This window comes from Mastigoproctus giganteus, chromosome 2 (genome assembly GCF_048544385.1).
Source record: "Mastigoproctus giganteus isolate SK-2022 chromosome 2, ASM4854438v1, whole genome shotgun sequence".
Taxonomy (NCBI): Eukaryota; Metazoa; Arthropoda; class Arachnida; order Uropygi; family Thelyphonidae; genus Mastigoproctus; species Mastigoproctus giganteus.
The window spans coordinates 244,202,504-244,779,219 of record NC_143576.1 but is presented as its reverse complement, the minus strand read 5'-3'; the positions used below and the strand labels follow the sequence as shown (position 1 = coordinate 244,779,219).

The window sequence follows — 576,716 nt, the reverse complement described above, 5'->3', positions numbered from 1 at the left end:
ATCAATAAAATGGTTGTCTCCATGATGGGATGTATACGCATGCCTTTCTGGCGATTTAATGCCTTAGGGTTGTTTATTATGTTTAGTGACTCTAGCCATAGGCGGTGGCGAAAGTGTCGCGCGTGGTCCACTATCTCAAAGTTGCGCTTGGGGTCAAGATCGTGGTTGGTAGCCCAAAAATGTTCTGCAAGCGCGGACTGGTCAGTTTCGGCAAGCCGGATTGCTCTGTTGTGTTCCGTGAGGCGATCCTGGAGACGTCTCGATGTCTCACCTACGTAGCAACTGTTACAGGCCCTACAGGTGATACGGTACACTACATTGCTGCGTAAGACAGGTGTGACAGGGGTCTTCACACTGGAGACAAGTGAACGTAGGTTCCTACCTGGTAATTGCACACATTTGATGTTGTAACTTCTCAGGATCTTCGAGATACGTCCTGACACTCCTGGATAGTACGGAATGTAGGCGGATGATATGCCGACTTGCTTCGGAGGTCTTGGGTTGGAAGTAAGTTCTTGTGTCTGTAACAAGCATCTGTTTAGTACATGGGATGGATAACCGCATCTGGTTAGGTCCGCTTTCACACGGGAGATCTCGTTACGTCTAATTGTGTCGGTGCTGGAATGGCTCCAGGCCCTGGAGAACAGGGTGCGGGCAGTGCTATTGAGATGGCTTGGAGCGTGGCCGGACCCGTAGTTGGTGAATTGACCGCACCATATGGGTTTGCGGTATACTGAGGTCTCTAGATGTGGGCCTACGCGATGCACTAGTACGTCCAGAAACGGGAGCGAACCGTCCACCTCTGATTCTACGGTAAACTTGATGAAATTGGATAGAGAGTTGAGGTATTCTAGTAGTACCGTTTCAGAACCACGTGGTATTATGGTAAAAATATCGTCGACGTATCTACACCACGTTGTAATAGGTGTAGGTGGGTTCTGGTGTATCTGCTTCTCCAGATCTTCCATGGCGATGTTAGCTACTACGGAACTGACAGGGGCACCCATAGCAGTGCCATGTACTTGTTTGTAGAGTGAGTCTTCAAAGGTGAAGATGCTGCTAGAGAGGCATAGGTTGAGGGCGGTACAGATGTCATCAGTGGATAGTGACGTCCTGGATTGGAGGCTTAAGTCGCTCTCAAGGAGCCTTCTGGCGCAGTGCACGGCCTGTTGGACGGGAATCGAGGTGAATAAAGAAACCACGTCAAATGATGTCATGACAGAGTTATCAGGGATTGAAATGTCCTTAATGATGTTAATGAATTCACTGCTGTTTTTAACGGTGTGAGATGTATTACCTATAAGAGGCGAGAGGAGGCTCGCGATGTGTTTGGACAGTTCATACGTTGGGGCACTGCAGCAAGACACTATAGGTCTGAGAGGAATACCCGGTTTATGGATCTTTGGTAATCCGTAGAATTGCGGTAGTTGGCAGCCAGTAGCACGTAGAAGATGGTGAGTCGCGGTCGGGATCTTCTTATCTTTAAGCCATGCGTGGACAAGTTTATTAACATTTGCTTCCAGACGTTTCAAGACTTTAACGGGAGGATCAGGTAGAGGTTCATATACGTTAGGATCGAGTAATAGGGCCAAGGCTTTCTCTCGGTAGGTTGATCGGTCCAGCACAACAGTCCGGCACCCTTTATCCGCAGGAAGTACAACGATGGAGTTGTCTTTTTTTATAGATGACAGGGCGGCACGTTGGCGGTGGTTGAGGTTTGAGCACGTTTTTCGAGTGTTGTGGAGGACTGCGGCAGTCTTGAATCGGATCTCGTTGGCAGTTTCTTCGGATAAATTTGTGGATATCCCATCTCCACCGTGAAATCAGGAACGCTGACTACAACAAGTCCAGACTGTTACAACATCTACAAGGTAAGGTCTCGCCTATTGTATTTATAAACCTTATACATACCATCTGCCATCGGGCTAGTCAGACCTCGGATACCTACCGTTTACGCCAACAGCGCAAGTTCATAAACTTGAGCATAGAAACTAACTCCTTAAAGACGAACACTCGTTCAGACGACACGACTTCTTTCGTCTTGAATCTAAGTACAAACAACTGTCCAACGAGCAGCTGAGTGTTTTATCAAACGGTATGAAATTCGCCGTTATACCATCGAAACCTCCCATCACACAGCTCGCTATGGGTATAGAAGCCAGTATTACCAACCTTCCCGAAGAAACTGCCAACGAGATCCGATTCAAGACTGCCGCAGTCCTCCGCAACACTCGAAAAACGTGCTCAAACCTCAACCACCGCCAACGTGCCGCCCTGTCATCTATAAGAAAAGACAACTCCATCATTGTACTTCCTGCGGATAAAGGGCGCCGGACTGTTGTGCTGGACCGATCAACCTACCGAGAGAAAGCCTTGGCCCTATTACTCGATCCTAACGTATATGAACCTCTACCTGATCCTCCCGTTAAAGTCTTGAAACGTCTGGAAGCAAATGTTAATAAACTTGTCCACGCATGGCTTAAAGATAAGAAGATCCCGACCGCGACTCACCATCTTCTACGTGCTACTGGCTGCCAACTACCGCAATTCTACGGATTACCAAAGATCCATAAACCGGGTATTCCTCTCAGACCTATAGTGTCTTGCTGCAGTGCCCCAACGTATGAACTGTCCAAACACATCGCGAGCCTCCTCTCGCCTCTTATAGGTAATACATCTCACACCGTTAAAAACAGCAGTGAATTCATTAACATCATTAAGGACATTTCAATCCCTGATAACTCTGTCATGACATCATTTGACGTGGTTTCTTTATTCACCTCGATTCCCGTCCAACAGGCCGTGCACTGCGCCAGAAGGCTCCTTGAGAGCGACTTAAGCCTCCAATCCAGGACGTCACTATCCACTGATGACATCTGTACCGCCCTCAACCTATGCCTCTCTAGCAGCATCTTCACCTTTGAAGACTCACTCTACAAACAAGTACATGGCACTGCTATGGGTGCCCCTGTCAGTTCCGTAGTAGCTAACATCGCCATGGAAGATCTGGAGAAGCAGATACACCAGAACCCACCTACACCTATTACAACGTGGTGTAGATACGTCGACGATATTTTTACCATAATACCACGTGGTTCTGAAACGGTACTACTAGAATACCTCAACTCTCTATCCAATTTCATCAAGTTTACCGTAGAATCAGAGGTGGACGGTTCGCTCCCGTTTCTGGACGTACTAGTGCATCGCGTAGGCCCACATCTAGAGACCTCAGTATACCGCAAACCCATATGGTGCGGTCAATTCACCAACTACGGGTCCGGCCACGCTCCAAGCCATCTCAATAGCACTGTCCGCACCCTGTTCTCCAGGGCCTGGAGCCATTCCAGCACCGACACAATTAGACGTAACGAGATCTCCCGTGTGAAGGCGGACCTAACCAGATGCGGTTATCCATCCCATGTACTAAACAGATGCTTGTTACAGACACAAGAACTTACTTCCAACCCAAAACCTCCGAAGCAAGTCGGCATATCATCCGCCTACATTCCGTACTATCCAGGAGTGTCAGGACGTATCTCGAAGATCCTGAGAAGTTACAACATCAAATGTGTGCAATTACCAGGTAGGAACCTACGTTCACTTGTCTCCAGTGTGAAGACCCCTGTCACACCTGTCTTACGCAGCAATGTAGTGTACCGTATCACCTGTAGGGCCTGTAACAGTTGCTACGTAGGTGAGACATCGAGACGTCTCCAGGATCGCCTCACGGAACACGACAGAGCAATCCGGCTTGCCGAAACTGACCAGTCCGCGCTTGCAGAACATTTTTGGGCTACCAACCACGATCTTGACCCCAAGCGCGACTTTGAGATAGTGGACCACGCGCGACACTTTCGCCACCGCCTATGGCTAGAGTCACTAAACATAATAAACAACCCTAAGGCATTAAATCGCCAGAAAGGCATGCGTATACATCCCATCATGGAGACAACCATTTTATTGATGGATGATCACTTCACTGGCGCAAGGCAGCACACGTCCGTGCTACAACAATGACGAATGAGTAACGTGCCACACTTTGCTTGTAATGTATTCAAATTTGTCAGTTGATAAAGGGACACGAGTTCCGAAAGCTACTGAATTTGTACTTATATTTTTATTTTATACTGGGTATACTGTAAATATCTATTTGAAAAATTATTAAACAATGGACCCCAGTACTCCAGGCCCATTTGTCACTAATGAGTGTCCTGCTAGCACAGTATTATTTTTAAGTGATTAGAGTAGTTCAGTTATTTCAGGCAGTTACAGCTGTATAAGTACATTAACTGACCCAGTTAACATACCTAACCTTCAAACATTTTTCCTTAACCTCCCTAAAAAAAAATATAATGTTTATATCTCTTTCTGAGAGGCAAATAGTTCAAAATTATTAAATATTCTTCCCCTTTAAAACCATTTGTGGCCACTTCTAGAACCAATGGGCTTGATCAATAAATAAATTATGCCAAATGTTACTTAATTGTACTAGCAATAAATAACTTTTAATTCTGGACCCTTGTTTAGTTGTGTTAAAAGCATTTGATGAAAACTCAGTGATTCAAATTCAGGAATATGTTAACCTGAAATGTACTAAAGACATGATTTTGATGATTCAACCAGATTACTATGGTGTGCATAGTAAAATACATTATTTTATGTAATTTTGCTTTAATTTAAAACCTTTTAATAAAATTTGCTGTGCTAAAAGTATTTGGACACCCACTAACATCTATAATATTAAATGTTTTTCATTCTATTTGGGTTAAATGGTTAAATGGCTTTTTGAGCTGTATTATTGGAACTGCAGGTAAAAATTATAGCGGATTTGAAGTGAAAAAAAAAAAAAAAATGAAATGAATATAAAATACTGTTGATGTGCTTTAATTTATTTTTATCACCTTAGTAAATGAGCCAAAAATGAAGTGCTTTTCTCTTTTGGGGATATTATCTTAAATTATCAAACTTCCATATTAAATCTGTTGTTTAATAATTAATTAAATGACAAATTAAGTTGAATTAAATTTTAAACTTCAGTATTAACTTTTTCATGAGCATGTACTTAGATCTACGTTTTGCCTGTTTTTATGTGTGTGCTCATGGAGATATGTAGATACATGTAGATATATGTTTTTTAAAAAGTACTTCAAGTATACGTCAAATAACATGCTATTTGACGTATACTTGAAGTACCTTTTAAAAAACATATATCTGCATCTATCTATAAATCCGAAGACATTTCATTATTTATGAAATGCCTTCATATTTGTGCCATCTCTTATATATGTTTCTTAATATATAAGGTAGCACAAAAATAGCTTTGAAAAAACAATCAGACAGGTGCAATGCATTTCAACTGTCTGTTGTCTGATTTGGCCTAAATGCCAAAATTGATGAAATTTAATTAAGCAATACATAAATAGATGTTGGGGATATTACTGCTTCAAAAAAAAGTAAAAAGTTTATTTTATTCATAACCATGTTTTATGGAATTTTTTTCTGATTTTTTTTTTTTTTTTATCTGGTTGTTTGATTTTTGGCAATAATTTTACCCTAATGCTGGGCAGTCAAGTCAAAATAAAATGCAATTAATATTTAAATGCACCTACTTACAAAATTTTTATTTTTACAAACCTCATGAAGAAACTCAGTCCACAAAGCTCATAAAAAACTGAGTATAAGGGAGATCCTGTAGTCAGTTTTTGATGTGGTTGACCCCTTAGAAAATCAGAAAATGATCATTATTATCCCCCTTTTCTCCCCCTTGGAACCATAAGTAGGTTTAGCTAGGTGAGAATTGGTAGTTTTCTCCAGTATAAAATACACATTTTTATATATATATAAATGACAGAGTGTATAGTCTAAATTACTTTTTAATTCCAGTTAAGCTATATATAGGTGGAGTGAAACTGTGTATAAAGAGTACATCATGTAATCTAAGAATTTCTTTTTATCTAATTAAGATATATATTTATGGTGCATGGAATTTGTTTTTAAAAAAAGGAGTGTTTTAATACTCCTACTCAAAAATTCTTAAGGAAGAAAGTACGTGGAGGTGGAAACTTTATTTTGAAAATTGTTTATGAATATTTATATAGACTAGTTTGTAGTGTCAAATAAATAAGCATTGCATTTTCTGTGTGGAAAGAATATAGTGTATAGGCTAAGTTAAATTTTTTCTAATTGTGAGAGTGAGTGAGAGATCAATAACAATTAACTTAGCCATTTTATCATATGATAGGCATTAATATTAATGTGAGAACATGTACATAATGCAAACAAACCTACATGCCAAAAGGACATCCAGAAATAGGAGAGCCTGATTTGCTGCCAACTTCATAGTAAAAGAGATGTAGGAGACAAAGAATTGAGATATTGAAGAAGCAGCACCCCTGACCACAAACACATTGCCCATATGCCTTTGTCAGAACCTAAATGACAGTGGCAGATTCAAAAATGTCTTCTTCCAGTGCCTCACTAGTAATATCGGCTATGAAGGCACTAACTGGAACACCCACTCTGAATCGGCAAGTACAAGGAATCACCATACACAGTCTCACACTGATAAACAAATATCAGCTACAGAGAGTGTGGGCCTTTCTTCAGCATGAAATTCCTGTCTAATAGCCATCTAGCAAAAGAAATCATTGGCTGTATTGGGATGAATGTGAACAGGGATACCATATCAAAGTAAATCATAACCTTGCTCTCAAAAATGCTAAAATCCTTAAGAGTTAATTACTGTCAGGGCTGATGCTAGCCCTTGTGGCACCTGAGGCAAACCTTGTCATGGCACCTAATTCATATCATATCTTAGCATATTATGCAGTAGTGAATCAACAGCACCTATTTTAGGCAACGTCTATGGCAAGTGCCTCACTTGAGCACCCCAGTGCCGACCCTGATTGCTATGAATCTACATGAAATTAATGCTAGTATTCACAATATAATTTGTTTTACAAAAGAGTGGTAATAGCAACCTGGAAATATGCTTAGGAAGCTCCTATGTTCTGGTTTATGTGTTTTTGGCAAACTATAGAGTGAGCTAGGAAAGCTGGCACCCCATTGCATAAGTTTCCTGTGAGTAGATTTATTAACTTTCTTCTTAACAAACTATTCATAAACCAGTTTATCTACTTTGGATTCCAACTGAAGACCTTTAATGGGAAAATGCTGAATATGTTCATAAACCTGCTGATCTTTTAACAGCAACAAATCCTTTTGAACATATTCCCACATACCTTTGCCAGTTACTTGCTGCCAAGGATATATAGATGATGTATTTGAGGTCATTCCTCGTGTTGGTGGTGTTGCATCCCCAGTATCTCAACTCATGTCTCCCTATATCTCTTACTGTGGATTTAGAAGAAAATCACATTTTTGGATGTCCTTGGAAGGTGTCTTCCATAGGCTCCATCCACTCTAGAAATCTAGAGACTCAAGTAAAAAAAAAAAAAAAAAGCAATGCAGGGAACAAATTTAAGCATTTAGTTTCATTAATAAATTCCAAACACCAGTTTCTTTCTGTTCCTATGGTAACAATAACATAGTCATTGTTACCATAGGAAACAATTACTGTATGTCATTGTCATTGTTTGCTGCATAAAAGCGTGTGTCAACAGTTTGATTCCAGACAATGCTTCAATGTCACGAAGTTAGAAAGTGTTACCAATTGGAGGACAGAGTGCAATGGTAAACAAAACTTGCTATGAATAACTGCAGTAACACAATGTCAATCAACATGTGCATATAATTAGGTTTAAAATAATTCATAAATTTTTCTTAATTGTGAGATAATTAACAAAAATTTCTGGAATTATCTGTGGGGAAATCAAAGAAAACATTTTCAAAAACAGCTATTTGGAGCTATCTGGACAGTGTAGATGAAAAGAAAAAAATTGTGAAAATATTGTCTCGGATCAAATGGACTGAATGACTAACAGAGGGTTAACGTTGGTGACTGTATCATGACGATTATAGGAATCAGAACTAGTGTATTATCTAACAAAAATAATGAGTTATTCCTGAATACATAGACTATGTGCATAGCTTTCAAAAAAGTGGAATTTCCCAGAAATCTAGGAAATGTTCTGTCCCAAAGGATGCCAGATTATGAGGTTCTGTGTTGTGATTATTCAGCCAGCCATCCACAGGATTGACCAAAAAATTTTCCAGGGTTTCCCTCATGTCACTGTTCTTTGTACTGATTTGTTGAAGTATGATCTTTTATGTTAATGCAGGATTTGAGAGATGCTAAAATTGCTTTTCTGGTGATTTAGTCTTTATTACCTCTGGCTCAACCCATAATGACTCAGAATATAATACCAACAAAGTTCTTGAACAACTTTCTTCCTGGACACAGGTAAATCACCTTAAAGCTCTAATGAAAAGACATTGCTTTTGATGGATAGGTTATCTCCTAAAAGACCACCTGTCATGTGAATAATGATAAACGATAAATGAACAGCAAAACCGTAAAATTAGCATTAGCATTAGTAGAGGCATTTGATGCAAGAAAGCAAGCTTATGCAGCATCAGCCAAAAAAAAAAAAAAAAAAACCACTACTTCACCCCTCTGTTCGTTCAAAATACCTGTCCAGCTGAGCCTTAAACTTATTTAGGCTATCAACTTCCACGACAAGGGATGGAAGTCTGTTATATAGGAATATATAGGAATTCTCCTAGATGAGAAGTCCTGTACATTTTAAAGAAGTTAATCTTTACCCATCATACAGTCTACAATAAAGAAAAGATTGGAGTTTGAAGGGCTGGGCCAATTGTAATTAGTTTGCCAATTGTGATTTATGGAATGGTTTCTTTAAGCTTTGAAAGCTGATTCAAAAACATCTTGAAGGCCTTCAAAGTCATTCTGTTTTGATAGTCGCAATGCAAATCATTACTGGAAAATTACCTCTAAATTTATATGTTATTTACATCAGTCTTTTTTATTGCCTATGGAAGAACAGTCTTGTAAATCAAGTAAGGCAGTGGAGTGCTATTTCAATGCAGGTATTGAAATAGTTTTTGAAAATAATGCTACTCTGCATTATGATTTTGTGCCATTGCTGCCTGAGGAACCACAATGTGATTCCCCAGGCAGCAATGGTGGTTTCTAGGGTTAAATTTTGTTCCTTGCAGTGATGGACAGATTCCATTTATCATATTACATGCCCAGATTGTGAGATATGTTTGTTGACTGTAGGTTTTATGATAATATCTTAGAGCACAAAAGGACTCTAAGATATTATCACAGTTTTGCCCATTATACTGTTTCTGATGTTATTAGTGTGAGCAACATGTTAATCGTAACCACGTTCCAATATATAAATTTTAGATCACATGCATATTTCTCATCATTGCTCTTGGTTAGAGGTGCTTCATCTATGTATGGTGGACCAGATCTAAATATTAATTGCAGTGGAGGGACCTGCATACACCCTATTATGGAGGCAGTTATTTTGCAACATGATAAGCAATGGTGAGTTATTTATAATGCAATTAGTATTAACATTAATAGTGGCAAATGATGTAAGAAAGCAAGCTTGTACAGCAACAGCCAAAAAAAAAAAAATCCCATTGTTCCCCTCACCATTCTCATTGCCCTTCTCTATACTAAAATGAGGCATCCAGACCTGTATTTAGTACTCAAGATGTGGCCTTCCATTGCCTTATACAACAAGATAATCACCTCCTTATCTCTGCTAGCAAAATTCCTGTATATCATTGACAAAATCCCATGAGCTGCCCTATCAGCCTGTCTGCACTGCTCCGAGAACTTCATATCAGACTGCACAATTACCCCAGGTCCTTTTCATTTTCCACTACCCTGAGTGTAGTGCCGCAAAGTTGATAAGTTACTCTGAAATTACTGTACCCATATGCAGTACCTTGCATTTATCAATATTAAAACTTCAATTTTCAGCCCATCTGCCTTATTTTTCTAGATCTTGTTGCAGCAGCAGCAAACAAATAAATATAATAATGAAATAATTAAAATATTATTTTGTTTATTAAAATTTATAATTAAAATAGTTAAAATTAATTAAATAATTAAAATAATGAAATTAATAAATTAATGAAATAAATTTCAAAAATAAATATATGTCATCATACTTCCCTAGATTCTGACACCAGTAATACTTTCTTTCCTTTTTCCCTTCCCCCATAGTTTTCTGTGTCCCCCCTCAAAACATCTTTCATACTCATTCTTTAATATAATGATGATATGCCTTAGCATTTTACTTAAGGGTGATAAAGGAGCACATCACTCTGAAAGCTTTTTTATTGTGTATATTTTGTTTTTATATTCTTTATCTGTTTGGTCTTTTCACTTTTATATCTATTTATTTCTTTATATTATCTTTTATCATATAAAATTTTTAATTATATTTTATTTTACTAGTATATTTTAATAAAATTTTATTTTTATGGTTTTCCAGTTGTCACAAGATTTGTTTTATAATATGCTTATTCCCAAATTCTCAAGGTCTTTTTGCTAGGATTTATACAGACATGCATGAATGAATATGCATTGCTATATTTAGGTATTATGTTATAAAAAATAGACTAATATACTACAAAATGAAATTGGAGTTGGGTAGCAGGGGGTGATCTGAATACTTTTGACACAGCAGTACATATAAAATGCATACAGAGTGTCTATAAAGGTTTACATGGCTTTTAAGCATTTATAATTAATATATTAGATTATATAGTTCTACCAGCAAAAGAATTAACTCCACTAGTAAAAATAAAAACGATGATCTGTGCATATTTGACACATGAGCATTCTCCTTCCTGTTGATTGCTGCTGTCCACTATGGTCATTTTTCAATCCACAGTGAAAATGTTTTTTCATATTTAATGTGAGAAAGTTTTTTCATTGTCATTGCTCCACATTCAGTGGCCATACTGATTGTCTTTTCCACAGATGCATAAAATAAGTTTTAATCTAAAACTGTAATGTTGATGATATTTTTATTGATCTCAAGCTTGGTCAAGGTCTCAGCAGTCAGCTCAGTTCTCAGAATTCACTCTGCAGGTTTACTGGATTGTTAATCTTGATATCCCTGTATGGCAGCTAGAACATATTCTTTTAAGGTCCTTTGGTCTTAAACATTTCTAGCTCCTAAAATTGCCTCTTTATGGCAGTTTCACTTGACATTCTCACACAGAATGAATATTGTTATTGTATAAGCCTAACAAATTAAAGAAAATAATTAAAAATTTAACTTGATGACAAAAAAAAACCTTTGTGGAAAACTGGAATAGCTATGAAGGTGAGTCAAATGAACATGAAACTTTTTTTTTTAACCAATAACTGTACTTTATGTTTTAAAAACATTTCTGCCACAATAAAATACTTAACTTACAGTAAAATCCCATCACAATGAACACTGTTTTAACAAAAAAATTCCCTATAATGAAGATATTTCCATATCCAGCTGACTTCCCTTATCAATAAAGCTTTGTAAGTTTCATTCAAAGAGCAAAATTCAAGTACAATGAACTATTTTTGAAGTCCACTTAAGCTTCCAATATATTGGTTAACCTATATGAAAATTTCAAATGACACTGTGAATGACCTCCATATCGTGAATATGTATACAGAAGGTTTTGATTGAAGAAAAAATATTGAAGTTTTAGAAGATGCAATGCCATTTCAGCCCTCCCCTCCACCACCACCAATAAAAAGTGGATGATTTGAAATGATGGTACTTACTTTTACCAGTTACATTTTTTTGTTATGAGACAAAAAACAAAGTGCTCAAATCAAAGAAAACTATTCATTCACTTGTCAAGAAAAGTGCCTTAGAAGTAATAATCTAACCCAGTGCAGTTTGAATACACATATTTTCCAATGCACATGCACTGAATTTCAGTTTTAATATTAATTCATGAAAAAAAAGTTAAATATTTAAAACCAAAATTGACATCTTAACACAGGCCAAATTACAATAAAGTTACATTTACTGTAGCTATAAATATGAAAGTGTGGGTTGTTAAAATTTTATAGGCAGGCATAAAATTATAGTCCAATGAAGTGGAAGAAGTTCAAAAATGATTTATCCTAAACTCAACAGGCAATATATTTAATCAGAAAAAAAAGAAGTATTTCTTAAAAATACAATGTTTTCAAAACAATGATCTCTGAACAAATAGTTTTACTTTTGTAGTATGTATTTTGTCATTTTGTTTATTTATTATTGATTTTAAAGTCGGTATTAAATAAATTAAAGTGTAAATTGCTACTTTTAAATATTAAGAAAAGTGCAGCAGAATTTATTTGAACAAATAATGGTTGTTTTAAAATAATTTCATAATCTCAACATCCATATGAAAACAACTGGAAGATCATTTTTCATTTTCACTCTTTTGAAAACAAAAATTACATAACAGTAATTCAAGACTGTACACAGGATTCTCAATCATTTCTCAGTTTAGTTTCTGGACAGCTGCCATACTGTTTTGAACCATGCGTGGTTGCACATTGTCATGGGTTGATGCTGTATAAGCTTGCTTTCTTGCATCATGTGCCTCCACTAATGCTAATGTAACAGAGTAAAATTGTTGGCTAACCTCCAATTCTCTTGTTTTTGGTAGTGTATCTCAAATTAACTTTGAAAATTTTGAGAAAACAGTTAATTTTATGAATTAACTGTTTCATATATACATACTTTGAATTTCTTTAGCTGTGTCGATGAATGATGTTTCCACTGCATTCTGCTTTGACCACTCTGTGGTTCAGTGTGCCTGAATCATGTTTGATCCATGGTTACTATGTGATCCAAGATAGGTGCCACAATCACAATCCCATTCTCAAATATTATTGTTGAGCCACTTGAGACACATACAGTCTGTTATTGACAGTGTTATAGGCAGACCCATGATTGATATTCAGCTCCCTGGCCACATCATCAGCTGTCATATACTAGTCCATCGACATTGTATAAAAATCATTATGGGAATCCTCGTCTCAAAACTTTACTAGACACATTGGACAGACAACTGGTGTGATTGAGACCCGCTTATTAGCAGGTCTCGATCACACAAGTTGTCTGTCCAACATACCAGTCCATCCTGATGATATTGCCAAGATATTTTCTTTTGTGACAACTCTGTGAACTTGTCCTCCAGATTTTTCTTTCTCCATTCATACACTTGTGGGTGTGACGTACAATTATCAACATGTGCCTATTCCATATTCTAGTGAATTTCTGTTGGAGAAACATCCTCCCTCCACTGTAAAAAAATGAATAACACTGCATTACACTAGTTTGAATGTTCCTGTCTATGAATATTAGCATTAATTAGCATTAGCATTAGTAGAGGCATTTGATGCAAGAAAGCAAGCTTATGCAGCATCAGCCAAAAAAAAAAAAAATAAATAAAATAAAGTAAAATAAATAAATAAAAAATAACCACTTCCACTTCACCCCTCTGTTCGTTCGAAATACCTGTCCAGCTGAGCCTTAAACTTATTTAGGCTATCAACTTCCACGACAAGGGATGGAAGTCTGTTCCACCTACCAACCACCCGCTGGCTAAAGGCAAATTTCCGCACATCTATCCTACATCTGTCTTTCTTCAATTTGAACTTATGCCCTCTCAGGTGATTATTCTGAGCAAGAGGAAGAATCCCATCGGCATTGAGCATGCTCAAGCCATTCAAAGCCTTATACACCTCTATCAGATCACCTCGCCGATGCCTAGTCTCCAGGCTCTGTAATTTGCAAAACTTAAGCCTTTCTTCGTAAGAGCAACCCTTTGTTCCATTCACTAATCTTGTTGCCCTTCTCTGTACTCGTTCCAGCAGCTCTACATCCTTCTTGAAATGAGGCCTCCAGACCTGTATACAGTACTCAAGGTGTGGCCTGACCATTGCCTTATACAAGGGAATAGTCACCTCCTTATCCCTGCTAGAAAAATTCCTATATATCATTGACAATACACCATGAGCTACTCTTGCATCCCGTCTGCACTGCTCAGAGAACTTCATATCTGCCTGCACAACCACCCCCAGGTCCCTTTCATTCTCTACCACTGTCAGTGTAGTACCACAGAGTTGATACATTGCTCTGGGGTTGCTGTTACCTATATGTAGTACTTTACATTTGTCAATGTTAAACTTCATTTGCCACCTCTCAGCCCATCTGCTCAACCTTTCCAGATCCTGTTGCAGCAGCATAGTGTCAATAGTGTCCTTGACAACCCTGCCAACCTTCGTATCGTCTGCAAACTTGGACATTAAGCTTGATATACCATCATCAATATCATTTATAAATACAGAGAACAATAAAGGACCCAATACTGAACCCTGAGGGACTCCACTAATAACATTAGTCCACGATGAGCAGTGTCCATTGATTACCACTCTCTGTCTTCTCCCCCTCAACCACCCCTTTATCCATAGCAGCAATTTGCCTCCAATGCCACACTGCTCCAATTTGTGCAGGAGTCTTCCATGTGCAACAGTATCAAAAACCTTTCTAAGATCCAAGTATATAATATCAAAGTTATTCCCTGCATCCAGTTCTTTTGTGACTGCATCATAGTATCCAATCAAATTGGTCAGGCAAGACTTCCCCTTAACAAAACCATGCTGTGTCCGAGCTATAACTGAAGTCTTGTCTAGATGATCCTGCAGTGCTTCTTTAACCAGTGCCTCCATTAATTTTCCGGGAACAGAAGTTAAACTCACAGGTCTATAATTACTTGTGTCAGCCTTTGATCCTCCCTTGTGAATTGGGGTCACATTTGCACATCTCCAGTCCATGGGTACCTCCCCTGAGTCCAAGGAAGCTCTCATAATTATGGCTAAGGGTTTGCTTACTTCCTTTGCTGCCTCCTTTAATATAACTGGATAGATCCCATCCACCCCAGGTGCCTTTCTTGTGTTTATCTTCAACAATTTCTCCTCCACTTTACTCTCAGTTATTACAAGATTCTCTAGCTTACTGCTAGAGTTGAATACACTTCTGGCATTCCCCTCGCTGAATAACTCCTCATGTGTGAATGTCGATGCAAAATATTCATTTAGTTTGTTAGCTACCTGAGCAGGGTCATCAACAGTTGACCCATCGATATCAAGTGGACCAATCTGATTCATCCCCTTCCTTCTAGAGTTTACATAAGTAAAGAACTCTTTGCTGTTTTTCTTCGCATCCCTTGCCAAGGATCTCTCGTAATCTGCCTTCGCCTGCCTAACCTCCTTTGTAACTTGGTTACAGATCAACTTGTATCTATCATAGGCTTCTGTGTCACGTGTTAATTTGTATGTATCCCATGCATTTTTCTTCTCTGCCATATGCCTCATTAGTTCATCTGACATCCATTTAGGCCTAAACCTTGAACAATATTTCTTAGTTGGTATGTAAAGCCTAGTAGCTTGCAAGATAAGTTCTTTGAATGCTTCCCATTTTGAATTTGGTGTTGGTAACATCATCAGTTGATCCCACTGTATACAATTTAAATACTGTCTCAGTCCATCGTAGACGCCTTTACGAAAGCAATACCCCTTCCCTTTACCCCTAATGGTAATTACCTCTTTGAGTAACTCCCACTTCAGAACACTGTGATCACTGCCACCTAGTGGTTCATTTATCTGCAGATTCTTAATGCATGAAGAATCACTACTGATAATCAAATCAAGAGTATTACTCCCTCTAGTTGCCTCCCGAACATGCTGATGTAGAAAAAAAAAAAAAAAAAGTAAAGTGCAGCCATTATCAACCCACTGCAGGGTGGAAGCCTCCCCAACAATTCATGCTGAGGGAAATGGACCATAATCTGCCACGCTGGTCCAGTGCGGGTTGGCAGATCGACCGTATTCAGCAGGCAGGGGCTTGAACCCCGGTCTACTCAAAGAGCGTGTGCTACTGCACTCCCGCTCCTGCCCACTCGGCTACGGAGGCCGTCCGATGTAGAAAACAATCATCCAATAAATCCACAAAAGCCTTGCTAGTGTGTGAGTGACCAGCCCCCAAATTCCAGTCAATATCTGGGAAATTAAAATCCCCCATTATAAGACTCTCTGATTTACTGGCCCACTCTATTTCTCTATACAGTTTCTTATTATACTCATCAGAGTCATTAGGCCTATAGCACACTCCTACTCTCAATTTTTATCTCCCAATGCTTATGTCACACCAAACTGACTCGACACTGCACTGTCCAGTGATGTCGACTGGCTTCACTTCCTTGGATTTTATGTGTTTCTTAACTAATAGCATAACCCCTCCTCCCTTCCTATCCTGTCTTTCCTTTCTGTAGACATTGTACTCCCCAAATTCCAGTTCTGCATTCCTTATATCTGTGTGACACCACGTCTCTGAAATCCCAACAATATCTGCCTTTGATGTTTTGAGCAATAACTCAAATTCATCAAATTTATTTACTAAACTCCTAGACTAAAATTTATTTACTAAACATCATTCGTCTCTGCTGGTGCACATCACTCCTCACACAAGACAATCAACATACTCTGTTGTTTAGCAGAAGCATTAGTACTAATCTCTAAGTTTATACCCATGGCAGCACATAATTTAAATTTAGACAATAGAAAGCTTGTTTTTATTTGACTCACCTTGGTATGCAAATTATTTTTAAAAAATCAATGGATTTCAGCAGTATATTAATCACTCAAACCGTTTTTTGTAATGCAATGGATGTAGAGCAACCAGGCTTTGATAGAGGAGATGGGGACCACAAAACCAACCATACACTGGGTCCCTATGATATTGTTTCATGGTTCTGCCTCTTGAGTGGTTTTCAAAAGGCAGGTAGTCATCAGAATTATCCTCTTTTCCATTTCTGATCTATGAAACAATGGATAATAGGGTTCAGTCACTGTGCTGGGATTGCTCCTTGTAAATCAGAAGCTTCCATTACTGAGAGCTGAACTGTGCTTCTTTTTTCTTTTCTTTTTTTTTTTTTAAAGTAGCACATGCTGGGCAATAATTTTTTGTCGAGGAAATTTTACTGTAGTGTAATGCAATTGGCTGTTTAAAATCATCTCTCTCTCACACACACAAAACAAGTAAAAAAAGAAAAAATGGATTTGGAGATCAGCATCAATCTGTTAATTATTAAAACCATTATTATATTATTTATATTATAATCCATTTAGATTTCAATTTTATTCTTTACAAAGTTGCCTTATTTAAAGAATAAATAACACATTACTAATATAGTATCAGTGAGTGATATTCCATTTATGAGTTAACTTAATTTTTAACTGAGTCAACATGAGATCATTTTAGCTCTTTTGTACTCTAGAACAATTTTTTTGTCAATAGCAACTCAATTCTTTTTGTACATTTTTGGCATAGCAAAATCTTTCACTGTAGAAGTTTATTAAAAATTAAGTCTGATGTGCTTTATAATATTGACACATGTCAACCAAGAAAAGGGGCTTCCAGTATTTGAATTTCACTTTGTTTCTGCTTTCCATTCCATGTAATTTTGATAAATTTTCATAGACCATTATACAAAAGTCCCTCCGACTATATTTAAAATAGATTTAGACATACTATTCATGTAATATTACTAGCATATCGCTGTTGAATGCCACTGGAAAATTTACAGGTTCAAAATTTGTTTGATGTTCCTTTCCATGTAAAACATTTGAATTAAGCATTGATTCTGAAATATAAATTGCTGAAATTGAATGAACATTATGGAATATAATCCTTGAATTCCTTGGTACTTTGTTTTTAAATTATATTGCCACATATTTGTATTCCAGTTCTAAACTAAAAGTTATTTATAGCATTTTTAATAAGGAACTTTTTAAAAATGAAATAAAAATAATTTAAGAAAAAAAAATTTACAAATACCTTTTCTACATGTAATAAACATAAAACAGTATATATATTAACTGAAGTACAGTGGCAGACTACAGAAAATTTATTTCACTGCAAAAATAAATCATTAGCTTTTATTCATGGATTTGGGAGGGTATATTAATATATCCTTCTAGCTTCAGGCTGCTCTTGGATTTGGGTTCCACTGTGACTGCAGTGGCATAGTTACACTTCTGTTGAAATACTCAGGTCACTAGTAATATTCCCATATAGAACTGTAGGTGGGAATCAAGTCACTTTGTACATCTTTTATTATTTATTATATATATATTTCAAAAAACAATCAATTTGTAGTCATATAAGGCAATCTGAATTTACCTTGTATAAACAACTTTGCCAATTCATGACCAAATATATGCAAAAGAGTGTAGATTTTGCATAATCATATTGTATTATTTGTATGAAAGGGATCAATTTTTCATATTTTCATGTTTCACAGAAATCAAGTTTTGCATTCACCAAAGACTAAAAATAAACTTTTGTGTTCCATTATCCTTATAGAATAATTATTTAAAGAATGGTTAGCACTGAAATGTCATACTGTGGTATAAATAGTTACAAAATGTTTTTAAATTTAATTTTCTGCCAGAAATTTCACCCTGAAATTTATTTTCCTTTGTTTGTTTTATACATGTACATATAATATGGCAGTTGGGGAAAAAATGGAAACATCTGTTGTAGATAAAATTCTTCAAAGAGGTTAATACCAAAAGTCTGTATCATAACTGATTTCAGAATGACTGTATTGTAGACTTCCTTATTGAATTGTTGAAGACAGCACCTGTCATGCATTGTCATTCTGCAAGGCACTATTATAAGCTAGTCTTGTAAAATGTTAAATCAATGAGCAACTCTTCTACTTTTGAAGGCAATAATAGGGATCAGTCCTTGTAAAATTAATTGCAGCCTAAATCATATTAAAACCAATGTAATTAGGAAGGACATCACGTGGTGTTTCCAATAGGTTATAATTAATTAAATGATACCACTCTTATACCACATGAAATAAACTAATATATAGTTTATTAGGCTGAATGCCTACATAGCTATACATTACGTGATGTTTCGGGCATCTTGCTGACACCCATCACCAGACAAGGCTGTTGGGAGGAAAAGAACAAAGAATAAATGGTTACAGGTTTGAATATTACCAATTAACAAATTATGATTAAAATTACAGTTCTATAGTATTAAGTTATTCGAGTTTTAAATTGTTATTGTTACAATAATACAATAGAATTTTAAGTTAAGTTAATTACAAATTACAAATTTTTACCTGCTGACAGCCTCCTCTTAAAGATTCTCCCAGTGTATCAGGTGAGAGGGAACTTCAGATCTGGGAGAATCTTCAAGATTCTCCCATAGCTATGTAGGCATTCTGCCTAATAAACTATATATTATTTTATTTCACCTGGTATAAGAGTGGTATAATTTAATTAATTATAACATATTAAAACCATCTCATTTCTCAATGGGTACCAAGTACTCAGATTGTATATTTCCATGGATAGTTTTCGTACGAAGTTGTTGCATTAGCAGATAATCAGTGGGCCAGACCACATTCCTCTACATTACATGTGCCAGAGTGTGTTAGTACTGTTCAAGTGCATATTTACTGTTATATAATCAAAACTTAAAACTGGGATACTGACAATAAATCCTGTAAATTACTTGTCAATTATAGTCTTCCTCATTCATCTTAAAATGTGACTTTAATGTACCACTATCATATTAGTCCACGACAAGTTCCCAGACTATTGCATCACTTTCCAGGAGTTACCTTGTGCAGTTTTGACTCACAACAGTATCATATTTGACTTTGTTGCATTGATTGTATTAATGATGAGTTATACCTGTCATTTAGCATAATTCCAAAATCTTTCACTAACCTGGCTGTGGTTATAAAAAATGCTGATATCTCCATAATCAGTATGAAAACAACTTATCACGCAGTAAAGTTTCAAATCATGTGCAACTCTGTGATGGTCTAGTGCACGGTGCTTGATCTTTTATGCTATATGGCTGCATTAAGGATATTCTGAGACTCTGTGGGCCAGGTGAGGAAAGGGTTGGTACTGTTTTGCTCCTTAAGAGCTAACAAAGATGCATGGTGTCTTCCTAAAAAAAAAAAAAAAAAAACTTAACTAAACTGCAACATTTCAGCATTTATTTTTTAAATGCTGAAATGCTGTAGTTTTAAAATTTATATTTAAATTATGAATATCAATAAAAAAAAAGTATTTTTATTACATGGTGATTAAAAAGACATGTAACCAATAGTATATTTTCAGTTTTGTTTCAATTATAGGTTACAGTAAGTTATAGTTCAGTTATTATTATAAACATAATTTAATAGAATTTACAGTAAATATTAAAGAGCTCTCCTTTCCAAATGTTAGCACAAATTCTTCTCACCATGTTTGATGTCACTTATCATTATTATTAACTATATGGTACAAGGAAGCCTGAGACTTATGCTGCACTAGCCAAAAAAAAAATATATCTGAATTACCCTGAGAGAGAGAGAAAACAAGAGTCAGAAGTGGAAGGGAATCACCAAGAAAGAGAAGAATGATGATATCCAGCTCAGGACCCTGGATATCATCATTCTTCTCTTTCTTGGTGATTCCCTTCCACTTCTGACTCTTGTTTTCTCTCTCTCTCTCTCTCTCTCTCTCTCTCTCTCTCTCTCAGGGTAATTCAGATTTTTTTTTTTTTTTTTTTTTGGCTGGTGCAGCACTTGACAGAGTTTGAACAGTTATTGTTGAAATTTCTAATTCAGTATTGACTTTATAATTTAAATTGACAATAAATGAAAGTTGTTACTGTATACTACTCCTTTTAAGTAATCCAAAAGATAAAAATATAGGGATAATGATTGTTCAATTATGAACATGTTCTGGGACTGTGAAACTGATATGCTACCTCAACTATCAAAACACTGCTGGTTAGTGACTGAAAACTAATATATAACAACAACAACTACTGGATATCTGGAGAATTCCAGTGATACTATTGTAACAGTTAGACTCTAACTCCATCGATGTTGTGGATGATAAATTACTACTTACAGTTTGAATTGCATGAATTTGAATCATCCCTGTATTTAAACTTCCAGAAATGATCTCAAAGTACTTGCAACTGTGTCACATGTATATCAAAATGTTAAGTTACATAGTTATATTTGAACAGCCTTTAAGCTGACTGATGCACAAAGCTGTAGTTGCAAATTTTGCCTCTAGGATGTCTAATTTAACTAGTGATAATTTTCAAAAATTCTCTTTCGGGTGAGGTAAAATCTTGTCAGGGGCCAGCACATAGGCTGAACTTTGAACAGCACTGGTTTAGTGACTGTGGTACTTATCTATTTAGAATGTGTGAAGTTTGATTCTCATCACAGACTAGAATTCTCTATAAGTTTCTCTTTTTTCATTCAGGTCTTATTTATTTTATTTTTTTTTCCCCTAAGAAACTTAGGTTTTTAACTCTTATACATGCAAACTAGCCTGGAATACATGTAATTTACAGGCACAGTATACCATTATTATTATTATCATCATTAGTCATATGGTGCAAGGAACCCTGAGGCTTTTGCTGCACCAACTGAGAAAAAAAAAATTTCTGAATTATACTGAGAGTGAGAGATAGAGAAAAGCAGAAGGGAATCACCAAGAAAGATAAGAATGATGATATCCAGCTCAAGACCCTGGGTATGCCAAGCCCATAAAGAAAGATAAGAATGATGATATCCAGCTCAAGACCCTGGGTATGCCAAGCCCATACTTGCCAGATGGGCTTGGTGAGCATGGCATAACAACCCTTGGGGTTGTTATGCCATGGTTGTAGTTGCCTCAGTGCTTCACTGATTATTTGAAAACTTTTTGACATCTTTCAAGGATTCCCTGAAGACTGGACATCCCCAGTAAAAGAATCACCCTGCAAGCAAAGACCACTTTGATAACAAGTGATAGACGTGCTTTGTATTTCCACTATCATCCCAAGCATCCATAATGTAACTTTTTCAGATTAAATGAATGATCAAAACATGCTGCATGAACAACTTGCATTAAAAATTAAAAGAGTGATATAAGAAATGTAGCAGTATTTTACATCTAGTTTACAAAGTGATTTTAAAACAAGCCTAAAATTATCATACAATTCCCAGTGATTAGCACAACACACCAGGTTAAGTTTCTAAACAACAACAAATAGAGAAAACAACCATGTTTATGGTTTTTGCCCATTCCCATGCCATAAAATAATTCTTGGCATGAAAAGTAATTATTGTTGTTTGGAAACTTAATTTGATGTGTTGTGCTAAGAATTAGCAACTATCTGACAGTTTTACGGGACTCAAAAGTTTCTGTCTTGTGGTCATGGCTCTACTTATGTATCACCTCACTTATATATCACCAGAGTCAGGGGAGGTCCCCATGAACTGGAGATGTGCAAATTTATCCCCAATTCACAAAGGGGTTTCAAAGGGTAACACAAATAATTATAGACCTGTTAGTTTAACTTCTGTTCCAGGGAAAATAATGGAGTAACTGGTTAAAGAGGTGATATAGGATCACCTAGACAAGACAGCAGCAACAGTTCAGACACAGCATGGGTTTGTTAAGTGGAAGTCTTGTCTGACCAATTTGATTGGATACTACGATGTGGTCACAAATGAACTGGATGCTAAAAATAATTTTAATATTATATATTTGGATTTCAGGAAAGCTTTTGATACTGTTGCACATGGAAGACTGCTGTACAAATTGGAGCAGTATGGCATTAAGGTCAAGTTACTGCAATGGATAAAGGGATGGTTGAATGGGAGACGGCAGTGGTAATAAATGGACACTGCTCTATGTGGACTAATGTTATTAGTGGAGTCCCCCAGGGTTCGGTGCTGGGCCTAACATTGTTATTTTGTGTATTTATCAATGATATCGATGGAGGTATATCAGGCTTAATGTCCAAGTTGGCAGGGTTGTTAATGACACTAAACACAGTATGCTACTGCAATAGGATCTATAAAAGTTAGGCAGAGGGGCTGAGAAGTGGCAACTGAATTTTAACATTGACAAATGCAAAGTAGTGCATATGGGTAGCAGTAACCCAAGAGAAATGTGCCAACTCTGTGGTACTACACTCAGGGAGATGGAGAATGAAAAAGACCTGAGGGTAATTGTGCAGTCAGATATGAAGTTCTCTGAGCAGTGCAGATGGGCTGCCAGAGCAGGTCATGGAGTTTTGTTAATGATATATAGGAATTTTGATAGCAGAGACAAGGAGGTGATTATCCCTTTGTATAAGGCAATGGTCAGGCCACACCTTGAGTACTGCGTACAGGTCTAGGGGCCTCATTTTAGGAAGGATGTAGAGTTGCTAGAACAAGTACAGAGAGGAACAAAGAAGTGCTCTTATGGAGAAAGGCTTAAGTTTCTGCAAATTGCAGCATCTGGAGACTAGGCACCTGCGAGGTGATCTGATTGAGTTGTATAAGGCCTTGAATGGTTTGAGCAGGCTCAATGCTCACGGAATACTTCCACTTACTCATACTAAAAACCTGAGGGGGAATAGATTCAAATTGAGGAAAGACAGTTGTAGAATAGATGTGCGGAAGTTTGCCTTTAGCCAACGGGTAGTTTATTGCTGGAACAGACTTCCATCTGCTGTTGTGAAAGTTGATAGCTTAAATAAATTTATGGCTGAACTAGACAAACATTTGGAGTGTTTGGACCGGATGAGTTAATTGGGAAGGGAAGGGTTTTTTTTTTTTTTGGCTGATGATATATTAGCTTGCTTTCTTGCATCATATGCCTCAACTAATGCTAATGCTAATATTGTTAACTAGGACCAAAATACTATTGCATTTTTTATATTATTATTTTAATTTTTAATGCAATTTTTTTATACTTTACATTTCAACAATTTGCATTTAACCATAAAAAAATATTTTTTTAAAAAATTCACACAGGGCTTCTCTATAAACTTTAAATAACTGAGCATTATGAACACCCATTATCATTTAAATTATGAACAAAAAAGGACCAATGTGGAGTAATGACCATACAGTGCACACTGAAAATCCATACAAAACTGTATTACTGTGGTTGCCACCTTTTCAAAATCTCTGATTTCAAATTGATTTGGGGAGAAGTGGTAGGGAAAACAGTCCTGAAAGTTTTTAATTTGTTGAATTTATTTATTAGGGAAAAAATTACTAAATGAACATTAAATGATAACTATATATTTGTATCAAGTTCTAATTTACAGTTGAAAACCTTAGCAATGGCATTGTTTAAAATAGGTCAGAAAATGGTCAGTTGTGGTGCTTAAAAATATACATAAATAGTTTGAAATAGTAGCCTGCTTCTTTACTAAATATACATAATATAATTTTCTGTAGAATAAAGTGCCAGAAACCTCATTAATTGCATGCCTTGTTTACATTTTTAAGTTTACCTCAAATATCTACTTAGGTTTTTATAATAAAAAAAATTATGATAATTCTACATCAATTTCATGACTTCTTTTTAATGTTTAAAGAACTTACATAGTGGATAAAGCTACCAGTTCCTGGTAAAAGCATATAACAATATACAGTAAAGTCACATTTATTTCAGAATAGAATGACACAGAAATTATGGCAAAACCTAGAGCTCAAAGGAACACTAGATTTTAGCAACTCGGGGAAGTTAACTCTGTTCGAGACCATTATTGACAATTAATGGTCTCGAACAGAGTAATAGTAAAGATGTAAAGTTCTGTGGCTATGGTTAGCTGTACTGAATATAAAAATAAACTTGTTTTTTTAATTTTATTTATTACAAAAAAATACTGATATGATAAAAGTACTCAAAATAATGGGTATTTTTAAGTACTTAGAATAGTACTGACAAAAAAAATGCAAAATGTTTATTAGAGTACCACAATGCACACACATATTTGCATCACAAAATGGAGCATTATTGCAGCCAGGTTAATGAATGGTTAACTGCTCTATAGCATCTTTGTCACCAGCCAAAATATAGCTATTGATTTTATTTAAATTTATGTCTGGCAACTTTCTGTAGTTTACACTTATTTCAAGGATGGTGTGTTTGTCTGTAAGGAAAAATAAAGAAGCAGCCTCAGGCTGAGTTGAACTCAGGACAGAATGTAAAATGTTTCCCAGTCCTTAATCAGTATATTAACTATCTGTGACATTTTCAAACCACATGCCTCTAGTGATATCTGTTTCTAGATGCCTCCAGCCTTTTTTTGTATACTAAAAGTTTCCATTTTTTTATCCAACTCCTCTATATAAATTAATGTAGATGGTAATAGATTTACAGTTGTGTAAATGCCAATGTTATGTCTAGGTTTGAATGTCTGTATTTATATATACGTGTAAATTTGCTAGCTGCATCCATGCATCCAGATAATCATTGATATTGCTGTAACATCTAGAATAAAAATTTTAAAAAATATTATATGTATATAAAAAACTGTTCTTTAAATTTTATTACTAATGATCTAAAATGGAGGAAAGCAAATTTATAGACTCTCCATCAGTATAGATACTAAAGATTAATAATATAGATGATGTTTTTATATTTTTTAGGATTTTTATCAAAAAGTTTTATTATATGTTTTCGGTAGTCATTTCTAAATTGATTGTTAGTATAGAAGTTATTGTTTTTAGAAAATATTTGACTAACTCGGAGTTGCTTTAACACAGTGGTTTCGAAACTTTTGATTTTTCTAGCACACTGCCCCCCCCCCTCTTCACATTGCAATAATAGTTACAAATAATAATAATAGCACATGCTATATTTTTATCAAGTTCTAATTAATTTTTCTTTGGGAATGCAGGAATAACAATTCCTTCATTCCCACAAAGATTTGAACCAGATCCTACTCCTCCCCACCAAATGAGCAAAAGGCAGTAAACCCACTTAACTGTCACAGTAAACACTGTAACCTTCTGAATGTTGAGTGTGATAATCATCCCATTCAGTTGGGTTGAAAATTAAAAGGATATCTTATATTGAAAGTTACTTTGTATTAATTATTTATTTAATAAATGCAGTAATTTCGTTTATAATAGTTCACTTTATATTATTTGGTTCACTTTTATAACAGAATTTTAGAAATTGCCCTCCACAGTTTTGAAACCACTGCATTAATGGATAGAAAGCTCAGATTATATTTTTGTATGTAAATGAGAGGACCCTAATGGTCACCTCATATGGACAGTCTTAGCAAGACACTAAAATTAATTCTGTCAAAAATATTATCAACATTGATAATATTGATGATTAGCATTGTTTATCATTATGATATTTTGGAGGTAAGGTCAACTTTTCCCCAGTAAAAAAATTCTCAGAAAGCTACAACCTTAACTTGAGACTGAAAATGGCATGCTTGTTGAAAAAAAAATAATAACAAATAAATAATCCCTACTCATTTAATTAGTTTCTGCATATAGAACAAAAACTTAAAGATCAACTTTATATATACTATGCATTTTAGATTGTATTTATATATACATACATATAAATTTGATTTTCTTAGCATCTTATATTTGATGAATTGTAATTCTGCATTGATATAAAATAATAATTAAATGAATTTTGTAGATAAAATGATAAAATGAATATTAATGTGCAGTTACTGAATGCCATATATCGTTTCAAGTCATTCACAATCCTAACAGCAGAAGTTTGACATGTGCGTGAGCATTAGAGGAGGCTTATGCAACATAATTTACTGTGTTAGCAAAATTTCAATTTTATACCTTCAGTTTTAAATGTGTGATGTGATGATGTAAAGTAAATAAAATCAAAGGGAAAATAATGAAAAGTAAGTGCCAGTAAATGCCTGCACAAAATGTTTATCTGCAGGAGTCTAGCTATAAAACATTACTTTTGTAGTAAAATATTGCTAAGTGTGTGGTACTAGATTTTAAGGTTTCTGCTGAAAATCTTAAAGGCAGCTTCAATTTCTAAACATTTATCTAGTACCCATACTTTAAAATCAGTTTTTGACGGATATTTCTTTCTTACAACCTTAAATGTTATATAGATGATTTTTATTTTCTGTCTAAGATTTTGTGATGTATGTAATTTTTATCTCAGTCACGGTTCACAAACAGTGTTTTTATATATTACAGTCTTTTAATCTTTTTATTGCATGCTTTGCATAAGAATTTTTATAGGACAAAAGCTCCTTAAGCTGATTTTTTTAATTGCACATGTTCATATTTGAATTTTGTCTTTGTCAGCATTGTTTTATAAGTATAACAGCATTGTTTTATAAGTATAATTATTGCAGTTATTTGTGCAGATGATGTCTTACTAGAAACAATGCAGTATGTTTTTACAGTATAAATGTTTGCCAGTTTTTCTGTGACTCAAATCCACTAAATTCGTCGTTCTCGGAAGTGTGCAGTTATGTACCAGAGATTATTAAAATAAATATTGTGCTACTGTCCTTTTTGGTTAGTTTGTATAGATTAATAATTATTGAAGATGACTTCAAAGTCTCAAAGTAATTATTGAAGATGACTCACTTCAAATATAATTATTGAAGATGACTCACTTCAAATATAATTAGTGAAGATGGCTCACTTCAAAGTAGTCCTTTGTCTTCACATTTTAAAGCTAGCCTAAGTCACTATTTACAGAACAGAGTAAAAAATATCGAGCATCATTAATACTTTACATGAGCTGCAGGCCCAGACCAAGGTATTTCCATGCCCTGGGTAGAAAGATTTTTTGGCACCCCTTTACTAAAGATATATATATATTTTTTTTCATAATTCGTAAAATTTGCTGCCCCTTAAAGAATGCCGCCCAGGGCGGCATTCTTTAAGGGGCAGCAAATTTTATGAATTTCCATAACTTAAGGTATTTCCTTAAGGTATATAAAATTTTAAGGTATTTCCATAACATACTCTGCTAGTCATACCTTAATCCAGCACTGATGAACTGATTAACAAGTACAGTTTTGTTATGGAAAATGATTGTTATTACAATCATGAAATATTTTTATCAACACCCAGTTTCCACTGTTTTTTTTTTTTTTTTTTTTTTAGAAAAAATAATATTGTGCTTTGAATTAAGAAATTAAAAAAAATTGCTCACTTTGTACATAATGTGTGCAGTGGACCAAGGCAAGGTTTACCACACACTTAATGTTTGACCAGAAAGGAGGCAGCTTGTCAAAGATGTGCATCACTTTGAGAAACGGGAGGCAATTAACTTTTAAAATGTTTTTCAATGACTGAAAACCAAAACTGTATAGTTTTCAATGTAATGCAAGTGTGAAGCAGTGATATTTTGAATCCCATTCTTTGAGACCCTGGACTGATAGACCCATGAAAATTGTAATTAGTCATTTACAAATAGTAAGGGAATTAAAATATAGGAATAACTCTGCTTTTTTTCACAAAAGAGAGCCATTCCCATTATTCACTCTATTGGTACTGGGAGGCTTTGCTAGTCTAAAAATGGCCCTACCATTCCTACATATTTAAAAGGCCATGATCATCCTTGTGAAGTATACATTGTGAAAGCTTAGTGAAGAGAACTGTGTACTTGGGGGGGGGGGATATTTTAAATGTACAAAACATGATCATATAATGAAATAGCTTCTTGTGTGTGTGGGGGGGGGGGGGCTTCTACAGGAGTAGCTGATACCAGATATTGGCCTTTTGTCCCACAAAGTGGTTTGGTCCTGGAAAGTCCTGGTTTTTTTTTTTTAGCCATCTATCCATCCTACTTGACTTATATTTTGATCTGTATTTTAAAATACAGTATTTCATTGCTTTCAGTTGTCTTAATTTGGTTTGGTTATTAGTTCAAGATTTCAGCATTCAATAAGTGTGTTTTGGGACACTCCCTCTAGTTCACAAAAATTCTGTACAAAATTATTATTTTAAGTTAATATTTAGTTTCCACATAAATAGTGTAGTAAAAATGTGTTCAGTGTGATTTTTCTCGTAAGATTAAATATTTCAAAAGTCCCAGGGGCTCACATCTGGTGAGTATGGGCTTGGCACACCCAGGGTCCTGAGCTGGGTATCATCATTCTTCTCTTTCTTGGTGATTCCCTTCTATTTCTCTCTCTCTCTCTCTCTCTCTCTCTCTCTCTCTCTCTCTCTCTCTCTCTCTCTCGGGGTAATCGAGAATTTTTTTTTTTTTTTTTTTTTATGGCTGGTGCAGCATAAGCGTCAGGCTTCCTTGCACCTTATGGCTAATAATAATAATAATAACTGTATTTAACTTTGGAAACATTATGCTGTTACCATGACATGTGGGAGGGGAGGAACTCCAAGAATTATAAATACCACATATTTTTTTCCAATATACATCATCTGTATATGAGGCGTTGCAATAAAAAGAATACAAACACAAAATGGAGGCACTCAGATGTAGTTTTTTATTTTAATTCAAAGTAATCACCACCACCCAATTGAATGCACTTATTACACTAAGAGTTTCTGAAAAGAGTCAGCAAAGGTGCCTGAGATGATGTTCAGTTCAGTGGTTACATTTTCCTTTATTATTATCAGCCATATGGTGCAAGGAAGCCTGAGGCTTTTGGCACACCAGCCAAATCAAATTTCTGAGTTACCCTTAGAGAGAGAGAGAGAGAGAGAGTGAGATCAAGAGTCAGAAGTAGAAGGGAATCACCAAGAAAGAGAAGAATGATGATATCCAGCTCAGGACCCCGGGGGTGCCACACCCAACATCATGAATTCCTCAACATCATGAATTCTGTTTCTTTGGGGGGAGAGCAATTTTCACCTTAGGAAAGAGGAAGAGTCTGCTGCTGCTTGATCAGAAGATGTAGATGTTTAATAGTTATTGATGGTTGGTTGCGGGGTGGATAGTTTATTTGTACAATGCCATGTTTCATCAGAAATATCTTCACATGACAGTGCCCCTGCCCTGAATGGATGGGGGCATGTCATGCAATAAGAGCCAGCTGCCTTTCTCTCAAAATTGTGGCCTCACCCAGGAAATGCACTTCAATATGAAGCAACTCTAAGTAGGATGCAGCACTGACTCTCCCCCCCCCCTTCAGGTACAAATTCTTTGGGAATCACACCCTGTTCTTGAGAAACATAATCAGCATCCTCTTGATCATGTACTTCTGTAAATAAAACTTTTTGGGCCTTGGTGATGATTTTTCAGTCCTCTGCATGCTCTGATGCTTTGTCACTGGGATACTGAAAAACACCCAGTACTCATCACCAATGAAAATACAGTTTAAAAAATTAGAATTGTTTTGACAAGATTGGATGTAGTCTTTGCATTGTGACACTCTTCATTGCTTCTACTCATCTGTGAAGCTATGCAGCACTAATTTTGCATAGACCTTCCTTTTCCCTAAATCTTCATGCAGAATTTGATGAACCATCTCCTTCAGTTGAAGATGTGCAGATTCTCACATATTCAAGATACAAGGGCATCTTGACATGAATGCAGTTGTAGGACAATCACAGCATGGATTTATTAAGGAAATCCATGCAGTGATTACTTAAGGGAAGATCCAATCTGAACAGTCTGATTTGCTACTATAACATAGTAGCAAAGAAACTACAATACTCTATATGCAAAAAATTATTTTGACATTGTATACTTAAACCAGCAAAACTTTTAATACTGCTCCACATGAAAGACTATGTAAATTGAAGGATAGTTGTAGAAAGATAGATGTGAGAAAATTTATTTGCAGTCGGAGAATGATTGATTGTTGGAAAAAAACCTTTCATATTTTGTTATGGAGGTGTGTAGTTTGAATAAATTTAAAGAAGAATTAGAAAAATTATTAAAGGAGGAAATAGATAGATGAGTTGGGGTAGTTTTTGGTTTATGTTGTATAAACTTGCTTCATTGTATCATTTGCCTCTAATACTAAAATAACGTTAAAAATTTGAAAAAAAATTTTTAATTTTACAGAACCTTCTCCACTAAAGGTAACAGGGAGATGTATGTCTCCTGTTATTACAGTGGCAGAAGGCAAACAGTGGGTATTAATGGGTGGTGCTCTTCTTGGACTAATGCTATTAGTAGAATTCCCCCAGGGTTCAGTGTTGGAACCTTTATTGTTTAATAATTATTATTGATATTGATGAAGACATCAAGTTTAATGCCCAAGTTTGCAGATGATAATGAAGATTGGCAGAGTGGTTAATGACAGCAATCAGGGTATGAATCTGCAAGAAGGTATCATTTGTCAATCAACTGCCACTTCTCAGCTGGATGGGCTGAGCAGTGAAAGTTGAAATTTAACATTGACAAATGCAAGGTACTGCATATGGGTAGCAATAATCTCAGAATAACATGAATTGGGAGTACTACACTGAAAGTCGTGGAGAAAGAAACAGACCTGAGAGTAACTGTATAGTCTGACATGAAATTTTCTGATCACTGTAGACAGGCTGCTAGGACTGCTCATGGGATTCTATCTGTGATATACAGGGATTTTTCCAGTAGGGACAAGGAAGTGATTGATCCATTGTATAAGGCAATGGTTTGGCCTCAAATTGAGTACTGCATACAGGTCTGGAAGTTTCATTTTAGGAAAGATGTGGTTCTGTTCAATAAGGTGGAGAGAAGAGCCACCACATTAGTTCTAATTCTTCCTTAAATTACATTTGGATGGCACACTAACCTTTTCTCAGATGACACTCTTAAGGGGAAAAATTGAAGAATAATTGTAGAAAGATAGATGTGAGAAAATTTATTTGCAGTCGGAGAATGATTGATTGTTGAAAAAAAACTTTCATATTTTGTTATGGAGGTGTGTAGTTTGAATAAATTTAAAGAAGAATTAGAAAAATTATTTAAGGAGGAGATAGATAGATGAGTTGGGATAGTTTTTGGTTTATGTTGTATAAACTTGCTTCCTTGTATCATTTGCCTCTAATACTAAAAGAATGTTAAAAATTTGAAAAAAAAATTTTTAATTTTACAGAACCTTCTCCACTAAAGGTAACAGGGAGATGTATGTCTCCTGTTATTACAGTATATGTGCATCATAATTATTTATGAGAATGAAATTGAATTTTGAATTATTTAGTAACTATATAGTTTTATTTACAAAAAAAAAAAAAATTATTATTCACTTGCATTATAAAGAGTGAATGTTAAATTATCAAGTGGTGCCTCCGTAGCCAGGTGGGCAGGAGCAACAGTGCATAGCACACGCTTCTTGATTAGACCGCTTCTTTGGTGGTCACGGGTTTGAGCCCGTGACCACCAAAAACGGAGGATGCGGAAAGGTAAGGGAATGACCACCGCATATCCCCGGAGCAATATGGCCTTAGTTGCTAATGCTCCTAGAAACCAAATAACAAACAACAAACAAATTATCAAGTGGTACCCTTTGTATTAGAAAACTTCTCTGTGAAAGACTGGTAAATATGTTCAAGGAGTAAAGGATTTCATTCATTCAGATAGACAGCTGACTTTATATCTTGTTGATGAACACTTAAATTTATCCAAAAAAAGTTCTTATTTTTAAACATAAGTAAAGTATCTCCCAAGATGCCACCTCACTTTTGAATTTTGAACAAAAATAGCAAAGAATTTAAATATATTCTGATTCAAGAAGATAGAAATCTTTTTGAAAAGTAATGCAGTTAAACATGGTTATTTCATTATAATCAGAAAAAAATATCAGTTTTAAACTGAACCTCTCAGTGTCCGAAAATTGATATGCCACTGGATAATAAGCTTGCTTTCTTGCATCATTTCCATATGCTAAAATCAAAATTGAAAACAATATTAATTCATCATACATCAGCACTGAGTTTATGAGCTTACTCAATGTATTTTGTTTCTTTTGTATCAACATCATTTCATCCTTGAGTTCTGATAGAGTTAAAGGGGTTAAAGGGGTCTGCTTAATGAAATGGGAAGCTAAGATCTTTGCCCACCTGAATGGATTCGTCATTCAGGTGGTAAAAATAACTTGCCAGCTTGTGCTCATAGGTAACACATTGATTGTAACTTCTGTGCAGAAAGGTCTTGGATCCAAGACTCCAAACTGTGAAAAGTTGGAATTTTTACTATAGTAAAATAAAAAAAAAAAAAAAAAAAACAACAACACTTTCCATTCCTCATCAGTTCCCCTCTAACAGTTTCTCTGGTTCTTCCTTGAATTTGTTCAAACTGTCCAATTCCACAACAGAGATGGGAGTTTATTCCCTCAATCAACCACCAGCTGGCTGAAGGCAAATTTTTGGACATCTATCCTGCAATCATGTTTCCTCAATTTAAATTTGTTCTCCCTCACATGTGTAGCTTTCACAAGAGGCAGGATGCCATCAGCACTGAGTTTACAAGCTTACTCAATGTATTCACAACCTTAAACATCTCAATCTGATCTCACAGGTGCCTAATCTCCAATTTGCAGCACTGAGGCCTTCTGCTGCAATTTGCAGAACTGAAGCCTTTCCAGTTCTGCAAATTGGAGATCAGGTAAGAGCACCCTTTTGTCACCCTCACCAATCTCATTGACTTCTCTACACATAGTCCAACAGATCCTCTTCACATCCTTCCTAAAATCAGGCCTCCAGACCTGTATGAAGTACCCAAGATGTGGCCTAACCATTGCCTTATACAGTGGGACAAGCACCTCTTTATTACTTCTAGCAAAATTCATGTATATCATTAACAAAACCTAATGAGCTGTTCTAGCTGCCTATCTGCACTGCTCAGAGAACTTCGTGACTGACTGCACACTTACCTAATGTCATTTTCATTCTTCACTGTCTCAAATGTAATACCACACAGTTGGTACATTACTCTGGGGTTACCTCTACTGATATGCAGTACTTAGCATTTGTCAATGTTAAACTTCAGCAGCCATTTCTCAGACCATCTGCCTAACTTTTCTAGATCCTGATGCAGTAGCATACCATCATTACTGTCATAAACCACCCTGCTAACCTTCGTATCATCTGCAAACTTAGACATTAAACTGGATGTGCCTTCTTTGATATCATTGATAAATATAAAAAGCGACAATGGGCTCAACACCAGACCCTGGCGACTCCACTAATAAAATTATTCCATGAAGAGCAAATTCCATTGATTACCACTCTGTCTTCTCCCACTCAACCATCACTTTATCCATAGCATCAACTTGCCCTTTACGCTACACTGCTTCAAAATGTATAGCAGTGTTTTATGTGCAACAGTATCGAAAGCTTTCCTGAAATCCAAGTATATGATATCAAAATTATTTTCTGCATCCAGTTCCTTTGTGACCATAGTATCCAAACAAATTGGTCAGACAAGATTAGTGGAGTCCCCAGGGTTCAGTGTTGAGCCTATTGTTTTGTATATTTATCGATATAGATTTCAATTTATAATATCAATAATATCAATTTATCTATATTTATTAATGATATTGATGAAGGTATATCAGACTTAATATGCAAGTATGCTGACAATATAAAGGTTGTTAATGACAGTACACTACTGCAGCAGGATCTAGAAAAGTTGGGCAGATGGGCTGAGAGGTAGAAATTAAAGTTAAACATGTGAAAAATGCAAAGTACTGCATATGGGTAGCTGTAACCCCAGAGTCCCATACCAACTGTGTGGTACAATGCTCAGGATAGTAGAGAATGAAAAAGACCTGGGGATAATTGTGCAGTGAGATATGAATTTTTCTGAGCAGTGCATACAGGGCTGCAATAGCAGCTCATAGGGTTTTGTTAATGATATACAGGAATTTTGCTAGCAGGGATAAGGAGCTGATCATCCCTTTTGTATAAGGCAATGGTCTGGCCTCACCTTGAGTACTGCATTGAGGTCTGGAGGCCTCATTTTATGAGGGAGCTGTTGGAACAGGTACAGAGAAGAGCAACAATATTTGTGCAGGGAACAAAGAGTTATTCTTACCAAGAAAGGTTCTTCAAATTGCAGCATCTGAAGACTAGGAACCTACAAGGTGATCTGATTGGTGTATAAGGCCTTGAATGGTTTCTTCTTCCTCTTTGCTCAGATTATGCATCTGAGGGGAGGCATAAATTCAATTTGAGGAAAGATATTTGTAGAATAGATGCATGGAAATTTGCCTTTAACCAGCTAGTGGTTGCCCTTCCTCAGTGAGGAAGGGCAACTTATGTCCGAAAGCTCTTGGCATAATAATATTTATTTTAATTTATTTTAACCTATTTTGAAAGGATTTTAATAAACTTATGTTTCCCGTGTTTTCTCAGTATAAGCTTAACTTTATTGTCAAGAGTAAACACTACTGTATTTGAAATTGTGCATAAACGAAAATAAATGTATACATAAACAGCCACAGACTCAAAAATTCAAACCATTAGCCAATGCATGCAAGCATTTGTTAGCAAAAAGCAAATATGTGCCCTACCAGAGTTTAGTGGTAAAAAGTATCAGCAAAAATATTTTTATGTAAATCAGTTCTGTTGTGATTTCCAAACTTCTATAGTAGTTGCAAGCATGCGTATTTACATGGTTAGTACCTGTCAAGTAGATAGTGCAGGAATGGGCCGTAGCACACTAAAACACCATTCGGGTTCATCATGCATCTGAGCTGGATATCATCATTCTTCTCTTTTTTGGTGATTCCTTTCTACTTCTCTCTCAATTTCTCTCTTTTAGCGTAATAGGGAAATTTTTTTTTTTTTTTTTGGCTGGTGCAGCGTAAGCCTCAGGCTTCCTTGCACCATATGGCTGATAATAATAATAATAATATGTACATACGAGATCATTAAAAATATTAATGAGCATTTAGTCCATTTTGATTCTTTAAAAAAGTGGATGTGAATAATTTTACTTCAGAGGAAATATTGGAGAGTTTGTCACTGAGTTCCAGAACCTAACTAGCCTTCAAAAACTGATGAACATAGACCTGACTTTTGAATGTGCCAAAGTCCGTAGTCAAGAGTTTTACAGCTGAAAATAGTTCATCATTTGCATAACGAGAAGCCAATTTGTTCATTGTGATGGAGGAGTCTCACATTGTGATAACAATGTAGTACGTCAATTAACCTAAGCTGATTCAGTGGAAAAAAAACTGCAGGCCTGCGACATGTAGAACATTTCCAACAATTTCTCAGTTTTCTAGATAAAGATCTACACTGAGTAGCCAATTTAATAGGTAAACCTATCTAATAGCAAATAGGTCTCCTCTCTTCATAATCAGAACAGCTTGGATTGGCATGGACTCAATGAGGTGTGAAACCCATACTCCGGGAATACTGGTCCACGTTGACTAGATTGCTTTCCACAGTTGCTGCAAATTGTATGGTTGTGGTTTAAACTCTCTTCAGAAGAGTTTTCGCCATCTCATCCTTCAGGTTCTCAATCAGATTGAGGTCTCGTGATGAGGGTAGCAAGTGCAGTAGGTGAATTCACACTCATGTCCTGGAACCTGTTCTGTACAATGGTGCCTTGCGGCATGGTTCATTATCCTGTTAGAAGGCCCTGTTTTGCAGATTAATACACTGCAGCCATGAAGGAATGCAATTGGTTGAAAACTTGGTTGAAAAATTTACAATTACAGATTTAGCATTAGAGGCATATGATGCAAGAAAGCAAGCTTATGCAGCATCAGCCAAAAAAAAACTTCCACTTCACCCCTCCGTTCGTTCGAAATACCTGTCCAGCTGAGCCTTAAATTTATTATTATTATTATTATTATTAATAGCCATATGATGCAAGGAAGCCTGAGGCTTATGCTGCACCAGGAAACAAAAAAAAAGCTCCCGAGTTACCCTGAGAGAGAGAGAGTCAAAAGTAGAAGGGGATCACCAAGAAAGAGAAGAATGATGATATCCAGCTCAGGACCCTGGGTGTGCCAAGCCCATACTCACCAGATGTGAGCCCCCGGGGTTAAATATGTTTAGGCTATCAACTTCCACAACAAGGGATGGAAGTCTGTTCCACCAACCAACTACCCGCTGGCTAAAGGCAAATTTCCACACATTTGTCCTACATCTTTCTTTCTTCAATTTGAATTTATGCCCTCTCAGGTGATTATTTTGAGCAAGAGGAAGAATCCCATCAGCATTGTGCATGCTCAAACCATTCAAGGCTTTATACACCTCTATCAGATCACCTCGTCGGTGCCTAGTCTCCAGACACTAATTTGCAAAACTTAAGCCTTTCTTCATAAGAGCAACCCTTTGTTCCATTCACTAATCTTGTTGCCCTTCTCTGTACTTGTTCCAGCAGCTCTACATCCTTCTTGAAATGAGGCCTCCAGACCTGTATACAGTACTCAAGGTGTGGCCTGACCATTACCTTATACAAGGGAATAGTCACCTCCTTATTCATAGTGATGGAGGAGTCTCACATAGTGATAACAGTCTTGCAGCTTGTAACTCATATTCTCTAGAGTGTGATGGTAAAATGAGGAAACCAGCCATCTCAAGGCATACTGGCTCTTTTCAGTCAGTATTTTTACATATACACAGCTGTTTCTTGGTTTCACTGTCACCTCTTGACTGCCATTTCTTCAGCATTTACCTAATTATCCATTTTTTATGGCACTTCTCAGAATGGACTGGGGCAAACCAGTACATGAATAATAATGCCATGTACATACTTGGTTATTAAAATAAGATACTTTTTTAACAAGCATTCCGTTTTCATAAAAGTTTCCATTTTAACACCTCTAATACATACCCTCACGTGTAGCACAGTAGTTATAATCACTGCTCTTCCACACCGGATGCAAAACCTTTAGTTTCTAACTCAAGAGACTCTAAGCCGACTGGGCTAGCCAGGTGGGTAAAGTGCCTGCCTGGCAACCCAAAGGTCGCGGGTTCTAATCCCGCCTCAGACTTGGATCAGTGTAAAATGCAAAAACTTTGAGAGGTGCATTATGGCCACAGAAGCCAATATGCCAACAACTAACAATAAAGGGGAAAAAAAAGAAAAAAGAGACTCTAATCACGAAATTCTAACTTGACAAAGTTAAAATCTCATGGTTTTCCCTGATACATGCACTTGTATGTATATAGGTACACTGCATTCACGTAGATGGTAATTTGATGTAAGCATGGATAAACGTCATGAGTTAACCAACTGAAAGAGGGATGATAGTGGGTGCCCGACGCATGGGTCCCTCTATCACGGAGATGGTACAGAAATTGCACTATCCTGTTTGACGGTATTAAGAGTGTATCGGGAATACACCATTTCCAGAACAACATCTCATCGTGGACAGCACTGTAGGCGGAGAAGGGTGGTGGATGAACGTGGCCGTCAATGTCTGTCTCGCATTGTTTCAGCCAACCGAACAGTGATGGTAGCACAAATCACTGCCAACTTCAATGAGAGAGGTGCCAGAAACGTCTCCACCAAGACCATCAGGTGAACATTAACCACAATAGATTATGAGAGCCACCGACCCATCAGAGTCCCATTGCTATCACCATGAAACAGGACTCTACGTCTCAACTGAGCAAAAGAATATTGGCACTGGACCTTGGATGATTGGAGTCGAGTCTCCTGGCCTGATGAGTCCCATTTCCAGTTATTTCAAGCATACTGGAGGGTGCATATCTGGCAGAAACCGCATGAGGCTGTGCATCCATCATGTTAACAAGGAACTGTTCAGGCAGGTGGACGGTCAGTCATGGTCTGGAGCGTGTTCAACTGGCACACAGGACCTCTAGATGCATCTCTGAACTGTCCAGGTTATGTGTCCATCCTCACGGACCATCTGCATCCCTTCATGGCCATCATGTACCCACAGGGCAATGGACTCTTCCAGCAGGACAATGCACCTCCCCACAGAGCTGTGGTGACTAGAACATGGTTTGAAGAGCATTCTGCAGATTTTTACACCATGGAATGATCTGTTCACAGAACATGAACCCTGTGGAGCACCTTTGCGGTGCAGTGGAAAGGTCTGTTCGAGCTTTGGATCCTCCACCCAAGAATGCGACGGAATTATGAACAGCTGTGCAGCAAGCTTGGATGGAAATACCTGTGGAATGATTTTGTGAGATAGTGAACTCAATGCCTTGCTGTGTGACTGCCCTTATTCGGGCGAAAGGTGGGCCTACCTGTTACTAGGTAGGTATCCCATGATTTCTGTCCACTCAGAGTATATTAGAAAAATTAGCGACTCTCTCAGGAATGGCTTGCATGCTTTTTCTTTGACAACTCGGGTTTTTCATCCAGCAAAAAGCAAACTGACAAAAGAACACATAGTTACAGACATAATATACTGAATCGTCAGCCTTAGTTGCTTTGAAGCTTATAATGCACAACTAATGTTGTGATTTGTGTAATGCACCTCGCTCATGCCTAGTCTCCAGACACTGTAATTTGCAAAACTTAAGCCTTTCTTCGTAAGACACCCCTTTGTTCCGTTCACTAATCTTGTTGCCCTTCTCTGTACTCGTTCCAGCAGCTCTACATCCTTCTTGAAATGAGGCCTTCAGACCTGTATACAGTACTCTAGGTGTGGCCTGACCATTGCCTTATACAAGGGAATAATCACCTCCTTATCCCTGCTAGAAAAATTCCTATATATCATTGACAATACACCATGAGCTACTCTTGCAGCCCGTCTGCACTGCTCAGAGAACTTCATATCTGCCTGCACAACCACCCTCAGTTCCCATTCATTCTCTACCACTGTCAGTGTAGTACCGCAGAGTTAATACGTTGCTCTGGGGTTGCTGTTTCCCATGTGTAGTACTTTACATTTGTCAATGTTAAACTTCATTTGCCACCTCTCAGCCCATCTGCTCAACCTTTCCAGATCCTGTTGCAGGAGCATAGTGTCAGTAGTGTCCTTGACAACCCTGCCAACCTTTGTATCGTCTGCAAACTTCGACATTAAGCTTGATATACCATCATCAATATCATTTATGAACACAGAAAACAATAATGGACCCAACACTGAGCCCCGAGGGACTCCATTAATAACATTAGTCCACGACGAGCAGTGTCCATTGATTACCACTCTCTGTCTTCTCCCCCTCAGCCACCCCTTTATCCACAGCAGCAATTTGCCTCCAATGTCACACTGCTCCAATTTGTGCAGCAGTCTTCCATGTGCACCAGTATCAAAAGCCTTTCTAAGATCCAAGTATATAATATCAAAGTTATTCCCTGCATCCAGTTCCTTTGTGACTGCATCATAGTATCCAATCAAATTGGTCAGGCAAGACATCCACTTAACAAAACCATGCTGTGTCCGAGCTATAACTGAAGTCTTGTCTAAATGATCCTGCAGTACTTCTTTAACTAGTGCCTCCATTAATTTTCCTAGAACAGAAGTTAAACTCACAGGTCTATAATTACTTGTGTCAGCCTTTGATCCTCCTTTGTGAATTGGGGTCACATTTGCACATCTCCAGTCCATGGGTACCTCCCCTGAGTCCAAGGAAGCTCTCATAATTATGGCTAAGTGTTTGCTTACTTCCTCTGCTACCTCCTTTAATATAACTGGATAGATCCCATCCACCCCGGGTGCCTTTCTTATGTTTATCTTCAACAATTTCTCCTCCACTTTACTCTCAGTTATTACAAGATTCTCTAGCTTACTGCTAGAGTTGAATACACTTCTGGCATTCCCCTCGCTAAATAGCTCCTCATGAGTGAATGTCGATGCAAAATATTCATTTAGTTTGTTAGCTACCTGAGCAGGATCATCAACAGTTGACCCATAGATATCAAGTGGGCCAATCTGATTCATCCCCTTCCTTCTTACCTGGTCTTGGCGCATTATAGCCTTAGTTGCTATTGCGCCAATAAAACCCAAATCCAAATCCAAATCCAAATCCCCTTCCTTCTAGAGTCTACATAAGTAAAGATCTCTTTGCTGTTTTTCTTTGCATCCCTTGCCAAAGATTTCTCGTAATCTGCCTTCGCCTGCCTAACCTCCTTTGTAACTTGGTTACAGATCAACTTGTATCTATCATAGGCTTCTGTGTCATGTGTTAATTTGTATGTATCCCATGCATGTTTCTTCTCTGCCATATGCCTCATCAGTTCATCTGACATCCATTTAGGCCTAAACCTTGAACAATATTTCTTAGTTGGTATGTAAAGCCTAGTAGCTTCCAAGATAAGTTCTTTGAATGCTTCCCATTTTGCATTTGCTGTTGGTAACATCATCAGTTGGTCCCACTGTATAGAATTTAAATACTGTCGCAGTCCATCGTAGTCGCCTTTACGAAAGCAATAACCCTTCCCTTTACCCCTTATGGTAGTTACCTCTTTGAGTAAATCCCACTTCAGCACACTGTGATCACTGCCACCCAGTGGTTCATTTACCTGCAGATTCTTAATTCATGAAGAATCGCTGCTGATAATCAAATCAAGAGTATTCTTCCCTCTAGTTGCCTCCCGAACATGCTGATGTAGAAAACAATCATCCAATAAATCCACAAAAGCCTTCTAGTGTGTGAGTGACCAGCCCCCAAATTCTAGTCAATATCTAGGAAATTAAAATCTCCCATTATAAGACTCTCTGATTTACTGGCCCACTCTATTTCCTTGTACAGTTTCTTATTGTACTCATGAGAATCATTAGGCCTATAGCACACTCCTACTCTAAATTTTGATCTCCCAATGCTTATGTCACACCAAACTGACTCGACACTGCACTGTCCAGCGATGTCCACTGGCTTCACTTCCTTGGATTTTATGTATTTCTTAACTAGTAACATAACCCCTCCTCCCTTCCTATCAGGTCTATCCTTTCTGTAGACGTTGTACTCCCCAAATTCCAGTTCTGCATTCCTTATATCTGTGTGACACCACGTCTCTGATATCCCAACAATATCTGCCTTTGATGTTTTGAGCAATACCTCAAATTCATCAAATTTATTTACTAAACTCCTAGCATTGCAGTACACGCAAGTATACATGCACCTGTTTCTATTCTTAGCTACCCTAACACAACCCATGTGTTTACTTGTACCGCAATGACTCCCAGCAGTCTCTGAAATGTCCTGCATCTTGTTTTTCAGGCTTCTGCTCATTCCAATAGACGCAGTGCAAGAATCTCTTTCACCTCTGCCGGTGGCTACTGTTAATCTATTTGTCTTTGTCTCCCCCCAAGAAAATCGCTAATGCTCCTGGAAAACTCCAACAACAGCTCGCACCACTAATACCAATACATAGCTTTCATTTCTCATTGGTAACTGATGTCTGCCTGGTCTTAAAATTTAAAAATAAAATAAAATGATACACATAAATAAGTATTTCTAACACTATAGGTAACAATAATAAACTATTTTATTGTTTTCGTAATAGTGGCATGTGATACAAGAAAGCAAGCTTATGAGCTGATGTAGCATCAGCCAAAAAAATAAAAAAAAATTCCCACAACCATTCCCTCTAAATGTTTGTCCAGCTCCTTGAATTTATTTAAGTTATCAACTTCCACAACTACAGAGGGAAGTTTGTTGCAACACATAGCCACCCTTTGGGTAAAGGCAAATTTCCGCACATCTATTCTACAACTGTGTTTCCTCAATTTAAATTTATGCCTCCTTAGGTTCGTAATCTGAGCAAGTGGAAGAATCCAATCACAATTCAGCGTGCTCAACCCATTCAAGGCCTTATACACCTCAATGAAATCACCTCGTAGGTGCCTAGTCTCCAGCCGCTGCAGTTTGCAGAACTTAAGCCTCTCTTGGTAAGAGGATCCATTCATTCTCCTCACCAATCTTATTGCCCTTCTCTGTACACGCTCAAGCAAATCTACATCCTTCCTAAAATGAGGCCTCCAGACCTGTACGCAGTACTCAAGGCGTGGCCTGACCATTGCCTTATACAAAAGGTATAATCACCTCCTTTTCCCTGCTAACAAAATTCCTGTATATCATTGACAAAACCCCATGATTTCTCTTGCAGCCTATTTGCAGCCTATGCAGTCAGATATGAAGAAAACTTCATATCTGACTGCACAGGTCTACTCCAAGGTCTTTTTCATTTTCTACCACCCTAAGTGTAGTACCACACAGATGGTACGTTCCTCTGGGGTTACTTATACCCATATGTAATACTTGGCATTTGTCAATGTTAAACTTCAGTTGCCACTTCTCAGCTTATCTGCCCAAATTTTCTAGATCCTGTTGCAGTAGCACACCGCCATTACTGTCATTAACAACTCTGCCAACCTTTGTGTCATCTGCAAATTTTGACACTAAGCCTAATATACCTTCATGGATATCATTGATAAATATACAAAACAGCAGTGGGCCCAACACCGAATCCTGTGGAACTTTACCAATAACATTAGTCCACGAAGAGCAGCGCCCACTGATTACCACCCTCTCTCTTCTCCCACTCAACCACCGTTTCATCCACTGTAGCAACTTACCATTAATACCATTCTGCTCCAATTTGTACAGTAGTCTTCCATTCACAGCAGTGTCAAAAGCTTTCTTGAAATCCAAGTATGTGATATCAAAATTATTTTTTTGCATCCAGTTTCTTTGTAACCACATCATAATATCCAATCAAATTTGTCAGACAAGACTTTCTCTTAACAAACCCAAGCTGTATCTGAATTATCGCTGCTTGTCTAGATGATCCTGCAATACATCTTTAACCAGTGACTCCATTATTTTACCCAGAACAGAAGTTAAACTAACTGGTCTGTAATTACTCTTGTCACCCTTCGATCCCCCTTTGTGAATTGCGGATACATTGGGACATCTCTAGTCCGTGGGGACCTTCCCTGAGTCCAAGGGTGCTCTCATGCTTTTGGCTAAGGTTTCGCTTAGTTCCTTTGCCGCCTTCTTTAATATAACTGGATAGATCCCATCCACCCCTGGTGCCTTTCTTATGTTTAACTTCAACAATTTCTCCTCCATTTTGCTCTCAGTTATTACAAAATCATTAAACACCCTGTTACAATTTGATAACCTTCTGGCATATTCAAACCTTAATAACTCCTCGTGTGTGAATATAGATGCAACATACGCATTCAGTTTGTTTGCTAACTGAGCCGGATCATCAACAGTCGAACCATCGATATCAAATGGACCAATCTGATTCATTCCCTTTCTTTTAGAGTTTATATAAGTAAAGAAATCCTTGCTGTTTTTCTTAGCATCTTTTGCCAAGGATTTCTCGTAATCTGCCTTCGCCTGCTTAACCTCCTTGGTGACCTGATTACAGACTAGCTTATATCTGCCATAGGCTTCTGTGTCGCCTGATAATTTATATGCATCCCATGCATTTTTCATTTCTGTCATGAGTCTCATTAGTTCATTTGAAAAGGATTCAGGCCTAAACCTTGAACAGAATTATAGGTATGAAACGTCTAGTAGCTTCCACGATTAATTCCTTGAATGCTCCCCACTTAGAATTTGCTGTTGGTAACATCATCAGTTGGTCCCACTCTACAGAATTTAAAAACTGTCTGTGACCACTGTACTCACCTTTATGGAAGCAAAAGCCCTTTCCTTACCCTAGCTGGAAATTATATCTTTAAGTAAATCCCACATCAGTACGCTGTGATCACTGACACCTAGTAGTTCCTTTATCTTCAAATTCTTAATACACGAATGATCACTGCTGTTAACCAGATCAAGAGTATTACCCTCTCTGGTTGCCTCTCGAACATGCTGCTCCAGAAAACAATCATCCAATAAATCCACAAACGTCTTGCTAGTGTGCGAGTGACCAATCCACAAGTTCCAGTCAATATCTGGGAAGTTAAAATCCCCCATTATAAGACAGTCTGATTTTCTAGCCCACTATTTCTCTGTAAAATTGTTCATTTTACTCATTCGAGTCATTAGGCCTATAACACACTCCTACTCTTATTTTTGCTTTCCTAGTGCTTATGTCGCCCCACACTGACCCAACATTGCACTGTACATCTATGTCACTTGGATGCACTTCCTTTGATTTTATGTTTTTCTTAATTAACAGCATAACCCCTCCTCCCTTCGTATCCTGTCTATCTTTTCTGTACACATTGTACTCCCCAAATTCCAATTCTGAATTCATAATATCTGTGTGACACCACGTCTCTGATATCCCAACGATATCCGCCTTTTATGTCTTGACCAAAACTTCAAATTCATCAAATTTATTTACCATACTTCTACCATTGGTATACATGCACCAGTTCTTATTCTTAGTTATCTTAACACATCACATATATTTATTTGTTTCATGATGACTGTCATCAATCCCTGAAACCCTCAACACCCCTCGCACCAGGCCGCTGCTTATTCTGATAGAAGCAGTGCAAGAATCACCTTCACCTCTGCTTGCGGCTACTTTTAACCTTTTAGTCTGTGAATCCCCCTCAAGTTAGCAGTTTTCCGACCCACCTAACACTGCCTCGATAGCATCAGCAAATATTCTTGCACCCTTTCTATTTAAGTGTATCCCATCCCTGTAGAAGCAGTCTCTCCTGTTAACAAGTAAAGACCCCGCTGAAAAAAATTCTATCCCGTGAGCCTTACACAATCTCTCCAGGGCCGAATTGATCGACAAGGCTCTCATCATGTACTCCCTCCTATCGAGTCTGGGCAGAATTGCAGACACTTTCAAATTTAACCCTAACTCACGACTTTTTTTCAACACTGACCTGTACGTGTCAAGTAAATCTGCAAATCTCCTACCCTTAATGTCATTTGTGCCAACGTTTACAACAAGATCACCTTTTGTGCCCTTAACAGATAATATCTGCTTCACAACATCATCAACTTTTGCTTCCCTGGCAGACATACCCTGGTCCTGTTCCACCTATCTTTTTCACACATTATATTACCCGTCTCCCTGACAATAGAGTCGCCAACAATAACTAACTCCTGTGGGACCAGCGCACTCTTCCTTGGAGATTGCCGCTGTGTTGCCTGATGCACAGTAGTGAGCTCTGGCGTTGAATTGGACAGCTAAAAGCTTTGACAAGATATTCGGGGAGAAAAAGAAAAAGACAGATCAGAATCAAATAACTGAAGTGTGTGTGTGTGTGTGTGTGTGTGTGTGTGTGTGTGTGTGTGTGTGTGTGTGTGTGTGTGTGTGTGTGTGTGTGTGTGTGTGTGTGTGTGTGTGTGTGTGTGTGTGTGTGTGTGATAACAATCTTCTATTGTGATTGCATTGTTCTCAACTGTAAAACTAGTAGCAATTGGCATGATTTAGAGGTTTTTAGTAGTATGGAATAGGTCCACTGTTTCTGAAGCATGGTCCCATGAATTGTGCCCCTACATTGATTTTCTGGACAATTAATTCCGAATGCCCTATATCTTTGCAAGTTAATAGAAATGGCCTGTGCTTATGGTGCCTCTGCGTCACGGGAAAACATCGAGTAAACTGCACCAAAGGGCAATCATAAGAGTGGAATGTCGATATGTCAGTCCACATTGAATACCTTCAACAATATGACTTTCAGTATGGTAGCGCTCCAGATTTCAATGCAAAGGTGTCGAACGTGTCGTGATGAGAATAACATTGGAAATATAGAGTGGCAGCACAGATCTCAAACCTACGAAACTTCTTTAGGATGAACCGGCAGGGCTGTACAAATGGGGGTACATTGGATGCGCCTCACCAGGGCCCACTATCTAGGAACCCCAATCAAGGAAGCCATTAGTCTCAACATATTAATGCACTGAACAATGCACTGAACCAGTAATGGCGGAGATAAATTTGTGCCAAAAGACTATTAATTTCTAGAAATAAATACACTACATTGCTAAAAGCCTCTGGACAGCACGATTTGAATGAACCAGACCTGACATGAACGTTTCAGAATGAGTATTAGTAGTGACTGAATGACAAGGATGCTAGCATATACGCCATCAACTGCCCGACCCTTCTGATACATTGTCCAATCCTTTGTAAAATTTATTAAAATTGCCCACGTCCGCAACACTAGATGGAAGTTTGTTCCAACAATCAATTGCTCTCTGGCTGGAAGCAAATTTCAACTTAAAATTATGCCTGCTTGTGTGTGATTTATGAAAAGTAAATACAGGGGATGCTTGAAAATTTCGTGGTCTGAGTATGAAAGGGCAGTGGTACAGTGTTAAAAATTTTTGTACTTAATGTATAACACTTGAAATAGTAACCCAGTAAGTTTCATGCAGTTTCAATAACGTCTTTTTTAATTAAAGGTCCTGAAGTCAACAAAGTTGTGTGAATGAGGAAAGATGGACAAAATTAGTCACTGTACAGTCATCTAATATTTGGGAAAATAGGGACTAATACCAAAGGCAATTCATGAGGATATGATTGGAAAGTTGGGGAAGGATGCCTCAGCCTATTCCCAGGTTAAGAAGTGGGCAGCAGAATTTAAATGAGGAAGGGAGAGCCTGGAAGATGACCCATGCTTTTGAAGAGTTGCAACTTCCAGCACTCCAAAAGTTGCTGACAGTGTGCGTGATCTGGTGATGAGTGACAGTTCGGTACATTTTCAGCACCTTGGGCATCTCCTCTGAATGTGTGTATCACATAATAACAGAGTTTCTCGCTATGAAAAGGTGTCAACACGATTGGTCCCAAAGGTATTGACAGCAGATTAAAAACGCACAGGAATTGGAAAGTCAATGAATATTTGCATCATTTTCAAGCAGATTCAGCAAATTTCCCTGCAAGGTTCATGGCCATGAATGTGACCGTGCGTTCATTACTTTCAGTCAGAGACAAATGAAGCAGTCCAAACAGTTTTGGGATGCTGATGGAGTGTTGCTAGCGGACTTATTTTCAGAACAGCTAGACGTCATAGAAGCATATTATGCAGACCGCGGTATTTGCTTCAAAACACCAAAGACAAGATACGAGGAAAATTCAGTAAAAGGTATTGTTCTACCAGGATAACGTACCTACTCACAGGTCTGTTAGTGCCATGGCTACACTGCATGAGTGTGGCTTTGAAATATTAGACCATTCCCCTATTCACCACATCTAGCACAATCGGAATTTAATTCATATCCTAATTTGAAAAAGAAAATAAATAAATAAATACCTGGTACCATTTTCCACCGACGTCATTGTTGCAGTTGACATTCTTGGAGGTCCAAAAGAAAATTCCTTTGCTGCTAGAATCAACGGGTTCGGGCATCGGTGGCAAACGTAGCTCCAAAGAGGACCATGTTGAACAGTAACATGTTATCAGACTCCCCAAATATGGACGCTCTGGGGTAACTCCTAGCGGCACGTCCACACCCACCAGAAAATGTTCATCAGCTGAAGATGACGCTGACAGAGGAATGGACGATGTTACCCCAAGAACTTGTCATCAACATTGTTCTAAGTATGGACAGGCGGTCCAAAGCCTACATCGACATTAGGGGTGGCCATATCTCCTACTGAGGACCACCTCTTCCCTTTGTTCCATCTTTGGCAGTGATGCATCTGTATCATGGCAGCCAGTTCTATGTTGCCTTTTTTGAATAAAGTTCCCCTGTACCGTTTTGTTTCCGTTGTTGTGTCGGTATTGTTTCCTTCATCATTTCTGTACCTCACGAGGTTCCTTTGGTATGCTTTTCACATATCCAGGCCGCTCCTATGAGAAGCTACAAGTGAAAACCTGACTGGTCCTTAAGTTTTGTACACCAGTGTATGCCATCAGCAGTGGTTTATTTATTTATTTCTACAATATAGTACAAAAGCCTGATACACTGGTGCAATAAATGTAATCAATATTTCTTCACATTTTTAAAAAAAATTAAAAAAACTTTAAAAATAAATCAATAAGAATCAATAATACCATTAAAAATAGTAATTATAAAGTTAGCCTTTAGGCTTGAAACATCCTTCGTACATTTTTAACTTAATGAAACTAAAAAAAATAAAATTAAATTAACCTCGCGCACAAATCTCCTAGTGATTTTAATGTTTTTTGGTGATACTTGTGATTGTAGGTATTATGGCTATTTTTTTTTTCTAATTATAAATTTCATCCTTGTATAATATGCAGTTCAGAACTCTAGTTTGATTTTTTTCCTAATATCTCTGAGGTTGTTGTTGTTGTTGTTGTTGTTGTTGTACGGTTTTAGGAGCATCAGCAACTAAGACCATATTACTCCGTGTGTATTGTCTCTAAATTTCGTGTGTTCTGAGGTCGATTTTTTTGTTTACTGGATGAAAAACCAACTACCCTCGCTCGAGCCCGACTAACTCAGCCAAGTTGTGAAAAAGGCTCATAAAAGTTCCTCTCGTCATCAACTTGACTCGAACTCAGGTGTTTTCCACCAGATGTGGCGGAGGACGTTGATCCTACCAACTGTGCTACCCACGAGAGCATCTCTGAGGTGTTGTAAATTGTAAAATATTGCCTGTCGGTTACGCAGGAGTGGGCCAATCAAGAAGGGAGGGGACAAGGACAATGATTCTTAATTTCACAGTTGTGATATAAATGACACTTGCAGAGCCTCCAGGGTCAAGTTCAGTATTGGTAACGAACTGTCAAAATATGTCCCGGTTGTCCACAACAAATCACTAGATGAAAAACTTGAAAACTTCTAATAAACCTACATGAGATTAATATATTGAGGTAATTATCGCAATGACTGTTTCGAATATTTTAGAAATATTATGAAATATTTAAACATATCTATTGTTGGAGATGTCAAATTTTGATACTCTTTTATATGGACTGGTACAATGAAAGTATATTTAAATTTCATGGAACATTGGCTTCTTGGAGTGATTCATTAAAAGTGAATAATAATTAAGTGTCAAGGGCGTTTATATCAGAACCGAATCTGAGCCACAGGAAAAGTCGTTTTCTGTGGTTCAGATTCCTAAATTTTCAGAATATCCGTTTCATTAACGTTTAAAAGACAGGTGGTTACTTGAAGTATCAAAAAGGCGAAAGCTACTCAATGGGAGCGTGTTTAGAGTTTCAGAGAATCTGTAGGTGAGTCAGAAGTGAGTCGAGGAGACTCCAGAGATTGGTTATTGTAATTTGTTTATTATTTATTTTATTTTTTGAATAGATATTGGTTACTTACGTTTGAAAGTATTGTTGAGGTTCCCGAAGAATGAAGAGACTTCATTCTCAATTATATTTTTAATAATTTTTGCATTATAATACTTTCGGAAATTGGCCAATAAGTTCTTTCTTTCTTAGTTTGATGAACTTGGAGTGGGCTGAGTCGATTTTGTCTTTTTATATTTTTTTGTGGGTTGTGGACATTACGCTTTAATTTGTTGTTGAACCTAATAGGATATTTGACCTTTAATATATTTTTAAATAGTACAATTTTTATCTAATTGATCATTGATTATGTCAATAAATTGGAAAGAAATTTCATCGATAGGGTGCGTTTCTCATAGAAAATGCTAGTCAGTTAGTTGCAAGAGTTGGTTTAGGTGGTCTCCGTCTACCCTGTTATGATTTCGAACGTACTTGTTTCGGTCAAAAAGGTGCTGCCCATCGCAGTCTTAAAGGTAAGGACTTTGTAATCAGAAGGAACAGTGCAATCGAGAACGTCTACATCTAAATATATATTTGCTAATACTAAATCCAAAGAATGCACATCCACTGATTGGAGATTTTAACTACTGAGTTAGAGCAAAATTATTCATAATGTATAATAAATCTTAAGTATGATGAGGTTCATTTATTTATGGAAGAATTAAATCTCCCTTAACTATTAACTAACTAACTCAGCTGTCCGTGTGCTCATCCCGGAGTATAAACAGAAAATTTGTTTTATTATGGAGTAAGTAGACTGCAGAGTTCTTATTAGATCATTCAGGGTGTGATTTGGTTGTTGTCTAAGGGGGTGAGAGGTAAATATACATGGACAAACAAAATAAGACATATTGTCTATCGAAGCGTATGTTTTCTTTTTTGAAACATTGAAAGGTTTGGAGGTAAAAAGCTATGGATGCTGTAGGGAATGGAAGTCAAGAATTGTTAAAGTGGTACGAATTTTGTCTTTGTTTATCAATATTCTATCTGGCCAGTTGTCATAGCAGATTATAATTGTTGATATTCTTTTGTAGTTCTACTTAAAAAGAACTGTAGTGTGGGTGCGTAGTTTTTATTTTAATATCGTGAATGGTGATGCTAAACGCGTCGCTATAATAATCTCTAACATTTTGACTAGAATTGGGGGAATGTTATCTGGAGATAAAGGTTTCGTTTGTTGATTGTGGGTGTTAACATATGCTTGTGCTGTAACACCACAGGGTTTTAACGATTGAGAGTGCTAACTCCGTTAGTATTATCTAAGTTATGACCTAGAGGTGATTTGATCACTAAAAGATAAAGTGAAAAAGATCATCTGATATTATCACAAGCATTCATTGTAAAAGGATCTTATATAAAGTTAGCTGGATCGTGGATGTGTGAAAATAAAGGGGGAACTCAACGTTGGGAGAAAGTGGCTGAGGAACAGTAGAAGGGATAGAGGGAGGGGGACCTGTGAGATAGGTGGGGGAGGTAAAATGAACTGAAGAAAGCGGGAGGGGGGGAATAGATGGGAAGAGTGAACAAAAGTTTAGGGACTTCCCCAAGGGGAAAAAGAGACGAGGAGAAAGAGATTGGTGAGATGAAACACATGGTGAAGACTGGTCCTTCAAAGCCGTCCCAACTATTGTGGCATTGGATGTAGTCGGTCTAAATCAGTGCTACTCAAAGTGTGGTCCGGGGAACGGTTTCGATCCGCGACAAATTGGAAATTGTTCGCGGACGTTACTATCCCTGACAATTAGTCCGTTACAGGTCCGCGAGATTTGTATTTCACAAACGTACCGGTCCTCGACGTATTGGAAATAAAAGAAAAAACTGGTCTTTCACCACAGATAGTTTGAGAAGTAGTGGTCCAAATCATTCTTTGAGATGAAGTGTGTAAAATTAGTTTATTTTCTGGGAAGGGGTGGGATATCTCTCCTGTTAAATTTAAGTTTTAACAATAAATAGAAACACAGTTTGGATAAATTAACTGAGTTGCGATATCAAGGTTTTGAGATGTGGTTGCTAAGTTTAGAGACCTCATTCAGTTGATCACGGATTTGGTATATTAAATCCTGTTACAATTTTATATTTATCTTGTAAATCGAGTTTATCAGAAGGACATATAGATGCAGTACTTAGTAGAAGGATACTAAATGATGGCAATTCGGATGGGAATTCCTTACGAACGTCTTGAAAATCATTAAATAAGATTTTAAGATTTGATTGAAGTGATCGTTTGTCAAATAGTCTGGTTACAAGGGTGGCTTCGTTGAATTTTCAGCATCTAAGGTGTCAGAGCTCTTATTATCGAATGAAGACTAGTTTATGTCTGTCATTATTTCGACTGTTGGTTAGGATTTCATCTTGATAGCCTCACATCCGTCCACTTATGTCATAATTTAATTAACTCTGATAATTTTCTAAAATGTAGACATAGTTGTCTAGGGGGGGGAAAGCCTCAAGCTATGAAAGCTGTATAGAATCTTTGTACGTGTCAGGCATAGCCTCTTTCTGTACAAAGACACGAGCAAAATGCGTTTGCTACTTAGGTGCATTGATCGCACATTGTGGAAATACTTCACCATGAATTGCTTGATATTGCAATGTTCTCAATAAAATTCCTACCTGCCCACAGATGAGACTCCAATCAGACCTGGTCACGCTACAAGAAAGCAGATGAATGAAACAGAACATCGCATCGATGTGTTTAGCTTAAGGACCGATGCAGCAGTCATCACAGAATGCCACATTATCAATTAATTCGTTCATGCCATTGAAGCAAACCTGCAAAAACCATAGATCAAGAGTAGCTTTCGTAATCACCAAATGGAAACGCAGTGCTACTATATTCGGGAAGCATTCCCCTTCCCTTTTGCATAGTCCTAACCAGAAGTTAAGGAAAGCTATCGGCACTGATATTAGGAAAAGAAAAAATATGCGTAGAGAGCTGCGGTACATAAATTAAACATCAGAATGCAATGCGCATCGACTTGCCTGGTACGCACACAACCGTTAATTGCTCTCTGGAACTTTGGAAAGCTGTTTTAAGGAGTGACAAATCACAGTACATGGTTTTCCAATTGATGGCTGTATTTGGGTTTGAGAAACAATCCCCATTTGGGAATGTTTCTCATGATTTTGTCTTGAAACTGAAACTTCTTTCCTGAAAAAGTGGAAAACATACACTAAATTGACATTCTGTGCAATTCTTCCTGCACCGTGGCAGCAGTGTAAAAAGAGCAGAGTATATGTTTCAGCATGAGAGTGCACCATATCAATAGTGTGGAACCTGTAGTGACTTGGTTTGAAGATATGTGCGTGCAAAATCTCCGTTGGCCTCCTCAGAGCTTCCACTTTAACCCCGTTGAATCCCTTTGGGTTGAAATGAAACATCGGCTTCCGGAAGACCAACAAGCCCGAAATCAATAACTGAATTGACCATTTTTTTTAAAAGAAGAATGGATCGAAAAAACAGCTTGTTACCAAAAATTGGTGTAGCGTACCGACGAAGGTAGGGTATGTAATTAAAGACAAAGGTGAATCGACCCGTTGTTAAATATTATATCAACAAAAACTTCTTTGAAATACCCAAGTGTACGAATACTTTTGGCAATATTGTATGGGGAATATAGTTAACTACAAGTGTCCCGTGGCTTCTGGCAAGATAATATATGTGGAAAATGGCTTGCCAAATCTGTGTTGCAAATTCTGACTGTTCTTCATATGAGTGATTTGAGAAACTGGTGGGAGGAAAAGCTTAGAACGTCTCCAGACTATCACAATCTCACTTCACCATTTGTACCATGAAATGGGATGACGTCTTCGTAAATATGCCCATCTGTGAAGCAACTGAATGATATTTTGGTGACTACCTAGTACAAATCTCGTCCTGGCACCTTAAAGAAACCTTGTAGACATCTAGAGCATAGCTACTATGACAAGATATGCCAGAGAAGTAATCTAGACAGAGGGGATCTAACATGCTATTAGGAGTGGGATAATTTGGTGGGTCGCCTGCCAAGTGGATGACATCTACCCCTGCTAACCTCATTTGGGGTAGGATATCTACTTGCTAGCCTGGCATGCCGAGTGGGATAAAATCGGTCACCCCAACGCATGCCTTTGGGGTTGGATTTACTGGCCTGATGTCCCCCTGACAGAAATCTCGCCTCTCACTGCCACTTTCCACAGAGAACTTCTTAGGCCCCCCTTCATGGATGAAATATCACCGACCTTGTTCTTTTAACCGAGAAAACCTGCTGTCAGTGAAATATCTTATGATCTCCAGAATTCTGCTGCCTCAGAAATACTCTTTATAAGTTTATTTATTCACGCTTAGGCACTTTTATTCTCTTACCTCTTCACACCCTTCTTGGGGGCATCCCACCTACTACAGGTTTTCATAGCTCTTACTCGTCTCAGAGACATCTCTTTTCTCCCCTTTCACCCTCACTTTTTATTCCGCCTTCTTCCACTGTCTCCATTTTTATCTTCATTTAGGGGATCCCTTGGCAAAGTCAGGGGCAAGCCTCGTCAGACGTTCTTATCCGCTCCTGGCCCGGCTCCTCGTACCGTGGACAGATGCTGGGAGGTGCCTTTCTTGTGGACACACTTCCCAGTAACTAAGAGGCCAGATGGACAACACAAAACTTACGCTAACCAGCATAACTCACCCACATCTGGCTTTCAGAGTCTTGCATCTTACAGTGCCACTAAACGCGGTTTACTGGGAAACCGCTAGCGCCGCTTAACAAAGAAACTATGTCCACTATGCTATTAGGACATGGTCCCAAAAAGTGCAGAATCAGTTACTAGTTTAGCTCATGAAAGCATCCAAGGTCATACGCTACTCTATCTGAGTATATGCAATTTATTTATTGTCTAACGATAGGTTTGTCTGTTTTGAGGGATGAAACCGCAGTTTTTCCACCATGAGAAAAACTTTCTATAGTAATTGAGACTGTGAACTTTAGACATTCTCGGAAAGCACACGTCATTATCCACTGAGTGAAGCAACCTCTCATGTTTTGTAATAAGCAGTGCATTGTTAAAGGGGGAGGAAAAACTCTCCTTAAAATGGCCATGGAGATGAAGGTGGAGCACAAGATAATAAAAAACACCACCTAACAGATTGAAATGTCCCTGGAGCTTCCTATCTGCAAACAAAATTTATAAAGAGGGAGTACACAAACTTTATTGGAGTGGGTCACAGAGTAAACTGTTAATTTGTTGGGCGTCATAAGAATTGAGAGTGAAGCAGGGAACAGTGGGATAACCTTTTAGTTCTCATTATTACAAAACATAAATAATAAAATAAATGAAATTTTAATTCGATGTAACTAGTTTAAATCGGTTTCTACACCTCAGTTAGACCAAGTTGTATTTTAATTTCGATTTTGGTGGCATTCTGATAGTTCTGCTTTCGTTACTGTTTAATCGAAAAAGTGAAAGCCTTAAGTCATTTTGCTTTAAAATGACTTAGATCGTTAAGTCCAGGAGTTAATGCGTCTAAATGTAAGGTTTTTACACTTAGTGAAGCATGATTTTTGTTTGTTTGTTTGTTATAGGTGAATCAGAGACTTACAACGTATTGAGCCGTATATATTATGCCTGTAAATTGCATGTGTCCTGTGGTTGATTTGTCAGTTTATTGAATGAAAAACTCTAGTTTCCGGAAGAAAAATTCACGTTACTCTCACTGAGACCAACTATCTCAGCCACATTGTGAAAAAGATACATACGAATTTCTCACTCATCGATGAGATTCGAACCCTGGTCTTTTGCAGCTGGTCGGGGTGATGGTGATTGTATCAACGCGAGACCTAGGGAAATAAGAGAAATCTAGGTGTTACTTATGAGCTGAATAACCAAAAAGGCTTAGGGGTTACAAAACCACTCAATCTTTTCTGGGGTTTTGTAACCTCTTTTTCAGACACGAAATTCTTCATGCAGTGTTAACAAGCGACTGGAAAGACACATGGTGTCCTTTCTGTGATATATAGGACCTTCGCAAACAGAGAATAGGAATGTCAAGTCCCTTTTATGTAAGACGTTGGTAAGACCGCATTTAGAATATTGTATTCAGGTCTGGAGGTCACACTTGAAGAAAAAAAGACAAACTTTTAGAAAGATTTAAAGAAGAGGAATAAGATTGATGAAAGGGGGTGTTAATCGATGTCCATGTAAAGGATTAGAAGAAGGTTAGGATTGCAAAGCTTCAACCCTAGACGTCTTAAGGAAAAACCTAGATGAGGTATATAAGGCTGTGAATGTAATCAATAAAATGAACAACATAGTGTATTTTTACTGTCAGTGTGTCTGAGATTGAGTTTGGTAAAGTTGAAAGCGTAATTAGATAGCCACTTTTTGGGCTTATGCAGCATCAGCCCAAAAAAAAAAAAAAAAAACATTTCACACATCCATTCCATCTAAAAGTTTGTCCAGTTCTTCCTTGAATTTACTTAAGCTATCAACTTCCACAATGACTGCCAGATGGAAGTTTGTTCTGGCAGCCAAATACCCGCTGGCTAAAGGCGAATTTTCCGCACATCTATTCCACAATTGTCTTGTCTCAATTTGAATCTATACCCCCTCAGGTCTCCGTAGCCGAGTGGTCAGGAGCGGGAGTGCAGTACACACGCTCTTTGGGTAGATCGGGGTTCAAGCTCCGAACGCTAAATACGGTCGATCTGCCAAACCGCGCTAGACCAGCGTGACAGATTACGGTCCATTTCCCTCAGCATGAATTGTTGAGGAGGCTTCTATCCTGCAGTGGGTTGATAATGGCTGCAGTTTACCTTTTTTTTTTATCACCTCAGGTTCGTAATCTGACCAAGAGGAAGAATCCCATCAGAATTGAGCCTGCTCAACCCATTCAAGGCCTTATGCACCTCAATCAGATCACCTCGCAGATGCCTAGTTTCCAGACGCTGCAATCTGCATAAATCAAGCCTTTCTTGGTAATAGGACCACCTTCGTTCCCCTCTCACTAGTCTTTTTGCCCGTCTCTGTACTCGTTCTGGCAACCCTATATCCTTCCTAAAATGAAGCCTCCAGACCTGTACGCAGTACTCAAGGTGTGGCCTGACAATTGCCTTATACAAAGGGATGATCACCTCCTTTTCCCTATTAGCAAAATTCCTGTATATCATTGACAATACCCCATGACCTGCTCTGGCAGCCTGTCTGCACTGCTCAGAAAACCTCATATCTGACTGCACAATTACTCCCAGGTCTTATTCATTTTCTACCACCCTAAGTGTAGTACCACACAGTTGGTACGTTCCTCTGGGGTTACTTCTACCCATATGCAGTACTTTGCATTAGTCAATGTTAAACTTCAGTAGCCGCTTCTCAGCCCATTCGTCCAACTTTTCTAGATCCTGTTGCAGTAGCACACTGCCATTACTGTCTTTAACAACCAGAGGAGTATTGCTAAAAAAAAGTACCGGAACGTTGTTCCGGCCCGAATACGCCACTGTTAACAACCCTGCCAACCTTTGTATCATCTGCAAACTTGGACAAAAATTATTATTTTTTTTATTATTGGCAAATGCAGAAAATAAAATGCTTCGTTTGTACAAAATGTAACCATTATAATTTTAATAATAATTTCCAGAATTGGTTAACCATATTAAAATAAATTTAGTATAAATTAATAATATTAAATAATTGATAATGGATTAATGTCTTGCAAATAACAAACTGGTAATCAATGGTATTTCTGTATTAAAATATCTATTTCGAAAACTCCATTTAGGGAAATTAAATCAGTTTTAGAAGTAATTACACGACGGTAATCGATTAAAACAAATAAATTCATGTTCAGTATATTATACCAGTAAATAAATAAAAAGGAAATACGTATAAATTTATTAGAATTTATACATATTTCCACTCGACCTTTTCATTATTTTTTGTGTATGTTCAACTTATTTTCTTCGTTAAATTTTTGATATTACTTATTAATCAAGTTGTATTTATTTATTTATTTATTTATTTATTTTTGTAATTCATAATATCAGATAACTGCAAAAGTAGGTTCAGCTTTGACAACATGGCGGAAGTTGGAATCCCATCGTTTATTCATGATGAATCGCAAGTAAGAGAGTGATAAATGTATATGTGTGTTATAAATGCTAATTAAGTAATAATAAATAATTAGAATCAAGAATTATTAAATATTTTCCCCTAAAAATAGGTTTAATAATAAAGGAGAAATAACTGAAATGATTAATAAGGTTTGGGAAGGATATTTACGTGGTTGCTTTGGATTAAGATTATTACTATATTTAATACCACTCTAATACCATGCGAATTATTTATTTGAAAATTGTAATTGGGGAAATCACAATATTGGTAATTGTAATGGTAATAATGGCAATTTTAATCATAATATTGGCAACTGTATCCAAATTTGTAATTTTGTGTTTTAATTATAGTTATTTTGTAAATTTTTATTTTTTAATAAATTTCTTTTGAATTGGTCGACGTTTGCAAACGTCATATAAATAACCAACTGAAAATATTAAATCCTAAGCCTGCTCAGAAAAAGAGCATATATAGTGACGGCACGCGTAATGCTTGTCAGTATGAAGACCGTGTAGTGGGTAAAGGGAAGGACCTGACGGAGTTTGGATGGGAAAAGATTTCCGGCACTAGGAAAGGTGGAGTCAGCAACTGCAAGCATTGCCAACTGTTTGAAGTCTGCCGTAGTGAAAGTGGGGCGAGAATAGTCCGAAGAGAGATACACAACTATCCGACGTGCCAGGACGGAAGACCACTACTCGTTGGCACTTTGGATAGTTCAGATAGACGGCTCACGATCCCCCAAATGATGGCAGAATACAACCAGAGCACACGGAGAAACGTTTCGAGCACACCATCCAGCGGCCATCCAGGCGACCTGTTCATGTGTAGATGTTGACCGATCTTTATCGATTCTCTGTCTGCAGTGGGCACTGTAGCACCAATCAATTTGTCCGCAAACTGATCAGCATCATCAACAGTTAACTCATAGACATCAAGTGGTCCAATGTGATTCAACCCCTTCCTCCTACTATTATTATTATTATTAGCTATATGGTGCAAGGAAGCCTGAGGCTTATGTTGCACCAGCCAAAAAAAAAAAAAAAAAAAAAAAAATTCCCGAGTTCCCCTGAGAGAGAGAGAGAGAGAGTCAAAGTAGAAGGGAATCACAAAGAAAGAGAAGAATGATGATATCCAGTTCAGGATCCTGGGTGTGCCAAACCATACTCACTAGATGTGAGCCCCTGGGGTGATATAACATAAGTCTTTGCAAAAGACTTCTCATAATCTGCCTAACCTCCTTTGTGACTTAATTACAAACTAGCTCATATAGTATCTACCATAGGCTTCTGTAACACCTTGTAATTTATATACATCCCATACACTTTTATTGTCTGCCGCGTGTCTCAATAAATTGCTTAAAGTTCCTTAAATGCAGTTCTCTCTCTAAGAAGAGGAGGAGGATCGCTAATTCTTCGATGATGGGTGTGAAACTTGCCTGGGGATGTCATTCACGGAATGGTACTGTGCCAAAAAAAACTATCTTCCAAGTCGTACACTGACATTGTGGACAGTTCTGTGATGCCCTCATTCTGGTAGTTCCATGGAAACTAGCCCTCCTAGTGGCAACACCAAATGCTCCTTGCCAATCTTGTAAGTGACAGACATGTGAGCAGGCGCGTTTCTTACTGGAACAAGATTCCATGCTAAGTTTTCCTCGGCTTTGTCTTTGTTTTCATGCACACGCCTCACGAGGTCTGTATAATGTTCCTCTGACACTGTCTTGGCCTTTCTGTAGGTAATATATTAGCAGCAGTCCATCAGCATACCAAAAAACCGATTCTGTCACCTTGCCAGCAGAAGGAATCGACTTGGCTTTCTTTGGAGACAAAGAGCTGTGTTTCCATTGTTTGGACTGCTCCTTTGTCAATAGGCGAAATTGACGAACGCATGGCCATTCTGTGGTCACAAATCTCACAAGGAAATTGCGGGATCTGCTTGAAAACGATGCAGACGTTTACTTGACAACTCTTGTGCATTTTTGATCTCCTGTCAACAACTTTAGGACCTATGGTGCTGACACTTCTTTCATAGCGAGCAATTCTGTTATGTGGTACACACGTTCGGACGACTTGCCGAAGACATCTACTGGCAGTGTACCAAAATGTCACTCGTCGATCGATCACTCATCACCAGATCATCCAAACTGTCAACAACATGCTATGGACAAAGGGGTGGTTGAGTGGGAGAAGATGGAGTGGTAATCAATGCACATTGCTCTTCGTAGACAAATGTTATTAGTGAAGTTCCCAGTGGTGCAGTGTTGGACCGATTGTTGAATTCTATATTTATCAATGAAATTGATGAAGTATATCGGGCTTAATGTCCAAGTTTGAAGATGATACGAAAGTTGGCAGGATTGTTAATGACAGTAGGTCACTGCAACAGGATGAAGAAAAGTTGAGCAAATGAGCTGAGAGGTGGTAACTGAAGTTTAACGTTGACAAATACAAAGTACTGAATATGGGTAGCAATAACCCCAGAGAAGCGTACCAACTGTGCGGTACTACACTCAGGGTAGTGGAGAATGGAAATTTTAGGAAGGATGTAGAGCTGCTGGAACTAGTACTGGGAATGGCAACGAAATTGGTGAGGGTTGCTCTTACCAAAAACAGCTTAAGTTCTGCAAATTACAGCGTCTAGGGACTAGATTCCTGCGAATTGATCTGACTGAGGTATATAAGGCCTTGAATGGGTTGAGCAAGCTCAGTGCTGATGGAATTCTTCCTGTTGCTCAGATTGCGCACCTGAGGGGACATAAATTCAAAATTAGGAAAGACAGATCCCACCATTTGGTAGACAGATCCCACCATTACCTAAAACGTACCTGGTTGGAATCGTTAAATATAAAATCTTCGGATAAATCCTTGAACAGGAACAGTGGTTGCCAAGTCAACCCGATCACAGAGTCAGTAGTTCTATCATTGGACAAGCGCTGGCCACGTCATCATGCGTCACAGCCACAGACGTCAACAAACAATTAAACCTCGCGTCTCACGCACCTGGCAGTGCACATCTTCATTCCAACTGCCATTCATGTATTTTTAATTCTGATGAAGGCTACCATATAGCCGAAAGCTCATATATTTCTTCCTTTATTTGTACGCTATGTGTATACTGTAATAAATTCTTAATGAATCCAGAGCGCGTAGGCCTGTTTCGTTATGTTCGTTACGTTAGGAAAGACAGTTGTATAACAGATGTGCTGATATTTGCCTTTAGCCATCAGGTAGTTCATTTCTGGAACAAACTTCCATTTGTCGTTGAAATTGATAGATTAAATAAATTCAGGGAAGAAGTGGACAAACATTTGGAACGAATCGATGGGTGAAATGGGGAGGTTTTTTTATTTTATTTTTTATTTATTTATTATTTTTTTTTGGCCGATGCCTTGCATCATATACCTCTACTAGCTTATGCTACCTTCTGGAGAGATGGATGATGCGGGTCTTCCACAGCATGGGTCATTTGTCTTGTTCTCGTTCCCTCGTTTAAATGCTGCTGCCCAACTCTTAACCAATAAATAGGAAGGGTCATCCTCCCCCGATGTTTTAATCATATTCTCATAAAGGCCTTCGGCGTTAGTCTCTTCCCCCCAAATATGAGATGACTGCACGATGACTGATTTCCATTTTTTCTCATTCACAGAACTTTGTTGACTTCAGGACCTATAATTAAAAAACGACCTCATTGAAACTGCATGAAACTTGGTGGGTTACTCTTTGAAGTATTATTTATTAAGTACAGAAATTAACACTTTCCCTTCCCTTTCATACTCAGTCCACGAACTTTTCAAACGCCCCTCATACATAGCATTACTTATTTTATGGGTAAACTAATTTCCTTGAGACAGGCTGTTCCATTTTGATTTTATATGAGACCACAAAATTGCGCTAATATTGTTATCTCTTTTTGTGAACTCCTATCTGTCCGAACCAGAGTATAAAACAAAAAGGGTAGCAGTAAAACAAATGAGTAGGCTATTGGATATAGTACTTTAAATCACTCTTGGAACAACCAGACAAACAATACAAAGAATATGCCACTCACCCTATGAAGTTGTTTTTGTAGGAGCATCAGCAACTAAGGCCATTTTGCTCCGTGTTTGCAAATGGCGTGTGTTTTGAGATCGATTTTCCGTTTCCTGGACGAAAAACTGAACTTTCCGGGAGAAAAAAACCATGTTACTCTCGCATGAGACCGACTAACTCAGCCATGTTGTGAAAAAGGCCCATAAAAATTCCTCACGACTCGAACTCAGGTCTTTTCCCTCTGGCGTGGGGAGGACAGTGATCTTACCAATTGTGTTACCCACGAGGGCATCTTGTTAAGTGAAGTAATTTGTTCTTCATGTTTTTATTTATATGAAAACTTAAAATGCGTTATACAGGATTGTCCCGATGCTTAAAAAATGAGGGTGATTGTAAAGGGGGACAACCGGATAGGTTCACACTGCTGGTAAATATTTTTTTATTTTGTAAACTACACTGGCCGCTGTAGTGTGGTGGGTAGGGAGTGGCAAATTCAGTTCGTGTCCACACAGCGAGAGTGCTTCTTGCAGCTGCTTTCATTAAATAATGAAAATAAGTTTGGGTTAACTGGTGGTGGTAATACATCCTAGTTGCATCTATCGGTAACTCAATGAACTACATTAATTTTGAATTTGCCGTAATCAAAGTGTGTTATGTCCCCTCTTCTTAGGGACGGATCTAGGGATACTCAAAGTCAAAGGGGGTTTCTTTTTTAAACTATTTTCTGCTTATCACTTTTTACAGGATTTTGTTTTTCACTTCCAAAATCTCACCTCTTGTTATAACGCGGAGGTATTGTAACGAAGTTATCCGTTTGGGTTACAGAAAATCCGGACACAAGTGTCCGGATTTTCTGTAACCCAAACACATCATCATAGGTTGCCGTCCTATCTGGGGTTGGCGATCAGCATCTGTTGTAAACATCATGAGATAATTGTTCCACAGTTTTGCCTGTCCATTCCTTCAAATTATCCAGCCATGATATTCTTCTTCTTCCTCTCACCATTAATTCTTCCAGTCAGAATGATTTGTGGCACTGCATGTTCTTCTTGATGTCTCATAATGTGACCAAAAAAAGGTTTTTCGTTTCTTCATTAGAGACAGCAATTTCCTTACTCTGCTGACTGATCTCAACCCTTTCACATTTATAACTTTAGCTGTCCATGGAATACGTAATATTTTTCTATACATGTACATCTCTAATGCCTCAAATGTTGCTTTCTTTAATATCCAAGTCTCACAACCATAGAGTAGATATAGCACTCCATTACTCTTAGTCGAAGATTTAGATCCAATTGCAGATTACATAAAACACCATTCATTTTGCAAAAGGCCGATCTTGCTATTTCAACTCTTCTTTTAATTTCAGTTGAATCATCCCCTTTGTCATTAATTTTTCCTCCTAAATAGACATAACTGTCAACTTGTTCAATCAGTCTCCCATTGACCATACGTGTGAGATTTGCATAATTCTTGGGGCCAACTACCATCCATTTAGTCTTACTAGAATTTATCCGAAGATCCATCTTATTACTTTCTGCATTAACTATTTCCATGAGTGTTTGAAGATCAGAATCACTTCATTCAATGATAACTGTGTCATCCATCGGCATAGCAACTATTATTGACTACGCCATTTAAAACCATTCCTTCTGCTCTATCTTCCAATGCCTCCTTCATAATGTTTTCAGAATAGAGATTGAACAGTAATGGAGATAGAATCCACCCCTTCCAGGGCCTTCCTAAATCTACAAGTTTCTGAACAAATACGAGTGTGTTTTAAACCGAATACGAAATTTGCCAATAGATGGCGCCAACCACCAACCTTGAGGATAATTTGATACAGCTTATAACGGATTGTGGCATCGTACGATTAAACTTTGGCCACTTTCTAACAGCTATAATTACTGCGTTATGGAGACAGGTCAACTAGTAGATGGAGAAAATTACCTTCGTTATCACCGACTTGCTCCTATTACACAAATTAGAATACCTGTAATAAAGGTCTCGCATCAAATCGTTTACGCTGACTTCGTCTAACCTCAAGTAAATGCTACCGGCCGAATGATCCGACTGTTGTTTGCTCTAAGATTTCTTCTTCTTTTTTTATTTCTATAAATTAGCAACTTCGGTTTGTTCAAGGTTACTTTATCCTTACATTAATATAATTAATAAAACGTGCTTGCTTTAAATGGTCTTTTTTATATCCACGAAGTGTCAATTTTCCATTCTGCCCTTTCGCGTTCGTTGGTGCTCTTTAGGAGAAACAAGAAAACAGGGGTGAATTGGCCCGGATGACTATGATTACCCCAAGGGGCAATGACATCTGTAGCGGGTTACCACTGCAAAAAAGAGGGGAAGCTAAAATTGTTGGGTGCAGTTGGGGCCAGCAGCTACAGCCAGTCTACTCTACAGTCCCTCAAATCTTTCAAGGATTGCTTTATCGTTATCGATGTTCTTGTAGGTGATCCCTTAGCTGCACATGAAGTTAGATGAGTTAGTGATACGAGAAGTGTAGAAAGGTGTATGAATCAATTGATAACGGGTTCTCATTTTCATACATCAATGGATTCAACCCATTCGCCGAACTCGATACATTTTACTGAATTGTAGTAGTAGGTTTTTTAGGATTATCAGCAATTTTGGCCATGTTGCTGCGTATATAATAAAGACAGGTCAATCTGAGTAATTACAGACTTTTAGCTTAACTTCTGTTCCAGAGAAATAATGGAGTTATTGGTTGAAGAAGTGATGCAGAACCATCTAGACAGAAAATGAAGTTCGTTCCTGGGAGATCTTGTCTGGCCAATTTCTGATCCCATGAGTTCTCTCTGACGTGTAGTTGGTGGTACAGCGTGACAGTGTTAAGCCACGTTCATGTTGTTGTTGTAGGGTTTTAGGCGCATTAGCGACTTAGACCATAGTGTGCCATATTATGTCTGTAAATTGCGTGTGTTCTGTGGTCGATTTGCCTGTTTGCTGGACGAAAAACCGAGTTTTCGAGAGAAAGACGATGCAACCCTCGTCAGAGACTAATTAACTCAGTCACATTTCGAACCTTTTCCACCCAGTGTGGAGAAGACAGTGCATATATGCACTTTGCTACCCACCAGGGCCCATGAAGCTGTCTGAACCTTAGAAGTAATTACATCAGCAAAAAGCAACGTTTTTGTTTTCTTTTATTATGAAAACCCCAAACACAAAAAGCATTAGAACCTATTGTACTTAGTACCGAGTACAGGTTGAGAAGACAGAAGATACTTGTTGCCATTCGAATTGAATTTCTGTAAATTGTAATTTTCGGGAAATACACGCGAAGAAAGGTTGTTCCAAAGAACAGAAGTAGAAGGGATAAAACTGCGGTGAAAAGTTGATTCTGTGAGTTTGGAGTTCGACAGTGAATGGATGTTGACTGGTTGTGGTACGTGTTCGGACTGCTTTCGAAGAAATATGAGAAAGGAAATTACAGAAGCCAAATCAGAAATGCAGTGCCATGGAAGTATCTATAGAAAAGACATGCAGCAGAAACAAAACGTAATGAAAGAGTGGAGAGATCTTTGTTAGAGATGGTTCCTTTAATTTACCTGACCTTTCTCTTTTGAGTGGAGCGTAGAAGCTTGAGAGAGAGGTTGGAGGTACGACTCTAGATGTGGGAACAATATTCCGTGGTAGGGCGGATTTGAGATTTGTACAGAGTGAGTAGTTGTTTCGAAGAAAAGTAATACTGAGAGCAAAAAAGAAAATACGGTGTGAACTGATTGAGTTAATAACAGTGCATATTGTTTTTATACCATCGTTATATCCCTGCCAGATTCCGAGAAAAAATAAGCATTACTTTTCAACACACAAGAAGGTTTCTGACCGAAGCCTAATCCATACTTGGCTGTATTTCTAGGTGAAGAACAAATTGTGATTTTCACGTTTTTTGTATTCAAGTTGTTTGTATCCCAGCAAGGCCATAGTGAAACTCCAGATGAAAGATAGTAGGAAATAATTTCAAATAAAAAAAAGTAACAATGGTACAAATTAATGAGTGAATGTCCTCAGCGATCTGTTCCTTAAAAGCTTGGTTTATACGCTAATGATTTTTACATCCTAGTTGGCTGTACCATGCCTTGTTTCGAAGCGAAGCTTAGTCATAATTGATGTATTGGTATTTTTCAGATAAAAGGTCCTCTTATGTTCATTAATTCTAGCCTTTCATTGTCTTTTTTGTTTTTTTTTTAAAGTCTTTCTATGTGTTTCTGTCTCTACTAATATCTATTTCTAGCATTCTTGTTAAGCTAATAAAGAGAGATAAGTTAGTCGAAAAAATGCTCGCAAGCTCTTGTTCTATTAAATATTCTTTCATACATAAAACAAAGCTCTGTGGAACGGAAATAAAAAAAAAAAATAGCAAAAATTAATGAAGGTTGCCTTTCCTTTTTTCTTAATGTTTTAATTGTTGAATCGGCACAATAGTGCCGTGTGTAGTAGATGTAACGTGCCGGCGAACTTTGCCATTGTCTGCAAACCAACCAAGCAAAAGCAAAAGTTTTCTGCGTAGAGATGCACCTTGGTGTGACCGTAACAGGTCTGTGTACAGCAGAACATGCAGTTGCAAACTCCATTTTAAACGTAAGATGGAGATAGAGCAGCAGCTGTACTTCTATTCTATGAGGAAGACCAAGAGAATTTTAACAAATCACCTTTATTGGTAATAAGGTATCATCGAAGTTAATAATTTCATGTGTTCTGTTGTCTATTTTCTGTTTAGCTGGACGAAAAACCCAAGTTTCCTGGAGATAAAACCATGTTGGCTTCGCCTGAGACCGACTAACTCAGCCACGTTGTGAAAAAGCTCCATAAAAATTCCTCACGTCATCGACGGGACTCGAACTCAGGTCTTTTCCACTTGGGGAGGACGGAGATTATACCAACTGTACTACCAAAGAGGGCACAGGATCTGTAAATGATGGCATATGAAGCAATAGACCTATAGGCCGTTGACATTCCTGTCCTACATCCAGATGGATGATGGGCAGATGGCCATAGTGGCCATCTGCCCCACTATCGCCTTCAACCCTTTTTTTTTTTTAACTGGGCTCTCCCTGTCTGTAGTCTTGGCTACCACAGGATTCGCCACGCCAGTGCTTTCATATTTCCTGCCCTGCCCGCCTCATCATGGCGCTCAACGGTAAGCTAGAGGTTTTTGTGTGAAAATACAGACCCCTAGGCTAAGAGGCCTAATGAACAACAAACCACAAACTAATACTACACGAACACTCACTAACCCACATGAATCTGGCCTTTACAGAGCTTTGTATTCATCATATTGTCTGACCATTGCGTGGAGTTGGGGGGAACCTCCAGAACCGCATTACAATTAACACTATACGCCGTTAACAATCTCTTCCATGGCATCAAGCCATGCCATAACTTGGTGGGTTCACTGTCTTATTTCCAATCTTCCTTTGAGGCTCCAAGCTGCAGGCTTCGGTAAATCTGTTAGGGATGACATTTTTAGATGCCTTAATATGATGATCATCTACAACAGGTGCGTTGTCTTCTGACTGGTTCAGTGAATGAAACACTTGCACGCCTGAATTTGCATATTCGTGGTCTGTATTTGTTGGAGAACTTAGTAATCTACGTATGCGCATCAGGCCATGAATGTGGATCATGTATCTACTATATCAGTATCCATTGTAGCCACAATAGATATCTTTACAGTAGATGTCCAGTACATTGTGAAGTGATCTCGTAATTGTTTTGAACAGCATATGTTACATATATACGAGCTGTGGCAATAAAGTTCCCAGACTGGTGCCATTTCGGTCATGTCCGATGAGATTGAAAATAAATGTAAGTGGTATATTGTAGTTCAAACTTCCTCCAACAGATTGTGGTACATGGATTGTCTAGTAGGTTGATAAGTTGCAAGTAACAACCAGTTTCGTTAGTAACGTTAACGTTCGTTTCACGATTTTGCAGTGTTGCAACGAATGAGATAATCTGCAACAGAAACGTATGAAATGTTAAAAACTTTATGATAATGAAACATTAAGTACCATCGTTGTGTTTGAATGGTATAAGCAGTTCAAAGATGGACGTGAGGATGTTCGCGATGACCCAACAAGTGGGCGTCCGTTTCCTTTCTAAATAAGAACACAGTTGCAAAAGTTCTCGAAATTGCGGCAAGAGATCGTCGTTTGACCCTCACAACGATGTCTGATGAGTTAGATATGAATAAGGAAACGGTTCATCAAATTCTGAGTGGAGATTTTTGGAAAAGGAAAGTCTGTGCAAAATTTGTGCCTCACGGATGAGCAGAAGCAACGAAAATTGTCATCGAAGAATTCAGCCAGATTTGTAGAAAATCCTAATTTCCTTGATGTATTGTCGTTGGAGATGAGCTTAGGGTGTTTCGGTACGACCCAGAGAGCTCCTTCACTTTGTGTTCTTTTTATTGCACCAGTTCGGGAAATTTATTGCCACTACTCGTACATGTTGCCGATTTATCTGGACTTTGCTATTTGCATACCAAAGTTCAGATAAATGAATCTATATTTTTAGGGCGAAGCAATTTTTCTGACAGGAAGTCTATCTCTCTATACTGGAACACTATTTTTAAATGCAGCAGGGTGACATACGAATATTAACACAGGACATTTCTGTATTAAGATGGACTCATCAGCGAAGCAAAAAACTGCCCTTCATAACCAATAGAATCTGAAATTTTATAATGGGTAGAAAGTTCTCGACATGGTTGCTTTCGCCATCAAGAAAGCCTAGATGTGTTCACATATCTAATTCTGAATGGATTCAAGAGCCTTTTTTAGAAGGGTGAAACAAAAAGCATTATTGCACAATTCATCTGGGCACTTATCGTATCATCTTGATGGACACTCAGTGATCACGAAGAATGGGGGTTTTAGGTTTCCTTTTAGGAGCATCGGCGACTAAGGCCATACGGCTCTGTGTGTATTGTCTTTAAAATGCGTGTGTTCTGAGGTTGATTTTCTGTTTTTCTGGACGAAAAACGCGAATTTCCGGGAGAGAAAAACCATGCTGTCTTTGCCTGAGACTGACTAACTCAGCCATGTTGTGAAAAAGGCCCATTAAATTCTTCAAAAGTTCATTCTGTTATGGAGGAATAGTTTGAAGGTAACCCTGATTATGCAGCACCTTCCTTGATCCTCACGTTGTGCTAAAAGATACCGCTGGATTAAACATCGTAAGCTTGAAGGAAACAAAACAAGATACTATTTTTAGATGTAGCAAATTTCCACCAGAATTTCCAAAAAAAATCTTCATCTTATACAGGAAGACATCAAAATATTAACTTCTGTTTATTCTATAATCTTGTGTAACAAGAAATTCAAAAATCAAAACGATAGAAGTAAAATGAACTGTTTATGAATTTATTTCATCTTAATTACGTTTGTTATTATTTTATTTCTACTCTTATAATTTCTCTCGAGAACTCCCACATTGCACAATGTCGGAATAGATACAGAAAACACTCTTGTGGTTTCTTATTTCTGTGGCTTCATTCTGGAAAGGACAATATCAGTTTTCATATAATTATGTTGCTTTTATAGCTTGATTGAGCTTTCATTTTGTTGATCTCCACTTCACCTACCCGGATAGATGATTTCAACAAAACCTGTCCTTGAGATTGCATCATGCAGTTCATTTTAAATATTTCTCCGCAAGAAATCAAGATGATTCATTAACAGATTACTTTCCTTACTTTTCTAAAACCTCCTGCAATTTCCAGTTTCCTGTTCTTTAAAATTCTTAAGTTTCCATAGCTACTTTTATTTTGGTGCCAGTTTATTAGCCGCATATATGCATAAAACGCCTGTTGTCTTTCCATCTGTCCGTCCGCATGTAATAACTCAACCCATTGGACAGATTGCCATGAAATTTTAGATTTGATTGTTTTAGAAAGATTGGTCGAGTCATTCCAAATTTCACTAAAATAGAACCAATAGAAATCGGGTAATTATTATTTATTTTCCTTTTTCCCCCATACATACATGGGCTATCCATATACCGTATATTGTAGCTGACGCACTGGATATTATATTTTTGTGCGTTCATTGAGGGACTGAATGGGAAATATGATGGATGCGCAGAAAAGAAATGTCCTTGATTCGCGCAAAGCTATTTTCTTATTTTATTAATCAGAGCATAAACTGAAATACGTCTTTAGCTGTCAATTGTTATTAAAATCGAAGAGAATTACAAAAATGTTGGCTGCGCACTACGATTTGAGATACTTATAGCTATTTGTTTATTTTATGAAATCATAGAATATCCGTGAAATACGTGTTGCATTTTAGCTTTTATTAAAAATTTAGGAAGAAATAAATATCACCAAACGGTGAGTGGATATTACGTTCTGAAGTATGCGCAGTAAAGTGAAAACAATTATTTTTATGTATTATTAGTTAATCAATTAGTAATTAATATAATGCTCAGGTTCGAAGTGTCGTTGGCTTACAGATCCTTTCTTACGTATTATATAAAAAACATACACTATATTACTAAAAGTATTGGGACACTAATAAAAATCCAAGTTCATAGAATAGATTTTAATAAAGATATGGGACTTGTGTTATTCTCTATGGACGAACTTTCACTTGTTTTTCGAAGAAGTGGTTTTGAGTTTGAAGTCACGGGTTGGAGTGGGGTGGGTTGATGAAAAGGTAAAAAAATTTGAAGTATTTGGGATTAGATCTTCAAAGGAGACGACGCTAAGAGTATAGGAATACTCGACGAGAGTTCTAAGGACTCTGGTTCAGTAACGTAGAAGAAGGAATCTTAAAGGTAAATAAAAGTATTTTTCGAGCAATTGTTGAATGTATTTTGATTAAAAAGAGTGAAACATGACCGGGTAGTGGAAGGTCTTAATGAGTTGTTTTCGTGCTGCAGTTTGAACAAAGAGCAAACATCAAGCTTTGTATGCATCTGGAAGAAACTTTCTCGTAGAATTTGCTCATTCTTCAAATCAAATTTGGTTATCAAATTGCATATGCGCAAGGACCAGCAAAGACACATCAACATTTCCTGGCATACACAAAAAGGAATACGCATATACAGATAAGAAGATGCTATCCTGAGTATACACACTTTTTTTGCCAAAAGTAGTTGGATACTTGAAAGAACTTTTCAAAGTTCTTTCAAGTATCCAACTACTTTTAAAAGTTCTTTGAAACTTTATCAATAAAAGGTTTCAAAGAACTTTTTATTGACCGTGACTTGATTCTTCACTCCATAACACATTTTTTTGTTTGCTTTTATATCTGTTTCTAATACCTGAATGGTGGTTATGGTTCTTTTTTCCTAAATTCCGAGCTCCTCCGGATTCTTTTGGTAGTTTAGTGTACATATCTATCACTATGAGATATGGATACGTTTAACTCGAGGCTGGGGAGGCTGTCCTAAGAAAGATGGGCGCGTAGTCCATTGATGGTGAACCCAGTTCGGACTAGGATGGTGGAAAGATACCCAGTTCGTGAGAGATGACCTATTTTAGAGTGTACGATTCCTTAGTTAAGTGGAACAGAAATGTCTCGGCTGTGTCAATTGAACAGTGAAGTAGCATGCAAACGAATAGTACTGAATATCCCAAGTAGATGCGAAAATTAACTTATCTTACTTCAAAACTTAATTCACAAAAAAACTGGGTATTAATGCCGTTCTTCCACTTGCCTAAAGTGTGGATAGAAGCTGATATATAATATAGCTCACCATAGAATATAAGAGATAATAAATGCAACCTATTGAGCTGAGTATTCCAGAACTACTAGGATTGTGACACGTGATATCACTCAGGCAAGCAAGAGACATTATTCACTGCACAGCTGGAAATTACAAGGAACTTTGACATACTGAAGTGCATTCATAGAATCCTGTCTTCAAGTAGATTATTAATTTTGTCTAAAAACCATGAAACGTGGAATAAAAATCGTAATTAGCTTTATTTTTGAATATATCAAGACAAGCTGTTCTTAAGTTGCACATTTGCCTGTACTCTTTGAATTATGGAATGATCTCTGGAGATATTTAGCCATCCCTTTATAATATTCCATCAATATACACTATACGATAGCAAGAATCCTTTGTTAAAGGCACAAATTAAAAAAATGCATGCATAATATGTCTGTTGTCTTTAACACGAGTTATTACATGTGTCCGTATGTCTGTCCACATGTAGTAACTTCCCAAATTTCATTAAAATCGGACAGAGAGAAATCCGAAATAATTATTTCTTTCTTTTTCTCGACTGTATGTAATAACTCGATTCCTAGATGATTGATTTTCATGAAATTTTACATTTGTGCCTTTTAGAGAGATTTGTCGAGACATCCTAAATTTAATTAAGATCGGAGATAAAGGAAACCTGACGATTATTATTTCTTCGTCGGCCCGCATAACTTCATTCCCAGTGAACGATTTGTTCAGCCCTCCCAAATTTCTTCAAAATCGGACCAATAGAAATCCTGCAATTATTATTGTTATTTTTTTCATACCTATCACATAGGCTATCCATATATATTGTAGCTGAATTACTGGATATTATGTTTATTGCCATGCGCTGGTTGAAGAAATGAATGGGTAATATCGGAGATGCGCAGAAACGAAATGTTTATATTGCAATCAGAATATGTCGGAATTTATTTAAACAATAAAAAAATTAGTTCGAAATCTGAGCAATAGGGTCGCGCGAAGTGATTAGTTCACAAAAACAGATAAAAACTTAAAATTTTCACCAACCTTTATTGATGACCAAATCTTCACTGCGCAGCATTGTTTTCTAATAAACAATCAAAACAGGGCATTGTGTCTCCAGAATTGCATTCAAATTTTCCGATGAAAAGTTCTCTACCTCCTGACTGGATTTTGCATCCTTCAAATCTAAAAGAGTTGTTATTGCACCTCATCGATTCTTATCACTTCTAGTGATGCTCGCGACCAATCACTTCCAGGCTTAGGAGATAGGTATCCTTTTTCGAAACGCCTTGTAATACAGTACTTGTGAAATAAGGAGGCCTTGAGATATTTTTCTCTCATTGATATGCTTTAAAGGCTGCAGTAATATTATTGCCATTCTTGTATGGCCTCCTGAGAATGCCATTCTTGTATGGCCACCTGAGAATTACCGTGTGTGTTATGTCCATTAATTGCGTGTGTTCTCTCGTCGGTTTGTTTTTTTTTTTTTTTTTTTTTTTTGCTGGACGAGAAATACGAGTTTCCGGAGAGGAGAGAACCCTACTATCTGCTCCTGAGACCGAATAACTCAGCGATCAGGTGAAAAAAAGCCCATAAAAGTTCCTCACGTCATTGATGGGAATCGAATAAGGGCCTTTTCCATCCAGTGTGAGGAGGATGCTGATTATAACCACTATGTTATTAGCAAGGACTTCCTGAATGAGTAACAAAGTTTCACTGAAAGTTCTCTATCTTAATTAACTCAATTAAATTTTAAAAAATCTAGTCATGCGAGGGCCTTACATCTAGATTCTTGACCTCACATAATGAGATTAATGATCAGAATTTCGAAAGATCGTACAAGATTCTTTAGGTCACACATATGGTAATTACACACCATAAAAATTAACCTCGCAGTGTTCGGAGGTACACATGTTTCATTGCACCCCAGTGAGGTTTAGAGAGGGAAAACCTGCTGGGGGACCTTGCGCTTATACACTTTTTCGGTAGCAATTTTTTTCGAAGTCAGCATCCAAGGAATGAACTAGTCGGCGCATTTATGATGGTAAAAATCTATCGCACAGATGCAGTCATTGGAGAGATTTTTGGGGATGAGAGACGCGGTGGCTCTGAAATGTGTCAATGACAGATTTCCTAGAAATCTGGTGAATAAATCAGCCCATTGAAGATTTTGGTAGTGGTAATTAGGCGTCTGGTGTCAATCAGTGTTGAGAGACGTGGAACGTGGAGTGATCTGGCTATGTCAGTGGAATGCATTTGAGAGGGAGTTTATATATATTAATTACGTTATTATTTTTTTATGTTATTCTATCACAAAAGTAGATCCCGATACGGGACATAGACCAGTAGAGCTTGTACAATCCGCAGGTCACAATAAGGGCAGGAGAGCCAGGCAATTATTACAGCTGAATGAGGTCACCATTGGGACACGAGAGGCTGGTAATTGTATCAGATGAAAGAACATGGCAATATGGTTAGAGGACCTATTCCAAGTGATTTTAAAAATTGTCCCCATTCAGCTGGCAATACATGGAAATGCAAGTTCCATTTGATATAGATTGCTAATAATCCGGTTCCTGTATAGTTATCAGCACAGAATATTTCAGTATCAATGTTTATTTTGTTGAATATCACACTAGTATTATATGGGAAAAACCTGATTATATCGTCTTCAGTACTGGCATGCGATACTTTTGTCCATTGGTCCTAGTCCTCCTTGGTGTGGGGGGTGTCAACAGTCTCTAGACTTTAGATACTGCATACTTGTCGATTTAGTAATTTAACTAAAGCTTGCATATTTTTTACACCTTGATGTATTTCCATGGTTGTTAGTTGAGTTTTAACCTAGTATGGCTTTTGTAGATTGTAAAAAGGTGGCTGGAAATTCTGTTCAGCCATGTTGGATCCAGTATTTTAATCCAAACATTTTTTGGATGTATGCTGTTGTTGTTATAGGGTTTTAGGAGCATCAATAACTAAGGCAATATTACTCCGTGTATACTGTGTAAATTGGGTGGGTTTCGTGATCGATTTTCTGTTTGCTGCACAAAAAACCCGAGTTTGTGAGATAGAAAAACCATGATACTCTTACCCCTCAGACCGACTAACTCACCCATGTGAAAAAGGCCCGTAAATATTCCTTGCGTCATTGACGGGATTTGAACTCAGGTCTTTTCCACCCGGTGTGGGGAGCACGGCGATTCTACCAACTGTGCTACCTACGAAGGCGAGCTAGAAATGCAAAAGACCATACTGCAAATGCATTGACTGCAATGGGAGCTATGCATCGATTTATTATATGAAAAGTCAATAGTTTCATGTTTCTGATTCCAAAAATTAGTGTTTTGCTGTCTACAAAGGCCTTGATTCTGGTGGTTTTGAAATGCTGTTAGAATGGAAACCCTTCGTTCCAAATAAGATCCAATCTCAGTGGGAAGAAACTGTTTACTTGTAGATCGCTCCCGAAAAAGTTGATCTTTAGTTGGTCTTTTTCAAGGTAAACTTTAAACTCGGACTTTGGTGAAATACAGGTAGTATTTGAAGAACTAAAAATGTTAGGAATATTATTCCATCTAGTTATTTAAACCTAGAAGCTGTGAGGTTTATTTAAAATAAGAATCCGTCGAAGTTAATACAGTATCTAAATGTAATTATAGATTAAAAAGCTGTAATAATTGTAGATCTTAGATAATTAAAATTATTTTTAAGATCGACAGTGTTACAAGAAAGCTTTACATCGTTATTGGTTATTATCTGTTAAAAATGAAAGAGCGAAAGAATTAAATGATACGGTTGTTTTCTTAATAAATTTGCAGCTAAGAAAATTATTTGGGATTTAGGTATAATTAAATGGGAGGCCATCGAATAATGTGCCCAACTTTTACGTTAAATTTGTAATTTCTTGATTTCAATACCTAATACAGTAGGGTAGCCCTCACACCGGGTGGAAAAGACCTGAGATTGAATCCCGTCGATGACGAAAGGAATTTTTATGGGCTTTTTTCGCAACGTGGCTGAGTTAGTCGGTCTCAGCCGAGGGCAGCATGGTTTTTCTCCCAGAAAATCGGGTTTTTCGTCTAGCAAACAGAAAATCAACCACAGAACACGGGCACAATTTACAGACTATATACGAAGCAATATGGCCTTAGTCGCTAATGCTCCTAAAACCCAATAATAACAACAGCGAAAGACCTTAAACAGTCATCGTGTACGATATATGGATCTGGTCTAGAAAACGCTCGAGTCGGCCCTGTCTATCCAAACTGACAGGTTATTATGAGGTTATGATGGAAGAATGTAATGCAAAGATCAATCTAGAAAAAAATATATTTAGATTAATAATGATTTTTATACCTTTCCAAATGAACGCCTTCTGCATACATTGGAGTAGTTTTCTTACTGTTTTGCTGGATGAAAAACTCGTACTTTGGAGGGGGAAGCCTTGCCATTCATTACTGAAATCGACTAATCACCGTCCTTCCCGGAGTGGAGGAGAACAGTGATTATAACCACCTTCACAAACTGAAAAAACAGTGGTGCATGTGTAAGCGCCCGTTTGCATGTTTTGTGAGATGGAAAAATTTGAATTCCTCATATGGGAGGGAAAGTGTACACCTCTACATTAAGCCAGCTAACTGCAGCCCTAGTAGACCTTGGGGCTTTCTTCTATTTCAACCAATCCTTGAGGAGGTTGTAATCCAAAATCTTCCAAACGAGCACTGAGTGGCGAAACTACTATACCGCCACGAAGGCATCGATGGAAAGGGTGAAGGAAGTTATGCTAAAATAGAATCTGGACACAGAAGGAGAAAGTGTTTTTGAAAAGCAGAAAGAAAACATTTTTATTCTAGTGGAGAACTCATCTAAAACGGGTGACATCAGAAAGGATGTCCTCCAAGAAGAGTAAAATACAAAAACAAAAGTTAGTTTGTTCCAAAACATAAATTCGCAGTTTATAATGTTGAAATTCTAGTAGGCTACAAGAACAAACAGCAGTTTCTTATTTATTCGAAATCCGTGGTGTTTTTCGCCAGAAAAACTAGAAGATGGGATTGTTCTATGCTAAATACCAGATGACTACACGTGAATGTAGAAAAATATAAGAAAATATTTTTGGTTCAAAAATATTTTCTTATATTAGTATATTTGTTTTTATTAGTATTTGTGCAAAAAGCACAAATACTAATAAACCAATGAAGGTTATTATGACGCTATTATCAAGTTGCTAAGAAAAATGCAGTGATAGCGATACTTCTCATATCACAAGTGATATGAAGAGTTATGAACGCGCTTTTGCGACAAACAAACCACCAAAGAATATCCAAAATAATCTCGAGTTTTGTATATGCTTTACACTTGTTTTGGACGCTGGATCTGATGTCTGTAAAAGCGTGGTGTTCCTTTTAAAAAAAAAATTAGCAAAATAAGGGACGGCTGTTGTGTGATCAATCTACAAATATTACGTCACATGTGTTGTAGTTGGCACTGTGCCAACCATACATGTGCTTTCCTTTTTTTTATTTAGTGTATTTTCACGAAAACGTGGCAGCACCAGTCCGTGGTCTCGGGTGGTATTTTATTATTGTTATTTCTTTCGTCACTCTAAAACAACTCCCATCGTGACGAGTCTCGCACATGGTTCAGTATACGAAGAAAGATGATAAAATGATGCAAATTAGCAAACAAGAAAATAGATAAACAAGCACGATCATAAACAGCTAACAAACAGGCGGATAGAAATAAATAGCAAACAAGCACCTGCAGCTGAAGAATTAGGCAGTTACCACGAGGTACTGAACCGATTTTCATAGCTCATGTTTTTAATTATTATTTATATTTTATTTTATTTATTTCTTTATAGAAGAGAAAGTAGGAATTGTTAGAACTAGCTAAACCGGTTTTGCTCAGGAAGATTTCATTTCGTTATTCTTTTGCCATTCAAATTAATCTAAAATTTATAATCTTATTGAATTTAAATTTATAATATTTTGCCATTTGCCGAAAAACCGGAGTTTTCTGGAGAAAAAGCCATTCTACCTTTGTCTGAGACTGACTAACTCATCCAGTTTATGAAAAAGGCCCATAAAAATTCCTCACATCCTCGAACTCAGGTTTTTTCCACCCAGTGTGGGTAGGACGGCGAGTCTACCAACTGTGAAACCCATGAGTTCGACTTGTACAATCTGCAGGTCACAAATAGGACAGAGGAATTAATATGGATGAAGAAGGTCACCATTGGGACACGAGAGCCTGGTAATTATATAAAATGAAAGAACATGACAATACGGTTGTAGGTCTTTGCCCAAGTGATTTGAAAATTTGTGCCAATTTAGCTTGCAATATATGAAAATGCAAGTTCCATTTGATAGGGATTGCTAATAATCCAGTTCCTGCAACAGCGATCCTACCAACTGTGCTACCCACGAGGTCAGAATAAGAAGGAAATTGTACATTTATAATTGCTTGCAATTCTTTCCAGTTATGGAATAAAAAAAATATATGAAACTTCATCAGATACTGATGAAGTTTCCCTTACCATTTGAGACAATATTTAGCTGGGCAGCCACTTGGCTGACAGATTTAGTATATTCAGCGCAATGAATATATCAAATTTTTGAAAAGGAAGATTTTGTTATTTTCCAGCTTTATCTATTTCGTAAGACTTCTTACAAGTATTACATTTTGTACACTCACCGGCCGAAAAAAATTAGAAACCTTTTGTAGTTGGTGTCAACAGATAATTTAAAGTACGCTATGCAAATATAAGTTGTCACACGGTATGATTACATATTCTTAAGTATAAGATAAATACTGTATGCTTTCCTAGGACTTGTTAGTACATCTGGTCATGAGAAAGACTGGTGATCGGTCCGATTTTCAGAAAGGTTGGAGCACGTTTAGCAAGAGTCACAATTGAGAAAATAAAGGAAATCACTGGTTTTGTCAGAAGTAGCCATCTCAAAAGAATACAATGAGTGGAAAACGAAAGGACAATGCAGCTCTAAAGGGAAGAAATATGGCAGAAAGTTAGTACTACAAGAATGAGATCTCACGAATTTATATCAAATTGAGTGTTAAAAGAGAAGGTCCAGTATGCAGCAAATGATTAAAATTCAATTTAGGCAAACAAAACCCCATTTAAAACGGAACTTTCGACGGGTGTTAAAGAATCTTGTATTTGGTATTCATGTGCATATAAGAAAGTCACTTCTTTCTGTAAAAAATGGAAAGATTCCACGAGAGAGTGGTGCCGCCAACGCCAAGACTAGAATGTGAAACAGTGAAAAAATGTCATGTGGTTTGATAATCTGGATTTACACCTTTTTGCAAGAATAGCAGGCTGAAAATGTCGCGCAAACCTCATGAAGCCATGCATCCAGACTGCTTCATGTCCACAACTCAAACGGCTGGAGATGGTATCATGGTTTGGGATATGTTCTGTTGACACTGTTAGAAAGTTATGTTATCTTCGATTAATTTCTTTCTGTCATATCGGCCTCGTCGGTAGAACAGTTGGAAGGATCACCGTCCTTAGTTCGAGTCCCGTAGATGAAGTAGGAATTTTTATGGGCCTTTTTCACAACGTAGCTGAGTTATTCGGTCTCAGGCGAGGGTAGCATGGTTTTTTGTCCATCAAACAGACAATCAACCACAGAACACACGCAGTTTACAGACAGTATATATGGAGCAATATGGCTTTAATCGCTAAAGCTTCTAAAACCCTACTACAACAGCAGCGGTCATATCGGACAAACTTCACCCTGCAATGCTTAATTTTTACCAGGATTGCGATGGATTCTTTCCCGATGCCAACGGAACTATTCATCGTGCAATTTGCATCTGAATGGTTTGGGGAACATTCCCAAGATTTCTCAACATTCACTCTTGCCGCCTAATTCTCTAAATATAAATCCTCTTGTTAATGTCTGGGATGTGTTGGAAAGGGACAGTTCGGGATCGCAGTTCTCTACAGACCACAATACAACAACTGATGAATATTCTGCGTGTAAGAATGATCAAATCTGGATTTAGGCTTCCTCAGACACCTATTGAATCCATGCCACGACTTGTACGGGCTGTAATTAGAGTCATTAATGATCAGTTACAAGCAGCGCGGAGCTCCTTCAGGATGACTTGAACCGACCCCAAGAATGATCAGAAAAGTGGCATATGTTTTAATACAGCAAAATGCAAGGTCTTACACTTGGAGAATAGCAACCCCTAAAATAAATGATACACTTGGTGGCGTTGAATTATAAAGAGTAGCGGAAGATATAGTGTGCTATCGATGATTTTTATCGAATTGCCCTGTAGGGAGGTCATAATCCCACTGATTAAGGCAATTGGAAGACCCCACTTGGAATACTGTGTCCAAGAATGAAGAACTCATCTAAAAAAAACTGTACGAGGAAAGACTTCAGTTATGTGGGCTACATAGCTTGGCAACCAGGCATCTCAGAGGTGACCTGATTGAAGTTTATAAGTTTCTGAAAGGGGTTAGTAAAATGAGTGAAGGTGAATTTTTCGCTTTTATAAAGAATTCTGTAACTAGGGACCATAAATTCAATTATAGGGGAAGAGTTTTAGATAAGATTATAGGAAGTTTTTTTTTTAGACGAGCCGTTCATTACTGGATCAAGTTGCATCCATCGGTAGTTGTGGCTGACCATTTGAAAAAATTCAAAGGTCAACTGGACAGTTACTTACTAAATTGTTGTTGTTATTGGGTTTTAGGAGCATCAGCGACTAAGGCCACGTTGTTCCGTGTATATTGTCTTTATATTGCATGTGTTCTGAGGTCGATTTTCTGTTTTGCTGGACGAAAAATACAAGTTTACAAGAGAAAAAACCACGTTACCCTCGCCTGAGACCGACTAACTCAGCCACGTTGTGAAAAAGACCAATAAAAATTCCTCCCTTCATTGATGGGATTCGAATTCAGGTCTTTTCCACCTGTTGAGGGGAGGACGGCGATCTTACCAACTGTGGTACCTACGTGGGCCACTTACCTGAGGAGGGAAGTTTATAATTTGTATTTTCTTATAATTTTTTTTTATTTCGCCAGTGCAATGCGTGCCTATGGTTTCCTTGCACTATATAGCTGCATTCATACTAAAAATGTAGTTCTACTAGATACCGTATAAAGGTTTCTAAATTTTTGATCAGTGAGTGTATCATGGAAAAGAAAAGAGAAGATATATTGTCATTATTATATGTACATAAACTGGTATAGGGAATTATACAAGAAGAATTTAAATCTAAGTAAAATAAACGGTCAAATAAAAAAAGGAACGGTGAGTTTATACTTTAAAATAGGAACATACAGGATTAAGTAGAGAACAAAAATAGAACTCTCTAAAACCACTTTAAGATGCTATTAGGACAGCTAGATGCATCCCTTAGGAACAGGTATATAGTTTGTGTGGGAAGAGAAGCTTAGCACAGAAATCAAACAGGAGCGGCTTGGCAGGGAAGATCAAAGGCAGGTCAGCGTGGAAATACTGGTTTAAAGAAGTAAATAAACATGATAAAAGACTGTACATGAACAAAAAGTACGATTGTACATGAAAAAAAGCTGTACACAAGAAAAAAGTGACGCTGACACAAAATTGACAAATGAATATGGAGAGTTATGATATTCGGAAATTTTCCACGGAAATGTGCGTGGAACCCAGTTAGTGGTAGAGGTTTTTCTATTTTACTTTGAGGCGTCGAGTGGTTTTAAAGCATGCGTATCGTGGCTTGGGGCATTCCTGTCCGGGTCTTGCCTATGATAGAGAGAGAACAAAGGGTATTGTTAATAATAAACGGGAGGTTTTAATAGTTAATTGTGAATAGAAAACCCGATGGTGTGATGGTACAGTGAGAAAAACGAAAAAAGTGAAGCTAGAGAAATTGGAAAAGACGGTAAGAGGCAATCGACGGCCGCAATTGAGATATAGCATTGCATAGGAGGACTGCGACCTGTTGCTTAGTATGAAGCAGGGCATAAGAGCATTGAAATGGCCTGGTTCGGTTCAGGTATTCATTACCATTCAACCGGGAATCAGATCTAGAGAGGTGAAGAACGAGTGTTCTTATGACGGTGGATGGTCCAGATGCAACAGAAAGAACCCACCTTAGATAAAAATATAAGTAGATTGTTGCTGAACTGATAGATATAATTGTACCAGGCAGAAGAGAGAGATTGATACATTCAGCCTTATTAATGATAGGTATGGTGAATTGCAGGTTTCTGAAAGAAAGAACAACTAATTGTGCAAGTTTACTGTGAATTGAGTCACATTTATTTTAGAAGGCATCCTATTTGTTAGAGAACATGATTTAGAGAGCATTATATTGGCAAGATTTGACAGAAATTATGTAGTTATAGGGACTGGATTAAAAGAAGCAAACAAGAAAAAAACAAGCAAAAGGCCCTTTTGCCCCCCCCCCCCCGATCAATGATATAGGGACTAGATTTTAAATTTGAAATATAGTACTGGGTAATGAAAATTGTGTTCATTAAGAATTATAGGTACTGTGAAATGGAAATGTCAGGAAACCTTAATAGATCTTAATGTTTTAGGTTTGGTTGAATTCAGCATCGTTATTTAAGACGTAATTTCTGTATTAAATCATTAAAGTAAGACGGAGGCGATGTAAAGGATGATAAAATGAATTAAAAGGGAAAAAAACGTAGTGAAGGTGTTACTTGTGTGTGTATGTTAATTGCCAAACTGATTAGTGCTATGAGGCGCATGCTATATGTCTGTAACTGCGCATATTCTTCGGTCGATTTACTGTTTGCTGGACGAATGCTGGAGTTCGCGACAGAGTTAGACTAACTCAGTCGCGTTGAGAAAAAACGTCCGTGAAAATTCCTCGTGTCACTGATGGGATTCGAATCTAGGCCTTTTCGCTAAGTGTGAGGGACAGTTATTATAACCACTGTGCTGTCCGCCAGGACCACTAGGGAAGGAACAGATAATACATATAAAATTTATAATGAATATACAAAGGTCATCATTTCAATATACCTCCTCCCACAGTTTATGCTGTCGACGAATAAATCCTAGTTTGCACTCATCTTTCATGGGGCGAACATCTTGATCTCTGAGGTTGCTGGTCACAATTGGCTAAACAGCTAGTTAGATAAAAAAAAAAACCTAAAACTCCTTATTTGGGATGGACGTATTTGATCGCAACTTGAAGTATACAGAGGGTACTGTGAGTAGAGGCACCTAAGCACTGTATTAATAGTAACTATCTAGAAATGTTCTATTCCTGCCGAGAAGAGATCACATGCAATTTACAGACATATTATATACGGCGCAGTATGGCTTAAGTTGCTGATCCGCCTAAAACCCTACAAAAAACAAACCTCATCTGTCCGTGTACAGTTATATCTGTAAATTGAGTTTGTTCTCTGGTTTCCCTATTTTCCAGGAAAAAAACTTGTTATTCTTGCTTGAGACTGACTGACTAATTCAGCCATGAGGTGAAAGAAGCTGATAAAAGTTCCCCGCGTCATTCACAGGATTTCAGCCCAGGCCTTTTCCACCCGGTGTGGGTAGGACACTGATTATAAGTACTGTACTACCGCTAACACAGTTATGCGAGTCCGTTACAATTTGCTCATTTCCAAAAAGTAACAGTCCAATTCCTCCATGGACCTTGTCAGACATTTACCTCAACTACCAATGATTACCAACACGCTGCTCGAAGATGAACTTCATGAGACCTAATGTGGCTTCACAAATTTTGTATTTTTGTTGTCTTGACAATAGATATGTCATTACATAATGAGATTTATGTCATGATGAGAATATGAGAGCCATTCCCAGTTCAAGGATCTAAATAAGTGGCAGCACCATTAGAATACGGTTATTCAGTCACCAAGAGAACACTTTGCAGGAGACATATTCCAGTATTATGCAAGTAATTCTATTTGTGCTATTGAATCACTCTCAGGACTTTTGAGACTGATTCAATAGCTTCAAGTTTCTTTATGTTTCTTTGGGCAGTATCTTTTCGGATACTGCTCAAGGTATATAACTTTTATCTGTAGTTTAGTAGCCATCCGGGGTCCAGGGTTTTAGATGTGAACCTCGATATTTAAAATGCACATTTTTGTTGTGTGTGTGTGAAACCTCTAGCCACTGACTGTGGAAAGTACTACCCTCGTGACTATTACTGTTTATGACATCTTTTCTCCCATAACGACCTGAGTGAAAGTTCCGTTTGGACAGGAAGAACTTTTATGGGATTTTTTTTTTTTTTTTTTACAACGTGGCGAAGTTAGTCGGTTCCAAACGGACCGACTAACTTTGCCAACGTTTATTTTATTTTTTTAATTTATAATTCAGAGAATTAAAAATTGCTTAAATTTACATCTGGATTTCCCAATACCACTGCTAACTGCCGAGATTAAGAAAATCCCAATGGACTAGCTGTAATGTATTTTTATGATCAGAAAAATAGCTCAGTTTTATAAACAGGGCACCATAGTTGGATTTGCTCAAAATTGTCGTTTTGATTAAAGGGAAGAAAGAAATTTCTATCGTGGGCAGTTCATAGTTTATGGTCAGTATGACAGCACCGTGGCTTCAATCAAAACCGAATGTTGCCATGGAAACGGTTATGTTGTCAGCGGACCATAGACGTCATTGAGATGAATTTTCTTGTGACACCAAAGAAATTTCACAAGCCCATCTGTATCGGTAATAAATACCACTGGCGTGTTGGTGTTCAACAAGCCATTCAAAGGGCTGCCTTTCTAGCCTTTGTCTACTTAATCCGGCATAGCTGCCACTAATAAGCTATTTGGCACCAAACCTTCTTCGAACTCTTAATTTTGTAAACAATCTTTGCACTGTTGAAGGGCCAAGTTATCAATCCACGTCCGTCTTCCTGTCATGACTTCTTAGCTTACAGCTTCGCTTCCGTTGCCTCTATTTGTGTCGCGAAGTTTAAAATAGCCACACGAACGAAGACAATCTCCAGACAGATTCTAAAAACGACAGAGAGGCAGACTGAGATACGGGACGTGACTCCATACACAAGGTGTTTTGTATGAAAATACAGAGATTAGGTAGAGCGTGCCATAAGCGACACTGACGAGCAGCCGTCGTAAGCGATGAGTGACTTGGCTTTCGGATGTGGTGAGAATGCCAAGTGAGAACTCCTGAAATACGTGCACACACGAAATCCTCAACGACCCAAACATTTTAAACACATTGATCGAGACGGGAAAACTTGGTCAAATTATACGACCACACACCTTTCTATATACAATTAGTAACAGTAGAGATGGACTGATAGTGGTATGGTGGTAGATAGAGTGAAAGGAAGAAGCCTTCCATACTGAGATCAGGGAAAGCAAGTAAAAGGAAGATATAAAGGAACAAAGAATTTTAGAGAAGGAGAGAATCTGGAAGGAAAAGCAATATTTAACGAAAGAGGGAAGAAGACAGCAGGCGAATGACCGGGAGAGAGATGACGGTAGTTAGAAATAAAGAAAGAGCAAACTTGAGAGAGAGAGCAAAGACAAAGTAAGATGGAGAGAGAGAGAGAGAGATGAAGAGAAAATGAGAAATAAAGAGAGACCACAAGAGATATAAATGAAACAGAACTGAAGATTAAGGGCAAAACAGATTAAGAAGACAAGAGAAGAGAAAAAAATATATGAGACTCTGAGACAGTTCAATTACTTAGAACACGCGACAAGGCATCTAATGCTGTGAAACATTAGCAAATTGTATCTATAAATTGGATGTTCTATGGTTTTATGACTGTTTGCTGGGTTTAAATCCCAATTTTCGGTATTAAAAACAGGAAATCCTCTGTCAAGATACAATGGCTGCGACACGGGTGTTCCGTTTTTTTTTAATTTTTTATTTCTTGATTGAAGGCAGTTCCGAGGCAGACTATGGCAACAGTGCATATGTTCGTGTAGATTGTGGGTGTTGAATGATTGTCTTCTTAGCCCAGTGAGGCGCAGGATATTCGCCTCACTAGTTTCCATCCCTGCCACGTGGAGGCGAACCGTTTACTTCCATTGTCCTGAGCATTTGAGTACTAATAAAATTCTTCCCACCCTGATTTACACGGCACCTGAATTAGCAAAAAAAAAACCTGTCCCGGTTGGAATTACAAAGCTCCAAGTAGGGTTATAATGTTCAAAAGTCCAAGTAAGTGCTATAAAAGTCCAGGTAGAAGTTACGGAAAATCAAATAGGAGTTACGAAGTGTACAGCACCATCAGTTCCCTTGGTCAGCAGCCCGGCACCTGTCACAACTACTAGCACAAGTTTAGCGTCCTCCAGAAAGTTGAAACTCAGATGATAGAATCCGACCCATTCAGCGAGGTGCATACCAAGACTAGTTGTCCTGGTCGAAAGTAAGTATCACTCTGAGGCGTAGCATATTCTTCAGTGCAGACAAGTAAGCGCAATTGTCTTAGTCAATACATAAACGGACCAGCACTTCAGTTGGTATGACCAGCTGTCATGGGTCGTACTACAGTGTACAAGAGATAATGATAATACTTAATGTGCCATAAGGCACCACCACCATACCAGAACATAGGCAATTGCTTCAGTCAATGCAGCACTTTCAGTTGTTCCAGGAGAGCATATCATACCCACCCAAAAAATAGAACGGAGTACCTCATCCTGTGCAGTTCCACCGTTGATATACCTTTATAAAAGTGAGGCACAAGGAAAGAAAGACGCAGAGAGAGACTAACAGATTGATGTAATACTCAGAAAACCCAAGATACAATGAAATATCTACTCTTACACATAATGGCCTCCTATGATCACTGAATTGTATTCAATCCTAATGGATCTAATACAATCCAGCAGTCGTATGCGTGCTGCGTGCCCAACAAATTTATTGGATACTGAAGACAACTAACATGGAAGTAGCGCCTTCAAACTGTGTATGAGGTAGGTGAAAACTAACGAACACCATTCGTAATGGAAATTTATAAGATTCAAGTATTCAAGCCTGTATTCAAGAAGTGTGGTTGTGGTGATGGTTCTGTATTTCATGCACATTCCACTGTCATAGTTTAACAAACGCTAACCTTGTCGACGATCGAAAGTCTTATCCCACAATGCACTCACTATTGGGAGTCGAAATAAACTTAGGGTGATGTCGCTGGTCCTTCGCTAATTGAGTGTTCTTGTATTTCCTAGAGTAAATCTTATTATGGACTAACGAAAGAATGTTGTTGACATGGTTCTTACTACGCATGCTCAGACGTCCGTTCATCTTCGTTCAGAAATAAGTAGCATCCGAGCTTGATACTTTATCATTATCTACATTATCCACAAAAAAATAAGTTACATCAACGTTTTTCCTTATATATGGACTATATGTAAGGTTACGCTGTTAACGCTCTTCTAGAGTTGATGCATTTTTTTAGTCTCAATCTTCGACTCTGCAATAAGTTAAAAACTTTAACTGCATTTGAAATACCACAGAAACAGTTTTCTGTGTTATCTCAATTGCGGAAGTAGTTGTTTTTGATTGTGTTCTTATGGTAAACCCATTTTTAGAGAAGTCTCAGCTGGTTTAAAGATGGTATACTTGGTAAAAATACCAAATAAGATATCTCTCCAAAGCTCCTATTACAACATTATCGAATTGACTGTTATTTTTACTTTCTGCCGATAGATGGCACCTATCGCGTAATTGAACAATTTTATCGGGTCATGCTTGGGCATTTGTATGCATAACGCTGAACTATTATATAAGGAAAAGAGCACGCGAGCCGAAAGTTGTTACATAAAATGGAATAACAAGAAAAGTGATAGCATGAATCTAGGAAAAAATAAAATAAAATAAAACACGCATCGGCTGATTTCTAAAATAAAAGAAAGGAAACGAAAGTACGATTAATAAATTGGGAAAATGTCTCCACGATCAGCACTCCCCATTTATTTTAAATCACGATTGAATTAATAAACATATTAAAAAAAAATAACATAAAAAACTAAAATTCTACTGTTAAAATAGTACCCATTTGTGCATACTAATTAGATGTTATTTATAATTAAAGATTCAACACTTCTTCAGTTTCTCCTTGGATTCCTTTAACCAAGGCACCATTGGAATAGTGTGCAATCGAGACCCAATTTATGGAAAATGAACATCGAAATCGAGGTCCTACAAAAATGTGCCTTATTTAGTCACAGGAAATGCTTATTAGCCTGTCGCTAAAGTAGATGCAGTTGGCAGCAGCGAAATTCCTCTAGGAAAGAATCCCACGCTGTATGAAAGCAAAGTTCTGTCTCACTTTGTATTCGAAGCACTGTATATGAAGTTTAGCCAAAATCGTAAGCATTATAACGTAAATATCAATTCGGGTAATTAGTAAATTCAGAATAAAAGGTAATCAAAATAAGAGGGAGACAATTTCTGGTTAATGTGACAGAAAGTATTAACTAAGTCCTGCCAGTACGTTAACTAAGTTTATGCCAGGATAATGGCAAAGCAAGGCCGAAAGTTTTGTAAATAGACTCCTCCACTTACACAGAGTGATATATTTCTTGGTGTAGAATAGTTATTTACACTGTTCTAGTTAATGTGATTTACGATAGGGAGAGCTGAGGACCTTGCCAAGCGAGGGCTGACATCTTAAATGGTATATTTGCATCCAACTCGCAGTTCTAGATCTTAATCTACACTTTTCTGTCATTTTAGATTCTTTAACGACAGGTTTGACATTTGTTGTGTTCGCTCCGAGACGTTTCCCAAAAGAAAAAAAAAATTATATACTGTCCTCTTTTCTGGATTGTTTTCAAAGTAGCGACTGAGTTAACTATTTGGACCAGTTGATTTCCTGTAGTTTCTTTAGTAAAATTGGCACTCAGCACTGTTTTCTATGAGTTATACAAGGCCACGAGAGTGCTTAAGTTCTGTTTTTGAGTGGGTTATTTATTCACAAAATAAAAAGCAATTGTAATAATAGTTATTTCATACACCTGCAGAGATGATTGCTAATGATGGGTTTATCATATATAATCTGTTAATCTCCATGCAATTTATAAACATAAACGCTATTTTGAACCTCGAGAGTGAACTGCCGGAAAGAAGTTAAAAAAGGCTAAAGCTTAAAAATCCAATCCATTGGTTTTATTATTATTTTATTACTTAGTGAAACCCCTAGATAAATGCTTTTGACCTTTTCTTACTCAATTAAATTTTAATTTATTAAATTATTACTTAATTAAAATTTAACAAATTTTTAATAAAAATGAGCTTCATTACTATTACGATTATTGTATAAAATTATTCAACACGCAATTCCACCAACCATCTTACTAGAGCATTCCATTCTACTCCCTGTGCATGCTTTCTAATAATTTTATTACTAAAAATGGAAAGTTATCTGTTTTATTGAAATCGATATATTTTTGGGTAACTCAAGAGACAGTTGACTTGTTTGTTTGTTATTATTGGGTTTTAGAAGAATTAGCGACTAAGGCATATTGTTCCGTGTATATTGTCTGTAAATTGTGTTCTGTGGTCGATTTTCTGTTTTGCTGGATGAAAAACTTGAGTTTCTGGGAGAAAAAAACCATGTGCCCTGGCTTGAGACCGAATAACTCAGCCACGTTGTGAAAAAGGCACATAAAAATTTTCTCTCATCATCAACAGGACTCGAACCTAGGTCTTTTCCACTCGGTGTGAGGAGGACGACAATTCTACCAACTGTGCTCCCATGAAGGCATTTCAAAAAAGAAAAAGTTCGAGTTTCTTAATTATATTTTGCGTGAATTTTTATGTGCATTAAAGTTATTATTTTTAATATAATTATGGCTAGCGATATGAATGAAGGCTTTTCGAGGGGGGGAGGGTGAGTTCTAATAATCCCTTTGGCCCATCCTTTGATGATACCTGCTAATTATTTTATTACTTTTTTTTTTTTCATTTCATTAAATGTGTCCTAGGACTGAATCCTGTAGGATGTATACAAATAAATAAATAGATTTCTTGCATTATGTAAATATTAAAATAGATTCTTTTTAAGGAAACTTCGGTGTCGTTTTAATTCGTTGGATTCAGAGGTGTTTTTCGATATTAACTGAAAGCAAAATATACTATCAAAACAAAAACGCACAAAATAATAATAATAATCACAGACGGAAAGCAAAACAAACAATATTTCAGGGAAATTTGAGTTAGATACCAAAACCACAATAATAGATTATATCTGAAGTATACTTCAAATTATACTTTACCAATTTATCTGTTCAATTTTTCCTTGTTTACTATGCAATATATCTTTTAGATACGAACATTTATTATACTTAGACTGAAAGTATTTCATGTATACTTTCTCAGGTAGTACTTTCTCTCTAACTTCATAAAAAAATATTAAAAAAGAGTAATACTTTCACAAACTCTGACTTTTGGAATTTTGTGCAAATTTCATTATATATAATCGGGTAGAAAATAATCAAAATTCTTTCCATTATATACACGTAAAGTAAAATAGAGAAATTTAAAAAATCAAGCAGCCCAATGCAAAATTCACTATCGCTTTTAATTTGGAATAATACTAGCATTAAGAAGGCTAATCTATTTTTTAACAAAAAACATTCTTCGTAATTGGTTTCCAATAAATTAGTTTCTAATAAATATCGCCGCATAACGTCGCTGTAGTTGGCAATTCATCACTTTCGTCTGCTTCTACCCATTTAATGTTTTATCAACTACAGCAGTTTCATTTTTAAGATTTTATCACTTATAATTTAAATTTAAATTTTCCCCTCATTACAACTAACGGTCAAGTATATTTTTTAATAATTTCGAATACTTTTTCAGTAGAGATTATTATTCTTTTTTAATCCATTTGGTATATAGCGCGTTAGAATTACTTAAATTGAAATTAGGCCTACTGTTATCTATGTAAGAATCGCGAGTAAAAACGAAAATGCGAAAAAGCAAGTTTATTCTTTTTTTATTATTATTTTTATTTTCATTAATGATTTACGATGCGTGATTATTTGCAGTATAATTAAAACGGTACAAACAAAAATAACGTTAATGACAGTAAGCATTAGAGGAGTATCGAATTGTAAACTGTCGTATACTTATCGTGCGCTATTAAATCTGATCACAGTATTCTGTGCGTCAATCGTTCAGTCTATTTTAAACTTAAATAGCTGTTTGCCTACTCATATTACATAAATTACTACCTGTCTCACTGTAGTATGTTCCCAACAAGCAAGTCAACGTGCAAATTCACACTTAGTAATACGACCGGTACATTTAACCATGTAATCTGAGTCTTGTAACTACTGTCGTAGTCCTTCACAATCGAACACTTGGTCGTTTCATATTTGTAATCATTTATTCGACCAATTCCTATTCATTTTTCAGGTACTGGATCAAAGTTTATCAAGCAAAGGGCTATGAAGCCTTACTTGTGTCCTTGTCGACCGTAGGTGAGCTAAATTTGTCCACCGATCTCTCTGTTTACCCAGCAGGTGCGTCTGACGTCAGTTGCATGAACAGTGCACTGCTTAGGAAAACATCGGCGTCCGCTATAGAAAGTAGTGCCAAGTAAGTATTCGCCTACTGTTGTTCGTTGTGCGTGTATTTCTTCGAAATGATGTGGCCAAGTGAGAACAACAAAAGTTAGCTCGCTTGCGACTAGTTTCTCGGAATATTTATTCTCTTAACGCGGAGTGGTATGTTTGTATTTACTCAACGCACACCGCATGAGAAGTGTTGCCTTTCAAGTCCGATTTAGGGAGCATGTCAACGCTTCCGAGGAACAAGGCGCTCTACCCAGAGGTGAGTACAATCTTCTGCTGTGTACTAGCTTATTAAGTCGACACTTGGTGGACTGTGGCAGCTTTAGAAGCTACCAGACGATCATCGCTTGTTAGTGGCATTGTCAGCATGCCGTGTTGTGGCGGTTGTGGCTTCTAGGTGCATGGTCGCTCGTGACTGGGCTAATTAATTTGCATAGCGGGTCGAGATTAACTTCGCCATTGCCACAGGCACCTACTCAATGAAGGTAAATACATTCCGGCCGTGGTTTAAGATTGTCGCTTGTCTGTGACACCACGGTGACCTCTTGCATCGATACGCCCGTCGTGAGGGCGAAAATAGCGTCCGTTGCGTAGTGTGCGACGCCGAAGTCACGAGGTAGTGCATACACACACACACGCACACACACAGCGACCACGAGGACAAAGGCGTGCCCCGAGCGTTTGTTTGTGTGAGTTTGCTAACTATTTGAAGCCATTTTTGTTTTTGGGGATAGTTTGTACGAATGACACCCCTCGCTAGGGGTTGTCACTCGAAAAGTTCGCTTCACCCCGAAGCTTTCCCTCAAGGGCAAGGTAGCTACGGGAACGGCAAAACCCGATACGGTAACCTTTTTGACGAGGCTAGTCACATTCGTGCATTGTATGGAGTAAATGGATTTTCCCTGTCACCTAGTCTGTGCCCAATGCTCGACTGCATTCACGGCGGCGACCGGGACCGTTGTGTAAGGCGGGGGACAAAGGGACTAAGTTATGCCGTGTTTGCCGTTGCCTCCAGCCCGGAGCAGCGACAAGGCTTAGCGGCAGTTTTCAGAACCGAACGCTGGCTACTTGCATTGTCCTGAACCAGTTTGGCATGGACGCTGGGCGCTTGAAACCTTGTTTGAATGCAGCATTTTTGCTCAGTTGCGTCATAGGTGGCCTTCAAAAACTCCGTCGCTCGCTTCCTTCCGTTGCCCCGAAGCTTACATAAACGCCCCTAAACACCAGATTTGCGTTGGCTGTAGGCTACTGTTAGACAGAGAGAGGCCCCTTGTCCTGGTTTAGTTTTCAGAAAGGGCGCAGCTTTCAAATTTTCCTACCGTTAGAACTAGAGAAGTTGAATTGTACGCTTTTTTTTTTTTTTTTTTTCCTTTTCGATCCGTCTTCTTTCGCTCTATTTTTTCTCCTCGAATATTTGAGAAAGTTCTACGAATTAACTCTTCTCTTCTAGTATCTTGTAGGATTTTATCTTTGGCAAAGAATTGGGATGTGCAATGCATTGAAAGAAGTTTTATTTATACAGTGTCCCCTCCCACATCTACTTTGATGTATAAAGTCGTTCTAACGTGGCACCGAATTAAAAATTATTAACTGAAATAAATTATTTGAAATTTAAATGGGTGCTTATATATTTTTTAGTTATATTCATTGGAAAAAATGGACAACCATTATGTATCAATTGGCTTTCCTTTCGAGTTTCGTTTGTAAAATTTGATTTTGATAGTTGCAGATATATAAAAAAAAAGTTAATAATCCGATTTAGAAATTTGCATAATTACAGCTATTGTTGTGGTACGATTTTTATTATTATTTGTTGTCCTAGCTGGAATTTTTACTTTTTCATATTAACATCGTCAGTTCTGATGCAAAATCAGTCCTGATGGAACTGATTTTGCATATTAAATGCTGATGATACTGATTCTTTGCTTGCAGCAATCTTGTTACGTTGTATGTGTAGAATTTTAGCAAATGATCGACCAGGGACAATCATCTTCCTTGGGCTTGTTTGTAATTTTAGGTATGAATCATCTAAAAGAAAATCATTAAACTGTCAAGGCCAGGTATTCTGGAAGATACGACAGGCGTGATTCAGCGTTGGGGCATTCATCTGCTAACCTCTTCCAACTTGGGCAGTAGATTTTCATTGCATAGGGGACGCTATTGCTTTGTTTGTCGGATGCTTTTAGTGGTCAGGCCCTGCATGAAAGTCTTCGCTTTTTATTTCTTCATTCGTTGATTTTGGAATGGATCTATAGTCCGGTCCTTAGTTAGTTGACTGGACTTAACCTAAAGCTTTAGGATACTTCCGGGTAAGTTAGTGGATACTTTCTTCTCTTACAGTATTCCTTTTGATCATCCCTGAACCGAAAGTCGCTTCAGGGATTGAAGGATTGGTGTCAATGTGTGCTAATCTAATTATTTTACCACTTCCAATGTGGTCGAGTTCCCTTGAAGAACTCAACCACACTCATCCTTAAAGGAACTCTGAAAAGCCTAACAGAATAATCTTGTTTGCGGACAAATTTAACTTACCGAAATCTAAATCATTTCATAGTTATACTGGTCTCAGGTTTAACATCCACAAAGTTTATTTTCAATTAAAAATTGAATACCTATATTCTTTCCACTTGATGCTCAACTGTCGATTATTCCAAGCACACTATTTCGTTATACTCATTTTAATAACTTTTCACATGCTGCGTAATGTTGATTCTCTTCCCCTTCTTTTTGATCTTCTTAACTTAAAATCTGTTTATTCCGCTCTGACAGATTAATTTACTGATAAATAATCATTTTATTGGTAAAAAGATTCAGTCAAACCTAACACGGCCCTAGTGTTTAAGAGGAAACGCATACATTATCTGCAAAAGGATTGAATGGGACAGCTGTGCACCTCTTGGAAACGAGATGGGCTGTCTCGTGTTTTGTAACGTAGTTGGCTGTCAATTCTTTATGTTGTTGGGGGGGGGGGGGGGGCTTGTACTTAATTGGCTACGCTGGTTTTTAGCGTGTTCAGTATTTATTCTCTGTAACCCTTACCATTGAGGTAATGTTCATCACTCCCGCTGTCTTCTTTTTTTCTCTGATTGTACCGACCAAAGCTGACTAAGATGTAGAGGAATTCAACATTGATAGTTTAAAAGAAACTCTACCTTATTTACGCAAATACCAGGTAACCATTCACTCAAAACTCTCACAATCTTTTCAGCCACCCCGGTAACCCACTGAAGTATACAGATGTCAGCTGTTCTTTGGTATCAACTTAGTGGTCATCTCTTCTGCTGTAGGAAACCACTTCCTTGCAACCAACCTGAGCTTCATCTTTTGGCCGTTGCTGAAATGCTATTTGCCTAATTTTTGTTCTTTCAGTGGGTTGAATTGCTGTTCTAGACTTCTTGTCCCGATTGCATAAATCAAATCATTCCATGGGAATTAAAAAATATTTCTATGCTTAAATTTTGGTTTTTCAATACAGGCATTAAAGCTTTATAAGATAAAATATTTGCAACTTCGTTTCTGTTTGTTATTGCTTGCAGCAGTTGCAGATCAGATATTAACAATCAAAAGTTGATAATAGAGAACTATCTCTGTCTGAAATAGCAATTCAGCTCTGTCCTTTGTCGAAGCAATGCAGCTTCTGATCACCTTGACTTTTATTTCTGCTTCGAAACTTGTCCAGTTTCACTACCATCTGAAAAGAAAGCTAATTTTCTATCATCCTAATTCTCCAGCTGTCTTCCCTGGTGGATACAATCACTGATGTTCTAAAAGAAACTACTTTATTTATGCGAAAACAAGGTATTCAACCACCCAATAATCCGTATCTGATTCTACATCGACATTCTTACCAAACTTCTCCTTTTTCCACTCTATCAAACATGTACTCATTACTACTATAAATTCTTATTGATCAAAAGCATTTGAACTATCCAAATGTCACGAGTCTTCTGCTCCTGAGGATATTTCTCCAACCATCATTTTATATTTTTCATTCATTAGCATTTACTTTCATACGTGGAATGAAAACTTTTGCATATGACGCCTATCCTTCGCGCACAAGAGTTAGCTGAACTTTACCATACAGCGATTGTCCTATTACTCTTCCATCAACCGTTTTTAAAGTAATGGGGAAATCCATTAACACCCAGCTCCTAAGTTATCTTCTAATTTCTCTCTTAATTAATGGTCACTAGTATGCATTCTGTAGCTGTTGATCTTCGGAGAAGGGGATCATCGTTCATGGAACCTAGACATGCCTTGGAAACATTCTAAGATGCTTTTGATCGAATATGACATAAACCAGTTTTAATACATTCAATCTGATGACTTATTTTCAGCTCTATGGAGTTTGGTAGCCAGTTTGTATGTGATAATGGATGGTCCTCCTAATCATTCTTGGCTTAAAGATAAGCTGTAGTTTACTCAGCATTTAAAAATACAGGTTTTTCTCTAGCGTTACTTCTGGTCAACTGATAACCTTGTACAAATCCTCAATGCGATCTACCTTTGAGATTGTTCTACCCTCTCTCTCTCTCTCTCTCTCTCTCTCTCTCTCTCTCTCTCTCTCTCTCTTTTCTGATTTCTTCCATTTGTTTATCATACAGAATTTTAGTTTATGCTGCTTGCCTCTCCTAGGAATTTCCACGGGTATTATTCTTCTGTACCGGCATCTATGAACTTTTAATTTTTATACTTTCTTCAAAATCTATTAGAACACGTGTGGCAACCAGCCAACATCCATTCAGAGTCGAATGTAAAACTCATTGAAGTAACTCGTCCTCTTAATTCATTGTTTCTTTTCTTCTTTGAAATAATCTTAATAATTATAATCTTCAAAAACTTAAGCAGCTGCCGAACTTTTTTCCTTTTTTTCTGGTTTCCTAATGGCTTTCTCAGACTGGTTACAAATTGACCTTACACTTTTAGCTTTCCAGTTTTCCTGTAGTACAAGTATTATAGCCACTTTCCTGTATTTTAGAGAAAGGAATGTATCATTCCTCATTCGCTTATGGTTTGTTTAAGGGGCGTAGCTCGAAATACAGACTTGCATTGGCAACACTTTCTTCACAGGATGATGTGCTAATTTTTGTCATTAGGAAACAGACTTTACGCTGTGTCTGGTTTATTGCTGAAGTGTCAACATTAGCCAGTGATTGCTGTTTTTGTGTATACTTATGGGACTCAGTGTTTTTGTCATCCACCTATATGTATAGATGAAGCATAGATGCGACCCAATTAGTGTTCCATATGATTTTTGGGTTTTAAATCTCTAAGTTAATGTTTTACTTTAATGATAAGAACAGTTCCAGAAGTTTGGGTCCTGTTTATCGGAAGTTAATGAGGTTAACGTAGAGATTCATTTGGAGAGATAGTCCCGGGTCTGTCACAAACTGATAAGTACGCTTTAGGTCCATGTAATTTCCGTTATCATGCTACTGATTGTGATTTTACATCGAGTTTCTTTTCTCCCTATCGAAGATCTTCCTTCCCTCTCCCACTTTTTATTTTGGTTACCAAATATTTTCTTCCTATCCTGCGATCCAGTTCATTAGTAAGCAGTGTTTAGTGAACAAAAGTCTCAGGATAAAAATCGTTGCTCATCTATTTAAAATTAGATAAACTAAATTGCTTATATTACAGATATATGAATTATATATTTTGTTAACTTTCTTACTCATTCTGGCTTTCTTAATGTTTGACTTTGCTCTGTCTTATCCACTTCTCATGGATGTATATGAATTGTTACCTCACCAGTTTCTCGAATTCCCCCTCTTGTATGCCCTTTGTCATCAGAATTTGCATTCTTCAGCTTTTGCCTTCTGAAAATTGTAAATTCAATAGTTTCCTGGAACTCTCATTATGCATGAGGACCCCAGGGTGTGGTCATCGCACTCTAAGCTCCATTAAGGGATTATTATCTGTGTGAATTAAATAACATGGTTTCCATCTTCAAGTTTTCCAATGAAATGTGATATCGATGCCATTTTTTTTTCTGCTTGTTTAAAAATGCTACAAACAGACCAAGAACAGCTTTCGTTTAACTTTTTTTCCCCTTCTTTTTAGTGAATATTTTCTAAACAAATCATGATATTAAAAAGTCTTGCAAAACTTACATTTTAATGGTAGACAAAAACCTTGGAATAATTTTATTTAATTAGAAATTTAATGTTTTTCCTTGCGCACAGGTCATCATCATCATGGTATTTGTCCTTGCGCCCAGGTATACACAACAAGTAATTATGTACTGTATAGTTTTATGAGATCTTCATGGAAACTCACGGCGAGTTAAAATAAGATACGGTAAAGGAAATTCGAGAACATCTCTAACCATAAAATGTAGATAATTTAAGTGCAATATAATTTTAGTTTACCAACCAATAACTAATAACGGTTCTTATGACTGTTAATAACTGATAGTACTGGAGCAGTGTTATGTAATGGTGTGAGGTTGGTTGGGACATCGAGAACGGCGACATAGTGCTGCAGATCATTTGGTATATTACGTTTTCTCTCTGGGAAGTTGGTTTTAATATATGGTAGGGAGAGTATTTCACTACCTATGGTAGGTAGTGTGGCCTCTACCTATACCCTACCCAACATGATTTATTGAAGATAGCATAGGAATAATGCCATGCCCTTCTTTCCCCACACAGCTCCAATCTCAACCAAAAAGAGAGCCTGGAGAGTAAATTCGGACAGGATTTCAGCGCGCCTAAGAAGGTCTTCAGCAGTGAGAGCGCTTTTTATAAGTTGTTGGATAGCCTTTCATAGTGTATTCACGCAGTCGTTAAGGCCAAATTCAGGCCCGTCCGGATATTAATTTTCTTAATAAATCCATCCTATGTTATGAAGTACATGTCCTATTATTTTTGGTATGGTAAAGTACATTACCGTCAAAACCATCCTGAAACCCTTTTTTTCACAGTCCATTGGACAAAGCCAGAATAAACAAGTGACCCTTACTGGTATATAAGGAAGGCGAATGTTGTTCTCGTCATGGCGCATAGAGCCGAGCTGACTGATTTCGAGAAGTGTTAATGTCCGATGTCATATTTCTGGCTTGTCGATTCATGCAACTGTTGACAGTCTACACTATCCACAGGCGATGGACCACTAGTTTAAGACGTCAACAGAGGTTGAGATCTGTATAAACACACTATGTACAAAGCTCCACAGCCTCGGTTTTTCTGGGAGAGAGCCAAACATCAACGTAATCAGTGGTCTCGCCTTAATTAAGAGCGGTAGAAATCGGTTCTATATTAGTGACGAATCTTGCTACATCCTATTGCGATCATGTGAGCGGGTGTGGGGAGGGCGTCTGCCGCCAGAGTGTCAGCAGTGAAGTTCGGAGGAGATGGAGTTTTTTTTTTTTTTTTTTTCCACATCGTGTGGTCTATAACCTTTTTGGTAGTTTTTGCGGGGAAGGAAACAACGAATGTCTTCACCTATCTTAATAATTTGAGCAATTCCATGCTTTCCTACAGTGTGATAGTTCTTTGGTGCAGACCCATATTTGTTTCAAGAGGATAATGCCCCATGCCATACATCCGATCCGTTCGAGAATATTTTACAAACATGAATATACCAAAGTTGGAATGGCTGGCGCAAAGTCTAGATTTGAACACTATGGAATACCTCTGGGATGAACTGGAACTTCGACTGAAGACCAGACCAATACCACATCAGCAGCTCAAGTGGTCACTGTTCTGCAGGAAGATTGGAGGGCTGTACTCACTGCAGCCATTCGTTCGTTGGTGGAAATTGGTCCACTATCCTGGAGAATGGAGTATATTGTAGCGGCTAAAGGGGACACACCATTGAAGTGAATGCCATGAAGTCAGTGTGAAATCGACGTGTGTCCGGATACTTCTTTTGGGGAGGTGTGTATATCGCCTGTTAGTCTATGATTATTTTAGCCATGCAATTCCAGTTTCATCAGAGAACAAAACTAAGTAGTCATTAGACTTTAGCGCCATCTGAAAACTGGTCCTCAATTTCTTTTTTTCCCTTCATGTAGATAATATTTGTACTTACGCACAGTCTCTTCGAATGAAAAAGAGTTGGGTTTATTTTCGAAGTCTGCCAAAGTTGAGAAATATTTCTTGTCAGAAAGATGAACTTTTATGAGCTTTATTCTCACCGTGGTCGGGTGAATCTGTCTCGTTGCGTGGAACCATTTCCTGTCTATTTTCAGATATACTGATGCCTCATAGCCTCAACTGCCTCGGCGCTTATTCTAAATTGTCACGACCAACCACTTAAGAGCATTCGGCTAAGATCTAAAATGGGAAAGAGTAATTTCGATAATCTGTGAAGTTAAAAGGAATTTGCAGAAAGGCACAAAAAATCTCCGATTCAGAAAAAAATCTCTTGTCTTGTCTTTTCGCACCACACCCCAAAATAAATGAGCATTAAGTCTAATGACTGAAGTTGGACCTATGAATTTTGAGCTAGCAGATGAAAAGAAATTGTTTGAAGAAACATTCTGAAGAATGCATGTACAAAAACGTTTGTTTGGGGAAGGAGGAGGGGTGGGCGAATGCGGCCGCTATTAATAAACTGCAATAGGAAAGAGAACGGGTGTGGTCTTTATAAGACTTAATATTTTATTTTGGGTAGAGGAACTCGTTCTCGTAGTCCTGCAAAGTAATCGACTCTTCTGACTTCGAGCGATTAACATTGCTGGAGGGAAAAAAAAGAAAAAGAAAAAAATGGAAATCAGTAAACATTAGTCCGATATTTTACCCATACGGTCCACATGACACAAGGAGTATGATTTAAGATATATTATTTAATGCTTAAACCGAATCGAACCCTTTGTCAGTTATTCGTTCCGAATCTAAGAGGTCCCTCAGTGTAGTCTCATGGTGATTACCTATTAAGTGCACATTTCGCTGTTGTCATAGTAACGCATTTATGTGATTTGGCTTCAACTACATTTTCCGACTATACAAGTGTATCATATGACTGAAGCACAGTTTTTCGTGTTTAACATCAATGAACTCTGAAATTGTGACCTTTACAGCTGACCCGTTACTAATTCTCGAAGGGTCATGTTATATTCCATCGCATAGGAATAATTTCCCAACTCCACGATTTGTTTTGCTCTGCTGCGTCTCTTCAAGACAATGTCGGGATCGTCGGTACAGCAGAATCCCATCCACTGAAAGAATGGCAAAGATGATAATCAAGAATTTATAGATCCACAGTATCCAATTGCATCCGTTGTTTATTCCCTTACTCATAGATGAATACATCAACAACAGTGTCCGATTCTCTTTGGACGTACAGGGATTGATATTTTATTAGAAACTGCTCCCTTTTTTTTTGGATGAGACCATAAAAATGATTTAACAGATTTGAGAAAGTTGTTGCCTATATATTGCAATTTATAGATTTGGTGACACCGTGAAAAATACCATGCCGCTAATATCTGTAGGAGCATCCGAAGACCCTGGCTATTAATTCTTTGTATTGACTTACGTTGGGAGGTAGAAATGTGTCACCGTTGTGTTTATCGATCTAGCCCGCGGACATGTTATTATGACGGTTGGGCCGTGCCGTAGCTTTAATGTACTAAGGGGGGGATTGTTATTGGGTGTTTGTCTCACCCCCTCCTTGTTTTGCTCCGTTTGTTGGTTTAGTGGCCCTATCACCTGTCATTGGAGTAGTGTCGATCCCCGAGCCTGTGGGCAAAGAATGAATATAGATGGCAGGAGAATGGGTAACTGCACCTGAGCTGCAATTCACTGTATGGTTTGCGATAAGTTTGGGATCGCTCTTATTTGAAATTCGTTTTCCTTGATGCGTGTGCTTGATCGAAGGTCACGTGTTCAGCGGCACTTGACCGTCGACTTTTGGAATGTTTCAGAGACCTGCTGTCAGGTAATTTCGGCGAGACATAGGGTATGGATTCATTCATCAGCATGCGTGGGAATAACTTCCCTATTCTACTAAAAAACAATGTTTTTTTTGTTTTTTTCTGAAATAATGAAAAAATATATAATTGTACTTATTTTAAATATACATCGGTAATTGGAAAAATGAAATAAATCTGGGTAGACCCTACGCGGAAGTCTTTCTAAGTTTGGAATTTCGTCATTTGGTATTTAGGGACGGAACAGTCTTAATTAACATTGATTTGTTCATGTGATATTGCGTATAGAGATTCACTTATTTTAGATCACAATGGTTGTTTTATTGAAGAATAAAATATTGAACTTGAGCTCCCTCGACTTATGCCCTCATAAAACCAAAACTGCTCAGAAAACTCTCACGAAATAACATAAATTCCCTTGGTATAATTAAAGCGTCATTGGGTATTCTTTTCATTCATCTGTATCCAGCAAACTACTTTTCCCTTTCACCCTCAGCTTTATTTTAATTCAGAGATGGTTAACTTTATACAAATCTTAAATTCGCTTACAATAGCATATAGTTTCCGTATGGAAACAGGGGAAGTGGTTCTTCGAACTTCTCTAAAGATGGTACACTTTATTCGAAGAAGAGCAATCAGATTAATCAATGATTCATCTAACAAATTCAGCTCATTCTCTGTTGCAGCAGATATTTCCAAAGTCACTCATCTTCTGAAGTGGCACCTGTCTTCCTTTCATGGTTCGCTTCCAAACTCATTAAACGAGAATAAACTTCTAGTCCTTGACATTATCAATGTCTACCATCACTGTTCCACACCGTGTGTAAAAGACCTAGGTTCGAATCCCGTATTCATAGGTATTTTTCCACTATAGTCTGACCCAAAGTAACCGCGTATGAGAGTTATGGTGTTTTCTCCTGGAACTCATGTTTTCCAAGCCGAAAAACAGACAGACCGACCACAAGAAGTTTGCAGAGTTTGGTAGATAAGTAAAAATTTTATTAAATATCTCAAATGCCAAATAGCTCAGCAAAATCATTCGTCCAGAAGCAAGATTATGTATTTTTACTGATAGACAAACTGAAAAACAGCTAACAAAGCATTGATAATATTTGCTCTGAACTTTTTTGAAATATAACTAATAGGAAATGCATGATTGATTTTAAGAAGGAGAGAGAGAGAGAGAGAGAGAGAGAGAAGCGAAAAATGTTAAAGAATAAAAAGAAAGAGAATTGGAAAACAAATGGTTGTGAGAGTGGAAGTTGGAGAAAAATACAACGGAGAAGAAAGGGAAAACTGAAAGAAGTGGAATTTGGAAAATGAAATACAGAATGGGAGAGAGAAAATTAGAAAATGAGATTACATGCTGGGGCAGGGGTAAGAAAAGAGAGAGTAAAAGGGTGGAGGGATGACTGGGTAGAGCGAAAAGTTAATAAAACCCGACATGCTCCCAATTTCACTTTCCATTTCTCCCGCACTCTCCTCACCCGCCGCGTTCTAACCCTCGCGTCTCTTCCACCCTTGCACTCTTTTCCCTTTCATCCACACGAAAAACTCCATTGTTAGGGACCTCTTCACTCCTTTTCGCCCACTCGTTTTTGCTAAGGAATGCTGACAGTTAACAAAGAACGGTACTATAAAAGTCTTTTTTGCCGATACCTTATAGGTGACCTTTCCTTCCGCCATCTTCAAGGTCAAGGGGTTTCGGATGAGTCACGTTAACTTCGCTTCATCCTTATAGTATACGGAAGTACGATATCACTATGGAGATTGCCGAACGAAAGCATTTCAGAAACGCTGATTTATCAACACCAACACTGCAATATTCCACTCTACTGTTTTGTTTTTCATCATTTGGCGTTGGCATTTATTTACTGTTTGATGAGAATCAAATAGTAATCGCTTGTAACGTTGGACACCTCAGAAAGATCGATTCGCTTATTGTCCCATCTTGGTGGATTAAAAAGAGAAAGTCGTTCGTGTTGTCTTGCAGCCTTCCCTTTCTTTTAAATTCAGTTTCTCTTAAACTTCTGACAGCAGTATTTTGCGCTGAACGGTGATAGATGGTAAAAGGATTTTCACCCGGAATGGATATCGAATTGCTCGATGTGTACTCAAAAGAGACAACGATAAATGAAAAGCTTGTGCCATTTCGTACATGCGTTTATAGCTTCGTTAGGAGGGAGTTGAATTTTTAATTTTGTAAATGATCCTGATTATTTGTACAGTGTCAAGGTGAGGGAAAATAGACTTTATTGAGTGCTTCTCTAAGCATCAGTTGCATCTAAAAAGGACGGTTTGCTGTCCGGTGTGCGAAGGTTAGGTCAAGGTCGACTAGTTGCTAACAAGCGCCAGTTATAAGGAAAAACCGGCCCTGTTTCTTTGTGTACTGCGTAAACTTCACAGCGGTATATTTTTAAAATTTGCGTGATCAGCTCGTATGGGGCGAGGGATAGAAAAATGATGGGTTTTGCTTGCTGAGGCTACAAAGCTGTCGTAATCGATAAAATGAGGGAATGAATTGTGTGGCTTCTTAATTTTTTCCCGCTTTTGTCATTTTTTGTATACACTGGCACATCCATACTATGTTATCAGCTAGGAAAAGTATTATTAGGCACACATTCTGAAAAAAAGTTATCAATAGTAAAAAAAAAAAAAAAAAAACAAGAGAGTAAACTGCAGTCATCAATCCACTGCAGGATGGAAGCCTCCTCAACAATTCATGCTGAGGGAAATGGACCATAATCTGCCATACTGGTCCGGTGCGGGTTGGCAGATCAACTGTATTTAGCAGTCAGGGGCTTGAACCTTGGTCTACTCAAAGAGCGTGTGCTAATGCATCCCCTCTCCTGACCACTCGGCTATGGAGGCCGTTATCAATAGTACTGATATTTTAAAAATCAGTTTAAAAAATATAGTACTAAGATTAGTATTAGAATGGTCAAATGATGTAAGGAAGTTTTTTTCAGCATCTGAAGTAATTGGGGGCTGCTGGTTGGAAAGAATTTTAAAACTGATACAATCTGTGACAACAGTTTTCGAGATACTTATACCTATGCGTCTGACACCGAATGTCATGCCAGTAGTGATTTTTCAGATTATACACATTTTGTTATTGATGGATAACATTACATGTTTACGTTTTGCAGATCATATCATTCACTAAGTTCAAAAATATTATTAACTCAGTGAATGATATGATCTGATACAATTACGAGGTCATCATTTCATTGAGGCATAATTCCCCTGGATGAGAAGTATGAACTCTAGTTCACAAGGGCACAAATAAAGAAGAAACTGGTAGCTAAAGACTTAAGATCAAAGAGGTTAGATCTTATAGTGACTTCAACAAGGCATGGCATAGGAGGATAAACTAACCTTTAGTAAGTGCGAAGACCAAGATACGTGGACCATCAAGAAAAGACTCTCGACTTCCTCTTATTTGCCATTCAGGAACAACAGTATTCTTCAAAAAATATTTCCAGGCAATACCTTTGAAACACTGAAACTTCTTAAGCATAAACCTTGATGGATATTCTGATGATGGCAAATACAGGTTGAAATTTTGAATAGACAGTGTCTAAACCTTGCAGAAACAAAAGGCACAAAAATTTGTTTCAAAAAGTGACACCAGAGTGCATTTTGGCACGGCAACAGCATGTAGCCACACGGCCGACACACAGCACTGTAAGTTTTGGCACACTATGAGAAAGCTACAGGTTATGTAAATAAAGTTGTTCGACGTGTTAGCCTTGCTATTGCAAAGCAGCATGGTCAGTTGTTGCCTGAAGCATGTTGGGGAACATTGGCAAGTTTCTTTGTGATATTTTTCTTTCTCTGTGATGATACAGAACTCTGCACAACAGCCAGAAGTGTGTGTAGTGTTATGTTTTCTCAGTGTGTGTGTGTTATGTTGTTTCTGACAACTTTGTCACTAGGAAGGCGATCACCTGGAAAGCCTGCCCAGTGCCTTATATACCACGAGGAGTTGGGCTACAACTAAGCCTGAACCGAGGCGACTAACTATCCCTGCTGGCCCCTAAGCCACCAGGAAACAGCGAGAATCTCGTAGGCTGCCTCGAGGCACCAGCCAACGAGGATGTTGGCTAGTTCTACTTGTACTAGGCGAAAAACCATAGGAATCCTGCATCCACTGGAGGCAGTGCAATACCAGCAATATCCTGTACCACTGAGAACCCAACCCAGGGTACCAGCATAAAATCATGCGTCCAGCAAAACTGGAGACCAGCAAAATTATTATTATTATTAAAAAAAATAAATAATAATAATAATAATATATTAAAAATAAAATAAAAATAAAGAATATTACAAAAAATATATAAAACAGTTGTGAAAATCCCAGTCTGGGAAGTTCTGGGAGTCTAAGCCAGAAAAATCAAAGTCCAAATGGAGGAAGATCAGGAGGCCAAGTCCAGGTAGACCTTGAAATTTTCACTCCGCATAAAAGACAAATGGAGATCTGGATCGTAGATTAAATTTTCATAGCAGTCAAAGGAATTATCCATTAGAAGTTGTAACTTGTGATGACATTAAGACAGGAATGGTCACGGAAGATTGTTATTTAAGTGCTTGTCTTAACAGATTCTGATTCTTTTTATTGAATACTTCAGAAGAGAATGTTTGCAGAACAGTAAAAGAAGAAAGGTTGTCAATTAATGCTGTTTCATTGCCTTTAAACAAGGGTTTATTGTACTCATTTCGATACACTTGAGATAAAGTCTTCCGTGAAACCTCAGCAGGGGTACAGTTTCAGTAATACTCATACCGGCGCTTCTGATGCCAAGTTCGAAGTTATTTAAATCTCACGCATTCTCGCACTTAATTGCACACATATAGCATCTTGACGTATCTGCCCACCTGTTTTGTATAGCATGGCACGAACACGTGACATCGTTACTGAAGCCTCGCTGCATTTCATGAAAATGGTAGGTCAGAAGTTTCTCAAAGTGTGGCGCGTACGCCCCTTGGGGGAGTACTTAGATTTTTGATCGACGCGAGTGTTGTTTTTATGAGTCACTTTTTTAACGAAATACGGGAAGACCTGCCCACTAATCCAAACATGAAGAGACTAATTCATAAAAGTATGCTCCTCATCCTGATGAAGATACTCAAGAATTGATCCTGGTGATGATCAGCATCCAAAGGCTGATTAGTCAAACGTTGTCTGATCTGGTGGACTATCCGGGGGCTCACATATCTGGTGAGTATGGGCTTGGCACACCCAGAGTGCTGAGCTGGATATCATCATTCTTCTCTTTCTTGGTGTTTCCTTTCTACTTCTCACTCTCTCACAGGGTAACTCGGAAATTTTTTTTTTGGCCGCTGCAGCATAAACCCCAGGCACCATATGGATAATAATAATAATCTGCATCCCTTCAGCCTATCCATAAATCTCTCAAATCTGCCCAAATAAATTTCTCCTGGATACATGCCCCAGCTAGTTTAGTGTGTTCGATCTGTGAAACCATTATAAAGAATGTCTCATTCCATTTTCATCTTGGAGTCGTGCTTGATTAATCTCTTATATCATCAACATGTTGAATAACTATTCACAAGCTCTTCTCCGTTTTAGCTTTTCCATTTTAGATGTCCTCCGTCTGTGGCCTGTTAATACTTTTGGTTTATACTTCGGCACGACGACCAGATCAGAGGAGTTTACAATAAATCATGATTACAATTGTTAATAGTTTTTAGAAGTCATGCAGGCTTGAACAATGGTCCAGTCAATGAGCGAGCTTGTTGCACTCTCGCTCTTGGCCACTTCGGCTTTCCCAGAAAGTGACCACCACCAGTATTGTCCAGACTGCTAATATTCCTCGGCTACCTGATCTCATCAGAGAGAAAAGGTTAATTTTCTCTGTCAAGATGACTGGTCTAATCTGTGAACCCTGTATGTGAGATATGTACTCTTGAAGAATTCCTTACTGTCATCACTATAGCCTTCCTTCTTTGATATGGAACACCAATAGGCTTGACTTCTCGGGGAGTATCCTACTGACTGAAATGTTCCGCATACAGAACAAAGACTGTAACCTCCGGAAGTTTGCCACACATAAAGGCTATAGGCGGGAAGTTCTCAGTGTTGCTGTTGCTTCTGACCTGCCTGATGGGGGAAGAAGTTGCTCCTGCCGCCGCTGTGATCTAAGAGTGGAATACGTTTATTTTTACAGCAGATGTGCTCCTTTGCTTGTCTACCTTGAACTTACTTCAGGTGATCTAATTCTTGACTTTTTGGTGCTCTGTTAATGGTAGCCTAATGCAGCGAAGTTTCTGTATCTATCACTTGTATTGATCATTTTTTGATACTTTAAATAAAAATTATTTATTATGCGTCGAACCATTGAATAACACGCGACCTTACCAGGAAATAAAATCATTCGGGAAAGTGATCGATTGACAGTCACTAGCAAGCTGGCCAAGATATTGCTACGGCAAAGTTTTCAGTAGATGCAAATAACTGATAATTGAAAAGCAAGGTTAGATTTAGTGATGATGGAGTGCCCGACCAAGGGGATCGCACCAATTCCCCCGAGCCCCCTTCAAACACACTCCTAGTTCTGAGTACTGACGAGGATACACTTAGTGAGGCCTAAGGTAGGCCAACACGTTTTTATCAATAACATTGTATCAATAAAAGATTAATTGAATTCAAGTGTCCGGTTACTTTTTAGCAATATGGTATCTCTGTTTACCTGGCCATACAAAGATCGTTTACACATTGCCATGCGTTATTACATTCTTCGGAATGCTAGCTGAATATAAATACTTCTTAAAGTAAGCGGTACTTACCTACTGATAATGAGAGGTATATATCTTTTATTTGAACACTGAGTACTTTGCATGTTCACAACGTGTTGATTTAACACGACATCATTTCAATCAGTATTTCTATGCTCCATGAAGTAGTGCAATACTGAGACATCTCGCTTTGAAGGTGGCGATGTACCCTATAAAAGGTACGAGTATGTGCCATTTATACACGGACTGATTAATCAATTCACGGAATGGTAGCGCCACTGTACAACCACTCATGTTTCGGTGAAATCCGGAAGATGGCAAGAGGGTGTATGTCCAAGAATACGCAGCATGAGAAATCTGTACCTTTTATATACATGCAACTGCCTTTGTTTCTCTGGCAGCTGCTTGGAATTTTTTAATGTTTGTGCGCAATGCTTATTAATGTACAGGCATTTAAGTTTTATGGAAATTGTGATTGCTTTAACTGTACAGTTAATATAACTGTACGTTCTCAGTTTGGTACGATCCTACAACAAGATGCAAACAGTTACTGCAATGCAATGAAATATCCTCCTCTTCATCTCCTGTTTCTGTTTAGTAGAAAAATTTTCTCTTAGGAAGTTTATAATTGTTTGGTACTTTCAAAATCATCTTGAGCGTGTTTCATTGTACGTTCTTAACATCTCTCTCTCTCTCTCTCTCTCTCTCTCTCTCTCTCTCTCTCTCTCTCTCTCTCTCTCTCTCTCTCTCTCTCTCTCTCTCTCTCTGTTTGTAATCTTTACAATTAACATCATCCAAGTTTTCTTCTGATTCAAAATTTTCATTTGTCAGCAAGTCTGTATCTGTAAAAAAGTAAAAACAGACACTTCGAAATCAGAATTTCATCTTCTGCCGCAAGCTATAAACTGATTGGAAGACAATTTTAAAGTGAATAACAATCAAAGTGTGAGAACAGAGTACCCAATGAACTTCTCTCCTATTTATTTATAATGACTGAAAAATCGTCTTAAGCGACTTGTAAATGAATAATTATCACAGAGTGGGTCGACTCATCTTGATATTTGGGAAATGATGATACTTACTGGCTTTTCGAATTGATCTCCTTCAAAATAGCTTCCTTATTATTGTATACACTGCTTCCAAAAGCTTTTGCAGCTCCTGGGAGTATTCTTAATATATTTTGGAATTGTTAGTAGATGCTGTGTCCGAGTAATTTCTTCAGTCGTTACAAATCTGTAACCTTCAAGGGGTATTTAAGCTTGGGAAAAAAATACAGGGGGATCAATCTGGTATTATGGCGGATGGATAATCACAGTGATGGAGTGCTTCGCAAGAATTTCATCTATTAAAAGGACCGAATGAGCAGGGGCATTGTCGTGATGCAAATCCCTAAAGTCCACTTTTCTGGCCGTTTTTTCTGAATAGCATTACGCATAAAACTGTTTTGTAGCATTCCTGGTTCACTGTTTGACCACGAGGGACAAATACATAAGGAACAGTGGTCTGTGAGTCAAAATGCGATAAGCAGGATCTTCACGTTCGATCGACTTTGTCTTACTCTTTTGGGGGGCTTTGGAGCGATTGAGGGATTGGTTTTTAAAGTTTAAGGGCGGCCAGAGTGAGGATCATCTTCGAGGTACACGCAGCCCTCTTTTGATATCAAATTTTGTTTTAATTAGGAAAATGTGCAACTTTCATCCGAGGCTGACTAACTCCGCCACTGTGTAAAAAGGAAATTGAATTATTTTTCCAAGGTATAGAGGAAAAGAGTTACTTGCGAATGCCTGCCTCTCTGTAGGTATGATTCACTGAAATAATTCTATTAATAGTCGAAGAAAATCATTATTTATAAATTTATGAGCATCCAGAACGGTTTTACACTTTTATAATAATAAAAAATCATTTCACTTCACATTCTCGAAAATTTGATTCCTCTTGGCTCAACCTATCAAAGTTTGGGTCGGGCTGACTGTGAATAGAAGTATTCGTTACATTTTTCAAGTGGAAAATTATTAATGCAATTAGTAATTTAATTTTTTAATAAAAATTAACTTTAGATTATTTTTAACATCACTGAAGTAAAAAATAAAAGTTTATCATTTTGATGAATCACATTAGTTGATTGCTTAATGCAATTAACTGCAACCAGATGTTTCAGGTTGTAGTTAGTGTTTCATTTTAGGCTAGTAATTTGTTGCTAAATAAACGCATTACTTCGTTGGAGATAGGCCTTTGAGGTAAAGTCTCTAACAGTTCTAAATTCAAATAAGAAACAACATAAATATTAATATTTAATTGGCAAGCTGATTAGGAAAGCAAGGCTTTTTTTTTTTTTTACATTAGGCCGCTAAGATCACAAAGATAAGATTAAAAGGGTGTATAAAAATAAACCAAAACGAAAATAAACAAGCAAGATCATAAGAAAGTAAACTTATGTACAGGCGAAGTACATTAGTGTATCTTAGGATATACATATTAGAAAAAAACAATTCCCTTATAGTCGAATAGTATCTTTCAAAATGTAGTTTACCCATTTTGAACAAAAATTTGTGCTGTTTGAATTAAGAATTATAGAAATCCTTTAGTCGAGGGGCGAATTGCGCGGGGACAGTACGTGTGTTTGAGTTGATCATGGTTTAAGCCCACGTGACTGATAAATACGGTGATATTCTGTTATTCTGTCCATGTTATGAACTCCTCTAACCTTTCGTCCCGGATTATAAACAGAACTTAATTATTTTAATTCAAAGGTGTTTACAGTGTTTTTCTGTGGCACTCTCTAATGCTAAAACGCCCGTGTTCCAGTCCCTTTGCTGGCAGAGGTTAAGAAATACTTCTCATTGGGACGAAAGTAACGTTGTAGTGTTTTTACTACGCTTTGATTGAGTTATCCAGTCTTAGATGCGAAACGAAAGCTGCATAGATCTTTATCCTGGAAAAGAGTCAAACTGAACGTAGTATATATGCAGTATACAGAATTCTTAAACAAATTTTAAGCAACACTGATTTACGACACTTAATGCATATTAAGTGCATAAATCAGTATTAATGGAAAAAAAGTGATGGAAAATGAAATTATTTCCTTTTCCATTCTTGTTCTTATTATTAGTAGCATTATTATGACCACTACTCATTCTCCGAAATGGCTCTTCTACTCTCTCTGAATATTATGTAGGTGAGAGTTCGTGCCATGTGATCCTAATGTTTTATTGACTGGTGTTAGATGCTGTGTGGTATGATGATGCAAGCTGAAATACTCATAAAGGCACTTTTAACTTTAGGTCTGTTGTTTTTCGACCGTTAAGTGCATAAGAGGTTTATTTTGACACCCTTGTTCTCCCACACGGTAGGGTACCTCGCCGAGAATTTCTGCTGTACTCTTAGACAAAAACATCTCAGCCACACTTGAACCATGAACTCAGCGGAGTTTAATTACAAGGTGAACCCTCTTCAAGAGGAGACCAGATGACTACCTGCTACACAAGGGAGTTTACCAACCAGACGCGCGTGTTATTTCTCTAGCTGTTTAATGAAGCATCCCAGCTTTAGTTTTTGCCACGTTTACTTCGAAGCTTCGTGTTTCTGTCGACCGGCTGTTTTCCAACGTTGCGTGCCTCGTAAAATGGCATCTGATGATGGCTATCCCAAGATCTCTTGGGAAGAACTTCTACAGGTATTCATAATGATGCTTTCGACCATAAAACAGACGCTCGTCCTGTTACCGTTGTCCCATAGGTCATTGCAGTTAATGCTTTCACACATGTGATGTTTAAACACGAAGTGTGGTGTTTGCATGAGGAAATCGTGATGAATTGCGATTTTGCATGGCGCATTTATAAATAGTTATTGTATCATCTGCAGATGTGAGATAAGCCCATTGCAATCGCTTTGTATTCAGTTCCATTGCCTGCTTTACTCGACACTCTCATTCAGTACTCCGAGTTTACCAGATGGTCAAGATCTTGAGTTGATAGCAATGTCAGACGAGAAGGTTTTACAATTAATAATATGATCATTATAAGAAAGGTTGACCCATTTATAAAGATGTCTCATGACTTTTGGCAGTACAGTTTATATATCTATAGGTGGTGTTAGAAAGATTCCCCCATAATTATGCAATATCGTTATATTCATATAAAGCCTGTCATAATTATTTTTGTAGTTGTTGCGGTAGGGCTTTTAGGAGCATTAGCGACTAAAGTCATAATTCTCCTAATACTGTCTGTAAATTGCGTGTGATCTGTGGTCGATTTTCAATTTGATGGACGAAAAACCCGAGTTTCCAGGAGAAAAAAAAAAAAAAAAACATGCTATCCTCACCTGAGACCGATTAACTCAACCACTTTGTGGAAAAAGCCCATAAAATTCCTGGTACAATCTGTACTAGGAATTTTATGAGCTTTTTTTCACAAATGGGCTGGTACAATCGCAGTCGATAACCAGTCACGTCATCGACGGGATTCGAACTCAGTTCTTTTCAATTCGGTGTGGAGCGGACGGTGATTCTATCAACTGTGCTACCCACGAGGGCGATTTTTGTCATACTGTATGTTTTCCCCCTTCTGCGATGCTTTCTTCAAGGAATAAACTGATGAAAAGCTGTCTTAAACATATCAGAGAACTTGTCCACGATCAAATTCGCAACTACTGTATTTCACTTTTGCACGTTAGCCTGTAAGCGACATATCTATCTTCTGTAGTTTTGAGATTCTCGTATACTTCTGTATTACCAAAGTCACCTCTACAGTACGAGAATAGCCAGTAATTTACAAAATAATGTGCCCCAATTCTGTTGGTTATACAGTATGCTGAATAGTTACCACCTTAATACGAATTTATTTATGAAATTATATTAATTTCTGTTCAAAGTAAAAATGTGTACTAATGCAATGTCCTCGTGGTAGCACATCTGGTACAATCGCCATCCTCCCCACATCAGGTGGAATAGGTCTTAGTTCGAGTCCCATCAGTGACGTGAGGAATTTTTATGGGCCCTTATCACAAATGGCTGAGTTAGTCGGTCTCAGGCGAGGGTAGCAGGATTTCTTCTCCCGGAAACTTGGATTTTTCGTCCTGCAAACGGAAAATCGAACACAGAACACCCGCAATTTACAAACATATTATTTACAGTGAAATCTGGCCTTAGTCGCTGATGCTCTTAAAACTCTACTACAACTAATGCAGCTTATATTAAATACAGAACCGACTATGAAAAATTTAAGCCCGTGGATTTTATTTTTTAATAAAAGATTTTACACTGAAATGGAATTGATCCATCTTTGGATTATAGCTATGATCTTGAATTATAGTGACATAAAATTTACATCTTAGGATGAATTTATTTTAAATGTGCGTTAGTGATTTCCAGAGTAATGGAGAAATCCATCAACTGCCAACTTTTAATCCATCACTGATTGCCAATACGAATTCCGTCAGCCGCTCTACTGATGATATTGGCTTATGTTACTCACATTTGGACAAATTAAATGGAGACGTTTGGTGAAACTCAAGCAGTTGCTCTTGACATTTTTAAGGTGTTTGACATAAAGGTGTTTAAATAAGCTCCCAGTTTTCTCTATGACCACTCCGTAAGAGTGATGGTAGATGGCTCTCTGACTTCTTCACTAATACTGGTGTTTCCCCCCACGATTCAGTTTTTTCTCCAACTCTTTTCCTTTATATATTAATAACCGTCTTCCGTTGGCTAGAAATCTTAGCCGTAGTTTTGCTGACCATAGCACAGTACATTCCACCTTCCAGTTTGAGAAATTTGTCCTGCACAAACAGCTTCGACGTTTCGGATATCTTCTACCAAGTCCTTAAATGCCGATCTTTAGGTAATTCTTCAGTGAGGCAAAGAAAATTTAGTTAACTTTAATCTTTCTAAAACTCAGTCCTCTCTTATTTCTCACAAAAAAGAGTGCTGTTCCGTTGCTCATATTTGATGCCATTCAGATTCCTGAACATCACTTATCTCTGCTAGGAATTATTCTAACTTCTAATCTGTCATGGCATAAGCACATCACAAATATTGCTTCTTCTGCATCCAAAAAACTGGGTTTTCGCTCTCAGTGTTACTTTTCTTCTAAACTGGAATGTTGCTCCCAAAACCTCTCTCAAACTTCTTGACTCTATTCAGAAGGAGTACGTGGTTAATTATTGACCTGGCTCTTACAAAGTCTCTCCACTCTCTGTCTCATAGACGAACAGTTTCAGCTGCATGCATGCCTTGTCTATAAATACTTCCATAGACATTGTTCTTCTGAATTAGCATCTCTAATTCCCCGCTCTCTTCCAAACCAGTCCTAATATGTGCCACAACCGGTCACCATTCATTCACCGTCCAAATCCAGACTCACAGATCTTTTTCCTCTTCCATTTTTATCTCTTCTACTTCTGTTCTTTGGAACAGCCAACCATCCTCTGCATGTATTTCCCGAAAATTGCAATATAATCTACAGAAATTCAAGTCGCATGTCAACAAGTACACCTGTCTTCTTGGCCTACAATTCCTACATAAAAACTCATCTATTATTAAATAAATTTTAGAACTATAATTTTCTTTTGTATATATATTGTAATTGCGTGTGTTATAGCTAAAATTTGACCTTTGTGTCAGGGTAGTGGCAAAGTCGTTTGGCACCCGTTTGGCGAGATCTTGTTTCGAGTCTCGTGCTAGATCGGCTAATTTATAATGGCTTTTTCACTCGGATTTGAATTTAATGGAGGTCTGCTCCTTTTGAGTTATTCTGAGATTTTTTCTAGTGGAAAATAAGAAAACTGGCCTTGAACCCTCATGACTGCTGAAAAGTGCACACTGAGGAGGCGCATGACAATGGGAAACCACCGCATATAATCCTTCCTTCATCCGGAGGATTTATACATCCCCAGGAGTAAGGAACTGCGTTATGTACAGTTTAAATAGAGAGAGGCTTTGTTGATAAAGATTAATCAGTTTTCTCTAATTTCTGAAGGAGATTTCAAACAGTAGGAAACACTAGAAACCCATTCGCGTACAATCCGGTTTAGCGATAATTATTACCTAGAAACGGGAATGGGCGTGGTTAGATATATTACATTGTGTATATCATATAGAGATATTGCATTGAGGGGGGTGGAGGCATGTATCATAATTGGACAATTGTGTTCATAACTCCTTCGGTAAAGTTAGCTTTTTAGTTATTTTTGTATTCTTGTTGTTTTTTTATCTGCCCCGAGGGGACTGGCAATACTTGATTCCAATGGATTCAAGTTCTAACTCGGCCGTACCACCAAGTCTAACTTGCACTGACCTATTCGCCTGGAGCTCTCGCTGTCCTACCTCGACCCTCTTTTCTGCGGTGTTAAATATCGTGAAAGACGCAGATGACTTCTTACCTGGAGACAGCTGAATTTTATATTCCTTCATTGGCAATCTCATTTAACTAAGGTTAAATACGATTTTATCTCGATATTGAAGCATCCCCAGAGAAAGAGAGAGAGAGTTGTAAATGGCGTGCTTATAGCTCTTTGTCTGTAAATCACGAAGAGGGGGGATGTTAGTGTGGTGGCGTCTGTGCCAATTTATCATAGATCTTCGATTCCTTCTCAAATGAACAAGTGTGGGAGCGTGTAGTGTTCAGAAAAAGTCATAATTGAGGGTCACCATCTCTTACAATTTGTTGGAACTTATTCAGTTTCTCTCTCCTTCATTATTCACGTCTCTTTTCTTTGAATAGAGCAGAAGGAATAATGATCTCCGTTGGATAGGATAGTCTAACGACACGAAAAAAGAAAAGGGGGAAATCGGGTGAGATTGACACGAATGGGCAGATTTCTCCCCCCTCCCTAAATCTATCGACACTGTTTTTGTCAAAGAGCACCATGAATGGAAACTTAGTTCGGGCACTCGACAGGTGAAGCCATCTATCCGTCATTTGGCTGACAGTCCCTGTGTCACTTGGTAATGCACGAACTCCCCAGGTACAGTGGGAACTTGCGGATCTTTCGCTAACACACAACTAAAACACTTTTGAATGTCTTGCTAAAAGATAATAAAAGCGGGTTAACTTGGAAACTGTTTTTTTTTTTTCAACCGGGGGAGAAATTAAGTATGCATTTCAGAATGGAGATCGGGAATGAAAGTGTGTGATGTAGCCCATTAAAGTGTATTAAGAATTTAAACACCAGATCTCCACGATTCGTGGTCTATCGGTGATTGAGAAGACGGATTAGGAATATCGTATGAAGTTGCTCAATAAACTTGCCATTGTATTGATTCCCTTCAAGGGCGTGTTTTTTTTTTTTTTTTTTGTGTCCGAAAGAGATACTGACATTCAGAAAGGTAGAGTAACAGCGGTAGTTTTTATTCGTAATTATTTTGCATTAAATGAATCTGCCATTGACTCCTAATGGAGTCAATGGCAGATTCATTCAGCTAGTATTAACGCGCAGTGTGTCCCGTGAACATATTCTAGTGGAACGATTTACATTCGCCGACATGTTCCATGTTGTGCGAACGCTCCCTGCTATCCACACTCGTGTTCTTCTCGACACCCACTTACCTGGCTGAAGATTAACGACATCTTCCGACTTTGATCTGCTTGTATAATTAATTTGAAGGATGATGTGAGTTGTCTCATCATACAGGCCCCCTCAATGAGTTTTAGGGTTGATAATTGCTTATCTCTTGTGCCAGTCTCCTCCTTTCTACTCCATACTTTCACAGGTTTTACGATATTCATCTTTTCCAATTGAATACCTATCTGGTATTATCGATTAGGACTAAGATATTTTATATAGGATGTAGACGTAGGCGTTTTTTATCGCACTTCAAAGCATCCATTATGTTTGCAGACGAATAGTTGGATCTTCAGTTCCTAGTAGAGTAAATACCCATATTTGCTCATTCAAATGAACACCTGTGTTTACGTGACAACGTGAATGCCCTAGTGCATTAAGGTGTATTTATTTGACCTCAGAATTTCAAATTATTCAAATAAATCACTTCCTGTGTCTACCCCATCGAGAAAATAAATACAATCGTAATGACTAAAACTGTTATCACGATCCATAACCTGTTTATACCGGGTCATGACCCATTCTTCGCTCTCTTTCTATAAAGAGTTACTTGGAGACGCGGATGGGCGTTGAGTTATTGGATAAATGTCACACCAAAGTGGAGCTATTTCCATGCAAAGATACTGCGTATGTATGAGTTGAAAAAAAATAATAATAATAAAACGTGGGTAGGGAATCGGGCCCCTAACACTTGTCCATGGCTCATTTTCGTGCAGCCCACAGACTTTAGTTTTGTTAAAAACAAATACTGAATGAAATATTTAAAGTGAAGAAGATAGATAGAAGCACATCTGAAAATATAACAGAACGTTTCTTTGCCCATTTAAATTGCAAGGTGTTTTGTCTTCACTTAGCAGACTGAAACTTTGCATGTCAGTACCGTTCCATTATACATCAATGAGAAAATTCCAAAATTTTTGAGTGTCGGTAGCCCAAAAACGTAGGACCAGGTCTAGAGTCAGGGGACCCGGATGCAAGAATTAACGTTGGAGAAAGGGACAAAAAGAAGAGGAGGAGATCTCGTTGTCTGGATTGAGGCGGGGGCCCCTTAATTAGGATTTGAGAGCTTTTTCGGTTTGGTGTTCTGGTGCATTGCACCTCTGCAACCCCCCCCCCCAAAGGGCTGTCCTGATTTTAGCAATATGTGAAAAAGTACAGCGTCTTTATATCACGTATGATTCCAAATGATTACCCTTTTGAATTCAGGCATTTCCGGTAACTGTATTTTATAATGACAAGACTCAATGTCGGTTGTTAAAAGTTGTTGATTTACGTGCTCATTGTATTACTTATGGTCAGTTTTACGCAGCATATTCAAGAGTCAGTAACCGCCATAATTTATATATTCATTTGAGAAGTGGTCAGATGTCAGTACAGTTTACAAGGATGCATTGTAAAAGGTCTGTCTGTATAATTTCAAAGTTATAAGAGGTGAGTAATAAATAAGATAAATAATCGGACTTTTGTAGAGAAGAGGAATACAAGTAAAACAGTCCATATGTGGACATTGTCATGGAGCAGAATTATCTTGCGGAACTTTTCTTGCGAACTATTCTATGTACATCATTGAGATGCTCGGTATAACAGCAACTTGTTGTTATACCGAGCATTAACTATTGAACGAGGCGGCAGAAAATCAACAAGAATCAGCTCTTCTGAATCCAAAAAGACATTTGTTGTGATCTTTAGCTGAAGACTTTGTCATCTATGTTTTGTCTGATGGGAATCTTTTGTGGGGCCATTCCATACTGGTCTCTGATTGTGGAGTGGAGAACTGTACCCACATCTCGTCACTGTTCGCTGCAGAAATGCATCCTCCAATTCATAACAGTTCAGATATGCTGCTTAAAACAGCAACAATGTGCCTTCACATCTAAATGTCAAGCACCTTTGGGGCTCACCTTGTTCACATTTCCTTGAACAATAAGTGTCCATGAATAACTGCCTCTACACGTCCAGTGTTCTTCTTAAGACAGTTAAAGATTTATTTGAATCTTTTCTGAACAAAATATAAGTTATTTTAAAAGCAAAAAGTGGCCCAATATCATATTAGCGCATACCTGTAACCTTTTCAGTGTTTCTATTATTTTGTCCATCGCCTGTACAATGACTTTCTATAGCTTTCATAACTTGTGACTTTTGTTCTGAAATTAGTTGTTTAAAATACTTCACATTTCGTTTTTTTTTAAGTGAGATGAACAGCAGAATGCTAATATCAGATATTATCAGTTTTTATACCAACTACCCTATATAGATCATGCTTTAATCTTCTATCCATCTATGTTTTTACAACGGCAAATGCCAGCCTAAAACGAAAAATCGAAGTTGAATGTTGCAGCTTTGATGAAGGTGTTTGAATTCTTTAATGAAGAATATTTGTTTAACAATAAATTCGTATATTCCATATTTGTTCGGAATTGATTTCCCCTTTCATATATATATATATATATATATATATATATATATAGCATATTTATATTTTAATAAAAGAAAATATTATTCTGCTGGTAAACTTAATCAGATATTTAATTTCATATTATACATTGGAAATGAACCCATAATTTTGGTCATTCAGTGTATATTTTACTTTATAGCATTGAATGTAATACTACAAGATGGTCATGGTCATATATTTTTTTCTTTTTTTGCCACATATCTCTAGTAGGAGAACGAACTCTTTCTGGAAGTTTCATTTTGAATACTGAGGGATAGTTTTAAATGAAATTTAATTAACTAAAATGCTCACACACGAAGAGAAAGTAGGGGCCAAAACACCCACAGACCTACTTAAGTACAAAATAAAAATCATTAATCATATTTAAAAACTTTGGGAAAGTTTATGCGTTTGCAGAGGAGTTGCTTAATATATGCTTTCTGGTGGGACATGCATATGCATTAGTTTCCTCTGTACCTCCCAAATAGCGTGCACTAAGCAGTTCCCGACTACCTACCAAGAAATTCTATGTATTGCTGGCTATTTTGACCGCACCTCCCATGGTAGCAAGTGGACAAACACGTTCTTGGAAAAATGTTTTATTTGCATTTGTCTGTTTGTTGGCGAGTTTGTAATGTTCGAGTTCGTATAAGTGGGTCAGCAGGAACATATTAACTTAACATAGAGGGAGCCATTATTTGCAGTAATCCTCTGTTGCTTTCTTGTTTATACAGCTTCCAAGACTCTGGCTAGAAATGCAATGTGCTGGAGAGAGAAAGAGAGAGAGAGAGAGACTAGTGTTTAGTAAAAATATTTACCGCGTTGGCGGATCGAGGTGAATAGTGCTATCTATGCACATGAACATCTGGTTTGCATCTCTCTCTTTCTCTCCCTCTCGCAATAAAAACTAAGAAATGATGCAAGGTATGCTAACACATCCTTGGAAAAAATCCGTTTTGGATCAAAGCTCCAAGATTAAAATAGAAATTCGCTAATACCATACAAAATATAAATATTTGTAAACAGTTAATAATATAAATAGTCTCTTCTAATTTATGCCGTAAATTTAAGTTAGTATAAAATTTAACATTGAAATACTAAATCTCAAGGAACGTCAAAATATGTGAAAAAATGAATAATAAATTTCTGAAGAAATTTGAACAGATATACGTAATATCAGATAAAACTGTATGGTCTTTTTGGCAGTGGCATTTGTTTCTATCATATTTGAAGTTCTTTAAATACCAAATGTAACAAAATATTTCCCTGAAGATTAGGTGCTGGGGTACATTAAATGGCTCCATAGTAACAAACGATCACTTCTGTCAGAAGTTACCGAAGTGATCTTTTGTGATGGTCATATCGCAAAGACAGATGTCACCGAAGAAGTGGTAAGAACATACCACGAAACATTTCACTCTATTATATACATACAAAGGGTACTAGGAAAGTTTTGCAATGTGACGCAACAATGAATCACAGGAAGCTGCTTGTTGCTGCATGTTGAGACATGTTCATACGTGCATAGTAGCCGCCGCGCCAAGTCGATGGGCTCAGTTATTCATTAGTAGTGAGAGTGTAAAGTGCTTGCGATGGCAACGTGGTCATGAAATAAGATAAGGACAGTTTTGCGGTATAATTTCGTGCGTGGTTTAACCATAGACCAGTGCTTAGAAGAAATGACTCTTGCACTAGATGATGATTGTCCACATCGTACAACGATATTCAGGTGGTATAGAGAATTCCAAAGGGGAAATTTCACTCTGGAGGATTCTGAGAGGCCGGGAAGGCCACGAACGTCAGTTACGGAGGAAAACGTTACTGCTGTGAGGAAAATGCTTGACGAAAACAGGCGAGTGACTTACCAACAGATAGAGGATACTTTGGGCCTAAATGCACCAGCAATTCGTTCGATTCTGCAAGATCATTTGCACGTGAAGAAACTTTGTTCTCTCTGGATGCCGCATCAACTGACTGAAGAGCAGATGACACGACGTGTGACTTGGTGCCGGGAGATGTTAAAAAAGTTTGATAAGGGACAATCTCGGTATGTGAACAACATCGTGACAGGTGACGAGACTTGGCTGTACTATTACGATCTGCCGACCAAGGCTCAAAACAAAGTTTGGGTCTTTGATCATGACGACACACCCGTAATTGTCAGAAAATCCCGATCTGTAAAGAAGAAAATGATAGCTGTATTTTTCAAATCGAGTGGAATTGTGGAACGTGTCGTTTTGGACACGCAGAAGACAGTCACAGCTAAGTGGTATACTGAACAATGCCTGCCTAAAGTCATTGGATCTATGAAGAACCTGCGGCCAAAGTCAAGAATGGACACCTGGTACCTCCATCACGATAATGCTCCAGCTCACTGCGCCAAAGCCTGCACCGAATATTTGACCATGACAGGACTGAAACTTCTCGAGCACCCTCCCTACAGTCCAGACCTTGCTCCCTGCGACTTTGCACTGTTCCCGCATGTGAAAATGAAGCTAAAAGGGAGGCGGTTTTCCAGTGATGAGGACCTTCTACGGGCTTGGGACAACGAGTGTGCTTTACTCCCTAGTGAAACTTGGCAGAACTGGTTTAAAGATTGGTTTCGGAGGATGGAGAGGTGTATTGAATGTAGAGGAAATTACTTTGAAAAAAATAAATAAACAAAGCTGTATTGCAAAACTTTCCTAGTACCCTTTGTATTTCCAATTTGGACATGAACGTAATAATACTAACGTAGGTTTTGAGTGCTTTATTATCTTAGTAATAGTATTCGCCATATAGTAACTATCCAGTTGACCTTTGAATTTATTCAAACTGTCAACTACCTGCGAGGGAAACTTGTTCGCTAAAAGAAAACTTTCTACAGTCTAAATCTAAATGTTAACCCCTGTAATTTGAATTCATGGCCCATAGTTTTGGAATGCTTTATAACAGTGATAATTGCACCTTCATTCATTTTACTAATCCCTCTCAGAGCCTTATGAATCTCAATCAGGTCACTTCTGAGGTGCCTGGGTTGCCAAGCTCTGTAGCCCACATAATCAGAGACTTTCCTCGTACGGTTGTCCTTTTGCCAATCTCACCATGTGAGTTGCAAGTCTTTGGACCCTTTCAAGAAGCTCAATGTCTTTTTTGAGATCAGGTCTCCATACTTAAACACAGTATTCCAAATGTAGTCTACCAATAGTCTTATACAGTAGGATTATGACCTCCCTATCTCTACAGGATAACGTTCGACAAATCAGCGATAGGACACCATGGGCTTCCTGGTTGTCTGTTTACACTGTTCAGAAAAACTTCATAACTTCCAGATCCCTTTCTTCCTCCTTTGCTTTTAATTCAACCCCACCAAGTGTATAATTTATTTGGGGTTGCTATTCCCCAAGTGTAAGACTTTGCATTTAGCTGCATTAAGACATAGCTACCACTTCTCTGACTATCTTTGAAGTCTGTTCAGGTCATCCTGAAGGAGCGCTACTTGGCACTGATCATTAACGACTCTGCTGATGTTTACGTCATCTGCAAATTTTGACCTCACGCCTTCTATGCCTTCATCAATGTCATTTATGAACATGAGAAACAAGAGTTGTCCAAGAACAACTAATATAAAACTATCTTCAAACATAGTTTACCTATGCATCATGTCGCTCAAGGAATACCTTAAACCTTTCTCTTATTTTCTTTTGAAGAAAACTGTCTTCATTGTGTGATCGCATTCGGATTGTTAGGAATACTGATCAGTGATTAAACTCATGTCCAGACATGCTGAAGAACATGTCTTTCTCAGTTCCATAACTTTGATTATCTTCTTTTCATATTTTGTAAAAACCTGGTTCTATTTGGATTTATTGATATAAATTTGTGTTGTAAAACAATTGGGTTGTTTGATAGTGTATCCTATTCGTCTGTGGTCTGACTTCATGATATAACTCGTTGGTTTTGTTAATATGTATAATATTACTATGTTTTAATAGAATAAAGACTTCGCTGTACCAGAAATATATTTACAGTGTCTCCATTTTATTTGAAATGTCACATCAACACTGGTATTGTTTGCCTCTTAAAAGTAGCAATCAAAGGCTCTCTTTGTATACTATCGTAAACAGAAAACTAATAGCTATTTTTACACACAGTTGTACCTTGTTTTATATGCTAGCAGTGTACGATTTTAGGCCTAGCCTTAAAAGTAGGATAACTTAATCTCCTACCTTTTTTCTGAATTTAAATTGAAAAAAGTATAAAATATTTTGTCCAACGATACCTTATCACTATGGGAATGCATCCCTCTCTGTCTCTTTCTGTTGCTAGGCGACCAGAAATCAAACTTCTTTGTTTCGGTTATACTTTCGCGACCTTGAGTTGTTTACTAAAATAGATTTATTTTTTTCTAAATTTCTAGTAGATCGTTAGGGATCTTTACTGTTCCCCTAAATTTCGCGTATTTTTAAAGTTATTGCATCTTCCCCCTCTCTTCCATATATCTAGTGGGTGAATCAATTTTTGTGCGACTTCGCAAGTTCCCATGACAACAATATTGCAGACAATATGCAGGAAGAGATGTTTCAAAGGTGATGTCAGAATGGTTTATGCGATTGTGGGTGTAACTGATTATGGGCTGACGGATATTTTCATATATAATACAATCACACTATGGAAAATAAATGAGTTACTCTAAAAAGAAAGGAATTTTTTATTCCAGTTTTTTATTTGTTTAGTAAATATATCAGTGGAGTATAAAACGGTGTGTTGTGTATAAAACCCTGGGGGATTTCATCCCTAAGCCTTCTTCTTCTTCTAGAATTAAGTATACACGCAGACACTTGTAAAAGCCTTATAAAAGTTATCTCAACTAATGGTGGAAGAGTTTAACACTATAAAAATATTATAACCGGTTTGGTTTTGACGTAATTTTATGCTTATCCCCCCGAATTTTCCCCTTTCCCCATTTTGCTTTTCATTAAATGAGCAGCTTGGTCAAAGTAACCAGCCTCACGCGGTAACCATGGTGACACAACAATCCAAACATTATATTGTTTCCTTGTAGATAGCATTACCAAAAGTAACTTAATGAGTTCCATTCTTTACACGTCTTCTCACGCAGTTGCTAGGGGCAACACGCTTTAGCACATAACCTGCACGTAATTGTGGTGATGACGTAGCAGTCGGCGTTTAGCTTAATATAATTCTTTAAGTAACTGGTCTTTGGTTTTTCACTTAAGTGATGGCTTTATTCTAGCAGATGTGTGACGGTGGTGTTTTCAGTTCCTGTGATTTTCTTGTTTTTTTTTTTTTTTTTTTGTGCTTCACAAAAACTTTGATAAATATTGGGAAGCCCTACTTGCGCTTAATATTTTTCAAAGTTTTATATTAATATTATAATGCGATTGAACCTTTTTCTAACCCTAATATTATTAACTCAAAAGTTTGAAAAGTTCAAAATTTCATGGGTAGTTTCCTAATTTTTGGCAACCGCCTCTGGCCTTGCAGGTTACACAAAGGTCCACCTTGCTTCCACTTCTTGTGGAAATGGCCTGGATTCGAATTCCGTTTAGGAAGAACTTTTATCAGCGTTTTTAACAATGTGGCCGAGTTAGCCGGTCTCTGAAGAGAGCTGCATGGTTTAATCTTCCGGAAACTGTCGTTTTTCATCCAGAAAGCAGAATGAAACTTCCAAAAAATACATGCTGTTACAGACACAATATACTGATGCGTATTACATCATTATAAATTTCTGTGATCATGAAGTTTACCAATGTCCAAATAAAATTAAAACCTTACTCCAAAAACCTCAAATATTCCACCCTGCATTTGGCGTATTGATACTTATTTTATTTGATGTGATGCAGGTATTAATAGTTATCGCGAAAACTAAAGACTATGTTTGTTATTTAAGGTTACCTTTACTTTCTGTTCATGGTTTTCTCTCTCTCTCCCCCCCCCCTTTTTTTGAACGTCTCTAATCGCAGCCGATCGCTAAAAGCAACACTTAGCAGCTTCCTGCTTTTTTTTCTAGACTGTTCCACCCTCCCCCACATTGACAGATTACCTTATCCCTTAGGCTCCAGGATATGGCTAATGTCTAAAAGAGAATTCAAAAACTGTGTCAAGATTTGTTCGCTAGGCAACTATGTAGAAGATATTGAAGAAGTGATATTCTAATCTTTTTTTTTTTTATTATTTTCCCCTTTTTTTTTCCCTCACAAAGAAACCTTGTATTAAATGGCAGCTTTGTTCATTGCACAGAAGATAGACTTCTGATGATAAGAATTCTTATTAAAATAAGATTTCACCATGGAAAAGACAAGTGCTCGTTCCCAGTTTATATTTTACCCTATTTTTCCCCGCTTTAACAGAAACTTGGTTCGTTCTTGCCCACTGTATGAACCTTACTTGGAGAAGATTGGATTGTTTATGCTAAGACCAGGTTTTTAAGGGTTCGGAATACTCACAGACAGATTCATAATGCCGTCCATCATGCCACATTGGCAAATGGCCACCATTCTGACGTTTCACCTGACGTGCAGGTAAACACTGACGCGAAGGAGTTATTCTTAGCCTTATAGTCTGTGAACGCTTGTGCCTCAGAGACCTTTTTGGATTGTTACCATAGCGGGGTGTCTTAAGCCAAGTGAGGGGGCGACGATGGGAGAAGTAAAATGGAACAGTAGAGGAATATAAAAAGATGCTCATTGCCTACACAAGCGGCGAATTACACTATCGCTCCACAAGGTCACTGTACCCATTTCTGTCTGTCGGCTCGACTGCATTAATTTACTCTTCTTTACAAGTCACACACGGATAATTGTTCATGTTACATCCGATTCTTTTCTTGACATCAAACTGAACGTTTCATATTTAAAGCTGCCTTTTTCGATTAAGAAAGGATGAAATACAGAAACAGGTGCAACCAAGTTTCTTTTTATGAACTCTGAGAAAAAGAATTCATATTTAAAAGGACAGAAGAAAACCGCTTTATCCAATCATTGCACTGCCAACTCATCCTTAGAATGTCCTAAAAGCGTTTCACTTAGAAACGTTTTTAGGACGTTTCAACTCTAGAAAATAACTGCAAACATGTCTCATAAAGAACTCGGTTTTAATAAATTCTATTGTACGTCAAGAAATACTCTTATTGGGCAAAATGAATGAAACAAACGACACTAATGAAACCAAACCAGGCGACCTTTAAAAAAACAAAAAAAAAAAAAAAAAAAAAATACAACTAGTACTTCGTGATTGGCTAAACATCTTCTCCCAAAGTCCAATTCAGAACCAACTTGAAATGTTTTTGTTAGAGTATTGAGAAAGCAATTATCTTACAACTGTTCCGTCGTGAAGAAATCTGGCGGAATGAATCTTCATCTTCAACGAGATTATTTCAGTAATGCATAAGAAATGACTGCGCCCTAATCCTATTATATGGTGCTATAAATAAAGGTGCCCTACCGTTATATATATAGGTTTCTGCTTTAACTTTTTCGCTTGATTTAATTTCTTTTATACATTTGTCTTAAACAAAAATTCTGAATTACATAAACATTCTGTTCTCATATTTGGATTGTCAACTTTTTTTTAATGATCATGTGATGAAAAGGAATCGCATGTGACCCTATGGTTAGTTGTTGTAAAGTTTTAGGCACATTAGGAACGTAGGCATATCGGACTGTATATAATATGTCTGTTCTATGGTCAATTTGCTGTTTGCTAGACGGAAAACCCAATTTTTCGGGAGAAAAACCCACAATATCTTCGCCCGAGACCAACTACCTCAACCACGACCCATAAAAATTCTTTGGGTCTTGAACGACATTCTCACTCAGGTCTTTTCTACGCGAACGACGACTCTACCAAACTATTCGTATTGGCTCTCGTACTACCCATGAGGGCAAATGACCCTATAGTTTTTAATGTGTATGAAATGACATAGTTATTAACGAAAAAAAAAAAAAACATGGTAAATGCACTGTGTTTTCGTTTCTTCCCTTCTCACTGACGTTTTTGTTTACAATCAGACTGAAATCACTTTTACAGTGATTGCTTGTTGGACTACTGTACCGTCCTGATGGAGGTATTTTTATTTCGGGGGGGAGGGGCCCCGTATTGGAGTGATTCATCTCAGTCGTCTATATTGAAAAAAGATGGCCTCAACTCAAGTTATAACCACTGTCCATTTTATTTTATTATGCACCCCTACCTAATAGCGAGTTCGTCCCCATTTATCTCTCAGAATAGCCTGGATTCGTCATCACACAACCCCAACGAGGTGTTGCAAGCGTGTGTCAGGGATGCTAGTCCATGTTGATTCAATTGTTTCCCACAGTTTTTGCGAACTGGACAGTTGCGGAGTTTACTTTAAAGAGCTCGTTCCATCTCATCCCGCTGGTGGTCAGCTGGATTGAGATCTGGTGACGGCATATCACCGCAGTAGGCTGAATGGCGCATCATCTTGTTGGAAGAACCCATTGGCAGATGGATACACTGCAGCCATGGAATAAAAAAAAACATGTGTTTATACTCTGGCATGACCACTAATTCAGAAGAGTTTACAGTTAATTACTCCCACAATAAATGCCATCAATTGTATTTAGCAATTATGCGGGCTTGAGCCACGGTTCACCCAAAAGCTTGAGGTACTGCACTCTCACGCTTGACCACGTTGTCGGAGGGTCTTATATAGAATAAAAAGCACAATAAAGTTACCGTATTCAGCTATTACGTGGACTTGAACCACAGTCAACTCAAATGCCTATAACTACTCCACTATATATTTTTCTAAATAAAATAGCACTTTGCTGATTGAACTGGTTTCTTCTGGGCTAGGTTGTAAAGAATTTCGAGATAACCTGTGGTATTCAAATGTTGCACTGACATAAAGGGACCCTACGTGCATCACAAAACACTCTCCACACTATTACACTGCCATCTCTAGCCTGCATTTTCCATATACATTTTCCATGTTCTCGTCTTCCCATCAATGCGAAGAGCAAGAACCGGGATTTGTCAGATCAGGCAAATGTTTTTTTTTACCAATTTTCATCCAATGTTGGTATTCCCACTGTATAACTTGTTTTTTGCTGAATGGAGTAGAATCTAGTACTGCCGTCAGCTGCGATACTCCACCCATGGCAAAGTACGACAAGTTGTGCGTTCTGAATGCCTCTTTAGTAACCACTGACATTGGACTGTTATTTAACGGAAAGTAGCCTTTCTCTTAAATATTTCGTTTTGCAGTTGGAACAAAACTGATACAGACTCTATAATTTACGATAATTGAAAGAATTAGGAAGTAGGTTTGATTAGTTTTGTTTAGAATTCCGTTTAGGAAACGTTTGGTGCTGATTTATTCTTGCGCATGCCCTATGCTTTAACAGTATTTATTTTTAACAAACCATTTTGCAATTCCTGATAGTGATAGAAAAATATTTAATCAGCAACTCGGAGGGGAATTGGCAAATTGATGGAATTTGATGCATTTGTAGATGAAGCCGTTCTAGCAATGACCCAAGAAAACATATTTCAGTTCATTCTTTCACTTGAAATATACTTTATGTATGTATGATATTTGTTTGTAATTGTACCCAACTATTCAACAAATGAGTTGTAAGTATTAGCATAAAGGTAAAGTGCAGCCATTATCAACCCACTGCAGGATGGAAGCCTCCTCAACAATTCATGCTGAGGGAAATGGACCATAATCTGCCACGCTGGTCCAGTGCGGGTCGGAAGATCGACCGTATTCAGCAGTCAGGGGCTTGAACCCCGGTCTACTCAAAGAGCGTATGCTACTGCACTCCCGCGCCTGACCACTCGGACTACCCGTGTATTAGCAGCATATGTTAATTTAACTTTTCGTTTTTAAAATCAATCGGAATTATAATCGATTCCATTTGGCCATTGGTTTTACAAAACTGTTTCGGTCAACAGAGATTTAAGGAACTTTAGACCAAGAGAATTCCTATGAAACAGTTGCTTGTTGAAGAATTTTAGGCGCATTGGAACGTAGGGAATATTGCACCGTATATAATATGTCTGTAAATTGCGTGTGTTCTGCGATCGATTTGCTGTTTGTCTGACGAAAAACCGAGTTTCCGGGAGAAAAAGACTACATCCTCGCGTGAGACCGGCTAACTCAACCACGTTGTGAAAGAGACTCATAAAATTCAGATAGGAATGCATGAACTCAGCAACCTGAAACTCACAATTCAGAGGTGTATTAACTCAGTCGTCCTGCACGTATCTGTTATGTGGTCATCAGCACCGCCTTGAGCGTCACTTTGTTTTGAAATTCTGGCTACTTGGGGGGGGCTTACCATGCCTTCAGAAACCCTTTACTGCCCAAAATTGATACTTTTTTCGACTTTGAAAGTCGCACCATGGAAACAGCTCGTGGTGTAGAGAAATACTCTTAGCCCTGTTCAACCTATCTGGAACTTTCTTAACGCAATTGTTGATTGCATCTCTATCGAAGCAAGCTTCAAAACCGCATGAATCCTATACACATTTCCGTCATCGATACGAGCAACACCCTAGAAATAAATCTTAATGAACCCTGTAATAGGAAAAAATGCAAGGCGCGTATCCGAGCTGAGGCATTCTGTGATTTCTAGTTGTCTGGAGCTGGCACGTAGCCACTGTATCAGTAAATCAATGAGCAATTTTACAAGGGATACGAGAAGCCGATCTTCTTTGACCCGTGGAGACCCCTGCCCAACTCATTTTCTCCTACGCGTTCGAAGTGCGAATGAAATAAGAACTCTCACCAGAAGACAGAATTGTGTAAAGAACTTTGATGACAGATGGATGACCCTGGTATCAGCTAAACATCAAACATTTTAATTAATGGATTAGTTATGCACCTAGAATACATCACACAAAAGTAGCGATTGGAATTCAGTACTAACTGAATAACAACTGAGCATCGAAAATACACTCGTATCTTAACTATAGTTCCAAGTGATACTTTGTGTTAGTAAGTCCAAATGATGCAAGGAAGGACTATCTGTCCATCAGTATTTGATAACCCGCTACCCTTAGTCGCACTTCATGAGATCTAGTCTTCAATTTTTCCAAGAGATTTTGTATTTGTGCCTCCTGGGTCTCGTCTCATCTACGAGACCTTCATTCATTTATTTTTCTCAACCCACTTGAGCGCTTTGTAGACCTTAATTAGATCATCCCATAGACTTCTAGTTGTCAAACTTTGTAGTTCACATCTTCTAAGCCGTTCTTCACATCTGCATCGGTTTGCACTCGTTACCAATCTGTTCACCATTTTCTGAAGCCTCTACAGAAGTTCTGTGTCTCCTGCCCTGAATAGAATACTCCAAATGTGGTCTAACCATCATCTTATATAGACAGATAATGACGTCCGTCTTACTAGCAGAGGTCCAACGAATCATGGACAGAACACCAGTTGCCCTTCTTGGTCGCCTGTTTACACTTGAAAATTTCTAGTGGCCATAGTGGTCATATTTTCATAGAATATTTCATGGTCGAATAAGTCTTTTTCGTCTTGAACAACATTTAGCTCTCCTTCTCCTATGGCGCACTATGGCCATAGTTGCCGATGCGCCTAATAAATCCCGAAACAAACAAACAAACAAACAAACAATCCTTCTCCTATATCTTTGGTACTCATTTGTTATTCGGTTAATATTCCAGGCTAATTCCAGTCTCCAATGGCTTCTTTCGTGTGTTATGTTCTGAATGCATAACTAATCCTTTAACTGAAACATATTTGATATTTAGCTGATACACTGGGTTGTTCATCTCTTTGCAACCTACTCCACGGTCAACGAACAGTGTACCGAGGTAACCATGGCAACATAATGCATAATATAATGGGATATGGAGTGAGATATGTTTAGACAGGTGGCAGAGGGCAGCTTTATCGTGACTGCCAGTTTCATTGTAGTGTTCGAGGAACAATACAGTATTACTGGTGCGGTGTGAAACATGGGTTTTTACAGAAGAATGTGCGTTTCATTTGAGATATCGAGCGTCCAAATCATTTTTGGAATGCCAAGTAGATTCAGTAATAGATACTTTAATAGGCCTGTACCAAATAAGAATGGCGCAAAGCACAGAAAGCCTGTGGTCAGGCAACTACAGCCTCTGTAGAAGAGGACAAGTTCCTCAGATACAGATGAGAATCGAACCCAGACCTCACTAAATGCGTGACAACTAGCAAAACCACTATACGAATCACGGGAGACAACTGGATATCATTAATTGGATAATCTTGTGCACAATGTATTAACTATTGCGCACAAGTTTGTGGTACGTTGTAAATACTCAACTCTTCTTTCCAGTGTATTATTTTAGTGTGATTACTGTTGGGATGATAAACATAAAGGCGCATATGAGCGGTATAAGATAATGCTCGAAAAAACTGCCACTAGTTTTTCCTGCATAGTTTCAAATATTTTTCCCGGCCCGTGTATGGACGCTTTGTTTAGGGAGGGCAGATTTATAAATTCGATCCCTGAATCGCTCCGTGATCGATATGGAGAATATGTAAAGTAGTTGACATTTCAACAGAGGCAGAATACTCTCAGATGGTTCTGGAAGCATGAAAATGTTAAAGAAGTCCATCATGCTTATGAACGTCAATATGGATACTGATAAATCTTACATAGACGAGTGGACAATAAATGTACAGAGTTGGATAAAGCCCAACGCTCATGCTAGAATCGGGTGAATTGCGCAATCGCTAGAAGCACGCGCCATGAGTATTCTGTGGTCAGTTTGAAAGTTGAGAAGATGAAAGACGATACTTGTTGACATTAGACTTGAATTTCTGTAGATTGTAGTTTCCAGGAAATACGTATGAAGGGAGGTTATTCCAGTAAACGGAAGTTGAAGGAATTAAATGAGGAAGAAGAAAAGTTGGTTCTGTGAGTTTGAAGTTGGACAATAAAAGAATGCTGACTGGTTGTGGCACGTGTTCGTACTGGTTTAGAAGAGAGAGCGGGAATTATAGAAGGCAATTCAGAAGAACAGTGCCCATGGAAGAATCTATAGAAAAGGCATGCACCAGAAACAGAACGTCAATGAGACAGAGAGTGGAGTGACTTTGATAGGGATGGGTTATTAATTAAGCTAGTTATCCTCTTGAATGGAATTTAGAAGCCTGAAAGAGGTTGTGGGAAGAATATTCCATGGTAGGATGTATTTCCAATTTATGCAAGGTGAAGTGCTGTTTGGAAGAAAAGTAACGCCGAAAGCGAAAGAGAAAACAGTTTTTTGGATTCAGAGGAGCAATATTTGTAATGTGCTTGTGCCAAGAGAAATTAGAAGTCAAGGTACAGTTATATAAATCAAGAACTTTGACAAATTTGTGGGAGAAGTTAAGACATAAATGATTACAAAATTACACCTATGATCCCACTGTATATCTAACTGTTCTGTTGCCATTTACCATTACTTAATAATTAAATTTCATTTTTAATTATCAAGTAATGATAATTAAAAATTTCTTGAACTCTCTTATAGCGTTATATTAGTTTTGTTTTGTTTTTTTTTTTTTTCACTAGAGCTGATCCATCAGCCCATTTGAACACCGGCCCTTCGGGCATTTGCCAGATGCTCAGTCGATCACTGCCTTAAACCTTTGAAGGTATATCTGGAAGTGTTTACATAATACATAAATGTGAATCACGCTGTACGTAGACGCTGTATTTCATTTTAATACAAGAACCGAGGGCAACATCGAAAAGTCGTGATGCCATGTAATTACTAAGGAATCAAATTCCTTCACAGCTACTCCCTTCGAGTATGTGGCAACCAAGAAAACATCAGACGCAATATATGTGTATGTGCGCGTGTGGATACGATTATTTCGTAATTTCCAACTGGGATCATGGGTTTGGCAAAGAGTTCTTTGTCCTTTTTTTGTTCTTTAACTCACCTTTGTCAAACGTCATTCATTTCGATTAGCCCTGAGGGTAGTTAGAATTCTAATCGAATAAATGAAAATGCCTCGTGCATTTAGCAAGGGTAACCCACAAGTTGCAAGGAGGAAAGATTCGGCCGAACGCACATCCACTCGTTTTCATTGACTTCCTCCGTGTTTTTATTGCATTAAACGATATGAAAGTTTCCTGTCTGCTTGATTGTTCCTGGTTGCCAAGGCAACCATTGTTCTTTAAGACAGTTTCCAATTAAGGTGGACGACAGGGGAAGCTTTAATCTCTCATTCTGTTCAATATTAAAAACTTCATTTATGAGCGAGTCAAAGTCAAATGTTGTGGCCTTCTAAAGGCAAGACGGGCGCGCTTTCACGGGGCGACAGGTGTATGCATAGGGAGATTTTGTGTGGGGGAGGAAGGTGGGGGTTGGGTCACCATATCGAAGAACTTTGGACCGTATTCATCCCTGTCCCTTTTTTGTGTCGGGTTCTCTTCCCCCCGCTCAAAAATACACCTGCACTAGAGCAGCTGATAGATGCAGAGCATCTCTCTTTGTACAGGAAATTTGGAATGTATTAATGCTAAACACAGTGAGGTGCATCTGTTTGTTTGTGTGTTTCCTGCATATTTTATGTCCCATTTCTCTATTAATACACACATCTTTGATTTTCTAAATCGCTCTATGGGGATCGCTTTGCCTTCTGCCCCCACCTCCCCTGGTAACATGAGAATATTTATTAGTCTCCTCAACCTTTGTTCGCTAATGGTTTGTCGAAAGACACTCTCGAGTACCTTGGCGCAGTTCGCTAGGCGAATCTATCGATCCCGGAGTAACTTGTACCTGTTAAAACTTTTATGTATAGAACGAATCGTATTTAGTAAGACTAATATTGCAATCAATAACTCTGGACCTTCTTTCATTTAAATATTGATGCGGTTTGTTGTCTATCTCTGTTATCAATCCAAGTTCTATTTTTTCCCCAGAGACAAAAAATGAGCATACAACAATCACAACAGAATGGAGTCTAATGTTTTATCAAAATCCTGTAAATGTATTATGTTAAGAGGATGCCAGATGAATAGTAAGCATTTTATCATTTATATTCACTTGCAAAAGCAATTTCTGTCCATACAAGTCACGTAAATAAAGGCAACCATCTATTTCTGTGTACGACATAATGAAGGATCCTTTCAGATAAAATATTTCCTATTCATGGGATTTGCAATATATATATATATATATATAAGGAGAGAGCATTATCAGTAGCGAGTAGATATGTGCAGAGGAGGAATAGAACCAAGAAAATTATTAGGTACTCTTGGTTGATGAGCTGAACTTGTCCATTGATGCCGTTTTAAAGTTGCAGTAACTGATGGATGGATTGGCGGAGTTATTTTGGATGGAACGTGTTGCAAAGTTAGGTAAGTTAAACGAATCTTATTTTTAAATATGTTCTCATGACTTTTGGAGAATGAGCAGGAGCAGAAATATATAAAGGGGGCACACATGTTGATTGTTGCTGAATAAGTTGTAGTTCTCACTTAAAGACATTGCTAACTTTAAGTGAGAGTTGAATACTTTTCTTGGATTAAATAAAGCGAGATGAGCTTATTACTAGTTTTGGGTCGGCACACAAGTATTCCGAAACTGAAAATAGAACAGATACATCGAATGAATCCAAGACGTTTGGAATCCTAACGATAAATGATTAAATTATGTGTGAGGAAACGTGTAAGTTGAAGAGACTGTTGGAGGTGAACGTAACTCCTAAATAAATGATTATGCAGACATACTGGTGTGAGTAGAAATGATAATCGAACGGTTCGAGCCTACGTGATTACTAAATACGGTAATGATTATGCTCTTATTAAAATGATTAGTTGTAAACTCTTCTGATATATGTGGTAGTACGGAGTACAATTAGAAACAGTGACTGCAGGGGATGCGCAGTACCTTCCACCGGGTGGTAAAGACCTGAGTTCGAATCCCGTGACGCGAGGAAATTTTTATGAATCTTTTTCACAACGTGGCTGAGTTAATCGGTCTTAGGAGACTCCCCGAAACTCGAGTTTTTCACCCAACAAACCGCAAATCGACCACAGAACACATGCAATTTACAGATGTATTATGTATATAATATCGGTGTAAAAACACCATAGACAACTTTTAAAGGAAAAACTACGACAGTAGTGTAAAGGGCATAATTTCAACTGTATCTCATATTGTGCTCATCCTTCATAACGAGTTACCATGTATTGCTCTACCTCGAATAAGTTACGCTTCACTAAAAGAGAAGACTATTGTTACTTATTCTCAGTGGGCACCACCCAGACCGCACCGTTTCAAGGCTTGTTGGCCTTTCATCGGTGGGTGGGCAGATACCCTGGTATTGCAGACATGATAATCCAGTTGCATTTAGTCTTACTTAAATATTATCACGTACACCTTTTGGCATCTCTCATATTGTGGGATTATCTTCACAACTGGGTTGTCATGTTTGCAATACCAGGGTGCCTGCCCACCCACCGATGAGGGCTAACAAGCCTTGAAATGGTGACGTCTGGGTGGTGGTGGTGCCCACCGAGAATCAGTATCAATAGTCTTCTCTATTAGTGAATCGTTACTTATTCGAGGTAGTGCAATACATGATAACTCGTTGTTGAAGGATGAGCACAATATGATTAGAGTTGTCTGTTGTGTTTTTACATCGATATTATATACGTAGATAATTATAACTTAAAAATATTATGCCCAGTTGCATTTAGTCTTACTTAAACAGATGTATTATATACGGCGCAATATGGCTTAAGTTGCTGATGCACCTAAAATCCTACAACAACCAACCAACCAACCAGGATGAGCAAAGCCGATTACGAAGTATTTAGATTAATGCATAACATTGGATAACAGCTACTGACCCAATATATCCAAAATTGTATCGTTCCCATTTCCCTATATGTGTCAACGATTTGGTTCTCTGTCCCGAATACCTATTGAAGGAAGTTTCTTATCTTATAATATTGGTGGATGAATCAGATTACCAAGAGCCACTTTATAATATCAAATGCCATATTATATGCAAACATGAACGTAGCCAGTGGATACTTCTGGTCACCATACGTTAACACCTGCCTTCATTGCTCAACTTCTAGCCGGCAGTTTAGATTCCCCTCAAATTGAGAACCTTGTGGTCAGACCACGTCCTGAAGGTAGGTGTAACTATCTCCATTACTTAAATTCTGCTTTCCATAACACAAATCATATAAGGCAACTTCCCTGCTAATATTCTGGAACTTTCTGGAGACTTAAAACTCGACCCCAACATGTATTGGCATCACAAGACTTTCAGGAATCTTATTGCGGCTGAAAAGTACGCCAGATTCGAAATTGGAGAAATTGGGAATAAAATGGATGACGCCTAAAAACTGTCTGAAAAGACTTAAAAATAATGAATGACTGCAAAATATTTCATTCCTGGAGTCAGTTAATAGTTTATATAACTGTATGTATGAAATTACATGTTTGTTCGTTAATTTTATTAAATATTGATAGATACAAAGGGTACTAGGACATGTGGACATGTGTATATGTAAAGGGCGGCTTCTAGAACGTTTGTTCAACTCCGCCTCGTATCTCTGTGAAGAACAGTATCACTACAAATGGGCCAGATATGTGTGTGACGTCGGTTTGTGTGTATTATGTGTGTGTTTTGTTGTTCTGTTCTGGCCGCTTGGCTACCCAGAAGCATCAGTCACCTGGACAGATGATTCTGGGTACTCGTCCACACCACGGGAAGGTGGGCCAGTCCATGTAAAGCACGTACTGTCTCAAGAGAGACTCTGACCCACCTAATGTTGTCAGAAGGTAGGGCAGGATCCTCTGGGGGCCCATTCCAGAGGGAAAAAAAAAAAAAAAAAAAAAAAGAAAGAAAAGGAAGAAAGAACTTAATTTTGTCTGCAGGCCGAGGAAAATTTCATTTCTTGAGGATTTGAGTTTATGTATTATTAAAGGAGATCTAACCAGCTATGTATCAGCAGGACCGTTGTGCTGCATCCTGTTGAGATCTGTCGACACTGAACGCCTTCGAAGAAATACGCCTTGAGCGAAAGCCTGAAGAATCTGAAATGACTCCGAGCTTTGAAGCAGAGACGACTCCTGTCCTGATTGAAAATTAGTAAGTGCTTGAAGAGGAAGTCTGAGATCGTCATACAGGGAGCAATGAAACAAGATGTGATCCCAACTCTCTGGTGATCCACACGAACAGAGGTCTGTTTGTGATAAATTGAACCTAAGAAGACTCTGGTTCATCGATCCATGTCCTGTCAACAGGTACGACGTGAATATGTCCATACAGAACCACAATCGAACACGTTTATCAAGGATAAATGAAACTTGTGGTATAAATTTTCTCGTTGTTGCACCAACGGGAGCTGTATCCCATCGAGACTGCCAAATGTTTACTAACTCGTTCCACAGTCTCCTTCTTTCTCTTTTAGCATCTTCTTGAAGGTTGATGGTTATTCCAAGAAATTCGGTCTCAATCTGCTTTTTCAGTCTGTATAAAAAGCCTCTATAAGTAACTTGCAAGTCTAAAGGTAATGTTCCGGCTAGTACTTGCAGAGCTTGCGTCGAGACTGTCCTGCATGCCTTAACTAAACACCGCAAAATGGTTCTCTGCAATGAGGCGAGTTTTGTAATGAAGTGTTTGAGCCGTGCCCTGTGAAACCATGCACCGGCAGCATACGTGATTAGAGGGAGGAAAACTGCATTGTAATAAATCCTTAAAGTTTTTCTGGAGAGCCCCCATTCAACACAGGACACCCTAACAACTGCACCAGTAAATCTACGTATTTTAGATGATAAGTTTGTCAAATGAGGAATAAAATTGAGACTGGAATCAATTACCACTCCTAGAACCTTGTACTCTTTAACTATGGGGAGACGAATGTTGTTGATCTTGACCAACGGAGGACGAGTGATATCCAACTTTGATCCAAGAATCATCATCTTTGTTTTTGACAAGCTGATTTTAAGCTTATTGGCCATAGTCCAATCGTAGAGATCCCGGAGAACAAAATTTGCGGTATTTTCCAGATCGGCCCTAGAGTTACCATTTACCAAGATGGTGAGATCGTCTGCATACGCTATTATTTTGACGTTACCGAAAGATCGGGAGAGCCACTGCTGCAGCACCATGTTCCATGTAAAAGGACCCAATATAGAGCCTTGTGGGCACCCTCTAGATACTGATCTTGATACTTGGCTATGTTTAGCCTTGACTATTATGGTTCTATTGGCAAAATAATTGCGGATTAAAAGGTAAAGGTGGTTGGAGCACCTAGCCGATCGCAGACGCTCCAGGACGCTCTCCCACCAAAGGGAGTCGAAGGCACCCTCGAAGTCGATGAAAACGGCCAGGGTATATTTATGTACCGAGTTTTGAACTGAAGAGACAAAGTCCACAAGAGCATCCTCGCAGGAACGTCTGGGACAGAACCCATATTGACTTCTTGAAAGCAGATCCTGTTCTACCAGTAGGGTATTCAATCTAATGGCCATTAGTCGCTCTAGCAATTTACCCAAGTTAGCCAGCAGAGCGATCGGCCTGTACGATCTAGGAAAGTTTTGCAATATGGCACAACAATGAATCACAGGAAGCTGCTTGTTGCTGCATGTTGAGACATGTTCATACGTGCATAGTAGCCGCCGCGCCAAGTCGATGGGCTCAGTTATTCATTAGTAGTGAGAGTGTAAAGTGCTTGCGATGGCATCGTGGTCACGAAATGAGATAAGGACAGTTTTGCGGTATAATTTCGTGCGTGGTTTAACCATAGACCAGTGCTTAGAAGAAATGACTCTTGCACTAGATGATGATTGTCCACATCGTACAACGATATTCAGGTGGTATAGAGAATTCCAAAGGGGAAATTTCACTCTGGAGGATTCTGAGAGGCCGGGAAGGCCACGAACGTCAGTTACGGAGGAAAACGTTACTGCTGTGAGGAAAATGCTTGACGAAAACAGGCGAGTGACCTACCAACAGATAGAGGATACTTTGGGCCTAAATGCACCAGCAATTCGTTCGATTCTGCAAGATCGTTTTCACGTGAAGAAACTTTGTTCTCTCTGGGTGCCGCGTAAACTGACTGAAGAGCAGATGACACGACTTGTGACTTGGTGCCGGGAGATGTTAAAAAAGTTTGATAAGGGACAATCTCGGTATGTGAACAACATCGTGACAGGTGACGAGACTTGGCTGTACTATTACGATCTGCCGACCAAGGCTCAAAACAAAGTTTGGGTCTTTGATGATGACGACACACCGTAATTGTCAGAAAATCCCGATCTGTAAAGAAGAAAATGATAGCTGTATTTTTCAAATCGAGTGGAATTGTGGAACGTGTCGTTTTGGACACGCAGAAGACAGTCACAGCTAAGTGGTATACTGAACAATGCCTGCCTAAAGTCATTGGATCTATGAAGAACCTGCGGCCAAAGTCAAGAATGGACACCTGGTACCTCCATCACGAAAATGCTCCAGCTCACCGCGCCAAAGCCTGCACCGAATATTTGACCACGACAGGACTGAAACTTCTCGAGCACCCTCCCTACAGCCAGACCTTTCTCCCTGCGACTTTGCACTGTTCCCGCATGTGAAAATGAAACTAAAAGGGAGGCGGTTTACCAGTGATGAGGACCTTCTACGGGCTTGGGACAACGAGTGTGCTTTACTCCCTAGTGAAACTTGGCAGAACTGGTTTAAAGATTGGTTTCGGAGGATGGAGAGGTGTATTGAATGTAGAGGAAATTACTTTGAAAAAATTAAATAAACAAAGCTGTATTGCAAAACTTTCCTAGTACACTTTGTATAAGTGTACCATCCTCTTCCTCCTGAATAAACAGATAGTAATAATAATTAAACTTTGCTCGAGGGTGGGTTGTGGTCTAGTGGGTAGCGTGCGGAGCCCAAAGTAAGGTGATTTGAGCTTATACAGGTCCGTTATGAACTGTGGTAGCTGAAATCTGGGCTATCCTCAATAATTAATTTAATGTGTATGCTGTCGCAACGAATATATAAACTTTTCTAGCCTCGGCCATATTAAGAATAAACGGAAAGTTATTTTTTTATTTTACAATTATAAATTATGGCAGCTGAGTAGAAAATATTGCCATCCTTGGCGTACAGCAAAAACATAAATCAGTGGATTCCAAAAAAGTAAGATCATTTCTGTGAAGATTGAAGAGACAGGGTCCAAGAGAAGAACTTTGAGGAACTCTGCTGAGAGTAATGCAGGGGGGGAGAGGTGATCTTATTGATAACAACGCAGCTGTATCCGAAAGAAAATATAACTGGAAAACCAAGCTAACAAAGGCTAAATGGAGTAGTTTTGTAGTTTATGGATTAGTAGCTCGGAATCAACAAGTAAAAAGTTCTGTAATGATCAATGTAACATTTAGTTGGCCGCTACTGTCTAAAATATTAAATTTTCCAATAGATCTTTATCCAAAGGTGGAATAGAGAACTCATTTTAGATCCCAGATGCTTTGCTGTTATTTCGAAAAGAAAATTTTGAAACTCTTCTTATTTCTTATTGCATCCATGTTTCTTAAAGAGAGTCTTCTTCGGCCAAATCCTTTGATAATAAAGAATCTATCCTTTCATTATTGTTTGTATGTAAAACTTGCAGCGAATCTACTTCATATAACTTGATTTATAATATGGTTTTCGTTTTCCTCTAAAAAACTTCTTGAAATTAATGAAGGCCTTTTTGTACTACACTTCGCGGTGAATGCTTGGTCTTGTAACCAGCTTCTGAATGGAATTGCGTTTTACAGCTCGAAATGGTTCTTGACCAGTGACAGATAATCTGTAAATAGCTCCAACATATCCCTAATGTTTTTAAACGCGATTTGGCTGAAAGGGAAACCAAAGAACTGCAGTAATAAAAATGTGAGGAAAATTAATTCAAGCTATGCTACATAAATCTATTTGTCAAAAATATTATCTAGTGCTGTAATGTTCTGGAAAAGTTTTGGATTGTTTAGTATTTCTAATTCCAAAGGAGATGGAAGCAAGCCAGACTTTTTGCTGCTTCAACAGAAAAAAAAAAAAAAAAAAAAAACAACTTGTCCATACGACTATATCTACTCTTATCGTACCCGTCCCACCGCCAGAAGGTACCGGCTTCTTAAATTTCACCAGACTGTCACTTCGACCACCCAGGAATGCACTTTATCCCAGTTGTCGACAACATGCTGACAAAACATAGACTTCCTGAGGTTTACTCTATTAGTTTTTTCTCCAATAGTTTTTATAGATACTTCCTGTTTTGTTTTGTTTTTTGTTGGCCCACTTCACTGTGAAAATTCTTCCGTCATTTATTTTCTCTTTCTCTTTCCCTCAGTTAAACACCACTCCAAAACCCCCAAATGCCCGATTTCCATGCTCTGTAACATCTGTAGCCTATAGTCTCTCATGTGGACGTCCCGTTGCTATTCTCAACAGACGAACCGTTTATGTTTGGACCCTTTTAAAAAGCTCAATCCTTTCTCTAGATGCAGCCTCCAGACCCGAACACAATCATCCTGATGCGGTCTTACCATTAACTTGTATAACGGGACTAACGAAACACATCATATACTTTGATGTGTTTCATTAGAATCACCCAAATGATGGTTATGTTTCCCAACATTAAAACGTATTTGATGGTTCTAAAACAGTCCCTTAATTATATCCAAATCATTTCGAAGAAGTTCAACTTGTCTTATGTCATTAACCACCCTCCAACTTGATTAATGTCTCAAATTTCAGCATCGTACCCTTTACTCCTTCATCGATATCGTTCAAGAAAATCAGAAACAAGGGTTGGTCCACTCATAACCCTTGCCTACTCTGAAGAGTGATAGGAGGAAGAGAGTTATTATTATACAATATTCTTCAGCCATTCCACAAACCACCTTAGAATCTTTTCCTTAATCTTAATACGCTCCTGCATGTACAGTAACCTTCCATGTGTAACCGTATCAATTGTTTTGCTAACACATCAATTATAAGATGTCAAAATTGTTGTAACCAGCTTCTGTCTAACTACATCATGGTAGTTTGTAGGATTGGTAAAACAAGATTTTCCATGATCCTGTAATACACCCTTGATCATAAAACCCATGCCTTTTCCCCACAGAAGTCAAATCGACCGATATATAGTTACCCATCTTATCCTTAGCTTTCCCTTTATGGCTTGGAGACATTGGTACTTTTGGTATTTTTCTTTCCACGGGATTACTCCTGAGTCCAACGATGGTCTCATAATTAATCCTGATGGTGTAGGGGGCTCCTTTGCAGCCTCTTTCAATATTACCGAGTAAATATCACTTATCCTACAGCGCTGAGATACCCTAGCACAATATTCTTCAGCCTAACTTTCTTTCACCAGCCACATCGGCTGGATTATTACTGATTTTACCATTTCAATTGTGCAAAGGTTCTTTTACCGTTACTTTGCCTCTTTGTATTTACTCACCAATCAAACTCCTTTTCCTACAGAGTAAGGGGAATCTGAGCTACCCATTACTCTGTAGTTGGTCGATCCTGATTTTTTTGCAAACTGGATATTTTTATCATCCATCTTGGCATCCTCCTTGTGTTATACCTTTTAAATATAGAAGGATGCACACCGTCTGGTTCTGGGTTAATTCTCAGGGGCAGAGCTGCATGCCACCGAACGGGTCCCCAAGTTGCGGATAGGGGATGGCTTTCAGATATGGAGGCTAGCTACTTTGGTGGCCCCGGACAAGCAGCGCCAGCTACTATCAGAGCGTGGTGGTACAAACCTGGTAAGTTGTCCCTACAAAATGCCACACACTTTACGACGGTGCTGGGACTGTGGCGAGCCTGTGCCGCCACCTTAACCAAAGCACAACCAACCATGAGGGAGGGCAGCAGTACCCCTCATCATCACCTGAAGGCAGAAAATGGACTTGGTTTCAGGGTGAACTTGCAGAAACACTCTTGGCATATTCAAGACTTTGGTTCTGCTACTGCGATGTGGAGAGCAGAGGGAAACAACCACATTATCTATACCATGTTTTAGCACTCATGAATTTTGCACACATTTCTTCAGCAGGTGATTCCAACGAGACCTTGGTCAGTCAAGCACCAGGTGTCGTGTCCGGCAGGAGGAGATGTAAGGCTTCTCAGGCCGTCAACCAATAAAATCCTTACACGAACCTTGGAACATGGAACATCAGAACTCTGCTCCAGACAGCAAAGTTGGAATGCATTAAAAAAGAAATGAGACGATACCAACTCAAGATTTTAGGATTAAGCGAGGTCAGATGGAAAGAAGAAGGAGACTTCTGGAGTGATGAATTCAAAGTAATTCACTCTGGTGCCACAAACGGACAAGGAGGTGTATCACTAATTATGGAAAGAAAAATTGGAAAAGAAATAAGACATACGAGTCATAGGTACGAGAATAATAACATCAAGAATAGTAGCAGTACCAACAGACATGCTGATCGTCCAAGTCTACATGCCAACGTCAAACCACGAGGAACAGGAAGTAGAAGACATCTACGAACAACTGGAGGAAGTACTCAAAGACACACCATCAAATCTCGATGTGGTAATCATGGGAGATTAGAATGCGGTGGTAGGAGAAGAAAGAGAAGACAAGATCACTGGAAATTACGGACTGGGAAACCGAAATGAACGAGAGCAGCGCCTTGTAGATTTCTGCAGACAAGAGAAACTCATCATCACAAATGCATGGTACCAAGTTCCCAAAAGAAGAAGGTATACATGGAAGAGCCCAGAAGACTCAAATAGATATCAGCTAGATTATATCCTAGTAAAAGAAAGATATCGAAATCAAGTCAGAAAGTCTATAACTTACCCAGGTGCAGATGCAGATAGTGATCGCAATCTTGTAATGTTAAAGAGCAGACTAAAATTTAAAACACTAAAGAAAAGGAGCAACAGGAAGAAGTGGAATTTAGAATTATTAAGACAAGAAGAAGCAAAGCAAAAATTCAAAGACACAATAGGCGAAGCCGTACAAAAAAACCTTAATGAAAACAAAACAGTAGAAGAAACCATCACCTGAGCAACAACAGGAATTGTAGGCTTCAAAGGAACAGAAGCGAGGAAACCCTGGATCTCACAAGAAATATGGGCAAAAGTAGAGGAAAAAAGGAAATGGAAAACCAACAATACTGAAGAAGGTGTAGCAAAATATAAGAAATTAAGGAATGAACTACAAAGAGAGTGTAGGCAAGCAAGGGAAATGTGGTGGAGCGAGAAGTGTAGATTCACTGAAGATCTAGATAAAAAAAGGCAGATCAGATCTAGCTTTCAACGAAATTAGACACTTCACAAGGAAGAAGAGAATAAGATCCAGCACTATAAACAACAAACATGGTCAACTTTTGACAGAACCTGAACAAATAAAAACGAGATGGAAAGAATATATAACCGAACTCTACCAAAAAGACCACCAACAAGAAATAGAAATCAAAAGGAGTGGCTCAGAAGACAACACGGAAGACCTGCCAATAACCAAAGAAGAATTTGAAGCGGTACTAAAAGCAATGCTTAATGGAAAAGCAGCAGGAATTGACTCCTTGTCCATTGAGATCATTAAAGAGGGTGGTGATGAGCTACATGAATGTATTTTCACCTTAACAAACCAGATGAACAAAGAAGATTCATGGCCTGAAGATCGTTGCACAGCAGTCATGATCCCATTCCCCAAAAAGCACAATACCAAGGAATGCAGCCAACACCGGACTATCAGCCTTATCCCGCATGTATCCAAACTACTACTAAAAATAATAAAACAGAGAATCAGTGACAAAATTAGCAGATATTTAGCACCCGACCAATTTTGTTTCAGGAAAGATAGGGGCACAAGAGATGCCATCGCAGCCCTAAGGCTCATGGGAGAGAGATTTATTGACCTAGGAAAAAATCTTTACATGTGCTTCATTGATTACGAGAAAGTCTTCGATAGAATACAATGACCAAAACTCTTCTCAATCCTGAAAAAAATAGGAATGGACGAAAACATACTAAGCTTAATAAAAAAATTGTACAAAGACCAGAAAGCCATAGTATACATTGATAACTTGGAAACAGACCCAACAAAAATAGAAAAAGGAGTACGACAAGGCTGCCTACTTTCACCAGGCCTATTTAACCTCTATGCGGAGGAAATGATGGCAGAAGCCCTTGGACACAGCTATTTAGGAGTGACCATAAATGGCGAACAAATAAAAGGAATAAAATTTGCGGATGATCAAGCAATTGTAGCAACCAGAAGGAGTGACCTGATCGAGATGTTAAAGCTGATCAACCACACAGCAGAGGCTTATGATATGAAAATTAACATGAACAAAACGAAGTGCATGACATTCTCAAAGGACTCCAAAGCTATGAACATCAAAATAGGAAACAATAATATTGAACAAGTAGCAAAATTTAAATATTTAGGACAAATGCTGAGCCAAGATGTAAGATGCACCAACGAAATAAAAGCAAGAATTGGGCAAGCAAACAAACAAACTTTCAAGGAAAAACAAAAAATTCTAACAACAAAGTATTTGAATGAGCATATAAGGAAAAGAATTCTAAAATCCTATGTTTGGGACACGGTCCTATATGCATCCGAAACCTGGACGATAAACAAGCGAGACGGACAGAGAATTGAAGCATTTAAGATGTGGTGCTGGAGAAAATCAAGAAAATAAGCTGGACCGAAAAAAAAACCAATGAAGAAATCTTAGAAGAGCTAGGAGAAAAACGAAAAATTATAAACCTAATCAAGGAGCGAAGAGGAAGGTGGTTCGGACATAACTTAAGATACAGTGAAATGTTAAGCCTGATTATAGAAGGAAAGATTAATGGAACTAGACCCAGAAACAATTTCATGAAGCAACTGCAAAGGGATACAACAACAAGATCATACCAGGACTTGAAGAAGCTGGCACTCAACAGAGAGATGTTGAAAAAAGTCATCAGTGCTACCAACAAGTCGTAGAGACTGAAGGAAACCATGATGATGCACACCGTGACTTTGATTGCCTTGAAATTTCTCCATAATTGAACTGTATTTTTCCCTCTTGTATTTTTCCCTCTTGTATTTTTCCCAGTTAATAATGAGTCCAAGCAGTTCATAGTCCACAACAATTACTGTTCTTGATATTAAAACCCTTACCTAAGTCAAGAATATTCATGCCCCTTGTATTCTTTCTCTGACATGTTGATACAGATAACAGCTAAGTTGATTCCCAAAACTCGGACAAACAACTCTCGGTGGATTGATAGCTACTTCAGTCACACTGGCTCTTAGAACTACAATGTCTCTCTGCCTCATAAAGAAGTATCTTTCATATCATTTATTAAATTGAGATCTTATGGGAATCTTCATTATTCAGAGTGTAAGAGTTGCATACCAATGACTTACACTCTGCTGGTTTCGATAGAATCAAAGCGTTATTGTATAATCTTGCAGTGGTGAACCCTTTAGGTCAAGCGTCCGTGAAAACAAAAGTTTTTCCAACAGAACTAACATAGGGTACGAGGAAGTTCCTCATCCGAATATTCAATTTGCATAAAAATTTTTCCCACACCAAGAGAGTACATGACTTGAAACAATAAGCATTCTATTTTACAGTGTTCTGGGTACGGTCTCTTCCCTCAAGAGAGCGTTTCCTGTGTACATATAGGTTAAGGGAGGACAAAACCACGGGTCATCATGTATAAGGTACTATAATACAAAATTTCCACTTGCAGTTGAGAGGGACACCAAGAATTCTGTATCGGTACTGAAGCTAAGAATTCAATACAAAATACAATCGCCTGAACTGTTCCTTTTTATATTTAGCTGATTCTCGATTGTATCAGCAGTTTATATCTGTGACAGACCTTGCATATTTGCGCGTGCAACGGTGTGTTCATGGCCAGTTCTTGAGTACAGAGTAGGAAGACTGGAAGTAGGAAGATTGCACAATTTAAAAAAAATGTAAACCAATAGAGCTGTCACTGAACTGACAAATATAATAATAGAAGATAGAAGTTGTATACAGTCTTGTGTAATAAATTTTTGTTATCCTATTTTGTGTGTCAATCTCAAATTCATTGAGATTGACACACAAAATTCTCGATGTTCAGATTTAGCAGAAGGATCCTTTTGTCGAATCTGAACTTAGTTCTAGGGTAGGATACCTTGCAGAGCCCACAGGCTTCGATCAGTGGTCAACACAGTATGGTTCTCATATTGCGTTGACCTGTGTGTGATCGTGCATTGTCCTGTAAGAGGTGAGAGGATTATTGATAATCTTAGTGGAAAGACTAAGGAAGCAGAGATCTGTCACTGCGATTTTAATGGTCTGATTTAGCGGCTTTCAAGTTTTAATATAGTTTTATTAAGGAATAATAATTGAAATTTATGATATTTTTATGTAAAGGATAATAGTGGCTATAAATGTAATGGCCATTGTAATCTTTTTTAAAGAGGAAACAAATTTAGATATACATTTCATCTGTTGAAGGACTGTTATGACTTTTCACCCACGACCTGCAATCAGAACTGCTCAAATCTGTACTCTGAAGTGGCTCCCATCAAAATGCTCCCTTTCTGGTGAATATAAGGAACCGTTTCATCCTCTTGAAAGATAACTTGGTGCAACATTCTCTCGTTGCCTCAAGTCCAGAATGACATTTTCCAACATGTCCTCATATTTGTCCATTCACGTACAGAGTAAGGGGGGAAACAGTCCAATTATGAAAGCGGATATATAACCGGACCATACTGTTATGTACCCATTCATGTAATGGTTCGTCTGTCATTGCGTGCTGGTTTTCTTCAACCCACCCAACACAGTTGTATCTATTAATAGCACCATGAAGATAAAAGTAAGCTTTGTCAGACCATAAAATGCAATCCAGTCATTATTGATCATAGTCAAGTTGGATGATGGGTGTACGAAATTTTCATCCCTACGCTTGCAGTCGAGGCATCAAACGCTATACATAGTGTTTGATGTCTATACATATCATAGCGTTTGATACAGGGAGCGCATGTCATTAGGTGACCAAAAAAGTTCTTGCGGATTTTTAGGATATAATTAAGACATACGTAAAAATTGAACAAGGACACTTTATTATCCTCTCTGATCGTTCGGCCGTATGAAGATACCAGCTGTGTTCCACCAGACTCATAGGGAAATCTTCTGTTATGTGGCTTTGGCAACAAAAAATTTTGTGGTACAGATTTACTCTATGATAATAAATGATTTGATCGTGTGGTGTTGCTGACATAATCCATTTTTCGTCGCATGTCAACAACCGTTATAAAAATGGATCATTATTGTGATGCGAGAGCAGCGATAATGAAATTGATAGTCTCTGGAGTTTGTTGTAGGCTGTGAGTTTATGTGAAACTAATTTTCCGAGTTCGTACACATTTCCCAGTTGATGCAAATGAATGGTTTCATCTCTCATATTGAACTTTTTGCAAGCATCTGGCATGTCCGGTCTGAATCTGACGCAATGGAGGTCTTGAATTCGATTCAATGGAGGTCTTGAATTCATCGTCATCACTTGATTAAATTTTTGAAAAGGAATTTCTGTTCGTTCACTCACTGTATCTTCTCTAGAGTTTATACTCATAAAAGCAAACATGCTCGAATAACTGTAATTGGAAACCCACCTTTTGTCACTTTTCATTTCCATAATTTTTGCCAAAATATTAATCTTAAAAAAATCCTCATGAGCCCTTCTGGACACCTGCTACAACAACATGAAAGTATAGATTTGCTAACCCTTTCAATCTGTCGACCTTGTATCTCACGAACGTTTGATTTTTCTATTTGATTTGTTTACGCTGATCTACAGATTCTTCTTATATTATGTATGTTAAAGTACTGTATGTTCAGAGGTCAATTTGCATATCGTGTGCGCGTTAAAAAACTGAAATACACTGCTCGACAAAATTAATAGAACAGAAATTTTGAAACAAGATTTAAATAGGTTGTTTCACAACGTTGAAAATAGTTGGACAACAGAAAAACATGAATCTCAACAAGAGGCAAGAAGGGCACATGGTGGTCTGTCTGTGGCTTATAGGAATTTTGCAATTAGAGAAGGATGTCATTATTTCTCTCTATAAGACGTTGGCGAATACTGTAGGTCTGGTGCCCGTGTCTAAAGAAATATATAACACTTCTGGAGAAGGGTAGATAGATAAGCATTATCCAATGAGGCTTGGCTGAGAAGATAGGGTCTGCAGAACTTGGTAACCAGACACCTGAGGTGGGGGGAGGGGATTTGGGTATTTAGGAACATCAGCGACTTAGACCATGTTGCGCCGTATATAAAATGTCTGCAAATTGTGTTCTGTGGTCGATTTGCTTATTTGCCGGATGCAAAACCCCAGTTTCCCGGAGAAAAAACATGTTACCCTCGCCTGAGATCAACTAACTCTCCCACGCTGTGAAAAACTCCTCACACCATGGTCGGGACGTTGTGGGATTCGAACTTTTCCACCTGGTGTGGGGAGGACGGCGATTTTACCAACTGTACTACACGTGAGGGCACCTGAAGGGGAGAATTTGATTGAAGTATATAAGGCTCTGAGGGGATCAGCGAATTGAATCAGTAATATTCTCACTGGTGAGTGAGACAAGAACCAGAGGGCATAACTATAAAATGTTAGCGGAAGAACAGAAGATTAGATCTTATGAAGTTTACCTTCCGGCAACGTGTTATGGAACGTTGGAGGAAGTTACCTGCATGGGTGGCCGGAGTCTTTGGCAAATTCAAAGAGAAATTGAATAGGCACTTTTTTGACGAAGGGAATAATTGGAGAGAGAGAGAGATTTTTTTTTTGGGAGACGAAGACGTACGCTTCCCTGGATCATTATATCATTTTAATACTAATAATAGTTCCTTTAGTTCTACTTAGATTTTCTTTATAATATATATATTATTACACCTAATTTTGCTGTTTTTGGTATTCATTTTTCTGACTATCTTTGTGACTGCCAATCTTCTATTAAGATCAGGGCATGATGAAGGCAATCCTTATTTGTCTTTGGGGGAAAAGAAAAAAATAAAACACACCCGTCACTACCCGGAAGTCAGAGTTTGATGGTAAATGAATAAATGGGGGAGATTCTAAATTGCATTTTGAAGATTAACATATTAAATGTGATTTTCCATTTATCATATTTCATATGATAAATGAAATAATATCGTTGATATGAAGTGAATTTAGTGGAAACGTTTCATGAATTAAAAGAATTGAAGTAAAATTAAAATAAAGAAAATATTAATTAAGTCTTTGCCAATACAAGACAGGCAGAAATTGCAAACAAAATTAAAAAGTGGTAGAGAGGGAAAAGAAATATATAAAATTGGAAAAGTGAGACATAGACGAACAGAATTAGAATTAGACAAGAGAGAGAGAGAGAGAGAGAGAGAGAGAGAGAGAGAGAGAGAGAATTGGACTGATAAGACTATGCAGAACTAAACAGAATAGTGTGAAAAATTGCATCGCATATCTCCTTCGTACTCATCTTAAAATGTGATCCGACTCCATCATCGAACAGTAATTGCGGCCAGAAGGGGGATCTCCATGGATGTATGAGGAAAAGGGGGTGGGGGATGCAAGAGGAGCTATCCAATTTGTAAAACTACGCGTCTCCAACGGTGGGGGTAAATAAAAAGCGAGGGGTTTTTTGAACGAAAAAAGGATTACAGGCCTTCGTCCGGTGGGCGTTAACAAGGGAGATAAGGATTGTCATCAGGGGCCTTAACTCATTGTCTCCCCGCACGTGCTAAGAAAAACACCTGCTGTCATTAAGGTGAGGTGTGCCCAGAGAAGGCAAATTAGCCCTTGCCTGATTAAAGTGCGAACGGGAAACCTGTCACAGTGATAAAAATAACATCTTGTGACTAATGGTATCTCCCAGACCCGAGGATAGGTGGCGTCATGTATGTTAGAAAAGCCTGTAGTGTCCGGAGATAATTTAGTGAAGATTTAGTGTCTAAGTAAACGTTTTTATTCCTTTTTTTTTTCCCCAACCCTTTATTTACAAGATGGGAAGTGTGGTCAAGTCGACTAGCTGCGTAATATTTCATATTCGGATTATAATTGAAATAGACCAATATTTTAATTGAAATTTTAATATAATCAAATTTCAATTTGAATATTAAAATATTCAAATTGAAATTTTGGATTAAATTTTAATGTTTTTCCCAAATCAGTTAGTTTTCAAACTGATCTGAACGTTATAACAGGTAGGTTTTTCTAACTATGCTCGCACTACTTATTAGAAGGTAATTTGCATCTCAGTCTCTCTATCTCTCTCCTTCTCTGTCTCCTCCATTTTTCTAGCTGAATCTTTTCCATATCCTTGTGTCAATGGTTGTATATATTTATTTAACTCTACGTACAAGGAAACCAGAGTCAATACCGAATTAAACGCATAAAACAGAAACAAGGAAGTTCTAAAAAAATGACAGAAATTAATTGAAAAGAGAGTTGTATAATTATACCCGAAAAATCAAGCAAAAATTGTAATGGGGAGTTAAGGAAAATTAACAGATTTATTGAAGGAAAGAGACCAATCGCAGCGTGTATATCTAAAGAAATATCGTGGCACTGGACTTCATACAAACAACACTCTCCTACCAAAGAAAACCAAGTGCATCTCCTTCAGGAGGACGTACCTCAGGTATACTTGTATACTGCACTGGCTGTAATCTATAGCCCTCGTGGGTAGGATCGCCATCCTCATACCGGATGGAAAAGACTTGAGTTCGAGTCTCGTCGATGACGGGAGGAATTTTTAATGGCCCTTTTCACAACGTGGCTGAGTTAGACGGTCTCAGGCGAGGGTAGCATGGTTTTTTTCTCTCGGAAACTCGTGTTTTTCTTCCACAAACAGAAAATTGGCCTCACAACACAAGCAATTTGCAGACATATACATGGAGCAGTATGGCCTTAGTCGCTGATGTTCCTAAAACACAACAACCACCTCCTGTCATATGACTACCTTCCCAGAATACTCGTAATTTAAAGACACGCTATGTCACAACCACGTTGCTTTAGATGCCTTAGTGTTTATCTTATACAATAAAACCCAACACTTCCCGTGTTTTCCAGTGAAACTCTCATTTTGTTCGTTTCAGTCTGATCCAATCGCTCCATCAATAACTTTCACTCTCGCTCCACCATCTTGCGTGATTAAAACCCCTTATCACCATTGCTTGCTTTCTTCTACTCCATATTTCACCCTATCTGTATATCTTTTTTCATTTTTTTCACAAGCTCGTTTTCTGTGTCCATCTGCTTTGCACTCTCCATTTTCTTATCTACTCTCCTCCATTTTCTCATCTTCATTTTCTAATCTCTCCGCCTTCATCTTTTCTCTGTTAACTTCCTTATCTATGTGTGATTTTATTTTCTCTTTCTGTGTCCGTTTGTTTGTTTGTCTCTCTCTCTCTCTCTCTCTCTCTCTCTCTCTCTCTCTCTCTCTCATCTGACTGTCCATCCATCTTCCACCTGCGCTTTCTAATCTATTCATCTTTTCATCTTTACCTTTTTCCTCTATCTCTCTTTTCTTCTCCCTCTTGACTCCCATGAATTGTTTTATCGGTCCATCTCTTTCTTTCTCTACCTTCCCACAATCCATATTTCACCTATCGGTCTCCATCCTATCTCTCTATCTTTATATTATTGTGTACTATCTTTTCTCTGTTTCCTGTCTCACTCTCTCCATCTTTACTTTTTCTTATCTACTAATCTCTCTCTCTCTCTCTCTCTCTCTCTCTCTCTCTCTCTCTCTCTCTCTCTCTCTCTCTCTCTCTCTCTCTCTCATCCCTCTATCAGTTTTCTTATCTGCATATTCCATCTTCTTTCTTCATCTGTTTCTTATCTCGCTTTCTCTTTTCCCTCCTCCACTTCCGTGATTTAATCGAGAGGTATCCATTCTATTTCTTTCGAAAAATCCGGGTTTTCATCCTGCAAACAGTTGGGCTTAACTGCATATTCCATCTCTCTCTCTACTTACCCACACTCCATATTTATCTATGTCTCCATCCTGCCTCTTTATCTATATATATATATATATATATATATATATTTTGTCTACTATTCGTCATTATTTTCTTACTCAATAGTTCCATCTTTCCTTTACTTTTTCTTTAATACTGATCTCTCTCTCATCCCTAGATCAGTTTTCTTATCTGCGTATTCCATCTATCTTCTTCATCTTTTTCTCTTTTTCCTCCTCGACTTCTCTGATTTAATAGAGAGGTGTCCGTTTTTTCATCCTGCAAATAGATGCACCAGAGAAAGAGGGAGAATGCCATTAATCTATCTATCTGGCTGTTGTTGTTGTTGTGAGATTTAAAAAAAAAAAAAAAAAAAAAAAACGTCAGACGGAATTCGAACCCGGGGGTTTTCCACCTGAAGAGAAGACTGTGCCTACATATACACTGAAGGCTTTTCTACGTGTGTTTGTGGTTTCCTTTCTTTATCTGCCTCTCACAACACGCACTCAGACGCGTATTAATGATTATATATGCAGTTTACACCGAATCTGCATAGTTATAAGTATTGAAGCCTTTATTTAACGAATAGCGTGTGTGCTGCTGGTAGTGTTAACTGGCACTCAGTACACAAGGTGGTACCCTCACCTGCTTTGTGCCCCCTAAATGTGCCACGACATATGTACTTGATAAGTTAAAACACACTTGTGAAAAGATGGGTATCCGGGGCCATTTCGTTTGCAACCGGCAAAGGTTTTGTTTACATAGCTGTCACGAATTTTAATAGTTAGCCCCGGATCCGATGTGTTTGCTTTCAGGCAACATCCTCCGTGTTAGCCACAGAAAACAAACATTGCCGGAAAATGGAAAGTCTTCGAATTCGCCGGACACTTATTCGTATTTTTCTTTCTTTCTTTTTTGTTCACCCCTAAGATATCTTAAGAAGACGATAAATACCTATTAGTAGAGGATGTTATAATGAGATATCCCAGCATCACCTCAGGAAATTTTAATTCCGATGTTGACTAATCGACTCTTTTGTTGATTTTAGAAAGTGCATCAACATAGTGGCTTTGCCTAGCATACTAATGAGGTTTCCCCATCGTATGAAAATTCAGGATTTTCTATTTGGTAAAACACCGAGTTTTATTTGCGCTAGTGATTAACTTCTAGATAAATGCCGGCGAAGGCTCCACCTGGTGGTCATTGAATAACTTTATTTTATTTTAATTTTTTCCCCCTCTCTCTCTCCATTTCCACCAATGATCCATTAGGAATATTTAGAGTTGTTTGTTTGTTCAGTTTAATGCAATTTAAAGGCTGAGATTTCGGGGGGGAGGGGGAGGGGTGGCGTTTTAACTTCAATCAAAGGTAATAATTTTTAAGCTGTTCCTTCGGGCAATTATGGGTATGAGTAGCTTGCCTCGTGCTTTTTATTAATGGATTTGATCATTTGCTCAAATACTTTGTCTTCGAGGGCTAACGTCGAGCACCCTATCGCTTAAGGATGTGGTGGGAGGTTTTCCCCTTCCAACAGTTAGTATTGCAGTGTAAAGTTGACTGACGAAGATTTGTTCCTCACTATTTACTTTCTTAATGGCACTCACTGCCAGTTGAAAATAAACTGAGTACTTTCTGCTTCTAGGACTGGTTATTTGGACGTTACATGATGTTGGGCCTGCCCCAGTCGATTAAGAGATGAGCGTGGAGGAAGGTGATTCTCTGCAAGGAAGAGAAAACAAAATTATGGTTTCTGAGTGGGCAACACAAGATAAGATTTTCTGAACTGAAAACTTGCCACCTTATAATTTAATTCCATCCTTTATAAAGTGGCCGCGTTCTGAAATGTTTAGGTAACAGAAGTTTTCAATTCACAGAAACAGCGATTTTAAATTCATTTGATGTTTTATCGTTTTGGATGCCTTTTTTTAAAATACAATGCCAATTTTATATGCATTGAGCGCTCACTGAATTATGACTACCTGCCTAATACCGTATTAAGCCATCGAAGCAAATCCATGACTGCAAGACTTACCACAGTGTCTGAACAGTAACGGTTGCATGTCCATACGCCTTACTCCCCGTTCCAAAACCTCCCACAGGTGATCAGCTGGATTGGAGTCAAGCGAATTTGGAGGCTCATCAAGGTGGGAGATATCTTCACTGTGTTCCTCGAACCACCAGTGTGGACTCGATGACACGGCGCGTTATCGACTTGGAAGATCCTGTTTCTGTCCAGGATAAAAGGCAATACGGCAGGGTGCACATGGTTCCCTAAGACCTGCCTGTAGACCTCACCAGAAAAACATTGGTCCTTAAGCACCGGGGTCCTAGCTCTTTACTCTATGGATTTAAAACTATAAAGTTTTAAAACCATAGAGTAAAGTATATCATAACGTTCCTAGACTCGTATGAAGATCCACTTGTGTGATTTCGGAATCTTTACTGTAGCTTATGAGAAAGAAATTAGGAAAACGAGGTCGAACATACCTTCAAGTGTGTGTGTGTGTGTGTGTGTGTGTGTGTGTGTGTGTGTGTGTGTGTGTGTGTGTGTGTGTGTGTGTGTGTGGTCGCTTTCACAGCATCCATAAGAGCGAACTAAGTTTGGTAAAAAAAAAAAAAAAGTATGTACTGTATGGTGAAATGAGCCACTACGAATTGCCTCAGTCTTGCACTTCAGGTAAATAGTATTGCTTCCTAAGGAGAAGTATGTCGATATTTATTTGTAATGAGTACAGATGGCGGTTTCAAAGATTGTTATCGAAGAGCAACTGGCACCATAAGCTGTCTGAAATCCCAGCGATAAAAAATCATATTATGGAAATATTTTATCAGTGAGATTCGGACTCTACACTGATTGGCTTTCTGTTACCGTCCAATGAAATGACGACCTCTGAAAAAGGCCATATGGTGCTTGTTCCATCTGCTCCAAGAGCTAGAAACCGTCGATCTGACATTTTTATAGTTACTCTTAAGTTTTCTTCAACTACCGAAGTCTTTGGCTGTTATATTTTAAAGAACCCGATGCCAACACTAATTAGGAACGATGGAATATATCTGGACAATTTCGAATATCATAGCTCATTGCTCTTTAATCAAGACAGGTATTGTCTGCACCAATTCAAATGGGCTTATTTATGTTTTGGAGGCGAAACAAAGCAGAGTGCTGGTTGTTGTGGATAAAAACCTCACTCATGAAGCATTCTGTAGACGCTGTGTTTGGATACAAGTCATCCTACAGATCTAGCAAGCTCTGAGTGCCAGCACTCTGAAGTCTCTATGATACCTCGCGGTAACGGCCTGATTATAGTCTTCTGGAGAGGAGGTCACGGGTGAACAACCACGAACAAGTCTTCGACAAACAATATGCTTATTTTTCAGGTTGCTTACAGTCACATTTTTCCACCTGCTCGCCTCGGTTTGACTTTGTTCTGTCTGAATTGTTGTTGTAGGGCTTTAGGAGCATCAGCGACTAAGGCTGTCTTGCTCTGTGTATACTGTCTGTGGTCATTTTTCTGTTTTGTTGGATGAAAAACCCTAATTTCCGGAAGATAAAACCATGCTGCCCTTGTTTGAGATCAACTAACTCAGCCATGTTGTGAAAAAGGGCCATAAAAATTCCTGACGTCATCGACCGGACTCGAACTCAGGTCTTTTCCACCCAGTGTGGGGAGTACGGCGATTCTACCAACGGTACTACCCAAGAGGGCCTGCCTGAATTTCTTCCAACCTCAAAGAATTATCCAAACGGTGTCTCTTTTGACATTTTCACGATGGAATCTATCTTTAAATCAAGCGTCTCGGCAATAAACGCGAAATAGAGGAGTTTCCAAAAGAGGCGCTTATTATCTGGATATCCAATTTGGACTTTGTAACACTTTGTACGTGGGTAGTTATAGAGAGATTGTTTTGTTTCATAAATGAAGAGTTTTTTGGTTTTACTTTTATGTTAAAGTATATTCGTATTCTGTGCCTGTTCTTTAAAGTTTGTGGAGCAGTGCTTTGAGAAACCGTTGTTAATGCTATCAGTTTTGCGACCTGTATTATGGAAACCAACAATTTCGGATATTAAAAAAAATTAGTTAATTTTAAAATTTACATTCGAATAAATCTACCATTCTTTCTAATTCATTGCCGAAATACGATTCTATGGTTGGAAACATCTCGTTGATTCGAGAATCCAATGGAAGTTTGGTTGGTTGGTTGTAGGATTTTAGGCGCATTAGCAACTTAGGCCATACTGCGCCGTAATACATCTGTAAATTGTGCGTGTTCCGTGGTCGATTTGCTGTTTTTCTGGACAAAAAACTCGAGCTCCTGGAAGTAAAAACCGTGCTACCCTCGCCTGAAACTTGTAATGGTTCCTGTGTCCTGAAACTGCTTCCACAAGGAAGCAGTTGCCAAGACAACACTGCGTGACGCGTTAAATCAACCTACCACCTTCCTGTTATTGTCCTGCTCCAAGTTGTCCAACGGCCTGCCATCTCAAAGAATCATCTGAACGACGACTTGCCATTCTGAGTACTGGCGTTGTGGCTGTCCTACAGGGCAAGCCAAAAAACAGGAATGAAGTGATATGACTGCAACCCGTGTTTTTTAGGCATGAATAATGTGCACAATGTGCGGCTCTGCAAGGTGGTAGATCGATTTCTATTGGATACTCGAATTTTCATGCCAAGATGCCTTTTATAATTCAAATATTCATGACAAACATTTTGTTCTGTTAATTTTGTCGAACAGTGTATGTTTAACTTTTTTATTTTTCATTTAAATTGCAGTTCTTAAGAATATTTACAAGAACAAATGTAATGCAATAAAACGAAGCAGTAAAAATACTTTTAAGGGTATTCTCCAGTGTCTTTTTATGAAAGTAAACAGTAAGTACAGGGCGCGGGTAACAACTCAGGTCCATTTTATGGAGACTCACCATATCTTAATCCTTTATTACTGTAACTACTTTCCGTCACAGTGAAGGCCAGCGATGAGCATCTACTGCGTAACCAGAAAGAGGTAGCACATGCTCTTATCGTTTACAATAAGTGCTCTCCTAGTGCCCATATAAAAATCCTCAAAAGGAAGTCAATGCATCGTCGTAAGGGGCCCTTGATCTGTGATTTCATCTGCGTCGTTGTTCTCTCATTACGCCACTAGATCCAGCCTTCTGTTATTTCCTGAAATTTTATATTCGTGCCTTCTGGTTCTTGTCTCTCCTACCACAGAGAATGTATCTCCTTTGTTTATTTTACTGATGTCCTTCGAAGTCTCAATCGAATCGCCCCCAAGTCGTCCAGTTATCAAGCATTGCAGTCTGCATCATCTTTCTTCATACAATTAGCGTCTTTCAGCAATTTGGTTTTCCTTTTCTAGAAACTCTTGTTGTATTATAACTCTCCAGAAATCGCTTTAAACTCCTCTACTGATAGTTTATAAGTAACTTCTAGATTTCTATTCCCCAAGGTGCGTGCAGAACCTTACATTTAGATGTGTACTACACATTAGTTGTCATTTTTCAGACCATATTTGCAACCGATCCAGGTTATTTGGAAGCAACATGGCCTGATTCTGACCTTAACCACTCATTCTACCTTCTGATCATCAAACTTTGACAGCTTCCTCTATACTCCATAATCAGTGTCATTAAGGGAGTTATAAATATGAGGTCCCAGCACTGATTCCCGAGAGACTCTACTTGCTTCACTGGTCCATCGTGAAAAATGACCATTTATGACTATCCTCAGTCTCCTATCTGTTAGCTGGCCTCTGATGAAACATAAGATCTTACCAGTAATCCCAATTTGCTCTACTTTATGCAATAGTCTTTCATGTGATTTGTACAGTCTTAATAATGCAATAGGACAATTCTAGCATTGTTCCACCCTGACAGAATTGAATTTGAGGTCTATTCATACTGGTAGGAGAGACAAGCACCGAGAGGGAGCAAATATTAAACCTTAGGGAGAAGTAGAAGAATGAAGTTTGGTACCTTTGGGCAGTGTATTGTATATTAATAGATAAATTGCCTGTTAAAGTGGCCAGGATCGAAAGTTAGGTAGAGTTCAAAGCGGAAGTGGAATCCCTTATAGTGAATAAATAAAAACAAGGAAAAGTTAGTTTGGATTTTTTTCTAGACCACAATGTTCCTATTGAGCTGTGAATGCACACTTTTTAAAGACATAATACAAAATGTGGATATGTCATATATCTTTTGTAGGATGGCTCCTGAACGCTACGTCTACTGCGTAGCAATCACCAGGAAGGTTGTTCCCTAGCACCCGTTCACACCAGGAGGAGGTTGGTCACAGATATTCACGTACTGTCCGTAATGGAACAAATCCCGTATTCACAGGTAGTGGCGAAGGCATTGTGGCTTCTGGCACTCCCGTACCATTGAAGTCCAACCGATAGGAGCAGCAACGGACTCAATGGCAGCGTTTCACCTCATCCGAGGTCGGCAGTACATCCATACACAACCACACAAACATCATGTCCTCTTTGACAGTGTGGCTAAGTTAGTTGATCTCAGACGAGAGTAACGTGGTCTGCTTTCACGGACACTCGGGTTTTTCATCCAGCAAACATACTAATCGACCATAGAACACACGCAGTTTACAGACATAACATATAAGGCGCAATATGGTCTAAGTCGCTGATGCGCCCAAAACCCAACAATCAACGAACAACATTTACTGAAGTGCGGTGGCAGTTGCTCCATGCCACCAAAGTCACAGGGTCTTTGCACCAACGCGATTGCTGTTGATCCAGGGGTTCTTTATTTTTAAAGCCTTTAAATATATGTGTGTCAGAGACCTGACACTATCTAAATCTGGCATTGATTATAAACAAATTAGTCGATGAGCCAAGGAACCTCCAAGTAATGACACGTCCATCCGGTTTGGAGTTGAATTATCATTGGGTGTCAGTTGGTTGATGCGCACTGAGCTGAAACAGTCAGATGAGCCATACATAAAATAAAATGAAATGATATTTGAAGTTTTTATGTGATAACTTTAGAAAATGATCCTGGGAACGTTACGGTAAATGATTATTCGATGAATGAATTATTGTACAAAAGGAGAGGAGGAGGAGGAGGAGAAGAAGAAGAGCGAGGCCAAATCGAATGGGAAAAGATTTTGACAGTCTGCCATCTCACTTTGAAAGAAGGTCCAATGAGGTTATTCGCTCGTGTTGGCCTTCCTTTAAAATCACACGAAAAATGTGATTTTTGTGGAAGCTCCAGTCAGGTGTCCTTGTCTAGAAAGACAGGTACTATTGTCTCATACAAAGGGTGTAGTCAGAAAGGAAGATGAGCAGATAACATCATCGTTTGTTAAGGCATTGTTGGGGGAAAGGGGTGGGAAGTTGCTAATACAGTATTCCTTTTTTTTTTTTTTAATTTCTCTCTGCACAGAACTGCTTATGAATACCTCGCCTGTAGCGTTAGCAATGTCGAACAAAATCCCCCCGCCGATCCGTACATGTTTTATCGGTTTTCCCGCACAAATTTTCCTCTGAAACAATGGCCCTTTCAGAGGCCCATCGCCGTGTTTCGTTCTGCTGTGATAATGGAATTTTATTAGTCCTGTTTTATGGCATCGGGGCGGGTTAGGGTTTTGTTTAAAACTTTATTTTCAAATCACTTCCTCTCTCCTCTTTTTCCTTGTTGTTCAGTCGTCTCCATGTCGCTCCGGCAGCGTTCCGAGGTAGAACAATGTAGCGTTCGATAATTACTGCGAGTTGTCATTATTTCTCCAACCATGTTAGAAATTGGGGACGGGCGGAGGGGAAGAGAAAGAGGAAAAAAGATAATTCACCGTGTAAAAGTATAAACACAGAGACTAATGTGCTTTTCATGGATCGCGCAGTTTACCCGGGCTACGTAGGAGAACAATTACCAAATTCTCTGATAACAAACGCCTCTTTAATGCAAACAAAATGCTTTGCGGTAGTTTTAAAAGTTTTTTTAACCTCCCTTCCGAACACCACCCCCCCTTCCCTCTCTCTCTCTCTCCTGTTTCTGCAACTGTTCGGATGTTTTCGTCTTGTACACATTGGTATCGCTTAATCTCCCTAATTTAGCTTGTCTAGACAATTGTTTTGGCTAGATAACCATGGTATTGGAAGAGAATAGCATGGTTACGCCGGCGATCTGCGAGCTACGAGAGAAAGACACATAAAAAGGCTAACGGATGTGTCGGGGAAAGACAAAAAACTAGGATCGTTAGAAAAGAATAATTCTGTATAATTTAAAATATTGTGCAATTTCCCCCTTACTGTATCGAATTATCAGCTTTTGAAGTCGCTATCAAAGCGGCGTATCTGCAAATTTGGTATGAAAACAAGATTTTTATTTTTTTAATGCGTGTACACACACGCACAAAACAGTTATCGGCTTGTAATTTTCATAACTCTCGAGCATCACTGGAAAGGAGAAGTGTGGGGGGAAAAAAATAAGCATTAGGATAATAAGCACTTCGTGAAATCTATGACAGTTTGTACGCATGCGCACAATAATCTCGGGCATTTCTAACAATCAGCGCGTATTCAATGGATATTGTTTAGTTCATCTTAACATTGGGCGTGCATAAAACTCCTAATTTTATAATGGCTTAATTCAATCGTTTAACTATTTATAAAATGATTATTTTTTGAGGGGGGGGGGGTTTGAAAGTGGCCCATTAATTCTCAACTTCTTTTTCCATTATCGTTAAGAACATCAAATTCGATTGGTTATTTCGGGTTTTTGCTTGTAGTTAGATAAAGTACCATCTGTGTATTAAACTGGTGCATCTGTTGGGTGGTTTGTGACTACTACAGCTGCTTTGGTTGTGTCAACCATTATCGGTTGACGAGGCGTTGTAAATTCGCATGTTCTTACGCTGATGACTTATTCTCCAGTTCATTTAGCTCTTCGAAGATATCAGAAGCAGGTAATCAGTTTTTTGTTTGTTTATTTTTCTTCTATTTTCATGTTTAGAGCGTAGTGCGTTTCGAACCGAGTGTCAGCTCTTGATAAGACGGTAGCTTAGCTTTCTGTGTGTTTATTTTCGCAATCAATTCAACAACAAAAAACAAAAACAGGAAATAAACATCCCTTTGATTGTAATCCGTTACTAAGCAACCATACAACAATGATGTGTGTTGTTGCACAGGAAAACAATGACTGTTTGTTTGTTACTTTCCATTTTTGTACTTGAGTGCCTTTTATTTTTGCTCTTTATTCTCATGATCTGGGGCCATATGCAAAAGAAGCGACAAGCCGAACTATTTGCAAAGTTTCATCTCAAGCGGAGGAAATATTCAAGGTCATGGCCAAGGGCATGATTGCACTAATGCATTTCATCTGCATCTGATTTGCATATTATTAAAAAAGCGTATAAATAGTATGTTCCTCTTTAGAGTGAGCGGATTTATCACTATATTAGTTTGACTAGTCTGGATTCCAGTGTTGTCTGTGAGGAACCGGGGGCGGGGAGGTTACTTATTGAGAATTGCAATTTAGGCTGATTGAGCAGGCCTAGTAGGTGTTGAAGATTTTATATATATTTAAATTCTAACTGTAGAAGTGTTTAAAAATTGGTCACATCACTTGCTGCATTTATAAAGGTTGTTTCGGAACCCTAATATCTTTAAATACTGAAAATTGATTCAAATGAACTGTCCTGATTATAATATTCTGTAAAAGATATTATAAAACGACTGCTTTGGTCAGTATGTTATGTTATGTTCTGTTTATACTCCCACACGACCACATAAGTCAGAGGAATTTACAACTAATCATTTTAACGGGAATGCAATCATTAACCGTATTTAACAGTCACGTGCACTCGAACCACAGTCAACTTTGAAGTACTGGCCACTCGGAAAAGCGAGGTCTATATGCGATAAAAGTTTAACACATCCAATCTCTCTAAACGTTTGTCCAGTTCCTCTTGAATTTATTTAAGCTATCAACTTCCACAACGACAGGTGGAAGTTTGTTCGAGCAATTACCCACCCGCTAGCTAAAGGAAAATTTCCGCACATCTGTTCTACAACTGTCTTTCCTCAATTTGAATTTATGCCCCCCTCAGGTTTAATCTGAGCAAGTGGAAGAATCCCATCAGAATTGAGCCTCCTCAACCCATTCAAGGCCTTATAGACCTCAATCAGATCACCGCGCAGGTGCCTAGTCTCCAGCCACTGCAATTTGCAGAACTTAAGCCTCTCTTGGTAAGAGGATCCCTTCGTTCCCTCACCAATCTTGTTGCCCTTCTCTGTACTCGCTCAAGGAACTCTACATCCTTCCTAAAATGAGGCCTCCAGATCTGTATGCTGTACTCAAGGTGTGGCCTTACCATTGCGTTATACAAGGGGACAATCACCTCCTTACTCCCGATAGAAAAATTCCTGTATATCATTGACAATACACCATGAGGTACTCTTGCAGCCTGTCTGCACTGCTCTGAAAACTTCATATCTGCCTGCAATATTACTCCCAAGTCTCTTTCGTTTTCTACCACCCTAAGTGTAGTACCGCACAGTTGATGCGTTTCTCTCTGGGGTTAATGCCACCCATACGCAGTAACCAATATAAGCAAAAGTCAAGTCAGTTCTTTTGACAAAACAACTCTAATGCCATGGCTGTAAGCTTGGAGAGTATTACTGCCGTTTAACAGACTTAAAAAGAGACCCCTCCCCAAAATAACAACGAAGTTCGAAGAAACAGGTGCTTTGAAAGCTATTCCTAAATCGGTCTAATTTGGTCACAAAAACAACATAAAATTCTTCTCCTCGAGAAAGGATTCGGATACCTCACAATAACCTAATCCACCCAATATTTTGTCTGTGAATTGCGTGTGTTGTGTGGTCGGTTTGCTTGTTTCGCTGGCCGAAAATCTTGAGTTTATGGGAAGAACTTTGCTGTTTTCACTTGAGATCCTAACTCAGCCACTGAGTGTAAAAAAGCCAATATAAGGACTTTTTCCACCTGGTGTGGAGAGGATAGTGATTATAGCCACTGTGCAACCGCGAAGATTAGGCATATCCAAATGTCCATAAAAAGTTCCCCTACTCGAGACTGGATTCGAACCCACGCCTTTCGTTTGGAAGGAGAGCAATTATGATTACTGTTCTGCCTTGCGTGAAAATGGTAGAACACAAAATGGAAACTTAATTAGGCTTTTGAAATTTTACAGCCATTACAGATTAATTTTATTGATACGTTTCTGGATGACGTAAGCCACAAGAGGCACTGTGGATTAAGCTTGATGGAATTCGTATTGGCACTCAATCGGAAGGTTTCTCAATAGTTTAAGAGTTAATAGTTGTGCATTTTTCTAATAAGCTTTAGAGGAGGAGGAGGAGAGAGAGATGCAGTTGGTTTTGATTTGCTGTTGTCAGTAAAGTTAACAAGAATGAGAAAAGGGGGAAGTCTAGATGGTGTTGCTCCCAGTATCTGCTAGAATGAGTCCACAACGGCTATGGTTACTTCTAGAAGAGGTATAGACCTGGACTAAGAAGCAGGTTTGTCTTTCTTTTAGATGAAGATTACCTTCCTCTGGAGAGGGCAGGGGGTGCCATTCCAAGCGACAGTGAAGCAAAGGTCGCTACGATATCAGACAGAGTTATTAATGAGCGTTTAAGATATGACGATAATTTTAATATGAGCACATGATGACTGAAGGATTTCTGGTATAGTTTCTAAAAGACCTTGGCGCGAATTAATGGATATGGGAACTAGAAATCCTACACTATGTTGGTTAAAGGCTTTAATCTGAAGCTGTTTACACAACCCTGTAGTGGCCTTGGAGCAAACTCAGTTTGCTCCAAGGCCATTGTAGGGTTATGTAAACAGCTTCGTAATCACCTGTTCTGTGCAATTCGCTCAGATTACAGCTGACAGGTATAACCAAAGCGGTAGTCGATGTAGTTCCTTTATCCATGACTTTGACGGATACTTTTCAGCTTGACTGAGGAAGAAAGAGCGTTGATAATCGTGCCACCTAGCGGCGATTGTTATAAATTAAAAGTAATAGAGGCGCTAAGAAAAGCTGAATTCATTGTGGAAGGAGTTAGGAATGGCGTCTTAGTTCTGATGCCTACTTCGGTGTCCTTTTCAAAAGAGACTGAAGAAGGAATAATTGCAGTATCGGTTCTAAATTGCTGAATTTCTTAGATTAAAATCGGGGGTACATTGTGCTTTTTTTCATGAATCGTACTTGCTTACTGGCTCTTCCTGCGCTTGCGATTCAGTGTACAGTTAAATACATCAATTATCTAAGATTTAACCTAAAATTTGCACCTGTAACTTTGACATACAGTATATGGGCGTAAACGATTGCCGATATGCGCAGCAGTAGGACCACGTACGTGAATAGGCAAACAAAACGTTCGGTGAATGCCCTAAACGCGAAAGATGACGTTATGTACAGCTTACGAACTTTGAAAGGGTTCGGATCAGTGGGTTGTCAGAAGCTGAATGGTCAATACGACAAAAGGACAATGATTTAAGTAGGATAATCATTTTGCTGTGATCCGGAATAATAGAGGCTTAATTAAAACAATTGAGTTAACTACGTGTTTTCCATCAGTGGGGCAATGTCCCAGCCTGGAGAAATCTGTGAGTCGAGAGAATTCCTTGAAGCTTTCAGATATATCCCACTTATTCATTAACAAGGGATGCTGATCGGAGCAGAAAACTGTTTCTGATGGATGTCCAAATCGGATCTGGGTATATGGAAAGTGAGTTGTTGACTTGTGCCAACTTCTGGAATGTAAAGAGAAAGATTCTGGAGGAGGTCTGGTATGAGGATATATCCATTGGGTGTTTGACAGAGCAGTTTAAAATCGTCGTACAAAGCCTTGCGAATTTCAAGCAGCTCTAGTCATCAGTGAATGCATAGCTGTTTTTAAAATATTCTGCGATAAAACATTGGCCATTGGCCCTCTTTTTGTGAGGTAATTGATGAAGTGACTTTGAATTTGTTCCATTTGGTGTTTTACATAAGTATTGCATGGATTCCACAGAGGTCAGAATTCAGTGATAGGCCTTCAAGAGCCTTGAAAAGGACTGCGCATATGGATAAAGAAATTAGAAAAAGAGAATAAAAAAATAATAAAATAATCCTGCCACACCAAGATCGAAGGTGCCCAGCTTAGCTGCCAGCAAAAGATCCCACCTGCAAGCGAGGTCAGCATCTACCTCAATCAAGGTTAGTACAAGAGCTTCGAGAGAGTATATCAAAGATAAGAGAAGGTAAAAAAAAAAATCTCTTGACACAGAATGATGAAAAATCCTGCACTGATCTAAACCCACTGCCGACAAAAAAAAAATAAATAATGATAATAAAATAAATAAAAATGGTAATTTTATTTCACACCGAGAGACCCTGGTAACAGCGAATCCCTCTCAAATCAAACACGGCCTAGTGGATAGCACAGTTGGTATAATCACTTTCCTTCCCACCGGGTGGAAAATATTCGAGTTCGAATCCTGTTAATGTTCAGACACATTAAGTACACCGCAAATATGGTCTAAGTCGATAATGCGCCTGAAAACGGTACAACAAATCAAACACTATCGACAGAGACATCGATTGGCAATAGCCCAGAGCAACATCAGGAATCATTCATCAAAAATTGCAGCAAGGCTACAAGAACTGAGAGAAGAAATCCGATGTCTGGATAACCAAAGGATGAACACAGCAGGATCAGGGATATAATGGAACTCGAGACATCAGGATCAGAAACAGTTGATAATGGGAATTGTAGATTATCTGTGTTTTGCGCCGATTGAAGCTCGTCCTATGGAATCCTTTGCAGCTTGGGCTTGCAAAAGTGAGTTTAGCCACTTTTGGAAGGTGATAAAGATATCTTTAGAAGAAAGCAGCGGACTTTCGGTCCAGGAGAAGGATGCGGATATGATGGAATGTTTATTGACCCGACCCATCTCAGTTTCTAATCACTGATGCCCAACTCACAGTAAGTGAAAGAAGCATGGTTCAGTGTTTCGTAACTTTCTGGATTGCCTATTGCAATGCTTGTTTGTATCGCTGTTCATGGAAGCCATACTTATGTTGATGTGCACTACAAAATTTCTTAAGTAAATATGCACCGCTGAATTGATACTCAAACTTAATAATTTCTTTTCTACGTGGATATCTGTCACTCTACTTGTTTTTTGTCAAAAGCAATGTGCCCCTCGCTCTTCGTGATTTTTACGAATTATGAATTATCTGACTGAATGCCTTCACACATCATCCAGATAAAAGAAAAAAAGAAGTTATCTGATTGAGTGAGACACAAAGATAATTCGTAAAAATCACGAAGAGCAAGGGTCCCATTGTAGCTCCTACAGGAGATTCCCTCTAGGGCATGCAGCCATTGGATAATACTTTGTTGTAAGATATTGTGCCAATACTTGTACAGTGACACGGAAAGTTGAGTTGAAAATTTGAACGATTTTATGAGGGTAGTTATAAGACTATCGTACATTCCAGAGAAAGATCGCTGTAAAAAAGGGTGTGGGAGTCAACTTATACGGCGAATATCGTATAATTAATCAGGAATTTTCAAGATAAAAATAAAAGTCAACTTTGTTTCGCTTGTAGGTCTTAAGAGTATAAAATAAAAAGTAAAATTTTGTTTATTTTCTGATGATTATGTGGATTCAGAGAGTTTTGCAATGGAGCACGCATTTCGTTGGCATCGAATAGAATGGAAAGTGTACATTTAAGTTGTACTTAAAATGTGCCCAAATGAATCAAAAAGGACAAGAGTGAAAATTTAAGCCCTCCAACTTGTGTAAACTAAAATCTCTCTATAATTACTGAAGGATAATCCCCAGACGTTTGATTGTACTTCCTGTACCACTGTTTCGGTGACTGATTTGCTGTCCTTAACCAACTGGAAATTGGGGAAATAAGAATTCTTTTAGAAATTAGAGTCAGATTACACTCCACGCAGGTTTAAGTGCTCATTATTTCACCAATTTCCAGTTCTGGATATACCTGCACACCATGCCTCTGAAAGAATATGTAATGTCCTCACCAAAATCTCGTCCTTAGGTCTGGCAGATGCCCAGGAAGGTATTTACCAGAATGTATTCCAAACTGTCGTTTTGTGGAGGAATTGTTTCTCATGGTTTGGATATGGACGACTGGTCGTGGTTCTTGGAACAACGAATGGCATGCAGTAGCTTAACAGTGTGGATAATTCGTCGTCTCTTACACCGTAGCAGCAACGTGGGGAGTCTTTTTTTCATCAAGACAATGCGCCACGACATAATGCATCTGTAGTAACTCGCTTTTGAAGACTAGGATGTGCAAAAGCTTTCTTTCTTGTCCAGAGTTCCGACCTGAATCCCATGAGCGCCTTTTGGAATGAACTGGAACTTCGGCTTCATTTCAAGCTAACAGATCCGTAATCAGTAGGTGAATTGACCGCTGTTGAAGGAGGAAAAGACCAAAATACTTTACTGTTATCAAGAATTAATTCGTAGTCTATCGACTGGGATAGTGCTTGATTAAGGTCGAATGTGGGACGACTCGGGATTAAATATTGTATCAATAAAAGGTTCTTTGAGATATGCAGGTGTCCAGTTACTTTTGGCAGTATAGTGTAGATGGTGGAAGAAACAATTACGGATCGTTCATACTGCCGGTTGTTATGTTAGGAAATCACTTTTAAAAACATCACCTTCAGACATTACGAGTCGATGGGAGGTAATTTTGTTTAAAACAACTTTTTCAAAATTGTTTTTAATTTAATTACCACTAAACAAGTCTGTCCGATGGCACCACAAGGGATACGAAATGACACGTTGAAGAGAAAGGAAGGGCTTTAGCACAACATCATTAATTAACTTAACGAAAAAGAACAGCTCACAAAGTAGGCGCCTCAAATAAAACAGTTAAATCGTATTTATGACATCGAAGCTCTCAGGCTGAGTTGTGAAATTTTACATTAATTGTGAGGCCCACAAATTGCAGAAATACTTTTTGCATCGACTTCATTCTTAAAAAGAAATCGATGGTAGTTTGTTACGCAGCATTATCTTAAATATATACATCAAAATACGCTTATACAATGTAATCGACAGTTTATCATTAGCATTTTTTAACATATACTCACTGGCCAAAAAAATTAGAAACCTTTTGCTTTTGTTATCGTAGGGCTTTATGAGCATTAGCGATTGAGGCCATATTGCTCCGTGTACATTGTCTGTAAATTGTGATCTGAGGTCGATTTTCTGTTTGGTGGACAGAAAAACCCGAGTTTCCGAGAGAAAAATCTCTAAAAGGAAGGAATCCAGCAGAAAGTTGGTAGTCCAAGAACGAGACCACGGCAATTTAAAGCGAATTGTACGTGACAAGACCCAGTGTGTAGCAAATCAATTTAGGAAAAGAAAGGCAATTTTCAACCGAACCATCCTACGGAATTGAATAGTCTGAGATTTTTAGTCCTGTGTCCAAACAAGACTCGACTATGGAAGCACGCCCTAAACAGTATAACCAACTAAAAGTTCAGTTCACACAGCTCAACGCGCAAAGGTCTAGGGCGGTTTCCGCCTAGTTGGTAAAAAAGGCCAACGAAGAAAATGTCGACATTATGCTCGTGCAAGAGCCATATACACACAGCAAAGAGGTCAGGGGATACCCCTTGCAATACAAGATCGTGCATACTGATGAAACCCCGCGATATGAAAGCCACATCTTTCTGTTAAAACATCGAAAGATTCGACTGGAGTGGTACTGCCAACACGAAGACTGGACTGTGTGACGGTAGAAAAAGATTGTGGTCTGACGTGACTCTACTTTATTGCATCGAGATTGTAGGTGAAAGTGTGGCGTGAATCTCATGAAGTCAAACTGTGTTGAGTCCACTACTCAAGCATCTGGAGCTGGTACCATGGTATAAGATATGTTCTGTTGGTACGGACTGGGCCCGCTCATACTTTTAGAAGATCGTGTTCTTTCTTCACAGACAGAAGGTCTCTTCTCTCTAGAAACTGAAACCTTAAAAAAAAAAAAAGAAAAAAGCAACTTCAACACAGGCCAATATCGCTCCACCTCGGTGGTCCCACTACCATCTAAGACTCTGCCACAACACCTTACCAACGGACTTACTCCTGTCTTCCTGGTAAACCCGAAATGAGAACTGTGCAGGCGTCCTCATCAGGGCGCGGAATCTGTTGACCTGTATACCCTCGGTTTGATCAGGTGAGCTGACGTCTGGGTTGCCAGATGTGGGATGCTATTCTGGCGCTCACCTTTGCAGACTCCCCTTTCTGAGAGCCGTCTTCCCTTCCCTGGCCTTCGGTGGGCTTCCAGACCAGGGGTCTTTCCTACTTCTCCCTACTCTTCTTTCAGCTGGAGGATGCTTTCTTTCCTCATCCTCCTACTTTGACTCCACCATTTGTACTATCTTCTTGACTCTCTCCCCTTCTTTTTTTTACTTGGTCTCCGTCCAGAAAGCTCAGGCGACCCTGGCGGAGACCAACCAGAGTATGATAGGCAGTCTGGCTCACCTCCCAGCGGTAGTGGCGGGCAACGTAGGGTCCCACTAGGGGCCCTGCGGACAAGCAGCCAGAGAGACAACAATAGAAAAAAAAAACACAGTACTACGTAAACCAGACACTCGACTTTTTCCCTGGCTCTTGCAGTATTTCTGCATTTCAACGCAGACTACATGCAGCAGTGATGTGGGATACTACCGGTGGCGCCTGACCCTAAATACTATGCCACTATGTCGTATCGGGTCGTTTGCGCAGTTATCACAGTAGTTGTTATTACCATCTTACCTACATCGGGCAGAAAAGGCCAGAATTGAAATCCCCTCTATGATGCGAAAAACATATGGGCTTTTTTCACTCCATGGTTGAGTTATTCTGTTTCAGGAGTGGAGAATAGCGATTTTCCCCACTGGAAATCCGGGTTTTTCTTCTAGCAAAACAGGCAAATCGACCACAGAAGACTTCTAATTTATGGACCTAATACACATGGGCAGATAAAATAGTTCTTGGGTGGGGGTAAAATGAAGTTTTTTGTCGTATCGGATAAAATTCATCTTGCAATGCTTCATTTTTATCTGGATTGCCATGGATTCTTTCAAGACGACAACATACCTTCCTGGAATGGTTCGAGGAACAATTTGAAAATTTCCAGCATTACTCTGGCCACTTAATTCTTTAGACATGAATCCAATTAAGAATGTCTCGGAAATGTTGGAAAGGGCACTTCGCCACATTTCTCTACCGACCATGGTACAGAAGCTGACAAATATCCTAATGGCAGAATGGTGAAATCTGTAGTTAGACTCCCTCAGACACCTATTGGAATCCATGCCTCTACGTGCACGGCTGTAATTCGGTTAAAAGGTGGTCCTACTAGATATTGAATAGAGTTTTCTAAATTTTTAGCCCGCGAATCTAGTATTTAATTAAAATGGACATAATGCAAGATAAACAATATGAACTAGCATGTATGCGAACTTATATACTATGGCTAAATGGAGGACCACTCTGCAATTTTATTAAAATTGAATTCAACTCTGAAAAATATGAAAATGAAACGTCATATATTTAAAGGTAACTTAAAAAGGCATATTATTGCTTTCATATCAGCCCAGAGTCGTGCTCACGAGGGCAGTTGAAGAAGAAAGGAAGCACGAAAAGTGAACACCTGTATTGGTGTAAACATCTGTTTAGGGTTGTGAATGTTCTTCTGCATGACGTAAACATGCGTGCGTATTCTGTTTCCGTTTTCATGGGTTTCACTCGTTATTTATTTAACTACAGTTCCCCCTGGTGGACGCTCATCAGCATCACACCGAAATCAATTTTTATTTTACTCCATTTTGAAGGACAAGATGCGTGTGAAAAAATTTTCTAAATTAATATCTCCCAATGAGCAACGTGATACTGATTGTTCTCTTTAGAAGTTGAGATCAATCAAAACAGACGGTATTTCAGAGAGTGAAAGGGGGGTGGGTGGAGTGTAGTCTTTTCGAGAAAGCATCCGGTTCCCTTTTATGGGAACGTAAAAGTAATCGATGCTGGAAAGATTTCCTTCAAATTTCCGGAACCCGCGGATAACCGGACATCACTGTGATCATCTGTTAGAGTTACGTATCCACCCCTTCTGTTGAAGGACAGTTTTAGGTTTACGCAATAACAGCAAACGGTGTTGGTAAGAGGAGAGAAGTAGTACATGATCTGAGTTCCCTTTAAAAGAATCATATTGACCAGCAATTTGAGGCGCAGAAATATTTCTACATCGAAGAACGTTTTCTGTCCTCTTTCCATGGTTCTTTTTTCCCCTCTTCGTGGAGCATGTGTACTTCTGTTTGTTTATTAAACAACTGCACTTGACTATGTCGAATGCCGATAAGAATGCTGATATAGAGTTCAACAATAGCAAAGCTTGCTCGTTCATGATTTATTTTCATTTTAGAAAGTTGTTGTTGTTTTTGTATTTAAAAGTATGCAAGAAGGAATTTGTAAGATGTGCGTGTAAACTTATCTATTGAAATTGTACATTGAGTAGTTGATATAAATAGCAAACTGTATATATAAATATTTATTGAAATGAATGCAAATATGTATGTACGAGGGCTGTTTAAAAAAGTAAGGTCTTTGTTGGGTTTTAGGAGCATCAGCGACTAAAACCCAACAGCGACCGTGTGTTTTGTGTTCGGTTTTCTGTTGGCTGGATGAAAAACCTGAATTTTCCCGGAGGAAAAACCACGCTACCCTCTCCTGACACAGACTAACTCAGCCACGCTGTGAAAAAGGCCCATAAAATTCCTCCCGTCATCAACGGAACTCGAACTAAGGTCTTTTCCATCCGGTGTGCGGGAGGACAGCGATTCCTCCAACTGTGCTACCCACGAGGGCAAAAAAGTAAGGTAAGAGTTGTTTTAAGAGTTCTTTTTGTAGGATACTGTACACCGTTATTGGCATTAGGCTTCCCAGCTAGACACGTGGACGAATTGAAGAAGTGCACACAGTTGTCCGATATCTGCACGCTGATGGCACTAAGTCCACAGAAATTCATCAGCAATTTTGTGTGTGCGTGTTACTACAAATAAAGCCACACTAACCACTGTTGTGTACAAATGTGTACAAATACATGGGAGTCACTGGGCAATCCACCTCATATCCCAATAATATATTCAATGAATTTAGAAAAAATGGTATTGTACTACCTCCTGCGAAATTTATTTGAAATTTGAATCTACATATTTCAGAGGATGCAGAAGAGGCTTCCAAAAAAAGTTGCAATGTTTACCACTAGTGGACAAGGAAAGATTTCTTCTTGATTTCTAGATAATAACCAATTAAAAAGTCTTCCAGAACTGTGGTCAAAGATGGTGAGCGAATAGTCATAGGGTCAAAGACTGAAAGAAACGTAAACTTCAATTTAATATTTTATATTTTGCACATATTATCATGGTATGCGTTAGGTTTAAACTGAGCAGTGACACGTTACAAAAACAAATACTGTAGTTGGACTTTCTTAGTCTAAGTGAAGATCTTCAGCTTCTGACAGAAAATAAATTATAAAATTGGTTTGATCAAACAGGGAAACGTACTTTAAGGAAGATGTACAGTGATTCATAGAACGTGTTGGCTTAATGGAAGTTATCCTTGTGTACACTGATGAGCTGATGGTTATGTACATTGATATGCTAGTTGATTGTGACACATAGTGGTCCATAACTGGAGAAAAAAATGGTAATGCGTTTAGTGATTGGTATCACCACCTCCATTTTTCAAACTGGGCGTTTATCTAAACATTTTTCTGTGGCGGATAATTTTCTTCGATTTTTTTCCATCAATGAAACTTTTTAACGTCCGCATCTCTTTGAATTCAGTGGATGGTTCGGTAAAATAAGTCCCATTACTACACCCGATGTCTGATCATTTGTACAAGAATCTTGTTATTACGACTGTGATTGCTACAGTTTAAATCGAAGCGCTTTATTGTCCAATAGGCGATAGCTAATGGATGTCAAAGGGCCTTCCACTCTTTCATTAGTTATCATAAGATAGGTGGATGTAGAAATTGTCCATTCTTCATGTTTATTAGAGTGAGTCGTTGATTTTTCCAAGACGATTACAAGCAAAATTTATTGTTTTAGTATTCTACTAGTAAGGATCTGCAATTTGTCCATTGCTTCCACAAATATTTGGTTAGCAGTATCTTAATAGTTTTAAGTAGTTATGGAGATATATGCATTCTTTTTTGGTATTATAGAAAGCCACTGGAATTCGATTGTTTACTGTTATAAACAGCACTTTCATCTTCTATGGTCGTGAAAAAATATTCGGGAACATAGGTGGATTGAGTCTTTGGCTAGTTATAGAAAGTGAACTGGACTATAATAGTATTTTCTTGCATACTCACCTATTTCCTTTGGGATTCAAAAAAAGAGGGAGTTTTGTTCCGGTGTTATGATTGTGCTGGTGGTGGATTCGACTTTGATGCTTTCTGCTGTTATTATCTTCCATGTAAGTGCTCAGTGGCTTCTGTCAGTGGTGGTACTGTGGCGTCTTTTTTTTTGTTTTAGCCTACGTAGAAATTGATAGATAGAGTAAGAAAGGAGGAGGGAAGGTAGCGAGAGTTTTTTTATATGATATTTTCCTGCATGTGACTTAGTTTTTCGGTTTCCTTATTTTGTTTCGTATCTACAGCGAACGTATTTTTCTTAAGACTAACAATAAAAGAATTTGATTTTTTTTTAATGTGTGTGCGAACCCGAAGGAGTACTTCGACAATTAGCAGTTGTTTATGTCTGCACTGCTGTTTTCTTAATGGCCGCGTCTGGAAACAACGGAATTTCATTAGATATTATCACCTGAATCAGTGTATGCTGAAGGTTTTGGCCAAACCATCTTAAAACAAATGACATCGCTCATTTGGAGAGACGGAGATGTTTTTTTGTGTGTATAGATTTCGCCGCGTGGTAAATGACTTCGCCTAGAGACGTAATTACGTTGGTTGTTTTAGGATAAGCGCCAAAGCAGCTAAGGCTACGAGGAGTCGATAGATCTTGTCTGTAAGCTGCGCACATTTCCACAGTTTTACAATTAATTTCCAAAAAGCGGCCAATTTAAAGAACATCACACGCTACAGTATGCATCTGCTAAAAAAAAGGAAATTCTCAATCACTCATACCTGCCCTGTTGCCAAAACGTGACTGTCCATTTCCGCTTTGAACCTTACCAAACCCTCCTCCTCTAACACCGTGGTAGACAATTTATTCCACAGCACTGTACTCGAAGGAAGATAAACTTCATGTGATACAACCTTCTGCTACTCCTCAAAATTTTGTAGTTGTGACTCCTAGACCTTGATTTCTGTTACAGTCAAAATAAACCTCGTTCATTTTCCTTATATAACTCAATAAAACCCTTGCTATCCGCACCTTAGACCAACTAACTCAGCCATGGAATTAAAAACAAACAGCCCATAGAAGTTCCTCGCATCATTGAGAGGATCGGAACCTGGGCCTTTTCCACCCAGTTGGGGCATGCAGTGATTATATCACGGTTGTACCACGCGGGCAGACCTACTGTATAGACAACGTTTATAGTTTTTGGCTTTTTACAACCCTGATGCATCCCTTATAGCTGCTTAAACACCGTTTTCCAGTGGGATTGACAGAGAAGGTAATTACAAGTCGGACTCATATCTCAAGGGGGAAGAGTGCAAGTGTTTGCCCATATCGGTGACCTGCGTCGTTCCAGTTTACTCCCCCCTCCCTTTTAAATCAACAGTTTCCCGAGCCCTTTAGGTTTTCTCAATGACGTTAAGAAAACTCTTGCACTTTCTTTGTTCCAATGAATTCCATCTTTGCAATTCCTCTCCATAAGCATTGCAGAATCCTTTAGGTCTAGAGTTAATCGTACCATGTCTTTGGGCAGAATTTCGGACATAAGAACATTTTGTCCTTTCACGCAACATTTTTTTCAGCCTTACCTTATATTACAGATATATATATTCCAGTTTCCTTTACAGTTGAATCCCCCGTTAAGATAAATCTGTGGAACCACAGCATTCTGCACTGAAAGCTCCAGTCCTGTGGCCGGATTCGAGAGAGTATCGCCGTCATATTCGACAATTGGGTCTCTTTCGAGTCTCCACTTCGTTTTATTTCACCTCTTCGCTTTATTTCTAACGTATCAACTTGTGTTTTCAGAGACTGTGTTGCGTAATAGTACACTCAATTGTCATTTAAGTTCATTGCACTACATTTAGCACGCAGAAACGAATCAACATCTGGTATGGAAGGTTCTGCATACATGCAACAGAGAATACAAGGAAAAGGGCGGTAACTCACGGGTGAATTGTCGATTAGAATTCCTTTGTCAGTCGTGAGGTCCAGTGACATGTTCTGCCTACCTTTTCCAGTTGAAACCATAATTACGTGTAAGCAAAAGATTTCAAAATCTTCACTGATGACTTATCTTTAAAAATTCCTCCTTAAAAATGAAACTGAAATTACAAAAATTATCGCAATATACTAAATAAGGTTAAAATTTAGTTCTGTTAAGAGCCGTCAAATTAGTTTTGCCAAGGTACAGTAACACTTGATATTTTTCAAAGAAACTTCTTGAGCAGTTACACAGTCATGGAACTGCTCGTACTGCTGTTGTAAATTGTTTTTAAACGCATTTGAAGAAACCGTCACCACTTCTGTCACATTTCTTTTAATGCCTTCATATTCGAAACACCACGATTTAATGACACTTTTCCCAAATTTGAAGCCAAATTTAATGTTCCTCTTTTTTACCACTTAACACAATGACAACAACTTGAACGATGCAACAACTTTAACATGACAGCGTCGAGAGCAGAAAAACCCACTTTTCCTAGAATAAAGAACCATGCACTCCCTGCCAAAGAGCGACCAAATGGAGCAAATGTATAAATCTTTGTTGAATGCCTAGTAGAGCCACCTTTTGCCGAATTATAGACTGTACACGTCTTGGCATACGATTCCAATAGTTGTCTGAAGGAGTCTAGCTCCACTCGACTATCGTTCCATCGCATTATTTATCAACTGTTCTATTGTGGTCGATAGAGAACTGCTAAGCCGAATTTCCCCTTTCGAACAAGTCCCAGACATTCTCGATTGGATTCAGATCTAGAGAATTAGGCAGCCATGGTAGATTTTGGAAATCTTGAGAATGTTCCTCGAACTAGTCAGATACAATTTTTGCACGGTCGGTAGTTGCGTTGTCGTGTTGAAAGAATCCGTTGAAATCCGGGTTAAAACGAAGCATTTTGGGTGAATTTGGTCCGATACGACAGAAAATATTCGTTGGAGATATTGCGGACTTCTAACGATATAAATGGACCCACTCCGTACCAATAAGTACGGTACGGACTGGGTCCATGTCCAGTCGTTTGGGGAAAAAGAAAAACGTAATTTGAGACTCATAAGACCACACAATCTTTTTTTCTACTGTTCCACAGCCCAGTTTTGAGTTTGGCGGCCCCACTCCAGTCGAATCTTTCGATTTTTTCCAGATAGAAGGGACTTTCCAGGCACACGACTGCCAATTGCAGATTCTTCAACACTCTCCGCAAAGTTCGTTTGGAAATTGGTCTTTCTTTGCCTAAATTGAATTTTTCCTTCATTTGCACACACTGGATCTTGTATTGGGACGCGCAGTTCGCTTTAAATTCCTGCAGTCTCTTTCTTGAAGTACTAACATTCTGCCACATATTCTTTTGGAGTGCATTCTCCTTTCGTCTGCCACCCGCTGTATACTGCATTGAAAGCAAAAAATTAAGTATTTCGTACGTGAAATAGTCACTGTGGAGGAACCTTAAGGGGAAAGCTTGGAAGTGTCTTTCGATCTTTTTTTTTTTTTTTCTTTCCTTGTTGACATTCCTGATCATGGATATTCATAGAGGAGCACGCGAGGTTAAGAATTGGTGTAAGATAAGAAGTCGCCACAAACAGCCATTACCGCCAACAATTTAGATATTTCGTTTCACTCTGTCAACTGCTGCCAACTCGAAGAGTCGTTACGTGACGCAACTGATATACAGCCCCAATCCTTTGACACCGGTGGGACAGGTTTTGAACGGTGAAGGTTATTCGTCGCTTCCGCTTTGTAGGCGATAATCGCTTTGATATTGGTCATTGCGGAACTTGGATCGAAGGTCACATTCGACCATCCCAGTAGACGCCATGAGTGGAATTGCAATGTCTGTTTTAAAACTGCATTGCTGTTAGACTCTCCTTTAAAATGTCTTTATCTCTGTTTGTCCTTAAAAGCAATCCAGCCAGTCCCAGGGTCTGAGTTAAAAGGAAAATCCAGCTATTAATTCAGCTACGTTGTGGAAAAAAGGTATTTTTGTTGTTTCGTAGAAATTTGCATATTCCATTAAGAAAAAAAGAGGCCGTACTGTATCTCTATGTTATCGTCTATTGTTCTTCGATCCTCTGCGTAGTAGTGGACAGATCTGAAAGGCGTTTATTTCAAAGCCTTAAATGTGATTTATTTTATTTCAGAAGAGCACACACAACAGGAAACCACACAACATTTGCTGTGTATAGCAAAGAAAATAGCATCCAGTTAGAAAGTTGATTAATTGAGTTTATTCAGTTTATTAATGAGTACCAATGTGTAGTCCATCAGTGACGATCCACTGATTATCTTCGCTAGCTCATCTTTGGACAGCTTCTGAATAAAACTTAGAGACAGTGGTACAGTTGCTAACTCTGTAAAAGCACAAATCCGCCTTTACCATGGAACCCACGTGGACAGAGCAATGGTTATGACTGCATGGATATGCAAATGGGTTGGAATCTCACTGAGGCGTAAATGATTTTTGTGGACTTTCCCACACCTTGGCCAAGTTAATCAATCTCTAGCAAAACAGGAAAACAAATCATAAAATATGGGGGTTTCAAAGAGATTTATATTCACCCAGAAGTAGTTTGATACCTTGAAATCTCCATTGCAATCAAACACATTTTGGTTTAGATCTGACAGTTCATTTTTTTTTTTATTTTGGAGCGCTAAATGAAGTTGAGTGTCACGATAGATGAAGTGGAATCTGATCAGTGATTCGGTTCCTCTTTCTGTAAGGGGAAAACACCCAAAACAGTCCACGTGGTCGCTGTTTATGGAGAAGACTGCCCAAGTTACAGTGTCGTTGCACATTGGTATAAACAATTGTAACGTGGAAGAACCTCAGTGCATGATGAAGAAATCCTAGGACGCCCAGCAACTGCTGTAACAGTAGGAAGTGTTGCAAAAATTGAAGCATTCATCCTGGAAGATCGCCGTATTAGTGTTAAAGAACTAGCTGCAGAGCTCTAAACTAGTGTAGGGTCTGTGGAGAACATCATCCATCAACAGTTGCATATGAGCAAAGTGTCTGCTAGATGGATTCCCAGACTTCTGAGTCCCTACCAGAAGAAAGAGTACAATGTGCATATGAAATGTTGTCAATGTGCCAGGAAAAACTGAAATATTGCTGCATCCTGCTTATTTCTCATACCTTGCACCCTCTCATTTCTTCCTCTTTCCTTCCCTGAAGTCCTTTCTTTGTGGAAAACGCTTTGCTACTGATTGTGAGGTGTTTTCTGCTACCGAAGAACAGTCAGAGGACTTCATCAAAGCTGGCCTACGTAAGTGTACTGAAAGCTGGAAAAAATGCCTCATTTTGTCTGGTGACTATGTTGAAAAAGTGTAAAATGGTGTTTGCTTCAACCTTCTATCATAACTATTTATGGGTGAATACCAGTGTTTTTTTAATCCTCCTCGTACACAGTTTAGAAACTCAAACATGCTGACATCATGGCCTTAGTTACCTTAGCCGTAATCCTAATAAGCTACTAGCCCTAATAGAGAACACTGTTGTTACATCTGGTGTGACGTACTTAGAACTGGTAATTATCTTCGACTCAATCCAAAAGAAAACAACTGAATTATTAACTTTTCTTCTTTTACAAGCTCATCCTATAACACAAATATTCATCTGTTGCTATAGACGTTTTCCTGGGTACTCTCCTGAATTAGCATTCGTAATTCCACCGTGTCCCCCCAAACCCTCTTCTCTTCTTTGGAACCACCAATAACAATAACCTACAGAATTTAAGACCAAGGAACATTTTTTTTTTTGAAACTCCCATTTCAAGATGGCTGCCCACACATCGCCTGTTTGTGTTTATCCAACGCTCTTTATGCTGCTGAGCTGTTCAGTGTTGCCCAGAGCGAGGAAGAAGCAGAACTTTTCTCTCTGTATGACTTCACTCTAATACCCACACAGGAGACTGATGGTTTTGTGAGGATCCAGCTCACAAGTCAATCGATCGGTAATCCTCTGGGACTGCGTCCATGGTTTACTACACTATCCCCCCTTCATTTCTCCCCTAAAAACAACGGGGGTGGGGGGAAAGTCTCCATTTCTAATCTCATCCCTGTTTTTTTTTTCTTTTTTTTTTTAATACCGAGAGTGAGTCACACTCACCAACTGGTCGCTCATGGGTAAGCTGTGGCAGCTCTGTGAACTCTCCACATGTGCCAATCAGTGCCACTGCAGTTGGAGTGTACGCGCGTCTGTACAAGCCCCCTAATCATATTCGCCATGATCCCTAAAACGGCACAGTCACGGACTCGTAGTGCGAGCACGCTAGCTAGCCTCACCTGTCAACTGCGATGAAAACCAAATTAAATAAGTGCCGCAGTCCCACACGACTGCCATACACGGTGACGGTCAGCCGTTGCTATGGCAACCGAACATGTACGTCTCCCGATTGTTAATTGCAGTTTAATGTTGCGGTGAGGTGTACTTTGACACGAAGTGCAGGGCGACTGAATTAGATATTGGCAGGTGTGGGAGTGGAGCTATTTCCCCATCCCCCCCCCCTTTTTTTAATGGGACGAATATTTTATTTATATTTGATATGTTTTAGAGATGAGCGTTAATTGGAAGGATTATAACGTGTATGGAAATGAGGCAGCAGAAAAAAGGGAAAAAAAAGAATGGTAACCAACGATTGAGCAACTTTGACACTTGGAATTCCTCACCCGTTCATTCTTCAAGGTTACCAAGCAACTCGGCAACTCTTGCACATATAACGATTGTACAATCTCTATTGTTGTGTGGGTTAAATGGCCAGTGATGTCGCACTCTGATAACAGTAGCCATCTCAGTCATTCACCCTTCTTATCTGTATACATCCATTGTTACCAAGACGTGATGGAGCGCTGAATTTCAACCAGTTCTCAATTCACTATTCAGATTGAACCAACGGTCAGATAGTTTTCTTAAAGTGTAGATGATCGTCAGAACCTCCCTCTGATGGATGGTGGTTTAAGGTAACTGAGTGATACTGATCTACCAGATGGCGTCAGTAACTCATGAAATCAAAAAGAAGTAAGCAAGAAGGTGATCTCAACATGGCATTTATATTTAAATATCTCTGGTAAACATATTTGAACACTTGTTCCATCGCTTTATCAAATTCTGGAAACTCACTGAGCCAGAAAAAACATCAGCACTGTCACCTGAAATGAATGGCGGGTCCACATTTTCATCCTGAATCCAGACGTGCACTGGTGCAATGGATGAATCCTGATTCATCCTCAACAACGAAGTTTAAGGGTGTACCGTTAGCATGGGGAAATAATGATGACTATTTTCTGGGATCATTTTTGTATTTTGAAGTCTTCAGGTGTGAATTTTATTGTACACTTCTAAAAAGATCATAAGAACCCTATAACTTTATAAAATAAAACCGTTTCATTAGAAATAAACAAAAAAAAAAAGAGTCAAATTTAAAACTTCAGGCAAAATTTTAAAACAATTTACGATGCATTAAGTTCTTTACGAATCCTTGATGGCGATTCACAGTTTGAGAACCTCCTGGCCTAGGCTATTGAAACTCTGTTGAATCCTAATGTCAACCAATTGTCGTATATGTTGCAAGCAACTCAAGGGACTTTGCAGAATATAGATTGAGACCATATTATATTTATTATGTGTTAATATTTTGTTTTGTATTGTTTATTCCTTCGCTATCTTTTTCCCCTTTTATTTAGTTCTAACATCCTCTACTTTTTCTTTAGTATCTTTCTGTACACCCATTACCTTAGTATTCTTCTCAGATAACTGTTGTCTATGTCTGAGACAACAGCTCCTCTCAAAGGACTAAGGCCCACTGCGCAACCTGATTATTATCTTAATTTCCAATATGATCAGAAGGTCGAATAGCTGAGGGTGGAAAAAGGGACTTGATACCTTTTTTGTTGCATTGTCAAAAAATTATTTGGTCTGAAGGGGTTTTATGTATCTTCTTGGTTGTCCTCCGTGACATTATGATGGTTTCGCCACTTGTCTTTCGTTTGGAGAGATCTAGGTTTGTAGGACGAGGCTGGTTAAAATTGAATCCTAACACACTTGGACCTTACCTTCAATAAAAGAGGAAGCCAATTGTGATCAGTTGTTGAATTACTATGTACTGTAGTGATTCAGCAGTTCTTTTGTTCTAAGGAATGCAAAATTTTGAATTCAGACAACCTTGACAGTCCTCTGGGTGAAAGAGAAGGTTGTTGTACTTGAAGTAGGGTTTTGGGACCATCAGCGACTAAAGCCATATTGTTCCATGTATATTGTCTGTAAATTGAGTGTATTCTTAGGTAGATTTTCTGTTTACTGGATGAAAAACCCAAGTTTCCGGGAGAAAAAAAAACATGCTATCCTCGCCTAAGACTGACTAACTCAGCCATTTTGTGAAAAAGGCCCATAAACATTCCTCTCGTCATCGACGGGACTTGAACTCGGGTCTTTTCCACCCGGTGTGGGGAGAATGGCTATTCTACCAACTGTGCTACACGCGAGTGCGAAAAGAGAAGCCGTGATAAATTTGGTTGCATAATTTCCTACGTGGCCCAAGGAGATAAATGAACAGACACACAAACGTTCTTCTCTATACAGCACTAACAAAAAGTCGAAACAACAAAGAATAAAGTACAATTTAGTTACGTTTACGTGATCTACAAAAAAATGGGTTGCCTCCTACGCTGTTAAAGAAATATGAGACCATTAAAGAAACTCTTCAGCATGATGGAGATCAAAATTCATTGATATGTCCCCACATATCGAGGATTATTAAAGGTTTAATGAGGAGTAAACTGGTTTCGCCCTTACGTATTCATAACTCTTGAGCTGTCTGGTATACGAGCAACACCGAGTGCTAAGTATCTACTTATAAAACTCCTCATCTCCCAAGAAATTCAATTCCTGGGAATTTTGACTACGATTAGATGGAAAAGAAATGTTAATACGTCGTGTCCTTGATATCTGAACCTATCTACTTAAGAGTTTCGGGAATATATCGCATTTATATTTAAGACCCGTCAGTCTCTTGTCTCTAATCTCATCATATTATCCACAACTTTCGTGTAGCTCAATCCGTTTTTTCACATCGTGTTGTGTTTCCCACATTAAGAGGGCTCTTTGGCGTTTTTCCATCAAAATGGTCGCTTTATAAGGCAGAGAATAATTCCCAGTAGGAAAAGGGAGGAGAGTAATCGTGGTTTTCAATGTCGTTTGCTAGAATAAAGATGATGGGAATAAGTGAGTGTTGAAAAACCGGTTCCACTTTTTTTTTTTGTGCGCGTACGTCTTCACAACTTCTAATCATCCGAAATTTATGATCGTTTTAATGGTTCTAGGTAAACGATAACTCCAGGAAAGGTGTAGGGTACCATAAAATCATTTAAAGTCGTGACCTCCACCACCCTTCTTGTTAACCTCTTACCTACACGCAATCTGATAGAGGCGAGAAGAGTCCACTTGTCTCACATCAAAATGCTGCCCCTCATCTTAATAAATGGTAGAAGCTCAGGTGTCATTTTTGTCCATTTACCATTAGCAAGTCCATGTTTAACAAGTTTCTTTTGTCTTGCAAGTTCGCTGATGTATCAAACGTGATTTTTTTTAGCATACAGGATGATTATAAATGATCTTCACTATTTAAAAAATATTGAGAAATCATAGTAAAGGTAGTGTGAAAAGCGAGATATGCTAATCGGTTGATGATTATCCATTGATAATTATCGTTTCTTCCTCTTGAGATGGTGTTTGTATAGTCCTGAAAATGGCATCTGAATCCGAGAAATTATTTTGTGTACTCGCGAAAATTAAAAGAAAAACAAAAATGATAGGAAAATTGAAAGTCATCCACTGCAGTAAAACAACCACCCAGAAGCTCCATTTTTAGTTTAGGGAATAGCCAGAAGTCAGATGGTGCAAGGTCGGGGTAGTTTTTTTTAACAGCCTGGAATTGCTGAACTGCCATTGCCGTGTGACCGGACGCATTGTCATGGTGAAAGATCCAGCCACCCTTCCATTTTTGAGGCCGTCTTTGCCTCACATTCTCATCCAAACGTGTCAAAACTTCAACATAGTAAGCAACAGCAGTAATGGTTCTCTCCCTAGGCACAAATTCATGGTGCAATATGCCTTCATCGTTGTAAAAAACGACCGGCATGACCTTGACGTTGGATTTTGTTGCACGACACTTCATGGGCCGTGGGAACATTTTTTTGTGTGCCATTCGGATGATTCCACTTTGGTCTCAGAGTCATAGCCGAACGCCCAACTGTCATCCCCACTGACCACGTTTCTTAGGTAGCTTGAATTCTGCATAGGCTTTTCTAACAAATCATCAGGGATAGCTTTCTATAGGCCATTTGATCGTCCGACAACAAGCGTGAAAGAAACTTTGCACACACGAGGTATCCCTAAATATTGAGTCAGAATTGTGTATACTGACCCTACAGACAGTTCAAGTTGATGAACAATCTCAACAAGTCATTCGGCTATCATTTCTCACTAGTTCCTTCACTTCGTGCGAAGGACTTACACTGCGAGGGTCATCTTCCAGTGTTTCCTGTCCGTTTTTAAACCGATTAAACCACTTGTAAACTGTTATTTTCTTCAAACATCATCTCCATCAACTTTCTGTAATGCTTCTAGTGTCCCTGTAGTACTTTTTCCAAGTTTAAAGAATTTGATGTTATTACGCTGTTCAAACTGCAAAATTTCGCAATCAGTCATCTGTGACAAACGACTGAAGTGGTCGAGCTAGTTCTCACATGGCACGCGTGCACACCAAGGTAAACGTCAACACCCCGTGAAACCTTACGGCCGTAGCGCAAACCATTTAAATACCAGCGTGCGATTTCGGGAACTTTTTGAATGTACGTACTATGTTCAACAATTTAACGTTTAGGTTCAGCAATTCTGCTGTCGGGGAGGGGGAGTAGGGAAGCTGACTTTTTTTTTTGAAGTGGTCTTCAAAATGAGGTCCTCAACCATCTTAGACCCAGGTCTGAATGGGATATAACCATCCGGATTTTATTGTCACATACAAAACTTCGGATATTGTTTTTGGCGCTTAACTTTGCATTGCACATGTCAGCGGTTTCTGTGTGATTAAGTTGAATCCAGCTATACTAGTCTACCAACCTTGAACTGTCTTTCAATTTGTAGATTAATATCTGTGTTCTGGACTGGAGAAGCGGAAAGCTCGAAGTATTGTTTCAAATTGTCTGAGGCCGACATAAAATATCAAAAAAAATTACAGTTTTTGAAATGCCCTCTGCTCAATTTTCAAGTGGATATCCTCTGTAATCTAATACTATTTATAAATCATTTAAGAGTTAACCTGTACTTACTTTACTGGGTTCGGCCGCGGTCTTGTTAAAACGTGGACAATTGCATTTATATGCATTGTGCTATCGAATCCACATGGAACCATGAAAAATGCAAAAATAGTTGTTTACTAATTGCTTTCTGCTCTCTCTAATATTACTCTTGCAACAACTCGTTGTGATATAAACAGACTAAAAATATGCTGAATAAAAAAAATAATAATAAAACTCAAGTTCCACATCATTAACTAATTACTGCAATTTCAAATAATTAAAATCCTCCATTAGCAATCAAAAGGCCTACTTTTTGAATAATCATATTGTATGCAAATAGTTGGTTATGAAGATATTGCAGACAGTACTAATGTAGCTGTATTCTGGTAAGTGAACTTCAATTGGGATGCCTTTGTTTCGAATAACAGAAAGTGTTTGGCGCGGCATGGATTTAATATGGTGTTTTAGTGCGTTTGGGCTAATTGTAACCATTCTTCCAGAAAAATATCCCGACAAAGTTAAAGGAAGAGGACTTCGTTGCCAATTAGTTCTATCCAGCATATCTCACACATTCTCAATAAGACTGAGATCAGGTGAATGTAGGGGCCAGGAAAGATGGTGGAAATCCGTGTCATGTCCTCCGAACCATTCTTGTGAATCTGGCACGACGCGCTGTGGACCCAGTCGATTCCAACAAGGCATTCCCCTTACCATGGTACCACCTTCAGATGTGTCGGTTGTGTTAACAAGGCAAGCAGGGTCCATCGGTTCGTGAGGTTCTCGCTACACTCCCTGCGTAACATTATTGCAAAAGAAAGTGTATCGTAATTCGTCTTACCACGACTTTTTTTTCATTTTTCCACTGCGCAATCACGACGGTCTCGGCCACTGCAGGCGGATTTTTCTGTTTTTCTCTGAGACAAGTGGCTTCCGAATAGGCAGACAACTGCCAATACCCAATTTCTTCAATTCCCCGTGCATGGTACGGGTTGAAATAGGCATTTCTGTGCTTGGTTGAATTCAGATGTTATTTGCTGCACACCGGATGTCTTGAGAACGACGGCTTTGCTCTTCACGTATTGTTTTCTGCAGCATATACGCCTTTGAGATGTGGAAGAACCGCTTGCTTTCCACTCATTAAAAACTTTCGTGATGGATTCTTTTGACAAACCAGTTATGTCTTTCGTTTCTTGAACCGTGGCTCCTGCTAAAGGTGCACCTACGATAACACCTTTTTCAAAGTCTGATAGATCACGCGTTTTCTCTATTCTTGCTTCAGATTACTGCAATCGAACAGCCTGTGCAGTCTTTATCTCAACGAGATCACCCCATAGTTTCCTTTGCATCTATTGCTATTTATTCTGTCTGTAACTGTCTCAATACAAAGGGTCGTATTTATTTATTTATTATTTATTTTTTTTCTTGGCCAGTGTGAGAGCATGTCAAGAGGAAATGATATTTTGAATGGAGACTTGGAAAATTGAGAGGTTCCACATGGCAGGAGTTGGTGTACGTCTTCAGAGATTCCGAAAACTTCCATTTTAAATACTGTACTCAAATGAAAGACAATTGAAGATGCCAAAGTCAAATATTGGCCAAGATCTTCGAACAGATGATAGTGTTCTGAATATCCGCACCAAAACTTGAGCTCTTCTTGTCCGCTAATGCAAAAGGGCACTTGTCAATGAAGTTTATGAATAATATGCCTTCCTCAAACCTTCCATCCAGTAAGTTAATGCACAACAATGGTGACAGTTACCCTTCGATGCAACTGTCCTAATAGAAAGCACTGCAATACTTCAGTAGAGGCACGATGCAGACCGAGGACATCTGTGGACATGTGTTGTGTCTTATGTAAGACGGCCCTTAAACGTTAGTTCATCTCTGCGATGGTTCTCTGTGATGATATACAAAACTGTGTACACTGGCCAGAAATGAGTGTAGTGCTATGTTTGCGTAGTAAAGTGTAATGTGTATTGATGTCTAACGGCACCAGGGGTTTCCCCCATCTCCGCTTTGCTTTCATTGTAGGTATACCAGTTCACTGGGAAGGCCAGAGCTTTAAAAGTGTGTGGATTTTGTATATGTGTAGTGTTGTGTATCGTTGTTCATCTGGCCGTTTAGCCGCTGGACCCCTACTGAGACCCAACGTTGCCCACACTTGGCCTCGTGGAGGCAGACCAGGTACCCAGTAGTTTATATTTTACTTTGGCAGGCCCTGCCACCTAGTTTCCTGAGATTTCAGTGACTAGGGCCTTAAAAAAAAAAAAAAAAAAAAAAAAAACTCGGTAGGGGTGAGCGCTGGAATTAGAAAAGCCAATTGAGGTGTATGCGGTTTAATTTGGACGAAGTTAAGTTTTTGCAGTTTGTGTGGGGTTATACGCTGGCGTATTAGGCAGAGTAGGGGGGAGACTGAAGGCTGGGGGGAAAAGACAGAAGTATGGGGACGATAGAGAAGGCGACCCCAGGATTTTCAGTGAGGCAGGCCCAAGCCCCACCAGGAGAAGAATCATGGTTGGCAGGGGTGGAGAGGAGACAAGACTGTCTCCTCCTCCCCACAAGGGGAAAGGGTACAGATCGCCATCAGGCATTGACAGTTGTGAGCACGTGGGGGTCCAAGCGATCTGAACCGGATCTTCTTTGGTGATCTTTTTCAATGTAGGAGTCAAATCCCAGTCGCAAGGTCATACATGAGCAGTCTCGTCCTATGGTTGGTCATGTAACATGTTCAGGTCGCCTATTGTGCATGTTATGAGGATGCAGCATTGGGTCCTGGTGATATCATTTTCTTAGTTCATGCGTTGGTCATTTGGTTTAGTCATCCAGTTAGTGGTCCAGTGCAAATAATTTGTAGCCAGTTCATATCAAGTCCTGTGTCAGTTTGTCTCTGGTTCAGACGTAGGTCTTCCTGGTTGTCAGTTCCCTCGTGAACAAGGCTAAATGATGGTCATGTTCGTGGTTGTGGGTTAGTTGGTACAGTTTTCTTGTGTATTCCGGTTTTCTCTAGTCCTGGTTTTGGGATTCATCATCAGCTTCCGGGTACTGTGCATGGTTGTTTGCTATAAGTGCTCGCCTTCTAGCAAAGAGTTTCTGTGCAAAAATGGTAAGGGTTTTGTATTCTTGTTCCGTGTCGAGAAGATGCTGTTCCATGTTCTGCGGGAAGTAGGTGACAGCAGTGGTGAGCCTGCATCGCAGGTCCTCATACGCAGTTATACATGAGGTGTTGCCATGTCTCCTCGTGGCCACAGAGGCAACGGGGATCCTCAGTGATTCGGAAGCTAGATAGTTTTGCATTAAATGACCCATGCCCTGTGAGCAGAAAGGTGACGTGGAGCCCCGGTTGGTACCAACTCGGGGGTTTTGGAAAGACTCTGTTTACGCTAGGGAGGAACTTCTTGGTGATTTCCCCTTTAGTGGATTCTGTCCACCGATCCTGCCATTCCTGTCGGAGGTCGAGCAGTCTGGTTTTTTCAAGCTTCCTGTTGTTGACGAGATCCAAAGTGAAGTTCAGGATAGTTTGCGTAGTGTGTGTGTTGTTTAGTTGTTTCTGGCCGCTTTGCTACCAGGAAGCAGCGATCACCAGGAATGCTGCTTCCCAGTACCCGCCCACGCCACGAGGAGGCGGGCCCAACCACACACGTACTAAACTAAATGTAATATTTCCAGCACCCATAGGAAGAAGCGCAAGTCCTATAGGTGCAGCAGTCTCTTATAATCACGTACGGTGGTGAATACCACAAAGAATCCGCATCAACTGGAGGAAGTGTAATAGCAGTTTTTTTTTTTTGATTTGGTAGTTGTTGGCGCATCGGCTTCTGTGGCCATATTGCACCTCCCAAGGTTTTTGCAGTACTTTGATCCAAGCCCGAGGCGGGAATCGAACCCGCGACCTTTGGGTTGCCGGGTAGGTACTTTACCCACTCGGCTAGCCCGGTCGGCGTAATAGCAGTGGCTGCCAGCAGTTACCGTACCCAGGAAGCCCAATCTGGGTACAAGCAGGTGAAAATCCGGTCTCTAATAAACTGGACCAGAGAATTCTGCCCCCGAAGGGGCTAAGACCAAGGACATCTGGCTCGGGACTGCTTTTTGAGGTGATGTTAGACAGATTGTTTTTGTTGACGATGCTCTACATAAGGAGGGATATTGTGACATCCGCCATAAAAAGCTTGGTGTGTAATTCGTCGCTTGGAGAAAATAATATGATGGTCTGAGAACTGGTCCACTGGCAATGCCCTCCTTATTTGAACCTAAACTACTGGAAGGATGAGTGAAGATTTGTCCCCGGAAACTAAAATCATTTGCTCACTTTAGGAATGGAGACGCATTTCATTGGCGAGTATCATAAATTGGTGAAAAAGTGTCTCACGATGTCCAAGTGCTGCAATCAAATGGAACGGTTTTTGGAGGAATCCAGCACCATTTTTCTATCAGTTTATTCAAGCGAATCATGTATATACTCGTGATTCAATATATTAGTATCATTTGAATGCATTTGGAATGAAACTCGAACATACGGTCTTATAACACGCAACAGTAAACAATTAAAAGATTTTTTGTTTACTCATTCCTCCTCCTAAGACAATCTAAAAAAGTTAATATGAACTTAATGCATTTAAATCATCCAAGGGTGTCGTATTATCCCATGCTCTCAGACAGATATGAACTAATCAGTTAATAGGATTACTCATTTGCATTGGATGCACAAACAGGCGCCTCTGCATGCCATCTTTTTTCGTCGCCCCTTTTTTTTTCGTTTGGCTTCCATCACGTGGCAGTCGAAATCAACAATCTATTCGAGTACGCGTTCGTCGTAATCACGCTCACAAATTAACATTGTTGGAGGTTGTCATGGTGATATCTGTCTACTTGTTTACCGCATACAAGGTCGTGATTATGTCTTGATTGTGACGTAATTCGTTTTGACGTGACTTATCGCTTACGTTTGTGACTTTCTTTCCATCAAATAGATTTTTATGAAAGGTGCGCGCTGTTAAAGTTGAAATAAAAAGCTCAGATATCCGTCTGTCAGGCAGCTGCGAAAAATTGTAGTGATTGCATTAGCAGAAGACACATTGCGCTTCCAAAGTGCATCCACCCTGCGTCCGGAATAAACATAGAGGCCTGTCTCTGTCTGGTAAAGTCGTCATGATGAAGGGAGGAGTATCGCTAAAGTAAACAGTTGTTTTCAGGGAGGTGGCTAAGATAAACAACTATTTGTTGCTGGGGCTACTTGGCTAAGTAAACATCCTGATCGCTGGAACGGACGCCTACGTCTCTCTCTGTGTGGGTTTTTGCTTTGCGTGCGTGCTTGCATAGCGCTCTCTTTACTAGTCTGCCCTGTCTGCATCGTACACGTACGCTTTAGATAGGGAGGCTCGTTGGGGGTTTCCAAAATGGCGCATAGTTGGTGGTGCGTTAATAATGAACACATTTTCTTAGGCAGCCATTAAATATCCGAACTTCCTGTCTTGTGACAACCACCCTCGTAATTGTGAACCTTATGGAGGAAGTAATAGCACGGTGGACATTAAAGTTGTTTGTTGGATAGTTCGAAAAACAAATTGGTTATCATGGCAACCAAGAAATCTTAAGTTCGAATATTCCTCTGCATCTCTGAAAGCTTTTAACTCGGTTATAATGCAGTTATATGAGATAGAGACAAAAATCTGATTTCATTTTTCAATATAACTCCCATGAAGTTCAATATACTTGTTCCATTTAGTTGGAAATGGGTAAAATATCAGACAAATAAAATTCGTTGTCCTGTCCATCAACGAACGCAGACACAACAGACTCCAGTGTCGAAACAGCAAATAGTCACTGGGCCCAGATCTGGACTTTAAGGTGGATGGGTAAGTTCTGTAAGGTCAGTTTCTCAAAGCAACAGCAACAGCATGTGACTTGTGCACTGGTACGTTGTCCTGAAGGAGCAGCACACCTCTGGAGAGTTTTCCACGGCGTTTTTCCATTATGACATCCCTTAGGTTGTATAGCAAAGATGCTCATGGCTCCTCAGTGGCTGTCTGCTTGTCTTCCAAGTGAATGTATAAAATTCCCTCAGTATTCCAAAAAACGGTGGCCATAATCTTGCCAGATGAAGGTTGTATCCGAAATGTTTTGGGTGGGGAGAACCCTTGTGCTTCCATTGCATTGATTCTTGCTCGGTATCAGGATCCGAGTAATGAACCCATGTTTCATCACCCGTAACAATTTTGGAGATGAAAAGTTTCTGAATCCCTTCCATAAAGCTCTAAATTCTCCTCACGACATCATGCTCAGGGATCACAAATCCAGGGATCCACATTGCACTGACCTTAGCTATCCCCAAATGTTCATGGAGGATGATTATAACTGTTCCTTCAGATATGTGACATTCTCTGAAGATTTGGGACACCTTTAAACGTCAGTCATTCAGCACAAAGGTTTCCACAACTTGGCACATTTCTGGAGTAGTCGCTGTCACAGGCCTTCCTGGACGTGGACCATCTTCGATGGCCTATCTACCCCACTTGAATTCTTTTAACTAGAATTTCACCTGGTACCGTGAAGCCACACTGTTGCCATACACAGCCACCATCCTTTCAGGAATGGCCTTTGGTCCATTTACTTATTTGGTAAGAAACTTGATGACTGAACGATGCTCCAATTTCAGCGAATCCATGATTTGATACAGGTGTCTTCCTTCTTGCTGTTATAGCATCAAAATTTTTATGATTCAAGTTGATATATGTAGGATAATTGAAATATAACTATGAGAAGTACCTTAGGTAGATAATTTATTGAACGCCTCTTGTACATAGGGCACATCCATGTTTATCCTCACCTCTTTCCTATACTTACTTTCAGTAGCTCTGAATTTACACGTCTAACACACGATCTCAAGGAATTTTTATGCTGGAATGTTTCTCAACCATTTTTTAATCCTAATTTTAGTGGTTGGTTGCTGACAAATTAATCCTTCTTTTGATATTCATTATCCGAACGCTGTTAATTTTGATAACACCCATCTACATCTTTGTAGAAAAGTGAAGTGCAAATATGCGCTTACATTATAATAGTCACGTCTGGGAAGGTTATAATTATGTCTGAAAATGTGGCTTTTATAGAGCTACCGGATCGTTAAATATTCTGTTCTTCTTTTTATTGCTTTGTTTTTATACACGTGCACGATTGCACTTCAGAAGTGCTTGCAGCTGGCTAATAGATAAACAACCTGATAGGTTAATGGGCTTGATTATAGCAATTTATTTATTAATTTACATTTTCAACGTGTACATCACTTGTGAAACGAATACAGCTGGATGAGCTCTTTTGAGGCGAGGTAGTCTCCATGGTGATGCTCATTTTGTTAGTGTAATTTAAGAAAAAAATTGGACAAAAAGCGTTTTATGTATAGTGGTATATTCTGGGGGGTGTACTTTCATCAAGATGATGGTGACACTATGAAGAAAAGAAGATGTTTTTCGTCGTATTTGGATGAAATACATCCAGAGAAGCTCATATTCACCTGGTCGGTTGCTAAGTTACCAACAATTTGAGATATGGTCTCAGAGTTTAAACATTCGTTTCTGTAATATTGTTCTTTCTGTTTTTTTATTCGCCACATTAGAGAGATAGTTGTTTACATGATTTGAGAATCGATCAAAGAGTACTTTCCAACTAGATGAGAAATTTTATACTTTCTTCTTTCTATCTTCTAGTTTCTATTTACTTTACGTGGAACTTGAACCCTGATTTATAGATTATGGGAAAGTGTGTGCAAAAAAAGGTGGCCTTGACACTTTCATGTCCATATTCAACAAACCGAGTCAAGGTCTTGTCTTTTGGTAGGTGAATAGCTTTCTTATACTGTTTTCTTTCCACTTTGCATTATGATAATTTTCCCAGAAAATTTCCTGCACGATACCTGATTCGATTACACAGCCTCACCTCATGCTGAGTTGATGACAAATACCCTGTAGTTTTGAGGGAGAGCGCGGGGGAGTGTATTGAACCATTAAGGTTAATTATGAGGGCATCTTTGCACTCAGGGGAGATTCCTTTGGATCGGCGAAGTGCCAATGTATCGCCAATACATAAAAGCGGTTCTAGGAGTGAAGTTGGTAACTACAGATCGGTCAGTCTGACTTCAGTGGTAGGAAAATCTTAGAGTCTGTGATCAAGAGTGCAATTCAGCGACATTTAATTAGTTATGGAATTCTGAAGGACACACAAGGCTTTATTAAGGGAAAACCATGTTTAATTAACTTAGTAGGCTATTTTGACACAGTTACTCATGAGCTGGATTTAGGGAAACATTTCAACATAGTTTATTTGAATTTTAGCAAACCATTTGACCCGATTCCTCATGAGAGGTTACTGTATAAGCTTAAATGGGTTCGGATTACTGGTAAGATTCTAAGATGGATTACTGGGTGGCAGCGGGTTGTGATTAATGGATATGCTTCAGATTGGTGCAACGTCAGGAGTGGGGTCCCTCAAGGATCGGTTCTTGGACCACTGTTGTTCTCATTTTCGTAAATGACATGGACGAAGGAATAAAAGGTATTCCTCCTATCAAAATTTGAAGTTGATATAAAGATTGGAAGAGTCGTTAATGATCAGTGCCAGCAGCGCTCCTTCAGGATGATTTGAACAGACTTCAAAGATGGTTAGGGAGCTATGTTTTAATGCAGCTAAATGCAAAGTCACTTGGGCAGCAACCCGCAAATAAATTATACACTTGATGGGGTTGGATTAAAGCGGTGGAGGAGGAAAGGGATCTGTGAGTTACAATTCGGACAGATATGAAGTTTTCTGAACAGGGTAAACAGGCAACCAGGAAAGCCCATGGTGTCCTGTGGATGATTCATCGAACGTTATCCTGTAGAGGGAGATCATAATCGCACTGTATAAGGCAATTGTAAGACCACATTTGGAATACTGTGTTCAAGTATGGAGACCTCGTATGAAAAAAAGACAGCTTCTCGAAAGGATCCAAGGACAAGCAACTGTAATCGCAAGATGGACAAAATGACGACCGTAGGAAAGACTTCAGTTATGTTGGCTACAGAGCTTAGCAACCAGACACCTCAGAGGTGACCTGATTAAGGTTTTTAAGAGATTAGTAAAATGAATGAAGTTTTAATTCTCATTGTTATAAAGAATTCCAAAACCGGAGACTATAAATTAAAATTACAAGGGGTTTGAGGTTTACATTAGATTGTAGGAAGTTTTCTTTTAGCCAGCGAGTCATCGATAGCTGGAACAAGTTGTCGTCGCAGGTAGTTGAGGCTGACAGTTTGAATGAATTCAAAGGTCAACGGGATAGTTACCTGTGTGATTCAAAAAATAATTGGATTATTTCGATTAAGGAAAATCATTCGATTGCTTTTATTCCACTCTTCGTTTGTTAAAATATCTCAATTAATAATAATTGTATGATGCCATCACTAGTTTCTCCTATCTTTCAATAAAATATCGGTAGAAAGTTTTATTTATTTAAAACAAACACGAGTTGCTACTCATGGATGATGGAGAATGATCACATTGCAATGCAATCTATACCTCTCGTAACTTTTATGTAGTGCCTAGCGCAGTGGTGCAGTAAAATGCGAGAATATGAATCTTAAGATTTACGCACATATCCAACCAGTTGAATGCCTTCTTGAAAATTCTACTTCGAAGAAATTCTGTCTCTAAGTAACGTCTTGGGAAAAGAAAGAAAAGAAAAGAAAAAAAAAACTTCTTTTCACACGCAAAAGCAAAATTTTCTTGCACCCCCCAAGGATGAAGTTGGGAGATCGACCCTGCCCCCCTCCTAAATGCTGGTAGGAAGGTTTTGTGATTCAGTCATTAAGGGACTTTTACCGAGCCATTATCTCTCGTTAAGGGCGGATGATTTTGACCGGAAAGAGGCAGTTGAGGCCCAGTTTAGGTGGTTTAGCCAAAATTTTCACTTTATGATGCAGTAGAATGCGACATTCACTACGTGCCTTAAGAAGGGACCACGTCCCCTTTCCTCTCCACCACCTTTCGAAAACTTATGCCCGAGGAAAAGAATCCAAATGCGATTAATTGTCATCCTTTGTTCTTCGTTCTTTGCCCTCTGAAGAATTTTGTTTTCAGGGTCACATAGAGCTGAGGTCAAGTGTGAGACACGTTTTTGGTGTTAAACAATAACTGCTTTGGTGATCATTATATTCCACGCGATCGCGCCTGATTTGTGAGGAAACTTGCCTAATAGTGGAACAGAAGAGGAGACCAGCACAACGCATACAAGAAAATTAAAAAATATGGAAGGCATAAAACGAGAGAATTTTTTTTTTTTTTAAAGTTCTTTCTTAATTTTTCTTCTTTTAAAGTTCCCAGTCCTACATGAAGTCATAACATTAATTATGATGAAGTGCATGATAGGATTCAGCATGTTAATAATTCGAGCATGCACGACGCACAAAAATAAGCGCTACACGCATTTTGTTATAGAAGACGATAGTGTTAGAATTAGATTCTCACCATTTTTTCTGCCTTCTCTTTCTGTTTCTATCTTTCTCTCTGTTTTATTCTCATTTTTTTTTCTTTCTCCTTTTCTCTCTTTTTTCGTTGTGTCTTGCTCATCCTTCCATTTCTTCCATCTCTTTGTTATCTCGTTTTTTCCATTTCCTTTCTCTCCTTTTCCCTATCTCACTCTATTTTATCTTTCCCCCACTCTTTTTCATTGTTTCTTGCATATTATTTCTCTCTTTGTTATCTAATGTCTTGCTTCTGTTTCTCTCCTGTTTTTCTCATTATTTCTCCTTCTCTTTTTTGCTCTCACACCCTATCACTGCCTTCCGATGCCGGACAAGGCTTTCTTTCTTGCACATTTACCTTAACCTTAAATTTTCGACGCACATGTTTTCCACTCTTCCATACTTCCAAAAAAACATCATCTCTTTCAGTCCGCAGTTACTCGCGTCCTCTACGCCTCACTATCCCTTTCTGCCACCCATGTTTTCTTCTTCATCTTGCTACCACGAGATGTGAACTCTGACTACCAAAAAATCTACTTCCACTTCCACCCGCGAACTCACGACTTTCTCCCTTTAGACCACAGAGAAGTCAACTACAGAGTGGACACTTGCTCAATTACTCCCCCGGAACTTTACTCTTTCCCTCAAGTTTGGAACGCCTCCCCAAAGGACTCGTAACCAATCTCCATGCTCAGTTTAATTTATCATTCCTTCCTATTTGCTAAAACATCTCACCACAGCCGTCTCCTTAGCTAAGAAACTAACCCTTCTGTAGAAATTTCTTATTTTTTTTTTTTTTCACACGGCAGTATGGCCCTTTCACGTTTGCCAGTCACCTCCAAAACACTCAGTTTCCTGTTCACAATATCAGCCACTCTGACGCCGTTGTCTTTTGATGCAAGTCCACTCATTTCCTGTTTGCTTCCTAACGGTGGCTTAGATCAAAAGAGACGCTTCATAATCCAGTTTCATGGTCCTCTTGTTCTTGCCCTCAACAACCCTTTCTCTCCTGTTCGCAAATGGCAACCCCTCCCTATTCCTGGCTGCTGGCCCTGTTAGCCTTGTTTCCTTGTTGGCCTTGTTTCCATTTAGCTACGTCTATAACTTTCCATTCCTAAGTCCAGTGTCCTTCCAACTTTAACCTTTATTACTTCAACCCAGATATTCAATCTTAATACTTACTATCTTTAACTTAATACTCGGGCATTAATTCTCACTTTCCATTCCCCTTCCTGGATTTATTCTATCAAATAGATATTTCTAGTATATTTGTAAGACCTACATCTTACATTGTTTCTCCTCCTCTTTTCTCTCTATTTATTCTCATTCTTTTTCCTGTATTTCTCACTTTATTGGTTTCTCCTTCTCTCTCTTTCTCTCTCTCTCTTTCATTGTTTCTTGCTTATTCTTTCCCTCTCTTTGTTATTCCATTTTTTTCCCGTTTTGTTTCTCTTCATTGCCTTTCCTTTCCTCACTATGTTTTCTCCTTTTCAATATATACTGCTCGGCCAAATTAAAAGAATAAAATATTTTTCATTAATGTTTCATTGTGAACAGTGACGTTGAAAGAGAATATTTGATATAATAGGCATCCTGGCATACAAATTCCGGGTATCCAATAGAAATCGATCCATCCACCACCTTGCAGAGCCGCACATTATGCAAATTATTTATGCATATAAATAAAAACACAGATTGGGATCATCACTTCATTCCCGTTTTTTTTTTTTTTTTTTTGGCTTGCTTCAGTGGGATAACCACATCTCTAGTACTCAAGATGGCAAGTCATCGTGGTTTAGATGATTCTTTGAGATGGCGGGCCAGAACAACTTGAAACCAGGCAGTCGCAGACGGAGGTGGCACGTTGGATGTGTCACATAGTGTCCTCTCGGCACTACGGAAGGTTTCAGTAGACAGGAATCACTATAAGAACAGCTGGCCTAAGTCATCCGAGGGCTACTTCAATCAAAACAGACCGATGTCTGCTTCCCTCTAACAGCAAGACAGAACCCTACGATGTTCTGTCATAAGCTGCCTCTTGAGGTTGCTGTGGCCACAGGAGAAGACACTTCCAATTGGACTATGTCAAGAAGACTCGATTCAGATGGACTCTACGCAAGGAAGTCACTGGTTTCTATCCCATTAAATCCAAACCACTGCACCGCTTGTTGAAACTGGTGCCATGAACATGTGACTTGTATCTCTGACAGATGGGGTAAAATTCTGTTCTCCGATGAGTTCCGTTTTAGCCTACAGATCCTACACGTTATTTCATCTGGAGACAACGAGGAATGCAGTACCATCCCTCAAACATCAGAGAAAGGGACACTTACGGTGGACGGAATAATGATCAATGGCCTCATCCCTCTTCATATTTTTTGATAGGGGAACCTACTGAGCCATTTCTGCAAGGAATTGAACTGTTATGTCACTATGGACGAAACATTGGTGCACCAAAAGTGGATCGTGCCATAAAGTGTACTGACTTAAGGGGGGACTGTGTTGGAAAAAAAAAAAAAATAAAGGGTTTTCTTGCATTCCTTATGTGAGAGGGTAGAAACTTTTCAACCTCCCCTCGTATGTATGTGTATCATTTTCTCACGATCTCTCTCTCGTTGCCTGTATTGTTGTTGTCTTCCCTCTATTTTCTCCCAGTCCTACAGTTCCTTTTTCTTCCCTGTGTCTCAATCTCCCTCCTCAAATGTTCCCCGAATATTTATCTGAGCACCCGTCCGCGTTTCTTCCCTCACTGGCGAAGTTAACAAACGCTGATGAAGATTACAGCGAAACGGACTGTTGGCATTTAGTAATTAAAACACTACGTACTCGTCACAGTAACGCACTCAGACAAATTAATCATGGCCAGAGTCCTCTGATGGTCAAACTCAAGGTCGAATTGGCTCACCACTCATTCAACTCACCCACTGCCCACAACAAAAATTAATTTGCAACTACTGTACACGCGTAGTAAAAAGTTACGAGATGCCCAATAAATATTTTTCTCTTAACTACTCGTATAAAGAATTAGTGGGAGGGACAACAGGGAACAAAATAACCGCGCAGTCGATTCCAATAACATCAAATTACTTAACACCAATGACGTTGCATTCTCAACTCTAATTTCAAACCGTTGGTTTTTGTCAACGTCAAATTTAAAAAATAAAAAACCTTTCGAATTAGTGATGCGTCTATCTCTCTGTTTTCATTTCCTCGTTCGTTCGTTCGTTCCATTTCTCGAGGCAGCTTGTTTGTTTTGTTTATTAGCCAAACAATTAAACAGCTACATTAATCCAACCTTGCTTTCAGTAAAGACCTTGGAGACATATTTACTTCCCATCAAGGTCGCTGGATGTGCCACCACCACGTATTCGAATCTATGACGTAGCGAGCATATATAACGCGTTAGCTTCATCCTTTGCGTGCGCATGTATTACATCATGTACATATGTGCATGTGTCAACAGGGGTGTACGATTGCTGTCAAAGCTGTTTTAAATAAACTTTGTTTATAATCCTTTTCGTAGGCTACACCGGATGGATGGTTTGCGCAATACTGCGTACCTCTCTTTGCGACCGAAACCGGTAAATAAAAGTCCTTAAATTATCGTGTTCGAATCGAGATGGTGGCGAGGCCATGTGGGTTTACCCTTAATCGGAAATAATTGATAGAAATCTATTTTTGTCCTCCCGAGACGATGTTATACGCTTTGTGCCATCGAAGAATGTTTCTTTGAAGATTTGCGTGTGACGTAGACTTCCTGGAAAGGGACTAGTGGCACGTGAGAGAGGGGGGGAGGGGTGGAAGGGTGATAAGATGAAGAATAATATGTTTATAGGTAGGTTAATATGCGCACTTAGTGATAAAGGGGTGTCCGACAGAGCGTTGGCGCTATTATGATGGAATTTACTAGCAAGTTCAATTGAAGACAAAAAGGAAGTATGTGTTTATAGAGTTACGTGTGTAGATAGGCCGTGATTTGGACCTTCATTTTTGAGGCCCCTTGGAATTTTAAGATGTGTTTCCACTGCGATTTTACTCACTTCATTCACTTACTTGCTCTTGATTGTCAGGAGGATGCTTTGATTTGTGAATGGGCCCCGTTAACAACGTTAAGTGATTAACGACATTGACGCAAGTGATGTTATGAATGAGCACAGCTATCCACTGCCAAATTACTCCTTTTGTCTTTCTAACTGCATAATATTTGTTTCTACGAAACCTTAAAGAAGTGGAGTAAGTATCGGACCACTGCAAGCATCCGATTGTTGACTACACCGAATAAGTACACATACCCTCTGCTAATTGCCCAATGATGCTGAAGTACACATGCGTTTTCTAGGTTACAATGTTCTGAAGGCGCCATGCACTTGCGCAACATTACATTTTAACTTTTAGAATGTTTTCCCATCCTCCTCTTTTGTATTTCGCAATTTGTAAATGGACTACTCAATCAGTTGCAATATTTATTAAATACACAATGTTCAGTATTAGACTACACATACGCCTTTGTCGATTGTAATATTTATTGTTTAACGTACCCATACTCCATTGCTAGTTGCAATCTTTATTTTAGAATACACATACTCTGTTGCTAGTTGCAATCTATTTTACAATACCATATATTTTAAACATCCAGAAAAAAAGGGGAAGGTGGATTCAGTCAAGATTGTTGAGACCCGCTTTGGACAAGTACAGCCAGTGCGCCTCTTCCCACTGGTAATACTTGGACAAACTGGATGGAGAAAATTTTGTGAAACTCAAGCCGTTGGCTTTAACTTTTCTAAGGCTTTTTGTGGTATTTCGCATAAAGGTCTTCTAAACATTCCCGTCTTACGGATTGTGGACTGTTTTCAGCAATTGTATATCCAATTTTGTCACCGACTGCTCATTGAGGGTGATGGTAGATGGCTGTGTCTTTTCTCCTATTTTTTTCCTCTTCTGTATTAGTATTAGTAAGGCCGAACGATGCAAGAAAGCGAACTTTTTATGAACAAGACATAAATAAATAAAATAATAAAAATTCAAATAAAACGTATAATTTTCATACCATTCCCATAAGGTAAATCATCCAACTCTGTTTTATACTTATCCGGGATCACTGTCCCCATTACGTTGGGAGACAACTTATTCTACTGTTCGACAACCCACTGTCTCCAGGTGAACTTCATGAGATCCAATCTTCTGTTCTTCGCTGAGATTTTATATTGCTGTCTGGTTCGTGCCTCATTTACAAGGGAGAACAGACCTTCCTCATTCATTTCACTTAATCTCCGTATGCACTTTGACGTGGCGCATTATGACCCTAGTCAGTTTTTCGCTATTAAAGCCTAAACCACAATAAGTCAAACCAAACCAAACCTTATACACTTCAATCAGATCGCTCAGTTAGATGTCTGGTGGTCAAACTTTGCAGTGCACGCAGTCTTTAAGCATTTTCTCTATGTGCACAGCCTTGTATTCCTTACCAATCTGGTCACCCATCTCTGAACCCTCTCCAGACCTGAATAAAATATTCCAAAATATGGTCTAACCATAGCCTTGTAAAGAAGGATACCGACGTCCCTCTTTCTCTCTACCAGAAAAGACCCTATAAATCATAGACAAGGCTCTATTTGACGTCCTAGCCGCCTATTTACATTGGATACTATTAATAACCTTCTTCCACCAACTGGAAATCCTATCCATAGTTTTGCTGATGAGAGCACACTGCATTGCACCTTCCAGTTTGAGAAACCTTGCCATGTACAAGCAACTTCAACTTTTTGTATTTCCAACAACCAGGTAATTCTCCAGTGGGGCTATGATAACTTACTTGATTTCAATCCTTTTAGAGCTCAGTCCTGTCTTATTTCTCACAAAAAAAGAGTTCACTATTCCTACGCTCTGCTTCGATGACACAGATTTCTAGACAAGATCACATATCTGTATTTAGAAATTAACCTGACTACTAATCTCTCTTAGCATAGGCACATCACAAATATTGCTACCTCTGCATCCAAAAAAACTGGGGTTTCTCTTTCCTACCATTGATGTATTGTTCTTACATCTAGGGTAGTTCCACCAAAACCTCTCTCAATCTTCTAAACTCCATTCACAAGAGGGCAGTCAGTTTAATGAATATTCCATCTATTTAGAAATCTCTCCACTCTCTGTCTCATAGACGTTCAATTTCTGCTTCTTGTCTTTTCTGTAGATACTTCCATGGGAACTAGTCTTCTAAATTGCCATCTTTAAAATTGCCATCCGTGCGGACTGATATGGAAGATAGTGGGAGAACAAAATAAATAAAAATCTATCAGAACGCAGAACCAACTTTTCTTCTTCCTCATTCCTTCAACTTCTATTTTCTGGACCAATCTTCTTTCACGTGTATTTCCCCAAAATTACAATCCACAGAAATTCAAGTCGAATATCGAAAAGTACATTCTGTCATGCATGGGTAATGAGTATAAGATTCTAATACTTTTGGAATTTTATTTTAGAATATGGAAAATCTGTTGCCGATTGCAATTTTTACTTTAGAATAATATAACGTAATTGGTAAAGTACCTGCCCGGCAACCCAAGGTCGCGGGTTCGATTCCCGCCTCGGGCTTGGATCAAAGTACTGCAAAAACCTTGGGAGGTGCAATATGGCCATAGAAGCCGATGCGCCAACAACTACCAAATCAAAAAAAAAAAAAAAAAAAAAAAAAAAAATAACGTAATCGATTGCAATCTGTCTTTTATAATGTACATAATCTATTGTTGATTGCAATCTTTATGTGTACATGTACTCTGTTTCTAGTTGCAATCTTTAGAATACGCGTAAATGTATTTCCGGTTGCAACGATTATTTTAGAGTGCACTTTAATCGATAAGATTTGCCTTAATGCTAGTTGACATCACCACACTGAAGCTTGGATATGCGCGATTTCCTCAATAAAAAATTTCCTAACGGGTCACCCGGATGGTCCCATTCCATAGCCTCATCTTTTCCGGATATCACATCTAAGGATTTCTTTGTATGGAGCTACGTAAAGGATAATTTCATTGTATTCAGCAGAGACATGGACATTAAACAAAACCAACTTGAAAAAACTAGAGGCGTTTGAAATGTGTTGCTGGAGGATAATGGAAAAGACTAACTGGACAGGAAAAAATGATCAGTAAAGTGGTTTTACAACGTGTAGGAGGAGAAAGAGAATTGCTAAGCAGAATCAGAGGACAACTGCTATAATGGATCGGACACACCATGAGGCATAAAGAGATGTTACTGGACGTGCTGGAAGACAAAATACCGGGAAAAAGAAAACAAGGAAGACCAAGAAACACCATAAATACAATCCTGAAGGAAACTGGGCTTCGGACCTAGAAGATGTGAATAAGAGGAAACCCGGTCGAAAGACTGATACATTGAAGAAGAAGAACGTATAGGACAAGGTACATGCAAGTGCATCACCACACTGGAGCTTGCATGTGCGCGATTTCCTCAATAAAAAATTTCCTAACCGATGGATCCAGCGGGATGGTTCCATTCCATGGTTTCCTCGTTTTTCGGATATCACACCTATGGATTGATTTATGTGGGGCTACGTAAAGGACAAGGAGCATGCAAAAAGGTTAACGTCATAGAGTTAAAAGACTGGATTGAACAAGCAGTGATTTTTGCACTTCTCAAAAGATGCTTGGAATGAATTCTGCTACTGTCTTCACATTCTACGTTCTACCAGAGGTGCCCATGTGGAGGTTAGATTAGGTTTAACACGAGGTTCCTTGAGTTGCTTTAAGTGCAGCAATGGTTTTACAATAAAATAAATAAATTTTCTCTTTATACTCTGGGACAACCACACGGTCAGGGGAGCTCACAAAATAGAGAAAATAAGAAACAGCACCGTATTTAGCAGTCACCGACTTGAACCCAGGTTATTCAAGGCACGTACCTATTACAATAAAATTTTAATCGAGCTTTATTGAGATGAATAATTTAAAGAAACCCTGTGCTTCTGTAGAAAATTATCTTAAATTGTATTAAATAAATATTAATACATCGATGACATCTGAGCAATTTAAAGATAATTACTGCGTTTTATGTTTCAGGGAAAAAATGTCAAGATGCTAACTGAAGTGAGTCAAAAGTGGAAACAGAAGAAAAAATAAATTAAAAGAAACGAAAGATTTACAGATACAGTAAGTAGTAACGTGTACAAAAAGTTCTTTTAAAATTTAATACTCTTCTGTTTGTTCGAGTGCACCAGTTTGAAAAAGGAAATGCATCGTGGTGGGGAAATTTAAGTAGATATTGTTTAGTTTTTCTAACACGAGGTATTTATCTAAAAAAGTGGATGTTGCTCGTACCCTTTGTGTACCTTCTTTGCGCAGACACTCCTAGGGTGTCCACTCGGAGTCGCGAGCTGTGAACTATAAGGTACATCGCACACTTTGTCGCCTGCTTCCGCATCTTTTACATAGTCGATAAGCGTGTTAGGGTTTATTCAGCAGGGAGTGAAATGTGGACTATATATAGTAACTATGCCAGACAACTTTACTCAGAAAAATCCAAGAATACCCATCACCACATCTCTCGCATCAAAATGCTCCTGCACCCCCCTCCCCCAACTTGTAAAAAAAAAAAAAAAAAAAATCTTTATTTACGTTCTCTCTCTCTCTCTCTCTCTTTCTCTCTCTCTATTGCCAGCCTGTCGTCCTACGATAAAAAGCGGCCCCCGTTGGAGAAATGAGCCGGATTAGCACCACCGCGCCACCTTGTGACTCTCGAGACTGCTCAGCTCGAGCGAATCAGATTCATTAAAATGATAATGGTGGCATTAAAATTGGAAACGCTCTCTCCTTCGCTCTCTCTTGGGGCACGACTATCTCGCAGTTAGACTGTCAACTGAGGGATAATGGGCCGAGTCGATTCTGCGCGCTAGGGAAGGAAGGAATTATAGATGGAGGGGGGGAAGGGAGGAAAAGAAGTTGGGATAAATGTGTGTGTGTGTGTGCGCGCGTCAGGGGAAGAAGAGGAGGAGGAGGAAGGGGGGTAGGAATGAAAGACGGAAAGGCGCGTTTTGTGCAGCCACCGAACGGTGCATGGAGGGGTAGGCCACCCTATAGCACGAGACAACAAGCCACCTGGCTCGCGGGAGAAGTACGGCTGTTTTCTGGCGGGTTCGGCGATAGCTGTCGAAGGCCGGTGCTCGTGGGAAATGGTGCTCCCTACAAGATGACGACTCCGCCGTCGCCGACGACGACGACGACGTCTGGTAGTTGCGCAAGTCTCGGTAGTTGGCCTACGGCAGACTGAGTGACCTACATCGGGCCCCCTCCGCTGAGGAACCGACCCTGTACGGAAGGGGCCCTGAGGAAGGGGCCGGCAGACGACCGTGACCGTGACGGAACTGTCGACGGAGCTGAAGGACGAACGGGAGTAACGCGGGAGAGTGCAGGTGAGGATTGTAGACGGCGACAGGGTGGGTAAAACGGGAAGGGGGAAGAAACCATAAAAAAAATTTCTTCGTAAGAGTTTTTAAAGAAATACTGCTCATTAATTAGCGGGTGATGTAGAAAGGGTGTTTAGGTGCCTCTGCCCCGCTATAAAAAGGGGATGAAAAGGTTTTCAGGGGAAGTGGTGGTTGGGGGGGTTGAGAAAATAAAATAAGTTTTATACCGAGGCGGGGCAAAACGTGGGAATGGTAAGCAGACCGCGTATGGATGAGGAGGCGGTCTAGAGCCGTTAGTTCGCCTTCTCCTCCTTTCTAGTTTTCTTATGTTGTTCTTTCTCCCAATCCCCCAAGTGTTCCCCCTTTTTGGGTTAACTGTAATTTCTTGTAACGAGACACATGACGAATGCTCTTAGAGAAAGTGCACCATCTGTTTGTGAGAGTGTTATCGCGAGAATTAGAACAATCAAATTGAAGTTTAAAAAAATAATAATAATAAAATCTTTTTATTGTGGGGTGAAGTGAATATTCTGCGAGTTAACTATTCATTACTCGGTACACTTTAATTAAAAAATATTGGATAGCTGTAAGAATGCATAAATATAGCTGTATTATTGAAATAGAAAAATAAACATTTTTTATTTATTAATTTAAATAAAATGGACTTTGTTTGTTCTTTGTTGTGGGGTGTTCCCCTTTATGGTTAAATTACGCCAGTAATTTAACCATAACGGGGAACATAATAAGCATATATGAAGCTGATTGTTACTTTTATTAGATGTATCCAAAGAGTTAAGACTCTCATCGAGTTAAGAATCCAACAGAGAAGTTGGATACAACTGATTGGCTACGAGGACATCGACAGAGATCAGCATTGGTATATTTTGAGAATTGAACATTATAGATTTTTTCTTTTGACTCCACATAATTTTTGAGGTCCAATAGTATTCGCGTTATTGAGTTTGTGTAGTCCAGTCGTGCGTGGAGCGTTTAAATAGCTGAGGTTACATTTTTTTTAAAATTAAAAAAAAAAATTATTATTAAATTGACATTTTATTTAAAAGGCATGCGGCTCTGGTTTGCCACTTAGTATCGCACGCAATGTTGTCAGAGCAACCGAATTACCCAACTTGAAACCATCATTCAAGTTGTTTCTGTTTTAAACATAGTCTTTCTCTCTTTCATTTTTTCTTTCTTTCTTTCAATGTCCATAAAATATTTTTCGTATTCTGCTCTCGTACAGAAGTTCCTCTCATTTCTGGGCTTATATTATTCTATATTTCATTGCGGTGTGTGTGTACGCATATGCAGATATCTGAGCAAATCTTGTGTCTTCCCCTCCTCACTCTTGTTTGTCTGTAAGTGATGTTTGGAGGACAGTTGATCCGGATGTTGTGTTGCCTGGCAACAACGACACTGTGAGAAAAAGTGTACGATTGGCGTCACCGCGATAATGTACGGGGCATTTCCTTGTTAACCTCAACGGCGAAGCGATGAGATAATGGTCCGGTACAGACAGAACGCTGATCATTGGGGACAGCTGGAGGGTGGAGTCTGTGAGGAGGAAGAAGCAATTGGGGATGCACGGAGGAGGGGGGGAAAGAAAGAGACTAAATTTTTAGAACCGGTATACCGTTACTGGCTTGGGGCATTCTGCTTTCGTAGAATCCATACACACATTCCGTCTGATAGACGTCAGAATACGGACGCTACGAATAGTTTCTTTACAGATGCCCCGTTTATGTAATATGAAGCTACCAGAAAGGGGGTGGAGCCAGGACACGCGATTATCTGAGCTAGATAGCAGCAACTTGATCTCAAACTGGTGGTACCATCAATAGTTGCTTGTGTACAAGTTTGCAGATTTGGCGGGGGGTGGAGGAATTATCTTTTTTTTTCTTTCAAAATATAATTAAGATATTTGATGTTCATATTTTTCCTTTACGTGTTAAACATTTCATTGTCTTCGCGGATGGATCTAATGGCTTTTAGAATAACGAATGTTTCACCAGGAATACTAGTGTTCGTTTAGTCCACGTGGCTCATCCAAACCCCAACTTTTATCGTCAACCGGCGAAACATGTTCCACAGGCGCGCAAAGAAAAGTAGGTCAATCGGGACACCTCACAGCTTTTCCAAGCCTACAGTTGTAGGCACGGCTTTATTATTTTTCAGGTGGCGTCTATTGGGCGTTTTTTTTTTTTTTTTGACTTCTATCTTTCTCTTTACCTCCTCTCCTCTCCCCTACCATCTCTTTATTACAGACAGTTCCCCTTTTCTAACTGTAATATAATGTCGAGGGCGTGTTTATTGATTAAATCATGATTTGAATTTGGGATGAGGTACAATAAAAGATCCTGGCTCATTTAGGAACTTCGTTGAATCACTTCTTTTGGACCTTATCAGCGCTGTATTGGAAAATGATATTGAGATAAAGAGAAATGGTCCTGAGAATTGAAGCGATTTTTACGCATTTCTCATTAAAGTTCAGTTTTTCAGTAGAAGAAAAACAGGAGTAAACAGAGAAAGAAAAATCTCACAACTACAGATGGCTAGATTGTGGGGTCAGAAACTATCACTGCTCTCAACTGGCTGTTGTTGTAGGGGCTTAGGAGCATTAACGACCAAGGCCATATTGATCCGTGTATATTGTCTGTAAATTGCGTGTGTTCTGAGGTCGATTTTCTTTTTGCTGGATGAAAATCCCGAGTTTCCTGGAAGAAAAACCATGCTACATGAGACCGATTGACTCAGATACCTTGTGAAAAAGACCGTAAAAATTCTTCAAGTCATCGACGGGATTCGAACTCAGGTCTTTTCCACGGTTTGGAGATGGCCTCGACTAGTACAGAGATGATTCACTGCACCAACCTGTTATCTATCCTTCACAGATTTCGAAATGAAAGGCCACAACGGTTTGTTACCAACTCTACAGACTCGATTCTTTATCTTCTACCTAACCAAGGTATTGTGCACCCAAAAATAGGAAATATCAGCTTCGTGGTCCATTCCCTGGACAAGTTCAATAATATTGAACTTGTCCAGGGAATGTTATTCGTCACAGATTCTGAAATAAAAGACCACGATGGTTTGTTGCTAACTGTAGAGACTCGATTCTTTGTCTTCTACCTATCCAAGGTATTCTGCACAGATAAACAGGAAATATCAGCTGTGCAAAGTGCTCGTAAGTGGCGCTTCAAATTGAACCATCTTGATAGGCAAATATAAATAAGGAAGAAGGAAAACTGAGAGAAAATGTAAAAGAGATGGGGGGGGAGGAAACGAAGGTCATGGTATACTCTCTAAACCCAACGTATGATCTTATTGCTTAAACGTGTTATATAACGCTATTGTTTTCATTTTAATGTAAAGAAAAAAAGTATTTAGTACGAGTTTATCAACTTGAGAAGTTTTAGAGCGCATCTTACAGATTGACACTTAGTATCTAGACTCAATTATAAGATGCTTAAGATTAAGAAGGCTCAGAGTCGTTAGCTAACGTCTGTACATACGATTTGTTTCGTCGCACGCTGGAAAATCTTGTTTAAACCACTTAAAATTAATCTGAATGTTGCGTCATTTTAAAGGTACATGTGGTGCCATCTGCCGGGGCTTAAATCAACATAGTTGATAATCGGTCCCAAACGGATATCATACATTGCTAGCTCGTAGTTTTATCAATGGGACACTGAGGTTAGCTGTAAGTTGAATTTGTTTCTTCTGCTCACTTTTTTTTTACCACTTATTCCGAGTTGTTTACGATTTTGTTGTATTTATCTAATCTAGCGTCCATCTTGTTTGTATACAAACAAGATGGATGCTAGTTTGTTGATTTATAATTGCTGTATGCAGACGATAGTGTTGTTTTAAACAGTAAACAGACGGATGGTAGAGATCTAACTCACGTTTGGACAGTTTAGAATATCTCTTTTGAATTCTTGGTTAGCTGAATGAGTGCTGATGGATATTAATTGGATAATGAGTAGAAGGGTTCCCCTTAATGATATTTCACTAATTATTTATTAACTTCGACCTGCCCTTCATTTAGTATTGTCCCTCCACTTCTCTTTTTATTAGTTACTTCTTCAGAATCCGTTAGGTGGCAGCAGCAGCATCTGTAGTCGTGGAAAACCACCGTCTTCATACTGAGAGTGACGCTTGGACCCGCCAGATGGCTTTGTTTACTGAAACGCCTGCGATGCAAGAACAAGCTCCCTTTAGGGCCCCCACTCTCGCCGCCCTTTCCCAGCTCCTCAGTCCCGCGTTCACAAACAATGCCCAGATGGACGCTTATTGACTGTTTACAGAAGTACCCGGGTCATACCACTTCGACATCTCCCGCCTATTGCACGCAAAGACCTACCCTACCGTATTAAGGGACACGATCAGGGGTGGGGAAGTGTAACTCGGAGAGGGGCAGTGATTGTAATCCTGTTTTGCTCTCTCTCTTTCTCACCCTCCCGGATTTTATTCATTTCTTTCGTATTCTTTGATTTCTTGCACTCGTTGCCAAGTAAGTACATACTTGTATATTAATAAATACTATTAAAAGTAAGTTACTCTTGGCTTGCTTCAGAGTTATTTGCTAAGAGTAGAACAGAGACGATATTGTTGGCAGCCATTACTTGCTAGGTAATGAAAGCTATGTTGCTCGTAAAAAAAGAGGGGGAAACGCTATTGGTGGAGGGGAAATTGAGTGGACTAGCGACACCCCAGAGCAGACTTGTCCTCCATCTTCCTCCCACAGTTTCACTAATGCTGGAAATATGTTTAAAATATATCGAACAACTTTAATCTTGTCTGTATTTTCGATAAACAGTCTGAATGTTTTCTCTAACTCTTTAAAAATCCTGGCAAAAAGCAACAAAGATTGGATGTTCGTGGAAGAGAATATTAATTATTGTCAAAAGTACTTAAAAGTTCTAAATATAATACCACGGGGGGTGATTGAACGTTTCTGTAAGTGAGAAATATACCGAAGAAAAGCGACAGAATAAAGAATGATTTTCGCAAGGGAGATATTTGATACTAAGGGGGTCACGGATGTGGAGAAGAGTGAGGGAGAATATTTGGAGACGCAGTTGGCAAAACATGAGTTTTCTTGGCTCAATACCTGACAGAATGAAAGAGTAGGGGGTGTTGAGAGTTTCATAAGAGGCTAGACGTTCAAGTTTACTTTACGTGTGCATTCCTTGTACACCAACATGTACAAAATGACTCCAACAGTTGGCTTCCCTCATTGGTTACCACTTCCTTCTTGACATGTGGTGTCACCTTTAATAACGCAACCACACCTCTGACTTCCGGACAACGCATGCTATCCATGGTATTTCAAATCTCTTCTGAATTAGCTCTTGAAGTCCATAAATAAAACACGATCCATTTTCTTTTCTTTCTTTCATTTGTACTTTTGGACAGATCTGCGACTCTGTCGTGGTATTTCCGTGAATGGAATTGAGAAAGAAGGGAAATGAACTTACAGTTTTAAAGAACCATATATTTAGAACTTTAAGATCCTCCAAATGAATGGACTGTATTGATAACTTTGTTTATTCCCATACGATTTTCTTGCACTACCTCACTGAAGAAACCTCTCCATTGAAATGTAACCAGTTGAGAGTATTAATCTTAATCTATTGGCTTCCTAAAATCACAAGTTCTTTTATTACAAATTAATGTTCTTAATTCGAATTATTATTTTTGTCTGGTCACTTTTGCTTACCATTCTGAAGAACCTCGTATACTACCAGTGATGCGTCCACCAAACTCAAGAAACCGATTTTTTTAAGTCTAATTTATGAGATTGATCAGGCGACTCCTTTTATGTTTCTTAATATTCGACCACCTTCTCATCAGGTAACGATAGATTATGACCTTCTTTCAGTTTTTTGGAGTTTATGCCTTCTCAGTGCATAAACCTTCTATGTACAGTTTGTTATGGAAAATATCAAATTGAACAACCAGTAAAAATCGAAATTGTTGCGTAACATATTGTAGATAGATTCTACGGTCTTGTAATTTTAGGATTTCATTGTCTTCTATTGATTTCGACTAATAGTTCTTTCCCTTATGCATGTTATGAAAAAACAATGCAAAAGACTTTGTCAAATGTAAACAAAGGAACAAATAATGAAGGAAAGTTAGTCTTTGTTCCTTTCAATCCTTGGAGGCAATGGCTGATTCTCGATACAGATAGAAACAGTTGTCCACACATAATGATACAAAATAACGGTATGGTAAAATTGTTAATGGTGAGTATGTTTCTGAATCCGTGAATGGACAGAGGTATCCCAATAAGTTGGAAAAGGTATTAGTCTAAACTTGAGGTCATATGATCTTTCAGCAGGATGGGATGACCTAACATTTTTCACTGGTGAGTTATTGCATTATTAAGAGAATGTTTTGATGGTAGAAAATTTGATAGAGTTTTAACCCTGCTCTATACAACCAAAACGTCTCAATTAATCATTATCAAATACTTACCTTCCTGGAGGATTTAGTGGAAAAGATAATAACTTAACGAACTTTAGTGCCAAAACTCCTTTCTGTCCCATTCCTTGAAGAACATCTTTTATTCTCCTATGACACACAACCTTTGACATATCGATTCTAAAGCGTATTACAAATATTTCTTCCTCTACATCCAAAAACTTAGGTTTCCTTTTTCTTCTGAGCAGCTCTCAATGTACAAATATTAAATCTCCTTCCTCTCGTGGATTATTGTTTCTACAGTTGGGTAAATTCACCACAAATCTTTAAAAATTCATTTTACTTCACTTCCTATTAGAGAGCTGTCCGGTTTTTGTTGCATCTTCTGAATTAGAACTGTTCTTCTGAATTAGAATTGTAATTTTGCTTCTTTTTCCAAACTGGTTCGGAAACACGTGCACTAACCAGACCGAATCTATTCAGGGCTTAATTTCAAAGGCAATAGCGCGAATTCTTTGGGTGGACCGTAGTTCAAGCCCGTGACTGCTAAATACGATTAACGTTTGTATTGATGATTTATTGTAAAATCTAGTGGTCGTGCCCGAGTATAAACAAGAACATTATTTGAATGCATATCGTTACTTGTTTGCCTTCTGAGTTATCTGTAAACAAGACAATTTTCCTGGATGTCATCTCGACCAGAAAAAAAAAAAAAAAAAGGGTATATCGCTTGAACTCAAAGAACTTTCTTTCTTATTTTACTCTTCGTTCATTCCTTAGAAATTAGGAACCACAGAAATTCACTGGCAATCCTAAACTTTTTCTACGAGTAATTCTACTCTCTCACAGTATTGAGTACAAGAATACTTAAGTTCAATAGCCTTTGATGTTCGGATTGGATTATTCAAAAAAACGAGGAGATGAGTACCTTCACTAGGCATCGCTAGATGCCTAGTGAAGGTAGGCATCAAGCGATGTCCTTAAACTGTGTGAGTGATTATCAATGGACAGTGCTCTTCGTGGACTAAAGTCTACGAAGTCCACTCCACTAATTTGTGGAGTGGCCCACTGTTGTTTTCTGGATTTATCAATGATATTGATGAAGGCACTGACACTAAAAACAGTATGCTTCTGCAACAGGATCTAGAAAAATTAGGCAGATGGAGTGAGAAATGGCAGTTGAAGTTTAACATTGATAAATGCAAAGAACTGCATATGGGTAACAGTAACCCAAGAGAAACGTACCAACTGTGTGGTACTACACTCAGGACAGTGGAGAATGAAAGAGACCTGGGGGTAACTGTGCAGTCAGAGATGGAGTTCTCTGAGCAGTGCAGATAGGCCTGAAAAGACAGCTTATGGGGTTTTGTAAATGATATACAGGAATTTCCCTAGTAGGGATAAGGAGGTGATTATTCCATTGTATAAGGCAATGATCAGGCCACACCTAGAGTACTGTGTACAGGTCTGGAGGCCTCATTTTAGGAAGGATGTAGAGTTGCTAGAACGAGTACGGAGAAGGGCAACAAGATTGATGAGGCGAGCAAAGGGGTGCTCTTGCCAAGAAAGGCTCTATTTCTGCAAATTGCAACATTGGAAGACTCGGCACCTGTGAGGTGATCTGATTGAGGTGTTTAAGGGTTTGAATGGTTTTGAGGAACACAGTGTTGACGGGATTCTTCCTCTTGCCCAGACTGCACACATGGGGGGGGGGGGGCAACAATTTAAATTAAGGAAGAATGGTTACAGAATAGATGTGAAGAAGTTTGCCTTTAGCCAGCGAGTGGTTGATTGCTGGAACAGACTTCCTTCTGTTGTTGCGGAAGTGGATTGGTTGAACAAATTTAAGGAAGAACTAGATAATTTCTTGGAGGACATGGATGAGTGAAGTGTGTAATTTTTTTTTGTTTTTTGGCTGATGTTGTATAAGCTTGCTTTCTTGTATCATTTGCCACTACTAATAACAGTAATACTAAGTCTATGATTCATTGCCAGGTTTGCGGGATGAAAATCCTGAATTTTTTTGAGGGAAAGCAGTGCACCTACGTCCAAACTGCTTAACTCGACCAAGGCGTAAAAAACAGTCCTAGAAGTGCCTCCCCCTTGACAATGGGAATCAAATCCAATCCTTTTCAAACTATGCAAGCGAGTGGGGGGAAAACAGCGGTCGTATCCACTGTCCTAGTTGTGGTGGTTCACTTCCGTGTTTGGGGTTGCTTTTAATCGGTGTAGAACTCCAATAATTGTAAGGTGTTAGTGGCTTAGCATGTTTTGTGGTGCAATAAATTACTGCTGCAATTAGAGTATTTTAAATGTTCCCTAACAAATATAGCCGTCCATTTATGATGTCTATGTTTCCAGGGTAACCAAGAAAATACGCAAAAGTTTTCAATGCCTGTATTTTTTGATGTATTGGGCCGGCATCGAGTTCGAATAATAAACATGGGAGTTTTATTATTCAAACCATTCGCTGATATCCATTGAAGTTTGCGATAACTACAGCCAGTGCTTTTACAGAGGTGATGTCCACAGCAGCTGTGATTGCAGGATTTCAGGATGCAAAGGAACTCCATGGTTCTCTCATACACACATATTGAGTTTATTTACGAAGCTAAGGTGGATGTACGCCTCGTTGGTGAATAATTGAAGTTGTTGTCTAAAATATTGACGAAATGAATCATAAAATACGAATCACCTTTCTTTGTCAACCTCGATCAAAGAATGTTTCATCTACATTTTGTAATGATTCAGTTTTAAGTCTTGCAGAATCGAGTTGTGTAACTCAAATTGCTGCCAACCCTACAAGTAGGTTTGGAAAATGGTCACAGCTGAAACTACACGTACACTGGCAAAAATATCACAATAAGCAATCTCTGTGAATGAAATGAATCCACTCTTTGTTAAATTATGGGTAGATAGTATCTCAGAGGAACCCATCCCGTTTATATTTCCACATAGGTGATGTTTTTTAAGAACACACCCTTGTTGTAAATGGAGGACTACCTGCACAGAAGTTGCCTCGTTCGAGGTTATTTCATGGTGGACTGATTAAGTGGTTTACAAACAACATTCGCAATCTTCCCCCCCCCACCTCGAGAGTTAACTAAGTGGAGGGACAAATCCCTATCACAGTGCCCTCTAACGGTAAGGTGGGAGAATGTAGGTTGTTAACTGCTGCATGTCGGCCTTGAAAGATGATTTCACACCCTGTAGCAGCCCTTCGTCCGTTGCTGCGAGTTTCCAGTTGACAGCCGAGTCAGGACGGCGTGAAAGCATCAATCACGAGGATGGACATCTCACGCCAGGCCTGGGCACGATGTGCGATCGAATTCCCGCCTTCGCAGTCGTCAGTGGCGGCGGAAGTCGTGTGTGTGTGTGCAGGGAAGAAGGACGGCGGGGGAGGGAAGGGGAGGAAATAGGAGTGGAGTATATTGCCTTCCTACTCTCCCCCAAGTCCTTCAGTGTGGTGTTTACTGTCGTGGGATCAGAAAATTGGGGGAGAAGTGAAGTCCCTCGTTGATGTGTAGAAATGTTGTGTGGAAGTCGTTTTACGGTTGCTTGCATGCCAACGCGATGAAATCGCTACAAAGTGACCCTTTTCAGTGACCTGAAATCCGTACAGAAATTTTCCCCGTTTTTTTTTAAAATCTTTATTGGCCTTATCGACTTGAACAGAATGGATATAAAGTTCTCTCTCGCATTTAAAAATTAATTTTGACTATTAATTCCAGTAGCTTTATTCTTCGCCTTCAAATTAAAAAGTTTGCAACTTTTTGGGCTGTACTGCTGCTGCTCAAAATCATCCATCTCAGAGGCTTTTAATGACTGGAAAGCAAACGGTTCTTCCACATCTCAATGGCATAAATATGGAAGAAAAACAATACTCTAAGAACGAAGACGTCGTACTCTAAGGAGGACTGTACGAAAAAATAGGACATCCATGTGCTGTTGTAATAGGGTTTTTTTTTTTTTTTAGAGCATCAGCGACCAAGGCTGATGCTTCGTGTATGTTTTCTGTAAATTGCATGTGTTCTGAGGTCGATTTTCTGTTTGCTGAACGAAAAATCTAAATTTCTGGGAGGTGAAACCATGCTACCCTCGCCTGAGACCGACTAACTCGGCCACGTTGTGAAAAGGCCCAGAAAAATTCCTCCCGTCATTGACCGAACTCAAACTCAGGTCTTTTCCACCCGGTGTGGGGAAGACGGCGATCCTACCAACTGAAATATCCACGAGGGCCATCCAGTGTGCAGCAAATAATATCTGAATTCAACCAAGCTCAGAACTGTCCTAATTCAATCATACCATGCGCAGGGAATTGAAGAAATCGGGTATTGGCAGTCACCTACTTGTTTGAAGCCACTTCTTTCAGATAAAAACAGAAAATCTGCTTGCAATGGTGCCGAGAACGTTATGATTGAACAATGGAAGAACATGATGTGGTCAGACGAATCATGATACACTTCTTGTTTAGTTCTGATGGCAGACAGAGAGTGTGGCGAGAACCTCAAGAAGTGATGGATCCTTTTGCCTTGTTAAGACAACCCAGAGGTGGTATAATAGTATCGGTAATGTTTTCTTGGCACAGATCGGGTCCATTGATATCGGTGGAAGGTCGAATGTCATCCAAGGAGTACCTGAATTTTGTATTTATTCCCTAGAAAAGTCGCTAATGTTCAATTTGTTTGTTGTAGGCACAATATTTAAAATAAAAATCTACTACATAATAATATTTATTTCACTTTTTTTGACAAAGATATTTTCATTATTGCTTCAAAAGTTTTTGTTTCCACAGTTGTGTTGTAGGTCCACGAGAAATATGCAAAGCAATGTATTTGTAAAATTGTCAAAATATTTGTAGGTACTTACACTGCCCTTCCATTAATATCTGGACACCTGCCTTTAGACAAAAAAAGAGCTTTTATTGTGTCATTTAATATTTTGTGCTGAAACCTTTTGCTTTTATGACAGCCTTCAATCTTCGCAGCATACTCTCAACCAGCTTTTTATAAATGTCACGTGATATGTTTCTCCACTCGGCCTTTAACGCAGTCACCAGTTCGGTCTTGTTCTTTGGACGATCTCGATCCCCACGATCCAATACATCCCAAAGATGCTCGATAGGGTTCAGATTAAGACTCTGAACTGGCCAATCAAATTTTTCCACATCCATGTCCTCAAACCATTCTGTTATGACCCGAGCACTATGGCATGGCGCGTTGTCTTGCTGCTATGGGTATGGGCCTACCCAGAAGTATTGCTATAATGTTGGAAGTGCATAATTGTCCAGGCTGTCCTGGTATTGCACAGCATTCACGGTTTTGTCGATGACGACTAATAGGCCCAAGCCAAACCATGAAAGGAGCCCATGACATACCATGACACCACCTCCACCAAACTTTATTGTTGGGAGGATACAATCGAGAAGGAACTTTCCCTCTGGCATTCGCGACACCCAGGAACGACCATCAGACTGGTAGAATGCGAACCTCGACTCGTCTGTCCATAGGACTGTTTTCCACTGCTCTACAGTCCAGGATTCGCGCACCTTTCACCATGTTAATCGGCTTCTAGCATTTGTTGAGGTAATCAATTCTGTTGAATCGTTGAGGTAATTCTTTTGAACGTGTCATCTTGCATGCCCACTTTTGTAATTGACTGTTCGAAGCCTAGTGTGCGTATGTATATCAGGTTCTATGACGTGTTGCATGCATAGGACCTGTTTCCCCAATCCATGGAGGGGTGTCCGGATATTAATCGTAGGACAGTATATATTGTTTGTAGTGAGGAATTTATGTAATTTAATTGTCAGAAATAATGTGATTCAACAGCGATTAACACTAGGGAGACTGGTGATCCCTGAATAGGGTGGGTACATTATCCCGACTGTTGTCTCCACAGACAGGTTTGAGGTTCAGGCATCGACAAGAGTAGTCCAAAAAGCATCTATCCCATTTCTTAAAATTAATTCCTGCGCGGATATTTTTGAAAGTGAAATTCATATCCTTATTCATTCATTCAGGACATTCCAGATCGAACGTATACTACTCCGAAAAAGTATCCGGACACAGTTCGATTTGGCATTGATTTCACTGCCACTGATTTCAATAGCGCATTATTCCCCCTTTGGCCTCTAGGATACACTCCACCTTCCTTGGAAGGCTTTCCACCAACGAATGATAGATTACACCGGGCATATTCCTCCATTCCTTCTGCAGAACACTGACCAATTGAGGTACCGATGTGGGACGTGTTGATCAGGTCCCCACCCAACGTTTCAGTTCATTCCATAAGTGTTTTATAGTGGTTAAAATCAAAGCTTTACATCAGCCAGTTCAACTGTGGTATATTCATGTTCGTGAAACGTTCTCGAAGAGCTCCGGTGTCGTGGCTTGGGGCATTTTCCTGTCATATTACTATCATGCTACTTTTACGAATGTCTGCTGGTCACGTGGAGTGAGTCAGCAGTCTCGTAATCTTAGATTACGAGACTTCTGATCTTAGATCTTCGATCTAAGTCACTTGCTTATTCGGGAAAGTCCGATGGACTGAACACAAGTGTGTTCACAGTCCATTTCACAGAAAACCCCACTCCCTTCCACTGAGATCAGTTAACTGCCTAAATTAAGAAGCCTTCAGAAATTCCTCCAGCTTATGATGGAACTCCAACCAGGTACTTTTTGGAGAGTACTGTATATCTTGTGGTGTTAACTTTATAAGACATCGCTTTAAGTAGTCTGTACGTTATTTCTCCGCATCCATATTGCATCTCTCATCACAATTCCGTAGCTGAGTGGTCATGCGCTAGGGTACATAAGTATACGTGCTTCGAGTGACCGGGGTTAAAGCCCGTGACTACTAAATATGGTGCTGTTTCTTGTATTCTCCCGACCTTGTGAACCCGTCTGATAGCGTGGTCGTCTCGGAGTACAAACAGAAAATTTATTTATGGTATTTATAATTGTTATAGCAATAATTTCGATTTGGTTTCAGAAATAGCCTCAGCACTCTTTCTAATTACTAATCTTGAGACGTCCTTTCTTCCCATTACCAAGATTGGCAAACTTTATATTCTAATTCTAGAAAGCATGATCGTTCATGTCTCTCTCTTCATTCTTGCTTTAATTTTATCTCCCTGAAACTGGGGCATTTTATTCGACAACGATACCGTGAGAGGAAACCATAGAACACACGCGGTTGGAGCGATATGCTGAAGCCTCATTGCCTTAGACGTCTCATAGCTTATTCTAAAACATCCCTCCCCCCCAAAAAAATTCCCATCCTCATCAAAAGCAATGTTATTATCTGTCTACCAATTGACTCCACCTTTGTTTTTGATGTGACCCAATCGACGTTGGAGGAGCCTTTGACTATAAGTAACATCGTAATTTATTGCCTCAGGATGTCATAAGAACATAGTCTAAGCTTAACTGCTAACAGTAGCTGGACGCTTTTTGTAAAAAGATACTATATAAGCAGGTTGGCCAATAAGTATCTCGTTAATGATACTAAAACAACAATAATGCTTCTGTCAAATCCATTTTCACTTTTTGTTCATTCACCTGGTTAAAGATGCTTTTGATCTTCTTATAGAGACACTCTAGTGATTTGTTCTACCAGAACAGGAAAAGGAAGTGTAGACTTTAGTGTTCCTTTGTTACAAGTTGCTGCACACCACGATGGTCCAACTTAAAACAACAAAAGTTAAACAATTCTTATTCTAATTTGTAATAAATGTCATTATTATTCAGTCTTATTTTCGGTCGAGGCACCAATGCACCGGGTCTTTGGACCTCTTCATCAGAATGAAAATTCTTTTCTCAGTTGTCTCTTTATATGGTCCAAAAAGATTAATCACTTGAAGCCAGTTAGGAGTAACAACGGAGTGGAGCACTCTTTAAAATCGGCTTTTGGGAATTGAAACTACATGACTTGTTACTTGCTTGCTAACTTACTTTTAGGCTGAATTAATGCCCCCATGATTCATTCCTAGATCAAAAAGTTTCCTAGTTGCATTTTTAAACATATTGTCAATTACTGGGGCCGATTTTCATGTTGTGCTGACTGAATATCCCGCAATAACTCACTTAGAAAACCCCACTCCCTTCCACTGAGATCAGTTAACTGCCTAAATGAAGAAGCCTTCAGAAATTCCTCCAGTCTATGATGGAACTCCAACTCAAACCTCTCCGAATGCTTTGTCACTTGTTCGGAAAGGTCTGAGTTGCCTCCTGGAACGATCATATAGGCATTTGAGTAATTTAGAATCTATCATTTGTAGAGAACGAATCTCAGAGGTCAGCTTTCAACCCCAGAGTTGTTACAAGCATTTGGAAGGTAAGACCTGTAAACCCATCTTATAAGGTGAAGTATTATGCATTTCTGATGAAGACCAAGGGATAGTCTAAGCTTTATAATGAATATTAGTCCTTCGCACATGCTCCAAATCGATTAGTCCTGCTATTTTTATGATCATGAGAATTGTGACTTTATATGATGGTTCTGGAGTCTTTGGCTACCATACAAACACTAATTGGAGTTTATTAAAGTCCTCTATTTGAGGAGCACTTCAAAACATTGGAAAACTGTTCAGCCAGTGACAGATTAGACCTCGAATTTAAGGGCCCAGAAATTATCCTGTGAAGAACTAATAATTTAAATGGAAACACTAACTTGTAATATATTTTAATGGCAATTAAAATCCATTAAAAAACCATTTCTTCTTTATTTCTGCCCAAATAGGTATGTAAAATTCTTTCTTTTGTTAATCAGAGCTTTTAAGCTTTTTTCGCATGATTATACTATCATGTGAGAGGAAATCTTTTTTTACCATTTCTTTATAACTCTCACAGCGAAAGTTTTTTTTTTTTTTATTTTTTTATTGAAAATGGGAGGATATTCTCTACAATAAAAAGAAAGCGTCAGGAATAGTCTACAATGAAAAACAAATCCATAAAGCGAATTCAGTGCGCAGATGATTGAAAATCATGAATGATGATGTCATAACCACGAAATGTTTTCTCCCTAACTTTTTCGCATGTATGCTAAAAAAAAAAAAAAAAAAAAAAGAAAGATTACATTTAATGGATAGCAAAAAATAGATTTAGCCACGTATTAACGATTTAGAGATGAAGATAATGTTCAGCCTCTAACATCTTTGGACTTCTTAGCATCTTTAATCTCTGGCATCATAAAAAATGGAATCAATTGACAGAATTCTTTGTCTTACTGACCCCTCCACTGCTCACGTTCAGCACTTGGCATATCTCTTCGAAAAATGCCGCGAGGGGGAGGGATTGGGGAATAGGGGGAAGGGAGAAGGAATGCTTTCAGCGGTGAGGCGAATCATGCGAACCCGTTTTCCCCGCCTTTTATCCCGCCCGCCATCGGTCCATGATAGTAATTAGAAAACATTACCGCCATCATCCCACTGCTTTTATTATTGAGAACCATTTTGCTCTCTCTCTCTTCCTCTCTTTCTCTCTCCACTAACCGGGCGTATGCCCAGCTATGATTGCCTGCCAATTGCTTGGTGGTAGTTTTGCCATGGTGTTATTTGGACAGCTTATTGCTCGCCTGCTTGCAAAAAAAGAGAAAAAAAAAATCAATATTTATGTGTATGTGTGTGTGCGCGTGGTCGCAATCGCCCCTATTGGTGTGGATGAGAAATACCTATAAACATGCTACTTTGCTGTAGTACGCTTCTGCATTAAATTTTCATTGCTATTTAATGCTGATTTATTCAATAGCTTGGCCGCTTACACCTTCACTCTCTCTCTCTCTCTGTTCTTCTTCTTCTTTCTCTTTTGAGTTAGTTGTGGCCAGAATTCTGGTAGCAACTTATATCTACTTAGAGAGAGAGAGAGAGAGAGAGAGGCAGGCATGTGTCTGTTTTATTCTCTATTGAGTCAGATTGCGGTTTTATGTGTTCTATTAGTTTTGCGGTCTTTCCGTCGGTAAGGTCGGCTAGCGCTGAACGCTAGTGACGGTGAAAGATGGGTCCGCTGATGGAGTAAGGCTGGGCGGAGCCGACGCTACTGCTGGCAGCCAGAAACAGGAGACATTCCTTCTCTGCCAAGGCCTTTTTCCTGACTCAGCACAGCTTGATGTAAACACTGCAGGTCGGCGTCCATCGATCAGACCAGAACGTGCCCCGCGACCGCCCCTCCCTCCTTTTTCTTTCTCTCTCTACCCCCCCGTCCTCCCACTCCTCTTCGTCACATCTCGAGTCGTGTGCGTCTTAGTGCCGTAACTTTACCAGAGGGTGGGCCCGATCTTTCCACGTTTACGAGGATAAAGGCTGGCGAAGCGGAGTTTAGAGTCGAGTGTCGATAATAGGCAATAAATGAACGCTATATTGTTACTGTCTGCTGCTCACAATCCTCTATGATGCTGCCGCCTGGCGGAGGGTTAGGTAGTTAATCGACCGACGACAGGCGCTTCCTTTCTGGCTTTTGCCATCCCGTCACAAGCGACTGACGGGGTCTGACAACCGCTGTCGTTTAGACTTCTGCGCGGGATGAGTGCTTTACTCGTGCTCTATGAACATCCCTTCCCTCCCTCTCCCCTACTCTGTTATAGACGGGTGCTTCGGGGGTAAGATCTGCACACCTGTGTTCCAGAAACACCTTGGGTTTGTGGAAGAACTGGATGCTGACTGTTTCTCCTTTGACTTGTTCTTTGCATCAAGGGAGAAAGTTTGATGAAGTTCAATTCTAACTGATGCAGGTGGGCCGAATTGGAATAAAAAAAGACTTTGTTTATGGCCATCTCTCTGATATCTTCATAAGATGAGTTTAGAGCGATTTAAACTTGTTTTAATCTTCCTCCTCCTTTTAACCTCCTCATCAGATTCAAATTGTTTGCCGTGAAGATGCCTCTTCACGTATTCAAATAAAAGAAAAACTGGTGGAGTCGGATCCGAGCTGTAAGAGAGAAATATAATTGTCGAACTTGTTTAGAAATTTCTCTCTTTAAGCCATGTGGAATGCGGTCCTACAATATCATATTTCCTCCCAAAGCGTCCTCTTCTTGTCTTTTAAGAATCTATTGAACGTATTTTAAGTTAAAGAGTTCCTTTCTCTGTTAAGTATCACCTATTACCAAGAAACCTACAAAAACCTAACCTATTCTGTCTCAATATACAGAGATTATGATTTAATCTGATCTTTAAATCTTTGGTTTTCTTTCAATAGAGGTCAGGCAACTCCATTGATTGTTCTTCCGATTATGGGCCATAATGAAAAACATGCATGTCTATCATCCTGTTATTTCGCCTTTAAACTCCCAAAAAGGTTACTGCAATAATCAAGAAGGTCATAGTGAATCTATTTTCAATAACTCAAATTTTTCTTTTCCCTTTTATCCATCAAGTTGGGTAGTGAAGAGAATTAGGGGGGGGGGAGGATAGAAACGTCGTTTGTACTGGGGCCTTGCTAGTAGCTCAATGTCTCAGTCTCTGTTTAGTATCCTTCTGATTCCATTGCTGCTAGAGTTTGTATTTTTTGTCCTTATTCTTCTGTGATTTTAAAACAAAGGCGTTGTATGTAGCTGGTAATAGTCTTGTTTTAAGTTGTTATGATCTTGATTTGAATTCGGTTAACCCCTAAAAATCTGAGGCCTCTGTGTACTAGAAGAGTTATTGCAGACATCACCCTTCTAGCCAAAAATAATCACTGGAACTTATTAAGCATCCGATATCCTTAGTAAAATCTGCTCATTGTTCTGCTCTCAGATACGCTATTAATGGATACCTGTTGTGTATCTTGTTATTAATAAAATAAAATATAGTGGTGAGGTAGTAAACACTTCTTGAGCACAGTGTACATGTCAGACACGTCACCTGATAATCGAAGTCTCCTGAATCGCAAAGCAATGCGCATATTACCAAACTTCTTTTCAGTTATTCTGGATATAATTTGATAGCCATCGCTCGAGCTAAGTTTGCTTAGCACCAATGCGCATATGTGTTAATTATGTCTCTCCCACAGACCGAATAGGGTCGCGCGCGCGCGCACACGCATACGTACACAGCCTGTACCTTCATCGTGGCTTTTCTCCACTGAAGGAAAAACATGAGAAAGAAAATAATCCGCACTGGTGTTCAACCCCAGCTTCATGCACACTTTCTTGACACCGCCGATCTGAAGGCGATAACTTTCTCAGGACCAATTTTTTTTTTTTTTTTTTTCCATCTTCTTTAAAACTTCTTCGGTGAGCGAGATTTTTCGACCTTTTTTTCTCCTAACCGGTTAATTAATAACCGACAAAAATTAAGTCCTGTTTTAATCACTATAGCACATTAAGGCGTTTTTTGTCTAGATTCGCTGTAATTAGATACACTTAAGAAGCTAGCTTTATTACTGAATAATGAAATGCGTTTAAATTTTGACCCTTTTTTTCCCTTTGCAGAGCTTTTTTTTTTATTATTCTTTGCAAAATGTGTGTGATAAAAATGGTCATTTCAGTTTTTAGTATTTTTTTTTCCCTCCTTTGGAAACTTTCCAAACAAGCAGTGCTATGTTTCTATATTGAGAACTTCAAATGTGTGTCTACAGATAAGTGTGGAATTGTATGTGTCTTTGAGAAGGGCCGGCCATTGATTGGAAGCCATTATGGGAGAATTAGGCTTAAGTCAGTCGGAGCTGCTAAATTATCTGCTAGGTGATTAGAAATGAGACTAAGATGGCACGTTAAGAGAAAAAAAAAAGTGATTGAAGAACAGATGGTGAGTACAGAATCGGGAAAAATAGGCACGAAAATGAAACTGTGCAAATTTAGGTGTGGTTCGAGTAAAAGTGATAGATCGGTTATTATTAGTAAAATTTTATATGAAATATTAGTGTTTAAATCTCATTGGTGATATTTCTCTTTTTTAAATTTAATTTCATATTAATTAAATAGTAGGCTGAGAAAAGTGATGATAACTTCTTTTCCCCGAACTGGTCTCAAACTGTGGGTCGACATCCCTTAGAGGATCACGTTTTTAAAATTTTCTTCTCAAGTTTTAAGTTTCTGTTATTGTCTTTTTGATATACAGATTAAAATAAGTGGTATATTTATTTCGTTCTTACATGATACCTATTGAAGTGCGCGCAGTAAAAACTAACGCTGAACTGTACCTGTTTGGAATTTTGACGCCATCTTTCTTAAGCGATACAACATCATCAGCCAGGCTAATCTACTGCAGGATAAAGGCCTCTGTAGCAACTTTCCAGTTCCTTCTGTTTTGTGCAATGGCCATCCATTTACTGCCCACAAACTCTTCAATTTCATCTGCCCATCTCCGTTGTTGTCCTCCAGGCTTTCTTTTAGTTCCTGTTTCCTGATGGAACACAAACTGACGAAGGAATGGTGATGGTCTGTGGAGCTTCTGCAGTTGTAGAGGTTGTCTGCACAACTTGAGGAGCTGGAGCTGCTACAGTTACTGACGGAATCTGATCTGAATAATTCCTCCTTGAGTTTGCACAAAGTTTGCTCCATCAACTGTCATTGGTTGGTAAACTGTCTGACCCTCAGACGTTTGTATAATTTGTCCTTGCTGTGGCTGCTGGATAATTATCTGTCGTGGCTGCTCTTGCTATCCTGTCCAAGAGGAATAACTTGAATCTGTTGTGTCTGCTGACCCTGTATTTGAATTGCCTGACCCTTAGGAATAGCTTGAACCATTACCTGCTGTCCATGGACTAACTGAGTCTAAGGAGCCAGCGGTATGTGCATCAACTGCCTCTGTTCATGCTGTTCTCTCACACGAGCTGCAAAAACAAAAATCGGGACTTTCAAGTGTATCAAGTGCCATTTTGTTAATTTAATTTAAATGTTACGTTACACTAGTATTTATTTAATGTAATTTTATTCAATATCATTTTTATGTCATCTTAATGTTTTATGTAACCTAATGCCATTATGAAAGTCATTGTATCGTCTTATTAAAGTCTTATGTCATTTTATGTTATTTCATTTAATTGTTTAATGTCCTGTATCACTTAATGGCAATTTATTTATTTCTGTAATATATCTGGTTGTTATCATCTCTGTAAGTGTCAACCCCTGGCCTTTTGGCCGTGAAGGGACATTGCAACACTATCCAATCATGTAACTGTCACAATTGAAGGTGGTGCAATAAAATATTTTCTCTTTCCTCTTGGTACCATTCTGTTATTTTCTTAGTCCATCGGTCATCATGTCTTCGAGCTATGTGTCCTGCCCAAGTCCATTTCAGTTCTTTAATTTTGATAAGAATGTCCTTTACCGGAGTTTGCTGCTTAATCCATGTGTTTCTCTTCTTATCTAACAGTCTGAATCCCAATATAATTCGCATTCTTAGTTGTGTCTCAGCTTCTCTTTCATTCTTTTTGGTGAGTGCCCAAGTTTCACTTCCATAAGTCATGGTGGGGAGTACACATTGGTTCATTATTTTACGTTTTAGACAAACTGGGATATTGCTCCTCAGTATGTGACTATATTTCCTGAATGTTGTCCATCCGAAATTTATTCATCTCTTGACCTCCAGCCATTTATCATTTACAGCTAATGACTTTTCCCAGATAAGTATATGACTCCACCTTTTCAATTACTGCTCCTTCAATCATTATAACCATTTCCGTGGCATACTTGTTCATAATTACTTTTGTTTTAACCATATCCATCTTTAGTATGGAGAATTAAAGTTAGTGAACCATCCATGGTCCACATCGCTATAGACCTTGTTTACAAAGCCCCAAACATTCCCATCAATCGAACTTTTTAAGCATAGACAAATTACCAGGTTCACGTTAATTTTTCCTTTTTGAGAATGTAATTGTATCTGGACAGGCCATTTTCTGTAAAACTTAATAAAATTACTATTATTATTATTAATACTGCACCAGTCTCCAAAGTTTAGCTACATAATTAAAGTTAAGAGCATATTTGAAAATTGATTCCCCTGTCGATTTATTAAATAGTACCAATGTGATACTTGGACTTTTGCAGAATATATATATATAGTTTCCAAAAAGAATTTTAGATGTACTGGTCATGTTGCAACTTCTGTTTCCTATTTATTTCACATTACAATAAAATGACGAATCGATGAATGAATTTTTAACGAATTATTTATATTTATGAATATCATCTATGAATTATTAATGAATTATTTATATTTATGAATATCATCTATGAATTATTAATGAATTATTTAATGAGAGAGAGAGAGAGAGAGAGAGAGAGAGAGAGAGAGAGAGAGAGAGAGAGAGAGATGAAGAAATGTTGGTCTATAGTGATTTATTGAACTTTTTAATATTATCCAAGTAATTGCTGTCTAATGAAAGGATCCTAAATATAGACGTATTTGCATTATTATAAACTCCTGTGAAGGTGGCTTCTCTGCACAGCTCACAGTCACTCCTGGGAAGCGAGTATGCATTTTTTGTCAATAGTGTAGGGGTAGCCAACTCAATTTGTGATCTACTTTTTTCTTCAAAATGTGCCGCGATCTACCATCTCCAGAATTTCATTGCACGTGGTTAAAAAAGTTAATCAAGTCACATTGAAAAATGTTGTTTGCTGGCTAACACTTGTTGGTGGATGATTCAGTGGAAACTCAAATCTGGGAATTCGTCATCCTTTTGGCACAATGCGATGAATCTGTTAAGATGCCCCGCCATTGCTTTAGCTCCATCTGTTGTTATTCACAACAGCTTAAATAGTGGTAATTTAAATTTTTCAATAAAATTTTTGAATGCGTTAAATATATCAAGAGTTCTTTCTTTTAAAGAAACCATACCTAGCAGGTCTTCTCTAGAGGCAGAATCATCGAAAACCATACGAATAAAAACGAGCGATTGAGCTCAATCACTGACGTCTGTGGATTCATCCAGTTGTAAAGAAAAGGACACACCATTAGCGATATACGCAATTTTTGGGTCACATTTCTACTCACTTTTTCGATGCCTCGCATCAGTGTATTTCGAGAAAACTGCGCATTTTAAAGAGCACTTTTAAGTTTCATTTTTGTTCTTAAATTTTTCAAAAAGAGAATCTGTTATTCCTCAAAATGCGTCTTTGATGAATTGACCATCAGAAAATGGTTTGCATTTTTTTGCAAGAAGATGACTCACTTTAAATGATGCTACAGCTACTGCTTTATATTGTAAATTAGACGCCATTTTGTTGCGCGAATAATCTGGATTTAAGTTATTTTAATTAAATTTTTTCTAAGGTCACTATGCGGAAACGTAGTTCAACGGATTTGTAATAAGTGTGTGCAGTGGGCGCAAAATAATAATAAAATTTAGATTTTGACTGATCTATTTTTATATATATTTTGAAAATTCCTCGCGATCGACTGGTAGATCGCGATCGACTTGTTAGCTGGTGTACAATATTGTCTGTTACAGAGATTGTGCATACTGGGGTGGTTTCAGAGAAAATATTCCGTCTGCTAACAACATTTCCCTCTAGGGAATTAGCCAAGATACCATCTATCTCTCCGCCTTTCTTCCTCCCCCTCTCTCCTAATGGGGTTGTCGTTTATTAGTCCGTAGTGTTGAGGTTCACCGCGGATCTCTTAGTTGACGGGTAGATATAATGAGTATACTGCGGCCGTTAATTGTTCCGCCACACCAATTTTACTGCTATGATCGAACAGTTGACGGCGTGCACACTTTAGTTCACACCTTCTGTGCTCTTATGAGAAGGCGTGAAAAAGTTTGACCTTGTAGAGACCTTGGAATAACGATAGATGTAACATATACAGGTATGTACGTCTAAGTTCGAATTTCGATCTTTAGTGTTTTGATCGTTTCTGCCGTAAAACATTGGCGGTGTCGTAATCCCGTCTCTGTTGAGCCAAACGAAAAACTGCAAACTACAAAAACTTCCTCAGGGGTCGCGGTGAATGAATTCTAGAAGTTCAATTTGGCCTCTTGTGAAGACATTAGAGATTTGATCTGGTCATGCGCTACATGGGCTTACAGCGTGTAATGCTTGGAAGGATGCCCGAGATAAATATCGAGAACAACTGGTGGGTGTAGCGTTCGGATGATATTAAGAAAGGGATGTCATTTAATGAAAATTAACCGTAACTTTCTTGTAGGTCACGTATTTTAGATTGGCAATTTTTGTTTGTCTCAGCAGACATGTGGACAACCCCAGTCCCAGTGTGCTTTAAAATACCTTAATGGCCATTGCTATGCTAGCTCTATTCGTTCGCTTGCTTTTTTGGTTGTCATTTTAGGGAGACAAGCTTCTTTTTTATTACTTATTCTTCCTTTCTTTCTTTTCGTTTTTTTTTTTCTTCTCCATCTACAGCAACGTAGGCCTGTTCTGTTTCTTTCTCTTCCCAGCACGTATTGCTTCATAACAGCCCAGTTATCGCAAAAGTGAGATAGTTTAGTTTTCGATTAGTTGGGGAGCGTGCCTTTCGTCGTTGGCGGTCTTTTACTTAAAAGGGATGCAAGCGAACGCTCCTTTTGATGCATGATAATTTCGTAAAACAATTTTGTCCATTCTTTTTCTTTGAAAAATTGTTTTGACCAGTAAGTTTTGTTTTTAATGAGCCAAAATATATATTTTCATGTCTGATTCTGATTTGGCTGCAGTTGTATTGAGCTAATTAGGAATTATTCCAACCGATATAATTACAGACATCATCTGGACCTTCTGTAAATTTTTCCTTCTCAAAATACTCTCCCTTGAACTTTACATACTTTCACCACCGTTGTACCCACGCATTAAATGCTTCGTCGGCCGCGAAACGCTTGCCTTCCAGAGTTTTCTTCAGACGTGGAAACAGAAAGAAGTCACACGGGGATAAGTCCGCTGAATAAGGGGGTTGTGGCAGAACCTCGGCACCTATGGCAGTAATCACTGCCTGCGCAATATTAGCCGTATGGGGCCTGTCATTGTCTTGATGGAGAAACCAATTCATACCAGAATAGGGCCCTCCTACCAAGACACTCATAACAAAACGCTTCATTCATCTCTTTGTTTCCGATGCATTTAAGCCCCTTATGACACAATAACGAATCACATCTCGCTGTTCAATCTGTATGTCCGACATGATGCTTGCTTCAAAACGATCGTCAGTGACATGCGACTAAAAAAACTCTTCACTTAACACTAGCTCGACAAGTACTGGCATGCACCCACAGAGTTTGCTCAGTAGCAATCAGGAAGAGCGCCTCCAGCGGCAGTTATGGAAAGTTCACGTGGTAAACATAAAATCTTGCACCAGTCCGCGAATTAAATGATCACCCTTGTACTAGTGTGTCATCCAAACTAATGATCTTCTTCTCAGTACTATCAAAATTCCGATAAAGACCACCAGAGCAATTCAATGATTGAAAGAAAGTTGCAGATTTTTATGTGATGGGTTCAGCTGTGTAGCTATTTAGGTTTACTTATAAAGTAAGCCAGCTTAGAGCAACTCGTTCAAACTCTTTTCTTTCCTCATCACTTCTATTCCGAATCTGTCAAGAAGTCCTCCGAGTCGAGCAGAAACCATGACAACCACTCGAAGGTGGTTGTCGCTAAAATAAATGAGCCAGGGGCGGACTGGGTGATTTATGAACCCCAAACTTGACCTACATTACACCGACAGGTCTCTTTACCGTACGTGGACCTCCTCTCCTTGTCTCCCTTTGCTCTCTTTCCCTCCCTGTTCCTTTTTTTTTTCTTTCTTTTTCCCTCTCCGATCCACACAAATTCGACGTCTAATTTATCTCCTCCAGTGATCAGTGATTCAATAATAATCAGCGGCACACAGATAAGGCGTCCGTTGATGATGGTGGTGAGGTGTGCAGTTCATACCCCTCTTCGCTCACGGCAATCATTTATCAAGGAAACGGGAGACAAGGAAATGCGGAAAACCTTCTGTCTTGCATGCTTGCATCACCTGCAGCAGGAATCTTCCGTTGGCCACTTGTAATTCGCTTCCTTCCCTCCTCTAGTTGAAATTCTCTTCCTCTTCTGTATCAATTGCACTCCTACTGCTTCTCCGATCTCTTTGTGTTCCACTTCTGCATCTTTCCTCCTTTACGCCTTTCCAATAGAAAAAAAATTAGTCTTTCTATCATTTATTTTTTTTCTTACTTCTCAGGATACCATCTCGGTTACTGAACTATCTTTTTTTTCACAGGTATATCTAAACTGTGTTATCAAAAATATTGGGACACCACAACCAATTCTCTGCTTGCATTGGTAGAGATGTAATCCGATTTAAAAATGTCCAGGTGTTGGAATGTAATAAGAGAAAATACATGCGATGGATTTTGAAGGGCTGGTGGAACGGCTGTCAGGAAAAATTAATAGAACCACTGTGGGCCGAGCTGGAAATACTTGGTCAGGGTTTGTCCAAATAGATTAGCATTACTTGTCCAATCCTGTTGGAATGGAAAAATATTTCTGCATCTGTTAGTGTCCTTGTACTTTTTCTTTTAACACCGTGTATATTTGTATGCCATCTCATACGTCGATGATATACTGTTTACCATGTACTCTATGCGTCTATTTGTAACTTCAAATCAAAATTGAATAGCTCATTAAAAGGCTGGACAGAAGATGCTCATTAACCACCTGTAGGGACCTATTGGCAATGAATCTGTGAAACTACTTCCTTTTGATTCTCGTGTCTGGAAATCATACCAACAATTGTTGAAGTCCTCTGTTAAGGATATTAGGGTGTTGTGATGAGTGAAATGTTGCCTTGCGTACTGTTGGTTCTTTCATGGTACTCCAGATCCATGGTTCTCAACTGTCGGGTCTGACCAAGTATCGTTTCTGACCTTCCTCCTTACTCGATTCTCTACACGATCTTTGTATAATGCTAAGGTGGATTGCTCATTTTGTCATTTTTTTTTTAAGCTGGAAAGAAGGTGCTCATATTAACCAACACCACCTGCTGGGACCCAATGGCAGTGAATCTTTGGAACTACTTCATTTTGATTCTCTTGTACGGAAGTCACACCAACAATTGTTGAAGAACTCTGTTAAGAACATTAGAAGTGTTGTGATGAGCAAAATATTGCCGTTACATACTACTTCATAGTCCTTCAGATCCACGGTCCTCAACTGCCAAGTCTGACCACGTATCATTTTAGACCTTCTTCCATCCTCGATTCTTTACACAATCTTTGTATAATTCTAAGGTGGATTGCTGCCGTTTGCCCATTTTTTAGGATGGACAGAAGGTGCTTATCACTGCTAATAGGTCCCACCTTCTGCTGGGATCTATTAGCAGTGAATCTGTGGAACTACTTCGTTTTGATTTTCGTATTTGGCAATCCCACCAACAATTTTTGAAGTTCTCTGTTAAGGACATTAGAGGTGTTGTGACGAGTGAAATATTGCTATTGCATACTACTGGTTCTTTCATGGTCCATCCATGGACCTCAACTGCCAGACATGACCAAGTATCGTTTCTGGCCTTCCTCCATAGTCAATTCTTTAGACGATCTTTGTATAATGCTATGGTAGATTGCCGCTATGTTTGCCTCCAAGACCACCTCTCTATTCATTCATTCTTCCTGTTTACCATTTCACTCTTTCTACCTGGGTTTTTGGACTCTCTAGAGGACATTAAAGATTCAGTCCCGAAAATTAATTGTCAAGCATTATCTGAATCTAGAATATTATCAGATTGATAAGAGGAGAGAGAGAGAGAGAGAAAGATCTAAGAAATAAAATTTTCTAAGTACGGATTGAACGTATTAATGATCACCCGAATGGTGACGTCACTAATGGCTACGTCAATATTCTGTACGTGTGAGAGAAACAATTTGAATTCCTTTGGGAGGTCGAGGGGAGGTCTGCGACTCATCAGACCATGTCCGTGTACGTCTACTTGCCTAACCTACATAATTACGGCACGTTGATGCGGACCACTTTTTTGCCGACTTTATTTATTTATGACTCTTACGGAGGTTATAGCAAAACACGGTGTCGGCTGTACGCACGCGTTTAGGATGCGTCGAACGATAGTAGCGCGTTGTGGGGGCAGATGTGTGCGAAGGAAGTTGATCGTTAGATTTGATTTCGTGCCTATCGCGTTTAGTGTTCCGCCACAGCGGGACCTTTCGGTGTTTATTCAGCTGTGCCTCTATTGATATGGCAACAGTTACTATGGCAACTGGGCGCACAAACAAATGTTCCGTAATCTGCACCGCTTAAACGAAGATGACCGTCACGGGCTTTTGGCGTTTTTAACTAACAGCACCGCCGAAGGTGTGCGTGCGCGTGGAGTTTCTTGGGACGCTGTCTGCGTAGCCGGGGGTTGTGTACTGCGATGAGAAACTCGTGGTCAGTGACTGTTTCACTCGTGTGGACTTTTGGACTTCTGGATTCGAGGGTTTGTTTGCTTTTTTATGTTATTGGGTTTCTAGTGGGGGAGTTGGGGAAGATGCACGTAACTATCGGGGACTCCACTTATTTTGCCCCTTTGTTAACTTTGTAAATATTATTAAAAACTTTTTGTTTAATTTGAACTTCTGTTAAAGCGAATGAGTCCACGATTTCTTTGTCCTACCAAAGATTTTTATTTTAAATTTGTGGGTAGAATTTTGCACGCTTTGTGTATAAGCAATAAAAACTGGAATCAAATCCAGATCTCTCTCTCTCTCTCTGGCACATGTTTGGATAGGTTTGGTTCGAAGGCGTGGACGACTTAATTAAGGAATTACTAAATTGCTCTCCAATCGGCGCTGCAGTTAGCCGGTCTGAGGTGGAGGGACTAAGGTTTTTTTCCAATGAGTTCTTTCTGGTTTGCCAGCCTACACTACATGTATATCGGCCCCTAAACACTTCTACAGACATAGTACACGCATATGGGTAAGGGTTATGCTCGCGTACTGTTAAAATAATAATAATTACTATTATCTCTTGCCCTCCGTGACAGTTTAATGGCCAAACCACTGTGTGTCACGTAATACAGTATATTGGTTCTTCCCTCTCTCACGAAGTGAGAGGAAACAATAACAGAGAAAATAAACGAGTGGAAGAAAGGATGAGAGAGACAGAGGAGGAATGAAAAAAGGTTTGATAGAAGAAAATGAGAGAGAGAGAGAGAGTAAAGGAAGGTGAATGAGAGAGAAAGAGAGGCGAAAGCGAAATAGAGAAGGAGAGCGAGTGTTAAAATATGGTGAGATGGGAATAAAAGAAAGGGAAAGGAAGAGTAATAGATTCATGAAAGATAGTGAATAAGAGACTTGTAGACAAGTCTCAGTTAGATAAATAGTAAAAATGAAGGTGAAGAGCGAAGGAAAGAGTGAGTTAGGGTGAAGATAAGTAAGTAGAAATGAAAGCAGTGAAAGACACAAAGAAGAGGGATGAATAAAAGAAGAGATAGAGAAAATGAGAGTGAGGATAAGGGAGGGTGAATGAAAGAGAAAAATGAGAGAGAAAGATGAATGAGGAATAGAAACATAATAAGATATGGTGTATTTGGGAAAAAAAGGAACGAGAGAGAGAGAGAGAGAGAGAGAGAGAGAGAGAGAGAAAATAAGAGTGAGGATGAATGAAAAATAAAAATGAGAGAGAAAGTTGAAAGAGGAATAGAGAGAGAATAAGATAGGGTGCGGTTGGGAGAAAAGGGAAAGAGAGAAATTGAAGAAGATATTGAGTAACAGATTCATATACAGGTTTCCATTACATAAATAAAGTTAAGGCAGAGAGCGAAGGAAAGAGAGACAGAGTAGTAGTAGGAAAGGCAAGTAGGAAGAAATGAAAACAGACAGCAAAATACGCAGAAGGAATGATTTCTAAACGAAGGGGGATGAGACAGATAGACATAGAGAGAGAGAGAGAGAGAGAAAATCAGAGAAAACGAGAGAGAGAAATTCAGAGAGAGAGAGAGAACAAGAGAGTGGGAGAGAGAAAATCAGAGAGCGGAAGAGAGAGAAATTCAGAGAGAGATGATTTCTAAGCGAAGGGGGATGAGACAAACAGACAGAGAAAGAGAAATTCAGAGAGAGAGAGAAAATCAGAGAGGAGAAGAGAGAAATTCAGAGAGAGAGAGAGAGAGAGAGAGAGAGAGAGAGAGAGAGAGAGAGAGAGATTAGAGTGAGAATAAGGGAGGATGAATGAAAGATAAAAATGAGAGAGAAAGAGGAATAGAGAGAGAATAAGATAGGGTGTGTGGATGGGAGAAAAAGGAAAGAGAGATTGGAGAAGATATTAAGTAACAGATTCATATTCAGGTCTCCATTAGAGAAATAAAGTTAAGGGAGAGAGCGAAGGAAAGAGAGAGAGTAGTAGTAGTAAAGGCAGGTAGGGAGAAATTAAGACATCAAAAGACGCAAAGGGGATGATTTCTAAACGAGAGGGGATATAAGACAGATAGAGAAAATGAGAGAGAGAGAGAGATGGAAAGAAGTGGAGTAGTAATGAATAGGAATAAGATGGACAATAGCTGAGGAACAACCCCTCATTCCCAACATTAGGCTTAGGTGTTGAGTGTTTAAAATAATCATAAATCATTTCTTCGTTTGATTTGCCACTAACAATTTTTTTTCTCTTTCTCTCTCTCTCTCTTAGTTACGCCATGGCTGGTGATGTCGTGGACCGGTCCCGGTGAATCCCGGTTATCCATCTCTTCCTCCTAACCTTCAGCAGCATCTCGATCGCACCTCTCTCATTCTTCTCATCGTTTCTTGGCCTGCCTTGGGATCGGTAAGTGTCACCAATGTATCCTCTAAGATAGCGATAATTTCTGCGTTCGTAAAAATCTTCGGGCGACATCAATAAAAAAAAAAAAAAAAAAAAAAAAAGAAAGAAAGAAAACCCCGCACCTCTTAGCTGCCGCAAGTGCACGCAGATAGGACACCCATTATTGCTTACTTTGATAAAAGGAGTCAGTCGATGATCCTCGCAGGATTAAGGAACTTCTTTCGCCGTATCGCGGCGGATTTGCGTATCGATTGACTTGCGGCAGAACGCACTTCGCGGCGTCTGCCGTATGTACGTACGTGTGTATTTACTCTTTCTGTCTCTTTTTCTTCCGCCAAATCAAATATTTCATAACGCACGCACACACTCTTGTTACGTAAATATTATTCAACACCCCCGATCCCCGTGTAATCTGTTCCTTCACCCCCGCCTGCCCCCCTTCGCCGCTATTACGTACATTTGTTAACGTCCGTGTCCCCGAATATCGAATATTCGCCCATCTTTTCAAATCATTCTTGCGAGATCTTTAAGACTTTATTTTCATACAAGAGTTAAATGGCTTCTCGCTATTTGTGTCAGTCGTAAAGGATTCTTTGCCATTTCCTCCCTCCCCCCTCCCCACCCACACCCCCCGATGTTATTTTTAGTTTCGTGGCGTAACGCGAAATCCCCGCTACATCGTCATTCCGAGAGGCTTTCGCTCTGCTCGCAGACATTAACTATTCATTTCATCGAGGGACTATAAAGTCTGAGGGGTAAGACGCGATTACAGTTATAAAATTCCCGGTTTTTAAGAAACGCAAAGAGCACGTGCTCAGACACGCTTCATTTCTCTCCTCCCCCCCTCCCTCAATCGTTGTCCCTTTTTATACGCACATTCCACTTCCTGTCTTTACCGGAAATATGTCGCACAAATCTATCTTTAGTGTTTATAGCACCCCCTCTTGGCGGCCCACTCCTAAACTGAGGTGACTGCTTTTTCGCACGTGTGTGAGCTCGTCAGAAAAACACAGTCCAACCCCTTTTTGTCAGATGGTGCTAGTGATTCGTTATCGAAGCAGAGCAGTTTTTGGTCAACAAGTGTTTTATTTATTTATTGAGAAACCATACCATTCAAAGGAAGCCTCCAATAAAAACTCACATGCATTGAGGGATTGAGATCTGAAGATTCTGCTGGCCAAGGCAGAATCTCCACAAACCTTGAGCTACGGTCCTTTCCCCATTGCCGATAAACTGTTTTAGGCGCTAGTGGAGTTACTCGACTTTAAGAGCTTTCCTGCACACTTCACACACCACCTTGGATTTACATACTTTTTGCACAGAGTGTGTATAGCCAAAACCTCCGTGTTCCTAATAAAATGGACAAGTAGTGTACTTCAGGAATACAAGTTATTGATCAAAAATAATTTTCAAAAAAAATGTGTGGTCTGCATGGAACGTATCCCAAATTTATAGCATTACGTACACTAACTGGCAAAAAAATTAGAAGCCTTTTGTAATCGACATCAACGCAAATTGTCACATTGTATGATCATAATTTCCTAAGTATCAGATGAATACTGTACGTTTTCCTTGGGACTCTCATTTGATCCGGTCATGGGAAAGACAGATGATCTTTCCGATTTTCAGAAAGGTGTTATTGTTGGAGCACGTTTAGTAGAAGCCACAATTGAGGAAACAAAGGAAATTACTGGTCTCTTAAAACCATCTGGAAGGTGTACAATGAGTGGAAGACGAAAGGTGAATCTAGCTCTAAAAGGAAAGAATTGTGCAGAAAGTAGTGGGCACTCAAGGAACGAGACCACAGGAATTTAAAACGAATTGTGCATCAGAATAAAAGACCCAGTAAGCAGAAAATGACTCAAAAATTCAATTTAGGCAAAGAAAGGTTCATTTCTAATTGAACTGTAGGCGGGAGTCGAAGAATCTGGGATTCTGTAAAAAATCGAAAGATTTGACTGGAGTGGTGACGTTAACACCAATATTGAACTGTGAAACAGTGGCAAAAGATCATGAGGCCTGACGAGTCTCGAAAGTGTAAGTGTAGCTTGAACCCCATGAAGTCGTGTACCCAAACTATCTCGTGTCCACCACTCAAGCGACTGATGGTTTCATGGTCTTGGATATGTACTTTTAGTACGGACTGGATCCGTTCCTACTCTTAGAAGGTCGTGTTACCTTCAATGAATATCATTCTGTCCCATCGCACCAACTTCACACTGCAATGCTTCATTTTTACCCGGAATGTGCAGGATTCTTTCAAGACGACAAAGCAACTATCCAACGTCCAAAAATTGTATATGAATAGTTTGAGGAACATTCCCGAGGTATCCAATATCTACACTGGTTGCCTAATTCTCCGAATCTGAATCCAATTGACATTGTCTAGGATATGTTGGGAATGAGAGTTTGGCTTCCAGCACTCTGCTGACCACAATACAGCAGCAGACAGATATCCTGATAGAAGAATAAACAAATCTGGAGCTAGAATCCCTCAGACAATTCAAGCAAAAAGTGCCCTGCCAGATATTCAATAAATGTTTCCGTTAACAAACATCCCACAGGTGCTCAATTGCATTGAGGTCAGATGAATTTAGAGGCCAATTAAAATGGGTGATATCTTCAGTGTGTTCCTCGAACCTCTCGAGCACAATGCGGGACCGATGACACCTCGCATTATCGACTTGGAAGATTCAGTTTCTGTCCGGGAAAAAATGCAAAATGGCAGGGTGCACATGGTCTCCTAAGAGCTGCATTACTGGCGATGATACTCGCTCTTGCTACCTTTCAACTTCAAAAACCAATGATTCAATCGCTCGTGTTCCTGTTCTGGTCAGGGACAGGAAATGATAATTTGGAAATTATCATTCCGCGAAGTTTGGAAATGATAATTCTTATGGGACATGGCAATAAATTTTAACGCAATCTTTGGAGATGTGGTGCATTTTAGCCAAGTTTCCACCCTCAGTGATCACAGAAAGCGGCAAGTTCTGCTTGTCTGCATCAAAATGATGGAAGATACAATAAAGTACGAGTCAGCAACAGCACGTTGCTGGCCCAAGCTTTGTATCTTCCATCATTAGTGGTGACCAAGTGTGGTTTTATGGCTACGAGCCAGAAGCAACGACCCAGTTCTCTCAATGGAAGACTGTCTTTTCTATGACCCAAATAAGTAATACAATCTCGATCAATTTCTGAAGATCATGCTTATCATGAAGTAGCTAATGCTGTAGGTGTGTCCTGTGGTGGAAGACAAGGTTTCCGGTTAGCCCATTTAAGGCCACAATTCTGCAGCAAGGATTGGCTTCTTCGTTGTAGTAGCTGCTGATGCCCACACTTCAGCGGCATAGAGGAGTGGAGAATAAATTACTTTGAAGATTGTCTCGAATTTTGAATTTTTCCAAAAAATGATAGGTAGGAGTACATGAGAGCTTTGTTAATTAATTTGACCCTGAAGAGACTGTGCAAAGGCTCATGAGGTAGAATTTATTAACAGAGCTCTTATGTACAGTAGATACATGTACCTCACACTAATAGATTAACAACAGCTGCAAGCAAAGGTGTAAGTGATTCTTGCACTGCTTTTATTGCAACATTCAACAGCCTGGAAGCAAGGCGTCGGTGATTTCAAGGACTGCTGATGGTTCTCATGGAACAAGTAAATATATGGGCTATGTTTGGGTTATTAATAGTAAAAATTGGTGTATGTACACTAATTCTAGGAACATGGTAAATAAATGTGGACATTGTGGGGATATCTTATATCTGAGTGACATCTTGTCACTCAGATATAAGATATTGACTGAAACTTGTGGGTCTGTTGCTCCTACAATAGCAGAACCTTTCTGGATTTATTGGATGACTGCTTTCTGCACGAGGCAACAGGAGTGAGGCAACAGGAGAGAGCAGTACTCTTGATGTGATTATCAGCAGTGACACTTCATGCATTAAGAATCACCAGATAAAGGAACCACTATGTGGCAGGGATCACAGTGTCTTGATGTGGGGTTTACCTAAAATGCAACTAATGTCAAGGGTAATGGAAAGATATTTTGCTTTAAAGGTGAACTACGATGATAATTTTTAAATTCTTTTCAGGGGACCGGTTGTAACTAAAGGAAAGCATTGAGGGAAGTAATTGTAGAAGCTTCGAATCTTTTTATACCAACTCGGAAAGGCTCCTCGAAGCTTGGACCCAAGTGGATGTCAGATGAATTGACGAGGCTTGTGCCAATAGGATGATTATAAATTATCAGGGGAAAATAAACTTACAGGAAGTATAAAGTAGTCTGCAATCAAGTCGCTAAGGGGGTCAGGTAAGCTAAGACAGATTAAGAATTCTTTGGCTAAGAATGCGAAGGAACGTTGCAAAGAATTCTTCGGTTATGCTAACACTGAAGGAAAGGGATGAACAATATTGGTCCACTAGATATGAATGGTTTAACTGTTGATGATTCTGCTTTGTTGATAAACTCAATAAATGTTCTGCATTTACATCCACGCTTGAAGAAGTTTTTATGGATGAGGACACCTGAATTATATAAAGTTATGAATGGAAACTACGTGATCTTTTGATGACTGACAGAAAGTGAAAGAGAAATTGTTGAAGCTTAAAATAAATAAGGCATCTGGTGCTGATGGAGTCTATCCAGTTATATTAAAGGAGGCAGCAAAAAAGATAAGCATGCCTTTAGCCATAAATGTTAGATCCTTGGTTCAGTGGAGATCTCTACAGATTGTAAATCCTAAAAAGCGTCCTAAAAATGGGGATCCTAAAAGGTCCCTACAAAGGATTTGAGTAATTACAGATCTATAAATTGACTTCTGTTCAAGGGAAAATAATGGAGTAAACAGTTAAAGAGAAAACGCGGCATCGTCTTGACAGAAATATAGTTCGGATTTGCAAGAGTAGGTCTTGTCTAACCATTCTTATTAGCTACTGTGACGCAGTGACAAAGGAATTGGACGCAAAAAGTAATTTTGGCATTAGTTACACGGATTTCCATAAATCTTTTGAGACTATACCCCATGAAATCCTGTTGTACAAATTGGAGCAGTGTGGCATTTTGGCCAAATTACTGAGTGATAAAAGACAGAGGGTGGTTATGAATGGTGCACTGCTCTTCTTGGACTAATGTTATTAGTGGCACCCTTCATGGTTCAGTGCTGGATCCCTTACTATTTTCAGAATTTATTGAACATTGTTGAAGACATATCAAGCTTATTTGCAATCTTTTAAAATGGATACAAAGGTTGGCAGGGTGGTTAATGGCAAGAATCAAGGTGCACTACTGAAAGAACACCTCGAAAACTAAGCAGATGAGCTGAGGAGTGTCACCTGAAGTTTAACATTGACAAATGCTGGGTACTACATATGGGCAGTAGTAATCCCAGAATAGTACACCAATTGGACAGTACCACACTAAAAATATTGTGGAAGGAAAAAGCCCTGCGGTTTAGACTGACATAGAATTCTATTAGTGATGCGCAGGGATGTTACCTGCAAGTACAAGGAGGCCCCATTCTACAAAGGCACTGGTTAGGCCACATCTTGAGTACTTCATACAGGTCTGGAAAGTCTCAATTTTGGAAGGATGAAGATTTGTTGGGACGGGTACAGCGAAGAGCAACAAGATGATTCAGGGATACAGAAATGTGCCGTTACCAAGAAAGACTTAATTTCTGCAAATCGTAGTTCTTTAAAGAGACCTGATTGAAGTGTTTAAGGATTTAAATGGATTGAGTAAATACATCTGAACTCTCTGAGATCCTGCTGTCCAGGTACGAAAAGGCCAGATCATGTGTTCAAAGGCACTGTGTTCTCCCAACCTGAAGAGGAGCTTCGATCTTAAACAAGAGATACGTAAAGTGTGGAAGCAGCCTCCAGAAATCACAGACAGACATTCTACTTCCGATTGTGCAATAACTATCTGTCAGTCTTCGATGCCATGCTTGACTTTGTATGATAAATTTTGTACCGGATGTGCTGTTGTTGATTTATTTAGCCGAGATTGTTTTTGGGATACATTGAATTATGTCCTCCTATCTTAATTTAATCCCTGGCCTGTGATCTGTGGTCAGCGTTTCCAGCATACAATTTGCTATTTGCGTGCTATTATCCATCTGTACCAAAAAAGATCAGCGAATATTGCCTAACAGTGTGCAATACCTTTAAGACCCATAAGGCGATGTATGGTACAGCTGACCGTCTTAGAAAGGGACCGGATCATTGGGTTCAAAATCTGCATGGTCATTGAGGAAAATAAGAAAAAGGATGGTATCTTGTCGTTTTTAGTGACGAATGACGACCCTATTTCGAATCCACTGACGACTGTATGTTCTGCTGGAGACACACGTGATCCAACCTGCATCAGGGAGCGGCATATGAGGACAACATCAGAATCATGGTGTTGTCCTGATTACAACAGCCATTCACCTCTGTTATTGATGACACGTTGACAGCAAGACATTATCCGCGAATCCTTCCACCCTTACTAATTTTAATGTATACTAGAGATCTGGCAATGTTCCCAAATACCCATTTTTACCAACAGTGTCCAACCATCCGTGCGGCCCGGTCCACCCAAACACCGTTTTTGCTGTATTGACCATTCGTCTTCTGACAACTCAATGATCGGATCTGTTTATTGCCGTGGGGGGCACCGGATATTTGCATACTAAGGTGTAAAGCAATGACATGTGTCCTTAGTTACATGGAGCAGCATGCATTCTTCACCCGTAAGGTATTTACTTGTTTTTATATTTTTCAGTGCTCACAAGTAGAGTAGGCATAAAATTTCCTTACACGTATTGCATACTTTTAGAAAGTTGTTCGCTCACCGTTTTGTTTGCCTGCTAATCTTTACGCGCGTTTTTATAGCGTCTTGAGATTTTTGCGTCTGAGCGGTAACAGATACGTTATTTAATATTCTACTGTGCCGGCAAGCTTGATATGCTAATCGGTTACGTCCAAATACGTCACAGTTATGCAAATTTCAGATAAATCCCTTTATTCTTACTGGGCGTGACAATTTCAATGGCAAGTAGTGCATGTTGCAATCAAGGTACCTCCCTCCCTTCCTCTGTCTTCATAATAAATGGTCTTGACTGGAATCCCTTCTAGACAGAAGGAACTTTTATGGACATTTTTTCATTTGTAACATTCCATCTTCCAAAATTGAAGGTTTTCATCCCTGTAAAAAGCTAAACCGAAGAGCATGGGATATGCAATTTACAAACTCGATATACACTGTTCTGTCAAAACATTATGACCACTCACCTAATATTGGATATGTCCTCACCTTGCCTCAGTATCTCCTCCACACGGCAAGGCATGTATTTTATGAGGCCTCTGAACGTTGCAGGAGGTAAGTTGTACCATGTCTCTAGAACTGCATTCCTCAAGATCTGCGACAGTCTTTGGGTGAGGAACTAAAGGCCGGATCTGTCGATCCACGTAATCCCAGAGAAGTTCTATGGGATTCATATCCGGAGAATTCGGTGGCCTGGGTACCAAGTGGAAATCACTTTCGTGTTCGGCCAACCACACTTGAACAATACTGGCAACATGCAGGGCGCAGTATCCTGCTGGAACACATCTGTGCCATCTAGAAATACAATCACCATGGAGAATTGTACCTGATTAGCCACAATAGATAGGTAGCATTCAGAGTGCTGTCTAAGATATGAGAGCTCCAAAAGATTCCCAGGAAAACAACTCCATACCAAAACCTGCTGTCAACTTACCTCTTTCAGTTGGAACAGGACATTGGAGCGATTCTTCTCCACAATTTGTCGCTAACCTCCTCTACCATCCGCACAATATAACTGGAAACGTGATTCATCGGAAAGGTCAAATGATGCTGTTGAAATTTGCCTTTGACCAGCGGGTGGTTGATTGCTGGAACAAACTTCCATCTGTCCTTGCGGAACTTGATAGCCTAAATAGATCCAAGGAAGAACTGGTCAAGGTTAAGGTTGCTTTCTTGCATTGTATGCCAATGCTAAATGCAAACTTGAGGCTTCATTAGCGATGGATGGCCATAAGCATCAGTACGTCCACCGGACGCCTACTGTGAGGACCCATACGGATCCTCCATAAGAGGATCCGTATCCTACGATCCAAAGAATCTTTTGAGAGAAGTTTCTTTGGATCGTAGTCTTGGAAATACCGCTGGTCGTCCTCTGGTTAACGTCCATGATTAGCCATTCCACCGTTTCCATTTATCATAAGCTTGCAGAAGACAGGACAGCCTATCCGCCACGACCATTGAGGAGGCGCAGGCGGCTGTCATTGGCCGAGCGACCGTTGCTCTGTTCACTATTTGTCCACCGTCGGAAGTCTTCGTGGGTGGTACAGTTAGTAGAATTGGGTCCTAACCTCACCAGGTGGAAAAGACACGAGTTCGAGTCCCGTCGATGACGTAAGGAATTTTTATGGACCTTTTTCACAACGTGGCTGAGTTAGTCGGTCTCAGGCGAGACTAGCGTGGTTTTTCGTCCGGCGAACAAAAATTCGACTACGGAACACGCACTATTTACAGATAATATATCAGCGCAATATGGCCTTAGTCGCTGATGCACCTACAACGTATAAACAAACGCCGTTGGAACACCCTAACAGCAGAAGGCCGTGAACAGCCCATAGGATTCGTAATTTTCGTAATACTGCTACCCTTCAACTAGTATTCAATAATCATCCCCTTTTCGAAGTCTGTCAGATCAAGTCCCTTGCGCATGTCGATCAAGTATTTCGTATGGACCGCGTGTGAACCCTGTAGTATCACATTTACCGATTCTCGCCACCACAAGTGTGCCACCAGGTGGAGAGGAACGACCGATTGCTAAAACACAGGGGTGGTCATTGTTTTGACTGGACTGTGCATACTAATCCCTCATAACCTTAGTTTCCTCGACACAAATTCAAAACAACCCAACTAACAGCTACACACCTTCTGTATCCTTTGAGACTTAAACAAGCCAGCAGTTGAAGCCGCATGTGGCCCGTTGTCATCGAGATATTGTCAGAATATGGCATTACAATTAAAAAAAAGAAAGCTTTGCAGTGTTAAATAAACCGCAAGGTTTTCAGAGCCATTTATCAAACGGTATGAAACTGTCACACAAAACAGGACGACAAGGAGAGAAAGAGAGTTGGAAAGGATGGGAATTTTTACCTTCGACTATTTATAGTGGCGAAACCAGGTCGTCCGATGTAATATTCTAATTCATCTTGTGCAAGCATGCAAGACGAAAATGTCCCCAAACTTGTTGCCAGTTCTTCCCCACCGCTTAAAATTACATAAAAAAGCTTTACTTATTAATTAAAAAAAAAAAAACATAACGCGCAGAAGATGATTTTTTTTATCGCACGCCCTCTGTCATTGTGACGTGTGATGACGTCACAATCACATAGTTGTAAGCGATACTGAAGTGACATTTTCTCGAGGAGCTGTTTACACATTTCTGCCGGTACAAAAGGTACACAAATATAGTAAGTCGGCGTCTAAATTTGGAACGCGAGAGCCCTTCCAGTCGAACGAACGAACGAAAAATGAAAAATAAAGACAAAAAAAAAAGGGGGGGGGGGTGGAACTTGGCGCGGAAGGCAATCGCCTTGTGTATGTTTCCAAATGCATTTTGTGTGGAGCGTCAAAGATCTCGGCGTTTCTTTAAGCGCAGGTGATTTGCGCGGCCTTGGCGCGAGCATTTATGATGTAATTAAGGTGTGATTTGTATAATTAGGCGGTAGCCTAATGGCTCGTGTGTCGCGTGCACGGTCACTGATGGCATGTGTTTGTGCGTTATCGGACCGATTTTGGCACACTTCGCCGACAGATTGCGCTGGGAGGAACACCAGGGTGCGTATTATTTTCGCGCTCAGCGTGATGGGGAGGGATTGCCTGGTTGGTCCCTTAGACCGGAAGTAAGAATCCTCCGTGGAATGCCGATGTGCTTTTTGCGAGCTTCGTGTGCCACAAGTGTGAAAGCAACATTCCTCGTTTCTCGCCCCGCCCCCTCCCCTCTCCTCCCCTGTCTACGCAAGGGGAGAATGCTTCTTGGCGCAGGAGGTATTTAACTGGTGGTCTGAATTTGTAATTTTGTTTCAGTGTTGTGTTTGTGATTCTTTCTCACCATTACTTTCTCTTCTTTACTTGCTGCTTCTCCATTCCACTCTCTGCCTCTCTCACTCCCCATTTCCGTCCAATTTTAATTTTTTTCCTTCTGTCTGGCTGTTACGATCTTTTCCTTCTGTCCATACCGTGCCTTATTCTACTATATTATTTATTTTCGCCTCTCTCTTTCTTTCTCTCTCCCTCCCTCCCCATCCTTTTCGGTTACTTACGATCTTCTCTTATCTTTCTATTCACCATTTCCTGTATTCTCTCTCTCTCTCGTTCTGATTCTTTCTCACCATTCTATTTCTATCTTTCTCTCTCTATCGTTCTCTCTCTCTCTCTCTCTCTCTCTCTCTCTCTCTCTCTCTCTCTCTCTCTCTCTCTCTCTCTCTCTCTCTCTGCCTCTATCGTTCTCTCTCTTTATCGTTATCTTTGTCTCTCTTTCTTTGTATTCCTCATTTTTTATCTTTCTAGTCCTCGCTGTCCCTCTTTCTAATCCATCCGCATCTCTCTATTTCAGTTTCTTTGTTTCTCTCTCTGTCTTTCTAGCCCTAATTCTCCCTCTTTCTAATCCTTTCGCATCTTTCTCTATTTCATTTGCTCTCTCTCTCTCTCTCTCTCTCTCTCTCTCTCTCTCTCTCTCTCTCTCTTCCTCATTTTTTATCTAGCCCTCACTGTCCCTCTTTCTGATCCATCCATATCTTTCTATTTCAGTCTCTCTCTCTCTCTCTCTCTCTCTCTCTCTCTCTGTCTTTCTAGCCCTAATTCTCCGTCTTTCTAATCCACTCGCATCTTTCTCTATTTCAGTTGCTCTCTTTCTCTGTCTGTCTGTCTGTCTTTGTATTCCTCATTTTTTGTCTTTCTAGTCCTCATTCTCTATTTCAGCTTCTCTCTCTCTCTGTATCCTTTATTTTTTCTTTCTAGCCCTCATTCTAATCCATCCTCATCTCTCTCTCGCTCTCTCTTTCCATTCCTCATTCTGTCTGTCCTATTTCGTGTTTTCTTTATTTATAAATGAGTTTAGTAGAAGATATTCATCCGTGGAGAGTAATTTTGCTAGAAGGGCGTTCATTCTTCCAATTTTTTTCAGCGTGCAATACATCTTTAAATAATGTCCACATTTAACCTATGACACCAACATCGGCGCAATTTGTATAAAGGTTGTTTGAGAAACGCCTCTGCAACTCTCTCTCTGTATATTTTTCATGTTCTATCTTTCTATTCTACATTGCTCTCTTTCTTTCAATTTTTAAACTCGTTCTCTCTCTATCTCTTTTTCTACACCTCATCCTATATGTCTTATTTCATATTTCCTCTCTTTCTAATCCTCATTCTTTCTCATACCCCCTCCCCATCCTTTTCGGTTACTTACGATCTGTCTTTATCTTTCTATTCATTACTATAATTATTCATTTTAGCTCTATCTTTGTGTTTCTCATTCTCTCTCTTTGTCTGTATATTTCTCGTGTTCTGTCTTTATATTCCACATTCCTCTCTCTCTTTCTAGTCCTCATTCTCTCTCTCTCTCTTTCTCCCTCCCTCCCTCCCTCCCTTTCAATTTTTCAACCTCTCCCCCCTTTTCTATTCCTCATCCTGTCTGCCTTATTTCATATTCTCTTTCTAATCTTCATTCTTTCTCTATATCTTTCTTTCCCTAATCCTTTTCGGTTACTTACTTTCGATCTGTCCATATCTTTCTATTTCCTTTCTATTAAAAACTTTCTTTAGTTTAATTATTCAATTTTATTTCTATCTTGGTATTTCTCTCTCTCTCTCTCTGTATATTTCTCATATTCTGTTTCTTTTCCAGATTCCTCTCTTTTTCGATTTCTCATTCTGTCTCTCCATCTAATCCTCGCTGTCTATTTTAATTTTTAATTTCGTTCTCTATCTCTTTTTCTGTTCCTCATTCTGTCTGTCTAATTTCATATCCCCCTCTGTCTCTCTGTATATTCCTCATTTTCTGTCTATATATTCCACATTTTTCTCCCTTTCTAGATTTCATTCTGTCGCTTTTCTAATCCTCTTTCCTTCTTTCTTTTTTCTATTCTTCATTCTATCTGTCCTATTTCATCTCTCTCTCCCGAATTATTTCACAAAGAGATCTGAAGTGGGAGGATCCCTTCTTTCTTCCTTTACTTCTGGATTTTCCGAACTGGTTCCAAAAAGGTTCCAACCTGTGTCGAAGAATATCTGCATTTATAGTGAGAGTCCCAATGTGAATGGAACGAGAAAAATATACACGAAAATCAAATTTAATCTCTTCTAAATGTACAACCCGATAATCAAACCTAAGAAAACCTCATTAAATCTACGAGTATCACGAGGACAATATTCAAAGTTACGCCCCCTACAATTAAAGTTATTGCCTTTAAAGGGGCGGTTACACCTATATAGGTCCCCGCTGCCGTGTTATAGCTATACAAGATTCCAATCAGCCTGTACTGCCAACTCATTACCTCCTCCATTGCCACATCACGTGTTCAGGTACCTCTAGGGCAGTAGTTCTCAATATTTTATTACTCAAGTGACACTTACCTAATAAACTTAGGTAAACCCTTAAAAGCTTGTTTGAAAACTAGACAGTTAAAGGAAGGCGCATTTGAGGTGTATAAGGCACTGCAGGAGTTGAGTAGGTGGAGACAGTTCAGTTGCCTTGGAGAGATCGTCTATGATGAGGACAGAAATGGGTGGCCATTCACATCTCACATTGAATAACAATTAAAGAGATAGTTGTTGAGACTGGAATAAGCTGTGGATCAGTGGAGAGCATAATCCACAATTAATTGAATATGAATAAGGTCTGAGCACGATGGATTCCTCGCTTGCTCACGTCTTCAAAAAGAAAAGAAGGCTTACTCTGCTGAATTGAACTGACATTTATTCCCGATTGATGACTATGGATGAATCGTGGATCACCAACTCTCAAAAAGGCTAGAGTGCAACCATCTGCAGAGAAGGTGTTGCTGTCAGTTTTCTAAGATAAGATGGACATGATTCTCACAAATTACCAGGAGAAAGGTGCCCCATCAATGCGCTATACTACAGAAACTTACTGCTTTACATCTTTCCACAACCACCTCATTCTCCTGAAATGGCGCCTTCTCACTTCATCATCTTTCCGCAGCAGAAAAAGTTGGGAGAAATATGTTGCTTTGGGTGGTGGAGTAATATGTTCCAGATCTCAACCTCCTGGTACACGTAGAACATTTTGATATCCCCGTATACCAACTTTCCACTCGGTATATATTGGCCAAAAATACCACCATTCCCCTTTCTAATTATCTTCGGATTATTTTCTAATAATCCAACGAAATGTTTAGAAATCAAGAATAGAATATTTAAATAATAATTGTACGATGAACAATTGAATGATTCTTTGATTTTAAATGATTTCATTGGACACTTTTGGCTTCCTCGAGAATGTACAAAAAGCTGCAAGGGTAATCTGCAGAGATGCTCTATAGGATGTAAGTTGTTCCATCCGTACTTCTGAGCGATGGGTTATCATTTGGTGCATAATAATGGGATGCGGGATATTTCCATTTCACCAATAGCAGGACTTTCGCGTTGCCACGCACTCACAGAAAGAAGAAGAAGAAAAAAAAAAAAAAAAAAAAAACCGTAAAGCATGAAAGCAAAAGAACATAACCATTAGAAATTTCCAACTCTATCTGGTAGTGCTGATGTAATCAGTGAGGAACGAAATAGAAAAACAACTTATTTAAGGCGTAATGAAGAAGGAAGTAAGGAAAAGACAAAAAAAAAAAAAAAAAAAAAACAGTTTCCCAGTTGTTAGGTAGAATATCATTCAGACGTTCGAGATCTGCATGTTGGAGCCTTCTAACAACTTGCACACATTCGAAATCCTTTAATTAAGCCAGTGAATGAATAACCGAATGTTTGTTTTGCCTTTAATTTTTCTACAGCACGCGATCTGCTAGTACATGGAGTTAAAATGGATCCCGGCCTCTCATATTTGTTGTACCTTAATGGGACTTGGCGAAGTTAAAAGATGTAACAGCACCAACCAGCATCTTACACGCTCATGTCCGTATAGTAATCGTTTACATTTGACACAGCCGCTTAATGAAGCTGTAGATGGTTGGCCCTCCAACAGCGACCTCTGCCGGTCACGACGTGGAAATGCTAAATGGCTCGGTGGTAAATGCGCTTTTGTCTATTCCAACGAGTTAAGAAATGTATTTAAGATGGAGGGGTAAAAAAAAACTTACTGGGATTCAACACTAAGCGGCATGAGGGGTCCTAGAATTGGTCAATGGAGAACTAGTTTTGGTGTACACAATAACTTGAACTCTATTCTGTAAGTCGGACAAATGTCCCTACCACAAATCTTTTCACATTCGCATCCCTGCTTTACGGTGTGCTTCTTAATAGGTGTAACAGATTCCTCCCCCTCCGCATCCCGAAAGATGGACACTGGAAACCTCTGCTGCATGGTAAGGTGTCAGAAGGAATATTAAAAGATAATCGGTCAGATATCTTCCAGTTTTTGTGGAGAAGTAGATGGAAGGATCAGAGGGATGTCGTAGCTGTTGCTCAGCTGGATAGGATAGATGTGTGAAGTCCTCTTGGTGTTCCCTTAAACACTCACAAATTCCCGTCAGGCGAGATTTATAACTGGTGATGGACATAAGTCCAGTAATCGAGAGATTTCAATAATCGAAGTAATTGAGTGATTAGCAGTCACTAACCATTCGATTATATCGTTAGAATTATATAATCGATTGAAATAACCGATTGAAATAATCGAATGATATAATCGATTGAAATAACCGATTGAAATAATCGAATTATATAACCGATTGAAAACTTATTTAAGGCGTAATGACGTAATCGAATTATATAATCGATTGAAATAATCGAATTATATAAACGATTGAAATGATCCATTGAAATAATCGAATATTATAATCGAATTATATAATCTATTGAAATAATTGCGTTATATAATGGATTGAAATAATCGAATTATATAATCGACTGAAGTGATCTATTGAAATAATAATGATATGAAAGATTGAAATGACCGATTGAAATAATCGAATGATATAATTCGATTATACTTTCGGATGAATATAATCTAATGATTTGTGCCAATCAAGTGATTTTTCATAATCGAATAAATCATTAGAATGATTTGCGAAAATCGAAAGTTTTGCCCTAATTGAAATAGTTGAATTATTTTCGATAATCGAATGATTTGCTGTAATCGAAATAATAGATTATGACCTCTCGATTATCCGGATTTGCAATGCCGCTGAAGTAAATCGTCTTGCCAACTTGCTACCCACTGGAATTCGAGACGAAGGGTATATTGAAAAACCGGGGACACGTCATCAGATGCAAATTCGCTTCAGAACGATGTCCCAATTACCACCTCTTCCATTCTACACCGCAGTCAAATACAGTTACCTTTTTTTTATTTGAAAGTATAGCACTCTTCACAATATTAGGCAACACGTGTATATTCGCTTATAAATGTTTCAGAGCTGTCATCGGGAAAAAAAAAATTAAAATAAGAAAATCATCGGAGAATTAATAAAAAATCATAAATAAACCTGGGGAGGGAGGCTATGAATTAAGAGTCCTGCCCTTGGGCTTTAGCATACCATACCAGTGACACCATTCCAAAAAAAAACCGATATTGGTGCAATGTCCCTTCCTCGAACAATACAACTTAAACATGGGCCTGTTCACAATGCACGAAACGCTCTAAAACTTTTAATTTCAAACCCTGCGGTTAAAAAAAAAAAAAAAAAACCTAGGTTTTAATCCCCCTCCCCAAAATGTGTCGGTATTCTATTTGCAATCCCCCCCCTGACGTAATCTTCTTCACGGTGGGCGAAACAACTGCTTACTAAACTCGCTCTCGCCGAGCGTCGTCGGCGGCAAGTGACGGTGGGAATGTGCAGCAAAACCCACGTGCCACTTCGCCGACCACGGTCGAAACCGTCTATTTACATGAAACCTCGGCGGTTGCGGCCACGCCTAGTTTTACTTGGCGTGATGGCCGAGGGCGTGGTGCCGTAAGGGCCGTAGCTGGCCTTACGTGTATATTTAGAACGCAGCTAGGGTTTCCGAAGGTGACAGGACACATTTACAATACGGAGATAATTTGTCTTCTCGGAAGCTCCGTCGCTACATGACTATTTCGCGCTTTACAGACGTGCGTTTTGCTTGTCGACGTGCACTGCGAGTCGGAAGCTAAGGTAGCGGGGTTTTTTTTGGGCGGGGGGGGCGAAGGGAGGGGTTTGGTGTAGTTGGATCTAACTGACCGATTAAGATAGCCATTCCAGAAAAAAGAGAAGAAAAAATCAATCTCGTATTTTTAATAGTTATCGCATTAAAAAAGGTTGACCCGAATAAATACAGTTTGTGGGAGTGTCCCCATACTTTTGGAAGGATGATGTATATTTAGTCACCATTTTACTCGTGTTGTTGCAGACGCCTTTAAAAGTGTCTGTTTGAAATTGCACATTGTTTATTTAATCTTCAATTATGATCTAATTATTGCACTCGTGGTGAAACTTCAATTATGTACTTTTAACTGTTAATTACGTCATATTAACGTGTACATTTCATGTACTTAATTGTTGGTCGTGTGGATTTCTTTTACTCAATTGTTGGTCGTGCGTATTTCTTTACTAATTGTTAAATCCTATTGTCGATTTCTTCTACAGCGTCGGGGGAAGAACAAAAAGGGGGGGGGGGTACTTGTATCTAACTGACCGATTAAGATAGCAATCCAGAAAAAAAAAAAAAATCAATCTCGTTATTACATTAAAAAGGTTGACCCGAATAAATAGTTTATGGGAGTGTCCCCATACTTTTGGATGGATAATGTATATTTAGTCACCATTTATTCAGTTGTGTTGTCGCAGACGCCCTTTTAAAAGCGTCTGTTTGAAATTGCAGATTGACGCAACATTATTGTTCTAGTACTTTTAATTGTTAATTACGTCATATTAATGTGTACATTTCATGTACTTAATTGTTGGTCGTGTAGATTTCAGGTACTCGATTGTTGGTATTACGTATTTCGTTACTAATTGTTTAATTCTATTGTCGATTTCACACTTCGAATAGCTGATCACGAGACATGAAAAGGACCGCGTATATTCCGCTGATTATTTACGCGATGATTATCGTCTGCTGCTTTGCAGAGTATCGTTTGGCGCCTGTAGCAGTTGAGTCATTAGTGCTGTAACATTAATTCTTGATAGATTTATTTATTGACGTTATAGTTTTTGGCGTAGTTAACTAATCTTCACTTGAGGATTTAGTGAGATCGCATTATAGCTTTAATTGTTTAATGCGACGTAAATTATTAGCAACTTTAATCGTAGTTTCGGACGCTGTATCTTTTTAAGTGCTCTTAAAGCGTCTGTTTATTTTCCCTTCTGTTTTATAGAATATCGCTGTAAGAAAAATGCGTATTGGAATGCGTCTAATTGAAAAGAATTATTTTAGATCGGAACCGTTCACCGAGTAAGCAGATTTCGAGTGGTTATTACGTTTCGTACGGTGTCGTCTGCTCCTTTCCTCCGTGCTTTTCCGACATTCCATAAAAGACTTTCGCTACCAAGATGAGAGACAGCGAAGGGTCCCACGTGAGAGACGCTGTCGTGTGTTGTGGCGTTTGTGGCTATCGTCATCGATCAATGGCAACCTCCAGGTTCGGCTTACGGGTTGCAGAAAAGTCATTGTTGATGTCAGGTGGGACGTCGGCGTGTTGTTCGCTGGCTCACCGCGCTTCGACATGGACACATAAACAGGGGCTTGTTACTGTATGCGGATCATTGCAATTGCGTGTGTGTATATATGTGTGTGTGTGTGTGTGTCAGGAGTGCGTGCTTACCCGCGTGGGAGAAAAGCGAAAACGATGGGGGGGGAGTTGAAGGTTGCCGGTGGGCGGGGTGTGTATTGCTGGAATGTGATTACTGTTTTGCATGCCTCGTGCGAGATTTTGGAACAAGAGAAAAGCACGGCGTTTGCACTGGCCACGCTGGAAAATTGATTTCGCGAAGGAGGCTTTGCCGTATGGCAAGCGCTCGCGTGACGCGATGACGAAGCGTCGTTTAACGGGAGTCTCGCGAAAGAATAAAATACTGTATTTTATTTTCTTTAAAAAATTAACTTTTATAAACTTTTTAGATATTCCGAGTTTGAAACTATAAAACGGGATATGGGTTGGTCGTTGGCAATGGTTCTCGACGGGTTGTGGATCACTCCTCAGACAAGTCCCGCCCTTGCTGTTGAGGTTAGCAGTCTGTCATCAAGTTTCCGGTGGTTCAGCGCTGAGGATCACTTACTGTACCACCATACACGTTGTTGTATGGTGGTGGAGAGAAGAGTGGCCTTTTTCTAGCACGCAGTGCTATGGGACAAAGTTCCGTCCAGGGTAGTTCTAATCATTGATTCTCATCAAGGGTGGTTGTGATCACAATAGGTTTGTAAGTAGTGCCAGTTTTGACACTTCTAAGGTTGCGGATAGGCCACCTCTCCTGATGAAGAGGTCCTGAGCATATTGTGCGAATACTTTCTAGTCGTTCTCCTCCATAAGGATTAAGTATTCCTGGTTTCTTGGTGAGTATTGGAGTACTGGACCCCTTGGTGAGTACTGGCCCCATACAGAGCCAGCTGTTTGGGGTATGAAATACTGTCAGCAGGGTCTGCTGAAGGGTACATGTAAGCCACATTGACTGATGGCGTTCCCCTCTAATTTTGACAATTAGACATTAAAAGCAAAACTTTTCGAGCTTAAAAATTATGACCATTACCGTGTTCTAACAATCGTCCGTTCCTCCCCCTGGTGGCACATTGTCGCGGTGAGAATCAGTAAATGTAACGCTACAGGTTCTTGGAATGCAGTCCATAAGAAGTACTTGATCGCCGAGTCGTTTTCAGGGAAGGAAGAGGAGGGAATATTCCCCTTAACCATACGTATAAGTGTTCTTAGGTCTACCTAAAAAAAACACTCAAAAACCAACACCTGACTTGTTAATCTCTCAGAAGATTCTAGATTTCGGGGGGGTTTTCAGTGGTTATATTCCTCACCCCGACTCTAGGTTCTGTGTTCAAAATGACTGACACAACTCATATGCATTATATACAATTTGTTTATTAAGATTATTTACATGAAATAAATTGGTGAATAATTAAGTACATATAACAGTTGATAATATTATCTTCACCGTCCAAATATAAAATGTTTGGCTAGGTTAAGCTATACTCTTTTACATTGTCCTTCACTACATCGCATGGATAATAATACTTCCATAATTTACTTAATACAAATATTCTCTAAGTAAACCACCCTTATATTCTAATAGGTCAGACTTATCTTCCACTCTTCCTTTATACAAGGCTATTCCTCTGTTAGCAATATTTATGATAAATCTCTCTTATTTAGATTTTTATCTTAATACATTCGCATTCATCCTTTAAATCAATATTCATCTCATTGCCTAAGTTTATGCTAACAACTTTACTTCTGACTTCTCATTCTACCACATTTTAGACATCACATATATTTATATAACATTCTCTATATAATCTCCCTTAATTACTCCCCTCCAAAACTGTTATCTTACTTTCCGTTAATCAGGGTATTTTACTACCTCTATGAAACCCCTTCCCTTATCATAATTACTCATTTTTATGTACATGTCTCTCATTATATATAAATCTGTTACAATTTGCTCTTTCTGTATTTGTTATCCTCTCTCTAGAGTTTTTTTAAAATACATGGGAATACTAATCAGACACTTACTGCTAATAATAGACATGATCCCTCCGCTGGGGCTTTCCGTTCTTTATTGGGGCTGCTGTTCTCGTCTGAATAAGGCATCATCTACATCTTCTAGGAATTTATCATATGGTCCTTGATACCTTATAAAACAACTACTTAACCGTTCACTCCTATTCTTAAAACTTATTTAACCTTTCACAACTGATTACTCCATCTTAAAACTTTGCCAAACTTTCTTAACTCTAACAGACAGACCTAAACTTTATCAGAACCTACTCTTCAGGAACCACCTCTTTAGGGACCATCCTCATAACAACCACTGGAACAACCTCTCGGGAACCTTCGCTCTCAGGAAGCTTTCGGGAACACACCCTATCAGGAAAACTTTCGGGAACCCCTATTCCTCGCCTCACATCCCCTTTTGTATCTCCACTACCTCTCATTTCTAACCAATCATTCGCTACTTCGCCCCTCTCATCTCCTATCTCATTCGCTCATTTCATTCCTATTGTCCTTTGTTGCCTGAACTTCCGACATCCAGAATTTTCGCGATCCTTGTAGAAGGATGGCCGGAAGTTCCGTGTCTTCATGTGACCTCACATGCCCTTAATCCCCCATGAAATTTTTAAGTACTTACTCCCATTTTTGAATATCCTCCACTATCGTGTGCTGTCTCTTTCCCCAAATGGGTTTCGTAGCGGTCTATTGTTTGATTAAGGGTGGGGTTCTGCCTTCGCTCAGAATACTTTCACAATGAATTTTTTCCAGATCAGTGAATGCATTGTTCCGCGGGTTCGAAACCGTTTCCCACCCGTTGCTATTTCAATCAAAGACTTACTTAAAGATTTTTGGCCGAACAAGAGATATAATTAAGGCTGGGAGTGTCTGAACTACAATTTTCAGTCTATTGTTTTCTAAAAACCCGGTATTTTTGCTGAAGGCTGATTGTTTAAAAATACAATTAATTTCCAATACTTAACAAAGCCACTATTAATAATATTTGTAAGGATGGGTCCTTACAATACAATATGGGGAATGCAAGAACAATATCCCAAATGACGATGTGCCTCACTCTCAGACGTATGGGGTTCCACATCAGACGACCGAAGAGGCACCATCTCTTTACCGCTGATCATCGTCAATGGCGAATGCTGTTGGCTATGTTGAGAGTCTGACGGCTCCTGGGATTTCTCCCATCTCTGCGAATGTTCTCTGTATTGAGCGACAGTGCCCTGTCAATGCCAGAGGTTTGACAGTGTGTGGGTCATGTAGAATGTAGTGTCTTGTGCCCATTGTTCATCCGGCCTATGAGCCTCCGGGCCCCTAGTGGGGCCCGAATTACCATACCCAGTGACGGGGATGCCGGCCGGGTGTACCAATAAGGCTAATTGTACTCTGCCATGTCCTGGCACCTACTTTCCTTAGATTTCAGTGGCTAGGACCTAAAAAAAAAAAAAAAAAAAAAAAAACAGGGCTGGAACAGATGTCCAGCCCTGTTCGCCAGATGGCCTTCCACAGATTTCAAGGGAACCGTCCAAGGTTCAGAGGATGACCATTCCAGTTCTTGTATTTAAGTAGTGGCGAATGCTGTTGTTGGTATCAACAACACGCTGAGCACTGCAGGACTGGAAACGATTGTGCTGTTCGGATGAGTCCAAATACCTGGTGCAACACGCCGACAGACGCCTTCGTGTGTTTCACAAGCAGCCACGGACCCATCGTACATGGTGCCCACTATCCAGGCAGGTAGCGGTGGTTGTTTAATATGGAGCATGCTTTGCTGGAAAGAACTAGGACCGGGTGCGTATGGACCAACCTTTCACTGGTGATGTCTGTGTTTCCTGTCTATGGTGGCTCTTAGGCGTATGCCTATCTCCACCTAATGTCTCTGTGCTGGAATACAGAATATCTGTAAACGGGCCTGACATAATACAGTATTAGTGTGCGTTTGTGTATGTGTTAGTGCGTGTACTGTAGTATGTGTTGTTTATGTCAGGCCGCTTTGCCACCAGGGAGCAGCTAGCACCTGGATATCTGATTCCTGGTGTCCAACCTCGGCACGTGGAGCCGGACCTGTACCAGTAGTCTGTGCTGTAACGCACCAAATCCCGCACCCACCAGTGAGTGTGCCATACCAGTGGATGCCAGCAATCCCGTACCCAGGTGGCCCACAACTGGGCGACCTGGGCACGGGATTGGGCGAATGTTCCTGTTCCAGGACTACTCCAGGACCGCCAGGTTTCTTCTTCTGGTGAAGGCACTAACTCAAAACTTCTGTTATGCATTGAAATTACTAGCCGTAGCCAGTAATGACTGCTCCACTCCAGGCTGTAGATGTGGAACCTGCACCATCAGTTCCTGCCTCTCGTCAAAGTAATGAGGACATTTATATAACACATGTGCCCAGGTTTCTTCTAAACCGCAATCATGCTGACTATCAACTTCTAATCCGAAGTAACACAACTTAGATTTAAGGGACCCATGTCCAGTTAGAATATAAGACGTGACCATGGAAGAATAGAACTATATCCCGGCAGATGTACAAGTAACCTTACATCAGGAATAAACTTCATCGTAACTTTTCCTGTCTCACTGGCAATCCATCTTTCTTGCAATAAGTTATATAAAAGCTGCGGTATTCTCTTTTTTTCTTTCTTTCTTAATATCGCTGTTACTTTGGACATTAATCTCCATAATGGTTGCTGGAATTTGCTTCCTCAGAGCAGATGATAACTCTCTGTACACCATATAAAGATCCAAAGGTAGAACCCACCCCTACCATTACTTGCAACGCATTGTTCTGCATGCTCGAAATATGGCTAGTAACATAAACCTCTGTAAGGATAACAGTTTAATCCGGACTTTACTCATAATCACTTTGTTGTACCATATTTCAGCTGAATAAACAACTATAGGTAAGAAGACAGCCTTATAGGGGAGCATCAAGGTCTTTTTCTGTAAACTCCACTCTGATCTTGTAATTTTGATGTAAAACGTTTTGTTTTCTCCTCAATACTAGCAATGTGGGGCATAGAACCAAACCGGTCATCTATTATTACTCCTAAATATTTAGTTCTGGGGACATATGGTATTTGTTGTCCATTAATCAAAACTCTAGTTGGTCTCCGAAAATTAAGATGGTGATTAAACATCATCATTACTGTTTTCATAGATGAGATTTTTAATTTATTAATATTAGCCCACTTTTCTAGGTCCTGTTAAACAGGTGCAACTATTTTTTCCAAAATCTTCCTAGACCTGCCTGTGATACAAATAGCCAAATCGTTGTGGCAGTGTGCATGATTCCGAGAGAGCCAGTCATCCAATACTAAGTGCCAAAAAGTTGGACACAAAAAAGATCCATGGGGATAGCCTCTATATACCCTCCTACTGTATGACAGATGTTGTGCTTTAACTTGAATACTCCGATTTGAAATGTAGTTCCTAACCTGGGAAGTGCATTCAAGCTTTCTAAGGACACCTAAAACACTTTCCTACCACAGGGATTTGAACGCGCCCTCGAACTCGATAAACACTGCCATAACATATTTCTCTATTGATTTATTACAATATTCTATCAAATCATTTACAGCATCCTCTGTAGATTTGCCCTTTTGAAATCCATACTGATTTGTCTTTTCTAAATTGCGACAATCCACCAACTGTTCCATTCGAATCAACAATAGTCGCTCGTACAGTGGCCCAAATTTGCCAGCAAAGATCTAGGTCTGTATGCTCTGGGATCGGTCACCTCTTTTCTTGGCTTCCTTAATATCTTTAGCAAAGCAGACTTCCATATTTCTGGAAAAACACCCTCCAAAAGACATTTGTTATACATGTTTAGAAGAACAACTGGAAACAGATCATACATCTTGACTATAGCTACATTTTCAACCAAGTCTTATCCAGGACACTTACTGCTATTCAACTTAGACACAGGCTACTTTTAATTCTTCAATTGTGAAGTCTTCACTGGTGAAGTCCATGGGCTGGACATCTCTTAGGAGACCATGTGCACTCTGTCAGGTTGCATTTTTTCCCTGACAGAAACGGGATCTTCCCAGACGATAATGCACCGTGCCATTGGGACCGCGCTGTGCACAAGTGGTTCAAGGAACACAATGAAGATATCATCCACCTTGATTGGCTTCAAAATTCGCCTGACCTCAATTCAATTGAACACCTTTTTGGGATGGTTTGCAGTAAATGGGGCTCAATGTTTAATTAATTAATTTTTTCAGCTTGATGGGATGCCAAAGTAATCTTCAACTGATGCCAAAGTAATGTTTGCCATCCCGAGCTGCACTTCTAGGAAAACCCCTCCCATTTTCTTTACCACTCCCAGTTCCTTTTCATGTGTTTTCCTCCGCTTTTAAACATATTTTCCTCTTTTGCTGCTCCTAGAGCATATTTCTATCCAATAGGAGGGGTGGATTGTATAGCCTCACATAGAAATATTTGATTTAAGTCAAATATCGTATTTGATTTTAAACTTTGGTGGCAATTTTATCCTTCTAAATGTAGTTACTTTTTATGCCATCTGTGGATAACCTCTTCAATAGAACGCCTCATTTTGAGCAGAAAACCAAGTTTCTACTTCATTAATTACCTCCTTATCAGGCTGAAGTCTATGGCCCCGTAAAGGTTCCTTCATAGTTGAAAGGTTAGAGGTCGAGAGAATAAGATGGGTGCTGCAGATTTTAAAGCAACACTTCACTGTGGGTTGGTAGAAGATGAATGTTTTCATTGTTTGCTCATCTGTCTCGTTCCAAATCATATTGATGTACCCGGCATTCATCCATCATCATAATTGGAATAATTATGACGATGGATGATTGACCTTGCAATAATTTGGTTAAATAATCAACATTCTCTCTACAAAAGCAGCAGCAATTGTTCGAAACAACTTTCCTTTGGAGTTTTTGAGGAGGTGTCAATAGTGTCGGAAGCCATCGGGCTACCACCTTAGACATATGTAGGAGTCCATGAAATATTCGTATGCTTCAAACAAATCCACGTCTATTGTTCACTTATTTGCTAAAAATTTATAACATAACAAGGACTAGCTGGTCCACTTTTAACCACAATGGCAAGGTTTGTTGCTGAGAACCTGCCATTGTGGCTAACCGTCAGTTGTTGTTGTTGGGTTTTAGGAGTATCGGTGACTAAGGCCATATTGCTCTGTGTGTATTGTCTGTAAATTGCGTGTGTTCTGAGGTCGATTTTCTGTTTGCTGGATGAAAAACTCGAGTATTCAGGAGAGAAAACCATGCCACCCTCTCCTGAGACCAACTAACTTAGCCACGTTGGGAAAAACGCCCACAAAAATTCCTCTCATCGTCTACGGGAATCCAACCGAAGTCTTTCCCCCCGTACGAGTTGAACGGCGATTCTACCAACTGTGCTACACACAAGGGCTTGGAAGAGACAGCGGGAATTATAGAAGTCAATTCAGAAGAACAGTGCCCATGGAAATATCTATAGAAAAGCTATATAGCAGAAACAGAACGTCCAGGAGAGAGGTGGAGAGACTCTGTTAGAGATGAGTCATTAATTAACTCAATTGCCCTCCTTTTAATGGAATCTAGAAGCCTCAGAGAAGTTATAGGGGCATCACCCCAGATGTAGAAACAATATTCCATGGTAGGATGGATTTGCGATTTGTACAGAGTGAACAGCTGTGTGTGTTTTGTGATCGATTTGCTGTTTCCTGAACATAAAAGCTAATTCTGCGAGAGAAAAATCCCTGCCATTCTCGCCTGAGACCGAATAACTCGGCCACGTTGTGAAAAAGACCCATAAAAATTCCTCGTGCCATTGACCGGATTCGAACTCAGTTCTTTTGCACTTGGTGTGGAGGACAGTGATTTTACCAACTGTCCTACCCACGACGGTGATAAATACTTTTCTTACCCCCTCGGTTTTTAATTTAATTTGAACAAAAAAAAATATATCTTCAGATCTTTTCAGTAAATATGGCTAGATTGATTTATTGATCTTTATACCATAGTACACAGAATAAGCCTAATGAACAGACATTTTGGATATACACTATATTGCCAAAAGTAACCGGACACCTACACTTTTCAAAGAACCTTCTATTGATAAAATAATTCCGCGCATTACTCACAGTCTTCTGACCCTTTCAGATCTATCGGTATGCTTTAAAAAATGACCAACGGAACGCATAGATTTTCAGGTAGCATACATGCGTATAGTCACAGCAAAATCTGTAATTTTTCCACACTTCTTTTTTTTGGAACATACTGTACTCAAAAGTTAAATAAACACCTTAATGTATTGCTAAAGCGTGTGTGTTGTGTGCTTTTGTGTTTAACTGCGGTTTTACTAATGGTCATAATGTGGCTACGGATAATGGACCTCCACGATGTTTGTTAGACCGAACTGGGCCCCACCCGACATTGCATCTTATTGTCACGCAATCATACTGATTACATGTATCACCGTGACGCCTTTTGTCGATCGGAGAGAAAAAAAAAAAGAAGGGAGGCGGATAAATGAGAGAAAGAAGATTTATTACAGGCGATATGAAGTTACCATCTTGGTACGTACATCGGGTTTGAGTTCGCGTCATTATTGATGCCTTTAAAGTAGACTATTTATAGTGATGAATTAGATTTTGATTTTTTTTATGCGCTTATATATATATATATATATATATATATATATATATATATATATTTCTGTTTTCTGACGCCAGATGGCAACACTTAGGTTTAATAGATTTAGTCAGTTTCACCTTTAATTCATTTATGTTGTCATGGCAATGTTTGATACGCGTGGCGAGTATTATGACGAAACCATATTGTATTGTTTAGAAGAGGCGTCTGCTTCAATAGTCGGTTGGTTTCGCGAAATAAATCATTAATCGTTTGGTTGAAGTGGGTTAGTTATTTTCGGTGCACTCTGACATATTTCTGCGACATTCATTCGCTCTTCCCCCACCAATAATCCTTATAGTTGGTAGGTTGACTAGCCATGCTCTTATGACTACCAGAATTCATTACTGTCTTCTCGCTAGGAGGCGCATTTGTAGCGGAAAGAGGAGTTTCAGTTCCGGAAGCTGGCTTAATTGCAGCTCAGCCATATATCGCCAGTCATGTCAGACCAGTCAAGTCCCTCATTCTTCAAGCCCCGTGCATCTATCTGTCGCTCTCCCTCCCCTTTATATTTCTCTCTCTCTCTCTCTCTCTCTCTCTGTGCTACTGTGACTGCCACCACATCGCCTACCGTCACCGCCGCACTGGCTACGTTTTGCGCACCTGCCTCGTGCAGTCGGACTGTCCTCATTATGCAAACGACGCAATTTCACGCCCAGCCGCTCCTGTCAGGATGGGGAGGGGGGGCAGGCAGCCAGGGAGAGAAACGTTGCCATTTGCTAAATTTAATGCCATGGCTGAACGAAGAGATATTTCGGTAATGAAGCTGAAATAACTGCTGGAGCCTTCAATTTGTCGTGGTTCGCGGGGCAACTGCCAGCCCGGCCTACAGCCCGCATCTGTCACGGACTTAGACCTGGACCAGTGGAATACCAGTTACTGTTCTTTATTCTCTCTTTTCCTCTTCACTTCTTTCATTCTGTTTTCCCTCTCGTGATCTTTTTTTTTTTTTCTTTTTTCCTCTTTCTCTCCATAGCTCACTGTCAGGCTGAAATGGTTGTCACTGGAACTCAACCTTTAAGTTATCAACGATATTCTCGTGTCCTGTCTTTTCCTACAAATATTTTTGACGTGGACAGAGTGGGACATTGTGAAATATATTCGTTTATATTTTGTCTTATAAGTTTTTTTGCTCCTCCTCAGAAAGGAGGCTCTCAACTTCTTCATTTCTCCTTTTTTGGGAAAGTCCAAGCCATGAAAAGCTATAATTGTACTCCGGGTGGTCAATAAATATATATCTTCACTTAGAAATCGCTTATTTCTTTCAAGATCATTTACTGTCCTCGTAATTGGCGATCACTGTTGTCAGATGGAATTAGGGTGACGCGTATTTGTTGTGTTCTAAATGTGTTACCAGTAACTGGAGGGGGTATAGCGTTCTCCAACAAACCCTTTAGAAGAAGAAGTCCATGAATGTGGCATTGTGGTTGAGTTCCTAAACTTTGGATATTTTAAGTTGCTGATTTCTGAAGTCCTCTCCAAAACGATTGTGCAATATTTTCAACCCATTCTTCACTTACAGGTCTTTCAGTGGTCTTTCCTTTGAAGCTCCAATCATCATTCACAAAATGCTTGTACCAACCAAGAATTGATGTTTTGCTTGACGAATTCCTCTCTTACTTAGGTCGAAACTGTAGTTGAATGTACCACAGATTTCCTTTCATGAAGAGTTAACACTAAAAAACGCCTTCTCTGGCCCCTAGACTCCATTTCGCGATAGTGAGCCACCATTTAAACTGTTCTACCTTTCTAGTTGATATTTGTGCAAAATCTATATATGTTTAGACATATAACGTGTGTATAAATGTATACTAGCCTCCAAAAAAAGTATGGAACACCCATGTTTTCATTCCATTGGACCTTCCCGGATATGCAAGTGACTCAGACTTCGACCATAACAATCTTCTAGAAATCATTCAACTCTGCTGAATGATTTCTAGAGGATAATTATTTTCAAATGTCCCATTGCTGGCTTGTCAATTCGTGCAATTGCTGACAGCGGTACACTTGCAAAACATCAACCAGTGTAAGACGTAACAAGGGTTGAGATCTGTACGAACAGTATGTACGGAGTCATGCTTGGCTTATGAGTGCGGCAGTGCATAAGCCAAGCATGACCAACCACAATCAGCGGTCTAACCTTTTATGTGCGACGAAAGCTGTGATTGGTCCATAGAGCAGTAGAAGTCGGTTCCGTGGAGTGACCTTGCTACACTATTCCGATCAAATGGATGAGTGTGCTTGTGACGGATGCTTGCAGAACTTATGCTCCAGAGTGTATTATGTGAACAGTGAAGTTCGGAGGTGGTGGAGTTATGGTGTGGTGCTGTTTCTCGTGATATGGTCTAGGACCCTTGGTGGTTGTGCTGGCAAACATGAACGCCTACACGAATATAACATTTTGGACAATTTCATGGACAAGAATGCGCAAAATTTGAAATAATCGATACAAAGTCCTGATTTGAACCCTATGGAACACCTATGGCATGAATTAGAACTTCAAGTTAGGACCAGATTAACTGTACTTACTGCAGCCCTATCGTTATAGGAAGGTGGAGGATGTCAGAGTAGGCTATGTCACTTAATCATTTTGAAGTAACTTCCTGCTGCTGGTCAGTAACTATCTTCCCAGCCTTCAGGTCATCGTAAACTTTTACAGCAGCACCTATAACTTACCCAGATGTTTTACGATCTCTTCATAGTAGTCAACAAAACTGGTCAGATAAGTCCATCCTCTCACGAACCCATGCTCTGATCCGTTAGGATTTCATTCTTATCGAGGTGGTCCTGTATTGTGTCTTTGACCGTAGCCAGCATGATGTGGCCCACCACAGAAGTCAAACCCACCTCCCATTATTTCTTTAAATCCTTGGATTGTGGAAACGTTAAGACTTGTTGTACGATTTTAGGCGTATCAGCAACTTAAGCCATATTGCACTGTATAATATGTCTGTGAATTGCGAGTATTGTATGGTCTGTTTGCTAGAAGAAGAACCCGAGTTTCCGGTAGAAAAAAACAGGATACCCTTACCCGAGACCTACTAAATCAGCCACGTTGTGAAAATGGCCCATAAAAATTCCTCTCGTCATTGATGAATTTGTTCTCAGGTATTTTCCAAACAGTGTGTGGAGGATGTTGATTATGACTGCGGATTCCACGACGGCAAAACGTTTTGACTTTTCCTGTCCAGGAGGATCACATCCTGGGTCTAATGAAGATCTTACCAACAGTTTTACCCACTCTTATGGACGGATATTTTATCTTGTCTTGTCTGGAAATAATCATAGTTACAAAATTCTAAACACTCATAGTGTTTTTACCTGGAGGCATTGGGGGTTTCTTCAAACCCCGCGTTGCTACTCTGTGTATAATACACTACTCTGTATAAGACCAGGGAGTGCAATAGTGGGCGTTTTGTGAGATATTTGTTTGTGTTGCGATGTTCTTCTGATTACTTAGCCTGGGGGCAGGTGGAGAGCCACCAACCCCCAGTTTCTGTCACAGCTTCGGGGAGGCGGACCAGGACCATAAGCGAATATAGCTCTGGTGGGACGAACCCTAGAGTGTATCCAGGGAGAGCCCAAACAATATTGGAAAGGAAATGGGGGAAGGACAGAGAGAGAGATGGAAGTGGGATAAAAGGAGGAAGGGAAAAGAAGGGGACTGTTGCAAAGGAGTCCACCTAGTTGGAAAGGAGTGACAGTAAGTGGTTCCTTGGAGAAAGCCCATCCAGACTTTTTGTCGCTGGCTTCATTCATCTTTTTTTTTTTTTTATTCTTTGCTCCTACCATTTCAATAATGCGCTCGAAATTAATCATTTTAATTTCTTCTCCCTAATAAATTGTCCACTGAGTGTATAAAGGCATCATTCCTCCTTTTTTTTTCTTTGTTCAGTGTGTGTGATTTATGTTTGGGATGTGATGTTCGATATAGTGATTGATTGGTTTATTTATGGAATTCTACGTCGGTCAATTTATATTGAAGCTTCTGTTTTTTCTGCTTCTTTGATTCGATATCTCAGTAGCACTTGTCTTCTGTCTCTGCAAATGTGATTTTTTTCTCAGACCTTTTTCTCCTAAAAGTATTGGTAGTATCTTAAGTCATAAGACTTTTGTCACATATTTCAAGAGTTGATTTCCAAGTTATCGAGTTGCTGCCTACTTTTCGGTGGCTTACATTTCCTTCGTGTTTCGAAGAAGGAATGTTTTTGTTTTGTGGGTCCTTTGAAGAGTTCGTCTGAATAGGTTCTTGGGCACGAATATATGTGGAAACCTTTTTTTCTTGTTGGTATTTTGTTTTAGACATATGTGCACTGAATGGCCATTTTATTAGATACACCTTTTTAATACTTCATCTTGGTTAATTAATTTTTCAAAAATTTAAGCTGACTTAATTCGGAATAGTTCAATTTGCTTAAAGGAAACCATCTGCAGCTGACTGCTAATTAATTGTTTATAATAATTCATCATCTTTAGCCATTGTCGATCCACTGCAGGATGAAGGCTTCCTCAACACGTTTCCGGCAACTGCGGTCTTGTGCTTTCTGTTGCCATTGTACACCAGAAAATTTCATTGGCCCACCTCATCTTTGGTCTTTTTCTTGGGCATTTAGAGTCAAGCGGTATCCATTCCAAAATTCGTTTGGTCCATCTATCGTCGGTTCTTGATATGTGACCTGCCCCTTTCCATTTTAAGCGCTTTGTTCCTTTAATGATGTCACAGACCTTGATTTGTTGGCAAATCCATGCACATATTTTCGGTCTCTTTTGGTTAAGTTCAAAATTCGGCTCTCCATACTTCTTTGTGATCCTCAGACTTTGTAGAGCTTTGGCATTCAATGTCCATGTTTCACAATCAGATGTTAATCACATTGATCAAAAACTTTTCGTTTGAGGCAGAGTGGCAAATTTGCCTTGAAGACTGTATTAAACTTTCCAAACATTTGCAATTCCAATTGTATACGCAGTTCAATTTCCATCTGTTGAAATTTCTTGTCCAAAGTAAACACCTTTCCACTTCTTCTGGTTCTTGGCCAATGGACAACAACTAGAAGAAGGCAAAGAGAATGATATCATCAGCAAATTGTAAGTGAATCCGGCACGTGATACAATTAAAAGGTAACTGTCAATTATTCATTGTTAGAATTAGAATAGGCTCCAAGTTTGACCCAAGTATTTTTAAATAGGCTGGATGAAAAACTTCTGCCTTTATTTTTCAACACTGAGGCAAAGTAGACATTGAAACAAAAATGGTCAATCTTTTTCTCCCTGCTTGACTGCGCCGATTCGATTATCTTTTCTGTTTGTTATTGCTGTTTCACTGTTGATTTCCAGCTCATCAGAGAAGAGCGTGTTCCCCAATAGATTGATATTTCTGAGGGGGTGGATAATTCTAATCAACGATACACTGCGTGATAACCTGGCACATTATTAGATGTCTCTGATATTATGGGATAAAATAATCAACATTCGCTGATGATCTGGTAATGGCTGGCGAAACAGCCTCAATGTTTTTTTAGCCATTGCCTTGTTTTAACCAACAGATTTCTACCAATAATTTATCTCGATAGTAACTGTCTGTATTGTTTACTGTAAGTTGGAAAAAAAATTGGTTTTTTGTTTTCACTTCGGGCAATACAATATCTACCACCAAGCTGCTCTTGTTTGCTATCAGCTTGGTCTGTCGACCTCTTATGCCTTATCAGTTTCACACTGCGTTCTTTTATTTCCTTTTAGCTCTCATTTTATCTATCTTTCCTTGGTCTTTGTCTCGGCTTCATCCTAATATTTTTTCCCCTTTATTTGTGTACATCAAACGTCCAGCATATCATAAAAACAAGAAGATGAGGTTAACTGTTGGTCAGCGCAGACAAGAAAGGCACGCTGCAGAAAAACGGTTGGTTGAAAAACTCAAGCCAATGGGGGATGAAAAGGATTTTTATTTGTAGGAAGGGCATGCACGCGTGCTGCATGGGCTGCAACAAATAGTGACAGACGCTGCTCGTTGACAGCGGGTGACAGGTGATGTGACATTTATGACGCTCCGTCGAACGCCTTGTAACTTAAGTTTGACGCGAACACACTTCCACTAGTTTCGGCTTTTGTTTGCGAACGCTGAAAAGTCACGTGGTTATGTGTGGCGATGTTGATGGGGGAGGAGTTCTTCTAGGGTGCAAGCAACGATTTTTTCCGCCTTTTTATTATAGCCTGCATTTTCTTCCCCAATTTTTGCTCTATAAGCGGTTTTTTTTTTCCCCAGATTTTTTTTTTTGTTTCGGTCTCCGAGTTCTCTGGTTTTTCTTTCGTACACAAATGGAAGCTGTTATTATATATGCAGATTGTGTTACAGATTTGGTTAGAAATTATGAATAGTTTCTATGCAGTTTAAAATTCGATTGTGTCATTGAGCTTTTGCACGATTGCAATAGCTTTCTTTGACAGTATAGTAATGACGTCGATTATCCGAACTCGGATAATCGACGTTGGGATAATTAACGACCTGTAGCGAGTCTGACGTATGCAGTTTCTTAGTTATTGGATAATTTGTTTATGGTGTAAGGAGGTGCTGCTTTTCGGATTTCCTTTCGCGTGAAGCTCTTGATTCTTTTAAGTATTTAAAACTACACTGGTATCCAGAAGTTAAGTTACATCCTTTCCTTTTTCTTTTTAAGTATAAATGTTTAAATTGTTTTAAGAATAACATTTTGGATCTTGGTGTAATTTAACATAATAAACCCAAATATGACACGAGAATGCGAATTTTAAATTAAGGAACAGGCAAATCATTTGAAAATGGCTAGTGTTCTCACCCTCCAAACGTTTGCCAAAGATCATATGGTATAGTGAATGATGAAAAGCCTTTATTAATATCAATCTGGTTGTATATATAGGGGGTGGATAAAATAATGGAAACACTTGTGGTAAGAGTTACATGTATGAACTAATATGGTGTTGGGCCGCCTTTTATTTTAAAAACAGCTTGTATTCTACAAGCTTAAAAGACAATTTAAGATTAAAATAAATCTCTTAAGGTAGTTCAAGATTAAAATAAATCTTGAACTGTCTTAAAAGGAATATTGGACCATTCTTCATGAAGGAACGTTTCAAGCTCATTGAGTGATCTTTGAAGAAACCTCTACTCACTCTCCCCTTCAAATATGCTCGCAGTGGCTAAATAGCGTCTCGTGATTTTGTACGCCACGGGAGATGCTTAGCCTCATTTTCATGCTCCTCGAACCAAGATTGGACACACCTGGCGGTGTGTATTGGAGCATTATCTTGAAACATAGCATTATTTGTGGGATACAATGTTTGCACCATGGAATGAAGCTGGTCACTCAGCACATCAGGGTATTCATTGGCAGTAATTTGCTTGTTCAGGGTGATGATAGGAGCCAAAGAATTGCTACCCGAACAATCATTAATCATTCTCCAAGTTTCACAGTTCATAAGATTGTCAGGAGTTTTCCTTTATCTTTTTAGAATTCACACAGGTCAGTCATTTTCTTCATGTACCTTTTATATCATCTCTAAATAAACATGAACTCTTATCATGTTTCCTGCACAGTAAAGAAAACTCCCTACAATCTTCTTTCATTTTACTAACCCCTCTCAGAGCCTTATAATCCTCAATCAAGTTACCTCTGAGGTGCCTGGTTGCATTCTCTGTAGTTCACCACCGATCTCACCATGCGAGTTGCCCGTCTTTGGACCATTTCAAGAAGCTCAAAGTCTTTTTTCAGATGAGGTCTCCATACTTGAACACACTATTCCAAATGTGGTCTCTTTATAGCTGAGCTGTGGAAATTAAGACCAGACCAAGCTGTACACATAGCATCTGCGCAGTTGACTCCTGCTTACAGTGGATTGATATGATTCATTTTACCGCTTCTAGTATTTAGTACAGCAGAAAACATTTTTATGGTAGAGGTAGCATCTACCATAAAAATGTTTGCGTCTAGTTTTATGTATATCATATATTATTTATTTATCCAACCTCTTTATAAATCTATTCAAGGTCTCTGAATTCTGGAAGGCTAATTGGTAACTTGTTCCACTAAGGAAAGCACCCAATGCGCGTGCATTGGGTGTTTTCCATAGTGAAAAAGTCATGCCTTGCCGGTTGCTTCCGGCCAGCTATGGTAAAGTGTACAAATAATGGTGTAGAACGGGTCAACCCCTCCCACCACCACCACCAACATATAATTGTAAAGGATTACGCAAAGAGGATGTTCGTGATGAGCAAAGGGTGCAGTGCAGCATTGTACGGGCTCAACGGCAGTTCATTCTTCGAGAGTTGAGAAAAATTCTTCGCAACACAATATGGGGAATGCAAGAACAATGTCCCAAATGACGATGTGTTGCACACTCAGGGGTATGGAGCTGCACAGCGGGCGATGTAAAAGACCTCTCTTCACCACTGATCATCGTCGATGGCGAATTCTGTTGTCAACAACAGGCTGGCTGGACACTGGAGGACTGGAAACGAGTGTGCTGGTCGGATGAGTCCAAATAAATGGTGAAACACGCCACGTACGCCTTCCTGTGTGGAAGGCGTACGTGGCGTCTTCCAGGCAACAAAGGTCCACGGACCCATCGTGCATGGTGCCCACTATCGAGGCAGGTGGCGGTGATTACTTAATATGAGACTTGCTTTGCGAGCAAGAACTAGGACCCCTGGTAAGTATGGACCAGTGTTTCGCTGATGAGGTAGTTCTTAGGAGACCATATGCACCCTGCCACGTTGCATTTTTCCCTAACAAAAACGGGATCTTCCAAGACGATAATGCGCCATGTTATCGGGCCCGCATTGTACAAAAGTAGTTCGAAGAACACAGGGAAGATATTACCCATCTTGATTGGCATCCCAATTTTCCTGACCTCAATCCAATTGAACACCTGCGGGATGTTTTGGAACGGACAGTGAGGCAGTATGGACACACAACCGTCCTGTTCCAACACTCTGTAAAGCCTTGCAGGCAGCAAGGCTGCAGATCCGCACGGACCTCTTCAGACATTTAGTAAAGTCAATGCCTAGGCGAATAGCATCTTTTGTCCGTGCGACAACAGATGCAACAGAAAAAAAAAATAAGTTGTAAAATGTGGTAAACGAAATCATTATTATTTTTTATCCCCATGATTCTCACATATTTTCAATTCACTGAAGTTGAATTTTCTTATTAATGTGGAGGGAAAAAAAAAAAAAAAAAAAAAAAAAAACTAAACATTTAGAACAAAAAGATTTAATAGCCGCAAAAAAAAAAGTATTTATCTACATTCCCTCTAAAAGGTTGTCCAGTTCCTCCTTGAATTTATTTAACAACCAGAACGACAGATGGAAGTTTGTTCCCGCAATCAACTATCCGCTCGCTGAAGGCAAACTGCCGCACATCTATTCTACAACTGTCTTTCCTCAATTTGAATTTATGCCAATTGAGGTGAATAATCTGAGAAACAGGAAGAATCCCATCCGCATTGAGCCTGCTCAACCCATTCAAGGCCTTATACACCTCAATCAGATCACCGTGCAGGTGCCTAGTCTCCAGCCACTGCAATTTGCAGAACTTTAGCCTCTCTTGGTAAGAGGATCCCTTCATTCCCCTCACCAATCTTGTTGCCCTTCTCTGTACACGCTCAAGTAAATCTACATCCTTCCTACAATGAGGCCTCCAGACCTGTACGCAGTACTCAAGGCGTGGCCTGACCATTGCCCTATATATGGAGATAATCACCTCTTTTTCCCTGCTAGCAAAATTCCTATATATCATTGACAAAACCCCGTGACCTGCTCTGGCAGCCTGTCTGCACTGCTCAGAAAATTTTATATCTGACTGCACAGTTACTCCAGGTCTTTTTCACTTTCAACCACCCTAAGTAGAGTTGGTACGTTTTTCTGGGGTTACTGCTACCCATATGTAGTACTTTGCATTTGCCACTTCTCAGCCCATCTGCTCAACTTTTCTAGATCCTGTTGCAGTAGCACACTGCCATTACTCTCATTAACAACCCTGCCAATCTTTGTACCATCTACAAAGTTGGACATTAAACCTTCATCAATATCATTGATGAATACACAAAACAAAACGTTATGCACATAGTTTGAGTATTCAGGGGGGGGGAGATGAAATTGGTTATTTTTATTATATAATACAGTTGTGCTGATACCCATAATCTCTACAGACCTATAGTCGTCAATATTTAGCCAAAACGTTAACCCGTGTTGTCAAAATATATGTCATGGGTTCGAATGCTCCTTTCAGTATGATGCGATTGTCCAATATTTTTTGTTACTAAGTATGAATATTTCCATATGGTTTCTGCATTGAATCTCCTTAAAAGCTCAATACATACTCTGATGTGAACCGATTTTATTTTGAGGAAATATTTTTTATTTTATAGGAAATATGTAAATTAGAAATAAATTTGTGTTTGGAAATTATTAATTGAACATAATACCCAAAATATCGATACAACGAAATGATTTGTAGAGTTGGTGGTAAGGGGACTTTACTGCTATAAAAATCTCAGTCCAGTTAAAACTCTGTCTAGACTAATTGGATATTTTGATTTTAATAATCTTTGATACGTAAAGTTACCAAAAATAAATCTATGTTAGAATCGAAGAGAGTAGTATGAACTTTGGTCATAATAATTGTTATAGGAGAGAGAGAGAACGAAAAAGAATTGGATGAAGGAGAAAAACAAACAAGCTATTGTGTTGCTGTATTTTCCTCGTATTCGAATCGGAGCAGTGGATGGGTAATGATGACGTAGCTGCAGAAGTAGTATCGTGACGTCTTTGGAAATGATGTACACATCACGCATCTCCCCCCCACCCCACCCCCACTTCCTGGTTTACCTATTCACCGAAGCAGCACGAGCCATCTGCCACGTTTGCCTTAATGCTATCCACCCACCCATCCACCCACACAAACACACGCACGTACCTAAGTCGGATCCCTTGAAGTAGCGCCACCTGGCGACGGTGACTATTGATTAGTCGATTGTTTCAAGTATCCTTCTTCCTTTCCCCCCCACGCAACCCCTTTTGCCGCATCTCCTCTCTGTCTACTGTTTTCTTTCCCCCCTTTCTCTGCACCCCTCCTCATCTACTCCGACGACGCTATTTTCTGCCGATCTCAGCAAAGTCTTTGTCGCCTGGCTGGACGTCCACGCACATAAAGGTGGCGCCTTCGTAGTGTTTGGCGGTTAAGAGGATGAAGGTATCACAGGTGCCTTGGGCACCCGCACAATTGTACGCCCAGAGAGCAGCATCACAAAATGGCCGAAGTTTGTATTCGTTTTGAAAAGAAAGAAAATACTTACAGCAAAAATAATTACCGTATGTGTCTGTACTTGAGAAACCCTCCGAGAGTGGCCATGTTTGATGATGACGTCATCACTGACATAGGTGAAACCAATGATTCACGCGCATTGCTAGGTTGCTGTCCCTCGCCACTCCTCACCCTCTCTCTCTGTCTGTTTGATATTCAGGATGGGTCAGGAAATAGATAATCACCCCCCTCTCTTCCGGAACATCCCCCCCCTTATTCCATCATCGCTTTATTTGGGGAAATGTTTTCTGTAGATTAACCCCATAATTGAAGCTACCTAAAAAAAAAAAAAGAGTCCCGGTGTTCCTATTATTATTAATACGAATATCTGAAAGGGCAGGTTTTTCTTCTTAATTTTTTCTAAACTCTTCATTCTGCGTGACCTCTTTGCCAACCTATTTTTACAAAAAATAATTTGAATGTTATAATTAAACTAATAAATTCGCAGCGCGTGTTTTTTTTATTTTTTTTATTTGTTTATTGAATGTTCTTATTTCTTTCTCCGGGACACGCTAAACATATTTGTGACTGAGTTGAATTCGACCCTCCCCCCCTGCTTATCTGTGATTTGAAGTGATTTGTCGTGGCCCTTAGCTGTGTTTGACTTTTGGGTAATGATCTCATGACTGTTGTACATTAATTCTAGGTGAGCACTCGGTTATAAATAATCCTTGTTTATCTACAAGCGTACTTCTACAGTAGTTGGCGATAGAGGGCGTTGGTTAGCCTTTTCAAAGTTTTCTTTATTTACAAAAGTTTCGGGAAGTGGAACTTTATGACGAGTTGCTAATAGGGGCGAAACAGTTTCAATATTAAGTTCTAAAAGCATTCGGGAGTCATAAGATGAATGGTGTATGTGGGTGAAGTATCCTCTACAGGGGTAACTAATCTGTATCGAGAATTTTAGCACAGTTTTTTTCTTTCTTTCTTTTTTTTTTTTTTTTTTTTTTTTTTAATCGATAGATTTTCTGGTTACGTGAGTAAAAGCTATCAAGTTTAAAACCCAATTTCAATCACGCAATTTTTGGCAAATGGAATATGATTTCTGCACACGAAATAACTGTTTACATAGAAGTGCCTGTTAATCGCTTTATATTTTTGAATTTTTATATCTGCATGCTCTAATGCGCTGAGATACATTTGCCATGATTCTGTGTAAAGTGTACACAACAGTAAAAATTAATAGCGGTTATCCTTCAAGTTGAGCGATGCTGAGAAAAAAAGACAGAAAAATGCGCTTAATTTACCCTTTAAAGCTTTTCGATTAAGATCATGTGATCAATTCTAATAATCTTAGACCCAACATTGGAAAACTTTCTCACGATTCGTTTTATTTATTATCACGTGATAATCCACAGCTTGAATATTAATAATTATATTAACTACTTCGAGTGAATTTAAATACTAACTTTCATGATCTGAGAAAACTTAAAAGAAAAAATAAAGTGGGATTTTAAGTGATAAATGATTATTTTTAAAATGTCTTTAGTTTGATGATTTGAAGTGATGATCTAATTATAAAAAAAAAGAATAAATTTTTATCAGTGGGGGCTGAGGAGTGCGGTTAAACCTCCCAAATGTTACTGGATAATGTCCCATTGAGCGATCACACTTTACTCCCCCCATCATTGCGTGTCTTTGGGCCGTCTTTCTGCGTGCTAGGTGTCTCTTGAAGTGGGACAACGGAAGATAAAAAAAAAAAAGTCTTAACGTCACAGCGAAGGCTTATCTTCTGCCAGAGACGTTAGCCTGGGCTTGCGTGTCAAGCCCGGAAAACATGCCTGCATCATAATCGATCAGCCCCCTTCCGACGCTGCTTTCTGTACCGAACGAACGTATCGCTGTCCGTTATTGGTTATGATCAATCTTTTCCGCCTGCAGAGGGAAAAGGGGGGGAGGGGAGGGGTACATTCCCTCCTCCTCCATCTCCTGAAGCTGTGGTGGCACAAGAAATGCTGCGGAAAGGGATGTAGAACACCTGAAGGCAGCTTTCTATCCTCGTTGAAGGACAGGTGAAGACGTGGGGGGAAGGGAGGGATGGGGGAGCAGAGAAGTTGGGTCTCGACAATCTTTGCTGTCCGTGCGTTGCTACGACACTTGTCTGTGTGTCTACTGAGATTTAGGGTTAGCTCCTGTGGGCTTTAGATCCACTGTTAGGGCTTATTACAGTGAACCCCGAGGTCAGGGGAAGGAGGCGGTCACCATGGCAACGAAGCTATTCAAGAAGAGATGCTGCCTGAATAGTTGGAAGGTAAACAAGTCTGCTGTTCAGTGCAAAGACAACAAACAAGGGTCCGAGAGGTTTTGGTTGCCCAGGCAACGGCTGATTTCTGCCTTATCTGCGCCTCGTGACAGGGAGGGACGGGGAAAAGGACGGAGAGTAAACAGCGAAGCTGTAAACACTGGTCCCGGACGGATTTGTTGCCATGGTTACGGAGCCCCTCTCCCCACTTCTGTAGTAGTTGATGGTGCCAGAATTAGAAAGGAAGGAGCTTCAACAACGGTCTGCGGTCGCTAGTCATTAAGGACTCTGTAAGACAGAGAGTTTCGAAATCAGCATTTGGCGCGTGCATTTCTGACTACCTCCTCTTTTTTTTTTTCCTTTTTTTTTTTTTTTTTTTGTTTATTTTCGGAATACGTTTATGAAGTTAATGTTGGTGTGGAGAGAGAGAGTTTTGAGTTTTCTCAATTTCCAGTTCATTACGGAGTTTGAAAAATTTTTAAAGGATGCAGGACTGGGGAAGAGAATTAAGAGGAGGATAAGGGAAGAGTAACAATCAAAAGAAACATAAAACTGACCTCTTTGACCTCTATTCTAGACATCAGATTCTTTTCTCTCTCACTGCAGCCATATATACACCATAATGTGGCGTTATAAAATGCTAAACGTTTCTTGTTGGTTAAGTCTCTAAAAACAAGAAGAAGGGTGATTGTAAACCACGTGCGTGTTCCGTAATAGTTCGTCATAGCTGCTTACTAGTTGTCGGCACGCACCGAGGGCAGGTTAAAGCGGGTAGGGAGGGAGTTAGTGTCAGTGAAATTACAGCCGGATATTTTCTACTAGGTGGGCTATTTACTAGTCGACAGAAGTTTGAATGTAGGGGTGGGTGGGTGGAACTCTCGCGTACAAGGACCACACCCAGGATATTGGAGCCGTTTGTGAAATGCGATGTTTGTGGTCCCTGCCATTGTGACTCGAGTAGACACACGCCACGGTCGTGTCCCCTTACCGTAAGTGAGAAATAGCGTGACACCTTTTCCAACGTGAAGGAACACCACAACTTTTCGTGTTTGGGGGTAGGCATGAAAATAACGGCGGAACGACATGGCAAGAAAAAGTTGAGGACTCAGTACTTGGAAAAAACTGGGATGATCGGCCTGCACGCGCGGTAACTGCGATGTCGTGCAAGGTTCCTCATAATTGTTCGCCGGCGAGATACTGGGGCGTGTTTGTCTTAATCTTTATCTACCGATCTCCTCTCGGTGCCCACCCCTTAGAAGAAAGGTGTTTGTGTTGACTTCGGATTGTGCGGTTCGCAGTGTTGATCGCAGAGTAGCGACGCCTGGTGGCCAATGTTAGAATCGTTGAAGCAAACTTAGGAATCATCGAGAGAGAGAGAAGACCACATCCCACGTGCTCTCAGCTTGTGACGTCATAGTGTCACTGTATGCAGGCGGGAAGGCTTTATCACTTCTCCTGGGCAGAGTCTAGCGACTAAAAGTTTCTTGTTTTTAACGAGGGTTGACATATTGGCAGGGATAGAACCCTTGCGTGAGTGGATACCTCCCTCAAGTGTCGTTCGTGCCGTGTGATGATGGTGGTTAACGTGTTCTCCGAAGGATGACTGAGACGAATTTCGCTTTCCAGATATGCCAACATGATTGGTGTGTCGATATGATCTTCCTTCATGTGGGTGGATTCGAACCAAGGAATCATTAACATCAGTGTCCTGACACACGTCTTAAACACTCACACACACACGAGTCTGACAATATTTTCTGCCCAGGCTCCACGTCCAACTTATAGGTGGTCATGAAATCGTGAAAATATATCAAGCAAAGTTCGATTTTTAATTAGAGATATATTTTCAAAATTTGTGGGAAAATTGTGCTGTAGACACTTCTTTATCTTGAATGTTAACTTCTAAACAAAAAAAAAGATTTTAAAATCATTTCTTCCTCTATTTAAGAAACTCCGAATCTCCAACAAGCTCTGACATCTTTAAGATTTGCTGTTTGTTAGTTTAAGCTGCCGATGCAGTAATATACAGAATCTTAGATGACCTTCAGTGGTAAGGATAGTTTTCTTAAAGAAAAATGATTGCTTATAAATACCTTTTATTACAAGATGATCAGAGAAAGATGCGTTACCCGTCTTTGTTTGTTTTTTAGTATATATTCAATCTTCGTATACGTGATTTGATATTTTCCAATCATTTCTAAATTAATTTTCATTTTCGAGAGAAACTCTTTAGGCCTCTTAAATGAGGGATGTAGCAATCTGATCTTGGCAGAGGAAGCAGCTTTTTTGCATCAGCACAACCGGCAAATTAGCCCGAGAACAAATATTGTACAGACAAAAGCCCCACGACTGCTCCCCCCTAAGATTAGGATTAGCACCCAATATGGAAATGAAGTATGAGATGTGCTGGAAAGGAAATCCTTCCCTCGCACAGTTGCTGTTGTAATTATGCCATCTTTTAATTACTTAAAATTGTTATATATTTATCGAAGGAGAGCGAAAAGTGGAGGAAAAAGACAAAGAAAGAAAGAGAATAAAAAAAACAGAGCGAGCCGTCGTGTAGGTTACGTATTAAACACTAGATTTGATATTTGGTAAATTGCCAGGTACGTATTAAATAAATAAACAAAAAAAAAAAACAGTATTTGTGCGTGTGTGCGTTGCATTATAGTGAGCTCTAAACTTGCATCGTTCTCTAGATAAAATTGAATAGTGCTGCCATCACGTAGCAATCTCAGGAACTAATAGTTTAAAAAAAAAAAAAAAAAAAGGCGAGCGAGTTCTGTTGTATTTCCAATGGAAACTCTTCACACGATATTTGTTCTATGGAGAGCAAACAATCAGGAGTGACTGAATAATTCATTGACATTTGATCTCAAGATATTTAAATAAATGTGGGATAATTGTTTATCGATCGTTTTTGTCCAGCGATGTTCATTTTACATCGATGGATGTTTTTAGGCGATTGAGTAATTGAAGATGGCCATGTCTAATCCTTTGATTGCCAATTATGAATTAATAATCCTTTGACTAATTAATTGAACCTAAGCTCTTCGAACGAATCGGATGGGCTGCTTGAAACCAAACCTTGGAGTGTGTTTAATCATAAAGTTGAGAGAGAGAGAGAGAGAGAGAGAGAGAGAGTGAGAGAGCTGGAAAGTTTTCCACATACGCACGCACGAAGATTGGTTAGTAGCTATCCAGCGCAAACATGAGTTTGCCGTAATTCGACGAACGAATCAGTCAGCCAGTCGTTGATTTCAGACTCTCTCATTCTCTGCTGTTCTCTTTTGACCCCCCTTTCTCTTCCCTCCCGATTTATTTTCTTGTTACGGGCAAGAAACCAAAGGGTGTACAGGCCAGGCCAGGCTTTAAGACCCCCGCTTGTCGTCGGAGGCTGACGATTGGTTGTGGTCGTCATGGCAACAATCTGGCACCCAACAGACGTGGTGTTTACTCTAGCCACAGGTCTATGAACATCTTCATCCTGGACGAAGCGGGAGCCAGGAGCGGGGCCCCCGATGGCACTGTGTTTGCACACTGTTGGTAAGAACAACAAATGCATCTAAGAAAACAGCCCTTCATCGGTGCTCTGTTTACTTAGCTGCTCGCTTCTGTTTGGCCACGCACGAAACATAAACATCGAGCTCGAGGTAACCATAGCAACCGGCCACAGATGTCTGCCACTTTAATTAATGTTAGCCATGTTTAATAAAAGTATTGTTGCTCGGAGGGCGCTCTGTAGGGTGGGGTGAGTTGGGGGTGGATAGGGCGGTACCATCGGCAAGCCACCACTGACGGAGGGATACAACGAAGCCTCGTGCGTGCTGAGAAAGGGGGGAATGAGGGGGGGGGCAATCAAATGAGAGAAGTAAGTGTTTTTTTTTTTTTTTTTTTTCTTCTTTGAAAGGTTTTTTTTTCCTTCTCTAGCAGCAATGTCATTAAGGCCTGGACTTCATCTTATTTCATAGTTGCTCTAATTACCATTAAAATTGATTTAGTGGGATAAAAAGGTGCGCTTATCGCGGGCCCGGTTTGTTTTTGCAAGATGCGAAATTCATTGGCTTTGAGTGTTTTTCATGTTCGCGAACACGAGGCTAGGTCAACAAATAAGTGAAAGTTTGTTAAAATCTTTTAAAATGCTAGCTGGGAACTGTGTTTGGTTTTCTTTTTCGTTGCTTTCTTTTCCGCTTTTTGCCGCAATAGCAAACCGGCGGCCGCGCTCTAAGGCTCGAAGCAGGTGACACGTGTATCTTCACATAATCGCGTCTTGGCAACGATTCGTTTAGCTTTGTATACGCACGTGCGCCTATAGAACACGTAGCTCGCAAAACTACCCTCTACATTGTTGACATTGTACTGTCGGTTTTAAGAGGATCAAAATCATCGATGAAAAAATCATATCCGTCATGTATGCGTTATGAGAGAATGAACTTTTTCCGAATTGCGTTCGTTGTGGATGCGCAATTCTGTTTTAAAGCCACGTGAGGTGATGAATAAAATATACGCTTCGAGAGCCCGTTGTGCCCTTCACATTATATAAAAATGAAAGAATTGTGGAAGCGCGTAAAAAAATACAGGTTTTCTCTACTGAGAAGTGAAGTGAATTGTAGTAATAACTATCGGTTGGCTATCTGTCTCTTATATAAAATTTATGGAATCGAAAGGATTCCATAACTTTTAATTAAATTCGGGAATCCTGATTTTATAACTTTTGTTGGAATCTTTCTGATTCTAGAACTTTGAATAGAATCATGGAATTTTGTAACTTGTAATGGAGTTATGGAAATATTTTTCTGATTCTACAACTTTTAATACAATTATGGGATCCTCCTGATTCTCTAACTTCTGATGGATATCTTTTAATTCTATAACTTCTAATTGAGTTATGGAAACTTTCTGATTCTATAACTTTTAGTGGAGTTATGGAAATCTTCTGATTCTATAACTTCTAATGTAGTTATGGAAATATTTTCATCCTGTAACTTTTAATAGAATTATGGAATCATTCTTATACTGTAACTTCTAATGGGAATATTCTGATTCTCCAACTTCTTATGGAAATCTTCTGATTCTATAACTTTTAATGAACTTATGGGAACCTTCTGATTCTATAACTTCTAACGTAGTTATGGAAATATTCTGATCCTGTAACTTTTAATACAATTATGAAATCATTCTGATTCTCTAACTCTAACGAAAATCATCTGATTCTCTAACTTCTAATGGAAATCTTCTGATTCTCTAACTTCTAATGGAAATCATCTGATTCTCTAACTTCTAATGGAAATCATCTGATTCTCTAACTTCTAATGGAAATCATCTGATTCTCTAACTTCTAATGGAAATCATCTGATTCTCTAACTTCTAATGGAAATCTTCTGATTCTCTAACTTCTAATGGAAATCATCTGATTCTCTAACTTCTAATGGAAATCTTCTGATTCTCTAACTTTTAATGGAGTTATGGAAATCTTCTGATTCTATAACTTTTAATGGAGTTATGGAAATCTTCTGATTCTATAACTTTTAATGGAGTTATGGAAATCTTCTGATTCTATAACTTCTAACAGAGTTATGGAAATCTCCTGATTCTATAACTTCTAATGGAGTCGTGGAAACCTGATTCTATAACTTTGAACAGAATTATGGAATGAATTCTTTTGAACAGTGAGAAAAATAACCGGTTTGGCAAGCTTTGCAAATCATTAACGCCCTGTCAATGAAAATATATATTAATATTAATGAATAGCATAGATAATATTAGTGATGTTAAGGCATTTTTTGTAGACTGCTAATAATATTACTGTAAAGTTAATTAACATATACTGTCAATTTGAACCGTTAATGATTTATCTTTTGTTTCAACATGTAATGCATATTTTAATGAAATATTTTAGATTATTAATATATTTATTATGCATAATATACTGGTAACGCTATCAATATAGTGTGATTCACACGTTATTATATCAAGGGTCGGCAACTAGCCACCCGCGGTTTACAAGATCATTTTTGCGCAGTCTTTTGATTAGACTGTAGTTGATTGGTTTGAAGGGAGGGGGGGGTTTGTTTATATTGAACGTTGAGGAAAATATGCGGGAGGATAAGTTAAAAGAAATTTTAAAAAAAAGTAAACTAAGAGCTTTGATGTGAATAAAGTGGAGAGCAGTAACAGGGTTCAAAGAATTCGCTACCCAGCATTAATGCTTAGAAGTAAACAAAGGCGGCACTTTAATCTGGCTTACTGAAAACCAGAGAAATCCAGAAATATTGTTTCAAGGAAATATGCAACTTTCCAGAGGCCTTTTCAAGTAAAAAAAAAAACCTTTTAAGAATACAGACAGTGTCATTGTACGTTCAGAAATGGTCCTGTAACAGTAAAAAGATTTTCTTTGCTTGTGAGTGATAGGAAGTGGTTGTATTTTCTGAATAATGGCATAAGAAACGGAAAGGTTGTGATGAAGTTTGGGTTTTTCAAAGAAGATTGTTCTAGGTTTTTTTTTTTAATTCTTTTATTAAAAATAAAACCCTCGTTGTCTTATTCGCCAAAAAAAAAAAAAAAAAAAAAAAAACTGTTTATGAACGCATCAGTTTTTCTTTTAAAGTTTGTTTTCTGTTTTTTTCTCTAAGAATGTTATGGTTATCAACATTCTTGTCCCAAATAAAATAATTGTAAAACTGATATCATGTGATAATAAAATGGTAAAAATTGCAGTGAAATCATCACGCCAGGGCTGGACGACCCTACTGTCAGAGGAGTTCACAAAATACAGAGAATACGAAAAACAACACCGTATTTAGTAGTTATGAGCTTTGAACCCCGGGTACTCAAAGCATGTGTACTTATGCCCCCTCGTCCTGACCACTCGGCTTTGCTGTAGTTATTAGATAGCATTAGTTTGCGCCAGTTTATATTTACATTTTATCCACTCTGATAACAACATGAACTCAAGACTAGAGCACAATTGTTTTAATATGTTGCAAAAGTGTTTTTAACTTACCTTTAACTGAACTGTTAATTAAATGATTTTAACAGAACATATCGTGGGCTATAGATGAGTTTATCGCAACAATTGTGAAACATATCACTAATGATTTTAACAGAACACAGCATGGACTGTTAATGATTCAACACAACGATCGTAGACTGTTGATAATTTAACAGAGCAATCATGGATTGTTTAATTACTTATGGGAACAATCATGGGCTGCTAACTATTTCACGACAATAGAACAATCATGGACTGTTAATTAATTCATGACTTAACAGAACAATCATCAATTGTTAATTAAGGGAATGATTATGGACTGTTGATGATTTAACAGAGCATTCATGAGTTATTTAATCACTTAACAGAACAACCATGAACTTTTAAATAACGAAAACAGAACAACCATTGACTGTTAATTAATTAAAGACAGCAGAACAATAATGGACTGTTAACGATTGAACAGAATGATGATGGACTTTTTTGATGAATTAACAGAGCAATCATGGATTGTTTAATGACAACAGAATAGTCATGGACTGTTAAATAATTAAACGTAACAGAATAATCATGGATTCTTAATTAATTAACGACAACAAAACAATCTTGTACTGTTAATTGATGCAACATAACAATCTTGTACTGTTAATTAATGACAGCATAACAACCATGAACTATTAATTAATGATTTCATCACGTGTTGAAATTGTTTCGTTAATGATTTTAGCGAAACATATAATACAGTATTAATGATTAAAGCCATTAATCATTTTAATTGACTGTTAATTAATTAAACTTAACAGAATAATCATGAACTGTTAATTAAAGACAACAGAACAATCATGGACTGTTAATTAATTAACGACAACAGAACGATCGTGGACTGTTGGACTGTTAATTAATTAAAACTTAACAGAATAATCATGGACTGTTAAATAAAGACAACAGAACAATCATGGAATGTTAATTGATGCAACATAACAATCTTGTACTGTTAATTAATGATAGCATTACAATCATGGATTATTAATTAATGATTTTATCACGTATTAAAATTGTTTCTTTAATAATTTTAGCAAACATACAATAAACTATGAATGATTAAAGCTATTAATGATTTTAACAACTTCATCAATGCTTTAGCATATAACAAAATGTTAATGATTTTAACAGAACATGTAGTAGGCTGTTAACGATTTTAAAAGAACATTGTAGACTGCGAATGATTTTAAAAGAACATTCTAGACTGCGAATGATTTTAAAAGAACATTCTAGACTGCGAATGATTTTTAAACGCTCGTAGACTCGGTTTTAGCAGAACATAATATTCTATCAGATTTTATCATAACTTAACATTAACTGTTAATGATGCTGTCATAGACTGTTAACCTGTATGATCTGTTGATATTAAAGTAGTATTAATGGATTGTTGTTAACCTGTACGATGTTCTATTGATATTAATATTTGATTAACAGATTGCTAATATACGTAAATTAGCTGTCCTAAGTTAATAGTAATACAGTGATTATGATTACTATCCTTTCACAGCATGCAGAAGAGGTCCTGTGTTCGAATCCTGTCAGTGACTCGTGGTATTTTTGTGAGCATTTTTTTCGAGTTAGTCAGTCGTTTGGCGCTTAATCCCTGTAGCTTTAGTCTATGTGGATTAGTTCTGACTGGTTGGATGAGTGCAATTGAGGCTGTAATACGCACCACTAAATTTCCCAATTTCTTAAGGTCAGGGTTGCCAAAATGGTGTTTTGTGTGTCTTGCATGTTGAAAATTTCTACCACACTCAGAAACTCAGTACCGACTATCAACTTAAGTAATTTTTGGTAACTACTAGACTGCATGAACCAGTTGTGAGATCTGACATGCCTGGTTGAGGTATTGCGCAGTTTGCTAAAATGTTAATCGACAACTGATTCTAAAGAAGAGCGCAAATCGTGTAAACAACTTGGTAATATACACTCAGTTATCACTGAATTCTGACCACTTACTTAGTACCGTGTTGGACCATTGTTTGCTTAGGCGTTGGCTCCACTAGATGCCTGAAGACATCCGTAGGGATATGTAGCCATACTGCCTGCAAAGGCTTTCCACAGTGTCGGAATAGATGACGATTGCGTGTCCATACTCCTCACTTGATGTTCCAAAACATCCCACAGGTGGATTGACGTCAGGCGAATTTGGAGGCCAATCAGTATTAACGGCTCGTGGACTCGTGTTGCTCTCGCCACACGCGAAGGCACCTGTTGGCGTGTTGCACACCAGGTATTTGAATTCTTCCGGCCAGCACACTCATTTCCAGTCCTTCGGTATCCAATCAGCCTGTTGGCAAGCATTCGTCGTCGTCGACAACGATCAGCGGTAGGCAAGGGCGTCTCTTGGGTCGTTTGCTATGGAACCCCCATACGTCTGAGTGTGCGGCTCATCGTCATTTGGGATATTGTTCTCGAATGCCACATAGTGTATTGCGATGTCAGCTGTGGCACATGCTGTTCCATGATGTCTTTACAATGTCCCATAACTGCTACTTTGACTTGCACGACCAGATGTAAATTACCACTGCTCTAGCGTACGAAACTGTTTTTCTTTTCATACTGCGAGCCAAGCGCCATAGTTCAATCCTGATAGAGTGGTCACAATTCAGTAAGCACTGAGTGCATGGTGTATTATTTGACATAGTAAGGAGTCTCACCAGCTGCACAAAAGAATGTTTATTGCCAGAGGAATACTGTAGTTTCAGATTGAAATATTTAAATCGGTGAAGGCCTGGTTCCATAGTTTTTTAAATTAAGGTAAATCTTTAATTCATGAAGGTATATCGAGCTTATTGTTGTGATACAAAGGTTAGCAGAGTGGTTAACGATGGATTTAGGGTGTGCAATTGCAACAAGATCTAGAAAAAATAGACAGATTGGCTGAGAAGTAGAAATTAAGGTTTAACATTGATAAATGCAAGGTATTGCATATGGCTAGCAGTAATCCCAGAATAACATCCTACTTTGGGAGTACCACACTGAAGGTGTTAGAGAACGTAAGAAACCTAGTGGTACTTGAAGTTCTGAGAAGTGCAGACAGGCTGCCAAGACAACACAAAAAGTGTTCTGTCAGAGGAATTTTGCCAGCAGAGACAAGGAGATGGTTATTCTGTTGTATAAGGCAATGGTTAGGCCGCATCTTGAGTACCGCATACAGGCCTGTAAGCCTAATTTTAAGAAGAATATCGAGCTCTTGGAGCTTGGAAACAGAAACAAAATTAGTCAGGGGACCCAAATGAGTACTCTTACCAAGAAAGACTTCAGGGGACATAGATTTAATTTGAAGAATGATAGTTGCAGGACAGTTGTGTCAAAATTTGCTTTCAGCCGGAGAGTAATTAATTGTCTGTTGGAAGAAATTTCAAAACTGGTGTTGTGGAATTGGGTAGTTTGAATAAATTTAAGATGTTAGACAAATTCTTAGAGGGGGATGGACGGATGTGGTAGGTAGTTTTTCTTTTTCTTAGCTGATTCTGTATATGCTTGCTTCTTTGCATCTTTTGCCACTGCTAATACTACTATTGAATCTTTGGTTGAAGTAATATCATCCAATGACTTGAGACATTTGTGATCAAACCATCACCCATCCAGCGACTCTAATAAAAACAATTAATAGGAGAGCCGCACTCACGTGAAGATAATGTGCACTGGTGGGGTATTGCACTTATGGAATTAGGATTTTCACGAGGTCAGTTGAGTCGGGGTGCAAAGACATTTGTCACCTCTTTGACAAAGAGTGCATCGATGTGTAGAAAGCACTTTATTTGTTCCGAGCGTGAAGTGTGACGTCACTAATAACAATTCTGGGTCCTTCTAATGTTTGTTTCTCACATAAGGAACATTAATTCTTCGTTAGTTTTTTTATTTTTTATTCTGTCTCTCGGCGTTCCACGTGACAGAGCGATAAAAAGCAAACGGAGATAAAAAAGCTACTTTATTCACTGTCTGGTGTTTTTGCACCCCATGCTGATGCACTGAATTTCATGAATAGCAAACAACTGACCGATCCCGCGAAGTTAAAATGCACCAGTTCGGCACGCTAAGGAGCCGAAAGTGGCTTGTCTTAAAACATCATTTTGTTACACGCCGAGCTCGAGGTCCGGATATAATGTCTGTTTGCTGACATGGCTGCGAAAGCTCGTTTCCTAACTATCGATTGCTTTTTTTATTGACCGTATTGTTCGTTCCCCCCCAGCAAATCTCCACCCACCTCGCTTCCGTGAATCTAATGGTTAGAGGCAGAGTCGAGGTGACGAGAAGGGTTGGGCACAAGCACGAGCTGGATGAAGGGGAAGAAAAACCCAAGAAACAAACTCAATATTCGCGAGTGTAATTGAATTTTGTAATTAGACCCTCCTTCCACACCGCTTTGGCCCGCATCTGAGCACAGACGCTGCTATGGCTTGACATGCCACTCATTTTCGGTTCGCTAATTAGAGGAACAAATGACACCGAGCGTCACAACGGTCATAAATACTGACAGAGCGCTGGAACGAGGCTGTTGGGCCATTCCCACGGACCTTTTTTTTTTTTTTTTTTTTTAAGTTGATAAAATGCTCGTTTTTTTACGTATATGTACCTTTAGGAGATTAGCCGAACATTACCTACATTTAGGGGACTCCGTAGCCATGGTAACCCCCCTCTTAGCGATTAGCGTCGCGGCCTAGAAGCGAAATGACTTGTAAATCTCTATCGGTTGGGAATAATCTCCGCTGAATAGGAATTTGAACTTTGACGAAAATCTTTTAACACTGGCAATATGGAACTTAATAATAGGCAGAAGGAGAAACTGAAGAGAGAGAGAGAGAGAGATAAATGAACACGAGATGGAAAGTCGAAATATTGTAGATTTGCATAAGTATGGGAGACAACTTTTAGAAAGAGAGAACGAAAAGGGACGAGAGAGAGAATATGAGAAGAAAGAGAGACAGACAGAAACAGAAAATATGAGCGAAAAAGGAGAGACGAGAATAATAGGATGAAAGAGAGGAGCAATGGAGGGAGAGAAATAGACGAAAATGAAAAGGCATATTAAGAAAGAGAATGAGGAAAAAGAGTTTATATACAGAGTGGGAAGAGAGACAAGAGAGCGCAGAAACAGAGCGAGAGAAGAGAATAGAAAGAAGAGGAGGGAGAAGAGAATAGAAACGAGAGAATGAGGAAAAAGAGTATATATAGACGAGTGAGAAGATATATACAGACAACAGAACACAGAAAGAGAGCGAGAGAAGAGAAATATGAGAAGAGGAGGGAGAAGAGAATAGAAAGAAGAGAAGAGAGAATGATGTTATTTGGTTATTTGTTATTTGGTTTTTTTTAGGAGCATTAGCAACTAAGGCCAAATTGCTCCGGGGATATGCGGTGGTCATTCCCTGACCTTTCCGCATCCTCCATATTTAGTGGTTACGGGCTCGAACCCCGGTCTAATCAAGAAGCGTGTGCTACGCACTGCTGCTCCTGCCCACCTGGCTACGGTGGCGCCAGAGAGAGAGAGAATGAGGAAAAAGAGTATATGTAGACTGAGCGGGAAGATATATAGAGGCAACAGAGCACAGAAAGAGAGCGAGAGAAGAGAATAGAAAGAGGAGAAGAGGAGGGAGAAGAGAATAGAAACGAGAGAAGAGAGAATGAGGAAAAAGAGTATATATAGACAGAGCGGAAAGATATATAGAGACAACAGAGCACAGAAAGAGAGCGAGAGAAGAGAATAGAAAGATGAGAAGAGGAGGGAGAAGAGAATAGAGAAGAGAGAATGAGGAAAAAGAGTATATATAGACAGAGTGGGAAGATATATAGAGACAACAGAGCACAGATAGAGAGCGAAAGAAAAGAAGAGAAACAAGAGAAGTGCAGGGAGAGAGAGAGAGAGAGAGAGAGAGAGGGGAGGGAGGTAGGAAGTGATGAAAAGATAAATATTGGAAAGTTGAAATGTTGTATATTTGCCTACCTATGGGAGATAACTTTCAGAGAGAGAGAGAGAGAGAGAGCGAGAAAATATGAAAAAAGAATAGAACAGACAGACAGGAATAGAAAGTATTAGCGAAAAAGAAGAGAGGAGACTGGTAGGGATGAAAGGGAAGAGCAATGGAGAGAGATAAACAGCATGTTGAGAGAGAATGAGAAAGAAGAGCATATATAGAGAGAATGGGATGATATTTAGAGAAAAGAGAGCATACAAAAAGAGAGCGAGAAGAGAAAGATGAGAGGAGGAGAGAGAGAGAGAAGATAACAGAAAGATGAGAAGACAGTAGGAGTGAGAGAGAGAAAGAAGAGAATAGAAACACGAGAAGAAGGTTAATGGAGAGAGAGAGAGAGAGAGAGAGAGAGAGAGAGAGAGAGAGAAAGAAAAGAGAATAGAAAGATGAGAGTGAGAGCGATTTTTTTTTTAATACTGAACGTTTGTGGAAAAATGAAAGAAATTACACGAAATCACGATTGAACAGTAAACACATTTACTACTGGCTTAGAAGATGAAGCCAAGGACAGGCAAAATGAAGATGAAGATATTGATTGAAGGGGGGGGGACACAACGAGATAATAGGGCATCGCAGCGATTACGGAATGATGTGTAGAAAGCATGCTTCTCGTGCATCATGCCGACCGGACAGTTACTTAGAGATTAGCGCAGATTTATGTGGGCCCGGCCTGCTGACGGCAGATCTTCCGAAGCGAGCTGGCGACTGCGGGATAAGTCCCTCGTACTTCTTCACTTAACGCACCACGGTACATCAATCCACGCCTCCTTTTATCTACTCACGCTTAAGCACCTGGCCAAAAGAGGGCAGCACACTCCAATGACCACACGTCATTATGGCTCCACGGACATATGTGTCATATATGCGGAGACGGAATGCCCGCTTCCGAAACTGCTCCATTTCCGTATCATTTTTCGCTTTATCTTTCCAATTCTAATCAAAATACAAAATTCACTGCAACGAGGAGGAGAAGAAGAAGGCCGCTCGAAACAGAAGCGACTGAACGCTATTTGTCACTATGGCGTCTGAGGTCATTTATTTTTGCGGTTCCGGACCTAGTGATGAATCGCCCGGCACAAGTTCTTGATGGGCCTACTTAGTTAGCGCGCGCCCGCACGTGCGTATGTATGTATGTATGTGTGCGTGTGTGTGCGCTCGCGCGCACGTGTGTGTGTGTGTGTGTGTGTGGTAGCTCGCACGGCGCGATTTTGGTGTAGGGTTGATGGCACGCCGGGTTACGGGCGAAAAAGGCCTGCGCCAAGACAGACACACGCACACACACACACGATCGTAGCGGCGTCGGAGAGAGAGAGAGAGGGAGTAAGAACGCTCACACATATACTTCTCCCGCAGCCCCGGGTTCCCCGCACCACCGACTCCGTAAGAGCTGGTAAAGAAAGAAAGCCACGACGATAAATTTGTCGGGTTTGACTTCCCAGCTCGATTGCTCAGAACATTCATTTTTGTCAGAGCATCATGAATTTCATAACAGGATTTTTGGTTTTTATTCGCACGAGGCGCGCGCTCTGCCACGGCAATCAGCCGGTGAATTCACGATAATGCCCAAACTGTGAGGGTGCGATAGTGGGCTTCGGAGGCGCGAGCCCAAATGACGGTTTTTGCGGGCGGCATTTTTACCACATCCATTTGTTAGACTCAGCGCCTTGCCAGATAAAGGTTTGCATCAGCCGTGAACGGCAGGCAGTTCGCGTTCGTGTGTGTGTGTAGGGGGAGGGGGAAGGGGACGGTAAGTTGAGGGGGGAGGGAAAGAAGGGAAAAAGTTCGTTTACGACATCGCGCTCCACATTTATTGGCCGGTATCGTGTTTATCTGATTGGTCGCTATTGGATTTTAAATAGGAAATTTGTAATGGCTGATAGTGGATGCTACACCGCTGATCCCCCTCACCCGTCGGCTCGTTCATTTCGACCCTACCCCCCTCCCCCTTAGGTCGTCAGACTTGATGTGTGCACTCCTGAAATGAGTGTTTTTCAGCGGAAGATGGTAATTGGTGGATCCCGAAGTTTAGGTGGATGGAAGGATAAGAAAGATCGAACTAAACAATGACTTTTTTCCCCACCGAGAGCAACTCCCTTAAGATTAGGGGCTGCTAAGAACGTTTCGGGGATTTTTTTTTTTTTTTTTGGGGGATTACCTAACTGTTCAGTAAGTACACAGGCGCTCAAGGAGGGGAAAAAAATTAGTTACTGTAAGATACTTGAAGCTAAGCCTAAAATATCAGTCACATAAATACTGTACAGCGTGTGTTTGCCGGGAATCTTGGAGAAAACCATTTCTTGTGGTGAACGTTTCGAGAGCAAATTTAATCCCACTACAAATTTATCTCAGCTTAACAGATACAACCGATTAATAATTATTATTTTTATTATTTTTTTTTAACGTTGTTGTTTTGTACATTTTAAAAGGAGCGCCGGGATGTCATCTGGTCACCATTTTAAGGAAATTTTTAAGAAGAACTCTGTTTTTTTTTTCTTGCAAGGCTCCCCTCAAGTAAGGTTTCCCCTCAAGATTTATTCCAAAATTTTTTAATCCGGCAACAATGAACAAATTTAATGATTTGGCCATTTAAGAGTTAAGTTGCCGTTTTTTTTTTTTTTTTTTTTTTTTTTCGATTAAATAAATGTAAGCTTTACAGTGCATTTTTGTATGTTAAGAGTGCAAATTTTTCAGAATAAATGACTCATAATCTTGCTCTGATGAAAAGGATGTATAAATGCCCTTGAAACGTAAGTGTGTAATAATCGTTATTTCCTTTAACATAATGTTTGAGGCGGGTTAGGACCCTTTCATCCATGACGATGAACATAATCGCCGTCCCGGATGAAAAGGGCTTCGGTTCGAATCCCGTTCAAGAGGAGAGGAAATTTTATGGGCTTTTTTTCACCACATGGCTGAGTTAGTGTCTCAGGCGAGGATTGCTTCGTTTTTTCTCCGTGAAACTGACCACAGAATGAGTGCAATTTGCAAACACGATATAATGACTCCTCATAGCCTTAGATGCTTTGGTGCTTAACCGCGAACATATATATTAATATAATAATGAAAGTTTACGATGAAAAATTGTTCGTTTTGTTTTTCTAAACATAATAATAATTAATAATATTAATTAATATTGTAAATCATACATCGTTTTGAATTTATTAGTAGTCGCTTATTACCAATAATTTATGCCCTTGAGGCTAGCGTAGTGGCTACAACTGCTGTTCGTTCATGTTTCATAGAAGCAGTCTGGTTTCGATTCTTGCCTAGATAGATGTAACTTTTATGAGCTTCAAGGTCCTTGCTGATACTTTCACGGATGTTTTTTATACCATGATGATTAATAATATACACGGGTGAACAAAAGTTAAGGTATAGTCGAGTTTACGAGAGTTAAAATTGAATAAGGAAATAAATAAAATTGTTGGGAAGACCAGTATGATGCAGTGCATCTTCATGGATGTGTCAGTTCCCCAACGTACCAGGAATCAACCAGGACAACAGTGCTGCAAGATTTCTGGTTACATTTCGGAACGTACCAGGTAGAAACAACAGGATCTTTCCTGGTACGTTTGGGAAAGTACCAGGAATTTCATCACTTCGGAACATCCAGTAACGTTATTAGGATGGATCCCTCGATTTCACAACTCTCTTCAGCTATCAGTGACTCTTATCCATCAGATTAGAGTTGGCTGCTTTGCAAAGTCGTGACAAATTTTCCAGGATGTCAGCGTACCCCCATGGCATTCAATGCTCTACGAACACAATCACTGAGCCCTCGGGGGTAGCACAGTTGGTAGGATCGCCGTCCTCCCCACACCGGATGGAAAAGACCCATGTTCGAATCCCGTCATGATGCGAGGAATTGTTATGGGCATTTTTCACAACGTGGCTGAGGTAGTTGGTCTCAGACGAGGATAGCATGGTTTCTTCTTCGGGAAACTGATTTTTCATCCAGCAAAGCAAAGAGCAAATCGACCACAGAACACATGCAATTTATAGACAATATACACGGAGCAACATGGCCTTAGACGCTGCTGCTCTTAAAACACAATTCAATTGGTAGCAGCTTTGAAGAAATTTACAAAACAGATACAGCAGATGACGGGATGGAAGGTAACGAAAATTTTCCTCTCAACTACATTGATACACTAACAGCACTTGAAATCAACCAAGCAGAATTGTTGAGCACAATTCACAGTATGAAAAAGGACCTCACACGAGGCCCAGACGGTATCCCTACTGTCTTATGGAAAAAATGTGGAATCACACTTGTAAAGCCATTACTTCACTTAATAAAATTGGTATTTGAGAGTGGAATCTATCCAGCTCAAATGAAAAAGGCCTTTGTTACCCCTCTTTACAAAAAAGGAGACCCATCCTCACCCAACAATTACAGACCAGTTTGTCAATTGAATACACTCTCAAAGATAATTGAATCCATTGAAATGAAGCAGCTATTTAACTTTACGAAACTTAATTTGTCAGATTACTCTCACGGATTTATCAAGGGTCGTTCCACCTGCACAGATATGATCTCGTTTGTTTCGAATATATCCCAGGCGCTTGACGAAGGAAAACAAGTCGACTCCATCTTCCTTGATTTAAGCAAAGCCTTCGACAAGGTAGTCCATCAGAGACTAATCAACAAACTGCATCACTATGGTCTCAGAGGACAAGCACTAAACTGGATTGAAAACTACTTGGAAGGTAGAGAAATATCCGTGACATTTAAAGGTAAAACCTCATATCCTCTCAGTCCTGAAATTGGTGTCCCACAGGGTTCATTCTTAGGCCCGCTATTATTTCTTATCTACATCAACGACCTGCCAAGCACCCCTGGAGACTACCAAATCAAAATCAATGTATTTGCAGACGACATAAAAATCTATAAAGCAATTCGCAGTACCAATGACTGCATCATCCTAAACGAAGCTCTTCAACGAGTTATTCAGTGGCTGAAGGAGAACAAAATGGCAGTCAATGAAAACAAGTGTGAGCTGATGAGCTTTGCTAATGCACACAAGAAAAACAAACTTATTTTTTCTTATTGTATCAACAACAAGGCAATCAAAAAAGTCAGTACAGCCAAAAATGTAGGTATCTTTATTAAAGAATCATTTTCCTTTGATGTCCATGTCTCTAACATTGTGAAGGCATCTAGCAAAAAACTAGGTTTCCTGAAAAGAATTAACCGAGACTTCAATCAGTTGGCACTTTTCATCTTTCTTTACAAAATCTATGTTAGGCCAGCCCTAGAATTTGCCTCACAGGTCTGGTCCCCACATGTTGCTTACCAAAAATTAGAAATTGAAAATATTCAAAAAAGAGCAATCCAGTACGTCTGCTTTAAAAGTGGCCTTGAATACAATGAGAAATCCTACCAAGAGTGGTGTGTATTCTTTGGACTCGAAACGCTGGAAAAAAGAAGAGATAAAGCCGACTTACTCCTTCTTAACCAGCTGTTAAATGGTACCCTGAATTGCCCTCATCTCACCTCACAAATAAATTTCAACGCAATTACAAGAGCGTTAAGAAACCATTCACCGTTGAAACCATTTTATGCGAGAACAAATTATGGATACAACAATTTCTACAACAGTACTGCAAGATCAATGAACAAAGCAAATATGGAGATATTTGACACCCCCGGACACTTGAAGAGGCAACTGAAATTGCTAACCTCATCCGTTACCTGACTTAAAATGGACTCTTCTCGCAAGTTCTAAGACTCTGATTGAGTAATGTGTGTGAAGAAATAGCAGTGCTCTGCCTTACTCCTACCTGTTCACTTAAATAGGACGGATGAGTCCTACTTTTATTTATTTAGTTTTATTTTATCTGTAAATTTACTTTTCTCTTTACTTTGGGAAATGTATACTCCGAGCTTCTGCTTTGAAGCTGTGTAATAATGCTTTGTAGCTGTACCCTCAGGCACGTTTGTTTGCTGATAATAATAATAATAATAACTACCTTTTCCTCACTGTAGTACTGTATTACCATTTGTTGATTACCATCAGCCACCGTTGATGTAGTTTTACTGCAATGGTACAAATAGATTAATTGGTAATATACCAACGTATGATGACTTCCCATTGAAAATCATTTAGGTCAATAAGCGAGTCCATCTTAATTACTTCTTCTGGAACAATGGGTCCAAAGGTATCTTTTGTCGAAATCCTTCTTTAGAATGATCTCTGCAAATATTCAAAGGCGCAAAGTGCCTTGCATCATTGTGCCCGATCTCTTTGCTCGTATTTTCTTTTTCCTAAATGACCCCTGAACTTGAGGTTTACTGCCGGATGCCCCTCTCAGTTGCCGACTGTACCTCTGGTCTGACGAAGCAATAAAACGGGGTATTTTAGATCGCAGCGTCATTTGGGACTCGAGAAGCCGTGGTGTGGTGTATGTGTTGGTGTGTACCTCCAGGCGCATGTTTTGATGGTGCGCGAGTGGAGGGATTGTAACGATGCTGCCATCTTGAAATGATTGAAGGTAATTTGTTTACGAAGATGGAAAGTAAGTTTGAGATTTTCTTCTTATACGGTTGAGTGGGCCGTGTGGGATTATCTGTGGGTCAGTAATGCGGGTCAGTCCCGCATTAATCAATTGTCTGTTTACTTTTATGGGACTTGTGTGTGTTGCAAGCATTCGTTTCTTGCAGCCAGTTCTAATAAAATTATCGATGTCTGTCCTGACGGTATTTGTAAAATAAGGGCTACACATTCTTTCTCTCTCTCTCTCTCTCTCTCTCTCTCTCTCTCTCTCTCTCTCTCTCTCTCTCTCTCTCTCTCTCTCTCTCTCTCTCTCCTTCTTCCGGAACCTGATTTTTCATCCAGCAAAGCAAAGAGCAAATCGACCACAGAACACATGCAGTTCTATTTTTTGTTCTTTCTGTCATGTTTCGATCTTTCTCTCTCTCTCTTGTGCTACCTCTCCTTTCTTCGCTCTCTCATTCTTTTGTCTTTTTTTCTCTTTCTGTCTCTTTCTTCGTCACTTCTCGTTTATTCTCTCTCTTAATCCTCTTGTTGCATTTCATTGTTTATTCTTTCTTTCTCTCATATCCCAGTGCTTATCTCCTTCATTCTTTCTTTTACCCATCCTCTCATTCTTTTTTTTTACCCATTCTCTCTCTCTCTCTCGGAAGGCTTATCTTTTGTTTATTCCATCGGGCTTTCGCTCTCCTCCTCTTCTCTCTTTCTGTCTTTTGTTCATTCCGTCGTGCTTTGGCTGTTCTTTCTCTCTTTTACCCATTCTCTCTCTCTCTCTCTCTCTCTCTCTCTCCCCTTTGTTTTGCCCATTTTCTCTCTCTTATGCTCCTTTGTTTTGTTCATTCTCTCTTCCTTATGCTCTCTCTCTTTTGTTAGCATTTTTCTTTTGCCCATTTCTCTCTCTTTCCTCCCCTCATCTCCCCCCCTTCTGTTTTGCTCATTCTCTCTCTCTTCTCTCTCTCTCCCCTTTGTTTTGCCCATTTTCTCTCTCTTATGCTCCTTTGTTTTGTTCATTCTCTCTTCCTTATGCTCCCTCTCTTTTGTTAGCTTTTTTCTTTTGCCCATTTCTCTCTCTTTCCTCCCCTCATCTCCCTCCCCCTTCTGTTTTGCTCATTCCCTCGCCGTTTGTCTGTCCTTGTTTTGCTAATTGTTTCGGTTTCTGTTCCACTTATTTTCCTTTTTGTTCTTCTCTTTCTCCCTTTTGTGCTCTGTCTCTTTTTCTCGTGTCCTTTTCGTAATTTCCCCTCCCTCCCTCTCTCTCTCTCTCTCGTTTATATATATTTGTTTCCATCCATTTCCTTCCTCCGTCTTTGTGCTTTGTCCTGCTCGTTGTCTTTCTTCTTCTTTCGTCCTCTCGCTGCACCTTCCTCTTTCACAGACATCTGCAACCCACTGATCCCCGACTATCAGGGATCGGTCGTTTTATTTTCGCACTCACTTTCCACCCTTTGTCCTTGCGCTACAGATCACCATCCTTTCCATCACCATCCACTCACTGTCTCAACACTCTAAAGCCGGGGATTCGCAGACTTCATCCAAATCTTTCGGAATGTCCCCTAGTCGCGAGGTGAGAAATTTATGATCGGGGGGGGTGGGGAGGGGGAGACGGAGAGGTCAGAGGGAATAACTAACTCGGTAAGGTGGTAGATTTGTACGGACCGGGGAGATAAAGCTACGGTGCCCCCGTCACTACCTCGCATGTGCAACTTTCTCTCTATCTCATCCCGCGTTCTTGTGCGTTTCCTTGAGCGGCTGTCAAGCTACGGTTCCGCGCCCATCTCTCAAGCTCGTGAAAGAGGCTTGTCGTTTCTTGCCCCGGTGCGTCCGCCGCATCTCATTTGGAGCACATCATGCGTTAAAATAACACAGGGGGGGTCGGAAAATTGCCTTTTAATGGACACCGGAGTTTGGAGCGTCAAGAAGAAAATGCACTCCTTTCTCGGTCAATGGAGCGGACGGAGAGGGCAAGGCTGCATGCACTGACGAGGGGACCGCGGGGAGGGGGGGAAGAAAATTTCGTAAGTTTTCCAATTCCCTCATCTTTCGTTTTTCTTTGTTTTATAACCTTTCTTTATTTACACGGTGTGTGTGTGTGTGTGGTGTGTGTGTGTGTGTGTGTGTCTGTTCTCTCGCACCTGAGAAGACGGCGTTGTTCGTATCGTCTTATGTACCGTTAGCCCAAGGAGATAACTGCGGGATCTATTTTCATTACATTATTCGTTCTATAAGACGCTACATGCGGACGGTGGCGTCCCCCGCAGTTTCTTTAACTGTTTGCCAAACGCAACCTTCGCTCTCGAAGTCTGTCGGCAGATTAAGCGAAGATTTTCTCATCGGAGATTGGATTTCAGTTACTGCGATTACGAGGGGTTGTTCCGAATTGAATCCGTTCGAGGTCACTTTGAAAATTAACTCTTTACGGCCTGTTCCGTGTATTTTTACGAAACTGTCCGTGGTGCGTGCAGCGATCAGCGAAAGGCTTAAATCAGGTTACGGTTTTAGAGGAATAAGTTAGAAGAACGAAATTTTAAAGAAAAGAAAGAATGGAGATACGCGTAGATGCCCAGAGATCGTAAGGCAAATGCACAGAGAAGAGATAGAAACACAAAGATCTTTAGATGACTCTATAAAGAAGACTTAAAACACAGACATCGTACGATAAGTGCACAGAGAAGAGATCTTTAGATGACTCTACAAAGAAGACTAAATACAAACATCGTACGATAAGCGTAGAAACACAGAAGAGATCTTTAGATGACTACAAAGAAGACTAAATACAAACCGTGCGATAAGCGTAGAAACACAGAGAAGAGCTCTTTAGATGACTCTACAAAGAAGACAAAATATAAACATCGTACTATAAGTGTAGAAACACAGAGAAGAGATCTTTAGATGACTCTACAAAGAAGACATGAAACACAAACATCGTACGATAAGTGTACAGATATCAGATAGAAACAGAGACATCATCAGGTAAATGTACAAAGAAGGGATAGAAACGCAGAGATCTTTAGATAAATCTACAAAGAAGAGATATAAAACACAGACATCGTCCGGTAGATATACAGAGAAGAGAGAGAAATACAGCGATCATCACGTAAATGCACTGAGAAGAGATAGAAACACAGAGATCTTTAGAACAATCTACAAATAAGGGATATAAAACACAAACATCGTACGATAAGTGTACAGAGAAGAGATAAAAACACAGATCTTTAGATGACTCTACAAAGAAGACATAAAACACAGACATCGTCAGGTTAATTTACAGAGAAGGGATAGAAACACAGAGATCGTCAGGTAAATGTACAGATCGTAATATAAATTTACAGAGGAGGAATAAAAACACAGGAATCGTAAGGTAAGCGTACAAAGAAAGATAGAAACACAGACACGTAAAATATAAATGTACATAGAAGCGATAGAAACATAGAGATCGTCAGGTAAATGTACAGACAAGAGACTGAAACACAGATTGTAAGATGAATCTACAGAGAAGAGATAAAACACAGACAATCATATGGTAAGTGTATAGAGAAGGGATATAAAAAAAGATTGTCAGGTAAATGCACAGAGAACAGAAAAACACAGAGCATAAGGTAAATATACATAGAATAGATAGAAATACAGATTGTAAGGTAAATCTATAGACAAGAGATAGAAACACAGAGATCGTAAGTAAATGTAAAGAAAGAGACAGAAACACAGAGATTAAGATGAATCTACAGAGAAGGGATAGAAACACAGAGATCGTGAGAAGAAAATAAACAGAGATTGTATGGAGAGAGAGAGAGAGAGAGAGAGAGAGAGAGAGAGAGAGAGAGAGAGAAACACAGAGGTTGGGAGTAGTTGTACTTCAAGAAACAGAAGTTGTAAGATACTTGTACTTGAGGAAAGACAAAAGATATGGGGGGAAGCGAGATACGGTAAAGACAGAAACACAGAGGTTAGAAGAGAGAGAGAGAGATGCGGAAAATACTGAGATTAAGAGATTGATAGAGAAAACAGATTTTGAGATAGTGGAAGTACAAAGATTGTGTGCGACGAGCATTGCATGAGAGACAATACAATATATAGGAGAGGAACCGAAGAAAAAAAGAAAGATTAAGAGAGAGAAAGAAGAGATTTTGATACAGATACAAATAAACACAGGGATTGTGAGATAGATACAAATGAACACGGGGAGTTTGATGTAGAGGAAAACAAATGCAGGGATCATGGGATAGATTTATAGAGAGAAGAACAGAGAATGAATAGAAAAAAGCACAAAAAGTCATAGAAAAAACGCACAAAGCGCAAGTAGAAAACACAGGGAGGCTGTGCTGCAGAAAAACTGATCCTGATGTGTGTGTGTGTGAGAGAGAGAGAGAGAGAGAGAGAGAGAGAGAGAGAGAGAGAGAGAGAGAGAGAGAGAGAGAGAGAGTAAAAGATAAGAAAGGTTAATGTCGAAAAATATGGCGGTCAGTAAAGTAAGAAAGACAAATTAAAAGAAACTGCAAGAGGGAGGAAAATAGAAAGAGAAAATTAAATAAAGCGGACAGACGAGAAGCGAAATATAGAAAATCGAGTTCTAATACCAAAAACAAACGTGACGTTCGAGAAGTAAGCCAACCCCCTTAATCGCTGTGCCGAGCGCGAGTTGCTTCCTCCCCCCCGGTTCCATCCCATCCCATCCCACCCCACCATAATCCTGCCTTTCCATCGCTCCAGTATTTATCATGTTTACTCTTTCACCCACCGACCCACCCACCCACCCACATCCACGCCGCCGATTCCCGAACTGATAAATTGAAGCCACTATTTTACGGCAAATCTATGCGGTAGTGACCTGTCTTCTTACGGAATTCAAGGCATCCGGTGAGAAGACCCCGGCAGACAAATGTTCGACCTCTAGTTGGGCGCTATCTCTCCCTAATGCGAATGTCATTTAGTGCAGGGATTGCGGCAATTATCGGCAAAATTACAGCCATTGAGCGCTTCACTGCTCCGAGGCGGCTCGAGGTAGGAGAAGAATGCTTCGACGTGGCCTCCTTTGCGGCTGCATCTTCTCCACACTATTTTTTCGTAGCGGCGGGCGATGCTGCCGCCATGAACTTCATTTGTCGTTTGCCGTGGCTGTAAGTAACGAAGATAACGGTAATGAAATGTACGCACGCCGCCATTGGCCGCAGTGCGTGCCTAATGCTCCAGACGTAACAATTAATCTCGCGAACACGTGTCTGTGACGTCACGCCTGGCACGCGGCTCGCCAATTGAGCGACAATCGTAACTGGCGCACTTTTATCTCTATTTATTCGCGTTTTTATGTGCGGCTTACCGAGATGGGAACGCGTCTTGGAAGATTTTTGTGCGCGCGTCCGGGATCGCTTCGAAATTGCCCACGTGACCATAACGATTGGTTTATTAATTAATAGAAAAAAAAATTATCTCGCTTATCACAATCATAAACACTTTTTATTTCGCACAATTTGCGCGTAACTCGGGACAACCCCCCCTGCGTATTTTTTTTACGACGAATATTAGTTTTTACTACGCGTACTCGCCCCCGATATCGCCGTAATTAGTTACGAATCCATCTGTAATCCCGGTTCCGTACTAGTGACGGACGCTCTGTGCTCGTCTTAATCATCCGTTGTGGGCCCCCTCTTGTTAAGGATACCTATTTTCGTGTTCTTAATTAGTATTTAATAGCGGTAATTTCTTTCTTTTGTATTGTAGGGCCGGAGTCTGTGGGCTTCGTATATGCGGTCGTCCGTGATGGATTTTATGTTAATGTAATCCGTGATTTAGGCATAAATGGGCTTAATTAATCGCTTATACTACTTAGGGCATAACCCCCACAATTAAATGTGGATTCTCAAGCAGTTTCAGTTTCTTAACTAAACTGCCTTGCCAAAAGTAATCAGAAGCATTCTAAAATTGTATTTTTGTGGTACTTCTTCGCGAGCCTCTGCATTGAATTTTAATCAGAACAACCATCACCAGTCACTTGGACATCAAGAATTAATTACTGTATTTAATTACCACCTGAAATTAATAATATAGTTTATTAAGCTTATGCCACTATACATTTAAGGTGACGTTTCAGGATTCTTACCGATAGCCATCATCAGGCCATGCTGTTAGGGGTAGAAAAATAGAAAGGGGTACAAAAATATGGCAGAGACATTACTGCCAAACCACTCGTTACTGATGGTAATCTAGAAAGGCCGACCGGGCTAGCCAGGTGGGTAAAGTGCCGACCTGGCAACCCAAAGGTCGTGGGTTCGAATCACGCCTCGGGCTTGGATCAGAGTAAAATGCAAAAACTTTGGGAGGTGCATTATGGCCACAGAAGCTAATGCTCTAACAACTAACAAAAAAGAAAAAAAAATCTAGAAAGAGGATGCAATGAGCTCAGAAACTAGACATTAATGATTGGAAACACGTATTTTCAGAAGAATCTTCATTCGCGCTTTTCCCAAACTCAGGGAGAGTTTACGTTTCTCGAATGTCAAAGGAAGCGCATCAGCTTCACCATCTCGTAAAAACGGTCAAACGTGGACGAGGATCAACAATGCATTGAGAAGCAATCCCTTGCTATTCCTCAGGTTCTCTCATCATCCTGAAAGCTCGAATTACTGCCACTGATTACCTTCTTGCCACTGATTGTCATCTGAAAACATTGTTTCCATATGATACTGTTCCAGTACACACAGCCAGATGTGTCAAAGCTTGGTTTGAGGACCATAAAACTAAGGCTAGACCTCTCCCATGGCCTGTACAATCACCAGACTTGAACGGTCTTCAGCAACTATGGGCATATTTGGAGAGGAGAGTCAGGAGCAGATTTCTTCCACCTCCACCATTCAAGAAGCTTGAAACGTTCCGACATGAAGAATGGTTCTATAGTCCTCTTAAAACAGTTCAACATTTGAATGAAGTGGTGGCCCTTTTTTTGAACTCTCCAGCAATTGTTTGTCTTTTTTCTTTAGGTGCAGTCTCCAGACCTGACTTCAATATTCCAAATGCAGTATAATCATCGTTACCTAACTGGCACATGTGCAGCCATAATGGCTTGGAGATTATAGGCCGCATTTCAACAAAGTTGGATCTTTTTACCCTAGATCTTTACCTTTTTGATTTTTTAGGCGCCTTAACGTATATGCGAAAAGCGCCTATTGTCTTCATCTTGTCCTTTCGTCTGTCCGCCCTCGTGAGTTACACAGTTTGTAAGATTGCCATCCTCCCCACACCGGGTCGAATGGGCTCAAGCAATTTAGAGATGATTCAGACACTAGTAGTTGTAAGTTAGAGAGGGGGGAGACTGAAGACTGGGAAAAAGACAAAGATAAGGGGTCTATAGAGAAGATGACCCCCAAATCAGTGGAGCAGCCCCATGCCCCACCAGAGAGATATTATGGGTGGAGTCCTGCCACGTCGTTATCTGTCGTTCTGTCTTCGTAGAGGGAATGACCTCTCTCCCTAGGGAGTTTTCCAGTTGTTATCCTATAAACAATCTCACATGGGTCAGAGTTTCCCACAGTGGAGACAAGTTGCTTCCAGGACAGTTTTTTCCTCTGCCTGATCATTGCCGTATAGGAATTCCTTGCCTCCCCGTATTGGTTCCTGAGGTATTCTACTTCTGCCGCAGGCCAGGACTTCCTGGCTCTCTGGAATATACGCCTCTTTTGGTTGACCTCTTTTCTAAGGGTCTACAATTCCCTAGATCACCTTGGCACCGCACCCGGTTGAAGTATGACGAGTGGGGAAGTGTTTTCGTGACACGCATCAGGTCATGTGATACTGGTGGATCAATTTCTGAGTGCTACCACCTACTGTAACTTCTGAGTGCCACCACAACGAGCCCGTGATCACCAAATACGGAAGATGCGGAAAGATCAGGGAATGATCCTAACTGTGCATGCTTTGCATGCTCTGCTGTGCATTCTCGCCCTTCCGTACGAATTTAACAAAATCCCAACTCACTGCCACTCATTCCATGTTTGGTAGTGAAGTTTTCATAAACACATTTTGAGTATTTATAGGAGTAATTAAGCACCGTTTTTCAGCACCATCTTGGCACAGATTTGTCTTCAAGTCTTTGATCAAAATCCATCTAGCCGTTTCTCTGCTCATATTCATCTCTGCTAACTTCCAGACAGCCAAACGACCATAATTTCCCACAATCTGAATTATGAAATCTCTCAACCTACACAGGAACTCGTGCTCTACATTGTTCCATCTCCATAATCTTGTGAATTGAAGAAAAATGACATGGCATGTTTTAAAATTGGACACTCTGAGGTTGAGTAATTGTTTTAACAACACATCTGTTAGTTGAAAGTGCGAAGAGCATTTGTGTGTCATAAGCAAAGTTAGTCAAACATGTTTTCCTTGAGAGAGGTCGCATCTTTGCAAAACCCTGTTTTCTTTCTGCGAGTAACTTGAGAAAAGCCCTCTGGGGGAGCACAGTTGGTAGAATCGCCGTCCTTCTCTCATTGGGTGGAAAAGACCTTGAGTTCTAGTCCCGTCGATGCGAATTTTTATTGGCCTTTTTCGTGGCTGAGTTCTTCGGTCTCAGGGGAGGAGACCCTTGATTTTTCTTCTTCGGAACTCTGGTTTTTCATCCAGTAATCATTAAATTGACCACAAAACACACAATTTAGGGAGAGTATATACGGAGCAATATGCCTTAGTCATTGATGCTCCTAAAACCCAACAACAACTTAAGAAAAAGGAGAATATGGAGAGAAAAGGTTAGGATTCCTTAACTTTTCCGGATTACGTTCCTAATCCGAAATTACCAATGTCCGTTGAAAATTTTGCTCAACACTTTTTGCTGCTTATTACAGCAACAGTCCTTTTGGTTTTTCGCGCTCGCAGAGACAAATAGAGTGTGTGCAGATGGGTTGGTTAGAATTTGTCACCGTTCGAAGAAAGTACATGGTGCGCGTTGCTTAAGTGGTTTCGCTTTCAGTAAAAACAGGCAAAGTCATCAATATCTGACATCGTTTGTAGAAGTAGCAAATCGGCTAGGAAGGGTTGAAGGCAAACTAATGGTAGAGTAGAACCCGCGCCAGCTTTCGATGATTGCCACTTGTCAAAGCGTGATTGGTGTGCGCAGGCTAGGTTAATCATCTCTCTCTCTGAAGGGAAACATAAACGATATGTTATATAATGCCACCACACATCACTTGTGTGCAAATTTCCTCGACATTTTTCCCCCTAACTGCTTTCGTCTTTAATTTTCTTCAATCTGTTTCTCCCACACGATCAATTGTGCGATTTGTATCTGTTTTGTTGACACTGGCTTTTCCTCTTCTGCAAAACAGCGCTCTGCAAATTTCTCTTATGAAGTAAAACGAATGTTTGTTATTGACAAAACGTCATGTGGACTGAAGAACTAGGAATAACTGACGAAGGGCCGGACTTTCTATGCCTGAGTTCAGCTAACTGCTGTAAAGGAAAAGGCTTATAAGAATTCCTTCAGTCTCTTATAAGAATTCCTCCGCCACATTTGAACCCAGAACGTGACAAATGGCTAGACCACTATTCTGTTACGGAGGACGAAAGAAAGAAAGTAAGAGATAGGTGTGTTAAGCCGCCAAAGCAACTAAGGCGTCTGTATATTGTATCTGTAATTGAATTTGTATTTCGGTTGGTTTGCTGTTTCCTGGATGAAAAACTGGAGTTTCTGGAAGAAAAAAATCGCATTATTGACTGGATTCGAACTCAAGCCTTTTCCACCCGGCGTGATTATTATATCCACTGTGCTACCTGCGAGGGAAGGGTAAAAGAGAAAGCAAAGGCGTCAATTTAAGAAAAAGAGCGACGTAGCGAATGGCACAGAGAGAGAAATCACGCAATCTGCCCTCATGGGTTGCACAGTTGGTAGGATCGCGTCCTTCCCACATTGGATGGAAAAGATTTGAGTTCGAGTCCCATCGATGATAGGGGGGATTTTTATGGGCCGTTTACACAACGTGGGTGAGTTAGTCGGTCTCAGGCAATTGTAGAATGGTTTTTTATCCCTAAAACTCCAGTTTTTCGTCCAGCAAATAGAAAATAGACCTCAGACCATACGCAATTTACAGACAGTATACACGGATCAATACGGCCTTAGTCGTTGATGCCCCTAAAACCCAAGAAGAACGATATCATACGAACTGAACAACCATGAGGACCTGTGCAATGTGGTCAGAATTGTCGATGTTCAAAAATTTGCTAAGAGTGGTATGAACACTGTTTTTTCTTATATAATCTTTTTCTGCTTCATAAAATGGCGGGTAAGAACTGTATATCATATCACTCTTCCAGCCTTAAGGCTGTCCTGGGGCGGCTTTCACTCACATGAATAAACTAATAGTAATGGTTATCCAAACTCCACAGTCTATGAAATATCTCACTGGATGCGAAAACAAAGGAGGGGTATTGCTAAAGATATTTTGGAGAGGATTTCTTTTATTGTCTAATTGACAATAAAAGAAGTTTACGCCAAGTTTACGTGGCCTTGTCTACAGTAATACGGATGTCCTTTTATGTGTCAAACAGACTTATCCCTCATGTTGAACTCGACGACAAAAAATCTGTAACGATGTGTGTGTACCACTTTTAAATTACTTTAATTTCTTTCACGCGCTAATTTGTTGAAAACCCAGTCAAGTGGCAATAAAATGAAACCGTGATTTTGATGTACCTGTCCTGTCTTTTCGATGACTTTCTTCACAACGATTCTACTCTTTGACGAAGTCCTAACATAAATGAAAGAGCTCAAAGACATTTCGAACCAATCGAAGAATGGATACTGTCGAGGTCTCTTAAGCCGATAGGTCCTAGAAACAGAGGAATTCCAATAAAAATTGACTACTGAATTTGGGTCAGTTACTAGTCCATTAAGACACCCAGATTCCCGATGATCACGCTTGTAATTGCTTCTCATGACGACTGCGAACAACCTATTACCACCACTTGTAATTAAAGCCTTCAACGCTACCTCCATTAAGTTACCATAGCTACCACCTAAAACAGATGTAAGAATTTTATAGTTGCAGCCCTCTCTGTCGTTGTCATTTGTCCTCAAATACCAACAATTTATTCAAATATCCACAAAAAAGTCGTTCTTTTTGTATCGTACAACGGATGATCGAAGTTCCTCCCGTTCTGTACCACCCCAACTCCCTTACCACTTGCCCTCTTAGTTTTGTTCAATGCTACCGAACCCCGTTAATCAACTCAATCCCCTAAAGGGAACTTTTTAAAGGGAGGGGGATCGCTACTCCCAGCTGTATCTTTGAAAAATCTATCGCCTCCGACATCTTCTGCGATTACCTTTTCATCGCCAGGTGTGCGCACCATCGTCGTGGCTGTTCATCCTACCGCATGTGGTGCTGAGTGTCTCCGGACTGGGCGGAATACTTCGTTTTATCGATCTGTTGACGAACAGACCGACCCGAACTAGCGAAAGAGAAGATAGCGAGCGAGCAAGAAACATTCTTACGTCTTCTTCGCTTCTCCTCACCCTCCCCAACTGCGGGTATTCGGACGGCAGGGGTCGCCACCACACGGAACTGTGTGCTCCCATCGCTTTACCTCTTGCAAATTTTCCGGAGTGCGTGTGTCCCGTTTTAGCATCATGAACTGCCGGATAAACGTAAGCTGTCTTGATTTATTTGCGCGATGTTGTCTCTTGTTGATGGTTGCTTAGCAATTGTATTAACTCTTAGACATTTATTTGTTTTCTCTGTTTCCGGTACAAACATCTTTTCAAGAAGTTTCCTAGATGGCGCTGATAATCACTTAGATTTCTGCCTTCTTTTTAGCGTTTCGGCCAGGTTGGACAGTTGTGTTTAATACTTGATAAGAGAATATGAGAATAATTTAAAATTTAATTCATAGATGGCGCTGTTACTGAAGAAGTTCTTTTAGATTTTTATTTCGTATTTAAAGGGATTTTAATAGTAGACGGTGTCATACATCATCGTTGTGATTATGTTTAATTATCGATATTTAGGTTTAGTTGTAAAAATGGCCGAAATTTTCAATATCAAAGTTAAATTATTTGTCTTCTACTTTGGGCATCTTTTATGATATTTAAAGATCTGTTTTAGATTTAGGAAAAAAGTATCTTAAACCTTTTTTTGGTTGTGGTCCAATGGAGAACACGTTCGTTTTAGCTTCCACTTGATGGACAGATCCGTGTTGTCTTCGTTACTGTCAAAGGAAATTGTGCCTTTCTGCTCAATACTGGGTCAGTTAGAATCGGGCGTGGATGAAATGTTTTGTTTTCAGTCTAGAAACCTAGAAAGCAGACTGCCTTTGGAAGGATTTGCTTATTTTTGAATAAAGAACTACATCTTATCTGTGATTGGAATCAAGATGGGCGTCTGTCCTTAAAACGTAAGTTCCTATGCATATCCGTATTCTTGGGAACTTCTATCTCCAAAAAGTAACATTTTATAGAATGGTTTTTCCTCCATTCTTTGCCGTTTTAATTCATTCTTTGTCCTTTATTCCAATTCTAAATAAATAAATATATTATTTCGGGTAATAGAGGGAGTCCATCATAGCTATGTGGCTGGGACCAATTTTACAATAATGAAACACAATTAATGAAACGTTAAAATTTGAGTCAAACAAACGTATTTAATCCAACTGGCTTCTGATTTTGTTTGTTGAGGGCTGTCTTATGTTCATATTTCGTTATCTCTATTATAATTTCAATGTCTAATTAGCACATTTAGCGGCTTGTTAAAAGGAACTTAGAGGAGATTAATTAGATGTAAATCTGATTGGAAAATAATCTATTCATTTGTTGCACTTTAATGAGGACAGTTCTGTACAGTGTAACTTGCATTATTTTTCCTCGGGATTAAAGATACCACCTAGCTGATATTTGGGGGGGGGGGGTTCATTTGGTACGGAATTAGTTTAGCAAGGACAAAATGATCTTATTTGAAGCGAAGCCACAAAGTTTCGATGTTTGAAACCTGCGAAACAAGATCCAGGAGAATATTCTAAATAAGTGAGAAATTTTGTAAGGGACCAGATCTGCTGTTCCAGATTTATCGCTAAGTTTCTGTAGGGGTACTTGGGGAGAAGTTTTAACTCGAAAATTGGTCCTAAAACCTCCAGAGGGACCAACAAAGCATGTAACGAAAATTTCTTCTACCCGGTTTTTCCTTCTAAAGTATTTCCCGAAATATACTTTCATTTATATAGATTTTGAACGTAAAACCTTCCCAGGGGACGAAGAGAACATACGCTGAACCATCCAAACTATCAAACATCCAAAACTTACTATGCATCCATTTATGTATAGAGATAACTCCAAATTTACATGGGGTTTCTGGTTTACCTCCACTAGGTGTTTTGTGATGACCTGACGGAGCCAACTGGATATATCTTCTTGAGACTTTCCAGTCCCAAGACTTCCAGTAGCTCTCCAATGGATACATTCAAGCAAGTTCCTTTCAGACATCGTTAATACAGGTTGACAAAGTTGACATGGCTGGTTGGTTCACCAAAAGGAATAAGCTCGCTTTCCTTGTTGTCCCCTTATAAAATGCAGTTGCTGATAGACCGTCACTTTAGAATGGCCACACTAATTTGCACTTAGTTGCAAAACGAACACCATCTTTTGAGTATGTAATCGGTCTCTTATTGCTATATAACTTATATTACAACATGTAATATAAATCATATTGCCAAAAGTATTCCGACATCCCTCGGTTTGCAGAAAAATGGATCATACTTGACATCCACACACCAGGAATAGATATAAAAACAACTTTCTCGTTAAATATAAACAGATCAACGAAATACAGCAGAACTTACCAACACAGTAAATGGTTGTTCAGCTTAGCGACCTTCAACGGTGAGTCATCACGGGATGCTAGTTAACAGTCAATCTGTTTGTGCTACTGCAACGCCTTAGATCGACATAATCGCCAATTAGAAAGGTCACCATGCTACTACAACGGTTTTCCAATTTGATGGCCGTGTTTGATCTGCCGGATACTGGATACTAGGCACCTCTGCAAAATTTCCAACTTCTTGGAAATTTTGCAGAGGTGCTGTTACCATCTGAAGTCGTTACTTGTAGTTTGGGATCGGACCATTGACATTCTGGAAAGATCCGCTCTTCCTACACTGTGAAAGCAGTATGGGAAGGGATTTTCGCCTACAGCGTATAACTACGAGGTGCCTAGGTTTAATGACCTCCCCAGTGACGTCCAGTAGTTTCCTGTCTATGTTAAAGTATATTCTGAGAATCGTTTTCTGATCAGGTAATACCACAATATTTGCTTTTATATATCAAGGAAGACGATCTCCAGCTACGCTGTACTATTAAAAGCTAAGTACTGAGCAGAGTGTACAACCGACAAGTTGTTAGTTATGGATCTGTCCATGAATAGTATGCCAAATGTGTGAGTTGGGGCTGAGACGAAAGCAGTCCTGCGCTAGATCGGACTGTGAGGCCTTTTCAAGTAACTTTAGGAGGCTATAACGGATGGATATCGGCTCGAGTTCATAGGTTCTCTCTAGTTCTTCGGTTTGGGTACAGGCCTCATTTAAATAATTGTTCCTTAATATTTGGTTTTGTTGGCTCGTCCAAGATCTGATCAAAGAGATGTGCTCATCAAGAATTGCGGAAAATCATTTGGTCCCACCGGGGCTTCATTTGATATTGATAATTTTCTTCAGGGGTTCACTAATAACCCTAATAGTTCGTAAGGAAGTCACCTCGACTCATTTTGATTCCAAAGATCCAAATTATTTTGTAATGGCCGCAATGGTCAAATATCGACTGAATCCATTCTTGGAACTTTTTTTTTTTTTTTTTTTCCAATGTATGTTGTTTCTTGTAAACTCTCTTCGTATGCCTTAATCTCTCGTAGATAACGGATTTCATTGGTTTTCTTTTACTCCTTAGGAAATTAGGCTCTCTTTTTGTACATTATATGGGCTTGTACTCGACAGGTCCGCTTCCACTTCAAATACGCCTTTTATCTTTTGTGAAGGTCCCTTTTCGCACTTGAACTGAACCATGCCGAAGTGCAGAGGGAGATTTGGATTAATTTGGTCGCTCCATCAATAACCGCCTGCTTTAGTTTTTCTGCAAGGCAATGCGAGTTTCTTCTATCGATTTCTTTTGCAGCCCTTCCCAGTCATAGCTCATTAGGTATCTGGGAATTATGGCTGGTTTTAAGAATTTAATAGAAAAAATTAGTGTAGTTGTCTCTTACCTCATTTAGAATAATCAAATGAAAACCTGCAGTAGGCGAATGATCTGATTGAGTGCTGGACGAAACATCCGAATTTCGGGGGGGGGGGGGGGTACCATGCTATCTATGCCAGAGACCGATTAACTCAGCCAAGGAGCGAAAAGCCCATGAAAGTTTTGAAGTCTATTGTGTAGAGTATTTCACAGATCGGTCATTTTCTATGAATGGCTGTACCAAAGTTCGAGGATGCTCATTTTTAACGTCAAGAACCTGACGCCATTTTTTGAGGAAGGAGGGATGAGGAACGAAAGAGAGATATCCTGTTTTTAACCCCCAAATGAACCCTGAACTGGCTTAATGTTTTCCTTTTTAGTGTTGGGCTGAGCCTTAAAACTAAACTTTTTGAATGCCTTTGAACTGGGATGGTAGGATGGCAGTCGGCTTCATCTCTAACCTGGATGGATGTAGCGTTCATCCTCCTGCTAATATGGATAATCTCCAAGAGAGAGAGACCTCAACATAATCTCTTCCACGAGAAAGGAAAGTTGTACCACTGAATGGGACTTTCTGCAGGTACTCTGTCTTGTCTTGCTGGGGGTGATCTTCTTTTTGCTGCACTTTTGGCCAATGGTAACGATCGGCGGTTCCTTCCATGGGATTCTCCTTGGTCTCCTCCACACAGGCTGGAAAAGATACGAGCGATATTAACTATTTATTATTAGTTTTATTTATTTATTTGTTTGTTTTAAGTTACAGCTGTAACCAGTTTAATGCCTAAATATGTACAGAGCACTCGTACACAAGTATATTCAGGTAAAAGTGAATAGGTGGGTAAAAGTCCGCTGATGGCATTTGCTGGTTACCAGCGTCGGTAGCGAAACATGTCTGTTTACGATACGTGGGCAACAGACGCTCCTACCTTTGAATATCTCGTGTACAGAGGTCTGTTACTGATCAAAGATGTTTCCGTTTGATTGGAAATTGATTGAACAGCGATCTGTCGACGATCTACTAACTTTATTTTCTGGTCATCCCATCGGACCTCGTCCTTTTCGCATCCAGTATGTGCGCACTTTCAAGTGTCCTCGTCCGGTTTGTCAGAAGATGAATAAATTCTGAAATTTTTTGTGTGTACAAGAAAACTGGAGCAGATTAGGATTAGGCCTTCTCTTCATTCGGATTGCATAAGATTCGTGTTAGAAAGAACTTGCAGTATCTGCGATGGCGGCTTTCCTCGTCCTTCCTTATTTTTGTCCTTCTGTTGGCAGTAAAAAGTTAACAAAAAAGGTAACGTGCAGCCATTATCAACCCACTGCAGGATGGAAGGCTCCTCAACGATTCATGTTGAGGGAAATGGACCATAATCTTCCACGCTGGTCCAGTGCGTTGGCAGTATCACTGGATAAACCTTCGCATCCATAAATTTCTATAAATGCGAAAAATTTTACTTTCTGCAACGTCGATTCTTTGTTTTAATCGAAAACCTCCAGATTTCTCTATTTGTCTTTCTGATTAAAATCGTTCTTTTCTTCTCTCGGTCTTTCTTTGTTTCTGTTCCTCTCTCTTTTGATTTTACTCTCTGTGTTTTTCGATCTGGTTTAGTTTCTCTGTATTTCTCATCTTTCTCTGTGCGTGTATGTGTGTGAGAGAGAGAGAGGGGGAGGGCTGATGATGAATAATAGTCATAATTTTAGAATTTATGATTTCCTGCATTTTCAATCCAACGAATATTTAAAACACGAACTCAATACTTCTAAAATGAATCTGTGGTATGTGTTCACATACGCCAATGTGATAGGAACCGTTTTTTTATTTATAAGAAATGCAATTAACGCTAAAGTGTATTGCAAATGATCGCACTTTCGGGAAATTCTAACTCCATCTTCCAGCCAACTTTCTCCCCCCCCCCCCCACACACACTTTGGTAACGTTATGCGAAAATCATTGGCCACGTATTTTGAGAATAAGAGGATGGGCAGAGGAGGAACTTTTCTTCGGCTTTTCCTCTCATCCCATCTTAATCACACTTCTCTTTTGAGCATTATATGAAGGACAAAGTATGCTCCAAAATCTTACGTCACTGCAATACTTAAAGGAGATTATGACGTTAACATGATTGATAACTTTGAACAGGAATAGAAATCGAATACGAATAGAAAACGATATCTTAAGACGCACGCTGGAAGAAAGGAAAGGCAAAAAGGAAATACTCGAAGGTATGGATGAATATCTGATGAGGTGATGCTTGGAAAAACGAGTTTGAAATATCCATTAGTTTGTAAAGACAAGTTTGGAATAGTTAAGAGCTTGAGGGGTGGGGATTACTATGGGTGTCTCGAAAGAGAAATAATAATAATAATATCTCCGAATTTGTAAAGACCAGTTTGAAATCTCTTAAGAGTTTGTAAAGACAAGGTTGGTATAGCTTTGAGTTTGGAAAAATTAGGTTGGAATTGGTACCTCATTTTTTATTCATCTTGGTTGAGTATATTCTCACCCACAGTTTGATAATATATTTGTAGAAAAAACGGAAATACTTGATGGTACGAATGATTACTAGATGAGGTGATGTTTTAAATATCTACGAGTTTGAAAAGATGACTTTGGAATGGATACCAGTATATTATCAACGACAGGTTGATAATGTTATACAAGGCTATTGTTAGACCACACTTGGAATACTGTGTTCAAGTATGGAGACTGCACCTAAAGAAAGACATTGTGCTTCTTGAAAGGGTCCAGAGACAGGTCACTCGCTTGATGAGATCGGCAAAAGGGCGTCCATGTGAGGAAAGATTTCGAATATGTGGATTGCAGAGCATGGAAACTAGGTACCTTAGAGGACACTTGATTAAGGTGTTTAAGACTTTGAGAAGCATAAGCAAAATGAATGAGGACGAAATTTTCACGGTTATAAAAGATTCTAGAACTAGAGCCCATAATTTTAAGTTACGGGGGGAGTTGTTTAGACTGGATTGCAGGAAGTTTTATTTTAACCAGTGAGTTATAAATTACCGGAATAAGTTACCTACATGGGTGGTAGAGGCTGACAGTCTGGGGAAATTCAAAGGTCAGTTGGATAATTAGGTACGGGAGGAGGGAAACGCATAGGTTGTCTATTTCCTTTTCTCTTATTAATGATTTATTTTTTTTTTAATTTTCTTCTTATTATTTTATTTTTATTTATTTTTTATTTTGTCATGGGGGGGCTGGTGCAGCATAAGCCATATGTGTCCTTGCACCACGTGGTCATTGCTAATACTAATATACTCGTAGATATAAAAGAAATACCTGAGAGTGTGTATGAATACCAGATGAGGCGTTTTTTGAAATAGAATAACGAGTTTTAAATATTTACGAGTTTGGAACGGCTATGCATTTGGAAATGCAGGTTTGGAATCGCTACCATCATCCCAACCTCAGGATGATAATATACTCGTAGATAAAAAGGAAATTCTTCAAGGTGTGATGAGTTCCAGATGAGGTGATGTTTCTAACAGTTAATAGTCTGTCATGCAGTAATAATTAATGCACTAACAGAAAGTTCTCAACCTGAACAAGCATTCCAACATTATCTTCGGTTAATTGTAAATGTGGCACATTTTTGTTGTCGAAGTTTTCAGATGATACAAAGGTTGGCAGGGTTGTTAATGACAGTAATGGCAGTGTGCTACTGCAACAGGATGTAGAAAATTTGGGCAGATGGGCTAAGAAGTGGCAACTGAAGTTTAACCTTGACAAATGCAAAGTACTGCATATGGGTAGAAGTAACCCCAGAGAAACATACCAACTGTGTGGTACTACACTTACGGTGGTAGAAAATGAAAAAGACCTGGGAGTAATTGTGCAGTCAGATATGAAGTTTTCTGAGCAATTCAGATAGGCTGCAGGTCATAGTGTTTTGTGAATGATATATAGGAATCTTGCTAGCAGGGAAAAGGAGGTGATTATCCCTCTGTATAAGTCAATGGTCAGGCCACGCCTTGAGTACTACGTACAGGTCTGGAGGTCTCATTTTAGGAAGGATGTAGATATGCTTGAGCGTGTACAGAGAAGGGCAACAGGATTGTGAGGGGAATGAAGGGATCCTCTTACCAAGAGAGGCTTAAGTTCTGCAAATTGCAGTGGCTGGAGACTAGGCACCTGTGCGGTGATCTGATTGAGGTGTATAAAGCCTTGAATGGGTTGAGCACGCTGAATTCTGTTGGGTTCCTTCCTCTTGTTCAGATTACGAACCTAAGGAGGCATAAATTCGAATTAAGAAAAGACAGATGTAGATTGGATGTGCGGAAATTTGCCTTTAGCCAGCGGGTGGTTAATTTCTGGAACAAACTTCCATCTGTCGTTGTGGAAGTTGATAGGTTAAATAAATTCAAGGAGGAACTGGACAGGCATTTGGAGGGAATGGTCTGATTTTTTTTTTTTTTGGCTGATGCTGCATAAGCTCATACATTTGCTTTCTTGCATCACATGCCACTACTACTATTACATCGTATACTTTTATTTTAGTTTTAATTTTCGCGTGTTGGAACTTTTATTTTATTTGTAAAACACCTTAAGGTTGATTGGAACAAACAGTTCTGTCGAGTGTGACTGAATTAACTGCAGCATACCTTTGGATCGAATTCGAATCTCGAACATCCATCCTCGTATAGAAAACTCTTCGATTTGTCCAGTAGTAATGATGCGTGTCTTCGCCATCCACACAGATGCGGAAGCTAATTAGTTTTCTAGTACAATCCCACCCTTATGGAGATAAGAGAGCGATTTCTTCAGGTGATAGCTGGCTTGTTTATTACTAATTACAAATATCGTTTTGCCTTAAGAAAATCGTATCTAAAGGCATGAAATATTAATTACCTTAAAAAAAACGGCACAAAATAAAATCGTGGCACGTTGCATTCTACAAAAAAAAAAAGAAAGAAAAAAACAATCGAGGGGTTGATTTAGGAAGCAACCTGGCTGAAAATTAAATATAAGTATTTGTTAGTAGAGAAGCGGGCAGTGAGACCAGCGCTCTTTCGTTCATTATATCGAAGCATTTGTTAGAGAGAGAGAGAGAGAGAGAGAGAGAGAGAGAGAGAGAGAGAATGTTTAGTCCGACTTCTAAACATCCACTCATCGCTTTGAGAAGAGCATGCATCAGAGAGGAAACAGATCCCTCGAAGGCATGTCCAATGATCGGAATTAGTTTTTCTTTCATTCTTCGTTTTTCTCTCCCAATTGTTTTACTTGCTTTCAATGTGTTTTAATAATACGATATTAATTAAATTTTATTTTCATCTCACAACTCATCATCCATTAGTGTTGAGCAATTCTCCTGTACTCCATTCTACATGCTTTAGGGTACATTAGTAATGTTAAAGGATTCTTTATCGAGTAAAAAAAAAAAAAAATCGAGAACGCGCGAAATTGGAAAAAAATAATAAAAAAAAAAGACTTCCAAAGATGCGAAAAGCATTACCGTAAAGAAGGAATAAGCAAAAAAATTCTCCATCGAGAAGGAAAACCTTTACGCCGGAAAATATTGACTTTGTATTTTTTTTAAGTCGTCCGAAATTTAGACAAAAACCACATAAGAGTTGTCCATTACACAATTTGAACATCTCTTAATTAACTGGTTGAAAAAAAAAAAATTACTACTAAAATACAACGCTTCACTTTTGTGTTTTTTTTTTATTTTTTTTATTTCTGGCTCTTTTTCATCCTTCCTCAAAACCACTTCAAAGGCAGCGACATCTATCGGTGGGCAGAGAACATTTTTAATTGTATGATTAAATGTCGTTAATGCTTTTATATCTGTTTCTGATCTTTGGTAAGTTGAAAAGTGAGAAAAGTGATTGGGTCTTGTGTTAAAAAGACAAATTTCTTAACCAAATTCATGATTTAAACGAGACTTCTCTCTCTCTCCTCAATTTTAATTCTTTCCTAGTTTTTTTTTTCAATCGAGTCTGTAAAATGGAGTTTTTTTAATACCATGGGAAAATGACCACAAGTCATCGTGGAGCTTTTTTATCCTGGATGGTTTTTGATGGAACAGCTCTGTTTTTTTATCTGCAGCATCCCTTTACTGTTACCATTGAGTTAGCAGACACCACGATCATGTGACTTCCATATTGGTTGAGAATTTAAACGTAAACATCCACTGCCAGTCCGTGTGCAATAATCTCGCGTCAGTTGGTGGGCGTCACTTGTCGCTACAGAGGACAAAGCCCTCGTTACGGTAAACACGCGTTTAGAGTTAGACACGTGCGTTTCGGTCGGACGTTACGAAACGAATTCGGGTATAACGGGGTTGTCGGTAGAGTGGTTGCATCCTTCCAAGAAGAATTGAATTCTATTATTGGTGGAGTATTTTGAACAAGGCCATTGTAGAGGATTCAACCCACTACCCCATTTGAAAGGGCGTCGCGGAAAGAAGAGCCTTCATTGTTTTGATCTGTGTTGGTCCGAAGAGGGATTCACCTGGGCCACTTGATTAAAAAGGGCATCAAATTCGAATCCCAAATTCTTAAGTCGGTGCAAGAAGGGCTGAGTCGATCCAGAATTTAATTTTTTTTTGATCGAGGAATGGCTGAATTTCGGGACTGGCCCTGATTTTGAATGATTTATTTCCAATCTATGAGGGTGGATGAAAAAGTTGATTTATACACCAACTTGAAGATTTAACTATCACTACCTCTGCTCAGTGTTGTGACAGTAGAGTAGCATCGATGGCAAAATGCCACTGCAACCTGTAACGCCAATTATGGCAACAATTCCGATGAGATTTTGGACATTTTCTCCTGTAGTGAAGGCTCCGATATGTCTTTATGGCTGGACATGTGTTTTTTTTTTTTATTGAAAGGAAAGCGTGGAATTATTAATCTTTATGATGTGGACTCAAGTTGACCTCTTCCTGCTTATCATAAATGATATTAAAAAAAAGTATCCAAGGGAAGCTGTTAAATTCACCAGTGGACGTGTCCCACAGCACCTAGGAGTGATGTAACCGACTGGCTAAGAATATATAGTGAGGGTAAGGGTAGTACCTATCAGTTCGTCAGTACGAAGCTGTGCAATGGGGAATGGGAAACACCTGACGGTATATGAACAGGATATTTTTGCAACCCTAGAAAAACCGGGGCCAGCATCTCAGCAACGACGTAGACATTGCTGAGATGCACAACCACCCAACTTGCCAGGACGGGAAGTCCACCGTTGGTTGACATTCGAGGTGAACAGCGGTTGGCACGTGCTGTCCAGGACAACAGAAGGCTCAGAATCCCTCAATTAACGGCAGACTACAACCACCGTGCATTGGATAGACTTACGGAGTAGGCGATCTGTGCATGTTCCCGTGCTGACCGACAGTCATAGATTCTCTGCCTGCAGTGGGCACTGGGGCACTGTTCCTGGACATTGGACGATTGGAAAAGAGTAATCTGGTCTTTTGACGTCGAGCAGATGAACAGATAGAACCAGACTGTACGGTTGGAGTAAAACCGTGTTTTAGTCCAACCATGGTTCAATAAGTCACCTCATGTCCGTTAAACACACCCTCATTTCAGAATCTACCTCGACATTATTTAGGGCCAAGTTTTACATGCTGACCATATATCCAGATGGCACTGGATTCTTTCAACAAGACCACGCCTGTGTCAAAGGTCTGAATTGTGCAGGAATGGTTCGAGGATCATGTCCGAGCATTCGTATGCTCCCTTGCCACCAAATTCTCACGACATCATTCCAAACGAGCATTTGTGGGAAGCGGTATAATGCAGCACTCTCCAGTCCATCCCAGTACCTCGCTGGATAGAAGGACATCCCGAACTCCAGGATGTCCTTCTATCCAGCTGGTTCAGAATATCCGAGGACATCTTCGCCGTCTGCTGAATCGATGTCACGCCGGGTGCAAGCGATTATTGCGAGGAAAGGCAGCCATGCACATTATTAAATATGTGGTCATAATATTTTGGATCACGAGTGTATTTCCTTTATTATTTGGCCAATTGTTTAGTGATAATCATTTACGTAAGCCATAGTTTTTCCACCACGTGACGTACCTAGTAAACATTAAGCACAATTTCGGTTAAGCACCGGAAGATGGCCAAAAACAAGGGCAAACTTGCATGTAATGTCATCAAGTGCCCCCCTTCACCAGATTGGTATTGTACGTTAGCGGTGAAATCGTTTCTTCCCTGGCCCTTTGATCGGCAACCAAGTTACTAGCCAGCTATGTGAACCTAACACTGAGGGCTTGAACAAAGGGACGTGCTTGTATTCGGACGGTACGTGATAATAATGAACGCTGTTAGTGATGGTGTTGTCATGGTGCCTTTCGGAGTTGTAACTGATCACATAATAGCCCGCGTAGCTATAAACCTGATTAAAAAAGATTCGGCCCGGCTTCTAACTGATTGGGGAAGGCCGTACCTCGTGGTTGTGTCAAACAATAACAGTTCTTGGAAATGTAGAGTTAATAAGCCCTCCCTGGGCTCAAAGAGCGCTGCTTTCTTTTAATGATAGGATGCTCGTGGAGGATCACTGTCATTAGATCGAGGCCAGAGTCGTGAATGTTTAATAACAATAATGAGAAGAAATATTGTCTGGAGAAGGAGGTCACAGCCAAGATGGCATTGCGAGTTTAAGTGAAAATTTTCCCTAATAACAGGGAACGCAAGGTCAGATGACGAGAAGGTGGAGTGCAGCTTTCATTCAGTCAATCAAAGGAGCCCTCACGTATACGCGGCCCTGTTTACCGAGATCACCGGCCCTAATGATGTTGTCACTCTTCCTGTCCGTGCATTCGGCGTTTGCAGAAAGCGCCACTATCTGTCTATCCATTTTTCACTTTCTCTCCACGATGGGATGGTACGGTAAAACTGAAGGAATTCGTAACAGTTGGATAACAGTTCCTGTAATAGGAACTGTTATGTAAAACTGAAGGAATTCGTCACATAATTGGATAACAGTTCTGTACTCGGAACTGTTATCCAATCTTTGGCACGCAGAGTGTGATTATGCCGTGATTTATTGTGGAGTTTTTTAACTTCGAGACTGTGTACACTATATGGCCAAAAGTATGCGGATACCTTCCCTAAGGGATAGAAAACATAAACCATAGTAGACGTGCCAGCAATATGTATAAAAGTAACCGGAAGTTGAGAAAGGCCACTAGAACTAATATTACCAATGTGAGTCTTCCTAACTGTTAGGTGTGGCAATGGTAATGTCACTGTTGGGGGTTGACCATTGGTCGTCTTTCCTGGGACAATGAATACCGCGCGGTACATTGACACTGAACACAATTCTGCTCTTCGTGCATTCTGACGCAGTATGAGAGTGCAGCTTGTACTGCGCAGCTTGTAGCGATTGCTTTTAAGGCGTGGGTACGTAAAGGTACGCTTCATCAGCCGGCCCACAGCCTCGACCTGTGGGAGAAGTGGCACGTCGGTTTCGTGCCACGCTACACATCTGCGGTTGTCAGCCCAATTGATTGTTGTGTTGTAGGAGGGATGGACCAAGACCCCGCCGTCCTGTTATCAAAAATTAGTTCGGCGTCTGTCGAAAAGGGTGCAGTTGTAATTAAAAGCGAAGTTGGGCGGACACTGCATCAAATTTTGTACGCATAGAAGGTGTTCGGTTACTTTTTGAGAGTGTAGTGTATATGGGCCCGTTAAGAGAGTTGTACAAAGAACACGCAGTAATAAGAAGAAGCATACTAAGATCAAAGTAGCTGATGCGCCCACAATCTCTCTCTAATAATAATAATAATGGTTTCCTGAATCCCCATCTCTCTTTCTCTCTCGGAGTCTCTTTCTGAGTGTTTTTCTGTCACTCTCTCTGAATCTCTTTAAGTGTTCCTCTCTGAGTGTTTTTCTTTCTCTCTCTGAGTCTCTGTCTGTCTATCTCTCTCTGAGTCTCGAATGTTTTTCTGTCTATCTCTCTCTCTGAGTCTCTTTGAGTGTTTTTCTGTCTCTCTCTGAGTCTGAGTTTTTTTCTGTTTAAGTGTTCTATTTAAGTGATCTATTTAAGTGTTCCTCTCTGAGTCTGAGTGTTTTTCTTTCTCTCTCTGTCTGTCTGTCTTTCTTTCTCTCTCTCCCTGTCTGTCTGTCTGTCTGGCGCCTCCGTAGCCAGGTGGGCAGGAGCAGCAGTGCGTATCATACGCTTCTTGATTATACCGGGGTTCGAGCCCGTCACCACCAAATACGGAGGATGCGGAAAGGTCAGGGAATGACCACCGCATACCCCCGGAGCAATATGGCCTTAGTTGCTAATGCTCCTAAAAACCAAATAACAACAACATCTGTCTGTCTGTCTCTCTCTCTCTCTGAGTCTTGAGTGTTTTTCTGTCTTTCTGTCTCTGAGTCTCTTTGAGTGTTTTTATATCTCTCTGTCTTTCTCTGTCTCTCTCTCTGAATGTTTTTCTCTCTCTCTCTCTCTCTCTCTCTCTCTCTCTGAGTCTCGAGTGTTTTTCTGTCTGTCTGTCTCTCTCGCTCTGAGTGTTTTTCTCTCTCTCTCTGAGTGTTTCTCTCTGAGTCTCTCTCTCTGTCTTTCTTTCTTCTGTCTCTATCTGTCGTTCTCTCTGTCTTTCTTTCTTCTGTCTCTCCCTCTGTCGTTCTTTCTGAGTCTTTCTTTCTTTTGAGTCTCTCTCTCTCTGTCGCTCTCTCTGAGTCTCTCTTTCTAAGTGTCTGTTACTTTCTCTATCGTTTACTCTGTCTCTTTCTCTCGCTCTCTATGAGTCTTTCTCTCTCTGTGATTCTTGTTTTTTCCCTTATTGCGCTTCCGATTTCCCCGTACTCTCTCTCTCTCATTTTCTCTCCTCTCTATCTCCATCTTAATGCGCCAATAAAACCCAAACAAACATCATTCTATCTCCTTCTATATATCCCTATCCTCTCTCTCTCTCTCTCTCTCTCTCCCCCCGATTTCTGTTTTTCTCTTACTGCTTTTCTAATTCCTTCTTCCCCTCTCTGTCCTTCCGTCTCTCTCTTTCTCTCTCTTCCTTCTTTTTCTTCCCTTATCTGTCTCTCATTCCCTCCTCCTATTTTTCTATACGCTTTTCAGGGAACGAGGAGAAGAGAACTGCCAGCAGGGGGCGTTTCTTGCCCGAGTGCACAGGTATTGCCAGTTAACTCATCTATCGGTTCACGTGCCCGGATGAATGCACGATTCATATCGCCAGTTCCGGGAACTTTTTTTCGGTTCCGCAGGGTTACAATTACTCGCCTTCCACATACGCGTTCGTTCTCCATTTTTTTTTTTTTTTTTTGTTAGCCGTTTGTCGTTACGCCCCGAGCTTTGTCCGCGCCCACCATGTTGCGCCGAAAACGGTATCTGTATAATCAATTATTGCTCTTTCTCGGAAGCACGTGGGTCGCCATGACCTTCGGTGTATGCGGCGGCGATCGAGGCTGTTGTGCGAACTTTCTGGTTCGTTTTCTTTTTCGCCATTTTATTCCGAGCACTTATTGGCGCGAATAAAAGTCCGTGGCCGACGAATCCTCCGTACAAATGAAATCCGAAGATGTCTCGCGTCGAAATCTGCGCGCATTTGTTTCCATGGCAACGCCACAACAACAATGGCCGATAAAAGTTTTCGCCGAATTGTGTAACAACGCGCAAAAATCTTCGTACACCAGTTGCCATGGAGACACGCGAACAACAATGACCGCTAAAAATCCCCTCCCCCTCCCCATCCCCGCGTTAGCGAACCGTCGTAATTTCTCTAATTGCGATTTTGTTTCTTTGCAGCCTCAACCCCAGGATCATGGCATGATGGACCATGAGGAAGACGGAGAAGTCGCTATTAATTTGTCCACCAACCAAACTCCACGCTCGACAGACACTCCAAATGGGGACGTGGAAGATGGAGAGCCTCAGGTAGGTGCCTCGTAAGATGTCGTCTGCGTAGCCGCTATTGGTAAATATCGCCGTTCTTATCGCCACTTTGCCAGTACGACTCACTTTGCGTAGATAAGGAGGTGTCGGATGACGCGCGAGTCCACCCCAGTTTGGACGCTCCTTTTTTTGGCAGTATTGCGTCTTCGTCTGCATCTTTGACAAAGAGAAAGAAAGAGACAGACGACCCTATTAGACTGTTGATGAGTCGTTATGAACACCTCACAGGTACAAGGAGGCGAATTAGAGCCTTAATGTGTTCGCCGCTCTTTGTACACGCCAGGAAACGGAACCGCTGTTGGCTCGTGGTCGCCCGTGATGCGCATTTCAGGACGCACTTAACTGGGACGCGACATTAAAACTTCTGTCGTTTCAATTCGAAGACCGTTTGGCACCCTCGCGCTGGAGCAGACGCCACTGTGAAATTGTCGCGTCACCGGCATGTAAAAATCAAATGGTGGCGTTGGCAAAAGACATTTTAAGGGATCGTTTGGCCACTCTGTTTTCTGCTCCCTCCTTCACTCACTCACTACTTCGCCAGCTTCAATTTCATCGGTTATTTTATCTGTTTTCTATGACTTTTGGTCTCTTTCTGCTCGTGTTTTCTCTCTCATTCTCTTCAAATATATCTCTTAATATCCGTTCTCTGTTTCTCTTTCCATTTATCTCTCTAACTCTCTCTCTTTTCCTTTTATATCATTAATAGAAGTCAAATGTAAATAACTAATTACCATTTAATTGCTAATTGAATAACTAATAACAAATAAAAATAATTATTTTCGCTTACTGCGCATGCCCCACGACTACTCCACATTTTGTAATCACTGTATATGAAATGTAACAAATATTCCAGGCTCGCCCTACGATTTAATAAATTAAACAGTCGTGGTATACTATGAAACACTTTCGTAATGCACTTTACTTTTCTTCCTGAATGTTATTAATAGTTCAAGTATAACGCGTATTTTGAGGTCTCTGTTGTGATTAATATAATAAGCAAATAGTAGTAAGTCAAGATTCGTGTATATAACAGAGCGAGAAAGAGAGAAAATCTCTTAAAACCTTTATTGCGACTAGATGAATACACTGTAGATAAATAAGTAAAGTTGCAACTGTCCCGTCATGGCTAGGGGCTCACATCACAATTCAATGATTAATTATGTACACAACGATATAAAAATACATATTTAAAAAATGGCTTCTGAGATTCGAGTGTGCTTCTAAGACTTCACTGGTGCAAAACTTATTCAGGTCGGCATCGAGGTACTGTACTTCCGTTAGCATTTGATTTGGGAGGAAGCGATCCGAGATATGAAGTCTCCGATGTTTCGAGCAGAGCATCTGGTTTGACCGAAGTTCTGGCATGGGTATTCTCCAGTAACACGAATTCCAAATGGACACTGTTGAGATTTGGTCTGTGACCATTATTTGAGGATCCTTAACATGGATTAATTGTTGTTTAGCTGCCCATCGAAGAGAAGCTGCTCTGGACGTGAACTTGTCTACATGAGCATAAAACCGATGTTTTGGGTCGAATACTATTCCAAAATCTGGGTGGGTAGGAGTGGCAGATATTTCAATTCAATTAAGGGTTTTTTGGCTAATACTGTAGGGGTTGGTTTCAGGAAAACACCATTAGTTTTGTTTTTTGCGAATTGATTGAGGGTCAGGTTGGGAGCAGTAAGCGCTAGAATTTTTATATCGTCTGCAAACGTGATGATTTTTTCATTGTTAAGGACAAGAGGGGCGATGATGGCTGTAAATAACAATCCAGTTAGGACTCCTTCATGTGGAACAACACCAGCAGTGATCGCCTTCTTGTGCGATCGTCCATCTGAAATACCCTGTCGTGGAGAAGTGATGCTGTGAACCAGAGGATATTGCTTCGGATTAGATAGTGGGTTTCAAGTAACCAGAGGAGACCCGACACGATGGCGTCAAAGGCAGCTTCAATGTCTAGGTACATGATAGTGGGTTCCTCGTGCTGTTCAAAAGCAGACAATATAGTAGCTATGATTGCAAGGAGGTTTGTCGCTATGGACCGATTTCGGATGGCGTAGTGGATCTGTGGTGACTTATCTCGAAGAATGCAATTCATTAAGGTGCACAGCATAATTTTTACAAGATTTTTAGAAGCTTTGAGGGGTTAGATATCGGCCGAAAGTGCTTAAGTAGAGTGAGGTTTCGAACTTTTGGATGTGGTCTGACAAGGTAGTTATTCCAGGCTTTACGAAACATTCTTGTAGTCAGAATCCTATTGAAGATGGTCCTGAGCGGTTGAAGGATGAAAGGGCTGAGGCATTTTATCATGAATTGTGGCACTCTGCCCAGAGGTTGCAGTCTCTGGAAGCGAATTTATCGCTGCTATCAGCTGGTGTGTAGAGATGGTGATGGGATGTAGGATGTCTTGTTGTAATTCATGGTCAGGACATAGAAGAGGGGTTGGCTGTCCTGCGGGCATATTGAATCTAGTGATATGATCTACCATTGAGATGGGTCCAACTGGCTATGGGATCTGAAGTAGTATGGAATTTTCCCTTTTTGAAGTTGGGCCCCAAGGTGTGCTGTTATTGCTCTTGAATTCTCCCTATTAAATTGCACTCGTGTCTTGAACAAGATATACGGTCGGAAACCTGTCGGGTACTTTTCCAAATCTGGTGCAGCTGCTGCTTTAATAGAAAAGCCATGCGTACTTCTGGATTCCACCAGACTTTGGAGTGAGACGAGACCCTTATCTTTTTGATGCGGCATATTGTGCAATGGTGTTTACCCAGTTTACTAATAGAGTTACAGCAAGCGAGACGTCACGCGTTTCAAGCACATGCCAAGGTATAAGGGTGGCAGCTTCAGTCATTTTTAGCTGTTAAGGAACCTGGGCTGACGATGGCGGAGGTTTGGACGTGTTTTCAGGCAAGTGGTCCCCGAGCAGTTATAATTAATATTGCACGGATTGGTTGGTGATCCGATTTTTAATGCGTCTCAGGTGGTTCTTCAACCATACATGTTAAGGAGGAAAATAGCAAGCCAAGATGGTTTTTTCTTCAAGGGCAATGATCGATTAGCTGTATATTTGCTGACTTCAGGTATTCAACAAGAACGTTCCTGTGGACTGTGAACTGTGGAGTGAAATTGAAATCCCCGATGAGGATATGGTGAGCTGAGGAGTGAAGGTTGTCTCTTTCTAGTCGGCCGCCTCAGTAGTGATATCAATTGTGGGTACAAGGGGGATATGCAGATATCTATTGTGGGTGCGTTTCTGAGCAGTGTGATGGCTAGGGCCTCGAAATTTGGCGAATCACTGGAGTTAGTGTTAATCAGCAAGATGGTAGAACCAACTGTCTTATCTTCGCATCGCATTAAAAGCGCGACCACTGTTGAGCCTGGATCACGAATCAGCGTTTCGTCATCCACCTGTTAGCCTTTGCACTTTGTTGCTGGCTTGGCGACATTAAATGCGTAACTCTTGATGTCCACAAGATGCAGGACACAAATTTCCTGCATCTTATGCACATGGTCTTTCAGTGATCACGTGAGACCACAGTGTGGTTTTTATTTATTTAAATACTGTAATTGCTGCTGCACATTAGACGCTCTGAGTGCAAAAAATGATGGGTAATTATCTTCGAAACGCCATGTTGATTAAAATATGGTTTCTGCTCCTCAATTGTTGTGTGTAATTATTTAAATGAATTGTTTTTATACTCCGGGATGACCACATGAGGTCAGAGGAGTTCACAAAATAGAGAAAATACAAGAGCATTAATAGTATTTAGTAGCCACATGTCTTGAACCACGGTCATTGAAAGTGCGTGCACTTTGTACCGTTTTGCTTGACCACTTTGCTAAAAAGCCCTTTAATTAGGTCTTAGTAGTTTGTTGTCATTAATATAAATTTTCTGCTGTGGTCTTCGATCGCACAACATCACCTGATGAGGTGTCACTTTTTTCATTTTCTCTCTCCCACCGTCCCTCCCATTCTTTCCGTCTCTTTATTCTTTCAGTGCATCTCTGTATCATTCTTTCTGCCTACCTATTTTATTCTTTCTCTCTCTTCCTTTTATTTGTCTCATTTTCACTCTCCATTCTCTTTATTTGTCTCTTATTTTCACTCTCTTATTCCCTTTATTTTTCTCTCATTTCTTCTCTCACATTCTTTCAGCCTGTTGTATGTATGTGTTTTTATCTCTCTCTCTCTCTCATTTTATGTCTCTGTGCTCCTCATTTTTTCTCTCTGTGTCATTCTTTTTCTTTCTCTCTTTTTCTTTCTCATTTTTCTAGATTAAATTTTTCTCTCTCTATACATGTATATGGTCCTTTGTGTATTTCCCTTTGTTTCTCTCTCTCATTTTATTTGTCTTTCTGCCTTTCATTTTTTATTTCTGTCTTTTCTTCTCTTTTCTGGATCTCTAGTTTTCTCTCTATCTCTGTTCCTTTGTATATTTCTCTTCGTTTTTCTCTCTCTCATTTTTTCGTTCTGCCCCTCATTTCTTCTGTTTGTATTATTCTTTGTCTTTTTCGCTATTTTGTGTATTTCTCTTTGTTTCTCTCTCTCATTTTATCTGTCTTTGTGCTCCTCATTTTTTCTCTCTATATTATTTTTTTGTCTTTCTCTCTTTCCTTCTCATTTTTCTGGATCTTTATTTTTCTCTCTGTATATATGTTCCTTTGTGTATTTATTTTTGTTTCTCTCTCTCATTTTATCTGTCTTTCTGCTCCTCATTTTTTAATGTCTGTATTATTCTTTTTCTTTCTGTCTTTTCTTCTCTTTTCTGGATCTCTAGTTTTCTCTGTTCCTTTGTGTATTTCTCTCTCTCTATATATACTGTATATATATCTGTCTTTCTGCTCGTCATTTTTTTTGGTCTGCATTATTTTTCTTTCTGTCTTTTCTTCTGTTTTCTAGATCTTTAGTTTTCTCTCTCTATCTCTGTTCCTTTGTGTATTTCTCTCTCTCCCTCTTTATCTGTCTTTCTGCTCCTCATTTTTTCTGTCTATATTGTTTCTTGTCTTTCTCTCTTTCCGTCTCATTTTTTGGATCTTTATTTTTCCCCTCTCTATCTATATTCCTTTGTGTATTTCTCCTAGTTTCTCTCTCTCTCATTTTAACTGTCTTTTTGCCCCTCTTTTTTTTCTGTCTGTATTATTCTTTTTCTTTCTCTCTTTCCTCCTCATTTTTCTCTCTCTATCTATATTCCTTTGTGTATTTCTCCTTATTTCTTTCTCTCTCTCATTTTATCTGTCTTTCTGCCCCTCATTTTTTCTGTCTATATTGTTCTTTGTCTTTCTCTCTTTCCTTCTCATTTTTCTGGATCTTTATTTTTCTCTCTGTATATATGTTCCTTTGTGTATTTCTTTTTGTTTCTCTCTCTCATTTTATCTGTCTTTCTGCTCCTCATTTTTTAATGTCTGTATTATTCTTTTTCTTTCTGTCTTTTCTTCTGTTTTCTAGATCTTTAGTTTTCTCTCTCTATCTCTGTTCCTTTGTGTATTTCTCTCTCTCTCTCTCTCTCTCTCTCTCTCTCTCTCTCTCTCTCTCTCTCTCTCTCTCTCTCTCTCTTTATCTGTCTTTCTGCTCCTCATTTTTTCTGTCTATATTGTTTCTTGTCTTTCTCTCTTTCCGTCTCATTTTTTGGATCTTTATTTTTTCCCTCTCTATCTATATTCCTTTGTGTATTTCTCCTAGTTTCTCTCCCCCCCTCTCTCTCTCTCTCTCTCTCTCTCTCTCTCTCTCTCTCTCTCTCTCTCTCTCATTTTAACTGTCTTTTTGCCCCTCTTTTTTTTCTGTCTGTATTATTCTTTTTCTTTCTCTCTTTCCTCCTCATTTTTCTCTCTCTATCTATATTCCTTTGTGTATTTCTCCTTATTTCTCTCTCTCTCTCTCATTTTATCTGTCTATATTGTTCTTTGTCTTTCTCTCTTTCCTTCTCATTTTTTTGGATCTTTATTTTTTCTCCCTCTATCTATATTCCTTTGTGTATTTCTGCTTGTTTCCCTCTCTCTCTCTTTCTCTTTTATATCTTTGCCTTTATCCGTGTATTTCTCTCTCTCTCTTTGTTTTTATCTCGCCGTCTTTTTCTTTCTATCATTCTCATTTTCCGAATATTTCTCTCTATCTCTCATTTTTATCTTCCTCGCTCTTCCTTTATCTGTATTTCTCTCTCTCTCTCTCTCTCTCTCTCTCTCTCTCTCTCTCTCGCAAATCTTAATATATTCAATTTTGGTGATGATAAGTCTGATATTTTGTTTTGGTCTTTCTTGTTTCTCTGTCTGCATCTTTCTTTGCTTCTGTCTTTTAACCCCACACACACACACACGTAGTTGAGACTCGCTGGGGATGTTTTTCTTGGAAAGTTTCGCACGCGCTCACCTGAAAAGATTAGTGCGAACCGTAGGATGCAGGCGATTTAAATGGTGCCTCTACTCTTTAATTACGTGACTGACATGAATCCCAGTAAACATCTATTCAATGCGAGTTTAATTATCAAATTTCTGGCGCGCCACTATGGTGGAGGCTTAATGGAGAGAAAGCGAAGAAAAGACGTCTCGTTCTTGATTGACTGGGACTTGGCGGTTTTCGAAGATCACTCTTATTTCGGAGTGAACAAAAGCTTGTTTACGTGTCCGGGAATCGTTTGATTTCTTCTCTACCCCTAATAACAGCACGTGCGCCAAGCGCAGACGTGTTCCGCTCATCGTTGTTGATTGAATCTTGCTCCGTTGCGACGCATTTGTTGACGACTTACGTAACGGGCAATCGGGTGAACTGGCCCCTGCCACCCGAGCTTACTGCGCGAGCTGTTTGCGCTACGTCGTAGCACGTGACGTCAAATATTGTCAATTTCTCTTTCCTGTCGTCCGCATCTTCGGGGAAGTCATTTGCATCATAATGTCCGCACCGCTTTATTTCCAACTGATATCAGCGCGTCACAATTGACGAGCAGTTTTCCTCTTCTGTCTTTTTTGAACGACCGTGGCCGATTTAAACTTGGTTATCAATTAGGTGGCTATTGGTTTACATGGAAGAGACAGAAGATAGATTACCGTACTTGTCCAAATAGCAGCATACCTCAAAACAGATTCACTCTTCCCAATTGTAAAGACTGTCTTGGGATGAAAAAGGACCATGAAGCTAATAGTCATTAGAAAACATATCCTGGATGCTGATGTTCGCTCAATCGAGCCCAGATGGATGAATAATTCGATGTACAGAGTCACTCTTAACCATACGATTTAAGAAAGCCCTAACTTTTTGTTGCTGCCCCCCTCAACTAGCCACGGAGGTAACTTCTTCCAATAATTAACCACTCGCTGGCTAAAAGTTGTTATTGAGTTTTAGGAGCATAAGCAACTAAGGCCACGTTGATCCTTGTATATTGTCTGTAAATTGCGTGTGTTCTGAGGTCGATTTTCTGTTTGCTGGATGAAAAACCACGCTACCCTCGCCTGAGATCGACAAACTCAGACACGTTGTGAAAAAGGCCCATAAAAATTACTCCCGTCATCGATTTGTCCACTAATTCGGAATCATTTATAACCTTAAATTTTGCCTTCATTCATTTTACTGTCCCCTCTGAAAGCTTAATAGACCTTAGTCAGAGCCCTCGCGAGTAGCACAGTGGATATAATTGCCCTCCTACTTATATGGGTGGTAAAGTACTGAGACCGAATTTACTCAATGACGTGATGAATTTTTATGAGCTTTTAACATGGATGAATTAGTCTGTCTCAGGTGAGGGTTGCGTGGTTTTTCGTCCAGCAAATCAACCACAGAACAGACCCAATTTATAGACATATATACGGTGCAATATGGCCTAAGTTTTTGATATGTCTAAAACCGTACAATACACCACCCAACGAGCTAATAGCGATTTTTGGCAAAGAGTCAACAAGGTGTTCAAAAGTGACACGAAGAATATTGTACCATTCATTTTCCTATACTGTCCTCAATTCTTAGAGAAACGTGGACAAATGATTCCTCTGTCGTATATGCCTTGGCATTTCAACCCACAGATATCCGTGGAATGAACTGCAATGATATTCGTAATCCATCTGAGCATCTTACTCCTTGAAAAATAATTTGACATTATTTCTTATGTCCATCTCAAGAGAGAATCTTTCAAAATAGCTATATAAGTAGGCCTTGGTGGTTGCTAGATTCCTGTTATCTAAGAGATGCTGTTTGCAACCTACTTTTCACCTGATCTTGCGGTGCTGGAGGTAGTTTGACAACAATCATTTCACTGATGTTTTGGGTAACTAAGGAGTGATTACAAGGCAATGAATGAAGTCGTATTGGGCCCTCATGGGTAGAACAGTTGGTATAATCGTGGTCCTCTCCACACCTGGTGGAAAAGACCTGAGTTCGAATCCCTTCAATGACACGAGGGATTTTTATGGATCTTTTTCACAACGTGGCTGAGTTAATCTGTCTTAAGCGAGGGCGGCATGGTTTTTTCCTCCAGCAAACAGCAAATCGACCACAAAACACGCAATTTGCAGACACAATGCACAGGTTGAATATTGCCTAAGTTGCCGATGTGCCTAAAACCGTACAATAACGAACAACCAAGTCGTATTGGATGTACTCGCAGTTAAGTCACCTGCTCACCTAAGAACGTGTTTTTGTCCTCATTATTTGTTTCTTTCCATCCGATTCCAGTCTTATTTACTGGACTGTTCATAGTAATGAGTTCCTTTGTGTCCCAAGTTTTTATGTTCGTTTTTATTGCCGCTCTCTTTTATCAATAACAAAAGTTGTTTTGTGTCGCTTCACGTGTGACCTTCGTTCTGCAGCCCTGTCTACTGTCTTGTTGTTTGTGTGTGCGTGTAGTTTTTCTTTTCTTTTTTTTTTGTTGTTGTATTATGTCCGAGTACCGTTCCAATTGACAAGTACTTTCATTTGTCCTCATGATAGAGCTTAGGCTTATCAACAAAAATATTCACCTATTGTTTACATTCTTTCTCTCTTATTCTGTTGTTCTTTTGGCTTTCTTTAGATTTCTCTTCCTCTTTCTTTCTATTCCTGAGATTTCATCATTCTCCTCTTGCTTTTTGTGTATAATTTTATTTTCGGACGTACACTTGAGAAAGCAGATGGTGGAGACCACAATTATTTTAGAAAAATAATTTATCGTGGGTAAGGTAAAGAAAAATATGTACCTGATGGAATCCAATCAAACAGTTGGTGAATCACCGTCATCCCCATACCGGGTGGAAAAGACCTAAGGAATTTTTATGGACCCTTTTCATAAGGTAGCTGAGTAAGTCAGTCTCAATCGAGGCACAGGATTCTCCAGGAAACTCGGGTTTTTCGTCCAGCAAACAGAAAATCGACCTCAGAACACACGCAACATATGGCCTCCTTTTGTGGAAAGATATGACCCATTTTCGATCTCAAACTCGTTGAAAAAGTGAACATAACTTAATGATCTCATTAAGGAATTGCTTGTTAATTGAATCCAGCGCCGAAATAGCACCGATATAACATTAATGGTTATTGTACTCCTTTAGCTTCTGTGAACCCAGAAGAGTTTACCAAAGTATGAAAGAAGAAAAGTCGATTCTAAATACAAATCTGATTTTTATAAAGGAACATTATCACCTTGCTGCGATCTGCACCTGGCAGATCAATAGCATCCTTTTACCACTCCTCCACGCCAATTATGTGAAGTTCTATGATAACGTAGTGTAATTATTTTGTAATCTCTAACTGGTTTTCCCTTTCCAGACGTGGCCACAGAGAGTTATCGTAAGTTAACAGCCATCTATGAAATCAGTTTTCCATAATGGCCACAAGTTCAGCATCCGTGAAGGACTCTCCAGCTGATTGCGATCTTTTCTTCGTTCGGTTTTATGCTGGCCATAGTCAGAAATGTTAATTAACTTTCGTCACCACTTGGAGTAGAGGTCAAAGGTTTCGTAGCACCATCCCACCTTTTTCTTATGTACATAGTTTAGTTACTAACTTCTTTTGACTAGCCACCACCAATATATTTCACCCATCAATGTCTAATCTGCTTTTCTTGATTCTCACTTCTATCTTTTTTTTTTTCCTTGGGTTTGGTACACTGCTCGACAAAATTAACAGAAGATGTATAAAAATTGGTTTAACTCTGCAGCTTGTGATGAAGCTGGACAAAATTTGGTATGGTGGTGCACCATAGAATAACGATGAAGTGAGAAGATAGAGAGAATCTTCGGACAGGTATAAGGGACATTTATAGGAGTTGTATAAGAATTACCAAAAAAGATCATATTACAGAAGTCGATACAAGATGCTCGAAAATATGGCCACATGCATCAATACAGCGCATGATCCTCTCTAACGGCTAAACCGTCCTGGGAGCAGTGAACCATGTAAGGGCGTCTATGAGATTCTGTGGCAACAAATCCTATTTGTCCACCAGCCCAGACCTTAGCTCACCAAGTAATCGACGAGTTGGATATCTGCGTGCATTGCAATGCTCAGGGGAGTCCCACACATGTTCGATGGGATTTAAGTCTTTTGATTGAGCTAGCCATGGCAGTCGTTGGATATTTTCAGTTTCAAGACATCCCCCACCACTTGATATGCAGTGGCATTGTCGTGTATGAAAAGAAAATCTGATCAACTGCACTCCTAAAAAGTCTCACATAGGGTTTGAGGATCTGTTCTCTGTACCTCTGCGCAGTTACGGTACCCCTATCGCCAACATGAGAAGACTGCCTCCACCGAAGTGTCCCTTTCTCTGATGGTACGCATTCCTCATTGTCTCCATAGAAATAACGTCCATAATCTGCTTGTAGGCTAAAACGGGACTCATCAGAGAGCAGTACTGTACCCAATTTTGTCCCGCTTCAAGCCAAGCTTTATCTATTTAAAAAAATAAAACAAAAATTGAATTATATGGGGAATAATTAATTTAAAACACATTGAACACGCGACAGTTCTCAGCAGGGTGGAAAAAAGGTACCTGAACGCCCTAGACTAAGAGGTCAACAGCTATCTCATAACCCAATCATCGTTTCGTTTGCTCTTTGTTGCAGTTGTTTGCAATTTTTCATACTGCATTCAAATGGACAGTGCATCCAAAATATGAATTATTGTGCAGAAATTGAATATCCAATTGATGAAAGGGAAAAAACCACAACAATTTTTTTAATACGATTGAAGCAGAAGATGAATCTTGGTATACCATTATTTTCAACGAATATTTGAGCTCCTCAGTTTGCAATATCAGCATCCTATTAAACTTTAAAGAAGTTAAAAATCATTATTGACCAAGTCATATTTACAGAATTGGGAGTTGGTGGTGTTGCTTTGATGAACACCATGCCTTCGGCTGGTTCTGTGCGTATTGAAATGGGAAAATATGCAGAGAAGGTGGAGAAAGTACGATCTCTTTCTTGGAGAAAATTGCCTTGAACTTCAACAGATCGATGGGGGTCACTTTTTTACGGGACAATTTCGTCAACACCTTCTCTGACCTTAGGATGTTGATCGGTGTCTGAAAGCTATTATTTTAGGAATGGGAAAAATACCTTCGGAAGAGAGACGAACTGTTCGGAACACGTGTCTTCGGAGCAGTTCGTCTAAACGAAGGATGCGTTCAATTTTCCATCACTCCTTTTCTTCTTTTTTTTCCACCATCTGACGGAATTGGACGAGTTAAGTGATCAGAAGTTTGTCTACTGACCTCTGTCACGCGCCTGAGGTGCTCCCCAAACCAGTAAATCAAAAAAAAAAAAAAAAAAAAAAGAAGAAGAAGAAGAAGAAGACGCATTCGACTCCTATCACGTTCGTTTCATCGGACATTAGACAAAGATGAAAGCCCGTTAAAGAAACTCATTTCTGTGGTTGTTTTGAGAGATTCAAGTGGGGCGTTGCCCTGTTTGACCCATTAGCCAAACCTCCCCACTTGTATTTAGTATCAAAATAAGATCATATTCACCTAAAATGTTATTTTTTTTTGTAGAAAGTGAACTGCTCAATTTACCATATTTACTCAAAAATTTTTTCATTTTATTGTCAGTTTGTTCAGTGCAGACGTATAAAAAAAACCAAGCTACAAGAGACACGCGCGAAAAAAAAAAAAAATTGTTTTATTATTATTGCATTCTACAAGACCCAGTAAACTTTTATTTATTTATTTATTTACTGCTGACTTCGTGTACTCAGCCAGATGGCGCTCACGTTGTTGAACGTCTGGCATTGACAGCTGCGTGTATTCAAATATTAATCTAAGCCTAATCTACAGTTTCTGTTTGATTTTTTTTCTTATTTATTACTTAGGAGGGGGAATTTACTTAGTCGTCAACTATTGATGAATAAAGAATCTTGTGTAAGAGCTTGCATGATTCTTTAATCATAAATAGTTGACGGCTGTGTGATGATGAAGGCGATAATTTATTTATCCTTCCTCCAAGGTATATACAAAAATTCTGTTGCCCCTGTAAATGTTTATACTACGCAATAAAATGCATTTTAAAGAAATGTAAAATAAAGTTTTCATTGCACAAGAATAGTGCAATGTTTCTAAATCGCTCCAAAATGTTGTTGAGTAATTGAAATAAATAACTTTAAACTTACTGATCTTTCTTTGGTGTAATTCACAAACGACACACACTAAAAATCCTGGAAAATACAATCAAACTAGTAAATAAAACTGTATTTTATGAAAATGTATTAAGTTGGAGGTGATACAGCAAATGATTGAATTTTAAGCCAAAGCTACACTACTAGTCAAAATTAATAGAACACGTAGAAAACGTGGTGTAACTTGTGGTGTAGTTCTGTTCTCTGATCAGTCCCGGTTTACCCTAAATTTCATCTGGAGACAACGAGGAATGCAGTACCATCCCTTGAACATCAGAGAAAGGGGCTTACGGTGGAGGCGATGTTCTTGAGGCGAGAGGAATGTTGATCAATGGCCCTCTTCATGTTTTTGAGAGGAACACCGTAACTACACAGAGGTACCGAGAACAGATCTCCAAGGCCCAGATTTTCTTTTCATGCACGACAATGCTACTGCACATAAAGCTCAAGTGGTGGAGGATTATCTTGAAACTTAAGATATCCAACAACTGCCGTGGCCAGCACGATCAGCAGACTTAAATTCAATCGAACGTGTTGATACCCTTGGGCTTTGCAATTCATACCGACAGTCAACTCCTCGGTCACTTGGTGATCTATGGTCTGCGCTGGTGGAAGAATAGGATTTGTTGCCACAGAATCTTATAGACACCCTTATATTGAGCATGGTTCACTGCTGTCAGGCCTGTTTAGCCGTTTGAGGGGATCATACATCGTATGATGTCATGTGACCATATTTTCGACCATCCTGTATCGACTTCTATAATGTAACCTTTTTGGTAATTCTTATACAACCCGTATAAATGTCCCTTATACCTCTCCGAAGTCTCTCATTGTCTCTCTGGTGCACCACCAGACCAAATTTTGTCCTGCTTCATTGGAGGCTGCACAGGTTACATCACGTTTTCTGCGTTTCTATTATTTTTTCTAGAAGTATCTACTACTTCAGTTTTATGCTCTAATAGATTGCAGATGACATTTTTGCACGATTGAGAAATAAACCATCACAAGCCAATCAATCCATAAATTTCCATAATCAGAATTAAAATTATAATTCAGCAAAAGCAGACATCGGGATGAAAAGCTTACATTGGTTTCGTTAATATCAGGGTTGAGAATGGATCGAAACTTTCGTTTTGAACATTCTTTCTTTGGTTATTTTGATGAGGGTTCGACTGCTAACCCTTCTACGTCGAGTTCTCCTTTTGAAGTGCTAGAGATCTCATTGTATGAAAGTATTTTTGCGCCCAAGTGGCGGAATATCTTGAAACTGAAGATATCCAACAACTGCCGTGGCCAGCACGATCACCAGACTTAAATTCAACCGAACAAAAACTTTTAAAAACTACGATTTATGCAATTTATACTACAGTAGTGCACAAAAGTTAAGGAAAGAGTAAAAACGTCAATATATTCTAAAACAAATAGAGCCATTATTCTAGTGAGCTGATACCTTCAGGGGAAGGAATATGGAGAGCGATCTCCTTATAAATTCCTTAAGAAATGTCTCCTTTTAAAGTTTTAAACTTTAAAGCAGACATTTACTATAAGTAGGACGAAATCCAACTTTACTTACAGAGATTGAAACAGACTTCTAGAAGGAAACCATCCAAGTACTCTGTCAGATTCATTTAATGGAACCTTAAAAATAGGAGAAATAGAAAGAAGAGAAAAAAATTACAGATAGAAACATAATTGGAAACGTAAGACATGATTAGGAGAAACAACAAAGATCGTTCTGTATTGGTGACGCGTGGGGTGTAGGTGTATTTAAAGTTCGTATGGTGGTGTATCCAGAGCCACCCATGGCGTGATATTTCATGTCTTCCTACTGAGAAGGGGGGGGGGGGGAGCGCTGCGAAAAGCCTTCCCTTTAAACTCATTCGGGAGAACATTGTGACATATTCGTAGTGCGACGTGCTTCTCAATTACGAAGGCAGTGCCTCCTCGTGCAAGTGATCATCATGAGACAGGCTGCCACGTGAGAGGAAGGGGATGGTTCAATTGCGTGTAGTAGCTACTTTCTGTCCCTCAAGATGATTCTCTGTTAACAACCGATTGCCTGAGTTGATCGAATACTCGAAAAAGCCTCCCGGGGATTTTGTTTTACCGTCTCGCGCCAATAATCGATGTTTTGTTGTGTCGCCCACTACGACATCGGCGATAAGTTCCTTTCTCTTTGTCACATGATGGCTCACTACCTTTGTTTAGATGGCTGGTCTCTTTATTGCTCTCTCTCTCTCTCTCTCTCTCTCTCTCTCTCTCTCTCTCTCTCTCTCTCTCTCTCTCTCTTTCGACGCCTACAATTCTATGTTTTCTTGGGATTTCTAATGTTCACAATTATCTATCTATCTATCTACATCTGTTCGTTCTCTTTTAGCACAGTAAACATTAGTCTATACTTTTACAACTAATATTTTTTGCATTAGTGCATTCTTTTTCCTGTATTCTGAGTGTTATAACCAAAACAGTTTCTTCCCACTTTTCTGAATCCAATCTAGTAACAAAATAAAAAAAAAAAGGAACGTTTTTCAAAAAGTCAGCGTTAATTAATGATCATAAGAGAAACCGCAGTTTTTTCATCCCTCATAGAGGCAAACAGCTCAACCACTGGAAATGCACAGTATACAGTCGAGTTGTTACATGCGAACGGACGGACGGACATGGGAAAAGCAATAGGCTTGTATGCATATACAGTATATATGCGAACGCGCTAAAATTAGATTCCTTCTTTTCCTGTACTAGATGGTTTAGTGATATCAATTTATTTAAATTTCCTCTTTAAAATATATTTAAATAAAAATACACTTGTAATATTTCTTGTTTTTTTTTTTCGCTCTCAGTTCCATTTAACTAAAACGAATAAATAAAAAACAGTATACACTATCCTCTCAAAAGTGTTAGGACAACTAAGTCCAGCTGATGAGGTTCAGTTCGACCCAATAGCTTTCTCTTTGGTTCTGATCAGCACTCGTGGGGTGTCAGACCAATTGTGAACCTCCTCAGAGAATATTGGCTTTGGAATTATCTGAAGTTACAAGCGCATCGTCCTGTCGAGTAAACTTTCTTGACCCGAAGGATGACACAAGCAACGCTAAACCAGAACAATTACCAACTTTAATCACGTGCTTATACTTTTTTTATGTGTGTGTTGGAAGGATGAGGCAAAGGAGCCTCATCAACTGATGCAAGGAGCTCTTCACTTTGGCAAATTTTTTAAACTGTCATCTTGGCAACAGGTAAACAGCTATGACTTCAGAAGTTGAGGATTCATGTTATGGCATTTTCATGTGTCCCTCGTGAGTAATTTGCAATACCCAAAATGTGTCTGGGTGACCAGAAAAACCATTAACACGACATTATGGCATTGCTATTATGATATGTGTCTGTTTCTTCGATGAGAAGATATAATCATTTAAGGGTCGAGTAACTGCCTTCACGTCCCCTATATATTCCCATATATCCGTTAAATGCATTAATATCAGATTTCTCTTAATCTCTGTGTCCAATCATGAAGAAACTCTCCCAGTTTCTGTCTGCCTCATCTGCCTACGAAGCCCATTAACCACTAACTTTTTTTTCTTGCTCTTTCTTTCTCCCTTATTTAATTTGTGAACATCGCTCTATTCGTTTGTGTACACCAAAGGGTCGATTATCCGAAATTCGGTTAACCGAGATTTTTTTTTATGTTATTGTCGTTGTAGTTGGGTTTTAGGAGCATCTGCGACTAAGGCCAGATTTGCGTGTGTGCTGGGGTAAGTTTTCTGTTTGCTGGATGAAAAACCCAAGTTTCCTGGAGAACAAACCAAGATACCATCGCTTGGGACCGACTAACTTGGCCACGTTGTGAAAAAGGCTCATAAAAATTCCCGGACTCGAAGTAAGGTGTTTTACATGTATGGCGAAGATGGCGATCCTACCAACTGTGGTACCCATGGGGGCTGGGGACGTCGGTGTGCTACAGGTTATAACTGTTTTTCTAACAAAGTAAAATTCTGTTTTCTTGGACTTTTTTTTTTTATTGCTTTCTATTTCTTTAGGACATGGTGAATTTGTTCATCGGTTAATATTCAGCAGTTTATATTAATAAGGGAAAGGGTTGTATTGTGTTTCTGTTGGAAACTTGGATTTTTCATCCAGAAAAACAAAAGACTGCACACAAGTTTACTTGTAGACCACGCACTTGGATTTGCTGGGATTCAGGAGGAGTAAGCTTATCAAGTTTGGTAAGTGCTGAAGTTTGCATTGAATCGGAGGAAATAATGGTCTTCTCCTGTGGCAAGGTTTTGCAATGTAATCTGCATGTATTATCAGTTGTGCTGCTGTAAAAATACTGTGTGTAGTAACTCAATGAGAGATTACTGTGGATGGGCTTGTTCCCTGTGGTGATTTTATGGCAAATTTGTTGATGTTTGAAATGGAATGGTAATTTTCTGAATAATGGGAAGCCTTACTGGTAAGCAGTGGTTGTTGTAGTAGGGTTTTAGGAGCATCAATTTAAATTTCGGGTGTTCTGTGGTCGATTTTCTGTTTGCTGGACGAAAAAGTCGAGTTTCCGGGAGAAAAAACCATGGTGCCCTCGCCTGAGACCAACTAACTCAGTCATTTTATGATAAATGCCCTTAAAAATGCCTCACGTCATTGACGGGACTCGAACTTAGGTCTTTTCCACCCGGTGGAAAAGACCTGAGTTCGAGTGCTACCATTCATGGCTGGTCAACAATGGAAGTGTGATCAACTATTTTTTTAATGTTGAGTGAACAACTGTGATTTAATGAATGGGTAAACAATAGACACTTCACCAATAAACAATCTCAGTGCATTGTAAGAGTGTGACTGCTGGATATAAGGACGTCAGATGCAAATGAATGCCACCATCAGGTTTTACATCCAGCAAAGAAACCAACCTCTCAGAGATTTAAAAGCAAGACGTATCAATCGTCGTCGTCGAACAGTCCATCAAGCTCTGTCTCTCCTGTTATGATTTAATCATCTCTCCTCTATCTGTCTTTCCACTCGCGATTCTTTTTCTTCTCTCCATCAGTCTTTCTTCCTACTATACCATTTTAAAAAAGCTAAAATTTATTCTAAATTGTAGTGAACGCGAGCTGAGCGTCCTACTTCCTAACCGTAATTTTAACGGTGCTTTTCTCAGTCACTCCGTGCGTGGCGATGTGCGCGTACCATCGTATCGTACCTGTGTCTCTGATTAGCCACGAATGTCTGTCTGTCTGTGTGTCGCTAACAAATGCCGCGTGTAACCCTTGTCGATATTTCGCCGCCTTGTAGATAGCGTTCATTAGAAGTGCTTTCTGAGAATCGGCGGAACCCTGGCCAGGTGCGTTGTGTGTGGTGTAATGGAGAACGCCCCGATCGGGTGTTGGCAAGAATAGGGTTCTGTTTGTTTATTCGTCTGGCTCGAACAAGGCAATGAGCAGTGGCAGTTTGTGTTTCAGCGGCTACGTGATGCGAGCCGGTCCTTCTAATGCTCAGCGGGCCTATTCAAGTTGAACGGTGCCCGCCGCCGCTACCGCAGAGATCGATGAGGATTGAGGGGGTAAGGCGGTGGAGCCCAAATGTGTTGTGGCATTATGGGCAGCGTGCTGACACACTGTCATTTACTTATTTATTTTGCCCTTCTGGGAACCGGCTCCGTTTATCCTAGTTACCATAGCAACGGGTATACTTGAGAGCCAGGTCGGTGCAGCTAAGCACGAAGCGTTTTCGAGGTGGGAGGGGAAGACCGTAAGGGGGGGGATCTCGGAGAGAGAGAGATACGAAAGGCAAAAGTTGCATCGCTTGCGCCGTGCCGATTTGTTCTACGACTAACCCACAAATTGGTGCCGACGACAAGGACGTGACTAGGCCAGCGCACGCGGCCACGAGCTCCGACACCTTATCCCACCTTGCTGTGCCGCAAGCGTCCGACCGAATTGCAACCAGTCAGCGATCCGTCGGGTCTCCGTCACTCCACGTGCTTCTGCGGATGTTGATGACGGCCAGTCGCCCTTCCCGGTAGGTCAGGTCAGTTCACCTCTGCCTTGTCTGCACCTCTACATTTGTCGTAATGCGATGCCTACGATGACTTTTATTTATGTCAATGTTCTTCTTCTTCTTCTTCTTTTTCCGTATTAAATAGAAACGCTTTCTTCGTGGGTTAAAAGCGGTTTTGGTTTTCGGGCTAAATAACCCTTGCGCCATTAAAAAGAAAAACCAAAAAGACAAATAATCCAGTTGGAAAAGATTCTCGAAAGAAATGATAATTGCCTGCTGGAAGTGTCCTTTGGAGTATTCCTGAGGTATCGATTTTCATATAATCTCTGGTGTGATCGTCAATATGACTTAAGTTAATCTTCTTCTTGGATTTCTCTGTTGTATCAACAGTTATCATAGACCTTTTTTTTTTATTATTTTAATTTTGTTCCTCACTCTTTTCTGTCCTCCCATTCTTCAATTTCCTCTTTTCCATAACCGCCCTTACTCCCTCCATCCATGTGCTTCTAGGTATTCCTCTCCTTTTCCTTCTAGGGGTGTCCATTCCATTCTAATCTTTTTTTGTTTTATTTTGTCGATGATGTTTATTTGAGCGTCCATTGCTTTTCTTATGTCTTCATTCCTAACTCTTTCTAATTTAGATCTTCTCCAACCCATCTCGACAGCTAGCAATTTCTTCCTTTGCCTTTCCTACTTAAGTTAATAGACTTCGATAATCGAAGAAGTAACTCTCCACTTTTGCTGTTTTCTTTCTATTTTTTTGACAATGGATCCTTGAGACAATTGTTTTTTCCTCTTTCTCATCAAATTCGGCACGTGATCCTATTAAATATTAGCCTGATATTTTTCCATAATATCAAATAATTTAATTTCAGTTAATAATAAAAAATAATAATATTATTATTATTTAACAGATATTTATTTAAAGTATACCCAGTAAAATAAAATAAAATAAAATATTTCCAGAAGCTTTCGGAACTCGTGTCCCTTTCTCAACTGACAGAATTTTTAAATACATTACAAGCAAACTGTGGCACGTTACTCATTCGTCATTGTTGTAGCACGGACGTGTGCTGCCTTGCGCCAGTGATCATCCATCAATAAAACGGTTGTCTCCAGGATTGGATGTATACGCATGCCTTTCTGGCGATTTAATGCCTTAGGGTTGTTCATTATGTTTAGTGACTCTAGCCATAGGCGGTGTTCCGAAAGCTTCTGGAAATATAATGAGTAACGTGCCACAGTTTGCTTGTAATGTATTTAAAAATTCTGTCAGTTGAGAAAGGGACACGAGTTCCGAAAGCTTCTGGAAATATTTTATTTTATTTTATTTTACTGGGTATACTTTAAATAAATATCTGTTAAACTATGGACCCCAGTACTCCAGGCCCATTTGTCACTATTATTATTATTTGTTTTTATTTTTTATTTAGTATTTTATTATTGTTATTTTTGTATACTTTTGATAAGTATAGTAAGTTTGCCATTTCGGGATCTCTGTGACGAATAAATATATTTTATAGTTAGTATACATCGAATTTGGGGATGAGGCGCCACCACCGGTGGTTTCCCACATCTGTGCCATAAGTACTCCTGTGAAGTCTACATGTTGTGTTCTGCAATTTGGCCACAGGCCCCGGATGGGATCCCACGTTGCCCGCTATTGTCTGGCTGGTCTCTACCAGGTTCGCTTGAGCTTCCTGGATGAAGACCAAGTTAAAAAAAAAGGAGAGGAGGGGGGAGGAGGAGGAGAAAGATTGACGGGATGTAGCTGAAGGCATCCCCTTAATTATCGATGGAACATTGGCTCCACCAGACGAAAGGGGAGAGGTATCACCAGGGAAAAAGGGAATAAAAGCCACCCAGCGAGGGTGCTGGGTGTTGTTGCTTGTTGGTATTGGAATATTAAACCGTTGGAGTCACAATCGGTAGAGTGGTGCCCGTTTAAGTCAAGTCCAGGTTCAATTGAGTTTGAGTTATATCTTGTATTTCTTTAACCTGACTGTTTTATAGTATACAATGCTATATCGAAGACTTGAAGAATTGGATGTACCTATTAACGAACGCCCCCTGACGACTTAAAATGGAATAACTTTATAGTGTTCATTAATGTTTTACTATTAAAAAAAAGCGGACGATGTCAGTGACTTCACCAGAGACAATTGTCTGTGCCCTTAGGGATGCTTCCATAGTATGCAGATGACAGAAGAATCGGTGCAGAGTGTGTTGAGAGTAGTGTGTCTCAGAAGCTGTACTGCATTCCATGAATGTATGGTCACAGTATTGTTTGAAGAACAGAAAAATCTAATGACGTCACTTTTCATACTGTCTGCTACTGAGAGATACAGATGGATCTGAAGCAAGCAGCCCGAAGCAATAAAGAGGGTATTGTAGTTATTTGGAAAGGATCACAAATTAAGCTGTATCACTGAGCATCTTTGGACGTATCCATTTTGTTCACAACACCAAATTGCAGCCACCGTTTCTGCCTGACGCTAAGTATCCATAGTCTGTTCTTACGCACTGGTTCTGAGGGGTGATCACCTGTTGAAAAACTTGGAAGTTTACAAGAATGGGTTGAAATTACCGAAGATAAAAATCCACATCTACAAGCCACATAGTGGACATAGTGTTATTGTTATGCGGTTCCTGTGATTTCCCACAAATCCTCGTTAAGTACTCTGTTAACATTGCAAAGCCAGTCAATGTGGATTGTGTGAGTAGTGTGGTGTTTCTGTTGTTTGACTGGCCTCTTCGCTACTGTGAGGCTCTTTCACCAGGAAGGAGCTTACAAGCATTCGACCACTGGAATGAGGAGCCGGACGAGGACTTAGAAAGACATCTGACGGGCCGTCCACACTCTTTCAGGAGCGAAAGTGGAGAGGAGCCAAGGAAAGAACAGAGAAGAGACAGGAAAGTGGACGACAGAGTGTAAGGTGAAAAGGGGCAAGAAGAGTGATAGATGCAGTCGGGGGAGTCCTGAAGGAGGACTGTAGTAGGGAGAAGAGAACAGGTAAAGTTCAAATTAAGGAGTCGAGATCGTCCCGGGGCTCCTATGGGTGGCTCCTAAGGAACATCCTGTTCAGGGGTGGGCCTTGGGCCAGCAGTAAGAGTTGGTTAGGAGCCCATTTTTTCAGTTTCATGACTGGGAATTTCCGGTGCTGGGTATCACTTGCCATGTGGTGGAAGTTGTCCAGGAGTAGAGTTAGGAGGGCAGGTGACGGCATATGTGGTTAGTGCACAGGAGGCATCTTTAAACTCCAATAACTTGGTTTCTGGCCGAAGTGATGTAATGTGAAGGTCTAGGAGTTTCTTAGGTCTGTGTTGCATAAGTGCATCACGTGGTCCCAGTGTTCAGGTTCTCCTCAGATACAGAGCCACAGTAAAATTAGGGAACAGCTAGGATGTCTAATATTTTTATGGGGCAGCGTACCTGACGGATTACAGTCTACTCTTTTGCCCTACGTTTCTGTCTATTTCTTAGTGTCTCATCTCTCTTTCATCACATCATTAAACTGACTAAAAGAAGTTGAAAATTGAACTCTTAAAAGAGCAGAGAGTGAGACTGAAACTTTTCAGTGCCACTCGATTTCTGAGAAAACTCTCTTGAAAGAGTTTCATGGAGAAAGACGAATATCTCAATTATCTAACTTTCTTGTCACCTTCAAACAGGATCCAACGCTTTCGCTCTCTCTCTCTATCTTCTCCTACAAATGAAAAAAAAAAAAAAAAAAAAACAACAGAACAGAACAGGAACCCGCACAATAGACTGACTTAAGTTCCATCTGTTTAAACACACAGTAGGCAAAAAGTGTGTTTAATTAATTCCTGACTACTATAATTAAGAAATTTGAAAACCTATTCAAAGAAAATTATACTCCTTAAACAAAAGTTAACAGACTTATAATTTGAAGAGATGCGAGCTCGTCACAATTCCTATTGTCACCTGCACATCCTTGAAGAACAGCAGGCGTCATGCTTTTTTTTTTCCCTCCTTCGCTCTATTAAGAAACCTCGTTAAGACCAAGACCTATTGTTCTCAGTCCATGTGTTACCTGCCACATTATCTAGGAATTCGGATGCTGTTCCCATGGTAACGAAGCTGGCCACGTGAATCAAATCGGGCCAATTCTGCGCAAACGGAGACCCGTTTTATCATTCGCCCCCCCGTCCCCCCGTTCTTTTTCGAGTTGCTGCCAACCGCACTTTATCCGTATGTCGGCACGATTTCTTTGTAATTAAATAAACAGTGCAAGGTGAGAGAGTGTTCTCCAGCATTTGTCATAATGAAGTGCACTTGGCTGGACCGTGATAGGTGAAGTGTGAACACACACAGTCCCCTTAAAGTGTACTCGGTTGTCTTTCGTTACAAGCAACTTCACAATCAACTCCTTCGAGCGTTACGCGCGCGCACACGTACACATAGGTAATGTCTTAGATATTACCTGTGCACACACACACACACACACACACGCAGCGCACTTTTCAAGAGTTCAACACACTTCAAACGATTCTGTGTGATTTGTTGGTGCACGTTCTTGCTGGTTTCGGAGCGAGGGATTGTTTTGTTCGGTGCACCGTCGGAAGCTGTTGCGGGACATTTGACCCACCGCGGGTCTCTGAGGGTACACACTTCGCTTTCTTTATTCGTTCATTATTATTACAGCCAGTGTATAAAGGAGCCCCCATATGGGCCGTGTTATTGTTTCTCTTATATTTTTCTTTCCTGTGAAATGGTACGTCTGCCTATCTTTCTATTTCTTCTGTTTCTCTCCACTCTTTCTTTCTACTTATCGAATTATTTGTAGCTTGTTAACACATCTTTGCCTGTTTTGCTGCCATTATGGTGTCTCTGTTCATCTGTCTCTTTCACTTTGTTTGTCTGACGCCCACACTACTTCTCCGTCTGCCATTCTGTATGTTTTAACTATCTTTCTCTCGGTGTTCGCTTTGTCTGTCTACTTAGTCTGCATTCTCTCTTTCGCTCTTTTGCCCTACGTTCTGCTTATTTCTTACTGTCTCTTCTCTCTCTGCCTTCGAGCTAGCTGCATTCCTCTCTGTTTTTCTCTCTCTCTCTCTCTCTTTTTGTTTGAATGACTGATAGTGTCACTTAAGCTGCCTCTTTGTTTATCTGTTTATCTCTATCCATCACTTTGTCTCTCTGTTTATCTCTTTCTCACCCTTTGCCCTCTTCTTCTGTCTACTTATTCTGCATTTCTCTTAATCTCTCGCTCTCTCTGTCTGAATGCTGACTGTCTCTCTTAATCTGCCTACGTTTTTCCATCTCTTTCTCTTTGTCTCTGTTTATCTCTTTCTCTTTGTGTCTCTGTTCATCTCTCTCACTCTTTGTCTGTTTGTCTTCTGCTCCCATTACCTCTCTTCTGTGTTTTTCACTGTCTTTCTCACGGTGTTTTCTTTGTCTACTTATTTTATTCTCTCTCTCTCTATCAAACTGCTTTTCTTTCTATTTTACTACTCTTTTGCCCTACGTTTCTATCTATTTTTTACTATCTCATCTCTCTGTCTTCAAGCTGTCTGCATTTCTCTTTCTCTCTCTCTCTCTCTCTCTCTCTCTCTCTCTCTCTCTCTCTCTCTCTCTCAATACTGACTGTCTCTCTTAATCTGTTCATGTTTATATTTTTCTTCGCCCTTTGCTCTCTCTGTCTACTTAGTCTGCTTTTCTCTTAATCTTTTTTTCTCTCTCTCTCTCGCCTGTTAGTCTATCTCTGTTTTCCATCTCTTTCTCTTTGTCTCTGTTCATCTGTCTGTTTTTCTGGTGCTCACACTGCCTCTCAGTCTGCGATTCTGTTTTTCGCTATCTTTCTCTCTCTCGGTGTTCTCTTTGTCTGTCTACTTAGTCTGCATTTCTCTCTCTCTCTTTTCTGCCTATTTCTTACTGTCTTATCTCTCTCTCAGCCTTAAAGTTATCTGCATTTGTCTCTTTTCTTTCGCTCTTTCTTTATTTGAATGACTGACAGTCTCGTAGTCTCTCTCTCTGTTTAATCCATCTCTTTCCTCTCTGTTTATCTCTTTCTTCGCCCTTCTTCTGTCTACTTAGTCTACATTTCTCATAATCTTTCTCTCTCCTGAATACTGTTTCTCTTAATCTGTCTCCGTTTTTACTTCTCTTTCTTTTTGTCTCTGCGCATCTGACTCTTTCTCTTTGTCTGTCGTTCACATTACCTCTCAGTCTGCGATTCTGTGTATATCACTGTCTTTCTATCGGTGTTCTCTTTGTTTGTCTACTTAATCTGCTTTCTCTCTTTCTACTCCTTTGCCCTACGTTTCTGTCTATTTCTTACTGCCTCATCGCTCTCTCAGCCTTCAAGCTGTCTTTGCCCTCTTCGTCTGTCTACTTAGTCTATATTTCTCTTAAAATTCCTCTCTCTCTCTCGCTCTCTTTTTGTTTGAATGACTGACAGTCTCTCTTAGTCTGTCTATCCGTTTTTCCATCTCTTTGTCTCTCTGTTTATCTCTTTCTTCTCCCTTTTCTCTCTTCTGTCTACTTAGTCTGTATTTCTCTTAATCTCTCTCTCTCTGAATGCTGATTACTTCTCTTAATCCATCTCCGTTTTTCCATCTCTTTCTCGTTGTCTGTGTCTCTTTTCATCTGTCTCTTTCTCTTCGCTTGTCTGCCGCTCACACTACCTCAGTTTGCGATTCTGTGATTTTTTTTTACCCTCTTTCTCTCGGTGTTCTCTTTGTCTGTCTACTTAGTCTGCATTTCTCTCTCTCTCTCTCTCTCTCTCTGTACCAGTCCAATGACCAAGCCGTTGGTCATTAAACAGAACTTTTAATTAGCAGCTGTCATCTTGCAGTGTTGTGCAACAACCTGCAATCATTGCACCACCAAGTTCGTCACTTGGAAATTAATCATCACAGTATGAGTTAATGAATATTGCATAATTCTCTAAACTTCAGTTCCTATTCCTGTTGCCCATTCACCTTGCCAATATCGCATATTGCACGTTTTTTCCCGGATTTGATAAAAACATAAATTTATAGTCAAATTTGCAATCACCTCATTCAAATCATCTTGCATGATCAGAAAAATGCTAACCAGTTCCGATGCCAACCAAACTATAAATTAAATACACTTAAATAGAACAGTGCTACCCACGAGGTGTGAAGTATTCTTCACTTTATTTGTGATAGATAGGGAATAGGCGAGGATACGTTTTATGAGCACCATGGAACACAATCGTTTTATTAAATCATAAGATGAATTGAAAACAAGGACCACAGCCATCCACCAAGAGTAAGAAGGAGGAAGAGCACGTGTTATTTATATTTTATGTACACAAAACTGAAGAAGCCTCATCCTTATTGTTTATTGCAGTCCTCTTTCACTGTGAAAGTGATTATAATCACTTTCCTTCCACACCATTTCATAAAGTCCTGGATTCCAATTCTATCCACCCGAAACAAACTTACACCTAGTGGCCACTATTAGATACACTTGTAGTGAGTGAGTAGATTCCCTCCTCCCTTTTGCCCTCAAAATAGCCTTGATTCGTCGTGAAATGAACTCAACAAGGTGTCGAAAGTGTGTCACGGGGTTACAGGTCCAAGTAACTCAATTTTTTTTCCACAGTTGTTGTAAATTGGAATACAGTGGACTCAGAAACGCTATCTGCACCATTATCGCTACCAAAACTCTGCATTGTTGACACTTGGCAGTATGGGTTCACGGACTCGTACTATTTTCGTCATATTCAGATCCTCCTATCAGATGGTTTTCTAGTCCTTAGGCAATGTTTTGCCTAAGGACTAGAAAACATTCTTGTCTTTGCTGACAAGAGTGGAACTCATTTCGCTCATCGGAATGGTTCCCACTCCAGGACACGTTCAATGTCATTTAACTGTTTCGTATTGTCCATTCTCGCAACGAATCATAGGTATTCAGTATCCTTACAAATTTGCCTGCCTGATTCAGATCTCATAATATGAACACCTCATGAAGGGAAGTCTTGGGTGAACATTACACCTCACCCAAGACTTCCCTTTCCAGAGAACTGTTTTTTTTTTTTTTTTAAGTCCCACAAAGCAAGCAAACCGACCAGAGAAATTTGAATTTTAAAAGATAAATACAGTACATCACCAAAATGTGCGTATATGGATGATTCCAATATATCGTCCACCTGTAGCTCAACATTTGCTTGCGGACTGACCGAAATTTGAAAATCCGAAAATTAGTGAGTTGGGTTGCTTTGAATTAACACCAAAATCGGTCGTCCCTTTTGATATTCAAGTTTCTTGTTAGTAAATTGTGTTTTGGTTGTGTTGTTTTGTCAGCCATCCCTTTTTATAGCACATTTGTTAGAATCGCGGTCCTCCCACACCGGGTGGAAAAGACCAGAGTTCGAGTCCCGTCAATGACGTGAAAATTTTTTATGGGTCTTTTTCGCATCGTGGCTGAGATAGTCGATCTGGGATGAGGGTAGCACGACCCTCCACCCCCAGGGAATTCGGATTTTTCGTCTAGCAAACAGAAAATGGACCACAGAACACATGGAATTTACAGACAATATGGCCTTAGTCGCTAATGCTCTTAAACGCATACTACAACAACCCTTTTGATATTAAGGATTCTTGGTAGAAAACTGTGCTTTCTAGCGTTTGCTTGACTTAACCTGGTTATTGATAGATGTTTCTGCATGCTTACGATCCATACAGATTTTTGCAACGTCGACAGTTCACGCGAACCCGATTGAAAACTTCCCAAAGTGTTTCTCTGTACTCTAAAAAAATATAATAATAATAACTTAGATGCTGTTAATATTTTTGAGAGATTTCAAGAAAAAAGAAATACTGACATCACCAAAAGCATCTCACGCCATAAATACATTAAGAGAATCGTAACAATAACAGCAGACATGATGTACTTTTATAAGTTTTTCAAAAACAGTTGGATCTCTGGCATTGAAAGACATAAAAAAATATTTCACATTTCAGTTTTCCCCCGATAGTTCTAAGTGAAGGAAGTTCAGTCTTTTTCAATTATCTTAAGTTAACTTAGCTTTATTGTTAAAATATTTTGACAGACATTTAAGTAAAACCGATATAAGATAGCGCATGTGGATGGCGCTATCAGTGAATCTCTTGATATGGTCAGATAATCGATGTAATGCATCGGTTTGGATAATCGAAGACTTTTCTGGAGTATTTCCTTCAGAAAAGCTCTCAGGGTTACCACAGTGATTGTAATCGCAATCCTCCCCACACCAGGTGTAAAAGACCTGAGTTCGAGTTCCATTAATGACGGGTGGGATTTTTATGGGTCTTTTTCACAACATGGCTAAGTTAGTCGATCTTAGCCGAGGGTAGCATGGTTTTTTCTCCCGGAAACTCGGGTTTTCTTGAGGAAATCATCTCATCTCGATTTACAGACAATGAACAAGGAGCAACATGGCCTTAGTCATCAATGCTCCTAAAACCCAACAACAACAACTCTCTGATAACTCTAATATGAAATATTTTTTCATGAAATATTTCCTCATGAAACAAACAAAACTGAGTTGGAAAGCACACAGCTCACCGATAACGGCGTGTATCTTTTTCGCTGTACCATTGTGGGTAGCGCGGTGGATAGCACTGGTTCTCTCTCAAGACGCGTACAGAACGCACGGGTTCTAGTTTCGTAATTACGCCATAGTTGATCATTGACTAGCAATTAAAAGTGGACCTATGTTGTTGCTGTTGCTCCTGAAATCCGTGTAGGGTTTCGGGAGCATCAGCAACTTAGACCATATTGCACCGTATATCTGTAAATTGCGTGTCCTCTGTGGTATTTGCTGTTTGATAGAAGAAACTCCAAGTTTGCGCGAGGAAGGGCCTTGTTGTCTAACTCAGCCACGACTGAAAAAAGCTCAAAAGTTCCTCGCGTCAATCATTGCCGACAAAATGATCAATTTATACACCAACAGTTTTATAAGCATGATTTTTTTAGCTTTTTAATTGCAGTATTTGCTTTCATTTGGCTTAGCTGTAGTCACGTAAGCAAAACAAGTGTGGTCTATGGAAGACGTACGCGCAGTTTTCTGAATGAAGATCAGTTATTGTCTTTCAGAAGAGTCGATGAAAGAAAAAGAATGATGGCTTACAAATTGAGTTAACACATTATGGAAGCCGGATCGATAGGAACATGTTTGCCATCGAAGGACACCAAAACACGAACAAAAAGAAAACTTATTAATTGTTAACAGCCTACTTAGGAAGTAAAGTTGACATTTTAGACCTTCGTCCCTCCTCTCTAGTGAATACGCTTTCAAAGTGAGTGTTTACAATTGGATCATGTCTTAGGAATAACGAGACAATTATAAATTGCCTCCTTCTACTGACACTGCACGCTAGAACAATGCTTAGCCTATACGCAGGTTATACATCATAATCATTACCACCCTCATCTCATCACTTAGAAGAACTTTTCACTGTCTTCAGCGGTCTTTGATAGCTAAGACCAGCGAAACAGCTGCTTATTTTCCGTTGCCATTGATTCTTCGAATTTCGACCAGAAAACTTTGCATCGTTATCTTTGTATTGCGAAGATTGTCTCTTTGTAGATTCAAGAATTCATAAAATAAATACGGACCGTTTGGATTAGGCTTATGGCGGATTATTTCTGTTAAGTGGTCGGTAATTAACTGTTCCGTTTGGTGTTACTAATCTTAGAGGCCATACCAAATCGCTGTCTAAACATGAGTGTATTGTGGATAATCTTTTAAAACAACAGCGTGTTGAAAGTTTAAGTGAAGGATCCAAGTTATCTCCTATTAGGTTGACAGAGGAACAGGTAGGATCTGCTTTTTGGTGGCACCGTTCCCAACATTCTGGGAATTTGATGGAGGTCTAAAGTTTCAAGAAAAATTGTGAAGCAAGAATGCTAACTATGAACATCTACCACTTTCGATAATTTGAATGATTGGTACAAAGTACCAATCATTCTATCGATTGGTAATAAAATAGAATGATTGGTACTTTGTACCTCATCAAAATAACGTTTGGTTATTTTGAATCGTGGAAAATTTCAAGTCTGCGGTTGGCCATGGTCTTCCGCTTAACGAGCAATGGATGGTAATTATAATGCAGATACTATAATCATCTCCTTTACCAGATTATCTGCCTTAACTACTGGGATATTCAATTCAATGCAATGATATAAAACACACTACCCGAAATTAAACTTCATGAGATGGAGCCTTCTGTTACTCTCCAAAATTTTGTATTTTGTCCCCTGGTTCTTCTCTTTTCTACCACAAGTGAAAATATACCCTCCTCATTCATTTTACTAATTCCCTTGGGGCCTTATATACTTTTCTCAGGTCCTCTTGTTATTATTTAATAACATTGTGATTCCTATACAGGTTACTGGAACATTCCAAAACATAAACATTTCAATAAATTAAAGGTCACATAAACAAGGAATTATGATGAATTATTGGATTTGGACGAGAAGGAAACCAAAGTACACAACTTTGGTTTCCTCCGGGATTAAGATCTGCACAGAGAAACTAACATACTGGCAAAATCGGAGGAGAATAGATGGTTCCTGGACAAAATATGCAGCAGGATACTTGTTGACATTAGACTTGAATTTCTGTAAATTGTAATTTTCAGGAAATACGTATAAAGGGAGGTTGGTTGTGATGTGCCCATGGAGGCATATAAAGAAAAGGCATATAAACAGAAACACAACGTCTGTGAGACAGAGAGTGCAGAGACTTTTTGGAGATGAGTCATTAATTAACCTAACTGTCCCCTTCTGAATGGAATCTAGAAGCCTGAGAGATATGGGAACAGTATTCCATGGTAGGGTGGATTTGAGATTTTTACAGAGTGAACAGCTGTTTGGAAGAAAAGTAACTGTCAGCGAAAGAAAAAACCAATTTTTTTAGATACAGAAGAAGCAGTATTTGTGATGTGCTTATACCAAGAGAAATTTGAAGTCAAGTAATTCCTTATTAGGAATCAGAGATATGGAATCTTGTCTAGAAGTCATAGTGTCATTAAAGATAAGCATAGGAGCAGACGAAACCTTTTTGTGAATCTCTTTTGGACAAAGTATACAGTGATATTATTTGCACATACCAAGATAAGAGAGCCAAGGGGAGCCCTTCTTTGGTTCCAGCTAGAACTTCTTTTATGACTGTTATTGTTTCAATTGAGAGAATAATACGATTTGGGAAACACTGCATTCGCTGTGTTTCCGAAAAATCTGTGACGCTCTTCAAATGTCACTCCTAATAAAAATAGCCCGATGTCTTGAGTTTTCTTCCTCTTTATGGTATCAATTATTACTTTATTTTGAGATCTCCGCTGGAGATTCCATCCCTTTTTTCTTTCCCGATGGCAACCGAAAGGTGGAATGTTAATTCAAAAACGCCACACACACACACTGGTGACGTCAGATCACTATTTATAAGAACACAGTTATGATCGAAGATATCTGTCGCACCTTTTGACACAAACGTGCCGTACGCGCGTTCTTAAGACGTACAGGCGAAACTAAAAATTCCCTCTCGACTCTCAGCGCTTTTGACATCTGTCTGCAAATCAGACTAGCATGGAGAGAAGAGATAGTTCATTATTGAAAGGTAGGAGGGATAACGATTACTCCCCCTATTCGAAAAACGACACCGAATTCATTATTTGAGGTTTTGGGATGACATAATGGAAATCTATTCTCCATTCTGCCGTGTCCCCATCCAGATGGAGTCAACGGCTCAATTCTAGGAAGAAGCGTGCAGAAACCAGCATAATGTTGCGACTCAACTATCAAACACACGAGATGGCGACTTAATCTCTTTCGGATAGCGTCCTTCTGAGCACAGACTATCAAAAAAAGATAAAACTTTGTGAGATTAAGGGGGGGACATGTCTAAACAAGTTATTCTTTGTCGTAGTCTTGTCTCAGAGTTGAAGAGTGGACATGATTCGGATACTTTTTGACTAGACTTTATATTTAATGGATAGCTGATGCTGCTAGTCAATAATCCCTTTGGATCTAAACATTCCTTATGCTCATTGTAAACAGCTGCTCCTTGTTTATTTGTATATAAGCTCAAAACTATTGTTTATTTCCTGTCATATGCTGTTTCTTTAGCCATGAGGGGACTTATGTGTATTCTGAAGTACCATAATAAAGATATTGTGGACTTTTTTGAGAAGAGCTGAGCTAGCTGATCACAGACCGAGTTGTAAGGATTTTTGCTTCTTTTTTTTTTATTTCTCCAAAACAGACTAACCGTCCTCAGAGCACACGCAAGTTGCGGACTCCTCATGGTCTGTGTTTCCTTGGCCAGAGTGATAGTGTTTGTCTAAGAAAGACTCCATGTAAGAAGAGGGTGTTTGTGTCCTGTATAATTGGAGGCTGTTTTGGTAAGCATCATTGTTCAGATGAATGCTGTCGCATTTTACAATAGGATGGAGTTTTCATGGAAATGCAGAAAAACCTAAGTAAGGTTTCGAGTCAAGTTAAAGTGGATACCAAATTGCAATCTTGCTTTCAATAATATTGCTAAGCAAAGTTGCATCTTGGATGATACCTCCAAAAGTTGCGAAATTGTATAATTTCTTGTTGACAATTTGAAATTTATTTTCACTCTCATATTGGTAAGTTAACGAAACAATGGTGCCTACTTTCCTCTTCTTTGTTCGTAATGAATGTCCTTGGAAGAATATCCCGGTATCCCTCCATTTCTTCAGTATTGAATTATAAGTTCTAAATGAGAACCTAAGGTATTCCTTAAGTTGTTATAATACAGTTTACAACACATTTTTAACGATGATATTGCAAAGAGCTGTCACTGAAGAAGTGGTAAGAGAATACCACGAAACGTTTGACTCCATTACGTACATATTTCCAATTCGGAAATAAACACAATTATACCAACTTGGGTTTGAATCTTTATTATCTTCAAGTAATACGAGAACGTACATCGTATCGGGATTTCTATTCAGTTCCTTTAATTTCCTTTCCACCTCCCACTGAGGATTTTCACTTCACTTACGCGTCCATTGGTGTCACTAGGCCACAAGGCCGCTCAGATTGTAGAAAGGTCAGTCATAAATTAATAGAAAGTGACTTTTGTTTTAATTAAAACAGAAAGAAGCGTACGATAATTACAAGGGCAAAATGCGACCCTGTCTCTGACATGTGCGATGTTATAATCGCTGTAAGGGCCTTCTAACTGCGACACCTGGCGCGTGCGGTCAACACCTCCACACCTCCGATACGCTGACCACCGATTCAAACAACTTGCCTCTCATCAAAGTCCGGAGTTTGGAAGGAATAGAAAGAAAGCCGTTCTGTACCCATCCCCTCACTCACCTCCCCCTGGAGGCGACGGGTCACTCGTACAGATTGACAGGTCAGCGGGGAGCCATTGGATCGCACAACGGTCGGCAGAGACAGATTAAAGTTGACACCCCCCTCGCTTGAGCCAAGAGCTCACCGGGGATGATTGGTCGTTCTGACCAGAGCTACTTAGTCCGCCGGTAGCCCCCGTAGGGCTCGTGAGTGGCCGTAACTGGTCGAGAAAGGAGACTATTTTGGCCGTACGATGTGCCCCTGGTGTGTTACTTCCCCGCTGTAACTGCGTCGCCCTATATCGGGGCTAATTATCCCGCACGCTCTCTACGGACGTCGATCCGATTGTCAGTTTGCATCATATGTTTTTCCTCTTCGTTCTTTTACCTTCTGTGCGCTCATTCTGCCGACTATTTATGCCTAACGCAGTTCCTGAGGCCCTGCCCGTGACAAACTCTTTCTGTCTATCCGGCTTTATCTTCTCCTAAGAACTTTTCTCGCTTAGTTTTTACTTTGCTTTTCCTTTTCTGCTTCTCTCGCATCTCTTTTCTTCTTCTCCTCCTCCTCCTCCTCCTCCTTCTCCTCCTGCTCCTTGTGCCCTGTGACAGGTTCTGCGTTGCGTGAAAAAAAAAAAAAAAGAAAAAAGAAGAAGACAAAAAAAAAAAGCTGTAGGTTGGCGGTGTGGCCAAAGCGATAAGGTTTGTTTAGTAAGTGCCGTAGGCCCGCTGTAAGTGGTAACATTTTCGTCGCGGGTGGAGCTCTCTGTGACGTCATCAGCTCACAGAAGTCATTCACCGGTACTGCTATGCTTTATGCTGCTGCTGCTGCTGCTTCTGTTCCGAAGCTTCCGCTACGGCCCGCGTAGTTTGAGCGAGCGGAAAACGAGCTGTTTGCTTATGTCGAATTTCACCGGACGGGCGATAGGGTCGCATGCAAAAACGTGTTGACTCTGGCAGTCCCATCCGGGCCATGTGGCAAACGGATGTTGACAGATAACTCTCCCCCCTACTATCCCCCTGCACATCTTTCTGCTCTCTCTCTCTCTCTCTCTCTCTCTCTCTCTCTTTCTTCCCCCCTTTCTATCTACTCCCATCTTTCGTTCTAAGGCCTCGTGTATGGGAAGATGTTCCACCGCGTGACTTTGGTTTCTGCTATCACCACCGCCAAGTGTCTGCGCCGATGACTATGGGGAGATATCTCTCACCTGCTATCACTTTGTAAAGTATTTGACCGCCCGAGGACCGACAGAGGTCAGTTGTTTGCTCTGTATTTCATGATTCGTAGAGCATAAATTTAGTTTCTCTTTTTTCTTTTATTCCTTAAAGGAGAATAAAATTAGAAAGAATGATTCTTGAAAAAAAGGGTAGAGGTGGAAGGTTAAGTTTGTTATTCCGAGTTTGTTTCTTAAGTTAATTTAAGAAATTAGACTTAATTGTGTTTGTTGTAAAGATTGGGATGCTGAAGGATTTTAAGACGCTAGTTGTCTGTTAAGAATTATCTTAAGCAACATTCTCTTTCTATATCAAAAATGTCTATGCTTGTGTATATCTTTATCTAACACGTATATTTATCTTTCTGTTTAACCATCTCTCGATATGTATTATTTAGAATAAATGATAGTTTTCAAGGGCCGGTTGCTATTCTGGGTGACCAACTATACTAAGTCGTAAATGTCCATGTGGACTGTTGTATTTTCTCTCATATAACAAGGACATGACCGAATTATCCTCAATCATCAACGTCCAGTGGACTCATGGACAGATAGAACTGAACTTTGTATCATTCCACTTTCATCAGACTTGCCATTATTTCTTGTTTATGAGAATGCCCGATTCTTAAGAAGTTTATATTCAATTTTGTAAATTCTTAGATGGGCTGTCCATCGATTATTAGTTCTTTCTTTCTCCACTTGTGAATTAATTATGGATGACTGACACCTTCGTGTCTCTCTAACAGAGATTACAAACCCGTGTGTACGAGCGCATACCTCTGTACTTAGACCCTCACCACTCGGGTATTACTACCTATTTTGAATGCCTATAGAGACACTGGCTTATTAGCTACAGGACGTAAAAAGGAATTATAAACTTAGAGCATGGAATACAGAAAACCCTTACTGTCTGACATGTAGATATGTGGTGTATAGGAACCCATATTAAAGCTCCCTCCTCCCCTTATTTGTTTGGGAAAGAGTTGGTGTTCTTAAAAACAGTGGAGTGGTGTATTTTTGTATTTAATTTTAATTATATATAATATTTATTCTTTTATCCATTTTAATATTTTAATAAGTTAAAATCTGTGTAGAGTCTACATCCGAAAGAATGTTTTTATATGGATAATTTACCTGTCTTCAAAGGCGTCTTTCAGGTACCTTGGAATCCATTTATTTTCAGATTACCAAGTCATTAATGAGAAAGAGAGAGATGATTTTATGACCTTGGAGAAGCGTTTTATAGATATATGGACAGTATTTTAATAGGATTAGGACATACCTATGAATGATCAGAACCAGGGTCGGTACTTCCAGGGGGAGGGGAGAATGCAACGTGTTCAATTCATCTGGTACCTGGACTGAAAAGAGGCCCGAATCCCAACAAAGGAAAATCAATCCAGATATAGAAGATACTCCTTGTTGTTCTTGTCTCCAACATTAATTCGCGCACCCGTGCCCTCTGAACTCGAGGACCTGCGATGTGCAGAACTGTCTAGAGCAGTGGTTTCCTAAAATATTGTCATATTAGGATAACTTGAGAACAGCCCTATCCCCACATTTGTATATTATATCCATAAATTGCGTGTGTTCTCAGGTCGATTTGCCTGTTTTGGTGGGCTTAAAAGCCGAGTTTCCAGGGGGGAAAAAAGCCCATAAAAGTTCTTGTCTTTGATGGGATTCGAGCCAGGTCTTTTCCACTCGGTGTAGGGAGGAGGGTGATTATAACCACTGTGTTACCTGCGAGTGGCTTTCAAAGTGTAGATCAAAGTCCTCCACCAAGGACTTTGATACATGCAGTACCCTTTAGTAGATCAAAGTCCTCCGTGGAGGAATTTGATCTACTAAAGGTTAACAGAAAATGATGGACTCAAAAAAAAAATAGGCGCGGAAGACTTTAAGATATAGAGCCAAACGAAGATGATAAATCTCAAGATAGAATGGAAGAGACTGGTAGACTTATAGAAGGAATTGAAATTCGAAGTCTGGTTTGAAATAAGCGGTAAAATATGGTAAAATGAAATAAGAGAATTTTTGCAGAGAAATCTCAGGAGACATATTAAAGGAGATAAAATGTCTCTTCACCATAAATGTTTAATGTGTTAAACTACACCACGAAAGTAATTTTAAACTCCATTCAACGCTTTAAACCATTCGAAATTATGTTGTTGCATGCTCACCAGATATCAAAAAGAACTGATGGCCTGAAATGAAATAATTTTTAGGTAGATATATGGCACGTGTTGATGGCGTTCGCTGTAAATTGTCGACGACCCTTCGTCGACAAACTGTTTCGCTAATTAGTACCTTTTATCTTTCGTGGTGCTTCTTACATTAGTGTTTAATCTTAGTTCAAATTTCAAACGCATTGACAACAGCGAATCGTTGATAGCTCACGAATTTACCAATCCTTATTGTAATGGGGTTGCCTCTCTTTACAAACACCTTAATCGGGCTCATAAAAATGCGATTTTTCACTGTCGCCATGACTACATTTATAAGATAAACTGACAGTAATTAAACGAATGAAATTATTGTTAAGTATCAGCATCTTTAATATAATTACCGCTTTTAAAACATTGCTTTTGCGTCTCCTTTTAATTTTTTATTGGGACAAGGAAAATAGAGCGTTTCTCCAACTTTTACACGCTTATTTCAATTTTAACTTTTTCTTTCTTTTTTCCTATTTCTTAATTTTTTTCTTATGTTTGTTTATTTGATTATAAAGCTTTATTAGAATTTTTTGAATCACAGTCATAAATTCTGACCAGTTCTTTTTAAAATCTAGTTCTTATTTCCACCTGATCTGCTGTTAAAACCATGGACACAAAGAAGTTGCGTAATCTTTCCATATTTAAAATAGCAGATGCTTTAAGATATCTATCCTCAGTAATTAAAATTTTCTTATTGGATCTTTAGATATTTTTGACAGATTCAGTCCAGAACCTTTTTGATCGTACCTTGTTTATGCGTGATTTACTGAAAATGGAGCTTCTCTCTTCGAACTCGGTAATATGCAGAGAAGCAACTTCCTCAGGATCATCCCAAGTATCAAATAGTTTAACTTATAGTTTTCTATTACTGTGGATGGACTGAAGTTATCATAAAGGAAGAAACGTGTAAAAATTGAACTCAAATCTCTTTAACATTTAAATTTCTAACAATCAAGGGTGTTCACGATTCTTTAAAATCCGAACCGATTCTGCTCCAAAGGACTCTCCCAGAAATAATCCCATCTCGGTGGTCAGTAAACATACAGATGTGGGCTTCTGCGGAGGATTCTGCATGAACAACATCTCCAATCCGGAAACAGCAACTGTGATGGCAATCTCGCTGAGAATCGCTTGATTGCCTACAAAGATCTCTGAAAGACGCCTTGTAATTACTGGGAATGTGACCGTGGGGATCATATCAGTGCCTAACATCTGGAATCAGCGTTGCTGAAGAATCCCTCAGCCTGTCCTGTGGTTGGTACCGACACTGTCTGTTGTTTGTACGTGTATTTCAGTAGCACATTGGTTCTTTCGGTTGATGGCTTCCAGCCACCAGACTGGCAATGTGTGTGGTTGCTAATTTGATAACGTAATATTTGTGATAATATTATATTTGAGTATGCGTAGCATGTCTTGTAAGTTTTCATGATTTGTATCTTCGCCCTCCACTAACACTTGAAAAGTAGGTCAGCTCCCAATCCTTTATCTTTCCGAATACCTTTCTAGTAACAAATATCATATGAAACATTGAGTGGGATGCGTTTGTTACGATAAAAAGAGATTTACAAAATGAGATGGGAGAGAAGTAGGATGCTTTTTCTTTAAATGCATTTTAATTAAGATTGGGAACATTGTTCCTACCACGAAAATTGAAGTATAAATCCCGTAGACTGTCTATTCGGTTTGTTATGATACTAATCCATGTGACTGTACAGGAGTTCGGTGGAAGAAGAGATCAATACCCCCTTAAGACTTGAAGTTTATGGTAGAGATACTGTTGGTGTTGAAAATATGCTTATTTTATTATTCCGAGTTTTCATATTCTTTAATGATACACATTGAGAGGATCATGTACATATAAAGACCCTGTACCCAACTTCCATATCCTCCACAACGTGTATACTCGGTAGTTCATTCGTCTTCCCCTCCAGGTGACTCTAGCGAGACTTTATGCATGGGACTCTACTTTGTTTCATGGTTTGGTGGGCCCTTATATCATTAGTAGGATCTTTTAATGTCTTTCGCATGATGTACATTTTCAGTGTTACTAAGAGGCGCCGTTGGTTGGCGCTTTTAAACGCCAATGCAACTAAGGCAATAAGGCATCAGTAGAGTGTCTGTAAAATCATGTATTTTTTCCCTTGGTTTGCTTTTTTGCTGGACAGAAAGGCGCAGTTTCTGATAGATAAAACCAGGAGATGCTTTCCGAAACCAACTAAATGGGCCACGTTATGAAAAATGCCTGTAAAAGCTTTTCTGTAGAGACAGGATTTGAACCCAGGCATTTTACACACAATGTAGAAAGACTGAGATCGTAACAACTGTGCTAACCGCGGAGGACTAGGAATGGGCAACTCGTGTGAAAGTGCTCGTGTGAAAGTGTACGCAAATGATCTGGTTTTGGACATTGAACATTATCTCTAGTCATCGTCTTGAACCTTCGGATGAGAGACTTGGTTTGATGTTACGGCATGCGCATACTTCCTTGGCCTTCGGAGGATATCCACCAGCTCCTCTCTGAATTATTCGTTTGCCATATAAAAAGGAAATTGTACACACTATTTTAAGAATTACGATAGGTTGTATGTCTTTTTACATACAATCCGAAAGAATAGTTTTAACTTTAAATTAATGGGATGGCCTTTACACCTGACTTCACATTTTCTTTCCTTTCTTCGGAATATTTATTTAAATGTAGTTTTCGATAGATGATTGCGCATTCGATGGAATAAAGACAAGTGGTAGGGAGTGACAAAATCCATGCTGGCAATCATTAATCAGATGAGCTTTTTCGGCGTATTGCAAAATTTATGCCTTCAGAAGTAAAATTTGTAAGTGTATTTCTGTTTAATTCTCTGAAAACAAAGAAAGCGAACTGCGGTTCCTCTGACAGCAGCAGCTCTTCCTAATGCAATGACGCATGCTCAGTATTCATCACAGAAATTAATTTGCACACACGCCAACGTATATTCAGAAAAGTGAAAAAAATAATAAAATGACTTATCCATCCTCTGAAACAATATTGCTTCTGTCATGATCTATTTCTTTGCTTTCTGAAATTCATATTTTATATCTGTCATTTGCATTACTTTTTTTCTTCTTCTTTTCGAGGCAGTTTGTCTCCAATGTAGGTATTATAACACCAACGATCTAACTCATTCTGCCCTTCCCTGCTTTACTTCGGTGTTCTGCAGGAAAAAGCGCTTTTCAGGGGTAATCATTATTGAGTGTACGTGTAATATGCAGAGCTCTCTGTACTGCAGTGATTAGTAGAGATTTATGGTCGGCTCGATGAAGGACACACCAACAACGCCCTGAACTATGCACGACATCTATTAGGACACGCACTTTAAGTATACTAAAGCGCTCGCGTCTGAGGAAATGCATTTTTTTGAGACTGTTGGTACTTACAGAGTCGGCAAATTAACATACAATGTTATGGAGAAAGCGGATCGCTCCCGCAGGTCACTGTTATGAAGCCAAGTAGGAGTAAGAGCACCACTTCTTTTATAGCTGTTTTTCCACGAACTATTTACTGGAAACACGCTGTGATTTCTCGAGGTAAGTGTTTATCTGAACTGAGGACTCCTCCTTACAAACAAATATTGCCTTCTCTGGCTGCCACGTTTCTGTGGTCATGAACTCGCCATCAAGTGACGAAATAAATAATAAAGAAGTCAAGCCCAATATATAAAGAAGTTTTTCCGCGTCTCTTTGATGGAGATGGATTCCACCTCAAGTTTTATTATGGGAACTAACCTGTGACGTCCTTATAAGATTTTGTTTATTAAAAATAAGAAATCGAGGGGAATATTATAACCATTAATCCCAATATGTTTATATTCCAGAACAAAAATCTGTTTTATATCTGTTTGTCTCCATTTCTCTTCTCCTTTCTTTAATGATTATTAATTGTTCCCTTTTCCTTAATTTTCTTTCAGTTTAGTTTAGTCACACCTCTTTGGAGAGGTCTGGGTTTCAATCCTTCCAGACTGGAAAAAAAAATTTAGAGGTTTCTTCGGTCAGGACTGCATCATCTGATCTGAGCAATGAATCGGGTTTTAACACTTAAGTTATTTCCGATTTTTCAGCTCACACGCTTGTACCAACACAATACCCTTCAATACGATATGAACTAAAATATCAAAAAAATAAATAAGGCGCAAGGACTGATTTGGCAATCCATCCAATCAACCAACAATTTCGCTTCTTCTTTAATCTTTGCCTTCTTGAGTGTCTTCCTCCTCGATTCATCTCTTTGTTTCTCTATCCACCAAGCCATCTGTATACCGTCTCTCTCTTTCAGTTTATTTCTTCTATTTTTGTAACAAGAAAGCTGCATTTCTCGTGGTGTTTGTTTACAAAATGCTATATGGAGCTGAAGTAAGCAATTGTTTTTGTTTTCTTTTTGTTTAGAGAGTTGTCTATATGGTTGACTACCCCTAATATAGAGTGACTGTGATATGACAGTAAGATTTTCAAATATAACGCCATTGTAAAACCAACAGTAGGTAGCAGTGAGGAAGAAAACTTGCGCTCATCAATTTTCTTGATCCTTCGAGAATACAGCTTTGTGTGATCGAACCAGCTATCCACCATATAGCTTTGACCCAGTTCCTAATGTTTCGACTTTCCTTTGTTTCGACATTTCAAGAAACATCCTTTGTGGTCACCGTTTCTCCGGTGGTTCTGATTGCATTGACCATCTTCGACAAAATCGCGAGTTAGAAGGCCAGACCTACCACTGTTTTTTATCCATTAGTTGAAATGGTTTACCAGCCTTGAAAACGGTGAGAAAAATAACTTTTATCAAAATGAGACTACTTTGTAAAACACTAAAATAGTATTGTAGAAAATCTCATTCATATTCAAACAGTTAACTTTTCTATAGACGCTCGTAGATATTAAAGAAACTTCTTCTCGGATTTCTTGAAGTTCTCCAAATAGCTGCATTGGGTATCCACTCCATTTCACTAGACCCTATTTTGTATATTCATGGTTAACATAACTTTACTTTGCAATTCAGTGGAACATACCACCTACGTCTATATGATAAGTTATGAATGGAAGATGGTTGTGAATACCACCTTCCTTCAAATGATAAACCAGAATCACCAAATCTCACTGCTTACAACGGTGAATAAAGAATCCGAGTTTTATAATTAGGATGCGTCATCTCTTCATCTTTACTAACATCCAGGAGATTTCGGTAGCACGTGTTGAAGATTACATAAACGTTATTTATGCAAACATACTTTGCGTTTTCTCTTCGGTGGCCTCTTCAAATGCTAACAACAATCTTTGTAAACTTGCCTTTGGATACAGGTTGGGTAAACACGTAACTGTTGACACGGGCATCAGTAAATTAAGCCATCATGCGTAGTTCGAAAATAGCTAAAAAAAAGTAGAATAACAAATAAAGAAAGGGTGCTGTCACGTATATTAGATTTTTAGATTTGTACTCTTCACCGTACAGTGAAAAGAGCTTGTGTAGGGTTCAGTTGGCGGTGTAAAGTTACGGAGGAAGACAGTATCGGTGCGCAACGATGTCAGAGATGAGCTTTATAAATAAACCATAGGTGAATCTGCATTTTCCTTGAAGTTTTGCTAAAAGGAATACATGTTAACGTGTATGTACTGTATATTAAACATGTCTTAGCGACTCTTTTCAGAGCTACGATGATGGGATTCCCAACAAGGAGCATTTGAACATTGCCTCTGGTACTCTTTCTCTCTACCAAGATAGAAGTCCAAATGTTAATTTCGTTTCTAAATGTTTGCCTACCATCACTATAACCGCCATTGTTTCAATAATTTTGACATGAATGCCTTCAGTAGTACTGGATGGTCTTGATAGTTGTGCGCATCAAATTCGGCAGAAAATGGACAGAAGATATTAAAATTGACATGATGTACAAACTACGAGGGAAGTCAGTAAAGCACACAGTAAAGGGAAGTCAACTGGCCTGAGCATAGCATTTATTTTTCAACATGCAATAGCCTCACATAACCGAACTTCTAAATCCTTAAATGCTCATCTCCATGTAATTTTCCTCTGGGGAAGAAGAAAACGTAGTTGACTTCAATGTTTCTAAAATATAATCATCTCTTATTTCTTGCAAAAAAGGATTCTTCTGCTCCTATGTTTATCTTCGATGACACTAAGATTTCTAGACAAGATCACGTATTACTATTAGGGATTACCCTGACTTCTAATCTCTCTTGGCGTATGCACATAGCAAAGATTGTTTCCTCTCCATCAAAAAATTGGGTTTTCTTTTTCACTCTTGGCGTTACTTTTCTTCCAAACAGCTACTCACTCTGTACAAATCGCAAATCCTCCCTACCATGGAATATTGTTCCGACATCTGGGGTGATGTCGGAACAATAGGTTTTGGTGCCCTCAAAATCCTTTCAAGCTTCTAGACTCCATTCAAAAGAGGATAGTCAGGTTATAATGGCCCATACCTTACAAAGTCTCTCCACTCTCTGTCTCATTGACATTCAGTTTATACAAATACATCCAGTCTGCATGGTAACACAGTGGTTATAACCCGTCCTCCCAACGACGGTTGGAAGAGACCTGAGTTCGAATCTGATTGGTCTCAGGCGCGGATCTCAAGGTTTTTCTAAAGAAACGCTCTTTTTTCGTCCAGAAAAAACAGGCAAATCGACCAGAGAACAATTCGAAGTTGAAACTTGGGTGTCCCTAATACAACAGAGTTTTTTTTTGACAGATACATCCATAGGCACTATTCTTCCGAATTGGCACCTATAATTCCACCACTCTCTTCCCAACTAGTCCGAACACGTGCCCAAGCAGTCATCATCCATTCACTGACCAACTACAAACTCAAAGAACTAACTACTTCTCTTCCTTATTTATCCCTTCTACTTCCGTTTTCTGGAACAACCTTTCTTCACATGTATTTCCAGAAAATTAGTCTTCCGAAATTTAAGTGTAATGTTAAGAAGTACCTTTCATCAACTCATGCATGATACTGAAGTTTCTAACACCTTTTTCGTTTAGAGTTATAAAAAAAAAATGTAGAAAACGTTTGGCTGTGTGTGAAAATGACCCGGACTATTGAGCCCTTGGAACACTACTGTTTGATGACAACATTTGTGTTGTCATCCAACACATATACAGTACGTGCAACCAAAGAGGTCATTAATGATTTGATATGGGCACTTCTTATTCTTCTTAAGCCCTGACCTTGCCCCTAGTGATTTTCTTTTTTTGAGTCCACTTAACAACTTGTTAGAAACTTGTTTTGCTTTTATCACGTACGTGACCGGTTACTACAGCAACTAACGGTTTTTTATGCAAAATATAATAGTTCTTTCTCTGTTTTCTTTAATGAAATGCTATTATTTATTTTTATACAAAAAAATTCGCAAAAAATGCTGGAACTAATAACCGCTAAATCACACGCATGCCAGATTATATATTTTTATCTCTATTATTGATTCCCAACACGCTCCTGAAGTTTTACAATACGGTTCTGAATTGCGATATATATAAATTTCTCCTCTTACTCTGTCACAATAAATCCCACGATGCACTGCGATGATAGAATCGATAATAAATGTTTGTTTATCCCTTCTGCTTGTTTACTCGCTGTCTGTCGGTGACACAGCTGTTGTTTGTCCTGTAATGCATTGTTTATGCGAGTAAACAACACATTAATGGTGGATTGTCTGATTAATTGCAAGCATTGCATCATAGAAACTCTTTAAGTTCCTTGAGCGTTGAAGTTGGTATATCATAAAATCAACTAACTGTTAATCTTTTAAGTACGAAATAAAATATGTTGCGTTTTTGAATAACTGTAAATGCATAATTTATAATATTTACTTGGTGATATAATTGTTCATACTAAATTGCGTTATTCAGCTATTGAGTGGACATTGAAAGCAATCGAGTGAGTGGACATTGAAAGCAATCGAGTGAGTGGACATTGAAAGCAATCGAGTGAGTGGACATTGAAAGCAATCGAGTGAGTGGACGTTGATTGAGCAGTTGAACTGATTACAAACAAACGTGGATCGGCAGTGGCCATTCCAGGTCACTGCCTTCAATGGATATTGAAGGCGGTGACCATTTACTGCCTTCAATATCCATTGAAGGCAGCGAATGGCATTGAATGGATTCAGTGAATTGAAGTTGCGTCCCCGTGTGGTTCGAATTGTGAAAAATGTGAATTTTCTTGATGCCTTTCGATCAGGCTTCGTATCGCTCTATCCAGTATTGTCAAAAACTCAATGACCTTCGAATATCAGGCTGTATGTTCAAATTCGTTTACTTTTGAACACCACGAGAGATGCGAAAACAAAGTAAGTCTCTTACATTTGGAATGATTCTAACGGGGATTCACAGAAGTTCAAATGGCCTTCCATTTGACGTACACTGTCCTACCATTAAACACCACAAAGGTTATCTACAAATAACCTTTATTTACAGGGTAGCTAATAAAGGGTGCCTTTATGATGAATAGTGCTGTCAAGTCTTCTCACTAAAGGCCTGTGTGTGTGCTGCAACAATGTCAATCTACGTTCCAAGCGGACGATTCTTTGCAGGGCTCCTCATGTTCGTCAGCTTCGTAAATTTTGAATGTCCTTTGAGGACGGTTTCGGCACCAGTCCGCTTCCATCTGTAGCTCACATCACTAATCGTCGATCTAAAGTTCTTCGGCGCCCTTGATGAACAGAAATATCGCCACACAACTGTACAACTTCCTCGTGGAATTTTCTGATTGTAGTTCGTCTATCTTCAAAGGCGATAACTGATTCTGTTCCAATAGTCATATCAGTTATTGAAGTTGATGAAAACCCCGGAATAGTATCACGTTTTGTGCTGGTCCTTCCATCTTTGGAAGGACCAGCACAAATATGATGATCCTTCCAAAATTACACCATCTAAATGTGATGAATCTGAATACTGCAAATTTCTCTTGGACCTTTTGTGTAATGAAATTAGTCTCAATCTTTTTTGATCATTCTCTTATAAGTCTTGAGCGATGCTTTGACAGTTTTGGACGTTATTTTTCCAGACAACATGATCAACTGTGTGGGGATCTCTTGTTGAAATACGTAGTCTCCCTGACCGATGTTCATCTTTGGCATGCCCAGTAGCTTCGCTTGCTTAAAACGTTCAAAACCGAGGTATTTGGAATGCTGAGAGGCTCCAAAATCCGTTGCTAACTCCTACCCTGTGGCATTCGATCACCTGTCCAGTTTTAAATTTCCTAAGCTCATCTACGTGCGACATTGATTCTAAACAACACCATCTGAAGTTTTATTTATATTTATGTGCTATTTCATTGACCTTTAACAATATTTGAATAAAATATTCTGTATAATTCTTGAACTGGAATTGAAAAGTTTCTGGAGAGGCCTTCATCCTGCAGTGGATTGAAAATGGCCGATAATGATGTCGCATCATTATGTAAGACACCTCTTTCTCTTATGAGGATAAACTTCACTTGTTTCTGATGCGTGCGTATTCTCTGCAAGAGAAAATATGTCCATTTACTAAGGGGGATTTATGAAACATTCCTCATTTCTCCATCCTAAACCTTTTATTATGAAAAAATGAAAATCTTCACCTCATCTTCAATGGTAATCAACATCAGCTATTTGAAATATAGTCGTGTGAACTACAACTTCAAATACTTACTCCCTCTCTCTTTCCCTTCCTCCCTCCCTCCCTTCCCATCCTGCCACTTTTCAGCTCGTTCTGACTTGTTGGATATCCTGATGAAACTGCAATAAATACTTCGGTTCTCCCTACCTCGATAATAGTTCATTAACAACGTAGTCAACGCCTGAAGTTAAATACCTCCCCTCCCGCTTCCCTTAAGATACCGCTAGCCAATTTGCGATGAGTCAAGACTTTGCAAGCTACATTTCACGTTATCTCTAATATAAGTGTCTTTCCGCGTTCGGTGTGTTGCAGGGATGAGTTATTAAGTTCATTTTCCACTCTGCCTGTATCAGCAACTCTTTTCCACTGGGCATGGAGTTCAAAGGTTCCAATATCTTATTTGTCTCTAAGCTCACCTCATTTCTCCATGCTAATTGTCAAATTCCTTTCTTCTGAGCTCGAAATGGTAGTCCCAAAAACAAATTGGCGATTTTTATTAGCAGATAGTAGTTTTTTTTTTTTTTTTATACTCGTATATATATTTTTTTGATTTATTTTATTTGAACAGTTATACTGTGGGTTTTTTTTAAAATACAAAATGCATAACAAAATAAAGTTAAGATACTGGCCTTTCCTTATATATTTCTTTCAAAAGTATATACATCTATTTAGTTTTAAATGCACGTCACCCTTCGAAATACTTATACTACTCCTCCAACTCCTCCCATGCGATCCTCTCCTACAGATTACATAGATCCCAGACTGTCTATGGATATTATAGGTGAAATTCTACTCCTTTATCCTGGGATGGACTAACTTAGACCCCATTGGAGAGGCCATTATAAATTCCTTCTGTCCAAAGGGAGGATTCTGGTTGGCGAGGATTCTGTTAGGGAGGATTCTGGTTATTACAAAAAGACATCAAAAAATTCTGAAATTGTTATTTTCCACCCTTGCCTGAGACCGACTAACTCAACCACGTTGTGAGAAAAGCTCATAAGTTCCTCGCACCATTAACGGGATTCGAACCCGGTCTTTTTCCGCCCGGTGTGGGGAGGACAGTGCTTATACGCACTCTGATACCCACAGGGGAGAAGATTCGTAGTCTCTAGTTCGAGACGTAGACTTCCATAACCCCCCCCCCTTCATTGTGGAGGAAATGATTCTTAGAAACTTGATGTTTGTCTTGCTTACATTGCAATATTCTGGCACATCAGTGCAAAAACTCACTTCGACATACAGCGCACACGGATCGAACTGTGCAATCTCTAAAAACAGATCTAGCGCCCATGCTCAGAAATAAGGTTCAATACCCCTACAAGTGCAAACATGCACATACGTGCAGTCACTGTTCTTTGAGCATAGTTGGTAAGATCGCCATCCTCCCCACACCGGATGGAAAAGACCTGAGTTCGAATCCCATCGATGACGCGAGGAATATTTATGGGCCTTTTTCACAACGTGGTTGAGTTAGTCAGTCTCAGGCGAGGGTAGCATGGTATCTTTTCCCGGAAACTCGGGTTTTTCGTTCAGCAAACAGAAAATCGACCACAGAACACACTATTTCCAGACAATATACACGGAGCAACATGGCCTTATTCGTCGATGCTCCTAAAACCCAACAACAATTCTTTGATGGCTATTTCAATACGTCTAGAACTTTTTGACCCTAGTTCCATAATGGCAGCGCATATATGAATCGTAAAATTGAAGATACATATATTTGTAATCTTCCCAAACCTCCCCTAGAAACATGACCAGAAAAGGGAAATCAGTCGCTCCCTAAGGTTCCCCTAAAACAGAAAACCCGAAATGATGTTCTTTCGTAGCCATTGCCTAAGATCTCTGTGTTCCTAACTTTTCGAGTACACTGAGCATCAGAACTTTCAGAGTTTCAACCTTGTCACCTAAATATAGATCAGGACTCCACTGCCTTATGCCACGGCCAAACCTTACCTTTCAATTAATTAAGAAAGAAGTCAGTTGTGCTAGACTCCAAGTATTCAGCACAATAACCTTAAGAACCTTGGTAAAACTGAAAGCTGTCTCGTATCTGTATTATTCTGGGTATTGGGTTGAATTCTTTTGGACTAAGTCCATAATGACAGAATTACTAGTTAATTGGACTTCCCGTTGCCTAATCCCTCGGCACTTTCGTTTTGACAGATACGAATGATCTTAATAATATTCTCACTCGTAGTAATCTCTTCACTACTCTCTTTCCCTCCAATATTCGCGAAGCGAATCTTGAAACCTTTAAGAGTATTATGAAGCACTTTAAAGATATCGGGTCCCAAAAAGTCAGAATTCATTGTCAAAGCCTTTAATGGTTGTAGAATCATCAGGTTGTTTGAAATTATCTGTTCTAATAGGTTTGTATTTAGTATTAGAGTTTTAATTGGAGTGTTCCAGTATACTTAGCTAATTTTTACTAATTACAAAACGCTACCTTCATGTGGAGTACCATTGGACCAATTTGTGACATAGATATTTAGACAAGGACGCGTTTACGAAGAGAAAAATAACGAAATGATTGCCCACGGTTTTAAAATCAATCCACTCTCTGAAAATCCATCAGTTATCACAGATGATTCTTAAAAATTCCGAAAATTTATGAAATGGAGTTGGTGAAAAATACTCTCTAGTTCAGGTTAATAATGAAAATAATCCTCCTCTCCTTGGATCTAAATTACAGAAGAGGTTTCTGCCCTACCACCAAAGTTCCTCTTCCAATGATTGTCAGTCCTGGACGCTGTGGTGTCCTCTGTTTACATTTTTATTTATATATTTCAGCTTAAAAACTACAAAACGTGGCGGGCAGCAAGCGGTAAAGATCTAGTTCACCAAATATCTTCCAAGAAGTGAAGAATGTCCTTTTCCCCCCCCCCCCTCCATCTTTAAAGACGGAGGGGGAAAAAAACGCTCATCTTTAAAGACATGTTTTTCCCCATGAAAGGCTATGATATAAACTGGAGAAAATTGGGATTAATCACAAGGTCTTTCTTTGGATGGAGGGCTGGTTAAAAGGTAGGAAACAGAGAATAGTTACAAATGGACTTAAGATGGACCAGTGTAACAAGCGGAGTCCCTCAGGGATCAGAATTGCGGACACTTCCATTTCTAATTTACTTTAATGACATTGATGAGGGAACATTGTTATTGTTTTCTGATGATTTAAAGGTAGGAAGGTTGGTTAACGTAAGTTTTTTTTTTTTTAATGTAAGGTTTTGCATCTAAGAAACGGAAATCCAAGAGTTGCTTATAAGCTAGGGGGAGCGGAATTAAAAATGGTTCAGGACGAAAATATTGTGCTCGGGTATTAGAGGCTAAATCTGAAGAAAGACATCATGATTTTGGACTGGATTCAAAGAATAGAAACCATATTGGTGAGGGATGCTAATCGATGTCCATATTTAGAAGATACGGTCTGCAAAGCATGGCAACTACACATATTGAGGCTGCTGATATAGGTGTATAAGTCCCTGACGGAGAGCCCTCGTGGATAACACAGTTGTTAAGATCGCCATCCTCCCCACATCGCGTGGAAAAGACCTGAGTTCGAATCCCGTCTATGTCAGGAGGAATTTTTATGGGTCTTTTTCACAACATGGCTGAGTGAGGGTAACTTGGTGTTTTCTCCAGGAAACTTGAGTTTTTCGTCCAGAAAGCAACATGTCCTTAGTCGCCGATGCTCCTAAAACTCAACAACAACAACCCTGAAGGAGATCAATGAATTGACCAACTATGAAGGTATATTTTCACTGGTAGAAGAAAGAAGAACCAGTGAGCGCAGGTGCAATTTGGGGTGTAATAGAAGGCTGTCATGGAGTTTACTTTTGGGCAGCATATTGCAGATCATTGTGATGAATTGCCTGCCACAGTGGTAGAGGGTGGCACTTTTTATTTTTGGAAGCTGCAGAAAAAGCCCAGTTCCTGCATCATTTATCCATTATAATAATAAATACCAATACCATAGACCATATTATGGACTAAGTCGCTGATGCCTTAGCAGTGAACAGTATGACTACGTGGTTTCTTCTGTTCCAGTGACAAAATGTCATGCCTCTGTCTTAACTCTGGAATACAGTATGACGATGATAATAAAAAAAAAAAAAAGAGAGAAGCAGGGAGAGTTGAAGCAGGGTGTAAAGTCTTTTCATGTTGGTTAGAGATATCTTTTGCTGAATAAAAAGGGGGGGGGGGGTCGTGAACTAAAGTCTTCCGTGGGTGAACCCTTGAATTTAACAACACGTCCTGCATATGCGTAATGTGTGCAGTCGGCGTGTTGCTAAGGGATCCGGAAAAGTCGGGCAGTCGAGGAAGACCAGGGTGGAGAGAAAGGAGAAGCGAATGAGGGGAGGGGAACAATTGGGGGGACGATAAGTGTGACAGACGTTGGGAGGCTGACACAGCTGGCAGCATCTCGCATTTCACGCGGTCGCCTGTTTGCCTTGCACGGCGAGTGAATTACGGTGTAACAAGAGTAGGGGAGGCCGCGCTGCGCGCGCCAGAACGTGCAACTGGAGAAGAGGCGCTCTGTTTGTTTCTCGGCTCGGGCTCCGGTTTGCTCTGGCCAGAGTAAATATTGAGGCAGCGTCTCGATGCTTAGGTCTGTGCTTGCATAATCCATAACGGGGGGGCTCCGTGATTGTGTATTATGTAAGAATAAATACAAACTTGATTGGGCACTCCATTAGTTACCATGGTTACCGCCCGTTCGAATGCGTTCAGTTTGTTACTCAGCATCAGAGTAAACAAAGCGACGAACTCCAGGGGTGACAGAAGACTGTGTGCTGTTAGAGGAGACTCTCTCTCTCTCTCGTTCGCTCTCTCTCTCTCTCTTTCTCGCTCGTTTTATCCCTCTATCTGGACAGTTAGGTTCTGTATCTAAAAATTTTCTACCTCTTGGCGTGTGCGTTGGTGCCGTGTCTGTCGGAGGTCGTAGTGCGTTCCCAGATGCCCACTGTACGAAACGCTATAAGTCGGAGCAGACCTCCCCGGCTGAAGATATACCTACATCAAGTGGGCAATTGGCCGAAGAAAGTTGTTCAACTGCTCCGGTGAGTGCTGTCAAGGTCATACCGAAGGTCATTCTTGTTTGCAGTGATGGACGCTTTTTTCTTTTTTTTCCTTTTATTTAAAATTAAGCTGTTTCTTGGTAGATTTCTTAAAATTATGAGTCTAAAAAATTAGGTATTTAAGATTCCGGTTTTTCTATTAGTTTTAATTGTATGTAATAAATGTCTGATTGATTTGCAATCTCTTAGGATTCTCCGAGAGCCTTTTCTTTTATTAGTTTTAATATCTAACCATATTTTATTCAGAAATTTGTAGTATTCCTTTAAAAATGTAAGAGTATTTTAATTGATCCAGTTTACTTTTACTATCTGAAAATGTAGAAATGGAGTTTGAACCAATGACATTCTGCAAAGATGTTGTTCCTCTTCTCTCATCCCTTTAAAAAAACAAAAAAAAAACAACAAAAAAATAACTCCTCTTACGACTCAGTGTTATTGTATTCTTCGTCATCTTTGCTCCCTTCTGTCAACCCTTCGACCGCTGCTAAGTCTCGTGCACTTAAAAGCGTTTCAGTGGCTCCTTCGTGACGTCGGAACGCTCAGCCAGTTAATTACCAGTTAGGTAACTGCATCAATATTTATTAGCATACTCATTACCTGCCTCACACGTGCACCTCGAAAATGCCACCTTTGCGCGAAGTCACTGAATGTAACCTCGAAAACACGTGGGCGTTGGTGTCACCTGATTATGCGCGTCATTAAGGGAAATCGTGTGGATTGCTCTAACACCAAATGTGCCCAACACCTGTTCCATCTCCATAACGAATTGAAAGACAACGGGAAAGGTTGGATTAGGGACAAAACTGAGGGACTCCGCTGCCACAGTGCATTATTTAGCTTTGTTTTATACAAAAACAAGTTTTGTTTATGGTGTTAGATTGGATTAACGCTAACTTTTTTCTCAACTTGAGTTTGATTTGTAGCCTTAATTAAGGGAACTTTATAGATATGCAATTTCAGTTGACTAAATACGTATACATTTAAGAAAATGGATTTTTTTCAATAAGGGAGGACCTTTTTGTTGGTTTTCTTTCCCATTGAATTAATTGCCCTCGAATAGATTTCCATGGTTTTGTTTTTCTTCCTGGAATCTGTGTTTTCATCCAGCAAAAGCAAGCAAATGATCATAATGTCCATAATTTATAGACTTCATATACCTTATTTCCGTCATCTACTATTCTTTTACAAATTAACCTCTGTCATCCTTAGAGAATTTTGTTTTATAAATAATATATCTTATATATTAGGTTTTTTTGTTGCCATTCCACAAAAGCAAATTTCACAATTTCATCGATCCACCTCAACTTTGGTCTTTTTCTTGGGCTTTTAGAGTCAAGCGGTATCCATTCCAAAATTCGTTTGATCCATCTATCGTCAGTTCTTCTTGATATGTGCCCTGCCCTTTTTCTATTTTAAGCATTTTGTTCTTTCAATGATGTTACAGACCTTGGTTTGTTGACGAATCCATGCACATGTTTTCGGTCGCTTTTGGTTATATTCAAAATTCTGCACTCCATACTTCCCTGTATTACCCTCAGTCCTCGTAAACTTTGGCATTCAATGCCCATGTTTCACAACCATATGTTACGACAGGAAGGACACATTGATCAAAAACTTTTCGTTTGAGTTCAGATAGAGTGGGAATTTTAAGCTTTCCAAATGCCTGGCATCCAAATTTTATGCACCGTTCAATATCCATCATGATGTTCCATCTGTTGAAATTTCTTGTCCAAGATAATCATACCTTTCCACTTCTAGTCCTTGTCCATCGGCCATGACTTTCCTTGGTCTGATAAATTTGGTGAATGTAGCCTCTGTTTTCTTGATATTCATCTGCAAATCGTAAGTGATGCAGGTAATCTCCAGTTCTCTTGAGTCCTTTATTATCCTAATTTAGCTTGAAAAGAATTTCTTCTAAACAGGCAGAAAATTGTTTTGGGGAGATTGTGTCTCCTTATCAGACGTCTAATACATTAAATAAGATAGAATAATATATCTTACCTTATATGTTTCCACGTATAATAAGAATATACATTGTGCTGCCACTTTATTAGGTAGACCCCTACTGTGCACACAAATGGTTTGTCCCACAAAGTTGCAAGTCACATAACCACAGTTGTGGATATAAATGCAGCACAACAACCTTTGTAGTATCAGTTAAGCGTATAAACTGTAGCAAGAATGGGGAAAAGGAGTGATCTAACGGACTTCGAATATGACATGGTAGTATGTGCAAGACGTGCTGGACAAAGCATCTCTGAAACGGCAGTTCTGAACTTTTCACACACCACAGTTTCAAGGGTGTATCGAGAATGGTGCAACGAACAGAAAACATCCTCTCAACGGCACTCCTGTGGAAGAAAATCGCTTGTTGATGAGAGAGATCAGAGGAGGATGGCTAGAATTGTGCAAGCAAACAGACAGTGCGCAGAACAAAATATCGCAACGGACCACTAGTCGCCCTTTGTTGCGAATGGGCTACAACAGCCGACGGCCACATCGCGTACCTTTGTTATCAATGAAGAACAAGAGAACCTCCTGTAGGTACAGCAACACCAGCACTGGACTATCGAGGATTGGAAAACAGTTCTTGATCTGACAAGTCGAAGTTCCTGGTGCATCATGTTGATGCAAGGCACAGAATTTGGTGAAAACAACAGGAATCCATGGACCCGTCATGTCTGACGACTACTGTGCAAGGTGGTGGGGGCAGTGTTATGGTGCGGGGAATTTTTTCTTGGCACGCGTTGGGCCCATTGATACCCATAGATTCACGTCTGAATGCCACATCGTACTTAAACATCGTTGCTGACCAAGTGCATCCGTTCATGTTGACAGTTTATCCTCTGTCAGATGGTTACTTCCAGCAGAATAATGCACCAGTGCACAAAGCCCGAATCACTATAGAATTGTTCCAGGAATATGACAATGACTTTTCTTTGCTGCAGTGGCCCGCTCAGTCCGCGGATCTCAATCCTATTGAACACCTTTGGGATGAGCTGGAAAGGGCTGTTCGCTGCAGGCCTACACCTCCGTCGAATCTCAAGGAACTGCGTGACACACTCATGTCTGCATGGTGCTCCATTCCCGCACAACGTTTTCAGCATCTTATTCAATCCATGCCTTGACGAATTGAGGCTGTTTTGAAGGCTAAAGGAGGCTCAACGCGCTACTAGGTAGGTGTACCAAATAAAGTGGCAGCACAGTGTAGGTAGAAAACTCAGCGGGCCACAAGAGTTGATTTAATTAACAACCTTATTGAGCTCCTGTTTCGCGATTTTTTTTATTTCATACTGTAGGAAGTGTGATCAGCGGAGGACCATCTCTGAGAGCAGATACCATTCAATTCACTAAACCCCAAATGAATACATCTAACTATCGATGCTGTAGGAGTGGTGTTTGCTTACAAAATTTTTATAAAAAAAAAGAAATAGCCATAATTGACAGCTGTGTTGACAGTTTTTTTTTCCAATTTCATATTTATTAATTTTTTTTTACCTCAAAAGGTCACGCATTATTAGACGCACAAAACAGTTTGGCTTGGATTCAGCATATCGAGTTCAGAACGATAATTGACAATGCGAATTATCCAATGTCTATTGATGAAGAATAAAAAAAATTAATTTTAAATAGCTGTCCCAAGGAGAAAGGTTTCCTTTAATCATTTACTTTTTTTATTTATACTGGAAATAACTGATTGCTGGTATTTTACGTCACTGTGCTCTGGCACAACAACAGCATTCGTATCTGTGTGTTCACGAATGTCTTTGATGCTCCCAACAAAATGAAAAATGTCAAATTCATGAGAATAGGTTTTATCTATTTATTCCACTTCACGCAATGAATGCATGCTTTAATTTGCACAAAAAATTAAAAAAAGAGAGAAACCCTGGGGGATGATGGGTCGTTTTTATTGTATCTAATGCGTGTGTTGGATAATCTGAAAATTGATTCATTTGTTCCGGTGTGGCATTGTCCAACATTACACCCCATCTGTTGATACAATTCTCCCAATTAAAGTGATAAAAAAAGAAGAATAAAGTTTTTTTCCTCCTTTTTCTTGTCTTCTCTTTCGTGTTTTTTATTGGAATAACTATCGCTGAGAATTATATAGACCAATATGTAAAAGATTAGCTCCCCACAGGTAGTTAATTTAATATTCCAATTGGATTAAAATTATTGAGATCGAATGAATGGTACATTGGAAGATAACTTTTTTTTTTTTTGGAAAATTTATTTCGGCTAAATTAATTTCGACTTTGGATGTTAAATACTTGGAATAGGGCAAATTCTAAATGGATTATGGATATTTTAGAAATTTAGGTATGGTAGTTTGGATTTTAATTTAATTGCCCAAAGCAGCTAAGGCCTTAGCTGCTTTGGGCAATTAAAATATGATATCTGGCCTTCCATGCTGTGTGGCAAGTCTAGGTTCAAATTTCATCAAGGTGGGAGAAATCTTTATCGGCTATATTTAAGGCAGCGGTAAAGTTAATCGATCCGGGATGAAAGTTGCATTGTTTTTCATCCAGCAAAATGGATGAAAGCCTGTTCCAAGCCTGTTCCGTTTGAGCTCTCAGTTGAGAGATCGAACGTGCAGGCATCTAATTTGAGATCGAACTCCTCCCAGTCATGTCCCGGACGTCCTCTCAAGTAGCACAGTAGAAAAGGCCCGAGTTCGAATCCGCTCGATGACGCAAGGAATTTTTATGGGTTTTATGCACAACGCGGCTAAGTTAATCGGTCTCAGGTGGGGATTGCATGGTTTTTCCTCCCGAGAATTTGGGAGGTGAAACCATGGGTTTTTTCGTCAAGCAGACAGGCAAATGGACAACGGAGTAACGAAAAATACAGACACAATACGCTGACGTACACATGTTCCAAACACGTTCGACTGAAACGTGTGTGAATGGGAGGATGTCATGATGAGCCAGTCTGGTAAAGTTGGCGTTAGGTGGATGATCGTTATCTGTTGGAACATTGCATTATCCATATTCGCCAAAAATGGGATGGCTACTACGTTTATGACAGTCCCATGTAATAATGAGCTAGCATACTGCCCCCACGGTTGTTTTCACGTCATACCTGATAGCTTCTCCATCACTGAGAGTTTGCAGTGTGCATCTCTCCTTTATATAGTCTGCTCTTCTCTTTCTCTCTCACCTCCAGGTCCATCACTCGCGCCGAGGCAGAAATGGATCTCATTGCTAAATACTAAATTTTAAATTTTCTGTTTATACTCCGGCACGACAACCAAGTCAGTAGAGTTTATAATAAATCGTCAATACAAATATTTATCGTATTTAGTAGTCAAGGGCTTGAACCCCGGTCTACTCAAGGAACGCGTGCTATGTACTCTCGCTCCTGACCACTCGGCTACGTCAGGCCTAAACAACTGAACGCCGCTCCAGCCTCCACTCGACTTGTGCACAATACTACTGAAGCTGTTCGCGAGATGAGTTGGAGTGGGAGACAAACAGGACCCAAAATGCCGATTTGGTCAAAATCGGATTACTTCGTGCTTTTCCAGTTTCCGTATCCTTTAACATATTAATGTCTCATAGTCACAACCTTTGGCACAGAAAGAAAACATTAACAATAAAAACAAACAGTTGTCTTCCAGGATGAAAAACTCCACTTTTTTCGAGGAAAAAAACCGCGAAACCCTTCGATGAGACCAACTCAATGCAGAAAACTCTGCATGGTAGGGAAGTTTCTTCAATTTTCTTTATTAAGCGTAAAAAGTGCTGTTTAGGGAATTTAAAAATTTGATAATCATTACGGGAGAGGAGCCAATTATATCCATCTTCGAATATGTCTTGATCAGATTTCTAAGTAGTTAAATGCTAAAGATGTGAATTTGAACCCGATATTTGCTGAGTTCAAAGTTAATTGCCTTTTCTTTTTTTTTAATCTTACTACGCTGTTGAAGAAATATTCCAATCTGTTAGACTGTTCGCTTTGGTAGTGGAGTGGTTAAAATCACCATCAACAATCACCATCCTCTCCACTGGTGTGGAAAGGATGGTGATTGTTGCGTAATTCCGAAGTTGCTACCTTCGCTGCCAGAGTTCTTTCATTTTGTGTTTGTCTTTAGAAACGAATACTATAAGATTTTCGAGGATCTTGTTGTTGAAATGGGATTTTAGGAGCATCAGCGACTAAAGCCATATTGCTCGTGTATACTGTTTTTAAATTGCCTGTTCCGAGGACGATTTTCTGTTTGATGGATAAAAAACCTGAGTTTCCGGGAGAAAAATCCATGCCACCCTCGCCTGAGACCATCTCCCAGCTCCGTTGTGAAAAAGGGCCATAAAAATTATTCCTTCCACCATCGACGGGACTCGAACTCGGGACTTTTCTCTTACATAGTGATTATAATCCCCACACTGGGTGGTAACGTCCCTGGTTCGAATCCCGTCAGTGACGCGAGGAACTTTTATGGACTATTTTCACTACGTGGTTGAGTTAATTGGTTTTAGGAGTGGATAGCAAAGTTATCCCCCACCTCAGAAACTCGTGTTCTTTGTCCAGTAAAACAGGATAGGACATAGTTGTGTATAGTTGTAAGGGTTTAGGCGCATCAGCAACGTAAGCCATATTGGGCCGTACATAATGTCTGTAAATTTCGCCTGTTCTGTGGTCGATATGCTAGATGCAAAACCCGAGTTTCCGGGAAGAAAAAAAACCATGCTGCCTTCTCCTGAAACCGACTAACTCAGCCACGTTGTGAAAGAGACCCATGAAAAAAAAAATTCGCATCATTGATGGGATTCGAACTCAGGTCTTTTCCACCCGGTGTTGGGAGAAGGATGATTATACCAACTGTGCTACCTACAAGGGCTGCGGAACGTATAAATCGACTAGCAAACACACTCAATTTATGGATCTAATACACATGAGTAGATGAAATGACCGTTCTCGGGAGACCCTAATATAACAGTTTCTTTCTTTTTTTTTTTTTACCATGGAATTTAATCAGTGAACCACCAGCGGTATTTCCAATACCACGATACAACAATTCCTGCTGTCAACAGTAGCATATATTTGTACAGTACCTAAGAACTAAACTATTATATTTAGGCCACCCAAATAATTAAATTCATCTGCTGTGCTGTGTCTTATGTCTGTTAATTGCGTGTGTCCTATGGTCGATTTGCCTGTTTGCTGGACGAAAAATTCCAGTTTCTGGGGAAAACCCTTGCTATCTACGCCTGAGACCGACTAACTCAGCCACGGAGTGAGTGAAAAAAACCCATTAAAGTTCCTCGCGTCATCAGCGGGTTTCGAACCCGGGCCTTTTGCACCCGGTGTGGGGAGGACGGTGACGATACCACTGTCCTACCCGCGCAGACAGTACCTTGCAAGTTTCTTTATTATTGTTAACAGCTACAAAACAGCAAACAAACGTGCCTGAGGGTGCAGCTACAAAGCATTATTACACAGCTTCAAAGCAGAAGCTCGGAGTATACATTTCCCAAAGTAAAGAGAAAAGTAAATTTACAGATAAAATAAAACTAAATAAATAAAAGTAGGACTCATCCGTCCTATTTAAGTGAACAGGTAGGAGTAAGGCAGAGCACTGCTATTTCTTCACACACATTACACAATCAGAGTCTTGGAACTTGCGAGAAGAGTCCATTTTAAGTCAGGTAACGGATGAGGTTAGCAATTTCAGTTGCCTCTTGAAGTGTCCGGGGGTGTCAAATATCTCCATATTTGCTTTGTTCATTGATCTTGCAGTCCTGTTGTAGAAGTTGTTGTATCCATAATTTGTTCTAGCATAGGATGGTTTCAGCAGTGGATGGTTTCTTAACGCTCTTGTCGGAGCGTTGAAATTTATTTGTGAGACGAGATGAGGGCAATTCAGGGTACCATTTAACAGCTGGTTAAGAAGGAGTAAGTCGGCTTTATCTCTTCTTTTTTCCAGCGTTTCGAGTCCAAAGAATACACACCACTCTTGGTAGGATTTCTCATTGTATTCAAGGCCACTTTTAAAGCAGACGTACTGGATTGCTCTTTTTTGAATATTTTCAATTTCTAATTGTTGGTAAGCAACATGTGGGGACCAGACCTGTGAGGCAAATTCTAGGGCTGGCCTAACATAGATTTTGTAAAGAAAGATGAAAAGTGCCAACTGATTGAAGTCTCGGTTAATTCTTTTCAGGAAACATGGTTTTTTGCTAGCTGCCTTCACAATGTTAGAGACATGTACATCAAAGGAAAACGAATCTTTAATAAAGATACCTAAATTTTTGACTGTACTGACTTTTTTGATTGCCTTGTTGTTGATACAATAAGAAAAATTAAGTTTGTTTTTCTTCTGTGCATTAGTAAAGCTCATCAGCTCACACTTGTTTTCATTGACTGCCATTTTGTTCTCCTTCAGCCACTGAATAACTCGTTGAAGAGCTTCGTTTAGGATGATGCAGTCATTGGTACTGCGAATTGCTTTATAGATTTTCATGTCGTCTGCAAATACGTTGATTTTGATTTGGTAGTCTCCAAGGGTGCTTGACAGGTCGTTGATGTAGATAAGAAATAATAGTGGGCCTAAGGATGAACCCCGTGGGACACCAATTTCAGGCTTGAAAGGATATGAGGTTTTACCTTTAAATGTCAAGGAGATTTCTCTACCTTCCAAGTAGTTTTCAATCCAGTTTAGTACCTGTCCTCTGAGACCATAGTGATGCAGTTTGTTGATTAGTCTCTGATGGACTACTTTGTCGAAGGCTTTGCTTAAATCAAGGAAGATGGAGTCGACTTGTTTTCCTTCGTCAAGCGCCTGGGATATATTCGAAACAAACGAAATCATATCTGTGCAGGTGGAACGACCCTTGATAAATCCGTGAGAGTAATCTGACAAATTAAGTTTCATAAAGTTAGCTGCTTCATTACAATGGATTCAATTATCTTTGAGGGTGTATTCAATTGACAAACTGGTCTGTAATTGTTGGGTGAGGATGGGTCTCCTTTTTTTGTAAAGAGGGGTAACAAAAGCCTTTTTCAGTTGAGCTGGATAGATTCCACTCTCAAATACCAATTTTATTAAGTGAAGTAATGGCTTTACAAGTGTGGTTCCACATTTTTTCCATAAGACAGTAGGGATACCGTCCGGGCCTCGTGTGAGGTCCTTACTTTTACCTTTAAATGTCACGGACATTTCTCTACCTTCCAAGTAGTTTTCAGTCCAGTTTAGTGCTTGTCCTCTGAGACCATAGTGATGCAATTTGTTAGGAAGCTACCTACCTAAAAATTGTAGGATTGTAGCTTCATTTCTGTCATCGTCTATTGGAATAAGTAGTTTTTTTACTCTGTGGGCAACACAGTTGGTATAATCGCCGTCTTCCCCACACCGGGTGGAAAAGAGTTCACCGAGTTTGAGACCTATCGATGATGTGAAGAATTTTTATGTGCCTTTTTCACATTAGACACCGTTATTCAATATATAGTAGGGTCACCTTTTTTCTGAATTGCGTTTATATTGTATACGCAAGGGAATGAATTCCCCTAGGTCTCTGGGAGAGATAGTCTAGCTCCAGATTTCACCATTCGTCCATCAGGATATTTGTCAGCTGCTGTATTGTGATCAGTAGAGAACTGCGAAGCTGAAATGTCATGTACGGTCTATCCCAGACATTCTAAATTGAATTCAGATGTTGGGAATGTTCCTCGAACTATTCAGATGCAATTTCTGCATGGTGTATATTTGCATTTTGTCTTGAAATATAATCCATTGCAATCTGGTTAGAAATGAAACACTGCAGGCTGAATTAGGTCCTATATGACAGAAAGATATTCGTTGGAGGTAATAAGATCTTCTAGCTGTATGATCGGACCCATTATGTACCAAGAGAACTGCAAACCATAATACCAACTCCAGCCGTTGAGTGTTGACATGAGACAGTCTGAATTGCATGACTTCATGCAGGTCATGTCACACTTTCAACCTACCATTGTGCACAAAAAATTGTAAATCGAGACTTGTCAGACAACATGATCTGTTTCCACTGTTTCACAGTCTTTCCACTGGTTGACTATGTTCCACAGTCAACCAGTGGCGTTGGCGGCATCACTCCAGTGGAATATTTCGATTTTTTACAGAAAGAAAGACCTATTTCAGTTGGAAATGGGTCTTTCTTTTCCTAAATTAAATTTCCGAGGCCTTCGTGGGTAGCACAGTTGGTAGGATTGCCGTCCTCCCTACACTAGGAGGATGACGATTCTACTCCCTCCCGTCGATGACGTGAGTAATTTTTATAGGCATTTTTCACAACGTTGCTGAGTTAGTTGGTCTCAGGCAAGGGTACCATGGGTTTTTCGTCCAACATACAAAACTCGACTTCAAAACACACGCAATTTACAAACAATATACATGGAGCAATATGGCCTTTGTCGCTGATGCTATTGCAACAACAAATTTCCCAGTCATTTTCTACACAATTCGCTTTATATTCCTGTGTTCCCATTCGTGGAGTACCATATTTTTCCCTTCATTTTCCTCTTCTTCCACTCATCGTATACTTTTAAGATGGTTGCTTTCGATACACCATCTATTTCCTTTGTATCCCAAACATTCTAAATTGGATTCAGAACTGGAGAATTGGATAGCGAGAGCAGATGTTGGAAACCTTGAGAATATTCCTCGAACCACTCAGATGCAATTTTTGCATGGTGGATGGGTGCATTTTTGTGTTGAAATAATCCATTGCAATCCGGGTAACTCCAACAGTAAGACCATTCTGTGAATGGAAAGATCATCCTTTCTCATTACCCGATTGACTAACGAAATAGTAAATGTACAACAAATTCAAATTATTATATTGAGACCACCCGTAATTTCTTACATATACTCGTATATGTATTGTCTGTAAATTGCGTGTGTTCTCTGGTCGATTTGCCTGTTTTGCTGGGCGAAAAATCCCAGTTTCTGGTGGGGAACCTTACTATGCCTGAGACCGACTAACTCAATCACGGAGTGAAGAAAGCCCATTAAAGTTCCTCGAGTCATCGACAAGATTCGAAACCGGGCCTTGTCCATCCGGTTGGGAGGACAGTGACGATACCACGGTACGTTTAATTATCTGTTGACGCCTATCGCAAGAAATTGTTGGGTTTTAGAAGCATCAGCGACTAAGACCATATTGCTCCGTGTATATTGTCTGTAAATTGCGTATGTTCTGCGGTCTGTTTGCTAGGAGAAAAAACCAGGCAACCTTCGCCTGAGATTGACTAACTCAGTCACGTTGAGAAAAAGGCCCATAAAAATTTCTCACGTCATCGACGAGAATCGAACTTAGGTCTTTTCCACTCAGTGTAGGAGAGAACGGCGACCCTACCAACTATTGAAAGAGGTTTCCACCTTTTTTGGCCAGTGAGTGTATTTCTTTTTTAATAATTAAAGATATTTCTTCTCTTTATGTCCCCCTCCCCTTACATCCGAAGCGCTTAATATAATTGGCGAATGTCTTAATCGTTCTCCTTGCTAGCAGCAAAAGCATTCTTTGGCCACGCACCAACTTTAACAGGAGTTAATTTTCACGCGCAAAATGCAATGACTTTTACACTCAGCCCATTGTTTAAACTCGTGTCGCATTAAATAATGCGTAACGTAATATTTAGCGACAATAAAAGCACTATCAGTCTTTAAACTACGTAATGAAGTCTTGAGAATACCTGTGGTGAACACTTTGCGAATTATTTGCGTCATCTTACTTTTTATTTTTATTTTTTATTTTTTCATAAATTACCTTTTTTTTCTCTCTCTCTCAGAGCGTATATTGTGTGGTGGCGCTACTGCGGCCCCTTAACCGACGTGCTTTGTCGTTTCGCTTCATTTCAGCCACACTGCCGTTTGCGTCTTGTTATATTATTGTAATTGGAGCCTTTTGCCGAAAACGTTGGGGGTGCTTTAAAAACCATCGCCGCCGCCGACTCGTGTGCGATGCGCTCGGCCGGTGTGTGTTTTTTAACAAGCAACAACAGCCCCGTCAGATTGTATTGCACTTTTCCTCAGTACAAGTTAATAGCGTCAAACGTATCCCCGCTATTCGGAGTGACGGCGCGAAACGGCGGGAGCGTTCAACTGTGGGGGCGAACAACAAAATTTTAATTATTTACTTTTGGAAAGTAGGATTTGTTGCAAAATAACTCGCCCTCGCTTGCAAACGTGAGAAAGATGATGTTGCCAGGATTATTTTACCCAAGACGGTGAGGCGTTCCGATGCTGATAAAACGGCCGCGTTCCATAGCACGAAAAGTTCATATCAAAGTCATGCCTGGTTTGTTCGTCAGGAACAGGGTAGGATCATTTTTCTTTCACACTTTTTTGTCTTCGCCTCTTCCCCTCCTAGCTCTTTCCTTTCGTCTCCTCTGAAGGTCTGAGATATCACCGACCACAAATAAAAATGCGAGAGAGAAAGAGTGGGGAGAGGGGGGGGAGCTTCTGAGGGGGACGTGAGATGTCTAATCCCTCCCCTTCACTACTGTTGAAACTCGATTTACCATCTTGAAAAGAATTCCATCTTTGGCTATGAAAACAGAAAAGAGTTTTCGCTCCTTTTTTTTTTTTTTCACCCCTTTTTTTGTTAACCCTCTTTCTGCGCGTAATTTGTTTATATGCGTGGTCCATAACTTAATGTTTAGTGAAAGAAAGAACGAAGGGGGAAAATATATTAAAAGGTTACATCGTTTGGATTTTTCTTTAAGATTAAACTTTATTTATTTTTGTACTTTTTTTTGGATACTTTGATATTTAGGCTTAACAGCCTCACAGCGATTAGACGAGCAGTTGGTAGAAGATTGCTGGAGTGGAATACCATCAGGAATGAATCTTTAAGGGCGTAAAATTCTGGATGTATGTCTTGGTGTGGAACCCCATCATCAGGGTACAAGGAAACAATAAAACATACAAATTAAATTAGAAGTGATTAGAATCAAAGGCTACCAATGATCACCAATGGATAAATTGTGGAAGGGAGTACATTTTCTCCTCATCTGCCCGTCCCCCATCACTTATACTTTTTCCATTCGCCAAAAAAGTGGCCATCCAATTCCACTTTGAACTTCACTAAGCTCTCCGCCTTGGCAGTTTTACAAAGTACAACGCACTGTCCCTAGGTATATTAACATGGTTCAGGTTGCTGTTACTCCTTAAGATTTATGATTGTGTCCCCCTGTTCTTCCTAATCAACTACTTGCTACAGGATGGTATCTTTTATAATGGAATACGAGATTATGTCCCTCCTTGAAAGGGTCCCTCGTGGGTAGCACAGTTGATAGGATCGCCGTCCTCCCTGCACCAGGTGAAAAAGACCTGAGCTCGAGTCTCCTCAATGACATGAGGAATTTTTATGGGCCTTTTTCACAACGTGGCTAAGTTAGTCGGTCTCAGGCGAGGGTAGAGTAGTTTTTTTCTCCCGGAAACTAGAGTTTCTCTTCCAGCAAACAAAAAAAATGACCTCAGAACACACGCAATTTAAAGACAATATACACTGAGTAATATAGCCTTAGTCCCTGATGCTCCTTAAACCCAAGAAAACAACAACGTCATTACCCATCTCTAAAACTTAAATTCAACAAACTTTGAACAGCTTCTCCAGTACTTCCTCATCAGTGTCATTCATGAAATTTTGAAACAATAGGAGAGCCAGCTCCATTTGCTACGCTAGCTCACTCTGAAGAATGCTTGTTTGTGACTGTCCCTTGTTTCCTGTTCTTCAACCGGTTCATGATCTAAGGATCATCTCTTCCAATCTTAGCTTGTTCTTCTTTGTACAATAACCTGTTATTGGTGACGGTATCAAAAACTCTACTAAATTACGAGGTGTGGCAAAAACCTTCCCGGACTGGTGCTCTTGCGATCATGTTCCATGAGTGAAAATAAACGGAAGTGGTACGTTGTAGTTCAAACTTTTTTCCCACAGACGGTGGTACAGAAATTTTCCAGTAGGCTGACAGGTTGAAAATAACAACCAGTTTCATCGGTAGCGTTAACATTCGCTTCACGATTTTTCAGTGGAGTAAAGAACGAATATCAAATTTTGATTTAAACTGAGAAAATCTGAAACAGAAACGCGTTAAAAATTGTTTATAGCCATGAAACATTAAGTATTAGTAGTGTGTTTGAATGGTATAAGTTCTTCAAAGACAAACGTGAGGATGTTCGCGATGACCCAAGAAGTAGGCGTCCGACAGAGTTGCAAAATTTCAGGAAATTGTGAGAAAAGGTCACCTTTTGACCCTCTGAATGATGGTTGATGAGTTGGACATGAACAAAGAGATGATTCGTCAAATCTGCATGAAGGTTTAGAGAAAAGGAAGGTATGTGCAAAATATGTGCCGCACAGTCTCGCGGATGAGCAGAAGTAACGATGGGTGTCGTCATGCGAAGACTTCATGTAGACTTCAAGACAATGCTAATCATGCTTTTCGACAAACAGGAATTTGTACCTGAAAGAGAAAGAGTCAATGCTGTGTTCTAATAGTCTTAGAGGCGTTTCAATAGTCTTTGAATACAGGCGCTTCAAAGACTATTGAATCTCATTTCCTGGGTGATGCCGCAATTTGGAGAAAAAGGCAACTGGTTCTTGTTGCACCCGAATGCCCCCCACCATTCTGCATTTTTAGTGAAGATATTTCTGACGAAAGAAGACATTGTACAAATCAACTATCCACCCGACTCTTCCTCTGTCACCAGCGGACTTCCTCTTTGCCAAGGTTAAAACTGCCTTCAAAGGAAAAAGATTTCAGAGTTAAGGCCGAACTGAATCATCTCTTTGGACACTTTCGCTGTCTCTTTTCAGAAAATTTTAGAACTGTGTAATGGGTGTATTTAATCAGATGGTAATTACTTTGAATAAAAATAAAACTATTTTTGAGCTCCTTCACTTTGTGTTCTTTTTATTGTACTAGTCTGGGAACTTTATTTTCACATCTCGTATATACACTATTCTTTTAGTAAAATTACCTCCCCCTAAAAGGAGTACATACTCTGTGGTACTTCCTGTAACACTTGTTCGGTGACTGTAAAGACAGCAGATCTGTAATTCTTTAAGAAATTAAAGACAGATTAAAACTTTACCCAGGTTTAAGTGTGCATCATGTGCTTCTATTTCCGATCCAAATTAACACCAAGGGTTTCAACACTACCAGATCCAGTTGCATTTAGTTGAATGTTCCTTCAAATACGCGACGTGCAGTTGATTTTGCTCTTCAAGAGAGAGTGGTGGCTTACTTTAATCTTGACGGTCAAGTCAATAAACACAATGCTGGTTTGGTTGGGTTAAAATCGCTCACGCTATTCATAAAAGGCAATTGCATCTCTCGTTCGTGTGACAGTTAAGTGCGATATGTCCGCCCAGTGCCTTATTTCACCTTACTTTTATGAGGAAGACGGAGTAATGGTCCTTGTCACCTTTTACAGGAGTTTTTTTTTGCGTAAAACTTTGCCATAGAAAAATCGGAATTACTAGCACCTGGCTTCAGTACAGCAACAACTTCTCCACATAACACAAGATATTTTTGGTATAAAATAAAAAGATTCAATATTCTTTTTCTTCCGGAAACTCGGAAGAAAAAGAATATTGAATGAGTGGATAAGGTTGCTCTCGGGAAACCCCAATATGACAATTTCTTTCATGTTTTAACAAAATACTCGTACTCAATTACATGTGATGTTAATATAAGTCAGACTTTTTTGATTGTACCATCTGGTACACCTCTTATTTTCTTCAAAATTTCTTCTTCATTTCTTCAAAAAAAAAAGGACTCCTTTGGGGGATTTTCACGACATTTTATATTTGGGCCTTGTAAAGATATTTGTCTTGCCATTTCATTAAAATTATACTAATAGAAATCCTGCAATTAATATTTCTTTTTCCTTACAAAATTGTATGGAAAAATAAATAAATTTATTGATTAAATGTAATTTTAATGTACTATTATTAGCTTTAGACAGTCCATGTAAGATTAGTGAATGTGGTGTCGCTTGTGAAGACATATGTATACACTGCCCTACCATTAATATCCGGACACCCCTCCACGGATCGGGAAACAGGTCCTGTGCATGCAACACGTCACAGAACCTGCTATAAATATACACACTGGGCTTCGAACAGACAATTGCAAAGGTGGGCATGCAAGATGACACGTTCAACAAAATTACCTGAACAGTTCAACAGAATTGATCACCTCAACAACTGCTAGACACAAATTAAGAGCGCGAATCCTGGACCGTAGACCAGTGGAAAACAGTCCTATGGACAGATGAGTCGAGATTCGCACTCTAATGGCCGTTCCTGGGTGTGGCGAATGCCAGGGGAACTGTTCCTTCCTGATTGCATCCTTCTAACAATGAAGGGTTTGGCTTGGGTCCCATTAGTCGTTATTGACAAAACCACGAATGCTATGCAATACCCGGACAGCCTGGACAATTATGCACTTCCAACATTATGGCAATACTTCGGGGCAGGCCTATACCGGTATCAGCAAGACAGCGTGTCATGCCATACTGCTCGGATCGTAACAGAGTGATTTGAGGACATGGGTGTGGAGTGGTTGGATCGGCCAGCCGATCCAACCACTCCACGGTTCAGAGTATTGAACTGAACCATATCGAGCATCTTTGGGATGTATTGGATCGTCGGGTACGTGCACGTGGAGATCGCCCAAAGAACAAGGCCGAACAAGGCTGCGTTAAAGGCCGAGTGGAGGAACATATCACGTGACATTTCTAAAACGCTGGTTGAGAGTATGCCGCGAAGATTGAAGGCCGTCATAAAAGCAAAAGGTTTCAGCACAAAATATTAAATGGCACAATAAAAGCTCTTTTTTTGCCTAAAGGCAGGTGTCCGTATATTAATGGTAGGGCAGAGTATATATATAGAGAGAGAAAAAAGAGAATTAAAAGTATATGGGAGAAGAGTAATAAATATTATACAGCTGTAATTGAACTAAATTTCTAAGTTTATAGAACGTAAACCTATAGAGTTTTACTAAATGTTCTATGAAGTTATAACCTTAGTAATTAATTCATAAGGAGATAACTATATTTACTTTTCACTTCTGATAATCCTACTTTAAAATTCGGTTTCCTCAACCCTCTCCTAAATCATGAAGTGTTATAATTCAAGACTTACACTCATTTTCTTCTTCTACGACTTAAATGTAAATAGGACACCTGAGCACCTTCTAAGAAGAAAGCAACACTACCTGCAGTACCACTTCTGCAGCAACACTCTCCCCAAAGGAGAAATCCATCAATCGCCATCTCTAACATTGTTTTTAAAGCTTCCTTTTGGTCAATGATTGCCAATATAGATTCCGTCGATATCATCCACTGGTGATGTATTATTGGCTTCATGTTCGGAAAAGTGCAGCGAAATTGGAAAAATTTCTCTTTACCTTTCTCTAACTCATTTGATAGCATATTGTAATCTCACTGTGGGTGATGATAGATGTCTGTCGTCTAACTTCCCAAATTATACTGGTGTTCTCCAAGCTTCAATCCTTTGCCCACTCTTTTAACTTTGTACATCAGCGAATTTCTTCCTCTCAGTGGAAATTCTATCCATAATTTTGCTGATGATGGCAAGCTACGTTCCACCTTCCACCTTTACATGATGGTTGTTTAGTCCTGTGTATATCTTTATTGCAATCAGTAGTAATTTGAAGCTACATAACTGTGACGCAATAGCCATAACATCAGATGTACTAGGGAACAGTTATCTATCGTTTATTTTTTTCCCCTTAAACAAGCGTCGCCCACACTTCTTTAAGGGTGTTAGGACGAGAATTGTTCACTAATTAAGCAGGATTCGCCCCCGCTAGAGTCTTTCTTCTACTCTATCCGGCTGGCTCCCTGAGGCCCGCTAGGGGCCCTGGCAGCAAATGCCGGAGGAACAACAGACCAACATAACCCCACACAACATTATGCAACCTAACAGAAATACTTACATTATCTCTAGCATTTACAGGGTTTGTATGGGGGAAATCCCCCCGGTTACAGGGTTTGTATGGGGGAAATCCCCCCCGGAGGCCTCTAGACAAGGAAACCCTATGCACTATACTATACTTTTGTTATCTATGAAGTAAGTGGAGGAAGGTTATGTATGTATAGAATCCAACGAAGTAAGTCCATGTAGCTTGCCATGCAAAAGGTGTTACTTGGCAAGCTACATGGACAGACCTTGTTGTGGGTGTCTGCAACATGATGTTTAAAGTTGAGTGTTGAGTCAAAAATGACCCTAACATCTTTGTGCTTGGTGGGACGGGAATTCCATGGATTTCCAAGTTCAACTGGGTTGGAAGTGATTTTAAGGAGAATATCATTAATGCAGATTTTGTTGGATTTATTTTTAAGGAAAACTGTGAGAGTTATATTGTCAGGTTCTGTAGGCAGTTGTTTATGGCAGCAGATGCTGTATTTGGGCTGTCAATCTCTTGAATCCGATACAGGAACTTCAGATCATCAGCATAGTAGATGAAATCTGTTCTTCACTAAAGAAAGTGTTTTCTCTTTCGCTCTTGGCATTACTTTTCTTCTAAACAACTATTGACTCTGTATAAATCTGAAATCCGCCCTACCATAGAATATTGTTCCAACATCTGGCGTAGAGTCCCCAAAACCTCTCTCTCAAGCTTCTAGATTCTATTCAAAAGAGGATGAGGTTAATCAGTGATTCGTCTCTAATTACCTCTCTCCATTCTCTGTCTCATAGACATTTTTTTCTGCATGCCTTTTCTGTAGATACTTCCATGGGCACTGTTCTTCTGAACTGGCATTGGGAATTCCGCCACTCTCTTCCAAACCAGTCCGAACACATGCTGGAAACAATCAGCATTCATTCACTCTACGACTTCAAACTCACAAAATCAACTTTTTCTCTTCCTCATTTATCCCCGTGCTTTCTGGAACAACCTTCCTTCGCATGTATTTCCGAAAAGTTAAAGTTCAAAGAAATTCAAGTCTGATTTCTAACCTTCTGAACTTTTAACCCATGCACCATATTAAGTACCATAGGTTGTAATACCTTTTGGGTTTGAAGATTGTCATAAAACAAAACTCTTCTAGAAAGACTCAAAAAATATTTCGAATCAATTTTAACAAAAATAATAAATCTGCAAACACCACACTTTACTAATGCAATAATTGAATAATAATCATACTTTTAAGTTATGTGGCCTCCCCTACCTTAGGGACTCTTGCCCAACTACCCCGCGTTTTTCCACTTAAACCGGGAATCGCACTCAGTGTTCTAAAGACCAATTTGTCCTTTTTTTTTTTCAGTTGGAAAGAGGAGTTTGGAAAACAGTAGAGTACTACCTCTTCTTGAGAACGATTAGCTACTAACATGGATGGTGTGCCAAAAACAGATTGTACCACGGAGGTTCAAATCCTCATAATTAAAGAGCATTATCAATTCCCTAATTGGAATTTCTCTTACACTCTCTCTCTTAACCTGTGTACTTTATACTTTTTTTTCCCGAAGCTGTTTTTCAATTTCGTTTTTTCTTTTCTTTTTTCTTCACTGGTTAGCTACATACGAAGATTTGTATCTTTCAAACCCTTAACTCCATTCTCTCTCCGCATTAATCAAGGAGAACCTACAATCCAAACATCTCTTAGGAAAAAGGTCTATTAGGTGCTTTAACTGTAGGCTTTTAATATTCACTCTTGCATTGTGCACCGCTCTGTGTAAATAATTTAGTAATGAAATGAAAAGGAAAGACGACTGAAAGACAAAATTCTTTTTCTGTGTGTAAATTGTTAATTAAGATTACTAACTAGTTCAATCTTGAAATATATATATAAAAAAAGAGAACAAAAGCAAATAGTTATCTGCTTTTGGATTTCCAGTTAGAATTCTAAGACCGGTGGAGACTTTTTCTCCTCTTTGATTAATTGTCTTTTACTGGATGTCATCTGCAAACTCTGCTGACATTGCGACATACTTGGTGAGAGAGCTTACCTGAAATTTTACAATAAAAGCCTTCAACTGCTTTAGGAGCTCTGTGATGGTATGTTCATCCTTCATAGCTACTGTATTATACCCCCTGGCATATTCTGCTGTTTCGAGGAGAAGTGTATGCTTCAAATTGATTTAAATAAATAAAATTTAAAAAAATGGATTGCATTACAGTAGGTTTACTGTAAGGGGAGGAGCTTTTGGAAATGCAGAGCATCCCTACACTTTCTAAAGAAGCAAATCTCATATTATTTTAAGAGAGAGAGAAAAAAGATTTAAAAGAAGGAAACTTATGTTGAACAGCATCGTGGGATGTTTCGCTGTCATTGGCGCCCATCCGACTATGCAAACTAATCAGCCTTCAAGGAAAGAAGATGATCTTAGAAAATGGTTTTCATGTTATGTAGTTAAGTATAAGGTATTTTCCGAATTTAAAAATTCTGTAACTCGAATCTCCTTTATTTTTTAAATAGACTTTATAACTACCCTGTATAGCTGCCTAATTGAAATGGATGTAGAAATAAAACATATCCACGCAAAATCTCGAATAGCCACCCAAATCCTTAAATGTTGATCTCCAGGTAATTCTCCAGACAACTTAGTTGATTTCAATCATTCCAAAACTCAGTCCTGTCTTATATCTCGCAAAAAGGACCCTTTCTGCTCCTATGCTTATCCTTTGATGACACTCCGATTTCTAGGCAAGGTCATATATCTCTTTTTGAGATTACCCTAACTTCTAATCTCTCTTGGCACAAGCACGTTACAAATATTGCTTCCTCTGCATCTAAAAAACTTGGTTTTATCTTTCGCTCTCGGCGTTACTTTTCTTCCAAACAGCTGCTCACTCTGTATAAATCGCAAATCCGCTCAGCCATGGAATATTGTTCCCACATCTGGGACGGTGCCCCCAAAACCTCTCTCAGGCTTCTTGATTCCATTCAGAAGAGGGCAGTTAGGTTAATTAATGATTCATCTCTAACAGAGTCTCTCCACTCTGTCTCATAGACGTACTGTTTCTGCAGCATGCCTTTTCTACAGATACTTCCATGGGCACTGTTCTTCTGAATTGGCTTCTATAATTCCCGCTCTCTTCCAAAGCAATTCGAACACGTGCCGCAACCAGTCAACATCCTTTTTACTGTCCATCTTCAAACTCACAGAACCAACTTCTCTTATTCCTCATTTATTCCTTCAACTTCCGATTTCTGGAACCCCTTCATACGCATTTCCTGAAAATTACAATCTACAGAAGTTCAAGTCTAATGTCAACAAATATCTTCTTTCATCTTCTCAATCTTCAACCCATGCACGGTACTAAGTACCTCTCGTGTTTTGGGTTTTCATTTAAAAAAAATTATTTTATTCTCTAAAAAGTATTCAGACGCCCTACAAACGGTAGAGATACTGATATGGAAACACCAGAGATATCAACAGCAGCCAGAGAGGTTTGTTTGTCGGTGTACAGCAAACTAAACTGCTCGTGTCTTTTGAAGTTAACAGTGGGTGATATCGTCAAAAACTGAAAGATCGAGAATGATACATTTACATCACAATTGAGTAGGGTAGGCCAACATGCAATCGGCCCGTAAACATATACCAAGTATACGTTCATGGGCCGATTTGAATCACTGTACTCTCATGGAGGATTCATAAGTTCGGGCATTACCAATAGGGAGTTCTGTGATTTAGATTTTTCGTAGGGAGCCTTAATGTACTAGCTCTACACAGTACCAAAGAAAACCAAACGTTATTTGGAGTGGTCAACTTCAACCTGTGGAATAAGAAATTATTTCACAGTGTTCCATGTCTGACGTCAAGTTCGCCTTTGGGAAATGCCTGGAGAATGCTGGGTGCTGAAATGCGTCGTCCGAACAGTGAATTTTTAGAGATGTCTGGAAAAGGAGTGTATTATTTCTTGTAGTTGAACTCAAGAACACGAAAACTGTCATCAGTGGAATGTTGTGTATTGTCATGTTACAACTCCACGCTACCCACCTTCTGTCAATTCTGCAGAACTCTTATATTCCAGCATGATAATACTCCGGCCCGTAAAAATCAGGCTTGTACAACCCGGTTGTAGAAACGAAGCTCCACAATTGTCCTGTTCATCCCAGACCTCAGATATCAATTCTGCAGAACACCTTTAACGACTGGTGAAGGCGAGATCATTAGAGCTCATTTGAACTGTTGTGGCAATTGCATTAAAGATCGATTGGCGCTATATTGCAACTGGCTTCTATTATGACTGGTCGAATTTGGAATGTTGTCATTCAGATCAAAGTTGGGCCCTCATTTTATTAATTTCTTTAATAAAAAATCCATTTTCTTCGACATGACAGTGTCGAGGAAAATGGATTTTCGACATGATTCTGTTGCACCTACGGTCACACAGTTCCCACTGAGTATGATGTAAACTCACATTAAATGACAGAGAAAAAACAAACGCCATTTATAAAATTTAGGCAACATTTTTAAGCCTGGAAATTCCTTGCATATGACCCCTTTCCATTCTAACCCCTATTTTCAGACTGCAGACTCATACATAATTATTGTTCGATTTATCGGCAGTATGTTTATTTGTTTGTCTGTTTGTTTAATGAATAATAAACAAAAATTGGTAAAAAAAATTCCGAATTTGGGTAACACAAATGAACAATATCGATTCGTTTAGCTTATAGACATCGAGTTTAGTATTTCTTCCCGGGTGTTTTCGCCTGTAGATGGATCTGTTTGGGTAGCACAGCTGCTGTCTGCTATAATTAAATCTACCTGCCTCTATTTGATCCTACTGAAAGCACCCTCGCGTGAAAACTTTGGGCATGAAGGGTGATAAGTGCGATGTCACTGTCGCCCGCTGGCTAAAGATTACTGGCCAAGGAGGGGTGTACAGGGACTTGCTGGAGTGGCCGTCTGACCCCGGACGGACCAGACGCTGATGGCAGTAAACATCGAGTGACAGCCCGAGTGATTGATTGCTTTTTCCCCACCTCTTTTGGGCTACCTTGTGGTGAAAGTGACCAACGTTCGACAAATTGATTTTCTTTTCGCACTGACCAGGATTGAGGAGGGGGATTGAGGAAGAGGAGAGTAAGTGCTGACACATGTCTGAAGCTGTTTGTGGCGGTCTTGCGGGAAAATGCTCCCAAATAAGAACACGGCTGACTCTGTCTAGTGGAAAGTCACGCTTTCTAACCTTAAGAAAATTGTGTCGTTCTTTCAATTGATTTCTTTAGCTCGTCTCAACATTAATGGAAAAAGGGCATGCTGATAATGTTTCCCCTCAGTGTATTAAACACAAACATTATTACATATTGTCACTTTCCTTGGCAATATTGATACATCACTTGGAATATTCTACTAATAACGTAACCTGTCAGAAACATTGCGTCTTTCCCCTTCCCCCCTCAACTTTGCTTTATCACAATGAAAACATCACATTATCAGAAAGAAAGAAAGGGAAAAAAAAAACAATGTAATTAAATTTAAGTTGCTGAAAGCCATATGAGTCTTGCGTAATGAGATTTTAAATATTGCGAAGACTAATTTGAGCTGATTGTCACTTGCACAATACTTGGCTTTGCCGTCCTGCAGATAATGAACTGTTTATAGGTGGTAAAACGAATAAAGTACTCTTCTTCTTCTTTTTTTTTCTTTTCCAGGTAATTGGCATTTATTTTTGTGATTTCTAAATAAGCTGTCATATGATCTTTAACAATTTTGATGATGGAGAAAAATTAACTAAACTTTTAAGGCGTTGTTTGTCTGCACATCAGTAAATTGTGGTTGCTGACCTCTTCAGAAAGAAAGGCAACAAAAAAATCTTGCAGATCGCGAAGATTTAGTTTTTAATTAAAATAAGCTTAAGTTATATTTAAGAAAAAAATTAATAGATGAAAATCGAGAAATCCGATTGACACAAACACCGACGAAAACACTTTCATGGATGGCACTTGTATACTATCTCTAAGAGTCTATATAACTGGTTAATTACAAATTGGTCCTCTATAATTACATCACACAAGTCCCCCCCCCTTTTTTTTTCTCTTTTTTATTACTGAAAGTTATGGAATGACAGTCACCTCATAAAAAGGTTGGTAGTTAGTTAGGAGGGTGCACCCAAAAAAGATAATCATGTTTTGAAAGAGATCTCTCTCTCTCTCTTTTTCTCACTCTCTCCAAAACTAAGTTTATTACTTCTGTTTTCGATGAAAGATTAACCAGAATTCACAATGAATCAAATGATTTTTGGGATTTGGTCTAAACCTTGATAAGCTATAAATATTTTATTATCTTTACCGGCTTCGACTTTATCCAACTACATTTCTTCACTTGGAATCCCACTAACACTCACGTACTACGAAATATTACGAAACTTAGGGTTAAGCATATTAAACCTTGGTTTTGAAAGGATACTCTTTTAATCAAGAACACTAAATAAATTGAGTAATAGTATTAGTAGCGGCAAAGATGCAAGAAATCAAGCTTATACAGTATCGACCAAAGAAAAAAGCCAATACTTCCCACGTCACCGGTCCATCCCCTCTAACACTTTGTCTAATTCCAATAAGTAAGTAATTTGAATAAATTCTACTTCTACAACACCAGAATAGAAGTTTGTTTCAATATTCAACAACAATCTGTCAACCCACTGGCTGAAGACAAATTTCCGCACATCTATCCTTCAACCATCATTTCTCAATTTGAATTTATGCCCTCTCTTGTATGTAGTCTAAGCAAGAGGAAATATTCCATCAGCAATGAGCTTACTCAATCCATTGAAGGCCTTAAATACCTCAATCAGATCTCATCGCAGGTGCCTAATCTCCAGACGCTGCAGTTTGCAGAACTGAAGCCTTTCCTTCCAACAGATTCACATCCTTCCTAAAATGAGACTTTCAGACCTGTTTGAGGTACTCAAAATGTGATCTAACCATTCTCGTATTCTAAGGGTAATCACATCCTAATCCCTGCTAGTAAAATTCTTGTACATTATTTACAAAACTTCATGAGCTGACCTAGCACTACTCAGAGAGTCCTTTTTCATTGTCCACTACCCTGGAGTACATTAATCTGCGATTACCGCTCCCCATATGAAGTACCTTTTATTTGTCAACATTAAATGTCAATTGTCACTTCTCAGCCCATCTGCCTAACTTGTCTAGATCTTCTTGCAGTAGCACACCCTGATTACTGTCATTAATCACCGTACCAACCTTCGGATCATCTGCAAACTTAGATATCAAACCTTCATCAGTATCATTAATAAACACAAAAGGGATGATTGAGTTAGTAAGGTTTCTATAGATCTAAGAACTTGCTGAAATTGTAAGAATTAAAGCTATAAGAATTAACGATTGTTGTACCAAGGCATTATAACTACAGATTTTCTAAAGAAGATAAAATGTATTGGATCCTTTTTCGTAGGATCACTAATTCGGGATCAGGAAAAGATTCTCTGCTCAACTGCCATCAGTTCCTCGTTTACTATGTAATATTAGTTCATTAAGGATGTATCTTCTAATATTAGCTGTACCAAGTTGTCATTTATTGCCCAGAAATTGTTCGAGATGTCTTCACAGATCTGTAATTTCTTAATTTTGGCAGCTTTGTGAATGTTTAATCACGTTTTTCAGTCATTTTTTTCCTTCTCTCTCTCTCTCTCTCTCTCTCTCTCTCTTCCCCTAAAGAGTTTTAATCTCGTTAATGAAAATTTATTTTAGCTCTAGGCTATTCTTTTTAGCCCAGACATTTGTGTTTGGTTGCCGACAGAAACCTCTGTGATGTTTGCGTTTAATTTCTCCGGTTGCTGTTTTTTATTTTTTATTATTTTCTTTTTTTTTTATTTTTATTTTTTTTTACGCCAATGTTTGTAAAACTCATCTCTCACTCTCCCTGCAGAAAAAGATTTTTGTCGGATTTTAAAAATCGTAGACAGAGGTTTATTTCTCCACAGCGGTTAAGTTTTGCGGGGAAGAAATGCTGATAATTATGGAAATTGAAGAAAAAGTTTAATTGTAAGCTTACTTCCATTTGAGATATTACTGTTTCTCCCGTGTCGCTTTTGAAGATGTCTCCCTCTCCACCTCAGGGACCGCGTTACAGAAATTGTTTATCAAGCTCGTGTATGCAGTTAATACATGAACTCCCGTTTTATTTATTTATTGATATGTAAATTAATAACGCACATTAGCCAGATTTTCGCTGTTGCTCTTCAAACAAAAACTCCAGCCTTAACAAACACAAGAATTGCACTTCAGGATTGAGAAATCCATCCATTATAATTAACTTTGCGGGATTATGTGTCCGTTGAGCTGCAAATAGAAAGATTATTGTAGTTGGTAGATGGAGACGGATCACTCGACCTTCCATCTATTTATTTCTTTACTACTGGAAAAATGACTATAATTTTATCATCTGGAAGCAGAATGCAATGATTAGGAGAAACCATCGAAAATGTAATGTTTGTAAAGTGCTATACATCTCCGTCCTCAACATCCATTCTTTATTTGATTCTGTCTTTCTGTTTGCTGTATCGCAAAAAATATTTTGAGAGAAACCATCTTATTAACCATTTCGATCTGGCATCGTTAATAAATGACTGTAGCTTCAAAGGCAATTTAGAATCTTTACTTAGACGTCAAAGCTCTGTCAGAGTTCTTTAGATTTATATAAGATTTTCAACCCGAGAATAAAATACTGATAGGAAATTCTATTCTTTCTTCTGTTGATGATCACGTATGTAGGCTTTGTTGTTTTGGATTTGCTCTGTAATTTTCTGAATTTATATATATAAGACATAAGCAATGTCTGTGGTAACTACGAATCAAGCCCGGACTGCTATCTCCTGATCAATGATAATTATATTTACAGTCGGATCACAGATCTTGTCATATTTGTCGCTGTGTGTCGTCTGTTATTGGTGTCATACTTACAATGAGTGATAGTATCCTTTGGAAGTATTACTTCTCAAAGAAAAACATTGCGAGTGTCAGCAGTTCCTTGTTAAATAAATCCTCTGTTGGAAAGAAGAAAGACCTAAGCCCAAGAAGTTTTAAATTCGCAGAGGGTTTTTAGGTTAATTTGAAATAGAATTCGTGAGGCATGGACTTAATGATTGTTCTCTTACCACGTACCACTGTATGTGCAATTGAAGGAATGTTTTCCTCTCTTTAAAGGTTTTACAGATGATCATTATAAATGAGAACCCATGAAAATGGGATTAACTTCAGAAGAGTGCTAGTGACTTAATATTTGCAAATAACATTTTTATTCTCTGACTTTACTTAATTTCTCACTAAAATAGTTGAAAATAATCACAACATAACTGAGCACGACGAAGAATGTTCAAAACCACAGTCTGCAGTGTGCCAGGGGTGCTCTTAGATATGTTGCTTTTCAATTCTTCCAGAGTGCGTGGATTACTGTTGTAGACATCTTTAGAATGTTTACAATTCCATAGAAGTGTTTGTTTTCAGGGGCCGATTTGCATGTTGTACGAACTGAAAAAAATCCGAAAACTCACTATGAAACCCTACTCCTTCTGCCTGAGATTGGCTAACTACAGCCTCGATTGAATAGAGTTTTCGAAATTCCTCCATTCTCTGATGGGATTCGAACCCAGATTTCTCCAAACGAGTGTCAGACAACGATGTATCCAACTAACTTCCACGGAGAACCAACGAAAATAAAATCGCGTTGAGTAGTTTAACTACTTAGTTTGGAGATAATGTTTCACCACGAATGCATGCTCCTCTCTCCTGAACGCTATAGTCATTTACTGCTTGCACTGCGCATGCGCATTCCTAGTTTTACAGGTTGTCGAATGATGGCGATTCCATGCACAGAATAACAATTTTACTTGTAAATTTCATGACTCTATTACCCCTTTAAAATAAATATTCTTGTTTATACTCCAGCACGACCACCAGGTCAGAGAATTTGAATTATTTCGACAGTGAATACAATCGTTAACCATATTTAGCAGTCATATGGGCTTGACAACGCGGTTGTGTTATTCGCATTTTTATGGGTTCTCATTTTAAATGATCACCTGAGTTTGGGAAAAATCTTTTGAGGATATTTCAATGCTCAGTGTGGTCGTCGGATTTATGTCTGCCACACACCTGTCATCTGCTCTATAGTACAACAGCTACACCTTACTCTGCTCCAGGGTTCCATCACCTTTGCTACTACATGAAGGGATATCGTCAGAAGCACTTCTGTATTGAACACGATATTCCCTCCTTTTGCTCCAGACATGATGACCTACTTTTCAAGTGATGCTTGCCAAAGGAAACGTCAAGTTCGGTAAAGGTAAGGCTCAGTTCGATAAAGGTGATAACTAATATCGCATGTCCCATATTAGGACATCGGAAGTATGTGGAAATGATAAACGAATCATCAGAAAAGCCAATAATGTGATGACTATAATGAGTAGGTAAGAGAACTCACCTTTAGTGATGATGATAATCCCACTTTAAAAAAATCTCACTATTGTGCAATTGACCATGATTAAGCCACTCCTCACTCTCATAACATCTATGATATCACATTCCTCTTATTTGCTTGTATCTATTGCAATTTGTGTCTTTGTCCATAGTGGGCAACAGCGGTTCTTTCTCATATCGTGCAAGAGGTGCGTGCTCGATTCCCTTCGCAGATTGAAATTAAAAATAACTTTCCATCGGGATGAGAAGGTTTATGGGATATTTTCACTCCGTTTCTGGCATTTTCCTTCCCGAAATGCAGGAAAATTTACTATAGACTACACTTAATTTAGGGACAAACTATGGGATGGCACACTTGCCACATTAATTTGCATTTCTCACGAACTACAAATGATTTTAAAAATAATCAAATGGAAGGCATTCTAATGGGTAATGAATATTTCGATTGTAACAGGTGACGACCCGTGGTGTTTGGAATCAACAAAGAGGCAAAGCATGGAATGGCGATAAACTATCCAAGACACAAAACACATCTTTTCCAAAAAACCGGAGAGAAGTTGACCACTTTCTTTTGTAGCAAGAAATTATTCACAACAAATTTGTTCTGAACATGTTCCAGTTAAGACAATGAATAAGGCTTACTATGCTCGAGTTTTGGAACGTTTGAGTACAATAATTAGTCGAGTAAGGCCTCCGTTTCGAGAAAAAGAGAACTGGTTCCTGTTGCCCGATAACGCTTGGGCATTCTACGCTTTGATTAATTATCAAGGAGTTGTTCTCCAAGGAAACTTAGTCGGCAGGATACATCGCCGCTTACAACTTTTGGTGAGGTCTAGGTTCAATTTCTGTCGAAGTCCTCTTCAGTCGAGGTTGTAGTTATTATATTTATTGTATTGTACCAGACTCTGCGGTAAAAGCATTGCTTGCAAGCCAGATAAGTATGTTAATTGTGCTGTCTTGTGAGTAGTGTGTTGTGTGTGGTTTCACTGGCCACTTAGTTACTGGGAGATTCAACCACCAAGAAAGGGCCACCCAACATTCGACCATTGGCACGGGGGGGGGTCGGGTCAGGACTGTAGAAGGACACTTACTAGCTGCGTAAGCGCTGATCTGAATAAGAGTTTAGGCAGCCGAGGAAAGGAACAGAATGGAGGCTGTAGTTCGTCAGTCTCAGGGGAGGAAATAGAGGTCCCCCCCGTGAGTTATTCCGGATTTCTTCATCCCGCAGAACAAGCAGACCTGCCGCGAACACCCGCTTCTACAGACAATATACATTGACTGCAGAAACGCCATATCGCTCTAGCATGGGGGGGGGGAGGAGAATCTAGTCTTCTAATCCTTCTACTACTTACCAGCTAACAAGCTGAATATGCGATTATTATTATTATTATTATTAAGGAATTTTTAACAAAACTTGGCATTATGGAGGTAAGCCACATTCCATGTTCTTCTGATTTGTCCTTCCCGAACTATTTGCTATTCTTGTAAATCAAATAGGATGATGTGACGGTGCAGAGGACAACAAATATGAAAAATTTATTTAAACGAAATATCGCTCTGGTTCGGGACCCGGATGCACACCATCCAGCCTCTGCATCCGGGTTCCGAACTAGAGCAATATTTTTTTATAACATACTTATGACAAAATAATGCTAGATATTGATATATGATATCCCCAGATGTTGAACTACAAACTAAATTATCTTGATGAACGATCCAAGTGCCATTTTCCCATTGTTTTGTATAGTTCCTCCAACTGGACCACGCATACGCATTCAGAATCTTCCATTAATATGAATCTGCAGATGATGATAAAGATGAATCTGCGGATATGTGATTCGCAGATTAATCTTCAGGAAGGTGACATTGTGAATTAGCATTCATGGTGAACTGAGTCGTTTGTACCAAAAACTCCAATCAACTCACCTTAGCTTTTAATTGTATCTACCAAGGTTTTTTAGACCGTTTTTAAACTTAAAACAATCGGAATGTTATTATACCGCTTAACATTGCCGAAGCTATTTTCTCTAATTTAACGCAAAACTTAACATATACTGAGTGATCACTGAATTATGACCACCCCTATGAAAACTGAATGCGACCCGTTGACCACGAGAGGTACGAGAGCGCGCAGTTAGTCAACCTACGTAGCATTGATAAGGTGTCAGTGGTTCAGTAGTCAGTAAAATTCCGAGCGTGATGGGTAAAAGGAACTATTTATCGGACTTTGATAAAGGACAGATTGTGGGTGCTCGACGAGCTGGTGCCTTGATTTCCCAAACGGCTGAACTGGCGGGGTGTTCGAGAGCCGCCTCAGTTAAAGTGTACCAGGATTGGCGTCAAAATGGTCAAACAACGACCCGATGGCAAAACTGCAAAGTTCAGCGAAAGGTTTGATGTTAGAGGTGAGCTCCGGGTCCGACGACTCGTACAGGCGCAGCACTGTTGAAGAGTTGACTACCCAATACAACATGGGCCAACCCGGAACAATATCTGGCATTACTATGCATCGTACGCATGGGCTATGCCAGCAGACGACCCCTACGGCATCCTCTCATAACCAAGGTTCATCGGCGTAAAAGATTCGCTTGGTGCAAAGAGCATGCAAGTTGGACGTTAGAAGAATGGAAGAAGGTGTGCTCGTCGGATGAGTCACGTTATTTACTCCACACCGTGGATGTTCGTGTACGGATTTGGCGTCAACAACATGCGGTTCTCGATTCATCATGCATGGTATCAAAAGTGCAGGCCGGTGTAGGCGGTTGTATGGTGGTTGGCACGTTTCACTGGAAGGAACTTGGACCCCTGGTGCATGTGGAACAACGTATCAGTAGTCTCCGTTATCGTCAACTGCTTGCTGACTGTGTACACCCCACTATGTTACACTTTTTCCCAAATGGCGATGGTGTCTTCCAAGATGACAATGCGCCGAGCCATCGGGCACTTGTTGTGCAGGAATGGTTTTAGAAACATAGTTCTGACTTCCAGCATATCGATTGGCCTCTGAACCCCCCCGATATCAATCCCATAGAGCACTTGTGGGGCACTATGGAAAGGCATATCAGGCGTCTGGATACACCAATCACCTCCATACCTGCATTTCTGGGCCCATTACACACAGCTTGGTTGGCCATACCTCCCGAACACTTCCGACATCTTGTTGAATCAATGCCACGTCGGATAGCTGCTGTACTGGGGACAAAAGGAGGACCTACCAAGTATTAGGTAGGCGATCATAATTCAGTGATCACTCAGTGTATATACGAAGTACTTTTGGATCAGTCTTTTCGAACTGCGGCACAAGGCTTATACATGCTCTTTTACTACGCGTATAACTAACTACTGAATGTAGGCGGCGTAGTGAGATTCTATGCTATGGTCTCCGATACCCTAACAGCAGTGCCATCTCATTCACGGCATGCAGCTCCTCACAGTGCTCCAATGAATAAGTCTGTCTCGCACCTTTTTGACAGACTCGTAGAAGTGAAGAACATTTCAGTATCGAATCCAATAAACAAGCATCTTGGGGATAACTAATACGAACTGCTAAATAGAATGAAGAACAATGAAGGAAAAAAAGGCAGAAAAGAATTCCAGGACATTTCGATAAAGTCCTGTCAGTCCTCCACACTTAAGATGAAATGGTTAATATTAACAAGGCACATATAATTAACAGAAATAAATTAGTGAAGTTGATTCTCTTTCTTTATTTGATTAACATGATTAGCCAACTTTGTCAATTGTCTTGAAGTTGATCGATTAAGAAAAAACGTTATGTATCTCTTACAAGCCCCCAACAATTATATTTTGAAATTAATGTTTCAGAATTACGTACCATGCTTCAACTTACCAGTTGAATACTTGTCTAGGGAGCTTTCTCTCTGCTTATAGTATTAAGTCAATACTGTTGGCCTGTGACTCCCTAGACGTTACTCTCCTTAAATGAAGTTCTGACATTTGCACAACACCAATGTTTACCAAGTGATGGATGCTTTCTGTCCGCTGACGTCTCTTTGCCTTCATCACTATCATATTTCGTGAAGTTGCCCCATCATCTGAGACTTATGGTTTTGAAGTTTTCTCTCCTAAATACCAGTTTTTTTTAAATTAAAAATATCATTCTTTGAAGCTTGTGCTTAGTACCACACATCTTCCATCTCTGTTATTCTTTATCTACATATTTTTGGGACAAAAGTAAGCTGCCTACCGGTGCAGTTACCATCAACTAAAAGATAAAGAACAGCTGCAGTTTTCATAAAGGTTTATCTACTATTGGCAGCGTATAACACATTCGGCTGGACATTCGGGCAGGAGGGATTACCATAGCAAAGAATGTGAACATGGGTGGTGTTTTCCATAAAATCCTGCAGCTTAGTAAGAAATGTAAAGTTCGTTTTTCTAGAAAACAACGGTCAAGCAAGTCAATTCAAAGAATTGTTCTTTCGTTAGGCATCTTTTATTATAAAATTCAAATATTGCAAGCGTTTTCTTGAGCCTGATAACAGACAGTCAATAGAATACTGTAACGTATGCAGGCCATACATTTAAGAGAAGGAAACCTGAAAAACGCATCTGCCTTTTCAGAAGTATGCAAGAGTTCTGTTTCCATCCACAGAAGATTTTTTCTTTCTGAGAAAGGGCAAAAGAACCTTTACAGCGATTAAGCACCTACAGTCCTTCTTCAGTTGAGGGAAAATACTATATCGTCATTAAACACATTTCTGAGCAAATGTTGGATGTTGTCATTCAAAGCCTGGTTACATCGGCAGGTAAGCATCAAATAGGGATTATAATGAAAGATTTAAGTCTGTTACAGGCTTTGAGATCGTTTGATATTAATACATAACTAGGGTAGTGACCAAGTTTCTTTGACGTACTTACCCTCACGAGTAACATAGGCAATTAGACAAGAGTAACTTTTATGGGCATTTTTCATACTGTAGCCGAGTTATCGAAAGTAATCTGTTCAGAACAAAATGAGGGACTTTTTTTTTTAACAACCATGCACCAACAGAGAAATATTAAATGAAATGTAACAAAAAAACCCGGAATCAAAAAATTAATATGGAAGAGTAACATGTGGAAAGTTATATAAAAGCGTTTTACTGTAATTATGCAGTCCTAAAATGGTAAATTTATTAACGAGAAAATTACAGATAATTTTTCATTATGTTAATTGAGCATTTCAAGGATTTGCATTAGACAAAAAAAGTTTAAAAAAATAAAAAAATAATAGTAATAAATAAAAAAGCGAAATCAAAAAATCTTAACTTCCCACAGCGCTGAAACCATTATTAACCAAATTGGGAGATTTTCTAGTTTGTTTCGAAACAAACAAACTGTTTTTATTAAGGCAATTAGACCTAAAATGTAACAATAAACTTAAATTAAGTTATTAATCTTAGTAGGATGATGATTTTTGTTATTGTTTTTAATAGCACGTAATTAGCTCATTTTTTTATGGTGCTACTGGCGCTGAATAATGGTGCCTTCATTCTGCCACTAATTTTGTTATAAGGATTAGAAAATACAGTAAGCGACACACACACTAAAAAAACAAAAAAAAAAAAAAAAACTCGGCATCTTCCCCCCAAACTCCCTCTTTATAAGTCGCAAGGCGCACGTCGTTCACTCACCTTAGTTTAATGTGGCAGATAGTTAGGTACCGGATACAATAAGGCATCCCTAATCCTGCAAGTCCCATAATTATTTTTTTTTCTAGTTCCATATGACCTTCTAATATCAATGTGTAGTGTACATTTTAAAAGTATTCATAGATCGTATCAAAGTTCAGTTTAATTTTGTTATTTAATAATCATTCTCAATACAATTTAAGAGACATATTTCATCTTCCATATGAACTTGTCCTCCGTGAGGTCTAAGGTCGAGTCCCGTTGGAGACTGCAGGAATTCTTAAAAGCCTCTTCAGTCGAGGCCGTAGTTACCCGATCTCAGATCCCTCTTATGCAGATTATCCTTCGACACTATGCGTAAATAGAAAGAAGGAAATTTAATGGACTTTTTTTCGTGGCCCATTTAGTCGGTCTTTGTTTTTCTAAGCGTAATCTTGAGTTTTTATCCAGCAAAATTGATGAACTGAGAAAAGAATATGCTCGATTCATCTGTTTACCCTGACTCCTCATGGTCTTACTTGCTTAAATGCAAAAATAAAACAACTGGCTGAAGCGGTAAAAGGATTTTCCGTCAGTTATTGCGGGTTTTTCAACTCGAGCAACACACACGCTTATAGAAACTGATTGATACATTGGCGTAATTTTTTTTCCCTATATTATTAAAATCAATTGAAAGTAAACGCTTCTCCCAGAAAGGGGTAACATAATATACAATATCATATTTACAGGAGGAAAGTATGCATTCAATGAACTCATAATGAAAGTTCCTTGAGATGCTGATGCGCTGTAAAACCAACAATAGCAACATTATTCAACTTAAAAATTACTAAACTATGATGTCCCAAAATCTGAAACCTCTAGATCTTATGAGATTGTCGGTTGGCAATTTTTTGCCTTCGGACAAGAAATCACAATCTAAAAAGTATTACACTATGTAATAGGTTTTATTACGTAGTGTAATAAAGCCTACAAGAAGTCTATTACACAGTGTATTAGGCTTCGAATCACAGTTACAGGCGTACTGGCTGAATTGGTTCGGCTATTATATGGGCCCTGATATCGACTCCCAAACTGATGTCCCTCACCTGCAGAACGGCACCTCGCATGAACACCTATGAACTCTTTCACATTAAAACGAAACTGTATACAGACCAACTTAATGCACGCCTGAGGCCCTACCTATTTATGTAATAAATAGATATGTAAAAAAGAAATTCATAGATTAAATTTAGTTTTAATGCAGTATTTTTAGCTTTAAGACGATCTGGGGGCGCTTCGCGTGTATTGTTATATGGGACTCATAAATGTGCTATCGCTTGTAAAGAAATATATTATTATTATTATTATTATTATTAGCCATATGGTGCAAGGAAGCCTGAGGCTTTTACTGCACCAGCCAAAAAAAAAAAAAAATTTGAGTTACCCTGATAGAGAGAGAAGTAGAAGAGAATCACCAAGGAAATGAGAAGAATGATGATATCCAGCTCAGGACCCTGGGTATGCCAAGCCCATGCTCACCAGATGTGAGCCTCTGGGGTTGAAAGAAAAGAGTATACGGAAGGAGAATAATAAATATTATAACAGTTATGATTAAACTAGACAGCTAAGTTTAGCGAACGTAAAACTAAAATTTTCTTGAGTGTTCTATAAAGTTATGATCTTAATAATTAATTGATAATGAGGTAACTATGTTTACTTTTCACTTCTATTTAATCGTGGGAAAAGAAAAAATACAATTAATTTAAGAAAAAAATCGAGCTTGCCTGAAATGTAACACATTGCGTGCAGTAAATAACTTTGTGTGTGTGTGTGCGCGTGCTAAATCCCGTGGTGTTTCACTTTTTGTTCAAGATATTCCCATACTTTCCCTATCTGATTTAAATCTGATGAGTTGGCTGGCGGAATCCTCAACAGTTCAATTTTCATACCTTTAGCCCACATTAGCTGGACTTTTTTATGTGCAGCGCTTAACATCGATCTTTTTTTGGGAGATCCAACTATAGATATGTATGTGATGCAATTCTCTTTTCAGTATTCTCTCGACTTCAAAATCATCATCAAGGTCCAAAAAAGTTTCGTTTAGAAGTCCAAGATTAACACGATACTGATCATGTTTTTCGACAAACTTCACAAATCACAAATTCCTTGTAAATCGCAAGGAATTTGGGGAAGAGAGTCAATACTGTGTTCTGCGTACAGGTGCTTCCAGGACTAATAAAGCTCATTTCCTGGTGAGGTCGCAAATTCGAAAGAAAGGCTGCTGGCTCCTATTGCATGACAATGTCCCCTCCCATTCGGCACTTGTGAAGATATTTCTGACGAAACATGACGTTGTACAGATTAACCATCCACCCTACCTTCTCGATCTAGCACTATCGGACTCCTTCCTTTTTCCCAAAGTTAAAACTGTCTTTAAAGGAAAGAGACTTGAGGACGTTGAGGACATAAAAAACATCCTAACTACTGAACTGAACATTATCTCTTTGGACACCTTCGCTTTCTCTTTTCAGAAACTCTTATAACAGTGTAATAAATGCATTCAATCAGTTAGTGATTACTTTGAATAAAACTAAAACCATATTTCAACTCCTCCACTGTGTGTTTGTGTTGTTTATATTGCACCAGTCCGGGAACTTTATTTCTGTGCCTTGTATTCACTATAGAATCATCTACAGTTCATCCATTTCAACAGTATTTCACAAAGATGTTGATTTGTGCTTATTTCTTACAGTATCATTATCTTTCTTTATTTCTGCACTGGGCGTTTTGAAATGTTAAATACAGTACCTATCCATTCAAAAAATATTTGCAGTACTACCTGACCGAACAATGCCGTATCACACATTGGGTGAGCCCGAAAATTGTCATGCTGTGCATAGCATCATGATCAAATAGCAGCTACTACAAATTACCTTAACAATGCGAAGTTTGTACTGTATATGCTAATATTGACCATCATTTTTGTTTATTATACGTACATGAGTCGATCTTAATTTTTATATAGCATATCAATTATTGTTTGCCCCACTTAACTTTTTTGGCCAATAAATATGCCACTTCCGTAATAATTTTTTAGTTACTGCCCCCAGTTGAGAATGATACCCACCTATTTTTCCAGATATTAATCAGATAGTTCCAACATTTCTTTTTCTCCAACTTATAATCTATTTGTAGATTAAGCTCTGTATCCATAGGAGTTCTTGGAATTTGTTCCATGACGTAATAATACAGTCCTCGATAAGTAAGATGTAATTCTAAAGGAAGAGTTACACAAATACCTGAAAAGTCACGTTAGAGACCCTTCTACACACTCTTCTAACTACAGATAACATTGAATTGAAGAGAATTTAATTTATTTCTAAACCATACTACACCTTTCATATGACTCTATGCTGCAGCAGCATATTATTATTATTATTATTAGCCATATAGTGCAAGGAAGCCTGAGGCTTATGCTGCACCAGCTAAAAAAAATTTCCGAGTTACCCTGAGAGAGAGAGAGTGAGAGAGTCAGAAGTAGAAGGGAATCACCAAAAAGATAAGAATGATGATACCATCTCAGAACCCTGGGTGTTCCTAGCCCAAACTCACCAGATGTGAGCCCTTGGGGTGATATGTTACAATAAGAATAAAAACTGCATTATAATAAATAATGCCAAAATAATTAGTGTCCTCCTCGACAAACCAGTCTGATCTAGAAATTTTGCCTATTGAACTTGTACATTTTTTAACTTTATCCATTAAATAATTAAGGCGTGGGAAGAAAGTAAGCCTGTGATAAATTCCAAGCATCTGTTTTCCTTAACAAATGGAAGCTGTATTCATTAATGCTGACTTGAGGTGGACGATAAAAATCCAATGGCGATCTAAAACCATCATTTTAGTTTTAGACATGCTAATTTTTAAATTGTTATTATCTGAAAGGACAATAGCTGCATTTTCTTCATGCTTCAATCTTGATCTACCACTGATACTAATTGTCAAAACGTCAACAAATGCTATAACTCTGCAATTATCAAACGATCTACCTAACCAGCCTTGCAGTCTGCACCAAGTTCCATATCAAAGGTCCCAGTATTGAACCTTGGGGATACTCTCTAGTAACCTGTCTACATGTAGAATAGTATTTGGAGTTTATAATTATATAGCAATCGTTGAAATAACTCCTATGTAGTTGCTATAACTATTGGGAACACTCCACATTCCGTAGACGTTCGATGGATAGTTTGTTCCCTGGGAAGGTTTTACTCAATTCCACTCCACATTCCACATATAAATAAAAGTATGTTTCGGGCATTATTTGAATCGGAAAAGTCAGATCGCTACGAAATTTTCAGCATATGTTTTTGTGCCTGAGGAGGCTTTAGGCCCACTTCCGATTTCATTGCCTCCGGCGCTGGCTTATCTGCCTCAATAAAATAGTTACAGTGAAACTGTAGCTACTCTGGCTGCAATGGCCGTTTAGAATATAAACGAAAATTTATTTATTTATATGTTTATTTATTTAAAGCATCTCACCATATACATTGTTCATTATTTCGTTCTGTTTTGGTACAAGTCGATCTGGTGCCTATCTAGTCATAATAAGTTAGATAATATACGCATTGGCATCAACATTTCAGGCGCTTTCGATTATCAAATAAAATACCTGAGGGGATTAAAAACTCGTGTAGTGTACTCAAGAAGTGTTTACCTAAACTTCCCCTCATGATGTTCAAGTAATGGGTAGCCGTGAGGTGGAATTTGTGTGGCAATACTTAACAGATGTACAGGAAAGTGGTTTAACAGAGGATGGTCAACTTGCGTAATGCGTGCCACAAGCGATACGCGCAGCCCTTGTCAATGGAGGTGTAATTCTGGATAATAAAAGCGGAACTGTAGTTCCACGCTAATGTCATAAATTACGACCTGGGTTTCAGGGGAATCTACTGTTTATATTTATCTTTTAGTGTTAGATACCACACATAGGTAGGGATGCTAGCGAGTTCATTACAACAGTGATTCTGAAAGGACGAATATTTGTTCGTTAACCTACGTGCCACAAGCGATACGCTTATATATATATATATATATATATAAATTAAATTCTACATATTTAAAATAAAAGAATTAGATATGAATTTTATTAATTATATATAGAAATAAATTAAAATTATATATAGAAATATTAAAATTATATAGAAATGAATTAGAAAAGAATTATATATAAAAGTGATAACCACTGGTTTAACCTATTGACATGAAGCTTGGTACAAACGTTCGGAAGAATATTTAAGCAATTTCTGAAATTTTTAAAGAAATGGAGCTTTTCTTCCAAATTTTTAGCAGTGTGGTTAAGGAAGAGAGGGTACAGAATCGGAATTTATAATTCATTTTAATAATATGACTTCATTTGTTAATATTCAAGTCAATTATAAAAGTCTCAGTGGCCGTGGTGGCGCAGTGTTAATTTATTATTTTTTTATATGCAACTTTTTTTTTTTTAGTTCCTGGATCTTAAAAGATGGGTTGCCATATTTTAAAATCCAAAAAAGAGGACATTAAAATTGGTAATGGCAAAACTGCCTTATCGCCATGTGTGCCACTGCTGGAAGAAATGGTTGATTTAGATTGATTATTAAGGAGTAGGAGGGACCAAGTCATGGGGGCTCAGAACTTGTAGTTTCGTCACCAACAGTTTGCATCCTCCTTTTATAATCCCAAAGGAAAAGTAGGACGTCAACTTTTTCAGAATGAAATGTGGATTTTGAGTATATAACACAATAATTATTAAAAAAAACAAATATGAATATTTTGAAAATATATAGAGATTAAAAATAAATTCTGTTATGCAGATATGATGCATTTCTTTGTTTCAGTTTGTTTTTCAATTACAGTATATTTCAGAAGTAAGGGGAAATTTATTCACCCTTACCTCTATTTGATATTTTTCTTTTCCTTTTTTTTTTAATGAAAGAGTTTTCTTTGCCCCCTCTGTGGTTTTGGAATGTTAAATGTAAGCAGTGGCATATCTAGGTATCATCCTAAGTGGGGAGGATGCCATCCAGGTAACATCCTAAGGGGACATGGCAAACAGGGTTTTGAGTTTTTTTTAGAATGCCTTCTGCGTTCTGTTTCTTTAATTTCAAATTTTTGGTTAAGGGGGCATATGCCCTCTGTACCCACCACCGAATACACCCCTGAATGTGGGCACAATGCATTTCTCACAGGTGACATATTTAAAGCAATAGACAGTTAAATGTACAAGCACTTCCCAAACTATAAACTTCCATGTTGTACAAAGTAGGCTGCTTTAAGATGTTATTACTGTATTTTATTACGGGATAACCTAAAAGTACAATTGAGCAGCCTGATCTTCACTTCAGTTACATGCTAGGTTTTTATTTCTGGGATGAAAAATAAAAAATATATATATACACAAAATGAGTGCAGTTGGTACAAAGGTTGCTCTGTATTACTCCATCAACTCACCCATCAGGGAACATTCATTTATTTAGCATTTATTACAATAATTACAATGATATAAGATAGATGAATATTGCTGCTGAATTTTGAGTGAAATAAATACTAAAGAGAACTTGTCAGACTAATCAGCTAAAGTATTATGAGGTAGCTACAAAGGAATTAGATGCATAAGATAACTTTGTTATACAGGGTGTCCACATGAAAACCTTACAATTTTGAGTGGCTGTGAATAGAGAAAGAGAAGATGTATTTTAATGGGATTTGCTTTATTGTGAAGAATATATCTTATAGTACATGCTTCTTGCCATCTTTTTTTGTGAGTTATCTCACAAAGAGGATGTCTTTGTGTGCCTTTGTTGCAGGGAATGTGAGGAAATTAAGTGCCAGTTCAGCATTCTGATGGGCTTATATGAGAATTTGAAGAACAGGGTCGATGCCCTCAAAGGAATAAAAGAGGGGAACCATCAAACACTTGGCTGTCCAGCGGGGCTGTGCAAAGGTACTTGAGGACCTGGATGCAAAAGGGGTTAAGGGGCCTCATTTAGTTATGTTGAGACTTTGATGGCTCCTTCAATTGGGCCCCCCTGGATCAGGGGCCCTGGTACTGTGCATCCAATGCACCCCCAATTTTCACAGCCCTGCTTCCCAGCAAAACACTGAACACTACCCTTGTGTACCACATGACACAAATACATCCTACACAGCAGGATGTGTTGATCTCACAGGATGCAGCTATTATCAGTAACTCTGTTGTCAGGGAAATTATGAGCCCCATGTATCATCCAGAGAATATCAAGATGATACTCTAGCTCTCTCCAAGTTTACTTGAGCATGCATGAATGCGTCAGTTGTTACAACACCATCAGCAGTCTTCTATTGTATCTCCCATGTTGTGTGTACCTCCTTTGCTACACAATGGTGATGTGACCTCATAACTGTAGTTATTTTTGCCCCATAAAAAAACCAAAAACCAACCAACTACACAAAGTGAAGTCTTTAACACATCATTTTTCCCAATGGATTGGGTATAATTATTTACTTTTCCATTGTAGGGCTCCAAAACACAAGGAACAAAGCGGGCCAGGACGGCCTGTGGGAAGGTATCTGCTAGCGACACTACAGCCACCATACCATCTCTGCTAATGATGAACTCTCAACTTTTAGCTCAGCAGCAACTGCAGCAGCTCTTACAACAGCCTGTTCCTTCCCCTGTCCAACTTCAGCAGCTTCTTCAACAGCAACAGTCTTTATTTCTTCAACAGCAACAGGTAGGAATTTTATTTTTCCAAAAAAATTAAAATTTCAATTAATTTAAAATTTTAATTTAAATTGATTTAAAATTTTAATTTAAATTGATTTAAAATTTTAATTAAAATTAATTTAAATTTTTAATAAAATTGATTTTAAAATTTAATAATTAAAATAATTAATATAATGTAAAATTTTAATAATTAAAATATTAATTAGTTTAATTTGAAAAGTAAGAAATTAAAATTTTTCTTTTTTTATACAATTTACAAATTGTGTGGGAAAAAAAGAAATGCATAGATTAAATGTACGGTAGTTTTAATGTGGTTATTGTGAGCTTTAGACAGTCCGTGCATGCACACTTAAGTGTGTATTGTTATGAAGACTGATAAATGTGGTGTTGCTTGTGAAGAGATATGTGTATAAAGAGAAAAAAAGTGATTTAAAAGTGCATAATTTACCCTTATCTCTTCTGTCCATATTCCACATATTGGTTCCACATTTTATTTCAATATTTATTTTTAAAATTTGAATCAAGAACATGATCACTTTGTTTGCCTATGACTTTGGCTGCACCTTCTTTTATTTTATTAGGTTTTTTTTTATTATTATTATTCTTAATATATAGGAAACACCTTGGTGTTTTTATTTGATTTCTTCGTGAATCGCAATTAATGTACCGAGAAATAAAAATTCATAATGTAATTGCTTATTAATTATGAAGATACTATAAAATAATGCATAAAGACCATAAATTTAGTACAAAAAGAGGATAAAGAATACACAATAAAAAGTACTATAAAATTTTTTTTTTTAAATTTAAAGAATTTTTTTATATTCAAGTTAAGAACAGTAGCAGTTTTATGCATAGGTGCAATAGACATGTGTCTAGGGACCACCAGTATTTGGGGACCTCAAAATTTCATAGCACCTTAGCCCCCATCCTCTTCTTCATCTGATCTAAACATACTGATTAAGAAACATGATTTTAGACACTTTGTTCGTTGTCAACCTGATACACTTCAGTGATCATCTGCACCTCTTTTAAGAATATTTTCTCAGTTGAAACTGAAGCAGTAACTATGCTTCAGTTTCATGTATTAGTTTTGGACTAATTTGTAATGCCTGCGATAAATGATTTTGTTTTCTTTATACCAGTTTAATAGATTTTCTGCCTTGACAAAAGGGACCAATAATTTTATAGTTCTACTTCAGCAATGCTAAATTCTCTACAAATTTCTATTTGAATATGCTGCGCTTTGGTAGACTCAGATTCTGCGAAATTGAGTTAGTTTTGTACATTGAAGGATATGGGCATTTTGTTATAACTGGAGCAGTGGTATGTCAGATGTTAATATTGCTGCAAAGACAGTTCAGTGACTATGGCTTTGCACAATGATTCAAGGCAGTCATTCTGTGTGACCAATCAAGTCATTCACTCACTGGCCATCAATGTTATTAAAATTGTTTGTTAAAACATTTAGTACAAAAAATGAAATTGGAATACTTAATCCATTACATCCAGATATAATTTATTTCTAATTAACTACGTTGAAAACCAAGTAATTGAGTTGAACATTACTGTTTTCAGTTTTATCTTATTGAACTTGCAATATTTAATTGAATTGTGATGTAAATACATGGATTATGTTAAATTTAAAAGCTTGTGGTTTAAATACTCATATTCCTACAAAGCCAGGGTTCTTAACCTTGTTTTTTTTTTCCCAAAGGCCACCACCCTTCCTTTTGTCCTGTTGCCTCACTTCTCATATTCTAATTTCAGAAATTGAAAATAAAATACATGGTAAGAAAATTCAATTTTTAAAGATCTTGTTAAAAGAAACATTCTATGCATTAGAGGCCTCTGTAGCCAAGAGGTCAGGAGCATGATTGCAGTCAGTGCGAGATTAAGGCATGGGCTTTGCCTGGAGCGGCAAACACAGAAAAAGAATGAGGGAAGAAATATATGTCTTTAGTAAGAAGGTGCCCAAAAACAATTCTGCCCAGGGCATGGAAATACCTTGGTCCGGCTCTGAGTGTAGTAGTACAAGCTCTTTAAGTAGACCAGGGTTCAAGCCCCTGACTGCTAAATATGGTTGAACTGCCAACCTGCACTGGACCAGCGTGACAGATTATGGTCCATTTTTCTCAACATGAATTGTTGAGACTTCCATCCTGCAGTGGATTGATAATGGCTGAAGTTTATCTTTTTTTTTTTTTTTTTTTCTATGCATTAAAACAACCTAAATGAATAGGCTACCATTTTATGTTTGAAAAATTAAACAAAAAAAATTGAAGTAAATACACCACAAAAATTCTGTATTGGGACATCTAGCTCTCGCATCCAAAGAGAAGCAAGCCTCCTTTATTAAGAATCTGTGCCATAAACAAAAGCTAAGATCATTGCTAACATATTTTGTCACTATTTGGAGCCTCTCTATTAATCGAACAAATTGATCATCCTCAATTCCATGCTTTTGCAATCTGCTACTGGTAGATTGCCTTGACTAATAGAGAATTCTGATTGTTATCTGAAAATAGTATTGAAACAGAGCTCTCAAAAACTACAAATGCAAATCTGTTCATTTTTGAAACTTGAAGTATGCCAGCTGATGAAATTAAGATTTAGCTGCATCACTTCATTTTTAATGCATTCATCTTTAAATTCAATATAAGTATAGTCAAAATTGTTTTGGGCTTTATGCGAGTTCAGTATAATGTAGATTAACAGCCAGCATATGAGGCTTTCAGTAGTACTATATTTTTTGTTTCTGTGCGTTTAAAGTATTGCTTTAAAGTTGGGCAAAAATTTTAGTTAGATTTTAACTAAAATTAAACTGAAACTGAAATATTAAAGGTGTGTTACCGAATATGTACCATTTTATCATTACTTGATCGTCTAGCACAGGGACTGATGAATACAAATCACAAAGCTTATTTTGGTTAATCGTAGCACACAAAAGTAAACATCACTTATAATTTTGTGGAGAATACCAATGCCAGGAATCTCATTAATTACTTACTTGATTTAGATTGTGAGTTTACTTCAAAATTTTTACATATTTATCAAATGTGTTTTTTATAATTAAAAATTATAATAGTTTTAATAATTTTACAACCAGCATATTTTATTTAAGATAAAGATTGAAAAAAATGAAAAAAAAAAAAAAAAAGTTATCTGAGACTTTGCTTTGATGACGTCCTCCATTGCTGATAAAACAAAACAAATGATATAGTAAAAAAAAAACAGTAATGAATATAATTCTGTCTGTAATGACACCATACTCATGATGTAATCTAATTCGTTATTGCAAATAATTTTCTGGTTTTCTTTTCAGCAACAGGAAATGTAGGGAATTAGTTTTCAGAGTATATAAGCAATGTTTTTTTTATAAAAAATTGGATGTGTACTTAGTAAAAATAAAAACAAAAAAAAAAAAAAAAAAACACAGCCACACACAAAACCAAAATTTTATTTTAATTTATGTTATATAATATTCTTAAAGCTAATAATACTTGCACATGTACAAGAATGTTGCACACAAAACTAATGAATTTTGTGATAAGAGACTTTTGTTCGTGCAAACAATTTCAGTAAATATATCAAGTTGGTGGAATTGCTTCTTGTAAGAAAGCGATTGCCTGCTATGAGAAGAAAAAACTGTTTTGAACAACCACCCTGAAGTCATGCTAAGCATTCTTGGCTACCAAACTAATCAATAAGACTGAATGCTTATTCATTTTAATTAGTAAGTTGGCCTTGTACCTCTTAGCTAGTCACATGCTGTGAAACTACTCTATCTGCATAAAAATAGCTCACACTTAAATTGACTTCGCTTTTCTTTCATTCTTTCTTTTGTCCCTTTTTGTTTTATGATTTTTTGCATCTCTCTGAATGTCAGATACGTTAGAAACATTGTTCTTGTAATTAACTCTTGAGGTTAATTAAGAACATTCTAGATTAATCTCTAAAAATCAAATTTAACCAATAAATTAGGAATGGATGTGAGACTGGAAAGAAAACTTTTGTTCCTTTAAATTAATTAGAAGTATTAAGTGTTAGTAAAAACTTGTCATTAGGTACAAGCTGAGAATTAGATGCACATTCTCCCACCCACTCAGCTTCTCAGCCCACCTCTGTAATCAGCATTTCATTGATTTGATTGATATGCATTGGGAATGCTATCTTGTATACATAGATTATAATATTTTTCTTAATTTTTTTATACATCACATATGAGAAAAAATATACTCATGAAATAATGCATGAATGATGATAAAGAGATGCTACTACATTATTTTTCCTTCATTAAAATGCATTTATACAAGCAAAACATTTCATAATGGGAAAAAAGAAATTTCCAATAATATTGGAATTTTTCTTAGAAAACATCTGTAAGGATGATCTGTTGACAGAGTGAATTTAAATAGAATACTTGTTAGCATTCATTCTTTTCTTATTCATTATGGCATCTCTATGTTTTAGTATTTGGCAGCATTTCTTAATACTGTAAGTTAAGAAATGTGGTGTTAAGTAATTTTAAAAAATTTAACATTACACCTCAGTAATGTTAAATGGATTGATAAAGTTTTGGTTGACCATATCATACGTAGTGTGCTCCTGTAGTTCAGTTTTTATAATTATTGGAATATAATATGTTCACACAGGGGAATATGCCAGAACACTGTTCCAGAACCTCATTAATAAATATTGTTAGTAATACTTAAGATTTTAATAATTCATTGGTTTTTTTTATGAAATCTCAAACCTTGAACAGATTAAGTTTAAATAATTAAGTGGGAGGCTCTAATACAAATGGAGAGGAGATGTTCTCCAGAACTTATTTTTGTAAAAAAATAAGTTTATGGCCTACTGTTTATCATGGCATATTCTTATGTGTCACTATAACGTTGCTGTTTTTTTGCGCCAAAAAAATCAAATCTTATGTGTCATGACAGGCTAATATAGTGGCACACTGGAATAATTTGGTATTATCACTTTGTCACATATATTTTTATCCAATTTAAAATAAAAATATATACAAGAAAGAGATGTTCAAAATTATTCAATGTGTACAAAAAGTGAATGAAGGAAACATAAATTGAAAAATGATAGCTGCAAAATAGAAGTGCAAAAATATGTTTTCAGGCAGAATAATTGAGTTCTGGAACAAACTTCCATCTGGTGTTGTGGAAGTGGGTACTTTGAGTAAATTTAAGAAGGATTAGACACATTTTGAGAGAGGATGGGTAAATGATGTGAGTAGTTTTATTTTATTTATTTATGTATTATTATGACTTGTTTCTCCTTATGGCTTTTTTTTTATCAGATACTGGTACCAAGTGCATGGGTTAGTTAGTTGTGTTGAGGAACTTTCTAATTATCCTTCAGGCATTCAGGATCACAAAATTCTGGAATTCTTGAGTAAGTGTTCTGGAGCTATTGCTGCTAGGTTCTTATGGAGGCTTTTTGACACCATGCCAGTGTTTGACACAGTGATCAGGATGGTTATTACTTGTTCCATGTGCCACATTTCTTTGACTTCCTATCTTAGATCTGTGTACCTGCTGATCTCTTCTGCACAGGTTTTCTTGAGGTTGCAGGTGTTGGGTACCACTATATCGATCAGGTAGGTAGCTATTTCCTTCATGTTGATGAGGGTTATGTCTGGTCTGTTGTGTAGGATTATCTTGTCCATTATTATGGCACGGTCCTAGTATAGTTTGTATGTATGGATCTCTAGTACAGCTTGGGGTTCGTATTTGTAATACAATACACTTTCTTTGATCAACTACTATTTTTGCGCTAGCTTCTGATGCCACTTGTCTCCAAAAACAATCCTGCATGTCATCCTGCGGTGACATGCAGTATTGTTTTTGGGGACTGGTAGCATCATCAACATGTACCATTTGTTGCTCCAGGGTCCTTGATGATGTATTTCCTATAGTTCCTGGTGTTGATTACCTGGTCTTGGATGGTGAGCATGAATCCTTTGATCTCGGAGAAGAGCCTCCCACTTGTGAGCTATATGTTGGAAGCCATCTTATCTATGCAGTCTTGATGGAGGTCATTGTAGTGTCTACCATAGAGTACCTACTTCATCCATCTTTTTGTCTTTGTTTCTTTTGTGTATGTGTGATTGTTGTTTCCTTGTTAAGGTTGAGTGGTGCGTGCCATTTGTCCACCTTCCTTGTGGCTTGGTAGACTGGCACTTTGTTTTCCTGGAAGTAATCCCTTAGGTTCTTAATCACCTTCTTCTGTTGTTCAATGAGATCTGTCAAATTCCTCCCTCTTTCTTTCTGGACTATGGTCAGTTTCTCAATGGCTGACTTTGGGTGGTGTTAGCTCTTGGTCATCATTATCCTGGTCGATGTCATAATCTCCTGCAGCTGCTCAGTGTTGGTCTAGTCTATGATCCCAAAGACATATGTTAGTATTGGGACTGCATAGATGTTTATGGCTCTGACCATGTTCCTGCCATTCAGCTTTGTTTTTAGCAGGCTCCTCAGTCTCTGATGATATTTCTTAGGTGTATCTTGATCTCCTTGTATTCTAACTCTTGAGTTTGAATCATTCCCAGATATTTATAGTTCTCTCCCTCTGCCATGGCTTTATTATTATTATATTTTTTAATTATTATTTATTATTTTTTTTATGAAAACCCGAAACAAGAAAGGTATTAGAACCTATAATACTTAGTACCATACCATGCATTGAAGGTTGAGTAGATGAAAGAAGATACTCGTTGACATTAGACTTGAATTTCTGCAAATTGTAATTTTCACGAAATATTTATGAAGGAAGGTTGTAGTATTATTTTTGTTGTATTGTTATTTATTATGGTTTTATTATTATTATATTTTTTAATTATTTATTATTTATTTTTTTTTGGCTGATGCTGTATAAGGTTGCTTCCTTACATTGTATGCCACTACTAACATAAATAAATTTCATTAAGGAACTGAAATGCAAAATCTCAGCAAAATGTGTTCAATCAAAAGGATGTTTTCATTGCATGCGTGTAGACCAGGGGTACTTGTATGGCACATTCACCTCTTAAAAGTGGCACATTGTTATTGCAGCTATCCATTCTGTTTGGTTAATTAGTTGAGGAAGTGTGAAAAGCAAATTATAATATGCTTTAAATGACTATTAAGTATGTATTAAAAGTGCAAAGCACTTTTAATACATACTTAATAGTCATTTAAGTGTGGTGGTCATTAGTCATTTAAGTGTGGTGGACAGCCATTAAATATGGTGGTCATTTAAGTATGATTAATACTTAAATGACTTAATAGTCATTTAAGTATGGTTAATAGTAATTTAAGTATGTGAATAAAAAGACTGTGGTCTTTTTATTCACATGAGTATAAAGACCATAAAAAGTAATTGTAATAACTTTTGGTAAAAATTTCTTTAGTTTATCTTATATACAAAAGTATTCTTATTTTTGAAGTAGTTGATTGGTTAATTTGTTAAATAAGTTTTTAGAATAGAATGAAGAGCTTTGTTTGTCAACAGAATAAACATTGCTCTGTAGAAGGTATATAAAAAATAAAAATAAAATAAAATAAATTTGGTGTTTATACTCGAGGACAACCACATAAGGCCAGAGGAGTTCACAAGGAGAGAGAGAGAGAAAGAGAGAGAGAGAGAGAATACAAGAATATCACTGTATTTGGTAGCCACGTGGTCTTGGACCACAGTCACTGAAATGTGTATACTTCTGTGCCCTCATTGCTAGGCCACTCAGTCATGGTGGCCAGAGAATATATTATATAGAGTTTAGAATAATAAATAATTAATTGCCATTCTACAAATATATACAGTAACCTTTAACCGACTACAGTTTAACAGTCAGTGTCCACTGAATCATGCATTTTGCACAGGACACAATGACATAACTGCCTCAGTGTCATGGTACTTTTCATCAGTAAAAATATTTTCACAGTAAAGCAGAGTGCTAGGAATCCAGAGATTTTCTTTGTCATTGCTCTCCATCAGCCTGATGAACACATCAGACTTCAGTAGTGATTAATTTGAAACTTCAGTACGTCTACTCCAAATTAAGCTGCAGTCAAAGTTTCCACTTCCATTGCACAACACATCACAAAATTTCCAGATCTTCTGTTCCATGCAAATAAGTACAGTAAAATACAGCATTCCAACATTTTATGTTTTTTATTTCATAGTACAGCACTTTTTAATGATGTTTGGTAACTTTAGCAACTATGTGTATTTCTTTAGAGTTTGACAGGTGAAGAGATTTTGTGGATAGGCTGTCCATATAGTTTGTTTAACTGAAGTTTTACTTGATTGCAAATCATAATTTAATTTCAAGAGGAAAACATCACATTATTTATAAAAATTATTTAAGCATGAGATGCTAGCTCACAAAAGCATTCTCTGAAGTACACATTAGTTTCTTTTTTAAAAATACATTTATTGTCTTATGAATTTATGTTTGATTTATTCAAGTTCTAGTTACTCTGTTAAAAAAGTTCAAATAGCAAAATGTTGGTTCTCTAAAAGCTGAAATTTCAGATTGGCCTACCTCCCATCTTGATCATGGAATATATCTTACTATGAAAATCTGGCTTCAGCAGATTGAGAATTTTAATGGACTGAGCAAACTATTGAAATTTATTTTTTTTTTTCATTAAGATAAAGTTTCCAAAAAGATAAGAAGTGCCTGTTTCCCTGCTAAAAATTTTATTTAAAAGCCTAAGTCAAATTTATTTCATTAAGTTAAATTGAAGTATTTCAGTTTATATGAGTAGAAATAGCTTTGAGAGTAGCAAGGCAAATATTTTTGAATCATATGTGTAATAAATGTGTAATTTTTTTTAGCAGATATTTCATCAAAGACAGTGGTCTGAAATTGTCCATCTTAAGCAACAAGAACTTGAAATCCTAATAGTCTGAAATCCTCCCCCTACCACCACCCTCTCTATCCAAACAATTTACAGTGCTCTGTTGTGATTATTAAAATGTTATCTTATCACTAATGTGCTTTTGTAAATAAGTATTAGGTTTAGTATGTATAATTTTTATTCTCTAAATGAGCCAAAACATTATGACCAGCGAGTCTTTATGCAAATCAAAGCAACTGCAGGTGAATTGTGGTGCGTGCACAGGTTGGGACATGGTATAAAAAACACCTGCTACTGAGCTCCATTAATCAGTGTTACTCTTGTTCTCCAGATGGGAAAGGCAGGACTTAAGCAAGTTTGATAAAGGCCAAATTGTAATGGCCAGACGACTGGGTCAGAGCATATCCGAAAAGGCATGGCTGGTGGGATGCTCATGGTCAGCCCTAGTTAGTACCTACTGAAAGTGGTCCGAGGAGGGGGAACCCACGAACCACTGGCAAGGTGTTGGACGACCATGGCTCATCGATGCTAGAGGTGAGCGAAGGTTCTTCCGGATGGTACGTGGCAACAGAAGAGCGACTGTGGCGCAACTCACCAGTAATTGGAATGCTGGTGACGGGAGTAATGTGTCACAACACACAGTACATCGAACCCTGCTGAAAATGGGCCTCTCTGAGTGCCCATGCTAACCACGGTTCACTGGCAACAGTGCCTACAATGGGCACGCGAGCATCAAAACTGGACCTTGAGTGATTGGAAGAAGGTCATCTGGTCTGATGAATCACGTTTCCTGTTGTACCATGTGGAAGGCTTTGTACATGTACGTCATTTACCTGGGGAAGTGATGGCACCTGGATGCACCCTGAGTCCAGTCATCCATGTGCTTGTCACTCTGATATCTACCACCAAACTAAACATCATTGCTGCATGTGGAAGACCAACATCATATTAGGTAGGTGGGCATAATGTTTTGGCTCATCAGGGTATGTGTTCTGATATTTCTTACCATTTCAGAAAACCAAACTATTTTCATGACAGTAGGTTTCAGATGCATCAATTTTATATGATTTATTCATGTTTTACATCAGTTTTTGTTTAACTTAACCTTATAAGTTATAAGTTCTTGGCATTATATACTTCCAATTTGACTTCAGTAATATATCCTTATCTACTTATCTGCATTCCTTATCTACTTATCTATCTATATACACACATACACACACACACATATATATATATATATATATAGATGTAGATAAGGAATGTGGTAAAGGGAGAGGAGGTAGTCTAACGAAACGGAAAGTCAAAACTGTGGAATAAAACAAAGGCACTGTAAAATGAAAGTAATATAATGCAGCAAGAAGTAAGTTCTCTGTTACAGAGGCTTTACTTCTTGCTGCATTTCCCTTGGTTTTGATGGTTGACCCTTGAAGTAGACGTTAAAATAATCTAATTTGCAGCATTAAGTACATTCTATATTTTATTTTATTTTTATTTTACAGGTACCTTTGTTTTATTCCATAGTTTTGACTTTTGGTTTCATTAGACTACTTCCTCTGATGCCTCTGTAGCCAGGAGCAGCAGTGCGTAGCATGCACTTCTTGATTAGACCGGAGTTCGATCCCGTGCCCACCAAATACAGAGGATGTGGAAAGGTCAGGGAATGACCACCGCATATCCCCAGAGCAATATGGCCTTAGTTGCTAATGCTCCTAAAAACCAAATAACAAATAACTACCTCCTCTCCCTTTACCACATTCCTTATCTGATTATCTGCATTCCTTTATAGTCATTGGGCTCTTTCTACTATGTATAGTATTACTGCAGGTCTATAATGCATCATGAACATCTATTCTAAATATATCTGCAACCTCTCTTAACTACCTCTATTACTATTATATATATAGATTTTTGCTTCACTTTTAGCTTGCTTTTTTGTTCATCACTGCCGAACAAGAATAGAAAAACCTTGAGATGACATTGAAACTACATTGGGATTTCTAAGGGAATCTAGTTTTTAGACAGCTTTTGTGATTCAAGTTTTAAATGAGAATATATTTGATGAAACCACGGTTGTTATCTGACATCGATGGTTTTCTGGTGATTTTAATTCTGTCTCAGAGATATCAAATGCCAGAAAGCCTCTCTTCTTCATTTAAGTTGTATATATTAAGAAATTTTACAGCCCACAAAAATGGAACTTGTCTGAAATCTTAATTCACATCTTAAATCTTAATGTACACAACAAATGGTTAAAATGTGACTTTGAGCAAACTTTGAATAATAGTATTGACAAAAAGAAAGTTTATGTAGCATAAGCCTAAAATTATAAATATCATATTTTCCAGACCAACAGATGCAACTTTTTCTTGGAGAATGTCACCAAAAATTCTCCTAAATCTTATGATCCCAAGTACACTAGGTGCATACAATGATGTTTTTATCTGGAGCAATGGCTAGATAAAGTATGGTCAAAATATCCAGTCTTCTGGAAAAAAGCTAGCTTTTTTAGTGTATGACCATTTTAGATCACATGTAACAGAAGCAAGATAAAGGACAATTTCTGAATTAAAAGTTTAGTCAGCTGTAATTCCAGAAAGTCTTAGCCAACAGCCACTGGACATCTCAGTTAACAAACCCTTTTAAGCATTCATGTGTAAGGAGTGATTACTAACTGATTCCAGGCACCAGATCATGATTGACCCCAACAGTATGAATGAAGCAGGTTTACAAATGCATGAATGGATGAAAAATTCATGAAGTTAGTGAAGCACAAAACATTTTCCATATTTCATGTTATTTGGAATTGGCAATGACCTTGATGGCATTGAGGATGTTTCACACTTTGAAGAATGCAAATATCTGTCATATACAATCATCTATTACAAATATTATGGTTAAGATCATAATATTAGTAACAGATGGATATGAGAACAACAAGATTTTGGTATTCTGTTACATTAGCATTAGTAGAGGCTTATGATATAAGAAAGCAAGCTTATGCAGCATCAGCCAAAAAAAAAAAAAAAAACCCTCCTATTTCACCCCTCCATTCGTTCCAAATGCCTGTCCAGCTCAGCCTTAAATTTATTTAGGCTAGCAGCTTCCACAACAAAAGATGGTAGGCTGTTCTACCAATCAACTACCCGCTGGCTAAAGGCAAATTTCCACACATCTGTTCTACAACTGTCTTTCTCAGTTTGAATCTCTACCCCTCAGGTTCTTAATCTGTTGTTGTTGTTGTTGTTTGTTGTTTTGGTTTTTAGGAGCATTAGCAACTAAGGCCATATTGCTCCGGGAATATGCGGTGGTCATTCCCTGACCTTTCCGCGTCCTCCGTATTTGGTAGTGACGGGCTCGAACCCCGGTCTAATCAAGAAGCGTGTGCTACGCACTGCTGCTCCTTCCCACCTGGCTACGGAGGTGTGCCTTCTTAATCTGAGCAATAGGAAGAATCCCATCAGCATTCAGCTTGCTCAACCCATTCAAGGCCGTATACACCTCAATCAGATCACCTTGCAGTTGCCTACTCTCCAGGCACTGAAATTTGCAGAACTTAAGCCTTTCTTGGTAAGAGCACCCCTGTGTTCCCCTCACCAATCTTGTTGCCCTTCTTTGTACTCATTCTAGCAACTCTACATCTTTCCTAAAATGAGGCCTCCAGACCTGTACACAGTACTCTAGATGTGACCTGACCATTGCCTTGTATAATGGGATAATCACCTCCTGTCCCTGCTATCAAAATTCCTATCCAGTTGAAGTAGCATACTATCTTTATCGTTGTTAACAACCCTGCCAACCTTTGTATCATGTGCAAATTTGGACATTAAACCTGATATACCTTCATCAATATCATTGATAAATATACAAAACAACAATGGACTCAACACCGACCCCTGGGGAACTCCACTAATAACATTTGTCCACGAAGAGTGGACAAATTATGTGGTATCATACAATAAATTTATGTATATTATTAATTATAAACATTTTTTAATTCTTCCTGTGGGGATGTAAGCTGTGAAACTAAAGGCTGGGCCTTTAATATCAATAGACTTTAATATTAGTCTTGTAATATACCATTATCAGTGTTACTAATGAATACCAAAAATTATATGGGGAATCCAGAATTGAACTGAATTTAATTGTGTGGGAGGACTCCACTTTTGAAATTGATCCATGGGGCGGACCAGTTATTTCTGGTATAAAGGAGACTACTTTTTAGTGCAGGTATGTGGGTTTTAATATGGAATTTTGAATAAATACATTAAATTAAAATAACTAAATATCAGGCTATTGTTTAGTCCTCTTAATTTCATACTTTAGTAGCAAGAAAATTAAAAAATAAAATTGGGCTGCAAATTTAAAAAAAAAAATTAAAAATTTTTGCTAAATACAACAAGATGAAATAGAGATGCTAATTGTTACCTACTACCAATCAATTAAATGAGAAAAATTATTAAGCAAACTATAAGCTTTCAAATAATAGTGAAAATCAAATAATGAAGCAAGAGCCTGCACTCACCAAGGGAAGCACAGCAGCATGAAATCATGCAAATAAGGTGCAACTGCTGCCCAAAATAATTCTAGAAACCCCTCCACATGTGACCCAAAAGTAAACACAGACATCTACTAAGAGAAAGAACAACACAAAAGAAAAGAAAAGAAAGTTTTTAGAAACCACAGTAAGTACATTTTCATGGAAAATTTCTTTTCAGAATTTTCACAGTAATAGAATATGGATCCAAATCCATGTTCTAGGTGAATATAGATCTTTACTGATCCACCATTTATTTTTTTGTGACTCCCTTATAATATCTTCTCAGGTTGGTTAAATACAATTTCCCCTTGACAAAGTCACACTGTAATTTCATTATAATTCTATTCCTGACTTGATGATACCATACAAATTCCATAATTATAAATTTCATTAGTTTTAATACACTGGTGTACAAAACTTAAGGACCAGTCAGGTTTTCACATGTAGCTTCTCATAGGAGTGGCCTGGATATGGGAAAAGCATACCAAAGGAATCTTGTGAGGTGCAGAAATGATGAAGGAAACAACACCGACACAACAATGGAAACGGTACAGAGGGACTTTATTCAAAAATGGCAACATAGCACTGGATGCCATGATACAGATGCATCACTGTCAAAGATGGAACAAAGGGAAGAGGTGGTCCTCATTAGGAGATATGGCCACCCCCTAATGTCGATGCAGGCTTTGCACCACCTGTCTATACTTAGAACAATGTTTTTGATAAGTTCTTGCGGTAACGTCATCCATTCCTCTGTCAGTGCCATCTTCAGCTGGTGAACATTTTCTGGTGGGTGTGGACGTGCCGCTAGGCGTCTCCCCAGAGCATCCTATATGTGTTTGATGGCATTTAGATTGGTGTAATGGGCAGGCCAATCCATACAAACAATGTCCTCACTTTCCAAAAGCATATCAACAGCTGCAGTGCGATGGGGTGTGGTGTTATCATCCATAAACACAAACTCAGGGCCAGTGGCACCTCAGAACAGATGCACATGGGGAAGGATTACCTCAGTACAGTAGCGTGTACCGTTTACAGACAGCCTTCCAGTATCTGGAGTTGTGTATGTCCATCCAAGATAATGCCTCCCCAGATGAGAACACCTCGACCGCCATATCGATCCCTTTCAGTGATGTTTGCGAGGTGATACCGTGTGCCAACCTCTCACCAGATTAGCTGACGTCCAGAATCACTGCTGAGATTGAATCTATTCTCGTTAGTAAAGAGTACCTTACCCCATTGCACTGCTGTCCAGTCCTTGTGTTCAATGCACCACTGTAAACAGTGTCTCTGATGGGCAGGTGTTAAAGGGACACAGGGTACTGGCCATCGGGCAAACAGTCCAACTTTGTGGCGTCGCCTGGCCACAGTAAACCACGATATTCTAAGTCCTGTGCAGCTGGTTTGCAATGGATCCCGCCTGTAGCATTATATAGCGGTCATCATTGGGCATTGTTTTTTGTGGCTGACCACCACTGGCTGGTCCTTCGAACGATTGTACCTGCCATTCTGAAGGCTGACAACGCATGTGAGATGATGCTATGGGTGATACCGAACTCTGCAGCCTTTCGACCTTCCTCAAGCTTCCCAATTATTCGACACTGGGTAAAGTCATCCAATTGTTGTCAACTGGCCATTCTTTTTTCTGTAGCACTGTATGAAACCAATTGAACATCTGTAACAATCGTGCTCACCATACCAGAGAAAAGGTAATTTATACATAACTGCTGAACTGCTGCTTTTATCTGTTTATGTGAGCCCTCTCATCTTGATTTAAATTTTTGCTTGTGCACCAGCTTTCTACTGAATGGCCACAGTTATGCAAATTGCCACTGGCTGTTTCATTTGATTTTGTGGTTGTAACCTTTAGAAATAGTGTTGGTCCTTAAGTTTTGCACACCAGTGTAGTACTAAAATCAGACTTGCTTGCTTTCTTGCATCGTTTGCCATTACTGCTACTTGACAGGTTTTTAGTTATCCATTTTTACCTTTAAACACCACCTTCATGATACAGTTCACACATCTCCAACGTTTAATTATTTTTCTTTAGTCAACTGAAAACAATAATAATAATTATTATTATTATTATTACAACTAAAGGTCTTATGACCTCTCTTTCTGCTTAAGTGGATAGGTTCCATCATGTCCTGAAACAAGTTGCATCTCTTTAAGTGTAGTAATTTTCCTTCCTATCTTACATCAAATCATAAAGTTTCAAGGATATAAATGCCCAGATTACAAATGCTTGCCTTCTACTGCATGCCTAGTTTCAAGGGATTTTGGAAAGTTTCAGCAAATATATATGTTTTCTGAGACTATGTTGTTTTTTCTTATGTTGAAGTGCAGTTGAAGAATGTAAGAATTTTAAAATAAAATTAAATAAAACACATTAATGAACCTCTTGTGGAACTTTGTTTCCTTTTCTGCTTACTTAAGTAATACCTAATTAGTGTAAAATTCAAAACCAAATGGCAAACTTTAATCAAAAACTAAATGATAGCCAATCATATAGTCAAAATAATTTTTTTTGTTTCTTTAAATAAGGCAGAATTAATGTGATATATGAAGGACACTAATTAAAACCAACTGAATTGTTATCAAGTAACTTTTAGTGTACACAAAGTTTTTCAATAAGTAAGTTAAACTCCCATACAGTAAAACTGCTTAGCAGTTGACAGTGGTTCTAGATTTCATGTTGAATTTCACCAGGTCTAATAAAGAAAAATTGAGAGAGAATTAACTGCACAGGACAGAAACCCATTTAGAAAAATGAAGTGGCTTCTTAAAGTTTTCTACCCTGTAAAGATTTTCATCTGCCAGGAATCCATCTCATCAGGAATCACAATGTCTGGGTTTAACACTGCTTTTAACATAATTTATGCTTGTTGTTGAGCTGCTTTATGATGATACTAGTTATCACAATTATTCTCTGTTAGATAATTGGTAAATACAGTAATATTAGAATTAAAATATCTTTATGTATGTCTTTGATATCTACAATTTCATTTTGTGCTATTTGCATTGGCAGAGGACTTCAGTATAATCTGCCTATACTACTTTTTTTAAGAATTCTCTAATAAATTTATAAAAAAATATTTTCTTTCTCCATTCATAAGTTTTTAAATATTTGACCTATGTGTGCCCTCCTAGCTATTAATTTCCTGGAATGCTTGAAACAGGCTTGGCAGCATATGCAAACTTTCTTGTATTTCTTATATTTAAATGCATGTCATTACTACAGTATATATCTATTTTCCCAGCTAATGTGGACTGTATTAAGAAAAAAAAAATTATTCCAACATTTTTTGATCAGACTTGCATCATATATTCCTTTATGTCTTGCTTGGACGATCACTCATCGGTGAAGACAGGATATTAGAGCTGGAAAAGGAATTAGAAAATGTGAATTGGAATATCATCGGTTTGGCTGAAACAAGAAGAAGAAATGAGTCACTTATAAGTCTATCAAGTGGAAATCTGCTGTACACCAATGGAAACAGTGAAAGGAGTGAAGGTGGAGTTGGGTTTCTGGTCCATAAAGATTTAAAAAACAACATTTTGGAATTCAAAAGTACATCACCAAGGGTGTCAAGACTAATACTCAAGATTTCTAAGAGGTACAAGCTAAAGATTATAATGATTTATGCACCAACATCGAGCCATGATGATGAAGAGGTTGAAGAAATGTACACTGAAATTGAGAGTCTTCTAGATGAGCAGAAAACCCACTACACTATTATTATGGGGGACTTCAATGCTAAGGTTGGAAAAAGGCAAAACAGTGCAGAAAGAGGAACTATAGGAAATTTTGGAATTGGTGAAAGAAATAAAAGAGGTTTTTTTTTTTTTTTTTTTTGGTAGTTGTTGGCGCATCGGCTTCTGTGGCCATATTGCACCTCCCAAGGTTTTTGCAGTACTTTGATCCAAGCCCGAGGCGGGAATCAAACCCGCGACCTTTGGGTTGCCGGGTAGGTACTTTACCCACTCGGCTAGCCCGGTCGGCATATAAAAGAGGTGAAAGACTTGTGGAATTTGCAGAATCTCAAGGACTGTCAGTAATGAACACTTTTTTCAAGAAAAGGGTGAACAGAAAGTGGACATGGAAGAGTCCAAATGGATTAACAACTAATGAAATCGACTTCATCCTCACTAACAGAAGATATATTGTGAATGATGTTACTGTCCTGAATAAGGTAAATGTTGGAAGTGATCACAGAATGGTAAGATGTACACTTGATATAGATGTAGGAAAGGAAAGGAAAAAACTGACCCGAGTAAATAATACAAAGGTCTTTGAAATAACAGAGGAGGAGAAAAAGCAGTATGTACTGGAACTTAAGAACAAGTTTGAGCTTCTGCAGACTGCTCAGGACCAAGATATTGACGAGGAATATTACAACTTTCTGAAAGTGATAAAGCCCAAGAAACCTATAGGGAAACAGAAATCCAAAGAAGAAAAAATTAGTCAAGAAACACTTGTCATGATGAACCAAAGACGACAAATGAAGAGCAAGAAAAACACTGACAGGGAGAAAATTGAGTATACTGAGTTATGCAAAGCCATTAGAAAGAGACTCAGAGAGGACATAAGAAGATTTAACACAAGAAAAGTAGAACAAGCATTAAGGGAAAACAAAGGATTTAAATCAGCAGCCATGAGCAGTAATACAGAAAGACAAATGATACCGAAACTGAAGAATAGCGATGGTGTACTTATAAACAGCAGAGAAGGCATAATTCAAATAGCAGAAGACTACTATAGAGAATTATACAAGGAGCGAGGGAATGATACCAGCAGTGGGGAACATGGATTGCAAAGTAGCAACACATACGACATACCCGATATTCTTCCTGATGAGGTAGAACATGCATTGAAGAAAATGAAGAATCGGAAAGCCCCGGGGGAAGATGAAGTTACTGTAGAGTTGTTAAAATTGGGAGGAAGAGACATAACACAAAAACTGGCAAGGCTCTTCACAAAGTGCATTAGAAAAGGTGTGATGCCTAAGCAGTGGAATAATGCAGTCATAGTTTTGCTGCATAAGAAAGGAGATAAATCAGAAATTGGAAATTATAGACCAATTAGCTTGTTATCCCATATCTACAAGTTGTTCACAAGGGTCATTACTAACAGATTAGAAAGAATACTTGATGAGAATCAACCGAAAGAGCAAGCTGGCTTTAGGACAGGATTCTCAACTATGGATCACCTTCACGTAATATCACAGCTAATGGAGAAAGCAAATGAATATAAAACACCATTATGCCTGGCATTTGTGGATTATGAAAAGGCATTTGACTCCATACAGCATAAGGCAATGTTTCGGGCACTGGAAAGACAAGGCATAGATACTCCATATATTATGATTTTGAAGAAAATATATGAGAGTGCTACATCCTTTATTAGACTAGACAAAGACAGTAGCAAATTTAAAATCGAGAAAGGAGTTCGACAAGGAGACACAATATCTCCGAAGCTGTTTACTGCTGCCCTTGAGGAAGCTTTCAGAAGATTAGACTGGTCGCAGAAAGGAGTCAATGTGAACGGAGAGTACCTAAACCATTTACGATTTGCAGATGACATTGTGGTCATAAGCCACGATCCCAAAGAATTAGAGGAAAATCTTAATCAGTTATGCACAGTTAGTAAGGATTTTGGACTAAAGATGAATATGGATAAAACAAAAGTAATGATGAACAAGTATGCCACGGAAAGGGAAATAATGATTGAAGGAGCAGTAATTGAAAAGGTGGAGTCATATACTTATCTGGGACAAGTAATTAGCTGTAATAATGATAAATGGCTGGAAGTCAAGAGAAGAATAAATTTTGGATGGATAGCATTCAGGAAATATAGCCACATACTGAAGAGCAATATCCCAGTTTGTCTGAAACGTAAAATAATGAATCAATGTATACTCCCCACCATGACTTATGGAAGTGAAACTTGGGCACTCACCAAAAGAATGGAAGAGAAGCTAAGAACTACACAGCGAAGAATGGAACAAATTATATTGGGAATCAGACTGTTAGATAAGAAGAGAAACACATGGATTAGGCAGCAAACTCAAGTAAAGGACATTCTTATCAAAACTAAAGAACTAAAATGGTCTTGGGCAGGACACATAGCTCGAAGACATGATGACAGATGGACTAAGAAAATAACAGAATGGTACCCAAGAGGGGCTAGAAGAAAACTTGGAAGACAAAGGCGGATATGGATAGATGAAATTCATGAGTTTTTGAGTAGTAAATGGATGGCCAGTGCTCAAAACAGAAGGAACTGGAAAGTTGCTGGAGAGGCCTTCATCCTGCAGTGGATTGAAAATGGCTGATGATGATGATGGGCAGAATTCCAAACACTTAATTTCTTTTCTCTCATTTAAGCTTATCTTTTTAGTCTTATATTGTTAAACCTCTAGCCATGGCCGTAATGAGTTTGTATACTGTACCTTTTGATTACTGGTATCAAATAAAGATTATTTATTTATGATCATTTATTTATTTTTGCATTAATTTCCGACTTTTAACTTTTTCTTAGATCTTCAGTTTTTTTCTGTCTCCAGGATTATTAATTTCATCTTAAATAACAGTATATCTCATTGTAACTCTGCATTTAAAATGCCTTTTTAACAGCATATCAGGGTATATGTTGTTAAATAAGGGTATATAAACTGCATATGACATTTCATGTGTTCTAAACTTAAATTGTCTAATTCTGGAAATAAGAACTATTTAATAACTAGAAATTAATTTAAACTTTGAAATAAATACATACTAAGCATATTGGACTGTTCTTTTAGTTCTTCCTCAGTGGCTCACAATTAACAAGAATTTAAATCCTATATACAAGGAAAAAATTCATTTCACAGGTGCTAACTACAGTCTAGCTATTTGGAACTCTATACTCAAAGGAATGGCAGTTCCCTAAAGTCCTAAAGCTTGAGTAACTGTTTAAGTCACAAACAACAGCCAAATAGTTAATTAAGTTTTAGGACTTTAGTTTGCTTCCATTCTTTGATGTGCAGAGCTGTGAAATGCAAGTTTTTTTTTTTTTTTTTGTATATACTATGTTAATTGTGATCCACAGAGAAAAGGGCTGGAAGAAAAGAACAGTCCAATATGTTTGGCTGTTTATTTATTTTAATATTTAAAGTAATGTATAAGCAATTATATAGCTAATTATTTCCAAAATCAAAAAGATCCTTATTCAAGCATACATATATTATTGTATTTTTGCATGAGACAGTTACACTCTGCTTCTCTTTCACCTTTTCTGTCTTACTTAATATTTATGAGCTTTTTTAACTAGGGAATCACTTGATATTGTAGCCTCCTCTTGGAGGAGGATAAATAGTATAAATGCAGAGCTACAGATTTTGCTCCCTACAAGATTTTCATGGGGTCTTCTGGTGCCCTTTAACAACTATTTCATATAGTGGAAGTGGCAGCAGTTCTTCTTTGCATCTGGGCACTTAATTAAAATTCTTGACATAAGTCAGATGTTCCCAAGTCAGATGTTCTTTGTGCTACTAATATACAGCACAAAGTTATAAAGTAATAACTTTATGCCATGATGATGAACCATTCTCATATTTTCTCTTTTTTGTGCTATTTTATTTTCTTAAAATTGTATGAAAACTAACCAATTAAAGATTTCAATAAATACCATATAATATCCTTTGTTTTTGTCTTTCACATTATCTTTTTTAGAAGCTGGAGGTCTTTGAATTTATAATTATGTAATTCTGTTATTTCATTATTTTTCTTGAATGCTTTAGCATCGATTTAAATACAGTATCTTATTTATGGATATTTTGTTATACATTTGAATGTCTCTTCTCTTCTCTTCTCTTCTCTTCTCTTCTCTTCTCTTCTCTTCTCTTCTCTTCTCTTCTCTTCAGTTTCTTAGTGAAAGGTCTTATCATGGTTTGTGAATTTTAGAATTATGTACATGAGACCTGAGCAAAAAAAGATTTTAAAATAAAGAAAGGACTCATATAATGTTTACATTAGAAACATCCAGCCCATTGGTAGCCTGTGGCTTTATCTTATAAGTGTGCCATGTTATTTAGTATTTTATGCTGTTTTTGAACTTACAAGTTTTCTTTCATATTCAAACTTGCAAACATGATTCACTTGGTTTTGTTCATGTAATTTAATACAATTAGACTTCTCTTCCCTGCTTTGCAATATCATTGTTACCAGATGATCTCAGAAGTCCAGTGATGCTTGGGCCACTTCCAGCTTTTGAAACTCTTAGCCATAATGAAAAAATATTAAAATATATATATAAATGTATATATAATGTATATACATTATATATATACATTTATTAAATAAAATAAATTTTATTTAATTATATAATTAAATAAAATGTATTTTTTATTTAAAATGTGCATTTTAGTTTTTTACAGTGCAAATTTACTAATTACTGAAGAAAAGTCTATTAGAAAAAACTGTTTTAGGCCACTTTAGAGCTTGATGCCAAGGCCAAATGGTCATCATAATGACACCCCCCTTTCCCTGTGATAAACCTTGATTATTACATCTGCAGTGCAAATAGATTGCAGTATATGTAGAGCCATATTAGTTGGTAACTGGCCAGATGGTCACTAACATTAAATATCATCACAAAATGCTTAAGGAGAATAAGGATTGGGAATGTGAAATATGGACTCTACAGAGAGTGTTGGCTGCACCAAACTTAGTGTTATTCTTGATATGAGAGAAAAAGATGGAATTATATTTTAACATCTCTCAAGAGCAGCAAGAGTAAATTCATCTTATTGATGTGTGTGTGTGTGTGTGTGTGTGTGTGTGTGTGTGTGTGTGTGTGTGTGTGTGTGTGTGTGTGTGTGTGTGTGTGTGTGTGTGTGTGTGTGATCTGCATAAATCAAAACTTATTTTTGTATAAATTGATGGAAAGGGGAAAAGAGAGTACATGGTTGGTTTATAATGCCCGAAGTTTAATATTTAATAATTAAAGTAGTCCACTGCTCAAAATGGTTGATATTACTGTCAGTCATGTGATTTTCAGTGGAGATTAAAGTAGTTGATTTTTTTCTCCATCTTATATTGCATTTGAGATAAACCTATGAAGGGTGCTATCCATAACCAAAGTAAGGAATTATTATACAAATTGTAAAGAGTACACTAATATTGTTTACGTTAAACTACTGCATTATTTTATATTAAGTAATGTAAATGTTTATTTTTCAACTTCTCAGTCTGAATGCTGTTCATTAGTGAAATACAAAATCTGCTCTCAAGAAGCCAATTAAATAAAGTGATTTGTATTCAGAAATGCACAGAAGCTTGTAATATTTTTATACAAACACTAGTTATAAATGCATTATATTTAATAACTTCTTATGCCCTAGAGATATTTAAACACCAAATTTATTTTATGGTTTATTTTCTTATTTGAAGATGAAAGCAGCAAACAAAGGCAAAAAGCAAATATGGAATTACATTAACTTCAATATTTATTGTTTCAAAAATAACTTTCATATTACTTAGATATTGATATTTAATGCTTACCAGAAGATTGGGATGGATCTAGTGCTGCCCTCTCTTGCCAGCAAAAATATCTCCATGATGTTTTTTTCTATGTATGCATTTAACATTACATCCACTTCCATTTAGAAGCAGAAATGTTATAATTTTACATTTATAAAGAGATAGCAGATCTAGTGCAAGTAAACTGCACTAGTAGAAAATCCTAACTTTTTTTTCCCACAAATACATTTAAATATTCTCTGTATTTATATAGCATACATATAAAAAAAATTAAGTTGTGATCTTGATCTAACTAGATCTGGTTGTGGTCATAGTCAAATTATCTATTTATAAGTCAGGCATGCTTTCTTTCTTTGTTCATTTATTTTTAGTTTAATTAAACTTAAAAGAAAATGATTTATGCTAGGAAATTGTTGATAATCATGGATTGTACTTGAGAGATATATTTATGTCATTATTGATTTTGAATGACCTGTAAATATTTGCTGAAGTGAAATATCAAAACAAAAGTATAAATTATTACCAAAAAATTGGCAATATATAATTGTCATATTAACAAGCCAGTATAAAATTGTCTTCCTGATATGAGATATAATAATCTATTAATGTGATATTTATATATGTGTTGGATTATTTTCAAAATCAACATTTTAATAACAGCAACAGCAGCAACAACAGCAACAGCAGCAGCTTAAGCAGTTGGAGTCAGTCATCCCTCATCTTCAAGAACAGCTCCAGTTGAACATGATGCAGCAAAGTCAGATCCTTCAGCAGTTGAACAACTTGAGCAGTGCCTCTCTTTCTGGTGCAGGGATGGTTGGTGACAAAGCAAAAACTAGCCGCCAACAGCTTCAGATCCAGTTACAACAGTTGGCTCTTCAGCAACATCAATTGATGCAGCAATTGCAGCTAAGTCACAGACAGTACCTCCTGGGTCTTCAACCCTTTGTATTGCCTCAGGGTGAGTACTTTGAAATAAGTTGTACATAGGACATGAAATGAAAACTGTCGCACAGAAACTGTAGATTCATCCTGTATTTTTTTTTTTTTTTTTTTTTTTTTTTTTTTGCTTTTAAAAGTTAACTGTTAGATTCTCATTAATATAGACATACTAAAAAAAAAAAAATAATAATAATATGTCAATTCTTAAGAACCATTTCAAAAAATGGCAAGTTCTTGGGAAACTGGATGACTTACATTACAAGGTTCATTGCAGATGATGGTTTTGATTTCACAAAAAAGATACTCAGATTATTGTTCTCAATGAATCTTTAGAAATTTTATCTTTATCTTCACAAATGTCAATATAGGTAAAAGAGAAGGCAGAGTTTCTTCAAAAGAAGTTACCCAACACATTCTACAGTGCTAGAGAGGCTTATTCATCATAGGCAAAATGTTTTATTAATAAGAGGTCATTACAAATTATAAGGACATTACTCAATATAAGTTAAAAGGGAAACACTTTACCCTTGTAAAACAATGAAATTTAGTTTATTTTTTACTAAAGCAGTTTGTGACCATTTTTGCCAACTCTGTTCCTTGTGAATTTACTGTATATTAAGATAATGCATATGCATTACTCAATACATGTTTATTTTGGACATAAAAAATGTTGGGGTTCTCTATACTTAATATAGAGATGCAATCTCTGCACTGAATAAAAATGTTTTCTAAACTACATGCACTGGTTATATTTCTAGATCAAGCTTCACAGGCTTATCATCAGCCCAGTAATGCCTTCTGTAAAAATTAATAGTTTAGTATAGAGAACCCCAACCTTTTGTCACTCAGGATGCACTCAGAGTTAAAAGATGTTATATTACCATTGAGCTTAATGGAGTTTTTCCTAATCTTGAAGCTCGCATTTTCAGAAACTTGTAGCCTACTGGTATACTATTTAATGTACTAAACCTCTGGTTTAGTATATTGATTGTTTTGGGTGTAGTATCTTAACATTAAAGGTCTCAGACAGTTTTTAAGTTCTATGCAATGGGACTGACTGATGATGTTACCAACAGCAAATTCTAAATGGGAAGCATTCAGCATTTGAGGAAGTAATCATAGAAGCTACTAGGCTTTTCATACCAACTAAGCAATACTGTTCAAAACTTAGACCTAAATGGATATCAGATGAATTGATGAGACCTGCAGCAGAGAAGAAAAATGTGTGGGATGCACATAATTTATCAGGTGATACAGAAGCCTATGGTAGATATAAACTAGCCTGTAATCAAGTCACCAAGGTAGTTAGGTAAGCTAAGGTAGATTATGAGAAGTCTCTGGCAAAGAATGCAAAGAAAACCAGAAAAGACTTCTATGATTATATTAACAGTAGAAGGGTTAAATCACATTGGACCACTTGTTTCATATTGGACCACTTGTTTGATAGCTGTGAGTTAACTGTTGATGACCCTGCTCAGGTTGAAGACAAATTGAATAGGTATTTTGCATTTACATTCACACATGGAGAATTCTTTAGGGAAGGGAATGCCAGAAGTTTATCAAACTCTAATGATGAGCTAAATGACTTTGTGATAACTGAAAGGAAAGTGGAGGAGAAATTGTTGAAGATGGACATAAAAAAGAAACCTAGGGTGGATGGAATCTATAGATTGCATCTGTTAGATGCAATCTATTATTGGAGTTCCCCAGGGTTCAGTGCTGGGCCCACTGTTATTTTAAATTTTTATTAATAATATTGATGAAGGTATATTGGGCTTAATGTCTAAGCTTGCAGATGATACAAAGGTTAGCAGGGTGGTTAATGACAGTAATCAAGGTATAGAAAAATTAGGCTGATGGGCTGAGAAATGGCAGTTGAAGTTTAACATTGACAAATGAAAGGTACTGCATATGGATAGCAGTAATCCCAGATTAACACACCCAGATTTTTCACTACACTCAGTGTAGTGAAAATTGAAAAAGACCTGAGGGGTAATTGTGCAGTAAGATATGAAGTTCTCAGAGTAGTGCAGGCACACTACCAGGATTTTTTTCAGTGATATACTGGAATTTTGTCATCAGGGATAAAGAGGTTTCTGTCACATTGTATAAGGCAGTTGTTAGGCCACATCTGCAGTACATACAGATCTGAAAGCCAGATCTTCAGAAGGATGTAATCTGCTGTAATGGCACAGGGAAGAGCAACAAGATTAATGAAGGAAACAGAAGGTTGCTCTTACCAAGAAAGGGTACAGTTCTGCAAACTGAGTGTCTGGAGATTAGGCACTTGTAAGGAGTTCTGATTGAGGTGTTTAAGGCATTGAATGGGTTGAGTGAGCTCAATGTTGATGCCATTCTTTGAAGTAATGCCCCCTCATGTATGTAGTCCATTGCTGAGACTACACACATGAGGGGGCATTACTTCAAATTGTGGAATGTTGGTTGCAGAATAGATATGTAGAAGTTTGCCTTCAGCCAGTGAGTGGTTGATTGTTGGAAAAACTTCCATCTGTTGTTATGGACATGAATAGTTTGAATAAATAAAAGAAAGAACTAGGCAACTTCTTGGAGGGAATGGACAGGTGAGGTGGGTAGTTTTTTTTTTTTTTTATTGGCTGATGGTCTATAAGTTTGCTTTCTTGCATTATTTGCTACTATTAATACTAAAGTAATATGTTGTTTGCAAAGATATGAACTTTTATATAATTTGATTAATTTTTAAGTATGATTTAGATAAATCATACTTAAAAATTAATTAATACTTAAAAATTAATCGAAGTATGATTTAGATAAATTTTAGCATATCTGTAAATGTGTAAAAAGGATCAGAGTTGTAAAAATTAATTCAGTTTACAAGACCAGTTTACAATTAACAAAAAAGTAATAAAGGTTAATTGTTATTTATCTGTGTATACTGTATGTACGTGGTCTCCGTAGCAGAATGGTCAGGTGTGGGAGTGCAGTAATAAAGGAATATACTGTATGAGAATTAGCTAAAAAATCTCATATTTTGAGTAAGGAAGATATATATTCAAATGGTTTTTTAAATAGTGAAAAAAAAGTTTCAAATGTAATTTTTTTTTAAATTAAACTAGTCCTCAAGAATTGAAATTCACTTGGGGTAGCAATGCCACAAAACTTGGAATCCACTTAGAAAAAAATTTCTTTGTCTTGGTTCCACAACCAAAGCTTGTTTTGAAACCCTGCTTTGTCATTTGGTCTCTAAGTCAAAGTAATGAACCCATGCTTTATCCATGGTAATAATTCATAATTCATAATATTCATCATTCAGACACCTTCATATAAAATATTTGGGTACTCTTACCAAGAGAGACTTCAGTCTGCAAATTGCAGCATCTTCAAACTGTGCAAATGATAGATTTGAAGTGATTAAGGTGTTTAAGGCTCTGAATGGATTGAGTAAGCTAAACGTTGACAGCATTATTTACTCTTGCTCAGACAGCATACATAAGGGAAGACATCGATTTAAATTGATGAAGGATGATTGTAGGATAGATGTGTGGAAATTTGCTTTCAGCCAGGGGATGGTTAATTATTGAAACAAACTTCCATCTGGTGTTTTGGAAATATATAGTTTAATAAATTTAAGGAAAAATTAGACAAATTATTAGAGGGGGTGTTTTTTATTATTATTTTTTTTTTTTTTGGAAGTGTTTTATTATTTTTTTGGCTGGTGCCATATAAACTTGCTTCCTTGCATTATTTGCCACTAGTAATGTTAAATTTTAATATTAAAAACCTATATAAAAATGGCACTTTAGAAAAACCATCAAATTTAAAAAATAACCATAAATTTACTTTAATTCCTTGGTAATCAAAATATGAAATTCATGAATGATTCCCATATGTTATTTGCAAATAGGATTGCTGTTAAATATTACCTTAATACCATAATTCTAAATCTTGGGTACTTTTTCCTAATCATTCATTATGCATTGCTAATAATGTTTGCCTGCAGATTGAATAAAATTTGTTTCTGTCTTTTAAGGACTGACTTCAAGTGATCTGTGGAAAGATAGCAGTAGCAGCCTTGATGATGTGGGTCTAAATGGACTACTTCATAGTAGTTCTCCGTCAATGATAAGTAACCAGGCTACTAATGTATCTTCCCATCGTGTTTTGAATGGCCAACATGAAAGTTACTCTGTGTCTCCAGTCAGCACAGTATCTTCCTCATCTTCCCAACGCAGCCTTCCTGTAACTCCCAAGGAGGAAGTCAGGAATTCTTCAAGTCCTCCAGTTCACCTTCTCTATGGTCATGGGGTTTGTAAATGGCCAGGATGTGAGACTCTCTGTGAAGATTATCAAGCTTTTAAAAAGTAAGCTGTATGATATAGTCATTATTTTAAATGGTATTTTAGAAAACCTATCTCCATCACTTAACTATAAAGACCAAATACGTATGCAGGAAAATTCATAAGCATATATAAATATTTAATATTATTGGTACTTAGATGAGAACTGTGTGTATATTTTCAAAATTGTATTGATCTGTATGTTGCAAATAACAGTAAGTATACTGATTTAGTTATCAGAAAATATATTTTTTTAATTACAATAAAAACTTTATATATAATTACATTTTACTTTGTGCTTCCCACGGTAAAAGAATGGAATTATGGTAGTCATGTGTAAAAGATAGAAGATAGTGCACCAAGCTAGACTATGAAGACTGTTCGAAAAAGAACTTCTTAGGAATTTGGTAGCTACTCAGCTCATAGTGCACCCATTCCAATGGAAATCTAGTTCATGGGCTCTCTCTCTCTCTCAACTACTACAACCCATGAAAAAGTCTCTAAGAATTAGCATTAGCATTAGTTGAGGTATACGATGCAAGAAAGCAAGCTTATGCAGCATCAGCCAAAAAAAAAAAAAAAACCCCTCCCGTTTCATCCCTCCATTCACTCCAAATGTGGCACCTCCATAGCCAGGTGGGAAGGAGCAGCAGTGCGTAGCACACGCTTCTTGACTTGACCGGGGTTCGAGCCCGTCACCACCAAATACGGAGGATGCAGAAAGGTCAGGGAATGACTACTGCATATCCCGGAACAATATGGCCTTAGTTGCTAATGCTCCTAAAAACTAAATAACAAACAAACTCCAACTGCTTGTCTAGCTCAGCCTTAAATTTATTTAATCTATCAACTTCCACAACAAGAGATGGAAGTCTGTTCCAGCAATCAATTACCCGCTGGATAAAGGCAAATTTCTGCACATCTATTCTACAACTATCTTTCCTCAGTTTGAATTTGTATGCCCTCAGGTTCATAATCTGAGCAAGATTATTTCTCCAACCTTCAGTGAAATTTGAACCCAGGCTTCTCTGAACAAGTAACCAGTGACAAGCCCAATATGCCCACAAGATTACAAAAATATCAGTGCAATGTTTGCGTATAACATATTATTATGTATTCATATTATTATTATTATTATTATTATTAGCCGTATGGTGCATGGAAGCCTGAGGCTTATGCTGCACGGGGCAAAAAAAAAAAAAAATTCCCTATTACCCTGAGACAGAGAGAGAAGTAGAAAGGAATCACCAAGAAAGGGAAGAATGATGATATCCAGCTCAGGACCCTGGGTGTGCCAAACCCATACTCACCAGATGTGAGCCCCTGGGGGTTATTACCCAAGATCTAATTAATTAATGAATTAATTCAGTGGGAGGCAAGGCAAGGTTCAACTTTGATGATCATTAAAAGTTAAAATATCTTAAACAGAAAGATCTTTTCAAGTAATAGCAGATTTATAGTAAATTATATGTTTTCAAATAAATACTATTATCTCTTCATCTTTAAAACATATCCATTTTAAGCATATCTAGTTCTCAAACTAACATCCTACCGTGATAAATCATGACAGGGTGTTTGTTCGAGAGTATCCACGCACTAGTTGACGAAGTGTATGATAAGTTTTTATGATAAGTGGATAAGTTTTTGAAAAATTTTGCCATTTTATTGACCAGATTAATAGTAATAGCCATATAGTGCAAGGTAGCCCCAGGCTTTGTCTGCACTGGCTGGGGGGGGGGGAGTAGATAAAAAAATACAAATTATTTACTTGACCTTTGAATGTATTCAAACTGTCAGCCTCAACTACTTGTGAATGCAACCTGTTCCAGTGATCAGTGACTCGTTGGCTAAAAGAAAACTTCCTACAATCTAGTCTAAATCTCTTCCCCTGTAATTTGAATTTATATGCCTTCAAGTTCTGTAATTCTCTATAACAGTAAAATTCCACCTTCATTTATTTTACCAAACCCTCTCAGAGCCTTATTAACCTCAATCAGGTCATCTCTGAAGGCCAGGTTGCCAAACACTGTAGCCCACATATGCAGAGTCTTTCCCCATATGATCTCACCATGCAAGTTGCCTGTCTTTGGACCCCTTTTATGAAGCTCATTGTCTTTTTTTCAGATGAAGTCTCCATACTTGAACACAGTATTCTAAATGTGGTCTTACAATTGCCTTATACGATGAGACTATGACCTCCACATCTCTACACAGCCGACCGGGCTAGCCGGGTGGGTAAAGTGCCTGCCTGGCAACCCAAAGGTCGCAGGTTTGATTCCCGCCTCGGGCTTGGACCAAAGTACTGCAAAAACTTTGGGAGGTTCATTATGGCCACAGAATCCTATGCACCAACAACTACCAAAAAAAAAAAAAAAAAAACATCTCTACAGGATAATATTCAATAAATCATTGATAGAACACCATAGGCTTTCTTGGCTGCTTCTTTACTCAGAAAACTTCATATCTGCCCATATTATAACTTCCAGATCCGTTTCTTCCTTTACTGTTTTTAATTAAACTCCACCAAGGGCATAATTTATTTTAGGGTTGCTGTTCCCCAAGTGTTACTAAGACCTTGCATTTTTCTGCATTAAAACATAACTGCCACTTTTCTGACTATTCTTGCAGTCTGTTCAAGTCATTGTGAAGGAGTGCTGCTTGGTACTGATAATTAACTACTCTATGAATCTTTACATCATCTGCAAATTTTGACATCAAGCCTTCTCTCCCATCATCAATGTCATTTATGAAAATCAGAAACAACAGTGGTCCAAGAACCAATCCCTGGGACTCCCTTCTGACTTTACACCAGTCCGAAGAATATCACATAATCACAACCCTCTCCTTCTGCCCTGTAGCCACCCAGCAATCCATCTTAGAATTTTTACATTAATCCCAACACGTTCCAGCTTATTAAGTAACCTCAAATGAGGGACTGAGCTAAAATCCAGAAAAACTGTGTTGAAATTGTTCCCTACATCCAGCTCATGAGTAACTGTGTCAAAATAACTTACAAAGTTAGTTAAACATGATTTTCCCTTAACAAAACCATGTGTGTTATTCAGAATGCCATATCTACCTAAATTTTACTGGATTGCTTTCTTAATCAATGTTTCTAAGATTTTCCCTACCATTGAAGTCAGACTAACTGGTCTGTAGTTGCCAACTTCGCTCTTATAACTGCATTTATGTATTGGTGATACATTGGCATTTCTTTAATCTAAAGAAATCTCTCCCAAGTCCAAAGATGCCCTCATAATTAACTTCAATGATTCAATACACTCACTGGCAGCCTCCCTCAAAATTATATGCCATGAACTCCAGGAGCCTTACCTGCCTTTCTACTTGAAAGTTTTTCTAATAAGCAGTCTTCTGTGATTTCGAAATTACTAATTTCACATGACTCAGCCTCACTTGCACATTAAGGGTTTTTCTCAGCATTAAGGGTCTTTCTTCAGTAAAGACAGATGCAAAGTACCTGTTTAATTGATCAACCATAGAATACATTCCGCAAGCTATACAAATGATGAACTCATGACTGACACCAGAATTGCTTGTGGGCATTTCTTGCTGGGTCACGATATCCTTGTACTTTGTAAGTGGATCTTGTAGCAACTATTATTAAGGTAAAATCTGAACTTTAGAAAGATTACAAAAGTTTTTATTTACAATATATTGCAGAATTTAAATTACCAAAATATTACAGAAATGAAACTGTTGACAAAACTTTAACCACTAGAGAAGTTATATTTAAGCTACCAATGAAAGTTATGAAGTTCCTGCCAAAATATCGATAACAAGGGCTATCTAAATAATTAGCTGTAGCTTTTCGAATACTTAACTAAATATAAAAATAAATGAACCTATGTGACTACATGGATTCAAACTGTATATTAACTACAGTTTATTTTTACTATATAAAAAAAATCCTCAAAATTATTTTGAAGTTTCAAAATGCACAGCCACCATATACAATCAAGTGCAGCAATGTGCTATATGTGTGCACTGGTTAATGTCCAGCCAACCAATCAACCAAAATAATTAGCATATCAAACCATATTCTTTAAATAGCTTTATAGTCCTAGTTGCATTCATTAGTTTATTTTTAAATTTAGCTAGAGATTTTTCAAGTTACTACTTAATATATGTAGAACCTTTGTATTGGTGATTTGCCGCAAATATTGTATCTCATAACTTTGTGCTGTAGTGTATGGTTCTGGTGTTCTGGTGTCTTAATTGTGGTAAATAGGTACCTTAAAAATTCAAATCACATAGGTTTGCATCAGTAGATAATTTTATTAGCTATTGTAATTAACTTATAACTTTACAAGTGGAACGGCATAGTGTAAACTCGATAAGGTAATACATATAACACAAACTCAGTTTCGTAATGTATATATTTAATGATGTAAATGCGATAGCATAATATGCATTATTGCTGTATAATCAGTGCATAGTGTTATTATTGCATTTAAGTATAGTACTTTAGTATAGTATTTTCAATTAAATTGAATCGAATGGCAATCGTGCCTCAGACCAGAGCAGCAAAGCAAAGGACTCAAAACAATGGGATTGCTGTAGCTCAAGGAAAGAACTGAGGAGGATGATGTTCCTGCAAATCATGAAAGTACATGATTCACAGATACAAACATGAAATACATTTAATTTCAAATACAAAATGAAGTACATTTCATGCATCCTCATGAAATGTACTTGTTTGTACTTGCAGCTCTATCTGGAACAGGACATGATACTGCCAAACAGGATGTCTCTCTCTCTCTCTCTCTCTCTCTCTCTCCCTCTCTCTCTCTCTCTCTCTCTCTCTCTCTCTCTCTCTCTCTCTCTCTCTCTCTCTCTCTCTCTCTCTCTGTGTGTGTGTGTGTGTGTGTGTGTGTGTGTGTGTGTGTGTGTGTGTGTGTGTGTGTGTGTGTGTGTGTGTGTGTGTGTGTGTGTGTGTGTGTGTGTGTTCTGATAAACATGCATAAACTCAGCATTCTGATGGGTGTTTATGAGATCTTGAAGAACAGGGTGGATGCCCTCAAAGGAATTAAACTGGAGCTCATCAAGCTCTCAGATACCCAGCACAAAGCCAGAGCTTGCGCTTGTGCATCACACAATAGAGCGGCAACCCCCAAGGCAGAATGTGCTGGTACCACAGGAGGTAGCTATTGTCATTAATGCTATTGTCAGGGAAAAGGGAAATATATTATGCAAATAAAGGTAGGTAGAATAGGATCAGGGTATGTCTGCCAGAGGCAAAAGTTGATGATAATATTAAATATAATCTTTTAAGAGCACAAAGTGTGACATGTTAGCACTAATGACATTAAGAGTAGGAGATGTGAGGACTTGCTTAACAAGTACAGGGCAACGTTAAGAAAAATTCATGAGTTAGGGTTAAATTTGAGAATATCTGCAATTCTGCCCAGACATAATAGGAGGGAGTACGTGATGAGAACTTGTCAATCAATTGGACCCTGAATAGATTGTGCAAGACTCATGGGGTAGAGTTTTTCTCAGCATGGTCTGTCCTTGTTAACAGGAGAGATTGCTTCTACATTGATGGGATACACTTAAATAGAAAGGCTGCAAGAATATTTGCTGATGCTATTAAGGCAGTGTTAGGTAGGTCAGAAAACTGCTAGCTTGGCTGGGGGGAGGGATACACAGACTAATAGGTTAACAGTAACAATTAACTTGATTCTTGCACTTCTGTTGGAACATGCAGCAGCCTGGAAAGCATGGTACCGGGGATTTCAAGGCCTACTGTGGAACAAGAAAATATACGGGCAGTATTAGGGTAACTGGGAGCAAAAACCAGGTGCCCCCAACAACATGTACATAGGTGCTACTAGCATAGTATATAAATAATACTAATACTAACTCTGTAATGAGCATGATATTGATTTTAATGCAACAAAAAAGAAAATTTAATAGCTTATTAAAATTATGCCATGTGAATTTTAATATTCCTTCAGCATAAGGGCTTGAATGGATGGGAGTGCTGCAGGATTCTGTTGTGGTTTATCACATGCATCAGTAATATCATGTGCATACCTGATTATTAAAAATAAATTGGAATAATGAATGTTCCATCTTGATCTCAGTTCAGAATGCAGCTTTTCAGTATGTGACTTTAATTTGCATCATTAGTCATATGGTGCAAGGAAGCCTGAGGCTTATGAGAGAGAGAGAGAGAGAGAGAGAGAGAGAGAGAGAGAGAGAGAGAACCCTGGGTGTGCCAAGCCAATTCTCACCAGATGTGAGCCCCTGGGGTTAATCGTTGATTATATTAGAATTAAAAAGTATGACTTTAAAAAACCAGTCACTCTATATTGGTGTACAAGAGGGCAACATGAGTGACCATTCATACAACTGATTTATGGAGTGGTGAATCCTAATATTTCCTTAAGAATCTTTGTTTCAGCTTCAATTTTTATCATTGCTTGTGTTTTGATAATCAGAAAATTAGAGAATACTTTTTTGGATAACATGGCTGCTGTTACTAAATATATTTATCCTTGTATCCAGTATAATATCATATAAAGAATAACATGGAAACATGCACAATTTTAAACTATTTCTTGTCTTTATTCCAAGGATACAATGTAGTGAACAAAATTAAACAGCATCCCTGCTTGTATGACTTTTTTTTTTAACATGCCCACTGTAACATACAAAGGCCTTTATTGAGGCTGGGAATAAGATATATGTGTATATAAAATTCTTGCCACCAACAATTAAGTGGGAAATGAAACTTGAAAAGTCAGCTGAAATAGTGTCTCCATTTGTTATCAGGGTTTGACAACAATAATACTAGAGGTCTGTGTGGGCCCAGGTAACACGAACGATGTTCAGGCCCATACTGGGTACAAATAATTCGAATCTATATAATATTGGTGTAAACATACCATAGACAACTCTTTAACAAAAAACTATATTAGTAGTTTGAAGGGTATCATTTTATCCGTATCTCATATTGTGCTCTTCCTTCACAACGAGTTGCCATGTATTGCACTACCTCGAATAAGTAACACTTCCCTAAAAGAAAAGACTTGTTACTTATTCTCAGTGGGCACCACCACCCAGATGGCACCATTTCAAGGCTTTTTTGTATATGTGTGGGATAATAACTCTACTATCCACTTGTCCCTATTACACTTAGAAAAGCAAAAAGTGTAGAGGGAAAGTTATATAGTAGGAGTGGAAGAAGAAAAGAAACGGTGTAGAAGAATGAAAAGGACAGTAACTCCTTCAACTCACACCACTCAAAAACTCATAAATTCCTCAAATAGGTAATGCTTCCCCAGTAGAGAAGACTGGTGTTACCTATTTCCGAAAACTCTGTGAATATCAGGCTCCCCCGATGACTGTTTCAAGGTTTGTTGGCCTTTCATCGGTGGGTGGGCAGGTACCCTGGTATTGCAGACATGACAATCCAGTTGTGAAGATAATCCCACAATATGAGAGATGCCAGAAGGTGTACTTGATAATATTTAAGTAAAATTAAATGCAACAAGGCATCATATCTTTAAGAGTATAATAATCTATATAATACTGATGTAAACACACCATAGACAACTCTTAAACAAAAAAACTACATTAGTAGTTTGAAGGGCATCATTTTATCTGTATCCCATATTGTGCTCTTCCTTCACAACGAGTTTCCACATTGTGAACGAAGAGCACAATATGAGATACAGATAAAATTATGCCCTTCAAACTACTAGCGTAGTTTTTTGTTAAAGGGTTGTCTCTGGTGTGTTTACACCAATATTATATAGATTATTATACTCTTAAAGATATGATGCCTTGTTGCATTTAATTTTACTTAAATAATTGTAATGAATTGTTATTCCAAACGTTTCGGACTTTTTTGGGATATTTCTTACATTTTTTATATATATATATATTTTTTTTTTACGTATTTAAATTCTTAAAGATATTTTAGAAAAAAAATGTGTATTATTTGTTGATACTTTTAATTGACCAATAATTTTGAAGAAGTTGGCACTTTACCAACATCTTAAAAATTCACTGAGATTTGAATTCTTTTATGAAAATGATCCAGTCTATATTTTTGTTGAGTAAAGTGGCCTTTTACCCTTAAGTGGGTATTAAGTTATAATTTAGGTAACATCAATAGTGTGATATGGGTCATTATGACTCCTGGCACTAGGCTCCTTTTATTTCTTAAACGTCTGATACTGTTATTCCCTAGTTCTATTACATCCATGATTTTGGGTTGACCTAATTTTAGCATTAGAATTAGCATTAGCATTAGTAGAGGCATTTGATGCAAGAAAGCAAGCTTATGCAGCATCAGCCAAAAAAATAAATAAATAAATAAATAAAATAAAAAATAAAAAAAAAAAAAAAGAAACCACTTCCACTTCACCCCTCTGTTCGTTCAAAATACCTGTCCAGCTGAGCCTTAAACTTATTTAGGCTATCAACTTCCACGACAAGGGATGGAAGTCTGTTCCACCAACCAACCACCCGCTGGCTAAAGGCAAATTTCCGCACGTCTATCCTACATCTGTCTTTCCTCAATTTGAATTTATGCCCTCTCAGGTGATTATTCTGAGCGAGAGGAAGAATCCCATCAGCATTGAGCATGCTCAAACCATTCAAGGCTTTATACACCTCTATCAGATCACCTCGCTGGTGCCTAGTCTCCAGACACTGTAATTTGCAAAACTTAAGCCTTTCTTCATAAGAGCACCCCTTTGTTCCATTCACTAATCTTGTTGCCCTTCTCTGTACTGGTTCCAGCAGCTCTACATCCTTCTTGAAATGAGGCCTCCAGACCTGTATACAGTACTCTAGTTGTGGCCTGACCATTGCCTTATACAAGGGAATAATCACCTCCTTATCCCTGCTAGAAATATTCCTATATATCATTGACAATACACCATGAGCTACTCATGTAGCCCATCTGCACTGCTCAGAGAACTTCATATCTGCCTGCACAACCACCCCCAGGTCCCTTTCATTCTCTACCACTGTCAGTGTAGTACCACAGAGTTGATACGTTGCTCTGGGGTTGCTGTTTCCCATGTGTAGTACTTTACATTTGTCAATGTTAAACTTCATTTGCCACCTCTCAGCCCATCTGCTCAACCTTTCCAGATCCTGTTGCAGCAGCATAGTGTCAGTAGTGTCCTTGACAACCCTGCCTACCTTTGTATCGTCTGCAAACTTTGACATTAAGCTTGATATACCATCATCAATATCATTTATGAATACAGAAAACAATAATGGACCAAACACTGAGCCCTGAGGGACTCCACTAATAACATTAGTCCACGACGAGCAGTGTCCATTGATTACCACTCTCTGTCTTCTCCCCCTCAGCCACCCCTTTATCCACAGCAGCAATTTGCCTCCAATGTCACACTGCTCCAATTTGTGCAGCAGTCTTCCATGTGCAACAGTATCAAAAGCCTTTCTAAGATCCAAGTATATAATATCAAAGTTATTCCCTGCATCCAGTTCCTTTGTGACTGCATCATAGTATCCAATCAAATTGGTCAAGCAAGACTTCCCCTTAACAAAACCATGCTGTGTCCGAGCTATAACTGAAGTCTTGTCTAAATGATCCTGTAGTGCTTCTTTAAATAGTGCCTCCATTAATTTTCCTGGAACAGAAGTTAAACTCACAGGTCTATAATTACTTGTGTCAGCCTTTGATCCTCCTTTGTGAATTGGGGTCACATTTGCACATCTCCAGTCTGTGGGTACCTCCCCTGAGTCCAAGGAAGCTCTCATAATTATGGCTAAGGGTTTGCTTACTTCCTCTGCTGCCTCCTTTAATATAACTGGATAGATCCCATCCACCCCGGGTGCCTTTCTTGTGTTTATCTTCAACAATTTCTCCTCCACTTTACTCTCAGTTATTACAAGATTCTCTAGCTTACTACTAGAGTTGAGTACACCTCTGGCTTTCCCCTCGCTAAATAACTCCTCATGTGTGAATGTCGATGCAAAATATTCATTTAGTTTGTTAGCTACCTGAGTAGGATCATCAACAGTTGACCCATCGATATCAAGTGGTCCAATCTGATTCATCCCCTACCTTCTAGAGTTTACATAAGTAAAGAACTCTTTGCTGTTTTTCTTTGCATCCCTTGCCAAGGATTTCTCGTAATCTGCCTTCGCCTGCCTAACCTCCTTTGTAACTTGGTTGCATATCAACTTGTATCTATCATAGGCTTCTGTGTCGTGTGTTAATTTGTATGTATCCCATGCATGTTTCTTCTCTGCCATATGCCTCATCAGTTCATCTGACATCCATTTAGGCCTAAACCTTGAACAATATTTCTTGGTTGGTATGTAAAGCCTAGTATCTTCCAAGATAAGTTCTTTGAATGCTTCCCATTTTGCATTTGCTGTTGGTAACATCATCAGTTGGTCCCACTGTATAGAATTTAAATACTGTCTCAGTCCATCGTAGTCGCCTTTACGAAAGCAATAACCCTTCCCTTTACCCCTAATGGTAGTTACCTCTTTGAGTAAATCCCACTTCAGCACACTGTGATCACTGCCACCTAGTGGTTCATTTATCTGCAGATTCTTAATGTATGAAGAATCACTGCTGATAATCAAATCAAGAGTATTCCTCCCTCTAGTTGCCTCCCGAACATGCTGATGTAGAAAACAATCATCTAATAAATCCACAAAAGCCTTGCTAGTGTGTGAGTGACCAGCCCCCAAATTCCAGTCAATATCTGGAAAATTAAAATCTCCCATTATAAGACTCTCTGATTTACTGGCCCACTCTATTTCCCTGTACAGTTTCTTATTATACTCATCAGAGTCATTAGGCCTATAGCACACTCCTACTCTCAATTTTGATCTCCCAATGCTTATGTCACACCAAACTGACTCGACACTGCGATGTCCACTGGCTTCACTTCCTTGGATTTTATGTATTTCTTAACTAATAGCATAACCCCTCCTCCCTTCCTATCCAGTCTATCCTTTCTGTAGACGTTGTACTCCCCAAATTTCAGTTCTGCATTCCTTTTATCTGTGTGACACCACGTCTCTGATATCCCAACAATATCTGCCTTTGATGTGAGGCGCCGCCGTAGCCAGGTGGGAAGGAGCCGCAGTGCATAGCACACGCTTCTTGATTAGACCGGGGTTCGAGCCCGTTGCCACCAAATACGGAGGATGCGGAAAGGTCAGGGAATGACCACCGCATATCCCGGAGCAATATGGCCTTAGTTGCTAATGCTCCTAAAAACCAAATAACTAACTAACTAACTAACTAACAAAGCCTTTGATGTTTTGAGCAATACCTCAAATTCATCAAATTTATTTACTAAACTCCTAGCATTGGTGTACACGCAAGTATACATGCACCTATTTTTATTCTTAGCTACCCTAACACAACCCATGTGTTTACTTGTACCGCAATGGCTCCCAGCAGACTCTGAAATATCCTGCACCTTGTTTTTCAGGTTCTGCTCATTCCAATAGAAGCAGTGCAAGAATCTCTTTCACCTCTGCCAGTGGCTACTGTTAATCTATTCGTCTTTGTCTCCCCCAAGCTAGCAGTTTTCCGACCCACCTAACACTGCCTCGATAGCATCAACAAATATTCTTGCACACTTTCTATTTAAGTGTATCCCATCCCTGTAGAAGCAATCTCTCCTGTTAACAAGTACAGTCCAGGCTGAAAAAAATTCTACCCCTTGAGCCTTGCACAATCTTTCCAGGGCCGAATTGATCGACAAGGCTCTCATCATATACTCCCTCCTATCGTGTCTGGGCAGAATTGCAGACACTTTCAAATTCAACCCTATTTCACGGCTTTTTTTCAACAGTGACCTGTACTTGTTAAGCAATTCTGCTGGTCTCCTACTCTTGATATCATTAGTGTCAATGTGTACAACTATATCACCTTTTGTGCCCTTAAAAGATGATATCTGCTCTACGTCATCAACCTTTGCTCCTGGCAGACTTACCCTGGTCCTGTTCCACCTATCCTTTTTACAAAGCATGTTCCCCGTTTCCCTGATAATAGAGTCACCAACAACTACTAGTTCCTTTGGGACCAGCGCATTCTGCCTTGGGGGTTGCCGCTGTGTTGCGCGATGACCAAGTGAAAGCTCTGGCGTTGATGTGGGCCCCTCAATTTAGTTCCTTCGAGGGCATCCACCCTGTCCTTCAAGCTCTTATATAGGCCCATAAGAACGCTGAGTTGTTGTCTGATTTCGATACACTCCTTGCATCGCGCACACACAAAGACATCCCCCATGGCAATATCATGTCGCGTACCTGAATGCTCCACAAACATCATGCATTTTGATTCTAAGAACATTCACTTGTAACATTTTTTAACTTTTACAAGTTTTCTAACTGTTAACAGATATTGTTGAAGGTATATCAGGTTTAATGTCCAAGTTTGCAGATGATACAAAGGTTGGCAGGGTTGTTAACAACAGTAATGACAGTATGCTACTCCAACTGGATCTAGATAAGTTGGGAAAATGGGCTGAGAAGTGGCAACTGGAGTTTAACATTGACAAATGCAAAGTACTGCATATGGGTAGCAATAACAGAAGAGAAATGTACCAACTGGGTGGTACTACACTCAGGGAAGTGGAAAGTGAAAAAGACCTGGGGGTAATTGTGCAGCCAAATATGAAGTTCGCTGAGCAGTGCAGACGGGCTGCCAGGGCAGGTCATGGATTCTTGTCAATGATATATAGGAATTTTGCTAGCAGGGACAGGGAGATGATAATCCCATTATACAAGGCAATGGTCAGGCCACACCTAGAGTACTGTGTAGAGGTCCTGAGGCCTCATTTTAGGAAGGATGTAGAGTTGCTAGAACGAGTACAAAGAAGGGCAACAAGATTGGTGAGGGGAACAAAGGGGTGCTCTTACCAAGAAAGGCTTAAGTTCTGCAAATTGTAGCACCTGGAGAGTAGGCACCTGCGAGGTGATTGAATGTGTTGAGCAAGCTGAATGCTGATGGGATTCTTCATCTTGCTCAGACTAAGACCCTGAGGGGGCACAGTTTCAAATTGAGGAAAGATAGTTGTAGAATAGATGTGCAGAAATTTGCCTTTAGCCAGCGGGTAGTTGATTGGTGGAACAGGCTTCCATATTTTGTTGTGGAAGCTAATAGCCTAAATAAATTTAAGGCTGAGCTAGACAGGCATTTGGAACTAATGGAGGGATGAAATGGGAGGGGTTTTTTTTTTTTCTGCTGATGTTGCATAAGCTTGCTTTCTTGCATCGTATGTCTCTAATAATGCTAACTGCTTCTTTGCTATTTCCAATACTGACCAATAATTTAGAAATACAGGTAAGCTGAATGCCTACACATCATTCATACAGTGAGATTGCCAGTGACAGAGTGACAGTCAGTTCTAATTTTTTTATTTAATTATTAATAATACCTGATTTAGCCTAGTATTAATATTGAATTATTAATCATTATTAATATTGAATTATTAATCATTATTAATATTGAATTATTAATCATTATTAATATTGAATTTTGAATCTGAAAGTTTATTTTTTTATTATTATGAAACTTTAGAAACTAATGCTAGCAATTTTATTTATATAAAAAGTTTCAGTCAGGCTGGGATGAAAATTGGTTTAGGAGGGCCAGGTATGGGTAATGAATTTGAAAAACAAATTCGGGTCAGGCCATCTAGACTTCAGGCCAGGCTGGGTAAAAATAAAAAATGTTGCCCTTGCAGACCTCTAAATAATACTAATTTAAGGAAATAAAACAAAGTCCACCTATATATAAAGTACTAAAGTATGAAGAATAAGCGGAAGAAATTTTAGAAGTAAAAATCCCCAAAAGTGCCTGTGAGATGTGTTTCTTTTACCAGCTTAAATTTATGACCAGCTGAAATGGAATTATGTGTTAATCATTATTACCCTATAAAAAATATACTTGTTCTGTCGACCCAAATGGATTATTTTAAACAGATTATAACTATTTATTGTAAATGACATTTTATTCATAACTGTAATTTTTAGAAGACATTTTATGTATCCTGCTGTAATGAGATTTTGTTATTATCTAAATCCATTTTATAACTACTGTATAGATGCAAAATTATTAAATGTTTTACACTTAGTATAAACTTTATCATTCATGCACAGGCATATAAACACAGAGCACCAGTTAGATGATCGCAGCACTGCACAGGCCCGAGTCCAGATGCAGGTAGTGTCACAACTGGAACTTCAGTTATCTAAAGAAAGGGAACGTCTTCAAGCCATGATGCAGCATCTTCATATGAAGCCTACCACAACAACTCCTTCCACAAGCAACACAACTAACAGCCCTCCAAAACCAGAAGCAGTATGTGTTTTACAAATCTTTTAAATTAGTTATTTTTATAATTTCCCAAATTCATGTTATTTTTTTAACCAAATGACATGCCAGCTTAATTTTGTATGTTGTCTTGTTCTGTAAAAAAAAAATTTACAAACAATTTCATATATTTGTAAATATAATTAAGATTGCTGATAAATGTCAGTCATTTTTTATATTTTTAAGTAAAATTACCTTGAAGCTGTTTTTCTTCAGGCAAATTTAACTTAACTTCAGGTCAATTTACCTTAAAATGTTACATATTAAATAATTAATTTTGAATATACTTTAATAAATGAATATACATCTTGAACTAAATTATTACAAGAATGCTATAATTGTGGGATAATCAAATAACACTTAATTTCCTGTTTTTGGTGAGTTGAATTGGAGGAAGTGTCCAAGGCTACATGACTTGCTACAAGACTTAAAGATGTCTGATAATGGTTCCACTTTTAGGTTTACTGATTCCTTGAAATAATATATTTGCTAATTGGATAATTGAAATGCCAATGAGATCTTCTTTTGTGGACAGCGTGTATTTACTGTCAGTCAAGGCTCCATTCTTCTTAGTATATTTGGTTTTTACAAACAGATCATTTTTCTAAAAGGTGAAGAGTTTATTTGCACTATCTCTAAAAACAAAGGTGGTTTCTTTAAAACTTGTATAAAAAGTCATCCAGATTAAATCAGTACTAACCTTAATTCACTAAACTAGTGAATTAAGACTGAGTGTCTTAAAGTATAGAGTGGACAGATTAAATTGCAACTTGTTTAAAACAACTTATAAATCTATAATTAAACTTGTTTGAAATGAATATTCATCTTTAGTATTAGTATTAGTATTAGTAATGGCCACATGGTGCAAGAAAGCCTATGGCTTATGCTGCACCAGCCAAAAAAAAAAAAAAAAAAAAAAAAATCTTATTTCATTCCTGACCTCTGAAAAGTGCTATTATGGTTTAGGGCGCCTCCGTAGCCAGGTGGGAAGGAGCAGCAGTGCGTAGAACACGCTTCTTGATTAGACCGGGGTTCGAGCCCGTCACCACCAAATACGGAGGATGCGGAAAGGTCAGGGAATGACCACCGCATATCCCGGAGCAATATGGCCTTAGTTGCTAATGCTCCTAAAAACCAAATAACAAACAGCTATTATGGTTTAGAAAAAAAATTCTATATGTGCATTGTTAGTTTGCTCCAGGAATTGCGTGGTGATATTCTGTCTCCTCTGGATATTATTCAGCACCTCAGGTATCATAGTCCTTGTTGCATATTGGAAATTATGGAAACTATGCTCCCATAATTTTTATAGTACATAGTCAACTTACTTGTAATGGTATTATAAGAGAATCACAACATGGTTTGTTAAGGGAAAATCTTATCTGACCAATATGGTGAGATATTATGAAGTAGTCACAGAACAGCTGGAATTCAAGGAATAACTTATATAATTTACTTAAATTTTAGAAAGGCATATCAACATCTTTTAATCTGCATGAACATTCTGTGCATAAGTTGGAGAAGGGCAGCACTGAGGATAGGAAACTACAGTGGATATTGGAAAGGTTCACTGGTAAAACACAATGAGCAGTTATAAATGAAAATTCACCAAATGGACCAGTGTTATGAGTATGGTCCCTAAGTACTAGGATACGTGGTGGTTCTAGTTTTCGTTAATGATATTTATGATGGTATTACAAGTTTTACATGAAAATTTGATGATGATATTAAGGTGGGTGGGATTGTTAACAAGAGCCAAGGAAAGTTGTCAAACAAAACTTTTCATTTAAATGTGAAGAATTCTTCATGAAAGATGATTACTGTGACTCATGAAGATGAAAAGCTCTTCACGAATCACAGTAATCTAAAGTTAAATTGGCCACTGGGGTAGAGAGTTAGCACACTCAATGCTCCTGAGGATGAGAAGCATCTGAAGGTTGTAATACAGTGAATTGTAAGTTTTCTTAACAATTTAGTAAGGCTGCTAGGACAGCATATGGTATACTAGCAATAATTTAAAGGAATTTTTCCAGTAGAGATAAAGAGGTAATTATTGCATTGTACAAATCAGTGGTTAGCCCACAACTTGAACATACTACGTAGGTCTGGAACCCTCTTTCAGGAAAGATATTGTTTGATTGAAAGGGTACAAAGGAGAGCAACAAGACTAGTTGTGAATGAAAAGAGATATTCTTACATGAAGAGACTTCAGTTCTGTCAAGTTGAACAGTTTGGAAACTGGGCATGTACCTGTGGAGATATGATTGAGGTATTTAAGGCCAACTGATGACGGTTTACTCACGAAAGTCCTTCGTAATGACTATTGGCACCACCGGTCTTCTCTCTTTTTTCATTTACGTCTTTCAACCTGTTTATGACAACCAAGGATTGAAGATCTGCATTTCTACTTCCTCTGCCTCCTCTTACTGTCATCTGTTTCCTAATCTTAAAAAAAAAATTGGCAGGTGTCCATTTTCTCACCATTGACAAGTTTGTTATGGCTGCTATATAACATTTCAACACCCTTGACAAAACATTCTACATAACTGGGATAAAAGCTGTTTAACACCAGTAGGCAAATGTTTGGAGTGTCCTCAACGCCACTAGGCAAGTGTTTATATACATATTGAGAAGCAACCGAGAAACTTAGAATTTATGGAGTATCATTCATATAGTAATATACTGGCATGATTATTATTAAGTCATTAGTAGTAAATCTAATAGCAGTCTGGGAGTGGATTTTCCGAAAGAAAAGCAGCAGCATGTTGAATTTTAAAATTAATTTTTTGTTACTAATTGTTATATATTTATTGTTATCATTCTTCATTTTAAGATAAATTCAGTTTAATTAATAAATTTTTCCTTTCAGACACAAACTTCCAACTCCAAGCCAATACCCACCTCTCCAAAGTTAGCCTTACCCATTTCCACATCACCACCATCACTTTCTGTTGTTATGACAACGATGGCAACAGCTTCTCCACTAATGGCTGTTCCACCTCGACTGGTGCCACCCACTCCACAGCCTCTTCATCCACCCACTCCAGCCACTATTGGTCCTATAAGGCGCCGTCTAAGTGATAAAAGTTGCCCTCCTCTTTCAGGTAAATTTATTGAATGGCAGGAAAGTGTGTGCTGATTTGAAATATGTTCTCCATTTTTTCATAGCACATGTAGTTTACATAATACAACTGTTGATAATATCAGTACAAGTTAATAAGATGATTTCATTACAAAACACTTGAGCCTGGTTACAATTACATTTTTATTACTTTTATAACTTAAACCAAATACACTTTATACATACAGTTAAAATAATATAGTATACTATCGTAAAAAATATATATATACAATTTAAAAATGTGTGAATGATTTCTTTTGGCACCCTTTGTCCAGAACGTTGCAGTACAATATCCAGCATCAGCCTGCCAACATGTGTTCTATTCCAAGAAACCTTGGTAGCAATTTTCCATTTACTTAATCTCTTGATGGAATTTTTCTCCCAACTCACCATTACTTAATTTTCCTAGATTTTCAGGAAAGAAGTCCAAATGCAAATGCAAGAAATGAAATTTCAGTGACGTATGACCTCTCATTTCATTATATGAATTGAGCAGTTTCTGAATTCAATCTTTGTATGTCTGGGTTCTGTGGATAACCAAAAAGTTTCCACAAAGCCATTTGAAAGCCTTCCATGTTTTTAGTTTTAATATATTAAGGCATTTTTAAACACTTTCATCCTGCAGAAGTTCTTTGATTTGAGGTTCCACAAAGATTCCCTCTTAATTTTTTTAGCACTGACCTTTAGTAATTTTTCACTTAAGTAATGAAATTCTTTCCAATTTATCTCACACATCACTTTCACAAACTCTTCATTAGGCCATGTTTAATGTGGAGAGGCGGAAGAAAAATCTTCATTAGATCCACTAATGAAACGTACTACACACTACTTGTTCCTGACCCAAATGTGCTTCTTTGAGACCAGTCATGTGCAATATAATGGTCTGCAATAAAACAGCTGGCTGTTCCATAGGCATAGAAAATAATACATACCAATTACTTTGAGATTGCTGCAGGTATTCCATTAATGAGTGCTGTATTTAATGGCTTTGAGTAGTGTCTTCATGTTATAGTATATTTCCTTTAGATGAACAGAGTAGGCAGTGGAGCTGGATGGCTTTAAGTTCTTGTTATGCAACAGAACAGCTCTCAAACCTTTGCTGTTAGTTGATGAAGAGGTGCCATGCAGATGTAATGTACACTTGTGATAATTCCCTAAAAACTCCATTAATATCATAGCAGACAATTTATGCAAGAGAACAGCTCTCAAACTTTATTGTTAGTTGATGAAGAGGTATGAAGATATGTTGTACACCTGTGACAATTCCCTAAAAACTCATATCTTGGCAGTATCTAATACCTAAAAACTTGATATCATGGCAGTATTAGAGCAGACCCATTTGCTGCAAGGAATGTCACAAACTTTTTTTCTCTTTTGATAGTGAGACACTGTGATGTTCTTCCTTAACAAGTATTTCTGCTTTAACCTTGAGGCAAGAAGCATAGCTTTATCTTTGGAGAGGGCTAGATCTCCAAGAAAGTCATTCAACTCATTGCATACTGTCATTGTTACCAGATTCTATTAAACATTAAACAATCTTGTGCTTATTCTTCACTGAGAATCAGTTACATTTATTGTAAAAGTAACAACCACTAACATGATCTTTTGGCTTTCTCCATGTCATGGATATGGTAAAAAGCATCGACTTTTTCCTTTTGTTCATCCAGTCCCATAATGTATTCATACAAGCAGAACAAATGACATGTGGTGCCTATGACTTATTCTAGTGACCCAGAGCAGTGTTCCAACCTCTTCTCAGATATTTGAGATGGAAGCCATAAATCACTTTTACATTTGAGGTATAAGCCATGGACCATGAAAATTATTAAACTATGCATGCAAATATATCATTAACCATTTTTTAAATCAAATGATATGTATTTGTACTTAATATGCATAGTATACATTAGTTTGTTATAGGTATACCTGATTTCCCACCACTACAAGTAATTGGTCTGCCAGTTACTTGTAGGGGAAGGGAAAGGGAAAGTCTTGCCTGACCAACTTGATTGGATACTATGATGCAGTCACAAAAGAACTGGATGCAGGCAATAACTTTGATATTATATATTTGAATCTTAGAAAGGCTTTTGATACTGTTGCACATGGAAGACTGCTGCACAAATTGGATCAGTGTGGCATTGGAGGCAAATTGCTGCTATGGATAGAGGGATGGTTGAGGGGGAGAAGACAGAGAGTGGTAATCAATGGACACTGCTCATCGTGGACTAATGTTATTAGTGGAGTCCCTCAGGGTTCAGTATTGGGTCCATTGTTGTTTTCTGTATTTATAAATGATACTGATGATAGTATATCAAGCTTAATGTCCAGGTTTGCAGACGATACAAAGATTGGCAGGGTTGTTAAGGACACTAATGACAGTATGCTGCTGCAACAGGATCTGGAATGGTTGACCAGATGGGCCGAGAGGTGGCAAATGAAGTTTAACATTGACAAATGTAAAGTACTACATATGGGAAACAGTAAACCCAGAGCAACGTATCAACTCTGTGGTACTACACTGACAGTGGTAGAGAATGAAAAGGACCTGAGGGTAATTGTGCAGGCAGATATGAAGTTTTCTGAGCAGTGCAGATGGGCTACAAGAGTAGCTCATGGTGTCTTGTCAATGATATACAGGAATTTTTCTAGCAGGGATAGGGAAGTGATTATCCCCTTGTATAAGGCAATGGTCAGGCCACACCTTGAGTACTGTATACAGGTCTGGAGGCCTCATTTCAAGAAGGATGTAGAGCTGCTGGAACGAGTTCAGAGAAGGGCAAGATTAGTGAATGGAACAAAGGGTTGCTCTTACGAAGAAAGGCTTAAGTTTTGCAAATTACAGTGTCTGGAGACTAGGCACCAGCGAGGTGATCTGATAGAGGTGTATAAAGCCTTGAATGGTTTGAGCATGCTCAATGCTGATGGGATTCTTCCTCTTGCTCAGAATAATCACCTGAGAGGGGATAAATTCAAATTGAGGAAAGACAGATGTAGGATAGATTTGCGGAAATTTGCCTTTAGCCAGCAGATAGTTGGTTGGTGGAACAGATTTCCATCGCTTGTTGTGGAACTTTATAGCCTAAATAAATTTAAGGCTCAGCTGGACAGGTATTTTGAACGAACGGAGGGGTGAAATGGGAGTATATTTTTTTTTGGCTGATGCTGCATAAGCTTGCTTTCTTGCATCACATGCCTCTACTAATGCTAAATGCTAATGCTAATACTTGTAGGTTAGGAAATGTTGATCTAAGGACAGCCAAAGTATCACTGGTAATTTTTCCAAATATTTCATAATTGTGCACCATTGAATTTAGTTTGGAAAGAGCCACATACATATCAGATTTTTGTTGGGGTGACTTTTACACTTTCAAGGCATGACAATGAATATGTTTCAGTAATAAACTGAATCTTCCCTGAAACAAATCATAATCAGATAATTAAATTAGAAATAATGAGGATATAGGTATACTCAAAGAGTTACATAAATATGAATATATAAACAATAATAATAAATAAATAATAATTATATTTATGTAGATTGGTTGAATAGGTAAATGATTGGTATAATGAGTCTGATGCTGTTCATATAATGTTTCATCACTAGAGGAAAACCAAAAACAGATTTACCTCATCAAAAAATTTGATGAGGTAAATAAAATTATCCATTCAAATTATCCAAAAAAAATTATCCATTCTGCATAATTGTTTTTTTTTTATAATGAAAAATACTTGACCTATGTAATTTTAACATAGAGTGACACTCACTTTAACAACTTCAGTGCTGTCTCTTTATTTGCTATCTATTTTGGAATATAGTTATTATTTATTAAATATATCTTACTACAAGTAGATTCTCGTAAATCCTGTATTCAAAGGTCTGTCACTTTTTAAATATTTCATGAGGTCAGTCATCCATACAAAGGCATAAAGGAAATTGGCTGTCCAGATCTTAAAAGAATCACTGCAGTTGTTAGATATATGTTCCCTTAATAATTTCCACACATCAATTTCTTTCTGTTGTATGTATTTCATAGGTATGTTACTGTGTATTTGCAACATATAAAATCATTCATTTTGCATAATATTGAATACCAGCTCACAGTATTGTACTTAATTATGCATATTTAATTTTTCAAGGCAATTCAATTACTGCAGTTATATTGCCATTTATACCTCATATTAAAAAAAGCAATGTGTGTATGCACAAAAGATGTTTTATTTTATGTGGAAACATCTATGGCAGCACTAAAGTAAAACCGTTTTAATTTTTGAACCGTTTGATTGAAACTTACTTATAGTAGGTTGGTGCTTAGAAGTTTGATGTTGATCAAAATCTTGCATTTTATTCTTGCATAATATTACTACTGGCTTTCATGCATAATATCCTGCTTTTATTCTTGCATAATATTATCTCAAAATCTTATCACAATTATAAAACCATTTAATTTTTGAATGGTTTAAATTTAAAATGGTTTCAATTTAAATATTATGCAAGAAAGTGGGTACAGGGTACCCACTTTCTTGCATAATACAGGAACTCCCCAACTTACATAATACTCGACTTACAGAAATTCAACTTTACATAAGTTTTTGCCAGCCAGTGCAAACTAAAAAAAAAAAAAAAAAAAAAAAAAAGGAAACACCCATATTTTGCATCCCATAGAAATAAATGGAGGTATTGTGAAAATATTGTAATCTGAACCCAATAACACATTGTTTTTTTTTTTTTTTTTTTTTTTTGTAATTTGTTCCAAGTCTTTGGAAGTTGAAAATTTCACAATATTACTTAAGCTATTTATCTCTCTTAAAAGGTCATATTTATAATGGAAATTGTACTATCCTTTCATCGGTGTCATATGTTCCCATTATAAGAATCAGTTTTGAACACCTTTGTCATATTTTTCTAAAGCATGTTTCTGGAGGTTACGACCAAAAAACAATAAAAACAATTTGTACTTTCCGGTTTATTGGGCTTTTCTGTTAATGCATCTGATTATAAACGTGTAGTAAACTCAATCTTGTTGCATTTGCAATAATACTGATAACTGCAATTGTGTGGGTTTTTATGCTATTGTGGTGAAATGTGTTCCCCTTCACTGCAATATTCAATCATATAAAAAACAAATTTTCAGAAACTTCCTTTCATTCCTATTTACTTATTACAATGGTAAAGGAAAAGGGACCAACAAAAAGTGCAAGTGGTGGTTGTGCCAGGAAACGAAACAAAATTGATTTATAAATGAAGATGAAAATGATTAAGAAGTATGAAGCAGGACAAAGTTTGTCATCTATTTCAAAGGAATTAGGTCTCATTGCTTCAACAGTGAATACTATTTTAAAGGACAGTGCTCATATAAAAGAATCACCTCACTTAAGATCAAGAGTGATCACGAAATAGAGTTCAGGTGCTATATCGAAGATGGAACAGCTGCTAATAATATGGATGAAAAATCAGATTCAGAAGTGAGTGCCCCTGAGTCTAATGACTATTCAAGCAAAAGCAACAAGTATTTATAACGATATTAAGGATAAGTACACCAAACCCCAAACCAAGTTTGTAACAAGCAATAGGTTGTTTAATAGTTTCAAGCATCGTGCTGGGTTCCACAACGTTAAAGTATGCAGTGAAGTTGCCAGTGCCGATTCTGCAGCTACAGAGAAATTTTGTGATGTGTTGGAAAAAATTATTGATGGAGGCGGCTATTCAATGCAGCAAATTTTTAACGTTGACGAGACTGCTCTGTATTGGAAAAAAATGCTGAATCGAACATATCCTGTGAAAGAGGAAAATACAATGCCAGATTTCAAGGCATCAAAAGATAGGGCCACGCTCTTGCTTTGGGCTATCTGTAATCTCCCGTTGCATTAGCCCCAAGCAAGAGCGTGGCCCTGTCTTTTGACACCTTGAAATCTGGCATTGTATTTTCCTCTTTCACAATGTATGTTTGATTCAGCATTTTTTTCCAATACAGAGCAGTCTTGTCAACATTAAAAATTTGCTGCATTGAATAGCCGCCTTCATCAATAATTTTTTCCAACACATCACAAAATTTCTCTGTAGCTGCAGAATCGGCACTGGCAACTTCACTGTATACTTTAACGTTGTGGAACCCAGCGCGATGCTTGAACCTATTAAACCACCCATTTATTGCCACGAACTTGGGTTGGGGTTCGGTGTACTTATCCTTAATATCGTTATAAATACTTGTTGCTTTTGCTTGAATGGTCATTAGACTCAGGGGCACTCGCTTCTGAATCTGATTTTCCATCCATATTATTAATAGCTGTTCCATCTTCAATATAGCACCTGAACACTGTTTTGTGATCACTCTTGATCTTAAGTGTGTTGATCCTTTGGCATGTTCTTTTATACATGCACTGTCCCTTAAAATAATACCTGTTGAAGCAGCGAGACCTAATTCCCTTGCAATAGATGACAAACTTTGCCCTGCTTTGTACTTTTTAATCATCTTTCATCTTAATTTCTAAATCAATTTTGTTTCGTTTCCTGGCACTACCACCACTTGCACTTTTCGTTGGTCACTTTCCCTTGCTCATTGTAATATGTAAATAGGAACGAAGAGAAGTTTCTGAAAATTTATTTTTTATATGATTGAAGATTTCAGTGAAGGGGAACACATTTCACCATAATAGCGTAAAAACCTACACAATTGCAGTTATCGGTATTATCGCAAATGCAATGAGATTGAGTTTACTACCCGTTTATAATTAGATGCACTAACAGAAAAGCCCAATAAACTGGAAAGAAAATTGTTTTTATTGTTTTTTGGTTGTGACTTCCAGAAACATGCTTTAGAAAAATAACACAAAGGCATTCAAAATTGATTCTTATAATGGGAACATATGATAACGATGAAAGGGTAGTGCAATTTCCATTATAAATATCACCTTTTAGAGAGATAAATAGCTTAATAATATAGTGAAATTTTCAACTTCCAAGGACTTGGAACGAATTACAAAAAAAAAAAAAAAAAACCTCAATGTTTTATTGGGTTCACAATACAATATTTTTACATTTATTCCTGCAGGATGCAAAATACGTTTCCACAATTTTTTGAAGTTTGTACCGCCGACAAAACTGACAGAAAGTCGAATTTCCATAAGTCGAGTGTTATGTAAGTCAGGGAGTTCCTGTAATATCTCTCAATATAATATTGTTATTGGTTAACAGTAGTAATGGCAATGCTGACATAAATGTTTCCCTTATCAGCCAGCCTTCATATATTGTAGTTTGGATAATATGAGAATTCTTCATTATGCAGTCTCTGTTATTCCTTTCAGTTTCACTCTTTGCTTAATTTTGATTCTCCTATTGTGAGGCTTTTTCAGATATCAGTGATACATTTTCACTTCTGGTAATCATTCACATTAGACCACCTGTCAACAGACTGATAGCTAAAACTTGTCTAACTTCTTTTGAACATGATGCTGGAAAGAATATCACTTCCTGGTCATTGTCTTCATCACTATTTGTGTTTTTTAAAATATCACCTGCAATATTATGTTCTGCCCAAATGGAAAGTGCTGAAATATCCTCATCTTTTAAATTCCACTTGTTTAATTTTCATCAGTTTCTACAAAATCTTCATTCTCTTTCTTTTCCCTTCTGTAATTTTGATCAACTTGAATAAATCCCACTTTTTTTAAGCAAATTACAACTTTAATTACAGTCATATCATTCCAAGTTTTTTTTTAACATATAAACTCTCAACTAAATTAATTTTTTGGTCATTCCTCCAGCACTTTTATTTTCTTTTTCATCAGTCATGCCCGTAAGCATCCTCCTTATATCTTTTTTGCAAAGGGTTTTACTGTTTTTCTTATCTTTTATCTAAAAGTGGAATGACAGATATATTTGGATAAAAAAAAAAAAAAATTTATATTGTTTATATTGCACAGCACACACTTTTGTATGTGCTTTGCACAGCAAAGCAGAACAAAACAGTTTTTTCTTCTTTGGAATCAGCTCCTTACTGTATTATATTAAAAATTATTAAACTTTTTTACTAGTCATCCATGCATGTGCCTCCGTAGCCAGGTGGCAGGAGCAGCAGTGCGTAGTACCCGCTTCTTGATTAGACCAGGGTTCAAGCCCGTGACCACCAAATATGGAAGATGCGGAAAGTCAGGGAATGACCACCGCATATCCCCGGAGCAATATGGCCTTATTTGCTAATGCTCCTAAAAACCAAATAACAACAACAACATCCATGCATTTCTGTTGCTCCTGTATTTTAGTTGTAGTGATGCACATGAAAAAAAACATTTAATTTTTACTTTTGCATAATAACAGTTCGTTTTTATCAATACCTGTAATATTGCATGTAACCAAAACTGTTATCCAATCTTTTAGTTTTTTCCCCCACTGATTTCAAGTTATCTTTGAAGTTAATGACATTTTGGGTAATGTCTGATATATAATAACTGGTTTCATCAATCTTGGATAAAATCAATGCAGCAGATCACTTTCAACATTACAGCTTTTTCCTTAGTGTTTTCTTTTCTATTGCAATTCTAGTTAAAGGAACTAGAAATGTATCAATTTTTTTTAGGCTCCTGCATGATGTAGTTTGCAATATACCCAACTTCATAGGAGCTTTTCACTGATAACATGGATGTAATAATGCATCATCTATATATATATATATTTTTTATTTTATGTTTTTCAGCCATGGTTAAATCCTTTCGTTCGCCTTTCTTTGATATTTAAAACTTTTTTGATTTAATACTCTACGTGTAAAATGTATAGATTTAAAGTTTAAATTGTTATGTATTGAGCACTTTTTTGTTAACATTTTACAGTTACAACTTAACACTCAGTGATAAAGGATTACTGAAAAATTAGTAAAGAACACTCTTTTTATAAAGTCTTCTATCACTAGCATTCATACATACAATGCAGTACAGTCCATTTACAGAAAGGGGAGATAGCAGACAGTAAACAAACAGGATAACAATCACGTGATTACTTTTCACAAACGTGCAAATTTAGTCAATAAATGAAAATAGTACAAACAGAATTCACTAACATGTATGTTCCAGTTTGCTTGATCCTTGGAAGTTTTTGTATGCTTTTCTTTAGATGTGCTGTTTCCATTCCTTGAACCAGAGTGCAGTCCAATAAAATTAGAAATAAAAAATAATATTAGATTATTACATAGTCATTATCTTTTATGATTCAATAAACTGAAATTATGATTCTAATAAGAAAATAAATTTTACACAATGTGCAACACATAAAAGTCTTAAAGTTTGGATTCAATAAAGCAACTGATTCTTATAAGTGGAGCCCACTATATTTGTTAAATAAAATATTTTTTTATTATTTTTTTTTATTTTTGTTTTCTTGTTACTAAAAGTTCTAAAATTATTTATTTACTTAATACAAATAATATTTAAGGTCAATTATTTAATATCAGAAGTGTTAGCTTCTGATAACTGTTCACCGTTACTTGCACTGTATTTTAAAATTAATTAATACATTTCATAACATGTAATGTATACGTGTATTGAGCAGTGCTAAAGCATCATTTTAATATGCAGAAAACTCACAAGAAACAAAAAAAGAATGAATTTAATGTGTATTAAAATGATGATTTTGCACCACCCAATACATGTTAGTAATTCAAATTCACAATTATACATTATATGAACTTTTACTTCAAATAATGTATAATTGTAAATTTGAATGTATGTGGTAGTTTAAGTTTTGCTTTGGATAATTAATATGTGGGCTCAAAAAAAGTATTCCTTCCCATAGGACCTCAAAAGTTCTGGGTTTTTTTTTTTTTTTTTTTTAAGGTTATAGGTAACCTTACTGTGCTAAAAGTATACTTTTGAACAGTAAGGCTACCTATAACCTAACTTTATGTTAAGCTTAACATAAGTATATGGCACTTAATCTTGAAAATGTTTTATGTTGAAATAATTTTAATCAGCAGTTCATCATTCTTATCATTCAGTGATAAGAATGATGAACTACTGAATAATTATCTAATTATTCAGTAGATAATGTTATTTTTCTTATATTTCAGCATTAGATGTTTCATCCCTCCAAGATTCACCTATTCGTAGGAGAGTGGTAGAGAGAGCAAATTTGGACATCACAGAAGGTGAGAATTTCTTTCCATATACTATTTTGTTTGATTGAAAATAAAAGCATAAGTAGAGGAATACTTAGTGAAAAATAACATAAAGGAATAGCAAACAAGACTTAAACAGAGAAATGGCAAACACAGTGATAAGACCAAAGTATAATGAAAATAAGAAAGCATGGTTGGAAAGTGACATAATAATTTTGATGAATGAAAGGAAGGAGTATAAAATCAATGATTCAATTAGATATATAGAAACATACAAGAGGACTGACTCTCTAGCAGGAATGCAAAACACATAACAGTAGTGGGAATGTAGTTGCCTTTACTTCATCAATCAGTTTTTTGCTTAAAAAAGGCTTTAAAATGGTTTATGGTTTTAAAATGGGGAAACTAAATTTTTATTCTTAATTTTGACAGTATATTGTATAATAAGATCAAAAAACATAATGTCAAAATTAAGAATAATATTTTCAAATTATTTCTCAACTTGACTATACAAACAAATTTGGCTGAATAGTTCAAAAAAGAAAGGAACTGAAACTCCATGTTATATTTCCATAGCAATGGAGTTTTTTGATTTACATGGTGCCATAAAGATTTATTTTATGGCTGAACTTTACCAATTAAAAAATAATTAATGATGGAAAATCAAAAATTAATACTAGAAGAATACTAAAATTTGCACTTGTGTGATTCTAATGGGTATTAAAAGTTTTAAACTGTGTTTAATATTTCAATTACAGGTAAATATTTATTACAGATTTTAAAAAAAATGGTAACCTTTATTACAGGAAAATTAATAACATGTGCTGGAACCTTTAACCAAACCATGAAAAACAGCACCAGACCATCATGCTGCCTCCACCAAACTTCATTGTTGGGATGATATGGTCTGGCAAGAAGCTTTCTCTGGGCACTTGGGACATCTAGACATGACTGTCAAGCTGGTAGACCATGCACTCTGACTTGTCACTCCAAAATGCAGCTTTCCATAGGTCCAAGAATGGTGGGCTTTATGCCACCATTCTTGGACTGCATAGCAACACACACACACACACACACACACACACACACACACACACACACACACACACACACACACACACACACACACACACACACACACACACACACACATTAATGTGGATTATTATTAATGGGCCTGTGGAAAGCTGCATAACTGTGGTAAGCCATGTCATGCAGCAACCTGCACACTGTATTAGTGTTGACACATGTCCCAATTGTCCCACCTAGGGCCTGTGTGTGTTGCAAAAACATTGACCTACATTCTATGTGGATGATTCTTTGCTGGACTCTCCTGATTCATTCCATCAGCTTTAAAGGTTTTCTTAGTAATTTTGTGACAGTTTCAGCACCATTCTGCTTCCATTACAAGACCACATCACAATTGGTGATTTGACCTTCTAATGGAATATTTTTTCAGAAAATATTTTTCTGAATATTCTGACCAGATATGCTTGTACCAATACTAGAGGACTGCTGCCTGCCCCTAGTATTTCTGACTGAAAAGGATCCCTATATAGGTTCAAGAGAAAACAGCAGTGGATATCCATGGAATGAAGAGATCTAAATGCTAGTTTATGTGTGGAACTTTTCTCAAAAATTTTAGTTTTTAATATGCTTTCAGATACAAGTTCATATGAGCTATAAGTTCTAATTGGTCACAGTACTCTTTCTGATGTTTTTTTGCTAGTTCTTGGTTATTATTTTTGAGCCATCCAAAATTTATTTGTGTACATTTTGTTGTACTACTCCTGCTTTCAAGATGATTCAATTACAGATATTTCTGATATTTTTATACAGAAACTCCACTGGTCAGGGTATATGCTATACCATTTAAGAAGATTCATGCATGATAACCAAAGAATTCATCATGTTTTGTTGCCGTTAAAGGTGGTACATCTTGTATCTTTGAGTGTGCCACATCTCAATAAGCCAAACCACATCAGCATTACTTGACCTGATCTAAAGCTCAAATTCATTTAATTTTTTTACAGTACTCTTTTGCTTTACTGTGTAGACAAATTAGGCTTTTTTATTTTATTGCTTTTGACTTTGATTCACATATTATAGTTACTTAAAAGTATTTTTCCATGTGGTATTTGATTGCTGAAGGAGTGTGCTTCTAGTATACTTTCCTTTTCATTGTTTAAGAGGTTATTAATATAGTTCACATAAGCACTATCAGAACGAGAGAGAGCTTATGTGCAATCATTAATAACCTTGAAAACTGTTATAAGCAACAAAATTATATTTGCACTCTCAGAGCAAATATAATTTTGTGCTGACTTCCCTAACCCTCCAAACCAGCAATTTCTCTGAACTCTTGATGTATCCTTGAGACATTTATGTGGTTAGTCAGGATGCATCCTAACTATTGTCTTATACAATCACCACCTTGTCCCTACTGAAAAATCCCCACATACCATTGACAGAACCCCATGAGCTGTCCTAGCAGCTTGTCTGCACTGCTCAGAGAACTTTATGTCAGACTGTACAATTACCTTTCTCTTTTGTTCTACACCACTTGAGTGTGGTGCCACACAATTGGTATGTTATTCTGGGACTACTGCCAGCCAATATGCCATACCTTGCATTTATCAGTGTTAAACCTCAATTGCCATTTTCCCATCTGTCCAATTTATCTGTGTCTTGTTGCAGTAGTATGATTTGATTCCTATCATTAACTACCTTGCCAACTTTGTATCATCTGCAAACTTAGACAATAAGCTTTATATTCTTTCATCAATATTTTTAATAAATATTGAAAACAGTAATGGGACCCTGCACTGAACTCTGAGGGACTCATTAAGCTTCCCTCCATTGTTGTGGAAGTGGATAGTTTGAATAAATTCAAGAAAGAATTAGACAAACTATTAGAGGTGATGGGTAGATGAAATGGGATTTTTTTTTTTTTTTTTTGTTGCTGATGCTGTATAAGCTTTCTTTCTTACATCATTTGCCACTATTAACACTAATACTAACATTAATCCATGAAGATGAGTACCCATTTACAACCACTCTGTTTTCTGCCACCCAAACATTCCTTTATCCACAGCAGTAATGTTCATCTCATCAATGAAGGGATAGAGGGCATGATGTCTAAATTTGCAGATGATGTAAAGATTGGTAGATTAGTTAATGATCACCACCAAGCTGCACTTCAGGGATGGTCAGAAAAGTGGCAGCAATGCTTTAATCCAGCAAAGTGCAAGGTCTTGCACCTGGAGGCCAGCAACCCCAAAATAACTTATACACTTGGTGGAGTTGAATTAAAGTCAGTACTGCAAGAAAGGGACTTAGGAGTTAATTTACAGTCAGACATGAAGTTCTCCAAGCATTGTAGACAGGTTGCAAGGAATGCCCACAGTGTCCTATCAATGATTTATCAAACATTTGCTAGTAGAGATAAGGACATCATAATCCCATTATATAAGGATATTGTTAGACCACACTTGGTTGGAATACTGTGTTCGAGTATGGAGACGACACCTAAAAAAAGACATTGAGCTTCTTGAAAGGCTCCAGAGAAGGGTAACTTGACTAGTGACATTGGCAGAAGTGTTGCACAGCTTGGAAACTAGGCACCTTAGAGGAGACTTGATTGAGGTGTTTAAGGCTCTGAGAGGCAAAAGTAAAATGAATGAGGATGAAATTTTCACGGTTATAAATGATTCTAGAACTAGGGACCATAAATTCAAGTTACGGGGAGGGAGAGATGTTTAGACTGGATTGCAGGTAGCCAGAAAGTTATAAATTACTGGAATAAGTGTTTCCTGTACGGACGTGCCTTTCTGCCGCTACTGGAACAGAGAAGTTTTTTCTGATTTATTTTCTGCTTTATTAGTTTAAATTGACATATTAACTTATTTCTAGAGTAGCTTTATATTCCTATTTACGGTACTTAAAGTTAAAGTAACTTAGATAGAGATTTGTAGGTATTACTTAGTATCGGAAAGGGTATCAAATACACGTGTTTACCGTTCATAGACAGCCGCCATTGTTACGTGAACATTAATCAGTAAATCTATTAATCTTGTCGAACTTCATTGGCAATTAAATTGTACTTTTAACTATACATATAACCACATAGGTTACGGAACATAAATAATTAGTAAAAATAAATAATTAATACATAACTTGATACGGAAGTTATATAAAGGGACTTCGTAGATAACACTCGTTACTGAAACGCGACACAGCATATCCGGAATTCGATAGCATTAGCTTTGTATAGTATAGTGCATAATATAATATTGTCAATTATTCAGTAAATCTATTAATCTTGATAAACTTCATTGTCAATTAAATTGTATTTTTAACTCTATAAATATATATAACGACTTAATCGTAACAAATAATTAATACATAACTAGAGTGCTACACGTGATACGGAAGTTGTATAAAGGGAACACTAGATACCGAAAAAAAAAAAAAAAAAAAACAATATATATATATATATATAATATAACTTAAGGATTTAATTTTTGTTTTAATTTTATTGAATTAAATTGGAATCATGACTCTAACCAGAGCAGCAAAGCAAAAGGCTCAAGCTAATGGGAGTGCTGTGGTTCAGGGGAGAACTGAGGGGGCCAGTTGCCCTCTGAATCACAGTCTATTAAAATGCACTGTTTGCTTGATGTTTGCGGAGCAGTTGGGTACGGGACATGATACTGCCAAGGGGGATGTCTTTGTGTGTGCACGATGTAAGGAGTGCAAGGAAATCAGGCGACAACTCAGCGTTGTTATGGGCCTTTATGAGAGCTTGAAGGACAGGGTGGATGCCCTCGAAGGAAATAAATTGAGGGGCCCATCAAGCTCTCAGCTGCCCACATCAACGCCAGAGCTTGCACTTGGTCATCAGGCAACACAGAAGCAGCCCCCTAGGCAGAATGCGCTGGTCCCACAGGAACTAGTAGTTGTTGGTGACTCTATTGTCAGGGAAACGGGGAACATGCTTTGTAAAAAGGATAGGTGGAATAGGACCAGGGTATGTCTGCCAGGGGCAAAGGTTGATGACGTTGTAGAGCGGATATCATCTTTTAAGGGCACAAAAGGTGATATAGTTGTACACGTTGGCACGAATGATATTAAGAGTAGGAGACCGGCGGAATTACTTAGCAAGTACAGGTCACTGCTGAAAAAAAGCCGTGAATTAGGGTTGAACTTGAAAGTGTCTGCAATTCTGCCCAGACACGATAGGAGGGAGTATATGATGAGAGCCTTGTCGATCAATTCGGCCCTGGAGGGATTGTGCAAGGCTCAAGGGGTAGAATTTTTTTCAGCCTGGACTGTACTTGTTAACAGGAGAGATTGCTTCTACAGGGATGGGATACACTTAAATAGAAAGGGTGCAAGAATTTTTGCTGATGCTGTCGAGGCAGTGTTAGGTGGGTCGGAAAACTGCTAGTTGGGGGGGATACAAGGACTAATAGATTAACAGTAGCCACTGGCAGAGGTGGAAGTGATTCTTGCACTGCTTCTATTGATATGAGCAGAAGTCTGAAAAACAAGATGCAGGATATTTCAGAGACTGCTGGTAGTCATTGCGGTACAAGTAAACACATGGGTTGCGTTAGGGTAGCAAAGAATAGAAACAGGTGCATGTATACCTGCGTGTACACCAATGCTAGGAGTTTGGTAAATAAATTTGATGAATTTGAGGTATTGCTCAAAACATCAAAGGCAGATATTGTTGGGATATCAGAGACGTGGTGTCACACAGATATAAGTAATGCGGAACTGGAATTTGGGGAATACAATGTGTATAGAAAGGATAGACAGGACAGGAGGGGAGGAGGGGTTATGCTATTAATTAAGAAACACATAAAGTCCAAGGAAGTGAAGCCAGTTGACATCGATGGACAGGGCAGTGCCGAATCAGTTTGGTGTGACATAAGCATAGGGAAATCAAAATTGAGAGTAGGAGTGTGCTATAGGCCTAATGACTCTGATGAGTATAATAAGATATTGTACAGGGAAATAGAGTGGGCCAGTAAATCAGAGAGTCTTATAATGGGGGATTTTAATTTCCCAGATATTGACTGGAATTTGTGGGTTGGTCACTCGCACACTAGCAAGGCTTTTGTGGATTTATTGGATGATTGTTTTCTACATCAGCATGTTCGTGAGGCAACAAGAGGGAGCAATACTCTTGATCTGATTATCAGTAGTGACTCTTCGTGCATTAAGAACCTGCAGATAAATGAACCACTAGGTGGCAGTGATCACAGTGTGTTGAAGTGGGATTTACTCAAGGAGGTAACTACCATCAGAGGTAAAGGGAAGGGTTTTTGTTTTCGTAAAGGCGACTATGATGGTCTGAGACAGTATTTAAATTCTGTACAGTGGGACCAACTGATGATGTTACCAACAGCAAACTCTAAATGGGAAGCATTCAAGGAACTAATCTTGGAGGCTACCAGGCTTTACATACCAACTAAGAAATATTGTTCAAGGTTTAGGCCTAAATGGTTGTCAGATGAACTAATGAGACATGTGGCAGAGAAGAAAAATGCATGGGATACATATAAATTAATGGGTGACATGGAAGCCTATGATAGATATAAGTTGGTCTGTAACCAAGTCACAAAGGAGATTAGGCAGGCAAAGGCAGACTACGAAAAATCCTTGGCAAAGGATGCAAAGAAAAACAGAAAAGAGTTCTTTACATACTTGAACTCGAGAAGGAAAGGGATGAATCAGATTGGTCCACTGGATATTGATGGTTCAACAGTTGAGGATCCTGCTCAGGTGGCTAACAATCTAAACGAGTATTTTGCATCTACATTCACGCATGAGGAGTTATTCAGGAAGGAGAATGATGTAGGTAAAGTAAACATTGGCAGTGAGCTGGATGATTTTGTAATAACTGAGAGGAAAGTGGAGGAGAGATTGTTGAGGATAAACATAAAAAAGGCACCTGGGGTGGATGGGATCTATCCAGTTATATTAAAGGAGGCAGCAAAGGAAGTATGCAAACCCCTAGCCATAATTATGAGAGCTTCTTTGGACTCAGGGGAGGTACCCATAGACTGGAGATGTGCAAATGTAACCCCAATTCACAAAGGAGGATCAAAGGCTGACACAAGTAATTATAGACCTGTTAGTTTAACTTCTGTTCCAGGTAAATTAATGGAGGCACTGGTTAAAGAAGCACTGCAGGATCATCTAGACAAGAATTCAGTTATAGCTCAGACGCAGCATGGTTTTGTTAAGGGCAGGTCTTGCCTGACCAATTTGATTGGATACTATGATGTAGTCACAAAAGAACTGGATGCAGGGAATAACTTTGATATTATATATTTGGATCTTAGAAAGGCTTTTGATACTGTTGCACATGGAAGACTGCTGCACAAATTGGAGCAGTGTGGCATTGGAGGCAAATTGCTACTATGGATAAGGGGATGGTTGAGTGGCAGAAGACAGAGAGTGGTAATCAATGGACACTGCTCAACGTGGACTAATGTTATTAGTGGAGTTCCTCAAGGTTCAGTGTTGGGTCCGTTGTTGTTTTCGGTGTTTATGAATGATATTGATGATGGGATATCAAGTTTAATGTCCAAGTTTGCAGATGATACAAAGGTTGGCAGGGTCGTTAAGGACACTACTGACGCTATGCTGCTGCAACAGGATCTGGAAAGGTTGAACAGATGGGCTGAGAGGTGGCAAATGAAGTTTAACATTGACAAATGTAAAGTACTACATATGGGAAACAGTAACCCCAGAGCAACGTATCAACTCTGCGGTACTGCACTGACAGTGGTGGAGAATGAAAAGGACCTGGGGGTAATTGTGCAGGGAGATATGAAGTTCTCTGAGCAGTGCAGACGAGCTGCAAGAGTAGCTCATGGTGTCTTGTCAATGATATACAGGAATTTTTCTAGCAGGGATAAGGAGGTGATTATTCCCTTGTATAAGGCAATGGTTAGGCCACATCTTGAGTACTGTATACAGGTCTGGAGGCCTCATTTCAAGAAGGATGTAGAGCTGCTGGAACGGGTACAGAGAAGGGCAACAAGATTAGTAAATGGAACAAAGGGTTGCTCTTACGAAGAAAGGCTTAAGTTTTGCAAATTACAGAGTCTGGAGACTAGGCACCGGCGAGGTGATCTGATAGAGGTGTATAAGGCCTTGAATGGTTTGAGCATGCTCAATGCCAATGGGATTCTTCATCTTTCTCAGAATAATCACCTCAGAGGGCATAAATTCAAATTGAGGAAGGACGGATGTCGGATAGATGTGCGGAAATTTGCCTTTGGCCAGCGGGTGGTTGGTTGGTGGAACCGACTTCCATCACTTGTTGTTGAAGTTGATAGCCTAAACAAATTTAAAGCTCAACTGGACAGGTATTTCGAACGAACGGAGGGGTGAAATGGGAGTGGGTTTTTTTTTTTTTTTTTTTTTTTTTTTTGGCTGATGCTGAATAAGCTTGCTTTCTTGCATCGTATGCCTCTACTAATGCTAATGCTAATGCTAATGCTAATGCTAAGTTACCTACATGGGTGGTTGAAGCTGACAGTTTGGGGGGAAATTCAAAGGTCAGCTGGATAGTTACCTACAGGAGGAGAGAGACACATAGGTTGTCTCTATATCCTTTTCTTTTATTATTTATTTCTTTATTATTTTTTTATTATTATTATTTTACTCTTTTTTTTTTTTGGCTGGTGCAGCATAAGCCTTAAGCTTCCTTGCACCATATGGCCATTACCAATACAGTCAGTCCTCGTATAACATGATAGTTGTGTTCCTAGAAACCCTCGTGCAATACAAACAACAGGCCCTATGGGAAAAATAGGGTTAGGTACTGACCACCCAAGATTGAACACACACTTGTAACCAAAACATTACCAAACACAATAAATAGTCATAATAAAATACGTAAGTATTTTATTATGTAATAAATTATTGCTAATGCTTTTACTTCTATCATACGCAAACTTGTTTTTTGTTTGATTTTCTATCCAAACAGATGACAGCCATTCCATCTCTTCCAATTCTTTGTGTCTTAATCTAATGGATTTTAATTACACTTTGAGTTGTTCTGCTATGAAAGTTGTTTTTATTTTCTCTGCATTCTTTGTAATTCTTGGCGTTGCTTCATTTAGGTCTGTAGCACGTGCAATATCACATGGTCTTTCATTTCGCTCAAAGCATTTCACAATTTCATATTTTTCTCTATCCGCAGAAGCAGACTGGCCATAAGCCTTACCGGGTAAACCCCGATGGGCCGGAGGCCAGTGTGATTTTGGCCATAAACTTTCCGGGGTAAGAATTTTTGGGTCAAAAATTCTTACCCGGGAAAAGCAATATCGATAAACCTCTGTTTATCGATATTGCTTTTCTTTTTCTCTCTGAATCTGCAGTATCTTCACCAGGATGCTTCCTTTTCACACCTTTTAAATATTTTACTCATTTTTAAGGAATAAAGCACAATTACAAAACAAGGAGGCACGCCTGATACACATAAACAAATCTGCGTGCGTGTAGCAACTGAATAAACAACACCGTAAAGGCAGAGATACACTGTTAACACCTCACATTTCTAGGGGGTTACTACCATAAAACAGTAAAAATCCAGTTGTGTTTCTGCTAGTGGAATCTATTATAAACTGGTTGTAAACTCGATCTAATTGCATTTGCGATTATACCGATAGCTGGAATTGTGTTGGTTTTTACGTTATTATGGTGAAATGTGTTTCCCCTCACTGATATAAAAAACATAAATACAATTTCAGAATCTTCTCTTCATTCCTATCGTGTTGCATTCGGTTGGGGTGATTCTCCGTTCGACTACCATTTCTTGTAAGCACAAAGGCAAATCGTGCATAAGCGAATTCGGTTCGTGTTATATAAGATATCGTTCCCCTATTTATAAATCATGTATGATCGAATTCGTGCAGTGTAAACATGTGTTATACGAGGACTGACTGTACTAATACTAATCACCATCCAATGAAAATCCTATCTCTAAATATTTTTCATTGCTTTTAGGTTGCTAACAGCTTTTTTTGATAGTTCAACAGATTTAGAGATGTTTCAATTTAACAAGTTGCTTCAGCATCCATTTCAGTTTTATTCACTGGTCTGTTATTATTTTCATCATTCTCACTACTTTTCTCATCACTTTGTTGTTTGATAATAAACTTAACCATATTTTTTTAATTTTCCCTTTTCTTTTTTTATTAAAAATAAATTTTTGAAATCTAGTGTCAGTCTTCCTACAATTTAGCTTATTATAAAAACTTTTAATTTCTTTACTGTGGAACTTTATATATACACAAAGAAAATCTGCTTGCTTATATAATATTTTTTAATTATTATATGTATATAATAGTATATAAGAAAACCTGCTTGCTTATATAAACATGGCCAATTACAATGAATTGCTTACACAATAGTCGACCAATATGCTCATTTCATTTAGCTTAATTATAAGTAAATGCTATAATGGTGGAATGCTATTATGTGGTCCACTCAGCTAAAGTGACCACATACTTGTTTATTATGCCAATGAAGCAGATGAAAAAATTCAGGAGTGGTGGAGAGTTACTCTCAGTTGTTTTCATCAGGATTAATCTAAAATGAAATAAATTTTAATATATGCAATATTCAAGTGCAAAATATCAAGACTGATTCAATCTTATTGGTGACAGAAATTAATTTATGAAAGAGCCTGATTTTATTGCCTAATCAATTTATGCTGATACAAGCCAAAATAATGCTTATTGAAGCATGGTAATTAGTGTCTAGTGTAACCATCCAGTAGTTTAACAAAATCTATCATTATTGAATCTGCATCATATTCATAGCCAAGATGGAAATGAATGATGTTGGTGTACAGCTTTTATATCTAGAATATCTTACAAATAGGATGACCAGAAATTTTATAACTGCAAAATTAATAAAGAGCTATTTCCATCCTAACCAAGATTCGCATAGCATCCTGTGGAAATAGGCATTACTCACTGAGGATTGATTAATTGAGTTCACTTAACTACATCAACTATAAACAAAGAGATTGTGGGGAATGGAGAAGTGATGGCAGACACCACAGCAGTTCAGTTGATATCAGTAATACCACTAGAGCCTATTCAGAAGTTTAGCATATTATATCCATTTAGTTAGAATCTTGAATATTTAGTTTGCACACTACATTAAAAAAAAATAATAATGAGAAATAATAAGTTTTTTGTGTAAAAAGGAAATCTTCTGTTTCCTTATTAGACACAAATGACTGAAAAAAGCCACAAAAAATACACAAATTACTGAGTATCTAATAGTTGCATACTGTGAAAGTGCAGCACTTCAGAGATGGACACCAAATCTGTGACTTTGTGTAACTTTAAAATGCAGTATTTTATGAATGCTGAACACAAATTTCTTCCGCCAGTTGAATTTATATTTCTGGTCATATAAGATTATTGGTCATTGTTACTCACAATCAACTTCTTTCATGCTCTTTTGTTAATTATAACTTTGTTAGAATGTTTCTTTCTTCTAACCCTTTCTGTTTTCTTTTGATTTATAAGAATAATAAACATAAATTCATTATTCATTCATTTTTATATGTTATTATATTTTAATTTTTAGAAATCCAAAGAAACAGAGAATTTTATAGGACAGCAGATGTCAGGCCACCCTTTACATATGCTTCCCTAATCAGGCAGGTATGTAATGTAGCTTTCAGAGTATTTTTATTTTCGAATCATACAATTAGTTTTTGTAAATTTTAATTATTTTATAATGCTATATTAGAAATTGTTGCAGAGATATTTTTAAAAAAGTATATTATTATATTATAATTAATATTGTATTAAGTGTATTGTCACATTTTTATACTTTTAGGTGTCTTAGAATTAGTATTAAGGTAGGCATAAATAAATAAAATTATCCTTGTAGCTCATCAATAGGTGACTCATACAATTGCCTTCATAGAATTATTTCGACAGAACTTAATAGAACTAAATTTTAGTTTTTATGTTAAGCTTCAACACATTTCTACTTTGCTCTCAATTATTACAAAATCATTTAGATCCCTGTTAGATTTTGAAGAACTTCTGGCATTCCCCTCTCTAAAGAACTCCTCATGCAAGAATGTAGATGTAAAATACCTATTCAGCTTGTCAGCAGCCTGAGAAGGTTAGTTAGTTATTTGGTTTTTAGGAGTATTAGCAGCAACTAAGGCCATATTGATCCAGGGATATGCGGTCGTCATTCCCTGACCTTTCCACATCCTCCAAGGCCTTGAATGGATTGAGCCTGCTCAATCCATTCAAGGCCTTAGTGGTCAACGGCTCGAATCCCGGTCTACTCAAGAAGCGTGTGCTACGCACTTCTGCTCCTGCCCACCTGGCTACGGAGGCGCCAACCTGAGAAGGATCATCAACAGTTAAACCATCAACATCAAACGGACCAATGTGATTCAACCCCTTTCCTTCTACTGTTAATATAAATAAAGATGTCCTTGCTACTTTTCTTGGCATTTTTTGACAGAGATTTCTCATAATCTGCCTTAGTTAGTCTAACCTTCTTTGTGATTTTATTGCAGACTAGTTTATATCTACCATAAGCTTCTGTATCACCTGATAATTTATATGTATGCTACCAATGCATATTTGTTCTCTGCCACAAGTCTCATCAGTTCATCTGCCACCCATTTATGTCTAAGTTTTGAACACTATTTCTTTAGTTGGTATGGAAAGCCAATTACTTCCCCGAATGCTTCCCATTTAGAATTTGTTGTTGATAACATCATCAGACAATCCCATTGTATAGAATTTAAAACTGTCTGAGACCACTGTAGTCACCATTACAAAAGCAAAAGCCCTTCCCTTTACCCTTGATAGCAATGTCTTTAAGTAAATTCCACATCAGCACACTATGATCACTGCCACCCAGAGGGCCTTTTAGGAGTTTTGAGGTTTCTGCTAATACTGAGGAAGCCTTAAAGGTTCAGATAAAGTGTTAATTTTGGGGATTAGGAGCATTTTAGATATAACACAGGTTAGTGTCATATATGAAAATTATACATGGATCCTCTCGTACCTGCAATTATCTTGTGTACAAAACAAATATTAAAGTAGGTGCTAAAGCCACCGACAGTCTATAACTACCAGGAAAAAGCAGCTATAAAGCATGTATCAAGATTATTAAGAAAACAATAAAATACAAACTTTAAATTGGCTATTAGTAAAGCCAGGAATATTTTAAATGAATGTACTGTTTTTTTTTTTTTTTCTTTTTTCATGAAAACCCCAAGCATGAGAGGTATTAGAAACTATAGTATTTAGTACAGTGCATGGGTTGAAATATTGAGAAAATGAAAGAAGATACTTGTTAACATTAGACTTTAATTTCTGTTAAATGTAATTTTCTGTAGAATGTAATTTTCTGTAAATATATATGAAAGGAGGTTGTCCCAGAAAATAGAAATGGAAGAAAATAAATGAGGAAGAAGAAAAGTTGATTCAGGGTGTTTGAAGATGGACAGCAAGCAGATGCTAACTGGTTGCAGCACATGTTTGGACTGGTTTGGAAGAGTACATTGGGAATTATAGAAGCCAATTCAGAAGAACAGTGCCCATGGAGGTATCTATGGAAAAGACAGGCAGCAGAAACAGAATGTCTATGAGACAAAGATGGATCATTAATTTACCTAACTACCCTCTTATGAATGGAATCTAGAAGCCTGAGAGAGGTTTTGGGGGCACGGTTCCATATGTGGGAGCAATATTTCATTGTAGGATGGATTTGCAATTTGTACAGAGTGAGCAGTTAGCGTTAGTAGAGGCATATGATGCAAGAAAGCAAGCTTATACAGCATCAGCCAAAAAAAAAAAAAACCTTTCCATTTGCACCAAAAGTTTGTCCAGTTCTTCCGTGAATTTATTTATGCTACAACTTCCACCACAACAGATGGAAGTTTGTTCCAGCAATCAATTACCCACTGCACATCTATTTGACAACTGTCTTTCCTCAATTTCAGTTTATGCCCCCTCAGGTTTGTAATCTGAGCAAGAGGAGGAATCCCATCAGCATTGAGCCTGCTCAATCCATTCAAGGCCTTATACACCTCAATCAGATCACCTCACAGGTGTCTAGTCTCCAGACACTGCAATTTGCAGAACTTAAGCCTTTCTTGGGAAGAGCACTCCTTTGTTCCCCTCATCAATCTTGTTGTCCTTCTCTTTACTCATTCTAGCAACTGTACATCCTTCCTAAAACGAGGCCTCTAGACCTGCAGTATTCAAGGTGTGTCCTGACCCGGGGGGGGGGGGGGGGGGGAATTCATGGCTGGGAAGAGGGGTCATGCCCCCCTTTAGCCAAAAATTTGAAATTAAAGAAAAAGGACACAGGGGTAGTACTAAAAAAAAAACTGAAAAGCCTGTTCGCCATTCCCCCCTTACGATGATACCTGAATATCCCACTGTCCTGACCATTGCCTTATACAAAGGGTTAATTACCTCTTACCTGCTCACCTGCTAGCAAAATTCCTGTATGTCATTGATGAGACCCCATGAGCTTCCCTGGCTGCATGTCTACACTGCCCAGAAAATTTCATATCTGACTGCACAGTTATCCCCAGGTCCCTTTCATTCTCCACTACCCTGAGTGTAGTACCATACAGTTGCTAGATTACTCTGGGGTTACTGCTACCCATATGTAGTACTTTGCATTTGTCAATGTTAAACTTCAGTTGCCACCTCTCAGCCCATCTGCTCAACTTTTCTAGATCCTGTTGCAGTAGCTTACTGTCATTAGTTTCATTAAAAACCCTGCCAATCTTCATATCGTCTGCAAACTTGGACATTAAGTCTGATAGACCTTCATCAGTATCATTGATAAATACAAAAAACAGCAATGGGTCTAACATGGACCCCTGGGGGACACCACTAACATGAGTCCACAAAGAGCAGTGTCCATTGATTACCACTCTCTGTCTTCTCCCACTCAACCATCCCTTTATCCATTGTAGCAACTTGCCCTTAACGCCATACTGCTTCAATTTGTACAGTAGTCTTCCATGCACAACAGTATCAAAAGCTTTCCTGAAATCCAAGTATATGATATCAAAATTATTTTTTTCATCCAGTTGCTTTGTGACCACATCATAGTATTCAATAAAATTGGTCAGACAAGACCCCTTAACAAACCCATGCTGTGTCTGAATTATTACTGCAGTCTTGTCTAGATTGTTTGGAGTTGTTTGGAAGAAAAGTAATGCCACTAGAGAAAGAGAAAACCCAGTTTTTTAGATGCAGAGGAAGCAATATTTGTAATGTGCTTATGCTAAGAGAGATTAGAAGTCAGGGTAATCCCCATTAGAGATATATGATCTTGCCTAGAAATCAGAGGGTCATCAAAGACAGGCATAGGAACAGAAGAATCCTTTTTGCAAAATATGACAGGACTAACTTTTAGAAGGATTGAAATCAGTTACTTGGAGATCAGTATTTAAGGAATTGCTAGTGGATAATCAAGAGGTTGAAACTGTTTGCAGGGCATGGTTTCTCAAACTAGAGGATCGAATGCAATGTGCTATCATCAGAAAAACTATGGAGAGGATTTCTAGTCAATGGAAGAAAGTCTTTAATATACAAGAGAAAAAGAGTGGGGAAAAAGAACTGAACCTTGGATGGCCCCTCCATAGCCAGCTGGGCAGGAGCAGCAGTGAGTAGCACATGCTTCTTAATTAGACCGGGGTTTGAGCCCGTGAGCCACCAAATATGGAGGATGCAGAAAGGTCAGGGAATGACCACCGCATATCCCTGGAGCAATATGGCTTTAGTTGCTAATGCTCCTAAGAACCAAATAACAACAACAACATGAACTTTGGAGAATACCAACATTAGTGGAGAAGTTAGAAGACAGAGAGCCATCTACCATGACCTGCAGCCAGAGAAAAAACTGGGTATTTTTTTCCAAATATCAAATTACAAAAAACATATGGCAAACCATAAGATAGAAGCTTATTTAGAAGACATGTCAAATACGAGCAAAAGCCTTTGAAATGTCAAGAGCAACTGCTTAAGTTTCACCAAACTTTTTCATGGAATTTGTCCATAGGTGGGTAGCATAAGCCACAATATTACTTACCAGTGGATCGACATTGACAGAATCCATACTGCCAATCGTTGATCAGATGGAAGGTTTCTAAATAGTTTAAGAGTTGGCAGTTAATTGATTTCTCCATTACTTTAGACAGAGTAGAAAATGCAATGAGACAATAATTGGATGTGAGGGATTTGTCACCCTTTTTAGGAGCTGGCTGGCTTTGAGCAATTTCCAAGCAGAAGGAGAAATACTATCAGGACTTGGTGCATTTGTGGCATCAAGACTCTTCAAAATTCTTCTGACATCCTTTTCACAGAAGACCACAGGAGGCATTAAATGGAGTGCACTATGAATGGAAGTAAGTGGTTTGCCAAGAAATCATCAATACATGAGTTTAGAAGAAAAGTTGAATGCCTGCAGGTCGGCTTTATCTTTGTCTGAGGTGGCAAAAGAACCATCTGGTTTGGAAAGAGATGAGAATAGTGATGGGCAAAAGTTGCGGTGAATAGCTTTGGCAAAACGACCAGAATGCTCAACTACCATTTAGACAAGAAACAAGTTTTGTACTCTTAGCCTGTTCACAATCTAGTTTGGACTGATTAATAACTCTTTTACAGTTGTTGCGAGCTTTGGTATATGCCGAAAATGAACCTGCCGATTTGGATGCAAGCCAATTGCAATACACAGCATTCTTATTTTGAACAATCTTACCACATTTATTGGAATACCAAGGTTTAGATTAAAGATGAGATTTTAAGATTGAGTGTGGAATAAAGGATTTCATTTGTAAAAGAATAATTTGATCTGAGCAGACATGATCTGAGGAGACATTGACATTGAAGTTTTAAAACGGTAATCCAACCAAGGAAAAGAAGAAAAGAATGGCATGTGCATTCTTGTAATGCCAAACAAGATGAGGCTGAGAATGGCCACAAGACCCAAGCTGTGACCTGAGGTGACTAGAAGACCACTAACCTTGACTGTATACTTGGAAGGGATGTTTGTGAGAAAAAAATCAAGAGCATTGGCTGTGTGGTTAAGATTGTCTTCTAGTAGGTAAATGGCCAGCCTGTGTAAGATTATTAGTAATTGCAAAAGTCTCAGCATCTTGACCAGCTGGGTCTGTGTGACCAGATGACAGAAGCCAGCTGGAGTTCTGAACATTAAAACCACCAAGGAAAATTACTTTTAGTAAAGTTGGACTGAAGAAAGTCAAGTTTCAAAGAGAGCAAGTCAAAGATTTCCAAGTGATTAGTGTAGTTGGGAGAACAATAGAGACTACAGATGAATTTTACAGAATGAGGTAGAGAGATTTTAAGCCAGAGAAGATCAAAAACAGGAGATTCTAAATTACTAAGTCTCTGACAAGGAATATCAGAGCAGACATATGCACAAGTACCAACTTTGAAGTGAAAGGAATCGTACAGCAATAGTTAGGAAAACTGAGATGAGCAGTGGTGGAATTAATCAATAATTGGGATTCTGTCAGAAAAAAGTATATGAGGTTTGGCAGACCGTAAGTGGAAATGGACATCATTGATATTGGAACTGAGACCATGTATATTTATCAAATGAATGAGGAAGTGTTTGGGAAGTTTAGATCTTTTTGCAGATAAGTTTGTTCTATAAGTTTAACTATTCATGATGTATTCAGTAGTAAAAAAAGGTGGGGAGGAGATGTATGAAGTAATGAAATTTTTGGATATGGCATGCACATGGCAAGAATTTACCAGCTCCTTGACATAATGTGGCCTCGACAAAATCACTCCCCCACATACTCACTACTCAGACTCCCCAGTCACCATCTGGCAGAGTAGAGGCAGCCAGATTATGCACCAGCTGATCCAGAAGCCTCCCAGAGAGTTATCAGTAGGTTCTGTCTTGTGGACTATCTAGTGGCCAGCCTGTGAACACTGGTTTAGAGCTGTGCCCTCAAAATGTAAGGAAGATTGCAATCTTGCCATGATACCCATCAAAACCTCAAAAGACATCAATCATATATGCATTGATGGAAGAAATGTAGGGTTGCTGGAGCTTTTCTCTGGAGACTAGCTTTGGGTTCTGCTACTTTGAGTCTCCAATAGGCAATAGGCTCCTAGTATTTCCTGATAACACAAGGGCAGCATCCCTCCGTGTGGTGTGGACACTATGCTTTGACGCTGAGAATGTTGGTTCGCACCTGGGTGATCATTTCCAGTATACTAGGTGCCATATATCAGGACTTGCACATGGAGGCTATACACAGGTTACTAATAGTCCCACAATCGCGAAGGTGCAAGCAGAAGATTTGTTGCAGAACAGCTGGACTTCACTGAAATTCTGTCCACTTGACTTGAGTGTCACCTGAATATCAGCTCCATCAGCGTTTTAGACTCCCAATTAGCAAACCCAGCATACCTAGAGAATGTCAGTGACAGCCTCAAGGATGAAGTATGTCTCAAGTATGCCTAACCTTTTTATTAAGTCAACCAGTGCTGTCATTATAATAGGACTAAAGAGATATGAATTTCTTTAGTCCTATTATAAATCAGTGGAGCTATGTTATTTATCCTCGGCAGATACCAAGAATAAGTAACATTAGCCTTCTCCACTGGTGAAGCGTTACTTATTCAAAGCAGTGCAATACCTCGGCAACTCGTTGTGAAGGTGATCACAATATGAGATATGAGTAAACGATCCATTCATACTACCTGGTTTGGAAAGGATGGAAGTGCCGTACCCATACGTAAACAACCTCTTTCATAGACATTCAGTCAAGAAATATTTACTTTCTCTTAGACATTCAGTCACCAACCGGGCTAGCCGGGAGGGTAAAGTGCCTGCCTGGCAACCCAAAGGTCGTGGGTTCAAATCCCGCCTCGGGCTTGGATCAGAGTAAATGCAAAAACTTTGGGAGGTGCATTATGGCCACAGAAGCCGATGTGGCAACAACTAACAAAAAAAAAATAAAAATAGACATTCAGTCAAGAAATATTTTCATTCTCTTCTTGATACGTTGCTCTGGGGTTGCTGTTTCCCATATGTAGTTCTAGAATCATTTATAACCATGAAAATTTTGCCCTCGTTCATTTTGCTTATGCCTCTCAGAGCCTTAAACATCTCAATCAAGTCTCCTCTAAGGTGCCTAGTTTCCAAGCTCTGCAACCCACATATTCGAAGTCTTTCCTCATATGGATGCCCTTTTGCCGATCTCACCAGGCGAGTTACCTGCCTTTGGACCCTTTCAAGAAGCACAATGTCTTTCTTTAGGTGTGATCTCCATACTTGAACACAGTATTCCAATTTTTTACATTTAACAAAATAATACAGTATATATATATTACATTATGGATGTAAGTGTATATATTGCCACTGCAATAGCACTAGCACATAAATTCCATATATTAATGATTATGAACATGTAATATAACATATACAACATATATATATATAGGGTAGGCTAAAAGTCATAAGAAACTATTTTTTCATTTTTTTTTTTCAACAAATACATATAAACTAATGTCTTTTTTTTTATGTTTTAGGAACATTTAAAATTTTTATTGAAATGGCAAAAAAAAATCAGTCTGTCATAGTGGTTTTTTTATTCAACTGAGTTGCTGTTTACACATTAAAAATTAAACATCTTAAAACTTGTGATCCACCCTTTACTTAGCAAATTATGCACTTTACCAGGTGTATTAGAATTTTTTTTTTATTTTTAATTCTTTTGCTCAGAAATTTTTGTTTATTATTGATTATATGATTTATAAGTTAATGCTCTATTTCATTAACTTCTTCAATAACATTTTTTGCCTTTCACGTTTTAACACTCACAGAGACGTTGCTATGAGCAAACTGTTTGCTTTAAGCAGTAGCATGAAGAAGACATCTTATATTTTGTAGGAAATTAACTTTTACATAAAATTTTCCAGGGCTTAGGGCCCTGGAAAATATTATGGAATGCAATGCTCATCTAGGACTCAAAATAGAAAATTTTTAAAGAACAATGAATGGTACTTAGGAGTAACTGGAATGGCATTGTCCATTCTGCGCCCTGCATGGATAAAAATAGATCTGAAATCCAAAAATAGATATGTACACCTTTATACACACATTTCATATAGTACAGTGCTTTCTTAGTGCTAAGGAATATTGCTATTGGTTTTTGAGAAATCTGGTTATTCTATTCATTTTTATTTCATTTAAATTTCATTCAGTTTAAATGATATTTCATTTGTTTCTTTAAACAATTAAAACTCTTTGCTGTTTCATTTGTGGTGTTGGTTATTTAGCATCCAACAATGATATTAATACTTTAACACTGTGTCATCACTACCAAATCTGCCACTCATGTATCAATAGGCCATGAATGGGAAGCTCAGCTTAAATCAAGTAACAACAATCTTCCACTCATCTGACATCTGTATCATACTCAAATGCAGAGTAATACTTTTATTGCAGTAATGGGCTCTGACAAGGATTCTGCTGTAAACTCTCCATTGTCAGTTTATATTTTCCCCAAGTTGTTTTGGGGCTGAAGTTTGAAAACTGCATGTTATGCCAATAATTAAAAAGCTGTATGTTAAACTAATAAAATTTGGATTGTTCTATTATACCTGTATCTATCAATGCTAATATTTAGAAAGCTGTATATTAAGCTAATTATATATAGATTTTGTTTTATCATGTATAAATATTATTCTTTTCCCAATAGCAAACACAGACTTATATAATAAACTTTCACTTAAAAGATAATTAAATTATTTTATTCCACAAGAGAATCTAGCTGGGAAACTTTATTTCTATACTTTTCTTCCTCTTCTTTGATACCACAACCTAAATCTATGACCACAGTGTAAATATATCATCAGAAAGCATACTGCCATTCTGAACATAAACTAGTGCAGGTGATTACATTTAATGACTATATCTGATCATTTCTCTTTACAGTCTATCATTGAAGCACCAGAAAAGCAGCTTACCTTAAATGAGATCTACAATTGGTTCACAACTACTTTTTGTTACTTCCGTAGAAATGCTGCCACATGGAAGGTAGGTTGACTCTTAAAAAGGTTTTAAATAAATCAGTGCTTTAGGTGTTAATTAGCATATGTTATATTAAAATAGACAAAAAAAAGTGATTAAAATCAGTATCATTTTGTTTTACCCAGGGTTACCACATGCAGGTGTGCAGGTTGTGCTCTGCACATTTACACCTAATTGGAGGGGGTGGTATCCATAGTTTAATAGTTTACAAATTTGAAAAATTAAAACTGAGAATAATTATTCTCATTTTTGTTTGTACCTTACTATAAACATTACTAAAAATTTATCAACCCATTACATTATCGTCTAAAATTCATTTTCAACCATAAATTATAAGAAAAAAGACTTTTTTTTTTTTTTTTTTTTCCTACAGCACCGTAGAAATGCTGCCACGTGGAAGGTAGGTTGACTCTTAAAAAGGTTTTAAATAAATCAGTGCTTTAGATGTTAATTAGCTTATGTTATATTAAAAAAGACAAAAAAAAGTGATTAAAATCAATATCATTTTGTTATACCCAGGATTACCACATGCAGGTGTGCAGGTTGTGCTTCGTACATTGACACCTAATTGGAGGGGGTGGTATCCATAGTTTATAGTTTACAAATTTGAAAAATTAAAACTGAGAATAATTATTCTCATTTTTGTTTGTACCTTATATATTTCATTATCATCTAAAATTCATTTTCAACCATGGATAAATTATAAGAAAAAAGAAAATTTTTTTTTGTTTTTTTAAAGTGTTAGAACCTAGTTTATAATTACAAAATGTATTTTTTATGTGTTTATTGATCATTACTAAATATATTAAAATAATCATCTACAATCATTTATTTTTTTATTTTTTGGGGGGGGGTGCCAATAAGACTAGAATGTGACATTACCAAAAGAACATTCTGAAAAATAGGAAAAGTATATGAGATGTCAGCTTATTATTTTCTCTCTTAAACAATTGTAAAACAGAATTGTATGTACCATCTGCAGAATTCTAATTTCTGTTATTCATAGGATGTGATGCTCACTTTTCTGTTATATTTTATTAAAATTTATGTATCATAAATTTAAAAAAAAAATGTATGTACAGTAATACCCCGACTTATGCTACCCCGACTTACGCGAACTCGGAGTTACGCGGTTCTTGATTTTTTCGTTTGGCAGCGCTGCCGCCCACTATCTTCAAGGTCGTTTTTCATATGTTATCGATATACGGTGCGACGGCGGAGAATGAGAGCGAAAGATGAACAAAATTCAACTTTGCTGCTTTTATGTTTTTTATATCAGTGAAGGGGAAACACATTTCACCATAATAACGTAAAAACCAACACAATTCCAGCTATCGGTATAATCGCAAATGCAATTAGATCGAGTTTACTACCAGTTTATAACAGATTTCACTAGCAGAAACGCAACTGGACTTTTATTGTTTTATGGTAGTAACCCCTAGAAATGTGAGGTGTTAATAGTGTATCTCTGCCTTTATGGTGTTGTTTATTCAGTTGCTACATGCGCGCAGCTTTGTTTATGCGTATCAAGTGTGCCTCCTCGTTTTGTAATTGTGCTTTATTCCCTAAAAATGAGTAAAATACTTAATTAAAAGGTGTGAAAAGGAAGTGTCCTGGTGAAGACACTGCAGATTCAGAGAGAAAAAGAAAAGCAATTATCGATAAACAGAGGCGGACTGGATCAAAAATTCTTACCCGGGAAAATTTATAGTGGCCTCATACTATGGTTTATGGCCAAAATCACACTGGCCCACCGGGGTTTCCCCGGTAAGGCTTATGGCCAGTCCGCCTCTGTCGATAGAGAAAAAATATGAAATTGTGAAACGCTTTGAGCGAAATGAAAGACCATGTGATATTGCACGTGCTACAGGCCTAAATGAAGCAACGGCGAAAAGCACATGACAATTGCAAACTTGACAGGTTGAAAATTGAAAAGGGCTCAATTGTAAAGGGCTTAAAAATTTTAGAAAACATAGACTCCAATGTAGAACGCGTTATAGCTACAAAGCAAGGAATAAAAAAAATTATTAGCTTGCTACGAAGAAATTCTGCGTGAAAAAAAGAACGCGTTGTGTCGTCAGACGAATTTGTTAGATTTTATGAAGCAATCGACATCGAAATAACTTTTTAACGTAAGTAATTTGTTTTTTTAATACATATTTTGTATTAATATGTATAAAGAACTGCAATTTTATTAATATTTTTCTTCTAAACTAGTGTTTATGTTAGTCCTTGGTCCCAATTAAGCAAAATTTATATGTATTTATATGCAAAGTTGTACCCCGACTTACGCGAATTTGACTTACGCGATTTTCGTCGGACCTACCTATCGCGTAACTTCGGGGTATTACTGTATTATAAATGATGAGCATGCAATATTCCTAGTTATACAAGGTGAGCAAAAAGTCCATGTGCCCCCTGTTGGAAGTAAAATATAGATTATAGTGGAAGTAATTATAGCAAATGTCACTACATATGGTTAGAATAAATTTTGGAAGTGGTCCCCAGACATGTAAACAAGCACCTATTAGCTTTACTTGTTGGTGAAGACTCATACCAGTTCATTATGGGAAACACTCCTAATTAAAATTTGTGGTTGTTTCTTTTAGATCACTGGGACTACTAGGATTGTCCTAGTAGTCCCAGACTGCACTTTTCATTGCATCCTACAGAAAAAAATCAAAGGGAGATTGGGTGATCCCAGTAGCCAAATGTCCCTGTAAATTAAACAATCGCCAAGTACATCACACACAGAGAGACCATGGATACATGAGTGGTGCACTGTAGCATTATCCTGTTGGAAGTAGCTCCAAGAAATTTTGTCCTCAGTAATTTGCAACAAAGGTGTACAGAATCATATCGTGATAATATGGTACTAATTACCCATTTTCATGATATTGCACACCATACAGCAACTTTTTGATTATACAGTGGTGTTCCTAAATGGTATGTAAATTAACCATCGACCACACATGGCTGATAAATGGAACCATGGTCCAACACCAAAAATGGTGACATATAGAATGTCATCTCCATTAACTCTAAGGAAGCCTCAAAACCATCAGCAATATTGCACCTGCTTCACATGAACACGTTCCTTTTCATGCACTGATGCAACTTCAGATGCTTTTTTTAAGTACCTTCCTTATTGAGCCACATAAGGTGACTGCTTGCTGTGAAAATTTGCAAACTGACCTTTTCAGAATTTTCATAGTGCAATCACAAATGTCCAGTACTTTATCCTCCATTAAAACTGACCACACCTCTCTCTCTCTCTCTCTCCACACCTCTGTACATCCACAACTTATCTGCTTTCCCTAAACTTGTTAATCAATTGTTACACTGTGTTGTCAAGTGGTACATGAATATTGGAATACATTTTCCAAAAAAGTCCAACTACAACTCACAGTACTTTTCAAGAAAAATTTTTCCTCAGCTTCTCTACTAAAAATTTTAAAAATCTCTGCTGAATAGGGTTGAAATTACACCCATGTGCATGTGAATTTTTGAACTAATTTTCTAATGTTTACATTTATTTTCTCTTTTTTTGCCTTCTTTGATTCAAAGTCTCTCCCCACCATTTTGCCAAATTCATTTGCTGGCTTTGTCGTGCTTCCATCTGTGAACCACTATTTGATTATGATTCTCACAATACAGTATTGTTTGATTTGCAGGTTTCTCCCAAAAAGATTGATTGTTGTTGTTGTTATTTGGTTTTTAGGAGCATTAGCAACTAAGGCCATATTGCTCCAGGATATGTGGTGGTCATTCCCTGACTTTCTGCATTCTCCGTATTTGCTGGTGACGGGCTCGAACCCCAGTCTAATCAAGAAGCGTGTGCTACGCACTGCTGCTCCTTCCCACCTGGCTACGGAGGTGTCATGACCTCTTGTATAGACTGTTCTTCGTGACTTCTGCTGGGTATTTCTTACACTCTCTTTGTTCCATATTTCACCTGGCTACGGAGGTGTCATGACCTCTTGTATAGACTGTTCTTCGTGAGTTCTGCTGGGTATTTCTTACACTCTCTTTGTTCCATATTTCCCTTAATTTAGTGCATTGTCTTCTGTATAATCTTATTGGAGCAACTTTTATATTTTCTATAATGTTAATCTGAATGGAATCATAAAGTAATGAGACTAATTTTATTGTAAACATATGTTTATTTGTATATATCAGTGAATATGTCTTCAAAGCAGTATCCTTGTGAAGCTGTTCAATTAAATGATGTTGTCACTACTGAATACATATCTGGACTTGTTTTCTTTTGATGTACTTTTCAGAATGGCCATTACTCATTAACATTATTAGTGATTTTTTTTTTTACCAGTGAATATATCAATTTATGAAATAAAGAAGTTGTAGGAGACAAAACATATTGATCAGTTGTTCTTTTGGTGATGTGATGTAATGTGCAGGTAAAATACCAAAAAAGGAAATAAATTGAAATAAAACACTTCTGTTTGTGTTTGAATAAATTTTTCTTTATTTCAAAAATTATAAGTAGAAGTCTGACCAGCATCCATGGGACCATGGAAGTGTCAGATTATGAGCTTATTTATGGTGTGTCTGCATTCTATGTTTTATATTTTATTTGTCTGTTATTTTATGTAATAAAATATTAAATGCACAAAACTATTACTTACAGAGACAAATTAACAATGAAACAACAAAACATTAAACTCAACCATGATGATGAAAATTTCTTTAACATATATGCTAAATTAATTATCACAGATGTATTGAATCAACACAAATCAAAAAACAAGAGGATATGATCAATTACAGGTTCACTCCCTGAATTATGCACACTGAACTTATGAATGTCATATGTTATGAAGGCCATATAAGGTAGATACGGTATACTGCTCTTAGGAAGGAACAATGCTTGATTATGTATTCATTTAGTTATTTATCTTTCCCTAGTCAAATACAAATGAGTGAAAATTGCTCTGTTGATGTTGTTTTTCTATGTGGGTAGAACTGATTATTATCACCATCCTCCCTACACCATGTTGAAAAGGCCTAGGTTTGAATCCCATCATTGAACATCAAGGAACATTTATGTTTTTTTTTTTTTTTAGAAAATTTGAGGCATTAGTAACTAGACTGCCACATTATCACCAAAGAACTAGAAGCTCCAAATTAGTGTAGGGTCTATGGAGAACATTATCCATCAACAGTTGCATATGAGTAGAGTGTCTGCTAGATGGATTTCCTGACTTATGTCCCCTAACCAGAAGAAGGAAAGGCACAATGTTCATATGAAATGTTGTTGAAGTGCCAGGAAAGCAAAAGGCTTTTTTTTTCTCAGGGCTAGTTTGGATCGGATCCATCACTATGATCCCAAAGCTAAACAAATGTCAAAACAATGGAAGCATACAGAATCACCCCCCAACAAAAAGACAAAGGTGTAGCCAAGTGCTGGAAAGGTAATGCTATTAGTTTTGTGGGAGCAGCATGGTGTAATACTAACAGATTACCTTCAGAAAGGCTGTACTTTGATGGTGAAGTATTATTCCAACCTCATCATAAAGCCGTGTGCTACTATAAAAGAAAAAAAAGATGGGGGAAAGCTATCAAAAGGTGTGTGCCTGCTCCATGATAATACCCCTGCATATTCCTAGCATGCTGCAGTGAAGGGTGCCCACGAATGTAGGTTTGAAATATTGCTGCATCCTGCTTATTCCCCTGCCCTTGGACCCTTGGATTTCTTACTCTTTCCTACCCTGAAGTCCTTTCTTCATGGAAAACACTTTGCTGCTGACAATGAGGCAATTCTGCTGCCTTAGTTATGGTTTTAAGGACAGTCAGAAGACTTCTACAGAACTGCCTGGCAGAAGTATTGAGAGTTGGCAGAAATGTGTCATTTTGTATGGTGATTACATTGAAAAAGTGTAATATGGATATTTGTTTCAACCTTCTGTCACATGTACTTCTGGGTGAACACAAATCTTTTTGAATCGTCCCCTCCTCGTAATTCTAAAATAACTGTATATACATAAAGTTTGAACATGGGGAGAATTTTTATTACTATTCAGATGAAGCCTCCAAGCTTCTTATCAGCATTAAAAGGCAGGGAGAGGGGAAATGACTATGCAGTATTCTGGCTGGTCCTTTCATATGCCAGATTATTTAGATTTTCCAGACCATAAGATATTTAGATTGTTGTACATTTTAGTCTAATTTGCATGGGTATTATTAACAGACATTTTAAGAAATGATTCCCTAAAGGTGTCTTCACACTGATGAAGACAAGGAGAGAGAGAGAGAGAGAGAGAGAGAGAGAGAGCAAAAAGACACCAATGAAGTGATATAGAATTGTAATTTGTTAATCATAAATATTTGTTAATCATAATCTTTTTGAATTATTTCTTTTTGAAATAAAAACAAATTTATTCAAATAATACAGAAGTATTTTACTTCAGTTTGTTTCCTAGTGAATAATAATAAATTTCCTGTTTATACTCCAGCACGACAACCAAGTCAGTAGAGTTTACAATAAATCGTCAATACAAATATTTATCGTATTTAGTAGTCACGGGCTTGAACACCGGTCCACTCAAGGAATGCGTGCTATGCACTCTCGCTCCTGCCCACTGAGCTACGTCAGGAATAACTATCAGATTAACCTGCACATCTCCTTTTTTTTTTTCAAATTGTCTAATTAAATTTGTATTGTTAGTTATGGCAGAGAATGCTGTTGTTGTTTTGGTTTTTAGGAGCATTAGCAACTAAGACCATATTGCTCCGGGATATGCGGTGGTCATTCCCTGACCTTTCCGCATTCTCCGTATTTGGTGGTGATGGGCTCGAACTCCGGTCTAATCAAGAAGCGTGTGCTACGCACTGCTGCTCCTTCCCACCTGGCTACGGAGGCGCCACAGAGAATGCCTTAACCATTTCAGAATTTCCCAGTAACAAGCCTAATTAATTTTGAATGAACAATATCTTGATATGAAAGAAAAAAAATAAACATATTTGCTTTTCTTAACTTTTGGGAACCAAAACGTTTTCCAGTGAGGACTGTCATTTTGTTCCAGCTCACACTGAAATTATCCCTGTTTTGTTAGCAGCTATAATTGTTGCAAAAGGTTACTTTCATCTTGAACTTTATATATATATATATTTATATATATATATATATATATGAGTTTTTCAATGTAATGTAACTCTTTAAAGGAAAAGTTTAAAGAGTTACACAGAAAAGAGGTAAGGTATACAGTAGATGAAATGGTTTCAGTGAAAGCAAGTTTAAAGTAGTAGGTATGACAGATGCACCTAAAAGCGCAAAGCAGCATTAAAGGATGCAAGGGTATATGTAAGTTGTAAAATTAAGTATGCATAAATGGAAGTGAACGTTACACAAGGTGCCAGCAACTATAAGGGTGAGGAAAGTAGAAAAAGAAGAGTAGCAGATTAGTGAAAGGTGAAAGAATGTTAACATCCTAGAGGTTATGATGAATTAAGTAAATTATGGGCTGAATTGCCAAGCCAATATAAAGTGGGGGAACTGTAAAGTAAAATTAGTACAACAAAATACTAATAAAATGCAAATAAAATGAAAATGGTATAGCTGTCATCAGATATGGGGGGAACATATTTAGTAAATAGTCTAATATAGGTAATGCAAAAAATGCTTGATCTGATGTCAGCTGAAATAAATATTGATACATGATCAGGTATTTCATCAGGGGACTACACCTGACCATGTATCAGGAACTGCATTTCTATACAGTCTGCTGACGAGGCTACTAGAGATGGTCGTGTTCCAAGCCGCTAAGTGGATTTTTCTTATTTATTGATTTGAAATTATTGTTTTTCTAAAACTTTTGATTTAAATTTAGTAGTATAACATTATTTTGTGATTTTCTGATTAACTTTGTGTAATTATTCTTTACTCGGCCTTGTAACTGCATAAAAGTATCGGTAAAGGTTTCCACGTGTTTCAACTCCGGTACCGTTCGTAATTTTCCCGCCATTGTGATACGATAGTTGTATGCCGTACTAGATAGCGTTAGTTGAACTTCGTTAGGAGTTAAATTGTACGTTTAAATAAATACATATAACGACTTAGATTACAAACGTAATATAATTAATTATATTTAACATAATTAATAACATAACATAATTAATTAATAAATTAATAGAATCATGACTCAGACCAGAGCAGCAAAGCAAAAGGCTCAAGCTAATGGAAGCGCTGTGGCTCAGAGCAGAACTGAGGGGGGCAGCTGTCCTCTGACTCACAGCCTTATAAAATGCACTGTTTGCTTGATGTTTGCAGAGCAATCAGGTACGGGACATGATACTGCCAAGGGGGATGTCTTTGTGTGTGCGCGATGCAAGGAGTGTATCGATATCAGGAAACAACTCGGCGTTCTTGTGGGCCTATATGAGAGCTTGAAGGACAGGGTGGATGCCCTCGAAGAAACTAAATTGTGGGGCCCATCAAGCTCTCAGCTGCCCACATCAACGCCAGAGCTTGCACTTGGGCATCGCGTGACACAGAGATAACCCCCAAGGCAGAATGCGCTGGTCCCGAAGGAACTAGTAGTTGTTGGTGACTCTATTGTCAGGGAAACGGGGAACATGCTTTGTAAAAAAGATAGGTGGAACAGGACCAGGGTATGTCTGCCAGGGGCAAAGGTTGATGACGTTGTAGAGCGAATATCATCTTTTAAGGGCACAAAAGGTGATATAGTTGTACACGTTGGCACTAATAATATTAAGAGTAGGAGACCGGCAGAATTACTTGACAAGTACAGGTCACTGTTGAACAAAAGCCGAGAATTAGGGTTGAATTTGAAAGTGTCTGCAATTCTGACAAGTACAGGTCACTGTTGAACAAAAGCCGAGAATTAGGGTTGAATTTGAAAGTGTCTGCAATTCTGCCCAGACACGATAGGAGGGAGTATATGATGAGAGCCTTGTCGATCAATTCGGCCCTGGAAAGATTGTGCAAGGCTCAAGGGGTAGAATTTTTTTCAGCCTGGACTGTACTTGTTAACAGGAGAGATTGCTTCCACAGGGATGGGATACACTTAAATAGAAAGGGTGCAAGAATATTTGCTGATGCTATCGAGGCAGTGTTAGGTGGGTCGGAAAACTGCTAGCTTGGGGGGAGACAAAGACCAATAGATTGACAGTAGCCACTGGCAGAGGTGAAAGAGATTCTTGCACTGCTTCTATTAGAATGAGCAGAAGCCTGAAAAACAAGATGCATGGTATTTCAGAGACTGCTGGGAGCCATTGTGGTACAAGTAAACACATGGGTTGTGTTAGGGTAGCTAAGAATAGAAACAGGTGCAGGTATACTTGCGTGTACACCAATGCTAGGAGTTTAGTAAATAAATTTGATGAATTTGAGGTATTGCTCAAAACATCGAAGGCAGATATTCTTGGGATATCAGAGACGTGGTGTCACACAGATATAAGGGATGCGGAACTGCAATTTGGGGAGTACAACGTCTACAGAAAGGATAGACAGGATAGGAAGGGGGGAGGTGTTATGCTATTAGTTAAGAAACACATAAAAACCAAGTAAGTGAAGCCAGTCGACATCGCTGGACAGTGCAGTGTGGAGTCAGTTTGGTGTGACATAAACATTGGGAGATCAAAATTGAGAGTAGGAGTGTGCTATAGGCCTAATGACTCTGATGAGTATAATAAGGAACTGTACAGGGAAATAGAGTGGGCCAGTAAATCAGAGTGTCTTATAATGGGAGATTTTAATTTCCCAGATATTGACTGGAATTTGGGGACTGGATACTCACACACTAGCAGGGCTTTTGTGGATTTATTGGATGATTGTTTTCTACATCAGCATGTTCGGGAGGCAACTAGAGGGAGTAATACTCTTGATTTGATTATCAGCAGTGATTCTTCATGCATTAAGAATCTGCAGATAAATGAACCACTAGGTGGCAGTGATCACAGTGTGCTGAAGTGGGATTTACTCAAAGAGGTAACTACCATTAGGGGTAAAGGGAAGGGTTATTGCTTCCGTAAAGGCGACTACGATGGACTGAGACAGTATTTAAATTCTATACAGTGGGACCAACTGATGATGTTACCAACAGCAAATTCAAAATGGGAAGCATTCAAAGAACTTATCTTGGAAGCTACTAGGCTTTACATACCAACTAAGAAATATTGTTCAAGGTTTAGGCCAAAATGGATGTCAGATGAACTAATGAGGCATATGGCAGAGAAGAAAAATGCATGGGATACTTACAAATTAACACATGACACAGAAGCCTATGATAGATACAAGTTGATATGCAACCAAGTTACAAAGGAGGTTAGGCAGGCGAAGGCAGATTACGAGAAATCCTTGGCAAGGGATGCAAAGGAAAACAGCAAAGAGTTCTTTACTTATGTAAACTCTAGAAGGAAAGGGATGAATCAGATTGGTCCACTTGATATTGATGGGTCAAGTGTTGATGATCCTGCTCAGGTAGCTAACAAACTAAATGAATATTTTGCATCGACATTCACACATGAGGAGTTATTCAGCGAGGGGAATGCCAGAGGTGTATTCAACTCTAGCAGTAAGTTACAGAATCTTGAAATAACTGGGAGTATAGTGGAGGAGAAACTATTGAAGATAAACACAAGAAAGGCACCCGGGGTGGATGGGATCTATCCAGTTATATTAAAGGAGGCAGCAAAGGAAGTAAGCAAACCCTTAGCCATAATTATGAGAGCTTCCTTGGACTCAGGGGAGGTACCCATAGACTGGAAATGTGCAAATGTGACCCCAATTCACAAAGGAGGATCAAAGGCTGACACAAGTAATTATAGACCTGTGAGCTTAACTTCTGTTCCAGGAAAATTAATGGAGGCACTGGTTAAAGAATCACTGCAGGATCATTTAGACAAGATTTCAGTTATAGCTCAGACACAGCATGGTTTTGTTAAGGGGAAGTCTTGCCTGACCAACTTGATTGGATACTATGATGCAGTCACAAAAGAACTGGATGCAGGGAATAACTTTGATATTATATACTTGGATCTTAGAAAGGCTTTTGATACTGTTGCACATGGAAGACTGCTACACAAATTGGAGCAGTGTGACATTGGAGGCAAATTGCTGCTATGGATAAAGGGGTGGTTGAGGGGGAGAAGACAGAGAGTGGTAATCAATGGACACTGCTCATCGTGGACTGATGTTATTAGTGGAGTCCCTCAGGGCTCAGTGTTGGGTCCATTATTGTTTTCTGTATTTATAAATGATATTGATGATGGTATATCGGGATTAATGTCCAAGTTTGCAGACGATACAAAGGTTGGCAGGGTTGTCAAGGACACTACTGACACTATGCTGCTGCAACAGGATCTGGAAAGGTTGAGCAGATGGGCTGAGAGGTGGCAAATGAAGTTTAACATTGACAAATGTAAAGTTCTACACATGGGAAACAGCAACCCCAGAGCAACGTATCAACTCTGTGGTACAACACTGACAGTGGTAGAGAATGAAAGGGACTTGGGGGTGGTTGTGCAGACAGATATGAAGTTCTCTGAGCAGTGCAGACGGGCTGCAAGAGTAGCTCATGGAGTATTGTCAATGATATACAGGAATTTTTCCAGCAGGGATAAGGAGGTGATTATTCCATTGTATAAGGCGATGGTCAGGCCACACCTAGAGTACTGTATACAGGTCTGGAGGCCTCATTTCAAGAAGGATGTAGAGCTGCTGGAACGAGTACAGAGAAGGGCAACAAGATTAGTGAATGGAACAAAGGGGTGCTCTTACGAAGAAAGGCTTAAGTTTTGCAAATTACAGTGTCTGGAGACTAGGCACCAGTGAGGTGATCTGATAGAGGTGTATAAAGCCTTGAATGGTTTAAGCATGCTCAATGCTGATGGGATTCTTCCTCTAGCTCAGAATAATCACCTGAGAGGGCATAAATTCAAATTGAGGAAAGACAGATGTAGGATAGACGTGCGGAAATTTGCCTTTAGCCAGCGGGTGGTTGGTTGGTGGAACAGACTTCCATCCCTTGTGGTGGAGGTTGATAGCCTAAATAAGTTTAAGGCTCAGCTGGACAGGTATTTTGAACGAACAGAGGGGTGAAGTGGAAGTGGTTTTTTTTTTTTTTTTTTTTTTGGCTGATGCTGCATAAGCTTGCTTTCTTGCATCAAATGCCTCTACTAATGCTAATGCTAACACAACCCATGTGTTTACTTGTACCGCAATGGCTCCCAGCAGTCTCTGAAATATCATGCATCTTGTTTTTCAGGCTTCTGCTCATTCTAATAGAAGCAGTGCAAGAATCTCTTTCACCTCTGCCAGTGGCTACTGTCAATCTATTGGTCTTTGTCTCCCCCCAAGCTAGCAGTTATCCGACCCACCTAACACTGCCTTGATAGCATCAACAAATATTCTTGCACCCTTTCTATTTAAGTGTATCCCATCCCTGTAGAAGCAATCTCTCCTGTTAACAAGTACAGTCCAGGCTGAAAAAATTCTACCCCTTGAGCCTTGCACAATCTTTCCAGGGCCGAATTGATCGACAAGGCTCTCATCATATACTCCCTCCTATCGTGTCTGGGCAGAATTGCAGACACTTTCAAATTCAACCCTCATTCTTGGCTTTTGTTCAACAGTGACCTGTACTTGTTAAGTAATTCTGCCGGTCTCCTACTCTTAATATCATTAGTTGCTGTGCCCACAGGAGGCATGCTCTCTTGTTCTTCATTGATAACAAAGGTAAGCGATGTGGCCATCGGCTGTTATAGCCCATTCGCGACAAAGTGCAACTAGTGGTCTGTTGCGATATTTTGTTCTGTGCACCAAGGTTGTATTCTGACGTGATGTGCGACATTGTAGCCCATCTGTTTGCTTCCACAATTCTAGCCGTCCTCCTCTGACCTCTCTCATCAAAAAGCGATTTTCTTCCACAGGAGCGCCGTTGAGAGGATGTTTTCTGTTCATTGCATCATTTTCGATACACCCTTGAAACTGTGGTACGTGAAAAGTTCAGGAGAATTGCTGTTTCAGAGATGATTTGTCCAGCACGTCTTGCATCTATACCATGCCACGTTTGAAGTCCGTTAGGTAACTCCTTTCCCCCATTCTTGCTACGGTTTGTATGCTAAACTGATACTAGAAAGGTTGTTCTGCTGCATTTATATTCACAACTGTCGTCATGTGACTTGCAACGTTGTTGGACAAACCATTTGTGTGCACATCATGGGACTACCTAATAAAGTGGCAGCACAGTGTATATATATATATATATATATATATATATATATATATAGTAAATACTTTAAATTCTGCCACCCTTGAGAATGAGATGTCTCAGATTTAAAATTTTCTGGATTTCAGAGAGGCATACATAGTAGTTCAACAGTTTTAGTTCTAGTGGTCATGCCAGAATATAAACATGAACTTTTTTTTTAATAATAATAATAATAATGACTAATTACTTAATACTAATTACAACTAATAACTACAGAAAGGGTAGTAATGTAAAACAGAAGTAGAGACCATGAAATGTTAATAATTTAGAAATTAATATGTAGTAATATTTAAAAACTTAAATATTTTAATTTAAAGATTATTATTTAGAAATATATATATATATATTTCTAAATAATATAATATAAATATAATAAATAATATTTGTATATACAGGCAACCCCCATAAAACCCAGTACTTGAACAACACAGTTTCGCTCTAACATTGATAAATTGCGGCAATCCTCGCACAACACAGTACTTCTACAACAAGGTTTCGCTCTAACATGATTTGAGAATTGCTGGACATCTTGCATAACAAGGTATTTTTGAGCTTTTGTGCTGGGAAAACCCTGCTATTATGTTAGATGTAATTTTCAACATTTCCATTCCTTTTTGTGAATCCCTGCTGTTGACTTGCTAGTTATCATCTTCATGATATTTTATTAAAGCACATTTCTGCAGGTCATTACCATAAAGCAATAAAAACAATTTGCAGTTTCCGGTTTATTGGTCTTTTCTGTTAGTGTAATCAATTATGAACAGGTAGTAAACTCGATCTTCTTGCATTTGCTATAGTGTCAATAGCTGGAATTCTGTGGGTTTTCATGTTATTTTGGTGAAATGTGTTTCCCCTTCCATGAAGTATTCAATCATATAAAAAACATAAATAAATTTTCAGAAACTCATTACTCCATATCTCACTTTGCGTATCATGTTTGTTGCAACTTGTGTGTGCCATTCTTTGTTATTATTTTTCTTACCATTTTTACTGTTTTAAATTTTACAACCAAAAAAAAAAAGTCAGTGAACAGAAATATCAATTAGTATGTACATATTGCAGTACGTATTAATTAAGCTATGTATGTAAGCGCAAATTTATTTTTATTTTGCTAACTGGAAAATATTCTTCCGATTTTCACATATTATTTAAAGCTGGGGTCCAACGTATTTTGCTGGGAGATCCCTGGGTTAGGTTCTGTGCTATTGAACTTGTGCTTGTTTGAGACCATAAAAAATAATTGTGACTTTGAAGAGTGCAGTTCGTGACTTTTAAAGAGAGCAGAAGGTGGTACATGAAATCTAGATACTGCAGAAGAGATTGTGCTTAGCAGCGATGAAGAACAAGAAAATTAAATGAACATACATTATCTCACATATAAGTATCACAGTTTGTAAAGTAAGATGTTTGTTCAGTTATTACTATTTAAGCTACTACTATTATAAAAAATAAAGTTCAAATATTAAGTTATTACAACTATAAAAATTAAGTTTCTGATGGTTATTAAAAAATGGTGTATTTTTGTTAGCTTTTGGAACATACCCCCCTTTTTGTACTGGTTCTTAGTCCCGTATAACACGGTTTCTCATTACACTTGGTCCTTGAGGTTGTCACAGACATTCTCTCAGATATGCCAGACAAGCTGTACTTGCTACCTGGAAGTCTGAAACGCTGATGGAACTGATATTCGGGTGACATTCAAGTCAAATAGACCCAATTTCAGCGAAGTCCAGACGGTCTGTGACAGCCAAATCCTTTGCTTGCACCTTCACGATGGTGGGACCGTTAGTAATCCTGGGTATAACCTCCATGCACAAGCACACTGTGGGTGACCACCCAGGTGTGAACCAACATAAACAGGGGTCAAGGTGTGGCGCCCACACCACATGGAGGAATGCTGCCCCTTTGTGTTACCAGGCAATACTAGGTGGTAGATGACTATCATCAACTGGTGCAATACCACCACTTTGCTTATTGGAGGCTTCAGCTGGTAGAACCCATGTTTAGTCTCCAGAGCTAAGTTCCAGTCACCCTTCCCATCTCTTCCATCATGCAGTATGACTGATGACTTTTGAGGTTATGATGAATATCATGGCAAGATCCAATCTTCCTTACATTTCAAGGGTATGGCTCTAAAACTGTGTTTGCAGGCCGGCCACTAGTTAGTACACTGGACAGAACCTATTGATAACTCTTTAGGAGGCTTCTGGATCAGCTAGTGTATAATCTTGCTACCTCTACTCTGCCAGATAGTGACTGGAGGGAGTCCGATTAGTGTGTATGCGAGGAGCATTGTCGAGGTCACATTATGTCAACGATCTGGGTATATTCTTACTATGTGGACACCATATCCAAAAATTTCATTACTTCATATAGCATGTCTCCCCCACTTTTTCTTACTATTGAATACACCATGAACTGTCAAACTAATAGAGCAAGCTTATCTAGAAAAAGATCTAAACCTCCCAAGCACTTCCTAATTCATTTCACAAATATACTTGGTCACAATTCTAATCGCAACAATGTCCATTTCCACTTGCAGTCTGCCGAACTCCATGTACTTTTTCTGACAGAATCTCAGTTATCAGTTCATTCAACTACTGCTCATCTCAGATGCCCAAATTATTCGCTGTATGATTCCTTTTGCCTCAAAGGTGGTGCTTGTGCATATGTCCATTCTGATATTCCCTGTCAGAGACTTGCTAATTTGGAATCTCCTCATTTCAGTCTTCTCTGGCTTAATATCTCTAACTCATTCTGTTAAACTCATCTGTTGTCTCTACCGTTCTCACAACTCCACTAATCACTTGGAACAATTTGACTTCCTCTCTTTGCAACTTGACTTTCTCCAGTCCAACTTTCCTAACAGTGAGGTAATTTTCCTTGGTAATTTTAAGGTTCACAACTCCAGCTAACTTCTGTTTTCTAGTCACACAAACCCAGCTGATCAAGATGCTGAGGATTTTGCAATTACTAATGACTTTGCACAAATTGTTCATTTACCTACAAGAATACCAGACAATCCTAACCATACAACCAAAACACTTGATCTTTTTCTCACAAACGACCCTTCTGAGTACACGGTCGAAGTGAGTGGTCCTTTAGGCACTTCAGATCACAACTTGGTGATTGTCTCTTCTCCAATCGAGCCTTTATCTCATGACTATTCCCAACCTCGTATTGTTTGGCATTACAAGAATGCAAAATGGGATGACCTACGAGATTTCTTTTCTTCTTTTCCTTGGTTGGATTACTGTTTCAAAATTTCTGATGTCAACTTTTGCTCAGATTGTGTCAGTGTAATTAATCTTGTAGGAATGGAATCCTTTATTCCACACTCCACTTTAAAATCTTGTCCTTTATCTAAACCTTGGTTTTCCAATAAATGTGCTAAGGCTGTTCAAGAGAAGAACGTTGCATATTGTAATTGGCTTGTTTCCAATTCTTCAGTTTCATTTTCTTCCTACACCAAAGCTCGCAACAATTGTAAAGCAGTTATTAATCAGTCCAAACTAGATTTTGAACAGGCTAAGAGTAGAAAAATTGCTTCTTGCCCTAATGGCAGCTGAGCATTCTGGTCTCTTGCCAAAGCCATTGGCCGCAACTTTTGCCCATCTCTGCTCCCACCTCTGTCCAAATCAGATGGTTCTGTTGTCACTTCAGCCAAGGATAAAGCTGACCTGCTAGCATCCCATTTTTCTTCCAGCTCATGTATTAATGATCTTGGTAAAACACCTCCCACCATTCCCAACACGCTCCATTCAATGCCTCCTATGGTTTTCCGTCAAAAGGATGTCAGAAGGATTTTGACGAATCTTGATGCTAAGAAAGCTCCAGGTCCTGGTGATATTTCTCCACTTGTTCTTAAAACCTGTGCTCCTGAACTTACTCCTGTTCTTTGCTGCCTTTTTTCACTTTCTTATTCCAAAGGTGTTTTTTCCTTCTGCTTGGAAATTTGCTCATATCCAGATCAGTTGCTAAAAAGGGTGACAAATCCCTCTCATCCAATTATCATCCCATTGCAATTACTTATACTCTTTCTCAAGTAATGGAGAAATCAATTAACCGCCAACTCTTAAACTATCTAGAAGCCTTCCATCTGATCAATGATTGCCACTATGGATTCCATCAGTGTCGATCCACTGGTGATATTCTGGCTTATGTTACCAATTTATGGACAAATTCAATGGAAAAGTTCAGTGAAGCATAAGCAGTTGCTTATGTTTCACCGAGATATATATATATATTTGTATATATATATATCTTGACATCTCAAAGGCTTTCGATCATGTTTGGCATAAAGGTCTTCTAAACAAGCTTCCATCTTATGGTTTGCCAACTGTTTTTTGTAATTGGTTATCCAGTTTTTTCTCTGATCGCTCACTGAGGGTGATGGTAGATGGCTCTCTGTCTTCTAACTTCTCCAATAATGCTGGTGGTCCCCAAGGTTCAGTTCTTTCCCCCACTCTTTTCCTCTTGTATATTAATGGCCTTCTTCCATTGACTGGAAATCCTATCCATAGTTTTGCTGATGATAGCACATTGTATTCCACTTTCCATTTTGAGAAACCTCGCCCCGCTCAATCAGCTTCAGCTTCTCGAATATCTGCTACCAATTCCTCAAATGCCGATCTCCCGGTAATTCTCTAGTGTTGCAAAGACAACTTAGTTGATTTCAATCCTTCTAAAACTCAGTCTTGTCTTCTGTCTCGCAAAAATTATTCTTCTGCTCCTATGCTTATCTTTGGTTACACTCCGATTTCTAGGCAAGTTGATATATCTCTTTTGGGGATTACCCTGACTTCTAATCTCTTGTTTATACTCTGGCATGACCACCAGGTCAGTGGAGTTTACAATAAATCAATCAATACAAATGTTAATCATATTTAGTAGTCACGGGCTTGAACCCCAGTCCACTCAAAGAGCGTGTGCTACTGCACTCGCACTCTTGACCACTAGGCTGTAGCACAAACACATTACAAATATTGCTTCTTCTGCATCTAAAAAACTTGGTTTTCTCTTTTGCTCTCATCATTACTTTTCTTCCAAACAGCTGTTCACTCTGTACAAATCGCAAATCTAGCCTACCATGGAATATTGTTCCCACATCTCAGGCAATGCCCCCAAAACCTCTCTCAGGCTTCTAGATTCCATTCAGAAGAGGGCAGTTAGGTTAATTAATGACTCCTCTCTAACAGAGTTTCTCCACTCACTGTCTCATAGACATACTGTTTCTGCTCCATGCCTTTTCTACAGATACTTTCATGGGCACTGTTCTTCTGAATATAATCTTATATAATCCCACTTCTATAATATACTTCTATAATCCCACTCTCTCTTTCAAAACAGTTCGAACTTGTGCCACCACCAGCCAACATCCATTTAGTGTCCAATTTCAAACTCACAGAACCAATTTTTCATCTTCCTTGTTTATTCATTCAACTGCTGTTTTCTGGAACAACCTTCCTGCATATGTATTTCCTGAAAATTACAGTCTACAGAAGTTCAAGTCTAATGTCAACAAATATCTTCTTTTGTCTTCTCAACCTCCAACCCAAGCATGGTACTAAGTACTATAGGTTTTAATACCGCTCATGTTTGGAGTTTTCATAAAAAAAAAAACACAAGATTTTGTAGGGACCATGTAATATGAGGGTTACCCCTGTGTGTGTGTGTGTGTGTATATATATATATATATATATATATACACACAGATATATATATTATTATTATTATTAGCCATATGGTGTGAAGAAGCCTGAGGCTTATGCTGCACCAGACAAAAAAAATTTCTGAATTACCTCGAATGATGACATCCAGCTCAGGACCCTGGGTGTGCCAAGCCCATACTCATCAGATGTTGAACCCCTGGGGTTATATATATATTTGTATATATATATATATGAATGAAAGTACATTTCAAAAGTTCAGTTCATTACTCAAGAATATTTTGTGTTGGTCCACAGGAAGGTTTAGACCCAGTTCTGTGGTCTACCCTTTCCCCTCAATTTCTCCCTACATAAGCATTGCAATAAATTTGTAATGGTAGTTCCAATCCTTTTTGAAATTTTAGTACAATAAAACTTGAATAATTTGAAGCTAAAGGGGCAAGAGTATTTCAAAACATTCATTTTTTTAATTAATTTATTTATTATTATTATTTATTTTATTTATTTTTTTTTATTAACACTATGAAATGAGCATAGAATTTTTAACTGTGCACAGTTTTGTGAATGTGTTGTTTATTGCAAATACAATATTAGCAAAGTACTTACCTTTTGTTGTAATCCATTACTTATTTAAAATTTCACTTTTTTGTTTGTTTGGTATTATATGAACAAACATATCACACCTGCTCTTTCAGGGTAGTAGAGTAGTTATAATCATCATCCTCCTGCACCATTGAAAAAAGGACTGGGTTTGAATTCTATCAATGACATTATGAGGTTTTTCATAATACATTGCTGAGACAGAAACAGTTTTCATGTTAATATTAGTAGTGAAACTGTCATACAATAATATGTTGAGAATGCAATGCAGATTAATGAATGACATGAACATGACTGTCTGTTATATAACAATCATGGGTGTTTACACTACCATTATAGGCGCCTCCGTAGCCAGGTGGGCAGGAGCAGCAGTGAGTAGCACATGCTTCTTGATTAGACCGCGGTTCGAGCCCGTGAGCCACCAAATACAGAGTATGCGGAAAGGTCAGGGAATGACCACTGCATATCCCCGGAGCAATATGGCCTTAGTTGCTAATGCTCCTAAAAACCAAAATAACAATAACAACTACCATTATACTGGAATTAAGTCCACCTTAATCTTAGTTAAGAAGTGAAGAGAAAAGTCTGTACATTTATGAGGATGATATTGTCAATTACCTTATACAAATTTTGTATGTATGCCTGGTACTATTATTGAAAAATGATATGAAGAAGCAGGTTTACAGCATAAGCAAAAAAAAAAAAAAAAAAAAACATTTTTCACATCACCTGCTCACATTCTCTAATATGTCTAATTCCTCCTTAAATTTATTCAAACTACTCAATTTCACAACACTGGATGGAAATTTTTTCCAAAATTCAACTGCCCTCTGGCTGAAAGAAAATTTCCACACACACCCTATCTTGCAATCACCCTTCCTTAATTTCAATGTGTGCCTTCTTATGTATATATTGTCTGATCTAGAGTAATGATACCATCAGCATTTAGCTTACTCAATCCATTCGGGCCTTAAACACCTCAATCTGATATCCTTGCAAGTGTCTACTTTTCAGGTACTGCAATTTGCAGAACTAAATTATTTCTAGGTAAGCATATCCCTTTGCTCCCCTCACTAATTTCATTGCTCTTCTCTACACCCATTCCTACAAATCTGAAAGCTTCTAAAAATGAGGCTTCCAAGACCTGTATGCAGTATTCAAGATGTAGCTTTACCACTGATTATATAGTGGAATAATTACCTCCTTATCCCTGATGACAAAATTCTTGTATATCATTGACAAAAGCCCCATGAGCTGTTCTAGAAGCCAATCTGCACTGCTCAGAAAACTTCATATCTGACTGTACAATTACCCCCAGATCTTAAAGCAGTTATCCTGCCTACAGAAATCACTTATTACTCGATGTGAGGTATTCCTTCATGCTAAAGTGGGCATTAAAGCATATATTATGAATTTTTTGTTTAGGAAATGATATAAATTAATAATAAAGAAATAAGTAAATAAATAAAAGATTCTTTCAGTGTTACTAGAATCAGATTGGTCCACTTGTGTCGATGGTTAAACTGTTGATCCTGTTCAGGTAGCTAACAAACTGAATGAGCATTTTGTATCTACATTTACACATGAGGAGTTATTCAGGGGGGGGGATGCCACAGGTGTATTAAACTCTAGCAGTGAGCTAAATGATTTTGCAATAACACAGAGCAAATTGGAGGAGAAATTTTTGAAGATAAGCATAAGAAAGGCACCGGTGGATGGGATCTATCCAGTTATATTAAAGGAGGCAGCAAAAGAAGTAAGCAAACCCTTAGCCATAATTATGAAAGCTTGCTTGGCCTTGGGCAAAGTACCCATAGACTGGAGATGTGCAAATGTGACCCCAATTCATAAAGGAGGATCACACGGTGACACAAGTAATTACAGACCTGTTAGTGTAACTTCTGTTCTGGGGAAATTAATGGAGGCACTGGTTAAAGAAGCACTGCAGGATCATCTGTACAAAACTTCAGTTAAAGTTCAGACACAGCATGGGTTTGTTAAGGGGAAGTCTTGTCTGACCAATCTGATTGGATACTATGATTTGGTACCAAAGGAACTGGATGCAAAGAATAATTTTGATATCATATACTTGAATCTTAGGAAGGCTTTTGATTCTGTTGCACATGGAAGACTGCTGCACAAATTGGAGCAGTGTGGCATTGGAGGCAGATTGCTGCTATGGATAAAGGGCTAGTTGAGTGGGAGAAGACAGAGAGTGGTAATCAATGGTCACTGCTCTTTGTGGACTAATGTTACTAGTGGAGTCCCCCAGGTTCATTGTTGGGTCCATTGTTGTTTTCTGTATTTATTAATGATATTGATGATGGAATATCAGGCATAATGTCTAAGTTTGCAGATGACACAAAGGTTGGCAGGGTAGTTAATGACACTAAGTGAGGGGAATGAAGGGATCCTCTTACCAAGAGAGGCTTAAGTTCTGCAAATTGCAGTGGCTGGAGACTAGGCACCTGCGCGGTGATCTGATTGAGGTATATAAGGCCTTGAATGGGTTGAGCACGCTGAATTCTGATGGGATCCTTCCACTTGTTCAGATTACGAACCTAAGGGGGCATAAATTGAAATTAAGAAAAGACAGATGTAGAATAGATGTGCGGAAATTTGCCTTTAGCCAGCGGGTAGTTAATTGCTGGAACAAACTTCCATCTGTCGTTGTGGAAGTTGATAGGTTGAATAAATTTAAGGAGGAACTGGACAGGCATTTGGAGGGAATGGTGTGATTTTTTTTTTTTTTTTTTGGCTGATGCTGCATAGCTCATACATTTGCTTTCTTGCATCACATGCCACTACTACTACTACTAATGACAGTATGCTACTGCAACAAGATCTAGAAGAGTTGAACAGATGGGCTGAGAGATGGCAACTGAAGTTTAATATTGACAAATGTAAAGTACTGCATATGGGTAGCAGTAACCCCCGACCCCTCGACGTGGGCACCTGTACGTGGTGAGGGGACCTCCCAGTGACGCTGCTGGACTTCCAGACTAGCATCACTGGGATCTAACGCCCATACCTTGGTTCCAGGGTTACATCTTTGGAATCCGGCGTGTGCAGCCGTGCGCCGCGACCCGTGGAAGCGGAAAGGGGGATCCTGGTGGTTGAGGGGCCCAGCCTTAATACACCACTTTGGCCCCTGCTTCGACGAGATGGGTGGTCCCGGACCGGCCCGACTGGGATCAATCGGCGGGTGGTATTACACTGCTAGGGTCAACTGCGTTCCAATAAGTCTCCCTCCCTTTGGTCCTGGGACGGGATAAAGACCTATTGGAAACGTGGGTATGGTGTTCTAAGCGAACTCGGTGTCCCATTCGTGTACGCAGTACCTGCTAGTTCACGAGTGGGCGCCCCCTCGTAGGGCTCCGTGGTGGGTGAGGTACTTAGGCATCAGACACTTTTTCTTTACTCTTATGAGTAATTTAAATTCTATTTCTTCTGGGGCCCCAACAAGGCCCCTACCTTACCGAGACGAAACCACAGAAAATACTTGTGCAAAAAGAGCCAGAACTGAGGATACACCACCATCTGTCACACCGCTTTTCCTCATTCTCCATTCCACCGGAGAGCAGGCACTCGGGAAAATGTCACCCTTTTTCATCCAGAAAGGATTAGAAGGGTTGACAGGATCCCAAAATCTGTCAAAAGGCTACGTTCTGGAGACATCTTAGTTGAGGCTGCAAGCCAAAAACATGCACAGCAACTACTGAAAGCCACATCTTTAGGGGGATTACCGATCATCGTTACTCCCCATAAAACCTTGAATTTCTCACGCGGTGTCATATCAGAGTGGGATCTTCTTCATGTTTCTGAAGAAGAGATCTGCTCTGAACTTAAAGAGCAAGGAGTGACGGCTGTCAAAAGAATATTGATGCGGAAGGATGGGAATCTCGTCCCTACCCGAGTTCTCATCGTAACGTTTAACACCCCACGGCCTCCAAGTTCCATAAAAGCAGGCTATTTAAACTGCCCAGTGAGGGTTTATATCCCCAACCCACTGAGGTGCTTTAAATGCCAAAAGTATGGCCACTCTCAAACAGCTTGTCGTGGCAACCCCGCCTGTGCTCGCTGTGGTGCTAAAGACCATGAGAGCAAGGAATGTTTAGCTTCTAAGCCAAGTTGTACAAACTGCCAAGGGGAACACCCTGCATACTCTCGAGCATGCCAGCGGTGGAAAGAGGAGAAGGAAATTCAGAAACTAAAAACAGAGCTAAACATCTCCTATCAGGAGGCCAGAAGACGCATCCAACCTATAAATAGCGCCAAGCCCTCATATGCCCAGAAAGCTTCTGGGAAAAGTACCATTGGTACTCAGACTGATATGAGTATTCCACCAAGGGAGTCTTTTACCCCCATTGCGCGCTATTTATTAAGTTCCGAAAAGCCCACCCAAAAATCACAGTCAGCCGCCACTGCTATATCCGTACCTCCTAGTGCTCCACCACTTCCAAAACAGAGTACTAAAGAAACCAAGAAGAAAGGGGAGCAGACATCTACAATTCAAGAGACAATGGATGTCGAAAATAAGGAGGTACAGGACGACCCTGTCCTGGAACTCTTTGCGAAAGACGAAGAAGAAATGGATACAGGCCAACGTCCAGTCTTTCCAAAAAGAGATAAACCCAGGACTGAGAAAATGAAGCCCTCAGCCCTTCGGAAGCCACCAGACGGACCCAGTAAATCAAAATAATGGGTACATTTAAATTTCTCCAATGGAATTGCCGTGGATTTCGTAGAAATAGAGATGACATCAAGGCCCTCCTGAGTAAGCATGAACCAACTTGCTTTTGCTTACAGGAGACATATTTAACGGCAAATGAAGATCCTTACTTACGTAACTGCTCAGTTATTCGCAGAGACAGAGCTGGGGATGGACCTGCCCACGGAGGAGTTTCTATCCTTGTGGGTAACCACACCCCCTTTCAAGCTGTGATTCTTACCACTAATCTAGAGGCTGTAGCAGTTCGTCTTACAGTAGGGTTCCTACTAACTGTTTGCTCCATTTATTTGCCACCTGGGAACGACACCGCCCAGGCAGACCTTGATGATCTCATTAAGCAACTGCCACCCCCTTTCCTATTATTAGGGGATTTTAATGGACATAATCCGCTGTGGGGTAGTTCTGACATCAACAGAAGGGGTCGGATTATCGAGCGATTGCTTGAAAACAATGATCTGGCCCTTCTAAATGTGGGATCTAACACCTTTTTCCACACGGCTACCCGTACATTTACTGCTATTGATCTTTCCATGTGCTCCTCTTCCCTCCTGCCTCTGAGTACATGGGAGGTTGAAGATAACCTTTATGGTAGTGATCACTTCCCCGTGTTATCCACCATTTCAAATGGGAGACAATGTCAGCAGTCGAGGATACCACGTTGGAAGATCGATCATGCCGACTGGAATGCCTTTCGTCATCTGGTAACGTTTAATACCACCATAGTCAGCCAGGAGTCAATTAATGAGGCAGTTAAAAACGTCACAGAAAGTATAGCCCAGGCAGCAGCAGTTGCAATTCCCAGGACATCGTCCCGTTTTCCACGTTTTCCACAACCATGGTGGAATGGAGAATGCACAGCGGCTAGGAAGGCTCAAAACAAAGCATGGGGATTTTTCCGCCGTTACCCCACCACAGATAATTTAATAGCCTTTAAACGTGCACGTGCCAAAGCACGGTACATTAGACGTCAGAGCCAAAAGGAATCTTGGATCAAATTTGCATCTTCCCTTACAAGGGCCGCCAATCCCAAAGCCATCTGGGACAAAGTTCGGAAAATGAAGGGCAAGTACAACTCACACCCTTCATCGATCCTGGAACATAATGGATGTACAATTGCAGATCTAACTGCAATTGCAAATACTCTAGGGGAGACATTTGCTAAAGTGTCTTCAGAAACAGCTTACCCCCCAGAGTTCCTCGCACACAAGCAGAGAGCAGAAAAACATCACCTAAAGCTGTCCTCTAACAATCGCGAGGAATACAATCAGCCCTTTACACAGTGGGAGCTGAAAGCAGCACTCTTACTCTCCAAGGCGAGTGCTGTTGGGCCAGACGACATCCATTATGAGATGATTAAACATCTTTCATCGGAATCCATGGATCGTTTGCTCTGTCTCTATAATAGAATCTATATTGAAGAGACATTTCCGGACTCGTGGCATGTGGCAACTATCCTTCCCTTTCCGAAACCAGGAAAGGATCCAAAAACACCAAACAATTACCGTCCTATTGCTCTGACGAGCTGCTTGTGCAAGATCCTGAAAAGAATGGTCAATGCTCGTCTCTTGTGGTATTTAGAAGCTAATGACCTCCTTTCCAGGATACAGTGTGGCTTCCGAAGGAATCGGTCAACACTTGACCATTTAATCCGCTTGGAAACATCTATACGTGATGCTTTCCTAAAACGTGAGCACCAGGTGTCAGTTTTCTTTGATATGGAAAAAGCGTATGACACGGCTTGGAGATATGGAATTTTAAAAGATATATATAACTTTGGTCTTAGAGGACACATTGCCCTCTTTATCAAAAACTTCCTTACAGACCGGTCTTTCCAAGTTCGTGTGGGATCCACCCTCTCCCGACCGTTCTGCCAAGAAGAGGGAGTTCCACAGGGATCAGTTTTAAGCGTTACGCTTTTTGCAATCAAAGTTAACTCTATAACCGAACAACTTCCTCCTACCGTAAACAGTGCCCTCTTTGTAGATGACTTTAGCATCTTTTTGCAGTCATGCAATATGAGGGTCATCGAAAGACAATTGCAGCATGCCATAGACCACGTCAACTCTTGGGCAGTGACTAATGGTTTTAGGTTCTCGCCACAGAAGACCGTTTGCGTACACTTTTGTCGCAAACGGAACCTTCACCCTGAACCAGAACTTAAACTCGGACAAGACATCATTCCAGTAGCACCTGAGACAAAATTCTTGGGGCTCATTTTCGACAAGAAGTTGACATTTTTACCTTACATTCGTCAACTTCGGACAAGGTGCACAAGAGGGCTGAATCTCCTACGCTCTATTTCCTCCAATAAATGGGGAGCAGACCGCTCCACTTTGCTCAGCCTCTATCGTGCACTTGTCCGATCTAAACTAGACTATGGATCCCAAGTGTACACATCGGCTAGAAACAGCGTACTTAGATGGCTGGACCCAGTCCACCACCAAGCCATCCGAATTGCTACTGGAGCATTTAGAACATCCCCTGTCCAGAGTTTATATGTTGAAGCATCTGAACCACCACTGTCATTGCGACAAAAGCAATTGTCTTTAAAATATACTGTTAAATTAAAATCCCTGCCAGACAACCCTACGTGGACGTCCGTTTTCAAGCCACAATGGGAAAACTTATATAACACTCGTCAGACTGCCAATCGGCCTTTTGGTATCCGTGTCCAAGATCTGCTCAGAGAGCTCGACATCACGGTAGACAATGTTGCCCAGTCACCAAGGCAATCACTTCCACCCTGGCATGCTCGCATTCCATCATGCGACTTCTCCCTTAAAAATTGGGGAAAGTCCACAACTCCATCTTCTGTCTACCACCAACTCTACGCTGCCCACCGGACCGAATATTCCGACTTCTTGCCTATCTTCACTGATGGCTCGAAGTCGGAGTTGTCTGTTGGATGTGCTGCTATCTTTCCAGGTCTTTCTATATCTGGAAAGATTCCCCAACAATGCAGCATATATACAGCTGAGTTGTATGCTATAGAGTTAGCCTTGGACCACATTAAAACCCATAGGTACCAAAAGTGTATGGTGTACACTGATTCTCTAAGTTCACTGCAGGCTTTATCGGGTAGGAGGTATAATCCTCATCCATTTGTGACCCGGATTCAGCAGATGTTGCATTCCTTGTTTGAGTGTTCATTTGACATTCGTTTCTGCTGGATTCCAAGCCACATTGGGATAGTGGGAAATGAACTGGCAGATGCTGCGGCCAGGTCACCCGAACCCCAAAACAGTTATTGCCTGTTAGTCCCCTATACAGACTACAGGCAGTTAATACACGATAAATTACTGTCCCAATGGCAACAATCCTGGCATGAGCAAGTCACAAACAAGCTCTATCAGATAAAGCCTGTAATCGGACATTGGCAGTCTAGTCTGCGCAGGAATCGCAGAGAGGAAGTTGTATTAGCTTGGCTCCGCATAGGACACAGTCATCTTACACATGCTTTTTTGCTGAGGGCAGATGACTGTCCTATGTGTGCGAATTGTGACACCTATTTAAGTATACGCCACATTTTAACCGAGTGTCCACGTTTTAGACACGAACGTGATTTTTATTTTACCGCTTTTAGTCCTCTGGCTGAGCCTTATACACTCAGTCAGATTTTATCCGACAATGACAATGTGTCTGCTGTTTTTAACTTTTTAAAATCAGTAAACCTTTTTAATCGAATTTAAAATTCATTTGGCATTCCTTTGCTCATATGTTTTGTACTTTTACTCCTTTTATATCTTGACATGGTGGCCTAACTATTTAGGTCACTGAATATTTTCACTTTTTATATATGACCGGTATTTGGCGCATTATAGCCTCAGTTGCTGATGCGCTAATAAACCCCAAACCAAACCAAACCAAAGTAACCCCCGAGTAACATAACATATCAACTGTGTGGTACTACACTGAGGGTGGTAAAGGATGAAAAGGACCTGGGGGTAATTGTGCAGTCAGATATGAATTTTTCTGAGCAGTGTAGACGGTCTGCAAGAGTAGCTCATGGTGTCTTGTCAATGATATACAGGAATTTTTCTAGCAGGGAAAAGGATGTGATTATCCTCTTGTATAAGGCAATGGTTAGGCCCCACCTTGAGTGCTGTATACAGGTCTGGAGACCACATTTTAGGAAGGATGTAGAGCTGCTGGAATGAGTACAGAGAAGGGCAGCAAGATTAGTGACTGGAACAAAGGGTTGCTCTTACAAAGAAAGACTTAAGTTTTGCAAATTACAGTGTCTTGAGACTAAGCACCTGCAAATTGATCTGATTGAAGTGAATAAGGCCTTGAATGATTTGAACATGCTCAGTGCTGATGGGATTTTTCCTCTTGCCCAGATTGATCATCTGAGGGAACATAAATTCAAATTGAGGAAAGACAATTGTAGAATAGATGTGTGGAAATTTGCCTTTAGCCAGCGGGTGGTTGATTACTGGAAGAAACTTCCATCTGTCATTGTAGAAATGGATAACTTAAATAAATTCAAGGCAGAACTAGACAAACATTTGGATTGAATAAATTGGTGAAATGGGAAGGGGGTTTTTTTGGCTGATGCTGTATAAGCTTGTTTTCTTGCATCATATGCCACTACTAATGCTAATGCTAATACTTATTTGACTAACAAAATTTTTAGAAGCTTTAGCTGAGCATGAAGGTGTTTTTATACCTGTGTATATATTATAGCTTTTTAAAATAACTTTTTGGCTCTGAATCACTCTGTACATATAATAAATTACCATACCCTCTTCAACAAATAACCATATCCCTGATATACATCAAACTAGCAGTACAGTAATACTCCAGTCATAGGATTTGTACACATTTTGAATTGCTAAAAGTACAAATCAGTACAGTGCTATCATCTTCAAGCATAAAAGCAGTGAAGATATACTGATTTTGCAAGAAACAGAGCAGTTTGAATATTATGTTACCAAATTTGTGTAAACAGTCTCATTAAATCTGTACTTACATTCAGTTTTAATTTTTTATAAAGGTGTTTAGATATGCTGATACCAATAAATGTCTAAACTTGGTGATCGTAGAATTGTTAATTACACTCAACATAAATTCTTTAGCTTATCCACCAGCATGAGGCCTTCATTAGCTTAATAAACTTTAATAATAGTTTTAATTTTATATAGTTAACAGTATTTTCTATCAGGCAAGGACATGTGGTAGTTTTCATGCTGTGACCCATCTGAGCTGAAGAGGTTTTTCTCTGGTTAGACACTAAAGATCACTGAAATACATTGCAACAGTGGAAGAACCCAGGAAAGGTGAAATCTTAACCCAGTTTTTTGGGGAGAAGTATCTAATCCACCCATTCCTGAAACTAATGTACCATAAATCTTTCATGCTACACAAATTGTTAGGTGAAAGCTTAAGGACTTATATCATATTTAATTAATAATGCACATTTAAAGGAGACTAACAGGAAGTTGCTAATCACACATGTATACTGGGGTCATTGCTAGCATCTGAAGGCACATCAGAGAGGTATATCATATCACACAAGTTTGTTGAAGTCAGTAGCAACAGTTTGCATATCATGAAGGGCATAAAAACTGTTCCCACACAGCATCTGCATATGTAAGAACAGAGTCAACAAATTGCACACATAAGCTTCACATTGAAATTGTTTACACAGGTACTATTAATTAATCAATGTGTGTTCAACATCCTTTGGACAAAATGACACTTTTTTCCCCCACCTCCACAGATAGATAACCAACTGAAACACTGCCATCTGAGCTGCGGTGCCAACAGCCTTCATCCAAAAATTTCTCCCAGAAATCTGACAGTCACAGGTTTAAGGAGCAGACCCATGTAAACTTATAGACCAGAGGTTCTCAAAACATATCTTTAGCCCTCTTAAAATTTTTCATAAATTTCACATTGCCCCTCCCTCCAAGTTACAGAACAAGTGCAAATAAACAGACTTGACATAACATTTAGCTATGAATATACATACAGCTAGGCCTCGCATAACGCGAGTTCGATTAACGCGATATTCAGTTAACGCCATTTGAAAAATGATACCACTTTTCACTTTACACGATGCAAATTTCCAGTTAACGCGATCTTTTTTTTTTTTTTTTATGCGATAGTTGAAAAAGATTTGAATCGCGCGTTAAGCTTACCGCGAGTCGTACGGTCAATAAACAAACGTTTGCCTGCTGCCCGCCTCGGTGTGTTCCATCAACCATCGGAAGAAGACGTTTTTGTCTCCTGCTAATAAAGTCAATGCAGACTTGCATTTAAAAGTTCAAATTTTTAAATGAGCCAGATGAAAATATTACCGCGAAGGAGATAACGGTAAAAGAATTAGATGAAATCTTTCGTATCATAGAACCTCAAACAAAAGGTTTGATGTTCTCTGCGATATTTATTTCGCCAGGGCCCAGAGAAGATTGTTGTCGGCTATCGGAAATTGATTGATGAAAAGAGAAAGTCAACACTGTTCAAATATTTCTGCACCAGTAATTTCTTCATTGTGTATTTTATGTCAGAGGTTCCCAAAGTTTCTCGGATCACGGCGCCTTTAATGTCTCGGTAATTTTTTCAAGGCGCACCCAGACCAAAAGAAATACCTAACAGTTTCGTTTAGTAGTTAGGTCCAAACAACTTAATAAGAAATGCTGAAACTGTGAACTACCTCAAGCTAGTAGTTTGCGCGGTATCCGACAGATGTCGAGTATCGCTGTGTTTCCCTCGAAAATTTAAAATATTCCGCGGCGCACAGTTTAAGAACCGCTATTTTATGCAATAAACATTTAATTCCATAATTATTTTCATTATCTTTTACATAATATACAGTTAAAAAGTTATTTAAAAGGTATTTTTAAAATTCTTTATGGACATTCCAGAAGGTCAAGGACCAATTATAATTTTTCCTATTGGTTATTATATTCGATTAACGTGTTTCCGTTTTGCGCGATGCGCTCGCGGGACGAATTAATCGCGTTAATCAAGGCCCGCCTGTACTTTTATAAATTAATATATACTTAAATACATTTAATCTCAAAGCAATATGAATAATAGAAATAAAGAATGCTTCATACCTGGAATAGTGGGATGGTTTGTCCATATTTTGTTAAAAAAGTGCTTCATGAACACAACAAGCACCCATCGAAAACTAAGTGTGCACCCAACACTTTGGGAACATCTGATATAGCTCTAATTTTTTGTGCAGGGAGAATGGTAGGACTAAGTTCTCACTTTGACAAAGGATAACTATACCATGTTGCATAAAAAGGCAGGATCATGACCCTCCACACATCAAAAGACCAGCTCAAACTGTTCCTCTTCTAATGTTCAGAGACTGCATCATTAGAAAGAGCCTACATTTGTACCCACATGTTTCCTCTGATGTTAATTCCCTAAACCAGTGGTTTTAAGTAAGGGCACTTAAACAGGTTGTAGAGGTATTACTTAAGGATGGCATAAAGCATCATGTTATTAGTCATCCACATACAGAATCTATTGGAGTAGCTGGTGTTCATTTTTAACAGTTGTTAGTTGTCCATTTAGATCTTTGTAAACAACCATCTTTTTAACTGGTGAATATTTGGTGACGTAGGTACATCTAAGTCATTGTTATGTTTATAATAGCGGTTTAACTGTTAATTGAAGAATTTTATTGTGATCTGCAGGTAACCATTTCACTTTACTTATTTAGACCACTTAACATCTGAAATTCCTTTGGTGTTACTGTTCCACAACCCTGTCTCCAGAATTCACAATTTTAATTACAAGCCTGAGTAGTCTTCTGAAATTCAGTCATTGCTCCCAAACTCCAGTACATCTGAACCTTGATGTAAATCAATAGCCACACAACCAGGAATACAAACAAATTTGTTTAAGAACAACGTATTCATGTACTTTCTCTGTACTTTTTTATTAATTATAATAATCTTTGATAATCCCATTAACTTCAGATTATTATTAATCTAACCATGGACAAGTATGCTATATATTCGCTATATCTCTGCAAATAATTTTAGTGTTCATGCATAATGTTTGTACATTGTATTTAAAATTGTTTTGATAAAAAAATTTCAGCCAGTCTCAAAATGTAAGTCTTGTTCTGTTCAATGATTGCACTACATAGTTGCAAAGATATGCTCTTGCATACTTTTGCTTTTGCATTTCTGTTAGTGTCAGAATAAGTTACCATTCCTAATGATGCACAGCAAGGCCATATCAAGAGTTTTAAACATCTGGATGCAATCAAGAAAATGAATAAAATATAAATTTACTGCTTGCTCTCTTATTGCCACACTTAATATCACTTACTCATTCTGCCAATTCTGAGTATTTACCATCAGTAAAATATTTTCACAATAAAGTAAATTGTGACCCTTTGATGTAGCCAAACACGGGCTTTTGTGTTAATTTGCCCAAGTGGACTGTGATTTGTATCATCTAGCTTGCAGTTATCTTGTGTTTTTTCTGTATCTTATCTTCTGGTCTGAACATAAAAAAAAAAAAAAATTCAAAATACCTTCAATAATATTCAAAATATTATTGTTACTGCATGCTTGATGTGTTTTGTTTCCCACTGCAGTGGCATGGCCACTTAAATTTTGTCCATGAACATATACTTCAAACTTTATTGGTATCGTTGCCAACTAATTGTTATTGTTATTTCTTTTTTTTTTTTTTTAGGAGCATTAGCAACTAAGGCCATATTGCTCCGGGGATATGCGGTAGTTATTCCCTGACCTTTCCGCATCCTCCGTATTTGGTGGTCACGGGCTCGAACCTCAGTCTAATCAAGAAGTGTGTGCTACGCACTGCTGCTCCTGCCCACCTGGCTACGGAGGCGCCATTGCCAACTAATAAACTTTCTGAATAGCATTTTAAAATTTTGCTTACGTATTTTGTTGACACAGATTTATATTATCTCTGATCAGAAACAATTTATAAAATACTCAAAAAATTTAAGTTACTTTGTGTTATATTGTTTAAATATTGTTTTCTCTTCAGAATACTCACAAAAAATTTTGCATTATTAGAGCTAGAAAATTAAACTATCCTATAAAAATTTTAAAAATTATATTTAAACATTGCCTCCTTGGGAAATATATCAAATAGCCTCCATTTTTGGCTAAATAGTTTTGTTGAAGTTTGCGATATCATAAATGCAAATGGTCATCAAAACAGTATTTTTAATTTTGCATGTTCATTATTCCTTGCTATTTAATCTGTTAACTAGTTTGTTAATTATTTTTGTGTTTTCTCAAACATTAGCAAATAGCGTTTTTATACTATATATGTGGCATAGATACTCAAATGGTGCTAATATTTCTGTCTTGAATGTTTAATAAATTTCATCAGTATAAGAAAATTAATATTACAGTCAGGAGGATATGTGAGAAATGCGCAGATTTATGGTTGGTTCTGTGTGTTTAAAATGCTGAAAGACTGCCTCTCCATTATCTTGTTAGAATGCAGTGCGACACAACCTAAGTCTACACAAATGTTTTATGCGTGTTGAGAACGTTAAAGGGGCAGTCTGGACAGTGGATGAGATTGAATTCTACAAACGACGGCCTCAGCGTCTTCAGGAACGCATTTCAGGGTAGGTTATTTGTATTGATGTTGTGTGGTTGGTGCACTCTGTGAAACTTACTTTTCTTTTTTTTTTCTTTTCTTTTCTCTCTCTCTCTCTTTCTCCCTTTCTCTGAATTCTTTCCTTCCCTCCATTCCTTAATATTTTATCCTCCTCCTGTCATGATTATGCAATATTATAATAAAACTATGTTTGACCCAAATAACTTCTAATTGTTGTAATTTTATTTTTATTTTGTTCTGTTGTGCTGTTGCTTGAATAATATAATGTACTTGTAACCATGTTGTTCTTTCATGTCTTGCATACTTTTGCTTTTGCATCTAACCTTTAATTTAATGGAACCATTTGCGTTGCTTCCATTGCCTTCGGCGTGTCTCTCTTCTGCACCTCCCTCTTTTTTTTTTTATTTTTTTATTTTGCTTAATCCCACACACTCCTTTTTCTCCATTCCCAATCCCTTCTCTGCACAGAATGCAATTCGCACCAATCTGTCACTCCATAAATGCTTTGTGCGGTATGAGGATGACTTTGGCTCCTGGTGGAGGGTGGATGACCAGGAGTTCGTAAAGCGACGTCACTTGAGTCGTGGCCGGCCTCGAAAATACCCTGACTCTGACATCCCCAATGCACAGTAAGCTCTGCCATTCTCTTTTTTTCTCATTTGTATGCGCATGATTATCAATATGCCTTTGCATGCTATTTTAATGTTTACATTTCTGTCTCTTGTGCTTAATTTCTTACCTCCTCTGCATGCTCCGTAACTTGCATTACTAATTTCTTTCTTATTTTTACAGGTATACTCATATATAAATTATATATTATCACTTTGTAAACATTTAATATATGGTGGACCAGAAAAAAAATTTAAATAAAAGTTACATTGAATTAATGTGAACAACTTCACTGGCACTTCCAGTCATAAACAAGATAAATATTTAATGAAAATTTCTTAACTCCCTAGCTGTGGGTGGGCATAACATAGATGGTTAATCTTTTTAAAATGTTTTTATTGAAAAAAAAATTAATTCCACATCATTATACACCGAATGGCCACTTCATTAAGTACACCTATCTGTTTTAATGAAGTGGAATGCTCCCTCATTAAAGGCATCACGTGTTCATACCATGTAAGTTTAATCAGGTAGGTAGATATGTAGAGATGCTATTTGTATGCAATCAGTGTGAAAATGGACAAGTTGGTAGATTTTAAGAGAATATGAATATGGCATGGTAGTTGGCGCCAGATGCACTGGTATGAGAACCTTAGAAACTGCAATGTTGCTGGAGTTTTCACATGTGACTGTCTGAGGTGTATAGAGATTGGTCCAATAACCAAATAACATCTAGCCAATGGCAGTCTTGTGGCCAGAAACAGTTCATTGGTGCTAAAGGCCAACACAGGCCTGTAAAGGTTTGTGCAGGGTAACTATAAGGATACAGCTAGTAAGATAACTCATTACAACAATAGTAGCCAAAGAGGTATTTCAGAATGGAATGTACAACTCATTGTACCTATTCACAGATGAGGTGCCACAGCCAGTGACTGAACCAGGTTCTTCTCCTGTTAGGGAAAAGAACAAGAAGGTACAGTGGGCTCAGTAACACCAACACTGAACAATGGAGGATTGAAAAACATTGCCTGGTCTGACAAATTCTGATTCCTGCTATTTTGTGCTGATGGGAGAATCACAATATGGCAAAAACAGCATGCGAATGTGGACTCATTCTGCCAAGAGTCAACAACACTTGCTATTGGTGGCAGTATAATGGTATGGGGAGTGTATTCATGTTGTACATCATGTCCCTTGATAAACTAATGGAACAACATTTAGATGCTACAGGTTATCTGGAAATTGTTTTTGATTGGGTGCTTCTCTTTGTGACTGCAGCATATTCATCTGCAAATGGGTGCTTCCAACAGGATAATGCACCATTTCACAAACCAGACTTGTACAGTTACCAGATGTCAATCCAGTTCAGTACCTGTGGGATGGGGTGGAACAAATTCTTCAGAGTAGATGTTCTCAATCCAATTTATAGTGACTGTGTGAGCAGCTGAATCAACATGGACCTACATTGCTGTAACACACTTTTCATGAGTCCATTCCATGAAGAATTCAGGCTGTTTGGGCTGTTCTGAGGGTCAAAGGGTTAAGTACACCTGCTCACTGTTAGGTAGGTGTATTTAGATTGAGAACATCTTCAGAGTAGATGTTCTCAATCCAATTTATAGTGACTGTGTGAGCATCTGAATCAACATGGACCTACATTGCTGTAACACACTTTTCATGAGTCCATTCCATGAAGAATTCAGGCTGTTTGGGCTGTTCTGAGGGTCAAAGGGTTAAGTACACCTGCTCACTGTTAGGTAGGTGTATTTAATGAAGTGGCCACCCAGTACATGTTTTCTGTATTTATAAATAATATTGATGATGGTATATCAAGCTTAATGTCCAATTTGCAGACGATACAAAGGTTGGCAGGGTTGTTAAGGACACTACTGACGCTATGCTGCTGCAACAGGATCTGGAAAGGTTGAGCAGATGGGCTGAGAGGTGGAAAATGAAGTTTAACATTGACAAATGTAAAGTACTACATATGGGAAACAGCAACCTCAGGGCAACATATCAACTCTGTGGTACTACACTGACCGTGGTAGAGAATGAAAAGGACCTGAGGGTGGTTGTGCAGGCAGATATGAAGTTCTCTGAGCAGTGCAGACAGGCTGCAAGAGTAGCTCATGGTGTATTGTCAATGATATATAGGAATTTTTCTAGCAGGGATAAGGAGGTGATTATTCCCTTGTATAAAGGCAATGGTCAGACCACACCTAGAGTACTGTATACAGGCCTGGAGGCCTCATTTCAAGAAGGATGTAGAGCTGCTGGAACGAGTACAGAGAAGGGCAACAAGAGTAGTGAATGGAACAAAGGGGTGCTCTTACGAAGAAAGGCTTAAGTTTTGCAAATTACAGTGTCTGGAGACTAGGCACCAGCGAGGTGATCTGATAGAGGTGTATAAAGCCTTGAATGGTTTGAGCATGCTCAATGTTGATGGGATTCTCCCTCTTGCTCAGAATAATCACCTGAGAGGGCATAAATTCAAATTGAGGAAAGACAGATGTAGGATAGACGTGCGGAAATTTGCCTTTAGCCAGCGGGTGGTTGGTTGGTTGGTGGAACAGACTTCCATCCCTTGTCGTGGAAGTTGATAGCCTAAATAAGTTTAAGGCTCAGCTGGACAGGTATTTCGAATGAACAGAAGGGTGGAAGTGGAAGTGGTTTTTTTTTTTTTTTTTTTATTTATTTATTTTATTTTATTTTATTTTTTTTTTTTGGCTGATGCTGCATAAGCTTGCTTCTTGCATCAAATGCCTCTACTAATGCTAATGCTAAAAAAAACACACACACACACACACACACACATGTACTATCCTTCACCAACATGTATTTAGATACCTCACTCTGCAAGTAATGGTAACTTATGGAGGTTACATTACATAGCAAGATAAAGTTCAGGAACTGACTAAATCTTGTAATTGTGGTTGTAGAGCATTTCCACACATAGACATGTTCAGTGGCTCATCTATACTTAATAATGTGCAGATCAACTATTTATCTGCAGTCAGTCAGGCTGAACACACTGAATAGAAAGTGTTTTATGTGTTTTGTTGCATTTTAAAATGAGAAATTTTATCGAGTAGCAAATTTGTATCAAATTTTGTTTTAAATTATAAAACAAAAACCTACAAAATTTTAAAAGCAGTTTTCAGAGAAGATACTAAATGTCATTCAAAGACTTTTCAGTGGTTTGCAAAGTTTAAAGTGGGACACTTGTGAGCCAGAGATGATCCTCACTCTGGCCTCTATTCAGCTTCAGAAGCCAGTGACTCAGTCACTTGTGTTCATGATCAGAATAGGAATGATTAATGTTTAACTATCCATGAAGTTTCTGGTGAAATTGGTATTTCTTATTAGTAATAAATGATATAAAGATGCAAGGTTATACAGCATCAGCCAGAAAGAAGCGAGTCCAACATCACCTGTTTATATCCTCTAATAATTTGTCTAATTCCTCCTTAAATTTATTCAAAGTACCCACTTCCACAACCCTGGATGAGAGTTTGTTCCAACAATCAACTACCCTGCTGGAAAATGTTTCCTGCAGGAAAAAATTCCTATACAGAACATTGATAGAACTCCATTAGCTGTTCTAGTAACCCATCTACACTGCTCAGAGAACATATCTCAATGCATAATTACTCCTGGTCTTTTCGCCCTCCACTACCCTCAGAATTACTGTGTCATAGTATCTACTAAAATCGGTCACACAAGATCACCCCTTAACAAATCCATGCTGTATATAACTGCATTCTTGTCAAGGTCAGTAATTACTTACATGTCTGTAATTATTCATTTTTTTATAAATCAAAATCATTTGTATAAACAGCAAATTGTAAGATTCCTCTGGCTTTCTGTGTAAGGAATCACTATTGTATAAAATTTATGTTAATAAAGAATCTTATTATTATTATTTCACCTTTTGATCCACCTTTGTGAATTGAGATACATTCACACATCTCAATTTCATAGGGACCTCTCCTGAATACAGGGGACACTCTCATCATTATGGTTAAAGGTTCCCTGACTTCATTTGCTGCCTCTCTTAATATAATTTGATAGATCTCCTTTACCCCAGTTAGCTTATTTACATTTCACTTCAACAATTTATTTTTCACTTTCTTCTCAATTATAACAAAATTATTTAGAACTCTGTGAAGTAGGTGGTAGATGACTTTCATCAACCGGTGAAATACCACCACTTTGCTTATTGGAGGCTTGAAGTGGTGAAACCCATGTTTAGACTCTAGAGCAAAGTTTCCGGCATCCCCCCTCCCTCCCCCCATACTTCTCCTTCAACCCATGCACGGTACTAAGTACTATAGGTTTTGATACCTTTCGTGTTTGGAGTTTTCATAAAAAAAAAAAAAAAAATTTGGCATCCGCATCCCTAAAATTCATCATGCATAAACATAGATGCAAAATATTTATTCAGTAGTTTGTCAGCAGTCTGAGCAGGATGATCTACATTTATATATAGCAGACCAATGTGATTTATCCCTTTCCTTCTAGTGTTTATATAAGTAAAAAATCTTTACTAGTTTTCTTTGCATTATTTGCCAAGGAAGTCTTTGGCAAAGAATGACATGTCAGTCAAATTTTGCACAAATTCGGAAATGGGATATGTTTCAGCCAAGTTCATGCCTTGCATCTGACCAATCATCACAGACAGTGGTGACTTCTCACATGACAGTCACACATCACAAGGTTCCCATAAATGTACTACTGCTACTGATTCACACTTTGTTCCTTCCATCATTACTGGTGGCAGTTCACGGATGTATGGCTATGATCTGGAAACAAAGGCTTGGTCCTCTCAATAGAAGACTGCATCTTCTCCAAGGCCCAAAAAAGCAAGGCAATCTCAATCAAATGTGAAGATCCTACTTATCTGCTTATCATATTTTTTACTCATAGGGCATTGTTCATTATGAATTTCTTCTGTATGGTCAAACGGTAAACCAGGAATATTACAAATCAGTTCTATAGCAATTACTTAATGCTGTTTATATAAAATGGATGGCTTTGAGGAAATTGTCATTTGTCTCATGATAGTGTCTCCACAACACTGTGTGCTTTCCATTCAAGAATTTTTCAAAGCACTCCATTCACTGGATTTAGCTCCCTGTGAATTTTTTTTTTTTTTTTTTTTTGTTACTAAGTTTAAAACCCCCTCAAAAGGCCACAGATTCACAACAAATGAGGAAATTATTTGAAACATGACAGGAATTATTAGCAATATTAAAAGAAACCTATCGGGAATGCATCCAACAGTTGCAGAAGCAATGGAATTGGTGTGTACAATGTCAAGGTAACTACTTCATAAAAAATCCCTCTGAATAGCCAGTAAGCTTCATTTCTCAAATAGTGGTTCAATGAAGTTTGGTGGTGGTAGTAATGTGATGATATTATCTGCTTTAACTTGTTCCGGTGTTTGATATTAATTAAATCATAAATGCAGATGTCTATTGTGACATTTGAATAATTCTGCCTTACCTGCATGTGACAGTTCATTGGCAGTGAGTTATATTTGAATCAGCAAGACAATGCTCTTTGTCAGTACAACAGCAGTTTGAGAAGAATAATGCGGTGAACTTAATTAAATTTAAAAAAGGACATTATGTGGAATTACTACTAAGTAGGTAGACACTTTGCCACTTTACAATAGACCCAAACAGTCCCAACAACCAAATAAATTGGCTAGATTTCATATATCTGTGTTGAAATCCATCTTCAGGCCTGGATTTAGATAGATATAAGTTTGTGTCGTAGTCTCTCTCTCTCTCTCTCTCTCTCTCTCTCTCTCTCTCTCTCTCTCTCTCTCTCTCTCTCTCTCTCTCTCTTTGGATTCTATTGTAATAGTTGTCCTCTCATTCCAATAAACTAATTAAATACTTCATGTAGTAAAGTGGCTTTACTAAAACCTGCTTAGTAGTGAACCTACCAATTCCAGTCCAGAGCTCAGATTTGAAACTAGCTTGAATAACCTTTAGGATATTTTGGAACAACAGTTGTGAACAATATTTTCTAGTTCCAGCAGTCCAGCCATACAGGAGGAGCAGAGAATAATTCCAGTAGATTTTTTTTCTTTTTTTTTTATGAAACCCCCTAACATGAGAAGTATTATAACATATGGTACTTAGTAATGTACATAGTCTGAAGGTTGAGAAAATGAAAGAAGATACTCTCTGTCTCTTTTGGGGTAGTTCAGAATTTTTTTTTGGCTGGTGCAGCATAAGCCTTGGGCTTCCTTGCACCATATGACTAATAATAATAATAATAATAATAATAATACTTGTTGACATTAGACTTGAATTTCAGTAGATTGTAATTTTCAGGAAATATGTATGAAGGAAGGTTGTTCCAGAAAACAGAAGTTGAATGAGTAAATGAGGAAGAAGAAAAGTTGGTATCATGAGTTTGAAGTTGGATAGTAAAAGGATGTTGACTGGTTGCAGCACATGTTCGGATAGGTTTCGAAGAGAAAGCAGGAATTATAAAAGCCAATCAGAACAACAATGCCCATGGAAGTATCTATGGAAAAGATATGTAGCAGAAAGTCTTTGTCTCACAGAATGTCTGTAAGACAAAGGTAGTAGTAGTAGTGGCATGTGATGCAAGAAAGCAAATGTATGAGCTTATGCAGCATCAGCCAAAAAAAAAAAAAAAAATCACACCATTCCCTCCAAATGCCTGTCCAGTTCCTCCTTAAATTTATTCAACCTATCAACTTCCATAATGACAGATGGAAGTTTGTTCTAGCAATTAACCACCCGCTGGCTAAAGGCAAATTTCCGCACATCTAATCTACATCTGTCGTTTCTTAATTTGAATTTATGCCCCCTTAGGTTCGTAATCTGAACAAGTGGAAGGATCCCATCAGAATTCAGCGTGCTGAACCCATTCAAGGCCTTATACACCTCAATCAGATCACCGCGCAGGTGCCTAGTCTCCAGCCACTGCAATTTGCAGAACTTAAGCCTCTCTTGATAAGAGGATCCCTTCATTCCCCTCACCAATCTTGTTGCCCTTCTCTGTACACGCTCAAGTAAATCTACATCCTTCCTAAAATAAGGCCTCCAGACCTGTACGCAGTACTCAAGGTGTGGCCTGACCATTGCCTTATACAGAGGGATCACCTCCTTTTCCCTGCTAGCAAAATTCCTATATATCATTAACAAAAGCCCATGACCTGCCCTGGCAGCCTGTCTGCATTGCTCAGAAAACTTCATATCTGCCTGCACAATTACTCCCAGGTCTTTTTCATTTTCTACCACCTTAAGTGTAGTACCACACAGTTGGTACGTTTCTCTGGGGTTACTTCTACCCATATGCAGTAGTTTGCATTTGTCAAGGTTAATCTTCAGTTGCCACTTCTTAGCCCATCTGCCCAAATTATCTAGATCCTGTTGCAGTAGCACACTGCCATTACTGTCATTAACAACCCTGCCAACCTTTGTATCATCTGCAAACTTCGACACTAAGCCTGATATACCTTCATCAATATCATTGATAAATATACAAAACAACAGTGGACCCAACACCGAACCCTGTGGGACTCCACTAATAACATTAGTCCAAGAAGAGCAGCACCCATTTATTACCACCCTCTGTCTTCTCCCACTTAACCATCCTTTTATCCATTGTAGCAACTTACCCTTAATACCATTCTGCTCCAATTTGTATGATAGTGTTCCATGCACAACTGTGTCAAAAGCCTTCCTGAAATCCAAATATATGATATCAAAATTATTTTTTGCATCCAGTTCCTTTGTAACCACATCATAATATCCTATCAAATTTGTCAGACAAGACTTTCCCTTAACAAACCCATGCTTTGTCTGAATTATTGCTGCAGTCTTGTCTAGATGATCCTGCAATGCATCTTTAACCAGCGACTCCATTATTTTACCCGGAACAGAAGTTAAACTAACTGGTCTGTAATTACTTGTGTCACCCTTCGATCCCCCTTTGTGAATTGGGGATACATTTGCACATATCCAGTCCGTGGGAACCTCCCCTGAGTCCAAGGATGCTCTCATAATTATGGCTAAGGGTTTGCTTAGTTGCTTTGCCGCCTCCTTTAATATAACTGGATAGATCCCATCCACCCCAGGTGCTTTTCTTACGTTTAACTTCAACAGTTTCTCTTCCACTTTGCTCTCAGTTATTACAAAATCATTAAGTATCCTTCTACAATTTGATAACCTTGAGATGAGTTATTAATTAACCTAAATGCCCTCTTTTGAATGGAATCTATAAGCCTGAAAGAGGTTTGGCGGTACCGCTCTAGATGTGGGAACAACATTTCGTGCAGGGCAGATTTGCGATTTGTACAGTGTGAACAGCTGTTTGGGAGAAAAGTAATGCTGAGAGAGAAAGAGAAAACCCAGGTTGCTAAATGCAGAGTTAGCAATATTTGTGATATGCTTATGCCAAGACAATTTAAAAGTCAGCAATCCCTAATAGAGATATGTGATCATGTCTAGAAATCTGAGTATCATCTCATCAAAGCATAGGAGCAAAAGAATCCCTTCTCTGAGATATAAGACAGGACTGAGTTTTAGAATTGAAATCAACTAAGTTAACTTTGCCCAACTGGAGAATTACTTGGAAATCAGCATTGCTTGTGGATATTCAAAAAGTTGAAGCAGTTTATGTAGGGCAAAGTTTCTCAAACTGGAAGGTGAAATAGAATATGCTATCATCAAAACTATGGATAGGATTTCTGGTCAATGTAAGAAGTTCAATAATATACAAGAGGAAAAGAGTGGGAGAAAGAACTAAACCTTGGCATACACCAACATTAGTGGAGAAGTTAGAAGGCAATTGTCTACCATTATCCAGATTGAGCAGTCAGACAGAAAATCTGGATACCCAATTACAAAAAACAGTGGGCAAACCATAAGATGGAAGCTTATTTAGAAGACCTTTATGCCAAACATGATCAAAAGCCGTTTTAAATGTCAAGAGCTACTGCTTGAGTTTCACCAAACTTTTCCATTGAATTTGTCCATAGATGGGTAACATAAGCCAGAATATCATCAGTGAATCAACACTGATGGAATTCATACTGGCAATCGTTGATCAGATGGAAGGTTTCTAGATAGTTTAAGAGTTAGCAGTTAGTTGATTTCTTCATTGCTTTAGAAAGAGTAGAAGTAAGTGCAATAGGACGATAATTTGATGGGAGGGATTTGTCATACTTTTAGGAACTGGCTGGATATGAGCAAATTTCCAAGCAGAAGGGAAAACACCTTTGGAATAAGAAAGCGTAAAAAGGTGACAAATAACAGGAATAAGTTCAGGAAACACATGTTTTGAGAAAAAGTGGAGAAATACCATCAGGACCTGGAGCTTTCTTAGCATCAAGATTTTCAAAATCCTTCTGACAGCCTTTTGACGGCAGACCACAAGAAGCATTGAATGGAGTATTAGATGATCCTGGGAATGGTAAGAGGTGGTTTACCAAGATCTTCAATATGCAAGTTGGAAGAAAAGTAGAATGCTAACATGTCAGCTTTATCTTTGGTTACTTCAACCAAATAGAACCATCTATTTTTAACAGAGGTGGGAAAAAGTTACATTCATGTAAAAAGGTTAGATGTAAAAAAATGTAAAAAGGTTAGATGTAAAAAAGTTACAAATAGAGATTGGCAAAAGTTACAGCCAAATAGCTTGGCAAGAGACCAGAATGCTCAACTACCATTTGTACAAGAAGCAAGTTTTATATTCTTGGCCTGTTCAAAATATAGTTTGGACTGATTAATAACTGCTTTACAATTGTTGCAAGCTTTTGCATAGGCAGAAAATGAACTTGGAAATTTGAACACAAGCCAATTGCGATATGCAACATTGTTATCTTACACAGCCTTAACACATTTATTGGAAAAACAAGGTTTAGGTAAAGGATGAGATTTTAAGGTGTGGTGTGGAATAAAGGATTTTATCCCTGCAAGAATAATTTCACTTACACAATCTGAGCAAATGTTGACATCAGAAGATTTGAAACAGTAATCCTATCAAGGAAAGGAAGAAAAGAAATCTCACAGATCATCCCATTTTGCATTAAAATTTTAAAAAATTCATTAAAAATTTACTTGCCATTCGTTAAACTTACCATTCATTAAAAACATTCTTGTAATGCCAAACAACACAAGGCTGAGAATGGCCCCAAGAGAAAGGCTCCATTACAGATGGGACCATCACCAAGTTGTGATCTGAGGTGCCTAGAGGACCACTCATCTCAACTGTATACTTAGAAGGGTATTTTGCAAGAAAATGATCAACCATGTTGGCTGCTTGTTTAGGATTGTCTGGTATTCTAGTAGGTAAGTGAACAATGTGTGCAAGTCATTAGTGATTGCCAAAGCCCCAGCATTTTGACCAGCTGGGTCTGCATGACTAGATAACAGAAACCATCTGGAATTTTAAACATTAAAATTACCAAGAAAAATTACCTCACTGTTAGGAAAGTTGGATTGGAGAAAGTCAGCTTTTGATGAGAGGAAGTCAAAGAGTTCGAAGTGATTAGTGGAGTTGGGAGAACTATAGAGGCAACAGATGATTTTGACAGAATGTGGTTGAGAGATTTTAAGCCAGAGAAGATCGAAAAGAGGAGATTCCAAATTACTGTCTCTGATAGGAATATCAGAATGGACATATGTACAAGTACTATCTTTGAAGTGGAAGGAATCATACAACAATAATTAGGAAAACTGAGATGAGCAGTGGTGTAATTAATCAGTAATTGGGTTGTTGTTATTTGGTTTTTAGGAGCATTAGCAACTAAGGCCATATTGCTCCAGGGATATGCGGTGGTCATTCCCTGACCTTTCCGCATCCTCCGTATTTTGTGGTCACGGGCTCAAACTCCGGTCTAATCAAGAAGCGTATGCTACGCACTGCTACTCCTGTCCACCCAGCTACGGAGGCGCCTCAATAATTGGGATTCTGTCAGAAAAAGTATATGGGGTTTGGCAGACTGTAATTGGAACTAAGACCACGTAAATTTTTAAAATGAATGAGGAAGCGTTTGGGAGGTTTAGGTCTTTTCGCAGATAAGTTTGTTCTACTAATTTGACAATTCATTATGTATTCAATAGTAAGAAAAGGTGGAGAGGATGTGCTGTATGAAGTAATGAAATTTTTGGATATGGCATACATGTGGCAAGAATATACCATTTGACAAAACATGGCCTTGACAATGTTCCCTGTACACACACACACACACACTACTTGGACTCTCTCCAGTTACTATCTGGCAGAGTAGAAGCAGGGAGATTATGTACTAGCTTATTTGGAAGCCTCCTAGAGAATTACCAATATGTTCAGTCTGGTGGACTATCACTGTTTGAGAGCTGTACCCTCAAATGCCATTTTATAGCTGTACCATCATAACCTAAAAGACATCAGTCATACTGCATGAGGGATGAGATGTGAAGAAGGAAGGTTACCAGAGTTTTGCTCTGGAGACTAAACATGGGATTCACCACTTCAAGCTTCCACTGAGCAAAATGGTGGTATTGCATCAGTTGATGAGAGTTTTCTATCACCCAGGTCTGGGTAATATTTTCTATGAAAAACTTGTAGAAAGTGTGGAAACTCTTTCTGTAAGTTTTTCATAGAAGATGAGTGTTACTGACGTTATAAAGTTCATGAGGGTAAGGCCATGTGTGGGACCATGTCCTTGCCTTCATAAGGGTCATACTGTATATTAAATTTTATTTTTTATAACTAGATTTTTTTAGTGTTTTCCAGTACATATTAGAATTGTGTGTATGTGTGTTATTTGTGAAAGATGTTCACACATGTTTCACAAAGCCTCCAGCTTTTCAGCTGTATATTGAGGTAACTCCTCTTATTATTTTACAAATTTAATTAAATAATAAAAATGATAATAATAATAATACAATACAATATTTATTAGTCTTCATCAATTAGATTACATCAAAAGCTCATTAAGGATTTCAGAAGTTATTGTTAAACAATTATTGTTAATACAATTCTCAAACCCACTTCCTGTAGTGGAAGGGGAAAGAGGAAAAAGAGATAAAAAATTAGTTGATTCCACCACACCAAGATAGAGAGCAAGTAAAAATAATGATTCTTATGGTAACTCATTAAAAATTAAATCCCTTTGTAAAAGTAATTTCATCTGAGTGTTTGTCAGTGATTGCCTAATCTTAAAATCCAACTTTGACAAACAGTTACTTATAACGTAATACGGATGTCTTGTTCCATATTTATTTAATGGTTTAGGATGTTGGAATAAATAAGCCATTGTGTGACATAAGCTGTAATTTGTTGTTTCTAGATGATTTCTTACACTCTTTATTTCATTAAAGTTTTTTAAAATCAAATTAAATAATAATTTCCGAATAGGAAATAAAATCTTAAATTGTAATAAAACATCTTTCCTTCTGTTAATGTCATTCCATATATCACTTCCAATAACTAGTTTTAGTATCCTTTGTATAATTTTATTCATCTGGAAAATTAAATGCACTAGGCATAATTCTTATGGGTTTTGATAATTAACTATATAATATCGGTGTAAATACACCATAGTTAACCCATAGATTTGAGCTACGATTGTAGCGTAGAAGGCATCGTTTTAATTGTATCTCATAATGTGGTTGCCTTCACAACGAGATAGCTACTATTGAATTACTTCAAATAAATAACGCTTCTCTAGTAGAGAAGACTACTGTTATTTATTTTCAGCGTACCACCACCCAGATGATCGTTTGTGAATTTAATGTGAAAAAAACCCATTGGACCAGATCTATTCAAACCATTGTCCCTATTAGACTTAGAAAAGCAAAAAGGTAGAGGGAAAGTAATAGTAGGAGTGGAAGAGGAAAAAAAAACATTGTTGAAGAATGAAAGGGACAGTAACTCTTCAACTCACACCACTCAAAAACTCATAAATTCCTCCAATAGGTAACGCTTCCCCAGTAGAGAAGACTGTTGTTACCCATTCTCGGAAACTCCGTGACTACCAGGCTCCCCCCCCCAACGATCGTTTCGTTTCGAAGCTTTTTGGCTTCGTCATCAGTGGGCAGGTAGGTAATACAACAAGCCATCTCAGTTGCAAAGTTATATCCACATTATGAGAGATGCCAGAAGGGTGTGGTGGTAATGTATTTGGAAAATTAAATGCACTAGGCATAATTCTTATGGGTTTTGATAATTAACTATATAATATCGGTGTAAATACACCATAGTTAACCCATAGATTTGAGCTACAATTGTAGCGTAGAAGGCATCGTTTTAATTGTATCTCATAATGTGGTTGCCTTCACAACAAGATAGCTACTATTGAATTACTTCAAATAAATAACGCTTCTCTAGTAGAGAAGACTACTGTTATTTATTTTCAGCATACCACCACCCAGACGATCGTTTCGAAGCTTTTTGGCTTCGTCATCATCATTATGGGTTAACTATGGTGTATTTACACTGATATTATATAGTTAATTATCAAAACCCATAAGAATTATGCCTAGTGCATTTAATTTTCCAAATACATTACCACCACACCCTTCTGGCATCTCTCATAATGTGGATATAACTTCGCAACTGAGATGGCTTGTTGTATTACCTACCCGCCCACTGATGACGAAGCCAAAAAGCTTCGAAACGATCGTCTGGGTGGTGGTACGCTGAAAATAAATAACAGTAGTCTTCTCTACTAGAGAAGCGTTATTTATTTGAAGTAATTCAATAGTAGCTATCTTGTTGTGAAGGCAACCACATTATGAGATACAATTAAAACGATGCCTTCTACGCTACAATTGTAGCTCAAATCTATGGGTTAACTATGGTGTATTTACACCGATATTATATAATTTTATTCATCATAAGTAATTCAGAAGTATTAGCTCTTGCCCAATATTTACAGCATAATTTAAAACTGAATCAACCAATGCAAAATATATAGATACCTATCTTGCTAAAGTAAATGTTAATAATAGTAATAATAATAATTTATTCCTATACCATAAATAAATAATTAATTACTTTAAATGACAGCTGCAGCAGAGAAAACAGCACAGTTAACAGTTATGAGAAATAACATTAAAATGATATATAACTCTACAATTTAAATTATAATGATTAGAAATTAAATATTTTTAATTGATCTATTATTGATCTATTTTTTAAGTATATAGTGACTTAATGCCACAAACAATTCTTAATTAATTTAACTGGTGTATCTTTTAAATACAACCAAATTTTGTGTGAAAAAATCAATCAGTACTAAGTAGGCAAAATTATCAATATCAGTATAGGAGAAAGCAGAGTCAAATGGCTGTGTACTGAAATGGACTAAATTGGGCTTAGCTCTTTATATGCATATACTGTACATATTGTTCCAAACAGTAAGCAAGTGCATTTATCCCATGTTTAAAAATAGTGGGACAGAATCTTTTATGCAACTGGAGAAAAAAAAAAGTTAATTTTGTGACTTCTGGGTAATTAACATATACTATATTTTGTCATAGAATCTAAAGGTAACTGTCCAACACAAAGATACATGCATAAGATGTGAATGTGAGTGTTAATTTGAAATCAAACATATATATGAGGCCCTGTAAACAAAATTCTTGGAATGGGAATTGGTGGCAGAATATGTGGAGAATGTGATAAATTTTCTTTTTGAATAAACTCGTGGACTGGTTCTAAATAAAATTTTTAAAATAACAAGAACACAACCAGTAACCTTCTGTCACTTGTGCTCTCAATTTAAGAAAGATGCTCATGTGGCATCAGAAAGACACCACTTTTTGTTATAATTATAAAAAAATAATTTTTAGCTTTTTTTACTGAATTCAAAAGGTGATTTATTAATCATTTTCCAAACTCAATTAAAATATGTCCATTGAAAATAAATGAAAAACAAATAATAATGATAATAATTAAGAAGGTTTTTATAATATTTTTTAGAATTTTCGAGGTCACTTGTTCCCTGGAATGAAGCACAGACCTCACATGTCATCTGATAGATGCAGTGGGGATGTCTCTGATTTCATTTCTTTTTTTTTTTCTTAATTTCATTTACAAATTTAAAATAAGAACAGAAATATTTTAAAAAGTGGCATATTTCAAATACCATACCAACAGTGGAAAGTTAAATAAAGTCAATTAGAAATATTCCACACACATTGATACCAGTCTATTGCTGATAGGAACAGATTTAATTTTGAGCTATTTAAAGATGAATATTTAGTTGATTAGATAGGCACAGGGATTAATATGCTGTCCTAATTGAGCTTAATGATTAATTAATTCATATGACAAGTTATTTTGAATATATATAATATATCATCATTCTTCTCTTTCTTGGTGATTCCCTTTTACTTCTCTCTCTCTCTCTCTCTCTCTCTCTCTCTCTCTCTCTCTTTCTCTTTTTCCTGGCACAGCATAAGCCTCAGGCTTCCTTGTACCATATGGCTAATAATAATAATAATAATAATAATAGATATAATTTGATATATTAATGGGACACCAAGAATCTCTTTCAATATTTTTATTGTGATATTGTTACTGAGAATGTACAAAAATATGTAACTTATAGTATGCAATTTTATGATCCATTTGCTTGACCTAATTAAATGTGTGCTGTTCAGAGTGTCAGTACATTATTCACACAAAAAAGCATCACTTTTTTTTTTCTGGTCCTCCATTGGTGTTGTTAGGAACATCCTGGCTTAGTAACAAAGAAGTTATATGTTACTAATTTAATCTTTTTTGTGTATAAAAAGTAAAATATCAAGTTATTGCACTAATGTATTTTTTTATTCACCCAGCTTTCCCAGTTTTTCAGAAAATTATATTTAACAAATGAACATATTTTCTTTGCCTTGTGCAGTGCAATTGTTATTTACATAATTATTGAAAACTTTATGTATGTATACAAATTTATTGACAGATTCTTTCAGTGGATTTGGTATGTATAAAAGTTATTTAATAATTGATTAGCTGTATTAACCAATGCTAAGAATCAGTGTATAAAACAACAAAACTTGTTATTGATTTTATGTAAAAAAAAAATTATACAAATAAACTTAGTAATTTAATTTTTGAAAAATGGACACAGATTTAAAAGTAGGATGAAGTAAATTACTAATACAGTTCTCAACATACGGGATTTTGTTTTTAATGTATATATATAGTGACCTCATATTCAGAAGGCATTCTCGTAGCAGGTGTGGGTGGAAGGTTTGGAAGATAGAAGATATGTGTTGATATTGAACTTTAGTTTGTGTTTATTGTAATTTCGCAAATATATTAAAAAGGTTATTTCAAAAAAAAATAGAGAGAGAGAGAGAGAGAGAGAGAGAGAGAGAGAGAGAGAGAGAGAGAGAGAGAGAGAGAGAAGTAAAAGGGATAAGTGAAAAAAAGGATAAAGTTAGTTCAGTGAGTATGAAATAGAAATTGTGGATGTTGACTAGTTAGCATTAGTAGAGGCATAAATGCAAGAAAGCAAGCTTATACAGCATCAACCAAAAAAAAAATAGTTGATACATATGCTTAATCAAAGGTGGAATTACAGATGCTAGTGCCCATTGAAATAACTATAAAAAAAGGCATGCAGAAGAAACTGAATACCTTTGTGACAAAGAGTAGAAAGAGTTTGTAATAATAAGTCATTAATTAACCCAATTGCCCTCTTTTGGATAGAACATAGGAGTTTGAGAGGTTTTGGGGAACTGCCTTGGATGTGGAAATAGTATTCAATGGTAAGACAATTTGTACAAAATCAGTAATTGTTTAGAAGAAAATATATTTGGTCAATGAGAATGAGCATAGGCTAATTCAGAAAGATTATCATATGACAAGTTATTTTGAATAGATATGATGTAAAAACATTTTATCTATTATGTTTAATGCTAAGAAAGCATTATTTTTGATATGCTTATACTAAGAAAGGTTTTAAGTGAGGATTATCCCTAGTAAAGATATGTGTTCTTGTCTATAAATCTGAATGTTGTTGAAAATGAGCATGGAGTAGCAGACTTTTTTTTTTTTCTCATCACCAAAGAATTATCTAGAGATTAGCCTTTTGGAAAGTGGTGGTGGATATTCAAAAAGTTGTAGCTGTTTGAGCATGCATGGTTTCTCAAACTGGAAGGTGGAATGTAATGTTATCATCAGCAGAACTGCAGACATAATTTCCAAAAGAATCTGTGAAAGAACAGCTTTGAAGAAGTTTAGTATTTATTGAGAATTTATAACAAAGAAAATCATCTACTGTCATTGATAAGAGAGAAAACTTGCTGCTCAGTTGCAAAAATCAGAAGGCAGACCATAGGGTGGAAGTTTGTTTAGAAGACCTGTGTGTCAAATGTGAACAAAAGCGTTAGAAATGTAGAGAGCAGCCACTTGAATTTCTCCAGACTTTTCCATGGGTTTTGTCTATAGATCAGTAACATAATCCATCTGCCAGTGGATTGATGTTGACAAAATAAATATCAGCAATCATTAATCTGATAGCAGGTTTAAAGGTAGTGTTGTTGTCAGTTGATGAATTTCTTTATTACACACAGAATGAGCTGAGAGATGTCACCCCTTTTTTGTAAATTTCCCTTTCTCCACCACACAACCTTGGACTTGGTTGAATGTGCCCTTCATTGTAGGCCGCCTCCGTGGCCAGGTGGGAAGGAGCAGCAGTGCATAGCACACGCTTCTTGATTAGACCGGAGTTCAAGCCTCACCACCAAATATGGAGGATGCGGAAAGGTCAGGGAATGGCCACCGCATATTCCCGGAGAAATATGGCCTTAGTTGCTAATACTCCTAAAAACCAAATAACAAACAAACAACCCTTCATTGTAACTGTTCTTTACTTTTGATTTTTGCAGCAGTTATTATTGAATAATTTTCAATTTTAATGTATTCAGAAAATATCATGCCATTGGACGAATGATAAAGTGTAGGTAAATAGACACATATACACTGAGTGATCACTGAATTATGACCATCTACCTAATACTTCATAGGTCTTCCTTTTGCCTTCAGTACAGCAGTTATCCAACGTGGCATTGATTCAACAAGATGCCGGAAGCTTTCAGGAGGTATGGCCAACCAAGCTATGTGTAATGTACCCAGAAATGCAGGTATGGAGGTGATTGGTGTATCCAGATGCTTGATATGCCTTTCCATAGTGTCCCACAAGTGCTCTATGGGATTGATATTGGAAGAGTTCGGAGGCCAATCAATATGCTGGAAGTCAGAACTGTGTTCCTCAAACCATTCCTGCACAAGTGCCCGGGTGCCTCCGTAGCCAGGTGGAAAGGAGCAGCAGTGCGTAGCATACGCTTCTTGATTAGACCGGGGTTCGAGCCCGTCACCACCAAATACGGAGGATGCGAAAAGGTCAGGGAATGACCACCGCATATCCCGGAGAAATATGGCCTTAGTTGCTAATGCTCCTAAAAACTAAATAACAAACAAACATAACAAGTGCCCGATGGCTCGGTGCATTGTCATCTTGGAAGACACCATCGCCATTCGGGAAAAAGTGTAACATAGCTGGGTGTACACAGTCAACAAGCAGCTGACAATAGCAGAGACCACTTATACATTGTTCCACATGCACCAGGGGTCTAAGTTCCTGCCAGTGAAACATGCCCCACACCATACAACCGCCTCCACCAGCCTGCACTTTTTATACCATGCATGATGGATCAAGAGCCTCATGTTGTTGAGCAAATCCGTACACTACCATCCAGAGTGTGGAGTAAATAATCCGACCAGCACACCTTCTTCCAGTCTTCTAACTTCCAACTTGCATGCTCTTTGCACCAGGCAAGTCTTTTACACCGATGAACCTTGGTTAGGAGAGTATGCCATAGGGGTCGTCTGCTGGTATAGCCCATATGTGCAAGCGTGCGATGCATGGTCATGCCAGATATTGTTCTGGGTTGGCCCATGTTGTATTGGGTAGTAAACTCTTCAACAGTGCTGTGCTTGTTCGCCCGTAAGAGTCATCGGACCCGGCACTCACCTCTAGCATCAACCTTTCGCTGACCTTTGCAGTTTTGCTGTTGGGTCGTTGCTTGACCATTTTGATGCCAGTCCTGGTACACTTTAACTACGGTGGCTCTCGAACACCCCACCAGTTCAGCCATTTGGGAAATCGAGGCACCAGCTCGTCAAGCACCCACAATCTGTCCTTTATCAAAGTCCGATAAATCCTTCCTTTTACCCATCACGTTCAGAATTTTACTACCTACTGAACCACTGACACCTTATCTGTGCTATGTAGGTCAACTAACTGCTCACTCTCGTACCTCATGTGGTCAAAATTCAGTGATCACTCAGTGTATAAAGGACTTACCATAAAGCATAAGAGGTTCGCAGTGCTCTACATCATCTGCACTAACTCTCTCATTCCTTGTTACATTTGCCATGTGGCTAAACTGCCCTTCATTGTTAACTGTTCTTTATTTTTGATTTTTATCATATAGGACTACCCATTGCGTTGGGTAGTCCTAAAAGATGTCTTTGTATAGTCGCACAAGACCATACTGATAGAAAAAATATTTTGTGTTTGTTAATTCATTATAAAGAGCATCGAGTTGTAGTTTATATAATATTTAATTTCAACTTAATTTAATTATGAGAGACCTTATATTTTTCATTTTCAAAGCCAAAGACTTGCTATTTGGTACCTTTAATGCATTGTTTTTTAAAAGCGATCTTTTGTGGTGTTTTCTTCACTTTCTGCAGATGCATAAAATTTCTCACTGATTTCCTCTATTCAGATAATTTTAATACCTTTTACTGTTTCACCTTTTTATATCAGTTATTCTTGTTAAGAAACTCTACATTTCATTCACATACCTTTTAGATGTTTTTGATTTCCTCCAAGAATTCATGATCAATAATTTTTATAACCACTGTAATGGCAGAAAGAGAAAAAAAAATTGATAAAAACTCTATTTATTGCCACACGAATTTTATAAAAAGAGTGCAATAAGCAGAAAAAAACAAAATACATTTTATTTTTATTTTTTATTATAAGATATTTTATCATTGTGATACTGTACTTAGAGATGATTAACTGAAGAAAAAATTGACAAAAAAACTCTCAATTTAATTTTCTAAAAGGAGAGCAATGATCGCCAAAATGGCTAGTTGGGTTCAGTGGATTGTTTGTTATTTGGTTTTTAGGAGCATTAGCAACTAAGGCCATATTGCTCCGGGGATATACAGTGGTCATTCCCTGACCTTTCCGCATCCTCCGTATTTGGTGGTCACAGGCTCGAACCCAGTCTAATCAAGAAGCGTGTGCTACGCACTACTGCTCCTGCCCACCTGGCTATGGAGGCACCAGGGTTGGGTGGGGAGGAATTACTTCTGTCACAATGTCTTCTGTCTTAGTGGATCAGAGCAAAAAAAAAAAAATTAGGTAAAAATATATGCTACTTCATTATAATTTTTGAAAAATGGAAGTAAGTACCAAAAACCAGAATTGTTTTTTAAATAATTTAAATATTTAAATAAAAAAATATTTAAATATTTAAATAATTTTTTTATAATAAGTTATTTTATTTTGACAACATAGAGAAGGCTTGACTGGAATTATATTTTCAAGAAAAATTCTTTGTTCACTGTTGTAATTTTTATTTTAATTAGTTAAATTTTTATTCTAACTCCTCAGAATAAAAATTTTAGAAAATAGTATTAATATTTAATTTATATTTTATATTTACAATGCATATAGTGCTGTTAACCAGAAAAATAAAATGTATCAATGAGAAACCTACGTGTGTCGTCGCACACACTATTAGCTATTAAAATGCTGACCAGGCTGGCCTGGTGGGTGAAGTGCCTGCCGGTCAACCCAAAGGTTGCGGGTTCGAATCCTGCCTCGGGCTTGGATTAGAGTAAATGCAAAAACATTGGGAGGTGCATTATGGCTGCAACTAACCAAAAAAAAAAAAAAAAAACTATTAAAATGGCTGTTGATAGATAGAAACCTCTATGTCAGAAGGTTTTTACAGTTTCATACTAACCTTAACAAAAAAAAAAAGATTGTGCTTGTGTTATAGTAAAAAATGTTGTGCCAAGTTTAGTTAAACAGTAAAGAAACTTATGAATATATCAGCCACATAAAATTTACTTCTGCTAAAGAAAAATATTTTTTTTACCAGTAACAATGCAGTTTGTATTTAATTTATTTTGATTGTTTATTTTATTTGTTAAATTTATTTTAAGTTACATTGTTTGTGAATTGTAGGCTGCCCCTTCAATACTATTTTTAGATCTGTCTTAAAATACATGATTATTTTTCTATCAAATACAGTAGTTAAAAACATCTGTATTTATATAACTAAATATCAGGTTTAAAAGAGTGCAGTTCTATAGTGTGCAGTGAATTACAATGGTAATTAATTATTACAGGATTGGTACATACTATAGAAAGTGTGTTTTGTTCTATGAAGTATTAATGGCAGCAGACAGTGGTATTATCTACAATGAAAATGACTGCAGAAAAGCAATCTATTGATGAATTAAAAATACTATTCTTTTTTTCTTAAAGCATAATTTAAAACTAGTTGATTTTGTAATAAATGGAAATATTCTTTCATAAAAACTATTAAATTAAAATGAATACAATTTGGCACTATTCTTTTTTTCTTAAAGCATAATTTAAAACTAGTTGATTTTGTAATAAATGGAAATATTCTTTCATAAAAACTATTAAATTAAAATGAATACAATTTGGCAGATATTTAAGTATTATAAATTATCATAGTGTCAATAATTCACAATTTACTATAACTATGCTACAATTACATCTTTCAACAATATTATTAAAATAATTTGAACTTCAATATGATGACTTCTTATACAATCTTACTCTAAAAATGAGAAAAAAATTTTTCATTGGTCAAGTCACCTTTTTTTTTGTTAAAATATGTTGTTTTTAATTTTTTATTATTCTACACCAAGCTGTGATATAAATAAAAGGTCAGCATAGAGAGATTGAGAGATTTAAGGTTCATCTCAGTGTTTGAAATCATTATGGGCCTCCCCTCTTTCTCTCTCATTAATAATGGCCTTATCTAGAAGATTAACCTGTTACTATTATAGGCAATAGTTCTTTAACCTTCTAGCAAGTGTAACAAAACAATCATTGTGTATTTAGTATTAGTGGGTGAAAATGATGCAAGCAAAATTATATAGCATCATCTAAAAAAATTAAATAAAGCACTTCCTGTATCACATTTCTGACTCCTCAAATAATCTGTTAAGTTTCTCCTTAAATTTATTCAAACTACCTATTTCCACAGCACCAAATGGAAGTTTGTTAAAACAAACAGCTTCCTGCTTGCTGAAAGGAAATTTCTGCACATTTATCCTGCAACCATCTTTCCTCGGTTTAAATTTATTACCATTTGTGTGCATTGTCTGAGCAATAGGAAGGATGCCATCATCATTTAGCTTACGCATTCCATTCAAAGCCTCAGTCTGATCTCCTTAAAGGTGCCTAGTTTCCAGATGCTCCAATTTCCATCACTGTTTTGTTGCCCTTCTCTGCACCTGTTCCAACAGATCCATATTTATAATAGTATTAGTAGCATTAGTATTAATTGTGGAATATATGATGCAAGAAAGCAAGTATACAGCATCAGCCAAAAAAAAAAAAAAAAACACTTCCCATTTCACCTATCCATTCCCTCCAAAATTTTGTCTAGTTCTTCCTTGAATTTATTTAAGCCACAATGAAAAGCAGAAGTTTGTTCCAGCAATCATCTGCTCACTGACTAAAGGCAAATTTCCACATATCTATGGCGCCTCTGTAGCCAGGTGGGCAGGAGCAACACTGCGTAGCACACGCTTCTTGATTAGACCAGGGTTTGAGCCCATGACCACCAAATACGGAGGATGCAGAAAGGCCAGGGAATGACCACTGCATATCCCCCGGAGCAATATGGTCTTAGTTGCTAATGCTCCTAAAAACCAAATAACAAACAAACAAACAAAAACAAACCACACATCTATTCTGCAATTGTCATTCCTCAGTTTGAATTTATGCCCCTTCAAGTGTGCAATCTGAGCATGAGGAAGAATCCCATCAGCATTGAGCTTGCTCAAACCATTCAAAGCCTTAAACATCTCAGTCAGATCAACTCGCAGGCATCTAGTCTCCAGATGCTGCAATTTGCAGAACTGAAGCCTTTCTTGGTAAGAATACTAGTTTCTTCCCCTCACCAATCTCGTTACCCTTAGCATTAGCATTAGTAGAGGCATTTGATGCAAGAAAGCAAGCTTATGCAGCATCAGCCAAAAAAAAAAAAAAAAAACCCACTTCCACTTCACCCCTCTGTTCGTTCAAAATACCTGTCCAGCTGAGCCTTAAACTTATTTAGGCTATCAACATCCACGACAAGGGATGGAAGTCTGTTCCACCAACCAACCACCCGCTGGCTAAAGGCAAATTTCCGCACGTCTATCCTACATCTGTCTTTCCTCAATTTGAATTTATGCCCTCTCAGGTGATTATTCTGAGCTAGAGGAAGAATCCCATCAGCATCGAGCATGCTCAAACCATTCAAAGCTTTATACACCTCTATCAGATCACCTCACTGGTGCCTAGTCTCCAGACACTGTAATTTGCAAAACTTAAGCCTTTCTTCATAAGAGCACCCCTTTGTTCCATTCACTAATCTTGTTGCCCTTCTCTGTACTCGTTCCAGCAGCTCTACATCCTTCTTGAAATGAGGCCTCCAGACCTGTATACAGTACTCTAGGTGTGGCCTGACCATTGCCTTATACAAGGGAATAATCACCTCCTTATTCCTGCTGGAAAAATTCCTGTATATCATTGACAATACTCCATGAGCTACTCTTGCAGCCTGTCTGCACTGTTCAGAGAACTTCATATCTGCCTGCACAACCACCCCCAAGTCCCTTTCATTCTCTACCACTGTCAGTGTTGTACCACAGAGTTGATACGTTGCTCTGGGGTTGCTGTTTCTCATGTGTAGTACTTTACATTTGTCAATGTTAAACTTCATTTGCCACCTCTCAGCCCATCTGCTCAACCTTTCCAGATCCTGTTGCAGCAGCATAGTGTCAGTAGTGTCCTTGACAACCCTGCCAACCTTTGTATCGTCTGCAAACTTGGACATTAAGCTTGATATACCATCATCAATATCATTTATAAATACAGAAAACAATAATGGACCCAACACTGAGCCCTGAGGGACTCCACTAATAACATTAGTCCACGATGAGCAGTGTCCATTGATTACCACTCTCTGTCTTCTCCCCCTCAACCACCCCTTTATCCATAGCAGCAATTTGCCTCCAATGTCACACTGCTCCAATTTGTGTAGCAGTCTTCCATGTGCAACAGTATCAAAAGCCTTTCTAAGATCCAAGTATATAATATCAAAGCTATTCCCTGCATCCAGTTCTTTTGTGACTGCATCATAGTATCCAATCAAATTGGTCAGGCAAGACTTCCCCTTAACAAAACCATGCTGTGTCCGAGCTATAACTGAAGTCTTGTCTAAGTGATCCTGCAGTGCTTCTTTAACCAGTGCCTCCATTAATTTTCCTGGAACAGAAGTTAAGCTTACAGGTCTATAATTACTTGTGTCAGCCTTTGATCCTCCTTTGTGAATTGGGGTCACATTGGCACATTTCCAGTCTATGGGGACAGAGAGAGAGAGAGAGATAATCTTTAATGCCCTTCACGGCCAAAAAGCCAGGGGTTTACATTTTTACAACCTCCCGAAACTTCCGGGAAAATAGAACAATTAATTTACAAAAACAGGTAATTTTACAAAAGAAAACATATTTTATACAAAGGAGAGAACTCCTTACGAGAGTTAGGTCTGATTGAGCTGACTTAACATCGAGATAAGAGCACCAGCTCAATCAGACAGGAACAGATGTAAGGTACACATGTCAATGCTTATTAGTCCTACTAGACATAATTTTTTTCCTGTAAGTCCGGTCAACAGCGAATTTGTTCAGGTCGGCGTCAAGTGCCTGGGTTTGCTTGAACATCTGCTGAGGGAGGAACCTGTCCGAGAGATGGAGTCGCGCTGAATGCGAGTAGATCTCGGGATTGGCCCTAAGGGCAGCAGGGGGGATCCTCCAGCCACAGGTATCCCAGAATGAAGGTGTTGCGATTATGCCTGTTATCATCTTGACTGTTGCTAGGAGGCGTTGGTCTTCGACTAAGGTGGGAAGCCGTGGAATCCCGAGAGAGTTGGCGAGCTGCGTGGTATGAATCAGAACTGGAAGGTTGTGCTTCCTGTTGGCCCACTTTAGGAGCCAGAATTCTGTGGCAAAGAGTGGTTTCTTTATTGATGGTGCCGCTGACGCCCAAATTTCAGCAGCATAGAGTAAAGGTGGAAAGATGATTGCTCTTATGTACCTCACGGTTGTCTTTTTATCTCTGATATGAAGGAGATGCTGTTTTGCTATCCACCGGAGTCTTGAAGCACGTGTGAGGAGCATGTCTATGTGGGCGTTGAATCGAAGTTTGGAGTCGAATACAACGCCCAGATCACGATGGCTGGATGCAATTGGGATGAGGGTGTTGCCGACCGAAGGCTGGAGAGAAGAAGGAGGTTGCTTCAATGAATACACCATGAATTCGGACTTAGCAGGATTGATCTTGAGCCCGAACTGGCAGAGGTAAGATGTGACTGCAGTGAGAGTGTTGTTAATTTCCGTTTTTACCAGATCAAGGTCTTGACCAGGAATGATGGGAGTAAGTATCTTGATATCATCTGCATAGCTCAGTAGACATCGAGAATGTGCAACCAGTGGGAAGATAATAGATGAGAACAGAAGGCCGGAAAGGACCCCTCCTTGTGGGACTCCTGCGGTGACGGATCTAGTAAGGGTGCGATCTCCTGTCTGAAGCTTTATAACTCTGTTATTCAGAAGAGAGGAGAGAAAGCATAATATGTTCCCTGTGATCTGGAAGTGGCATTCCAGGAGAGTGAGTAGTTGGTTTACTTGGACGGCATCAAATGCAGCCTCAATGTCTAAGTAAGTAACAGCTAGTTCGTGCCTTTTCTCGAATGCTGACAAGATAGTATTCGTTGTGGCTAGCAGATTTGTGATCGTTGATCTGTTTGGAAGGGAATAGTGAATTTGGGCCGGATTACTGGGCATGATCTGCTTGGTGAGGATCGGGAGTAAGGTCTTCTCCAGGAGCTTCAGCAGGCTGGAGGAGTTGGAGATGGGTCGAAAATGTTTAGGTTTCGATGGCGACTGAACTTTGGCTAAAGGTTTGATAAGATAGTTTTCCCATTGCTGTGGGAAAATCTGGTTCGAGAGTAACTGGTTGAAGATAATTAAAAGTGGCTGAATAATGTACGGACTTAGGCATTTGAGCATGAATTGGGGAACTCCATCATCACCAGTGGTTGACGAGGCAGGTAGAGAATTGATGGCGACGATCAGCTGTTGTTTTGTGATCTGAATGGACCTCCCCTGAGTCCAAGGAAGCTCTCATAATTATGGCTAAGGGTTTGCTTACTTCCTTTGCTGCCTCCTTTAATATAACTGGATAGATCCCATCCACCCCGGATGCCTTTCCTGTGTTTATCTTCAACAATTTCTCCTCCACTTTACTCCCAGTTATTTCAAGATTCTGTAGCTTACTGCTAGAGTTGAATACACCTCTGGCATTCCCCTCGCTGAATAACTCCTCATGTGTGAATGTCGATGCAAAATATTCATTTAGTTTGTTAGCTACCTGAGCAGGATCATCAACAGTTGACCCATCAATATCAAGTGGACCAATCTGATTCATCCCCTTCCTTCTAGAGTTTACATAAGTAAAGAACTCTTTGCTGTTTTTCTTTGCATCCCTTGCCAAGCATTTCTCGTAATCTGCCTTCGCCTGCCTAACCTCCTTTGTACCTTGGTTGCATATCAACTTGTATCTATCATAGGCTTCTGTGTCATGTGTTAATTTGTAAGTATCCCATGCATTTTTCTTCTCTGCCATTTGCCTCATTAATTCATCTGACATCCATTTTGGCCTAAACCTTGAACAATATTTCTTAGTTGGTATGTAAAGCCTAGTAGCTTCCAAGATAAGTTCTTTGAATGCTTCCCATTTTGAATTTGCTGTTGGTAACATCATCAGTTGGTCCCACTGTATAGAATTTAAATACTGTCTCAGTCCATCGTAGGTGCCTTTACGGAAGCAATAACCCTTCCCTCTACCCCTAATGGTAGTTACCTCTTTGAGTAAATCCCATTTCAGCACACTGTGATCACTGCCACCTAGTGGTTCATTTATCTGCAGATTCTTAATGCATGAAGAATCACTGCTGGTAATCAAATCAACAGTATTACTCCCTCTAGTTGCCTCCCGAAATGCTGATGTAGAAAACAATCATCCAATAAATCCACAAAAGCCCTGCTAGTGTGTGAGTAACCAGCCCCCAAATTCCAGTCAATATCTGGGAAATTAAAATCTCCAATTATAAGACTCTCTGATTTACTGGCCCACTCTATTTCTGTGTACAGTTACTTATTATACTCATCAGAGTCATTAGGCCTATAGCACACTCCTACTCTCAATTTTGATCTCCCAATGCTTATGTCACACCAAATTGACTCAACACTGCACTGTCCAGCAATGTCGACTGGCTTCACTTCCTTGGTTTTTATGTGTTTCTTAACTAATAGCATAACCCCTCCCCCCTTCCTATCCTGTCTATCCTTTCTGTAGACGTTGTACATCCCAAATTCCAGTTCTGCATCCCTTATATCTGTGTGACACCACGTCTCTGATATTCCAACAATATCTGCCTTTGATGTTTTGAGCAATACCTCAAATTCATCAAATTTGTTTACTAAACTCCTAGCATTGGTGTACACGCAAGTATACCTGCACCTGTTTCTATTCTTAGCTACCCTAACACAACCCATGTGTTTACTTGTACCGCAATGGCTCCCAGCAGTCTCTGAAATATCATGCATCTTGTTTTTCAGGCATCTGCTCATTCTAATAGAAGCAGTGCAAGAATCTCTTTCACCTCTGCCAGTGGCTACTGTCAATCTCTTGGTCTTTGTCTCCCCCCAAGCTAGCAGTTTTCCGACCCACCTAACACTGCCTCGATAGCATCAGCAAATATTCTTGCACCCTTTCTATTTAAGTGTATCCCATCCCTGTAGAAGCAATCTCTCCTGTTAACAAGTACAGTCCAGGCTGAAAAAAATTCTACCCCTTGAGCCTTGCACAATCTTTCCAGGGCCGAATTGATCGACAAGGCTCTCATCATATACTCCCTCCTATCGTGTCTGGGCAGAATTGCAGACACTTTCAAATTCAACCCTAATTCTCGGCTTTTGTTCAACAGTGACCTGTACTTGTTAAGTAATTCTGCCGGTCTCCTACTCTTAATATCATTAGTGCCAACGTGTACAACTATATCACCTTTTGTGCCCTTAAAAGATGATATTCGCTCTACAACATCATCAACCTTTGCCCCTGGCAGACATACCCTGGTCCTGTTCCACCTATCCTTTGTACAAAGCATGTTCCCCGTTTCCCTGACAATAGAGTCACCAACAACTACTACTTCCTTTGGGACCAGCGCATTCTGCCTTGGGGGTTGCCTCTGTGTCACGTGATGCCCAAGTGCAAGCTCTGGCGTTGATGTGGGCAGCTGAGAGCTTGATGGGCCCCTCAATTTAGTTTCTTCGAGGGCATCCACCCTGTCCTTCAAGCTCTCATATAGGTCCACAAGAACGCTGAGTTGTTGCCTGATATCGATACACTCCTTGCATCGCGCACACACAAAGACATCCCCCATGGCAGTATCATGTCCCGTACCCGATTGCTCTGCAAACATCAAGCAAACAGTGCATTTTATAAGGCTGTGAGTCAGAGGACAACTGCCCCCCTCAGTTCTGCTCTGAGCCACAGCACTTCCATTAGCTTGAGCCTTTTGCTTTGCTGCTCTGGTCTGAGTCATGATTCTATTAATTCATTAATTAATTATAATTAATTATGTTATGTTATTAATTATGTTAAATATAATTAATTATGTTATGTTATTAATTATGTTAAGTATAATTAATTATGTTATGTTATTAATTATGTTAAGTATAATTAATTATGTTATGTTATTAATTATGTTAAATATAATTAATTATGTTACGTTTGTAATCTAAGTCGTTATATGTATTTATTTAAAAGTACAATTTAACTGCTAACGAAGTTCAACTAACGCTATCTAGTACGGTATATAACTATCATATCACAAAGGCGGGAACTTACGAACTTTATATCTACGGACACTTAAGTATTAATTAACTTTCAAATCTCGCTGTCTCAATTCAGAATAAACTAACGATCCTTACTAGGTCTATAAGCTACTTACAGAAATAATTCGATGTAAAAAATATTCAATCAAGCGGCTAAATATGGCTAAAGAACTTCTCGTTCAGCGGAGTTGTGGATACCCTTACCGATACTTTTATGCAATTACAAGGCCGAGTAAAGAATAAATACACCAAATTAATCAGAAAATCACAAAATAATGTTATACTACTAAATTTAAATCAGAAGTTTTAGAAAAACAATAATTTCAAATCAATAAATAAGAAAAATCCACTTAGCGGCTTTGAACACGACCGTCTCCTAGTAGCCTCGTCAGCAGGACCCTTCTCTGTACTCATTCCAGCAGCTCTAGATCCTTCCTAAAATGAGACTTCCAGACCTGTACTCAAGGTGCGGTCTGACCATTGCCTTATACAAAGGGATGATCACCTTCTTATCCCTGCTAGCAAAATTCCTGTATATCATTGACAAAACCCCATGACCTGCCCTGGCAGCCTGTCTGCACTGCTCAGAAAATTTCATATCTGACTGCACAATTGCCCCCATGTTTTTTTCATTCTCCACTAACCTGGGTGTAGTACCCTACAGTTGGTATGTTACTCTGGGGTTACTGCTACCCATAAACAGTACTTTGCATTTGCCAATGTTAAACTTCAGTTGCCACTTCTCAGCCCATCTGCCTAACTTTTCTAGATCATGTTGCAGTAGCATACTGTCATTACTGTCATTAACAACCCTGCCAACCTTTGTATCCTATGCAAACTTGAACATTAAGCCTGATATATCTTCATCAATATTATTGATAAATATAAAATATATTAAATTGATAAATATATAGAATAAAAATGAGATTTCCATACCAGACTCGTATTCAGTACTTAAGGTGGGGTCTAACCATTTCCTTATATAATGGGATAATCACCTACTTATCTCTGCTGAAAATTCCTGTATATCCTCACAAAACCCCCATGAGCTGTCCTGTCTGCACTGTTCAGAAAACTTTATATCTGACAGCACAATTATTCCAAAGTCTTTTTCATTCTCCACTACTCCAGTGTTGTGCTACACAGTTGGTACATTATTCTGAGATTACTGCTACCATGCAGCATCTTGCATTTTTCAATGTGTTCAACTTGATTTACCACTTTTCAACCCATCTGCCTTCGTTTTTTTAGATATTGTTGTAGCAGCATATTATGATTACTGTCATTAACCACCCTACCAACATTTCCTATCTCCTACAGACTTAGACATTAAGTCTGATATATATTTACCCTTTATCAATATCATTAATAAATATTGAAAACAACAAAATGCCCAGCACTGAGTAACATTAGTCCAATAACAACTCTCATTAATGATCATTCTTTGTCTTCCCCCATTCAACCATCCCTTTATTCATATCAGTAACTTACCTTCTCTGTACTCATTCCAGCAGCTCTACATCCTTCTTGAAATGAGGCCTCCAGACCTGTATACAGTACTCAAGGTGTGGCCTGACCATTACCTTATACAAGGGAATAATCACCTCCTTATCCCTGCTAGAAAAATTCCTGTATATCATTGACAAGACACCATGAGCTACTCTTGCAGCCTGTCTGCACTGCTCAGAGACTAATACCACACTGCTATTGCAATTTGTGCAGCAGTTTTTTTTTTTTTTTTTTTTATGTGTAACAGTATCAAAAGCTTTTCTGAAATCTAAATGTGTGATATCAAAATTATTTTTTGAATCCAGTTCCTTTGTTACATTGTCATAGTATCCAATCAGATTGGTCACACAAGATCACCCCTTAACAAATCCATGTGGTAACTGCCATATAATTGCATTCCTGTTCAAATGGTCCTGCATTACTCCTTTAACCAGTGATTCTATTATTTAGCCTCAAACAGAATCCAAATTTACAGCTCTGTAAATACCCACTTTTCACCCTTTGATCCCCCTTTGTGATCATCTCTGGTCCATAGGAACTTCCCCAGAATCAAAGGATGCTCTCATAATTATGATTATTTTATTTGCTTTTTTAGAATAAAAGACAAAAAAATAGTTGAAAATGTACATTTTATAATTTATTCTTTATTCTGACACTATATGGATAATAAGAATAAATAATATCTTTAATAATGGCAGTCTTATTATTCAAAAATATGATTTCTCAATTACCTTACTTCTGATACTCAGCACTCAAAAATAGTGAAATCAAAGCTGAGACAAACCTCCACAAGGAAATCAATCCTGGAGCAGGGTGTGATGCTTTTTAGATGAACACAGAGCTGCAAATAATTCCTTTATGGCTGTCTTCTCCAATATAAAGAGTATTTAATAATGCAGATCAGAAGTGAATAACATACTTCAGAATACTAAAAGTAATACTGATGTTAATTCTAACAGATATTTAAATTTTTAAAAGTTTTTTGTTTTTGGTGTAGAAAATGGAAAAATATGCTTGCTAGAGGGTTAAGGATTTCATGAGATTTCTGTGTTGAATGTCATTGATCTATAAACTATTTCAGCCATCGTATATTCTTATTTTCTATAGTTATCCCTAACTCTAGTTTTTTAAACATTAATAAAACTTATTTATTTTCTTCAAATGTATATTTTGTAAAATACTGCTTGATAATGAATTTCTAATTTATATTTCAGGTATTTTGATTACTTGTTGATTCCAAACCTTTAGACTTCATACTTAATCTGATATTTTCCCAGAACTGACAATAATTTTTATTTATTTTTTGTATCCATTATTTTATTTATGATGACAAAATTTAATAATTTAAAATATTATTATTTTTTTTATTCTAGTGGTATCCAGCTTCCCTCTCAGGGTCTTTCTCAGACCCATCAACAGGGACAAACTCAGGGAGGGGTAAGGAGTCCCCCTCTTCCACAGAGTGTGGGATTGTATGGTGAGAGCTTAAATGCTTCCTTGCAGGTAAGATATGATTATTATCATTATTACCATTATTACTATTAGGTTGCCATTATGAACAAAACCAAAATATGTCCAGCAGGTGTGCAAATTGATGATGTTACTAACCAGCTGCCATTTCTTAAGGGAAGTAAAAGGGTGGAGGGATTTTGGTTACCTTACATGAACTAATGATATTAAACAAAAATAAACTGAAGACCATGCTGGAAAAATGCTACAAGATAGGTCAAAATATTATAGCATTTTCAGTTTTTCCCAGATATGACAGACTTAGCATTAGCGTTAACATTAGCATTAGCGTTAACATTAGCATTAGTAGAGGCATATGATGCAAGAAAGCAAGCTTATGCAGCATCAGCCAAAAAAAAAAAACCCCACTCACATTTCACCCACCCCTCCATTCATTCGAAATACCTGTCCAGCTGAGCCTTAAATTTATTTAGGCTATCAACTTCCACAACAAGGGATGGAAGTCTGTTCGACCAACCAACTACCTGCTGGCTAAAGGCAAATATCCGCACATCTATCCTACATCTGTCTTTTCTCAATTTGAATTTATGCCCTCTCAGGTGATTATTCTGAGCAAGAGGAAGAATCCCATTGGCATTGAGCATGCTCAAACCATTCAAGGCTTTATACATCTCTATCAGATCACCTCGCCAGTGCCTAGTCTCCAGACACTGTAATTTTCAAAACTTAAGCCTTTCTTCATAAGAGCAACCCTTTGTTCCATTCACTAATCTTGTTGCCCTTCTCTGTACTCATTCCAGCAGCTCTACATCCTTCTTGAAATGAGGCCTCCAGACCTGTATACAGTACTCAAGGTGTGGCCTGACCATTACCTTATACAAGGGAATAATCACCTCCTTATCCCTGCTAGAAAAATTCCTGTATATCATTGACAAGACACCATGAGCTACTCTTGCAGCCTGTCTGCACTGCTCAGAGAACTTCATATCTGCCTGCACAATTACCCCCATGAGGGAATATATGATGAGAATCATCATATAACCCCTTCTGTCTGGGAAAAAGGGATTATATGATGAGAATCTTGTGAGAATGCTGGATTTGGGGGATTCCACAAGACTTATATAATGAGATTTTTCCTAACTGACTTGCCCTAGTTGGTAGAAGGAATGTATTTAATAAAGATGAAATCCACTTAAACTGAGGTGCAAGGATCTTTGCTGAAGTCATAAAGGAGACTCCCTTAAGTTTGCAAGGAAACTGCTAGTTGGAAAGGGGATCGGCAAACCATTGGAGAAGTACAGGTTAATGGCATAGACCAAGATTATACTTGTACCCTTCTTCAGGGAAGGGTACGTATGACCTCAAAATAACAATATTTTTGAAAAGAGATACTGAAGACACAATAGCCAGCAGTTACAGATCACAGGGCAGATTTGTTTAAATAGCTATAAAGGATGTATCAGGGTAGTGAGGTGCCATTAACTAGTGATCACAATGTCATAAAATGGGTAGCATCTTAGTGGTCGGGGAAAGGCTTTATAGCACTATGGCATTAGGGGAAGTTACTGATATGGATAAAGGGATAGTGGAATGGTAAGAGAGAAAGGAAATTTAATGGGCACTGCTCTTCATGAAATAATGTTGAATGGTGTCCCAGATGGGTGCATTGACATTGTGTGCTTGGATTTCTGTAAAGCTTTTGATACTATTCCACATTAATGAGTTTTTTTCCTCCTACTGTTTTTAATATTTAATAATAGTATCAGTATAGGTATTTTAAGTTTGATGTCTAGTGATGACTAGACATCAAACTTAAAATACTGATGACTGGTGATAAAAAGGTGGACATAGTGATTAATGACATGAATCAGAGTATGCTGTTTCAACAAGACCTCGATAAATTATAGAGGTGGGCTGAAAAATGACAACTGAACTTTAATATTGATAACTGCAAGATACTGTATTTGAGTAGCAGTAATCCCAGGATAACATACCATTTCAGCAGTACCAAACTAGAAATAATTGAGAAGAAAAAAGACCTAGACGTAATTATGCAGAGTGACATGAACTTCCCTGAATAGTGTAAACAGGCTGCTAGGACAGCTCATGAAGTTCTGTCAGTGATATACAGGAATTTGACCAGTGTATCTAGTTTATAAATCAGCCCTGGCAAAGTCTAAAAATACTGATTTGATGTACAGAAAATGGATGAAGAAGTCAATGAATAATGTTGAAAGCAGGGGGGGGGGGTAGTGAGATTGATTACAAAATTCCTCTGGAAATTGCTGAACAGCAATACATGCAAAGATAAATAAAGAGGACAGTAATACACTTAAAAGTTACTTTTGGAACTTCTAAATATAGTTTCAGTAGAATGGTGTCATATTCCACATGTGCCAAGTATGCAGATTATTTGAATAAAAATTTTCCGATCACATTTTTATTTGCATTATTGTGTTATTGCTTGTTAACCATGTATTCTATAAAAATGTTGTACCAAGTTATATTTTGATCTACCTGAGAATCTTTATTTCTTTATTGCATAGTAGCTCTGCTTCTTTCTGCTACTTTGTAAAGATCCAGTGTCAAGAGAAATTTTGTAAAGGCTTTTTCACTCACTGCTGTAGTTACATTCATGTGCAAAAGTTAACCCTTTCTAGATTAAGTACACACACATGTACATTTTTCATATATGGATTCTGAAGTGTGTACACATTTATATATGTGTGTATGTATGTGTGAGTGTATATGTATATATGTGTATATATATACCGTTGGACTTCTATATAACAAAATTGATCGTTTGCTTGAAAAAATTTGTTGAACAGAAATTTCGTTATAAAGAAATATGACCTTTTTAACAATGGAAAATACTGCAATTCAACATTCAGAAATATAGTAAAAGATAGGAAATAAATCAAAAATAAGATTGAATGAATAAATTTTCTAACATTTTAAAACAATGAATTTATTAATACCTACATATTAAGAAATGATGTGCACAATATATTAGTACCTTAAGAATTATTTCAAAATATTTATGATTTTTTTTTTTTTTTTTGTTGTTGTACACTGAATTTTACTGTACATCATTTATAAAATGTTCACATTTGTTTAAACACTCAAATATATTTTGCGGCACATTTTCTTCACACTGACAGGCTCGACACAAAGTTTCAAATGCTGCCAAGATTTCGTGTTTGGAAGGTGTAATGTTGCCCTTATTTTCATATAACTCATCATCAATATTTTCACTAGTTCTTTGAATACCCTCCAAAATATTGGAGTCACTCAGATATTCATCTACTATGACATTATCAACTACTAAAAATTCGTTGAGAACAGTTTCTCCACTGATCAAACCTCTTGCTTGAAGTTCTTCCCAAGATTGTTCAATATCTTGTAACAGTTCATCCCTCTCATCCCTGGTAATTGGTGATTTAGCAAAGCCTGCTTTTGTGAAACAATTCTTAATCTTTTTTCCATCACATCTTGAATCTACACTTTTGCCAACCCTGATATGCACATCTGCAAATCTATAACAGAATCTATAGGTTGGTTGCTTTCTATTTTCAGTATAATTTTTTTTAGTTTTTTTTAGTATGTACCTTTTGGTAGTGCATTTTTAAATTCTTGATAATGCCTTGGTCCATTGGTTGCAGTTTAGATAAGGTGTTCAGAGGGAAGAAAACAAACGTCACACTTGTATGTTTCAAAATTGCCGACTGAAGGTTGGCGGGGCAATTGTCAACAATCAATGTGATTTTTCTGTTTATCTTTTTTCTATCTTTCTATCGAGATTTAACATCCACTGTTCAAAAATTTCACTTGTCATCCAAGATTATTTGTTATAGTTGTAGTCCAATTCTAATGACTTGACTCCTTTGAAGCATTGGGATTGTTTACTTTTGCTTATTACTAAAAGCTTAACTTTTTCATTACTAGCCATATTTGCACCAACTAAGCTTGTAATTCTCTCCTTACTATTTTTATTACCTAAGCATTGATCACCTTTAACAGTCAGTGTCTTGTTCAGCAAACATTTAAAAAATATTTCTGTTTCATCAACGTTGAATATGTCTTTGGGCTCGTAGCTACAGTTACAACTCCAATTTCACTAGAAATAACTTTTTCAAATAAGCCATGGTGCTTTTTAAATTTTTTCAGCCAACCAGAACTGGCTTGGAATGTTTTATGCCCCAGAAAAGATGTTTACTCCATTGCCTTTGCTTTTATTAATGGCCCTGGTTATTGACATATTTTGGTCCTGATTCAACTTCACACACTTAAAATTGGCTTCATCTACATCTTCCTAATTTTTCGCACACTTCTGACTACGTCCCATTTCCATAAACAGTTTAAGAATCGAAACATGGTTTTTCAGAATGGTTGCCACACTACTGGCAGGGATACCAAATTATAAAGCGATTCCTTTTTTTAATGATGTGATCTACACTATTAAGCACTTCAGTTTTTTTCACTAGGCTCAACAATTTCTTCTTAGACATTGTAAGGTTACTTTAACAGCAGCTAAAACAAAACTGATTTAGGGACTACTTGTACTCACCATGTAAACAGAGACAGGTGAGATTTAGAGAAAGTATGGATTACTCATTTCTACCAGACAACCGATGAATTTCTAGGATAAAGAAAAATCACTCTCTCCTAATTCTCTAATAGGGTGCTTACAGTAGAAAACAAGTTGACCAGAACCAATGTCCATATTAAAAATATGCCTTAATCTTTGCCAGTGTCTGTGGACACATAGTAGTTGACCAGTGCAACTTCTCGGTACAGTAGAGGAAGTTATATCACCGCCACTTTTTTAAGGTGGTGGTGGTTGTATAGGTTTTATGGGCACCACTAAATTGTGGAATGTTTTAGCTCCTAATTCTTTCTCTTAAGAATTAATAACTTTAGCTCTTAAAATCTAAAGGTATTAATTCTTAATCCTTTTAGCTCTTAATTCCTGCTTTCTACAGCTTTATTGCATAAAGGCCAGAGGTGCAAACAGTGCATACCCAGGTGTCTTGAAATCACTTCATTATATGGAAATTTTCTTTATCATATGGAAACTATTTTCAATGTAATGGCCAAGGGAAAATCAAAAAAATTTGCTAAATAGAAAAATTCTCTATGTCGAAGTTCACTAAAGAGAGGTCCGACTGTATATATATATATTTGAAAAATATAAGAGATTTAACTCATACCTTTTTATAGAAAGTTCTTCAGCCTGACACTCACTCACATCAAATTAATACATTATATGAAACTAAATTTATGACACGATATTATGATTTAAAATTGTTAATATATACGGGTTTCTTAAAAATAATCCTGTATTCAATTTCCATAATCTATTTCCATATTCAATATTTCCATATTCAATTTCCATCACTGCCAAAAGGAAGAACAAAGCAAAGTTGATGTACATTAACTGACTCCTACCTAAACCACCCAGCAGTGACGGACAGGAAATCTTCTTGTCCGTTATTGTATATGTGTGTGTGTGTGTATATATATATATATATATATATATATATATATACACACACACACATGCACACACTGTATTTTAGAGGTAGTTTTGAATAATGCATCCGTTAATATATGAATTGCCTTGAAATTTTCCAGTATGTACTACCATCTTATCTGTTTCCAAATAGTACTAGACATGACTTGTAATAGATGGTAGCACAAACTGGTTTGGAACTCTCATTTTGGAAAGGATGTTGATCTGCTGGAAAATGTGCAGTGAAAAGTAGCAAAGTTAGTTATTGATATAGAAGCATTCTTAGAGAGAGAAAGGGAGGAGACCAAATATCTACACGGGGACCTGATTTAACTATTAAGCTTTTTAAAGGCATGAGTAAATTAAGAACTGATAACTATAGATTGGATATGAAAAAATTCTCTTTTAGCCAAAAATTTATTAAGGAAGTGTTTATTACTAAGGAAGAGTTGAACAGATACCTGATGAAACCAGCTTCTCTCTTTTTGTTCTTTTGGAGTAGCCTGCCAGATTCCCAGTCTCAAACCCTATCGAACATATCTGGGATGCTTTAGGGAGGAGAATTTCAAGTTAACCCACCCCACAAGAATTGTTTATGGACTAGAATTTTCCCTCAGAGTGGAATGTTATTTATTGCTTATTGATCCCCTATTAATAACCACGTATGGTAGCAGCAGGAGGGCTCACTGTGAGAGTTGTATCGTAATGAGGATTGATCATGCCCATAAATCCTTGCATAGCACTTTATATATATATGTTGAAATTTTCAAAATTATATTTTGAAATTTTTTTGACCTACTTATGATATTATTGTTTTATCATCAAAACAGTGTAATTATGAGCACTCTGAATAAATACTAAAAAATATATATTTTTTTTCCTTAATTATACTTCTGTACATATGGATTAATAACATTTGTTAGGATAGATATTCTGCAAATCATAACATTTGCCCTTTGTAATTTCAGGCAGCCTTAGCAGAAAGTAACCTTTCCTTCCTAAATCCTTCTGCAGTTTATAGCAGTGCTGCACCAACAACACCAAATTCCACTCCTACAAGAACTCCAACTCCTGGATGCACAACTCCTGTGTCATCGGGAACAGGCCCTCTGAATGATGCAGAACGCTATGTTGTAGATATGATTACCCACACAATGGCAGGAGATAGTACTATGTGAGTACCACTATTATATTTCCAGTAATTTGCAGTGTGATAAGAATCATCAGTCAATATTCCGCTGAGTTATCTATGGAGTTGTTTTACCATGCCTAAAGCAGTGAGCTCTGACTCTCCAGTTAGTAAATAGTATGAGATGTTAAAGAATAAATTCAGTGATACAGAAATATTTATCAAATATTTCTGTATCACTGAATGGGATGACAGCCTTATGGTAAACAACAAAACTGTGTCTGTTAGTTGACAGAATGATTGATCAACACCATTCAGTGTATTACAGATATCATGAGAAAACAGTGATTTTATTGATATTGATTGACTGATTTGATTTGATTTGTTTTATTAATTTCAAATATAAACTTAAAAAAACAAACAAACAGAGAAATAAATAACTATAGAATAACATGGTATACTATTTGTTATACTAATATAATTACAGTTATAATCATGGGAAAATTTGAATTGTACACAATGCAAAGATAATTATAGATAATATAATACAGCAGGACCTCGTTATAACGTGGTTCACTCTACACTGATTCGCTATAATGCTGTTCTTATATTATAACCCATATCTCACTCTAATGCTGTCACAACTCACTATAATGCTCTTTTACCAGTGTACAGATTAAATTTTTGATGTGGTTAACGAAAACGTTTCATCTGATGTAGTCGATAGCTTGAAAATGAATAGCAAAACAGCATTAAAAATTTTTCCCCTGCTCAGTGAAATTTTCTTCCATGCTAATTTAATTGCAGTATGGTGGCTTGTTACTTAGTTCCAAGATCAACATTTAAAAAAAAAATGATCAAGTATATTGCTTGTAATATTTGCGTTATATGCATTTATCTGAAGTCTAGTCAACACTCAGTACAGCGTTAAGTAAGGGACAGTTTACTTGAATATTGTATTATTGTATTAATGTAGATATTATTAATATTTATTAATCTTAATTATTAATCTTTGAAAATGCAGTTACATTTTCAAAGATTAATAATGGCAGATAAGAATTAAAAAGCAACAAAGTCTGGATGCAGTACGAAGCCTACTAAGGTAAGAAAAAGGCTGAATTTGAAAATTAAATTATACATTTTGAAGTGAATCAATTCCGTTCAATGACAAGTAGATGTGTGCAATCATTTAGGACTTCCAGATTCAACTTTAAGAACAATTATAAAAAATAAAGAATTAATTTTAGCAGCTGGAAAGACAGTTGTCCCACTGCAAACAACTAAAGGCCTGATGTAGCCCAGTGGTCAGGAGCGAGAGTGCATAGCATGCGTTCCTTGAGTGGACCGGGGTTCAAGCCCGTGACTACTAAATACGATAAATATTTGTATTGACGATTTATTGTAAACTCTACTGACTTGGTTGTCGTGCCGGAGTATAAACAGAAAATTTATTTTTATTAAATTGGTTATGGCTAGGCCAGCTATTATAATTGAAATGGAGAGACTTCTAAATAATTTTATTGAAGATAATATCCAAAGCACAATTCCATTAAATTAAATATTATTAAATAAAAAGTGATTAGCCTATATGATGATGATCTGAAGAAAGCTCACCTTAAAAAAAAAAAAAAAAAAATGTGGAACCATTTAAAGCTAGTAAGGGCTGGTTTGATAGATTTAAAATTCAGGGAGAAGCTGTAAGTGCAGATCAAGGGGCAGAAACTTTCAAAAAAGAACTTAAAATTATTGAGGTGTTATACTTCTCAATAAGTTTTTAACATAGATGAAACAGGACTTTTTTGGAAACAAATGCCTAAAAGAAGTTTCATATCGAATGAAAAAAAAAAAACATGCCAGGCTTCAAAGCAGAAAAGGATCGGTTGACTTTATTGTTGAGTGATAACACTGTGGGGAATTAAAGTAAAACCCCTTTTAGTTTACTAGGAAGAGGGCCAAAGTACAAACCAAAATCGACCAAAGATGCAAAACTCGACAGCCCAGGGCCATCAGATTAATAAATTTGTAATTTTAATTGGCATTTTAAGTTTAATTTTGATACGTAATGTAGTTACTTACCACATAATTATATACGTATGTAATGGAGAATATTTTATATGTACAGATTTTTAATATTAAATATTTTGACTGACATTTGGCATCTTTTCACTACCATTTATTATTTCTGAGTCACGGTGGTATAGACCGCGACTCACAAATTTATATGTTATCTTATTGGGAATGCGGTGCTTGCTTAGTGCTAATTCACTTAGTGCTCTGTTTTTCCAGAACGAGTTATCTCATTAAGTGGGGGTCACCTGTAAATAGAATTTATGGCTCATTGGTAACTAAGGCCATGATGCAAATAAATAGAATGGCTTGTGTCTTATTATTTCAAACTGTAATGTCACTTTTTATCTCAAAAAAAAACAGACCTACAACTCTCAGTATAACAATCAGATTGTTATGCTGAGAGTTGTAGGTCTATGCACATTCAACTTTATTTATAGCATGCTTCTTTCATCATCGCCGACCAGGCTAGCCAGGTGGGTAAAGTGCCTGCCTGGCAACCCAACGGTCGCAGTTTCGAATCCCGCTTTGGGCTTGGATCACAGTAAAATGCAAAAACTTTGGGAGGTGCATTATGGCCACAGAAGCTGGTGCGCCAAAAACTAACAAAAAAAAAAAAAAAAAAGATTCTTTCATCCTAAAAATGTATACTATATTCATTACCTACTATGCAGTTCTGCACTGAATTTATGCTTTCATTGACCAAAGCATAAATTAGCTAAATTAACCAGCCAGATGATGACATCCTTGTGGTGGTGGTCAGTGTTAGCTCTGGTACCATGATTCTAGTATTTTTAGTGAGCAACTTGTAACCAGCAAGCTTTTAAATGAAAGGTATATTTTTTTTGGAGGGTAGAGGAATTTGCAAGTACACAAATATTTGCAATTTGCAAGCATTTATGTATTTCTTGGGTATTGCCAAGAATGTATTCTGTACCATCCAGATAAATTACGTAATGAAATAATTGTTTTAGCTTTTACTTTAAATGTCTGATAATTTTAAATTTGAAAATTATTATTATTATTAGCCATATGGTGCAAGGAAGCCTGAGGCTTATGCTGCACCAGCCAAAAAAAAAATTTGAGTTACTTTGAGAGAGAGAGTAGAAGGGAATCACCAAGAAAGAGAAGAATTATGATATCCAGCTCAGAACACTGGGTGTGCCAAGCCCATACTCACCAGCATTGTCAACCATCTGTCTGGGTCTGGTCTTAAATCACTTCTGTCATTCTTTTTATGGATGATAATTAATAATGCATTATTTCAGTTGTCTGAGACCAAGCATGCCCTAAAAATAAAATATAGTCAGCTGCTTAGAAGTTCCGACATTATAATATCAAAATCACTGAAAATAAATATAATTAATATATATCCAACATAATATATTTGTTGCTTTCTACATTTCTTCTTATTATTATTATTAAAAAAACACTCCCACATACTTGTCTACCTCCTGCCCACCGAGGAGAGGCCAACAAGCCTTGAAACAGTGTCATCTGGGTGGTGGTATCCACTGAGAATAAGTAACATTAGTCTTCTCCATTGGTGAAGTGTTGCTTTTTTGAGGTAGTTCAATATCAGGGTAACTCATGAAGGTTTTCACAATATGAGATATAACTAAACTGATGCCTTATCATTTAGTATGTAGTATGTAGTGAATTTGGCCTCTGTAGCCGAATGGTCAGGAGCGGGAGTGCAGTAGCACATGCTCTTTGAGTAGACCGGGGTTCAAGCCCCTGACTGCTGAATACGGTCAATCTGCCAACCTGCACCGGACCAGCGTGGCAGATTATGGTCCATTTCCCTCAGCATGAATTGTTGAGGAGGCTTCCATCCTGCAGTGGGTTGATAATGGCTGCACTTTACCTTTTACTTTTTATGTAGTGAATCCTACTTCAGGATTCACTATGTACTAACATGATGCAATTGTGCTAACTTGTCCGTTTAGTTAATCTTATCATAGTTTGAGGCTCTAGCTCAAGGATTGCCTTGGTCTATACCAGCAGTTTCCAACCTTTTTTGACTCTGGAACCCCTTTCAACATAATATTTTTATCACACAACACTAAGCCTATATTCTCTGAAATCGTATAATAGGTCTGAATTTTTATTATAAAATATTTCCAGTACTATGTTTTTATAAGTGATATTGTGTAATAATATAAAATTATTACTAAGTACCTAAGTGTTACTAAGTATTTATTATGGAAAACATTTATTTAACATGATATACTGTAAGATAGTAAACCAATTAAAGGGAATTGTGGGAGGTGTGGTTTCTTTCATTAGCCATTCTTTACTTTATATTTAATTTATTCTATCTTTGTTTATTATTAGTTATTAATACTGTAGAACGTTCAAATCCAACACAATATAGCACAGTGCAGCAACTAGCAATGTTTACTGGAGTTTGTCTGAAAACTTACAATACATATCAGCACATTCACACCCAATCCTCCCCCCCCACTAACATCCTGTCGTGCATGCTGTGTAAATCTAAGCAGATGCCATTACAGAATATTTAGTGTGAACCCCCTGGAACACTTTCTCGAAATGCCAGGGTTCACAAACCACCGGCTGGTCTATACTATTGCACATCATTTAGCATCTCTCATATTGTGGAGGTCTACTTCATAACTGGATTGCTACTCATAGATGAAAATATTTCTAAATAATTCAGGTTCTCAGCATCCTGAGTAGTATCATCAATAGTTAAACCATCGTCGTAAAGTGGTCCAATGTGATTCACCCCTTCCTTCTACTGTTAATATAACTAAAGAAGTCTTTGCCAGAGACTTCTCATAATCTGCCTTAGCTTGCCTAACCATCTTTGTGACTTGATTACAGACTAGTTTATATCTACCACAAGCTTCTTTATCCCCAGATAATTTTTATTCATCCCATGCATTTTTCTTCTCATCAGTTCATCTGATGTCCATTTAGGTCTAAGCCTGGAATGGTATTTTTTAGTTGGTATAAAAAGTCTGGTAGCTTCTATGATTACTTTCCTGAATGCCTCCCATTTAGCATATGCTGCTGCTGGAAACATCATCAGATGGTCCCACTGTATAGAATTTAAAAACTGTCTCAGACCACTATAACCACCGTTATGGAAGAAAAAGCCCTTCCCTTTACCCATGACAGTGGTTGTCTTTAAGTAAGTCCCACATTGTGATCACTGCCACCCAGAGGGGGCCTTTACCTGCAGGTTCTTAATGCATGAAGATTTGCTGCTGATAATCAGATCAAGAGTATCGCTTTCTCTTGTTGCTTCTCTAACATGCTATCTTGTTCTAAAAGTCTGCAAAATATTTTTCTTATTGTAAGAATGCACTTCCTACAAATAACTGACAGTTCCCTTGCTGTCATAACTCCATAAATTGCAGTAACAGATATAGGGGGTGGTGAGTTTCTAAATGCTGAATTTTGTCTCTTGAAACTTTAATAAATTAACATATTAATGATGTAATAAAATAAAACAATGACAAAACCTAGACATATTTTTAACGCATGCCTTTATTTAATATCAAAAATAAGAAGAGCTTCTTTTTAAGTAACTCACCTCACTATTTGTTTGGTTAAATTATCATAAAAAGTATAATGGTTAGTTTAAAAATTTTAATTCTATTTTCTTTACATTCTTGACATGCTTATAAGCTTGCCATCTTGCATCATTTGCCACTAATACTAATTTTGCTACTTTAGTTGTATAATGAAAATAGTCACTAGCTTGCTACAGGGCTGGTAGAACACTTTTCTTTAAAAAAAATAAGGTAGAAGTGAAACCATAGCATATGACCTTATGTGCTTATAAGAGTTTATTGCATAGAGTTGGTTCTGTGACTAAATGCTGCAGTTTTTGAATGCTCACAGACCCATTCAAATTTAAATGGGCTTCATCTCCCCAAAGACTACTCCATAACCACTCAGTGTCTACCTTCATTTATATACAAGACATTGAGAGGAACTGTTGGCTGAATTTCAGAATCACACACTTACAACTGTTACTCACATTTGTATGGGTAGAACCACAAAACCTTATGCAATACCTTTTATACTGTTGCATATGAGATATCCAGCCATATTGCTGCCACACATGCATCACTTCTGCCTACTGGTGCTGATTCCATTACTCTACAGTAGTGTGCTCGAATTAGCACCAGAAGGCAGAACCAGTGCGTATTATTTCCACAGCACCAGTGCACATTATTTCCATGCCTGCAGATTTTCATTTCCCCCTTCTTGGTTGAGGGGTTTGCATCCTTTTCCTGACTTCACTCCTAAACCTTGTTTATTTGAACTCTGTAATCATTTTTCTGGTACCACATGGTGTCATCAGACCTCTTCACGGGTACTTGCAACACCCATATTCCCAAATCACTGCTGTTGCATTGCTTCCATTCTGGTAGAGCTTCAGTTAAGCAAATACTAGTAAGATGAGAGGCATTGTGTGCCCAACACTTCAGTATTCTTATCTGCATTATCTTATGTCTTCTATTCATATTTATATATGGGTAAAGTAGAGTATGAAAATCTTTCACAGCACAACTTTTCTGTAGTGGTTATTTTTGCAACTAATTTTGTTTTTTGTGTGATTCTTCATCCTCCAAAGACTATACTGCCAAATTTGGTTGGCTTTTTGTCCATTAAAGAATAAACATAATGGAAAATATAAAATTTTCTCTATTTCTAAAATGCTTGAAAATTAAAGAGGTTGTTTTGAATTATAATATACATTTTGGAGGGATTTTTTTTTTTTTTTTTTTTTTTTACACAAAAATATCTTTTTCAGCTTTCTTTTTTATTAATTTTACATGATGATTTAGCTTAAAAAGACTAATTTTTTTCCCTTTTATTCTGATAGAAACAGTAGCAGTGGAATGCATATTAAGCAAGAGCCTGGAACAGATGAAACTCACCTAGCAAGTAGCACTGACCTAACTTTATATCGTCATCATCATCATATTGCTGACGAGCCACCAGATGTTACAACAAGCCATCCCGATGATGAAGTAGAAGAAATGGAAGAAGCAGAAGACCTTTCTCTGTCATCTTCTGTTACTTCGGAGCCACAGACAGCTACTTGTCCATAGAACATGAAAAACATTGCAAATATGTGGTGTTCACTGTCCTTCCAGGGTAATTACAAAAACCACTGAAAGTGGTTTCTGAGTGAGTCTCCACACGCAGTGGCAGCGGTGCGAGCAAACTCTGTGGCTTTAAAATATCTCTGGCTCTTAGAGCCACCAGCTGAAAGCAGCATGATGTCATCTGTCCGGCCAAATCAATTGAAGTTACTCCCAAAGATACCTCACTCTTGCAATATACCTCACATCACAGTGACTTTGTCAGTCCTTCCTCACTCCGTGTTCCTTTTATCAGCTGCACCTCAAGAGCTTTCAGCTCTTTCAGGGCTGCCCAGCTTCTCCTAAAGAAAATGATCAAGTCATATGAAAATATTTGTAAGAAGAATAATGAAGATAGAACATTACTGGGCTAGTCGCTGCGACCAGTGGGATACCCAGTCCATATTATGGCAGTAGAATAGAAATCACTAGGTTTGTGTGCGTGCTTCAGTTATGTGCCAGAGCCACAGCCAAATCAGACACAAAAAGGACCAGGTGTACAATGTTCCGTTGTTGTTATTGGCAACTTTGTGGACTACTGGGCACAAATGGCTTCCTTCATTAGAGAAGTTTGTACCAATTAGAATGCTGTGTTATGAGCTTCTGTACACAGAACACTGTATCACAGCAAAAGCATTCCTGATGTAACTTAGCCACATTTACTTGTACTAGTGTCCCACTTGTGTTTGAGTTATTTATGTCCACGTGTAGTATTGTTCAGGAATCTGTTCGAAGGTAAACTTTTGATAACTACTGGCTGCCTGCTTTTAGCTAGTATATTATGTTATTGGGGAACAAACAGAGAAGATTTTAAATGCACAACCCCGATATCTCTTCTGTTTACCCACGGTTTCTCTCCTTATACTTTCTACTCGCCATTTTTTACTTCCAGAACCGACCCCCTTTCCCTCCTTTCCTCTACTTACCATACAATCATGCATTTAGAAACACTTCTAATTTAAGGCCATTTGCAAGTTGAATACTTGTAACCAGTGGAAAACCTGCCCAGTGACATGAAATAAAAGATATATATTTTTTTTTTAAGTTTTACTTTTATGATTATGTTGAGAAGCAAAAAAAGCTTCTTTAAAGAAGGGTAAGAACGTGTACTTTGCAAGCGCACAATGCAACTAATATTTTGTGTTTGCTTGCTATTGCCAATTCTTGCACCTAGTGCAACTCGGTCTAATTGTTTTAGTTTTGTTGTTATACAGCTGTTGCCATTTTCAGATTTCTTGGATCTAAAGATACAAGTCAGAAACTCCTTGTTTCAAGCAAACATTAAACATATCAATTATCTATCCAGTTACATGATAGATATCTGTATGGTCCTAATACTTTTTTTTGATGACACAAAATTTTTTGTATTTAAAAACATTAAAATTAGGGAGTGCAAGGTTCAACTTTTTATGCAAAAAAAAAAAAGCTGACACAAGGTTTTAAAATGTTACTTCTTCCAACAATAATAACATGCAGCTGCTTGGTTTGATGCTTATTAAACTTATAATCTGGTTTGAACTTTTAAATAAAAATTTGTCTTAAGTGATAAAAATATTCTGTTATATTTTTCGTGGATAAAGATTTTGAGATCAAGGCTTGAAACTATTTTGAATTACTTTGAAATATTTTGAAACTACAAAAAAATATAACAAAACATTTATATAACTTGATTATGGTTGTTTGTATAGTGTTGCCTTATCTTTCAGATTTGTAGGAAAATACTGGAAACTATTTGCTGAGGGAATTGTTATAAAGAGATATAGTTGGCTATTTTTAGTCATTATTTGTGTTTTTGTAAAGTTTTGTATGCATTTTTTAGAAACATCATTTACTGTACCATTTATTCTGCTTATTATTTTACATGATAAGTAGTATAAAGACTATTTGTGCCTTAAATATTTTATTTATCTATAGTAGTTTTATTTAGAAGAAATTCTGTTTACTTATGTAGACTCGTTATTCTAGTTAATAACATGTTGACTAACCTTTTTTGATAAAGTGATGTGTCAGCAGTCTATCACATGCATTCATTAACATAATTAAGATTCACCTTTAAGCCTTCCCACTTTATTTTCACTCAGATTTGTTATATTTTGAGATCAGACTTAGCTCTTTGTGAATGTGTATGCATTTAATATAAAGCTGCAAATACAAACATGTTGGGATTTTTTTTTCCTTTAAGAAATTTATCAAAAATTGCTGTTGTTTTTTATATTGTTACTAAGGCATTTAGTAAAAGAAAAAAGTGCTTAGATTATAATAACGGAATATGAAAAAAGTCACTCTGATGCATTTTCATCATGCTAAGAAGAAAATATTTTCTGTTTTCTTTTGCATCATTCATTCATATTTAAAATCAATAAAAAAAAATAGTCTACCAGATAATATATTAAATATTTAAAATCAATAAAAAATAGGCTACCAGATAATATATTAAATATTTAAAATCAATAAAAAATAGGCTAACAGATAATATATTAAATAATTAGTTTAAATGCTTCTGTGGGTTGTTTTCCAAATAAAATCTGCATTTATTAGACAGGTATGTATGAGGATGCATACATATATACACACACCATATATTGTGATTATAAGTAGATTAGTAATGTAATTTAAGCCAAATGTAATTTTCATCTGCATGAAAAACATCTTAGAGAAACTACTGATACTTTACTTTTTTCATATACAGAAGGTTATTTCAATACGTTGTTTTAGTTCATTCATGTATTACCTGCATCATTCATAAAGCAACTGCATCACCTTTCTTCCGGATTCCTGAGTATAAATACTATATTGATGTATTTGGAAATTATATTTTATTTCAATTAATTATTTTATCAACTAATTAACAACCCTTAAATGTAAACTATACCTTTTACAAATACTTATATTCCAAAGTACTTGTAAATTATAAAGCATTTCAAACAAGAGAGTTAACATGATTTGTTAACTTCAGAAAGAGAGAGAGAGAGAGAGAGAGAGAGAGAGAGAGAGAGAGTTAATTCAAAAAAACTCTTCATACAGTCCATTATGTTAAAAGCATCCAGTACACTTGTAAGTTTTATCAATTTATCAAATTAGCTGTTTAGAAGTTCTTTTTTCTCGTGTGCTTAATGATTTTCATTTTTGTTTTAAAATTTATCTCAGTATCTAAATATAGATTTATCCCATTTATGTCAAGCTAATTCTTTAAATATAATACTGGGTTTCAAAATGATGGAAGCCACACTTACTGCATTTAGAATTGCAGCTATAGTTCATAGCTCGTATACACCTAATATACTTTATTTATAACATGTACGATATATTATAATGTGTAATTACAATTATCCCCTGCAGATTGCAGACCCTTGTAACTGGCATAGCTATGAGCAGCAAATGCTTAGTAACGGAAAATTTGGGATTATGTTCCCAATGAGTTAGAAAATAGATGTAATTTTTAAACAGTAGAAATAGGAAAAATTAATAATGTAAGTTAAACTGCATTCACTAATATTTTTACTCTTCAACATTATATTTTAATGATAAAAAATGATTTAATATCACTAACAAAGTAATACAGTCCTTTCAAAAATATGAAGTGAAGTGAGTTGAAGACAAGATAATTTTATAAAAACAGTCCACTGTACATGAGAGAATGTATCTTGTAACTTCAGAATATTTATATCTGTAGAATAATTACACATCTGAAGTAAGCCTTTGGGCTGGAAGGAAAAGCCACCCCCCCATATGAAATAAAAACATTTTTATTTTTGCTTCTATCTGCAATTCAGTGTAAAGGTGGCCTTAGCAAGGCTCTGCCCTATCAGATTTTCCTTGATATCTTGCAGTCTAGTTGAACTCAGGCAGAATTTAAATATAACTGTTATCGTTTTACTAATGTTAACTTATATTATTGAGAAATTATTGATTTAATTAATTTAATGTTATTACAGTACTAATTTGATATTCATGTAAAGTGTGTCAAATTAGTACAATTTAAATTTACAGTAAGTAAAGTATATCAAAAATAATTAATAAAAATATAAGAAGCATTCTCCTGTACTGAGATTTGAAATGTTTTAATTTTTTTTTTTTTTTAATCTTATTTCTGTCAGATAATTACTAAATATCAACTAGCTGCAGTCCTGCAAGTAAATAAAATGTGCATGTGGCATGTCAAAAATTACTGGGGAATAAAATGGAATCCTTGAATAAACAAAACTATAATCATTAAACCGGGGAATAAAAAAGTAAACTGCAAATAAGTAATCAGCAAGGGATACCGGTTATATAATACTGATATTGTATACATTACACATGCATGCACATGTGCACACAAGGCTTCAGAGTTGTGTTTTATGTTACTTATTGATAAGAATGATACAATTATTGCATGGTTTTAATATAAGCAAATTTTACAA

General features: G+C 38.4%; 1 protein-coding gene across 7 annotated transcripts; it reads left to right on the top strand.

The window, feature by feature from the left end:
* Positions 1–91,288: 91,288 nt before the first annotated feature.
* Positions 91,289–573,661, top strand: LOC150090338 (forkhead box protein P4-like). Of its 7 annotated transcripts, XM_090389812.1 has the most exons (18): positions 91,323–91,377; positions 193,077–193,202; positions 203,945–204,034; positions 235,228–235,362; positions 321,952–322,080; positions 414,686–414,901; positions 438,478–438,778; positions 442,769–443,099; positions 457,218–457,419; positions 460,301–460,535; positions 470,611–470,688; positions 482,290–482,366; positions 491,683–491,784; positions 492,152–492,178; positions 525,482–525,615; positions 558,383–558,512; positions 564,960–565,165; positions 572,052–573,661. In XM_090389812.1, the coding sequence occupies exons 5-18, from the start codon at positions 321,973–321,975 to the stop codon at positions 572,278–572,280; spliced, it is 2,376 nt and encodes a 791-aa protein (XP_090245938.1). In that variant the 5' UTR covers positions 91,323–91,377; positions 193,077–193,202; positions 203,945–204,034; positions 235,228–235,362; positions 321,952–321,972; the 3' UTR covers positions 572,281–573,661. The 7 variants fall into 7 exon arrangements, with proteins under 7 accessions (XP_090245942.1, XP_090245937.1, XP_090245943.1 ...); XM_090389816.1 differs by lacking the exon at positions 193,077–193,202 and having other exon boundaries at positions 91,289–91,377; positions 438,487–438,778; XM_090389811.1 differs by lacking the exon at positions 193,077–193,202 and having other exon boundaries at positions 91,289–91,377.
* The last annotated feature ends 3,055 nt before the right edge of the window (positions 573,662–576,716 follow it).

Coding starts and splice junctions, on each gene's coding strand:
- LOC150090338 (XM_090389811.1), top strand. CDS start 321,973: ATGATGGACCATGAGGAAGACGGAGAAGTCGCTATTAATTTGTCCACC. Junction 460,536..470,610: donor AAGTTGCCCTCCTCTTTCAG/GTAAATTTATTG, acceptor CTTATATTTCAG/CATTAGATGTTTCATCCCTC. Junction 558,513..564,959: donor GCTTAAATGCTTCCTTGCAG/GTAAGATATGAT, acceptor TTGTAATTTCAG/GCAGCCTTAGCAGAAAGTAA.